The 470,878-nt window shown below is 40.4% G+C and overlaps 2 protein-coding genes across 4 annotated transcripts; one reads left to right on the top strand and one right to left on the bottom strand.

The window, feature by feature from the left end:
- Positions 1-189,114: 189,114 nt before the first annotated feature.
- CTNNB1 (catenin beta 1) lies at positions 189,115-212,530 on the top strand. Of its 3 annotated transcripts, XM_082319556.1 has the most exons (17): positions 189,116-189,523; positions 197,887-197,953; positions 204,022-204,082; positions 204,564-204,791; positions 204,929-205,182; positions 205,272-205,510; positions 205,594-205,795; positions 206,128-206,272; positions 206,727-206,830; positions 206,919-207,257; positions 207,511-207,669; positions 208,627-208,746; positions 208,899-209,049; positions 209,141-209,262; positions 210,436-210,496; positions 211,250-211,470; positions 211,756-212,530. In XM_082319556.1, exons 3-16 carry the CDS (start codon positions 204,070-204,072, stop codon positions 211,456-211,458), a joined length of 2,346 nt encoding a protein of 781 aa, XP_082175682.1. In that variant the 5' UTR covers positions 189,116-189,523; positions 197,887-197,953; positions 204,022-204,069; the 3' UTR covers positions 211,459-211,470; positions 211,756-212,530. The 3 variants fall into 3 exon arrangements, with proteins under 3 accessions (XP_082175683.1, XP_082175682.1, XP_082175681.1); XM_082319555.1 differs by lacking the exon at positions 197,887-197,953; XM_082319557.1 differs by lacking the exons at positions 197,887-197,953; positions 211,250-211,470 and having other exon boundaries at positions 189,115-189,523.
- Positions 212,531-214,555: 2,025 nt separating this feature from the next.
- Positions 214,556-459,077, bottom strand: ULK4 (unc-51 like kinase 4; the record flags this gene model as incomplete). The annotated part of the gene is made up of 36 exons (XM_082310398.1): positions 214,556-214,640; positions 217,661-217,749; positions 266,047-266,232; positions 274,420-274,518; positions 278,015-278,181; positions 303,432-303,537; positions 337,418-337,466; positions 355,019-355,111; positions 360,816-360,960; positions 361,060-361,111; positions 370,532-370,626; positions 370,717-370,768; positions 373,979-374,035; positions 374,377-374,498; positions 377,708-377,841; positions 385,711-385,838; positions 391,765-391,947; positions 398,762-398,923; positions 408,445-408,528; positions 412,933-413,040; positions 433,463-433,541; positions 434,482-434,528; positions 435,994-436,175; positions 438,119-438,179; positions 440,224-440,328; positions 440,821-440,920; positions 443,391-443,460; positions 443,590-443,714; positions 446,752-446,847; positions 447,469-447,544; positions 448,414-448,497; positions 449,000-449,101; positions 451,816-451,978; positions 453,359-453,498; positions 456,466-456,565; positions 458,940-459,077. The coding sequence occupies 36 exons, from the start codon at positions 459,075-459,077 to the stop codon at positions 214,556-214,558; spliced, it is 3,864 nt and encodes a 1,287-aa protein (XP_082166524.1).
- Between the last annotated feature and the right edge of the window lie 11,801 nt (positions 459,078-470,878).

Raw genomic sequence — 470,878 nt, 5'->3', positions numbered from 1 at the left:
GCAAATGCTGACTGCTGTCTTGTACTGGCTGGGTTTGCTTCAGTATTTTCTGGTTACCACTATCTTATTTCCAGTCCTCCAGGTGACCAGCTCCTTCTTCTGCAGATAACCACCATGCATCATGCAGAGCATCAGGAAGCAGAAGAGAGTCTCCATATCTGCACAGCAACTGGACGCCTGCTGCACCATCACTGGAGCAGTGAGGCCTATAATTGAGTCTTTGTCTAAACTCAAGCCTGAATACTACAGCCAAAGTTACTAATCATGGCCTCTGTTCCCAACATCTAGCCTCAAGCATTCAGCTGAGAGCCCTCCATTAGGGAGGACTCCACTCCTGGGAGCTTCCTCAGTGCTCCATGGAGAAGAGAGAGTTCTCCCTTTCCTTTCCAATGATGACGACTTCTATATTGCTCATATAGGGTCTTCATGCAAGTGTCTTAAGTTAGATGCTAAAAATTCAGGCCTTAATCTCTTAAATTATTTTAGTCTTTAAGCATCTGCCTTTGAATTTAGCCTTGATTGATCTATCAGGTGCGAGACTTGAACACTCCATTAATGCACCTTCCTTTGCCCCCAGCCCCACCCCAGATTCCTTTTTAAGAACTGCTTTTGACTTACTACTTATGTGGCAAATACCACAGTGTGGAAAAGTGGCTAATTGTTCTGCCCTCCGTCCAGCACCAAGATCAGCAAATAGAGAAAGGCAGAAAGCAAAGTGAGCCACTGCTTTAAACCCCACGAGTTTCAAACAGTGGCCATCTATCCTGGGTAAACAGCAACATTTTGCACAAGTATCAGCGGATGGCTTCTGCGCCCCCCACTAGCTGTCTGCTTAATTTCCGATCTCTTCTTTGCATTACATTTTTCTTACTGAATCAGCAGTAGAGATCAAACCCTCTCTTCTTACATATATTTACGCATATAGCCCTCTTGCAGGGGAAAACAACAGTGACTGTATTTCTGAGAAGGCTCAGCATTCATGCTGCTGAGCGTAGGATGGTGGAGCTCCTCCTGCACACTGGTAGAGTGTCAGTCACCAGAGCAAAGAGACGAAAGCAGGAGACAGAACCAATAAAGTAAATGTTTTCCCTTCCTGAGGTGGTCTGTTGTACTACTGAAACTGCTTCATCAGAAGCTTTTTAAGAATAAAGTTTGTACCTTGTTTGCAGTAAGAGACTTTTGCAAAAAGCAGCTGTTAGAAAAACAACATCCTTTTGCAGATGCTAAACACAGAAGCCCACGATAGGTGTTTTTCAGTCTTCACTTCTCTTCCTCCTTTGTGCCCTGCACCAAGCCATTACGCTTTGGGCCCGTTATTGCTCTTCAGCTGATTGCGCAATGCCGACGGCAGAGCTAGGCTGAAGACAGATGACGCTGGTGTGTTGCACCCTCCATTTTGAAATGTGTCCTGGAAAGGTCTGTTTGGATAAGCTGCTCACATCTGCTGTAGGGTTGCTGTGCCTCTTGGTACACTGTTTTCATACAAAGAATAAACTGTAGGACTCTGAAAAAAGCCCCAAGTTAGAAAACCATTCACAGTTTTGAGGTTGTTGGGTGAAATTTCTTACACTGAAATGCCCTGTGTTGTCAGAAAAGTGAGCCTAAGATTTATATCCCCAGAAATGAAAACAGAAATCGGTCCGTTAGACTGGGCAGAGAGTAATTAACCTGCACATGCCTTTACTCTACTTGAGAACATGGACACTTTACTAGGGAGAAACAATAGAGTTTGAGACCAGATGGGACCATGTATTTGGCTTCCTGTGCAGCTCCAGGCAGCTCTGGTCTTCCTTCAGGTCTTTGGAAGGCTTCAAAATGCTGCTAATAAGGAATTATTAACATTACATTAATACCCCTTACGTTGCTGGATCATAGACACCTTAATGGGCCCTCCTTAAGGAGGCAGCCAGATTTTAATCCTAGTGGTGTAAATCTGGAGTAGTGGATTTTAGTGGATTTCAATGGAATTCCTCTAGAAAAATCCACATAAAATGGAAATGAAACAATTTAAAAGCAATATATTTTTATGCTGGTTAGCTGCCCCTGTCCTTCAGCCTAAAATATTGTTTGGGATCCTCATTGTTGGTTTGAAATGGCCGGTCAGAAAGATATCTATCTAATCAATCACTGTTCACATTGTTACGGGAACTTCCCTCTTGCAGTCTGATGTATCTCAGAAAATGACACTGAACAGCTCAGCATCTCTCTGAGGTGACAGTATGGTCACCCAGCCGTAACTCGCATGGGAGCGTTTTGCAGACCTTTTGAGGTTTAGTTGCTCAGAACATCATGCAGTGGTGTTTTGTGTGAACTTCTGCTCGTCTTTATCTCTCAGTGGAGACAGGGGTGCCGAAGCAGTAATGCCCTCTGGGACTCGTCGTGTAATGCGTGCTCTAAGTGGTCAGGATGTGCTGCTTACCTTCTCCTCAACCATAAAAAAAGGAGCATGTACGTGGCTTACTAAGACTTGAGCAACGAAAATCAGAGCGATGGTCTGAAATGAAGTAGATTGGTGACAGAAAAGCCAGGTAATTAACATGTAAAAGTTAATTGTTGCAGGCATTGCACGTGGACTGAGCTGTTTTATGCAGAGACAAGCTTGGCTGTTTGCTGGGATATGGCAGGGCACACTGAGCGCTGTGGCCTTACGCAGCATGCCTCACGCCACAGCTAGGCATTTATTCTGCTGATCAGATAACTCCGCGGGCAGTTACCCCCATCGCCCCATGCTGTTTAACTTGTACCAGGTGCTGAAGTGCTTGTGCTGTGACGCAGCCCTGAGCGTCCCACCACTAAGTCATAATAGCAAGCATGATGAAAAATAGTCTTCATCTTTCCTCTCCTGCTGTTTTGTGTCAGACTCTGCTGAAAATTTGGCACCAGGTTCCAGAAGCTGATCAAGCCCTTGTCTACTGTACTTTACTCACAATTTCCCTTTAGAAAAATGCTATCAAGAACAATCCTCAAGGCAAGACGTTGTAAAATTATGCTGAAATCGCGTGCGAGGTGAGCCTGCAGAATTGGTTTGTGATTCTGATACCTCTGGTGTTTTGATTTAAGTCTTTAGCTTAAGCTACCAACAGGGTATTCTGTGTGCGTGTGTGTGTGCACAACACAATTGTATTTTTGCTGCCCACAGACCCACACGCACGATTAGGCAAAGCAAGCTGTCACTGCCCATAGGTTTGTATTCAGGAAAGAGATGTGCCTGTGTCTTGCAATGTCCTCAGATCTCTAGAAGAGATGAACCGCAAAGATCCAAAACAGAAATTACTTAAAAAGTTAGTCTCCAATAGTCCCCTAAAAAGGCATGAACGAATGGTAGACATTTACTCCAAAATCCTTCTACACGGTAGTGTTTAATCTGCAGTGTAAGAATTGCACTTGCTTATATAATAACAGAGAATCCTGAAATTTTTATGGGTGTCCAATAAAGCTAATAAGTGAACCTCAGCCATTTTCTTCTGTGAAGTCCTTGAAATGGTGAGACCCACCCAGCACCACAGTGCCTTTGGGTTAGATGGCTCCTTCATGGAACAGAATTGACAAAGCCCTGGGTAGCTTATTGGAGGCTATGGTAAAGGCCATGGGTGACTGGTCTTTCAAATTCCTAAAAACACCAAAGGTTTCTGAAACACACCTAGCCATCACTGAGACACTTGTTCGTACACAGCCATGTATTTACTTACATGGGAGAGGTATTTGGGAGCCCTCTTTCCCTGGCAGGCTATTGGGGTGGAGATAGGATAGGACCTAGATTTGAGTCATCCACAGTTTGGGGTTTAATTTTGCAAAACACAAATCTTCCACTTGAACTTTCCAAAGAGCATCTTCCAACGTTACCTCATGCTAAATTTCCTCTTGTGCTGGCAGGGGTGAGAGCAGCCAAGATGCACAAAGGGGACCTCTGTAACCATATGGCTGCTGTCATGCTGGGTGATCTAGTGCTTCAGTCCTGCATCAAGCAGTGAGTGGGGGAAAGGGAAGGGTGCAGGCTGGAGCAACTGTAGTTCCATCAGTTCTGCTGCTAAATTTTCACTTGTGGCTAAGCTCGTGTCCTTGGAAAACACCAAAATCCCAAAAGGTAATGCAGGACAGCGCTTAGCTTCTCTGATATGTGAGCAACGTTGGGTAGCACCTGCATTCTCACTCTGCAGTAGTAGTAGTAGTAGTAGTAGCAGTAGTAGTAGTAGTAGTAGTAGTAATAATAATAATAATAATATGCACTGCATATCCAATTGGTGTCCTTCATTCTGGGTTACAATTACGATAAGCGACATCTAGTTTTTGTGTTTTTCCTGTCCTGGGTTTCCGAGGGCTGTTTGTAAGTCTTCCTGAGGCAGTAGCTTGAATCCCTGAGAGGATAAATTGCCTTTCCTTGTTCTGACACAATCTCTCTGACTAATCCAAGACCTCCCCTAAAATAGCCCTTGGCGTGTCTTCTGGACATTGGAGAATTGGTACAAGGTAGTGAGGAGTGGAGAAGCCTCTGCAGAAGACAAATGCTTCAGTCCCAACGCTGTGAGTTGCTTTGTGTGGTCGTAGGAGTTTATCCCTCTGGAAGGGCCAGAGCCTGACAGTGGAGAGGCTGTGTCACTCTGAATTACACCACGGATGCTTCTGCTATCATTACTTGCTATAATCGGTGTCACAGCATGGTCCTGTTGCTAATTTTTCCTCCTTATTTTATTATATAGGCCCCTTTCTGTCTGCAGGCAAGGCAGGCAGCGAGCTTTCCAGTGATGACAGCAGGCGACAGTGTTTGCTGCAGGGAGCAGAGCTGTCAGTTTGGGAACACATGGGAAGACTGCAGGAAAAAGGAGGCCAGTCTCAGCATCTGCCTCAGCTTCACTCAGGCTGAGCTGAGCCTACCAAAGTCTTAAAGGTCAGAGTGGGTCACAGGGACTCTGAAGAAAGCAGCCATGAAGAAATCTGGGAGGGATTACAAGAGTAAGTCTGTGCATGCTCACCCAGCAGTGCTAAGGACTGGCTGACTCCAGAAATTGAGGCCAAATGCATGGGAATCAAGTGCTAGTGTGATTAAATTTGGGTTTACAAACTCCAGCCAGCATCAACAGGAGCAGCCACGGAAACAACCATCAGGTTCCTGCTGCACAGGGTATCTAAGGCAGGGAAGCCTATAGCTCTCTTGCTAGCGAGAGGTGATGGAGCCAGAGCGTATCGCTGCCACAGGTGTTGACCCAGCACAGCCCGGTCCCCAGAGGTGAGTCCACTTCCATCAGCAGCCCAGGAGTGCTCACTCACTGGCCGTCTGTCAGAAGCTGTGAAGGATCAGGAGCTGGATACAAGTGGAGTGATTTGAAGTATCTGGGATGCTGCTCTGAGTTCTCAAGCAGAGGAAACACACCGCTGCTAAAGCCAGTGTTGGGTCCGTAGCCACTGGAAGAAAGCCCAGGAGTATTGCTGGTCAATGATTTCTTTAGAGCTGGGAGAAAAGCTTGAGTTAGGCTTAGAGATTTTGTTTTCTCACTATAACCTTGATTTACTCTGACTTCATATCAGCAACAAAATTTGTGAAGTGTCACTGCTTATAACCTACTTTCTTGGGGAAGACAGTCTTACACTCAGGCAAATGGAAGACGGTCTTACACTCAGGCAAACGGAGCCATACAACCTTTAAAGGGAAATAAAAGGCGGTTTGTAAATTAAACTGCTTTGGGGATCTGGTTATTAATCACTTCATTTGATTTTGGTATCCTCCTTCTTGAAATCTGAGCATATGCTTTGGAATAATGATGGTGATTCTGGCTTTTAAAACTCCTGCTAGTGATTTTATTTGACAATGCAAATTCCCTGATCTCAGTCAAGTTCAGACTTTGGCAGTTGCTTTTCATTCACGCTGGCGAATGCAGGAGCAGAATGGGATCCTGATAATTAAAATCCCTAGAAGGCATTCCTTGCCCTCCATGACTTAAGAGAAGGCTGCAAACACTGCATCCAGTACCCCTTGTTATGCTGGCTCAGAAACAAAGGTGACAGTGCTGAGTGTGAAATCATTAACTTTCAGCTGAGGCACCGAGGACTAAATTTTACTCTGACACTAGAAAAATGATGCAACTCTGGATTTACATGGGTGAGGTTATGTTCTGTCTGAGACCTTTGTAGTTCAATAAATTGGTGAAGATGTTGAAAGAATAAATTTTGAGGGGAATGGGATCACCTCACCTTAATCCTGAAACTTGGGCTGAGACTAAAAAAGTACAGCAACCGATTCCTAATACTGCAGAATAACCTAAGCAGATGAGACGTCCTCCTTATTTCTGTACTACATAGTAAAGAAATAAATAAAGGCAGCTCCCAAGAAAACTGCTTTTTGCCTAAACTTTACCAATCCCTTGAAAAAAGAGGTATAATGAATTGATAAATACAAAGCAAAACTCTTTGGAAAAGAGGAAAGAATTGGAGTTAATGACACGGTTTTCCAGCCCCTGGATGTACTCAGGCTGGTGTTCCTGGAACACTTGGGTTGTGGCATTTCAGCTATCAAGTAATATCATTGCACGGACGTGGCATGACAGGCCTCTTATCACACAGAAGCTATGTATGTTGTCTGCATAAACACGCTTATCACGTGTCTCACAATAGATGCTGGCGCAGGGGTGCCAGTTTTTCTCTCCTTAACAGTAAAGCAATATTAATCCGACAAAAGACCTTGCACGAACCTTACAAGTCAGTCAAAACTGGTTTTGTGTGGAGTAGCTGTTACTTGTTTTGTTTGACTTGTTTGGGTTTTGTTTTTAATTTTAATTCGTATTCCTGTTCCAACATGGCTTGCAGAAGTTGCCTAGAAACCATCTCGCGTCAGCTCACTCATCCAGGACACACAGCTCCCCATATGCAGGCAGAGAGATAAGCTTAACTTCCTAATTTTTTAAAGGAATGCAATTAACCCCCCTCTTCCTCCTCCCATGAATGTGATATCTGAGAACTCAGGCTAAAAAAAAAAAAAAACCAACCATCACCGAGTCAGAAAAGTCTGGCCCGCGTATTGCGTGGGGGTGTGCGGATGGGCAAGGCACTCTGGAGGCGGCAGTAGAGTCAGAGCTACATTTGTCCCCACTAGAAGGTCCAGCAGGCTTCTGGTGGACCCTCCACTGCTTCTGGTGACACAAAGCAGCCTTAGACTTAGTTCGACTGGGCTTTACGGTTTTGCCTCCCTGCTTGTGAAAATATTTGTTATTCCTTTGCCGTGCATCCTGTCTGAAACCTCCTCTCGGCTCTCCCTGTCGCCGGTTGTAGTTGTGACCGGCTGCTCCTCTGCAGCCAGTATGGGGAGTACATGCTGGGCAGTCAGAAAACTGATAAGGTGTCTTGTGGTCGTCCAGGATAAAATCACCTTATGTGTGATAAATTCAGAGAAGCTGGGAGCGCTAAACACAGGTCTGATGGTGGAAACACCTGTGCAAGTAGAACTTGGAAAATAAAGTGTTTGTCTGGGCAGTGGCTGAACTAGAAGAATTTGGGTTTTGAATCAAAACCCAGAGGTTTTATTAGGCTCTCCAGGAAAATACAAAACCAGAAAAATAATTTTGGGTTGACCTGTAACACTTTATTTGGAAAATATTTGTTTTGGGGTGCCTAGCCTTTTCGCTTGTAACTTGGGATGCTTTTTAAATGAAAAATGCCATCTCAGAAAGAAGTGTTGAAAGGAATTAAATACTTCTTAAGTTGAAAATGAATGTTTCAACACTGAAAAAAAGAAAAATTGCTCCCTTGGGGGGACTTAAAACAATTAAATTTGGGTTGAATTGCCCCATGCTTCTGCTCTTCCCAAAACTCCACTTTCTGGCAAGGTTTACGATGCTTTCGCCATTTTTATGTGATTGCAGGTAATACGTAAAGGTTTTAAGGACAAATTTGAACACCTGCACAATAGGAGGACCTGGATTGTAACTTCCAAATGTAATTCACTACCAATTTTAACCTGTCCCTACTCACTCCTTCCTCTCTTTCTTAACACCTCTCCCCTGCTGCTGTTGGCTTTTTTGACGGGGTGCCTTAACCTGTTTCCCATGAAATGGACTTGCCATTGCATAAAGTGGCTTGCATAAAGGAGGTTATTAAAAAAAAATAACAAAAGCCACACTGCACTGCACTGCTGGTGGGGTGAAGGTGGGCAGGGGTAGAGGGCTGAGCTGCTCGGGGTCAGAGCTCGTCGTGCCTAGGGGAGGCAGGGGAGAGCCCCTCGCTCACCGCTCGGGCAGTGGAGGCAGGAGCCTCCAAGTTGACATCTGGACAGCGTGGTCCAACGCTGTTCAAAGTAGCAACCTTCTGGTGTAAATGGCTATTGACCGACCATGACTGACCTTCACGTTTTAAGCCAGCTTCTCTGCTTGCCTAGCAGGAGTCCAAATCTGTTAGCACTGGGATGATACGCAAAGCTTTCATCTAGAGATGCTGGCTGAGATGGTATGGCTAAGGGTTTCTGAAAGCCTTGGGAGCTCGGGTGGCTTGGAGTGGAAGGGGTGAGTGGGCCTGGTATGGATTGTTTATATGAGCTCTGATCCTATTTTCCTGAGCATTTTAGCAGGTGTTAGGGTCAAAACAAAGGAGAACTAAGACAAGTTTATCCATTAAGACTGTGACTTTATCCATTTATCTGTGACTGTCAGAAACCATAGATAGTTTTTAATCACTACCAAATAATAATGTCCACTTGGTTCTCCATGTGCACCTGAAACACAAAGGGCTAGCTCCCACCATCTCCAAAGTTCATAGGCAGCCCTTCACAAGGATGGCAGAGAAGATCTTTCTCGATAGATGCCCTAGGGAACGTGCTGTATTGGACTGTCTGGGTGAGTCTGAAGAAACATAAGGGATCCTTTATTTATACCTTCGTCTCCCTGAGAGTGAAAAGAGCTATATGAGTACATGGCCGAAGCCTCTGAATCTATATTTGCAGGTACTGATTCTTCCTACCTTTCACAGGGTGACACATGAGCTCTGAGAGACCCGTGGGATTTACTGGCATGGTAGGGGTCAGGCAGCAAGACATTGCTGTTTGGAAGAGGGATGCTAAATCTGCTTACAGATTTAAATGCACACACTAGTCTTGGCAATGCAAGCCATCCTGTAAGTCTTGAACACTGACCTCAGGAAATATTTCTAATAAAGATAACTAATTTCCTGGAAATTAGAGCACATCACAGGCTCTTATCTGGAATCATGCGGAATATTGCTGTTCTGATGATCTAACAGACTGAAGAAGACTTCAAATTGCAGGGGCAATGGTGCTGTTATCACCAAATAAATGGTCAGTTCCTCTGGCCCCAGGTAATTCAAACACAAAGTCCTTTAAGGTGGAGTGTTTACTTCAGCAATTCAAGGAAAAAAAGCATAGGGAGGATATTTGAAAGAAATCTTTGTATGTTACTGCAAGAAAGATAGAGGTTCAATCTGCCAAACAACTCTAACTTTGACCTGCAAAGGAAATTTAAATCTGTAAGCAAAAAAAATTGATCTGGAGCAATAAAAGGTCAAGTATCTTATATGGTGGTGTGGCTCTAGTGTAAGCATATGGTAGCCTCTGCAAGTTACAGCCAGCAGAAGGAGAGTCTTGCTAGTCTAGGGGTTGGGCAAAATTTGAAAGGGATGTAATGTGTTTTTGAGCACGAACAGAGCAACGCTTTAGGGGTCCCTTAGCCCTCAAGGTAATGCAATGGGTTGCAAATCTTTATTTCACCTGCACAGCCATTTATTTCTGACGGTCTGGAATGCTTGCTTCAGACAGTGAATTTGGGAGCAAAACAGAGCAATGTGAAGGAGGGTATGCTTGACTTAAAAGTGTTTTGAGTTACCTGAGTGCAAAACAGCTGAGGCCCATGGTGATACAGGACTCTAATTTTTGGTTGATTTGTGGGGTGACTACAGCAGCTGGCACCCTGAAAGTTCCTGTTGTATTGGTGGCAATCCCAAGCATGCCTTGTCTGTCTCAAGCTAGATAAAAGCAAGGCGTCCAGTTTAGTTGTCCTAAGTAAGTCTCTAGTTAGTGCAGATCTATAAGATGAGTTGCCTCTGAAGAGATCTGTCCCAAGGTAAGTCAGAAGGGATGAACTGCCTCTTGGATGTGTCATGTTGTCCCTCCATTGCTCCTAGAGCAAACCTAGGCAGCTAATTTAGACTGGGTGCAGGTGGAGCTAATATGCCACAAGGGACAGAGTGCCCTTTGGTTGCCACCGGTGCTCTGACCATAGGCGATGGCACGTTATCATAGAGTGTTGCAGAGAGACCTGGTAGTTTTTCAAACATTGGTGTGCAAACTATCAGGCAGCTGTGGAAATGACTGGTCTGTTGAGCGGACCCTGGCAGTAGTCTATATAATCATCTCACTTACATAGATCATTACCAGCTTGGCTTAGTTACAAGCTAATGTGTTCAAATACAGCCCGGGCATGCAAGAGTTTCATTTTTAACCATACGAGAACATTGAACAGAGGACTGGCAGAAGCGCTAAGTATCATAGAGACCCAGTCTTTATTTTCAATCATGTTAAAAATGCATTTAATGGATATTGTTGTAAATCTCCTGAAATTTCTCTTCATACTCGAAGTGCTGCAAGTTTTTAAAAGTGCAAATGCATTAATCATAGGTCAGGACGTTGAGTTCCAGTGTGCAGCTGAAGCGGGGAGCTGGTACCTGAGCACCAAGATGTGTTTGGTACTTCCCTAGTACAAATAGCTGTCCCTTACAACTGTTTTCTCTGCCTTCTTTGGTTTCCTTCCAGTCGTGCCCTATCTGTCCTTGGTTATCCAGGCTATATTAGTGTCTCCTGTAGAAGTTAATCAAGTTTTCAAGGCAGAGTTGAGCCCTCATTGAACAGGGTTTCCTTGAGAAGAACCAATAAACAGGAAAGCCACAAAACTAAGTTGGGAAGCTAATTGCAGTCATTGAAATTTGCCACTCTGCTTTTTCAGCAGTGGAGGAAAAAGCATTATGTTCCAGAAATGTAGTAAAACAAGTGCCATTTTGGTTTTATAGTGCTGTAGTATATTTGTATACCCAAACCAGTCCTCTGCTACTGAATCTTTGGATGCCAGGGCTGTTAGGTCACGCTGCTATAGTTTCTAAATAAGCAGTCAGCTAATGAAGTTCTTTGATATAAATTCACATGTGCCTTTTGCTGTGTCTTGCAGCTTCCCCTGCAGTGGTAGTTAAAAGTTGTAGTCACTTTATTCTCTTGTTTTGTTCACATGGAGCACTCTGGTTACTATCAAAGTAGTAAAGTTCACAGAGACCACAGTGCAAAATTCAAATGCTAAAAATAAGTAACACGCCAAATGCTCAAGACATTGGGTGCTATTTCCACTGAAGTCAACTGCAGCTCAGCCTCAGTTCTTGCGCATGTCTCTCTGCAGGAACACTTGTATCCAGCTTAGTGGTCATAAATTGTGCAGTCGAATTTGAGTTTAATAAACATTCAGGAATGTGCTTCACAAAGCTCTGACTAAACACGTCCTCCCACACCGTGCTGTTTCGGCAGCTGTCTCCTATGTCTCCCAACCCCACAAAAGCACCTGAGTAAGGTGTCTGTCTGCTTGGACTTGGCAACCTATCCATAAATCCCTAGCTGTCATTCCTGTGCTGAAAGCTGTCAAGGGGCTGCTGGAGGAAAAATTATCCCTGGCTTCAGCCTTGCCTTCTGTCTAGACGTATTCTCCTTACCTGGCATGCTGTGGAAGTGAGGAGGTACGCTGGGGTGTTCACTGATGCTGCATCTGGGAATCACGATAAATAGAAAATGTCTAAGAGCTGAAGCTCAGCTTACAGCCCCTAAGTTCATGAGAGCAACACAGCACCTGCAGCCTTGGAAGCTGGGCTGAAAGACAAGTGAATTTTTATGCTGTTTAAGGTTGTTACCAGCCTCCTCTTTACTGGCGATAGTTTAGGTAGTGAAATAAAATGCAGGTGGCCAGGGTCTAACAAACAGTGGGTCAAATATGTGGTTGGGGTAAACTGGGGTGGATAGATTGTAGCTGCAGCATCTGGGAGCAGAGGAGGAGATAGCAAACATACAGGCATGGACTGAAGCCTGCACTGAGTAATGCCTGCACTTAGATGAAACATATTCCTTAGTGGTATCAGAACTGCTGTTGTGGACTCTAAATGGGATTCTGTGATGAGCCCGATCTTTGATGGTATTGGATTAACATCACTGCTCATTCCAGCTTATTATGTGTCCTGCAGTACCTGTCATGTCTCTCTGCCATCTACAGCAAATAATGACTCCGGCAATTATGAAGGCTTTGTGCGCCTGCAGATCAGAAATGCTGTCTCGCAAAGGGCAGACTTTCCCCGTCTCAGCACTGCAAATTCTTCCTTCACGTAGTGATTTGGCCCTTTTTGTTTCCCCTTCCCTCTGCACCCGCTAGCTTGTGAAACAGCAGAAGCTTTACCGAAGAGAAAAAAATGAGAGGCAGCTTCACCTCCTATCTTTCCCATTTTTCTACCTGACCCTCCTCCTTCTCTCTGGAGCTGGAGCAGAATTTGGTATGAAACACGGAAATTCTGCTTCACTCATGGTCTGATCAAAAGTCCGATAAAATCAATGGAAAAAATCCCATGGGCTTTGCTGTTCTCTAGATTATTTCCAGCTCCCATCCGCCTACGTCCCTTTGGCTGTACAGGCATGTCGGGTGGCTGTGGGAGCTCAGAGGGGGGGATTTTCAGTGAAGCCACTCACAAAGGGGAGCCTTGTCTCCCTGTGCAAAGCGTGAGGCTCTTCAGTTTTCCACTTGGTCCAAATCTGTGATTCATCTGCTTTCCCATGCTCATGCTCACATCATAACACGCCACCAGTCAGGCACGGGACTGAGTGTGAGGCAGTTGAGAGTATGTTTTTTCTTGCTCTTCCTTTTTTCTCTCATCTTCGGTTGCTCCCTGGTCCCCCCCATCCTCCTCACTTCAAGCCTGCCATCCCAGAGCAGCGGCGATCCACTGCCCCGTCTCCAGCGCATCCTCCGTCTCTGGTGGCACCCAGTTCGGCTGTTAGGCTACTGCTCCCTAACGTGGTTGTGAAATCCAAATCACAGCTGCCTTTGCCATCCTGTCCGGATGCGCCTTCCACCGTCCCTGCAGTACTGCCATGTCGTTGACTGTGTCTTCACAAAATAATCTTGAAACCACAGATGGAGGCAGAACAACGGGGGCACATGAGGAGGGTCTGCTCAGAAAGAAAGCGTTGGAGGTAATGCTTTAGATTTGACACACATGGCTTTGACATGGGAGCTTCGGTTTGGCAAAAATATGGAAATAATAATATCACTTCTGATCTTCAAAGTGCTCTTCGTTCACTAACTAATGAGTGTAATTTTAGGCTTTACAAATTGGTCATACTCTGAAAATACATTTGGTAGCAAAGACCAAGGGTCAAGCTTTCAGCTACTGTATTGCCTTTGAAATGTCAGCACCAATTTCATGGTGCGAAAATTAAGGACCAAAGTCTGTTCTAAGGGTACAACGTCTTGTTTAGTCAATGGGAATTACATGCCCATTAATGAGAGCAGAATCAGACCCTAATTAATTTCAGACTTGCCATATATATTCTGCCATTTTAATACACATGATTACTGGCAATATCTGCCCTCACATGTGAACAAACCTGAGCTTTTCAATATACGAATTGGATATTGGTCCTAATATGAGACTTAATATACCAACATTTCTCATGTTGTTTTCCGTGGGATCCTTTGCCAGGGGAGGGAGAATGACCCCAAAGTACCCAGCCAGTTTCAGTTGTACGATACTGTGTGCACACGCCCCAACACACACACAGGGCTAGCTGTAGCTTTGAAGATGCCCTTAGATACCGAGGAGCGAGCCTGGGATGTTGAGTCCTTGGTCCTTCCATGCAGTCAGGGGTCTAACACGAGCAAGCTGCATGAGCTTTGCTGTTGATGTATGGATGATGTGGCCATGGCTCCACTCATTGCATCCAGGTTTATGGGAGGAAGGATCCCCGCCTAAGCACGGTGTGGGAAGGGTGGGGGCTTTCTCCAGGAGCAAGACCAGAGTCACAGCCTTGCAAGGTAAATATTAAGCAAGCTAATTTTAAAGGTATCAAATTATTCAGGATTGAATAATTCAGCTCTGCAAAATGCAAGGTCCCTGCCCGGTATCAGTGACAGAGCTGGGTAAAAGCTGACCCATGGCAAGCAGGGCCTAGATCTGCTGCATTAAAGAGCTGCAGGCACTGATTCCCAATTCTCTTGGGTGAGAGACAGATCAGCGTTGTGTTTGTGTTTTCAAGATTAAGTATCTCAAATCATAAATGTCAATAGAATTATGAAGTACATTGAAAGCTTCCAAGTTATTTAAAATTAAATAACAACCCTGTAATGCAGCCAAGCCAAGTATTGCTCAGATCCATTCGACCCTTGCAGGAGGCAAAGGAGGCTTTCAATTTCTTTGTTCAATCACTTCATTAAATTCCAATTCGTCTTAAAAGCTTGGCAGTCCTTATCCTCTCCCACTTACTTCTGATACAAGTCCCCTTTGTCTGTGCTCAGATTTTGCATGCTTCCTATGCTTACCCACCTTACTATATCCCAGAGCCTTGCTGAGCCTCGAGGCAGTGCCCCTAGTAAGGACAGCTAATGGTATTTTTGCTAGAAATTTACTTGTCCTGTATAGCCACTGCATTAGACTGGGATGTGGCTGTGTGTGATGCTACTCTGGCGTTTTGGGGGATTTGTGATGGGAAGCGGGCTGTACGGTGTTAGCCAGTGATGCCTTTGGGGGAGATGAAAGTGTCTTGGCCAGCCCTTGTCCTCAGCAAGGTGCCCCACTCGTTGTGGAAATAACCTGAAGTGAGAGGCAGGGCAGTCATGTCGGTGGAGTTATATGGTAGAGGTGAAATTTCTGACCTCAGGAGTGTCATTGCTGCACAAGAGAAAAAGCAGGGCTGAGTCGAGAAATGGCCTGTAAAATCCTGGTGAAAGTCCCTGCCACCCTGGTCAGGCACCTGTAACATGGTTTTAGGCTGTGAGAAAAACCGCTGCAAGGGTCCCTGGGTTCTCCAACTTCAGGATGTACCTCTAGATGATGGCAGCATAGCTTTTTTCTTGTACTTTTCCCTCTGAGGACAGGTGTGGTATTAGCGTATTCTGTGGTAAGAGGGAAATACATCTGATGGGCTGCAGCTCAACCTGAGCATGCACTTTTATGCATGGGATTCATTAGCTTTCCTTTCCCATTCTCTCATAGGTACTCAGGGAAAGGCAACAGCAGAAGATGCTGTAGGACAGAGCCACAAAAATAAACCATAGGTCCTGAAGGATGCAATTTTTCTCTTTCTAAAGAAGTTCTGGTTGCAGCTGAGGTTGCCTTATGCTTTGACTTGTGCTTATAACAGCCTTTATGGGCAGTGTGCTTTATGGCCTCTAATGTGTTCTCATTTATGCTGGGCTGTCCCACCAGCACATGACTGCAGTGTCTGGGCTTATTTTCTTTTATAATCTCTTTCTAGGCTCTCGCTGAGATTTCCTGTCTTGGGGTATCTTGCATAGGCCGGATGGATTACTCAAATGCTCTTGGTCCAGCTCCAATTCCAGCTTAATTTATCTGTAGCTGTTAGGGTTTCTGACTGGAAAAGCTACCCTATACATTAATGAATTCTTACTGAATGAGGTGCAGGAGTTGACATGCAGCAAATGAGTCAAGATCCCCATGTGCAAGGCTCACCATTAATACTGCTGCAGAAGGATCTTGCTCACAGCATCTGCCTGAAGGGTTCTTGTCACCACCAGGTCTGGTCCTCCTAGGAACCAAGGGTGTGGTTTTGCCCATTCCCTGAAGCAGGCAAGAGGTGTAGGCTGTGTAGCTCTTTGCCCATGGGCTTCCACACCACCATACCCCTGGGGAGGGGAGAAAGTGTCAGTATTATGCCTTGCTTTGGACAGTGGTAGTGAAGAAAAATCGGATCTGGAGAGAGGAAGTTTTCAAATCCTCAGCATGCAATGCGAGGGAAAATCTCATGTCTGCAGTACAGGGGAGTTTTCTGGTCTGGTGCCGGGTACACACCTCCTTTGCTCTGCCAATCCTTGTTAATTCACCTCTGGGTACAATTCCAAGGCAAAGACCCTTGGGAAGGGCCTGCAGCAATTGACAGGGGAGGATACATGCAGTTCTCCTATAGAAATCACAACAAAAATTGTGGGGCTTACCACTCTCTCCATTAAGACAGGCATTCCTAATGGCTTTGGGCGTCAGTTTTGCAATGGACAGTGAACTCAGGTACCTTGGAAAGGCTGGACATGAGGCTGACTTGGCAAACTGCTCCCAGGACCAGTGCCTGAGGCATGGGTTTTGTCCTTTTCATGTCTCGACATGGTACCTGGCTTTCAATAGTTCAGTGCAAGTTGCAGATCCCTCAGGGTTTGTCTGTGCAAGTCCCAAATCTCTTCCAAAAACTAAAGCCCCGTGACTTGAACACATATTGAGATTAACCTGAGGTTTCTACCAAACCTTTCACCTCTTCTCCATGTCCTCACATCTGAGCTAAACATGTTTAAAGGTTTGCCAGTGCCAGACAGAAGTTATAATGTGACATCAAGGGCTGAATATACTCCTGATACTCCAGAAACTCAATTCCACCATGCCATAGGAGAACATGTCTTGTTGGCTTATGATGTGGCCCACAACATACATTTCACTAGCCTCAAATTTGCCTGGCAGGGGCCAATAGTATAAATACAAACTACCCAGGTGACTGCAGTATTTCTGAGAAGTGAAGCTTTAGCTCTCTTAGCACGTCTAGAAAAAGACCTTGTGATTCCCCTGCAGGGAGATTGTATATGAGCCATACTAACTGCTGAAAGAACCGGTCCCAGGACCGTTCCAACCGGCTGATCTAGTGACATGAAAGTGTTGTCGTTTACACGCTCTGCAGAGCTTGAGGATGCAAGGAAGATGGATGGTTATTCTTCCTGTGCCCGCTTAAACAATATATTTGATCCTGTCACCTGCCCTGTGTGAACTGCCTTCTTTAGAAGTCAGTATTAATGATGCAGATCAAATCTAGATGCTGTCACTTATCCCACTTGCTCCACAGCCTTTGTTAAAAAAAAAAAATCTTTTTGACCTTAAAAAGTGGAGGCGATATTACTTTTGTAAAACTGTTAGGAGAGGTTCTAAGGACTAGAAAAGTGTTTCATTGGAAGAATGTATTAGCAAATGTTACTTGATCGCAGGGACACCTGTATCCTTGGCAGGAGATGTCGAAAACAGACCTGTCATCAGCTTATATTCCTCATACATTGGCATCACGTGTTCTCACAGTGATCTGGCCTTGCTTCATGGTCTTTAAGGACCCTTAAAAAAAGCACTGCTTGACTATACAATGGGTCTGTCTTTAGCAGATAGCACTCAAGGCCCATTACCACCCTCTCCCTCTTATTCCCACAGTCTAGCCCCACATCATTACTACCCAAATGAATAGTCTCTTCACCAGACTTTCTCGGCTGGAACCGAAGCAGAGATTTGAACTAAGCTGTCCAACTCCTCAGGCGTATGGGCTGCCCACCACGTCTGTCTAGCCAGGTGTCAAGTATCTCTCTAGTGCCAGACCAAGGATCTGCCTAGTGCTGTGTCCTCCTATCAGCAGTGGCCAGATGTGGGTGCCTGGAGAAGACTTCAAGCATGCCAAGCATGCATTTCCTGAGTGTGCTCGCAGCCTTCAACTATCTTCAGGGATTTTCTGAGTCAAATGCAGTTTCTATGTATTAGTAACACCCAAGGTATTTCTCTTCCATGAACTTGCCTGCTCTCCCTTTGAATCCCTGTTTCAGCTGTTGACCTTGATGACCTGTTCCAGCTGTTGGTCCAGATTACTTATTCTCTCCTCTCCGTACCCAGCTGGTTGTCATAATTTTCTTCCCACATCCTTGTCATCAGTTCCTACCGCTGTGTAACTTTGCCATATCTGTGTAACTTTCTGTCAATTGTGTAATGATTAAAGGTCTGGGAAATTTTAAAAAATATTTTTCATAGTAGTATGTCCTCAGGTTTTTTATTATTATTAAGCTGGGGAGCTTACAGGTTTGAGTTTGGAAGTAATCAATCAAACACACTGTTTAAACTGGGTAAAAAAGTGAATTTGATAACTACTGTTAATGTGGGGAAAGGCTGGGACAGTGAAGTGTGCTTGGGAGTGGTAACCTTTTCACCTCAATCAGCAACAACTGGAACAGTTTGCCCTCAGTCTGCCTGTCTCCAGCTTGCTAAGTGTTCAAATACTCCAAGCAGAGTGGAGCTGCCTGAATTTACAAATAGCTTTGGCCACCCTGAAACTGCCCTTTTTTTTTTTATTTCCAGCAAATAAGTGATTCACCAGCCAAAAATATCATAAGCACCTATCACAACAGCACCAGTTGCTCCTGGGTGTCTTGGAGTTTACAGCAGAGCTGTTAGCTGGTAGTCTTACAGTGGAGGAGGTGGTGGATATGTACATTTGTCCAGGCAGGGTGTGCTTTCCACCGGAGCATTGCTGATCAAGGCTGGGCCTACTTCTGCCTAGCCCAGGGGGAGCTCTTCCTTCTCATGCAGGAACTTGGAGTCCACCACTCAGCAACAGAACTGATGATAGCAAATGGACACAGCTTGCAAACAATCGGGAGGCTGAAATTTGTTTGCCGGGAGTGTTTGCCAAATAGTTATGAATACAGAAGAGGTTTGTTTAAAAAAGAACCTTGCTTGCAAACAAACTGCAAAGGCCGAAATCTCTGAAATTATTTGTGACAAATAACTTGGTCAGTTGTATGAGCCTCTGTCTAACTCTTGCACAGATGGGAGTCACTCCGTTCCAGAGTAAACAGAGCAGCCCGGTGCGCTCTCCGGTTACCAGGCTGGAAGAATGCAGTACATTTTCTGTGAGTATTTGCTCTGACTTAAAAATATGCTCGCTTTATCTGTGTTCACACCTCTCTAGCGTTCATGAGCTGTGAACACTCAAACAGTCAAGATTTACTGCTCTGGATACTACCGAAAGCAAAATTAAACCTCATTATTTGCAAATGGAATAATAGGTTTTAACGTGGGATCCTGTTTTCAGAAAGCCTTGCCAGGTCTCTGGAACAAAGGCTATGAAGTCAGCCAGACATGGGTGTGCCAGTCTTCTGTAAATAAAAACATGCATGTGCATAAGGACGTCTAACAAGTACTCAGACAGAATTAACTGTAAGATCCGTATCTTGCCAACAAATCTGTGGAGCAGCTTAAGTTTGGTTTGTATTTTTGTTTTAAAGTAACAGCGCCTCAGGCAAAGGTCTGTGTGGCCCAGAGAGGAAAAGCTGAAAATGGTCTGTACAAAACTTGTAGAGTCACGGCTTATCTGCCTTCTGTCTCTAGGCAGTGAAAGCCACCAACGGCTTTTACAAAACCTTCTCCTGATTAGAAGATTTACGCTTATCCAGGCAGGAAGCTAATACTGCCATGGGACTTGGGTGGCCCTTTGCTACCAGAGAGGACATTTGCAACAAACTGCTGGCAGTCCCTCCCTAAAAGCAGGAAAAATATCTGTAACTTCAAATAAACCTGGGAGGCGGCAATCTGCCAGAGACTGATGCACAACAAGCGTCTAGTCTTGTCGGTTAACATGTTTCTGGCCAATGCGACCCTCTCTTTAGGCATGCAGAGCAGGAGGGAAAGATCATTTCTTCATTGCCTGCTAAATCAGTGCATTGATTGAGAGGACATCTCTGCTGGTTGGTGGAGAGATAACTGGCCCAAACCACTCATTTGGAAAGGCTTAGGAAGATGGCAGAAGTGTGTGCTGCTGCTTTCTCATGTCCCAAGTAACTGTGCTGCCTCTTCCCAGGCCTCCCAGAAATCATGCCAGAAGAAAAGGATTGCAATAGTTGCCTGGGTACCTAACGCCTGTGACTCAGCTGATGGGCGTAGCGCTGCTCTTCATGGGAGATGTGTTATCTGTCTGCTCTGGGAGGGAGTTTGCATCTCAGCTTGCACAACCTGCACGGCTTCCCTGCTCCCAGCAGTGCTCTGCACACTGGTGGTGGCTGAAAATCTACCTTGTGTGTGCCCACATATGTGTTTGCATCAACGTACTAACACATACAAATAGTAAAAGAGGGCTCCTGCAGTTACAAAGTCTGTCAGTTGAAAGTTAGGAAATGCTGTAATTGACTGTTCATGTCTGGATTCTGCTTCCCTTTGCTTCCACCTTGGGCTAAAAATCAGGCAGGGGTCCTGTGGAAAAATACAGCACTTCATTGCACATGTGCATGCAGAAGAAAAGGTGTTCTGGGAAAGCTGGTATTTCCCAAGTCCCAAGTGTTTGACTTCATACCCTTCTTGACATTCCTGCAGGGGAAGTCTTTTGCGTGCAGTGTCCCAATGGCAAACAACAGCCCTCAAGCCAGGCCTGAGAATGGCTGCCGTGAAAAAGCCCTTGTTCCTCTGGTTCTGTCCTTTGCTTTTCTTTTCCTCTCCCCTCCTTTCTTCTTCCCTTGGTCCCCAGCATCCCCAGGGCAATATGTGGCACTGGCGTTCAAGCAGTGTGTGACCCTAGTGCCTTCAGAAGGGGTACTAGTTTGCTGTGAGGTATTTTGGCTCAGTGCTAAAAGGTTTCTGAGGCATACTCAGGTGGGGAGGGGGACAAGTAGTGGGGGAGGGAATGAGGGGGACCAAAACGGTTATTCATTTTTAATGCCTTATCTACTGTAACAAAATTGGGATAGCAGTTTGCAAGTCTAGGAAAAGGCATGGCTTTAGCCTGAGGGCTCTACCTACTGCATTTGAGATCTCTTGCAAATAATAGTAATCTCCAAGCATTTCAAGAAACCTGCACAAGTTGTTTATCATGCAAAATGTTAGGCAGCCTAAATACAGGAGTAGCAGCCTGAATGATCATGCCTCAAACTGCTTTTTATGCCTGTTTCCTACCCAGTGTTTATGTGTTCTGGGCAAAAGTGTTCTTCTTCCCCTTGGCTGGTTTTTCAGCTTCTGGGGATCCTATTTGCTGCTTGTGCACCATTAAAAATGTCTGATTTAGTGGTCCTCATGAAATGTGTCCATGTTTCAAGTTCCGTGGCAAGGCAGATGGCTATTGAGGCGGGAAGTTTTCTTGGAAGTCAACGCTGGCTTGGCATGGCCGAGCATCAGGGTAGCCATGGAAATCTGCTCTCAAAGCTGATAAAAGCCTCGAGTGCCACTGCCTGTGTCCAGCTGGGAGAAGGTGAGCGGGAAGGGTCAGTGCTGATGGTGATCTGTGAACTGCCTCGAGGAGATGGGAAGATGCATAAAATAAGGTGGTGGGGCTGGTGCAGGCAGGGGGGGAAGCTGCTCTGGAGGAGCTCGCGAGGCAGACAAAGTCCTTTGCACTCAACAGTAAATGGTGTCAGGAAAAGGTGTTTGCAGAGGCTAAAATGGAGCCAGGGAGGATACGGAGATGGAGTAAATGGAGCACATGGCTGGCTGTTGTGCCAGGCAGGACCAGCATCTGGACCGCCTCCTTTCATCACTCTCTTCTCTCTCATCTCGCGGCTTCCACTGCTCCTTGTCCGTAAGTTGCGCCTTTTTCCACTAGGTAGTCCACAGCAGGCTCCATTAGCACCCAGTCGCTCTTCTTTCAAAGGCTGTACCCAGGCAAGCCTGTGAAAATAACCTCATCACAAGGATGCAGGTAGCATGTGTCTGTGCAGAAAGGGAGTACAGGTGAGAAGAAACTCCACTGTAAGACATCAGAAGATTGAGGCTGTCAGAAAAAAACAGTAGCATGGAAATTACTGTATTAGGTAGGTCCAGTTGTCTCTCCAGTCCAGTGTTGTATCTAATGTGAAATGCTCAGGGGGATGAGTGAAAAGCCCTTGCAATAGGTAGATATGGAGTCTTCTACAAGAGGTGAGTCTTTGCCTCATGTCCATTATTGAAATTGATGTAATCGTGGGACTTGTGGCTCTTCATTGCTCCTGAAACTCTCTTGCTATTTAGTTGTGCATGTGAAGATTTCATGATATGAGTCATGAGAGATCTGTGGCCTTGATGGCCGTGAGCTCTACAGGATGTGTGTGTTTTCTTATCTCTGTTTTGCTCCCTGACAGATTATTTGAACGATGTCTGCATTGTGATATGAGGAGAAATTCAGTATAGCTTTTAAATGCCATTCATTTATGTCCTGTACTCTTATTTTTTCCCTAGCTTTGTTGCTGTCTCTTCTGTTGTAATGTGGGTAAATCTCGGTTCCTCCTTCTCTTTCTCTGCCCTCTTTTGGATTCCCCCTGCCTATCCTTGATTTATTGCTGGCCACCCTGTCTTCCTGAAGTGATGCAGTTTTCCGGTTTGCCTTTTGCATGGATTCTTCCAACATGTGCTTGCTGGCCTGGCATTTTGACTGCTACTGTGCTGCTTGTCCACCCTTTTGGCAAGCTGTTGTGAAGTTGTCTTACTCTCTAGATGTTACCAGTGCACTGTGCATCATCTGCCAAGTTTCCCACCTTAGTGCTTCTTCAGGCAAAAAAAACTCACATTCAGCATTTCCCAGTATTTCCGAGGGTTTTTCTACAGATGGAAATGAATCCTGCATGGGAAGCTAGATTCCTACTCTGTCCTAATGCCGTGTGTCATCCTTTTCATGCTCCCTAGAAGTTACTCCTCGCAAGGCACTCTTGGGCTCTGTGAGGTGACAAACACTGGATCCCTTTGCTTGAGTACTTTCCACCCACACTGCTGGCTCTTAGCTAAGCCACAGTTTGGGCTCAAAGTTTCCAACTGGAGCTGGCTTGGGGATCACTGCTGGCAAACTGGTCTGTAGCACAGTCACACCAGTCTGTCCAGACCCTGTGAACAAGAGTGTGGGCCTGGGCAAGGGCAGTGAGCGCTTAAGCACAGTTCAGAGCTTGGCCTGTGTGCCTATGGGATTGCAGGCAGCAAATGGGAATAGCGAGCCTGGAGCTGAAAAGATGCTTAGGGTGAGTAAGTCCAGCTGTACTCTTGTGCACAGATGCAGTGAACACATGGGATCTAGGGCAGAGCAACAAAACTCTATTTCCACACTCATTCTCTGTGCTAAGTCCCCTAGAAGCAGGCCTTAACTCACGTCTTGCTGCCCTATAACTTTTGGACCATGATAAACCCCTCCTTGCTTTTCTCAGGACATGGTTCATGTCTATTTTGAGCCATGTGTGATTCCAGCGTATTTCTAGACCTATGATCTCGTCCTATTATCTCTGGTCTTTTTCCATCCTTTCACTGACAGACAGTCCCCACTTCACATCTTGAATTCCAGCTGCCTGGAAAACAATCAGCAAATAAACATTGAAGGAAATACTGGAAAAAAAACAAACCGGTGTCTAGCAATCGGGCTTGCTGCCTCCAGGCAGGTGCAGGCTGCATGTGAACAGCAGCAATTCACTCAGCAGTGCTTTTGAAAGCAAGGAGCTGATGGCACTGGGAAAGCTGATTGATGTGATGGGTCTGGGGCCAGGGAAGCATCGTGTGTGGATGCCAAGTAGATGGCTGAATTTTAGACGCTGCTAATTTTAGTTCAGCATGATTTGCTTCACTGAGCTCTCCTGGAGCTCCGAGTGCTGTCGTTCAGGTTAATCATAATTCTTTACAAGACTTGAAACTCTTGGATACACAAGAATCTGATCTGAGCTTTTTTTTTTCTTTAAGATAAGGTTTTCCTGTGTGCTCTGACCTTGCCATGAATGCATGTTATACCAACACCAGTAATCATGAATCTGCTGTTCCATGTTCTCTCCTCCTCACGGTGTTCTTTAATCTATTTTACATGTAAAACATTTCATAATATGCAGCCAAGTGTTTAAGCATTCAATTCCCTTCCTTCACCCGCTCCTCCTGTTCCTGCAGTTGGTTGCAGATCACTGCCTGGAAGCGGGCAGAGAGAGCAGGGAGCAAGGTGAGTTTTGTTCCTGTGAGAATGACTCCTTTCAGGTAATTCTTTATCCAAGGTGACCAGTGTGCAGTGATACCGTATCTCCGCTGAAAGCATGGCAATTTCTGACAGTGCAGTCATCTGTCCCTACCCTTAAATAAAACCACGCTCCGGTCCCCAGGCAGGATTGCTGCAGAGAGCCAGGAGCGGGTACAGCTCCACACATCCTCAGTCTTCTTTAAATCCCGTAACTTTGTCCTGTGTTGGTCTTCTGTGCTCAGCTTCCTATGTGTTTGCAGCGGTGAGCGGGGAGAGGGTCTGCATGAAAATTGCTCAGGTGTGAAAATGAGAGAATGGTTAAAACCTGATTCGAAATTAGACCCAGGCTAATAGAGTTTCATTTAATCTCCAGGTTGCCATTCAAGATCCAGTTTGTGTAGCTTGTGATGAAATGTGGTTACCACCAGACAAGTATTCAGTGCTTCATGTAATGAAAATTGGCACTTTGCAGCAATTTCTAAACAGACGCAACTGCAGCTGCTGTGGGAAGGCTGAGGCCATCTGTTCCTCCCCGCAGCTGCTGGCCCCTTCCCGTGGCCCTCCTCATCCTCATCCCCGGCACTGCTGCGTGCAGCTGGGAGCACCCATAGGCATGGGGTGGGTGATGGTGGGATTCGTCACACTTCGGAGGTCGGAGGCAGAACTGTTGCAGGGAATCTGGGGTTGCGGTTGCACGAGGATTTCTCCCAGCAGCAAGGGCAGCTGAAGAAGTTCCCATGCTTTCACCTGTCCTGGGCTGCTGCCAGCACTACCGCTTATGGGATCATACAGCAAAGTGGGGATGATTCCCCTGTATTTCTGGGATCTCTTACTCCAGAATCATATGTTTTAAGTAGGAGTTGACATACAATAGCAGTGGAGTGTAAGAAATTTGTGTCATTGCCAGTCTTCTCTGCTTATCCTGTGTCCATTCAAAGCTGAGTACTTTGCTCTGTGTTTCTGGTTTCAGCCTATCAGGCTCCACGAGCTTTCTTTGATTCAGATTTACAAAGCCATGCCTAGAGAAGGCAATGTCATATTCTTTTTTTTTCTTTTCTTCTAGCAGTACCTGCTCAGCATATGGCAATCAGGGTGTCGGCAGGAGTGTAACATTAGTCTTGCTGTGCAAAAGCCTGTTGAGTCTGGTCCGTGCAGACCAACATTGTTCTACAGCGGTTCCTCTCTGTACACTTCTGCTCTGGAAGAAAAGCATGTATAAAGGCAGCTTTTCTACAGTGGTGAAGGGGCTTTGCATTCAACACTTGGTTTATTTTGTCATCATTTCCATGCAAAGACAAATTTTGAACTTGTAGGGAATTCCAAGATGGATCCTTGGGATCTGATTACAAAGAAGCCTGGGGAAAGATGACGGTGTTTATGCCATACCTCCCACCACCCCGGTATGCTCACCTTGCTCCTTGAGTAGTCTCTGCTGCAGGATCGAGGCAAGAAAGGATTTGATTCCCCTCAGAGATACATTCCCAGCTTGCATTAACATCCAAGTTGCAAGTAAAGATCTGTGGAGATCGGGTGCACAAAGCTGGTATAGTTTTTGTGCAAATATGAGGCAAATATGAGCCCTAGCCACAGAAGTTTAACAACTATAAATTTAAGGACTGGTCCATTTATCCCCCAAAATAGGTCTTGTGGTAAAGTTCTCCTTTTGGCTATGAAACTCTCCATGTGACATAAATTTGTCTTTCTACCTGGGCAGAATTACCGCTTGTGTCAACGGGGTTCCTGCCCGTGTCGGGGAAGAGAGGGAGGAAAGCGGGGAGCCACCATGCAGCGCAGCCAGTAGAGATGTCCTGCAATGCCTTTGTTAATGGTATGTTTCTGGGAGCTGGTCCAGGGCCGTTTCAGAGCGTCAGTATAATTTTACTGTTATTTCTCGGCTTGAGTTTTGATCCATGAGGCTTTATCTTTGGAAACAACCGTTTCCCAGAGCAGTGTCCCTGTCCTGATGATGAAGGGCTCTGCGGTACATCCTTTGGTTCTCTAAAACGTGGCACACTTCACAGACCTAAAGCATTTCCTAGCTGATTGATGGCAACTCATTTAATGCAACATGTAGGTCTAAAACTATGAATATATCAAGCTGTGGAACAATATATTTCTTCTTCTCGGGGGTGCTTATTGTATGCCACTCTCACTTAAAATGGAGGGAGCAATTGCATTTTATCACCTGTTTGCAAAAAGTCATTATCAGAGGCTAAAAAATTTACAGGCAGAACCTCTGAAATCTGATGTCTTGACACACTATGTTTTTATTGTTTGCTCTATGGCCCTGATGGAGGAGCGGTGAAAGCAGAGTCCTCTCTGGCCAGGCAAAGGTATCATACTATCAAGGTACGGACAGAAAGTAAATTACTGTGTGAGTGGGTCAGCAGCTCTGGAGCACCTGCCTATGTGCATCCTGCCACTGATGCCACACGTGAGGCTGGTCACCCCTCTTTCGTCAGAGGATGGTTGAAGTAGTTGGTCAGAAACAGGCTGTGTGATCCAGGGATGGCTGTGGCAAACAGAGAACAGGAAAAGATACCGGGAGGAGACCTGAGCATGCATGCGGGGGGCGTATGGTTTTAGTGCTAACCTGTGTCCCTCCAGAGTGCGGTCCTCACACTGACCGTGTGGTGCGGCCACATCCGAGGCTGGAGCCTCTGTCTTGCAAGCAGAGAAAATAACTGATTATCTGCTTTTCAGAAGCTTACAGGCCAAATGCACGTCTGGTGTAATCAGCTTTGACTTCCATGGGCTTAAATTTGGAAGAGGTTTCAAGCAGTTTGTCTCTTCTGTCATACTATGTGTAACAGCCACCACACATTTGGATCCTCACGGTCATGGAGTCTGGAGGAATGAAGTTAGTGCTGTCTGGCTAATCCAGGGCTCCTTTCGAACACCCCCCTTTCAAACACTGAATTTTATTTATGTTTGCAGGGACTGGGCTGGGCTCAGCTTTGCCACTTTCTGGGTTAAATGTTAATATTTTTTATCAAAACTTAACTGACTAGCTGAGAGCCTTTTTTAACTTGTCAGGATCTACAACAAATATGTCACTAATAGGGATTTTTTTGCCACATTTACCCCATATTTAATAGGGGGTGAATCCTTCAAATGGCAATACAGTTGCATAGTTAATAGCTTAATTTTTGTTAAACACATATTGCATTGTTAGCAAATAACAACGAGCTACATGGTGACTATAAAGTGTTCTGTGCAACTGAGGATGTTGCACATCCTTACCAGGGTTTAGGAAATGGAAATAAGCTAGCAACACAACGTGTAGTTTTTAGGCAGCCGTCACCAGAAATGACTCCCCCAACAGATTAGGCTTCAACACTGCGCACAGGTTATATTTTCAAAGAGATCACCTACCCTATAGCTGCTCATGTTAAATACGCGCCAGTCTTATGCACAGAGGCTCAGTTCCAGCTCCTGTGGCCACTTTGGCATTTGCATTTCCTTTGCTCTCTGTGACCGTAACCATAGAACCTACTACAACACTTGGAGAAATATAATCTTTGGCATTTAGTACGTTTTCTCCACCCATATGCACGTGCACTTTTGAAGACGCAAACAGAAAATCCATGTAACTCTGGTGTCCATAGCCAGAAAAAGCTATGACCTGGGAGAATAAAAAAAAAGGAATAGTTATAGAGAGGAAAAGCATTAATTTGGGGAGTTATAGCTCCACCTCTGGGAGCCAGTGCTGCACTCTGCCAAGCTGTGTTGTGCCATTCTGGCAGTGCAGATAGGCTGCTAAGGCAGAAAGCGGTCAGGGGAACATGCGTTGCACCAAGGTGCTCAAAACAGCACCCGAGCGAGGTTTCAGCACTGCACAGGGCTTGTACTGGCCATGAGATGAGTTTTAATGGAAAGGAACACAAACAGCTATTACAAATGGCTCTGGGCTAAATGGCTCACCCAGGCTATTTTGGCAAATACTTAGGAATGACAAATATATTCACCCATCAGGGCTAGCTCAGCAAATAGGCTGGATTAATGATAATGATTGCAGTGAATAATTCAAATGGATCTACTGGTAGTCTGAGAGTGAGTTGTACGGGCAGAGATAATAAGGGAAATCAGATGGGTTGCTTGGGTGCTGAATGGCAGGGAAAGAAAGAGGAGGCGGCATGTAATGGAGAAAAAACCTACCCAACAGCTAGGGCACTCTGCTGGGATGCGAGACACAGATCCACCACATTCCTGCTTGGAGCTGGGCAGAGCAGCATTCAAACTGTGGAGCTGCTCTGGGGCTTTTCCAGGTAAAACCATGCAGAGAAGGAGAACAAGCAAGACAAGTCAGGCAAGACCATGTCCAGGCAGGGATCTAAGGAAACTTTTGTAGACATGGATGCATTACCATGGGAAGTCTCTGCTTCTTTGAGTCAGACTTTTCCAAGGACAGACCATTTTGTCAGAAGACCCTTGTGCAGCAGTTCAATGCCATTACTTTTGCATTTCATTAAATCTCTATAGCTGGTACCCTTATGCTGTCTGAATGGGCGCAGCCTCAGCTGCACTGTGCCCAAATGTTTCCGTACCTATTTCCCCTTCCTCTCCCTTCCCAGCATCTCTGTCCCTTCAGGCCAAGAGCTGTCCCCTGTCCAGCCCCAGGAGGGCCACTGAGATCCAGTGGGTTTTGCCCAGGAGCAGTGATCTGCTCATGCAGAAAACATTGAAGGATTTAGGGCTGAGCTTGTTAACACGGTCCTGGGAGTGAGTGCTAGGGAGGGAGAAGAAGGGGGCAAAGCTGCCAGTGTGTTCCTAAAACTGCTCCTTCCAGCAGATCTAGCATTGGCAACTCATCCCTTTTTGCCCCATCCCTCTCTCCGCACTGTGGGGCTGGTTCATGTGCCAGTCTGGAAAAGCCCTCCTTTCAGCTTCATCTTTTACTGCCGCACAAGGAACTTTTAGATTTTTTTTCAGTTTTGTGCTGCTGTTTCTGGATGCCTAAAATGTGGAGGACTCTCAAAGAGACACGTAGGTCATCTCCCATGGTTTCTGCTGTTTCTTCTGGCATCGTGTTTTGGGGATCCCTACATAGTGTGGTTGTGTAGGGCCTCTTTTAAAAGGGTTTCTTCCTGGAGAGATTCAGATCTTTTTTGCTTGCAGACACCTTCCTGGTGGGGTTTGCTAGCTAATTGGGATAGATCATGAGGATGGCAGAATGGATTTATGAATGACCAGGTTACTGGTTATGTTACTTTAATCACAGATCCTAGCCTTGCATTGAGTATAGGAGCTTGGCTCTTCAGCATGGGCTACCGCAAGCTTGGAAGATGAAGAGGGCAAATGGTAGCCATTCCCACCTGAGAAACAGGAACAGGAATGGGAAGAGGGAGCAAGCTGCTCCTTCCCGTGCAGTGCTGTGGGTCCTGCATCCACTGATGCTCTCCGCCAGGGCGCCTGACCAGGCAGCTGGGGGAGGTCGGGATGCCCTGCCTCTTCCCCTTAAACATCAAGGGAGGAATCAATGCTGCTGAAACTGGCCTCTGAAGGATCCCCCCAAACTCCCATACCAGGGGGGGTTGCCCAGGGTGCTTTGATTTCTCTCCCCAGGAGAGGCAGTTCAGAGATCCTGGAGAGCGTATGGGTCCCAGTCGTTCTCTATCTCCTCTTGCTGGGGACACAGCTCGGTGGGGACAGGCACACAGTGAGACGGGCTCCAAGCCTAGGACATGTGGCGTGACTGCTGGAAAGGGCTGAAACCTGCTGGTCCTGGGGCTGAGCAGTCCTGGCGCAGGGGCAGCCAGCGCACAGAGCAAAGCCTATGTGCAGCGCGGGGGAACTGGGAATGAACTCTTGCAAAAATAATAATAATAAAAGAAAAAAAACAGTCAGGCCTGTATTTCACATTTCTCTCTGCCCTTCCAGCAACCCTTCCTTGAAAAGTTTATGTCTACATTACAAGAAGCAGTTGCATTTTCACACAGCCAAGTCCTCTCCCTGCTGTTTTCCATAGCTGAGCTGGCCTTTGCATAGCCTCAGCGATGTGGGGCCTCTCGCGGACAGAGCTGTGTTTGTCTCGGAGGCATGTTGAACTTGGCAGGTACCGTACGTCTAACTCCAATTTAAACTACCACCTTTCCGAAGGAAAAGAGTCTGGAGTACACAACAGCAGCTGCCACAAGGAAAATCTGCTTGCCTGGCTGGAAAACCCAAGCAGGGTCATTAACAGCAGTTTCTCCATCTTTTTACACAAATTTACTCCACAGTCTTGCAGACACTGACCTAGCTGCCATTTTTTTCCAATTGAAAGAGGCTAAACCAGGGTGGCTCGATTGCAATCAACTCAAATAAACTAATGTGTGCTAAACCAGGCAGAAATACAACCTTAAAAAACATGGGCCAGGCTCACCACCCTCGCAAACAACTGTCTGTGGTGCGTGTGCATCTGGAGTCGAGCCTGCTGTGCTCCTCAGCAGCCTAATCCTTTCCTGTGGGTTCATCTCTGCCCATGAACTGCAGCAGAGTCAATGTCTGGTGGTGTGTTTCTTTGGAGCCTTCCCTGGGTGTTTTTTTCCCCCTTTGGCTGGGAAGAAGCACAGGCTTGTTGCTAATAGGGAGAAGGTTGATGGTGGGTCTTCATATGTGGCGGTTCCTTTCCTGAAGGATCTCGGTTAGCTTGCTGGTGCGAAAGGGGAAAGCTGGTCATCCTGCATGGGGAAGAAACATCTGTGCTTGGAGGGGCAGCTCTCAGGGGGAGCAACCCTGGTTGGAAATCTCCTTGGGACACACATTGTGTCTGCGGGCAGTGGGGAAGACGACGTGGAGCGTTTCTGGGCACCAAAGCCTGCGTGCGCACCACTGTGGAGTACAATTGTTCTCCATCGCCATTTCCATCTCCTCATTAAGCTTGCCATCAATAATACAGTGTTTCTTGTGCAGCTGAGAGCAGAAAGGGCGGTCGGATGGGAGCTGACTCACTCTGACTCATATCTCCTAGGAACACAGGGTCAGTTGGGTTAATCTCAGCCTGCCGCATGCCTAGAGACCCCCGGGAAGAGCGAGGGCATCCCCTCTGCTCTCTGCCCCTGTGCCCTATTGTCACCTGCAAAGCTGGCTTGTCCTGGGGCAAGGAAAAGCCCTTTCTAAGGACTGGGCTGAAGCAATGGATGAGGAAGCCTGGTCTGTGCCACCAATTTTCCTGGTCCTCCACCAAAGCAGCAGATCCCCCTCTGGCATGCCAGGAGCCCCATTGCAGTGGGAGTGCTCTGGCTGCCCTGGGTCGGGCAGACTGACCCGAGGAGTCAGGTCTCCCTGGATACTTTGGGGGAGTGTCTAGACCAGAGAAATGCAGCTGAGCTCACTGCACCATTTTTTCTAGTTTTTTTGAACTTGACCTTTTGGGAACAGCAGAGAGACAGTGCAGAACAGGCTCCTAGGAAACAAAGTTTAGTTTCCTACACTTTATCATTTAATGGTGTGAATTCTGAGGTTGATCGTTGCTCACGCAGGGCAGAAACTTATTATACTTGATTTCTGAGGAAAGGAGGGCTTGGGGGAAGGGGGAGCACAGCAGGACCTGTCTGGCTGCTGGAGAGTTAACTGTGCTGTGCTGCTGCTGTATGCCCAGGCTCTAGGCTTCGACAGGTACAGCCTGGGCTGGGGGCAGCAGCCAGCAAAAGTCAATGTTGATCTTGCCGTGACTCCTGAGATAACACTTCAGCTTGCAGGGATCTTCACGTTTGTTTTCTCTTTGTTTTTGTTTCTCTCCCAGGACGAAAGGGTGAATACAGCAGGGCTGATTGAGCAGAAAGGTAAAAGATCAAAACCAGCCTGTATTACCGTCTTTCTGGCAAGTGCCATGATGCAGAGCCCATCAGATGTGCATAGCTGGGGTTAGGGAAGGAGGAGAAAAGAAGAAGTGTTTTCTGAAATGCATGTCTCCAGGCAGTCTAGACCCAAATTCAAATTTTCTAGTTAAAAAAAATAAAAAAGAAAAATAAAAAGCTTTGACACTGGCAGTCTGCCTAAATATGTTTTTTATAGGAACTGTTAAGTTTTGGAACGGGATAGCAACCGTGATGGAGCAATAAACAAAATGTTAAAGTAAATGAGAATGATTGAAGTTGTCTTGGTGGTTGTACGCTGATGATGCTTTCCGGATTCAGTTACATTTTCCTGTTAGTGGCATGCTTCTCCCTCTCTTTTTTTTGGTGTGCCCACTTCCTATTTTCTATTTGCCCTCTTCCCAATCTATTCCTTCCACCATTGTTCTAAACTTTCATCCATCCCAATTTTTCATGATGCCCAAAGGTCTTTGCAGTTCATCCAGTGCAAACACCTGTTTTCCAAAGCCTCCAAGAGGTTTTCATGCCCTTCAAGGTTGTGGTTTTTTTCCTCAGTTCACTCTGCAGATGGGACACCACCGCTATCCCAAAGCACGACTGGATCCAGTAGACTGGATCCAATCTCAGGTGCCATTGGCGGCTATGATGGATTTGCCTGTTGGTCCCCTCCCTATTTATTGAATGTTTGATTATCACTTTTCATTACCCCATGCCATTGAACTCGAGCAGTGATGCTGCATCTAGGACGAGGGAGGGCCAATAAACCCACAAGGCACAGCAGTAGCACAGCGGTGATAACAGCTCTCCAGTGAAAGGTGTGAAGCCTCTGTCTCCCTCATCTCATCTGGATGCCTTGTATGGTACCCAGAAGAAATGTTGCTAACAGCAGCCCTTGTGCGTTGTCGTCTTGGATGTGTAGCAAGACCCTGTTATCAAGGTCCCCTTTTCTGGATGGCAACCAGGGCTCTGATGCACAAAATTAAAAATCCTGTGGCAGCTTATTTCCCACTAGGGGAAAAAAATCCAAAACAGCAGATCCATTGAATTAACCGGATGCGTTAATAATATAAAGTGTGTCTCATCCCTGTCTCAGTGTCCATTTACGCTGTTTCCCTGCACTGCCAATGTCATGTGCCACAGCTTAAAATCATCTCCTGGGTTCTTTTTTTTTTTTTCGTGTGCAGTCCACGCTGAAGTGCACTGGCAAAGCTGCTGTGGGGAGGCAGGAGGTCCCGGCAGCAGGGCAGCAGGGCTCTTCTCGCTGCAGGGATGGGGAGGCAGTTTCAGGCTGGGCAGCATGAGGAGCCTGGTTCTGCTGGAACGATCAGCACTTCCATACATAAGCATGTTAAAAGCCGTAGGATCAAACTCAACTTTGAGGATTAACACTCGAGAGTCTGTGTACTACATGCCTTCAAAACCGATGTGATTAATCATGTTTTCATTTGCCTTCTAGTTCTTGAGCTTTTTGTGCCAGCCCTTTTAAAGCTTTCTCTGAAACTGAGAGGAAGAAACATCATTTTCTCTGTAGACAGCTGAGCTTGTTCTGTAATGATTTGGGGAGTCAGAGCTTTGAGAGGAACACAAAGTATTGTCATACTTGCAGTGTAGTTGTGGCACCTTGCAACAGGTGTCTCATTGCTTCCTCAGCAGCCTCTTCCAAACTCAGGGAGACAGATGAGTGTTAGTTCAACTTTTAAAAATAAATAATATTTGTTTCAGCTAGAAAGTCTAAAACTTAAGTCTCCAAATTCCTTAGTGAAGTTTTGCAGCAGAAGCTGGATTCAATAGCAACTGAATGGTTCCCTAAAAGTCATGGCTCTGCCTTAGCATATAGGTATGTTTCTGCTTTCAGAGAGTAAATATTGCTCTATGGTGCTGCAATTTATGCTAGTGGGGAGGCTGGCACTAATGCAAATACGCTGCGAAGCTATATGCTTCCTGCTCACTTCGAGCATCAAATTACTCCCACCTTGAAAAAGCTGGTTTCCTCTTTATTTACAGAGCTGGTCTTATCAGCTATGTACTTCCCTGGAAACAAAGTTTCTTTCAAGAGTTAAAAATACGCATAACCCGGTAAAGGGTTTAAAATATATCCTAGTACCATTCAGTGAAAGCTGCTTAATTGGAACTCCCACACACTGCTTTGCAATTAACGCTGATGCTGCCGTTAGAAAAAATAGGTGAGAGAGGCTCAGAGTCAGAATACAACATACAACAATGTCCTGTGTGGAAACACGGTGCACAGCTACAGACACTATCAGTTATCTTTCATCTCGGTGTCTCCTGATCACGAATGAGTCCTACTCCTCTCCCAGCCTTCTTTTTTGCATGGGGCCCCTGTGCTATAGGGGAGCCTGGGGGCTGTACAGCTGAACCGCAGCACCTGTCCCTCCTCCCTGCACTGAGCAGGGGTGTGAGATACTGAATGCATGCTAGGTACATCCCAGGTCTTCCTTGCTGCACCATTTCGATCCTGGATTCATTGGGCACCTGCTCAAAGGCTCCTGAAACTGAAGATGCTGCTTTGGGCAGAGCGGGGGAGAGGACTGGCTGATGCAGAATCCCTGAGTCATGTCCCAATTCCCCTCTGCAGCGAGGCTGTAAGGTAACCTTGAGCTGCGCTCCTCTCGGTGCAGAAGGTACAGCAGGATGCAAGCCTGAACTTCTGCGTGGGAACACCTGCATGAGGACCCCCCACAGTGCTCCCCAGCTCAGGACTAGTGAAAAGCCAGCTTCATAACACGGTGAGAAACAGCATCCTTCATTAAATCACAGAGAAACACAGCTGTAAGTAAGGACTTATCCTGTAGCAAACTAGTCCTCTAGTTCTCTCTCGTGTTCAGGCCTGCATTTCCTCATTGACCTTCGCAGAGTTTGCTTGGGATACAGATGTTGGGGGTCAGTGCAAGAGGGGGGCAATAGTGCCTTTACTTAACTTCTTCACATGTAACTGGTTGATGAATGACATGAAAAAACAAAGACCCTGGGCATGTGGAGTTATTAAAAATTATGAAGGGAGGGCGGGCATTTGATGCTGGTCACGCTACCCAAATCCCAGCAACAGTGTGATCTTAAGCTGTACTGCTGCTTTTTTGCAGGGCGTGATGGGCTATGGGAGGAGAAGGCCCAGGGGCACCTGGGCTGTGATTTGTTTGCCCCAAACCCTCCCCTAGATTAGACAGAGCAGTTAAAAAAGCCCCAAAACAAACAAAACCCAAGGACAGGAATTTCCTTGTTGACAAGAACAGACTGGCTGAGCAGTTCCTGGGGGCTTTCAGCAAGCTAACCACAAATTTGCTATGGAGCCTCGCGCTCTGAGAGCAGAGTGTGTCGATACTGCTCCCTTGGACCTGGACCCTGAACCCATTTCATTTTCAGTGTAACTGGCCTTGTTGCCATGGTTGTTACAGCTTGCAAAGGTGAAGTGGTGAGTTCATACCAAGAGAGGCTGGAAGCAGCCGTGTTTCTTCCTCCTGCCTCCTGCAGCTGCCCCCCACCCTCCGTCTGACCCCACCGAGGTTTGACAGTGGGGAGATGCATTTAGCTTACATCAAAACAGCCCTACCACAGTCAGCCGTGCATATCATCCCATTGCTGCAGGACGGGGACAGCCTGGCTCCCCCTGCCACCTGCCCGGGCAAACCTCATCGCAGCTGCTGGGGTAAGAGTCTTGCAAGCAAGCCAAGTCCTTTGCACAGCCACCGCAGCTCTCATCCTACCAGGAAGGCGTTGTGTGCAGGACTGGTGATGATCAAAGGCCAACTATGAGTCATCTCGAATCCAATGAATGATCGTTAGTTGAGGGAAGAGGTAATTAGACTGGCTTCACTATCTTGCTGTTATGCTCGGGGGAGTAATGGGGTGGTATTGCTGCCATTGAAGAACTTTTATTTGTTAGGAGTGACTCATTGGTTATGCGTCACAAGTTATACATGGGAAAAACTACCGGTGCTCCCTGTTGGGAGTTGAAAGCCCAGTGCAATGTGCCCAGACGATCCTGGCAGCTGCCTGATAATGACAGTATCACCTGGTGAGCGGTCCCTTCTCTTTCATCTCACCTAGAGGGAAACTGTCAAACTCAGGTCTGCTCTTGCCACCAGTAACTTCATGGGCTACGTACCTGCCCCACTGCAGAAGCTGAAGGGGGAATGGCTTTTGACAAAACTAGTGGGGAATCAGAAGAACCAGATGCAGAGCCCTGGTATCCCAGGCTGCCAAGATGCCCCGAGGACTTTGTAGCCCTTGAGAAGGAATTTAACCTGGTGATCTGGCTCAAAGCTTCGTGACTGCTCTGTTTCAGTTCTAAGCTACAGTGAAGTTTGATTGCAACCAAGACATTTGCAGCATCCAAAATCTGTCCCCAGATTGGAATTTCCCAGTTGAGTTGGCCCATCTTTTGTTTTAAAAAAGATTGAGTGAACTTCTATTCTTATTTGACTGATTTTTATCCCATGGACTTGCAAATTTCAGTTGAGCCAGGTCTTCTTAATAAACTTTTAAAAGATATATTTCCTAATGTTTCTGGCTCCAGAACAGCCTGAGGTGTGGAAAGACAGAGACAATCAACAATAAAAGGAGACAAAATAATTGTTTGGATCTTTACATTCTTTTTGCACTTTGAAACCTAATTTTAGATTGCAGCTGAGGCTTAAGGTTTGTTCTTAATTTGCCCAAACTGTTTTTCTTTCTTCCTCTAGAACAAACCCAGTCAACCTGTGTTTGCCCTTCAAAACTTAGTTCTGAGAAGTGCCCAGCACAGAGTTACTCAGTGTAATGAATGTAAACACTGGGAAGATTACTTATTTCCTTTGTGTGTGTTCTTTTAAGTTGGAATTTGATTATACCACTTGAAGAATATCCTCTTACTGTATAAAAAACACAATTATGGAGACCTGATCCTCATCCTCACTTCAGAGGAGGTGTGCTGCTAAGGTGTGTAGGTGTAAAGCAAGCATGTCACGTCTTCTGGTGGGATGCTGTGCTCTGAGTCTGTTGGGATCACTCTGTGGTGTCTGCTTTGAGATGGTGGGTCCTGGGCCAGAGATTTCTGCTTTTTTATTAAAACAGCCTTTGCATAAATCTCAGACACCCTGAGTCGGTAATGAAGGGCTTGATCCTGAAAAGATGCTGAGAGCTGCAGCACAGCCAGAGCCAGGTGCTACCTCCCTGCTGCCCATCCCAGTGACACCAAAGCAGAACCACATTTCCCATGAAGATGCTCATTGCCTCCTGCTCAGTCTGTGCCCTCCGGTTAACATGCAGCCATTGCTTTCCTGTGCAGAGGCACATGGAGAGGACTTGCGGGTGTCTCTGCACTGGCACCAAGGCAGTATCCAGCTTAGCAATATCCAGCTGGACCACTGGACGTGCGTTCCTGCGAACTGTTCACGTCCAGCACAGCCATCAGGTGTGCTTGGCAATTGCAGCACGTGCTGTCATAGATACTGGCGATAAGTGAATTAAAGCTACCTGTTTGCTGAACACATGCAAACACATCTCAGACGCACACATGCAAAGCCAGAAAAAAAGGGGGGCAGAACTGCAGAGTATAATGTCACGATAATCCACTGGAAAAAGCTCAATACGTAACCTGCCAAAATTCTTCCATTCCAGTTTCAGTGTCCAAGAAAGAGACTGGTAAAACCAGGTGGGCATTTTTCCAGGAGATTTTGGAAGAAGAGAGATGATGGATTGGTTACAGGCCGATAGGACACTAAGGAAGAGCATGGCATGCCCTGCAAGACCTGCACTGTTTTGATTAAACCCTGTTTTATTTTCCAGGCTTGAAGAATTCCCTAGGTTTGAGCTGCATCTTCCTGAAGTGCACACCCCACTCCTGGTTACTGGAGAACCTGCAGACCACACGGCATGCCTGACAGACGACTGCCTTATCCAAGCTGGGCTGGCAGTTGGTAAGCTCTCCAGGGCACTGACTGCCTTGCACCATGGACCGGGCACTGTGCAGACACACCAGGACCCTGATCTCTTCTGTTCAGAGCCCCTGGGCGTTTCTGCAACTTGATGGGGAATCCTGTCCTGTTTTCTATCTATCTCCAGAGTAAAAGCTCATTTTGCTTCTTCCTCCCCCAGCAGTCTGGGTGGCTTTGTTTAGAAGAAATTATACAACTAAATAAGAGCCAGTATGAAAGGCCAAATCTTGAACTGATCCATGGGCATGACTGCACTGTGGGTGACATGTGGACAGGCGTATCTCTGGGAGGCTAATCGCCCGAGCATGGAAAACAATACAAGGGCAGATGTAGCTGCAGGGCTGCGGAGTGAGCTGTTGGAGGGACACCCAGAACCAGGGACACACACTGCGTTTTCCAGCTGGTGGGAAGCCCATGCTGTGCTGCTGGTATCTCTGCTGATGAAACCACGGCTCGGCCAGATGTCCCTCATTTTGCTGTGAAGATCTCTCTCTCACAGAAGAAGAAACTTTCTTCTCCTCTCCTTTTTCTTTCACTGCATTCAAGGGTGGTTCACCAAACCACCCCTGTATCATCTGCTGGTCACATCTCTCCTTTCTGAATTCACACCAACAGCTAATCAGGATGGATGGTAGCTAATTCTAAGTAAGGAGAAGTGTTCACATCCATAGCATTAACACAGAGGCATGCGGGCATGCACCCGGTGCCCGCAAGGACCACTGCTCCTATGGGGCCACCACTGCAGAGAGCAGGATGAGCTGCCCCAGTCACTGTCCCACGTGGGGTGCAGAGCAAAGGCAGCTTCTTGGGTGGGAAGGGAAGGGGAGATCAGATGGTACCGTGTGTTTTACGCTAACATCTTGCTGAAAGCTGCATCAGAAGTTGGAATTGAAATTGCTTCTTCACACCCTTTTGTTTTTGCGGCCAGTTTTGCCGGGACCTTGGTGGTGTTTTTGTGAAGCCACAAAAGGCAATTAGCAAAGGCAGGGTCAGATCCTGAGCTGGGAATGGGATGTTACACCAGACTGCCCTGCTGATTTCCCGGCCCATACTTTTCAGTCATGCTGGCTGCAAGCACAGCGGACACAAAGTCTGAGTAGGCAAAAGGTGACGCTGCAGATCCCCACTGAAATCAGTGGAAATCTTGCTGTGAGAACCAGAGACAGGATTTTGCTGAACTCACTCAAAAGACAAAGATGGCAGTGACAAGGGGAACGGTGCGACCCTAAACCTTCTTGCATTTTTAAGACTGCAAATTTAGTCTTCCTCTAATCCTTTCTGAAGATTTCTTATTGAATGTTTCCATTCCTCTGCCACTAAGCTGCTGCTGCTGGCTGCCAGGGGGACTGTCAGTCTGTCCCACACATTTGCCAGGCCTCACGTAGTTTCTCTGTCAGGGAGAAGGGAATAGTGATGGAGAGCAGCCTGATAAATAAGTCATCCAGGATCCCTTCCTATGGGTGGATCATTGCTGTCCAAAGCAAACCCAACTCACTGGCAGACAGATACTTCATCTTCGGGGTCTCCTGCAGCCTCAGTGAGCCAGGGTTAAACGTCTCCTCTCCCTGCTTCTTTTTTTCCCCCCATAAGACCAGAATGGAGAAGCAAGTGGGGTCCAGTCTGCCTTGAAGTCTTAAAATGTTTCAGATGGGCTTTGGGGAGAGAGGAGGTCCATGGCAGAGCTGGGTCTCAAAGAGATACAGGATATTTATCATGGTCCAATTTTCTTTGCTCACCAACTGCAGTCTTTTGCATTGGTACAAAAGGAAAATGAAAAAAACCCTAGTAAGTTGGAGTTTTACACCACTTATTATACCATTATCATGATGATAAGTGACTATTAAGTATGTAAAGGATCTAGAAAATCAGGTTTTCTTTTTTAGCAAGTTACTTTTTTAGGTGGAGTTAGGTTTATGTTAGCTTGGCACTGCCTGACATACTGCATTATTTTTAATAAGCCAGAAATCTGCTCCAAGATTGTTGTGGCTGAAGAATTAATAAGATAATGTTTCCATTTTAGGAAATCCCCTGAAAACAAAATGTAAAAAAGCCTAAAAGCCACCAGTCTGATTTTCCAGGATCCTTATTGCCCAGGGCTCCCATCAGTCAGTGAGACTGGAGGCAGCGCAGCGTCTCCCAGATGTCAACTCTTCAGTGCTGAGGGGTTTTACTGGTGTGGGTGGGAGGAGATTCTGGCTCATAAAACAAGGCAGAGTTTAGCCCAGAAATTCCCATTTCTTTATTACTCAGTTCTGCCACAGCAGCACCTCTGTCTGGCTGCCTGCCTCCCTGGCGATGGAGTGCTCGTGGTGCACACAAACAAGCCCCTCCAATTTTTTTGCCTAGCCCTGATACTAGAAAAGCCATTTATCTGCTTCTCGGAAGAGGCAGCCATAGAGAGCTGAACCTTCAGCGAATGGGAGGGGAATTTATTAAAAACAAAGGAAGACTGCAGGTGTAAAATGTTTGTCATGCTAACACCTGAACAAACATATCACTGTGCCCTTGCTTATCTCCTTCCCACTCACTGCCTTTATTGAGTCCAGTGTCCTGCTAACTGCAGACATATTAATCAGGCAGTTAGATTAGAACAAAGTCACTGCCTCTGTCCCGTCTTATCTAGACCATATAAATGTGTCATTACATAGACCAGGGCCAGGCCAAAGGGGTTTTTTTATACCTTTTTGATGACCAGGCTGCTCACTGCTTCCTGTTTACATGAACTCCCTCTGCCTCAGAGGGAAAGCCAGCCTCCTCAGCCACTGCAGCAAGGTCCTCTGTTGTCCCGCCTCTATAAATAAGTATATATAAATATATAGTATTTTTCTCCTATTCCACCTATTCATTTCGTCATTTGCAGCCCTTTCCCCACAAATGTCCATCTTCTCCTTCAAAAAATAGATTGATGAAGCAAGGTCTCTTTTTGACCCCATACCTTTTGCAGCCCACAGTTGCATTAGTGGTGGGGTTTTGCAAATATCTCTCAGGCAAATCTCTCTCAGCGATTTCTGCTGCTATGCATTTGTTAGTCCTTGGTTTGTTACTGGGTTTCCCTTCCTTTGCCGGCTTCCCAGAGTTTTGCTATGAAGAGGTTGATGACCAAGATGAAGCTGCCCCAGCTGCCTGGGCAGTCGTTTGCCCAGGGTGGCACCAGGGCAGGGCAGTGGTGGAGGAGGGAAAAAGGGAAGGCAGCGGGTGCAGGCAGCACCGCGCTGCCCTCACCACGGGACTGCATGGTATTAATGCCTCTTTTCTGCCTCTCTTCTCTCCCCTGCCACCGCAGGCAGAAGCCTGGTGGCTGCAACCCGGGTTTTGGTCTTTCTCCCAGGGCTTGGGCTTGCTCTCTGTCTGTTGGGTTTTGTCTACCCAGCCCATAGCCCTGGAAGCTGTGGCAGGGAACATCTCCCTGCATGAACAGAGCGTAAAGCTGTTTTTACACATACTTGAAAAAACAAAATCTCTCCCTTTCCTTTCCCCTTTTTACATTTTTGATGACAGTAGATAAGGCTGTATGCAGACAAGAGCTTTGAGAGTGTCACTGTCTGCCTGATGTGCTAAAAGCATATCCATAGTGGGCATTCAAAACACAAGATGCTTCTGTGATAAAATGTGTTGTGGCCACCGTGGCAGCAGGGTACTGCTATGCTCTAGCTGGGTTTCCTAGTCCCCAGCTGTCAGAGCACCTCTGGAGAAGCTGCCCTGGTTTTCAATCACCTCCTTTTTCTGTTCCTCATTCCATTTCTGGTTCATTAAAATTAGAGGTAGACTAAAGGTATGTCCTGGAAACTGAATGTCCTCATGCTTTGGAGACCTCTGAGTCACAGCTGAATGCAGGAGCAAATGTCGTGGCTGAGTAAAGGGGATGGGGTCACAAATCAATGCAGCAAGTGTCTTACTTTTTATAAACTGCCAAGAAAAGCACAGCAAAATCCTCACAGCTTAATGCATGGATTAGTACTCATGTACAACATACATGGTTATAATATTCATAATCAAAATAAATATGTTTACCAGTTCTGTACATCTCCATAAATCCTTCGTCCTCTTTTGCACATAATATAATTCTCCAAAGGCTTGAAAATGTGCATGGTGAGTCTCTAATGCACATTTTGTTTGCTGATTTCCAGTGGTTCCGCATAGACATTTTAACTTAACAGAACATCTCAGCAGGAACTCTCTTATCAGGATTTCTGAGACTCACAACCATATTCAGAGCATCCAGTAGAAAGATTCCTCAGTCTCTGGAGACATCCCCACTTAAAACCATATTTGCTTTCCTGGCAGTTTCCTCTGAGAGCATTTGAATGTGAGGAACAGTGCCATGAGTGTTAAGCTTTTCTGTCCCCATTGCTACAACTCCAGCAGGCGTTGAGTCTCATGCGCTTGTACTCACCATGCTGCCGGGGAATCTGGTGTGTTGTGAAAATGACTGAGATTATTATGACAAAAGGTTCCCTCCACCTTTTGTACCAGGAACCTCTTTTGCCCTAGGAAATGTCTGTGTTTCTGAAAATGGCTTAGCAGTAATCTTGCTGCAAACTGTTCTCTCAAAGGAGCCTCTCCTGTTCGCAGCACCCTGGGCTGTCAGAGGGAGCGCGCTGAAACAGATGCATCATGTCTGGCAAATTTTGTGGTGCTAATTTCTACCATGACAGTGATTTTCTTTAAGTGGCTCACTGGATAAAATAGGATGAGAATATAGCACCTAAGCTGTTAAATATAAAGGAAAGATCTGTCCTTGCTGCAGATATGATGCGGGCTCCTTGCTCCTCATTGTCGCTTTCTCCTCCGTACCTGGAATTCTGATGGTCCTTCACCATTGTGAGTGTCATTACAGGCAGTCCATGAAGGCTACAGCTGTACGCAGTACATCACATTGTAGGTACAGCAGATCGTCCCCAGAACACGCTCCAGAACCGCTAATGGCTCCATAAACTTTGAGAACATAATTTTGAGTGGTTGTAAGTGACAGGCAGGTCCCCAAAGTAATTTTGGTCATGTATTCGCTCCAATGCAACGTGTACAGTAGCTATTTTTGCTTGTTTGCACGCTAAACCTCTCTTAGAGGTTTTTGCCTTTTAAGTTCCCCCTTGAGTGGCATTTATGAAGGGTGAGATTGTCACTGTCCCTGTGAAGTCTGGGAGAGGGTGATGCTGTCACTACTTCTCTAATGGCTGTGCACTGAAAGGAGGGTTTCATGCCTTCAGAGCAAAGATGTCTTTGCAAGCAGGACACCATGTAGCCTCAGAGACGCCAAGGCAGGCAAATCTTAGTTTTCTCTGCAGCTGAGGCAGGATGATACAGGGAAACCCTGCACCAGTTTCGGTGAGAGAGTCAAGCACTGAGCACCCAGCCCTCACAGGTGCCTGTGGAACAGAACTTGGGTTTCCGAACCCAAAAGTCTCCATCATTCGAGTAGGAAATCCCTCCCTTCAGGTGGGTGTTGTCTTGCGCTTTCAACTCTAAGATTTGCATGAAAAGATCTCATCCTGCTGTCAAAACAGCAAAGCCCTCACATTTTATACTCTGCCACAAACTAGTAAATATGAAATATATTCAAATGCAGAAGGCATTCTGTTGCCTCCTTGCAGAAGCTGATCAATATCTTCTCTCTCACCTAGTGCTTCTTCAGATAGCAGCAGACAAGCTGTTGAGTTTAGGCTTCCTGGGCTGCCTTTATTTTTAGCTGGGAGTGGCATTTTTCCTCTGGAAGCTTTCCCTGCCTCACATCATGCAATGAAAGCTGCTTGCTGGCATGACACTTTCTCTTCCTCGCTACTATTTTCCCTCTGCTGACTTTGTAGCCTTCAAAACATCAGTTTGCTTATTAAATTATCACGCTGCCCACAGTGAGAGAGAAAAATGACTTCGTGCACAGCTTGTGGCTGAGCGTCGCGTCAGGCACCTGCCTGCGAAGGGGCTGACGGGCACTGGGGAGGCAGGCAGGTTGCAACGGGTGCCGGGGACAGGCAGGGCAGGGGCTGCGCGGGGGCTGGCGCTGCGGTTTTGCAATGCATTGAGCCCACCAGCACCTGGGACCCCTCTCTGTGCTGGATCAGACACCTCCCAGTTCAGGTCTGCTGGAGAGAGGCGAAGGTGTGCTATGCACGGCTGCAGGCGAAACATTTCTTTGTTGAATTCAGAGGGGAAAAAAATAAATAAAGTTTTGCCACTCATCTGTCTGAGGATTTTGACGTGCAGCATGGTTGGCTCTGGTGAGAACTCAGGTTGGTCCTGACAAAGGCAGCATGAGGATGTGGTGGGAGAGACCCCCCTGGTGACTACTGCATGGCTGGGATTTCCGCCAAAGTCCTCAGTGGGAGATGGAGCAGACACCAGAGCCTGAGCTGATGGAGACAGGAGAGAAAAATGGCATTGTCTTATGTGGTTTGTTCTCCATGTTGAGACCATGTGCATTCTCCAGCAGGGCTCGTGCTGTTTTCTGTCACTCTTTGGCTAGAGAGTTTGCCACGAGCTCCACCTCTTGCAGTGAGTCATGGTTCAAAATGTACACTTCTATTAAAAAAAAAAAGGGAAAAACAATAAGTCATGAGGGCTATGAAGAAATCTTTAACAATGTGAGGGAGTGTGCACCATTTCAACATCAAATAAATCTTTAGAGAGCCCTGAAAGTCTGTAAGAGGTAGATGAACTCACCTCCATCTCTTAAACCTAATGACAGTTTATATGTCTATGGTGAAATGATTTGTGCACTGACCCATTGGTTCTAAAATGCACATCCTTCAATCTCAAAACTCCTCCCTGCCCTTAAGAGCTGTATCTCCAAATGCTCCCTGCATAGCTGCCGAAATGTCCGGCGTCCACCTCTGTGATACAATTATGCACAGTAAATAACAGCATGAAGGAGCACTGAATACCCAGGTGCTGGGCAGAATTAATGCAGTTCATGCCTCTTCTGCAGTCCAAGCATGTTTCCTGAGAGCAGTGATAACATCCTGAGCAGGCAGGTAATAGCAGGCTTCATACTGAAAAGATGCACAGATGATCCTTTGTCCCTCCCTCCAAACCCTTCCAAATTAGATGCGTAAAACTGGCTGCTGCCGCTGCTGCCTTCTGGAGGAGTATGCTGCAAGAGCGAGAGCCTTGGCAAGCAGAGTATAAATTGTCTGTGATATTCAAGCTTGTTTGAACTTTGCACTTTCCTTCCCTCACCAGATAACATTATCGAAATCCCAGTGTTAAAGACCTGCAAGGTTGCAAAGCAAAACTATAGGGAAATAATTCTGCAGATCCCTGACAGTCTCTTCTGCTAGGAAGATCTCCAGCTTGAGTCTGTGAACGCATGAGCCTGTGTGCCTGTGTGCCTGTGTGTTTTAAAATCTCTGCATAGTTGTGGCCAGATATGCCTCTAGGTCCATGCTGTTTCCTGCTCCTACTATAGTGCATGCACGCACATTGTTTGGTTTTTTTTTTTTTATTATTTTCTTATGTGAAATAATCACTCATGAGCCTGAACTTCCTTTTCAGCTCAGCTCTTCCTAGAGGAGTCTTTACTCCTCTTATTTCTCTCTAAGACTCATGATCCTTTAGTATTTAGAGCAGTAAGAACTGCCTTCTCTGGCACATGGGATGAATCAACGTAATGGCTCTTCATCTCCATGTTGGGGGCAAGGTACCCACCCACGCTGGTGAAATGGCAGTCACCAAACATGTGAGACGTGATGGATTTGGCTATGGTTGTATTTTAGCATCTGTGACAACAAATGTTGCAGGTCAATAAACTCTCCGGCTTGGGCATTTGACTCAGGCAGCACCATTCGAGTGGAAAATGTATTTCCTTTTGCGGTTTTCACCAGCTCACAGTTAATTTCCCCTTGTCCTACTGCCATTGATACTCTTGTCACTTCCCATGTCCCTGATATTCCCACAGTACCCTGAGAAACACGACACTGCGTGAGCACACACTCCTGCTTCCTCATAGCCAGCCATGCTGATTAGCCAGACCACAGGCAGCACAAAACACCCAGCCTGCTGCTGTTCATTATATTGCTCCAGAGGGGAGAAAAAAAGCCCTGCTATACATCGTCTTCCCCAAAATTTAAAAAAAAAAAAAAATTAAAATTATATTAATTAATTTAACAGCACACTCCATTAGGAGTAAATGCGTGTTCTTAGAGGGCTCCATGATGGAGTATAAATGCCTCATTAATATTGGATATATCAACCTGGGAGCAGGAGCAAAGTCAGAGAGAATAGTGACTGGCAGTACAATGAGTCCACCAGACCCCATGCAGGGATGTTTCCTTTAGTTGCTCAGCCTGCATTCAGATACAGGCCGGTCTCCAAAGACGCCATCTGTGCAGGTTTCCAGTGCCTGAGTCCTACCTCTGCAACACAGTCCTGGCTGGATTCCCTGGGCTTTTCAGGGCTTTTTGACCAGGGAAAGCAGCTGTGGGCAGGCTGAGTACAAGCCAGACCCCAGCTGACCTTCAAGCTGCCTCCCACAAGCTATAAATACTGCTTTCTTCTCGGTATGCTGCGGGAAGAGTTGCCTGTTAAGAAACAGCATTTCCTTGGTCTCAGCTCTTCTGATCTCCAGAAGTAACTGCTGGGAAACCTGTAATACTGCGCTATGAGCCACGCTGGCAAGAGGACTGAGCCGCTTCAAGCTTTTTTGTCCCAGCACAGAGCTGTGGTAATTCACCTGTCTCAGCACTGCCCTTTAATGGCACCTTTTCCAAAGAAGAGTAGGAGTTGTTGGCGGGGCAGGGGTGGATGAAGGTCACCAAGTGGGGGTGGCTCCAGTGAGCACCGTGGCAGGGACAGACAGGAGGGAGCAGAGGTGACAGATGTCCCAAGGGCAGTCCTTGCTCCCTTCCTGCTCCTCCTGGGTCCCGTTGTCCACTAGAGATGCCTTCACCCAGCATTCTCAGGACTCACATGGTGGCAATGGAGGAGATACTGAGATATTGGCAGCTGTTTTTAAAAGCTCTTTCCTTCCAACACCTGCAGAAATACTTCCCACAAGTCATGTTTCTTTCTCGGGCTCAGTCCAAACTTGTACACCTCATCTTCCTCTGTGCTGGGGTGTCCGGGTTCATTTGTCTGCTCTGTGCTGAACAAAGCATCTGGAACCATTTCACTCTGTTTCTCTCTACAGACCTGGTTCCTTCAGGAGGAAGAATTAGTGGGAATCTCCTTCAGGATGGGTAAATTATGATACATCTGCACTCAGTTGCTCCTGGTCTCAGACAAGGCACAGAAACATGGCTTGCTCAAGGATAAGCATACGTCTTCAGGACGTCTGGCCCACAGCAGTGATAAATTAACATATAAGTGGTGATGGTTCATGTGGGTGCTCACAGAGCCTGGACACCACTAGTCTCAGTAGGGCTTTCCCACTGGGATCTGCTCTGCCCAGGATTTGGGCATTTGTGTTTTCTGCCATAGGTGAGCCCTTCCTGGGCATTGCCACTGCACTCGGTCGTGGTCCTCCTCTATGTAAAGCCTTGTAGCAATGCCTCTGAGGCAGAATCACTATTCCCTGCAAGAAGATTGGCCCCATATGAATATGTAACATGTTACATTTCCCTCTTGAATCTGATACGCCTATCATAACTAAACTTCTGTTGTATATAAATGGGAAAGTTTCAGTGGAAAACAGCATCGCTCATGTCTAACATCCTTCTCTAATTAACAAAGATAATTTTCTGCAATGTATGTGCACCTAATTACCATTCTGAGTGATCATTAAGATGTATGCAGAGTTAGCAGGAGCCTTGCTACTCATTCAGCCAGAGAGACCTGATACCCTAGGGAGGAAAAGCAGGGCAGAGGAAAGCGCCTGGAAGTCCAGCATCACGCTCGGAATGAGTTCCCATCCACGAATGAGGTACAGCATGCTGGTTTACCCTGCCAAGAGGAATACAGCTGCGCGGGATCTTGGGCTCACGTTTTAAACCAAGATATACATTACCAAGTCAGCAATGAGTGCAAGCGTGCTCAGTGCTTTTTGCCGAGGTGTTTATGTGCTTCTCACGCTGTTTTCTCTGGGGCTTAGCGTGATACCCGTCAGCTCCTACATTCCTCATGAAGCTGGAAATTTCTGTTATCAGGCACCCAACAACTCGGGCACAGTCTGTTTCTTCCTCTGCTGAACTGACTGCTGTCTGACTGTCTTGCAGTCTCCCTCTTATTAATTCAGCTCTGGCAGGCAACCGAGTGCTTCTAGCTATGGCTGAGGTGCTAAGCCTAGGAAAGGGAATGCATCGTGTTAACTGTTGCCATATCTGACCTGTGTCTGGTTTTAATACGGCGATGGGGTGAGTGAGAAGGTGACTGCTACATTCAGAAATGTGGGAAGCATTTGCAGGAAGGAGTGAAACCATGCTAAGACAATAACTGGGAAGGGCTTTATTTCCATCAGCTTGCGGTGGATCACAGCACAATTCCGTAAGGTTAGGTGTTTCCAGGTAAGCCGGCGTGTCGTAGCACCTCGTAAACGCTGACTGACATAGCACCACAGCCCCAGAGGAAGGAAAGATTTTAAGGCCAGTAGCAGCAGGTCTGAGCACAGCTGTCTGCCCAAAAACGGTGCCTCAACCCCAGCGCCACAAAGCAGCTGGGAGCTTGCTCCTGCCCCGTTCACCACTTTTTAACCAGACCTCTGCTGTGAGTCGGGAATGGCAACCCGTGCAGGTTAGAGGTTAAGAACACATTCATTCAGATTTCCGTGAAGCAATACTGTTCACTTTTGCAGAAGCTTAATTAGGATAGGCACCCTGTTTGCTAGAGGGAGAGAGCGAGCCCCTCCTGCCACTGCCCCTGCGAATGTCTGCGTGCCAGCCGCAGTCCCACCCCTTCCAGCAGCCTCACTCTTCAGTTTATTGATGATTGAAGTGCAAATTTTTTTCTTCTTATTTTTGTGAGAGAACAAAGTAAAGATTCATCACTTTCTCTCCCATGCTGGCCAGAAACATGTATCTCCCAGTCTATCTTTCAAACTGTGTCCTCCTACCACTGAGCTTCCAGAGCGTGGCCAAGGAAGGCTGGCTGCAGGTGTGGCCAGAACATCTGCAATGTGATGACTTTGGTTTCTTTTCATTTTTTGACTAAGTTGTGATGTGCCCTGGCCCAGCCTTTTCTCATGAGTTACTTTGACTCAAAAATCAATGTTTCTGGCAAGATGCAATTGCATGCCAAAGTTTCATTTCTGCATACAGTACAACCACAGAACAATTTTCAGGTAGTACAACCTTAGAAGTCATTAGGAACAAGAATAGCCATTTAAGGGGATGGCCCTGGATGGGCAGAGGTGAAAACCAGGTCAAGGAAGGAGATGCCTGGGCCATACTCATTAGTTCAGAAACTTTGTAAGACAGATGAGTATGTAACTCCAAGAGCAAACAGGGAAAGCAGATTTGCTGACAAGTAAAGATGAGGTGCCAGTAGTTATTTAAAAAAATTTTTTTTTTCAAAAGAGACAAGTGAACAACTGAGGCTTGTTCCAAAGCACGGTGAAGTCCAGGAGAGTCTTTCCTCTAGTTTCAGTGGGCGTTGGAGCAGGTCCCCATGTCCATCCAAGGACAAGCTGATCTCAGTTACCGCTCCATTTGTTTATTTCTGCTCAGGAGGTGCTGAGGACTTTCTGCCGATAACTGGCTTGCAGATTACATCTCACACCCTGCTTGTGAGCTTGTGAGTGACTCGTGAGGGTCTGCAGCCATCTCCACACTCACGAACGCAGCTGCAGACCCCACGGGGAGCTGCTGGGAGAGGCTTGCGCTCTCTCCCTCTGTCTCTCCCTCCTTCTTTTCAACAACACACAGACTGAAAATCCCACCCTCGCTGATTCAGATCAACAGACGGCCCTGTTATTTCTCAGACTGAGAACTCTTAACATTTCCTGCCGACAGCTATTTTGGGAATATTAAGCCTGAATGTTTTGGTGGAAAGTGAATTCAAAGGGCCACAAGAGCAGGGGAATGAGTGAATGAACCCAAGCAACTCAACAACACTAAAAATTTTGTAACGCTTTTTTTAAACACAGAGGGAGCTTTGATACTGCACATGGCAACAAAGACTTTTGTCATGCAGGCTGCTTGGAGTTAATATGAAAGCGTCTCCATTGTGCCGGTGTTCGGTCGCAGGAAGCAAAGCTTGTAGTGGAGCGTGAGATAAAAATATTTTTAAGGCTCATCACTTTTTGACATCTCCACTCCAACACTTCCTTCCCAAAGCGGTGTGTACAGACAGCTCCGTTCTGGCTGCTGCTTCTGATCTTCAGGCTCACCCAGCAAACATGCTTGGAGCACATGTGCTGATGCAAACTATATGGGGCGGTGGAAGAACTTATGGTGACAGCCTGAAATCAACAGGGACGGCTCATCTGTTTAAGGTGTGCAAGATCTGGCCTCCAGTGAGCAGTCATTATCTTCCACACTGAAGCACAAAGGATTTGAATCTGTCTATGAAATTACATTATTCTACAACAGCGGAAAAAAATCGACATCCTCTGGTCATGACTATGCAGGTGTTGGGCCATGCTGGAGACCACTATGTGGTTTTGTTTTGATTTTAAAGAAGCAACTGAGCATTCAAATCATTCAATAAAATAAAAATTCTGATTTTCAGTAGAGGTAGTGCATGCACTGGATTAGGATTTGTATGCCTAATTTCAAAGGCTTATTTCTTTTGGAAAAAAAGCTTTTACATTTTCCTGGTTTTGCTACCTTCTGCCTCAAGATCTCAAAGCAGAGCAAGATTTGAACAAATTACAGCTAACCAGGAACATGTAATATTTATTCACAGTAAATGCTTTTCCTAGAAGAGTTCTTTGGGGCACATTTGCAATATATTGAATAAAAACTTGCATTTTAGAAGAAGATTCAGCCTTTCTAGGTCTGCGCAGCCAAGAACCTGCCCTGCTAAAAAATTCCCTGTACCTGCAACAAGCCTTAGTGTGGCCCCGGGTGCTATAAGTGTGCACACTGTCTAATCATCTTGAGATTGGGTAGATGACACGATTCAAATGGGAATGTTTGTCCACACTACATAGAAATGTAGCGTGTAGTACAGTTACAGGGAATATAAAGGAGGGTAGCAGGACATGTGCGGTCTGCTACTACAAAACAGTGTAGTGTATATGCTATGCATATTTGATATGCCACAGATTTCCCAAGCTCTTTTTCAGTCTCCAGGCACATATTGGCACACGCCATATAGCTGATCGCGTCCATCCGTACAGTACGTAGTGTGGTTTGTGTAGGTAAGCCAGGGGCTGACTTTCAGGTGGACACACCATGGTTTGGTGATGTGCCTGGAGAGACTGGAGTCCTGGCTTGTGTCTTTTGGGAGTGGTATGGAAAGCCCAGCACTGTGGGATACCAGCTCAGGTGTGCTTGGGGCATAGTCTGCAACTCAAGTGTAAAATGAACTAAAGACTGGGCATAAATTTGGTTAAGTCATTCCTGGGAATTTGGCAATGGATTAGGCTTTCCATGCACATTATGCCTAGCCCTGTAGGGTGCTGGCCGAGCAATGCTTTCCCTATGAAACTCAACCCTGCTTGGTTTCATGTCTGCTTGTATTTTCTAGCCTCACTTCAGCTTTCCAAGGGGACCTGGCAGACAGCGGAGGTGAGAAATGGAACTTTTTTAGTGAACCAGTGTCTAATTTCATACTGAAATCATTTGGTTTCAGCAAAAGATGATGATTTTAAGTGATTGACAGCATCATGGTTTCTGCCCGATTGGGCATTGAATTTTGGAGATCTTTCAATTGTGTAGCTGGAGAAAAATGGGTAGAAAGGTTCATGAGACCCTCCCGGACCTGAAGCTGCTATGTGTAGTACTTCTTTGCTACCCAGCAGAGTGGACTGAGTAGGAAAAGAGAAAAAAATGTATGTAATAATTTGAATTTGAAAATGAATTTTGATTTGATTGAGTTCAGCAGTCCTTCTGTGTTTGACTTCTGCATTTATTTGTATATTCAAACTCTACAAGCATGAGGGCTTGCTGAGTGAATTTTAAACAGAGATGATCATGTACTGACCATCAGTGGATTCTGAATAGTTTATTTTCTTGTAAAATTTACACTGCACTGCTTTGTTACCTAACTCCCCTTACCAGGGAATAGAAAAGGAAATAGATGGATGTGGCACATATTGCATATTATAATTTATAATGGATTGCTCTACAGAGATCAAGTTATTTGCTGACATTACTATTGAACATAAATAATGAATAAATTAGAGAACGTTGCAATCTGTTTATAGAGAATTCTCAGACAAAGGTGAAATTAATGAAAAAAATATTGGTTGCAAATGATTTGCTCAGCTCTAGTTCTTACTCCTGTGGCTCTGAGGGACCTTGACTACTCACGAGCTGATAACCTTCAATTTCAGCACGGCAGGCTATGAACTCCTCTACATGACTTATAGAATCAGAAGAACTTTAATTAAAAATATTTACGAATATTCATACCCTCCTTCATCTCCAGAGTGACCTTAAAGCAGAAGGGGGCTTTAGCTGACAAGAAGTCTAGGTCATTCTCCTTCCGCCTTTCGTGTTGATGAATCTCACATGAGGCTTAATTTTACATCATGACAGAGTAACAGCAAGGGGCTTAGTCCATGTGAGGTCCTAAATTTTGGCTGTTACGTAGGTGAAGCTTATTTGTGCCTCTTTTGACCCTCAGTATGACATGGGTGGGGTGAATACAGTGCTGAAATTTTATGACTAACGTAAAGTAGTGGTCATTGCCACCTAGGATAAAGGAGACTTAGATCAAGGATAACCCAGCCAGGGTGTAAGGAGGGGGTTGCAATTTCATGTAAAAGTGCTTATGTGCTGGTTGGTATTAACAGGCTGCTGTTAGCATAACCTCTTTTGGGAAAAGTGTTCTGGTTAAAGGACATCTCTGCAAATCAGGAGATGAGAGCTTTATTCTCAGCTGTGTCAGAGACTTAAAAAAAGAAGCCATTTTGTCCAGACACTTTAACACTTAAAGCAGCAGTGTAGGTGCTTATCTTCCTGTGATTTCTCCTCATTATGTTTGTGGCATCTAATTATCGATGGATATGAATTTTGAAGTGGCCAATGCCCTCTCCCTGCCTGTTCCTATTTCAATAAAATAAAGATCATAATCTCTGCTGATCTCACAGGGATGCAGTGAGGGATCATTATATGGCTTTGTGTCCTAGAAGAGAAGCTATAAAAGTTTATAATGTCTTATTAGTGATGCAGATCAGTCTGGAGTGTCCACAAAGGCTTTTCAAGATATTTTGGATGAAGTGTTTTGAACCAGTGAGGGCCATCCTGCCCTCAACCCCAAACCCAGGAGGTTCATGCAAGAGCAACTGGTTCATCTTTGAGGCAATTCCTGTGCCCTGGGTTTTGGCAGCTCTTTTGGAGCAGTGTGGTTTGGGATGGCGAGAATTAGTAGTCCCTGAGCAGGATGGTCAAGACATCGTTTCTCTCTTGCACACTTGTCTCATGCACAATAAATCCCCAGAACTGTCTTTCTGAGAGTCTGTGAAACCCTTCCCACACCCGCCCTGTCGCTGTGGGTGAAGAACTGACCCTGGTCATCCACAGCAGCTCCCACCACTGCTCCAGGTTGGAAATAGCCATGCAGATCCTGTCCCCTGAGATACTCACAGGCCCACTTGTCTCGTTTCAGGTTCTCTGAGTCCCTGGAGTAGGTCATAAAGATTATAGAGTATATGTTAATCAGATCCTTTTAGGCTTAATGTTTTTGCATGTTGATACCATGTTTGCTAATTATCCATGCTATTATCTCTATTAGACTCCCCCTTCCTGCCTGATACACATTATGGTGAATTTGTGATGGGTTCAAGCAGAAATAAAGAGGGGAAAAACTCTACTTCCCAACCTCCAAAGTGTCCTCAGTTCAGTTTCTGCCTTGTTTTGGCTTCCCCCTCCTGCCCCTGTGGTAGCTTTGCAGTATTTCTGCCTCCCCTGCCTGTCTCCCCTCCATGTGCCCAGGAGTCCCCTTCGCCTGGGGCAGTGCCACCAGAAACAACTCCTCTCCAAATGGGGGGCTTGTGGCCCCCCATACTCTGCAATGCTGCAGCTCAATGCGGCTCGTCCTGCCTCAAGCACCCTGGGATGGGAGACTCGGGATACCTCGTCTTCACAGACTAGCATAGAGAAATGGGGAGAAACAGCTTGTCAGGGGAAACAAATCAGGTCAATAAATCTTCCCACTTAGTTAGTTACCCTAAACATGCTTGTCTCTCTGTTCTTTTCAAGGCATGCATTTTCTTTTTTCTTTTTTCTTTTTTCTTTTTTCTTTTTTTTTCTTTTTTCTTTTTTCTTTTTTCTTTTTTCTCTTTTCTTTTTTCTTTTTTCTTTTTTCTTTTTCCTTTTTCCTTTTTCCTTTTTCCTTTCCTTTCCTTTCCTTTCCTTTCCTTTCCTTTCCTTTCCTTTCCTTTCCTTTCCTTTCCTTTCCTTTTTTCTTTTTCTTTTCTTTTCTTTTTCTTTTCTTTAATTTTAAAGATTCCCCTCCCTATGAACAGTCTCTAAGGCAGGCACCAGGTTATTGTCCTTTTGGTTTTCCCATTTGAGATTGAGGTGAGATTAGCCAGAGCATAAACTCCCACCCCAGTTGCAGTGCTTTTACTTTGATGCATGCATTTCAGCTTTAAAGTCATCTTCTATCTCCAGCAGCTGTAAACCACACCCCCACCCTCACAAGGTATTTTGCCCTGAGATTCACATGAGCAGAATAAATAGACATTTGCTTGGGTTTCTCACATATGGGCTTGGCAAGACCCACACCCCCTTCCTTATCCCCTTTGGTCTGGTTTGCTTTCCCTGTGTGCCTGACTGTGCTCCTGTAGGACTATAGCAATACAAACAATAATTCCCTCAAGTGAATCCTGGTAGGAGAGGTGTTGCAGGACAGTATCATAACTGAAACGGCACATCATGGCTGAAAGGACGTAATAACAAGCTGTTCTGCAAATTGTGGCCTAAAAGAAACATGAAAACAAAATCTGAGGTAGAGTTGCTGTTATTATGTTACAGAGACTGTGATTTCCCTTGCTATGTTTTGCTACTTTCTTGTTTTTATGAGATTACAAGGCTTCAAAAGCATTTAACTGTTATCCAGAATATAAAATATCAGCATGGACTGCTGGTTCAATCATAATCCACTATGATATAATATATGTCATCTCTTCTCTGGATTATATCTAACCAGGAAAGGGGACCCCACAGCATCTCCTCATCCATCCTGCAAACACCAGTCTGGTGGGAGCAACCAGGACCACTACGGTGATCACCCTATTGCCCATTACATTCTTGAAAAGGTTATTTGGGAAAGGTGGGACCTAGTACAAGCAGCTGGAGTTCTGGTGCGAAGGAGAAAGTAGCCCTGTCACCTGCTGTTTGCTCCCTTTTGCTTGCTATACTGCTTTAAATAACACCATGGCATGCTGCTGAGTAGTGGCCCCTTGTAACCACTGGCAATACAGCTGTGTGTTTGTGAGTGTCATCGGGGAGGTGGAGACGAAGCCTTTATTCGTACTGCACCATAGCATTTTGTTGCCAGGATCCAGCTACTGGCCCTGCTGAACCAAGCTGATGCCCTCCTTCATTGAGGAGTTTTGTTCCTTTCCCCAAAAGCCAGTTCTGAAAAGAAGTATTTGATATTTAGTGCTAGCGGATGTGGAAGCTTGTTCATAAATTACCAACCCGCACAGCATCATGAGGGTTCAAAACTCATTTTTTCAAGTTTACTGAGATTGGAAAATCGTAGTGCCATATCTTGTGTGCACAGTCACAACCCCTTCTTGAGTATTTGGATACCAGCCCTTGGAGAGATCTTATGGCTGACCACATGGATGAAGAGCTCTGTGTGTGCTTTTGGAGAGCGCCCCATCACCAGCTCCTGCTGCACGTTTCCACATATAGGTTAGCCATATAAGCCACCCACCCCATTACAGAGGGCTGAACTCAGGGCTTCGTGAGGTCTGCAGGAGAGTTTCTGTCAGGTCTGCAGGGGTTTGGCCAAAACACATGGTGACAGCAAGGGATACACCCTTTGCAGGAGCAGCTCTTCAGATGGAGATGGAGTCAGCCCTGCGGATGCATGCAAGCGCAGCTGCTGGGAGGAGGCAGGCGATGGAGGATTTCTCTTTTTGCAATCGGCAAAAAGGCCTTTGCAAACAAATAGAAAGGTTTAATGCTTTGGAGGGCAGAGTGTAAAGGTACTGAGAGCTGGCAAGGAGCGCAGAGGTGGAGTCAGAGTCAACCATGAGTAAAACATAGGCTCTTGGGCCCGTAGTATAAGTGGTTCGACACCACTATTCATATAACAGATTTATTTTCTTCCCTCTCATACTTCCACAGCATACTGCATATGAGATACCACTAAAGAGATGACATGACATGGTATCAGAGCGTTTTTTCCTCCTCATAGCAAGAATATATAAGAATCTCTCTGGGAAGCACATCTCAGGCTATCTCCAAGAACAATAGATGCTTGTAAGGCATCCAGTGAAGTCAGAATAGCTGGAGGCTGCGAGTCACATAATAACTTTTTGTGCTTGCATAGTGTTTCATTTTCAGACTGATCTGAGTAGGAGACAGGAAATAACCAGATATTTTTTTTTAATTGGCTACTTCTCAAGTTGGTGGGTTTTTTGGAAAACCAGGACTTGCCATCTTAATTATCACACTGGTAAGAGCAGGATTGTGCCACGGAAACAGTGGGTTGCCTGTGGATGCTTCTGCTCTTTGGAGCAGATCATGGGAGTAGAAGAAGAATACTGGGAGTTTGGAGGAGGACTTAAACAACACCACATGCGATGTAAGAAGGAAGGAGGCCTCTGGAGAGGTCTAAGTGATGCCCCAGCTTGTGCATGGGAGTGGAGCCTGCAGCACGCCATTGCAATGAGCACCGGGCTGCGGGTGCCAGCGCCTGAGCTGCTGCTGCCTGCAGCATGCCCTGAAAAGGGATGGCGTGCACCACGTACCCACCAGTGCCGCTGCTGATGAGCAGCGAGCTGCAAGGCTTCAGGTGCAGGGTGTAAAGGTGCTCTAGTCTCCTTACCTAAATATTGCAAGATCACTACCAGTGCTAGGGAAAAAGAAAAAAGGATCGTTGCAGAAATTCATGGGACCTGATTATTCTTTATCATGACTGAGTTCATTGAAACGTGGCCCTAATATTTAGGATACATTTTGCTGCCTGTCTATGACAGCAAATCCAGGTTTCACTTAGGCTGGCTTGAGAAATGAGATGGTGTTACCAGGATTCGGTGTGAGGAGGAGGAAATGGATTTTGTTTAATTCCAGGCCCCGTTCTCTGACTGTGCGACCGTCACCCATATTCTGGGTGGCTGCTTTGTGCTACCAGGCAGAGGGGAGGGAAAGTGATGACGCAGCTTTGACTGGAGGTCAGATAGCTAAAGTTATGGGATTTAAATCAAGACTTGGGTTGTGCTTTTTCCTTTACGTGGTTTAAATTGCAGCTTCCAACAGAAGCTGGGTATCTATGTATGTGCTTTGGCGTAGGGCATGGATGCTGTGTTCCACTTGGCTGATATATTTACTTGAAGAATACAGTGCTACTAGTCTCAGGCAAAATTTTTCACCAGCAAATAGTTTATTCCAGTGTCTGGACAAGAAAAACAATTCAGCAAATATTTTTAGGGAGTACAAAAAGAAAAAGCAGATGCATTCAATGGACTTATTAGTAGCATTTTCAACCCAGAGATTTTCCTTTTGCAGTTGCTGTGATTTGACAGATTCTTTGAAAATTAGAGTAGTTATTGATAACGAATACCCCTTTTACCTCCTTCTCCCCCCTCCCCTCCATTGCATCCTTACATGCATCTTTACGTTCATACTCGCCATCCAAATGTGAGGACACATTTGGGACACGGGAGTGCTGAGCTCCAGTCCCTTCTCCATCTGATTTGTACTTTTGAAAGGGACCTTCACTGTTGAGCTTTAGGATATTTTTGGATACTTTCTTTTCTGTTGAAATTCTTTCACTCAGGTTAAAAATACTTGAATATGCAGAGCAAAAGATACTTGAATATTTGGACCAAAACCTGACACTCAGCTACCCTTGCTGTATAAGCATGCAGTTATTGTCACCTTGTCTGAGCTGGTGAGTATTTACCCCTTTCAGTCTTCACTCCCTTTTTGTTGTTTAAAATCTTCCCTTTCTCTGTCCCTCCCCCACAACTAATTTATAGCCCCCTGCCAAAAAATAAACAAAAAGCTAGGCATCTCCACCCACTCTATCTCGAGTGGTTTAGTTCGTCTTGGGTCCAATCCATAGAATCATAGAATGGTTTGGGTTGGAAGGGACCTTTAAAGGTCATCTAGTCCAACCCCCCTGTGATAAGCAGGGACATCTTCAGCTACATCAGGTTGCTCAGAGCCCCGTCCAACCTGACCTTGAATGTTTCCAGGGATGGGGCATCTACCACCTCTCTGGGCAACCTGTTCCAGTGTTTCGCTACCCTCATAATAAGAAATTTCTGCCTTAAATCTAGTCTGAATCTACCCTCTTTTAGTTTAAAACCATTACCCCTTGTCCTATTGCAACTGGCCCTACTCCATCCTGTAGAGTAACCCCACATTTCCCACCTACCTCTCCGGAGCCTGACCTTGTTTCAAGCTTCTTGCACGAGAGCTAACCCATGCCTGAACCTCTTACCCAGGCTTTCCTTTATGTGGCTTTTAACCCTGCCCTGGATTAAAAATCAGGCAGCCAAAGATGCCCGTGCTCTGGATTGCCTCTCCGTAGTGGTACTGACCTTGTTTCCCCCATGCGTCTCTTCGCAGAGCTTACAGCGTCTTGCAGAAAGTGTGGATGGGGCTTTTCAGGCTTCCCCGGCTTGTCTCCCTCGCTCTCAGAGTGGATTGGTACGCTCCACCCATATTGCAGGGGAGGGCCTGAGCTGCTGGCTGGGCTTTGGAGGAGGAAGGGAGCAGCCCTTTGACCACCTGTGTCCTCCTCAGTATCTAGAGTAACCCCTGAGCCCAAATCAGGGAAGCTAGCCCTGCCTTGCCTTTTCTTTTGCTCTATTAAAGATGTGGGGAAGCAAAATGATTTGGGTTGAAGAAAATGTTTTGGGTTGAAGAAAATGTTTCTTTGGCTCAAGATAGTTTATTTTTTCCTTGCTGGAAAAAAGGGGAAAAAATGGTTTTGGACAACTCAGACTGATTTTTTTCTTCTTTTTTTTGGTTCTGGCCACCTAACCGAAAATATCAATTATTTCCATGGTCACAGGCACTCTGCCAAACTCCTGCTCCTCATGACTAGCACTTCAGTATAACTTTATGGATTTGTTATCACAGCAGACTCAGCCTCGGCTGTTTGGCTTCTGTAAACAATGTTTTGCTGTTCTTTATGTTTCCTTATGGTTCCTCATGCCTCCTCAGAGCAAGATGTGAACTGTACCACTCCCTGCACATCCGCTACCCGAGGTTAAAAGCACTTGACGCAGCCACAACCAAGGCACTCCTCTTTCTGTTGGACCTGTGCCCTTCTTGGCCTTTGTGCTTGTTTCTTGTGTTGCCCAAGGTGTAATTCAGCAATTGCCACCATTCCCCAAACAGCTAAATAGCTTATATTTCTTACAGCTGACACAGAGGCCAAAGTACTTCATGTTATTAACCAACTCTGTGTATAGCCTAGTAGGTCGTTAGGCTACCTCTGCCATTAAGGCTGCCTTTTCATGAAAGTGCACAATGGGAGTGTACTTGGCTCTACTTCCCTATGTGCAAAACTGGGATGAAGTAGCTGGGATTGATCATGACATATCTTGCGATAAATTCAGACGTATTAGCAAACCCTATTGTCCAGTTTGCTGCCGGCAGGAAAAGCATGACAGGCTAGCAAGGGAGCAGAAAGCAACGCAGATGCAGGGCACCATCCTCAAATGCTCAAACAATGGATGGAGCTTTCAAGACTTAAAATATAGCCTCTCTTTCCAGGGGAGCTGATGGTATGTGTTTTCCCCAAAGTTCCTTAAAAGTGCTATAAAGGGAAGACCAAAGCCATGAGGGCAGGTCCCAGCATATGGAGGTTCTCCAGACTATAATCCGTGTGGATTTCATGCCTACAACTGGATTAATGCACAATTCTTTCCTCCCAGAGCAAGGGTGGCCTGACATCTCCAGACCTGGCCTTGGTGTTTTGGACTGTTTATGCCATTTTTGATTGCTATAACTTCAATTTGCCATAGGTTTTGGACCACACATGAACCACTCAGGATTTAAGTGCATTCCTCAACCACAACCAAGGATCTGGAGCATGATGTCCTGATGAAAAAATTATATGTTCCCTGACGAGCACATGCTTATTCGTGAAAATCGTTGCTTCTGTTGTTTAGAAGTCAAGATGAAGTTGACTGCAAGCTCACTAATGTCATCCATCCCACAGAAGTCACTAAAAATACCATTTCTGCCACAAGAATTCACCATGAAGTAATATATGTTTTCTAGGGTTTTTGTTCATACTACATTTTAATGCATAATGCAGGTTTTTTATTCATTAGATAATAGATACTTCAGGTAATGAAAATTCATTCTGTGTAGCAGAAATACCAAGAAGAAGTGGCTTCTTATAACTGTTCAAGGGCTCAAAAGTGGATACTTGTATGCTTTCATGTTTGATTCTTGTTCCACATCACTTCAGAAGCATAATTTTTGTTGACAGAAAATTGGCCAGGCTTAATAAAGCAAGGTATTTCTATATCAGCTTCTGGGTTCTTTCTAATGTGTTGTCATTTTAGGAGCTAATTGACTTCATAGGCAAGATATGTTGGGACCAAATTTTCAAAGGCTTACAGCTCTGTGAAAAGATAATCCATAGGAAACTTTTTTTTTTAATACTAGCAAATATTAATCTGTGTTACTTTCCAGCTCTGCAAGAGACAGAGCACCACTGCATGTTATTTCAAGGAGAGAGAGCACAGAGTTAAAATGCCGGCTCATGTCACCTTCCCGGTTTCATGCATGGGTGACACTGGGGCCATTTTATCATTGTCTGGAGAAGAGGAGCATCTCAGAGCATCTTCTGGTTTGTGTAATGGGAAGCCGGAGAGCTGACCCACTTGATGTAGTTCCAGATCCCTTTAGAGGTTTTCTGCCTTCATCTCCATGGCAGCTGCATAATTTCTGATCCCGCTATCTCCACAGGAACCAGAGCTCCAAGAGCTGAAGTCGCTCAGTCCAAGGGAAATAGATACACTCCTTCCCTTGGATGTTGCTGTCTCCCATTTTGTTTTGCAAAGAGAAGCAAATCACCCAAGAAGACTTCAGAGTCAGCTTGTCAGAAGATATTATGTAAATCAGCAAATCACATGGGCTTGTATTTAGAGGAGGCAAGTGAAAAGAGAGAAGTGTTTAGCTGTAACACAGTCTGAATTAACTGCCTGACTTTGAGGCACGAGATTGTCAAGTGACTTGTTCACTCAGATGAGATGTAAGATTGGAGGAAACCAATCAGTATCAAAACTGAACTTTCCAAGATAAGAAATTACACTTATATATATAAACATATGTATGCATCAAAAAATTAGGATGTATATATATATACACATAGACACATACTTCTCATTTGTACCCTTGTGTGAAGCTATCCTGGTGAAATTACTGCATATGTCACAAAGTCATGGATTGTTTCCATTTAAAATCTCTCAGGCACTCCTTCCCTTCTCATAACATTCAAACCTGCAGCCCTCAAGAGCAGTCTGGCAAAGCCCTGGAAAGAGAATTGGCACCATGTGCTATTGCTTCAGCTTTCAGAATGAGACTCTTTAGGCCCACTGATGTACAGATTCGTGTAACTCAGGTTTTGCATTACATATCTTGCTAATTATCAGAGGCAGCATGAAGTTGATTATTGAAAGGGTGGTTGCTGCTCCCAGGCCAGCTGTTTCTCCTGGTCCTGCAGACAAGAAGGCCACTGCCAACTGTCAAGGTTTGTGGGTAAAAATAGAAGTGCACAGAGGTGGCTCCAATCTGAGATCCCATATGGCTCTTCCCAAACTTTGGAGCAACTCTGGAAACGTGTTTGAAGAGAATGGGAGACTCTTTCTGCTCAACCCTTGCTCAGCATTGGTTACACAGAGAGGCACATTTCTCTGTTTATCAACAACAGAGGTCCCATCTCCCAAATATCGCAGTGCCTGTGTGAAACATGGATAAATGGGGCTGAAGAGCAGCTGTCTGAGGCGCAGAGAGATCAAGCTGAAGCAAGTGGAAGAAAAGCCACAGAGGAGGCAATTGCGAGTATGGTACAGCAGTTTGGGTTCCTGCTGAATTACTGACCATAAACACCACAAAAGCAGGGGCAACATCTTCTTCTTGCAGAATAACCCTGCTCTGATGAGTGTGAGAAAGCTGCCTGTTTCAGGAGGTCATCTGAGCAAGAGCTCAGGTTGGGCAGGAGGTCCTGAGCATGGTGGTCCCTCATCTGCAGAGCTCTCCTCCTCAAAGCCCTGGCTAGTCACGCATTTACTGGCTGTTATGCATACAGAGCTGGGAACCCTGCTTGTAGCCCTACAGACAGTCACATCTTGAAGATGTTGCCTTCTAATGGCTGATACAGAAACAGGATGAAGTAATTGAATGGTATCAGACTCCAAGAAGGGAGGTAGGTGGGCATGTTTCTTTGAAGCTGAAGCTCCACAAATTCACAGAATAATAATAATAATAGTGGGCTGGAAATACTGAATTTTGCATGTCAGCTTTTCCCAAAGATTTCCATATATTTCAATGAATTACAGCTTATTTATATATTCTGTAAGTACTTCAAGTTCACAGGCAACACTTGACTTCCTATGAATGATATAAGTCTGCCCACACCCCCAGTGCAATCTCTGAAATAGTTTGTCAGTGTCTGCAAATGAAAACAGGGCAAATACTCCCCAAACCGCCGTCTGGTCACTGTACTCTCTCTCCCGTGCTGCAGTCAGATGGATAGCAAGTGCTCCTCAAATAGGTTGAGGAAAATCCCCTTACACAAGCGTTGCACGTACCAGTTTCGGTCTGTCACTTCCTCCCACCCTCACTCCCCCCCCATTGCCCTCTGTAACCTAGAGTTAAGTAAGCACTTCATCTGATAACACTGGGAAAGGTCAGAGCATTTGGTTTAGCATTTTACTGGAAGAATAAGCAGCCTGGCTCTCTGGAGTGCCAGGGATGGTGATCTAGTGGCCCGCACACAGGACCAGGAGCTATAAATTCCTAAGTCTTAATCCCTGCACTGACAATTACTTCTACTGTGACCTTGAGCAAATTGCTTAACTTCTCTGCTTCTGCCTTTCCCCATTGTGAAACTGGGAATCCTGCCTTGCCGGGCTGTTTTGAGGGTTAATTATTTAATGTGTGTGCTTAAGTGTCCTTCTGCTGATGTCTGTCATATTCTGTGTGTTTATTATTGTCTAACATAGCTGATCACTGCCTCACATGGATGTTCAGAGCCTGATGGGGAAACCTCAGGCAGCAGTTTCATCTCCAAAAGAGGTCATGCAGCAGCTTTGGGGCAGGAAGAACGAGTAAATGCAACAGGCTACAGGAGACCATTGATCTGGAAGACTGTCTTTCCTGTAGGAAGTGCTGTGAGACATATTTCCAGGGTGGAGGGAGAGAAGGAGCATGGACATCACTGTCTGTTGATGCTTCAGACCATAAGGAGGTTACAACCCTTTTTTCTGCCTGATTGCCTGCTGCAGAAAGCGGGGCTGTGGCTTGGAGGTGGAACAATGCTTCTCAGAGCTGCAGACAAGCAACATTGTGTATGTGCTGCTTCTTGCTCAGGTCTGCAGACAAAATCTTTAACTTTAAAGGCGCATGGAATCAGGCCCTTCACGACCATTGCACTCTGAAAAGGGGAAGAAAGAGAGAGGCAGCAGTATGTGCTCCGACTGTTTCACTTCTCTCTGCACTTACATATCAATGTTACTTCATGTGCCATTAATTAGACTTAATAGTCTATACTTTATCTCCCTTGTCATAATAAATTAAGTGTGAAAAATTTCAACAAAAAAGCACTCAAGTGATCTCAGCATTAACAAGCTCAGCTTTCCTGAATCCTGAATTCAGCGAAGTGCTTCAGCATCTCGTTGAAGTTCTGCATGTGCTTAGCTGAGCTGCAGCCTGAGACAGTACCAAGCGAAGGGCAAACCTCCAAAGTTGGGCTGCTCAACCCTCCAAACTGGTGTTAGTAGCCCTGCCCTAGGCAAATGATTGTCTCCATCCCAGTGGCATCCCTTGCCTAAAAAATAGATGGTGCACGCCTTTTGTTTGTCACTGATCTTCAGCTTAAGGGGAAGTCTTTCATTTGGAACCCAGATTTTCCAGCTCAAGTGGCTACATTTTGGCTTCCAAATCTGGTTGCTTAGGTTTGAATTTTTAGTTAGGCAGGAGAGCAGCTCTGAAAACTTTAGCTCCGGGCAGAAACTGCATTTCAAATAAGCTAGCCTGAGCAAACATCACACTTGGAGCTGGGGAAGGGGATAGCTCTCAGAGCTGCTACCCAGCTGCTTTTGATTCCAGCTTGGGTCATATATGCTCAGTCTCACATTCTCAAACTTGAAGGTCATGAGCCATGAAAGTCAAAAACCTAAAAGATGGAGGCATCACTGAAGGAAGAGGTCTCCACTCTCCAGGGAGCATCTAAAACTAGATCAGTACTAGATTTTGCATAAGGTCAGTTGAGTTGGAGACTCTCCCCTCCTCTAAAGCCAACAGGATCTAGCTCCCTTTGAAGGTCCCCAGATCTTACTGAAAGTCCTTAACACCTTGAGGGGTCAAAACTGTACACTATAAAAGTATTATCTGGAGCTTTTGAATATTTTATCTTCTGATCCTGGCCCAAATTTGGAAGAACAAATAAGTTCAAAACAGGAAGGAAAAAAAGCCTCAAACCCAAGTGCTCACATTTTCACTGGATCTCAAAGGGTTTGATTTGAATTTTGTTTGAGGGGGGCTGTTCAGCTGTGCCTCTGTTTTTATTCCAAGTGAGTTTGTGCACTCCAAAACGAGCACTTAATGCAAGAAGTAGCATGGCACAAAATAATCTAAGTTTATGCCTTCAGAGCAAAACCCAGAAAGATGTGCTGCTGTAAAGAGTCCTGCTGCGCTGAGGTCCGAGGTCTGTGTATATCTTCACTGGTGAACTCCTTCAGGAACAAATAGCAGGCAAAGGCACAACTTGAACTGAGTTGCTTGTTACTGCTGCAACCGGAATTCAGGCCCTGCTGCTGCCAATTAAGAGGGCTAATTGAGAAGTGGATCCTTAACCCCTTCGGAAATCTCAAGGAAATTTCCTGCCTCTCTCAATGGTGCTGTGATACAGAGCCAGGCAAAGGCTGTGCTAACAGCAGCTGGGACAGGCACCATGAAGGAAAGTGCTGTTCAGGAAAAAAAGCATGATGCTTCAGTATTTATGCAAAGTTTAAAGAGCATATGCAATTTGGAAGAAAACAAGAATGCAGTCTTGTTTTCTTGAGATTCAGGGGCTCATGTCCCAAAGACCAGAAGCAAGTTATGTCTTAAACTGCTGAGTTTGTGTCATTAAAAATCTCCTGCAGTATGGCATGCTGGACTTTTCCCATGGCAGAAGCATTTCAGGCTCTCCCCTGATGAGGCCTAAGACAACATTATTTATTTAGAAATTCTTCCAGAGTGTCTGTTTGGTATTCAGCAACCCACCTTTGCCATCTTCCCTCTCCGTCTATGGTCTCACCCCAAAAGCCAGCTGAGCTGATTAGTTGTTAAGACCTAACACATAGCCAGGACTCTCACGTGAAATCAAAAGATTAAATCTAGATTAAATCTGATTGCCCACTGGTGCAACTTCACTGAAATTGTTTAAGCTTAAACTAGGGATGAATTTGGCTCAGAGTCATTAATTGGTCTGGGTATCTTGCGGTTCTTGCCTGAAAGACATTAAATACTCATTTATTAGTTGCAAAACAGTTTTACATCATGGCCAGTATCCGGCATGGAAGGAAAGAAAAGCAAACTACCCCAAATTGCCAGGAAGCTGTAATCCTCAGGGAGTTTTCTCCTATCTAAATTGGAACTACCTCAGTAGCAGAAGGTTACTTGGGGATATTTTAATAGGAAGGATTGAAACAGATCTTCCATTGTCATCAGCCATGCAAGTTGCCCTCTTTCAGTAGAAGCAGGATTAAATCTCAGGGTAGAAATATATCTGGACCACCACCCAAACCTGAACCATCATTTTGCCTTTCAGAAGCGTTCATTTTTTCCCCAGCTACTTTCCCAAGTTCATTTGCTAGACTTTGCACTTTTAAGCTATGACTGGCAACAGACATGCAGCAAAACAGTATGAAGAAAGAGGATTTTCTCCTAGGATTCCTGACCTGAGCAGAAATAGGCAGTACTGGAAATAGTGCAAACCCCATCTTTCTTGAAAACTTTCCAGCCCATTTTTGCAGACTGTAGGCATTTGGGCAGTCCAGATGAACTCTGGATAACCACCCAAATTTTTGGGTTTGCCCATCGCTAAAAATATCACAGACAGGAGGGCACTGTCTTGAACTGAGCCTCCAAGCATTTTGAAATTCACCCAGCCCTGGTTGAAGTGATCATTATAATCTGGCAGGGAATGCAATCTGGGTTCCAAACTGTAGCTATTTTTAAAATCATCTTGCCAAAGCCCTGTTGGAGACTGAAAAGAAAACCATTTTAGCCTGAACAGAATGATCAATAATTCCTGTTCTTGATGTAGCGTTTGTTTGTGAGAAGCGTATATCATAGCATATATCTGTAGGTAAATTGCATACAGCTAAGCAGCTGTTAAGATTTGTAATCTTGCTGTAGAGTCCAAAATAATAGTAATGATGATTTAAAAACCCTCCAAACCCTGTTACAATTTTTAGTTACCACCTACTCATGGCCTCCCACGCACTCCAGGAAACCAGTTAGCTTTCCCAGCTGCTCTGCAGTGAGCTCTTCAAAAGCATGAGTACAATTATACTCTAAACAAGGCTAGAGGTTTCGCATGCAGATGACTTTACTATCTTTTCTTACAATGCATGAGGCCAGAGCTGTCAAGCCATACAGTCGGCTTGTGCGCCAGCGTGGTCAGGTGAAACGAAGGCAAGGAAGCCTGCTTGCATTTGATGCATTTGGGAATCCCCTTCCCAAAAAAGCTTGTTGTTTCCAAACAGAGAAAAAACATTAAAGAGCAGCTTGTAAAAGTGGTAGTGGGTAGGTTGTTATCAGGGAAACCCAGCTTGGGAAAGTACTCAGTTAAGATGAGACCTGTGTGTAGAGTGGGAGAGAGTAAGGGTGACAGGAGTGCATGATCAATGTAAAGAGGACCCTAAGCAGAAATAAGTGAGCAGGGCGTGAAATCCAGAGAAAGTACAGTATGAGCCGTAGCACAGTGAATAAGTTGAGAGTAGAAAATTACAGCAGTATCACCTGTCTTGAAGTGTGCAGAAGCGGGGACTCAGGGACAGGAGTGGATTGCTGGCAAATCTCTTACTATTTTTATCTTCTATCTGCATGAGACAATGATGGATTATCTATGTTTAATAGGAATTTATGACCCAACGAGTGATATTTAAAGGACTCAATGATGCATTTAATAATCAAACATTCTTCCTGATTAGTGCTCATTTGATCTCTTGAGGATAGTGCTCCCTCTGACTGAGATTTAAAAAAAATGCCCTTGTCTCCCTATAGCTTGTGCCAGCGTCCGGGAACACTACAGACCTCAGGACTATCTGAGAAATTAATTTTGCCTGAGAATGTATGATGAACTATATAGTTTATGCTCTTCCGGTTGCGCTCTCTCTTTCTGTCTCATAGTATGCTTTTAGAAGGATGCAGAAGTTGGAAAGTGGAAGTCCTGCTGATTCTTTGTTAAACTGATTTTTTTCCCTGCTTCATCAGATTTATCAACCATTTGAGCATTAATGCAATTGCTTAGCCATTTGCAAAGGTGAACAAAATTGATCCTGAGTAATCTGCATGATTTTAGTCATTTAAATAAAAATATAAAGGAATGAACTTGTGCCACTTGGCAGAGGCTGCATTTCTCCTCCTGTTTTTTGGGTTGCATTTTCATGAATACGCTAGCTCAAATTCTTAGCTGTCTACCTGATGGGCAGAGAAGAATCAGAGCAACAGAGAATGGCAAAAGGAGCATTATTTTTGGCATTGATAATTCACTCCTAGAGAGATTACTCCTTGTCCACTATTTCTGGTCTCAAAGATAATCAGGCATCTGCAGTATCCTGGGAAAAATGGGTTACTGCATGTCTCTGGCTACATCCCTTCCTCGGTATCCATTATGCTTTTTGGGATTCCCCCTAAGGAGAGGAAATCAGCCTTCGCCTTAATCTTGTGAAGGTTTCTCTTTTCCACTCTAAACCCCTCAAAACCTCTTAAATCTGTTTCAGTGAAAGGCTCAGGCGTATACCCTAGTCATCTATCCCACTGCCTTCCTGAACTTACAGGCAAACATAAAATGACTGCTGCAATCCATGCATTGCATCATTTTTAACCTTCTGCTGTAGGAGCTCTGAAAGCAGGATTTGTATCAGGAGGCCACCAGCTGATGAATGGTGGCTGTTTCCTTCTCGTTTACTCTGTGACAGCCTTCCTAAGTTAATCACCATTAGACAGACATGGGCAAACAAATCTTTGCCCAACTCAACAGCCTTATGTTCTCCTATACCATAGGTTACTGTGACACAGCAGATGAGGGAAAACACTGAGGCACTTCTTCAGGGTTTCCTACAAATCACCCCATCACAGAGAGGGATTTACCACCCACAGCAGAGTAGGAGCCAGTTCCCTTCTGTAGAAGCCACTTACCAGCTTTGCTGCCTTTAGCCAAGCTTGTCAAAGAGGAGTTTTATAGGCAGATGCATCAACATCAACCAGATTAGCCTTAATTTAATAACCCTTCCTCCACAGTAAGGAGAAAATGCTACCTCCTTATACCCCATGCCTGCCTTTGCTGTCTCAAGGACCCCCTGCATCTTCAGTGAGAACCTGCTGCCTGCAGCAGTGAAGGAGCTTTCACCCATTTCATTCAGCATGGACCGGGCTCCACCGTCTGTCTTTGCTTTATTTCCCCATAAGAGTCACAAAACTTCTGATGACCTTGCCTTCTGCCCCCAAAGAAAGGTTAACAGCCTTTGGGGCTTTTCATTTTTCCTTCCTCTTCAGAAAGTCAGCTTAGTTTCAATGGTAAAAATAAACAAGGCAATTGAAATGTCCCTGTGGATCCAAGCCTGGTTTAACTCGGCAGAAGGGCACTTCACCCCCTTTCTTTTGTCAATTAGGCTTGCCACTGAAACCTGTACTTGAATTTCAGTGTTTTTTTTATTTGGGCTTGATTTATCTCTAAGTTTATTGTGCTAAGTTCCTGTCTAAAGCTCCTTCTTTCCTGCATCACAATAAAAATATTATACAACCCACTGCTCCCTACAAAAAAAAGGTTTTTTATAGCAGTTCATATGAGAAGTCATTTATGAATATTGTTTGTGTACTGTGCTATTCTAATGTCCTGTAAATAAAAAAGTGTATATTCTCCATAGCTTGATCTAAAGCTTTACACAGTAGTACCCATTCACAGAACCAGCCCTGTCTAGTGTGTGACAGATTGACACACACACAAATTCATTCTTATTGTATTTGAAATACCAAAATAAAAGTGCCTTCTGTGCTTTCTGCAGAATATTCCACCTTGAAATGGATCCAGGTAGTTTCACTGTAGATGCAGATGAATTTTCTGCTGTTCGTATTGCTGCAGTTCTTAAATGTATTATTCATTCAGAGTGATTGATTTGGTGTGCTGTCCACATTGCTTAAAAGCCACTGTCTGTTCGTCTGTCTGTTAATCTATTTTGGCATCTTGCAGAGATAGAGCTATAGAAAACACTTTTTGTTTCTGTTGAAGTAGTGACCAAAAAAAATCATAAAAAAGGAACTGCTTGATCTTTGGATTTATATACATAAAAAAAAAGTCTATACCGCTGAGATGGCTGAATAGCTGAAAGGACAGATTTTTATATTCTGCCAGTGGTGTGCTAGAAGCATGGTGCATTTGTTTCTGCCTGATTAGTCAGATGCTGGGGCAGGGGAACCAGGAGGAGACGTGGCAGCAGAGGAAGAAGATGATCTCCGTAAGATCATGACCTCCATTCCAGTGTCATTTCACACCTCAGGCAATGATCTTGTTACATCTTATAAGCTAAGCAAGGTCAATCCTGGTCAGGCTAAGCGCTTGAATAGGAAACTTCTGAGGAAAAACTCAGGCACTGTGGAAAGTGGGGCTGGTGGCTGGGTAGGTGACATTATTCCCTTGGAGTCAGTACAAACGACGCACTCTGTTAAGAAGCCTCCGTGCATCCGCTGTGACTCTGCTCCGGCAGCTGAAGGCACTGCCTCTCAGGTGAGTCAGACCCAGAGATGGCAATGGCTGCGGTTATTAATGACATTTCTTCCCAGTTCTCCCTGGAGCAGAGGTGCTAACCCAGCTGGTCTGCCCAAGCTCCGCGCTGGGTGATTACATATGTCCCCAGCAGCTCCCCCCTGCATATGAGAGGTCACGCATTGCTTTACCCTCCTGGCAAGCTGGCCCAGCCAGTGTTGCTGGCAGGCTCCATCCCCAAGCACCCTGCAGCTTGGGAGGAGGCAAATTAAACATACATGCTAGGCAAGAAAACCTTGATATTTTGCAAGGGTACTTATTCAAGAAAGGGAAATAGTGAAAAGCCAAGAAACGCTCAAGTGAAAATGCCCCTGGTGCTCCCGGCCCTCCCGCCCTCTTCCATTGTGTTGCCAGTCACAGGCTGCCTTCTCCTCTGAGGAGCCTCACCTCAGCCAGGGCACAAGTCCCTCTGATCCCACTGCCCACCGCGAGGAAGAGCTTTACTGCCCTCACGTCCTCGCAGAAGGCTCTTCCTGCCATCAGAAGGTTCTGCTCAAGAAGTGGATGTATCCTTTTGCTGTAGTTTTTGACAGCAACACGAGGATTTTGGAAAGAGAGGAGGACAACTTTGCAGTGTGCTTTGCTCATTGGATGAGGTGCAGGACTTACTGCTATGGAAACTGGGTGAGATAAAAAACTTCCCCAAACCCACATCTCTAATGACAACTACACTTGAAAGTATGCAGACAAATGGTACAATGTTTAGAGTCATGACTAATCTGGTATTTAATCAAAACAATACTCTTGGCCTTATTAGCATGGTCTGCATTTTAATGCTGCATCTCATGCCAGAAAGTGTTTTGCTTAATGTTTTAATTCTGAATTTTCTAAAGTGGAAGATGTTTCCTAACCCCACGCTCCATCTCTCAGTTGCAAAACAAGTGGTGAGATGAACGCTCAGGCAAAGTCCTACAGATAAACCTGGAACCATCCAAAAAGTTTTGCTTGGTCTTCAGATTAAAGGCTAGTTCCCTTCATTCAGTGCAAAGAAGTTCTTCAGAAGACAGCAGCTCATTGCTATCCCCTCTCAGCATGGTGACTCCTTCGCTGGTTTGCACTGTAATTGTGTGTGCCCTTGTCCAAGCACTCGCGTACGGCTGTGGGTGCCTGTGGTTTCAGATGCAGCACAGGTGGCAACGTTGCTGTTAGGAATCTAAAGTTTGAAACTTTTGACTTCATGAGTGTTTCAGACCTGGTGCTGGCTCCCTGGCTAGTGGCTGGAGCAGTTCTTCACAACCCTGTCCTCGGCACAGCAAACAGTCAAAACCAACCCCAAATTCCACTTGAGGGTCTTTCTTTAAAAATATTCTTTGTATTTGATGCTTGCTTTCCTGGTCGTCTATAAAACGCCATGCCCCAAAATGGCGTTAGGTGAACAATAGTTATTTTCTGAAACAGGCTCTCTCAAATCCCCTTCATTTGTGTTTGTTGCTGTTGTGATTCTTCACCTGCTGGCCTTTATCTAGCAAAGCAAGGTGAGTTCAAAGACAACTCTGGAGGTCTGTAACGGTTTTAATGATGAGGTGAAGTTGGAAGGTCTTGTGTATTATGAACTTAATGGGGCATTCTTCTCATTTATGCTGACATCCTTTACATGGAGTTGAGAAAAGGAAAAGGTATGGACAAGTGATCACAAGCAATTGATTTATTAAGAAATAACTGCCCCTTAGCTGTAAGTGAAGGCCCAGTGAGGCAAACAAATACTTAATAAGCCCATATAATCCCACTAGAGTTACAATGGGCTTAAGTCCCCATTGTCTTCTCCCACTTGTTTTACTTTGCTATATGAAGCTATCAGATAAAGAACAATGACAAGAATCAATAACAGGGCTGTGTGAATAACCGAGGGTTTGATTTTTCCTGGCTATGCTGAAAAATCATGAGAGGAATTCATTTGCAGTTGACCTGCAATGAATTATTTCCAACATTTTTGGCAATCACTTTAAGTTAACTGTAGCATTTTCTTCAGCCTCAGATTAAATATTTTTTCTCTGACTTCAGCATCTACAAGTTTTTTAATTAAAAAATAAATTGAAAGAAATATCAGAAGTGGCAGAAGTTAGTGGAACAGAATGGCACTAATTTTTTTTACAATACCAAAATGAAAGGTCTAGATTGTTTTTACTGGATTTCGTTTGCAGTAGCACAAATAATCCACTGAAATTTTCAAAACATTTTATTGTCACTAAATCATATATTTACTCCAAGGAAAAAAAATATTGCTATGAAAGGATTTGCCAGGGCTCTACTCAGTCGTCGTGTTCCCATTGTTGATGCTGAAGCTGTCTATTCCAGGCACTTCATGCTCCTGTAGAAAACCCAGAGTGATATTCATGAGACTGTTACAGGCACACAGCAAAGAACTTTATTATGGAGCATTTTGGGGAGGTATGGCTCTTTCTTTTGGAGTTTTGGGGCAATTTTATAGAGATAAAACTAATGTCTGAGGGACCAAAAAAAAGAATTTATTTTGATGAACTTTTTCTGGTTTTAAGTTTAAAGTGTCACACAACTTCTATGACAAATATTTTCTGCAACAGTTCTGAAGAGCTAAACATTTTCAAGGTAAGTGTGTAAATCCATTCGTGCCTGCTTTCCCAGAGGCCAGGATAGACTATTTTAAGATCGCACTAGAAGATAGACAATACATTGGGGTTGGTCAGGAAACAGAGTCAAACCAAGAGCTCAAGTTAGCATTGCCAGCCAAAAATAAGTAGCCAAGTAACTACAAGTTATAGAGGAAATACTCAGTTTAATACATTAATTTTGTTCCAGGAAGTGATGTCAAGCTATTGTCAATAGGAAGTGGTGAAACCCAGCGGTTAGTGCAACGGCGAGGAAGTCTGTAAGCATTTGCAAGACCCCTCCAGTGCCTTCTGGATGAACCTGGCCACTCACCTCCCCTCTGCTTCCACCCTCCCCTATTTATTCCCACAACACCCTGTCATGTGGGAACCTGAGACACTGAGAAGTAGAATGACTTTGTGAAGGTCATACAGAAAACCAGGAGTACAGCTGTCCTCTGGGCTTTCTCATCATAGGCTGGTGTGCAACCAGGAGATCTGTGTTTTTCAGCAAGATTTTTTGATCTGCTATACTAAATAAATAAGATTATTTTGGACTACCTGCTTATTTGTCCTACCTACAAACAAATAGGGGGAAAAAAAAAGCTTGCCTTTTTCTTTTCAGAAGGCAAATCCTGCACTGAGAGCCACCAGGTCTTTGTCTTCATTTATGTGTTCCCGCTTGTAGTAGGAAGGCTGCCCATTATTTTGGTAAAGCAAGCATCAAGTTCAGGAAAGGCAGGCAAGTAAATTGAAGGGCTGATGCCTGAACAGCTGTTTGATAACATTAATGCACCATGACTGCAATAGAGTAACCTTTGAAGAGGGTTGTCAGGAGCCCAGCAACATAGGCTGGGAAGTACACAGTAGCAATTAAGCTGCAAATGGCTGAAAAAACAGTTACCAAAGGAAAACAGGGAGGCAACAGGAGAATGAGGTTGCTTCTGTAGGGAAAACCCCAGCAGCTCTCCTGCAGTAAGAGCTGAGCCAGTCCAGGGCTAAGCAGATACCTGTGCAAGGAGAGTCATAAAATGGCTAAACCAAAAATTTTTCACTCGTTTTCACAAAAAAAAAGGCAGATTTGCAAGAAATGTTGACTCTGTCTCCTGATGGACACCAGACTCCAGACAGACAGACATGTATTTCTGAAACTGGAGAAGAAGCAGAGCCCTGTGACAAAGTGATGGCAGCGCCATGAAGATAATATTTTCCTTCCCCGTGGCTGTATTTTTACACCCATTACTGGGTGAGGAAGCCTGACAGACAGGCGTGCGCTGAAATTCACTGTAACTTTGTTCACAGTGGGACGCGCACTCACGCTGACCATCAGCCGGCGGATCCACCTCTTGGTGCGCCTGAAACAGAGCTTTTCATGTTCAAAGGGGACAGGAGGTTTGAAGGTTTGGAGGCTGGCACAGGGTATGAAGGTGCCTGCCTCTGATCTTCATATGCCTCAGTTCTTCCAGGAAAACCCAAGCTAATTGCTGTTTTAAAAGGCTATTTAATTTTAAAACCTTCCCCCACCTCCCCATTACTAAGCCGGCATGGCTTTCATCACGGAAAAGGCATGTGCCATGCGAAGAGAAAGTAAGGAAACGTGAGGCGGGCTCTTGCACGTATTAAAAATAGTGCATGTGTGGGGACAGCCAAGGAAGTCACTTCACAGGAGACAGGGATTGAGCGGCTTCCACTTTATGGGGCTTTGCTGAGCCCAACTAATTAATGTTTGTAAAGCACTTTGAAGATGAACATTTATGCAATTTATCGCTAGTTTAATTATTTGCATCATGTTACTTAAGACTTTCCCTAACTACCTTCAAACACCACCAAACTCTTCCCTCTAAATGGCAAGCAAGCCGAAGAGTTCAAGGGAGAGTTTCAGAAGCTGGTGTGAGGACTTTGGGATGGGAGCAAAGTGGCAGCAGTACGTTGTGCTGATGCCTCTAGGTCTGTGGCTGGAGGGTGGGCTCAACATATACACCTTGACTTTGACTTTACTGGACCTGGGGTTTTCAGAGACACTTAAAGAAGGGTTCCTTTTGAGTTCCTAATGACTTCCAGCCCCCTTTAAATTTACAGTGTATAATTAGGGCTCTTTAACGCTGGCAATTAAAAGGAAACCAATTTTGGATAGGATTGCATTTACACTGCACAATCATGTTTCTAACACACGCGATTAGCACCAGTGATAAAACATGAACTTTTGCTGCTAATGGTGTGCATGCTAGTTGGCAATCCTGTTAGCTAACACATGTTAAAAACATGAATGCAAACTCAGATGTAGATGTACCAGCAGGAGGAAATGTAAGGAAAGTAATCACTTAAACAGCAACAAAACAAAACAGTCTTTGGAAGAGAAAGGCTTTAAGCAGATAGGACTAAATTCATTGAGGCAGCTCATCAGGTGAGATAAATCAGCATGATGCCATAGACTGCAAACTTTATTTTGAAATGGACCAATATTGCTCCCATTGATATAGCCAATATTCTCTTTTTTCAGATGAAGTAGTTAAAAGATCCCTCATCACACTATTACACCTGTCTTTGCAAGTGAGGCATTTTACTTTGTCAAACAGCTTCCCTAGGGGACATTTAATTCTGAATGATTTTCTCATTAAAAAGTATGGTTCTACTCATGAGAAACAGAATGTCCTAGTAAAATAGGACATGACAGGGCCAGAGATTTATGGGTTCACCACAAGGATTGAAATCTTGATTACTGAATAGAAGCGTCTGCAGAATTAATGACAACTTTAGGTTCTCCACTCATCTCAGTGGGATGCTGCTCATCATTATCTGATGATTAAAAAGGAAAGTGTTCCTTAGCATTTGTAAACTCTAATCAGAAACACAACATTAGCTGTAAGGATGAAAGAGCTTCATCAGACAGAGATAACTCAGACTTTTGCCCAAATCGAACTTGGAATTAGTTTGGGAAACTCCGTTTGCTGCATCCTCTCTGCACCTCCTGATTTAGCTGCAGACTAGAAAACTGAAACATGGAGGGCATCTCTAAATCTAAAACATTTTCTCAGGAATCTCCTGAGAGACTTTCTGAGATTTCTGAGCTAGCATTCAACTCAGCAAGATCTGCACACACGCAGTAGAGAAGCTGTGGCAATTTCGGGCACCTTCTCCTGTCATTTGCAATAGGCAGGGTCCAAGAGTGTTTGCTGTGGAAGGGGCTGGAGGGTTAAAAGCTGCTTGCACCCACAGCACTAGCCTCTGAGCGGCTGTCAACCAGTAACAGGCAGTCAAATCTGACCCTCTGCTTTTAGGAAGAGATTTAAAGGACCTGGCAGGGAAGGCACCCTGTGACAAAGAAGTAAATTTGTGTACCGGAGTGAATATTCTTACTTTGCCTTCTTTAAGGAAGACCCTATTCTGTAACACCACAGGGTATGTTCTTAGTTAGAGAACCAAGACTGTACTTTTTTAAAAATGCATACAGAAGGCAACTGGGGTCCACTCCAGCAGTGGTGCACTTCTGTGATGGGCAATGAACCCATACATGTACATTTTTTTTCTTTTTATCTGCAGTGCAGATTTCCATTACACATTCTGCACTTGTTTCACACACACGATTCCTGCAGAAATCAATGAAAGTCCTATGTGCAGAAAAAGGCACAGAAATTGCAACAGAGATTTGCACCACGGATTAAGAGATTCTCAGTGCTGATCAAAGAAGAATTTTGTCCAAGGTTTGTAAAGCACTTTTGAATCCTTCTTGATGAAAGGGTCTATAAAAATGTAAAGCTGCTGTTGTTGTTAATGTTCCCTTGGTACATAACAGGAGAAAAGATGCTGAAATTAAAGTCACATATATTAATATTGATTAAGAAATAAGCAAATTCTTCTAGAATTTGATCTGCCTTTCATTATGTGCACTTGATCTTCCATTTTCAAACAGGGCATAGTTACGTTCTGGAAAATCGCAGCCTTGAACTCCACCAAACCACAACTACAGATTATATATTATTATATATAATTTTGGAAATCTGTCTGGAATACACCATAAAGCAAGAATAAAAGAAAAACTGTAAGGACATTTGTATTTGTCAGCGTCTCCCCAGACAGAGCCCTGAGGATATGATATTCTTAGAATAAAGCTTTCATTTCACAGCGCATCAGTGGGAAAATTAACAAGCTCTCCTCATACTGTTCCATAATTCATTTTCTTTGTTTTAGATATTGAGCCGAACTGGTGCAGTAACTTAAATAGATCGGGGAGATTTTAAATTCTGGCTGGTTTGGGTTGTTTAGTTTAGTTTTTCTTTTTTCCTGCCTTATCCTACAACTTCCTAGTATCTAAATAAGAAATTGCCTCAATTTATTTTAGCACTTGCCTTTTAAATGGAAAGTGCCAAATACTGTTACAATGATTTAAAATATATCAGAGCAGGCTCACTTTGGTTAGTGCAGGGGATGTAAACTGCATCTCCTACAGCACCAGGAGTGATGTTCATTCCACAGAGGAAGGAGTCTGCTTGTCTCCAGCAGTGGCAATCGAAGACCAAAATACCAGAAAGCTCAGAGAGTTGTTTGGATTGAGATCAGCTTCCACCTGTGCTCCAACTGAACTTCAATTAACAACAGGCAATTACCTTAAAAGGACAGGAATTTTTGCTGTTGTTTTCTGGAAATACAAAGCTACATTTTTGCATGAAATCACACAAATGCAGAAATAATACTCTTGACTCCAGTTTCTACCAAGAAGTTCCCTCTGTCCTTAAAAGTCCTGGTACTCCAGAAACAGAAAAAGGACGCCATAGCAAAGCTAACTTTTCTTACTGAGAAAACTCATGCTTGAACAGCAAAAACATTAAAACTGAGAAAAATGTCATCTGTCTCCTCTAGTTCTGCTCATTTAGGTGTTGGGCAAAAAGCAACACTCCAGCAGAAAACTACAGTTTGGATGTGTAAATATGCGTGCATAATAGCGGGACAGAGTGGTGAAGGTGCTGTGGTTCCTGAAGCCCAACAGCCAGCTCCAACATTGCTTCAGTAATGTCACTCCTTACAAGCCCCACTGCCTGCACAGGAGCAGAGACCAGCATGTCACTTCTCCCAGGTATCCCCAGCAAAGTGCTTATCCACTTGCCAATGAAAACTCTTCTTGCCTGTTTAGGAAAAGATTGCCTACATCCTTCCCCCTCAACAAAAAATTAAATTCTGGGGGAAAAACATGGTATGCCTGGTAGAAAGTAGTTTACCTGTGGCTTCTACAACTTTGGCTTGCTTCCACCTGACCATTTCCTTTGGCTATGTGTGTACGGCATTCAAGAAAATTGAATCCCCCAAAAGTACCATTCTGTCCATCTCAGCCACGAACAGCAATGCTGAGCCAGAAGGGCACAGTTTGAGATACTACCTGTCATAAATAATGAGAGTCCAAAATAGAAATACCACTTCATACTTTTAAATGGTTTGGCAGCTGAGGGGAGTCCGTTGATCTAGATGCTGTCATCACCCTTATGCAAAATATTGCTAGCAGCAGTGAGGACTGGGGCCAAATGTATAGAAAATCTCCTTCTTACGAAGAAAAAGTGAAGTTGCAATTGAGGCAGCTGACAAAATTAAATACATTCTTTGGGCATCTGTAGCAGGAAAGCCATCCCTGTTCCCCATAGATAACCTCAAAGACTTCCTTGCCACATCTGTTTGCAGTTGGTAGTACCTCCCAGTGTCAGGCCTCTGGGTTTATAAGATGGGAATCTGAAACTGGATAAAGCTGGTGTCACTGTGATGTGGGAAAACGCATTCAGCTGGCAGTTTTCAATAAGAAGTGATGCTATCTGGTCCAGAGATACCTCTTTCCATAAGCCCATCTACACAGTGGCTGGGGCACTGTGGCATTATTGCAATACAAATAATAGCAGGGGCAATGCATAGTGAAAACGTATTCTTCCCTAGAATAAGCTTCCTCCTTATCGCAGCCTGTAATAGCAGTGTATTATTCTGGCTTTTGAAAGAGATGAGCCTGTTTTTGCAAAAGAGCAAGTGTCCTCAGTTCCCATTGACTTCTGGTGTCAGCCAGCATTGTTCAATGCTCTGTAGGAGTGAAGCTCTGTGGGAGTGCTACAAAGGGAGGATGAGGATGCTCTGATGATATCAGCCTTCTCAGATGTAGGGCTACGATACCGCTTGTCCAGAGGGTCACTACCACAATTGTTACCCCAGTCCGTGATGGGGTCTGCTGTCAGGTGGAAGACCTGGTTCTTCCCCATCCTATCTGCAACTAAGGATGCCTGCATCAGCCTATAATGGACATTTCTTACTCTGTAGCAGAGTATAGCAGGAGAGACAAAATCCTCTACAGTTCGGTACCTGTGCTTATATAGCTATGCATACTTCAACTACTTGTGTAAATGTCCTGGAATCCTATAAAATTACTAAAAAAAATGGGCCCCAAAACTTAAAGAAAGATCAAGAAAAAATATTGTACTGCAATTTTCTAGTTCAATGAATCTGCTTTGTGCCACAATCACGACTAGCCATGAACCAGCCCCAGCATTTCCTTTGATGTGTATAAAATGTATTTTTAATTTCGCTAGGCTGCTGCTCACTCTCATTTGAAAGGGTATTTGAAAGGGTAACTGGGAATGGCTAGGTTGCCTTCTCTGCACTTTTCATTGTTTTACTACCTCTCTCATGTCACCTCTTATTTTTCTCTTGTGTAAAATACAGCCTGAACCTTCTGAATCCTTCCTCACAGAGACCTTTCCATGTCTCTGAACATTATCATCACCTTCTAGACCTCTCTCTGGCTGCTATTACTTTTTTTTACAGTGCAGGAATGAGCGTAGCCAGACCTTAACAAAGGTATTGAACCTAGGCATGTCCCTGCATTTACAAATGCCATTATAGTGTTTCTGATTACAAAACATTTATTGCAACATCTACTATGTGGGCATGTTACAAAGCCACTTTTCTGCTTGTACTGGGAAAGCTTCATGGTCTACTAGCAACCTTGTTTAGACAGGGGCTATCGGGGCTGCCAGCTACTTCCGCGCAGAAGAGATGACAGCACCGCAAGGCATCCATGAGCTGCTTGCTGGGATCTTCCCTGATAGCGAGTGGATCTTGCTCAGTGCTGGCTTCTCACCCAGGGCTTTGTGTTCCCTCCACCAGATGGATGTTGGCAGATGGCAACACCATTTTGCTGTTTAATTATTTAAAATGCTGCATGCAAATCAACCTTTGTCATTCAATGATAGAACAGGGTGTTTGTGGTCCGTATCCCATCTCTGATAAGCTGATCAGTATATCATTCTTTATAATGCTGTAGAGATGATTCTGGTTTGTGGTACTTACACAAGTACCCTGTTCTTTCGTTGGATCTCCCATGAAGGGGGTTGCACACTTGCTGTTGTGCACTGGGACTACCTGACAGACAGTATCTAGCTCTAATCTAAAGGGACAGTCCACAACCTTTGCTTGTGTGAATAGTCCGGCTTCAATCACCAAGGGACAGAAATCTATCTTTTCAAGGACAGCAGGAAACTATTTTTAGTAGTAGATGTTATTAAAAATGGTTGATGTTTGAAGCTGTTGGAAGAGTTGGAAATGATGCTAGCCTGTCACTGATTGAGGACTGAAGATTGTCCATCCTGGTTCTCAGGACCAGCTTCATTAGGACTGGAGAGACAAGTCTGGGCTGTAACTCAGTACTAACCTCTAGCAGGAGAGAAGGAGTTTGTCATCAATAGTGATGGTGGCATGCTTTGGTTTTCTCAGCGCACTGAATCAAGTTGTTATTTTTACAAACTTTTTGGAAGACTTTCCCTCATATTCATCTAGTCATCACCTACTGGCTTTAAGTTTTTGCCAGTTAAAAAGCTATTATAAGCCACTTGTCTGCTTGAGTTGAGGTTTTTGTGAGACTGCAGAATGTAACATGACAACAGAGCCTATAAAACATCAGTTCCCAAACTGTTCCACTGTTCACGACGGTCCACACGGGGTCACAACCCAACCTCTTTTATGAGGTCCTCCATAAAATAGAACGTTGCCCTCAAAATCTCCATTTCTTCCTCATCCCTCATGTCCTGTGTGACTGTGCCAAGACTTCTTGGTTCCTGATCGCATGTGCTTCTGTTTGTATGTCATCAAAAAAGGCACCTGTACTTGCAAGTGTCCGGGTACAAACCTTGTCAGCGTGGCAGAGCTGATGGAAGTTGACTCAGACAGTAGAAGATTGTTTTGCAAGGTGTGTCAGTGCTCATATCAGCGCAGCCTTTAAGAAAAATCAGAGGACATCATACGTTTTCACCCAATGCATAATTTAATCCATGGGATTCATTGCCACAGGATTCTCTGGAGGCGGAAAGTATGAAGCCCAGACAACTTCACTGGAGGAAGCCATCTGTAAAGCTGGTTGTTAAAGCCTGGCAGTCCAAGTCAAACCTTGATCTCACATAGCCCCTAAACTGCCAACTGCAGGATCCTGCTCAGGCGTGTCCCCCATTTCTTATGCCGCTGGCCATGCAATGAACTGTTGCCAGCTGCCAGGTCTTGGCACACAGGTTTGTGCAGAGGTGGCTGTGCATGGAAGGGCTCAGATCCTCAGGGTGAAGGACAGGGTCTCCTCAGGGTCTTTGGGTTCAGGGAAGGAAGAGTGATTGGGCAAATGGGAGGGGAGAAGCATTTCAGAGCACCACCTCCTACTAATCGGCCAACTGTCCAGTGAGGAATAAGAAGTGAGGAGATGATTACGTGCTACTGTGAGGGATTAGAGTTGTGAAAGGAGCCCCACAAAACAGCTTTTACAACAAACAAACCACAAGTTAAACAGCAGAACCCAAGTTAACCTGAAGATTAGTTTAAAAGGAAAAGCAGCAACAACAAACACATTAATACAACTTAGTGGGATAATAGCTACCCCAAGCTGCACTGATTGGAAACAATTGGCAGAGCCTGGGATATAAGGAATCACTTCCTGCAGCAATTTCCTTTTATTAAAAAAGCATTTAAGCATTTATAAGCTTTTCATTTCCAAGGATCTTATTTTTAACTCTGTGCTCTCCTCAAAGACTGTTCAGTCTGGCTGAATGCATGACCAGGCCAGGAGGAATTTGATCAGAATACAGATGTTTGCCATCCCAGCATCACTGCAGAAGCTATCACCTAGAAGGTCTTACTGAAATTTTCTTGAAACAAGAAAATTCGTACAGCCATTTGACAAACCACCTGGCTTTCCAAACTAGGTACAGTGAGAGCAAGTCAAATGCCTAGGTATGAAAGTGCAGTCCGTCACAAATGCAGGTACATAACCACAGCACCCTCATTTCCAACATGATTGGAAATGGTTAAATCTCCAAGATTGAATAGAAATCCAAAATGTCACTGAAATAGAAGTTAAAACCACCTTAAATGAAGGCCTGGTATTTCTTCCCTGTTGAGGTTATCATTGGTGATTGTGAGTTTGCTTTTTTGTTGTTTGTTTGTTTCATAGTACACTGGTCCAACAAAGGGATTAAAAAAAGATTTTGTTTCTGAAATACCTGAAATGAATTTTTAGTTCTGTTTTGATTTCTCATATGGGAAAAAAGAAAAAACATGATTTGGGTCAAAATTTGGGTCATATGTTTAGCTCAACTAAAATTAAAACCTTTTCATGGTAGCAACAACAGACTACATTTACTTTGATTTAAGTACCCTTCTAACCTAAGCATAAACTTGAAACAAAAAAACCCTAAATATCCCCTTTTGCCAATATGGAGGAAAAGACTGAAATTTTTCTGGTTGTCTCCCTTTATTCAGGGAGAGAGGAACTGAAACAGTCTGACACGTGGCACAGTTGCACAAACATTTTTGCCCAGGCTTTGAGTTTTTCTTGTCCTTAAATAAGGTGAAGAGAAATGTTTGCCCAGCTCTGACCTCGAGACTTTGGCAGAGAACTGGGGCCCACCCTCCCTCTTTCCTGCACCTATCATCTCCTTTGGGTTCTCTCTCCAAAAAACAAGCCTTTGGAGAGCAACAGTGTCACAGGATGAGGTGTGCAATCCTCTGCAAAAGGGACTCCTTTCTACCTCCCCACTTGCCCCAAACTGACAGCTGGGTCCTTCCTGAGGACAGAGGCTTGGGCAGGGAAAGGGCAGAAAGAAAGTGCTGTGGGACAAGGTGGTAGCACTCAGAGGTGACGTAGGAGCATCCTCTGGAGGGCCTGTATAACCCAGTGGCCCTGCACCTACCATGGCATCATCACGCCCCCTCTGCCTCTTCAGTGATGTGGCTGTGGAGGGTTTCCACCAACCATGCACCGGTGGGGAGTGAATGCCATCAGCCAGCAGGACCTTCCCCTGCCACGGCCAGGGCTCTGCTCCACCTGCATCTGTGTCCTTCTCCGTGGAGGTCCCGGACCTCCTGCCTTTTTCTCTCTGAGCAGGGAGCAGAGGGCAAAGTATGACTTAGGTAGGAGAGACCCATCAATAAGCACCGAGTCGTTCCCTGGCTATACTATAAAGCATCATAGGAAGCGTAGCCCTGCTGTGAGACTGGAGAGAGAAATCAGAGACCACAAGGCACACAAACACAGCTCCTGGATAGCGCTGGAACAGCATTGCCAGGCCACTCTTTTAGGGTGCCTATTTTCCTAAGAAAAGCTAATTTTTTTCTAGCCAAAGATGACCTTTTCTTTGTGTAAAATTTTGTCATAACTTAAAAAAAAAAAAAAAGCTGATTTGATATCTTAAAAAAAAAAGTTGATTGGATATCTATTAGGACAGACAAATTTAGCTAGCCTACTTTAGCTCTAGCTGCCTCTCCTACCTCTCAGATCAGTGTCATTTAGAGAGGGAGTTTATACATGCAGTGAAGAAGGGAATGAGGAGTCTAGTAACTCGTTTATTTTAACAGTAACTGCATGACACTGTTCCCATCTTTGTGATCATAACTGGTCTGCTTTTCCAATGTGTGTGCCCAATTATAACTTGCAAGAAGGCATGTATCTCATAAAGAATTTAGTTAATTTTCAATATTTTCCAAAGTCCTGCAAATGAACAATGCACTTTTTACAGGTCTTTCATCAAGGAGTTAATAACCAGATGAAGGTTCTCTTTTCATCAGTTCCTAAGTGATGCTCCATTTGATTGAAGAAGATCAAAAATGATGATCAGAAAATAAAAAGGAAGTTTTAAAGGCAGCCTTTGTACAACACTTTAACTGTCTCATTCCTGTTATTTCAGAAGTATCACTGGGTTTCTTTCAGGCTTGGAAAAAAAAGTATAATTTTCTTATGAATTGCCAGTACTTGTCTTCCTCTTATTTTAATTTTAGAAACCCTTGTGTTAACGGTGGGCAATATACCTCTCCCAGATAGTGCCATGGCCCTAAGTGAAAGCAACACCAACTGTAGCAAAACTATTAGATTCTAATATTGTCTGTTACAGTATATGTGGTCCTAATCTTTTATCGTACCCTATGCCAACCTGCATGGTGCTGTCCCACAGTGACTCTGTCCCATCATGCGGGCGCCCAACAGCTACCCCATCCCTGAGGGCTGGGGTGGACGTACCCTCAGGGGCTCTGCAGGCAGGGGGAGGTGGGGGGAGAGGACAGCCCTTGTGCAGGAGATCTTTTATCTTTAGTGCAGGAGAAGAAGAAGAGGCTGTTTTGCCCCACTGCCTCTACCGTGGGATGAAATCTGTAGCAACAGGTCCTCCTCTGTCATTTCAACATGTTGGCTGAAAGGTCCAGGGAGGGACCCTTTTCCTAGCCCCTCAAACCCCAGTAGCCCTAGCCAGAAGGTCCAACAGGACTGAGACCTCCTTGGCATCATGACAGCATTTTGGCATTGGCAGCACCAAAGCGTCAAGCCATGTTGCATGGGGCTACGCTGTTTTTATGTTCATTGCTTGTGCTCATCAGGGCATTAGCTGTCCTGCTGCATCTAGTTTTACCTGAAAATTTCTTCTTTTCTTTAATAGGCTCCTGACAGCCCTCTGTATAAATTTTCTCTCCCCAGCATATTGCACCTTTTTCCTTTTGCTGAGCCCTGATTTACTGCTCTTAATTAGGAATAGGCAAATTCTCTGTAAAGATGTGAGATGCTTTTTCCCTGAACCCAGCTCAAACATGTAACTGCGCTCTGCCAAGCTCTTCCCAACACAACTTCATCCTTCTTGTCCCTCCTGCCCCAGTTCACTCTCTCCTGTGACATAGCTGCTTCGTGCATGTGATCCCTTCTCCCCTTCCAAGGGGTCTAACCAAGGTTCACCCCCTTTCTGCTCCCCTCCCTCACGGCAGCATCCATAGAAAAAAACAGTGTAATCCTCCTGTTACCTCCAAAAGAAGCTCCCTCTCTGAAATTTCCTGCAGCAGTTAAATGTTGGTCCCCTGTCCCTTGGCAAGGTTTTGCTTCAGAGTGAGTCATTAATACACGGCTGTTAATAACGAGTGTGTGATGCAAGCTGCCGTAGCTCATTGAGATGCTGGATGCTGTCATCCAAACACCCAAATGATATTTTCTATACTGACAGAGACATAGCCCTGCTGCTCTGTTGCAGAGAGGGAAACTAAGGCACAGCAGCACCAAAGACATGTCGCCATCCTGAGCTATTCCATCCTGTGGTTTGAATCATTCTCCTGAAGTGAGCGCTCACATTCAAGTGTGGTTTCAATCCAGGAGCAATTTGGGTTTCCAGTACTCAGTAATTCATAGCTTCTAATCATCCTGCATAGTGAAGCCTGCAGAGAATCAGAAAATGTTACATTTAATTTTGGACCAAGTTTAATGAAGCACCGGTTTTTAGGAGAAGCACTGTATTTTCGGGCAAGCTCAGAGCACTCAAAAAAGGGCACGTTTTATTGCAGGTGCTTTGCACAACCTTTGTCAGGATTAAATATGATGGAAAGGGGATAGCTAAATATGGATTGATACTACCACACTTTTTACAAAATGCTTGATCCCACAGTTCTGAGGACCAGTTATCTTAAGATCTGATTCTTAAAATCAGCTAGCTTTTCAGCAGGATGTATAAATAAATCAGCAGAAGAGCCAGTTAATGACTCACTGTTGTAAATTAAATGGAATTTGTTATGAATATGATTCATTGAAACTTTCCTAACAAATCAATTTGTTTCAATCATACCATAATTCAATAATAATATTTAGCATTTATATGGTGCTTTCAATAGCTCATGAAACTTTCCAAGCATCAGTCGTCTGTGTTTCACAATAATATTGTGAGCTGCTGAGTTGGGCTGTCTCTCCCTTACAGGTGAGAATGCTGATGCCCAAAGAGCTTAAAGAAACATTTCACCCTCCTGAAAGTGCTAGCATTTCTCTGTTTTACCTTTTTTGGTATCCGCCCTCAGACACCGTGCACAGCAGTGACTCAGAGCTACGAGGATCTGTGGTGGTAGGGCAGTGCTGGAGAGGGTTTGGTCTGTCATGGTAAAGCCAGCAGTTAAAAATCACAGCCAGTTCCTGAGCTTGACATCCACTGTATGGAAGCTTTGCTCCCCACTGTGATGCCTTCCCAATATGATCCTTGTTTCTGCCTTTCCCCCATGCAAAGGCTGAGTTCCAGAAACCCCATATCCCTGTGTCTGCATCCAGGGACCATCCCTCTTCCTACACCCCATGGACAAGTCCTGCTCTGGCCCTGACCTGATTCTCCTTGGCCCCAATTCTAGGATCGGTTCATATATTCTTTTGGCAGCTCACATCTGTCCAGCTGCTGTGAACTTCAGCTTGAGCTGCTCATAAAATGGATCGTACAGAAAAATGAAGCATTACAAACTACATAAATGCAGTTAAGAATAAGGGCTTAGCTTTCAGGTAGTCTGTGCCTAAAAGATGGAGATGGATGTCATGTGGGATTTTCAAAAGCACATGAACAGAATAGGTACCTGATTGCTACTAACATTAGCAGGACATAGTGTAATTCAGCAATTTGAAAATCCCACAAGGAAACACTGGCTTCCCTAGGACTTACTAAACTCTGCTTTAAGCAAGTTGACATAACCTTAGAGCGAGCTACTCTTGGACTTGGAGGCAGGATTAAGTCACACTTTGTTTCATCTCCCATGTTCATCTCTGATATGGTTTTTATGAGAGGAGCCTACTGGAGTGCTAGTTGCTTACCTCTTTTTAAGGCTGCTTATGGATCTCTACATCCCATGGTACCATATGAAGAATATATGAAGATGGGTATATAAGCAACTGTAGGCATCTGTCATCTGAGTTTTGGTCTAGTACTGTGCAGCACTGTAAGCCCAGAATGTCTGTAATGCTCCAGCTACCGTATCCTGAACCTACCTGATCTCATCTATTCTTTGAAATCAGGCAGGATGCGGTCTTTCACAAAGCACACTGTTATGTTATGGAACTCAGGATGCTGCGGAGACCAAAAGCAAAGCCGTCTCCATACGCAATTAAAAAATTTGTGGAAGAAAGGGCCACCAAGGACCATTAAACACAATGATGTGGATATGGCCTGTAGCTCGGGGACTCACTAAATGACAGACGTCCAGAAGCTGGAGCTTGCTAGTGGGACAAGATCCCTTAGAGATGCCCATTTATTTATTATATTCTTTCTTTAGGTGCTTGCTAGTGGTTGCTGTCAGAGACAGGATGCTGGGGCAGACACACCTCAGGTCTGGCCCTGAACAGCTATTCTTATGTTATGTTCCCGTAAGGATTTGGGTGGAATACCAGCTAACATGGGGCTGTGGCTCTAACAAGTTGATCGTCATGATGTCTGTGGAGTGGAGAAAAGAAAGTTGTCAGCGCCCAAATAAAAAATTATGAATCATCACCTGCCATGTCACCTGACAGAAAAAAACCAGGCTGTTATGTTTTTTATTGTCCAGTTTGATTTCTTTTTTAACCACTTTCCTAGTTGTCTGCGAGTACATATGACAGTTTGCAGCTGACAAGGTTAGTGTTTCCATACACAGGAAAGGGCAAACCTCTTCCTAGCGCTGAGACAAATTATCCCCTCGTGCTGAGATGAGGAAATGCTGAGACAGAGAGTATTAATTAATTTATACCTTGTTGCCATGGCTGTGCTGCTGCCAGTACCTTGGGGCCTTTGTGGGACCTTGTACCCTGCCTGATACCCAGCTATGCTGCCTGGCGTGACCCGCTGACCATGGCTGCCCCCTGCTCCAGACACAGCAGCAGCTTTTCTCTGACTGTGCTCCTATCTAGCCCTCAGCTGCGGTGCCTAAGGCTCCTTCTGCAAGCACCCAAGGACCAAGACTCACCTACAAGTCTTGATAAGCGGCTTTCCTTCCTTGCCCTGTACCTACCATTTTGAATTGCAGATGGACAGCATTGCTGACTGCCCTTGGTCTTTTGCTTTGTTGCTCACATCCTCTGCACTGAACCAAATATCACTTAGAGTAGAAAATAAGTGTTTAGCTCTCTGCTTATGGCAAAACACTGAAGTCTGGTGCTCCCTGCTGAGAACCTTTTTGCTATGGTCTTCAGAGGGAAATAAGTCACCTTGATGCCAATATTTGTCCCTGTTTCCTGATGCAATGCATAAATCACATTGCTGTTCCTTATCAGCTCGTAGCTTTTGCTTAATGGGTAGCTCTGCTGCTTCAGCAGGGAATTAGCTAGAACAACATTACAGTGATAAAGTAAGGAGAGTAAGCATCCATCAGTGGGTCAATTAGTAATGTTAAAAAGGAAGCTCTGAAATAACTCACACAGTAATATACATTAGTTCTTGTGCACATTTTCAGATCTCTCACTTGGTGAGTATGAAATGAGGGAAAGAACAAATAATTAGGGATATGTTCTTTTTTAGAAACATGTCAAACCCTCCCTTTAATAACAGTATCTCTCATGGCCTTAGCAGCTTTTATCTCTAAACTCTTCAGATGATATCTGCAGTCACTTTAAGTGAAGCTGGATTTGAAGCCAACCCACAGTTCTTATCAACCACGGACAAAGCTTGGTGTATCAGCACTGAATAGGTAGACTTTTGATTTCAAGCACCCACCTGTAAAACACTTCTCACACACTCACCAAAGTGAAGTAAGACTCCGTTTGCACACCTTGCAGTGGCAAGAGGCTTCCCCAGCACTGCCAGGGCTCGTGCTCTGGCTTCTTTGCAGGGCCATGGCAGGGGAGCTAGGGACAGCCCTTCACAGAGTTGCCGAGAGCCCATCAGCCCCCGGCGAGCTGCAAACTGGCGTGCGTTCAAAGCCTGTGAAACAACGCCAGCTCCTATTTCATATGAATCCAACTAGAGAGCTCTAAATCTGCCTAAATGGTGTTTTATAGACACTGCTGAGAATTTCTCTTATATGGAACCTTCATCATTTCGTTACAAGGATTTTGAGCGACAATTTTATTCCAAAGGTACAGGTGACAGCATGCTCCATCAGTCGGTGTCATGATGCTGGAAGGCAAGTGAATGGTTGCCCAAGAGCAGTAACATCTCATGGAAATGCACTGCCCACCCACAGCCTCACTGCAAGAGCAATGGAAGAGGTGAGGACATCAGTGAGAAGTGCAGCCTGCGTGTGTCAGCAGCTATGGAGAAGGGGAGATCAGTGACATAGTTCAGGTTAGAATATACCTCCTGGGGGAAAAAGAGGGGACTTAAATTTAAACCAAAAAAAATCAGCAGTCATGTTGTCATCACAGAGGTACAGATGAGCAGGGAGCTCCTTAGACTTTCTCCAGCACCAAAGCCATTGCAATTGCCCCATTGCTGACAAAAATTATTTTCCTCAACACTATTTATTAATTTTTTAAGTCAGAACCCTCGACACTCCCAGACCCTTTAGGTACTTCAATGACCTGAATTTTAATTGCTAATCCAGTAGACTATAAGAATAAAATCATGAGTTTAATCTCCAAGCTACCCCATGATTATTATTCATTGCCCAAAAATATCATTAACGCAGCATCAAGACTAACACAGCAATGCCTTGTACCCCTCCAAAATGTCAAACGTCCTTACATTTAAATGGCTGAAAACCGGGAAATAAAGAGTTATTTTAAAATCAATGCGTGATCTGAAAGCGAGCTACATCCACAACTGCTGTAAATTAGCATGGCTCCAGTGACCATAATAGAGTTACCCTAGTGTATGCCAGCTGAGGAGCTGATGTCTGCTTTTCCATTTCTGCACATCTGTCTATGATGAAAAGTATCTAAAACACTGTAGTCTTTAAATTCCTAGAAACTTTAAAATCAAATGAATCAAGTTGTTGGTTAGATCATAGTAACAATTACATGGAGACAGTAAAGTATACTGAGTGGTTTGGGATCGAGTCCTTGTCAGCAATAGTGAAAACCAGCAAACAAAAACGTTGAGTACTCCTATAAATAGATTCAGAAGGAAGCATACAGTATCCGTGCTGAGGCATCAACCTTGGAAATATTTATGAATTGTCAATATTGCTTCTAAAGCAGCAAGATGCACCAAAAATTGAGTCAAGCATCATAAGTCACCTAGAAAAAAACAAACAGGAAACTAATCTGAGTAAATCTGGGCAGCCCCTCTGCAAATACAGTGTGCACTATATATCACTGCTGGCTGCAAAAGAAAAATTAAATAGGCATTTATTGCTGAGGGGTTCAAACAAGCATATTTATCCGGTCATTCTTGACACGCAGACAACAATTTTGCAGTGATGTCTGCTCTGGTGAATTACTTGAGTTCGGCTGTGAAGATGCAGGTCTATCCCCACAGACCTCCTCATGGTAGCGGGGCTATCATGGCCACTAACCTCGCGGATTATATAGCAGCACGCTACCAGCACTGCCAGTGGTCCATGATGAGATGCAAACTAGTCCTCTCAGGAATTCGGTAAGCTCATCAAAGACCTGCTAATTCCCATATGCTTGGAAATGTCTTAGCATTATGTGATATTTTAATTCATTTTCTTAATACAATTGCAGGTGGTTTGCTGCACAGCAGCGCTTGAGAAACGTTTCCTAACAAAGCGATGAGGAAATGATAGGGAAGCTGTGCTTTCTCTCTTGTTTTGAATACGTGCATTCATTTTTGCTGCAAAGCTTCCTGCTATGGTTTCAAAGCTGCTCTTTGAGTGGTAGGTTTTGGCCCTATCAACATTTTCCTTTCCCTGTTTCCTCTCTGTCTCTGCTGAGAGGAGCACTTTTGAGCCAGGGTCCAGGTCCGTCCAGAGGCTGTGAGGATGGGGAAGAGGCTGGGGACAGCCCTGGGGACCCTGAGGAGATGGGTGTGTGCGGTCCTTGCAAGCTGACTCTGGGACAAGCTAGACAACTCCTAGCTATCAAATACGGAAGAAATTGTCCTTTCTCATTCTTCAGCCTCTCCCTCTTCCCCCCCACCCCCCATTTAAATCACTATTTTCTACCATTTCCTTTTGGTGTGTCTTTAACCTTAATTTTAAATGCCAGCTCCCCCCGCCCCACCCCCCCAACTCCTCACTTTATAGTCTTCCCAAGTCAGTAGCAGTCAAAATCTAATGAATTCCTGAAGGTCAAACCAGTGTTTGGAGACCCATAGTTTGTGATGTAAATTGAGGGCCCCAGAATAGCGTCCACACTACAGCCCGCACTGCAGTTGGCACTAATCAGCAAACATCTAATCAATGGGAACAGTAGCACATTCATGTGCAAGAGATATTATCTTGGCATATAAATAATGAAAGCCTCTAAAGCACTCCCAGATGTTGGAAACAAGATTCCTTTTGGGCATGTGAAGAATTTGCTTAGGGGAAAACAGAGCAGCCACATAAAAATAGAGAGCTGTTTTAGTCTGATGAAGTTCTGTTTACAAGAAAGTATTACTAAAAAAAGAAAAGAAATACCTATATGGCTTGAATCAGCTGAAGCTGACCTCTCATCTGCCAGATACCTGCAAAGCAGACAATTGGTTTTATCTGGGGTATTCAAGTGATATTGCTGCTTGATTATCTTTCATACAAAAGAGGCCCTGCTTTCTTACTATTGCCAAATATCCAGTTTACAATCAGGTTTTCAATATGTCCTGGAATCTAGGTTTCCTGAGAAAAATGAGCTTTTTGATCTCTCATAATGACAACTTATTCCGTGAGATAAGGCTAAAAAAAGAGAAAGAACAATTAACAATTAATTATTTCTCATGAGAAAATGCTTTAATTCACAGTCCAAGCAAGTAAAAATTTTAAGTCTATAGTTAATGTTTGGACATTTTTAAGAAAAGCAAAATTTACAGAAAATTTTAAGTTATGGAGAGTTTTCTTAGCCTTTTGGCAATCAGGATACAATTGATTCATGCAGCTTAGTCTTGCTTAAACGCTTTATTCTTGTGGAGGACACTCAGTCCTGCTGATCCAATATAGTTACTCACTTGAGTATATTACTCATGGGAGTATGGACCAACAGTCTATGAACAGACTGGCAACAATTCAGTTGTCAACAAGCCTATTTAATCTGAAAATGTAGAAAATGTTATCAGTGCAAACCCACCTCAAGGTATCAGTGACAAAAAATAAACTATTGTCTAACCTTGTACAACATTAGAAAAATACCAGTGATGTCTCTCCAGGTCCTAATGGGTACAACTTGCCTCAAAGACCTTACCAAGGCAATTATTATTTTACCAATACCTGCTCAATATCATGCGCCAGGACAGGGACAATCCTCAAGTGATGTGATTTGGCTTTAAAAACCTCTTCATGTTTATCTCTCAAAAAGCACCATAACCTTCAGGAATATAGTGGCTGGGATTTGTTAAAACACAACCTTTTTTTCTCTAAACCAAAAAATTACCAGGTAATCATTTTCACATTGCTAGATGGCATTGAATATATGAAGCTGTTCATTCTTATCAGTCTCTTTCTGTACTGGAGGACAATGGTACAACTAAATGGGAGTTGCTTCTTTCTCTCCCAAAGCCATAGAGGAAGGGTTCATCTGCCAGATGAAATACCAGAACTGTAATAGAAAATGGGCCAACAGGGTGATAAGGGTGAGATGGGGCAAGACTCAAACTGGCAAGGTGCAGTGTTATGGTGTCCGTAATCTAGTGCTCTAGGTTTTGGGTTTGTTTACTTGTTTATTTTAATTGGTATTTTGTTTGATATTTTGCTAGGATTCTTGGAAGAAGGAAGCTATGAAATTTTGATAAAAAGGACTTTAAAGAGGGTATTCAAATATTTTATTAATTACCGTTCAATACCTATGTTGCTGTTGCCCAGCAGTGTTACCACTTGCATCGTCAGCTATTTCTGATTGTCATTTTAATGTGTTTGTGCAATGCCTAATGTGATGTGGACTAGACCCCTGACAGATACCAGATCTCTAGGCACTGTTACCATAATAGGCATATTCCTAGTGCCACATTTGGGAGAACTGACTGGAGTTTTAGCAGTTTTTGGAGGTTGCTGTTGTTCTTACGCTTCCAGCAGTTGGGGTGTTACAAGGCACACCCTCAAACAGAGACTGCAACTGGACCCTGCAGGGATGTATGCATGTACTTTATGTCTTCTGGAAACTTCAGTGACTCCAGTGAGGCAAAACTTATAATTTTGAAAGACTTTGTTGTATCAGGGCTTGATTTGTAATGACAACTCCATTTTGTCACCTCTTAATGTCAACCTCTCATACATTTCACAGTAATTAAGGAATCATTAGTTACTACCAAATCCTTGCTTTCTCCCAAGCAGCAGATACCTAATGTAGCAAAAATAATACACTTCTGTCAAATATAAATAAATCTTTTTCTTCTGAAAATTCAACCCATTGTGAACAGATGGTTATAGCACAAGACTTATTTCTATGGTAACCTCTGACAGTGCCTTCCTGTAGGGCTCTGGGCAAGTTACTTAAACCTCTCTGTCCTTGTTTTTTGACTTTCATAGTCATAATGCTTGTCTCATAGAAGAGGTATGTGCTCTAAACAGTATTTGGAAAGTGCCAGGAGGCTCTCTCAAGGAACGTAATTGTAAATTAATGAGTGTATTGTCAGCACCTCCTCCAAATTCTCTGGATCTAAGTCAAGCTTTATATACCCCATCACAGGAGTCTTAATGCACACTGCCCCATGGAAGAAATGACTGTCATCAGTACGTGTTGCCAATTATCTGACATGCAGAAGAATAAATACTATGTAATGGTGTAACGCTTGGGAATGTGTCACAAGCATGTTTCCTTTGCTGGAATAATCTGTAGGTGGCAAAAGGACCTCAAAAACAGTTCAAAGACACTCAGGCACAAGACTTGGTATTATGGTTTGTATTTTTCCCAGCCCGAACTCTCATGACCTGGAGTGCAGAGGATGGCCTCTGACAGCAGTGCATGGAGTGCCTGGCCGTATGGTTACACACGGTAGATGTGAGGGGATTAGATATTGCCTCTGTCTTGTGCTTCAGCCTCCATCAGCACATCTGGGGCTCCGCTCTGGCATCTGGGTGCAGAGTCAAGCCGTGTCCTTGCTGCATATCAGTCTGATTTTTGAGCTCTCTTCAGCCACCATGTGCCCTGGTTTTGGTCGAAAAGAAAGCCAGGCGTGGGCTGGGCAGATGCGCTGCCTTTCCAAGGGGCTTTCCAGGACATCCCGGCCAGCCTGGCAAGCTGATGAGATATTCCCCAATTCCCTGTCTAATGCTAAAACAATGACATTTCTCTACCACACAGAAAAATGAAACAAAAGAGATTAAAAAACACCCAACAGATTGATTTAGCTATATCAGCCAGTAAATTATTCACTAGAGAAACTGGTATAAGCCATATTGCAAATGAACTTTTGACATCGGTAGGAGAACTTCATTGTACCGCTGTACTAGAAGTCCTTTTCCAGACCTGTGGTTCACAGACATTTTGTGCAGCTGGAGACATGTTATGGATCTGAATTGAAAGGACACCAGAACTGTAGTTCTGCATGTAGTTGTGACACAAAAATTGGTCATTTTGAAGGAATTTTGTCTGAAGAGTCTGTTCAGTCTCTCTCTGCCCCCCACCCAGCACATTGTGTTTGGAAGAAGATACGGGTGAAGCCGTTTCAGAAAAAAGCCCTGACTTTTGTGTACTTCCATTTCTTTTATATTGCTGGGTAATTTAATGTGATGCATGGAAAAAAATAGTGTTTTATCAGCTCTCTGCTCAAGCAGGTGGTGCTGTGTTTTCTATAAAGGACAGTGTTTAATTTAAGATTTCTACCATAGCAGCAATTCTAAATGACAGCATTTGTATTAAAAGAGCTGCTCTTCCCAGCAGCACTGTTATAAAAATACTGAAACAGTGGTGATATTATTATAGATCTGTTCCAGTAACAAAAGTTCTACTGTAAGAAAATCTCTGATTTAGAAAAATCTTTGCCGTCTTTTGCCAGTGATAAATGTTCCCTTGGTTTCCATACTGGTGCAATTTAATCCTCATGATTTGAAGAGCTCGCAGGGAAGCAGCTGTGTACAGTAAAAGCGCAACATGTTGTAATATCTTCAGTGGGAGCGAAGGTGGCAAAACTGGGCTGGGAGCAGTGTTCAGGGTAACAGTACAAAGACAACAGCTGGGAGCTACACTGTGCTTTCCAAAAGCCCTTTGCGCACCATGTGTGGCCACATGTGCGCATGTGTGTAGGGGCAGGAGGGACATCCCCCTGCTTCCCCCCAAGCCCCTGGGCAGGGGGTGCAGGTCCCCTTTGCTCTGGGGAAGAGTTTAATTCACTGCTTGCGTGAATCAGGAGGAGCATAAACATGCTATTAGTCTGCACCTGAAGCCAATGGCTTTCCCACCGCCAGTGATTCATCAGTAAGGAGTGGTGTGGCTTCGTCCCTTCTCCCCCGTCCACTCCACCCCCCCAGCGACAGGGTTGAGGACGGGGCTGACATCAACCTCTCTCCAGCAAGACAGCTGAAGATGTCCTCTACCCACACCCTGCATGGGTTGGTGTTTCAGAAAACCATCCATTTCTCATCCATGATGAGAAATGATTGACCTCAGCCCCATAACATCAATGTTAACATTTTCAGTGCAATCGGAAGCCACAGCCCAGAAGAGTCACTTCCACTTTTCTGGGTTTTGTGGTAGGACTTAGAGTGGTTCAAACCAACGTGACTGTGAGTCCAAGTACATGTTGTGGTGGGCTGGGCGAGGGGCAGGGAAAGGCATTTTGTGCCAAAGTTCATTCATCCTTTCTCCTCGCGTTGCATCTAAGTGTGTTTTTAATTACACTAATGTTTTTGTCTTGTGACATTGCCTCACAGGTCACCTCACTCTCCAATTACAGCTTGTGTAAGGAAGTACTTCTTGACACTGCCCTCAATTTCTTTTTACTTTGTTTCCATTTGTGCTTATCTGCGACGGAATGAAAGTATGAACCATGGCTGAAATTTGCCATTAGGATTTTTACATACTTCAATTAGTATTCTTTTCAGAAAACCCGTTTCTCTCTTTTTTTTTAGAATTCTGGTCCATATAAACCAGTTCTTTTTAGCCTCACAAGCTTCATGTCTTAGTTTTCAAATTAACCTTCTCAATTCTTTTCTGAATCTTTCTGGTGCCACAGTAATTTCCTTATAATATGGTGACCAGGAATTAATGAGTAATTTATTTCATCTTCCTCTGACGATATTTTGAGCATCAGCCTGTACAGGAAACAGTCTTTCTTTTGAATTAAGTGCTGCTGTGGCCTACGTGAGATCTGTGGTGGCTGAGAGCTAAGTTTAGCTACACACTGCGGGGTGGTGAGGAGAAAATTTAAACACAGGCTGCGTGACCAGACTCAGAAGCGGGTGCAGGACACCACAGGTCACTCTGCTCTTCTCATCTGTCACCTCGCCCGGTGCTTGAGGGGGAGTTCATGGGGGAAACAATCAAAATTAATTCAGCAGAGTTTATCCCTGTGGGTTTTTCATACCTGTCCTATCCCAGAAATTTTATGGCCCATATTCCCTGGTGACCCCAGAGCTCGCATGGGAAGGCAGCTCCAAAGGAAGTGGGGGTCAGGGGAGGGTGCAGAAGTCGTTGCTATCCGTAGGCTTGGTTTTGTCCAGTCACTCTTCCTCCCCACGCCTCAGGGATGAGAGGATGGGAAGGAAGGAGGAGGGCTCTCCATCCCATCTCAGGCCACCTGGGGTTATTCCCAGAAGGGCAGTCCCTTGGTCGATTCATCAAATGGCATCCCAAGGAGTTCTCTTACCCTCTTGCTGACTCCTGTGGTGCAGAGCAGGTTAGACTTGCTTCAGCATGGGGGGAATTGGCCAACAGTAATTAAAAGTGAGTGTCAGCTCACACCGATGCTCCACATTATTACTTTAAATGAAGATACTTTCCATGCACAGTGAGCCTCGCATACCGTAGCACAAGCTATTGTATGCAATTAGCTTGCAGAAAAACCTGTGACATGCCAAAGAAAATATCAGGCAGGAAAACACCATCGTCCATGCCCTCCATCAACAGGAAGAGGTGCATCCCACGAACCGGACCGGCTTTCTGCTGACACAGAAATCGCATGCAGGACGTGGGGAGACTCCGAGCCCAGGCCAGCCTGGATGTATGCAATGGATGTATGCAACCCAGGCTCACCCCGCGGAAGCCCGCTCCTTGCTGAAATGCTGAAATCACAGTCTTTTTATTACACATTTCTCAGCTCCTTCCCAGCTGAATAGTCAACTTCATCTGCAGTCAGTCTGGCTTCTTCAAGGCCGGGTTAGCTATGTCAGTGTCATTTTCAATGCATGTTTGTCCAAACTGCTCAAAAGCACCTTCCGCGCTGAGGACAGCACCACCTGCCTAGACAATCTATTCCAGCACTTACAGCAGCCCTGCTATTACAAAATGCTTTCTAATATCTAGCCTAAACCGTCCTTGCTGCAATTTAAACCCATTTCTTCTTGTTCTACCTGCCACGGCGGTGGAGTACAGTGTTTTTTCCAGCTTTTCCTCACAAGTCATGTTTTCAAGACCTTTGATTATGAAGACTGTCCTCTCCATTTTTTTCAGATCTTTCTTGAAGCCCAGTGCTCAAACCTGGACATGGCATTCCTTTAGTACTGAGGGTAACTTTCCATTTATTTCATTTAATCTAATTTACTGCCCATGTTCTGATTTGGGGAAATGTCTCATTCATGATTTTTTTAAACCTTGGGCTGGGTAATGCTGGTTTCGCTGCCAAAAGAGTACAAGCAAGTGTTTGGCAGCTGTGAGGAAGAGGCAAGACCTGGGAAGAACAAAACCGTTATCATCCATCTTCTGCAATGACCAGCTTCCATCCCAAACTTACCGAGCATAAAGCTTGTTCCTTCCTGCAGGGACAACCAACCATGCGAAAGGGAATAAGAAGCAAGCCATAGTCTGCATGAATTTACCTAATGCAAATCAGTGCTGTGAGGTCTAAATAAGTAGTGTTTGTACCATACCACTCTCTGTGCTGTAAAAGAGATTTGCCATGTAGCTAGAGTGGCTGTAGCTCTCCCCTGGCGATATGTAGGTACATAGAAATCATAGTAAAGGGGAGTGTATGAACCCATGGACCTCTCATTCAGCCGAAGGCTACCTCCAAGACCCTCTCTAGGTGGAGGGTACTGTTAGAATGAGTCCCCAACAAGAACAAGAAAGCAGCAATTTCAGTTCTGCACTAGGCGCTTACATGTACATTCGCGCAGCTACATATTGTACCCTTCCTAAACATCCTGACATTAGAAGAAGATATTTCTCCTCCAGTTCAAGGACTATTATTACCAGTTTATGTGTCTCTGTGCAGGGATGTATCTGACCCAGCACGTTTCCAGCAAACTTCCTGATACTAGTGTCAAATGGGGCTCCTGTTCAGTCTTATTGTACATACAGTAACATCAGTGTTAAGCTACGTAGATGAAACATATTACAGGTGACACAAATCAAATACCTTGCCATTTATAGATCATGAAGTAGACACCTAGGATTTTCTCACCAGCGAAGCTGCATGCCATTCAGTCTGTGATGCTTTCCACGAAAAAAAGAAAAAAACAGACAGTGAAGACAATAGTTTCAAATAATTTCCATGATGAGTACAAATGAGACATATTCAGGTCTTTATGTCCTTTCTCTCTGTTTTACGTGCCAGTGCAATCTAGGGACATAGTCTACAGCAATGACTAAGGGCATTAGAACAGCTACTTTATAGTAGTGGATGGTTTATGAGTACTTGTGCAGAGGACTGCAGATAAAATGAGTATGCTACTAGACTGTCAGATTATCCCCATATCTGGTTAGAGGAAGGTGACCGGGCAGGTTACTGCAATCAATATAGAAATCTTATGGTGAAGTTATGTATGTATAGCAGCTCCCACATAAAACAAATTCTTCCCATGTTGCCCATGTAATTCAGCTGCATTTAATTCTAAATTGCCACTTTCAGGAACAAAATGGAGCAGCATTTCTGTGGGTAGTGGATGTTTTTCTGCTTCTTCATTGCAAATACAACAACAGGCCACCGTTTTTGCTGAGCTAGCTGTTTCCTTGCATAGCCAAGTCTCTATGTTTTCATTGGCAGGGCTATATTGCAGATTTTAGGAGCCACAAGGAGCAAATCATGCTTTAGATTCTATAACATAAATGTTAAATAGTTCTGCACTGAAATACACTGTGGGTGCAATTAGATGTCTTTGCCATACCCAAAAAAAGTAAACACAGATCTTGGCTGTTCATGTAAGCCCATGAGCAAGCCTGCACAGTGTAGGGTTATTCATGTGGGGCAGCCCTGGAGCATAAGCCAAGCCAGGAACAATTCAGGGTCTCGCACAGATTTGGCAGGGCAGTAGATGGGTCAGCCCTGCTCCACGCCCTCCCAACAACAAGAGCAGCAGCAGCTTGTGGCTTCATTTCCCAGCCTGGCAGAGGGCTGTGTGCTTGGCTGGAGCGGTGCAAACCCTCATGCTGGTGCACAACACGGGATCACAGCTCCTGGGATTGCACTGAGGACATGAGAAGTTTGCAGAGGTATAACAGTGGTACCTGCAAAATGGAATGTATGACACACTGCAGATGTCCTTGCTATCACTTCAGTCAGCCTTCCCTGCTTTCTTCCAGGCACCCCATGTGGTTTGATGAATTTGTTTCTTGGCCTATTTCAGAGCCAGCTCAGATGGGGATTATAAAAATTTTCAGAAATGTCCCAATTCAGAGACAGTTTTTCATGGGCTCTAACTTACTGCCACTGAAATCACAGTCGCCTGTGATCTCATGTAAATGCATGTTTTGAGGATCCTCAGGTTCTTGTGTTCCTGAAAGAGACCTGTTTTCCAGAGTTTTGAACGTTCTCGCTCCAGAAAGGAGCCCTGCTGCAGCTTGGAGATCCAAAGACTTCAGGCACCCTAAAACTACTTGTGGACATTTTAGCTGCAATGTTGCTTTTCCTGGGGAGGTATCTACAAGGAGCAGGGTTTTCTCTAGACCCACCACCCCCCATTCAGGCACTGTCTTCTTTTTTGGTATGCTTCATTTTAGAATGAAACCTTCAACAAATGTTTTAGGAGTGTTGTCATAGTTATTCTTATCTCCTTCCTCAGCAGAGGGAAATCACTTATAAACATTTCCAGCTTCACTCCCTTTTGCTTAGATTAACGAACTGACCAGTACGTCACTGCTCTTGGTGATAAGCTTCCCTGCAGTTCAGGGCAGAGTAAAATACTCCTTCCATGAGAGTATTATCAGACTGAAAGCCTGGTGGTGTATTACACAATTTCTTTGTCTCGTTGTAATGCTGTTTCAACATGAGTCAGTCTCTGGCACTGAGTCACCTGCAAGCAGTGAAGAGTCCTACCAAAAAAAATACATATATTTTGCTTAACATTGGAAGCTATGCCATTGACTCTTGGGATTTTGTCCCCAGCCTCACATGATCTGGATTGGTTTCAGATTTTTTGAAAGGGACAGTTATCCCAATTTCTTTTTCTTCGGAGCTTGTGACATTTCACCAGTCCAAATAGGCAGTCACCTCCCATTGCTTCTGAGGAGGTGGAAGAGGCCTTCTGCTGGAGGAGCTGCTTGCCATGTCACTGCAAGTTGTGTGCAAATGACACTGCCCATGGCGGAGAAGTTGGGCATCTCCCTCCAAGGCTTTCTGTGGGTACCTCCTTGCTGGCCTGGTGGACACCGTTTCTCTTGCTTCAGTATCATTATTACAGAGGTCTGCTTCACTCCCAGCTGCCACTTCTCTCTTTCCTATAATTTTGTGCCACAAATTCAGACTTTGGACTGTGAGCCTAACTGTGCATTAAAAAGTGTTGGTTATCATTGTCCACAGAAGAATCTGTTCTGCCCTGCACAAGAACAGCTTGTATGGAAACAGAAATAGGAACAGAAATCTATCACCTCAGATTATCATACAGTGCCCTTCTGCTGGCCTTGATGTTCAGAAGCTCTTCACCCCCTTATTCACCATCACCAGCCTAGAGCAACCTTCAACCTATGCTCAGGACTTCATTGGACTTCACTCCCCTTTCACATCATCCCCATATTTACATACTTATCTCTTTACACATCCCATGGGCATCACCTCATTGAGCCAGTCAGAAGCTTGGCCCTTGGGAATACCCAGCACTTGCTGGACAGCCATAAGGCGAGAGGGACACACGTGAATCTCACTGAAGCTGGTGGCTATACTCCTGCTCAGCTCCTAGTATCATTCATTACCCTTTTCCTCATGTTTCCAAAAGTGACAATTGAATAGGGTCAGATATTCCTCATGAAAGTTCAATTTCCTGAGCATGGGTACCCAGATGTCTTTCCAGAACATCCACTTCCTTCAGTGGGGAGATCTCCCCATGCATTCAGTATCACAGCCTCACTCCTACAAGACCTCTGTGAATAACTCACCCTCTCCCCACCCTCACCTGAGACTTTCAGTTGGAACTGTGGGTGCTGAGCCCCATCATGAGCAGGGTCAGCCCCATCCCACAGAGCCCATGACAAAGTCTGTGGTGTCCACCATGTCCAAATGAGAGCCACAGCCTGCAGCAGCTCAGGGACCAGCATCAACCTGGTAAAGATGGTGTGCAAAGATTATCTCTCATCTTACGGGCAGTGCCATCTGGCACGGATGCACATGTGGGAGATTAAACATGTAAAAGCCAGAAACAGCAACAACAACAAACATTTCCATAATAGTTCTCTTTCTTTTCTTTTTTTTTTTTTTTTGAAGGAAAATGCGTTGACCGTCTAATTTGGATTCATAAAGGAAACCTATTAATGAAAGGCTTCAAAGAACTGTCTCAGAACTTTTAATCAGTAGTTGCATTTTAGCATGAAAAAAAGCAGAGGGGGCTGGGTGATGGGCTTTTTTGTTATTGTTGTTTTTTGTAGTTTTTGTTTAAAGCACCAGACTATTTGAAAGCAGGCTGGGCGAGGGAGCCCAGCGGGGAGCCTCTTCTCGCCCACCTGGAGGAGAGGCCCCCTGAATGCTTGTTTTCATTAGCATGGGCCTCTCTGGCTCTTCAAAACCCTTTCCACCCGTTGCCAAGGCAACCCCGAGCCGTATTGCGGCACACGGGTGTTGCGCATCAACTGGTGTGTTGCACTTAACTGAAATAAATAAGCAAATAAACATGGAAAATGGCCACGGGCCAAATAAGGGCACTGTCTTTTATCATGGACATCTAACATTTATAGGGATTTCAAACACTCTACTAGGCGTATCAGCAAAGAGGTTGTTGATCAAAAAAGGAAAATGCATGTGCACACACAGCTAGTTCTTTTCATTTTAATGGGTCTTCTTGCTTGAATAAGGTGAAAGGAATTGGGTCTAGAACATGCAATCCCACTTGCGAGCCTTGAGCTACATTTTCATGCCATTCCATGGCTCTCAGCTGGGCCTGGCTTTTTGGCAGAGCTCAGCTCCTGCTTCAGCATCAGCATCGACATCAGCACCAACATCAGCATCTATGTTTTTCCCACAGGCCTGGACACCACCCAGGCTACTGGTGGAGCTGCTGAGCACTGAAAAAGTAACCTCCACAGCAGGTGCTGAATATCTGACTTTCAGGATCCAGCTGCTCCTGGACTCTCACCAGAGTCATTTATACTGCAATGATACACACTACAGTTGTGGGGATAAGAGTGAAGACCATGGGCCTGAGGCTTTTGTTTCCAGGCAGTGTGAGCAACCAACCTTGTGGAGAAGGAGGGTGTCTGGTGAGATACCACAGACTGCATTTGTGGTTGAGGATCAGCACCTGCAGCCATGCTAGTGAGGGGGTGTGAGGGGAGCGGTCTCCACCACTGCCTGCACGAGGTCCATGGCATCAAGGGGTAAAAGCTGCAACGTCTCTTCAGATTATCAGAGAACAGCTAAGGAAAAACTTAGCTTCCCTGGAAATATTTGTAGCAAGTCCAGCTAAGTACGGCTGCAAAAATAGTTTTCCTTTAGACTCAGGAAGGGAGGTGCTGGCTGCAACTGCTGGCAGTGGAAGAGGGAAGGGAGTGGGGCGGGAAGCTCTGCAAAGAGCAGCATCCATTGCCTGGTACCATGCCATGCTGTACCATGCTGTGCCATGCCTTGCCGTTCTGTGCCATGCCGTGCCGTGCTGTGCTAGCAGTCGTCAGAGCAGGAGCCGGCAGCAGGAGCTTGGCAGAGGCAAGGCAGCGAGCTGCATGCAGATCCTATGTGCTGTTGGGTGTAGGTGTGAGGCTGGGTAAGCCAGCAGGGAGGAGACATGAGGGCTGCCTTTCCTCAGCGAGGGCCGCCAGGGACTCCTGTCGGCTTCAGTGGAGCTCATGCTTCCCTCAAGGTGACTGAGAGGTGGAGAACTGCAACCTTTGCGGATGTTAATTGAATGATTTCTGAACATGGTTCCAGCCACTGAATGCAGACCCAGAGCCGGGTGGCTCGCATGCCCAGAGTCAGCACTCGATTGAGTCCTGTCTTTAGCTAAGAGCTTCTGCCTCGCAGTTTAGAAACAAAACAGAGAACATGGCGTGATGCCACGCCAGACATCTACTTTCTCCTTGCTTCACCTTGCAAGCCCTGCTTGCAGCTTCGCCAGAGCGAGCACCTGTTTGCCAGCATGCAGCCCCCTCCACAGGACCCAAATGCCTGTGGGCACCCTTGCCCAGCTCCCTGAACACCTCTGTCCCTTTGCTCCCTTGGAGATCTTGTGGTGCAAAAAGCAGCGGGCAGGCTGTTTGTCCCGCCTGGGGTACCCATTTCAAGCACATGCACAGGCCATACTATCAAAGTGTGGTCATTTTGACTCTGTGTGTGTGTGTGTAGTGTTTGCACACCAGCTAAAGGTATGGGCTCTCAGTGTGTCACAAAGTCCCCTCAGCACTCCCGTGCATCGTGCGGTGAATGGCAACGTACACCAAAGGACTTTCTCCAGCCCCTCACCCCTCAGCGCAGCCCATGGGTTTCTCTGCTGCTCTCGCAGCTCCCCTTTCTGAGAGGACTTGCAGCGCTAGCAGCTCCTCCGGCATGCACTAGCATGGCAGCTATGTTATTTTAAGCTCCAAAGTGTTATTGTAACACAGACCTTTCCAGATGCAATGATTCAAAAGTATTACGGTACCAAATGTGTGGACATGCATGCACGGGTACATGCTTGTGCTTGCACATGTGTGTATAGACAGGTGTGTATTGTTGTATGTTGCATTATATATTTTTATATCCAGTAGATACACACATATTTATATTTGTTTTACATATCTATACTCAAATATATAATTCCTTTAAAATGTATACATACCTATCAGATGTACAAAACATACCAGGTATTTGTTAAGGGCTAAGTCTTCAGATGATGCATTTGATTCTAGTTCATATTTTCATTTAATTTTACTTATGTGAGCTGTAACCTGTTTATTTAGGACTTTCAAATATGTAGCTATATATAACTATGATTGCTGAAATGAGTGTAAACATCATTAAAAAATGTATCTTCTTGTGCAAGCTCTGTAACTGTCAGAGTCATAAATACACAAACGGAGATGATGATCAATCATGGCTGTACTACAAAAAATATTTATTTATACAGCTATGAGAAACTCTGATTTACCCAGAAGTACCTGAAGCTGATCATAGTGAATGAATGTCATGTAAGCCAAAGACTGAAAAATGGTTTTATAATGAGGACTCCAAAATTATTAAAAAGTTCTCATAACATTTGAAACCTAAGGCCTCAGAAACAGAAGGAGCGGAAGGAAAGTGCTGTGGAAGGAGCAACAGTGTGCACCCTATTTTGGGTCCATGTTGGGTTTGGTTTTGGTACCTGTGGTTTGCCTGGATCACCTGTGTAAGTTCAAAAGTGTGTTAGGAAACATAGGGAAAACCTTGTCTCTCTCTGACATGTATGATGAGACCTACTTGTGATTGATACCGCATCCACCCATTTGTGATATAACTTCAATTCTCACATAGTGCCCATTAGTGAGTGGTGTAGTTGTGTCGTAGTCTCTCATACAGCCTGATTTTTCAGGATTTGATGCTGATTTGCTGAGGGTTTCCCAGCTGTTCATGCCTGAGGACAGGGAGCAGCCTGCAGCCAGGGCTGTATCCTGGGAGCTGGAGATGTGGACCTGACCCCACACAAGAAGGGGAGCCTGAGTCACAGGGGACTTGCTTGTAGTCCCACAGGCAGAGCAGAGGTGTTGTTAAGGACAAAAGACTAAACCTTCTGAGCTCCTGCAATAAACATGATTGTCCAGATCCTTGAATGGTGAAAACTGGCACAAAACCCGTTAACTGCACCAGAGCTCTGCTAATCAGCATCAGCTGAGGACATGGTATAGTGAAAGAGGACAGGCTTGTAGCATATGCAATAGAGTACACCTTGTCCTCCTCCCTAGCTAACATCTATCACGTTCAGTAAGGCTGCAATGATACATATTAGAGGATGTCCAGCATGATCTATGGAGTGGTTTAAATTGCATCAGACTTAGGGTGGCCTCTCACACTGCCCTGAATAGTGAAACTCAATAATTCTGAGCTACCGTAGCTCTGAAAAATTGTGCCCGTAAATCTCTTTCTCATCTGACTTGTGTTTCCAAGGATGATTGTGGTGTGGCTGCATCAAATATGCACCCTACGAAGTGTGTGGTTCAAAGAAGCAGACTTTGTTTTTTACACACGGTATATAAGCGTTTCAGTTCGCTTTAAGGAGCAAGCTCCATTTCACCAATCTGTTTTTCTGGTAGTACATCTGTTAGGAAGAAAAAAGCATGTGTGTCTGCTCTGAGGAAAAGCAAGCTCCTCTTGGTAAGATCGGGTCCTTGAGCCCGATAGCACCAATTCTTTCCTACGTGAGATGAAACCCAGCCCAGCAGTGAGGAAGAGCAGAAGTCCTATGCACCACTTCAGCCCTATTTAAATTCGAATGCGGGAAGGGGCAGGGGGAAGAGGAGGAAACCATATGTCAGCTGCCTGTAAAAGTATCAAATTAAGATGATAAGTAATCTTTGCTCAGTGAGGAGTGCGCTGTTGGTCTTAATTAGCCTCCTTTTGAGATTAGGCACAAGAGTGAAGAATTGCAGGGATTGGCAGTTTATTTGCTGATTGTTCCCTGGTCATGTTTTCCAGGCGTTTTATAGGGGGTAGGATGAGTATTCTCCATTTCATGTGGCTGAGTAGTATTTCCCTGGAGTGGGGAAGATACAGATTAGCCTAAACTAGAAGGGAAAAAACCCCAGCAAAAACCCAAACCCATGAAAACCAAACCAAACCACAGCCTCTGTGGCTCTGGAGAGGGTCCTCATGTCCGAAGGGTAAAAAACAGCTTCCCATGATTCCAACAAGCCATGGTTGCAGTCCTGCTGCCCTCGGCCCCCTGACATCACCCTGTGCTGGTGGCCCTGCCAAAATCAATGGCACAGTTTAAGGATTAGGGCAGTCGGATCAGCAATGCACTTAAATATGCACTCAACTTAAACATCTGAACAATCCCTTTGAATTCAATGGCTGCACTCATGGAGTTAAAAATAAGCCTGCTGTTAAGTGCCTTCATCAGATCAAGGTCTAATTATTTACTCTACGTGAGTAGTTCCAGAGGAACCTGGGTCTTTGCTGCTTGGTTTAGTAAACTTAAGAAAAATAGCCTATGCTCCTGATTTATGTAGTGGCAAAATGAAGCATACTTTGAAGAGGTAAGTGCTCTTAAAATCTTTTTGTGCAATGAAACCTATGTCAAACAGATTAGAATAAAAAAGCAAAGATAGATTTCCTAAAAAAAATTAATCTTCCATAGACAAAGAAATTTTGCCAGAGATCTTATGGATGCTTTAAAGTGATGTCTTAAGACAAGGCTTGTCTTTTGGGGGCTTTTATTTGCAATGTATTTTTGAAAGTTAATTGCTACTTCTGGATGGATTTGAGATGGAGTTTCAATAAGGGGGAAGCTTAAATGAATAAAAAACAAAATGCAGAGTCTCCACATTAATTTCTGAATATTGCTTCTGCCGTCTAAGGACAATTTGTCCCCATGCATAAAGCCTCTCCAAAGCCTTATGCTGCATATTATGTCCCTAAAATAGGGATTATTTAAAGCAGGCTTTAAGGTGTACGATGCTTTTATACTTCCCCGTTGCATCTGGTCACCTCTGGCCCAAGCCAGCAATCCTGGTAGTGAAAACTCTTTGCCGAACAAGTGGTTTAAAATTCCTCTTTGACTGTTGAGATCAAGAACTCCTAACTCTGGTCCTGGCTGGATGTTTTCCAGAATCTCTTGTAGCCTGCAAAATCTGAGGAGAAAACCTATGGAAGAGTCAAGCTCCTCCAGGAGCCCCAGTATTGCTTGCTTCTGATTGAACTGGAAATGCTGTAAGGACAGGGTCTTAACTAATGAACAGTGCTTCCAATAATGGTCCCAAGCATGTGCCCAAAAGGGAAGGATGGAGGCAAGAGTGAAATATCTTTAAAGGTTAATGAAATGTTTCATTTCAGTAATTGAGATGAGCATTTGGTTTATGTTTGGTTCTTTCCTGGCTGGAGGCTCTCAATCAGAGCCAGTTTGTCCCATCCTCACACGTCAAGGCCAGGATTTATCTCACGGCATGTCAGGCACTTGGTTTCCAGCCGCTGGGGTGAAACACAGGCTCTCCCAAGGGTGATTCACACTGTAGGTGGGATGAGTTGCCCTCGGGAGGTGCCTGTCTCTCCCTGCCTTGACTATAATGGGAACCAAGGGCTGACAGCAGTCCAAACTTAGCCACCTCGACTACGTGCCTACAGCACGATAGGATGAATCTGGGCTTATACATATTTTTTCCTCCCTCCAGGTAAAATTTCACTTTGCATTGACCTTCTGCACTGTTCCTTTCTCAAAAGCAGTCTCCAGGGGAGCATCAGGGCTCACAGAGCAAATGGGCACTGTGTTGACCCTGCAGACTTTTGCCATTGATGTCCTTCCCTTGGGTGTTTCAGAAGTGTCTTCCAGGGTTTGCATCCTTTCCATGAGATGCCAGCACTATTAATATTCCTGATCATAAACTCCAGAGAACCACAAGCAAAGCTCCCACACTCTGAGAATAGCTCCAGTGCTAAATATAGGGGATTTTTATGAATCTATTTGCCATTTCCATTAGTCAGGGCAGAAATACATTATTGTAAGATGTCTAAGCATTTTGTCATTGCTCACTGGCTGTATCAAAACGTAGTCTAAGCAGTTATCACTGTATTTCTGATTAATATTATAACAACCACCAGCTAATCACAGAGTCAGCAGTGAAAACCGCTCTAATAGTTATCTTTCTGGCTAAGTAACTTCCTCGTTATTTGTCGTATACTGCAGATTTTGGCAGGTGGGGGTTCTTTTTTCTTCGAATGTTAAATGTGAGATTTTATCCTCAAAGGAGTGATTATCTCAGAGCAAAATTGACAAGGTTAAACACTATCTATAAAAAAACATTCAGCAGTGTGCCATGAAATGAATTACATAATATATCAGTCATCTACCTGGCTTTTGAAAACGTGCGAATATGTGTTTGTTCAGTCTGGGTGAGTATTTTATATTAGGATTCTTTTTCCATGAAGGTAAAAATGACCTTGGTTATTAGAAAGTGAAGATATATTGAACCGGGTAGAATCAACACAGTTCCATTTCATTTAGTCCCCACTAAAATTGAAAGAAGAGAAAATATAGATTGAATTTATTTTACTATATATTGCCTTATTTGAACTTTAGTAAAGCATTAGCCACTAAGGGAAACCCTTCTCCCACCTCCCTTCCATAATCTCTTACAGATGGCATGTTAAGGAAATTGCCTTGACTTTATTGATTCTTTGCTATGAGGTTCAACTAACAGCCAGTGCGTTACTGGGGAAATGTATGCTGTACTATAGTTATAGGAAGATAGCACTTTGACCTGGCAGCTGTGTGTACCTATACAAAAAGTTCCTGACACTTTAAAACCACAAATTGGTATATTCTTTTTCCTTAGACATTAGTAGATCTTCTCTTTGGGACCCCATTTTAAAAAGCTGCATCATACCAATCTGGGTATTTTACAAAATGAAGGAAAACAGTATCCTGCCAAGATGGAAGGGCACAGGCTGAAAACTAGTTGCTCTATTCTGCCAGGTCACCATAATTTTCTGTTTGTTTCTTCCCAGAAATACTTCTCGTGCAATTATTATGAAATAACCGGTGTGTGACGCTGCATGCTACTAGCCTCTCACAGCTTAATCATTCATCAGGTGGAACTTCAGACATCTCCAAATTTAAATTTCCTGTTAAAGTGAAGGGATGAATGTGCACTCTTTCTTCTCTTTATTTTGATTTTAAGATTAATTGGAGTCTTAAAAATTCTGGGGAGCGTTTTCATCTGGCATGAACCAGTCTAGCTCTAGTGGAGTCCACAGAGGTATACCCATTTCTACCAGCTTAGCAGCTGGCCCTCTGAATGTGAAAATCTACATTAGCACCTATTTTATAGGTGATAATTGCTGCCTAAGTACTGCAAGCCCAGGATATTAGCACTAGTTCTGAGAAACTTCACAGTGGGTCAAATTCATCCCAACACCGAGGAGCTGGTGGCAGGTCTTCCAACAGATTTCATCTCCCACGGTTTTCCACAGCCCCACGACTCCCCTCCCTTCTTTGTCTCCTCTCCATAATGGTCCTTTTCCTGCTTCCTGAGGGGCTGCACGCTGCACTGTAGAAGATGAAATCCTAGCTGGGAGGTTAATGACAGAGCAGAATGAAAGCCTGAAGCACCAAACCTGCAACTCCCACAAGACTTTTGGGAATCAGTATGAATTGTTTGCCTCTTTTGGCCAAAATATTTCAGACTGGGTTGCTTTTTTTTTTGCTTGTTTGTTTGTTTTGTAAAGTTGTGAGAAGTGTAGAATGGCTTACAATTCTTTGTTAACCTTTTCTATGTAATATAACCTTATTCTTCTGCCAGCTGCATAATCTCCTTTTGAAACAGGCTTAAAATATCGCTGGCTTTCATGACGTTACGCTGTCCCCCACAATATTTGCTGGTGTTCTCCTAGAAACACCCGATCGTGAGAGATATCAGTTCCCATTTAAAAAAATACATTGTTATCCTTCACAACTGGAGGGCTCAAATGCCCAAATCTCTAACCTTCCTTCTAATTCATGATACTTCTGCTTCTCTGTAATACATTACTTTTTAAGCTAAGTTCATCTTCCTGTGGGTGCTTGTTTTAGGTCATAGTTTTTTGACACTTTGGCATAACAACACTATGCCTAAACTTTCAGAAGAGTGCTTAATTGGGATTGGTACGGTGCATAGGGCCTGTAGTGAGATGGGCTGTAGGAGAACTGGGAGGCAACAGACAATGTGAGCCACACTCCTCAATGTTAGTTTTCTGATATTTGTCATATCCTATTTTGGGGTCTGAATTTACTCCCTGGATGGATTTCAGTGGGATGGATTACAGGCCAACGTTGCATAGGTATGCTTCTATTTGACATGTCTCAGCAAAATCAATGTATTATATCAGTGGTATAAAATCTCCTAAGGGCTTGATATGAAATTCTTCTATTCATCAGTCAAATTATGCTACTAGTAAGAAGCGCGGCCAACCTAGCCTACTGGCAGGGCCAAATTCAAAGGCAATATATACAGCAATGTAATTTAGACCTCTTGGCCTCATTCCTCACCTCTGCTGCAGAGCTCAGCACTGCGGAGCTGACTAGCACTAGCAGGGAGGGGCTTCCCATTTTGGATAAAAAGCCATTTTCACCCCCATTAATTCCCTCCATCATGCACTAAGTGAAGGCTGAGAAGAATTTTTGCATCCATTTGATCAGGTGCTCCCTCGGTGCTACAAAGCAAATCTTGGGTAGTTCCCAAGCACAATCTGTACTCCGTGACCTTCAGCCATACCTGAAGTTTAAGTCCCCAGAGAACTTTTGTTGGCTCTGCTGATTTCACCAGCAAAATCCAAGACCAGAAGAAAAACCTTTAAGGCCAGTATGTGTCTCTCTTCACTCAGTGACTCCCTTTCCTTTCTACCTGCCTTCCATCTTTGCCCTCCCCGATCGGTCTAGGGTTTGGGTGCCTCACACCTTCCCACCAAGCAAAATGTTATTGCTTTAATTCTGCTAGTTGAGGAATTGATCTACAGAGACATTAAACAACTCCTTGCAAGCCCTATAATAACTCAGTAGCAGAGCAGGTATTCTCTAAGGTCCCAGCCTGCAGACTCAGCTCCCACGCTGTCCCTTTCTCCCCTCCTTTCCTATACACCACACTTCTCACGATCACTAGCTGCATACAGCCCTACCAGCCTGCTCCACCAGAGCATCATGTTGCTGAAATCTCTGCATATGAGGGCATACCCCAATTAATCCCCTTTTTCCTCTGCCTGTACCAGCTGAAGTGTCTCCATGCCATTATAAAAGGAAGGACTATCTTAAAACACTTTTTAAAGCTGCTTCAGACAATGCAATGCAGCCTGGAGATAGGAGAAGGATTCACAGTTTGGTTACCTGGTGTGCAGTGGCACCGTGGCCAGCGTGGAACCATCATCTCACCTTACTGCGACACCTCTGCAGTACCTCTCTGCGTGCCAAATGGCAGGAGGCTGGCTGGTTCTCCTTAACATCCAGTTTGCCTTCTGCTGTTACTTTAACACTGCCTGTTTGAGATGGTTAAATGAGACATGACATTGCACCAAAACTCTCCCCGCATGGTTTCATTCCCCTCCTTCCCCAAACCCCAGATGACTTTGAAGAACAAGGAACCCATCTCTGAGAGCTGGGCCTGCTGCAGGCTGCGATATTCATGCGGCATTAGATCATGTTAACGTTAGGTATAATCCAGTACAAATCCTCTTAGTGTCACTGGCACTGTAAGGGTTGTTATAATTGCTCATAGCTTAAAACAATTTTGCAGCTTTTCTTCACCTCCGTGAGTCGGTTCCAATTAGAGGAAGGGAACTTTCCGAACCTGCAGAGTTTCTATTTAGGACACAGCCCCGTCCTGACAACACGCTGTCAGCCCTGCTGAGCAGCTGGGAAAATGTCCACCGTATTACAGAGACGTGACAAAAACAGAGGGAGAAGAGGAACATGTGTGCTCCAGTTTCTTTCAAAGTCTCTTGGAAGCACCTCCTCAGGCGTTTATTTTGTTCTGCCTGACACCACGTTTGTGGGGCCGCGCGGCCTCCTTCTGCGTTGCCCATTTTTCAAATAATGTTCCCATTTCAGAAAGTTGGAGGAAAGAGAGAGCAGAGGAAGAACAAATCAAGTGGTAGTGAGCCTGCAAACGTGCCTTCAGCTGGTGGGGAGGCAGGGTTTTGACCGGCGTGGACAACTCTCATCATCCAAAAGCAGAGGCGCATGGGGTGGAGGAGCCCATGCCCAGCCACAGCTGATGGCAGGCAGCTGGGGCTGGCCCCAGCTGCGTGGTCGGGGGAACATGGCTCTGGGCTTGTGCTCCCCCATGCAGCAGGGCGATGCCGGGTGTCTCCAGGGTGAGCCAGGCACCAGGGCAGCCCGTGGCCAGGAAGGTGGTTGTGTGTGCGATGCACACGCTGGGCAGCAAAGCCACAATGAACAGGATAGACATGTGCCCCCTCAGCCCCACTGGCAACGCACCCCTCCATTCCACTCCTCCTGTCCCCAGGGGTCACAGGCACATGTCCCCTGTGTCCACAGGCAAGTGATGGCAGGAGCAGCGTGGCTCGTCTGCTCCGTGCTCACAAGAAACCAGCTGCCTGGGCATTGTAAGCAAAACGATGTTCCCCACCAGGCTGTTTAGCTGCCAGCCTCTCTGACGCCATCCATGTTTTCCCAGGAGTGAACGGATACCAGCACTGGCTTTATGCTGAAGGACCAGGCAGCCAGAGAGAGCACTTGCGCTATCTGGGTCTGCCTCCAGGATAACAAGGGAAACCTTCTGTTGCCACGTCCTTGTTTTGCAAGGGGTTCATCATAACAGCCTAGCATGCTGTAAAAAATGTTGGCAGAAGGAATGACCACAAATGTGACCACAGCGCTGGCCAGATACGCTCTGTCAGAGAGTTCAGTTTGAGGCCAGCTTTGCAGTAGAAAGCAAGAAGTACGTGGGAGCTGAAGCTTTCTTCAAGGCTGAAGGGGTGATGTTTGAAACGAAGGTGCCTCCTGAGAGTATGGAAAAAAACAATGTGCCAAGATATCAGCTGATGATTAATTTACACACAAGAGTGGGAACCAATATAGCAGGTCACCAAAGCCAAAGAAGTCTGTGTCCTCCAATGCTTTCCCCCCTTCTTCCTGCAAGCATCTACTTATTCTCTCTCTCTGCCTTGCCTGTCTGAACTAGCTCTGCACCAGTTCAATTCACTAACCCAGCAAAAGAAGGTTTCTGCCACATAAGTGAGCTGATTCAGTTCAGTGAAAGGTCCGATGATCTTGGGACTAGGGGGACAGAGGATCTCGTGCACCTGGCAGCAGGGATAGGCAGAGTGAGGAAGAGGAGCGGGAGACAGCAGAGCAAAACTCCCCCCCCAGCTAGAAGCAAGGGCTTAGAGTGGCTTGGCCATAACACACACGCAGGACAAACAATGCACAAGTGAGCAGGTACAAAGTAAACAAATAAAGACTCAGGGGTGTGAGATCCAAGAATAAAACAAAGATTTCTGCTTTCTTTTCTTCCTTCCTTCCTCCCTAATCCGCCCACCCATAATAACAGAAACACATAGGAGGAAATGAATTTCAGGAACCGGGTCTGGAGAGGAACGCACACTCCTTGCTCCTGTTATGCTTGGCTTGAATGAGACGGACACACCTGGCCTTCCAAACAGGCACTATTTATACACCTCCTTCCCCACAGTGGTGTGATCCTCTCCCCACTTCTTCCCTGCCTTGTCTGCTGGCAACTTGCCAGGGCACGGTGGACAAGAGCCCACAATGTCGTCTGGCACAGGCAGTGGCTGGCCTCAGAGAGGCCACTTTCTGCTGCCATCACACTAAGCAGCCAATCCATCATCTCCCAGCATTGATTTTGCCTTTCCTCCTCCAGCTTTGCTTAGTGCACAGACATGGCCGATGTACCTAAGCTGCATCTTCCTCCCCCTCTCTCAACTGCCTGGGGAGCATGGGAGGGGATCTGTTTTGTGGGTGCTCTCTGCTTGCAGCAGTTCTCCCAAAGCTCCTCTTCCCTTAGCTCCTTGGTGCTGGAGAAACAAATCCATAGGCATGGTCAGCTTCTGCCTGGAAAATAAACTGGCCAAGTGGAAGTAAAATGTAACTTACCTGTACCACTAAATCTACTTTCCTGATGTTAATATAAGCCAGGCTTAGAGGTTTTTTGTGACCAGCAACTGCAGTGAAGATATTTGTGAAGAAATGGAGCCAGGCCACTGTATCGGCTATGTGCCCCATGCTCAGTTTCCCTAAGACTTCAGAACAAAGGTGGATAAAGCTGGTTCAGCCTCTGCATTGCAGCTGGTCCAGAATCAGGACCTGGCTGATGGATCTGCAAATCCTGCTTGATATAGCAACCAAGGAAATTACCATGGGGGAAATTAGAGTGTAAACATGCAGAGCCAGCAGCTAGTCAGCAGTATGTGCCTGTTCCTACCCTCTGGTACCTGCAAGGTGACCTCCCCATCAGTGGAGGAGAGCAGTTCAGTTTAATAAACCAAACCGGATGTTTCAATCACCTTGCTGCCTTCTTGCAGTGATAGCTGGCACTAAAATGAGAGTAAAAAGAATAAGCCAGTAAATTAAAATGACCCAGCTCTATGATGTTGAGAAAATCTGCAGCGGAGCTCTGACTTAGAATCATAGAATCATAGAATTGTTTAGGTTGGAAAAGACCTTTAAGACCATCAAGTCCGACTGTTAACCTAACACTGCCAAGCCCATCACTAAACCATGTCCTTAAGCACCACATCTCCCCATCTTTTAAATACCTCCAGGGATGGGGACTGAACCACTCCCCTGGGCAGCCTGTTCCAGTGCCTGACTGCCCTTTCAGTGAAGAAATTTTTCCTAATATCCAACCTAAACCTCCCCTGGCGCAGCTTGAGGCCATTTCCTCTCATCCTATTGCTTGTTACTTGTGAAAAGAGACCAACCCCCACCTCGCTACAACCTCCTTTTCTCCAGGCTAAACAACCCCAGCTCCCTCAGCCGCTCCTCATAAGACTTGTGCTCTAGACCCTTCACCAGCTTCCTTGCACTTCTTTGGACACGCTCCAGCACCTCAATGTCCTTCTTGTAGCGAAGGGCCCAAAACTGAACACAGTACTCGAGGTGCACCCTCACCAGTGCCGAGTACAGGGGGACGATCACTTCCCTGGTCCTGCTGGCCACACTGTTTCTCATACAAGCCAGGATGCTATTGGCCTTCTTGGCCACCTGAGCACACTGCTGGCTCATATTCAGCTGGCTGTTGACCAGCACCCCCAGGTCCTTTTCCACCAGGCAGCTCTCCAGCCACTCCTCCCCAAGCCTGTAGCATTGCATGGGGTTGTTGTGACCCAAGTGTGGGACCCAGCACTGAGCCTTGTTGAACCTCATGCAGTTGGCCTCTGCCCATTGATCCAGCCTGTCCAGATCCCTCTGTAGGGCCTTCCTACCCTCCAGCAGATCAACACTCCCAGCCAACTTGGTGTCATTTGCAAACTTACTGAGGGTGCACTCGATCCCCTTGTCCACATCAGTGATGGCACTCAGGATGATCTGCTCCATAACCTTCCCTGACACCGAAGTCAGGCTGACAGGCCTGTAGTTCCCTGGATCCTCCTTCCAACTCTTCTTGTAGATGGCTGTCACATTTGCTGTCTTCCAGTCAACTGGGACTTCCCTGGTTAGCCAAGACTGCTGATAGATGATGGAAAGTGGTGTGGTGAGCACTTCCACCAGCTCCCTCAGTATCCTTGGGTGGATCCCATCTGGCCCCATAGACTTGTGTGTGTCTACATGGTGAGCAGGTCACTAACCATTCCCCCTTGGATTATGGGGACTTGCTGAAATACAGATCGCTCTCAGCTCCCAGTAGCCTCTGTGGGGCCTGAAAGCATGCCATCATAGACAAAAAATTACTGGGTTTTTTTGCACATCTCTGGAGATTTTCCAAGAATTCCCGCAGGACTTTGTTGACTTTGCAACAGAAAAGTTCACTGTTCGGGAAAACAGTGATTCGTTCTGGGAGGGGTTTGCTTTCATAAGATTCGTTAGTAAGGGGGAAGGGAGGTTGAAGATGGCTGTGCAGGGAGACGGATACTTGCGTTTGCACCATGTCTGTTTATATGTGTGGGCAGAGTGCCAAGAAAGGATGTCCTCTTATTCTCCTGCAAATGAATCTTTTCCTTGTGGAACGCATCCTTCCCTCCCGGCTTCCAGCATGTCCCCAGCCATCGGGCATTGGATGACGTTTGCCCAGAGGATGCTCCCTCCTCTGGTTCCTCACAATCTCAGCTCTGTCCTCAGCCTCTTTCATCATATTTTACGCAAGGCAAAGTCACACATCAAAACCATTTTTTTTTAAGTGGCTCCGTCATTTATACCAAAACAGACATGCTGATAAATGAGGAATGATCCTTTCCCCGTGATATCACAACAACTTGCATTCAAATTCATTTGATAGAAACAAATGTGCTTAAACTTCCGCAAATGGGAGAAGGCTGCCTCTGATATTATTTCCATTTTCAAGGTCAGTAAGCAAAGAGTCGGTCCATGTTCCTCGGAGACAGCCTCCAATCAGAGGAAACGGTTCCCCTGTCAGCCAGCTGTTATCTGCATAGTCCTCCTCTGCTATTTGATGTGCCACGGGCTTCTTGTCACTTGGCTGTGAGATATTTTCATCATTCCTCTAGCTGACACCCTTCGCATTCCCTCTTCCCTGGTGCAGAAATCCCCACATCTAATAGCAGCAAGGGGTTATAAGGCGTCTAAGCCAGCTCAGGCTCTTTCTCGTACTGTTACCACAATGTCATTTTTCCAGGACATATTTCATATATGTCTTACGACCTCTTTAGCACCCTTCCTGGCAAATAAATACATTGATTTTAATAGCCACTTGAATTCGACCCAGAGGAGAGTGATTAGGGTCTTAATGAGCTATGCAGTGCACGTTCTCTATTGGCTTAATCTTGAGGTGCTTACTCAGGCAAATTGCCACAGAAGCTGAGGCTATGTAAAGCGCTTCCAGATGTGGCCCCTTCAAATTAACTAAAAGACTAAACATCATTCATTTCAGCACCAAGAAAGGAATACCGACATAGCTCGCTGGATGATTTGCAGGCTCTGATCTTCCCTTCCCTTACCCCTCCTGCCCTAGCTGTGAAGGGAAAGGTGAGGAAGCACAGATAGGGAAGCTGGCGTGATGTTCCCCCAGCTGCCAGTGCCTCCCTCAGCTTAACTCCATGCAGCCCTGGAGGAGATATGAAATAGTTTCAAGGAAGGAAATATCTCCCCATGCATCCCTTGGAAAACCCCATGGTGAGCAGTCTGCCCACACCGTACCATCCTGAGAAGGGTTGCAGAGCATGTTCTTGGCTGGGAACCAAAAGCAGCGTGAACACCCTGGCCCTGCTGTGGAGCAGTGTGTGTACATGGGTGGGTGGGTGTGTGTAGGTTAGCACGTGGATCCCATGGGGATGAGACTGTTACTTCCCATAGATTGCTCAATGACTGCAGTGCTTTGTGATTCTCTTATGTTTCCTCTGTCACAGCAAAGGCAGCTTTGGTCTCCCAAGGAGAAGAGGTTGGTCAGTGACAAGCATGCCTGGGATGAACCCTGGACAGACTTCTCTCCCCACAGGAATACTCCTCTCCCACCTTGCGCCAGTGACACAAAAGCTGCCACATACCCATCTCAGCTCCTTCCATAGCCAGTGGTGGGAGGTGACAGCTTCAGAGGACAGTTTAGCCTCCCTGCCATCCTTTTAATCACCTGCCTTGTAACGAGATGGATTGACCCCAGGAGATGCCTCCCTCTCCCTCCATTCGTTGTAAAGGGAGGCTACAGAAGTAGTGTAGACTAGCTGATCAGAGGGATGGGACACCTCTCCTATGAGGAAAGGCTGAGAGAGTTGGGGTTGTTCAGCCTGGAGAAGAGAAGGCTCCAGGGAGACCTTAATGCGGCCTTTCAATACTTAAAGGGGGCTTATAAGAAAGAAGGAGATATAGACTTTTTAGTAGGGCCTGTAGCGATAGGACAAGGGGTAATAGTTTTAAACTAAAAGAGGATAGATTCAAACTATATTTAAGGAAGAAATTTTTTGTGATGAGAGTGGTTAAACACTGGAACGGGTTGCCCAGAGAGGTGGTAGATGCCCCATCCCTGGAAATATTCAAGGTAAGGTTGGATGGGGCTCTAAGCAACCTGATCTAGTTGAAGATGTCCCTGCTCATTGCAGGGGGATTGGATCAGATGACCTTTAAAGGTCCCTTCCAATGCAAACCATTCTATGATTCTATTCTACGATTCTTTTAGACTGCTAAAGTTGTGAAAGTGGAATCCTGCTGTCCCTTCACTCTGCTGCAGATAGTTTGCCATCACTTGGGTATATTTCCTCCATGCAAGCAGAAGGCTGGATTACAGGGTGGCTCTTATGCCCTTCAGGCTATGGTTACACCACACATTTTCAGTGTATTAGAGGTGAATCCCTGATGCCCTTGTTTGGCCCTGGGTCCCCTGCCAGTTTCTGTATACATCAGTGAGAATCATCTCCAAACCCACCAACACCATGAAATGACTCATCAAAGGCATCTGTCCTCCATCAAATTCCCTCGTGCATGTCAGATGCGGCACTGCTTGCACGCTGCACGTGTTGACGGCAATGTGTAGCCCGAAGGCCCTCATCCTTTGGCTGGCCATTAGTGCTTCCCAAAAGCACATAGGTTTAACTGGCAGTGCCGCTGTGTCCTGGTGTGCAGAGTGCGAGTCACCTGGAGGGCAGCAAGCTGACTGCCGTGGAGTGCTGTAAGATTAATTGCTTTACATTGAACACACATGGGGAAGAAGTTTACAGTCACTGTGAACAGCAAATTGCTTCAGAATGCTAAAAGGCAGAAAAGTCTTCAAGTTATATGGCCAAACCCCTTGGTTTTGTACACAATCCTAATAGGTTTGCTTCATTAAAAATGAGACAATGTTATTTACATAACATGGAGACCAGGGAGCAGAATAGTATTCTATTTATTAATCACTGGTTTTAGCAAAACCAGAAACAATTACTGCAAAAGCTCAACTTTTTCACCTGGATCCTTTACAGTATTGCAAGGGATTCTGTCCCTCGTGGGTCTGTCTCAAGAACTAATGGGAAAAGCATCTTTTTGTATTCACAGGCCTGCAAAGGTCTGCAAACATGGAAACAGACTGAAATATCTCACTCCTCTTCTGCTACACTTAGAGAACTGTTTTAATATCGATACATACCAAGGAGAAATGATTTGTCTTAAGTTTAGATCACATCATATTTCTATTAATGTCATAATATATTTCTGCATTATATATAGCTGCATGCATAGCATGCACATATAGCAGAAGTAACCTCTCGATATATCTTAACTCTACGTGTGATATAAACATGACAGATGTACTATAAAACAGTACAATATATTCCGCATATTATTCTGTAGTACACTGTGCATCAGTTTAACACCATATATAGCTTATGTTTTATTGTCAAATATAGCAAGATGTAATCTTTCACAGTTTACACAAGTAAAAGCTACAGGAAAGAAAATTGTAAGTAAAGAGGACAAACATTCAGTAGTATGGATATAGACATTCAAGGCGATTGCCCATATAGGATGTTCCTTACTTATGTCACTAAAGGCAAGACAGGGGCAAGGGTATTTTTAAACAGTCTTTTTGGGGAGGTTTTGCTAGGCAGAATCTGGTCTATATGGATATATACACCTTTGCAGATTCTTTTATGAATTTCAACGGGACCTCGCAAAGCGCACAGGGTCCACACCTGTGACCCAGCTGCAGCACTGAAACCGTATTCAGGTGCTGGCTGTCTGCTGATCACGCCAAGGTGGCCTCGCCAGCTGCTCTGCACGCTCCTGGAAGCCGAGGGGGGTTACACACACACAGCAGCCCTGACACTGTGGCTGTCTAGGGAATGCACAGGAGACTAGAAGCGTTATTAATATATTGTAATGCAACTGGGGCCACAAGCATTACTGTAGTAGCGGTGATCTTAATAATTATTAATAATGTCCCAAAGAGAAAACGAAAAAGGGGAGAGAAAGCTTTCTCCTGTCTGTTTCTTTCACTGAACAGGAAGCAATAGCTGGTCCAAAAAGTGGTGATGAGACTGGTTTGTCTTATCCCTTGAATGTTGCAATTTCCAAAGGGTGACTGGAAAACCAGAGGTGTGCTTTGCAATTTGTTGTTGTAACAAAATAACACTAGTTTCCTCACGTACTCATTTTCCTCTGTTATTTTACCGCTTTGACCAAATCCTGTGTTACTGAAAATTCAGATGAGTTCTGGTCAAACAGTAAAAACAAATAAATGGGTATGTAAATACTACTGTGAGTAAAGGAACTAAATTTATCTCTCTTGGACTTCTAGTAAGTCATGTTTATCACTGTTTTTGAATACTCAGAAACCTGTTAGCATTGATGGGAATGTTCACGAATCCTGATCATCTTGTTGATTTTTGCAGAAATGCTTGTTATGTTTGGTGGATAAACACATTCTTAAAGTGCTCAGTCAACCAGCCAGTACCAAAAACAGGATCTCTGACTTGTATGCTCACTCATGGGCTAAGACTAAGAGTACCATACTTTAGCTCAGCTGTTGAGGGTTTGATACCAGTGCTCTGCTGAGGGCTTGATGCATATGCTTATGCACAGGCAAGCTATGTCTTTGGTTGTTATTGGTGCAATGCCAGTTGCTTCAGCTGCTATGGATGCAATACCAATGTAATCAATGACAACTCAAGTGGAGGAATTAATCCAGCATGTCTCATGACTGAAATCATAACTGGCTCCCAAATGATTCATGTGCCAAAACGGCTAAATTCACACTCAGCCTTAACTAAAATAATCAGCATTGCTAGAATTCAAAATGAGTTCCTGCTTTTCAGACTCCTGCAATAAATTAGCCCCCTTCTTCCACCTCAGAAAGACCTATCTATTTCCATGATTCTTCATTTTAAAGAGTTTGACTCATGAGCTAATGTGACTTCAGGAAAAAGATGGAGAATATATAGCTATTCTTGGTTTCCTCTAGAAAAATATCTGCGGGTCATTGCAGCTTTAATTCAGAATTGTATTGACTGATTTCTTTCTGCATCCTAAGGAGTTGCTAAGCAACATGGATTCTCTCTCGCCATGCATTTGTCAAGACAGAAAAAAGTGGGAAGAAATAGAAAAAGATTCACCTTCTCTAATATATCTATCAAGCCACAGGGTATCACTTATTTCAGTCTCACCTAAAGTTATACTATTGATATATTACTCACTTCTTCTGTGCTGTAGCTGATTCTAGAGTCTAAGTGCAAAACCAATGAAGGTCTCATTTTTGCTTTCATTGATAAGACACCGTTGGATGATGACTTTTACCCATGAGTCCGTCCTTAGCCAATGGCTCATAAATCTGCCCATAAATCATAAATGAGCAGTGGCCCATCATGCCAGATTCTTAGGTTGTTCTTCTCATGAGGAACAAAGGGTTGGGGCATGAGGCCTCGGCTGTCCTCAGACTGGAGCTCTCCGAGGACTTTGGATAAGGCGAGTCCTTCCAGGCAGACAGTACAGCCTGAATGCTATCATTTGGGCCTTACAGATACCGCACTTATGGCTTGTGGGCCACTGCAATAACATGATCAGTCAGAGAGGGTATGGCAATGCTGTGGTGATTACCATGGTATGCACTGTAGCTTATATATTCAACATAGGCAGACTATGGTTTTGTAGCAATGCTGCTCAAAAGGTCTGTCAGAAGCCTGCATGTGTTCAGCAAGCTTATTTTAAAAAACAAATATTCCATTTTAACATCTAACACACTCTCCAAGATAGTGGCCACCAGAGTTTATGGATTTTCTACTTTTCTTTGCTCTTTGGCAAAATGATTCTTTGCTGGGTGGTTCCCCATTACACTGCAGGTTTTGTGTCCGTCTCTCCTCAGAAAGGAGAACTGGTATTTGCCACCTAATTAGTAGTTCTCTTGCTCTCCCAGAGTTGTACTGCAAATAGATTTGTACAAGCAATAAAGATATAATTTTTTGTTGCTGAAAGATTCAGATATAATTTGGAATACAGAGAGGTGAAACCAAATTTTGCAGTCCACTGCATTAAGGAAAACTAGGAGAAAATCTATTGACCTTAATGTCTTGATGCTATGTATAGTCAATGAAGTCATTCCTGATTCACTATGGTATAACTGAGAACAGAGTTTGGACCTCTTTCTGCACTTTAAAGCCAGATTTTTTGCCCTCAGAAACATCTATTTGTAACTTCCATTGACAACATGTATCTGAGGGCTCTCAAACTGGAGAGCAGAAAAGTGTTATTGATTGACTTTCCTGCTGTTGTTCATAAAGTATGATAAGTTCTCCTTTTCCTAAGCAGCCTTTTGAGGGCCAAAACCAGCAACTCCATTTGCTCATTCTGAAAGAAAAATCACAGTAAGTTTGTATAGAAAATTGTAAAACTGTTTGTATTTCAGAAACATTGTCAAATAATGGATGTGGCCCACTGTGTTTTGTGTGAGAATTTAACTGGAGGATCTGAAATATAGCTTCAGAAATGCATTCATATGGTTAAATTGGTTTATTTTGAATGTATTTATAGCTCTTCTTATCCATTTCCTGTTGCTATTCTCACATAGAGTTTTATTACCAGACACATTGGTAAAAAACATTGGTTTTAATTATGTACTAGGAGATTGATGATATATATATGTATATATAATCACAAATATGTATATATAATCACAAATATGTACACCAAGCACCTAACTATAGAAAATAACCTAAAGCAATTCAGGAAAGGGAAGCATTACATGTTACCCCATGTGCAGGAACTGGAAGTTCATCCACCACCCCACCCCACGGTGTGGTGAATGAGACACAGATCCAGTTTCCTGAAGGCAGTTCAGTGAGTATTTCCAAACTCTCTGGAATTCTTCAAGGTGCGGGAAACTTCCCCAGATTCCTCAGTCTCAGTTCAAGGACTGTAGATGGATTGAATGGGTGTATAATCCAAATGCAATAACTCTGCACGCTGGGAAATTCCACCCCCAATCAAAAAATAAGAAAACTTTTCAGGTCTGAAAATTTGCATGCAATTTCTACAATCTCAGTCCATTTTCTTATGTTGAAAATATCAATATGATATGCAACTCCAAATGCCACTGACTGCACAGTTCAATTTACAGGTCTAGCACGAATTGCTGTGCTTATGATCCACTCTATTCTCAGTATGTCTGAATAGTCATATGAATAAAACCTGCTAAAGTGACTTTGGGATTAGGCCCTATTTATTAAAAATATTGAACTGTCTTTTTTTCCTTCTTTTTTTTTCAATTATACTGACTTGGGCTATAGTGTGCTGGTAATGTGTCTGAGTCACAGTCTCTGTGTGTGTATGTATGTGTGTGTATTTATATATAGCTCCCTGTATTTATAGCTGTGAATCTCAAGCCTGGTACAGCAACCCAGTGAACAAAGCAAATTGGAAAAGCACCTTTCTTAAGCAATAAGAAGACATGCTATCAGTGCCTTTCTGCACAATTACTGCCTGCCCCAGGCACTGCTCTAAGGCACTGAGTCAAAGGTTGGCTTTCTCAACCACTCAATAAATACTTTAAATCTCATTCTTATTGCTACTTTGAAATGAAAAGGGGGGGGGGGATTAATAGCTGTGCGTTCATTAGGAGTTGTCACTGAAATTCTTTACCTGCTCAGATCATCCTCCATTTGAGAACCTCAGAGATCTTTACAAATGTTACTGAATCACGTCTCCCCACACCTGTGAGACTTATAAGCCTGATCTTGAAGTCAACAGTTGTCTTTCCATGAATGTGTCTGGAGTTTGGCTCAGTCACTCATTTTTAAAAGCATCTGCATTTTACATGCAAAACATTAATTGCGAGGTTAAGTGACTTTGCCAGGTTCACCTAGCGGGTTGTGGCAGCTGGGAACAGAGCAAAAGTGACTCCTGGCCTGGACTTCACGCCTGGGATGGCATTTCCCACCTCTCCTGGGGAGAATAGACTAGGAAAATGAGCTGGATCTTAAATCATACTAAAAATCCCACCTCCCCAAGCTAATTCTTTGAGACCCCCCACCTGCTGATGCATTTGAAAGGCACCAACCTTTCTGTACTGAAGTTTAAACACATTAGGGGCGATATCTGTCAGCATGCCCTATTTCCTAAGACACAAGCCACTCTTATGAGGAGCTGTTACCAGCCAGTAAGAAAAATGCTCCATTCAGTCCTCCTATGTCAAATTTGAAAGCTGAAGGAATTTTGCTGCTACTTAGAAACAAACAAAACCAGAAAAACGTGGGAGACACAGGATGGAAAATTTCATCTTAATGGGAAAGAAATGGGCAAAACTGTTCCCTTTGACAGCAAAAGAGGAAAAGAGAAACTGCTTTGCAACTTTATTGGTAATATCTGGTAGCACCTGCACACTAGAAACTTTATTAGACAGTACACCACAATTTAAAAAAAAAATCATTGAAACATTTAACGCACCCTAGTCTTTGCACATCGTGTTTACTGTCTTCTTTTTTCCTCTCTTCATAAATTCCAAAATGTACAATGATGCAATGCACATATCTCATTCCCTAAGATTGCACTGTAATGAAGACCTAAACCCCAACCTCATATTTTCCCCCAAGGAGAACAACTTTGTATAAAATTCCCGGGTGCATAGCTATATAGCAAACAAGTGTTTTGATACACCACAGTTTTGCGTCAGAGTGAGAGAGTGAAAGGGCCTCTCGTTTTTAACATTTGTTTCTTTTTCTACTTGCCAGTGACTAAAATGCCCTTCTAAAGCTCCTTGAAAACTCAAAGAGAACTTTCTATCCTGAAAATAAATAGATAAATAAATAAATAAATAAATAATCTATTGCATTTTGGCTCCACCAGGGTGCTACGTCAAATTCCTCAGAGTCTAAAACCTGCTATGGAGCTACTGCCACCTCTTCCATAATAGAGCTAGAATGAATGTATCTCCAGGTTTACTATAGTTCTTTGAACCCTTTGAACCTCTCAAAATCATAAATGTGTTATATAGCTGATGAATGCATACTATTTATTACCTTTTACAAAGGGGCTGGCAGCATTTGTCGGATCCCACAGTAACTTTCCTGCATGGGATATACCCTCCAGGCTGAGCTATAGCTGAGTCAGAGGGGAAGGGCCCCATGCCAGCCCCTTTGCTGGACAGCAGAGGCTATACCTTCAGTTGGCATCTCCTGGTGCGACTCCATGGCTTTCTGTGCTGCTTGCACAGGGGCAGGGTCTGCTTCTGAGTCGCTGACTTGCTGCAAACGCTTCTCACTGTCTCTACATCAGGTTGTCATTCTGCCAGGTTCTCTGAGGGATGCCACTATGAAACTATTATAATGAAAATCCTTTGCAAGGCACAATAACTGCTTTAGACATGTATTTTGGTAATAAGATATGAACCATATGATTTACACATAGTAGATTATTTTAAATGCCCCAAGATGCACATACATGTATGCATATGTATATTTCTATGCATATGTATCTGAATGTACAATGTATGCACCCATGCAGGTAACTCTTGTTTGTTGGTGCACAGACTCATCAGCCTATCAGGAGCCCACTGACACTGTGTTTTGCTGTTTGGATATCTCCTCAGCTGACGGATGCGTAGCAACACAAGCGGGCAGAGAGTTTCCAATTGCCTCTGGAGGCAAGGAGGCTCTTGCTGGTTATTTATCCCAGTTTGAGCCTAGAATAAACCATTTGGTAAACAGGTCCTGGTAGAATAGGTTCAGGTAAGGGGATTCTGTGAAGGACTAAAAGTTTCACATTCAAAAAAGCCATTGCATTGTTTGGGGTAATCTAATGCCCAAATGCATTAGGCATGTGTATTTGCTATCTTTACATGTGCCTACAGCTGCAGTTGTGAGTAATGGTTGCTTTGGTTGCCCCGGTATGTCTAGTGTTTGACCACTGTGTGAGGCTGGATCCAAAGTCCTTTGAAGTCAGTGGGAGTATTTTCATGGAAGCTGCTAGTCTTTGGGTTTGCTTGATGTGGCATTGCAATCAGAACTGAGCTGGAGAAGGGGAGGGCCACGCCACTGCCACCAGGATGAATGTCACCTTAAGCCACAGCCAACAGCACAGGGAAACTGAAGGAATGATTGTCATGGAAATTTCCCAAGAGGCAGAGTGTTTATTTTCCAAAGTTTTGGTCTTAGGGATTTACTGTCACAATAACCAAAAAAAAAGACAAAACAGCTCCTGCATTTGTGAAGAGAGGATAAGCCGAAGAAGGAAATGTTGGATCGTCTGCATCTCTGTGACGGAAATAATGTCTGATTTTGCTCTGTGACCTTCCCATGCACTTCCTTTGGAAATCATAATTCACCCGCTATCTACAGTGACTGCTGCCTTCCATCTCCAGCCATCCAAGAGGGGAGAGATGTCAAATTTTTCCTTTCTCTTGGCCTGTAGAGATGCATCAGCCTTTCTATGGACTCTTGGGTGCTCCTCGCCCAATATTTCTGTGCAGCTGGAGCACCTGGTGAAGAGTGAGACCCATCAGAACTGCAGGAGCATTGCGCATCTGAGGTACAGTCCCACTGCAAGCTGAACGACCTCCCCAGAGCTTCTTGTCTTGGGGGAGCACCAGGAAATCACCAGCAAAACTCAGTGCAGATAGTCCTGGAATTCGCCCAGTGTTTGATGATAAAGCGTACAGTCCTTCAGTCAGCACCAGAGAGCAAAGTCTGCAAACTGAAAAAGTACATCATTATCATAGATATTTTTTTGGTTAAATGACTACCTTTTTGTCTGGCCCAACAAAGAGTGCTAGCGGGCATTGGAAGAGGTACAGAAGTGAGTATTTTCCCTCTGACTAAGGGAATTTCCCATTGCTGTTATCCAAAATCATTGTAATAAATTTGAAGGTGGAGGGAGGTGGATTCTCAGTTCACGCAAAGCTGCCTCATCCTTTGGCGTCAGTGAAGTGGCAAGAGTTCACATCAGCTGAGGACACTGATTGGGCTTGGCTCATCTTATAGCCAGAGCTCGTTCCCTGACACAGCAGGTGAAAGAGCCTCTTTTAACAGCTGTTGCGGACGAGCCGCCATGCCTCCCCATCTGGGCACAAGCTAAAGAAGGGGATGTCCGTGCACTTCACCTCTGACATCAGGAAGCCAGAGGGAGATTACATTCAGTAAAGCTTTGCTCTACAAATGCATATTTCTTGGCTTATCACACTGATGAGTTATGTTTGTGATTTGGTGCCACAACCTACAGTCTTTGCTTTCAGCTTGCCTTTAAATGCTTCGGTCTTTTAATTAACAACAACAACAAAAGACCTCTGTCAATGTTTGTGGCATTCAGCTGCCATTCTGATGCCAACTGCTGTGCATAGATCTCAGTGAGAAGGTGGTGTTCTGGGCACTTCAGCTTCCCCGAGAAAGTGATTGCTATGTCACAGTAGGTGACAATAACAGCCATACTGAATACTGTCAGTGTCAATGCAATGGACAATAATGATAGCCATAAGCTGTGTCCTTAGAAGAAGTTTGGGTTTAAGGGATGTGGGCTAGGTAAATCATCAGTTAGGTGCGTCAACTAAGGTCATAGTAGATGAGTGAAGCATTTCAGAAAAGAAAAATAAACCTGGTAGGAGACTTCACTCGGGTCCTTCCTTGGTTGCTTTAGGAGCTGGAGAATTTCCACCTGCTCTGGTCTGCCCTCACAGGGTGTAAAACAGGACCCCTTCATAACACAGGTGTCTTACAACAAAAACAAGTACAGATCAATCAACATAATCCTCTGTATTTTTACTCTATATATCCTGTATATTTTTTTAATTCTACTATATTCCTGACTTAGCAATGGATCCAGGGAATGACTTTGGTAACTCATGGCACCTCCCTGCCCTTACTGGGCTGGGAATTCAGGTTGCATGCACCCTGCCTTTCGATTTGCCCAAATAGCTCTGCCAAGCACTTCTGGAGAAATGGGGTGCCCGTGCTGCACTGAGGGTCCCTGAGAGGCCTGTCCCTCCCGGGTCTGCAGCACCTGCTCGTGTGGTCAGCCCTCACTCATGCCAGGAGGCTCGCCGGCCTTGGTGTGCTCACTCCCATGAGTAATTGCAGCTCACTTCATATGGATTTAGCCTCATCACCAAATTTACTCCAATTCCAGAGGGACAATGACTGAGCCAATTGCTTTGTTTTGTGGGCGGCTTCAATAACACCCAGTACTGGCTGCAGAGACTCTGGCTATTAAGAGCTGGCCCTACCTGGTTTGTAATGGATGGGTGGAAGAAGACAGCCTGAACTAACTAACTCCCAGGGTGCCTTCAGTCCACCACACCACATTATCTCCCATTTTCAGCCATTTGTTCTTTAAACCTTTTCTCAGGTAGTTCATAAAATATTAATGTGAGAGGTCCCAGAAATTTCTCCTCTTCTCTTTTGCTGCAAAAAAAGAATTACAAAAGTGCTTCTCTTCAACCAGCGCTTTCTTTTGTAAAAGAAATATTTTATCTAGCCACTGAGACAATAATTTCTGTTTTCAAAAACAGGAAGAAAAGTATAAACAATGTGCAGCCAGAACAAATAATAGAGGAGGTTTGCCAACCGCATTCCTAAACGCACATATATAATGTCTGTGAACGAAACTGCCACAGCCCATGATTCCTGACATTCAGAGCTGTCACACCATTTATTTTAGGCTTAAGATTTATGAAAGATTAATGATGATAAAGACCTACTGCTAGTTCTAAGCAATCTGGGGATCTCTTGTAATTTAGAAACTGTCCCCAGTGACTGCTGCAGAAGAACAGAAGAAGCTAGAGAGGTGGATGCAGGGCACAGGGAGGATGCAGCCTTTCAGGCAAAGATCTCTCTGTCCTCGCAGATCTCTGGCACACTTCCCATGCTGGGAGCCTCTCTATTGGAGTGGAAGTTTTGCACATGCAGTGCAGAGTCTGCAGCAGAAAAAGACAGGAGGATTTGCCCAAAGAAGAGCACTGCAGGGCTCTGGTGGACAGGCTTTAGCAGATCATACTGCAGGGGTGTGAGGTGTCCCAGCCCCCAGCTGTCCCCACCCCTCTGCAAGGAGGTACCAACCCTGCACAGCATCTGCACATCAGCTCCGGTGCCTGCATTGCAGCTGCCCAGGTTCAGCCCTAGCATGTAAGTGCAAACTCCTGAGAAGGGTGAGTTTGTGCTAAGACACCGAGCTGAGAGAGAGAGCACCAGTGGGACTGGTGCCGGCTGTCTCAGGGCAGTAATGCTGGCAGAAGGACAGGTACAAGCTGCAGGGTTGCAGCTGTTGCTGTCCAAACTATCTGATCAGCGAATGCAAGTCCAAACCCTCATGCACTCTTCCTTCTGCTGAATTTGGCTCTAGCAGAAGGTTTCTATTTAGACAGGGCTGCCTACATTTTCTGGGGCATGGCCCACTCTTAGTTTCTAGGAAAGGGCCAAATGCAGGAGGACATGCTGGCAATGCAAACTCTGTGATGTGTAAATCAGGCGCTCGCTGCCCAGTCTCACCAGTAGTGCATGTTGCAGCCTGTAAGGACTCTCTCTGTTCACGTCAAACTGCTTTGTAAGTGATATGCTCTCTCTAGCCCTTCCATGTGGCCTATACATGGGTTTTGTACCACATTTACTACATTGGCTTGAAACCTACTGAGCTGTAATGGGGCTTGGCATCAAAGGGCATCCCAGTAGTACTGGTTAGTAGTACTTGGTTAGACCCCAGCCATAAAAGAAAATCACAGCTCCAAATGAAATGGGTCAGTGCAAAAACAGTGTAAGGATTTGGGCTGAGGACATGTTCCTGTCTTTTCAGTGAATATTTTAATTTTCTTCTTTATTCCTGTTTAACTTCCCCAGGTATGAATAAGTTGTCCCAGCAAACCTTAGCCCCACTGGGAGGATGGCAGACATGTCTGTGCCCTGGAGAGCACTTCAGTGCCCACTGCTACCACTCGACATGCAGCCTGTCCCCCAGGGTGGGATGTTGTTGCTGGTTTAGGGACATCTTTTACGGAGTTTCCTGGCAGTGCTAACCGTGGCATTTTGGTCAGCTCCTGGGAAGGAGATGGAGGGGCAACCATCACAGGCACACAAGGTTATTCAGTGAGTCAGAGCTCAGGGGAAAATCAGAGCAATTTGTTTGAGATGGAGAGGTTTCAGTTTGGTTTAAATGGCAGAGAAGGGAAGAGGAGGATATTCTGAAGTAACTAAAAAATAAAAAAATAAAATTGAGGAAAGAACCCCCATCTGATGATTGTTTAAAGCTGCTCAAGCACTCCTGGAGGCATGAAAACTAAAAAAAGAGGTGAGCAAGCACTCCCATGCTCACTGAAAATTGATCCTTGTTCTCAGCTATCATTTATGTATCCATAATAAATATTGACTCCCGCCCTACTGCAGGACTTACATAAGTGCTCCAGACATGTCTGTTTGCAGACATTATGATCTGTGTCTTTGACTCTTTGTACTAGTCTTGTTATAAATGATGAGCCAATAAATACTCTTGGAAAGTTTTTACGATGTTTTAGTTGACTTTTGGGAGCTTCAAAGACTCACATAGAGCTGCCTTCAATCTATATGCACTTCATTGATTAGGTGAGCTCATTGATTTCTAGCAAGATCAAAGGTAGAAGACAACTGGTGGAGAGGTTAAATATGGAGAAGACCTACTAGACCCATTTCCCAGTTACCTGCTGTAGTAGAAGACATTTTTCCCGTACAACAGCCAACAAAATATCACTTTCACTTTTATATGATTCCAGAAATGGTCTGGACATGTAGGGACAGGGTTTCTTCCTGCAGCTCTGGCAGCTCCCAGTGTCAGGAATTTTCTTCTGTAATTTGTCCTGCTGTTGGCCATAGATTACTTCATCCACTCATCTCTGGGGCTGCTCCACTCTTGTGTTGGGCTTCCCAGATGAGCATCATTTTACTGCTCTCCTATCAAGGAGGGACTTTCAGCTTGCAGGAAACAGGGATGTCCACAGGGAAACATGAGCAGTCATATTGGAATAAACCAAAAGGGTCTTATGATGGTGTCCCTAACGATGGCCAGCAGGAGATAAATTGAGGAAGCACATAAAAAGGGTAAGTGAAGAAATAAGAGCCTTCCCTGGTGGCATCTGGCAGTCTGTAGACACCTCCTGAGCTGGCACTTGTGTCAGGAGCTTTGCGTGTGAAAGCCTTTGATGGAGCTTTTCCCCATGAGTTTGTCTTTTACTTCTTTTTGAAGTCATTTGTAGTAGCTGTTCAACCCAAACAGGTGATACGCATTTTGCTTTTACATTGCACTCCAGGCTCCTTTCCAGTTTGCAGCCACCCAATATCCAGTATTTTTCTGAACACCATTGGTGAGTATTTGTGTTTAGCTAACGTCTGCATTTTGGGCTATTTTCCCCAGCTCTATTAACTAGCATTTTTTGAAATGAACATCCTTAATTGGATCAATTTGAAAGGATATTAATTTTCTGTCCATTTATTCAATCTCCCATTCTCCCAACTGGGGTTCACAACCCCTCTGAATCTGAGTGGCATCAATGAATACAGTTAATATAGAGTACACGTACGCTCTCAGATCATTAGTGAGAATGTTAAATAAGATCAGGTCCAATATTGATCTCTGGAGCACCTAACTTTCCAGCTATTCCCCATCTAACCATGTTGATGACTAATGATGCTTTCTACAGCTAGGCAAATGAGGTTTTGGATTACTGCCAGTCCCAAAAATCAGGAGAAAGCAAGAGAGGAGTTGGTTTCAATCATGCTGAAAAAGACAAAAAAATCAACATTTTCTGGTGAATCATAAAATCACATATATTCGGTTTGGATCAGATGGAGTTTTTCCTTATTTGACATGCTAGTTTAATGTCAAGTGTTTTAAAACTTGCTTAGTTGCATATTAAAGGAAAATTTCTAAATGAAAAATAGTTTTGAACCAGAACATACAAATGCTGCTTCCCAAATGATCTGGTGGGACGTTGGATTTTTTAGGGTGGTTAATTTTTCAAGACCAAACACTTTAGGAAAACTCAGTCAGTAAGTACAGAGCGTAACTTTGTAACTGGCAAATCTACATTTTTTATCCCCTCCTTTAACCATGGTCCACTAGAAAAAGAAAATTTTAGTTGAAAAATGTTACCCATTTCTGATCATCTTAAACTAGGTTTTCATTTCTTTTTTATTTAATTTCACTTTTAATACTTGTGGCATGTAAATAGGAGAGCTAATTACAGTGATTTTTCAGAGTTAGGAAGGATTATTGCTTCCTAAGCATTATTAAGTTAACCATATTTACTGTAGTGATGCCTAAGAGTGCTTAACTGTGGCCAGGACCCTGTGACTCTGGGCTCAGAAGGAGCACAGAAGGGCAGGCAGATCCTTCTGCTGAAAGCATGAAGCTGGACACCGACCACAGGAGGCTGCAATGCACAAGAAGTTGAGCACTGGGATAGGAGCAGGTCTCTGGTGCCTCCTCCATTTTACTGCCTTATGCTTTATTTGTATTGAGTTTAGTTAGAAAGGGATAAACTAGTTGGGAAAAAAAGAACAAAGGATGGGTAAGGAGTCTATGTCAAAGGAGAGGTTGTTGAGAGGTGCAGGTATGAATTGAAGATGAGCTTAAGAAGCTTGAAAAACTCTGTGTTCATTTTTGTCTTTATGTCTAGTAACATACAAATATGCTATATTATTACTGATTGTATGTTTTATACGACTCTTATAATTTCAATTTTTAAAAAAATAAGGCAGATGATACTTAACACTTATTCACATTCTACCCATTCTGTGAATTGATTTTGTCTGTGTCTCTAGGCTAATGTCCTCTCCTGCCCTGGTGTTACACAGCTTTATTTTAGCTCTGAGCTTTTGGTCCTTGTTCTTAGTGAAAGCCTAATGCTCAGAGCTAAAGGAGCTTTCCTCAGCATGGGAGCTGGCCATGGGATCAAGAAATCAGCGGTGTCTGTACACCAGCTCCATGCTCCTTGTTATGCACCACTGCCAAGCTGAGAGCTGCTCTACCTGCTTTGGGGCAGATAATGGCCCTGAGCCACTCCAAGATGAGATGTGGCATGAACTGCTACCACCTCTCTCCCTCCTCCTCCTGCCAAAGTCCCGTTTCTGCCAGCATTGCAGGACAGCCCTTGAATACAGGTAAGGCAGCTTACAAACTTGTAAACTCAGAGCCCCTTGCAACAAAATCTAGGACACCTATGTCTCTGTGTAAACTCATTCTTTCCTGAATAGATGTCAGTGGACCCAGTCTTCCCAATTGCACATCGCCTCACATATGCTTGCCCCTCTCTACAAAGTTTCCTCCTTGTTTTTCACTGATGGCCCATTTAAGAGCTAATGGGGTATAAAGCTTCAGGCATAAAAAAGTAGATAAGGATGCTGGAGCACTGTCCCAAATGGCAGACCAGTGCCTATTGAGATATATCCAGAATGAGAGTCCTCAGTACGTATGTATGGAGTAAGGGGAGAAGGGAGATGCTTATTAGACCGAATGGGAGTTCTGTGTGCGGGCGAGGAGCGCTCTGCGGCCCTGAGGATGTAAGGAAGATTTGTTAACTTTGCTTTATACTATTCATGCAGATAAGGAAGACTCTCAGTCTCCAATCATAAATCGGTATTATACAGTATACTCCCAAAGGCCATAATTACTTCCAGAAGCAGAAATTTGAATGACCCAGATAATTAGTTCAGTGCAGCTGGTCCAAAAATTATTTACATAAAAGCCAGTTTTACTTGAGGGGGAAGAAAAACAACCTTGCTACCGAAAGGAAATGACCCAGTTAGCTTCACGCAATGAGTCTGAGGAGGCAGAGCATGAATGGCAACACGATAGCCTGTGCCAGCGTTTCTTCCATCTTGTTTTCAGAGGGCAAACGTTGGACTGCCAGTCCGGCAAACGAGCCCCTCTATAGACAAACATGCAGGAAGGCAGTGAAGAAACAGGCAAACTGCATGAATTTGGCCTTGTGCTTTCTGCGAGAGTCACTCGCAGAGAGATGCGAGGGTCCACCACATCCAGAGGAAGATATTTCACTTGCAAAGGCACAGGCACCTAGGGAGCAGCAAGAGGGCTGAGGAGCAGCACAGCTCTGCTCCAGGCTCTGAGGAAGCTGGTGTCAGTTCTTCCACACAGGGGACTGATGCAGCTGGAAACTAATCATTGCGGTTATCTGGATTAATTTTTAACCAAAACCAGTTCCTCCGTCCAGCTTAGCACGTAGCTGGGCAGCAGCAGGGGCGCCTGGGAGGGGAGTGCCCAGCGGCTCTGTGGTTAAGGTCTCAGGGGGCCAGTGCTGATGTTTCAGAGGCTGCCCTCTAACCTGTTAAGTTAAAAAGGAAAGAAAGGATATGTTTTTAGAAAGCATTTAATTGTAAAAGCATTTGAGTGATTCAAGCCTTTGCTGGTGACTCTCTGCACTTTTAGCATGCACTAATGGACACGCTAACCACTGCTGGGTTAACCACCGCCATTTGTTTACAGCTGTGTCCTGTGTGGGCAAGCCCTGAGTCTCAGCTCTGCAGTGCTCTGACCCCATCCCCAGGGCCAGCTCCTCTATCCCTGCCTGTGCTTTTACCCTGCAGGCAATGAGGATGGTGGCTGCCCCCACTGCCACTCCCACTCAGAGACCCCATGGGGTCATCCCCCATAAGCACTTTGGGGATGCACTGGTTGTTGCTTCTGGGACATCTTGTCCCCTGCCCATCAGTGAACCAAGACATGCTGCCACAAACGTAGCAAGACATGGAGCTACAGGCCATGGTAAGTGTGAGGAAGAAGGAAGCCTGAGCTGGATGTCCCCATTTATTGTGTCCTTACATCTTTGCCAAGTATCCTAAAGGCCACCCCTTTTTATTCAGGCTGTGGCCACCACAGAATCAGACCAATGCTCCGCAACAAAAATGTGCCAGGAAAGGTATCTGCTGTCCCAGTGTGCCACAGGCATCACCTGGCATCACCACTCTTTAGCACTCCCTCAAGGCATAAGTGTTTTTGTGCTGCTTCTTAAAAAGCTTGCTCACTCTCAGAACAGAGCTCTCATTCCCCCAAAAGGAACCAGAAGACAAACAAAATCTGTGAGAAACAAAACAGGGTAACAATGATCTTTTGTATTCAAGAGAGAGCACAAACATGCTTACTTAAAAAAACCAAATTGTTCTCCTAAAATGTTGTAAAATGTACAAATAATAACAGTAAATTGCTGTATATCTCACCAGCACCACATTACTGTTTGCTATTAAGTTTGCTATGGATAGCACTTGTTACTTAACAGCATAGTAAATAATCAGATAACATCCCCATAAAGAGACCGGATCTGATTCGCCTCCCACTTACACTGCTTTTATGCTAGTATGTGCCCATTGACTTAATGGGGTTAATCTTGATTTACAACAGTGTAAATGGAAAGGTGAATTAAAGACCACAGAAGGCAAGTTGGAGAGGATGTGATTTGCCGTGGGCTGGATTCCAATTGCAGTAACACACCCCTAGACGGGGACTAGCTCCACCAAGCTAAAGAGCTGCACAGCTGCCAGGGCTGAGGAAATGGAAATTCAGGCCCTGCTGCCCTTTGTTTCCAGTGAATGTGCACATCTTACACAGCACAACATGCCAGTAGGTTCCCTTCCCTTTCCTTCACCCTCTCTCCACATGTCTCAGGGGCATAAGAAGCATTTCTCTTGCATAGCCTGAACCCATGGGGGTCTTTATGATGTGCACACTGGAGATATTTTGCTCTGCCCTTTGCCTAAAGGCAACACACACGAAGTCCTAGGGGCGTGTATTGCATGCACAGAAGCCTGTGAGACAGAAATGAGCTGATGACTTTTGAGGTGGGCATTCAGAAACCAGTTGACTTAGAAGTTGGTAGAAACTCCAGTGCATCCACCTTTACATGTCGTGCAAAGTCAAACAGAAATCAGCCTTGTCTGTCAAACTGGAGCTTGTACTGGTTCATGATTCTCACGCTCCTGCCCCCAAAACCTGAGCACAGGCTACCAGTGTAGGGACCTTGCAAATGTTGCTGGTCACACAGAAGTATGTCTCATACAAAGGGCTTGGGGCCAGTGGATGGCAGGTCGTGGAGGAAAAATATTAATGCACAGAAGAGAGAGTAGCTTCTTGCAGGATCACGGAGTGGATGAGGGAGGGGTCCTCAGGGGCATTCGGGTGAGTAAGCAATGCCATTCTCCCCAGGCCGTCCTGATTTCCCACTTGCAGTTGGGGAGCCTGTCAATGGAGATCTGCAGGGGTGTGCGCACTTGCATCTGTCTCTCGACATGTGAGAACCAGCTCCTCAGATGCTATCGGGTAACAGCAACTGAGCTCAGCAGAAGCGCGGCAGCTCCCACCAGCAGCAGAGCTGGTCCTCAGGACGTCTCTCTCAGAGGAATAGCACAGCCTGGATGTTTGGAGACAGCGCTGTTGGTAAATATACCCTTGTTTACATTTCCTGTTACATAAGGGGAATGTTTCCTCTCCTGGCTCCTCATCGCCCTGTGCAGCATGGGATGCTCGCAGCGGGAGAGAGCGCGTGGGAGAGGAAGCAGGATGTGCTCCCGTACGGTGCTCCCAGCGCTCCCACCACACCCTCACCCCGCGCCGGGGCCGCTGACGGAAACCGCTTCTCTCTGTGGTCTAACCTGGCTCCCAGTCAGGGCGGCAATTACACCGCTGTAATGGGTACTCCCAAAATGTATCGGTCAATCAGAATTGCATGTTAAGCGGGTGCTGAAAGCCATGGCAGGTTTGATGATTGCTCTGCACCAGGACTGCAGCTGTAGGCTGGCAAACGCAAGGAGAGCCCAGGCGAACCCAGGGAGTGGATCTAGACCTTGCTTTCACTCTGGTTGCAAAGACGGAGAGCAGCGGGTGCTTCAGGACAGCTGCTTCCCTGATAAAACTCCACCTGTCTTGCAGCAGAAATGAATTTGCCCTTCTGGGCCAGCTGCTCCCCGACGTGGGAAGTTCAGGAACCTCCCTGAGGTGCAAACAGACATTTCCAGCAGCAACAAAATATACATAAACATTTTAAAAGATCACTTTAAAATTCCACCTCTCCCCCTCAGCTGCTTGCCACCGTCCGATTTCTAAATGAGCGGGATTTCTCCTGTGTTCAGCTTCATACATATATATACACACATAAGCACGCCCACCTCGTACACAAAGTATTCCCCATCTTCAAGTCACAGTCTCAGCAGAGTACAGAATTAGATCCTGTCTTCGCTTCATAAGCTCACCCTCTCTGTTAGTTTATATAAAGCCACTTCAACCCTGAAGGAGCTGGCATCTCGCATCCCTGCCTTCTGAATGTACAGAGCAGAGGAGTAAAGAACAAAATAGTGGGGGTGAGGGGGGATGTTCTGTTTCTGCTCAGTAACATGAAACATCCCGGAGTTAAATACCAACAAAATATTCAGTGTTAATGTTTAATATTGTCGGGAACTTGTCACCTCCACTTACTGTTTTGGAGCTGCCATTCTCTCGCAGACTCCCACATCTGAGCTCTGGGCCTAACATGCTTTCCCATTATATACTAGAAGAAAAAAAAGAAAAGCCCAGAAGTAAGGAGAGACAGTGACTCTGTCTGGGTTACAAAGCTAGGTAGGGCTTCTTTCCCCTTTCTGTTTGCAGAAATAAAATGACTCAAATGGCAGAACTCCTAAACTGCTGTTTTTCAGGCATTACCTTTTTGAAGCACGCTCTCTCTAACCTCTGTGGGATGCTTTTGGATGTATGGAGATTTGCTTTGCTGCACTGGGTAACCAGCCTCGCCACCCCTCTCCTCCCCGCCATCCCCAGCCAGAGCCTGGCATGGTTGTTCTGCAAACAGATTCACGAGCACAAAATTTGGGTGATCCAGGGACAGAATGGTACCTAAAATAACACAAATTAAGACTTTGCCTGCCACACTTTAAAATCGACTTGAGGATGATTTGCAGTTGTGAGGGTCCTCTTGAAAAATGCACGGATGCCATTTCACAGAGCTCACTTGCAAACTGGGGAGTATTTCTTGGTGCAGCTTGGTGCCATCCCAAACGTCTCCCTTTCACTGCTGGAAACTCAGGCACCAAAAAACATAAGAAGTCAAATCTCCTCGCAGTCAGTGTAAACACCAAGCATCACACTGCAAACAGAATTGGGCCATCCTGCCTGTGTCTCTGGTTTCTGTAAAATGCCTTATTATCCCTCTAGGCTGAGTGGTTAATGAAAATTCAAACTCTTCTAGCTTGTTCCAGTCAGGAGGAGAAATGGGTGATGCAATCAGGTATCTCTGCTGCAATTCTGTTTATTTGGAAGGCTGTACAAAACCCTGCTTCTTTAAGCACAGGAGGAACAAAAAAAAAAAACAGAGGTCATTTCCCTACCCTTCACTCTAAACCTCCTTTGGTCAACACCCCGACCCAAAAGTGACTCCAGTATTCCGCCAAAACCACATAATCATCAGACTCTCTTCAAACTTTCTTCTGCTTCTGTGAGCTCTGTTATTCCCTATACACCTTTGCTTTTTTTTTTCCTACAGCAACAAGCATGCTCACCACAGCTGTGAAACAATATTCAGCCCAGATGCTGCCTTGCAGAGCAGCCGAATCCCTAAAAAATACCCAGCCTGCCTTTTGCGGGGAGCAGGGGGAAGGACGATGACATGATTCATGCCTTTTACAGACATTTTAAGTGAAAGATGCCTCTAAACTATCTTTCTCACAAAGGTTTAACCCAGCTGTAGCAACACTCGCCACCTTTGTATAATTCTTGCAGCTAAAACTTTCAGTTAAAAAGCCCCCAAAACAGGTAAATTGAGATTTTTGTGGAGTTCAGTGACCAGATCCATTAGGCTTATAACACACACAGAGATGTGCTGTCATCTCTCTGAGCTTGCAAACAAGCCATGGCTGCAGGAGGAGTGTAAACTACCTCTGTTGTTTCCCTGCCTTTCAGCATCACTTCTGTTTCGAGGATGATCCAAATGCCACTTTACTACTGATCATTTGGGTACAAACCTACAAAACATCCAGCGGGGTCAGACCAAACAGCCCAGAAAGCTGTCTCTGGCAGCCGGCGAGAGCAGGTGCTTCAGGAACCATGCAAGAAAAGGGCAAATTCAGATTCATCCTTCCTCTGGCGTAGGCTTCGAGCTTCTGACAAGCTGAGCTGAAGGATGTCTTCATATTGTTGTATTTAACACCCCTCAAGAGTCTTTTCTGATCTCAATCTGTCCGATCACTTTTTGATCGCATTTCGCTTTTGGCCTTCCTGGCATCATCTAGCAATCATCTCCACAGCTTAATTACATGTGTTTGTTGGAAATTTACTACCTGGTCAACCAAAAAAAAAAAAAAAACCAACTCCTGAGCTACTGGACAACAAGTAAAATGCTGAGAAATAGTAAATACCCATTCTTTGTTCATCTTCTCCCTGACTCATGGTTGTATTTCTGTTTATCATGTTTAATCAATCTTACCCCCTGAATTTATGCAATAAACTTTTGAACCTGTTTATACCGTTGCCATCTAAATATCCTGTGGCAATGACTTCCCAGCGTAAGACTTTGCTGGTGACTTCTTTCGATTTGTTTTAAATCCACTCCTTGATTAATTCACTGGGTATCCCATTTTCACTGTCAAGAATAGTAAATAATCCTCCTGTTTATACCTTCTCCAGCCATTTGTGGTTTTATAGCACACTGTTGTAGTCCACCTTGGCCCCAGTCTTGTCCCTCTAGACTGAAATGTCCTGGTCTGTTTAATAATAGATTGCTGCTAAACTTAGCCATTGCTGCTGGAAGAAGTGGTCAGTGTAAAGGCAATTTCTGTGGCTGCTTTCAGGGTTTCATTTTCCTGTTTCATTGACCTTAGACATAGTGCCTTTCTGGAGAGTATTTAGGTCATAGGAATGTAAGATATCGGAAAAAATGTGAAAGCATGTGTAAAGAAAGTATATTCTAAAATATTTTGAGGACAGGAGGAAGTGAATTTTATTTGCATCTGTAAGAAACAAGATGTGAGAAATGTATTCTTAATTATGTGCAAAAGTAGCACATGCAAGGTATTGTTAGGCACTCATCTGAAATAATCACAAACCTTTATTTTTTATTAATGAACTTGGATCAGAGATGGAGCTGCACTATACATTAAGGGAGCTGACTATTTTTTGTGTTGACATATCCTTAAAATAAGGGAAAAGATAGAAAATGGAAAACATCAGTATCACTGACTCGCAAACAAAAAGGAAGGTTAAGATGGAAACTTGTGAATCGAAATGTACAGAGAGACCTAGTGTGCAGTGTAGATACAGAAGCTACTCATGTTTCCAGAGCACATGCTTACTCGGTAGGTAGACAGAGAGATTATATATCAAATACTACACAGTGACTCAAAATAGTTTTCTATTCATCTGCATTAAATTGGAAGGAGAATTACATACTACTATGAGTTTTGAAATAAATGAACTTCCGTGGAAATGTTTATGGAATCTTACTTCTGGAAGGATGGTGTGCAGCGCCAAGAGCATTTTGAACAGAACTCCAAAATTCTTTTGCTCTTTATTCCTAGCGAAAGTATTTCACTGCAATTTCGTTTCATTTTTTGCCAAAATTTTCACTGTGTATGCATTAGGTCTTGAGATAAAATGGAGACAAATCTTGTTCTGAAAATTTCCAGGAGCCATCTAGGCCAATACATGCTAAGGTGTGCTAACACATTAGAGATATTGATGGTGTTTACTGCTGTTTCTGAATCAGTGGTGAAAAAACAACATTAACGTTGTACTTAGGAGTCTGACTCGTCAAGCCCTATAATGTGGTTACAACTGATCTACGACCAACACAAGTGCCTTGAATTTCTTGGTTCGTAATTGCCAACTTCACAGTTTTCATGAACATCCGTGTGTTCATGTTCTCTTCATGAGTTGCCCACAGTCACATTATCTTGAGTATTTGATCATCCAATATTTAGTGCCTGTATTCCCATGCAGCACTGGGTATGGCTTCCTGACTCTGTGATGCAATCTTTAGACAAAGAAATAGAGACTTCAAGAAGTCACCTAAACTCCCTCAACAGTGGGAGAGACCTCCAGCAGCCACTTTGTCCTACCCTAAACGACGAACCCATGGGAGGTGGCCTAAAGTGCTGCAGGGCTTTGCTTCTCTTGCCCACTGCATCTGGACCCTGTTTAGCTCAGCCAAAACTACTCCATCATTTCACACATGGGCTGTGAAGTAGATTTCTCATGTAGATAGTCCCTAAGGGTGTGATTTTAAGCAGATTTATTTAAAACAGTGCAAAGAGCTGTATGTTTCATATTTAGCTTACATTGGTTAGCTTCAGATCGTTGGGACTCGACTTATGGTTAGGATTCTCGTACTTCAGTTCCTCAAGGGCCCAGAGGCATGGCTGCTGCTCTCAAAACAATGAATGTTAATGGAAGATGTTTAAGCAGGTGTTCTTTGCCTGTCATTTATGATGGTCCAAGTTAGTTACCACAGCTGGGCTGGCACAAGGTAACTTGGGCTGTGAATCTGATGGTTGGGCGAGTTGGGCAATACCTTACACTAAATGAAAATACACCAGTCTTCAACCTGAGCAGCAGCGTTTGTCCCCAGATACGTTAGCACTGATTTGACAAAACTGGTGGGAATAGAAGCACAGATTGGGCCTTAAAACAGTTATTCAAGCTGTGCAGATATTCTTATTTCAAACTGGGAGGCACTCACTTCATCTTAGCTCTGAGCCCTATGTTTTCTTTCTCCATTGAGAAACAGTGAATGTTGTCTATAGAAAGCAAACATTTTGGGTTTTGAGACCTGCATGTATTTGATAGCCCACTTTCTGCAAGAAAAAGTTTTGAGCAACCCTAATTGAAGGCCTGAAGAGAAAGCTAAAAGGGATGAAAAGAGGCCTTACTGAACATTAATGCCGTCCAGGAGGAAAGCTCTGGCACACTTGTGTTGGTAGGCAGTTACGGTCCCTATCTGTCAACGCTAATATGCCATGTGGATAGAAATGTCTCCCGTTACACCTCTGAATGCGTCAGTGATGTATTTGAAACATACCCATCACCAGAGGACACAAGTATGAGAAGCATTTTGTTTTGCAGCAACAAAAAAGATAAAACATTGCAAAAGGTTGCCAACAAAGCAAGCTCTGTGGTGAACCATAGCCACTCTGTGGAAGGTCTGGAAAAGACAGGGAAACCTTAAAAAAAGAAAGCAAAGGGGGAAAACCCCTGCGACAAGGAGTTACCAGTAATTTTGAAAGGAAATGCACCGGAGGGAGACAGCTGGAGGACGATGAGGAAGAGGTTACCAACGCCATCGAGTGAGAAGGGAGGACAGAGCGATGAAGGAAGGATGGGCTGGACATCCCTGGCTTTGCCTCCTGCCTCCTCTGCAGGTCACAGGGTGTCCTTGGGGAGGCTGTAGGCCATGCGCACCTTCCTGCACACCAGGAAGTGCGCTGGTCTGGTTTGGAGATGGGATGGGGTAAGTGCGTGCCATGGCAGCCCTCCCCTTTCTCTTCGTCCTCCTCCTCCTCCTCTAGGGTATGCTACAGTTGCTCTTGCACACATTGTTCAAGGACTATTGATTCATTTTTAGGCTGCTTTCCTACACAAATTAGGCTCATGCAGCCTGCCTGAGCGCCCGTCCGTTAGTCTCCCCTAGTAACTCTTGAAGCCTTTTGTTTTCAGGCACATTGACAGAGGGGTGAAGTTTCAGAAATATCTCATCCCTACGGGTTTTGTGAAAATAAAGGACTAAGTAGAGAAGAGAGACCCTCTTCGCTTCTCCACTGAAGGACTGACTACAAGAGCTTGGCTGTTATTAGGCATCAGAAACCCACACGGATGAGTCCCTCCCTGGGCTTCATTGCTTCTGCTCCACAGGAACTCACTCATGTATTAACTGAATTTTCTCGTCCTTCCCTTTATAAAGCTAGCACTCTACTCTAACAGGGATAATGACATGTTTCGCCTAAAATAGGATGCTTATGAGAGCCTAGCTTGAAATAAAGATTATAAAAATGTAATGTCTAGCAATTGTAATCCACAGAGTAGAAGAGAGAGAGACAAACAGATATGTAGGTAGGTAGACAGATAGATAGATTTCTTAATTGAACTCTGCTTGGCTGTATTTCCTTCAGGCAAGTACCATAGGTGACTAACAATAAAGGATCATAAGGAAGAACATGTAGGGTTTTTTAACAAATTTGACTTATCATAGGCAAGCTTTTACACTTGCATCAGGCTATACTGAAGGTCCCTAAATAATTCAAAGCATTCAAATGGCCTGACATTAGCAGAGTGGTATTCTCCCCACAGGTGCTTAAAAGTAGAAAACAAGGTGGCAATATTTACTCTTTCAAAATACTAATAATATTTCATTCCTCTGCTCCAGAGCATTTAATATCCTGTAGAAATCAATACCTACCTCACTATCTATCGATAAATGAATAATTACATTTCTGCCCATCCCCAGACACTCTGAAATCATTTATTCTAGTCATTTAATCACAAAGCTGTTATTGCAGGGGAAATTCAAGCAGACGTGAATACATAAAGCCAAAAATAGAGAGCTAAGCTGAGAACTTCGCTATAATAGCAGTCTCTTCTGAAGCAAGTTGCTTCTCACTTTCCCAGGAGATGTAGTAGGTTTCTCTTCACTTTTCAAAACAATAACTGGTATGGTAAAGCTCAGTCAAGCAAAGCAAAACTTCACTCACTTTGCTTTTCACAGTCAACATTTGAATGCAACAGGGAGTCCTTGCTGGTCTGATCAGGAACTCTCTCTCTCCCCCTCAAAGGACTGGGGGTCCCAAAATGTCCTCGCGCTGGAGCCTCCACGTGAAAAGGAATCATATAACAAGACCCATCTGTCTCAATAGAAAAACTTGTTCATCTCAAATGAGTGCTCATCTTTTGTGCTTTTTTGAATGGACCTACATCTGGGAAAACTGAAAATATCCATCTTCACCCCATGGAAGCCTTAGTTTACCTGCAGCAGCAGCATTCCCCTTCCCAGTTTGCTCACTGTCCTTTTGATGCCATGTGCCTGCTGTTAGGAGATCAGCTATATATGCATGGGAGAGTCTGTGTGAGTGTGTGTGTGTGTGTATACATACAGACAACACATACGATTCAGGGGAAGAGTCTAGATTTGATGTGAGAGTGGTAGTTTCTCATTCACTGACATTAGCACAATCTTCCTCCTGCACCTTGGTGAAAGCCTTGGAGATGAGTGAATTAGGCTATGCCTAAGTCAAAATACTTAACAAATATTAATTATATAAACCTCCCTCCCATCTCAATTAGATATATGCTTTTTGTCTGCAAGAAGGATGGAAACTCAGATGACTTGCCAGAGTTCAGAAAGCAGAATGGTGATACGTTCTCCCAGCTCCCCATACTATGCAAACTTGTTTTTCCTTCCAGACAGGCTGGGTATGTTTACCATGTCTCCACCTTTGTTTTTGCTCACCTTCCATCCCCACAGGGAGCCCTCAAGCACGTATTTATTTGCACTTTGAACCTGTACTTGCTTGCATGGCTATGCTTTAGCTCAAGCTGGGACCTGATTGCTTTAGGGGAGACAGAGACGAGATTGCCTGAGTGCCAGTAAAGCTTCAGTGCCTTCGTCTGCAATTCCCCTCTTTCAGCACTCCAAGTTCTCCTGCAGTTGATACCAATGAGTGGGAAAGAATCCTACAGTGGTTCAGAGCAAAGTGTGTGCAGCAAAACGCCCACGGGTGAGTGCAAAATAGTGTGATCAGACTAATTTGGACTGAACTTTGCTTTCAACAGCAGAAATAGCAAAAGCCTTTATGCATATTCTAATGTATACCATGAATGTTTCTGAATGTATAGATGCCTTATTATGTCAGATTTAGCTTTGGGAGGTGTCTTGCATCCTATAAATGCTAGGTTACAAAAAATGCTGACATATGTATGTATGTATGTGTACAAATACATATGTCTGGGTCTTTGTGAAAAATAACAGCCTAGGATGGCTGGACGAATAGCTGACTAACTAGCTAGCTATACACTTCCTTAAACTGGAAAAAAAAAAAAAAAAAGAAAAAAGACTTTAAGCTACATGCATCTTTTAACACCGACTTGACTTGTAAACCCACAAATACACTGAGAGGGCTGCAGCCATCTCAGGTTCCATCAAGTTTCCTTTTCACTGAGTGCATGGCCCTGGATCCTGCTCTGCATCTCTCAACAGCCCCAGCAGAACAGGGAGACATGGTGAGTCGATTGGGTAGCTTGGTCTTTCGTTATTCAGCTTTAATCCAACTAGAAACAGCAAAGCTTCAGTGGGTATGATTTGAAAGGTAGCCAGGCAAAGAGGACTATGATAATGCAAGAGCCGGGAAAGGCCCTGGCAAAGCCTTTTTCTAGTCTCTGTAGTATCCAAATTAACAAGTATTTGTCAACGGTGAATCCAGACACATCCTATTTCTGTCATTCAGCAGCCTGCCTGTGGCAGAGGTGGGCCAGGCAGCCCTCGCTCCCCACAGCTCGCAGGCAGGCATGCAGCAGCCCTTGCATCCCAACACAGACCATTCAGACCTGTTCTCACTTTGAAGTTAGCCCTGCTTTGAGCAGGGGACTGGACAAGAAGGTCCTTTTTGACGTAAATTATTCTCCAGTGCTAAGTTCAAAACCTACTTTAAGTGGACATTTGGGTGGCACCTCTCAGTCCCAGCAAGGAGCTTGCCCTGCTCATTTTGAATCATGGTGGGCTATCTGTGACTCTGCAGCAGCAGAGGAAAACCATCCAGTTTGCAAGGAAGGAACACTCCTGAGGCCAGAAGACTCCTGAGTAGCTCAAGCCAGCTCTCTTCCCTCCCTTCAGTGCCCACATGGATGGAAACAGAGCAGAGAAAATGTCAGGCACAACCGCAGTTTCACTACTCCTGTTCCTTGGGAGGATGTAGCAGCTCCCACCTGCGCTGGGTCCAGGCCATGAGGCCAGGAGAGCTTTGCCAGGCCACGGCGCTGCTCCAGCCGCAGAGGGCAGTTTGGCCGGGGAGGCACACCCAGCCTGTTGTCAGGAGCAGGGCGTTGATCCCAGTCCAAATTTGCTGTTGAGAGAGCAGATCAAGACTAACTCTATTTACTCGGAAATCGCCACACTGCACAGATCTGTCTGCTCGTGGGATTTGTGCTAGCTTGATGAAGGAGTTGGCTCCTATCCTCAGCTGAACCCTCATGGTTCAAAGTTGTGCTGGCTTTCTTCTGTGTCCTTTCGGGTGAAAAATGTCTTGCAGCTGCTGCTTATAATTATTTCCCCTATGTTTCAACATTCTCCAAATGAATGTCACCCGAAGCAGTGCTCCGAGAGCCTGCAATCATGATTGCCAATAGCCAACATCCAGACTAAAAATAAAAAGCCACAGCATGGGACTGAGAGACCAGCAATACATCTTCTAGCAAAAATCACCAATCACTTGAAAGAAAAGGCCTCACTCCTCCAGTCCTGTCTTCTCCATGTTGAAAGAAGCTTCCATCTAACAACACCCTCTTCTGATGTCATCAAGACGTCAAGATGGCTTGTAGAAAGCACTAGGTGAGCTGACCTTTCCTTTTCATAAATGCCTGTGTTTAATAGTCATGAAATTTTGGCTGGTCAGTAAATACAGTGGAGGGAAAGCGAAGGCTTGTCAGTGGAGCATTTATTTGCCCCTTGGAGGAATCTGGGGATCCATTACCAAATACCTATTTTTGGCCCAAGAGTTAGCAGATCTTTTTTTTTTTTTCCTTCCCTCGTTTCAACAACCACCTTTTGTGGAGATGGATTAGGCTGAAAGGATCCCACATACAGAAGGGAAGGAAACCTAAGGAAAAGGTTTTCAGGGAGAGAGCCACAGTCCCTGCCTTGCTTCCTCCTGGCTGTCACAGCCCAGGAGGGAGGGAGAGCTGCTGAGGACAATGTTTCCAGGAGTATTGGGGTGTGGATGGGGAAAAGGGGCAAGGAGCAAAGCCATCGGTCTGCCCTTTCCCCGTGCTGGTGCTCAGTGCAGAGAGTAGAGGGTGCGCAGCACAACCGTGCTGCTGAGATGGGACCCACCAGGCTGCACACCTCGGTACCAGGTAACATCAGCTCTTTGGACCAAGTCTTCAGGTTGCCCTGCCTTGTACCACGTGTGGCACACAGCCAGCCTGACAGGAAGAAAATACCGACAAGCTTGCAAGGCTTCTCAATTAGCTCTCCGCTACAGCTCAGGAATTGAGACCTCAGGGTTTTGCCTAGTATATCAATTTTTGCATATTATACCTGTGATGGGCTGAAATATTTATTTCCCTTCTTTTTGATTAGTATTTAACAAGCAAGGAGAATCTGTTCATTTGTCAGGCTGACCTTGCTCAGAATGGGGTCTAGAGACCAATCCTTTACGTGCTGCCAGTAGCACATATACTTAGGCTAAGTAGAAGTATTTTATGGTAGCTGATCGACCAGTTCACTGCAGTGTTAGTGCTGATCCTGGCCCTGCAACAAAAGCCTTCCTGAATTTTGCACGCAGTAACCTCGCAAGATGAAGACACTCTAAAAAATAACGTGGCACTCTACCTTTGTGAAAATAAATAAAAGGCCACATCTTTGAACAGCAGTAGTGGGATGTTTTATTTGCACTCATTTACCCCATACCCAGGAGACGTGAATTCTCAATCATTATTGCTACACAGTCTTAAATGCAAAATAAAGTGCTTCGTGTGAATGATCATAATTGTTCCAAACCAGACTCCGAACACCCAGTTGAGAAAGGATAGTACCACCTTTGAAATGAAAACATGGCTCAAGAGGGAAGGAGAGAGATTCTAACTCTTGTTTTCCATTTTTGCAAGTCTCCCAAGCTCTCCCTCCCAGTCCGTGCAGTCCTGGGCAGATCATTTCCCTGGCATCTTGCTCCTTGGGGGAACCACAAATCCTGCTGCATTCTCATTTAACTGAAAGGATCCCCAGTTAAAACCACAGCACTCAGGCTGATTCAATAACTTGTTTGGCCCACTGTTTTTTAAGAGGTTGCAAAGCTATAAATATGTTCTTTCAGGGGAGGACTTAACTGCCAAGAATAAGCAGCTGAAGTTATATTATTAGATTCAGGACTAGAAAGAATGGAGTCTAGACATTCCCTTATTTAAAAATAAGAATTTTTACCTAGCATTTCCTCTCTGTGCTGTGAAGTGATAAATAGCATCAATAAGCGTCTAATATCTCAAGTCAAGACTCAGTTCCACCTTTGGCCTTCTGCTCCCTCAGAGGTTTTATATGGGTCCATGCATCTGATGACAAGCCTCCTGGAAAAAAAAGCTTAACATTTACAAAGTTTATAAATGTTTTACAAGGGGCTCCCTTTTCACTTGTCATAGGACATGGGGATTTCAGGTACAGGTGAGAGAAGAAAAAAAATGTCATAAAAGTGTGTCAGAGAAGGAGCAGAAAAACTTTTCTTCTTTAGCTGATCTAGTAAAAACAGCTCTTCTCCTTGGTCGTTGATGTACAGTGTCTATGAAGAACTTCCCTGCATATACATCTGGCTGCACCTATTGCGAGAAGCCCTGGGATTATAAACTTGCAGGCTGGTGGGGCCTGCGTGAGCCACAGGAATCAGCAGGCTCATGTTTTGGTTAAAAAAAAAACATGATGATTTTCCTGAAAACATGGGGACTCCCATTCATTTTGCTGGTCAGATCAATGCCATTGCAAGGAGGTAGAGGGGAACTGCCAAGTCCTTCCCCACCTGCTCCCATTGGAGGCAGCATTTGCAACACCCTTCCCTCCCAAGCACAGCACATGCAGGGTTTGAGAAGATCCCATTTCCACAGAAATCCTAGGGGAAAGAAATGAAAATGAAAATGAAAAGCAAAAGCAAAAATATCCAAGATACACATCTGACAGGTACTGCAGGCCCAGACCCAACAGAGCGTTTAAACTCCTATGACCTATTAGTGCTCATGGGTTGATAAAAGTAGAAAGAAATAGCAGCCTTTCTGAGCCAATAACACATGGAACAAACTCAGAAGAAGCAAAATGTTCCTTTATGTCTCTAGGCCTGCTTATTTAATGACACTGGAGCCACACTCGTTGTTATTCCAACCCCCATAAACACAGCACTGGTGCCCATCACCCTGCTAAGCACCTGCCCCAACCCTCAGGAAACTGTGGCATCCCACTGCGAACATTGGCACTCCACTGACCAACGTAGCAGCATTAAACAGACCCATTCACCTTGAGCACGGCCTTTGGTGGGCTTGAGAAATCCACCCCTGCTGAAATTTCAAACAAAAACCCTTGAATGGGCCATCACTTGAGGTAGGGAAGCATCTCACACAGCTAATGAGAGTCCTGGCAGACCGTTCAGCTGTGTGGTAAGCTCCTTGCCTCCAAGAAGTGAGACCTCCAATAACACACTTCAGGGTTAAAATGGCACAGCTGTATTTCAGACAAGCTTGCTCCTTACCCTGGGTTTTCTTGAGCTATTCTGATGGAAATCAGAGGATAACACATCCTAAAGAATCAGATTTGGGTGCATTGTTTTCATGACCAAGAGTATGTTTCTCCACAATAATAGCTTACTGCCTTGTAAATACTCCAAAAGTAAGGGTCTGATCAAAATGTGTCTGCTGCTAATACTTTAGGCAGGTTGACTGTGTCCTAATTCATGCTTGCTAGACTACATGATTATCAAATCTTAAAGCAACCAGTGTTTCTAGTCATATTTTATCCTAGAACATGGTTATCAGCTCATATCTATGCCTTATTTACACTAGCATTTAACATCATGTATGCAAACATATGCTAAATCCCTCAGCTAAAAACCAAGCGTCAGCATACAATTAAAAGACCTTCATCGTGTCCAGAATATTCTGCAGCACTTTAGCTCTATGATGATGCCATGACAGTTTCTGACCTAAGAGAGATGAATGCTGAAGCAGCACAGGTGAGGCGTGTTTCACACGGCTGCGGCAGGTTTCCCCAGAGAGCACTACAGCACATTTCCCAGGTTTTTTCCCCGCAAAGGTACAATGGAGGGGACAGGCTGTGCAAGTGTCCATTTTTGGCATGCCAGGCAAAGCGCGGAGGCTCTCGTGGCCAGAGGAGGAGGTGCCAGAGTAGGAGGAAATTCCACCTTCCCAAGTGTTTCCTAATTAGCACCGTTTCTGGAGGCAGAGTACCTAACCCCAGGGTGCAGGTCTGACTTGGTTACTGAAGGAAGGCATTGTCTACCCCTGGTTGCCCACTGTTTTCCCTACTCTGGAATATACTTATTCCTCACATAACCAGGCCCTGTACCTCTTCTCACTCAGAAACGAGTCAGTCAGGACTCAGAGAAGTGCCCCTGCCCAGCCAGTGATGTTAGATGGGGTATCTGTGCACAAGTATCAAAGTTTCGTATAAATACAAATACAGTGCTAAAGGGGAGCACGGTGCCCTGCCTACAAAATACACCCTTGTGAGTGCTCCAAAAGCCAGGGCCTGCTCATGATGTATCTACAGCCAGCAATTCATCCAAGCTGAATATATCTTAATGCTTGTCAGACAGCGTGGTTATCACGTCTCAGAGATCACGTCTGCCTCCCTAGGCCAGGGATTTCAGCCCAGTAAACCTGTGGTTCCCAGACTTTTGGGGGATTATTTGCTTTTCTCACAGCTCAATCTCTTTCTCACCCAAATGCTATAAAATCTGGACCTGCAGGTGGGGCAGCAGCAAGTGCTTCCCATTGCCCCCGTACCCACCACAGGCCCTGGGCCACAGCTTGGAAACACCCTTGTCTTCGCCGTGGGGCTGCTCACCCCTTGTAACTCTGGGCTGCTCCGTTACATAGCCCTGGTCATGACTGTCAGTGCTGCACTGAGCAAAGCAAACCTGCCCCGCGTCACCGTCCTCGTCCTGGTGACCACGATTTCATCAGACCTGTCCAATCCCACTGATAGCATCTCCTGAAAAGGCGTTTTCAGCAGCACCCGCATATAAGGAAAAGCGCTGCATGAGCCCTTCCGCCCAGCAGAGAAAGGCTCAGGAGGCTGAAAACACAACCAGAGGAGGCTGTGTACATCTTATCTGGGATGCCAGAATGTCGCCTTTATAAGCAGAGCCTTGTATTATCAGAAAAGAGGCTATTTTCGGCTTCTTAGCTCACGCTCTGGAGCGGTGGGTGACCGGTGCTGCAGAAGCTCATTTAGGAGTCAGGAGATAGAAAGCCACAGCAAAGCAGCTGGGGATTTCTGGGAACGCGGGGTCACCCTGCATCCGCACCAGCCTCTCTGCACGCTTCCAGCAGCGGAGCAGAGCAGGCTCAGTGGAATAAGGCAGGTACCATTAAATTACTATATTTAAAGCATTTTTTGCCTAACCTGCTAAGGTACTGACTTATCTTTTTTTTATCCCCTGCACCAGAGAAGAGAGGGAATACAACGGGGACAAATACACATAGATGATATTATTTTAATGCTATGATTATTTTAATACATGTAATAAATTTCAAGTCTGCTCAAAAAGTTAAATAATTTACCATGTTTCTATGCATACTGCACTAAAAAAAACCACAGTAAAAGCAATAATTTATTATTGGACAACAGGAAACAGCTGATAAAAGAAAGCCTCTTTTGTTTTGGATTTACAGACCATTTCCCATGTGTTATGTTTGCTTTGGCTGTCTCTCTGGCATCCGCTGGTAGAGATGAGAAGGAGGGGAAGGCAAGGGTGTTGCTGAAAACACAGGACCCCCAAATGCTGTTACTCCTGTTGTCCTCTGCATAAAGGTAGCAAGGATCTTCCTGAAGCCTTTTCCTCCTCCCCAGAGCTTTTTTAAGGTAACTGTGTGAGGCTACTGTCCTAGCAGAGCTCCAGAAACTCTCTGGAAACACATCACAAACTTCCCGGGAATAGACAGGCTAGGAAGTCCATAGTCTGGAGACGGAGAGAAAAAAAAAAAAAGAATAGCCTAAATAAACCAGTATGCAATTCCTCCCACGTGTTATTCTGCAATCCTTTTGTGCTTGGCTGGTGGTTTTACTTCCTAAAGGAAGCACTCCTCAATGACTGTCACACTCCTCCCTTTCCCTACCTGAAGAGTGAACCTCCATGTATTTTGGGTTGTGCACATCCCTGCTTTGCTGCGTGGTCAGGCGAGGCCTTGCAGTTGCCCCTTCACGGCACCTTGGGTAAGAAACCTCTCGCCATGTGCTGAAGTTGTACTTGTGCTCCCTGCTCCCAGCATCGGGCACACAAGGCAGCCCAGTGCCTGAGGAGCCTGGAGACCATCGCCTCGGACAGGGCTCGTGAAGGAAAGGAAAAAGGATTTCTTGTCTTTTCTTAATTATGAACAAAGAGGCTTTGAGATGATTGCTTTCTGTTTGGTTCTTACCTAAGGAACAGCAGGACTGCTAAGTCCTGCGTTGGTGTTTTTGTTCTTTCTTTTCCCCTGCAGAACCCTCCAGAGGTCTCAGAGATGGGAAAAAGCAGGATATTAAATTTTTTCTGCCCAACAGTCCTTGCAGCCTGAAGAAGGGCACATGAACCCTAAGCTTGTCTGTGCTTCTGGCTCTCAAGCAAGTCTTGCAAAAGCTATGACCTTTATGTGCAGGCAGGAACCACCAAAAGGTTCTTTTAAAACACTTATTTTCCAGGCTTCGGGGATTTTGAATATTGTGATGCAGTGATAAAGTAACTGCACCATGTATTTAAAATTGTCTGAGATTTCCACTGTAGACCTTAAACACAGTGCTAAATAGGGCAAACAAAAATAGCTGTTACTTTGACAAGTGCTTATTTAAAGCCTGTTTTGTCAGCATTGCTGCCCTGGTTATGACAGGGAAGTTGTCTAGAAATTGCATAATTACCAATATTAAACGCAAAAGCAAAACAGCACCACACAATTCAATAATGGAGCGGGTCACGTTTGCCATGGCTGTTGCAGCCTCTATTAAGGCTGCAGCAGCTCCATCTCAAACCATGGCCTCAGGAAAATGCCACGCTGTTGCTGCTCCTCATTTGCTCTCAGCCCAGGAGGTTTCTCTCCTCTCTGTGCTCAGATTGCTGCGCCAGGGGAGGTGATAAGGACACTATTTTCTCGCTTGCCCGCATGCTGCTGAGAGAAGGCAGCGTTACTGCCTTTGCTGCTTGTTCTCCACAGTGTCCGGCACTCATCATCGGACTCTTAATGGACTTCAATATAATAGAAGTGGGGACTGGAGATTGAGGGGAGAAACAGTCTGAAAACATTAGGACATCCTTGTTGCACATTATAAATTTTGTAACAAGTTCAGCACCTGAGCATCTGTGGAATAAAAGAAAATATTCAGTGCTCTTTCCCTCCTTTCCCTTCCTCTTGCCTTGCCTTTCCTCATAGTGGAAAGGAGGTGAGAGAGGATGACCAGCTCAGAGATGTCTTTTTAATGGTTTGGTTTCACAGACTTTGTGTTCCTTACGTACCACTCATCTTTCTCCTGATCTCCAGGGGCATTTTCAGATGGCTTGTCCTATTTTCTATCAGCTCAGCAGGTCACTCGAAGGTCCTATCCATGTGATCTGTTTTTCAGTCCAACCATAGAAGGAAGCATTGCAGCAAGCTCCACACCACCTTTCTCCCCACCTCCTTCCCTCCCAACGTTTATTGCATGCACCAGGGCGGGTTTCTACCCACGAACATTTGTTACACGTGTCATAGTTATCTGAATGCAAGCTCGGTATCGATCTGCTCTGCATTTTAGTCTAGGTCATTTACTTTCAAGAAAAAACATAGGGAAACTGAGCAGAGCGCTCTGGCCTGCTGGTGAAGATCCCCTGTCGCAGCGCTGCTTAGCTGGTGTCTTGCCTGGGAAAAGCAGCAGCAGGGTCAGGAGCCTCTGGGTGCTGAGGTGGGCACACTGGAAGTGACAGATTTGCATTTAGCATCCACCAGTGAAAAACCTGCTCTAAGTGACTTGGTCAGCATCATATACGGATGCAGTGGCAGGAGCAGGTATGCCATCAGTAGCTGAATTCCTAAGGCACCATGTAATCTTCTCCCTTCTTGTAACCTGCTGCCTCATGGGCTGCACATCTTCCAGCTACAGGAGCACTTGGGGTGAGGACCCTACAACCAAGGGCTTTCTTCATAATACAGTCTTCATTAATTTTCACAGCAGAATCATCCTGTGCACTACATGAGGATGGGGACTTAGGGAAAAAAATTAGCATCATCATTTAATTAAAGATGGATCATAATAATAAAATCGGCACAAAGGGACTGGCGTGGGATTACAAAGAGAACCTTAATTGTGGAATTCTTCCTATTTGACTTTGAGTCTCTGATTTTTCCATCTTAACACAATCTTTTTAACTGCTTTGGCATGTGATTTCCTATTTTGAAAAAAAAAAAAATTAAGAAAGACTGAAGTGTTATCATTCAGCTTCACAGTGACACCTGTATGTGTCATCAGCAAAGCTGGAATCTCTTCTATCCGAGACTCTTCTCACTTGACCTAAAGGATTAACTGATAGCAATGATAGGTTGCACTCTGGCCTGCTCACTGCAGGCCAAATATGAGAGGAGTCTGGCTAAAACTCTCTCCTCTGTGGCGAGCATGTGCAAACTGCAACTTTTCAGAGGCCTAGAAATGAGGTAAATTTTCTTTGACAGTATAGTGACATCACTTTTAGACCCTGCTTCAAATGAGGGGTACTGCCAATGCTTTCTAAAGATTAAGTTGCCAGCCTTTTCTTTTTCCATGGGTGAAAACCCTTTTTTTTCCATTATGTTTGGGAGAGCCGAAATGTTTCAGCTGAAACTACCTATCAAAAAAAACACAAAAAACAAAAAACATCAAACCATGCTTCAGAAGACATCTGAAGACAATTTCACACTGAACAGCCAAAGCTTGACAAAAGTTACACAAAGTTGAAAACAGGACCTTCTCATCCGAAACACAGGATGCCTTTAATAATCAACAGTGCTCCCCAGTTGCTCAGGTTTCCCTTGGCAGGCAGAGGATAATCATCCTCACTTCTTTCAGCAAAGCCTTTTAGTCCTACAGGTGAAAATGAAGAAACTGTCATCACCACCAGTCCCATCTACGGTGATTATTAATATTATCTGGAAGAAAAGCAGGGCTTTGTTCACACACAGGATTTCCTAACAACGAACCTATATACAACATCCCATACGTAAAAGCAGAGTTTCCCTTTTCGGCTGGGCCAACAACCGTGTTGCAGTCAAGGCTCTGCCCCACGGGCAGCACTTGCCAGGCAGCTGAAGGTGTGTTGGAAAATGCGCTCTGGCGCTGATGTGCCAGGCACGTACGCAGGGCTCAGCCCCGTCCTGCTGCCAGACGCTTTGAGCACCCCTTCGTGCTGCTGTGAACAACCACACTGGGTGCAGACAATAGCAAACCGTGCCCCTCTGCCTCTGCCAGCATCCTAAATAGATATCAGTGAAGACTTAATGCCACTTGCATTTCTCTTGTAAAGAAACGTAAAAGCGGGTGCAAATAATAGAGCAGCACAAAGCACCTTGAGAACAAACAATCATTTGCTTGTAGATTATTAACAAACACGTCTAACACTGTTTCCAACCAAGATGACTCAAATATTTTTATTTTTGTGGCTACACAGATCCCTTACTTTCCTTACAACACTTTCATAATTCAGCAAAACAGAGGAAAACTACTCAAGTTCAAACTTCTTGACATTATTGTCAGTTTATTTCCATGAAGCTGAACGCTGAATATTATGAAACAGCTCAGGAATGCTGGACGTAAAGGGAGATTTCCTTTTTTTCCCCTTCAGCTGAAATATCTTTTGGCAATAAATCCCTGCCGGAAATGTGCTTTCCCTGATTCCCCGGCTTAATTAGCTCAAACAATGTAAGATATGTAACACTGACCACCATGGGAAACCTGATAACAAAGAACAGTGATACAATGCAAGCCTTTCAAACAGATGCAGCCAGTACCCTGCTAAGACAAAAGTGGATTCAGTGCGGTGTCAAGCCTTTTCTTCCTTCACTGCTGCAGGAGACACTAGCACCACGGTGAGACAAGTTAACCTCTGCCATGTTTTTCCCCAGTAATGATCTAAAATTGCCAATTCCTCTGTAGTATGCAGGTCACACATTAGTATTTTCGTCAAGGAAGAGACAGCAACTAATGCTGCAGCTCCTTGGCACTCAGGATGCATTCGCTGCTATTGCCATAGGGAAAACTATGAGAAAACTGACCCCAAAACTGGCTGCTCATATGAAAACAAGCAGTGCTCCTAGTTGGCAAGACTGCATGCCCTCACATGCTCTTTTCTGAGAGAGCTGAGGCTGCAGTTTCCTCAGGATTTCTTTCTTGGGCTATATCCTGAGCAGCCCTACCCCCCTGCCCTCGCTGAGCACTCAATCCCACCCCTGCGTCATCCTTCAGCAATGGTTTGTGCAGATGGACGGTCAGCAAGAAGGATGCGCTGACTCAGGTTGCGAATATCCTTTTTCTTCTTGCCTTTCCTTGCTGCATTACTGCTAACAGGGCAAGCTCTCCAGTGCCAGCCCCTGCTCTGTGCTGGGGTACTGCAGTAGCTCCAAAGCTGAAGGAAGGGTCGAGAATCAGGAGCATAAGCAGTGGGTGAGCAAGGACAATGGTGCTGCAAGGGCCAGTAACATCCCTGGTGGTGGTAGCAGCGAGAAATACGGCCTCTCCTGCAGACAAGCAGAATTGGGACCGTACTTAGGTCAGACCAAAATTAATGTGCAGTTGGGGTCTGGATTGGTGCCCACAGTGTGGATAGTCCCAGTGTACATTAAAGCTGCTCTCCCCCGACATTGGTAAAGATGCCAGTGGAGAAAAGATGCAATAGGCTTTTGCCTATTTTTCCATTTATATTTACAGTTTTTAAGTTTAGACATATTTATAGATTTGCTTTTTCTTTTACTTGCATTAGAAGCTTGAGTCTTATCACTTCTGTTCCCCAAAATACTCTGTGGCCACCAGAGAACTGGCAGGATTATAATGTCACAGGGACACAGGTAGGGAAGTGCAAGTAAATATAGTCAGGAACAGGGATTTCTTAGTCAGAGCGTTAATAGTTTGCCGCTTCTTTTGGTTTTGTCATTACCTGTGTAACTCAAATGCCTTGCAGGAGAATGGTGAAATGACTTTGGCCAGGTCCACCCGGCAGAGCTTTGTTGACTCAGCGATCTCCATCAGGGACATGAAACTGGTCAGAGAGCTGACCTCCATCCGTGCCTGGTGTGCTGGGGCCAGACATGCCAGCAGGGCTGTGCTTTACTGGCTCAACTTGTTTCACTCATGCATGGGTCCAAAAGCACACTGCTGCTGAAAGCATATGCCCTACCAGCACAGCGCTTCCCATGTACACCTGGCCCTTCAGAAAAGGTGAGAAAGCTCTAAATCCAGAAGAATTCCTCCAGGAGGGCTTCCAGACAAAACAGAGAAACAGCAAATCCAACAAGTTCAGGGTCTAATGACTTGTGTATTCCTAATATAATATCAAATAGAGTTAAGAAAGCCCAACAGCCATCTCTTGGGTTTCTTTCTTTGTTGTGAAGAACCAAAGGTCACGGGCTCACTTTTCTTCTGTGGGTTGCCTTTGAAGTGCGGGTGTCATCGGTGCACTGCAGGGCCCCACATAGAAGGTCCCGTTTGATCCGAGCCCGTAGGTGGCTAGCTCTTTTGGGCATCTCTGGTTATCACCTTTGTATTACAAGGCCAGTTGCGATCTGACTGATCTGTTAAACAAATTAGATTCATCCCTCTGGCTCTGCTAAAACTCAAATGTAGCCCTCAGTTGGGTAAAGCACAGACACTCCAGCTTTATTTATATTAACGTAATTATAGATAGACTAATATTGAAATGGCCAACTTGCACTGTAGGCAAAATAAACAAATGCTTCTTTAGTGATCAGTGCATCATGGGTTTTTTTAATTATAGCCTGCATGCTAAATCTAGACCATACCTAGAAAACGTGGCAGTCTTAGTTCTCAGAGACAGTAAATGTTGCTCATTTTCCAATATATCAAAGTGAGAGAGTCTACAGAGTATGAAATTATTTTACACACCAGGTATGAAAGTATTTCATAAACCAGGTATTAAATCTCAGCCCCACAAAAGTCATGGCAAAATTACCACTAACTTCAGCAGAGACAGCACTTCAGTCTGGGAGGGGCTGTGTGTATGCAGTGAACAAATGTAAGAAGCCTAAGGAAGAGAAAAAATATCGGGAATGTACAGGAGATTACAAAATCTACCATGTCTATCATGAGTGCTGGGCAGCCACACGTGTCCTGCATCTGGTTCTCCAAATTAGTCCCATACACGGCTGCAACATCGCTTATAAAAAGATCCCAATTCGTGGAGTCTTATAGAGCTGTTATTAAACACTGTTTAATAGGTGCAGCTGTGCTTAATTTCTGCCTACGTAGTCCTTGGTTTCAGCAGAGATTTTGAAGATGTTCCTGTTATCACCACAATTCTGGAAACAAAACTTGCATGAGAAAGGAAAGATGCAGAGCTCCTTCTTCATCTACTTTTCCAGCCAGGCAACAGACTACACTGCTGGTAGAATAACACCAAACCCCTGGTTTTATGCAGAAGAGCTGGTGTGAACATTTTCTTTGGTTTGCCTCCAGAGGGGATAACAGTCTTCTTGGGATTTGGGTCTGATTGTTCACTGTTTTCTCAAAAAGAGCTCCCCCAGGGCTCTGGCAGAGTTTGGTTTGTAACTTCTGAGGCTCTGCATCTGGAGATCTGCCAAGCCTCTGCCTTTGGGTGATACACGCTCCCATTTAATGGGAATCTACCGCCCCCGCCCCACACACGCACATGGTTTCAGGCAGGAGGTACCACTTTTTCTGGGAAAATTACTGCTACGCAGGCACACAACAGTTGCATATGAGCAGTCACACAGCTGTGGGATGCATAAGATCCATTGGGCATGCAGCAGACGGTTGGACGCCTCTTGCACAGCAAAATCTCTGCTTTCTATTGCTTACATATGGGGTGGCTCTGTACCTCAAGTTCAGTGAATTTATCTGGGCCTGGGGTGCCTGGAGCTGGTGAGACAGCTAACCCTCCAAATCACTGCACAGCACTCTGTCATTGTCACCAGGCTTCCTGTGCACTTGGCATGATGACTCAATTAAAGCAAGATTTTCAGTCTGTTGCCTGGTGTTTCATTGGCTCAAGTTCACTTAAACAGACATCTCCAGAAGGTCAGCTCGGGAAGGTAACGAAACACAAGACAGAAAAATTGTGCTTGCTTTGGGCACTGTGGCCAACGTAACAGAAATGTGCACAGGACAACTTCACCCCTGCCCAATGCAGGTGGTTGCACAAAATGGAGAAACATCAAGGAATACTTTGGATACATGTAGAGCTCCTGGTAAAAAAAATGCAAGAAATGGCTTCCTAAACTAATAAATATATATCAGCATTTAGCCACTAAATTACATGATGTGACTTTTCATTCCGAGGAATTCCAGTTGTTTTCTTCTTGAAGTTTGCAAGTGGCTAAAGGAAGACAAACTCATTGAATCATTTTAACTGACTTGTGTTATTGAGGAAACTAGAATATTTCACTAATTCAGTACTTACGATCTTAAATTTATAGAGACTAGTCAAAATGAAGATCTGTTACAGACTTAAAAATACTCTTTCTGGAGACAGACACGCTTTTCTTCGCTTGGTATACTTCCAATCTTTATTTACCATACGGCCAGAAAAAACATCTGACTTGCTGGAAAAATGCAGACAGCACTAAACTTACTCAGTATCTGCTTCTCTGGTTACAGTACTATAGCACTGGTGCTGAAGGAGGGAGTGGTTGGTGTAGTTAGGCAAGAAGGCCTCTTTAAAACCAAAGTGCCTAGCTGAATTTTTTCTTTCTCTCTCACTCATCCCAAAGGGAAGCGTAAGGTTTCATGCGAGCTATGGTTGCCGATATAAAATAGCTTGGCCTCTTCTCCATGTGCAGAAGTCTTATCCTGCACCTATAAGATTATGGTCTATCCCTAGGTAATTGCTGAGCCCAAACTCAGGAGATGGCCAAACAGGACACCCCACAACATTGAAGAACAGGCTCCACTGACATCCCTCCAAAGTCTCTGAGCTGAACACCCCAATCTTTCCAAACATCAGGGCTATAAATTATGTGGCTCATGTCCATGCTATATAAAAATATATACATGTATAGCTATTTTCTGATACTGCTGGCTTCCATGCCTTTTAATAATTAAGTAAGCCTTCCACTCTGAAGGGCAATTGATTGTCACAGAAATTATTTTAATGCATTCACTTTATATGTACCCATCTCCAGGTAACTCCAGGACTCCATCCACATTGCCAACCATCATATTTTCAAAATTCTGTCTTTTCTCATGAACACTGCATAAGGACAAAATCAATCTGCCTCCCATCATGCTATGTGAATAAAACAGGCTGTAGGATGAGGCCAAACCACATATTTGTGGAAACATTTAAGCATTTTCTTAGTTCCCTTGGACTGCCTTGAAATTTCACTATGTGCTTAAAATCCTTTGCACTATTGCATTCTTGGAGGTCAAAGTATTAATAGGGAAAGTGGCCAGAGAGCAGTACTGATCTAACAGGTCTTATGCATTACACTAAAAATGTTGGTAGATCACAAAGCCCTTCACTGATTTGTTTTAACTGATGAACCGAATGTTGGTCTCCTTTTTGTCAGTTGACATTTTGACCAACTCATGGTCCTGAGATACTGATGAGAAAAACTGAAGAATACAGTTGATGAGATGCAGGGCCCTGGGCCCATAAGGTGCTCCCTGCAAGGAAGATGTTAAACCCCAGTGACATCTCAGCATGGAATGAAAGATGGACCTGTACAAGCTCCACTTCCCCACATCAGATCTGAAACCTCTGCAGGAGTCATTGCCTTATGGCATTGTACTGTTGTCAGCAGACAGCAACTTTAAATAAAGCAGGGCTCTCACTCACATTCATTGAGTAAATGTTGTTATTGCCTCCCAGCTGTTTGTTACCACCCGTCTGCTGGGCTACGATCTCCTGACAACAAAGTCGACAGGAGGGAACTGGTGTCTGAGCCTCAGTCATTATAATTTAGACACTGTACAGTCTAGCACCTTAGCATGAACCCTCCCTTCTTGGTGGCTTGAACTAAATACACAGTGAGGTACAAACTGGAGTGGCTGAGGTGTAGGTACACACTCCCCACTATTACTTCCGTCCCAGAGGGGTAATTGTATAATGCCGAAGTCCCCTGCTCAGGTAGGGGAACAAAATATGTGTAAAAGGCAAATGAAAAAGTTCACAGTATTTTACACCCAGCCACTGCCACTTACCGATAAATAAAAGTGAGTGTGATGTGGGCTCTACAGCAGCACTCAGCAGGTAGCCTCCCACTCCTCCCAGTCAGGGACCCAGCCCAGCCCACACCAGTGGGCCAAGCTCCCGCGGGCTCCCAGCAGAGCTGTGCTACGAGCCACTGCTGAAGGCACAGCCAAACCCGCACCAGCAGTCGAGACTGCGTCCAGAGGCTGCTGCCCCTGTTCTGCAAGGTCGCACCCCCCACCATGGTTTTACCCCAAATCGCTCCAGTTCAGATGTGTCTGTTCCCATCCTCTGTCAGACCCTTCTCCCATGCGCTCCCATCTGCGATGTCCACAGTAGCACTCCCCTGTGTTTCCAAGCACCAGGCTTGCTCTTCAAGGAGACTTTTGCCAACTGCTTTAAAAAGTGCAAACTCAGGCCAAATGCTCCATGCTTTTGGATGCTGCCATACCTTTTGAAGCCATTACTACAGAGTGGCATACAGTACTTTTATTATGGAACTCACATTTGGATTTTAAATGTTCTTTCCATTTCCCCAGACGAAGCTTGGATTTTTTTTTTATTGTTGCAGGTTTATTATCGCAATATATTTTTTATTATTGCTGATAATTATTACTTAGTTCTGTTGGTTATTAGGTTCATCACTGCTTGGAAACTTCCGTGTTAGATCTGGTCTGGATAAATATCAAAAGATTTGGATACTTTTCCAAAAGTTTTGAATATGCAAAATGGTCTATATTCCTGGAAAGGAATGGAAGTTAGCATATGAAAGAGGAGGAATCAGACAAAGTAGGGCAAATTAAAGGACAGACTCTAGTACCTCCCATCTCTGGGAGAATTTCCTTAAAACTGAGACACAGCATCCTAGTGAGTCTGTTTCTGCATTAGCTTGTGTTAATTTGAAGGGTTTGTGTTGTATCATTACCCTTTATTATCAGGTTTTCTGTGATGGTCAGTGTTACATATCTCAAGCCATGTGAGCTAATTAAGTCAGGAACTGCAATTTTGGAGTGATAGATTATTCCCACAACAGCATTCCCACAGTATTTCATTATCTCAGACTCTGACTGTACTTAGAGAAAAAGAAATTCATTTTTGAAACTGAGTCTTGTTTAAGTCTTCACCTAGACATCTGTGCAAGGCCTCCTCTATCGAAAGAACTCGGGGGGGAGGAAGCCCTTTGTTGGGAATCTTGGAATAAAATACTTGTTGATGGTCAACTCTTTTCAGCACAGTCTCATTTAACTCTCCTGGGAAGAAAGCTAACTGAAAGTGTTAGCTGTAAACAACAGCCACAGTGTGTGCCCTTCCATGGCTGATGAGTGCGCGGGTGCCTCCATCCCCTCCGTGGTGGTCCCCAAAACAGTGGCACAGGGCACCTACCCAGGGGAGCCGGGACAAGGGAGCAGCTCTCCTCTTACCACCCCGCTTGGGCTTGGGTTGGACTTGAGTTGGGTTTGGTTGTGCCATGGTCAGACGAGGTCCAGCCAAATGCAACGCTGTCATGGTAGACTGGACCCCAGCAAAGCACTTGGCTGAGGATATAGGGATGCCCCATGAAACGCTGAAGATGCTTGAGGCAAAGAAAACTAAGTCTGAGGGTATCCTTATGTGTTTGGTTTTGAGTTTGTGTAAGGATGGGGGTGTGAGATGAGCTGGATCAATGAAGAAAGGCAGATTTGTCTTGAACAATGAAAACTCTTACAGTCAAATCTCCCTGTCCGTCTGGGGAATACTGCCTTAGGAACAGCTGAAGAAGGAAGCGATGTGCCTCCGTGTCATGGAGACAGAGTAGTGCTCTGGAGATCTCCCGTTACAGTTGTTAAAGTTACACAGAGTTGTTTTGAGAAAATTTATGCCCAATTCTGGCTGCTCACTATGGCTACTGGAGAACACTTGGACTTGAATCACTTTTTGAAGTGCCACTTTTGGATGCATTCAGATTTTGTATCAGTTTTGCTTACTGTAGAAGAAAAAGACCCATGAAGGCTGGCAATTTAAAATCATTTAACACAAACCCACACTTTTTGGTGAATAAGTTTGCACCAAAAATTTACCAAGGTCTAGCATAACTTAAGTGTAACTATGCAATTTCCTTATAAATTCTGGATTTATTTTAGTTATTTCTGCACAGGAATGCCAAGTAATTAACAGCACCATCCACTAAAGTATAAATGTTGATTTCACAAAATGCTCAAGCAGAACTGACATCAATTGACCATTTCAAATATCCCATAGCTTTTCTAGCTTCCCCCCCCCCCCCATTTGATTCTTAATGCTGGGGAATGCTCCATACCAGGCAATATGTGCACGGAGATTATAAACAGTCACAGTGTGGTTTGCTTGCTGATACACAGTTAATTCGGTTGTCTCCTTCAAGTGAATTTACATCATTCCATCTTCATATAATGCCTTTGCATAGGAACTTAGGACATGTATCAGTTTGATTACATGAGAAAAGGCAATCCAATCCAATGAATTAATCTGAAGTAGAAGAAATTTTGGTGCCAAGAACATCTCTGCCTTCTAAAATGGAGCTGAAACGTGGATTATTTGTGTTTCAATATATCCAGACAAAGCAGCAAACTGTTCAACTTCACAAGGGCAACTTTAATGAATTTTCCCTCTAGGTACAAATGAGTGGATAATTTTTCCCTGAGTGACAGACACTTTCTTTTTCTGCAGTACTTTTGTAACCAACAACATCTGCGTACCTTATTTCAACTTTTGCAAGAATTGGACAAAATTGCTTCACCCATTAGAGAATGTATAATTCTATTGGATTCATTTTTCAGTTTACATCAGTGGTAAATTTAGCTTAAAATACATTACATATAGCATAGCTAAGTATAGCATCCTGAATGGAGAATGAATTGTAATTACTAGACTACAGTTTTCTCCCAGTCAATCCTACACCCATCCTAAAGAGTACTCCCATGCTTGCCTCCTTGAGACTTAATTATTGTACACCCTAAATATGCCATCTTCTACCTCTCATTTGGCTACGAACAAAGGTTTAAAGGATCTCTTTTCTGGATTAGTAAGGAGAAGATTTTCAATTTCCAAGCTGTAAATATTTGTGAAAATATTTGATCTGAAATAACATATTGTACATTAAGCTGTAACGAATAGAATTCTCATTATTTCTGCTGCTGATGGCAGAGGGATGGAATTTAAATTCAGACATGTTGGTAATTGTCAGTTCCTTCCTCCCCTTTGAAAATCAATGGAAATTAAATCCATAACTTATAATCCACATTTAGAATTGTGCTTAATAGCTGATGACATGATATGACCTATGGGGACAAAGTAACAGAAGGACTCTCAACTTGAAGAAATTCAAGCCAAGACATCTAGGGAAAATAATCCAAAACTCAGTTATTCCTCAGAAGGGAAAATGAGGAAAGTAATGCTGAAAGAAGCCTGAGGGTGATAGTAGAGAGTGCATTAAATGTGACTGAGCAAAAAAAAGAGAAAGGGAAATTTTTGGCTGCAGATTCAAAGACATCACCTCCTGGAAAAAGGAAGAAAAGATTCCACTCCATATGGCTTTGGTGTGACCACACTAGGAATACTAAATTCACTCCTGGGTACCTTATTAGCATCTAAAAGGGCAGGTTCAGTGGAGAGCAACAATAGTGTCTAAGGGGTTGTCTGGGCTGACTTTTAAGGAAAGATTAAAATAGTTTAGGGGTGGACTGGGGCACCTTTTATTCACATGGAGTAGCACTTTAATTCTTATACCATCCTTTTCCCCTACATTTTAACAGGCCTACTTACAAAGCAAAATATTATGGGCAAGTGTGTAAAAGTCTGGCCCTAAAGATATATGTATCGGCTAAGCAATGAACAGGGCAAGTTCCAATAGACATCTATGTATGTCAGAAAGGTTATTAACACCAGTGGGCATAACTTGCAACAGGATATTTTTAGAGGCAAAAATGTGAAAGAAAATGAAAACTTATTGACAGGACTGTTAGAGTATTGATTACTCTCATAAATGAAATGATGCATCTCTTGATACATTTAAAACTACGCTTGCAAAACACAAGTGACTGTACTCAAGAGAGAGATTCTGCACTGGACAGAAGATGGTGGACTAGATGGCTAAGTGGGTCTCTTTTATTTCTACTTGCACTGACTTAGAAACTTTAATGAGAGACAAGGAGTTACAAGACAACCTGGTAATAAATATGCACCACTGCCTAATGTATTATTTGGCCAAAGCCCAGATAATTCCTGAAGTACACCTCAGGGCCTCATAATGACTCCAGCGCTAAATATCTTACAGTCCCACCTCTGCCTGGCTGGGACAGTGAAACATTACACAGTATAAACAAGAAATCAGTCAGTAATCCTGAGCTGCAGTCTCTAATGGTAGTGTTGAGAAGACTGGATCTGCTAGAAATACTGTTTAGATCAGCCTTGTGCTGGGTTTAAGACTGCTGAAACCTCCCTGGGACTGTTGCTTTCACAGAGTTTCTCTGCTGTGCCCTCTTCAAGTAGCATCTTCCCCTTCCTCCTTACCCAGGCCCAGGGCTTCCATCAGGAGGTGTATCACCACGTCAGTCAGGGAAAAAAGTTCAGATCCTCTGATGGATGGATCTGCCACCCTTTGATACTGCAGACATTCAGCAGTGATGGTAGGTATTGGCCAAGTAGGGCTCCTGCATTGACCCCGCAGTCCAATTGCACACCATCACAGGACGCTCACCGCCTCCCCCAGGATGCTCTCTCTTCTCCAGTGCTCATGCAGGCTTTGTTAGCACCTTCTGCGTTCTGGAAGAATGGTTTATTTTCCCTTCACAGGTCATTTGATGCTCTATTGATTTCAAGCAATTGGTTCTCCACAGTGTGCAGACTTTGTTATAAATTACTGAGAGGGGACGTGAGTTGGTTTGGCTCCCCATCCGGTGTATTAGCAGTGAGTTTTGAGTATACGTTTCTCCTGTTGCTCTCGTTGCAGTCCCCACACAATGACAGCAACAGCCCTGCTTTTCTCCAGAGCTGAGCATAGGTAATTTCCTTAGCCTGGGCTCCTGAGGAGAAGTAATTTCATATTTATTCATTCTCCCTCCTCTAAGTGCAAATTTACTCTCCTCTCCCCGCCCACCACCCCCAAAAAACATATCCATATTAAATTACCACCTTCCAAAACAGGCTAGGAGAAAAAGGCGATAGATCTTTTAACCACTTTAAGGCAACATGATAGTGTCTCTCAGCTTTGAAATTACCTATACTAGGAAACTTTGCTTCCCTAAAGAAGAAGGTCCTCCCTGTGAAATGGAAACAGCACAGTAAATGTTGTTTTTGGTTTTCCACAGCCCTTTCTGTAGTAAATATCGTGTTGTTACTGCAGCCTTTTAGCCCCTTGGAAAGCACCAGCCCCAGAGTCAGGCCTGGCAGCCAGCATTCTTCAAGGCTTAATGCTTTATGGAGAGATCTGAATTGAGATCTACACAAGCTTGGATCAAGTTTGGGTCAACCAATCTTCACCAATCTGACAAGAAGAGTTTCCATGCTCAGTTTCTCCTTCAGGGACATCTGCAAATGTTTGTGTTTCCTATTACCAAACACACATTTAGCATGAGAGGTGGTAACAATTTTCCCAGTATTCATCCTTAACTATTTCTGTCATATTTTCTCTCCCTTTCATCATCTTCTTAATATAAAGTATTCTTACTATTTATTTGTAAAAAGCCAAGAACAGACAAGGTACTTCACAAACAGCAATGAAGAAAATAGTTTTCCTCAACGATGTATATTTCTGCCATATTCATTTTACCACTCTCTCATATTCTTCTTATCCTCACTCACCAAACACAGTTTTCATGATGGTAGCAAACAGTGCAGAGAGAAAAAAAGGATAAGCATGGAGGAAAAGAATGAGCAAAAGACAGAGAAAAACCCCGGGAACTTTCTTCTGAGATATTTATTAAAGTAAGGGCTGTGGGAAGATAAACCATTCAAAAAAGTAGATCTTCCTTTCAAAGCAATCACAGCCAAACCAAAGACAGCCAGGAATTTCTGTAGCAGGAAATCTGGCATCTCTGAAGATCTCTGCAGATACAGAAATACAGAGAATCTGGGGGAGATGGAAGAATAAAATTTAGATTAACAGTGAATCTTCTGAGCTTGAAGACCCACAGCAGAAGGCAGAGGTGAGCTTCCAAGCTGGCCCATTGACCAGGGAAGGAGGTGCAGTTGCCATTTTGCAGGCAGCAATAGATCTCTTGTTATCTTGGATGTTAGACTCTCTCATAGAGACGCTGTTGCCCAGTGCAATGGGCTGTTCTTGAAAAAGAGAGAGCTTTTCCCTGGAGCTCCCTGGGCATCTGATCACCCCTTCAGAGAGGTCCACTGGGAATTTTCATTACCATTTGAACAGAAAACAAAACTATGCAGACTGGACCTTAGTTTAATATTGTATTAAGGTAAGCACATTGGCACCATCCTGTGACAAACATTACATCATCCTTTTAACTAGTAATGTTTTTAATGTCTATATTTCACTAGGCAACAGACTGATAGTTTTTGACCTTTTAAAGTCACACGAAATATTTGCCAGCTTTGTTATCTAAGAGTGCTACAAAGGCAGTCAGCCCCACAAACATGAGATGGGAAAGGTTCACATTCACTTCAAGTGGTTTTCTGTGTATCTGTTACACAAACACACACATACAGGTATATACCGAAAATTACACACAGAGGCCTGCTATAGAGAGGGACTGTACATATATATATGTAATGATTATAAGTACGTGTCTCTCACACCCATCCTCAGTGTGTGTGAGTGCCAGAAACTAGACACAATGTTCCAGACTGGAATGATGCAAGGAAGAAATATATTGCATTTATGGAAATCATTAATTTTGCTTGTCTGGGAACCTCTTGAATATAAATAATAATTTCATTTATAAATTTCAAAGCGCTGTCCTAAGAATGGGTAAGAATCATTATCTTCATTTGACAGTTGGAGAAACAAAGAGCAGGCTGTTTTAAGCAGCAGTCTAAGGTCACATGGAGTAAATGAAGTCAAACCTCATCTCCCAAGCCTGACTTTCCCTTGAGAGAGCATACCAGAGAGCACACCACTCACAACTTTATCAGCTGAAACTCTTCAGCACGTATGCTAATAGTATTGGCAACCCTGAGCCTTCACAGATCAGGACTGAGGTTTCAAATGATCAGCAGATTTGCTTTAAATGCATAAGATTAAAACACCCAAATAAATACATTTGTGCTTCTTCTATGTGCCTTCTATTATCTAAGCCTTTGGAGTGTGCTAAGGTAATGGTTTCCAGGTATTTCCACCATCAAAAGATCCAGGCATCTTTCCTTAAAAAAAAGGGGGAGTGGGATGGGGGGCAGTACTAAAAAAAACAGCACTAAATACTGTAAATAAAATGTGGAGAGTTGGCAACAAAATGCAGAGACCATACCTATCTCTGACACATGCTGAAGACTGCTCTCTCTATAAAATGGTTGCCCTACCCTACCTCAAAAGTAGATCTTACTTTCAAAGCTGTAGCAGTTCCCAGTGACGACTCCTGAGACTGGTAAGCATCCATCCCCACCTCAGTTTGGGTCTTCCAGACCTTTTCGAAGGCACGACAGCTCGGGGCAGAGCTCAGACTACACCACGGGAGTCAGGGGTCTTTCTGCGCTGTTTGAACCCAGCAGCTGATGTGACTAGAGCACAACAATTTAGAGCAGGGCACAGCCCAGCTTTCTTTTGCAATCAGAAGAACTGTTCTTCCCCCAGTATAAGCCAATTCCTCCTACTGGGGTTGCTAATGCAGGATCAAAGCTGCCACAGCCACACAAAGCGGAATGCTGGTCCAGCCTGAGCTCATTCCTCCTGCTCAAATTTGCTGCTGGGTTAACTCTGTGCTGTGAAGCTTTACATCAGATACTGCACCCTTCTTACTTCGTGCCAGCTGAAATTCACAACTCTGAAGCGGTGGTGTTCAGTTTAGGGCTTTTTTTTCCCTCTTAAGACCTGTCTTTTTCAAATGTCTCCAAATTAGACAATCGCTAGGGGCACTGATAGTTGTTTTCCTTTTAAGTCAGAGGCACTATTTGCTTTTTCAGTTCCTCAGTTGTTTTATCTCTTATTATGTTCAATCATTTTGAAAGCTATATCTTCCATTTAAAAGTCATATCCTATTATCTAGGAGGGAATTTAAAAAGGTCGGTGTTGAAAGAAAACACAAGCTAAAACAACCCCAACACTCAAGCCTTCAACACTAACTAACCCAAGCGATATTGAAGGTTAATTAGACTTTAAGAAAATGCGCAGGCAATACATGTGGCATGCTACTGATAAAATGACATTTCTCATAATAAATTAAATTACAGTAGAACCTCACTGAGGCACTAATCATGGGCAAGCCACTGAAAAAAATTAATGTTTAGTCAGGCTGGAATTTCTTTAAGTTAATAAACAAAAGAATACAGTGTATTCTGGTGTGTGGCCTTCAATAATTACACTTCAGTTTTACTCAGTCTTAATGCATTTGCATATATGTTGCAAAAATGTCAGTTGTCGGTATATGATAGCACTGGAAATATCTGGGTGGTCTCTAAAGAGTGTGAATTAGCAGTACATTATTTAATAAATGTTTTTACGGGCAGCATGAGATATTTCAATGGTTTCTCCTTGCTTTGCCATGTCTGTTAGCATTTAGGTATTGGAACAGACATAGTACGTACTGGGAAGAAGCACATATGGACATTCAAAAAACTAAAAGTTAAACATGTTATCCAGCTTTCATTTCTCTCTCAAAGTCATAAAATTGCATGCTGGTGCACACTTGCTGGAGTGTGAAAAATAAAGTATAGGTTGTTACTGAATCTCATTTTTAGCAGAAAAGATTTGAGTGTGTGCCCTGTGTATTATATGGGCATGTAATATGCTGTGGTAATAAATAAATCAATCATCTGATCTGAGAACCCGGTTCTTGTTTTTCAGATAACTTGTTGACAGACTCTGGTAAATGCGTTTGCTCAGATTTCTTCATGCTGTAACCCTTGGAAATGTTACAGACGTTTTTACAACAGTAAGCCTGAAGATGCAGCACCACACAGAATCCATATTGCTAACACATGAATGGCCTTTAATGTCTGCAGAGCCTTCAATCAGCTCCACTATATTCCTCTCAAAGACAGATATGAAATGCACTATCACATTTTCATTAGCTAAAACTTCACTGGCATTAGCCATATGTGATATGGCAGGCAACCGTCACCTTTAGAGGAAAACACAGATCTTTCTTACTTATTTGACTTTGCTTCTTCTGAGAATTCAGAAACCCAGACAAATAAAAATCACGTTTGAAAGAAGTGGAAGGAGAAGAGCTCAAAAAAATAAAGAGTAGTTAGTTGTACAAATTTTGGTTTGATGACACGTGGATATGTGAAGACATATACTTCTTGAGAACATGCTGGGGAGCAAAAGTCATAGATACTCCAAGATACATAATCACAACCTTAACATGGTTCTGCAAAATGCTTAATCAGAAGGAGCAGGCAACATGGAGTCATGAGAATTTTAATTCAAGCTCTTAAAGATAAAGCATTAAGATGTCTCAAACCAGATAATGTTGGCTCCCATTTCAGTTGATCATTAAACTTATTCCCTCTGTTTGGGGTTGCAGCCCTGCCTGACTCCTTCTGAACAGCATCTGATGCATGAAAGCATCAGAGAGGCAGATCTGTCCGTACCATGATTAAAACACACACACAGATATCTGTTTGGACTGGTACACAAAATAAAAATGCATTTTCTTCCTTTGCATTCCTTCGAAACACATCCCTCTTTTAACCCAAACCTTTAAAAGGGTGTCATTGTTACTACAAAACTGAAGAAAACACTGGAAGTTGGAGCACATCTTTTAACGGTTTCCAGGCAGCCTGCATCAGCCGGAGCAAAGGAGGGTCTGGTAAGCTGTCTTCCATCTTCTCAACTCTTCTTATCTCTAGTTCTGTTTCTAAGGTCAGTAAAAACATACAGAAGTGATTATGCAGGAACTAGCTCTGAGGGATTATGCTATTTGTCAAAGTAATAACAGTGAATTCAATATGCGTAAATCTCTTCTCCCTGTGCAGTAGAGCTGTGCTCTGGAATACCAGTGGGATATTGATAGGAGTCATTTCCTAGGCAGCTTACCTTCGGGAGGAGTTTGTCGTTGATATAATAAGAAACCCAAATTTTCTAAGAGCCCACAAGTTGCAAGGGACAGTCCCACGGGCCCTTTCTGCTAACAAAAACAGCTGAGTTACTTTGCATTTTTATCAGTGACCTGGAAGAAAATATAAAATCCTTGCTGATAAAGTTGGCAGATGACACAAAGACTGGGGGTGAACAAAGAAGAGACATCACTGATGCAGGGCGAGCTATTAGTAAGCAAACAGCATGTTTTCTAATACACCCTAACACAAAGGTCTAAAGAAGCTATGACTGTAGGAGGTCATTATGGAATCAGGGACTCTGTCCTGGAAAACAATGACAGCCTGGTCATGGCGAATAGCCAGGTGAGTACCAATTCCTGAGGAGATGCAGTGGCCAAAAGACCAAGTCTCTAAGACAGGGGTGGGAGAACCTTGGGATACAGAGGCTGCGTTTTGGATTTTGGCACTGGTTCATCCAGTGAAGGCCTAAGCCCATCTATGAATCCTACCAACCTTGCAGCCTCATTTTGTGAAATCAACCTGTCTACTGGGTGTGGCTCCACTTCTGGAGAACTGCCAGGGAGCATAAATCTTGGGTCTGTACAACTCTTTGGTGGTATATAACTTGCATCTGTGTGGGTGAGCCATGCAGATGTGCTGCATGCAGCCATGACCAGCCATGTCATGTGCCTTGGCCTTTGCCTCCTGGGATCTCCAATGGGACGTAGGGGCTGCCAGAAAGTGGGTTGCCAGTGAGGAACACCAACCTCCTGTGCCATGGTGTCCCAGAGGCTGCCACGTGGATGTGTGGAGCCGGTCAACAAGCCCAACAGCTTTAGCCCACCACATCACCTTGTACGTATCTCAGGCAGAGTCTAGATGCAGCCACTTTGTCCCATCCTGGTGTCTGTGGTCAAGAAGAGTGTTAATAAGCTGTAAAGCAGAGTAGGTGTGGAAAATTTGCCTTATGTAGTGAAAGGTGACACTTTATCACAGAGAAAATGAAGAGCTGGATTTGATCAGGCTGTAAGAACAGAGCTTCATATTGGGCTGTGTGGTACAGAAGACAGAGGTGTAACACCACCCAGAAGCTGCAAGTTGAAACTGGACAAGTTCAGACTAGACTTTAGAAGTGCTGATGTTCGACTACTACAAGAACCTCCCAACAGTTTTGCTGGGTTTCCTGGCCCTGGTTATTTTTAAATCGAGATTAGGTTCCTTCTAGAAAAGAATCAGATGAGTTAAGCACAGCAGTACCTCTGGCCTCCTAGTCTGTAACTCCATTAAGCCCACTCTGAGCTTTCCTTTCTCTTTCCCCCATTCCAGAAAATTTGATTAAGTGGGGGCACCCCCACAGGAGCATCAGAGATGCTTTTGTTGACTTTCCTTCCAAACCAGATGTTTCAGAGGACAGTCATAGGCTATGCTAGGTGAGATGCCAAAGGAGTTCACCTCCCATGTGATACTATATTGCCGGGCATGATAAGGACTTAAGGCAGGCCTGAATGGAGAAATCAAGCCAGCTCTCTTCCATCATACATGCCAGGAATAAATCTGGCACTTCCCACTTGAACGAAGATTTGTCTTTTACAAATCTTCTTTGGAGGAGAGCCAGAGAGAAAAGATGCAACTATCTGAGGGCCCCTCTAGAATGGGAAGTGTCATTTGGGGATGGGTATCCAACAGAGGCTCACCTAATAAAATCAGCAGGGGATGGCAGTGTATGTAGGAATTTGGTTGTCAGTATATGAGGCTATAAATAGTCTTTTGAAAAGTCTGGAAGCTCACACAGTTATTGCTTGTTATTTTAAAATGTTAATGTGGATTTCAAGCTCATGAAAGACATGAGATTGCTGGTGAAGACCTGTCTAGCCACACATGGGATCAGCAAGAAATTCAGGTTCTTCCATCCCACTCAGCCTTGCCATGGAAGAAAGACCAGCTCCTGGTTAGTTTTGGTCTTTATGAACAATTTAGCCCCCAGGGCCCTCTGATGGCCTACGCCAACTCTGATGCCTGCTTTGTGATACAGATGCCTGTTACCTGGAAACCAGACTGGTATTAGCCACTTATTTCTTTTTCCTTATTTTCCTCCTTATTATTTAGTAAAAAAAAAAAAAGCTGTAGCACCACAAGAAAAGGAACAGAGATTGTCTAATGCTCACAGGGACATTTACAGGATCTCCCACCATGCTTCTAGTCACTGTATCTTACTAGAACAGCTCAAAATGGGTACTTTGGCAAAACATGGCTCTTCAACAGTGCCCCTATGCATTGGATGGTGAGATCATCACTTTAGGGCTGACGGTTTCTAGAGAATTTGACTTGTGTCTTCTTGACTCCTAGCAGGTTCACCCACCATTTGGTGCCCCTTCCCAGCAGCACGCACCTAGAGCCCAAATGGTTGCAGCTTGCCTAGTTGCAGATTCCGCTTCTTACTGTGAAATTTGTTCACATTAATTGCAGAGAGGAGGAAAAATCAAGTTGGTTGGGGAAATATATTTTTTATTTTATCTTTTACTTTAGCTTTTATCATTAGAAACCAACATAGGTTGGTTTCTGGGCTGGATGAGTCAGACGGAGCTGATAACCATTAGCACTGCATTAAAACACTGCATTAAAAAAATAGAATAAAATACTTCTTGTAAACATCTGATTTAAAAAAACAAAAACAACAAAAAAAAAAAACCACCACCAAAACACTAATCAGTTAGAAGCTGACAGAAATTATTAGCAATAAGCTCTTTCGCATAGAAATAGGCTTATTACCATGCATTTGCAGCAGCTGGCATGAGCCTGGCATGGTGCCAGCAAACTGTGTCCTGCAAACACATTCTTTCCACCTGATCCTAGGAAAAACACCAGCAAGACAGGGTTGTGTTCTCTTCTCAATCCCTGCATAATATCCTCCCATTGACCCCTGCAGGAGCTCTGTGCATGTGCATGTGTGTAAAGTGTATGGTCCGAAAAGGAAAAAGAAAGTTGGTTTTGCCTTTTCAGCTGGCGGACCTGTGAGCAAGGACTATGGGCTGCTTTTAAAAGACGGGGGTAGAAGAGTAGGGGGATGTGTTTTGCTACATCATTGAAAGCTAATAGAGGCCACACGGGAAAGAAAGAATAAATTAATCACAAATCACAGCCACATGAAGAGCTTAGGTCAAATCAGATTTCTTAGAGGGTGTGGTGGGGTTTTTTTTTGTTTGTTTGTTTGTTTTAAATCAGCAGAAAATTACCCTCTGCATGATGCATGGCATAGTCCTCAGCTCCTGGGTCTGCCCACACTCGGATGTCGAAGCACATTTGTGGTTTGCCGAGATCTACTGTTGTTTGCTTGCTTGCTTTTTTTGGCCAAGGACTTTTCCATATGATTACGCTCTAAAAGTGTGCCATAGATTACACGCTCCATAACCAGGTTACAAGGAGACAACACAGGTCTGCATTTAGGAAACCATCCTTAATCCCAGTGGGAACAGCTTCAAACATTCAGCCTTCAAACTTTTTCGTTATTGACTTGGTTAAATGTAGGGACAGATCCTGCAAATGTCAGGGATGTCTACTTTGCTGGGGGACATAAATGCTCAAAATTAAAATTAAAACTGAAGCAAAAGAACCTGAAATGCTTTGCAGGATTGGGCTTCAGGTATGGAAAGCACAATGTTAACAGCTTGGTGTTATAACACGAATCCAGTGATTTTTGCATTTATTTGAAAAGGCCAAATTATATAAGATTTTGTCAACTCTTTAGTTTAATGGGGGTAAAAAATACTGACTATAAAGGAGGTGAATGAAATGGCCTGTGAAGCTTTATGGGTAACACAAAAATCACTATTGAAACAATGATACCCTTACAGTTGAAAACATCGACCTTTGCTGAAGAAATTCAGAAGTCTTGAACACAGTGCTCACTGCTTAGTCCAATTTCAAGTCAATCGAAGGAAGTAAAATACAAAGGGAAAGGTCATATTGACTTAGTATAACAATCTTAATGAATTTTGGCCCTCTGTTTTGCATTTCCAGTGGAAACATGAACTCAGTGGCTCAATCCCTTCCTCTCTGTGCTGCTTCCAAACACACAGGTAGAGGGAATAAGCTTTTGCTCGGCTTGATCCCTGAATAGCACTGTGTCTCTGTTTAAACAGAGCCTGAAAAACAGCCTTTTTATTTTTAGCAACAGCATTTACTAAAAGGAGCTGTTGTTGACAAGAAAAGCCCCTCACATTTGAATATGAACCATTTCTAGCACTTTACGTGTGAGGGGAAAGGTAGGCAATTTGGGAGTCACGATCGATAAGGAAGAGATCGTGAAGGATTTCTGGACAGGGAATATTTCTTTGCCTCCCAAAAGCATTTGTCCTGTGCAAAACCAGAGTATTTTTTTGGCACTGCTGTAGCTTATCGGTGTACCAGTCACAGACCAGCACCCAGCTGTGTAAGGTACTGTACAAATGCAGAACAGAAAGAAAAACTTAAATCTAAGAAAAGAGCTCACAGACGGATGCAGACAGACAGCTGGGGCAATACAAGGAAACAGGGTGACATTATAATATTGGAGGCCCTATTTCAGACAAACAGTGAAAGGCAAAATGACAAAATTTCTTTCTTTGTTTTTAAAGCTGCTGCTCCCTCCATCAGCCCCAATCCTGCCATGATGCCTAAATGAAATAAATCAGCCTGTTAATAACGCCTGAGCAGCACTGGCAGCCAAGGACAGAAGTCTAGTGAAAGACGAATGGTTAAAGTTTACTAAGTAGTTACAAACCACCAAAAACAGGTCTTAAAATGGGAAGTGTCAGGCAAGCCCTTAATAACAGGTAATACTACCAGCCCCACCTATAATTACGGTACTCGTCTCCCCACCCTCTGAATGTCACTCGTTTCCATCAATTGCAGGCTTTTCAGAGCACCAGCGGTGCCTCGGCAATGTCTGCACACTGCCTTATAAAAACGGGGTGACGTTTTTTATCTGAGCTTCTGAGGAGCTGCTGTGATATACGTATTAAATAGGAACAGCACAAACAATAACAATAGTAACGAAACAGGAGGTTCAGCTCTGCCCACAACTACCTACGCCAATGCTATCGTATCCCCAGTGCAGTTTGAGGCAACCTTGAAAGGCTGCGTGTAGAGGGAATAATGTAGGGAAAGGAATACATTTACCGTATATCACATAGTCCCCATTAGGAGATTTTTATGATCACATTACTATGTGCTTTGTCTTCAGATGGACACTTCGCTGGCTTTTCCACCCATAAGCAAGAAAAAATGCTTGCCACGCTCATTATCAGTCTCTTGGTTCAGATTTTCTCTCTGATGTACAGCTGCTTCATTTTGGTTCTCAGTTCCAACAAGACGTATTATTGTCACCTTTTCTGTAACAATTTCCTTCTACTCCCGAAACTAGACGACAGTCAAGGATATTACTATGAGCCTGAGACTGGTATGTACTTAGAAATGTTTTAGATGTGTAGAGATGGTTGAATATTTTTGTTTTATTTTACACATTTACTAGCATTTGGGTTTGTTTTGACATTATTTTACACATTTACCACCATTTGGGTTAGAGGATGTTTTAAAATTATATCAGTGCTTACTATACCAGCCTCATATGTTCTTTTTCAAACTGTTTGCTCTGACTGTTTAGGGGGGCTCAATGACTGTACAAATCATACAGAAACTTTTACACTTGCTGATTTGATATGCGGTGCTTTTTAAACATCTGATTTAACCTGCAAGAAAGAATAAAAAATAATAAATGTATGGGATGAATTTTCAAATAAATAAAGGTTTATGAAACAAATTAGGGAAGATTTTTAAAGATTTAGTGCCTCAGTGAACAAGCTCCTGTGTACTTGTCATAATATAACCCACAAATCACAGTAAACCAAGCATGGTGCTTTGATTTGTGAAAATATGCAAGAATATTCTTTTAACTATCTGATCAGCTCTATACCGAGCCCTCACACTATCAAAAGGTCAGAATCCAAAAGGGTTAAGTATTGACTGACAAGAGGATGAAAGGAAAAGCAACAGAACGTAGGTGTATAAAGGTCTTGAGGGACATTCCTAAAAGTCAGTATCAATTTTTACACTTCTTGCACAGGACCAGATATGAATTTCAAATAATGAATAGATTTGGATCATCTGTACTTTTCAAAAATGTGAAAATCACGTTTAACTGTGTCCATGCCAAAAGCTTTTCTTCTTTTTTCTTGCTCAAGCCTTCATTAATTTGAAAATTCATGCCAAAAATTCATTATTTTTACTCTTTCTCACCCATTTTCACCTGTTTAGAAAAGCAGCCCCTCTCCCATTTTTGACCCTGTGATTTATACAGTCACTCACTGGATAATGCAGCCTGAGAGTTTACAAAACAACATACATGGGTGAAACTGGCTAGTTACTCAGGAGTGACAATATGGTAGAAACAAATGGGTTTGAAAGCAAATAAAACCCCAGGTGCTGGCTATTTCCAGTACCACAAAAAAAATGCTTTCCATCCCAAATGCAGCGAGTAAATGCAGAGGGTGACATGGACAGGGCATGTGCCCCTGTCCCTCAGCCCAGTTACAGCAGAGCCATCAGGGAGACTATTGCCCTTTATGGGACCCTCCGTGGTGGCAGTGGCAGGATGGGAGACTCACAGGGTGAGGGGGCGACTAGAAAAGGCCCTTGGCAATCTGTGCTCCACTCTCCTTTTTTTAGGGGCAGGATGTTTTGGGAAGAGAGAGTTTGCTGGCAACCTGATCCTCCCTCCGGTTGCGGGGATCTTCAAAGGAGACGGTGCTGGCAGCTGACGTCCCCCCTTCTCCTGTTGGGTTTTTTTCCCGTTCACACTGCAGATCCCTCCCCCGACAGACCTCCTGATCAGCTCCTTCTTCCTTCCGCAGCACAAGCTCAGCCATATTCAAGTCCCTTCGTACCATGCACCAGATCAGGAGGCCTCGCCATGTTGTTTATGTGGGAGACCAGCTCCACTGTGCAGTGGCATTAACCAGCTTCAAAAAAAAAAAAAATAATTTGAGAGGTTGCATGGCTTCTAAATGGGAGCAGGAACCTGATGGTTGAGAAAGGCAATGGCAAACACAGCAACATTGGGAGGGTAAAGGAAGAAGCTTATGAGAAGGAAATAGCTGCTGACTCAGCCCTCTCACCATGGGCTTCCCCAGAAACCATAGTAGCTTTGTCTCTGCTCCACGGTGTTTCACATGCAGCAGACCCTTCCACAGGGGTAAGTAAATCAGTTGGCAAAGTTGGCAAAGACCTTTCCCCACTTCTCCTTCTAGAGGCTTGGGTGCTCAGTTAAGCCCTTCTCCCAAAGACACTTTGCAAGCCGTTCCTCTCTGCTGGAGGTAATCTGGTGCAAAGAGAGACAGCTAGCTGACTTGTCCAGCCCCGCAGAGGGGCAAAAGAAGAGCTCAGAAATTGTGAACCCATGCCCCAGCCCAAAAACCTCCAGCCACGTAACACCCGTGCCCTGAGACGTGGCACAGCCCTCTCACAGCTGGCTGGGGATGGGCTGCAGGGACCCCCCGGGTACGCGTAGCAGTGCCTCCACGTGCTGCCTGCCCTCCTGCCCCACAGACGTTGCCCAGCAAGTTATACCCAGGGATGCTGCTGTAAATGGCAATATCTCTTGGAATGCTTTCAGTCAAACCACACTTCTCTGGCAGCGCGCGCGCGTGAGGAGAAAGGTGGGTGGAAGGAAAAAGGCAGAGCCAGCGCAGTAGCAAATATTGACACAAAACAATAACAAAACATTATTGTAAAACCCACACAAATGAACGGGTGAGTCTGTGGATGAGCACAGCCCAGGAAAGTGCTTCAGACTCATGCATCCATGTTCACGTTTCCAGTGCTAAAGAATACACTTGCAGAAACAGAACCTGTCTAAGTACAGGTTGCAGAAACTTGAGATGAGGCAAATAAAAAGAAAAGTAATTTGTAATTATGCAGAAGGGCAGATATTACCAGATATAATAAAATGCTAACACGATCACTTAGCTTGGTTTGGTTTAGGGTTTTGGGGGGGGAGGGGTTTGGGTTTTTTTGTTTGTTTGTTTGTTTGTTTGTTTGTTTTAACGTGGATAGTCCCGCTGGCCCTCCTTAACTCTCAACAAATGCTTTCTGGATTGGGTGCTCAGCACCTGACAGGATTAGGCCTATATTCAACATTCACAATAAAGTTTAATCTTGAGTCACATTAGCACATGAAAAAAAAAAAAACCTCTCTGCTTTGTTGCAGTCACACACACAGCAATAAAAAGTCGCCAGTCACACTACCTGCATTGCACAGGTTGTCGCACACATAACTATCTGCTTTTCGCCAGAGCCGGCTATCAGATCTCCTCTCTTCCTTTTTGTTCTTTGGTGAGGGAAGAAGTGTTTTATAATGGAAAAATAAACAGCTTGTTGTATCTACTTTTTTCCCCCCATTAAATTAATCAGGCGGTGTAATACTCCCAAAACTATTTGCATATATTTTCTTAATGAAGCCACCCATGACTCCCACCATGTAATGTTTTGCTGTGTAAAGTCACTGCTCTCCGACACATGCATTTCTGCTCTGTAGGGCTAGGTCAATCGTGGCTTCTCTCCCAGTTTTCCTGCTGAATGCCAAACAAGACATTTTGCTTGGCAGACGGAAAATTTCCAAAAGCACCTGCTAGCAGGAGCAGGGGACGGTATGGAGTACTCCACTAGCTGCCTAAATAACCTGAAAACCTGCTCCTCACTCCTGCTTTGGCTCTCCAGTTTTGATTTGCATTTTCGTATGGTGTGATGTGGTCCTGATAACCTGAGCCAGGCAGGTGCTCAGGTACTTCAGTAGCAGGAACCAGTTAGATGGATGAACAAGTCATGAAATGTTCATCCAATTCCCCTACTGAAATCACCTGCCAGCAAAATACGGACATCCTTTGAGAACGTGAATAGCACCCTGCCTCTTAAGAGCATGATACTGAAATATGTGCATGCCACATTTCTTTAGGTGGGGTCTGAGGGACAGAGCCTAAAGCATACTCATTTGTAGCATCAGCTTCACTTCAGGAGAGGCTGTGGAAATACCTGCGCAGAAGTTTGTGAAAGCGCATTTTCACCCTCTGCTTCATATGCAGAAATGCTATACTATTTACTCACTTGGATGATGACTGGGAGACACATTACCATGAACTATTATGGAGGTTAATGCCTCAAATTTAGGAATTCATGTCCCAGTTGTTACTCTGAGAAAATAGCTATGGACATAGATGGAAGCTGAGCCCAAATGACAACTTAAAAATCAGATCTTTGAAGTAGATGCGAAGAAGCCACAGAAACAAAACAAGAATTTGATATAAAAGCAGCATTAAAAACAAAACAATTTTCACTAGCACAGTATATACATCTTTGCTTAATTGATTATATGTTTTCTTCTTTGGGTAAAAGGGATTTGAGACATGCAAATTCTAGCTTAGGGACGAGTTGTGCAACGTCGGACTCGCTCATGAGTAATCCAATTGACCTCCCTGGGTCGACTCATGTGAGCAAGCGCTCATCACCACCAGCCAGGGTTGCACAGTCAATGGGGTTTCAGTGCACCTCTCTATCTGCACCACCCTCCCGGACAGCACCGTGTTCGCCCTGCTTCAGCACAAGTGTTTCATCGAGCTTCTCTGATCGCTGCAAAGCTACGCCAAAACACAGAGGGAATGTGTCCTGTGTGAGGAATTGGTTTGATTAGTTCTCTTAGGATACACATGATACTTTTTTTTTTTTTAAGATCACAGAAAGAACATTTCAAGGTTACTCCGTGAGAATAATCAATCCTTTAAAACACACAAGTTCTATAATTACATTTGCAAAAAAAAAAAAAAAAAAAAGCCGTGTAGATTGTGGCAATGAAAAAGCTACTAAAGTCAGCACAACTGAGCCCTTAATTTTGCCTTTTCACCAGATTTCAGACAATTAGGTCTGTGAGCAATAAAAAAAGGGGGGGGGGGGGAGACAAAAAAAGAGAAAGAAAAGAGTACATGATTAATTTTTACATTATGGTGCCCAAATGAAAAGAAATCACTTGGCTTCATTTAACTTCCTGTCTTCGTAGTCTGAAGAATGCTGCAACATGCTACTGGTGCATGCCTGTAAGGTAACTAGTAACTGGCTTCCATAAACGCTATATTTACTAGAAAAAATCACTAAAAATCCCTGCTTAGTTCACTGCACATTACACAAGCCAAATTGCAAAGAGATTTTTTTTTCTCTGCAACGAAGTAAATGGAAGCGCCAATATATACAAATATGCATCTATTGCTAATGAGATATTTACAGCCCCTGCCTTGCCAATTACACGTATGTAATACCTCGGTGCGTCGTTACATATAGAGCTCTGGTTAAGAGACAATAGGTGCAAATTAATGTATAAACAGACATTATCTCTTCAAGCCTCGACATGACTTGAAGCTTCTTTAAATATTTTTAAATGCCACAGCTTTCTACTAAGGTTTTAAAATCCTTTCTTCCACTCTTTGCTGATGGTGAAAATGTTCGGGGGACGGGACAAGATATTTATAATAACAGGACATTTCACTCTGCACTTTGTTTTAGCATGTGGGGGGAATAATAATTGTATTCCGACTTGAAATGGCTTGGGTTACGCAGTTCAGAGCACAAGCACCTGCAGCAAATTAATTTGTTGTAGCACATTTATTATCTCATAGCTTCTCTTTAGGCTGCAGCTGTTGCTATTATGTTAATAATGTTTTTTATCACCACTGTATACAACAGGTTATGGTAATACAGAAATTTTGGGGCGTGGGGTGTTGGTTTGTTTTTTTTTTTAAATTTTATTTCTCAGAAAGAAGAAGATGGGGAGCATATAACATATAAGCATTGACCAGGCATTTAGCCTTCTGTTTATTAGCTGATTTGAAAGAGAATGGGCAAGAGAAATTAGAAAAGAGTAACAATAGACAAAGATGGCGCGTGCAGAATTTGTGAAAGCAAAAAAGAAGAAGAAGAGGTGGAAAAAAAGAAAGAAAGAAAGAAAGAAAGACCGAACACCGCAGTGCTGGGGTGGTGAGTGTTCGGGTGGGGGCGGGGAAAATGCTGCAGTTTTCGTGAAATAATAAGGTGGAAAAAAAGGCATACAAAGAGTAGGTTTTTCATTGTCTGTAAAATATAAACACAGATGAATTCTGTCTTTGGTTTGTTCATGCTTTTCACTCTGCACAGCAGGGATGTTCTTAAGAAGTTGCCCTCTGCGAAATTTCACTAAATGGAAACCGTGGACCCTGCATGATGCGATTATAATCACACCAGCCATTCTTTTTACATAATTTTTTGTTTAAAATCCAGTAATGCTTCTTGTTTTTAAAACATATATCTATATCTGTACACGCATCTAAAGCGGTGCTGGTTTACGTCCCCCCAGCAAAGTGCAAGCTGAGGCTGTAACTGGCTGTATCCCATCCGCAAATCTCTATGGACTCAAAAACAATATGAAAATTTTTAGCTGACAAGAACATGTCTGCTGCCTGCAGTCACTGCAATAGCTCACCATGTTGCCTACTAACCAAAAGATCAAAAATTATCGATTTCATGGCGCTGCGTGCTTGGGATAGAAAAGCTACTTTAAAATTTGCATTATTTAAGAAATGAATTAAGAGAAAAGACGCATCTTTTAGAGCACTTTGGAACGTAAAAATGGCTTTATGTTTTAATCTTATCAATGATTTACTATAATTCTATTATTTTTAGCAGCTGGGGTCTGGAAATGATTTTTTTTTGCCGATGAATTTAGGATTTTGCCGCAGTATACATCTGCAGTCCCAGAATCCTCTGGTAAGATAATCCCTCCTGCGATGGGGAAACGCCTTTAACCTTTTCGTGAATGAAAAATATGCAACCATTTTGAAATAAAAAGGGGGAAAGAATGATGATTTCTAAGAGCTGGAATGAAATTTACTGTGAATTGAAAGAACAAGGAAAGGAAAACATACTGTCATCGCGGTGTGGCGTTGGGAGTTTCTAGCTGTTGTCTCCATCGCTCCTACCCTTTCTTCAATGGTGTCCGTATATATGCCTGGAGTATGGTGTTACCCATATTTCATGCGGGTGAGAAATCGAGAACCAAGACGTTAAGAAACACAGTGTTTCCTTGCCGTAACTGCAGAAGTGCTACCACTACTACCTCCATGCTGCAGGCTTTAAGGAAAATTTTGATTACCGGTCATTGAAATTCATTTGACCAGTGGATTCTTAAGATGACCGGGCTGCGTTAGGGGAGCCAAGCCTCTAGATAGCAGGAGGTGTTTACAGCTGCTCGGGGGTTTTAGCTAGACAGGGAAGAGGAAATTTTTCCGTGGCATAATGCAAATCCAAAGCCCTAGTCCATGCACAGTCTGTTCGGAGATTTGTTCAAATGTAACTTCTACCCTGGTACTCTCCTATTTTCAGACTGCACGGTAATTAAGAAAGAGTGGTCTGAACAGAAAAATCAGGTCTTAATAATTTACTATATTATGTTTTAAGATTGCATGTTAGAATGAATTACTCAGAGTAGGAAATCTGGCCTAAAGCTATTGAAAAATAAGGCAAAATTTATATACCAACTACCTTTTTAAAGATGGCTTTCTATATGAGTACAGCTGTATATTTAGAGTATTGACAATTAAAGGGTTACAACTCTGAGAAATCAGGGGTTTCGTGTGGACAGAGTTTGATTAGAGAAGAAGAAGGTAGGTGTCACACCTCTGCGACTGTTATTGTTTTTGCCTGTGTTTCTGGCCGGCTTTTCTGCCAGGGTGCCTGAACACAACGATTGCAATTGTTTTAAATGAGGAGTACGAGACCCATCATCATTAAGAGACAGGCACACAGAGCAATTTTAAAGGAAAACTTAGGTGCTGTGGCGTACTTGATAATGACAACATTTTGAAAAAGACCAATATTGTGGATTTCTGTTTACATGTTCATGCAATAAATTTTGAATATAAAGCCATCTTGATATTTGTTTGGTTAGTAGTAATTAAAATATATGTATTGGGAGGTGCAATGCTTCATGTTTATTCTGTTCCACTGCTTAATATGCCAGTAATCAGATATTCTGATGAGTAATGCCTCAGCTGCTAAATCAGCTGGAGACTTTTTTCAGTTTCTGAGACATACCTGATATACAAAGTTAAACTGTTGTAGGCATTCCCATGTACTGAATTAAAGAGGGAAACGCTAAGGCATATTGCATATATCCAAAACAGAACACTGAGGGAAATAACTTTTTTTTTTTTTTTAAAATCAAATTGGTGGCCAATGACAATTCTATTTCCGATGCTTGAAATGCCATTTATAGACCACTCCAATTTATGTCATTCCAACCAGTTAACAAGATGATCAGTATCTTCTATACTAATTTATTAATAATTTTTAGGGCCTCTCTTTCCCTCAAAATGACCCAGAGTTACACACTCGCATAATTTTTTGCATAATTTTTGAGAAAAGGGAAATCTCACCAGTATTTTGAGTTTGGCTAATTCTTTTTCTCTTTGTCCATAAAGAACAATTTTTTTTCACTGAAACAGTCTGAATGGCACAGCTATTCGCTTTAACACAGCAAAGATTCTGATGTGTATTAATAAACTGTAGGTCTCAAGTATGAGGCAGAAGTTACATTGATTAGTCCTGTATCTCAAAGAGTGCTTAAATATTGCAAGCATCTCCTCTCTTTTCCCCTTCACTCCGGTATGAAAGTGAAAATATGTGACTTTTTAAATACACTACGCTTCGCTGGAGGAAGATTCCTTTTATTTTCTTCTTTTTTTAAGAGGATCAGAATGATGGGGCTTTTTGCTGACAAGTGAATATATGTTTAGTCAGTGCCTGAAAAAATATCTGTAGTTGATTCTTGAATATGTTCCTAGAATATGCATGGTTAGAAGCCAATTATGCATACATTTTTAAGATCCATATGGGAAATCAAAGATTCAGGCCCAGAGCCCTAGATGTTCCCGTAATTGGTAATTTTGCTTTGTCCTTATATGAGTGCCATGGCTACTCATTCGTTACTATGTTCCTTACAAACATAGCTAAATGCCAGGATTTCAGAAGGAAAGGTGACCAACTAAGTTTGCCTTTAGCTGTTTGTTGTTTTTAATCAATGGGCTTCCTGCTTTCTACCCCGTTAAAAGTTGACTCCCCAAAAGCAGTGCTAAGGATGTAAAAAAGGAGGCTAACAAAAAGATTTAAATCATTATCTTTTAAAATTTAACCATGAAGCTCTCCTTTGCACTGAGGATTTCTTACTGCAGTGATACACACACAATGGACATGTTAGGAGACTGCTTGACCTTTTGAAAAAAATATGTCTGCAGCATACTCGTCTAGCAAACAGCCACCAAAAAAACCCTATTAAAGTATAAAAGAGCTCGAAGGCAACTTCTGAAGCTGCGTATACACACGCAGAGCTTCTTGGGGGGGGAAAGAAAAAAGGTAGAAGAGGAAGAATAACTGGACTGTTTGTGAATTTACTCATGAAGCCTCTCACTGTTATCTCTGATATAACATTTACTCTTCTTGTTTTGATAGTGGACCGTAACACACTGTATTTTAGAAAAATTAGAAACACAAAATGTATTTTAGAAACATCTTTATAATTGAAACAACAGTATAACAAGTTAATCATAATTGTAACACTTTCAGCTATTAAGATACTAGTTTTCCCAGGGTAGGGTTTTTTTTAGAAAAAAAGGTGAAATTTGAGAAAATTGTTAGCTACCTAACAGCTAAAAATCGCAAAGCTAATATGAACCAAATTTCTATCAGCAATGTGTCTAGATCCAAAAGCAGCCTAACCACTTTGCAGTGAAACAAATACAAATTAAAATGACAACAAACCATGCAAGAGTAAACCAACCAAAAAACAACAAGAGTTTAGCATTATGTGCTAAAGGCCTTATGAAATTTATATATATATACACATATTAAGTTGTATGTTTTAAACCTGTTTTTAAAAGGGCTAGTTCCAGTTGTCCTCGTCAGGTCAAAAAGAAAAGCGGTCCATAGTTCAGGGGCCAGAAGCAAAGACACGGACTGTACCCCTCCTGCTCCTGCAAAATCCAGGCTCCAAAAGCCCCATCCCTGCAGACCTCAGGGGGTGGGATGGCACACAAAGAGGCTCGGAAAGGTATCTGGGACCATGCAATGCATCAAGGGCGTCTGACTGATGCTACTGTTGTTATCAAGTACCCAATGGAATTGCTTATAGTGAATTTGGCAATAATGCCCTATAGAAACAGCACTTTGAACTTATATAGTACCTTTGATCCGGGGATCTGAAAGGAGGGGTCTGTCATTATTACTATTCCCATTTTACAGAGGGTGAAACCGAGGCAGAGCACATTTTTCCAAGGTTGCAGAGGAAGGCAGCTGAGAAAGGGAGGTAGACAAAGAAATTAACTCTTCCACCCATACCCTTTTATTTTTTTTAATGCTCAAACCAATCTCCAGGAGTACTTTCTCTGACTCTTATCATAAATTGGAATTAAACTTCTGGTGTCAAGAATGGCAAGGTCTTTCTGCTCATAGCTGTACCAGTTAACTCCCCTGGAAGGTGATGAGCATTCGCAGCCCGCTGGCCCTGAGCCGGCAGCATTTGCTTTGCCAGCTCTTGCTGACGGTTGCCCTCGTTCTTGCCCTCCTTTTGGCCAGCATTGTCAAAACGGGCAACTGTCCTAAGAGAAAACAGCACGACAAGTAAAGCTGTATTTCTTGCATCTCCGACTTCAGGGTTGTCCGGGTGGCATTTCATTTCCTTACTAGTGGGGACCTGAGGTTGCCCACTGCACAGGGAGGCCGGCAGGTGGATGATTGCTATGTGCCCTGCAACAGCAGAGGAAACAAGGATTTTTTATCATCACTGCCTTGCCAGAGCCATTTCAGTAGTGACAGCTAACCTGCAGACTCAGGACCCCTCCCCTGCACTTGCCCCAGGGGGTTGTGGCCCCCTGCCACCCATGCCAGGTCCACCTGCAAGGGCTGGGGTGCCTTTTGTGTGCAGCAAGCCCTACATTATTTTTTTTCCCCCACAGGGAGAAATCCCCTGTTTTAAAAAGCAATGATTCAAAAAAAATGAGTTGACATGAAAATCAAGCAGCACTGTGGAAGAGGCTCCTTTAGTCTAACACTACACATTACTGAATAAATCAATGGGGAAAAAAAAAATCTTTAAGTGTAACTTCCTGAGTAGAAACTCAGATCCCATTTAAAACAGCATTATCAGCGGAAAAACAGGTATGAAGGTGGCCCCTCCGTGAACCACACATCTCCCCGCTGCGAGAACCACAGAAGCTGGAGGCTGGTGGGGAACGAGAGGCTGCACGAAGCCCTCCAGTGCAGGACCAAGAATTCAACCCCCAACATCCGCTAGTGCTAAAGCAAATTTATACTGGCGGAAAAGAAAAATAAATCCATCTTTCACTAGCAACGGATGTTTTACATAAACACGTTGGTACATACGGTCCTTGTTTCATGTAGAAGGGGGTGTGTATGTGTATTTTTTTTTTCCCCCGGTATGTTAAACACACTTTGCCAGTGCAAGACGGTACAGGCAAAAAGTCTGTAAAACATTCTGCTGTGCAAGCCCCTGCACGCCGAGGAAGAGGCTGCCACATACGTGCCTTCGCAAGGCTCTGCACGCCGCGAAAAACCTTGTGCAATTCGTAATATTTTCCTATTTTTACGACCCACTAAAGAGGCGAGGGGCGGGCGAGGAGGAGAGGGGGGGTGTGAGGGGGAAGCTCGCTTCTTCCATAAAAAATAAATAAATTGCATAACGAGATACTTTCTTTGGCAACTGCTTCCTGACAAATATTTACAAGGGCAGAGCGGAGCGCGTTTCCCCCGACGTGAGCGGGCCCCGCCGCCGCCACCTTCCCGGGCTCCCCGCCGGCCGGGCCGGGCCGGGCCGGGCCGGGGCGGCAGCGCGGCGGGGCGGGCTGCCCCAGCCCGGGGCCGGGGCCGTTTTCCTTCGATTCAACGGCCCGGGAGCCTCCCGGACTTGGCGACAAGCCTTTGGGAGGACGGAGTTTCTCCACAGTTGGTGGCGTGCGTTTAAAAAAAAAATAAAAATAATAAAAAATAATCCCCAGGCAACGAAACGCCAAATTAAGGGGGGGGGGGGGGGGGGGAGGCGCTCGCCTGTCGTCCCCCCCCCCCCCAAGCGGGACGCCGGGCTAATCCCTTCAGCCCCTTCAGCTGCGCCCCCTCCCCCGCCGCCTCTACTCCACCCTCAGGCAGCAACTTCGCTCCCAGCCGGGACCTCGGATCCTTCTTCCCCACCTCCGGAATAAGGTGTCTCCGCTGTCCTCCCCCCGCTGGCCCGCCCAGCCGCCCCTCACGCTGCCGCTCCCCTCCGCGGCCCGGGCCCGGCCCGGCCCAGCCCGCCCTGCCTCCCCCCCGCCGCGCCGCCGCCGCCACGGCCTTCCCCCCGCTCCTGGCCGCTTCCCTCCGCTGCTGCTCTCTGTCTCCCTCCGCCCTGGGAGCCGGGCACTATTTCTCCTCCCCCTGCCCTGTGCGCTGGGTGCCTGTGGAATGCTGCGCGCTGGGCCCGGCCGCGGCGGCAGGATACAGCCGAGCCCGCCGCTCACTATAAGAACCTCCTTGTGAGCGACGCCATTTTAAGCCTCTCGCTCGGTTCAGCGGTGGGAGCGGCAGCGGCGCTCGGGGCAAGGGGGACTAACACCGCCGCCCCGTACGGTCGCCACCCAGGAGGACAGCGGCGGGGGCACCGCCGTCAGCACAGAACCGAGCGAGGAGGAGGAGGACGAGGCGGCGAGGGCACAAGGAAGGAAAGACGGACCGGACCGGGATCGCCCGGGCGGCAGCAGCAGCAGCCGGAGCCCGGGGGTACCCTGCGCTCTCGCCTCTCCGCAACGTTAGTGCCACTTTCTCCGGCGGGAACTTGGGGCGAGCCCGGGCCGGGCCCCGCTCCCTCGGCGGCCACCGGCGCCCCGGGGCGGGCGGGAGCGGGTGCTGCGTCCCGCGGCCGTTGGGGGGTCCAGGGTGTGCCCGGCGCCGAGGCGGGAAGGACGGGGCTGGAGCGGGGTGGGGGGCGCTGCCTGGGTGGGAGCGGGGGTGGGAGAGAGGCGGGGGGGGGGGGGGGGGCAGGAAAGGAGGACAGGGCTCTTGTTTTGGGAGGTCCGGACAGCTGCGTGGTTGCAGGAGGCGGCAGCTGCGGCTCCCGAGGTGTCTCTTGGGAAGCTGGTCCTGGGGCGAGGGGGTGGTTGCTCGGGTCTGCAGGAGAAGGCGAGTCTCTGCCGCCCGGGTCTCCGTGGGACTCTGCTCCCGGCCGCGTTTGCAGCCGAGGCCGGGGGACTTTCGTGCCCCCCCCCCCCCCCCCTTTTATTTTTAAAAGGGGGGGGGGAGGTACTGACTCGCCGGTGGGCTGCAGACCACCGTTGGTGATAGGAGGGGGAAGAGAGCAGGGGACGGGTTTATTTGTACCGAATATAATTAATCACGGTCACTGCAGTCGGCGGGAGATAACTAATCTGTTGCCTTGTGGGTTTTCGCTCTTAGTTGCATGCACATTTGCTGAAGAGGTTATGCTTCTTCTGGGTGTCACCGAAATGAAGCTCCCCGGAGCTGGGAGCAATCAAATTAAGTTTTTAACACCCACGTTACCAGAGTCTTGTAGCGAATGACTCGGGCAGCTGGGGGCTCGTATGCTGCAAGGGGAAGTGCCTGCTGCTTTCCGTGGCCGGCTGGGGGGGGACGACGGCGACTCCAGCCTCCCAGACTAACGCACTTCTGAGATGTGTGAAGCAACTTGCTGTTACTCCTAGTAGGATATAGGGCACTTGTTTCTGATTTCCCGTGGAATGGGGAGCTCCAGATGTGTTTTTTTCCCCGAAAAGCTTAGTTCAGCTCTTTTGTGCATGATCAGTTGCTCCTGAGACAGCGAGGTTTCTTAAATCTAGCAAAACCTTAAATTCTTCCCTAGCTAAAACTTCACTTAGGACATTGTGCTGCTTCTTTTTCAATCTCTTCCCAAAAACCTTTGCTGAATATTATCCCTTCTGGGAAGAAAGGGCAGGCTGTGAAGGTACTATGGGCAACTTGAGACTTTAGGAATGGCAGTGTTGATCTTTGTAATCAGCTACTTCTTGATCTCTTTCTCATGGAGCAGCCATTGTTCTGACACTCTGTATATTCCAGACATCTGTGGTCCTCCCATCCCCCAAAGTATGCAAGTGGTGAATGGAAAGAGGCTGGGCTGGTATGCTGAGGTCGATGGACGGAAATCAAGGAGGGGTTTTAGTAAAACAGGATCTTTATGCTCTGAGACTATAGTAAAGGCAAAGACGAGAAAACTACCTGAAAGAGCGTCGGGGTTTTCTTGGTGTTAAGTTCAGACACTCCAGAGAGCAACTTACCAGTTATGATTTTGCTTCTGAATGACAAAAAGGCACTACTGCAAGGCTTTAAAACAGCATAAAGGGCAAAACTTAGTGGTGCTTATTGGGCCAAGTTATAATGTGAATTTCAGTAACTGACAGTCCAATTAATGTTAATCTTGCACTTTTAATAAAAAGGTGCTGACAGCTGCAGGTATGTGGCTACTGTGTTGATTGCCTAATGGCTGGTACTGTTGAAAATGAGGCTACCTAGCTGTTCAGACAAGGCTTTAAGGCTCTCTAAATTCAGCTTTCAGTATAAAATCATATGAAGCGTCTTGCCATTCTGGGGTTGTTCTAAAGAAATGTCATATCTGCTTGTCTATTAGTTCAGATACTTTCTGTTTAGGTATAAACTGAAATGCATGGGAATGTTCATGTTGGTCTGTATGGCTGATCGTTTCAAAGAGCCTAGGGGAGAAATAAGTAAAAACATGTTGATAGAGAGGACAATGCAATGCACAATGGCTTTTAAAAGCAAGGATGTAATACAAAGTAAAGCTTGACTGAAAAAGTCAGTTCTTCAAATGTTGTGTTACATCCTTAGTAAATCAAGCTTCCTTTTCCTTACCTAAGCAGTAAATAGGCTGGGCTTCTTGCTTGACATATAGTCTACACTAGTGTTTTGCTATGACTACGTGGTGCGTCAGTAACTGGCTTATCAAATCTTGGCCATGAAACCTGGTTGCCCTCCAGACATACAGCTTTTGTGAAATGAATGTTGGTCTTTTGTGACTTAACATCATCGAAAACTCAAGTTTAACTCTTCAGAGCACAATACTTCAGAAAGTTAATTCAGATGTAAAGACGGCAAGTTGGTACTAGTGGCCTTCGAAAGTAATTTTGCAGTATTTTGAGGAGTAGAAAGGGAAGCAGCAAGAATGGGGCAGGAAACATGGCTATTGTAAGCTTCAGCCTTATAAACTGAAGTCTCAATGTGCAGTCTGAAACTCCTGGATAAGGATGTTTCTGCAAAATGTTGTCTAGTAGGTAGAGTAGTGTGCAAATACAGCAGTAATCAGAATCACTCATGTTAATTCATAGTTAAAGTTGGTAATGCAGGGGTTGTGGTGATCATGCAGTTGCTTGCAGCAAAACTTGTTCTGTGACTCTGGTAGACCGCATACCATGGCAGGAAAATCAGGACTGACCTTATCTTGAACATCATACTTCACGAAGCCTGATAAAACTTCGTGAGAAACTGTGCAGGCAGTTGGGACTTGCTCTTGGGTCCTCACAGCACGTATTCGCAAGCTGGGAGGCCCCTGCCTTGCTGGGTGACTGTGCAGTAACTTAGAAATGGCACCGCATTAACTTTGCAAAATTTTGCAGACTCCTTGGCAGTAAGTATTGCATGTGACTTTTCTTGTCTCTTTAGATAAAATGATTATCCTGGTCAGAGGGGCAGGGCAGTGTTGCTGACTTTCTAGTTAAGCACTGGAAGACTTGTTTTGGGGGTGCTTTGATGTTATGCACCAACCGAATTGGTTAGACTTGCCAACATAAGGTAGCCTGACAGCGGTTCACTTTTAATATCCATTTCTGGCACTTGATTCCAAGGTAAAACTTGCTGTAGTATGTGATCAGGCTTTAGCCCAAGAGGGTAATGTCTTAATAAGCTAGTGGTATGTTGGTTGTGTTGCCTCTCATGAGGGGAAAAAAGGAGCCAGAGGAGTTTTCTGCACTGACAGGTAACTTCAAGTGCAAGGGAGGGAACTAATGGAAGTCTTATTCTGGCATTTCTGTCTGTATGGAACACCAAATTGATAAGGTGAGCAGGTGAAACATATACCTGCCCTCATGAATCTGTTAACTCTGAGTTGATGTGAAAGCAAATGGGTCCTATGCTTTGTTGCCTTGGGAAGTATGGGTGCAGATGTTGCTTTACAACTTTCATTACAGAAGAACTTTTTCTTAATACTCCAAGTTGCTTTGGGAAACAATGTACGCTGGCTGGATTAGTATTGCAGGGGTAAAGTACTTGCTCTATTACTTAGTAATAAATCAACTCCGGAACTTTAAGGAATACATTAATTCCCTTAAAGGTTGAAAGAGTTAATCCAGTATTCTAGGTTGCTGCTTTTAAAAAGGTAGTAATGAGCTAGCTGGATCTTACTGGAGCTGGCAAATGCACAGTGTGCTCTGTAAGTATATTTGCTGGAACTAGGATTTCTAGGCTGACTTACTGTGCTAAAGAGACTTGTATAAGCTGGAGAAGTTTGCCAACTCTGCAGCAACTGTAGCAAGTAGTTCTGTATTGTCCTGGCAACAATTCAGGTGCCCTCCAGTGGCCAGAAATCTTAACATCCTAAAGGTGCTGATAAATGCTGTTGCCTTGTCAGTTTGCCTTAATTAAAAGTGAGTTGAAGAAACATCTTATAGTGTCAGACTTCATTAGCATGTTTGTTGCTTAAACAGTACTTTTTGGAGTGTTGGTATGTCTTATTGTAAATACATAGTTATTCTGACAGACAAGCAAAGGCAGCCACTTTTGGATTCATAAGTATTTCATTAGTGTCAGTGCAATTATGACTAATCACTCTGGTTTCTTAAACCATGGCGATTAATGTTTAACATCCATGTTCAGGCCTGGCTACATGGTTGCAGTCTAAGAAGAAACTAGATTATGGTTAGATACGTACTGGTTTGGAAGGGAGATTGTTTGCTAAATTACTGCTGTATTTGAGTGGAAATGAGTGTGTTAAGTTCTACACAGGCAGGAGGGGAAGATATTCTGTAATACGGTGGCTGTCAGCCTTCTTGTTGGTGATGTACATGATCATGATAAATGACTGCAGAATCATTAAGTATCTTTTTGACACTCAAAACTAAGTGGGGAGGAAGCTTGAGGGCTGGCAGTGGTTTGTTGCTGAACTTTTAGTGTTAAATGAAATGTGAACACAATATTCTTCTCAGGTCTCATAGGTTATCTCTAAATAGTCATGATGGCAGCTTTTTTTATATGTGGCTAGGTAAGACTAAAGAATGATGTTTGATCCTGGCTACTGCTATCTCTACTACAGACATCTTTCTTGGTGAAAGTAGGGGCACATTGACCAAAAGCTGTAAATCAGTGCAAGTTGATTAGGTGAGTACTGCTGGTAAACTAAACCTTAGACAGAAACATTAGCTCATCCCTAACTCAGAATGGCAGGAGTATGCATAATGTAGACACCTAACTGTGCCCCACAAATAAAAGGTGGCAACTTTCTAAGCTGTGATAATAAAACTGCTCTTCATGTTTTGCCCAGCCATGAAGATACTCAGACATAATGAATGCTGCATGAAACCCTAATTGGACATGCTTGCTGGTGACCAAAAGATCTCAAACCCATTGCTGAACAGAAGTGAACTTAGTAACTGTTTTGAGGTTACTTGCATGAGTTGGTGGTGCTTAGTTGGTCAAAACAATTAAGACATAAGAGTAATTGGGTTGATAATCTTGTTATTAACTTAATGCAAGTTCATAAACTTGGAACTGTCATACCAGTCCTTTAATACTGAGTTGCAAACTGCTGTCAAAGGATTGATAGGTACATTATGTGGAGAAGGTTATTACTTTTGTTCTAAAGCTGGATGTGTAACACCTGATTAGTAGTTGAAGCAGTTCCTTGCATCTCATCTTAAATGTTAAGATTATCAACAGCTCCTCTCTTGGACAGTGAGGAAGGATACAGAGGTACTTGGAGCCAGTCTTGCCTACTAATAAAGCTACAGATTTTGCTAGTGTTGTAGATGACTTTTTTGTTTGCAGATCTTGTTAGAAGCTGCTGGTATACTTGCCCGTGATTTTGAATATAAAGGATTGTGTTGACAGACCTCTTGCAGCTCCTAAATGTTTCTCTAGGTAAAGGGCAAAATAATTGTGCTGTGGATCCAAACACTGTAACTTCTCTGAAGTGACAACATCCGGTGCTGTGAGATTTCAGTTACTACAGTACAAGTATGCTTTGAAGTAGCAAAGAGTATGGGACTATATGAAAGGGTCTTACCTTTACCTTGCATAGTATGCCCAGCCACATGACTCTGGCAGCCTTAGGCTCTGGCCAGCATCAAACAAAATTCTGTAGGGCACCACTGATAGTTGTAAGAAATTACAGTGGTAGGTAACTGCTGCTAAGTACCTTTTGACCTCTCTAGGTGTCCTATCAATATGTAATTTCCCACAAAGTTTCTCTAAAATGTCTGTCTTGAAGAGTAAAGCACTGTGCATCAAAGGTATTAGATAACCTTTATATGATATTGCCAGCTTCATGGGGGGCGGGGAGAGATGCTTCTTGGCAGGCTCTAAAGTTTGAAAGTTCATCTCTTAGAATGATTGTGCAGATCAGTGCCCAGGTGAACTTTATTACTTTTTTTACTAACTTACCTGATGTACTTGTTCTAAATTCTCCTTCAGGTTCTCATCATCTTAGAGATTAGTTATCTCAAGTATTTGTTGGCTGATGGAGTCTCTCAGACCAATGTTAACTGTTGCTTTATTGAAACTTCAATGGGTTGTTTTTAAAAGGATACTTAAACCTTAGTACCTGTGAAGACCCTGACTAATTGCACAGGCTGTTAGTGCCTAAATGCTGTGTTAGTTGCTCAAAGCGCTGTGTTTCAGTGACACTCAATGCCTGCAGCTGAAAGATATCCCATCTGGCAGTGAAAGCTCACTAAGTCCATTTCTGATACATTTTGTTACCTGAACTTTCCGTCAGTGGCTAAAGTTGCTCTTCCGCGATCGATTAAAACTACCTGTGTTCTGCGTGGCGTTCTGTACTTAGGGTGAACAAAACAAAATCTTGTTACACTTACATTATAGTGTCAACTGCACTTGAAACTTAATGAGTACTCACAGTTAGTCATTTGCCAAGCTGGCTAGGAAGTGTGATTCTTTACTAGCCTGCTGTCCCTTTTGGGAGGAAGGGGAGGGTAAAACAGGTGAGTGTCCTGTGGTATCAGAACACTCTGTTGTGGTCCAGTCCTAATGGAAGTGTAGTGGAATGGAGCCTTATAGCTGTCCTGAAAAGTTCTTGTGGCCCCTTTCCCTCCCCTCTGCCATGTGTGCCTAAGGCTGCATGGATTCAAAGATGAGTCTCTTCTGTCCTTGTAACCTGAGTCTTTCCTTCAGTAGACATATTTTGAGGGATAAATCCTCTCTTAATACAGCTAACCCAGTGTTTAAAGTCTAGTCGACTACCAGATGCCTGCACTTCAGTTCCATTAAGCAGTTGTAATCAACTTTCTTAGAGAAGTCTAGGAAGAACAGAAATATTTGCATGCTGTTCGCTTTAGGTAATGAGCATGTGAATAGAAACTCTACTCTGTGCTCTTAATTGGTCTTAGATTGCTGAGATGACTGAAAATAGACAGGGATAACACTTTATTTTGTGATGTGGCGTCAAATGAACTCTTAAAAAAAAAAAAACTTATAAAAGCTAGTGTAGGGAGGCTCTTCTGCCTTTATGTTATGGAAAGGATTTTTTTAGATAATTTCTAAGGCAGAAGACAAAGGCTGAAAAGCCAGAACAATTGATGTAATAGCAAACTGGGATGCCTGAAGGAAAAAAGAAATAATGAAGTGGAAATGAAGCAGGAAAAAACAGTGGCTGAAAGCAGAGGTAACTTGTAGTTAGCATTGGCAGATCTGTGTATGTGCTGTCAAATACCCCTCTTCCACTTTAGTTCTGTGGATTATCTGAGCTAGTTTGTTGCCTCTTTCAGCATGTGTTAAGGATATTTAAAGCTTGGAAGTTGCAACCTGTTAACCTTTGAGAAAGGTCAGTTAAGCAGATACTATTCACGTTTCTTAATTTCCTAATGTTTAATAGGAGAAACAGATCTTAGACTTTCAGGTCTTATTATTAAGATATTTTAAAGAACAACTTAAGACTGTTGTATGTTCTGGGTTCAAACTACTGTGATCTGATTAGCTAAATCTAAAATGGAACATATTGCTGTTTGCAAGGCTGCTTCTACCTTTCTGCAGGCATCAGCAGAATGCATTGTCTGAAGTATTCCAGCTTGGAAAAATTTGAGCTGGATGGATTACATAGGATACTGAGTGGATAGGGTACTTCACTGGAGTGAAGTATTTTTACTTAGTGGTTGGAGGGAACGATGTTAAGCAAATGTTGCTTGAGGAAATGACCACAGCAGTTTTGTCATGAGTTAAAGTTTATGAATTAATTTGTTCTGTTGCAGTCTAGGGTCAGTAAGACGGATTTTCAGATTTTTAACCTGCTGTGGCACACAGGTTAAGATTCCTATCACTATTGGTAGCTCTTAGTTTTCAGTAGAACTACTGAAATGGTTGAGGTTGCTATATCTTGGCATAACACTTAAATATAGTAATGCTGCTCTATCTCTTGCCATGACATTTCTTCTGAGGTGGTAGTGAAGGCTACAGATGAGTATTTCTATCATCTAACCTGAAAGAAGATATAAATGTTTTAAAGCTGTGAAAACCCATCGTGTTTTTTTTCCTTTTAAAGCTGGGAAAACGCATGCTATGTTTTCCCTTGGCTGTATGGTTTGACTTGTTTCCTTTTGACGTTACGTACTGTATAAGTTACTTCCATTTACTTAGAATACCTTCAGATGGCCTATGACAAGATATTTTTGCCCACATTAAATATCGGCCTGCTGAAAGCAGAAGGAAGCCTGATATTAATATGAAAAATGTGAAGTTTTATATTATGATTCCTGGTATAGATAATAAGATAAACCTTAACTTTACTGTCTCCAAAAATATCCAAGTGGTCCATTGCTTTGTTTAATGTGATAATATACAGCCCTAAACCGTTACTTGAGAGCCAGTTTTCAAGGAGTTTCACAGTCATTTTTGTTCATCCAGGTCCTTAAACTGCTGGTGTGAGGAGGTGTTTGAAAAATTGAATTTCTTAATCCAGAAGTCACTACTGGTGAGTGACTAATTTGACAATAATCAAGGCCCTCTAATGCTTGTACATAATACTAACTTCAAAATCATCTCTACTCACTGCATACAGCTGTTCCTTTCAGAGCTGACAAAGTGACTGAGGACTGCGAATGCTGCTACTGTAGACAGAATATGGGAATGCTGTTCAGTACTTGTTTTGTGGATATGGAATGTATTTAAGGAAAACTATTGTATTTAATCCTGTGTGGTACCTTTGTACAAGAAGAATTAAATTTTTTTTTAAATGCAAGTCTTCAGAGTGAAACTCAAGCATGTTATCTGTTCCTACTTTGAAATAAAGTATCTTCTGTTCATTGTGTAGAAAAATTGAAAACCCCAACTGTCATTCCTACAGCTTGTAAAATCCTTTAAAACACACAACACTGAAACTGTGCTTTCAGGACTTCTTACTAGTCTTACAGAAGCATCTGATGCATGAAGGACCTCCAGAATGGCCCACAAAGCATACTTTACCCCAGAGCTCAATAGGAGATAGATAAAAATCCTCAAAGTTAAGTTTTGTTGGGAGAAGAGGACTTTATCCCCATTTGGATAAGGAATAATTAGAAGTTTAAAACATATTTCTGGTGGTAAAAAATTCTTGAACTTGTTTAACCTTTGAAGATAAAAAAATGAAAGTTTCCTAAATTGACACCTGCAAGGCAAATGACAATCCTTTTAACTTCCCAGGTTATCTTTCTTCTTAATCCAAAGGTAGAATCGTCTAAGTTAGAAACTGCATGCAAATACCCTGGATCATTATTTTCCACAAGTACTATCCTTGTTTTCATCTGTGGATAGGCAGTCTATAAATCAGTTCTTATAGGCCACCTGTAACTTCTTCCTCCTTCCCTCCCTCTCAAATTGTAGCTGTCAGGTTTTCTTCAGCTAGACTAAGACTTCTTGCTTTTCCTTTTAAAAAAAAAAAAAAAGTCAGTAGGCAGGTATAAACTGATTACAGGCTTCTGTCTTTGAAGGAAGAAAAATAACTGACTTCTTTTAGGCTTCCTGTTAATCAGTTTAGTGCTATTCCTAATGAATATTAAAGTGACTATCTCAGTTGGATCATGTCTTCATAAGACTAAAAGCAATAGAAGGTAGGCTTGCCTGTTGCAAGAGTGCTTATAGCTGTGGGGTAGGCTAGACCAAAAATTGCTTAAGGAGACAGGTCAGCCACTCATGCCTGAAAGAGCTTATATACCATGAAAGCTTCTTTGATGTTTCCACTAACAGTATTGTCTTACTTAGACTATTTCCCCCCAACCTCTGCTTTCTTTTCTAGAAAACAGAATAACAACTTCCAGGACAGGATCAAAGGATTTTTTTATTTTTTTATTTAAAAATCCTTAATCGAATGTATTTCTCACATCTCCACTTGAAAACTAAAGTTAATTAGGAAGCTTCTGCTACATTAAGTTCTTACATTTCTGTTCTTGGGTCATAGGAATGAGTGCTATAGTTATCTGGTGTGTTATTGGTTGTGGAACTGATGTTGCCTGTATATTTTGGCTACTGACTCTTTGTAAAGCAGATACACAGGCAATGTCATGGGCAGGCAGCTGCCCGAAACAAGACCAGTTATAAAATGAGACCCAAAGAATGCTTCCAGTAACACCTTAGTAGTGGTTGCTATAACTTCTGCGCACTTGGAGAAAATCTGTTTTCCAGTACATGTACTTCTCTTCACTTGTGTGTAGATAATCCATGTTTTTAACTGCTCTCTCACAAGAAAAGATCTGCTTGTTCTATGTAAGAAAATGTGTCAGTCAGCACCAGTGGTTAATTTAAAGATGCAGTTGCTTGGCCTGTCCTAGATGAGATGTAGAGAGACATACATAGGAAAACATGGTCAGTAGACATGTTCCCTTTAAATAGGTCATGGTGACTGGATGTGTCTGTCTTCATTTCTCATACAAGGTTTAGTAACATGCTGCTCTCAAGCAGAAGATTTCTGGAAGACTTGCAAACTTTAAGTTGGACTTGCTTTACAAAGAGGGGGCGGAATGCTTATCAGATCAGTTAGGTGTAATCTGAGTCAATCTTAATGAGAAGATTCTATTAAGATTAAGGTAGTAAACTTAAAAGAAGATGGATACATTTTTATTCAGTACAAGCTGCAAATATGAGCTGTTTCATAGGCTAACAAAATGGCTTAGCTGACAATGAAAATGGGTTTATCTTAGATAAACTGCAGCAGAGGTGCAAATGTACTGTATACAGTCTTGATATACCAGGGAGGTAAATGCCAGGCTGATATTCACCCCCGTAGATAGGCTGTTCTCATAGGTCTTGTCCTCTGTCAGACAGAATAGACATAAAAAATTCACTGTGCTCTGTGTCTTAATGGAGTTTAACAGCTTTAGAAAGAAAATTATATAGGTTTTACTGGAGATGTTCAGAATTATTGTTCAGATTTGAGAAATGCTATAGGCTTGTTGACTTCCTTGGCATGTGCTTAACTATTCTCCAAAACTGGAAATTAATACTGAAATTCTATTCATTATCAAAATACTCCTCCTCTTTGGTTCCTTTGAAAACCAAGAAATTTGAATTGTCTTCCTTAGTAACTTGAAATTGGTGGCTCGTAAGCCTGCTAAGCTTGCAAAACTGTTTTTTTCAGTTATTTAGAACTCAAATGCAAGGTTGGAACTGATGGTACACAGTACAGCCTAGTGCAATGTCTTGCATTGCTCTTCATATGAGGGATTTAAAATATATTTAAAAAAAACCCCCAAAACCAACAACCTCCATTTAAACCCAAAGCTGATCGTGCTTGCTACGCAAGTGGATAGTGTCATGGGGGAGGAGGAGGTTTTTAAGAAGTTAACAGTCCTGTAACTCCTGGCAGTACATCCATATGAACTTCTGTATAACATGACATTTATCAAAATTCAGACTTAAATTCCTTTAAAAATAGCGAGGCTTACAGAAGCTCGCTGTTATGCTGAAGTTTGTAAAGTGTACCAAGTCATTCTGTCTCTTCCTGATGGTTAAGATCTGTATTACTGACCTTGACAATGTAATGTCTCTAGTCATATGTCCTTCAATAAATTTGAATAAGAGCCCAATTTAAAGGAGCTGGTATATGGTTCATGGTTGAAGACTACAACCTTAATTATCCTAGCAGGGTGGTTTTGTGGGTTTTTTGTTTGTTTCCACTCTACCACCGCCTCACCCCCGTGCCGTGTGTATTGATCCAGTTTCTGTCAGGTGAGGTAACAGCACAAACATTTGTACCTACTCTGGGGTTGTTGCTCCCTTTGAAGCGCAGCAGTTAACCTTGTCATGACGCACAGGAAGACAAGTCGGCAGCTTGTCTGGACTCAGTTTACCCCCTTGTAAAATGAGAAGAAAATGGGAAGGAATGGGGGAACGTTCAGTTACAGAAACCCTAAAAACAACCCGAACATACTCCTTTTCCCTGGCTACTTTTAGTCTGCAGTTATTTTGAACTCTTGGGATTAAAACCGATTTCCCATCTAAATAAAAAATGCTACCTGGAATTTCTGGGGGTTACAGGTGTATGAAATGCAGATTAGGATGTTACAAACTTTCAGGTGCAGCTAGCAGGCTGATCGAAGGTCAGTGTTTCGAAGACTGAATATCTGACTGATAATGCAGTTCTGAACGCTTAATTCTGTATTCTTCATTGCTAACTTGTATACGCTGTTCAGCTTTGTGTTGAAATAGTGTTGCAGTGCAGTGGCTAGGCTGGTCTGTTGGATTGTACCAAATGATACAGCTACTCTTCTCATCTCTTCAGGCTGTTGAAACTGAAACAACCATTTCAGAGTGCAGTTCCTGTGAGCCAGCTGCCTTGGTTTGTGCAGAATTCAACAGTGGAAGGAAATGATATACATTGTTCCCAGTCCCCTCATATTTGAATTTGAGGTGGTAGTAAATATCTTAAAGCATAGTCAAGGCTCTTGACTGGTTCATCTACCAACTCCAGAACTAGTTGGTGATCATTTTTATTAGCAGCCTCCTGATAGGAGGAGACAAGAAAGGTTACAATAAAAATAGATCTTCTTTTGTGCTAAGCACATTGCGAATTGCATGTAGCAGCTAGATCTTGCCCAGTTTTCTATTGGAAATGTTGCATCTGACTTACAGTGAGGAGTAGGGGGAGCAAAGACACAAATTTGCTTTTAGTGCTATTCCAGTTCTTTCTGTTTGGAAGGTGTTAGTGGGGCTGACAAAGTAACGCATAAGACCTGCAGGGAGCTATCAAGCTTTTGTATAGGCACTTCCTCCAACTTAGCTACTCAGGGGAACTTTTGTATTAATGGTGAACTGACAGCATGACTTAGTTTTTCCTTCCCCTTACCACTGCCACTCCCAGACTCCTAACAGGATGTTGGAGGAATCCAGTGTTTGAGGGACTGGAAAAAAAATGGTTGTATTGTCAGTGCATCCTCCATGCTGATTGTGAGGACTCTGCGTTGGCCAGTCTCTTCCAGGCTGTGGAGTAGGACTAGTTTAGGGACCTAAGCGTTTCCAACAGCATAGCAGGGTACTTAATGCTGTGTTATGTCTTAAATCAGCTCAATGCTGCTTATCTGCTGCAGATGCAGATCTACTGTCCATTTTAAAAGAGCCAGGAAAGGGTTGCTGCCAAAAGTTGTGGGAGTGCAGAGTCAGGACAAACAGCACTGGCATTTGTACAGCAAAGTAACGAGTTTGCTCAGGAGCTGCTGGAGTATCCTGCAGCTGGCTCACAGACAGTGAAATATATAAGCTTGCCTCAGAGTTGCCTAACCTATTCAGTGAGATTCTTAAGCTGCAGGCTTGTCTTCTGTTTAATTATGATTTTCTAAAAGCTACTGCTGAAGGAAACTCTTAAACTGGGGAAATCTGTCTTTACACAAATACAGCATCAAATGGACTTTGTTATCCTGACACAGTACTGCAAACCTGTCCTTTAAAGAGATTAGTGGCTTGCCTTTACTTCATTGTCTAGGAATGTTTTGATCAGCATAGCTCTAACACCTAACGGCACATTGAAAGCTGATTGCTGGAAGAGATGGTTTTGCTCACTGCACTAGTTACCACTACAAATGTTTCTGCTTGGCTAGCTCCCAGAATAGGCTGTCACCAGCTCTGTGTCTGTGCTGAAAACAGTGTTGGACTGTGGGGGGGAAGGGGAGCAAATGAAATAAAAGTATGACAGCTTTGAGTGACCCATTGTGAAGCTGTAGCCTCAAATTTCTCTTTCTGGGTTAGTGAAGAGACGGCTACAGCTTTATGGTACAAATACTTCTGGACTGCTTGGTGATATCAAATGGAGGTGCATACTGAAGATTTTGATAGGGCATTTGATCATATTTCAGCCTCCTGCCCCCAATTATCTTGGCTCTCTGCAAAAAAAAAAAAAAAAAGTGAGTTTGGTTTTAATGTGTGCAACTAAAGGAGAGCATTTGCTTATAAGGCTGGTTCAATTTTCAGCTTAACTTCAAGGAAGAGTTTTGTGTAGCAAGACACCTTTCTGCTTGTGATACAGGAAAGGAGTAAAGGAGGAAGTTCAATTATAACTCTTTAGGTAGTCTTTGTACCACTGAAATAATAGCAGCTTGCCTTAAATGGTCATTTCAGCTTTCCTCATGAAAATCCATGTTGTAGTCCTGTATCTAACAGTTTTGCTAGTATCTTAGAGTAGCTGTCTTTGAGAGAAATGAGGAAGTCTGACATTTAGCCCTTGTCTTTGCGGCATGTCCAAGCTGTGGAATTTAATGTCTGGGCTTCCTCTTATGCAAGGATAGAGAAGTAAAAAATGGCCCTATCATGGTCAGTCTTCAATTCTTTTTCTCTTGCAGCTTTAAGAGGAGAATATATCTTACTTATAGACTGCCAGAAAAAGTCTGGGTGATACATCTTGTTCTTTTGAGTCTCTGTCCATGGGGCTTTGCTAATTAGCATTTGAATATACTCACTGTAGTAATGAAATGGCAAGATGTGCAAAGTCTTAGTGTGCAATTCTAGTGCTTTAATATGAAATCCTGTCTTACTAGCTCTGATTAGTGTTTAATAAGTTCTAACCTTGCTCTTTTTTAGGGTCTCTGAAAGGCAGCAGGAAAAAGTTCTGGGAGCACAACAAGGAACATGGCAACCCAAGGTATATAATGCATCACAATTTCTGTTGTTAGAATCTAGCAGTTAAAAAAGAGGAGTGAGAAGCCAGTTTAACTTTTTAAAGTTACTTGGATTGAATAATGTCTACTCTACGACAGTAATTAATACCTTACCACTGGAACTCAAACCTGCAAACAAGCTTGTCATCGTAAGCGTTTTGGGTCCCTTAAGTACAGTAAAGTACCTAATCATAGTATGTGGAAAAGGGAACCTCTAAGCAGTAGGCTAAGACAGTCACAATAGCCATGATTGCTCTGCCTGTTAGTCGGGTTTATAGATGTCTGCATTGGTTCAATGTAAAGCCCCAGTTTAAAACTGCTGTCTCACTTGCAGTGCTACCTCTGCTGGGTTGAGGTAGTTGTTTATAGCAGTTTATTTTTGTTTAAAATCTGTGTCATCTCTTGGATTAATACATGCTGGAGTAATTGAACTAAACTTAATTGTTCAACAATGATTTCTTACAGCTGACTTGATGGAGTTGGATATGGCAATGGAGCCAGACAGAAAAGCAGCAGTCAGTCACTGGCAGCAACAATCATATCTGGACTCTGGTATCCATTCTGGTGCCACAACAACTGCTCCCTCCTTGAGTGGCAAGGGAAATCCTGAGGAGGAAGATGTGGACACGACACAAGTCCTGTATGAGTGGGAGCAGGGATTCTCTCAGTCCTTTACCCAGGAGCAAGTTGCTGGTAAGGCCTTTTCCGTTACACTGATTTGCTTAGGCACGCAGCTTAACAATACAGAAACCTAAATACTGAATTATTACTAATCTAGAAGATGAGCTTTTTATTCCTAGCTTGAGGTAACAACTTACCTTGTTTTTCAGATATTGATGGCCAGTATGCAATGACCAGAGCTCAGAGAGTGCGTGCGGCTATGTTCCCTGAAACACTGGATGAAGGAATGCAAATCCCATCCACACAATTTGACGCTGCTCATCCAACCAATGTGCAACGCCTGGCTGAGCCATCCCAGATGTTAAAACATGCTGTTGTTAATTTGATAAACTACCAAGATGATGCGGAACTTGCAACTCGTGCAATCCCAGAACTGACCAAACTGTTGAATGATGAGGACCAGGTAAGCATTTTCTTTGCCTCAGTGCACCTTGCTTGTGGGGCTTCTTCAATGACCTTAAAACTAAAAGCTTTCTTCAAATATTTCTGTAGGTGGTGGTGAACAAGGCTGCAGTTATGGTTCATCAGTTATCCAAAAAGGAAGCATCTCGCCATGCTATTATGAGATCTCCTCAAATGGTATCTGCTATTGTACGTACCATGCAAAATACAAACGATGTGGAAACAGCCCGTTGTACTGCAGGTACACTACACAACCTCTCACATCACCGTGAAGGCTTGTTGGCAATCTTCAAATCAGGAGGCATCCCTGCTTTGGTTAAAATGCTTGGGTATGTGGACTACTAAGACGGTACTTGTGGTTTTTAGTTAGTACTGGTAGGTGCAGGTACTCACAAGGTTTTTCCTTCTGTAGGTCCCCAGTGGACTCTGTGCTGTTCTATGCCATTACAACTCTTCACAATCTCCTGTTACATCAGGAAGGAGCCAAAATGGCTGTCCGTCTAGCTGGTGGGCTGCAGAAAATGGTTGCCTTGCTCAACAAGACAAATGTCAAATTCTTGGCCATCACAACGGACTGCCTTCAGATTTTAGCGTATGGCAATCAAGAAAGTAAGGTAAGTGCCTCTGCTATTGAAGCACTTAAAATGAGCAAGCTTGCTATGAATGGCCTAACAGTTCCTGTGTGCTGAGCTCCTTATTCTGAATCTTCAGCCATGTTGGGCTTTTGCCAGTCAGTCCTTGCCTTGCAAGACGCGAGGGATGCAGGAATTATTTTGCGGAAACGCAGTCATGCTTACAGTAAGACTGCAAAACTTACAGACCTGACCAGCAGATGTGAACATTTTTTAGAGGTCTGTAACCTATGATGGGTGTAAGCCAGCAACAATTACTACCTACTGATGTGCTCAGGAAGTGACAGACTAATGTTATTTTTGGTGTCTTTCAGCTGATTATTCTGGCAAGTGGTGGACCCCAGGCTCTAGTAAACATAATGAGGACCTATACTTATGAGAAGCTATTGTGGACCACAAGTAGGGTGCTGAAGGTGTTGTCAGTCTGCTCCAGCAACAAACCTGCTATTGTTGAAGCTGGTAAGTACCTTGTACCCATGATAACTTAAAAAGCTCTGTGGTACTGCAGGATCAGCACATTTTACAGAACAGGAGCTGCCAGCATCAGAAGTTGAACTTGGATTGGTCCTTCGGTCCGTAATTAGTTTTGGAGGCCTTTAGTATACAGAAGTATAAAAGGTAGTCTGTTTTAAGTAAGTCTGCTATGTTGTTAACTGGATGGCTCAGTGGCTGAGCACTGTCAGAATGGTCCCCTTAGAACATGCATACATTTAAAAGATCTAGTGTCACAAAAAGAATCTTGGGGTTTTCTTCTATGTAACGAAGGATTAGGGCCTAGCCATATTATGATACTAATGCCAAGAAAGATCCATAAGCTTGAGAGATATGCACTCAGACTTTAAGGAAGAGAAGGACCTGACTGTTCACAAGATGGGCATCCGAGTAATGGTGTCAAATCTGTACCTTCTCCTAGGTGGGATGCAAGCTTTGGGACTCCACCTCACAGATCAAAGCCAGCGTCTTGTCCAGAACTGTCTCTGGACTCTGAGAAATCTGTCAGATGCTGCAACAAAGCAGGTAAATGGCTCTTCTAAGGGATCAGGATCAAAAGCTAACATAGTGGAAGAGGAGAGAGACTAAATTTTTCTTCCCTCTTTTTTTGCAGGAGGGAATGGAAGGCCTTCTAGGAACTCTTGTTCAGCTTTTAGGATCAGATGATATTAATGTTGTGACTTGTGCTGCTGGCATCCTTTCTAACCTTACCTGCAACAATTACAAGAACAAGATGATGGTGTGCCAGGTCGGTGGCATTGAGGCTCTTGTGCGCACAGTTCTTCGGGCTGGAGACAGGGAAGACATCACAGAACCTGCTATTTGTGCGCTCCGTCACCTCACCAGCAGACATCAAGAAGCGGAGATGGCTCAAAATGCAGTACGTCTCCATTATGGACTCCCAGTGGTGGTTAAACTGTTGCACCCACCATCACACTGGCCTTTGATCAAGGTAAGTAATAGTTAACAGCTTTCAGCGCTGAAAACTGGTGCTTTTCTAAGGTAACCTTAACTGTGAAAAATACTTTGTTTCTAAGGCATTGGGGAATGTAATTTGTTTGATGGGAAGGTTGCTTCAATTGAGCAATTGAGAGTTGTCTATTAGAGATTTAAGCATTTGGGATCAACTGATTAAAAAAAGAGATCACTAACAGCAAGCACACCCATCGCGCTCTTTTATTCCCCACCCTCTTTCTTAACTGCAGGCTACTGTTGGTTTGATCCGCAATCTTGCTCTCTGTCCTGCAAACCACGCCCCACTGCGTGAACAAGGTGCTATTCCAAGGCTAGTTCAGTTGCTGGTTAGAGCGCATCAAGATACCCAGCGACGTACTTCTATGGGTGGAACACAACAGCAGTTTGTGGTAAGGAAGTGGCCACCGCTAACTGAAGTTATGCGTAAAACTCCTCGTTTTTGTCAGTGTGCCTCAGCCATCTGTTGTTTGGTCGGAATGGCTGTCTTATCATTTGCTCTAATTCATGTTATTCTCTTGGTGGGCTGATAATTCTGTCTTGACAGACCTGCAGTTTTCCTTAAATAAGAATGTCAAAACCTTGGTTCTTACTTTACCAAGAACCTCTTGAGCATTTAATTCTGAATGCTATAGATCACAGAAATCCTGGTTTTGCCTACTCTGGCAAGGAAAGTAGTTCTCTACCAGGAAACTCATCCTTGTTGGAACTATGGGTTTAAGAACGCTATCACAGCTTATTGCGTATTTTCAAGGATGCTTAGAGCTGTAAAAGTACTGAGAAGTTGTACAGCCTCCATACTTGTTACTTCTTTAGGTACCAGGGCTGTGTGGCAAGATCAGTCTGTCTTTTGCCCTGTTAAACACATGAACAAAGGGGAGGTTGCCTTAGCATGGGCAAATGGAAGCAGGACCTACTAGTGCAGGAGTGTAGTTAATTCTTGCAGAGGCAGGAGGGGGGGCCTCTTCGTTACTGATAACCACTGTTTCAAACTTAGTAAACTGCCAAGCTAATTCAGTTTGGGGAAAAAAAGCCAGTGTCATCAGACATGAAGTTTGTAATGAACTGAAATAAAAATGAGAACACTGGGAAGAGTTCCATTGCGATGCTTCGGTTACTCAATTTAATTGGATAAACTGGGCCGACTGCTAGCAGGGATGTTAAGTTTCAAGGCTGTTACTTTGTTAAGCAGTAGATAGTGGATATGAGCCTTGTTGGGGGAAGGGGGTGTGTGCACGGGACAAGTTTGGTTGATTTGTTGGCAGGGTAATCGGCTTTTTGACAGTCATTTTAGAAGATAGCATGCAATATCTCAACTTCAAAAAAATGCCTTTTCTTTCCCTGACTAGGAGGGTGTGCGTATGGAAGAAATTGTCGAGGGCTGCACTGGAGCCCTGCATATTCTTGCACGCGATGTTCATAATCGAATCGTAATCAGGGGTCTAAATACCATTCCACTATTTGTGCAGGTAAGCAAGAGCTCAAGAAAATGCTATAGCACATACTAGAAAACCTAGTAAAATGGCTCTTACGCTGCCTTGGTAGAACTGCTAAGTCAGATTGTGCTGAAGAGCTCGTTTTAAGTTGAAGAGCTAAAGAAACCCTTGTGTTTTGGTTGCAGTTGTTGTACTCTCCCATTGAGAACATCCAGAGAGTAGCTGCAGGGGTGCTTTGTGAACTGGCTCAAGACAAGGAAGCAGCTGAAGCAATTGAAGCTGAAGGTGCAACTGCTCCTTTAACAGAACTGCTTCATTCTAGGAATGAGGGTGTTGGTAAGTGAACTTAAAAGATAGGTTTCACACTTGTGTTGCAACGGTTGCGAGAAGACTCAGCCTCTACTAAAATCACTCTTCCTTTCAATAGCAACATACGCAGCTGCGGTGCTGTTCAGGATGTCTGAGGACAAACCACAAGACTACAAGAAGCGACTTTCGGTTGAATTGACAAGCTCTCTGTTCCGGACTGAGCCAATGGCTTGGAACGAGGTGAGTTGTGTCTTTGTATTAATGGTTCCTTGGGGAGACCTTGCTTCCATGTCCTCTCTCCTTCCAGTAGTGAAGTGTAGATGCCGTCAGTGATACAGCTTTACACGTGGCTGGACCTTCTTTACTCTTTCTGGGTGTTCAGGTTCAGTAACCTGTGGCAAGCAGCCTTAGAGCTGCTGCTTCCCTTGCAGATAGGAAGAGTCCCTTCGCTACTGCTGCTAAAGCTTGTAACTCTCATTACGTTCATTAGTGTGCAAAGCTGTATAGAAGAACTTCGTACATTTTCTGTGCTAATGAACTCTGAATGCAAAAATTGAGGCATGAGTGATGTGAGGGAAGCGTAAACATAAAACATATCCTGTGAGGCTTCTGTCGAGCAAACGGTGTAGGACAAATAATCTTGGGGTGGGGATGCAACTTGTGTTCTCCTTAGAACTGAGCTCTCAGACTTGAATGTTTGCAGGCAGATTATCACACATTGCCCTTTTTCATGCTTAAAGGGCTGCACAGTGAACCGGGACTGAAAACAAACTGTGCATGGGGTAGAGGGAAGGTTTCACTAAGTCTCTGTCTTCCTGCAGATTCTTTAGATTCAGGAGCCTAGCTTGTCTTACCTTGTATGTATTTACTAAAAGACAATAGCCCTTGATTTGTGCTATTTCAGTGTCCTAAAATCTGTATCTATCACAGCAATGTGAAAAAAAAAAACCACCTGCTAAAATGGGATATCTCTTTGAGATTGCAGTTATGCAATTACACTACAGACAGGCAATTACTTCTGTAGTTGGGCAAACTGGGGGAGGTCCCTTCAGAACTCTTAAACACCCTGTTGCTGGCTCGGGAATCTCTGGCCAGCTGACTCGCAGGAGTCGGGCAGGTGTACCTGAGGAGGCGTGTTCCTAGACCTGCCCCATCTTTTCCTGCCCCAACAGAACCCTCCTTCCAGTCATCTATGGATTCCTATGCCTGCATCTGGCTCTTCTATATTGGATGCAGATGCTTGGATAAAAAGGCATTTCATGTTCACAGAAGTCGATGCTGCAGTGCTCACTGCAGAAGAGTTGCTAAAAAGGGATCTGGGGCAAGCTTCAAAACTTTTTAAACTCAGGAGGACTAGTGCTGGCCCGAAGACCTGACATTAAAACTGTTTTGTAACTTTTTGTGTACATCTAGACGGCAGATCTCGGACTTGATATTGGTGCCCAGGGAGAACCTCTTGGATACCGCCCAGATGGTACGTCTCCTCTGTTCCCCTTGACTAAGCCTAAGTTGGATGAAGTCAAGTCATAGATTTTAAAGGAGAACTGCAAATGAGTGAAGAGTGAATTACTCTTCAGCAAGGTATTGCAAACCGGCAGGCAGATGGGGACCTGCCAGTTCAAATAACCAGTTTCTGCAACACCGCTGGCAGCACTGAAATGGGAGCCGTATGAATGTGCAAAACTGGTGTCTCTTGTCTGAGTCTTGTGGGAGAATCTCCCGCTGAGCTGTTGTTTCCAGAAATCTTTTAAATTCTTTACAAATGGACTTGACAATTCCAATAGTGCAGTTTTTCTTTAAAACAAAACCGGGTATTGAATGTATTAGCCTGTAAGTGTCTATAGACTTGAACGCAAGCCTATCCCTAAGGATTCTAAGCTATTTTTGACTAGCCTTTCAGAAGCAAGTCTACAGTCTTGGAGCCTGGTTTTGCTGCAGTATTGTTGAATTTTAGTACTGTTGATTGTGCAGACTAATGGCTTGGCTGGAATCTGCTCGTGCTTCTGACTGCAGTGTGCTTTGTCTGCAGAATCGTACTGGAAGGCTGTTTCGAACAGTGGAATAGCCATTAAGGGCAGGCAACAGATTTTTTTGAACTTGGCTGAACTAGAAAAAAAATTAGATGGCTACAAAGATCTTCTCACACACTGATACTTGCAGCTTCTGATGCATCTAACATCTGTTAACATTATGCTTTTTTTCCCTCTGCCACCTTTAACTTTCTTAGATCCTAGCTACCGTTCTTTCCACTCTGGCGGATACGGTCAGGATGCCTTGGGTATGGACCCTATGATGGAACATGAAATGGGTGGCCACCACCCTGGTGCTGACTACCCAGTTGATGGTCTGCCAGATCTTGGCCATGCCCAGGACCTTATGGATGGGCTGCCTCCAGGTGACAGTAATCAGTTGGCCTGGTTCGATACTGACCTGTAAATCATCCTTTAGGTAAGAAGCTCCAACCTTGAATTTAAAAACAAAACAAAAAGAGACAAACAGCTGACTGGACTTGGTTGGCAGGGAGGGATTGGCTCGATTGGGTCCCAGTGTGCCAGAACAGTGAATAAACGCTCTGGAACCACGTGATCAGTACACTCCAAACTGACTTCTGCCGTGAAGTGTGGAAGTAATTAACTGTAATGTCTTGTGCACTGGCTTCATGCGGTCTGAATGTGCGAAAACGGCCCTTTACTCAGGAATGCTGACACCTGGTTTTTTTCTTTCTCTTTGCAGCTGTATCATCTGAATGAACTTGCATTGATTGGCCTGTAGAGTTGCTGAGAGGGCTCGAGGGGTGGGCTAGTATCTCAGAAAGTGCCTGACACACTAACCAAGCTGAGTTTCCTATGGGAACAATTGAAGTAAACTTTTTGTTCTGGTCCTTTTTGGTCGAGGAGTAATAATACAAATGGATTTTGGGAGTGATTCAAGAAACGAAGAATGCACAAGAATGAATTGCAAGATGGAATTTATCAAACCCTAGCCTTGCTTGTTAAAAATTTATTATTTTTTTTAAATCTCTGTAATGGTACTGACCTTGCTTGCTTTGGAAGTAGCCTTTCTTTTCGCAGTAATTGTTGTTAGTTTTTTTTAAAGTCTCTCGTAGTATTAAGTTATAGTGAATATGCTACAGCAGTTTCTAATTTTTAAGGATTGAGTAAAGGTGTAGAACACTAATTCATAATCGCTCTAACTGTATTCTGAATAAAGTGTAACATTGTGTAGCCTTTTTGTATAAAAAAACTAGACAAATAGAAATGGTCCAATTAGTTTCCTTTTTAATATGCTTAAAATAAGCAGGTGGATCTATTTCATGTTTCTGATCAAAAACTTTATCTGGGATATGTCTGGGTAGGGGCCAGTAAGAACTGTTTATTTGGAACCTTGTATTGGACAGTTTACCAGTTGCCTTTTATCCCAAAGTTATTGTAGCCTGCTGTGATACAGATGCTTCATGAGAAAAATGCAGTTATAAAATGGTTCAAAATTAAAGTAAACTTTTAATTCACTCTGTGTCAAATTATTTCAGATCACAAAGTATATTTGTGTGTTTACAAGTTTTCTGAATATTGTCCTGGAATTGCACAAGAACTGCAGTACTTTGGAGGAGGAAGCCAAGAAGCAGTCACCTCTCATCCCACGGAGGAACACTTACCCTTTAGAGCCGAAGTCCTAAGGAGAAGGGTTTTCTCCTGCAGTCCTCTGAGGCAGCGTTCTTCCCCTTCGCCTGCTGCCGCTTGGCTTTGGCAGGTTCCTCTGGCAGGAGCCAGGTGCGAGGCAGCTATGCTTTGTGCCTGGCCTGCAGCCACACAGCTTCTGGGCTTCAAAAAGCGAGACCAGCGCATCACTGCGGCTCTCTCCAGAGGTGCGCTCTCAGTAGGGTCGGATGAAGACCCTTAGCCTACAAACTGTCGGCTGGTCCAGTAGCGTAAACCTGTTTTCAATGATGTCCTCAGGCTTCGGTTACTGTGTGAGACACAACCTGTGTGTAACTGCCTTCCCTTGAGGCAGTACCTGTGTAGCTGGGAGCAGGGCAAGCGGTTCTTAAGCTGCCAGCTCAGTCACAAACTGTGCACATCTGGATGGCGCGGCTGCCACCAGTCTCTGCTGGCAGTTCGACTTCAGTGCAGCAGTTTGCCGGCAGAAGATCGGAGGGGGTCGTGGCTGCAAGGGGTCATGGCCTGCGTTAGCACCCCAGGATGATGAGAGCTGAACGCAGCTCCAGCACGGCCTGCCTCCCCTTGCGCTGGCGGAGCAAAGGCACTGCAGCCGCGGAGGGGCAAGTCTCGCCCATAATGCTGCTTTGTTCCTCTCAGCCACGCTCCTGCCAGAAGACCATTGTCATAAAACACTTTAATAGCCACCAGCTAGCTTCCCCCCATTTCTAGAACTCCGGCTCTAATTCCAGCTGTTAAGCTATGAAAAAGAGCTAGTGATAGTTCAAGTAACATCATAAGAAAATAATGTACAAGGTGCAATCTGTTTACCTAGGGGTATTTGCTTGCCGCTACGTACTCTGAAGGACCGGGCTGTCCGACAGCAGGCTTGCAGCAGCAGCTCTCGGGAGGGCACCGTGTTTGGTAGGTGTGGCAGGAACGCGCCATCGTCGCTGGGAAAGACAGCTGCTAGAGACGAAGAAGTGGTCATGGTGCCAGAGCCGGCCACAACACGCTCGCTCGGGGGACGTGGGCAGAAAAGGGATGTCAGGTCTTTGCGCGCTGCGGCACCGGCTAGCTCTAGAGGACGCTTCCTGGAGTATCAGCTGCCACGCTGCCAGGCTCATCATCTCGCCGGTTTTCAAAGAGGAGCTCCAGCCCGGGGCGTTGGCAGCTGAGAACGATACTCCACCAATGCAGCTTAAGCTGTGCAGTGCTAGGCAACAGAGGGGCACACATGCCCACACAAAAAAGCCCATGCTACTGGGTAAAAAACAAACAAACAAACCAACCAACCACCAAACCAAAACAAAAAACCCTGATGATAAAAACCCATCATGCCACGTACACACACAGCCTCTACGTGACTGCAGGGGCTGGTTCTGGTTGCATGAGATGAAAAATATTGCCAGTCATAGGCATGAGGTGACCCCTTAAAATGAAGAGCCGAGGCATTCACCCGGTCAAAAGAAAAGTAGATACATGAACACTTCCAACAGCAGCTTAAAATAGTGAAACACTTTATGTCTATATTGTGAAATAACTATACTATTTATTTAATTTACACTTTTCAAACTCTTGCTGTCAAATATTTGAGCTACGTCACATAATGCCAGCAAGGTAAAGCAGTAAGCAAGAATTCATCCTTACAGGGGTTTAAAAAAACGAAACAAACAAACGAAAAGACACCACCCACCCCCCACCCCCCCCCCAAAACTCCCTGAAGCCTCCCAAAGTCGGGCATATGCTTATACACAGCTACAGCTCAGCTTGCTAAATTAGTTACGGCTGCTCCGCTCATTTGAAGCTGTTCCCGCAGGAACGAGGTGCTGAGCGGCACAGACCTTGCGCATTTCAGTAGGCCGGTCAGAAATGGTTCACTTGGTGGTCTTGGTATTTTCACGTCCCACCGCTCTCAGAATTTCAAATGCCAAGGAAGCAACAGCAACGTCAGCGTGAGAGCTAGGAATTAAAAACAGCATCTATTAAAACAACATCTATTAGACATCCTCAGGGGAAAACTTTTTGTTCAAATCCCACATTTGCCTTTATCTATGCTGGAAAATTCTTAATAGCCATCCCCTGCACTGAATACCCTGCTTTTCTGTTAAGCAGCAACATGCAACTAGTGATTCTGCGCTGTAGCAAATCTTGTGTAAAAATGCATTTCAGCTCAAATTCACAGCAACTGCTACCTCACTCCATCTCCTCTGTAAAAAGAAGATATAATTTACCATGACACACCCCACCCCCAAATCTACACACACACACTTCCCGCTTGACAGAAAAATGTGTTTTCACGCATCCAGCCCGCTCAGCGCAGCGGTGCTCCAGGCAGGAAGGCAGTTCCGCTCGCCGTGTTGCTCACCTCCTGCAAGGAGGACCGACTGCCCCACCACACACAGCTCCGCAGGTTTGAGATTGAGTGGCCGGATCTTCCCCCTTTACTTCCTCGCCTAAGTTTTTATTATATGTATTTTGCCTAATTTTTCCTTCTGGAAATACGTGTTTTTTCTAGCATTGGAGCAGAGGCTCTAACACATTACTGCTAGTCCACAGAAACAAGTCGGGTTTTTGATAGACTACCATCCCTCATCTTTAGATGACCCATCCACAACTTCCTCGGTTGCTGCTCATGACAAATACCCGCCGACACTCCATGTTTTGGGGATCGCAGAGCTAGCCAGAAAATCCAAATGATCAGTCCTCACTATGTAAGCCAACGTCTTAATGAGCAACAGTTTAAATCAGAAAATTTAGTTATCTGAAACAAATTCATCTTGGCAACTGTCTTCACTGAAACAGAAATGGCTACGATCCCGTATTTTAAAGCGTAGATTTGATTCCACGTAGCTACTAAGCAGAATGGGTTGGTTATGTGTCACTCTCAAAACTGCCTGTTACAACTAGCTGAGGACGTATCGCAGCGAAGGAGTTTGGCAATGCACGGCTGCTACACGGCAGCAGGAGAGCACCGAAAGCAGCTTGCAGTCCAAGCGGTGCCCCTCTCTCGGCACGGGACTGCTTGGCGCTTGGCTGGGATCCTCCCGCCGCACAGGCAGAGCGAAAGATTAGAAACCTGTCTATAAAAAATGAGCAAAGCAAAAACACTCCTCAATCACTTCAACCCAGCACTAGTACGTGGGCGGAAGGGCCTGGGAGTTTAGACTACTCAGAGGATGGCTTAGATCCAGGATCTCGGTTGCAGCCTTCTCTAAAACGTTTCCAGTTCTGCATGAGATACAGAGAAGCTTCTTAACAGGGTTCAAAGCACAGGTGAGGAGACCAAGTTTATTAGGTCACAAGGAATATTCCGGGAAAGATGCCACACAAGGGAATCTGGGGAGATGGCAGAACATCCATAAACAAAACGGCCATTCAGCTAAACCTGATTAAGCTTGCTAACCCCAGGCTTCTCCTGTCTGCCCATTGCCAGTTTATCCATGTCTGAGTCCATTACAGCCCCAAGATCCAGGCTGAATCCCTCCCAGTTTCCTCTGGAGGCAAATGGATAGGGACATGTGTTCCCCAAAGAGGGGGGAGGAGGGGGAATGAGATCCGTGAGCTCTGGGGGGCTCCCCTGTTGCTGCTGCAGTGTGGGAGCTTGGCACAGCGAAGGAACTTGGCTTACCCTAACGTATCAACACACTCGTCATTGGCATCAACTAGAATTTGGTCTACTGAGCATCTTGTGTCAAATAAGAGAGAGCGCTGTTTATTCTGGGCTCTGTAGTATGTGGTTTTCTGAGTACAGAAATGTATAGATAACAGACAATTAGAGGCAGCCAGAAAAGCAGACTCAAAGACAGCAACTGAGCTGTCTAGTGCATCTAATGCTGAAATGTTACGAAATAGAGTGAAAACTAGTTCTAAAAGAAGAAAAACCCATCTTTCCCCACTGTCATCTTCAGTGGTGGTGCCAGTGTCTCCCTTGGGGAGAGCTGACATTTCATTTTAGTTAGATAATTTGATGTGTCATACAAAAACCCGTGAGTCAGCAGCTGAGTATGCGAGAGGGATGCAGACTGTTCTCGACAGGTTTGGTTAGTCCTCAGCGCGCACCTCCTTACGCCCACCACGTCCCGACTTTTCCTCTCCACATCTGCCCACATTCCGCCTTCCTTCCAACACGGGGTACACCCCGCCATAATGTCGAGGAGCCAATTTTCCCAAACAGCTGACCCATATAAAGCCTGCATTTGGGTGCACAAAGAGCACTGAGAAGATGATCTTATTGTTTCAAAAACTGATCTATAAACTACAATTTCTCTATGAATTTTAGTTCAACCAGGAGTGAAATGCAGCCTAACAGCCCATGGCAGGAGCGTAAAATTTGTTTTGAAGGACAGAGAACAGTCATTCATTCATTCATATGTCCAAAGGGGATTAGATGAGGGAAAGTCCACGGGAGATGAGCTGAGGTTTGGCCAACTTGTGGGGACTAGCACCTCTGTTGTCGAAGAGGAGGCCACGGCATTCCCCAAAGCCTTCGTGGAGAAGCCACAGGTATTCTTAAACAAAAGTAGTGCTGTTTGTCAGCTGCGCATTTGAAAGTCATCAGCTTGCAAGTGCACCAAACACAATTACTTTAAAACAGGGCATAAACACTGCATTGTGCATCTAGCCCACTCTGCCAAGAACCACTGACCAGTATCCGGTTATAGAGGCCAAGTGTTCGGTATAAAATAATATATTTAAAAAAAAAAAAAATGACACGTGTGCACACACATTGAGCAGGACTGTGCAGCACGCTGCGGCTCGCTGCAGCTGGGGATCAAAGCACGCCGCCGCCGCGGCAGAAACGTCGGCAAGCTCTGAATGAGAGGAGTTTGGAGGAGAGCAGCGTAGGGCGGGGGGCCAGGAACAGAAACCCGAGAAGCTTGTACTGCACGGAAGGCGATTACAGGAGAGGACCATCGCAGACAAAAGAGGAGGGGAGCGCTCTCAGCCCTTGAAATTCCTGGAAGCCTGAGGGAACTCACCTGGCGGTTTGGGCCAGGCTCTCTAGAGTCTGGATAAGAGCATCGCCATCATTCTTCAGGCTCTCCGAGCGCTTCTCGTTTGAAGTTATCTGGAACAAAAAGAAAGAACCGTTATCAAAGGCTTAGCAAGAAATTCCTCTCTGTCATTTTTTGTGGGATGGGGAGAAGGAAACAAGTTATAGCATTTATTACAATTGTAAATGGAATGTGACATTAAAAAGACCCAAGAGAAAGTCCCTTTTACTGAACAGAACTGAATTTTAGGCACAGACCATCTAAAATGTCTTGGCTTAACTAACGAGATTCACTCTTGTTCTCAGTCCCTGTATGTGTGCAAATTCACACATCACAGTCTGCCAATCCTGATTTCATCCTTAGTACCAATGCAAGTACAAGCCCCATTTAATCTGAATTCCAGGGAGATCTTGGGGAGGCAGTCGTTTTCATTTCTCACTTCAGGGTAAAAAATAACCGAGCTTGTATCAGCCTTCAGATCAGGACATGTGGAGTTTTCTCAGAGAGGAGCCAGGTTAAAATCACTGCAACGTTAACAGTTGCATACTGAAATTTGCCTTGCCCCCCATCTGTCATTAGAAATATTACCTGCACAGGACTGTCACCTACAGAGCAGGGGACTGAGTGACCAAAGCTATATGCCCTTTTGTGTCAAGGGAATCCTGATTACAGCTGATTTTGTTGCTGGTGTGTGTTATCACACTAGTCTCTAACGACTGGTTTATACTTTCTCCAGCCTTTAGTAGTATAACAACACGGCTCCAAGCAGCCAGACATTTCCTGACCAGTTAAGCAGGTGAATGGGAAGGTCACGGGGGACACGACATGAACATGAAGTCGCACGGCAGCGTGGCACAGACAGACACTCTCCATCCCTGGAGGTATTTAAAAGAAGGGTAGACATGGTGCTTGAGGACATGGTTTAGTGGTGGACTTGGCAGTGCTAGGTTAACGGTTGGACTCGATGATCTTAAGGGTCTTTTCCAACCTTAACGATTCTACGATTCTATGAATACTTGGCGGCTTGCTGAAGAAGCTCCTGTATCTCAAAAAACTACTGAAAAAAAGGTTTGCGTGTCAGTTCCTGCTTGCAAAGGTAAATAAATCTTGGCTGAAGAGAAAGGAAAAGAGGAGGACCAGAGGAGCTGAGTATTTCAATACCAGAGGAGTTGATGCTTGAAACGACAACTTCTAATCCCAAAATCTGGCAAGGACTTTTAAGCTTTTGCATGCTGCGGCTGGCCCTATCTACCATTGATCAAACATCTAGGCAATACGCCTTCACATCTCCCTCTTAAATCACAAGAGAAGCTGTATTTACAGCTGCCATCCCACCATAATTTATCAGTGATTCTGCAACAACAGTGTCACTACATCTATAATCATAACATCCTGCAGTTAAGCAGAAGCAGGGAACAGGGACCCATCTAAAGTAAACTAAAATGTACCCTTGTGTGTTGAAAAAAAACAGTGATGCCATTACCTAAGTACAAATCATTGGTAAATCCTTATTACAGGTCATTAAACCTTTTTACTCCCTTGAGGTTTGTATCTGACCCTTTCAGTTTATATTTCAGTAATCCATTCTTCTTTATTTGTCACCCGTTAAGACACAGATGTTTTGTAATCTGGGCTCTGAATGTGAGAACAACACACATAATAGCAGCAATACTGTTGCAATACAGGGTGAAAAGTGCTTTCACCACAAGCCGTTGCTTTCTGTTCCTAAAGAGTGCTCATGCCTCTACCGAAGGCTTCCCCCCTAACTTCTGCAGCTCACCAGCCGCTGCCACCTTCTTTGCACTTGCCCCATTCGTGCCCGGGGTTTATCCTGCACACTTGAAAGAGGAAGAAGTCACGGGGGGGAGGGAGGTCACTGAAGACTGGATCATGCTCCATAAAACTACGAGGTCAAATAAAGGTTACAGATATCTCTAATTCTAATACATCCTAACTCTTGGGTGCTGACATCTGTACAACCCTCAGAATCTTTTAACAAATTAGCCTTTGTGCATTTTACATAGGCAGAACATTCAAAATATGCTCAACTATAAAATCTGTACCAAGAAAAAAATTTAATTCTAAAATGCTCTATTTAAAACAATAATTTAGTTGAGTCACAGGGTCTGACTATAAGCTTGCCCATGTTGCAGCATGCCTGGTGTCATTAAGAATACATTTCTGTGGATACAATGCATCTGAATGGAAAGGATTAAACCGGCTTTATACACACAGAAATCGTAACGGACAGAACAGAAAGACCCAGGAGATCATCTACCCCATCTCCCTATTACGCTTCACTGTTCAGAGCAGCTTTCAGCCACAAGCAATGGGCTGCTGTGCTATCCATCCGTAGGGGCTACTCTCCTCTCTAATAAAATGCTTCGGTAAGATCCTTTCAGCAGTAAAGGTGGTACCACAAGGAGGGAAAGGATCAGGCCTTTAACATCATGAGCAGCCTGCAGACAATTAAGTCTAAAACAAATTTAGGACACATTTTCTTGAGAGCATCAACTAACAGCTTGACACAAGCCAAGGGGCGTTGGTGAAGGACAGACCCGTCCAGCCGGCAGTGCCACCGGCACGCACAAATGGCACGCACCTGCACAGACACAACGCGGCTGGATGGACTTACGCGGGCAGATGGGGTTTCCACACCCGCTCTCGATCACCGGTATCCAGAAAACTGCTTTCTGTCTATCACCAGGCATCCACGCCATGGGCCTGGGAGAGGATCAACGCTGCAGTGGCAGGAAAGCTGCAGGCTGAATACAGGGTGAGCTGCCCGTGCCCTGTAGCCAGCTGGACCGCAGCTGCCTGTGTTTTTTTGTCAGTACTCCCATGCTGTTACTGCTCTGACCGCTAGCATTTATTTGCCCTTTCGATCAGGCTGTGCAGTAGATCTGATTGCTCCCTGAGTGATACGACAGATTAGATCCTGCTTCACATAAAGCTCATGAGAAATATTGTCTGAATCGCTGTTCACTTTCAAGACCCAAGATAAAACTTTACCCATGTTTCTTATTTAAAAATTGTTCCAGTTCTGTCTTCATTTTGTTCCATAGATAAAAATAAATTATGACAGCACATAAAACCGTCAGTAACCAAACTTCTGGAAGCAAATGTATTCTTCACTCATTTTGTTATCTTTCTCTTCTACCCAGCATCGCTGTATCTTTCATCCACACCAGTTCTAGTTGTTGTTCACTTCGAATTTTAACAACTAGTTTAATGATCTCTTGTAATATCGCTATTTGTTAGGGCTGGCTACAACACATATTTAATGACATAATCAATAGCTATTCCTTTAATTAAAAATGTAATTAAATCTCACTTTAGTTGTACAGTCACTGCAATTTAACAAGAATTTCAAAATGACTTTTCTTTATTAAGCTAATAGCCATTCAGCAGCTTTCCTCTCTTCAATTCTATTAAACAAGGCTGACCCATAAGGAGCACCACACTCCACATAAGGAGTACCATAATTGATATGTAAAGATCAGTATTTCCTAAAACTTAGGATAGCTGCTCAGGTATTATGGTACTGCTAAAGGTGAGTGCAGGAAACGATATAATATAAAACATTCGCTGGAAGATCACCTTCACTAATAAATTGAAGAGTTTTGGATTCTTGGTCTAAGAAGTGGCTTTTGCAATTCAAGTTTCAAGAAAGCATGGAAACCTACAGGACAATTACTTTTCTTGAGGCTGGTTTCATCACGCTGAACTGCTTTCTCTGATTAGTCATAACTCACATTTTGTAATTTATGAGTTAAAAGACCTAAGTAGTAAACTACTCTCTCACCATTTTGAAGAGAAAGAAATTCTCCTGCTTTGTTGAGGTTTCAAGTAAACCGTAAGCTTGACGCCTGCGAAGTAAACTGGGAAATAACGCAAAATATTGACTGGGTAAAAATAAGGAGCTTTTCATTTGAAACTGTTTTTGGTTGAAGAAAGGCCTCAGAAGCATATTTAGCTGCACCTTCAAGCGTTATCTTCTCAAATAAACAGCTGCTGGAGATGTTTACCATTTCCATGCTCAACAGATACTTTTCTACAAGCCATCACCATTCCTGCATACACAGATATAAGCAAGGCATTTCATAAATGCTCTTTCTCACAAACTAGCTTTTTCTCTTTCCCAAACACGCTCGATACTTTAACCTCATAAAGTGATGCTTCCTTACTTTTTCCTCAGAATTTAATACAACTAAGCTAATTAACTTTGCAGGATTAGGTAGCTCAAGTTCTCTCTCAACTTTACCGACACTGGCTGAGAGCAGGCACACAGGTAACAGAGGAGCTGCTGTGGGCTGGTTTATCAGAACCACCAGATGCTTGTAGGTCCAACGTTAGCATCACTTGAATATCGACACATGTTGTGAATAAAGTACCACTTATCCCCAGCTGGAGGCTTTTCTGTGAACGGGAACTGTATCTTCACCTGATACTGTGATACCAATCACCAATATATATATTTTTTTTGTGCACTAACTGGGACCCTATATAGGACATGAAATATATTTTAAAAAATTAAGTTTTCAGAATTAAAAAAATTCAAGAATTCAGCACACTCCTATTGCCCTTTAGACACTATTTCAAATAATGTCTTCATAGTAAGTGCTGTCCCTGCAATTTTAAACGTGCAGCTCAGACTTCTCATTCCTGCTTCCACCTTTGACTGTCAGTAGGACACAGAGCCTTTCATCCCCACCCAAAGCTGCTGTCTCAAATGCCGTCCGGGCTGGTGGTTATTGAAAGTTGATGGCTATTCACAGCTGCTTAGTGTGATCTTATTCCCATTTTTTTAAGGAACAAATGTCACAAAATATAGTGGTGTCAGAAACATCACTATAGCTGACGTGACAGCCCAGCAAACAAGTCAATGGGATGGTAACTTCAGAAATGAGGCACAATGTCTGGGCTGGAGGAGAAAACCTTCCAGTGCTGCGGCCCATCTTATGCCTATCCCAGGGCATTTAATGGTACTTTTCCTCCCAGGGTGTCAGCGCTGAGCTATTCACAGGCACTGCAGTAATCAAATAAAACACGTCACTTGGTTTGTCATTCACAACTCACAACGACATGGCCAGAAATATGCAGCTGTTCCTTCTTAACGGAGGAGCAGGCTAACAAAGAATATACTGCAAACAGGAACCCGTTCGGGTGAGCATCTATGTGAAATAAAACTAACAGATCCATTGATTGTGTTCAAACTTACTAAATATAAATATTTCTTTCAAAATAAATCCCTCTCCAAGCATACACATTGAGCTGGCATTTCCCAGAGGAGATATATCAAATGCATCCATCACTTCCCATGACGGATTCAAACGGATCCATCGCTTCTGTAGGCCTGCACGCTTATTTACTCTTACGAAGTAATGTAGCCCTACTTTTGTGTGATGAAGGGCCAGACACAGTAAAGCATTTGAAGCCTATAAAGTAGATGCTGTAATGATTATGTTATAGGTGTCATCCCCCAAAAAGGAATCCTGAGACCGAGATACCTGCACAGCGCATGGGGAGTGCGTAGTTGCCGAAGGGCATGGGAACCTGCACGTTGAGCACGAAGTTATCTGAATTCCTTCTCCTCTCTGGAGCTCAGACTGCTAACACTGCAAATGAAAACTCATGGTCCAGACAGCAGAGACCACAACTCCAACCCTTTCCTCAGGGCCCCCACACCAGGCTATGGGCTCCTGTGCTCTCCTGTAGTCCTCTCCCCTTTTCTAGGCAAGTGAAGGTCACATTTTTGTTGCTGCCGCACAGTTTCCACTGGATGGGGAGAGGCAGGGAGGTTCGGATGGTTCCCACGCAGTGAGGGAATAACACCACGGGACAGGGACTCGGCAGGGAGGCAAGAGGCAGCACGGCTCTCCAGGTCGGAGAAGTTAAGCATGAACTCCCATTTACCAGCAGAGCACTCTAGCTATTAGGGCAATTTTATATCCGTGGCAGGAATTTTTAAAAAAATAAACCCAAAACAACTAAAAACAGCAACAAAAAATCCCAGATACCTGCAGTGGTCTTTTGTGAGGTGTTTAATCTGGCATTTGTTAGACATGCTCTAGGCAGGCACATGGGACTGGATGCTTCAAAGCGCTTAGGTGCAACCAATTCACAGGTTGTTTAATGAAAACTAATGGTAACTCCAGCCAGGCTACACAAGCGTAGCAGAGGAACAGCCGAGGACAGTGTGCTCGCAGAGACACTGCACTAGGATGGCCACAAGTTATTTTTGTTCTCTGTACTGTACGAGAGCTCATTCTAAAAGGGTAAAAACCTTCCTGGCATTCCCTCCCATCGCAGCATGCCTCCTTGCTACTCTTCTCTCTACACATGGTTCAGCCCGAGCGAGACAGACACAGAACGTGTGTGTGGGAAGAACAAATCAAGTTGGACAAGTTATATTTATGTTACTAATTGCCAACTCATTTGAACAGGCCTGAGCAATGTTGCTGGACCATAAAAACAAGAAATGAAAGTTACAAAAGCATGAGTGTTCCAGGTGTGCTTTGGCAAGCATATTGCAGTCAGGGATTGCAGACACACAGTTACAAAGACTTTGTGGCCTTCAGATCCTGCAAATACATGTGAAAACAAGCAGGTATCTGTGACAAAAAAAACCCTAGATCAGACAGCTTAGCTCTGATTTTAGAGTTCAAAAATTTCTTTTTTTTTTTTCCCCCCTCTTTATGGATAAAATTCTTGTTCCACTGAAGTCAGCAGCAAACTCCTTTTGACTTTGATAAAGCCAAGATTTCATTCAACGTGTTTTGTTTTCTTCTAATTTGTATGTGTGTGCAGGTTTATTCTAAGTTCAAAGCAATTTCCACCGGTAACTTGGAAACGTACCAGTTTCCCGGCAGTCTGAAAGCCACGCTGTCTCGAGGACTATTCACAGAGAGACAAGGAATGTCTCCCACATGCTATATAATGGTTAATTGATTTTGGATGTTTCTTGACACCTTCCACTTTGAGGCTATTCTCTGCCCTTCAGCATACACGTAATGCACACAAAGGCAAGCTCCATCATTGCTGTAAAGTTGTAACATGACCAACTCTAAGGGGCATTGTCTAAGCGTAAGAGAAGATTCATAAAACCGTGGGGTAATTATTGAACAGAAGACTGCTCTCTGTCTTGTTTGATTTTTTGATTTGGTTTTTATTGCTAGCAGTGTTCTCAGCTCGCTCTCAGGAAATACGAGATGTCTTTATAACCCAGAAAATATCCATTATCGCAGTTTCCATCCTCTGTAACTAGTGAGCTTAAAATATTTGACTTAACAGAACTGAATAGGGCAACCTTTTCACATCCATTAGAACCAGCTGTCCACAACAACTTCATTATCAAAAGTAAACTGCCGTCCTGCCTGGCAAAAGGTTTCTCAAAGGTGCTACAGGAGACTGCCACATAGTGTTGCAATGTTGACAAGTTACGCATGCTCATAAGCCAGCCCAACATCAACATGACATTAAAAATAAACACTTGCCACCCTGTTGCTGGTGATCTCATCTGCAAACACGGGTTCATCTGTCATCTGCGTGCCAATGACTCCCTGAGGTACCACTTCAGACTAGTTTCACTCTGTCCGAACAATGATCCCAGCTGGCCTCAAACATCAGCTTTAGCAAAATGGGGCCACATACTAAGCTTATACAAACCTCGCAAGCGCCTCAGATGCCTCCTCCCGCAGCTCCCAGGCAGCTGCCTGTCCTCACCTTGCTGGATCTGATGGGACCACCACCTCCCAGCTGCACCTCACCCTGATGGACTCGTATGACTTTCCCCTTACAAAAGGAACGGGGAAATCCACTGGAATCATTTTGTACTACCATGGCAGGTCCAACTTAGGCTCAGATCCTATGTTTATGTTCCTTTAGGAGCTATTATAGAGGCCCCTGGTTGTCTTAGAGCAAAAAAACCTAAAAGCAGTTAGGAACACACACTGTAAACAAAGCAACGGGTTCTCTGCATATCTAGATTTCCCCTCAAGTTCATCATTCCCTGGATCTCTCACATTCAAATGTCCTTCCTAGTCTCTCTTTCTCTTCATCAGCTTTTCTCCTAAAATGGCTTCTGACAAGTGATTCCCAATCCCTCTTAAATGGCGATTCCTGTAACTCTTTTTCCAGTGCTGCTGTCTTTTATGGCCTAATAATTCAACTCGTGAATAAGATCCCTGAATTCCAGCATCTGTTGTCCCTTATATCTCCCTGGAAAACTGCAAAATAGTCTGACTGCAAAGTTTTTTTTGAGTTATATCCAAGTTTCATCGATATGCTCCATGGGTTAGGGATGGCCTTCTTTTCTTTTCACGTACATGTTCTTTTCATGTTCATCTAGTACAGCTGAACCTAGATCTTTCACCGCTATATTTTGTGCTATGACAATTCAAATAATTTCAAATATTTATATGCTTGTAAGGCTAAGAACCATTACTACAGATAACTCATCTTCTCACTATTAGGAAAATCAGTGACACCCAGAACATATTGGAAAGTGCTGACCTTTAAATGGCAATTACCATACAGGAGAAGTATGCAAGCGACCAAGCAATTACCAATTTCATACATGCTTTTACATCTAAGGACACAAACACTTGAGCAGCCGTGCCTGAGACGCTCAGGTGAACCAGACAAATCCCTAGGAACTGCTGAGCAGTTGCAGTTTACTGAGGAATTTGAGTTTTAATACATACAGCCTCCAAAAAAATACCTCCGACCTGACGTTGTCCCTTGTCCTGCTTTAAAATGCTCCTCATAAAGATAAAAGACTACTACTATGCCTTGACAAAGGCAGAGTGATGTGGAGAGATGCTGCCAAAGTTGCCCTTATACAGATCCACTGGTGCGATTCAAGTCTGATCTAGTATGCAAAATCCCTAGCTTCGCCTGAGTGGAACATTTATATGGCATTGATTAACTTTCATGGAGGATGAAGCAAAATTGGAAAGCTCACGCTCAAATTGGCTATAATCTGGACTTGAACAGAAGACTACAACAACTGAAAGCTTGCACAGTTTAACTTAATGTTTTAGATTTACCATTCCAAGAACAGCAGGAATATGATGAGTTAAATTAAGAACTAACACAGATTATGAAAAATACGTACTTAAAGAATAAAAAGAGTAGCAAAATCTTGTTAAAAAAATCATTATGAACTATGATTTTGAGCTAAATATTAGAGCATTAAACATTAGTTCCTTTGTAGCCCCTATAGACTTGGTTTCTATGGACATGCAAAACTTGGACATAGGACCCTTCAGGTTTTCCTTAAGTACCAAACATGGATAGCCTTTCATATACTGAAAAAAGACAAAAAAAGGTCTGATGATTTTTTTATTAGGGGAGAAAAGCATCATTATATTTATGCTTTATGTAAAAAGCAACTAGGAATGTAAATGACTGTACAGGGATATAAGTCTATAAAACACCAATTTGTGAGGAAAATTATGCTTTATGTAATGGTTCAATTTCCATAAAATTGTAAAAACTGTCATAAAAACAAATGGACTTCTGAAATCGATGCTTGCTTATTGTCATGTGACAGATGGCTCTGACTGCCTGGCAGAGAGCAAACAGCTACCTAGTTGGTCCTCACTGACCTCAGGGAGAATTATTTTGGTCTATTCACATTTTTTTTTTTTTAATGAGCCCGGTTGCATTGAAGTGTCTTTACGGCAGCTAGTAAGTCATCCATGCGCAATTACAGAGAGGAGGTCAAAAGGAAGTAATAGTGATGAGCCCAACAGATGACACAGCTAGGCAATCTCAACAGTATTGCACTATGTAAAATTACAGTGCACTGAAACACCAGATGAGTCCGGCAATCCTTTTGTGCCCACAGAAACAATGAATTAGGACTCCATAACGAAAACAACAGTGATAGTCACTGAGAATTACACCAGCTTTGAATTATGAATCGAATAAACAGGTTGCAGGTTTCAGAACTGCCAGTTTCACTGTGCAACCCAAAGCAAAACATCTGTCCGTGTGAGAGTGTATTTCTCATTGCTGGCCATGGCAGTATTGTTTTTCGGACAGCTCCTGTATCTATTCATAATCATACTGGGCTCCCAGTACCCAAATACCAGCACAGCGCTAATCACTGGGGGGGTGGTCTCGGAACGCAAACATGTTCCAAACAAGGGGGTAAGAAACCTCCCCCAGGAACAGGGGTTCGCAGTATGCCAGACGCTGGAATAGAGACTTTTCATTCTTGCTGTTCTCTGAAATTAAGGGCAGGTCCCATATTTGATCCCTGCTCCATCAGTGTCAGTAAAGAGCAGCCATTACAGATTGACTGAATACTTTCATGTCAGTTGTGAAAACAACCATCAACCAAAACGGCAGCCCAAATCTGCACTTAATGCAGACACACATATACTTTCAGACTTACACTACTTATTCCAAATAAACAGAGTAAGATTTAATGTAGAATGAATAGGTCAATAGGCCAAGTTGCAAGTAAGTGTTCAGTTACTTCATCCCCACTCACTGCATCTCACACAAGTCATCAGTACGTTCCTGTTTTGGTTTTTGTCAACAATTGCCATTTCATTAAGTTGTGTTTGGACTCCACATGTTTCACCCTTTATGAGCCCTGCTGTTTTAGTGACATCAAGAAACTAGCGATTTGACAACTTCATATCCATTTTCCTCTCCCTACCTCAACTCGCATATACCCACACTTGGCTGACTATCACAGTTTCATCGGTGACTGGCAGGAACAGATTCCTGAGTAGCTTTCCTATGTTTTTATCAATTCATTGAGTTCCACCTCCTGGCAGCCTATGTATAAGAGAAACCCTTGAAGCTGTCCCCAACATAATGCCATCTTACTGTTCTTTATAATAATATTTCAAGATATAGATGAATATAAACACTGTGGAGTTTCTTTACTGCAACTGCAAAACCAAAAGGGCTCTAAGACAAGGTTAAATGATTTACAGTGGAAATTTGCAAAGAGAAGATAAATCACCTTCTTCTCTCAATAGAGTGCCGTACAGTCATCATCTTCTTTTCTTATCAGCTGCCATTTCCAACACATTCAAGAAGTGCTCTTATTATGCTAGAGAGCAAAAAGGATCAAGCTCTTCAACCTGGCAGTGTTCTATTGACAATAAAAGAAAAAGATACAAAGACTGCGAGTCCAACATGATGTCACTAACTTGTGACATGAATGGCAATGTACTGCTTTACTGTTAATAAAAGAAGTCAGGGAAGACCAAGGCTCACGTTATTTAAGGATAAACTCAAGTAGCTGGCAACTCATCCCTGACAGTATAAAAAGAAGGGCAACGCATGGCAACTCTGCATAATACTTCATGGCAGATGGAGCGAGGGGAACAAGACTAGCTGTCTGTGCAGCTGGTGGGCATGGGAAGGACAGTTTTGTCCTAATGCAGCTGCCCAGTTGCGATCACCAAAGTGGGACCAGGCAAGGAGGAATCTGTCACAGCGTCAAGAAATTAACGTAAAAGTTACAAAATACCTGCTTAAATTGTTCACGTAGAAGGCTGTGTCTGGCACTGTTACCACAGACACTCCAGCTTATCTTCTCCATTGCGTAGTTAAATAAATTTTAGCTAAATTAAAATCATGCAATTAAGTAAAGAGTCAAACAATCACAAGTACTTGAGTTAAAGCCGTTTAAGAAATTACCAACCGTTTAGCTAGAATGCGAAATCTATGTATATATGCACGCACCAAATGGCAACATTAAGTGGGCTGACTTGAACCACCACTGTTGGTGATTTACACTAACCCATTTTACTGCATGCTGTAAAAGACTGGGGTGCCCATACAGTCAGCTGTGTTGTCTCAGGCAAGGCAGTATTAATTTCCAACTGAGCAGGCTCAGTTGGAACAGCTCCCTCAACTCCTTTGCCTTCACGGCGCTGGGATGGATGTCCTTATTTTAAAAGCTCGCTATGTTAAAATTCTGAGCAAGAAATCGCTATCAACAGAGGAAAGATGCTAGCACAATTATTTTTAGTGCATCCTTATTTTTATAAAACATATGTGAATTGAGAGTAGTTATGTCATCCATTAGTTATGTTTCCCAAGAGCCTTGACAAATGGGTTTTGTTGGGTTTAGTTGCTATGGTTTAAAAAAATGAACAAACAAACAAACAAGCAAACAAAAAATTCATGGCCCCAACTGTCTGCTCCATTTCATTGCCAGGGGTTCTTGTCCTGAAAGCATGAAGGGGAGAATAAGATCCCTGTTTACATCTCACTTGCTCTGGTTCACAACTTGTCCTATTAGCTTAAACAGCTGATGAAGGTGGGCCTGCATTAACACTAGGCTGAGACCTGTTTCCAGGTCTGTTGAGTCGGGACGGCAGAGAGGTGGGACAGCAAAGCGGAGGTGGCGGTGGACCAGGCAGGGCAGCAGCTCCACTGCAGCCAGCATCTCAGAGCCTTAACCACAGGCTGACAGACTTTTGTCAAGAAAAGGTGGAGATACGGAGGTAGAAAGCCGAAATGATAAAACTTTCAGTGAAGAAGCAAGTCCATCAAAAGGCGAGCCTGTCCTTCCATAAACACAAAATCTGCTGAATTCCCAAAGAAGAAACCCTTTTTCCTATAGGAAATAAACAGTTTAATTTGGATAGGAGAACATTCTCTGGAAGACAAACTGACTGTTCCTCTTTGTAACTCTGTAATACAGCAGAGATTGACCTTTGCATCCTCATTTTGACGCTTATCTTGAACAAACAGCCTAGAAGTCAATGTCTACAGAGAAAAAATTAGGGAAGTGACTTTTCTCTAAAAGTGCAGAGCAAGTCCTAGGGAAAATTTTAATAAATATGAGTCCAGCTGCTGTGGCTGAATGCTAACTAGCTTTGTGATGCAGTTTATTTTGCCATGAAATGCTTGCCGAGACAAGTTAAACTTCAATCTTGAATTATGCGATTAAGTCTTTCATGGAGAAAATGATCCTTTGTAGCTTTTGTTATCTCAAAACACGTTATATTTCAGTATCAGCAGAAGCACAAACATTTTCTTATTTTATAAGTGCATCGGCTTTTTGCTTTTATCTTGTGGGTGAATTTAGCTACCAAGGAATGGCTACCACTGGCTAAAGCCAATCCTAATGAATGCAAGGGTTCTGACAAACTTTGCCCACGCAGATCAGGCAGTGAACCTTACACCCAGCTTACAGCACCGCCACTTCTGCAGTCTTGGCTTCAGTTGAATAGACAATCGTATTGAACTGTGTACAAAACGGCTACCAACAACCCAGCTTTCAGCTATGATCTCATCAGGATGTGAACCGGATATTTTTTCCTCTCATTTTCTTTTTGACCATGGGAAAAAAATTATAAAGTACTATTATCACACGGTAATATTCACAGTAAATACACACAGGTTCCAAATAAAGCATTTCTAACTTAATAAAGCAGTTGGTTTTCTCTTAGAGGTTTCCAGTTAAAACTTCTCAGGCATTTTTGCTGATGCGCAGCTAATTACATCATTGTTTTGCATTTGCTATTGCACAACTACCATGAACAAGGTGTGCCTTAAAATTAGATGTTGCAGCCCATACACTTAACTTGATTAGGTCAATAATTTAAATATTAACACAGTTACGGAAATGAAAGCAGATTCTTGTTAAAAAAAGAAGTCATTATATACTCTTACACTGTATTCTTTTAAAAACATGGGACTTAAATGTTTTCAGACGCAGAATGAGTATCTGGATGTCTGCCACAAGATACTACCTTTTACTCCTATACCCACTGTGGCTGTCAATCTTATAACTATGTCCTCCAGGACAAGGTAACTGAGTCACAGTGCAAACTTAATCACATCACAACACAAAGCTGATGCGATGATCTCATTACTGTTCCAGGAAAAGGAATAAACTCAATTCCTATTTACACCAGCAAATCTAGCTTTCAGCAAAGACCTACAAAGGCCCTGACCACATCACAGGGAGAACAAGTAACATGAGTGGCACCCTATTAAGGAAACTATTAACGTAAGCGAGATAGTGACATTGAGACTTTTAAGGAAAGTCTCAGTGCTTTGTCAGAGGATTTTTGAATTTTAAAGAAGTTTTGAAGTTTAGCCAAATCTATGATCCTTTTTGGTAAGGTTAAGGTACCTGGAAGTTACATTTATGTCAGGTTAAAAATAATTTTGTACATTAAAGAAGAGATTTATTGCACTATTTCAAGCACTCAAGCCAATCTAAATTGGCTAGGAGGTTCATTTTGAAGCTCTTCACCTTGTTTTTAATATTGTATTTGGATTATTTTGTAGCATAGTATGAGACATGCAGAAACAAAATCTAAAATGACTAAATCTGACTTAAAAAGAATACCTGTCTGATCAAAGCCTCTAGCTCACCTGTGTTTTTTTGGGGTTTTTTTTGGGTTTGTTTTTTTGGTTTTTTTTTAGAACTAACTAGCAGGAAAAGTCTTATCTTCTAAGAGTTGCACTTAAAACTGATTGCTTATAAAGATTTGAAGAATGATTGGGATTATAATTCTAAAACAGCACCCAGGGGAACAGGGTGGATCAAGGGATTGCTAATGAGATATCGAGTCTTTCACATCTAAACCGCTGATTTAAATTCAATCCAAGACAGATCCCCCAACTGGTGGACATCTGATGATCTGTAAGAAATGAGGTGATGTTCTCACTCTATTCTTAGAAGATACATGTTTTAAGAGCATTGAACTGCCAGCAAAATTGGCACTCTGCAGTGAAACCAAGGAATGAATTGACAATGAAACAATTTAAATTAACTTTTATCCCTCAATACAGTGATATAAAACAAGGCTTTGGCTTTCTGGATTAGGTTTAGATCACAATTACTTTCCCCAACCTGCTCAAAATAAGAGTTTCGGCCTCTAAGACTACTACAGTAAACCCAAATGAAACATTTTAGTAAGGTAGAAATTACTATTTAAGTTCCAGAGTAGCTATATTGGGCTTTAATGACTTATAATTTACAGAAAGGGCAGTGGTAGATGTTAATGAGTGACTCAGACAACTTTCTATTATGCTTTTCTGCAGGAGCAGTCATTATTACATGTCAGTTGCTCAGAACATAGCACTCGCTAGTCCTCCCTCTTATTTAATAAAAGCAAATTAATCATTTCCAATCATTTATGTACTCAGTGAATTTAGACCCTAGTTTCACTCATAAATTACAGCAAATGTATTATTTTAATTAACTTACTAGTCATAGCCGTTCTACAGATGTTTGTTTGAACATACTTCAGCCTATGAACTATTTGCAACTCTTATTACTGTGATGATTGATTTACTAATGGGATTTGTGACAGGTCAACTGTATGACATATTACTGTTTCTCTTTGCTGACTACTGGGTCAGACCAAAAGTCCACCTCCTAGGCCTAAAGCTCTTTGCTCTTGGTACATGACATGGCTATCTATCTCAAATGGCTACCGTGCAAACCAAGCCCATAGCCAGTACAGGGAGATGGACTGACCTTACCTGCATATGCATCAGTGGGTTGGGCACACACTAATTGCCACAGCAGAGGCAGAGCCTGTTGCCCTTACTCAGTCTTCTTCCCTCTCTCCTTCCTCCCAAAAAGTACTCCTTCCACCCCATAACCCAAGACCCTTCTCCCTGCAGGAGCCTCCCTCACAGCCCCACGGCAATTACCATTCATGTGCAGGAGGGGAACCCACCAGAGCTACCAGAGCAAGACCCAGTCATGTGCTGGTGGCACTGCATGGAATGGGGGAGGCTAGAGGAGTTTTGTTGTGTCTTTCAAAGGATCCCTCTACCGAGTTCATTGCTTTACCAGAGAAAACAGCTTCTTCCTGTGCTAGGTCCCAGGGCAAATCCAGAGAGATTGCCCCTTGGTCCAGAAAGAAGGAGTATGGCCCCTTTAAATGATGGAAGGTGTTGACCACCCACAGATGTCTCCCCTCCCTCCATGGCACCATCAAAAAGCTCACGTAGGTTCTAAGATGCCCCCTTACAGCAAGCATGCACAGCTAGCCAATGCCACCAAACACAAGACAGGTTCCTTAGCAGGGGGTGAAGAGGGATGCCACAATCTGTGGAAGAGGGCACCTTGAGAGAAGATACCATTTCTTCTCCTGCTGATCCTTTCCTAACTCTCTTCCTCTTGTGCACTGCCTCCCGGATCCTGCTCACTCCAAGCCCAGTTTTGCCAGCCATCCCTCCACAGACACCCATGAGCAGGTGCTGGAAATTTGTCCTAGGGGATAAAAATGGCAAACATAATTCATGGCAGGGGGCAGGGCTCCTTCACATCATTAGAGGAGGTCACTGATGCATCCACAGCCCCATCTCCCAAGACAGCCTATGTGTAGAGACAGTCCTATAAAGGAGTAACACCACCATCATCAGTCCTCTCACAGACTCCTTGAGGAAGCCTTGGATATGGTCCTCTGGGATAGGGTTGGTGAGAAGGAAGAGACTGCCTTAGTGGATGCCAGGCAAAAATCCATTCTGAAGATACAAGTACTTGGCTACCACCTTTCCAGAAAATCAAGGTCTTGGGTCTGACTTCTGTCACGTGAGGAAGGGATGATCCCTTACCTTCCCATTAGGTCTTCATCTGGGTGCTGAGACAACACCAGCACTTGGTCTTATCTTCCCTGCCTAAACCTCCTCCTACAGCTCCAGCTGTTCCCAGTCTCCATGCTGATGACTGGTCGCCAATCCCACAAGGCTTGGCAAGTGCGAGAATGAACAGAATCCAGAGAGAAAAGGTGTATGTGGAGAGCCCTTTCTTCTTAAATTTCCTGTGGATGTGTAAGAGAGGTACCATCCTCTGCCAGGAGGCTGCTAACATGCTTCTTGGTACCCTTCTACTTTTCCAAGGAGCAGATGTATGCACATGCTCCAGTTCCCCCTCTCAAAGGAGTTGAATGTGTGATCAGAGAAATGCGCCTCGGGCCCAGTGGTCTTTCTGTACCCAGACTTTATTCGTTTTCTCCTATCATTCAATACGCTAGGGTGGGTAAGGCAGGTGCTGTTAGGCTCTAAAATATCTAGCATCAGACACCAACTTGCCACAGCCCTCCACCAACTAGCCCTTTTATATTGCTGCAGCACAAGGACTGGCACACACCTTCTCTACCTTCCTTTACAATGAGGAAAAGACATGATTTCCTCCCTATCAAGCAAGCCCAAACTTCCAAGAGGCCTCTATAAAGCCTACGTTCTCTGCCAGGCTATTGTAAGAATGACCATAGGCTAACCTTGGCCAAAATTAAGAGCTTGTGACCATTACAGACACCAGGTAGCAGTCCACGAAAGGGGCAGCCCAGCCAGAAGGGAGTGCCTTACTCATTTTTGGCCTCATGAACATTTTTCTTGGACCCATGTTCTGCAAGCCCCAAGGCCTGTATAGTCAGGATGATTTTTCCCTCTATACGTTATTCAGTATTTATCATTACTGAATTTTATCTGCAACTCTGTCATCCATTCAATCAATATTTTGAGTTGTCTGCAACTCTTCACAATCAGCCTTAGTTTTGAATAATTCTGTATTATCAAAAATCTTTATCATAGCGCTTTTCATCTCTTTTTCCAGGCAATTTATGAATGCACTGCAGAGCAAAGATCCTGGTAGGCTTATGACAGTAATCTACATTTATGGTGCAAAACTAGCCGTTTATTGTTTCCTATCATTTAAGCTATAATTAATCTGTGAGAACTCTCCTCTTTCTCATGGCAGCTTAGTTGCTTTAGGAAGTTCTACTGAGAAACCTTAAGAAAAGCCTTTCCAGATCCAAGTCCATTATATCAATTGTTCACACACTATTGACTCACTCTCAGGAACTGGAGAAATATGACTTGCCTCTACAGACATCATATTGACTCTTATGTAATGTGCTATATTTATCTTTCTGTTTACCCATCCTTTCCTTATTATCATATCTAACAGTTCAGCCTTACAGAAGTCAGAGTTACTTGTTTGCAGTTCTCAGAATGATCCCCGGAGCCCTTTTAAAAATTTTAGTATAGATGCTGATTTACCTGATCGGTTGCATACCACAATTACAGGCTCAGCAATTTCTTGGACAGTTACCATTGGGACCAGCCGACCTGTTATTACTCACTCGATCAAATTGTTCCAAAATCTCTTTTTGTAACACCTCAATTTTTTTGGACAGTTCTATGTACATAAAATACAGGTTGAGATGACCAAACAGTGTAACTTTCAGTAGCAAAAATCAAAAGTCTGAAAAGTGACCTTTGGGTGTAAATACAAGACTTCCCCTATTCTTGTCTTCAAAGGAATACTTCATGTGTCAGTCTACAAAATGAAGTTTGAAGCAAAGATCCAGTAGTTTCCCCAAACCTTTGTAAATAATGATGAATGACTACCTGCATTGCAGATGATGTATTTTTCCATTTGATGAACTGATAAGCTGTTAATGAGGACTGGCTATGACCATGAAGAATGGCATCTTTGTCTCTATTATGAGACAATTTTTTGAAAAACATACACCTCGGAGTATAACCTGGATGACTGCCCTTCCTACGTAACACGTACTGATGGTAATGGTAGAACTGCACAAACAATAATCTAAATCACCACTACAGACTTCCGATGACCTTTTAAGTCTTAGCACCTCAATGTTTAAGGACATAAACATTCCAAGACACATAGAAAATTTCAGACATTTGAAAGTCCTCTGATGGACACCTCATCTGGAGGTAGCCTATCTCATCACCTTGAAATGATTTCTTATGATTTCCCTTGAAACATTTCCTGGATAAAGCTCCTGGAGATAAGACACTTCTTACTGATTGAGGCTGCTCCAAGAATCTGAGCTCTGAAAGCATCATGGGGCACAATTTGCTGGTACTGTGTTACTAAGATTTAAGAGTTTCTCACTTCCAGCTTCAGCTTAGCTGGGACTAAGTGGCAGAAGTGCCTGTTATTGATGCATGCCCCAAGCGGCTATGCCTCACCAATCTCTCCAAGCAAAACTCAGATGTACAAGGTTTCATCTTCACAAGTCTCTTGAACGAAATTATTTTTCTTTTGGATCAAGTTACTCATGTATTTGGTAACAGTGGGTTTGTCAAAGCCATTTTAAACAAAACCCAGTTACTAGGGTTACTGGGATATTGGATAGGTTTTAAGGTCATAGCATAAGCTGGAATTAATACAGAAACTGTCATTTTCTGCATGAGATTTACGTATTTTTAGAAATAACAAAATTAAATCTACAGGGATCTCATCAAGTCAATAGAAACTTTTTTTCCTCTTAAATCATATCCATTAATACCATTATCATATACGGGAGAACCGAGTAAGTCAAATAATAACTCTGGTCAAGGATTTACACCTATACTGGGCAGAAAAAATCTACCCATGTCAGTGTCTTGTTCTATAGTATGTAAATTACCCTAATGATAGCAAGCAATCTTCTTCAGTAATTCATTCATTCTCCTAAAGAACAACTTTCCAATTTATCACAACAAATGAAGGAGCTGAACTACAATTCTTACGGGGAAAAATTAATAAACCCTTTTAGTAACTTCTGATTTTGAACCACAGTGCCATACAAGATATTGGCATTCTGCACAATGTCAAAACAAGTTCCAGCTACCGCAGGCTGTGATGTATTTTCTGATTCTAAAGCTGAGGGGGCAGATGCTAACCAGTCCTCTTTTATATCTCCTTACAATCATTTTACTGTGATATAAGAAAAATAATTGAAATAACTTTCCACTGTCTGCCACTGAGACGCACAGTTTTTGTAACTTCACCACAATGGGTTATTTCTAACACTACTGTCAAATTGCTTAGAGTAAATTCTTTATATATTTATTGGAAGTTCAGTTTTTATTTTTGCCCTGTCAAGGACTCTTAACTAAGGATGAAAGATCGTAAAAGAGCATATTCTGAAAGGTATCATTTCCTTTACCTGTGTTTTTCAGGAAGACTTCTAAGATACCAAAGCCCTCCACATATTAAAACCTTCTGGTATAACTAGTTAAGGTGATATTTTCCAAAGCATCATATTTACACTAAGAAACCATTTTACTTATACTTACTGTAACTGGGAAAGAAAAAAAAAAAATTATTGTGCAACTAAAACACCTAAATACTGCATTAGGAAAAGCAGAAACTGGCCAGAAACTCACATTCACAGATATATCAGCCACTAATATTATTTATTTGTATTGTTGGCAGTGGTCAAAGATCTGGCTCACAAGAACCGAGCCACAGCATGTAAGGCAAGGTATAGATATGACAAATTTTTCTGTAGACCTGAGACTAGGCACAAACTATGGGGGAAAAAGCCCCCAAACAACCCAAACTAACCAGTAATGCAGAGGAGAAGCAAAATGCTGGCTTAACTGTATCAAAATAACATTTGTAATTAGGCTAAGAACATATTCAAATTGTCAATTCCACAGATAGACCAAGTCAGGGCAATGAAACATTGTCCTTTACATGGTGGTGCAACTTCTATTGTTTGTGTGCACGGGCGTATCGCTTCCACACAAGATACAACGATATGTAATTGCACCTTGGCACTTTTACTGGAAAGAGCATATTCCTGACGGTCCTTTACATCAGCTTTGACATCAGCAGAATGATTCTTAGTTTGCTCTAGTCAAAGGAGCGGCGAAGTCTATATAATATTATGCCCTAAAGTTTTTCATTTCATCAGTAACTTGTTTTAATAAATAAGTAAATACAGTGTTGGAGGATCAGATGACTTTGGGTGAATGGAAGGTTATACTGTAGGTTCTTTCATTTCTAGGACAATATCGATAGTGGAATGAATACGAACAGAGGCATCCTTGACCACATCGCTATCTGTTAGCCACCCCACCCTTGATCATTTTAGCATCAAGTCAAAAGTCAACACCTAACAGATGTTTTCTGAGCCAAAAAACAGTTTCACAGTTGAAGGAAAACAGGTGTTTGCCTGACAAGATTGACAACATTAGCTTTAAATATAAAAAGCCTTAAATTGCAGAAGGACTGAAAAACCATTAGAGACTATTTTTTTTAAAATACCCAATGATGGGTTCCTTCTCTGAGCAAGAATGAAGCATTGTAGAGCTGGAAATTGGATGCTGGGTATAGGCATACTACAAAATACAGAGCAGAAATATCTGAGATAGAAGTGCAGACTCCCAACAAGCAAAGAGCACTAAAACCAACAGAATCATGTCACTCTCACAGCTTACACCGCTGCATCAATGAACGGAAAATGACTCACCGGTAAGACCTGGTCTAACTCCTAGCAAAATCACCTGCCCATAAACAAGATTAAAGTAACTACAAATTTCATTTAAAATTAACCTTTCATTCTGAAATTCCAAGGGTCCAAATATGAAGGTAAAAATGTTTCTTAAGATACATGAAAAAACTCAGAAAATGGATTTCAGATATAGACATACAGAAAATGAGGTGTTCTCACAAACCTTTTTCCCATATATATGCGTACTCATTTTAGAGTTGGGACTCAGACAAGGACAACTTCACCATTTTTAGACAGAGCAGGCTGGTGAGCCATTAAGGAAAGTTATTTCAAATAACTTTCAGCTGTACTCAATGACACAAAGATGAACTTGAGTTATACAATCTCATCTTTGCAGTGGACACAAGAAGATGGAGAAAAGCTCCATCACAATAAGCTGTCTGGTGCTTCTTTCTTCTGTGTTTTTAAGGCAGTGGCAGACATTTGGCTGGGAAGACATCTGTTCTGGGAAGTTGCACTACACTGTGGAAAGCATGCTGCTTCCAAGAAGAGAGGCAGAAAGTGCAAATGCAGTATTGAAGTCCTTAGGTTGTTCCCTCTTCCATGAACAAACACACAAGATGAGGAAAAGGATCAGGGAAACCAGGCTCTGTGCAGGAGGCAGAAGTGATTGGGAACAAGTGGGTTTTTTTCCATTTCTGACATGGCACCCCTACAAATTGCCAAGCAAAAGCGGAGGGTCCAATTTAAGTATATTTGTGACAGAACTTGCCCCGGACTTGCAATAGCTATAGCTGTGCTTTACAGTGTCGGACAGTGACCCAAGGTAATGTCAGAGGGGGAGTTTCAAAGGTAGGAGTAGTTCTGCAGTTTTGGTTACTTCTTTGAGATGTGTTTGCTCACTTCCAGTTATGCAGTGGGTTGATTCTTCCTAATTTAGATTTTAATTTACTTTAAAACTTTTCCCTTCAATATATTTAATGAGCGCAATAACACTACAAAATGTGTATTAGTCAGCTAATACACCCACGCCCTGGGTGTGTTATAGCCCTCAGCAACACTGCTGCCCCAGTACATCCAAGATGTATGCATACTAGCTGACAAAAACACAGCTTGTTTTGTGTTATTGCTTACATAAGACAGGACTTAGCATATGTAACTGTATATTAATGACACGCCTTGATACATTGTTAAACTGGAAACTATGGTTGTACTCCATCAGAGGCTTAGGTGTGTGCTGTATTACACAGAACAAAATTAATTAAGAAATCCTGCGTTCTTGCTGGCAGTAGCTGTAGCGATATGCTGGGAACAAGAAACCGCACTCCTCACTGACCTACATGGAGAAAGATCTGGGCCAACCTCCTAAGTGCCGAATGCCTCTCGGACAGAATCTCTATCCTGAAATGTGCTATGATGATACAATTCATTTAGACAGAATGAAAAAAGAATCCCTATTTTCCCTCCCCAGGCTGCGGGTTCTCCATCAGTGTAAAACAGCCTGAGTCAGAGCTGCTGCCGAAGGGGCCTTTCCCCTCCGCCCCCCGCCAACCTCCCCAGCCCTCCTCTGCGCCGGCGCTGGCATTTGTGCAATCAGATGGTGAGAAATCAGGGATGCGATCTGGCCAACCCCTCCCATGCTTTTTTCCCTAGGTTAGTTTTACAGTTTACCACTCACGCTCATACTGGCACCAGAGAGGCGGCAGAAACACATGGCTGGGACCTCCCTTTTTGACGCCAGCCCACACACAGGCTGGTTTAAAGCAATCGCGAAACCGTATCATTAACAATGTTGGCAAAAACCTTCCCACAGACACAGTTATCCCGACAAAAAGTTGCCTTGCCCCAGTGACTTTTTTCATTTGAATATCGAGTTAAGGCGGCTCTTTGCTGTGGAGCTGAGGGGGAGGTTTCCCCAGATAGCTCTGCTGCTGGCAAACCTCCTTCGAGTCTGCAGCGCAGCAGTACTGACTTCAACAGAGCAATGCCAAGTGACACCAGCAGTGATCCAGCCACTGGTGTTTTGATACTGATTTTTATTCATTGCCCTATTTTCGATATCTTATACTTTTTCCTCGAAGGACATTAACCAAGCTCTCCTTTTCTTTATGATTTTTACCCTTTAATGTTTCAAGCTTACTCAACAGGAAAGTTTTACCTCCAGCTGCCACAGCTCCATCAGCTCTCCTACCAGGCCCATTTGAAAGAAGTAAGCTGTTAATTAGGGTGTTAATGGCTACAGAAACACCTCTTTCTTCATTTCAAGGAAGAAACTGCTGGAAACTCAGCATTCCTTGCAGAAGTGTTAGACTGCATAAAAAATTTAACAAACAAAACTGCCTTTATTCAGCACACAGTGTTGATAGTCTTTGGCTCCAACAGCTCCAAACTACAATTCTGTTTATTCTCTTTCACCTTTCATTTGGAACCATTTTGTTGGGAGAAAAAAACATATATCTTCTCCTGGTGTCTTTGAGTGCCAGAATATTTTTTTTAAATCTTTAAAATGAATTCTATACCAGAGTGCATTTTCACAACGAGAAAATGGTTGTGTTAATGTTTGAAGTACCGTGTGGTTTCACAAGCCCGCTGAGCCAACCTCGCATCCCTCTGCTGCTGAAAGAGGCTGCTCCCCTCCCGCTTTCCCTGCTGAGCCTTCCCAGTGCCAGTCCACAGTTGCGCTGGCTCTGGCGCTTGTCTGATACCTCTGTGGGTTCAGTTAACTCACTAAACTGACATAAAGCTGTTCACTCTTTTGCTGGGTTCATTTTCTGCCAGTTGAGTGAGCTGAACCAGCTGAAAGAGGGGGCAGTGCTAAGCGCAGGGAAAGCAGTGGGAAACGTGTACCTGGGGGATTCTTCCTTTTGACAGCAGCAAGCTGCTCAAATGGCTTGGGCATCTTGTGAAACCTCACCCTAAGGGCACAGCTTTACTAAATCGCCTGATACCAATTAAGAGTTTGCTGTTACAGACACAGGTCTCAGTAGTCATCCGATCTCACATTAAACTCATTCAGCTTGCTAAAGTGGCAGAAAACTACCTGGGGTGGCAGTTGCTCTTTGCCAGGCCAGCAAGTGGCACTGGCCCATCTTCTGGTCGGGTGAGGGTGGAAGCTGACGCGAGGCACAGGCAGAACTGGGTGGCAGGGGCGGGAAGGAGAAGAGCCAGGGAGAGGAGTGAGCCCACTCCCTTTCAGCTGTGGCGAGAGCTGAAACCTTGTGAAATCACACCCCATTTTATGAAAATTCCTAGCAGAAAAAAACCTTATTTCTCCACTCCTGTTAACAGATAACTGTGAAGCTACCGTTCCCCCAAAGTCTTTATATAAACTTGTTGACTTATGCAGAAGCTAAAAACTGTGTTTCTTTTTTATCGAAATTTTTATTTCATGTAATATCCCAGTCTAACAGTCACTGCAAAAATAGATACAGTGATTTCAGATACTGCTGTACAGCAGACTGTGTGTTACCGTTCTCCCAGCTTGATGAGTTAATCATGACTTTTCTTCACTCACCGCAGTGCAAAATCGGCACGGCTAGTTCAAATTACCCTCGGCAGCAATTTGTATTAAGCAAAGGAGGAAATTTTGGTTGCAATCTGAAAATAATCTTTGGAGATGTCAGATGGATAAGAAACCTTACTTCCAGCCCTGCCGTTGGGACTGGGTGAATAGGTCCCCTCAAAGGCCTGGCATCACACCAACACTCCTACAGGTATACAACACAGTTTGTCTTTTTAAACCAGCACCTTTATAAATGCTGGTTGTGTCCAACTTTCACTAGCTGCCGTTTTTTAAAACACCTGTCTCCCTTGGGTGGGATTTTGGGGTTTTGTTTGTTTGCTTGCTTTGTTTATTTGCTTGCTTTTCAGTGGAGCAGGTTATTTGGATCCTTATGCTTTATGTTACAGCTAGATGGAGATGAGAGGGCATTTGTCAGGTGGGCTTATGCCACTCAGAGATTTGAGGCAGCTGGTACCTTTGCCAACGAAAAAGCCTCTCCTCTCAGCATATGCTACATCAGTGCTAGGGAGGTTTGCACCACAACTGTGCCAACCCAGTTCCTGTGGCACATTTGTAACTGTGGTATGACAAGACCTCAGAGTAGAGATCTCTATACCCCACTCTGACATGAATTTTGCTGGTGGGGCAGAGGCATATTTTTCCATTACTTCTATTCAAACATACTCATATCTTTGGCTTTTAGTTACTATCATCTATTTTCTGATCTGTTCTGATAAAAGCCTATTAGAAAAGATATTATACAGAAACTTCAGATCCAATTTGCAGAAATATCTGCAGTCATAAATAAGCAATGGAGTTCATGAAATCTGATCCATTAAAAATACAATCTTGTGACCTGTTTCTGGCTCTGGCAGATGACCTCCTAAGAAAAGCTGCTGAAATTCTGAACATTCACATCTGAACTCCACTCCAAACTTAATTTAAACTTCAGTTTAATAAATTTGGATCATTACCTCATCCTTACTTTTAACTACTAATAGCAAATAACTTTATAGATTGCTACACCTGACAAATTATTAAATATTTCAGCTATTTTCTAACTGAAATGAAATCTACATGCGTTTCTTCAGTCCCATCTCCTTTCAGAGAAATGAATGTATCTCCCTGTACTGGTCTTACTTTATTTAAATAACCTGATAACTCATCCTTTCTCATCTTCTCAGGATTCAAAATAAATTAGTATGGTCTCTTAGTCTACTCTTTCCTAAGGAATACAGTCCTTGCAAATCTAATCTTTTTGAGTAACTAAAATCTTCAAGTCTTTGAATCATTCTGGTTTTGTAATATTTTTCTGTAATAAGAAAACCAGGACACAGGCACTACCTCCCCTAATTCACATTCTGACATCTGTATTGGCGCAGGAAAGCCTGCAGTATTGTATTTGGACTAGGATTGTTCACAGACATGCAAGTACTTCACTTCTGAAGTTACAGACTTGTGGATCTTTTTTAAGAAATTATTGTTCACTGAAACACTAAGTTAAGAAAAAATACTGAAGGGAAAGGAATGAAAATAAATTATTTCTCCAAAGGTAATTACATTGCTAAACATTATCTATGGAGAGAAAGAAAATCCTAAGAATCAATGGGGCTTGTCAGAGTTACTTTAATGTGCCTGATTTTTTACAAACACTAACCTACAATTTCCTGACATCTTAAATTATATGTTTCTGAGAAGAGTACAGTTTGGCTACAGTGTGTCGTACATACAAAGTCCTTGCTGACTGAACAGAAGGACATTTTTGACGCTATTATGACAGGCTGGAAAAATCCTTACAAAATATGTCCTCTAAAAAAATAAATCCCAAAGTTAACTTACTGGTCTACAGACAGTATTCGGTGCAATCTCTGCTGAGATTCAAACTTAGTTCCCAGCATCCATTATTATCTCCACCAGAAGGGCCTGAATAAATGGTAAACCAAAGCAAGAACAGGGGAAAATCTGCATCCCAGAGGCCTGCAAGAGATCCGACTGCAATCCAAGAGGATGGAAAATAACCAACCCAAATATTTTGACCAGAATTAAGTATTAATGCTTCAGTGGCTTCCAGAAAGAAATATGATTAAATGGAGTTTAAAACCAAATACTGGAAAAGGAAAATAGATTTCAAGTTATTATGCAAGCCAGACATTTTCTATCCAAATCCAGGCACTGAACTTCTATAATCTGAATTTTAAAACATAAGTTGATGTCTTGATTGTAAATGGTGTTTTTTCTTTCTGAATGTCATGCTAAATTACTGTATGCATATGCAGGGCGCGTGGGTGGAAGGGATTGGCACAAGGAGGAATTCATTCTTGTAAAAAAAAAAGGTTTTTCTAAGGGCATGGTTAAGAATAAGAATATAGCACTTCCAATAAAAATGGAACTAACCACTGTTTGTAAACACATCAATGTGCAAATGAAGAAGCATTACTCATTAAGTACTGACAATATTTGACTCAGCCCCTGCATATACCAGTAAGCTGGCCTCAGACTCATCCTTCTCATCTCTCTAAGTGGTTATATTCTCTCCATGGGGATACCAGGGTGCCTCACAAGTCAATATGGACAATCTTCAGATTGGTCTTCTGAACACATCTCCGCTATTAATTCCTACATGTATTCCAATATTAAAGTGCAACTTAGACATACTGATCGAAATGCTTGGCTTCTGTAATTCCCATTTTGCTTCATCAACCAGAGTAGCACAACAGCTGTTAAAAGCCTTTTACATTTTTTAAACACTATTCTAGACCTACTGTATATTTTCAGTTTACACATCTGCGACACAGAATAATGAGAAGTAGATGGAAAGTCACGATGCACTTCTAAATACAGCAAGCTCTACTGGAACCAGTCTTAATCTATGCAGCCATAGCTTTCTCTCATTACTATGAAGTAGCGGTTTGTCTATGTATCTGAAAATTAGGAATGCTGAGCGTGTGGGCCTAATCAGGCAAGGCAGCAAGTAAGCCCAAAGTCTACTAACTTCAATAGGATGTAGAAGTTCCCCACTCCTGGCATTTTTGGACTAATACAGCAGAACTTTTTAGCTTGTACAAACTGGTGCAGCTCTGCTGTGTCACTGACACTTTGCTAATTTACATGTGTTGAGCCTTTCTTAGTCTAGTGAGTGTGGGAAGTGCTTAAATAAATAAGAAAGCCTATATTATGCTGCATCTGTATCTTGGAGGATTGTTATGTGGTTAATTGTACAAAAGAACAGAGCTGTGCAACCAAAAAAACTAATGAACAAATTTCTCATAATATTTATGCAACAACATCTCAAAATACAAATTAATCTCTAGTTTGCATTTCAATTGCCAGACTAAGATGAAGGTATCTCAGCATGAAATCCATTTGTAAGAGATAACAATATTATTGTTCTGTAGCGCATATAATTTGATGAATGCCTTTTCTGGAATAGTTTTTAACCCCTCATCTCATCAGAATATGCACTAAAACCTGTCCCCTGTAACAGTCATATACCATTCTGCAGAAAGATGCCAAAATGGTATAATCATAAGAGAGTATGGAGGACCACGTTAACATTTGCTGACCTTTTCAGGTCTATTGAAACCACATTATTTCACTTTCCTTGAGTTAACGGTACTTTGGATCAACATGCGTGTTTGATCTCAACAGTTATTTATAATTTCCTATTGAAAATACACAAGAACTTAGTCCTGCTAACTTTCATCTCCTTGCATGCCAATAGTCCTCCAATAATTGAATTAAGAACACTTGCCGTCCAACAGCATCTATAAAGAATAGTACTCGGTATATACCCATTTAACACCTTCTTGTATGCTTTCCCTCCCCCCTTAATCTAAATTGCTCTAAATTTCTTTTTAATATAGCATTATTTTCTGTGGTCACATTATAGGATTAGGAATCAGGAATTTTACTTCCAATTCTATCACTAGCTATCTTGGCTAAAGCAACCAAAAATGACAGAGAAAATATTCTGACATTATCAGAACAATTGACAGAAGCCTCAGTATGTAATATTAGTTTAAAATTATTTTGTTGCTTCAAATTGGCAGAGTCTTTTGAAAACCACAAGGCTCTAAAGGTACGAATAAAGTAAAAAATGCTTGGAAGTGAGATTAATAGAAACCAAATCAGTTTCACTTTTCTGAGCAGAAAATGGAGCAGGTTAAAGTTATCAAGGCCAAAAATAGCCTTTCAGATTAGCATGCTTTCAATAGGCAAGACTGGCTGCTTCTAACAAAGAAGAATAAAACTTGGATGGGTCAGAAGCCAATAACAGTTTGGGACTTACCCAATTTGAAGTCTTACAAGTAAAAACCTGAAATCTTGAATTAGACTCTATTTGTCCCCCAAAAGCAACACAGAGTGAATCAGCAGGCAGTCATCGTTTTCTGTCTGCTCCACACACTAATCTAGGTGCCTCATTCTGCTGTAGTGACAGCCCATCATTACGGCATTAGAAACCTAAGCATCTGAATTGAGTCTTTTCTTAGGACTGTGGTCAGATTGGCAATTGTACTAGTCTCTGTCTCTATCAAAAATAGGAAGCCTAAGGAAAGGCTGCACAACTGGAGGCATGCTTTCTCGTGTGTACATGGTGAACAAGTGACGGGATACTGATACCCACAAATTCCATACTGCTATTCCCAAGGATGTGCTGTTTTCACAGTTTTCTGTGTCTGCAGACAGAAACCAGAATCATCTCACATATTCCCATAATAGTTGTCTTGACCAAGTCTAGAAAAGATCCTTTGCTACTTCTTTCCTCAAAGCTGAGACAAGATAGCATTTTGCCATAAAGTGCCATTTCTGCTCAGACTGCTAAGCAGTAGTACTTTGGATAATTCCCCCAGAATTTAATTTTACAAATACCCAAGCTGTAGAAATCTCAAAAAAGCTCTGCAGCAACAACAGTCCGGCTGTGACCCACAGACAGCTCTAACACGTCGCTACCCTAAGAAATACGTGCAAGTTGGTGGTCCTAGAGGAGTGCTGAGAGCCCTTCCTTGCATCCTGAACTGTGGATTGGTGTCTATTGTTAGGATTAGTCAACACTTGTGTAGGAGTTGGAAGGGGTTTAAGGCTATGATAAATACTTTGATATTTTATGATTAAAGGCAAGAAGAAACCATCTCTACTGGTTTACAAAAGGGTGAAACAGCTGAATGAACAAGTCTGCCTATGACCTTGAATGGGGCAGACAGGTGGTTTCAAATGATTACCTCAATTAAACACAGCAATTTTACAGAGCTGTTTTCCCTGATAACTGGATAAATGATAACACGGGGAAATTTCATCCCACCGAAAACCCAATGACCTCTCCAGCTTCTACTTGGAGTAATATCAGCATGTATGTAATAATGCATTTTGCTTAGAATCTGCTAGTTAAAGCCCAAAGAAGTTCATATAGAAAAAAGTGGCCTTTTTTGGACTACCAATAGAAAGAAGGGAAGGGGCTTGAAAGCTACTGAAGAGCCACCTAATTATTAACATAGATTAATTAGTGAAGTGTGTTCTCCTTGATATAAGAACCACAGTAACACCAACGGAACAAAACCAGCCAAGAACTGAGCTTTGAAACTCTCCAACAGTCTTCTGCACCTCAACCTTCTGTACAAGGCATCTTAGCAGATCATTTCTAAACAACATTTTTGTTTAAAATTTGACTGAATTTCATAAAGGACAAATGTTTAAAATAATTAAAATGAAATAAAAGATTTAATTTAGGATTAAAACTTTCTTTTTTATGCTAAAACTCTTTCCCTACAATCATATTTCATTTGGCCTGATCCTTTTCCCTTCCCAGTCTTTTTCGTTGATCAATAAACCAATGCTAGTTGAACGCAAATAAAAATCAGGGTCATTAAGTTAGGAAGGCAGACTCACCAAATTCAAGCATGTACACTAAATATTTTCTTGCCATAAAGTTGTGTTCAGCTTTACAGCTAAATCAAGGCTGAAAGCTTCAGCAGTAAGGTATCTACATTAGGTAGATAAGGGGAACATTTTTTTTTAATCTTAACTATTTTAAAAGTAAGGATTACAACACTACAACTATTATTGTGCCATTCAAAATTAAAAAGGAAGTGAACTGATAAAAATATAAGCTGCCACAAAACCATACATTTCCTTTCTTGTAACTTTTCATACTTGCATGAAAACAGCTTACCTAACAGACATCAGCTTCAGTAAAGAGAAACACTATTTGTTTTATAAATGGCCACTGCAAAAAATTGATTCAACTCACATTACATTCTATCAATATTCATTGTTGTTTCCACAAGAGCCGCAAGAAAATAAACATTGGCTTTGAGTTTCATTACCAGTTCCAAAGTTTGAACCAAAGTCTACTTACCTGTATCTTCAATAAGCCTAAAAATTTTAGGATAGTATATGACCTTTGCTTTGATATGATGGTTCATCCAGACCAAACAGTAAGAAATTGAGTGGACTAAAACTATGTGAACTAGAACAAACATGCAAATAAAAATGTTTGCCCAGACTCCCTCTTCAGTGACACTGCAAACATGCACATAACCAACGGCTGAGTTTCTTGGGAGATGTGCATGAAACTTTCTATGACAGTGTCACTTTGCTCTCTCATCTGTATTACTAGTACACTTGAGTGCGAGCACACCAATCAACATCAAAATGTACCCCTGCTCTCAAATGTAGCTGAAGAGTTAAAAATAAATCACTGTAATAAAATAAAAATATAAAAGTATATGATTTCAACTGAGAAGTAGAAGAGAGTAGATCACATTTTAATTAATACTATTTAAAATTCAAACTTTCAAGAACTATGTCTAATTCTCCCTGGGTTTCAGTGACGCTATCTAGTTGGTTTTCTTCTTTTGAAAATTGCAGGCTGCAACTGCACTTTTTGCATATCATACTTGTCTTACTTCTATATGCTGAAGGGATAGCAAAAAACCCTCCCAAGTAATTCTGCTATCCAAGGTTAAGCTCAGATACTCTTGTATAGTGATATTTCTATCTATTCTTTTCTTGCCGCTCCTCTTCCTCCCTTCTTTGCTTTAGATCACAGTCAGTTTTAACCCTATGGTTAAACTGTCATTAGTGAGTGATTTCTACAACGTTAAAACTATGGGGTTTTTAAAGCTCAGTTTTCACATGTGAGAACATCAAAATATTTGTGGCTTTTTTCCTCTGTGACTTCACAGGAGTGTATAATAATTATTATGAGCTGTTCCACATTTTAAAATTAATAACCAGATTTGTGCAAAAGCTGCAAAGGTAAAAATGCCATCAGAGGGCAAACCACTAACAGTGTCACTCAGAAGTTTCTGGCCACATATTCAGCCCGGGTTCGAGACTAGAGATGAATTAGGAAAGTACTACAAGGAGATGATTATGTATTATGTGGTATAATTCTAGAAAATTATTGACACCTGTAATTACTTAACTATAAACAACATAATTTTAGAATTAGAGTATCAAGATAGTCTTACATAAATTATCTTATGCAAATGGAACAATAATTTATGACAACATAATGCATTTAAATCAATGTCAATGATATCACATTTAGGTTAAAAGAAATAGCAGAAATGTGTCATTAAAATCAGAAGTGATGAATCTAGATCACAGTTGTAAGTGCGGCTTGGCATTTAAACTTAATTTAAATCGAATGTTCATACACGGCAGTGAGATTTTATGGTACATTAGAAACTCACAGCAGAAGTAACAAAAAGCGGAGACACCCTTTCATCACCAACTCCCAAAACAAAAAAAGTAAGAGTAACTTGAACACTGCATACTGAAGGTAGCAGCAAGCATTCAGCTGCTGTACGTGCCAGACTGACTACTGTCATAGCTCCAGCAGTATCTGAACACTGCCCAAACAAGGTTGCTGCTCCTCTATCTGTAGCAAAAGTAAAAAATGGGGTGGGGTGGTGGGGATGTAAAGGACCTTTTTACAAACATTAGCAAGCTGAAGAGAGGAAGTTTTGCTTCCCGTCAGGAAAGTCACAAGAAATCACTTAAGCACAGTTCCTTCTGTTCACATTAATGAACCTGAAACATACGCTTAAGGTCTTAATTTTGATAGTGACCCAAGTCCGTGTTCATTCATTCATCCTGCTTCTGCTCCAGAAAACGAGACTAAGATTCTGTTCAAAGTCACAGGCTACGACTCTATGTCTATGCACAGTGCTGAGTACAAGAAATAAAACCCTCTAGACAGAAATACGACGACAGCTCGAAGAGACATGTAGCCAGCAAGAAAGCTGTGCAAGCTGATACCTATCTTCTCAGAAAGTTCACATGATAGCTAGACTGCCACATAGTGACTGCAAAAAATACATGAAATTAATAGGTCCAGTATTTTCTCTGATTGTTTTGGAGAACAACGTGAACCATCTTAGCACAAGTGCCCCTTGGCACGCTGAAGACATGATGTCCCTATTTTTCTCCTGAAAGTACAAAACGTTCCAGTTTAGAAAGCTCCCAGAAGGTTCCCAGAAATTTCTTTTACATCTTCTTATTGGGCCTTGCTGATGGCTTCTCCATGCTTGATCACATCTCTAGGCCAGACAGAAATAAGGGCCCTGAATCTTGCCTTGTGTTCCTTCAGGATGTTGTGTGTCAGCAGGGCATTAATAACAGATGAAACTTTTGCTTTCCTCTTTGTAGGCTCTGAAATACTCCTCATCCAGTTACAGGAGCCAGAAAAGGGCGTGGGTATTTCACTGTGACCTCCCCCCATAGTGCATCTACGCCAAGGAACATAAAGAAGCTGACCCTCTTAATAACAGGACTACGAGTCCCAAAGATCCTTAAATACATAAACTAAGACCAACTATTATACCACAGAAGTCACTTTGTATAATGACAGAATTAGGAAAAAAAAGCATGTGCTTTTTTTCTGACAGGTCTCAAGTTGTTTATTTGCAGATGCACTGAAGCTGTCCAAATAAAACAGCAAAATGATCTACATAAATCACAGTAGGTGCTATGCAGAAACAACACTTACTGCAAAGAATAAAAAAAAAGCCAAACAAAACCAATAAAGAGATGAGACAAGAAGGTCTTTTTTTTTTTTTTTTTTGGTATGTAATCTTACTTCCACATCTAGTTCTTTAACAAAGATTATATCAGATATATTTTTTTCTTTGTATGTTGTGTAATCAAACTGGTTTACACATCTCCAATAATGAAGACGTTGCTACTATTATTATAAAGTCATATAAAAGTAGGTGAGCAGCTGTAGCCTAATAAACACACAGCGGAACAAAGGAAACTGCTGACAAGCTGCAATCTTGTTTTAATGTAAATTCTCATGTGTTCACATCATATTTTAATTGTACACAACAATAAATAAGCTTCTGTCACTAGCAGTTTCTCATAAATGGGCTAATGCTAATTATCTCTCTATTTTCAGCCACATGGTTTTAGTGAAAAGATTAATGTCAGGAAAATAACATGAAAATAATGAGCTTTGCAAGCCATTTGAGTGGCAGAAAAGATTATCGTTTTCTTTATTTGATTTTTCTTGTTTTATATGAAAGCTGTTACAACTCTCTCATAAGAAATCTCAATATTTCAAGCATTAGACCTAGAAATATATTAATTATGTAAGAAATATATAACCTGTTTCCCTGAATTTTTCATTAGGATTGTTGTACTGGTGAACTGAAAGCCAAAACGTGCAAGTCCAGCACCATGGCTGAATTTCAGGGCCGGTCTTTCTTACATCTGGAAATATGTAATTAAATATGGGCAACAGGTTTCCCTTTTATGCTGTCCTTTGTCCTACAGCAGGCATTAGGAAACATTTGTTTCGTCTGAAATCATTTGTACTAGTCTGACAAAGTTACTTTAACTCTAATAAGATACAGCATCTAAAAGAATGATTGTCCAGGGAATGATTAAGAAGAAAGGGCCCTTTGAGCCACTCAAGTGCTACAAACTTGCTTTTTAAAATTTTCACTCTTTTTGGCTGATTAATCCTTCTAGTTACATGTCTTAAGCTTCCAGTCAAAATCAAGACTGTACTGAGTACCATATAAACGTCCAACCTGAGACACAGAAGTGATGCCTGCATTACGTGGTGGCCCCTAGACCAGACAGACATACTTTCTATACGGCAAGCGTGGCATCAGGTCCGGCTGGAGCATCGCCCCTACCACAGGGAGGAACCCGCATGCTTAAGCACACCGCGTGGGCTAGTGTGTTTGCACCGGCTGCCTCGCAGAGCAATAGGGCTGATGGAAGACTGGGGGGTGCAGAGATTACTGCACCTATAGCTGCTTTACTAGGGCAGTACCAACAGCTGTCCAGCTGTTTCATGTACTTTGGTTGATTTTCTGTTTCAAACATGAACACCCTTTTTGCTTTCTTTTAAACAAGTTGATGGGTAATAGCATTTGCATCTCACATGATGTTAGCATGATACCACTAAGTATGATATTATCGAATCTTTTGAATGAGGGTTCAAGTAAGGTTGCCAGAACTTCTCTGTTCTCACTAATAATGTGGTTGTGACTAGAAAACGTCCCTAGAAGACCTCATCCAATGATGACACTACAATGGCGGCTTTGGTGCCCCTTCTCTCTCCCTACAGCCTTCCTGAATGAACACGATTTCACTGGAGCACATTCCCCGCTATGGAGATTATAACACAGAAGTCCAGCTCTGATCCAACTTCTTTGCAGAGGAGTGGGAGATGCATCCCTGTCCATCAGAGGGGAGAGGAACAGAAAGGCACATGAGGAGTGCAACCACCTCCAGTCTCTTTCCTTCCTCTCCGTTGGAACAGAGAGGCTGCAAGCTGAACGCCTGTAAGTTGGGTGGTGAGATGGATCAAAACAGTGCAGAGGGGACAGGCCGTACAGAGTGGGACACAGGATTCATATCACACTAAAATCATTATGCTCAGTAGTCTCAAAATCTAATGCGTTTCACATTGTTTGGGAATTACACAGATTCAGAACGGCAGTGCTACCACGGTATCAAGAAAGTGTTCATCACTGCTTTGTATTTCTCACCTTTAATCGTTTCCAGACATCATTACTTCTCTTTCTCACACACACGTATTCAGCAGTAGTCAATGCTGCTCCTTTCATATTCCAGTCCACATCCTGCCACGGTCCTCTGCACCTTGCCTTACTCCCAGATGTCCCAGAGTCATTAAATCACTGTCAGAGTGATTACATTTGCATTCTACTTTCTCATACAAGTTCTACTAAAAGTATCATCATTTTTTAAGTTCCTGAAGTATTCTACAAGGTATTAGTCAAGAGTTGAATAAAACAATCTTGGTAGATCAATGTTTGGCTGCTATTATTTTCTAGTAGAGATGGACAAATTCAGTTTGCCTCATTTCAAAGCCATTTGAACTTTGTAGGTCAAAAGCTTGATTACATCATTACTAGGTTCATCTCCCATTTAAACCAGTTTGTTAAAAGGGGAATGAGGAAAAAGACATAGATACAAGCTTTAAAAACCTACCAGTGCTAGCTTTGCTTTTAGGAAGACTATTAGGCTTCCCACATAGTTTTGTCTCATATAACAGCATCCTATTCCACCACATTTAATTTTCTTGAAATGTACAACTGAAAGAACTTGAACTCAAATGGAATTTAAATTGTTGAACCAAAATACTTAGTATCCTATAGGATTTCTGCTCCTCAGTCAATTCTTTGGTCTCTTCTTTCAATCCTTCTGTAAGAGAAATTTTTTTTTTTTTTTTTTTTTTTTTGCTAGGACTTAAAATACCTAATGATTTGGGATGCCAAACCAGAGAAACTTTTTGTAGGCCTGATATTCAAGAGTAAGTAATTAGTACTTTCAGGAAATTAGATATCCTTTGGAATCTCCGCAACTAAATTTGGAAAATTAAGGTATTTCAAACCCTAGTCATTTTAGGAACTTTTAGCCATTATATAGATAGAAATACTAAAAATAAGAGAAGTTATAATTTAATGAGAAAATTTTAAAGGATTACAGAACAGTATATAAGCCTAATAGGTGTATGCACACAAGCACATAGCAGTATGCTAATGTAATTATGTACTCTTGAGATCATAAATAGTTATGCAAAATTAAAGTATGAAGTTGCAAGAAGGGGAAGAGAATCTTGTTGAAACCTGCAGTGGTCAAAATGTAAGATGAGAGTAGGCATTTTAACATTCTTGCTCCTCCAGATTTCAACATCAATTCCCACAAAGCTTTCAGTATAATTTAAAAGAAAAAAAAGTAAGTTTCAAGAAAAATCGGGAGCATCTGGTTCAGGGGAGAAGAACCAAAAACATATAAGCAGAGGTGGAAACGTAGAATAAAAAAAGACATGTTGAGAAAAGGATCCTAACAAATCTAATGGTGAAGGCAATATAGAGACTAGAAGAGTCTATAAAATCATTCATTATTAAATAACATCACCTTCAAAATGCAATATATATTCCATCTTGGAACTACAATTACATGAATAAATTGCATGAGCATCTCTGATGTCATCAGAGCTCCTCAGTGGAGCAACAGTCCACTCGAGCAATCCTGAGGGTGTATTATTTAAATCTTTCAATGACAGCTGTAATTTGCTCTTCAGCAATAAGAATTTTCCTCACCAAGCTAAAAGAAATAGTGCTATATTAGCAGAGTCAGGGCCTCACAGATCTCACTGATATATGGGGCACAAATTACTCTTAGCCATCTTATAGTTATAGACTTGGAAAATAAATATTGTGTGCCATTACATGAATATACCCCCAAATGACAAAAGAGGGCCATGATCTTTATAAACAACGACTCCTTTTATGTTTTATGCAAACCTGTTATTTTATTGAGTTTGCCAAAAATTACCTTTTATAGTATTTAAATACTGGTAGTACTTTGAAGAAAAGTAGCAGTATGAGGATGTGTTAATATACTCATTTCCATGGGAATTATTCGATTGTAAAAGATTAACTTGGTTTTGTTTTTTAACGCTAATCTGCTTTGTCTAGACTTTTGCTCTAATGAGAATAAGCAGCACACAGCTACTCACTGAGGGGTCTTAGTTAAAATTTTAGGGTTGACTAAATGCTGCATTACCAATAAGCTCTGCAGAGCTTTTCTGCTCCGGCACTCAGAGCCAGCAGCACTGGACCCAGGCTCCCCTAAGAAATCCTGCTTTTACATCTCCCCAAGCGCATCACAGAGAAAACCTCTGCCTGGGGGACAGGTAGAGAGTCCCGAGCTGGCACTTCCCTGGAAATGATGGCGTCTTCCATGAAAAGCCACAAAGGAAGCATTCAGTTAGAATGAGCACAAGGTATTCTGCCTTGATTATTTCTTCATTTTTCAGTGACAAAATGGGATAATAGTAAATTGCAGTTACAAATAACGTAATTTGTTTAAATTACTAGTCTCACGGACCCCACTGTTTAGTATACATACCTCACATCACATATATATACTTCACATCATGTATACATGGCAGATTTTTATACGCACATTCTGTTTAGCACAGGTAGGGGCAGGTTTTGACATCAACTGTGTTCTTCTGATGCAACTCTAATATGCAGTAAGTCTATTCATTACAATTACCAAGGATTTACAGCAGAAAGATCAGATTTTTCATCCACAAAGTACAATATTATGCACTACAGAACATACCATTTTGACTTTTCAATGTATACTGGGATTATGCTCTACAACAGTTCTCTTGCAATTAAGAACACCAGTATATTTCCTTAAAAAATAAATTTTAAATCCTTGGAGCTATTTGATAGTATAAAATTACACGCATCTGTTGAGCCATTTCTAAATGACCACTACATATTACTGGAAGAAGTACTCTTTTATTGATATTAAAGGATTTAGGTAATCATCTGCTTTGACGAGACTGAGGATTACGTGTCAACTTCATTGCTCTTAAAATGCCCCCGAAAGGTCGAAAGAAGCAAGCCGTATAAGCTGAGTAGAGCTGGTATGCAAACTATGAGATATTCTTATGCTGCATCATATGAACTCATCAACTAGTCATTGCATCCCAAAGAAAGCATCTGCTGTGTGAAATTTAGGACAGTAATTCACAGCCCATAGAACACTGCATCACTGCAAATTAAATTTGTTATAAATTTATAATGATGTTCATATAAAAACGTTACATTTTAATAGTTTAAAGAAGTGACAGCTCTGGGCACTTTATAAATGTTTAACTCGTAGAGTCTTCATAATTTAAAATGTGGAAGTTTCATCACTGAAGATGCTGGTTTGAATCACTGAACTTGGGAGGGGGGGTCAGTTACTGTAGAAATCTACTGAAAGTCTAACCTCAATGTGCACAAATGCTATTTTTAAACATAACCTTGTTTCAGAACACTTACATGAATCACAGACTCATCTGAAATTGTGCAGCACCATGTTCTTAATGCCCAGATACGGTTATCATTGCCAGGGATTAGTATGTGAGCATGGGCCCTCTGTTGGGGAACTTTAAAAGTATGCACTTATTGTTAATGAATACATCAACTAACCATTAGGTGCATGAGATATCCAGGGAAAAAACTTTAAGTGTTTTGTTTTCTTTCATTGCACGTATATTTTGACAGATGCTTCTAAAATAATTTTCGTCTTTGATCTTTCCAACAATCTCTAACTCCTTAAACACTGCCTTCCTTTTGCTTTATATGGTCATATTGCTTGGTCTCATTATCACAACCAGCATACTTTTGTTGTATCTATGTCATATTTTTGCTCGCAATTTCCATCTGACAGACAACCTGTATCTGAAATGCCCCCTCAGTCTATTTGTCTCCTTTGCCTAATTCATGTGCCTCAGAGTCTCACATCCTCACAGCGTGATGGCCAAGGGCTGTCTCCCTCTACCCCTTTAACCACTCCAACTATATTCCCTGTTTATCTGCATCCACACACCGGCTATTAAATCAAGCTCTGTGTAACCTGCAGATTTGCTCATGGCAAGATTTTTGAAAACACTGCTTCTCAGCAGTGTTTCCAGCCTTATAAGATGAAGAGGGTAAGGATCTAGGCAAAGTGAAATACAGCTAATGTTTGTCAGATGTCATATTAAAGTGCAGAACTTGAAATATATTAAAAAATCAATAGATAGAAACATTGGCAAGGAAAATAAGGGAACACTGAGGATTAACAAAGAGAATATGTCAAAACTTTTTACTCTGACTGTCCAGTACAAGGTGCTTTAGAAGTCAAAGGAAGGACCGCTCTTTTCCAGTAGGGAATATCTAATTCCTACATTGGATTTTCTCCTGGTACATGGTAGTTAAAATTTTACTTACACTGAAATGTAACGGACTATTTCACCGTCAGTAAACTTGTCAGCAAGGAGACTGAGTTTAAGAGAATAGGTGTAATAAAAAAAGGACGTTTTGTTGAAGGGATTGCAATACGAGTTTGCAAAAAGTCACAGTACACCTGGTTTCTATGTGTACCTGTATCTCATCTTCAACATGGACAACCAAAATCTTTCAAAGCTCTTTTAGTTTCTGGTAATGGCCTCACGTGAAGACTGGATGAAGACTAAGGATTTTTAAATACTTCTGTGACCATAAGAATTTAAATCTGGAATAAAATGAAGATAGTTTCGTGTTAACTATCGGGAGCAACTAGTTAAGTTCCCATTCCTGCTTGCACAAAACTGAACACTGCCCAAAGATCTGTTTTATCCAGGATGGTCATCTTTGTGTCAAATTATTTCCTATTTGGGAGAGTCACTTTCAGGCAATTCCTTGAGCTTATTTTGAACACAGGAAAGAAGCCGGATTGTTCTCTGGAGCAAGAAATGACTTTTTACTGCGCTTGCATTGAGCTTACCACAGTGAGGTCCTGGTCTACAGGCACTAATGCAATTCAGTTATAATAATAATGAAAGCAGCAACTACTGCTCATATACTCCCATCAATGCTGCAGACCCTGGAAATACGTGCAACCTGGCGTTAACATTCAAGCTGAGAAAATATGTTTAATAATCTAATCCTATTCTATTGGTGTTGGTAGTGGGAGAACTTAATATATGATTTGCTAGCTAAGCAGGTGTTTGTCTATGTGGTGGAAACACCAGACGAAGGATAGTGTGCTCTCTTCGATATAGAGAAAGGACTTCACGGTTACAGTAAAAACACTGACAGTGAATTAGTCATTGCAGAGGTGCAAATGCATAAAACAAAACAGCACCTCTAGATTAAGATAACCATGGTTATTCCAGACATACCACCAGCTGCAAAAAGGTGGGATCTAAATCACATCAACAGTTAGGAATCCCAGTAAATACTTCCTTAACCAAAAGCTTCCAAACTATACAAGCTCCTATATAACCCCCAAAATGGTAAGTTAATTGCATAAAAAATGCCTCACCATCTGACTTTATGCATCACTACTTAATGTTTTGATTTTACCACAGGTTATATGAAGCCTTGTATTTTTAACAGAATAGGCTCGTGGAGCCCAGTGATCAGCTGAAAAAAAAAAAAAAATCTCAGCTTAGATCCAATTAAAATAAAATTTTAATTCTCACAGTTGTTAAGAATTCCTTGACACTTCGAGTTAAGAATACCCCAAGTCACATACAAAAAGAAAATAACTGTGTTTACAGTTATACATGCACAGGGATACAAACTATACCACATAAAGTGAATTAGAGCAAGTGTAATCAGAGAAGTACAAAATTCACAGAGCAGAAGAGGTTTCTGACGCAGCCAGAAAGAAGTGATCCTATAAGCCTGGACAATCTTATCAAGATTTAAATATTTGCCTTTTCTATGAGAAGAAACAAGTAGAGCATTCCTGTACCATCTAGTGCTTTGGGTCAAAAAATAGCAAAGTTTTCTGCAATTTCGTATCAGCCACAGAACTTCTGGACAGGATCAAAAGTGACAAGATAGGGGAAGATAAGAATTCCAGGGACTGCATGGGTGACTGAGACTTACCCATAGATACTTGTTCTGTTTAATTTCATAAGACAGAAGGATAAGTACTGGAAAAAAACCCATCAGTATATAACCTTAGAATGCTGCAGTTAAGAATTTTGGCCAACTGAAAGAAGGATATTGGAAAATTCAAAGAGGTAAATGAAAAGGAAGGCTAATCAGAAACAGAAAAAGCCTATTAAAATTCTTTCAGTGCTCTAATCAATGTGTGTAAATCTAAACACCAAAATATTCTTCCCTCTTCTCCAGTAGAAACCATAGGATACAAGTGTCAAAAAAAAAGAGAAAGTCAAGGACAGTGCTAACATATCGTACTACTTCTCAGTATCCGCAAAACACTCCATGAGTTACACAAAGTATAAATGAGCCTGAATTTAGTCCTTCACAAGCTACATAAGCCAGGCACACAGGTCATAAACATGCACATGCCTCTAAGGTGAAACAGTATCTAACCATTTCTAATGAAAAATGAAAATTCTTATCAGACCTATACAGTGAAAATTTGTGTCCTGGATTTCAATACACAGAATGTAATTCGTCAAGTTAAAATTAACCATGTATACTACTATAAAGAATGCCATGGAATCTCGAATGATAATCAACTACAGTATCCCTCTCACATCTGGATATCCTAAGTATTACTAGACATACAAATAACATTTTCATAAAGTACTTTAAAAAAAGGTTTTTTTGAAACGTTATGTTATTCTTAATATCAAGCAAATAATTGTAAACTAAACAATCCATATTTTAGGACTTGGTATTGCTCGTAAAATGTCTGAGAACAAATTGGGATATTATTAAGTTTTGACTATTCAAAAAATCACACTTTCATTGACTAAACATTTTCCTTCTTAGTGCTACTAAAAATGCTTTACTAAGCTTAAAAAAACCTTCCATCAGGGTTTAATGGTGAAAGTACAATATTTAATTTCCATGAGAATTTGGTAGAGCCCATAGGACATTATAAACTGAACACGAAGTTCAAAATACAGCTTAAGTGAGATTTAAAAAAAAAAAACATCCAAATTACTCAGATAAATTAATCAATATTGGCTCAATTCTCTGTTCGGTAAACCACAAAGTACAGCAAAGAGGCTGTGCCACTATGCCTGCCAAATGCGGAATTTCTTTAAGTTACACTATACTACCACTATTTAAATCATTCTTTAATTGTTGTTTAAATTGTATTAGAATAGTTGTGATTAGCTGCATTCACCTTCTGAGAAATTTAAACCAGTTTTTCTTAACTCTTCACTGTAAACTCAATATATTGCTTCTTGACCAAAGGGAAGGGCCTGGCCCAGCAATTCCAACTCACAAATATCCCTAACAACTGCTAATATTGATCAGGGACATTGTAACTTTTTTTTTTTTTTTTTAAAGGACTGTCATTAGATTGTATTTCAGTCAAAACACATGCAAATTCAAAAAGCTACACTTAAAAGCTTACTTTGCAACTAGATTAAAACCCAGAAGTGGAGGAGGAGGAGAGCCATCCCCTGAGGACAGGCCATTCCCCCACACCGTATGGCAGGGCCGGGAAGTGCCATGGCGGAAGGCTGCCCAAGCAACAGCGGGCACTGGAGGCCTCCCCACCTCTCATCTCTGGGGACTCTCTCCAATTTCATTAAAACCCTAAACCAAAGGCCTGCCTGAGTGTGCAAGCAGAGGGAGCTTCCCCGCACGGCGGGAAGCGTGAAGAGGCTTTATCCTTCCCATGTATTTGCCTCAAAGCATTTTGAGAAACCCATCCTGTTTATGATCTCCATAATGTATCTTAATGCTGATTAGCTTTTTCTTCTTGGGGGGATCTTCAGTTGTTTGTGTCTAATGGAATGCTCCATCCTACCCAGGGACATTATTCTGTTAGACTGAGGCCAATAAAAGAAAGGGATGCAGGCTTGGTAACAACTTGAAAATAAGAGACTAATAGTAATGAAGGACAGAAATTGTTCATATAAGAGTCATCTGGATTTTAAAAAGATATGTAATTTATGGAAAACATATATAACAACACATGCATTTATAGTGAGTATACCTATACACGTCAGCAACCCACAAGTGAGTATTGTATTCACAGTCTAACAAACATCTCTCTTATAAAGTTATTCCTTAGAGCAATGGAATATTATGGATTACCTTAGTAACTAATGAAATTAATTAAAGGCACGCTTAAATGGTTCAGGTTAGGAGAAAGATGCAGGAGAAGCTTTTCTCCAGCTAACTGCACCTATTGGAGAGCGCTGTGCTCTCTCCGCAGGAGATCCTCCAGCAGGTTCCTGCAGCTTTGGAAGGCTCTGGGAAAGCAGGCTCCGCCGGGAATTGCTGCACAAGCACCTCCTTGTGGTGCTGAAGCCGTAAAAGGGATGCTATCTGAAAATCTCTTGGGATTTTGCTTCACCTTCTTTGAGGCAAGCTCCCTGCAGACGTACTTGCAGGAATCTACTGAGGAGCAAATCTCCAGCAAGACGTTCGACTCAGAGAGGGATTGCAGAATTGCTACCCTCAATCAAACATTTGTGCTGCCCGCACTGTCTATCTTTTCAAGCTCTAAATGTCTTTCCCCATAATGCATGATCAGCAACTAATATAATGAGTACCTAACCTAGGAACTATCACAGTAAAAATATACACACATATTTTAATATACAAACACACAACTGTCAATTCAAAAGATGTGAACTCAGCACATCTCTGTATAAAACTCAGGATGATATAGTTACTAATTTACATGACAGAAATACTTAGGGACACAGGACTTCAATATTTTAGACATAATGACCAGTGGTTGCCCAGGCTTTGGTTCACCGGAAGCAGGATAGTAAATCTGCTTGCACGTACACAGTGATGCCGTAGCTGTGGCGCAAACTGGCAGGGAGAGCAAATAAGTGTTCAACAATCTTACAATGAAATTAATGAAAGTTATGCACCTTTGCCACAGCTCAAGTATTGTCATTCTAGCCTTAACATCTTTACTACGCAGCCTAATACAATTTGAGAAATCCTTACACGTATCCCCCACAGGCTATCTGACATGCAGATGACATCCTAAATGTCTTAGCTCTTCGCTAATAAAGGATGAACAACTTTTTTCCAGTTAAGATACGCAAATTAGTGAAAATGAAGTTCTAGAAAGACGATCAGAAGAAAAAAAAAAGTGTGATTTAGGTAGAATTCAAATATACTTTCTGACAAGTACTTAAGGTAAAAGTCACTCAGACTCAAACAAAAGTTCACTCTCCACAGTGGCTGCAGAACTGACTGTTACAGCCTGACGCATATTCGTTTTTCTCAGAGGATTTTTTCCTTATTACTAGACAGAATAAAAAGAGTCTTCTCTTGTTTTGAAAGCTGAAACATTTTATTTGTCAGTACCCAGCTGTAATCCAACAGTGATCATGTGTCTGGTGGAGATATTGGCTAGTTCTATAAAAATTCTGGCGATAATCACTTGCCTTTACGTTACATACTAGATGGTAAATTGAGATAGCAGGTAGATTTTTTTCCCTCTGGGGAAATACAGAAATGAAAAACTTCTCAGTAAAGCACAAAAAAATTGAACTATGTGCTTCCCAAATGAAAATTTCTTCCACTTCACAAAGAAATACTTTAATCTAGATGATTTACCAGACTGCAATAAGATGCACTGTATCTTCACAGAAGAGATGAAGTGATAAAATAGTAATTTCCATAAAAGGTGGCAGGAGAGGCTCCTAGAACCAAAGAATGGGACAAGATCACTCCCCTGACGTCACTGATCGGTTACACAAATGCTGCTAAAAAAGATGAAGAATATCTGAATAGCAGTATTGTCTAACCCAAGATGAAGCAATCGGAACAAGAGAGTTAGTAACAGGGCTGAAGGGGAAAAAAAACCAAACCCACCAAACCCTGTTTCTTTGATTCAATAATTTTATTCAGTTTCTGTCCATTATATCAGTGCCAGTGAGAGAACATTCTTGAAAAAGACTGGTTAACCTGGGCCTGACAGAGCCAAAAGCTTTGAAAGAGAAGAGGCAATTACAAAAAAAAAAAAAAAAAAAAAAAAAAAAACCAACAGAAAGAAGACAGTCAATGCTGCCTCTTTAAAGCTTTTAAATGATCCTTACTTACACAGTTACAAAAGTTAGCTCAAAGCATATTTTTTCTGGTTTTCACTCCTAATGATTTCTTTTTACACCAAAATAAAGCCTGTAAAAAGGGCTGCTAATGGCGATTCCATTAGTAAGTCTGTATGAAGATTCCTCCCCCCGCCCCCATCTGGCCTGTATCTTTATTTCTGTTTAATAAATGAATGCAACAAAATTGCAGGGCAAAAATCAGTGAAAAAAGTGTTGCAAGAAGTTTAAATTGCCCTGCAGTCAATTTGTTGGTCAAAGTTGACAATGAAAAATGACTGTTTAAAGAAAAACAAAAAACCAAACAACAACAACAGCAACAAAAAAACAAACCCTCAAAACAAACCTCCAATTTTGTCCAAAAAAACCCCTCCAACCACTGGAGACAAAACTTATTGAATACTATTAAATTAAAACAACACATAGATATAAGTTTCCATTTCACCAAGGTAAGGTCATCTTGTATGTCAACAAATTCTGTGACATGCTTTAAACTGAAGACTGAAAGTGAGACACCCATCTCCATTGGCTCAACAGAGTCATATGAAACACCCGGACAAAGACTAATTAGTCATACTGCTATGCCTTTTCTTTATTTCCAGAAATATATGCTATAAAGGCAGCTATAGCATAAACACTGAATTATTTTTGTATATTCCTGTCTTACATAAGCAATACCTGTGCCTGTAACAACAAAGTTAATGTGACCACAGATTGGAAATATGCTCTCTACAAGCACTGATTGGCATGAATAGAAATTGGTGCACTTAATGATACCTCTATTAAAATACTGCACAGATATTTAAAAAAAAAAAATGAAGAACACTGCTCTAGGCTTCAAAATTCAGCATGAACAGCTAATGTGGGCTGAATCCTTCTTAAATAGATACGATTACATTTCAATGTCTTTTGTGATTATGACAATTTTGACAAGATAATCATCTCCTCTGAACAGGACTTTTTAAGGTTTAGAGAAATAATGTAAGATTTATTAAATAATCTATCAAATTATCTATGAACCCTGCTTTCAAAAGAAATCCTATGATCTCATTAAAATAATTACAGAAAATCTATGCCTGATATTATAAATAACAAGTACCAGTATCACTGGTATACAAAGGAGAGATCTAAAAGTACAGGAACTTGCAAGATTCAAAAGGTGATAGCATAGCTTTGTTCTTTTAAGATAATCAACAGAAGTTTCTGTGTTAAATATCCTGGATGCTAGGTCAACTTTTGAACCACAGTCTTCAAAATGGAGGCAAAGAAGACAAGTCTGTAGCTATGCCAAAATCAAATAATCTAGATACATATATCGCAGCCTTATTTCTCTTTCCTTTCCTCACACTTTGTTGCCTCTCTTCTCTTCTTGCTTTTGGGGAAAAGCAAAAACCAGTTCAATGCAGCACAACAATTACACAGAAAGAGAAGCACAGGTACAAGCAAAAATCAATAGGAAGTGTCTTAAAAAAAAAATCTTTGCTAGAATTCGCTTTTCAGGAAGAGCATGAGAAAATAATGGAGTGAAACCTGAGGTCATGTCAAGAATGAGAGAAATTAGGAATTTGAAACATAATTTCAATTTTAATTTTATATATTCCTGCTTCTTTTAGAGAGAGATAGGACTGAGCAAAACTGTGAAGAAGGGTATGGTGTTTACTTTCTTGTGATGTAAATACAGCAGGCAGGAGAAAGAGGACAGGGACAGCTCCAAAAGCTCTATAAAAAGGTTTGCTTCCTCTTAACTCTGTAATAGGATGGCTTCTGTTGCCATTGATTATGGCCTTGCTCTAGTAGCCAGCACTGCACTTGCAAAATTCAAGTGTCTTCTGCCTCTTACACTGGGAAAGTTACCCCCTTTTAACTGAAAACTCCTGCTTTTGGAGAGTAAAGGGTAAAGTAATCAACCAACACAAGGTGACAATGCAGGCAAAGCTTCTTATCAAGACACTTCAAGATAAAAAGCATACTATTATCTGAGAGACCGTTACAGATACAGGAGGTCTTCCACCTAAGCTACTTGAAAGACACAACACTGCTGTCATGCCACCATGTCAGAGCAGGACAGAATCAAAATCCCTACCCATTAATAACATCACTAAACTAAGCCGCTGCACAATGCCCACTGATTGGCATTCTACATTACAACCACTCCAGCAGAAGTGGTCCCTATCGCTCAGTGAGAATGAGGAGTCAACAGTCTACGCACAAACCTATTTCAAGTACAAAATGGCATTTTATTTACCATGAAATCAAGCACTCTGTTTCTGAACAGCTATTTAATGCTACAAGGTTAGTTCTTTCAGAAGGCATTTGGAAAATTGTTCCAATACTTCATAAAGCTGAAGTACTAAACAAATATATAAATAACATGAGTTATTTAAATAGCTGAACAGTTAATTGAAATAGGAGAAATCCAACAATCACTTTGTAAGAGGTTTTAAGTGTAGAAGGCTATCTTCTCCAGAGGAGTTAACTGAAATTTAAAGACATAAAATTTAACTTCACATATTTAGTTTTCAAATGTCTTTTATACTCTTTTTTACTTTAAGAGGAAAAAAACCAGCCAAAAAATTATCCAATGATATAAAATAAACACATAGACTTTTAAAATGTTCAGAAGGCAACTCACCAGTCTCTTTATAATTCTCAACAAAAGCTTCAGTTGTCGTGTATCTTTTTTGGACCTCAGTACTTCAGCAAAGCTGTCCATGTTTTCTGGAGACATACTCTCCTGACTGTTCCCTCCATACAGCTGAACCAGCAATGACAAGCACTGTGAGGCACTCTGAAATATTTCAATATCTTCACTGGGAAGCTAAAAATGAACAAAAAATGAACAAATAAAAATCAAATTCCAATTTCAGAAAAATTGCATATCAGTGGGGATTTGGAAGGGTATTAACATTTGCATCATGCCAGGAAAGAATCATTTCTAGTTGATTGACTCAAAATTCCATTAAACTAAGCTTAATAAAGTGATAAAAATATAAATAAAATATATCTGTTCTTAAGCAGCAGTATAACGCCTCCACTATGATTCTATCAAATAGCCTATCTACAGTGACATCATAAAAGCATTGAAAATGTTGCTCCCAACTCTGTTATTTTCAGACAGTATACATTGCTTTAAATAGAAGTAGTAATAGCAAAAAGTATCATTATAGCCATGATGTTTAATCTTCTTAATGCACACCATAAAACTTTATTTAATTACTTCTAAATTAAGTCTATGGCTTCTGGTCGAGGTAGAGTACAGGCTACCTAGCTATTTAATGGATTTTAAGTAGTCACATTAGGAGGTACATTTTGCAGATTTTAAACATTTTCCTGAATTGCAGCTTTTCTGCACCCCTTTGAAGAGCAGGCACTGGAGCAGGCCCTAGCAATGGGATGGAAAAACTCTTTCCTGGGAAGCAAAATTATGGAAAAGATTTGGGGGCATGGCTAATAATCATCTTTAAATGAGCTTGTGGTAGTATGACACTGGTATCAAAATGATTTATATCTTTCTTGAAAGTGCAATCTGGAAGCAATGAGTACAGATATTATGCTTGTATTTGGCACTGCTGGAAGGACAACAGGAACGCAATGCCTAGTTTTAGCACAGACACTTCGCGAAAGCTAGTGAAAAAAATCATAGAGCTTTCTTGGGAACAGGCAAGAGCATGACAGACTGGAAAACATAACAGCAAAAGACTGAAGGAATTCAATGTCTATAGCTTTTCAGATGGAAGGTTAAAGGGCAGTTGATCATGTTCTCTCGGTTACATGTGAAAAAAAGCAGGCTGAGGGTGGGTTAATTCCTTTACCTGATAAAGGAATGGTAAGAGACAATAGCTCAAGACTTAGATAAAGCAATTCAGATTAGAAGGAAGACAATACTTTGATTTCCTTTTTTCTTTCTTTCTTTCATAAGAACAATTAACCACTGAAGCAACTTTCTTAGAGCTGAGACAGATTCTCCATCACAGGCAATTTATGTATCACAATTTTTTTTTTTTCTAAAAAATACCAAAACCCTTTCCTATAATGAGGAATTAATTTAGGAAAGTCCTATGTCTTCTGTTGTATTAGATCCTAGACTAAATGATTACAATAGCCTTTTCTGGCCTTACAATCTATGAACGGAACAAAACATACCAGTGGTAGTCTTAACCAGTAAGGTATAGAAGTGTAAAAACACCTCATCACTCCTACTCAGTGTTTTAATTCCAAAAATACTATTTAAATACAAAGAAGCTAGATTAAAGTACAGTTAACAGACTATCCTTACTGACAATAAAAAGGAAACAATTTATATAATCTGTCCAACCATTTATATAATATTTCCAACCATTTCAATAATGATTACTTATTCAGTCTGCAGTATGAACTTCTCAGTTTTTTCATTTTAAGGAAAACCCATACAGTTACTTTAACGTAATCTGGGAACATATCATCAGACATATACTCCTTAAATATTCAAGAAACAGTTCCCCAAGGATCTGTATGCAAATACAATCCTGTTTTCCATTAGCTTCATAGAGCTGGCTGTTTAAAACAGACTGAACTGAGCTGTAAGCTCTGAACACATAGCCCCAAGACATATCACATTCTATTTGACCTAATGCTATGCAAGTGACAGGACCACAGCAGCTATTTCTTCCACAGTTTTGCTGTATGGTTTTTCTTCATTCCAGTCTAAATGCCACCTATTTGATTGTTTCCTTTCCAACATCCAGAATTATCTAATAACATAGTCAACATAAGTAGCAAGGCTAAAAAGGAGGAAAAGCTACAAATAGTAACAAGCTTTATAGCTCCATTTATATCTTCAATCTTATCAAGTAAAAAAAATTCCACTGATCTCACTGGGGGCTTTAACCTGACTTGTATTTCCTTCACTGACAAAAAAAAATGCTATTAGATAAAGGAAGGAAAAATTAAACTACTTTAATGTATCTCTCTTATCCCTTTTAAAAGCAGCACTCTAACTTGCAGTTTGTTACTAGATCAGTGTAGACAGATATATCAACCACTCCCTGAAGAAAATCACAGTACAGAACTATATTCAATTTTCAAATGTTGTTTGTGGGCTAACCAAACATAAAAAATAAAAAATCAGTGAACATTTGGACAGATACATCCTTGCCCTGGTATTGCAGTGGAGGCTAGTTCCCTGGGCTCCACAAGCACAAAATCCCATGTGTAATCAGTAATCACAACAGCCATACTTGGAGGTGAGACTGTTCACAAGGTCTTTTTCTGAGACATTCGCTAAATATCAAAGGAGTGGAAAGGTGTCAGTCTCTGCAGAGGACTGCCCCTACGACAGCCTTTCATGAAGAAATACATAAAGCACCATGTCCTTTGCAGTTCTTCCTGACACCAGGAGGATACGTGACTTTCAAGGAAGCAAATGAGCAAGTCCAGCCTGTTAGCGTTATTCCCAAGGAAGGCTGTCTTCGGCAGGAGTCCCCAGTTAGTGAGAAGGTGCAACGTTTTGCCCTCCTATGAGGAGGAGCTGGGCTTGGGCCAATGGCTTTGCTTATCCCCTCCTGGCATGCCCAACCTTTTATCACTTGCTGCTGTTCTTCATCCCTCAACAAGAGAAAGGAAGACCCTGAATCTCTCCATCCAATATGTCTTGGCATCAGATAGGCTTGCTCTTTACATGATATCAAGCTGTTAGTGACCATCCTCCAAATCTACCAGTATCACTCCAGGGTTCTCAGTACTTGTCAGCCATGACATCATCCTATTCAATCACAAATGCCAATGAAGTCCTTCAACGCCTGTTGTACTTCAGGCTTTTCTGCTCCTCTGCTTCACCAGAGTCCGTTTGAGCTTCCATGCTATCCAGAGTCTGGGGAGCAAGTTACTGTCATCCTGGAAAAGTGCAGGGTAAAACAATAACAACATAGGTCTTGGATGAATAGGAAAACAAGCTGGGAACAGGAAAGACCGTATCTGCTCTGGAGAGGATGAGAATCATTGGCCTACAGTCTAACCAATCAATAATTAAGGTGGAAGAGGAACTCTCAGCAATGTCCCTATTTAAGTATGTCTGCATCAGCATTTTTCTCTATAACTCTCACCATTTTGCTGTTTCACTGCGACAAGCTGTGATTTAGATGTCAAAAGTCATAAGTTGGTAACCTGAAATTTAACAACAGCTGCCAGTCAGTACTTGCATTAACAGTTATAAAGAGTAGAGGATCTGAAGAAAATTATTGGTATGAACTAAAGCAATGACTAAAAAATATAATAAATATCTGTAAATACAGAAAACCAAGGAATGAAAATTCAGCTTTCAAATAAATAGTATCTCATGTCTAATAAGAACAGTAAAGCTAGAATCATGTTGCTAGACAATGAATATAGATGGATGGTTCATCTCAATCAGCTGGAACAGTGTTCTGATTATTTTTCTAATCATAACAATTCCATTTGATATGAAGAAGTATATTTCAAGTCTTTGAAATGCATTTATAGTTTTTCATGACAGCAGCTACTTAAGTTCTTGTTCTTTCAGGGGAGGAGAAACCCATGAAAAACTAGAGTTCTAACTCTTTAAGAAAATATCTGCCCCTTAATATTTCATAATTACATGAAAAAACTCTAGTGGCCTTTCATTTCTTTTTGCTTTATCAGTCTTAGAGGGGATTATGGATTCAGCCCTTCAGCAAGGTAGAAACGTTAGTACTCGTTCTCCTTGCAGCTGTTAATATTCTGGGCTAGTATATAGCCTGAAGAAAATCCAGCACCTTAAAATAAATTACTGAACAGCTAAAGTCATAACTTTTGCCATTCTCTAACTCAAAACAGTAGATTTATTTTTCACTTCAAAATTCTAAAATAATGCCTCATGACAAGACTTTTGTGCAATGAAGATTGCATATTACTTTTTACTTAATTTTTATGGCCATGTTATAACCTCCTGTAAACAGGCTCATAACATAAAATTCTACTTCCCTTCCTTTCTAGATGGAACCTGCTCTGTGTATTTTAAGGCTAATGTGGTGAAGAGCAGGAAGTTTCTTGTCATTACACATCTATATTGCTGCAGTCTGTTGTCAAAAATGCTTTCATTTTGAACCGAGTTGCAGTGTGTTCATGAATTGCAAACCATTGCAAAAAACGTGTGATCATTTGAGCTGAAGTGGCAGTCTTCACACCGTCGGAGTTGTTACAGCATCTAATTTTAGAGCTACAATGAAACTGTCTGGATTACCCGGAGGGGACACTATTTCAGCTCATTAATGAGGTTATACACAAAGAGAGTTTATTACGATAAGAGATAGATGTTCATTAGATCAGTAATGTGAATATAGAATGTGCTGTAAAGGAAGCACCATTGGGAACTATAGGGAAGATGATTTTGCAAACATTAAACAAAATGTAAAAGCAAAACATCATTATTAAATCTGCTAACTTTACTATGCTATTCTTATTTGTAAATATGCACAGCTTTAAACAAAAAAATAAAATATCATATTTTGGCTTAGGGCAAAATTGTTGTCCTCCTACCTAAGGGAAAACATTTTAAAAAACAATGTATTTTCAGTTCATTTTAATCTAGCCTAATTGCTGAGAAACTAAATCTCCATTCTGAAATTCTGTGCTTTTGACAATATATTCTTATTTCCTCTGGTGTGTTCTTGCTTGTGGGTTTTTTGTTTGTTTGTTTTTTAGGGTAGCTCTGTAGAAGACAATTCTTCAAATGTAATTTGCAGATAACATTTCAAGTACAATAACACCAATGCATTATACATACAGGAAATAAACATATGTCTTTCCACTCTGACCACAGAACTGTCTGTATTCCTAAGAAATGTGAAATAAAATTCTACTGTCTACAGGGTTATCATTCTCCTGCAGTTATTTTCATTATTCATTGGCAAACACCTTCACGTGCTCTGAAACCAAAGTCAGGGCACAGCCTTGGGGCCAGTGCAACGTAGAGACGGAAAGGACCTAGAGGAGATCATCTCATTCATCCATGTGCACTGAGGCTTCATATTTGTCCTCTTCATGTTTGCACATGATTAACCGGTCTTTCAACAGTAATACACAGAGCACAGTAAGCAACTGCAAATTTTACTAGTAATACTATAGTGAAGAAGCCTACCACCAGAAGACAAGAAAAGTTCTCTCCCAGCAGTCTGGTAGGCTGCAGAAAAGACTGGAAGATCTACACCTAGGATTTAAATCTAGGATCTAGAGAGACATGAAACTCCTTTTTATAGGTACTGGCTAGGTTTCTGAAAGTTTCTGAAAATCCACGCTGAAGAGATTTCAAAAGTAAGTAAACATTAATTATTTTTTTCACTATAATGGTACATCAAAAAGTAGAAGGTATTTTATATCTTCTATAATGGCTGCAAGTTTCAGTATAATAATCAAATTACATTTATGTTCAAGCAGAGAAACATTACACAAAAAAAGCTAAGTATAATTAACTTTTAAACACAAAGCTGCCAAGCAGAAGACTAAATGCTCAATTTATTTTCCTCTTATTGATCAATTAAGGGCAGACTGATCATGGGATTAAATATTGAATTCTCCATATTTGCAGTGTTTTCTGCATGACAGAATTTGTAATTATTTTTTCTTTCACATTCTTAAAAACTCTGAAATTTCATTTACATGCAATCTAGGTTTCCTACACTTGCTTTGCTATGCCCTAAGTGGTAGACTAAATCACAATTACAGAAGCAAAAAATTGATTCTAAGTTTTTGACATTTTCAAGTTTAAGTCACATTGATTTTTGAGGGATTATTAAGAGAGATAAACACGTAGAACTTGAGGAAAATAAATAAATAGACAAGTCAATGGGGCATGGAACAATCGCCTACTTGAGGGATATACATATAAATGAGGGAAAGCAATTATTCAAAGTGACATAAGAAACTATAAATATGGTAAGATAGGTAGAAATAGCAAACCAGAGAAAATAATTTTAACTCAATATCTTAAAGTGATGGTTAGTTCAGAATTTAAGACCTCCATTATCTCCAGAAAATAAACTTCACAAAGAACTGAATGCCTCAAAACAGTAATAAAGGGTTGTGTAGCCACACAGCTCAATGAATACAGAGAACTACTGTCGGCAGCTCCACAGAACTTCAGCTTAGGTAGGCCTGAGTCTTTTTGAGGGGTAGGGATTGTATGCATCTTGAGACACCCACTAGACTTCACAAGGAAACTAGTCCTATTTAAAGAGATTAGAGCATAAAACATGTTAAACAAGTGGATCGTAAATGTTAAAATTATTATTCCGTTGTTCAAACTCTTCCAGCCTTAACAGGAAATGTGTAATACAGCAATGGGTGAAGGACATAAAATTTAACAAACCTAGCTGAAATAACTTTCATATATCCAATCAAGCACATGTATGTAAAGAACAACACATACACATTACAAGAGAAAATCCCTCACTTTTACAAAATCTTTAACAAAATTCAAAACCAAAACCAAACAAAAAAAGAAGCAGCACCAATCTTTACCCATATGTTAAAATCAACAGATTTTAAATAAGCATTTTAAACATACCAGAATCTGTAGAAATATAGAACAAAGCAAAACCTAGTGGTAATTTGCAGCCATGCTTCTGAAATACAAGGGCAAGTCAGAATTTAATCAGTACATGCTAACTATACAATTATCCTATCCTTTAATTAAAAACTTATAAAAGACTTCCAGGTGGTATAGGCTGAGTACAGCTTGGCCTCTAATCTTCTGTTCTTTAGAGAGTTAATGGAATTTAAATTTATAACTAGTTTCACTTTAAAGGAACATTTGCATCTCTTCATGTCTTACTATTTATCATATATAGTGATTTAAAAAAATTAATAGAAAATAAATTAAAAGAATTGATAAAGATGAAATATTATATAGTTGAAATTCAGTCACTTTGTTTTAGGTCATTCAGTGAACATTTCCAAAAAGCCTTTATCAATAGCTGGTTAAAATAAATCCATCAAAGGAGGACTTAACAACAAGCATAACGCCAAAAATTAATAAAAAAGGAATCACACTCTTCCCCAAAATAGAAGATGACAGACAGTGCTAAAGATAGTAAAAGAGTCACAGGTATTCATATCATAATACCTCTGAAAACCTATATTTAAATGAAAAAAAAAAAACAAAACAAAACAAAAAAATTTGAGGCTAGAAGAGAACTGAATCTGAAATGCCTCTAAGTGAAATAACCTGGAAAGGACAGTGTGATATGCCACAGGGAAATTCTCACGTACCATTTTAATGGCTTTATATTGAATAAAAGGCTCAGTCAGCCTCTAAAAACCCTGTCCAGCTCAAGAAGCATTCCTCTACTACAAGTTATTACACACAGAGCCAAGACAAATCTCTGGCACAGTGTGATGGAGGTTGAGCTGATGGGATGGATCAGGGCCACAATATAGCACTCTGAAAATTTCAATGCAGCACTGTAACATCTAGTAAACCCTGGAAAAGATTGACTTTAAACAGACAGACTTCAAAGATGTTTACAGATCACCAGGGACCATTCCCACTCATAAATCCCTCAGGATCATGTTAAAATAAAACTAAACCCTTGAGAAAAACCTCAGAAGGCTCAAACCCAAGAAAATAATATTAAAACTCATCACTCACTGCAAACTAATTTTAAGTTTACTGACTTTTCTAATTGTAGCAGTACTTGTTGTTTCAAACTTTGAATACCATCCTTTCCCTATGTAGTGATCACTAGTCCATTCTAAAGGGCTAAGATTTGGCTACTCATATGTATCCCAACTGAGAATCTGTGGCCTGTCCCTTGTCCCACTTCTATGCTTGGGACAGACTTAACTCCAATGTCATTTGTAACCCGCAAGCCACTATGACCTATGATTTCTTAAAAATTTTTAGTCCTTCCTTCGTACTAGGTGGGAGCTTATAAACAATGAAAAACTAGCAGAGTTCTCAGATGTTGAATTCAGTTGAGTAATTCCAACTTCAGCAACATTCCAAAAGGCTTACAAACAAGCAAATTCTCACCAGTTGAATAAGCAGGCTAATTAGGTCCGTCAGGGGTTTATTGATAAGCAGAAGGTCTTCAGCAGCCTGCGTGTCCCCTCCTGTGCCAGATTTCTGTGCCTTAATAAGATGAGAAAAAATAAAAAGCAGCCTTGGTGACTGTTCCGTTATGAGAAACAAATTAGGTCCATTAGGTGGTCGAAGTTTGAATGGAAGTTTGAAGGAGACTTGTACACTCTTTTCTAGTTAAGTATTGCTGGGCTCCCAATGGGCAGTTACGCTCCCTGTGTCTGTAACAATACGCACAAAGCAAGAGAGACTCATGCTGTCATGCCCATTCTGCACAGGCTGAATATACTGACCTACATGACATTCCTTCAGCAAAATGCTATAAACTGTATACACAAAAAAATATCTCTAAAGCCATAAATGTTTTATGTATTTGTATTGTCTTTCAACATGACATGCCTATTTTAACATTAAAGTTCAACTATTTTTTTTCCTTTATCAGGAACAACTTTAAGTGCAACTCAAAGCAAGAAAATCAAGGTGACTGAAATGTTAAGATCCTCATCATTAATGTCCATTTTTGCCCTTCTGACTCACTTTGTATCCTGAAATATTTACAATATTTTATAATAATTTATTTTTTAAATAGGAATAATAAAGTTCTTAAGTGACCGAAGTCTGTGATATGATCTGTTGCTACTTGTAATTCTGACCATTGTCATCTCCCCTCATCAAAACACACTGCCATCCCAGGCAATGCTATTTATGACCCATCCCTGCCCCAGGACACCAGAAAGGTCTGCTTGCAAGATTTTTCATTTACCTTTATTATCTTGCAGCAGCTTTGGACCATGACCCTATATGACCTAGCTGCTAGAGGAAAAGGTAAACATTTTTTCTAAAGAATACATTTAAAAATCATTTTGTATTGTGTTTCATTTAAAGCTCAATTGTAAAATCATCATCCAAGTATAATACTTGTGGATTTTCGTTTGGTTAAGCGAACATGGGAGCAAGTCCCCTGAGACAAGAGACACTACTGCTGAAGCTCTGCTGTTGATATTGATGAGCTGAAAGGATAATGCCTTTCTTCTGGGAAGAATTTTGAAATAAAAGATGTCTGAAGAGCTGTTTCTCCAGGTAATAAGACACATTGGTATGTCCCTCACTGAGACTCACCACAATGACCTGGAATGCTGAAGTCCAAGAAGGGCAAAAAGACATAGTGCAGAGAAGACAAAAAAAAATGGAGTGTTTATATTAACCAAGAAAAGGAAGTAAGCCACCTTCACTTTAGCAAAATTTACAACAGCTTTTTTTGGTTAGTGCTTGGATGAGACGACAGACACTCTCCATCAGGGATGTTTGACTACTTTCTTTAACTTTTATATATTTAGTGTCTTTGGAAAGAGAATGAACAATATCACTAAAGGAATTACACTTTATGTCTGTATAAAGGATACACACTACACCATGCTTAAACCTACATTAAGTCCACTTCTCAAATCAAGATTGCAAATTACTTTCAACTACTGTGGATCACCTGTGGAACACGATGATGAAACTGCTCCAAAAGAGATATGCAAATTAATCTGAACTTTTGTACCATTTCCATTAAAACACAAGTAACTTGGACTACAGAGAGCAAACTCTTGAATGAAGCTGGATGCAGTTATCAGCACCATTCAGCATAAAGTACTGAAATGCAAAGGAAAAGTGGTGTCATGTTTTGCCTATGCAGCTGGATAGGGTTATCATTGTACATATAAAAAGCTTAAATAAAAAGGATTCAAGTAGAGGTAGTACCAGCTGTGAAAGTCAAGCCTCAAAAATGGATAATATGAGAAAATTTGATTCTCTATTTCAAGTTCTGTTTTAGAAGGTATCTTATTCAGAAGATGCCTATAAAAACAGTCCAAGAACATTTGTTATCACTACAGTGATGCATTTAGTGCCACATGGATAGTGGAATATTATACAGATGCACGGTAAATAGCAGTCAATAGGGCATGTGTACTGAGGCAGCTGTAGGGGCCCTGTGACGAGTATTGTCAAGACAAGTAAGCCAAGGGAAGTAACACCACCGTAAAATTAGTTTTATAGGGGTAGAGGGCAGAGCTATGCCTCAAAACTCAGTTTTCCAGCTGCCTCTTTTTACCCATTAGCCTTCCAGGGCAAAGCAGATTACTTTGACTAGAGATGAACAAAACTGGAGCTGGAGTTTTAGTGAATCAATCAACTGATGTATAAATGTAAAGCCAGAATAGAATTTGGCTTTGAACATATAGATTTAATTTTGTATCTAAATAAAAATCATCAGTTTCACTAATATTACCAATCCATGTGCAAGATCCTCTCTCCTCATACGTGTCCTCCAGTATAATTGGCCTCACCACTGTTGCATGGAGCATAAATACAGAATTTAGCTTGCTGTGATTACATGGAGTGCAGCCAACAATATGACAATCGGCAATCAGCCTACAGAATTTGAAATGCATTACAGAACCTGCTATTAGAGGACTCGAAAAAGACAAGGTATTGTACCATCAGTTCTAAATTAAGTTTCTTCCAAAAATTAAAAACCACCAAACCAACACCTCTCAGTGAAATATCTGGTTGATAATACAACGGATTATGTAAATCTGTGTAGAAAAAAAAAAAAAAAGCTCAATTTTCAACACCCACTTCATACATTAAACCATCTTAAAAACAAAACCAAAAAACAACCAAAAACAACCCACAGAGGAGGACCTTTTCAGAATAAAAACGCCATGTCCTGAAATTCAATACAACCTGGCTGCAATCTTTTGAATCTCTGTCCTCCAGATATATTGGACCTAACAGGCTTCTCTGTTTTTCAGCAGATAATCCCAAGAACATCAAAAACCTAACACGAAGAGTAAGTGGTGTTGTTTGCAGCTTAAATACAGAAGTTACTTCCAGTTGACTAACTTAGAAATTTGGCAGAGCAAATATTGCTAGTTTAATGTCATGTCTAAAAAAAGACGAATGCTTTTTCTTGTTTTGTTTTCAAGAGTGTCATGTGTAGTTTCTTTGCATAGTATCTTTTTGCGCTCCATTTTTAAGGAGGAGGAAGTCTTCACTGGAGGAGGAAGTCCTACCAATGTCATGATTTGCAGTGGTTCAAACAGAAACTTAGAAGATAAATTGATCAGTGTAAGAGAGGAAATACTTTTGTCAGCGCACATGCAGAGGTTACCTATGCTTTTCAAGCACAGTAATCACGTGTGCTTTGTAATAAAGAAGATACTGTTTGTTATGGAGTAATCTTTTTCTTTAAAATGAATGGAAGAAAAATGCTTTGAACTATCATTGAGCAAATACTGAATTACACTATTTATAAAGTATAGAAACGAAGGAGTCAGCTAGGATCTGTGTTTCCAGCATACAGTGAGGCTAGTATGGATAGTCTAGCCAAGAAAGTACATGAAACAGCGACATGCAATTGAAAATACATGCTCCTCTCTTTCCACCAAACTAAAAATTCAATAAAATCAGAATAGAGGGAATTTCATTATTAGGATAACAGGAAGTTATCTAAAAAATTGTTTAAGATGGTGATGACCCCAGGAAATAAAACCCATACCTGTAAAGCCTGGCGCACAATGTTTGCTGTATACATCAGCATGCAGTGCAAAATGTCAAGCAAGGAGAGAAGCAGTGCATTTGCTGTCTTGGTGCTGGTTTTATCATCTGCCTCCAAGTACAGAGCCACAGTTTCTATTAGGAGATTACAGATGTAATGAGCCAGTCCTACATAGAAAGTGAGACAAAAAAAAGCAATAGACTATCAGGAAAAGAACAATGTGGAACGAAGCCCAGTTAAAAATAATAGATTAGCATAAAAACAAATTTCACATACATTATGAATATTTATTAAATTTCCTCTTTTTCTCCATTATTATAATTACTTCCTCTTCAGTTTGTAGCAGCTCATAAAGAAAGCTAAACTGATATAATCAAATTTGTTAACTGCTTGGAAAATTATGTAACATTCATTAAATGAAGACATACTTTGAATCTTAAACTTTTCTGTAGCATGCTGGTACACAAGTCTCCTTCACAACACTCCTGATCACAAGACTTAAGCAATTTCTCCAGGCTGCTACAAAATGACACATCAAGGTCAGAGCCTAAAGTTTTCTTTCTTAACTGGTCTGCCAATTACAACCTTCCCCATATGCTTTAATTGTAGAATTGAACAGTGTTATGCTTAACATAAAATATATTCAGAAGAGCATTATAAATGAAATATGGAATACTATACCATAAATGCAATTAAGATTTGTTTGCTGGTGGTAGTAAAGTTTCCTGAAAATACCTTCTTGTCTTGAAGCTTTTTTTTCAGCTTCTTCAGAATTTAATAGCATCAGCTCCTGTAGCTTGTTTAACCCACAAATCAATTCACATATCAGAAAAAATACAATCCATTTCAAGGCAACACCGATTCAATTCAGAATCTTTCTTACTTTCAAATACAAAGTGACCGAGTTCATCATATTTGATCTTAATCTTTTTCTTTCAAAGTTTCATAAGGAATGAAAGATACCATTCCTCACCAAGAACACAATTATGTTTGTAAACTATCTTCTTTTAAACTGGCAATTAGTCATACCGTGACTTGAGTGTACCTGTGTAGTAACAGTGTAGTATATTAGTATATTAGCTTCTAGTCCCTGTGACTGTCAAAAATGACCGAAGTATTTCACTGATTTTACTGAAGTAAAAAGACTCCTTTTATTTCTCCTTTAAAAAGTAATTGTATATATTGTTACAAACGTCACCAGAAGATTAAAGGGAGACATTGTAGAATACAATATGTAATTACACCATTCAGCTTTTGAGAGTAGTCAAATCTGTGGGGTGTTGAACTATTTTTGCTTTGAAAGCTGCCCCATCTATTAACTAAACTTCCATGAAATATTTTCCTCCCCTATTCATCATCCTTAATACTTTCCTCAGGAAATTAAATAGAAAAACATTCATTTAGAATACAGTTATGGGTCAGGATTATTAAGACTTGCACTCTTCTTCTATCTCACATCTTTTTGTGTTTTCTACGATAAATAGCGTTATTCTTCCACAACAGTTTGATTGATGGACTACAGCTCAGGCTAAGCTTTGAATTTCCTGGGTTTTTGTCTGCGTAAACCAAACTCTCAAAATTATATCAGTCTAATCTTGCACATTTAATTTCCTCCTCCTTTTTTAAAGTACAGTTTCTGCTGCAGTTCTGAACATTTCATACAAGATTACATGCAGACACATATTTAAGTGATGTCACCAATACCCACCAAGAAGAAAAGAACCAGACATAATTGTATGTCTACCCAATACAAAACTTGTGGTTATTCTATGCCTTTTTTCACCAGGCTAAATTAGAATAGACCTAAGAAAACAGTCCAGTAAGAGCTGGTCCCTATCAAAGCGAGGTCTGCAAAATTGCCTGCAGGGATATGTCCAAGTACACTCTGTTTTTCCCTGTATATGACCACAAAACCCACAGCCACATCAAAATAAATGAGTCACCCCTATTATTTCTAGATGTCTTACATATAACCCTTAAGACAGTGACTCGGAGATTAATGCTGAGAAGGCCACTTTCAAATGAAGGCATTATATGGGCCATCGTCAAGAATTTTTTAGGCAGTAGTCCTCTCTGCATTTATAGTACTAAGCAGTGAATGACCAGTAGTGAATGAAACAACAGGATCCATGACTCTGATCTGCAATATTTTCCCTTTCAACTTTGAAGAGAATGACTAGTTTATTCCCTTGACTGTACCAGCCCGAGTCTCACAACTGCCTCATTCCTGTTGTTCGGTGAATGGGGAGGTGAACCGAACGCTGAACCTTCTTCCCACCCATCGAGACATGAATAATATAATCACCTAGATTTTATTCTCTTGAAGTATTTACATCCTAAGGGTACACGTATTAGCAACCCTGCCTCCAAACACCTGAAATACACCAGAATATTCTCATTTACTTAGTTAATGAAAACATCAGAATTAGTGGATTTTATATAGGTAGATACATGCTCACACACAGTTACATGTACAAAGATATGCATGTTAAATTTGGAAATTCTGTGGGCAAAAAAACTTTTCCTGGACTTAAAATACCTTTGGAAAACTTAACACATCAAAACTTTATTATAAAGACATCTAAAATAAAACACTGGTGCAAAATGTTCCCTAACACACTGCATGATTCATACAGAAACCTGATAAACACTTGGTTCCACAGATAAAAAAAATAAAACAGCCTGACCTCTTGCCAAGTAAATAAAGTTCCAGACGTGCTCTTTAAAATACTTTATTGTGTCACAACAAAATGAAAATTGGAGGCCACAATTGTAGACATGTAAATATACTCCTTGCTTACACCACAAGACAAAATACACATTCTTTGCCCTCAGAAGAGAAAGTTGAGAAGCTGGTATAATTTACAGTGACCATGACAAAATTCAATAGAAATTTAACGGCCTTGGCCATTGGCACTGTAACCGATTTACTCAAAAGGTAGCTATAAAGTTCAAGGCCGATATATCTCAATTCCAAAAACTGAATCCCACAACAGATAGTCTGAAAAAAAAGAGGTTGCAATTCTAAAAAAGGAAACCATATTCATAATTCAGTAAATCATAATATAAAAATTGCATATGGACGTCTAAGTTTCAGAAGATACATTGAAGATTTTCTGCCAGATTTTACAAGTGATTCAAGAACCACATGCTTCTTAATTTCCAATAATGCCTAAACCAGTATCTGTCTTTAAAAACTTCAGACAATATATTTCTGAGACATATTTAACAGACATAAGTTTCTTATGCAGTAACGCTCAACTGTTCATTAGAAAGTAAAGTAGGCTCTGATTCAAACGGTACACCCCATGCACTCCTGAACTTTGGAAGTGGTGGATTTGAATCTGAACTTTGGAAGCGGTGGATCTGAATCTGAATTCTGTATCATAGTGGAGAGCTAAGCTTGATTAAATTGAGGAATATTGTTCTACTGAGAACAGCTACATATGTGTACTGGTACTTCCAAGTGTGTTCTGGTACTTCCAAGTATGTTGGTAACAGTCCACTTTGTCAAAACAAAAGTGTTAGTGACAGTTCACCTGGGTTAACGTAATGCATCATAATTTCTTTCAGCTGGGCATTTCTTATTAAAAGAGTCAAGTAAAAACTTATTATCTTATCGATTTTTTTGTTACTCTACTAATTTGCAAATTTCAGCAAACAAAATATATGATGTCATATCATTTATAGTTATAGTTACAGTTTAGATTTACTATAATACTTCAATAGTGCACTAGTCACGCCTTATATTTATTTGTAAAAGGAGGATCTTCAAAACATCAAGCCTCGGTGCAGTTCTCTGCTATTCAAAAATTGCAAAAAAATAAGGCAAAACTTGGATTTTGTATTAGAATTATTGTGTTTATAAATTAACATAACTGGAATTAAACAAAGAACCTGTTCTAATTGCAGTCCAAGATACATAACGCGTACTAAAAGGATTGCATCCAAAATTCCTAGCCGCAGTTTTGTAGCATTTGACAAACCTCGTGTTCACAGCAGAGTATTTCTCCCGCCCAGAGACCCCTGCAATGAACTGAACAGGTCGCTGATAGTGCTTTATGAATGTGGACTGTGATGACTATGCTTGTGTTTTACAAATCTTTTCAAAAGATAAAAGGAGACTTTTGGCCCATGATACAGCTAATCGGACAGAATGTGCCATGATACCTTCTGGAATGAAAGCTGAGAGGAGATATTTTATTCTCACCTATTAGCAAGATGGATAAAGGAAAAGAAATCTTCGCTTCTAAATCATACGAAACATCAAAGGACAGCCTAGGAAGCAATCTTCTAGGCAATCCTTTCATGCCTACCAGCAATTACAGCATTCAACAAACCTGTCTGCTCCCAGCTGAAGAAAATGTTAGAGCAGGTGCACTGCCTCCGAACAATGCCACCACACAGCCAAGCACCCAGCAGCAAAACCCTCAGCCCAGCAAAAAGGTTTCCCTTTGTTCCTTTCTACACGTTGCTCTCTGGAGAGCTGTTTTTCCCATTTGTATCACACCTACACAACTGACTCCCCAGGGATATTGCTGAATATGTATTCACTAGACTTTTCTTCCTTCTTTTACTTAGAGTGGACCTGGTTGGGTTTTTTGATTTTTTTTTTTTTTTTTTTAATGACTCAAAATAATAACATTGGGAACTAGAACTAACTCCAGACTAACTAGAAAACATATTTTATAACCTTTTTAATGTTAATGATAAAACTCAAAAATATTGCTATGAACACAGGACTGTGGTCTGATAGATTCTTTTGCACAGGAATTAGCTCCTCAGTACCTGAGCGCTGAAGATAATCCATCATGTCATAAAGAGTCTTCATAACACCTTATTTGCCTACATAAACCTGGGATTTAATTTGCATTCTTTGCATCACAGCCCTACCACTCAAGGTCTCCTCTTTTGAACAACTGAAAATAGGCAACATAAAGCAAATACTATCTTTAGGGTAATGGCATTTTTAAAAGGGGCTCATTGCTTTTACTGTTATTTTTGTTTATTATTTGTTACTGTTTATGTTTTAGGAACTATTTGTGTTAGTACTATAATATTATTGAGGGAAGAATAAAGTAGGATAGAAAATTACATCAGCACTGATTTCAAGATTTGGTGAGTTATGAATGTCAGATCAAGTGGAAAGAAAACAACAGGGCCGTTGAACACATCAATTGCATGACTAATGCCCTGAAAATTATTTTCTATTCTGATCTTCAAAACGTATAGCATCTAAAGAAGAAAATTTTGCACATATTGGATAGTGTATTCCTAGTACCAGGACAGTGACTGGACATTTTGTGACTGAATAAAGAATCACTAGGTTTAAGGAACAAAAATCTCATTTGAATTTGTCACACTGCAGTGGTCCAGACTCTCCAGAGCTTCCCTTTGTGGAAAGAGTCTGTGGCTCAGCTTTTCCTACACACATGGCAGGTAGGGCACTCACCAATGGTGCCCGAGCAGGCAGACCTGCTCTCACATGCAGGAAAATGGATGTGGTAACAATAATGACAACCAGAGAAGAAAAGCCAGTTATCACCTTTACTACAAGGTTGTAGGTTGAAAGTAGACTGGGAAGTACTATGTTACCTTGAGTGTGGATGCCTGAGAGGAATATAGACCTGACATTCTCAGTGGCAAGATTTTTCTGCTTTGACTCAGTCACAGCATGACATAGCTCTACTTCACTTTTTCAGGACTGGCAATGTTCAGTGGTTATTGTTAGAAGGCCGTTTATAGGTGGCATCTTTCACTTGTGAAGAAAGAGTGCAGAACGATGACTCCCCAGGGAACCACATCAAACTCTTCTCAGCCAAAGAGAATCCCGCCAACACAGAAATTTACTCTCTTCTAAAATTTAATCTATGGAACAAACATGTAGGGGATTAAGACCAACACGTGTTTAGAACAGCCAACTGAAAGACAGAAAACCAAGTGGATTCTCTCATAAAAAGAAGTATCTGAGTGTAATAAAAGATAGTAAAAATGCAACTTGAACAATTTAGGAATAATAAAATCACATACTGTTGAATATGCTTGACTGGTCAACATAAAAACAGTAAAATATAACAAGTTAGACCAACTAGGCAAGACTGTGGTTGTTCTGTATGAAAAGATGTGGTTAGAATGACATACACAGAAGATGAGTATTTCTGAAAGTATAATCACTTATCCTTTGGGAGTTCCTGATTTGCTACTGCTTTTGAAAATGGAAAAAAAAAAAAAAAAAAAAAAAAAAAGAGTTTCCCATCTTAGAATCTCGTTAAGGTTTCTGTGACAAAATATCAAGTGAATTCAAGTTTTTGTGTCAGACTGACTCAACCATACTATAATTAAGTCAGAAAAGCTATCCAAGCTGTTTGAAACTAAGTTCACAGCACACGTGGGTACATAACATCAAAGATTTGAAGGCAGAGGATTTTGTTCTAGACAAGATTTACTGAGATGGTCCTCATTGCTAGGAGTATAACTCATTGAACATGAGCACAAACTTGTTCAACAGGGATAGAATGAAGGATCAGAAGGCAACTTTCTTCCAAAAATAATTATAAGAACATCCAAATGCTTTCTAGTTCTATCAGAAAACCAAAATAAAAAACTTATATGAGTGAATACTACATAACTATGGAGTGTAATGTTGTTCAGGTGATCTATTCACAGTGTTGGTAACACATTAATAGCATCTCATTTCAGCAGTCAGGTTTGATTTGTTTGGATACCATGCCATTGGCATCACACTCTCTAGAAATGCTATCTGCTTCTTATGTTCTAAGTAGCTGAGAAGAATTGGACATTTACTACAAAAAGATAAGAGAAAAACATAACTGAAAGGCAAGATCCATTGAAGATGCACACACAAACTTCAGATCAGGCAGCTTGTGGGACTGGACATAAAAGAAACATTTCTTTTCAAATTGTTTATTCAAATTAACTTTTGCTCTCCAGAGATGAAATTTAGTACCCAACAGAGTCCTAAGATGTGCTGCCAGTTCTGTCATTAATGCACGTTATGTACATCACAAATAGACTGCTTTTTTTGTTAATTGGGGAGCATAAGGCCCTTGATGCATGTAAAATCGAGTGCTATCCTCCCAAGAGGTAACTGACAATACAGCAGAGCACAATGCTAAGGCCGCCTGACAGACATTCATTTTGTAAACAGCTTTGCTGATGGCAAACACTAGTTTTTCCCAGCTGTTTGCTAGTGATCAGTTGTTGGAGGTTATTACCCCTACAATCGCGTGTGAGCGTGCGTGCGTGAGACAGGGAGAGGATGCCAGTGCTCCTAAGGCTCTTCTGACAAGCTGTGCTAGGCTGCTTTAAACGGTTCAAACGGGCAGCCTGCATTAACCCATCTGATTTTGCTTGAAGCAGATTCACACACTCAAATGACCCTTCTAGCTGGAAGACCTGGGAAGGGATGGAGGTAGAGGTAATACAGTGGCTTCACAGAGTACATGTTTCAAACATTTCTGTCCCCAATTGTTCATATATTAAACACCTAACTTGCATTCTTTTCATATGGATTTAAGCATTTTTGTTGATACAGTCTTTCAATATGTCAGTTGTGCAGTACTTACAAGCACAACCTTCCATCACAAAAAAAAAAAAAAAAAAAAAATTAAATAAACCAAGACTGTAATAAGATAAAATCACATTGTCTGGATTGACTATTATTGCTGCTAAGTCAACTTTATAGTAGCTTTTCAGCTAGATATTTTTCTCCATATGTCAGAGATACATTAGAGATAGTAGTCCATTTTATAAAGCATAGTAATTCTACGGCATGCTATATTTCAAGTCAGATCCTGATAAACCCTATTTCTTCCCTTAGAAGGTGTAAACTAAAATAAAATCTCTTGGTTTTGACAAACAGAAGTTAGATGATACTTAGAAGATTTTCCAAAGAGCAGGTTTTAATGATCTGCATGAGGAACAAGACTATCTAACAGGACACCTCACTCTGAGAGGCAACAGTCTTTAAAACCTCTAAAACTAGCCTAAGATATTAGTGGTTGTTGCTTCACAGCTACATGGAAAAACTTCTGCTTGCATGTTGTGAATTAATATATAGTGTATGCTTTTTAGAAAAACAAAGGCTGCATGAAGTCCTCAAATTAACGGCTAAAATTAAACAAAAAGTTCTTCACTAGATTAAAATCTGTTATTTTTGTTAGATTAGGAATTCTTTGCATTCAGCAGGATTCAGAGTCAGTAAATATTCAATAAAGACTTTTTCTGCTGCTTAGAAAGATCAAACCTGCAACAATTACCATGTGATAAACTACAGGGGGAATTTATATCCTGAGCTTAAGTTAGAACTACAAATTCTTCTAAAAAGAGATTGCCATTTTAATAATAGACTTCCTGTCACACAAGACTAAACCCTGTTTATCTGCTTCAAATATCTTAACGTGCTTCTGCTTTGGCATCAACTTTCCCTTCTACCAAAATCCTTGGGAGATCACATTCAAGCTTTGAGAGCTGCCTTTTTGACAAAACCTGTACAGACCAGATATGAACAGCCTCAGAATGCAGATACATCCCTAAACTGTTGTCACAAGTTGACAGCATTCAACAGCTTTGAACAATGTTACCAGCACTAATTGCTCTAGCTAAGCCTTCAAGAGTCCCTGGACTGACAGTGATAAGGACCAATGAACCTTGGCTTCAGAAAATTCTCTGAAGTTTTCAAATAGTTTTGAATTGCAGAAATAAAACACAGTTGACTACTGTTACCACATATATTCAGCAAAGAAGAAGAGTAAAAACGCTATACATTTCCTTACTGAAAAGTCATGCTCTGTAAGAAAAGATATTAAATATTTATTCCTACTCTTCTTGGTCTATTTACATCAGTCTTCCATAATATGAAAACTTACAAAGTACAAATACTTGGATTTTCAAGTGACAGCCTTTTACAATTGTTAAAACCAGACCAAAGCACAAAAGCAAAGTCTAGAGTATCCACTAAGTGGAATTTGATGCTGTTTATTACAGCAAAACTGAATCTGTGCTACAGTTTCCTGTAACATCCTGCGCTATTCATCAATTAAGTTTACAACAGAAATGAAAGCTGACAACTAGTAATTTCAACTGTCCAAGGTGGCCTTGGTGTATTTACACCTACGTGATCAAAGGGCTTAAACAGAGGTCAGGATGTTACATGACAGTAAATCTGGTTTTGCAGCAATGACCAGATTAAATTCCGTAGCCTTAAACCTACTCTGCTAGGTCAACATTTTTCTGAATAAGCGTTAGGATAACTTTGACCAGCAGACTCTCTTTCTAATTTGCTGTCACCTGGCCATACCAATAACGCCACATCTGATTAAATCTCTAAAATCTAACCACAGACTTTTCACCTCAGATGTTGTTATCCTTCTTATTAGAGTGGCTTAGGCATATGTCTTGTTTTGTTTGCATGGATGCTTGTTCTACTTTGACCTATTCATGATTTTCAACCTTATCACCAGCATCTTTGAGCTGGAACCCATCACACTGTGATCATTCTGCCACCTCAGGCTGTAGCAAAAATGCCTTAACCATCATTAGTACAACCTAGACCAACAGAGCCTTCATTTTCTCTCAGCACAGCTACTTGACCCCAACTATCTTGGCTTCAAACGACTGCACTGAGCTAAGACAGCTGGTGCTACAGCTCAGCTTATTTAATCAAGAGGCAGCCCTGGCTCTGAAAGAACTTTAAAAGCCTTTGTGCGTTTGAATACTGTGTTCCATACCCTGTCTCCCCTATCTCAACTGGACCCACACAATAGGAGCATGGGTCTACTGAGACTGGGTTGTGGACAGCCTGTACATTTTCTATGCAGGTACCTGTTGCTGGGAGTAGTGGAACCTATGTATATGGTAACAGATTGGCTCAGACTCTTGCAAAAACTTCTGCATAAGCATTGGAAGGGGATCGCATGGAATGGTTTGGTCTACTAGGGTATCTTGGCCCAAGCCACTCAGTTTTGAAACAAAACCAGTGAACTATACCACCTTCCCCAACAACAAGCTGAACTGGATCCTGCTGCGGATCTGATGCTTTAACTGAGAATCTGGATTCTGCTTTGCTCAAGTGCAACTAATTTTTTCAGAGATGAAAAAGAAGTTAAGAACCTTGATACAACTACAGTGAGAGAGACAGCCACCACAGAACAGAAAAGAAGGATTTAGAGAGCCAGGATTTTTTTGTTAAGTGGGTGCCCTGTGAAGACATGCAACAGAACAGCAAAAGAAACCTGGTATGCAAGCCCTGTTTTAGTACCTGTACTAGTTTTGGCAGAGATAGAGTTAAATTTCTTCATAGTAGCTCATGTTTTGGATTTGTGCTGAAAATAGTGTTAATAACACACTGATGTTTTAGTTACTGCTGAGCAGTGCTTACAGATCATCAAGGCCTTTCCTACTTGTCACGCTGCCCCACCAGCAAGTAGGCTAGAGGTGCACAGAAAGTTGGGAGGGGACACAGCTGGGACAGCTGACCCCAGCTGGCCAAAGGGATATTCCATATCATATGACATCATGCTCAGCAATAACACTGAAGGGAAAGTTGGCACAGGGCAGGGGGGCTGCTGCTCCCGGACTGACTGGGCATTGGTTGGTTGGTTGGTTGGTTGGTTGGTGGTAAGCAATTGTTTCCATTTGCATCACTTGTCTTTCTTGAGTTTTATTTTCCTCTCTCTTTGCTTGTTTGCTTTTTCCTCTTTTCCTTACTTTTAAAAAAATTCTTCTTATTATCTCTTTTTAATTATTAAACTGGTTTTATCTCGACCCACGAGTTTCTTTCTCACTTTTACCCTTCCATTCTTCTCCCATCCCACCGGGGCAGGGGGAATAAGCGAGCGGCTGTGTTGCGCTTAGTTGCCAGCCGGGGTTAAACTGTGACAGTACCTTTTCCTTTTCTCTGCTGTGTCTGCTCTGATGGGCATAGGTGTTTATTAGGCAGTAATGTACTACGGGGTCCCAGTAACTTGAATAACTGGCTCCAACACAGGGAGCCTCCACCATCCTGCCCCAGGGTGTGCTTCATGTGTTACTGCATATGTGCCTTGGGCACTACCACTATGCATCTACATTTCTCCTTCAGCCTGCTTATGCCCAGAGCACTGATTCTAGAAAGAAAATTCAGGCAAAGAAATTAAGTTCAATATTTTGTTGGATAAGATACACAACAGGGGTGGGGGGAAAGGGGAAGATTGCAATGACTCATGTTCCTTTGTTCCTCCCTGTTATCTCAAGTGAAGAGACAAACATCAAGGATGATAAAATTTAACAGTAGCTTGAAACAATGAAAAATAATCCCCAGGATTTTCTAAAATAATATGCTCTGCAACAGATCCAACACAGGTCACTGCTTCCATCTGGGATTCAGGATTGCAATAGATATCCTACAGAATGGTGGCATCAGGGCATATTTGATAGGGCTTTGCTCTGTTTATGTGAAGAAACACTTTTTCTGGTTCAGAGAGAAAGCTAGTATGTCAAATGGCTTTAGGGATGCTCCATGAGTTTCAGTACAGGAATGCCCACTTTTCCAGATGGAACCAACATTCAGTTGCTACCTGTAAATAGCTGAGATCTACTCAAAATTTTGGCTCTGGCTCTGCTCTGTTTGAACCAGGCTTGTCCTTTGCCTTTGTTCATCAACATTCTTAGAGAGAGAGAACTGACTAGGCTTAATGAAGATTCTGCTTTAAGGGAGAGGGACTTTGGAAGTAGGCTACAAAAAGTGAAGTCTAGATCTAGCGAGTCTGAATCTATGCCAAGTAAAAACAGTTCTGATGGGAAGACTGGAGGAATTAGGATCTGTGAAACTGGACTGTCAACAAATTATGCAAGAACTGGAGAGAAGCTGCAACAAGTAGACACCAGAAATGAGAGATGTATACAATTAAGTTTTCAAGACAAGCAATTTCACAGGAAGTAGAGGTCAAACATTTTGCCCAACTTGGCCTGCCAGAATACTGCACTGAACTGGGATGGGGGCCACAGCTCAGCCTGGGAGACTGGGCATTCACAGGCAGCACCCACACTGGCCAGCTTGATGGAACTGAATTAGAAAGTTATTGCCAAGAGTGGTCATTTATGGCCTTCTGGATGTGTTACTGTCGCTGGTTACAAGCACGACTGTATGCACACCTTTCATGAACACAGGTTTTCTTGCAGGGGGCTAGGCAGAGCCCCCAGTCAGTTCTTGCACTCAGTCCAGACTGAGTATCTCTGTATTCAGGCTGATCCTGTAATACACGGACTCAGTCTGAGTGACTGCCTGACCCATAGCCCGGGCAGGCAAAATCTTGTAAGCAATGCTTTTCTTTCCCTATCTTCTGTCAAAACCCCTAAATCTGCCTTTATAATCTGTTCCTTTGGGTATTGTATCTGCCTTTTCCTTACCTTGATTATGACTTTTCCTCACAGTATGGACAAAATACTGCCGCTAAATTCATCTTCTTGTCTTGCTGTTTGAACCACACGTTCTCTGAACTCAACAACATGTGATGCAATTTCTGAAGAAAATGCATAGTGAGTAACAGTTCAAGTGTGTTTTTCTTGTAAGATAAATAATGGCATAAACCCACACTTCACGTCATTCTGGGTTGGGTGGTGGGATCAAAATATACAATATCCGTCTGTGTTTGAAAAGGACACAGCTCGTTTATTCAGCAAAAATGCGTAGTGGAAAGACTGTCGAGCGGTATTGTTGGCTAAAAAGCTGTATGTCACAATCTGGGCATGTTAGCTAGGAAATACGATCTTTTAAAAGTGTGAATAAATCCATTAACACTTAGCGGATTTTTGCCAAGTCTCACAGGAATAGAGGTGAGAGGTTTTTGAGTAGCAACCTGCAATATGATAAGCAAAGAATGGCCCTCAGGAAAGATAAGACAAGTTTAAACTAAATGGATGCAAGTGAACAAGAAGTTTCTACCCTCCTTTTCCTTATCTTTTCAAAAGGTGGGTGGTAAGGGGCTGGGGCGGGGGGGAGAATCTTCCCAGTTTTTACAGTCTCCTAAAAGACAGACAAGAGCTTTAGACTTTATAAAGATATCCTATTTCTTCCTCTATTCATCTTAAAAATTCAAAGGGAAGCACATATCTTTTTGCTCAACCAAAAAGAAGGAACACCTAGCTGATGCAATACCTTCTAACAATGTGGAGACATCTATGGAAACCTTTAAATCCTATTTATGAAATAAAAAAACCCCAACGTTTATCAAGTTAGGGCCTCTTTAAATGAAAAGTTAGACTGATCTGAAATCCACCACATGCGCTTGAGCACAGGTCTTTGCTGACACACTTGTCTTCATAAACCCTTCTTACATAAATATAATCTTGGTCCAATTAGAAAAAAGCTTAAGCTAAAATGAGACAAAATAGTATTTTTTTAAAAAGAGTGGATAGACAAGTTTGTACCACATTTATGAAATATATTTTTTAAAAAAAATCAAATGGTATCATCAGATGAGCATCAACATTTTTGTCAGAGTAGATTAAATAACCACTGTTCCTCAGCTGGAGGTTTCAGCTGCACCTCAATCAGGTTCCCCCACCAGCTGACTTACAAAAACTGACTGTGCAGGTACATTGCTGCAAAATGTAAATACTCCTGGATACAAATATACACATAATTAGTTACCATATCAAATCTACAAGGCATTGACCAAATGCTGTAGGAAAAACCTACTAGTTAAGGAGTGGTAACTTGCCTGAATAACTTTAATAAGAACACAAACATTAACCTGAATATATCCTGCCTTAAGATGCTGGAAAATCCATGTGTAGACATGGATCTATGGCTTTAGAGTCCAAAAGAAATTTACCTATAGAAATGAATTCTTAAATGCGAAATGCACATAAAAATATAACGTACAGTATTTGGAAAAACTAAGCTAAACAACATTAAAAAATTAGATCCTGAATAGCAAAAGAAAACATCAAACTATGAAGACTACAAATAAATGTTGTATTTTAGGTAAAATTTGAAAAATAGAAAAAAAAATAAGGTGGAAAAACACAAACATCACAGGAAAAATTTTAGGTAATATAGACTACTATTTCATATTTGTGTACAAATTGGGACTTTCAAAAGGCTTTAAAAATGTAAATAGCTCCAGTTTCTCCATTATGATTTAATACCCTTTCTGCTTTAACGAGAAAATTATTTTAAAGTTTCATTGTCCACAAAGTGTTAAACAGATTATTTTGTGAGATTAACACATCTGTTCAGACCACAATTTTCCTGAAAATAACTTTGAAGAGGAAAATATCTGGCTGTCTGGGAGCTACAACAACTATTGAAAATGTCTAAAACAAAACAAAAACCCAAAGCATTCTTTAAAGCAGTGAAAAACCTCAGATTTCATTTATCTGTCCACTACATAGATCTGGTCCTGCCAAAACTGGTGCTTGTTTTTAGCAATTGACAAAATGAACTTCTTTTAGTAGGCTCAAATAAGTGCATCTGAAGAAGACCATTACCTCTAAGACAGAGTGATGATTGATGTAGTTTAATTTTGCGTACAGTACTTTGTACCTTTGCAACTTTACACTTACACTCAAATTGGCAGTGATACATTGCTTTCATACTGAGTCTGTTCTAACAGCTAGAATAGAAAATATATAAAAGCTCTACAACCTATGGCATAGTAACTGTATTCAAACTGGGTCTCTTTTCAAATATATAGTTACATTTTTAATTTCATCCCTTAATATCATCTTTCAGCTTACTAATTACATCTGACAAGCTACACAGGGACATAATCATAACTAGATTTTAATTTATTATCTGTAATAACTTAAATAGTTTGTGTCATCAACAGTTAACTCGTAGCTAATATGACAGCTACACTTTTACCTAGTTATTCATTTTCTCTCAAACTGAGCAAATCCACTAGTCCTAACATATGATTTGGACTGCACTTCAGGTGAGTACTAGCATAATGTCTAATGATAACGCTTAAATTAGGCTGCAGGAAAAGCAGCACCTAGAATGAATGCAAAGACAACAATCTCTAGAGGGGAGCAAAACCCTGGATAAGTGGGTGAAAAAGAGCACGAGACTTTGCAGATTTCTTCCTTTTTCCCAGTCCTGAGTTCGTCATCAGGTAACCTTCAGATATCCACATCCTCAGATACAAAATCAATGCCTTACAGTTTAACATAAAAATTTTCGTTTTTCAAATGAGTTTTCTCCTTCCAAACATCATCAGTCGGTGTAATTGCTCAGCCAAAACCTTACGTCTTAGTTTTGTCTGGGAATTGGATAGGCATAAAAAATGTCTATTATGGTTGGCATAATAGAAATATAAAGACAGTCTAAGTTTTGAAATTGCTATATTTATTGAACTGACTCCCCAGCATTAAACTAAGCGGATCAGTTATATCACCAGATTTCTGCATAGGGCCTCTCAGACTAGAATATCATAGAATTAAAAGATTTTGAACATTTTTTGTTATTACTCCTTTCTCTTCCATCAATTAGGTGTTAAAATAAGACATCTTGGGTAGTTTAATCAGGCAGCTATGCTGCAAGATGATCTGCTTGACTGGCCACAGGGATAGTATCAGGAATCCTACTCCAGCCATGGAAAAGGCCTGTCCTCTTTCACAGCACAGCACTAGCGAGGCAAGATGTAACAACCTGTTGAGCCTTTATTAACTTATTTTATCCTTTGAAGTCTTAGCAAGCGTGCTGTGACATTTTGCGCCTTATGGGTACAGCTCTCAACAACAACAGGCTTCGTTCTACTTGAATGGCATAACTGTTTCTCACAGCAATTACCGTTTCTATTTTCATCCTTTTCAGATGGCTGTATTGTTGAATATCACAGGATGACACAGGTTATTTTTTCCTCAAAGACTTCACTACTACCATGCTATTTTGACATGATTCCCACTTATCTTTTGTGATACCAGACTTCTAAGTTTACCCATGTGATGTTATACTCTTCCACCTGAGTGACTGGCATTTTGGGTCAGAAAAACATGTCTTAATACTGTTAAAAAACATTCTGAACTTCATAACATCATAGAAGAGACTTCTTCAGGCTCAACCACCACTGACTTCTCATATAAGCTGTAACTCAAATGAACGTAGTGACACACGACTGCTATCTTTAGATGTTCATAGAGACATCTCTGTGCTCAAGAGCTGAACTAACTACTACAGTACTGGCAGGGAGCTGTGAAAGGCTTACGTCCCACACAGCAGAGGCTGTAAGATGTACGCCTCCTAACCAAGGGACTTTCCCTGTTGCATCCAAATGATACAGAAGCAACATCTGCAACTACTCAGACAGGATGATGCAAGTCTGTCTGCATTTACTTTCTGTATTTTAAAATAATTTCTTACTTTACACTTATTTAACTGAAAGCATTTTGTTTCTAAACATTGATCAAATACAGAAAAATTGTTTTTAGGTTTACACTCATATTGATTTCCCTAACTGATTCTCCCTGCCAGTCTTTGAATCCAGAATGACAATATGTTGCATATGAACTAAGCTTTATATTTGCCTAGGATGATGTACAAGAAGCAGGTATAAAGGACTGTAATGAAACAACACATTTTCTGTCTTCAGTCACTGAACAAATATTCCTATATTGTATCCTGTAAAAGTTTTGCAGAAAACTCCTGCCTCCTAGGAATAAATAGGAGCTACTAAGGAATGAGCAAATGGCTTCAGAACCAGTCTGAATGTGTGCCTGATTTCTTCGCAGATTGTGTTTTTGTTTTGGTTTGTTTTTTTTAAGGTCATATTAGTTTAAGTAATGTATTTTATAGGATTTTATAACCACTGCCTTTCCCTCGCAAGTAGACTTCTCCTGCATGACTAATCCATGGTCCTCTTCTTGATCACTGTCTTAGAGTTAGTTTCTCCCATGTTGGAAGAAAATTCTGCAACTTTGAAGCCAGCTGCTCCAACAACTCACTTGTATTCCTAAAATCAAAGTCCCATGCAATGTCACATCAACGCCTTCCCAGTGCTGTACAGTAGTTCAGACTACTGCATAGGTGGGTGCGACCGGGAGGAAGATCTGAGTTGCCAAGTTAGTGGGCTTGACTGCCTAATTTCATGACCACTGACGATTTAGCAGAGGAGAGCGAGCTGGCTAGGAAGCTAGAAGCTGTTCTTAAAAAGTGTGCTACGGGCAGCATAATCAAGTATCTTTTGGAGACTGAAGCTGAAATACAATTATCTGTGAGGAAGTGAAAGATAGAATATCCTCCAAAGATCTAGGTAAGTTAGAAACCTTTGGGGTCTATCTAGAGAGCTCTGAATTCATTGTGATTTACCTATCATTATGTTAAAGATCTGTGTATGTAAAAGACTGATACACTTTTTTTTTTTTTTTTTAAGAAAAAGGTTAAAGTTGGATGTTGGTCTCATGAGTGCTACTTTTTGGATATGCAATGCTTAACAGACTTTAACAATATGACACACAAAGACATTTGAAATCTAATTAATCTCTTGACACTTGACTAAAAGTCAAAGCAGTGGACCACAAGATGAATAAGGATACCTCACCCATGAAGGTTGATCTTTCTTTCATGAGGTGCAAATGAATTATGATGATCTGACTACAAAGTTTATTGCAGATCTCTTCCTTTTTACTAATTGTCCCTGCTTTAAGCACCTACCATGCTTTCTTACTATAATAATGGATATAAAACAACTGCTGTAGCTGACATTCTACATTTCCACTAAAGGCTCTTCCTTAGGAACTTCAGTTTTCACACAAACTGCTTGAAGTACCATGTACTACTAACAGCTGTTGCATTTTTAAAGAAGAATTTGAAAACTACTTTTATTGTTCTAAGTGTTAAAACCCATGATTTCACTTTTAGTTTAGTTCCCGAGATTCAATAGCATTAACACATAAAGAATAAAGTTTAAGATTTGCTGTACCATGTAACGGAAACTGTTTTCAAGCATCCAGACACACATCTCTGCTTACACTGCTAGTGGTGGTTACTTCAGGATAGTAGCCAAACACAGTATGATAGCAGTAGAGTCTGGAAAAGGTCATTCAATTCAACATGACTGGATTAAACTTTATATATACACATCATCTCCTTATAAGACCATCATGAAAGAAGTTTTCTAAACTATTTATGGAGCATAATGAGATTCCAAAAAAGCTAAAAATGTAAACTCATTAGTAAGTAACATTAGGCTGCAAACAATTTACTAAATCAGCTTTGAATCACAGTGGAAACCTTTCCTAAAGACAGAATTACTTGGAATTACTTTTTATACATTCTTAAAATAGTTGCTTATATAGACGTAATAAATTTGAGGCATTATTAGGAATAAATAGCTGCAGACAGACTATCAGAAGTTATCCACTGCAGCCTATAAGATTTATTTTCTAACAACCTGCTTTATTCAGTTCTTCAGAATAAGGATCCTGATGAAGCAGCTAAAGCCTTTGAAACACATTTCTCTACACTAATATTCTATGTCCAAACCCCTCCTATAAGCAAAATGCACATGATGCGACAGTTAGAATGAAGAATTTCCTTGCCTTTGAATATGACCCAGGGACAAACAGGACTCAAAGTCTGAAAGCACTACTAACTCCAGACAATTGAGATGATTTAACATTTTCTATTTTTAATTTGTGCAAACTATCTGTAAAACAAACCCAGAAACACAACAAGAAAAGAAAAAAAGGTGACAAAAAAACTGAATTGAGGCAAAATAAAGAGTTTATATATTTGTGAGTTGTACTAGAGTACTGACCTAATACATTAAGTCCTGTGATACACTTGGCTATTTATTAGTCATCACTTTCCACATAATTAAGCAGACTTGCACATTAACACCACTCACTTATCAAGCAGCCAAACCTGACTTTGTGGTTCATCTTATGCCTAGATTTGTCATTATGTCAATGCCTGTCAATAGACACAACATGTCTAATACAGACAATATGTCTTTTCAGTGGACTGCCCTAACATCTATAGAAACGGATGGTCAAATACTGTACTCCTGTGACACCTGCTTAAGAGCTGATGATTCTAGCATCTAGAACGGGGTGTTCATTTTATAGTTGACAAATGGTAACCCTTTTAACATGACAAGCGCAAAGTAATACAGAGCTGGTTGTTTCATGTCCAGTAGAACTAACAATACCCCATTTCCTACAGATTTGCATCCTATATCCCTGCCTACCTCCATGGTAATAAGTCACCATTCTTGTCTGATGACTCCCTTTCCCTGTTTCCAAAACCTCGGCACTGCCTCGTCCTACGTCACCCAACTATAAGCATGTGCTATAGTGGGAGTTGCTCCCATGCACTGACTAATCCTGTGGGATCATTACATGTTGGCACTGACCAACACACTGTTGAAGTCAGTGGTTACAAACCTAAAACAGAAGACTGCAGATATCCTAAAAAGCAAACAGGAAGTGAATACAGAAAAGACCAGGGGGATATACTAATTAATAGATTTTTACAAGCCTACTAGTAGACCTCAGGATACTGTATAAGAGTATAAGTTTTACGCTTTATAATTTAATTTAATAAATGCTAATGGAAATAGAATTCACAGATGAGAAGGTTTCACCTCCATCAGTAAGAACTATTATAATCCAGGATATAAACTCAGACCAGTTAGCTCCACTTTGATCATGTCATAACTTTATGATAAAAGAAGGCAAATTGTTCAAGAATGATGCTCCTCTCACATTTACATTCTTTACTTCCTACCTGAAGGTGAAATGACATCTTTTGGCTTTTTGCAACCTAATTTCCATAGGGATGGTCCAAGATAATAGGTTGCAAACTTAATGTTTTTAAAAATTTTGTAATTTGGAAATTTTAGGTATTGAAATTCCTTTCTTTCTGTAAATGTGTAAATACATACATATATATATATATATATATATTTTGTGCATGTCATGTGTCACACTACTCCGTTTGCTGTACATTAGCCAGGACATTTAATTGATAAGTCCATACTATTGCCTTTCCCTAAGATATGGCCCTAAGTTGGGTCTCTCTCCTTTCCTCAGATATTGATTATTATAGAATGAATACATACTTTGTATATTTGGACCTCTATGCTCTCTCAAGTTAACTTTAAATTGTCCAATGATTTCAAAAGATGGGGAAAGGGAGGAAAGAAAGAGACTGGCAGACAGGAGCCAAGACAGAGGGAAAGAGGGTAAGTGTCACATTCTTAGACGACCATGTTAAAAATGACCACTACTGTCTTGGCTTTTTAGCATCTCACCTTAACTATTCACAAGAGACCCTATATTAATCCCAGTCTCCTTACTGAATTCCAGTCTCAGTAATTAAATGGAATCATATTATTCCCCTCTGATTATTAAGTGGAAATTGTCATTAATGTTAACAGAACAAACGTTTAATAGCTGATAACACAAGTACAGGCCATTTTAAATTCCCTCTGCGACTTCAGTTGCATATGTTATTCTCCATTTCACCTTTAAACATTACAAGTGGTTATCATTACGTGTCTGATGTATTGTCACACAAAAGGACACAGTTCAGGGGAGAGAGAAATTAATGCTAGGCAATCCACCCTGTATGCAAGTTGCTGAAATGCACAACCATATCATTGTTATTAATATGAAATCACAGAAGTAGTAATGAAGCAAGTGCCATCATGCAAGATTTCCTTGAGAAAGGGGAAAGTTCAACATGTAAACTGCAACCCATTAAAAAAAAAAATCTCTATCACCTAATACAACTCCTTTGAGCAGGAGAGAGTTCTGAAGGCTAACAGGCACAAAAGGAAACAGTGACGAGGGTCTCTGAATGATCTGTCTGCAAAAATACTGCTTCTTGGCAGCTGAAGAAAGGCATACACAGAATCAGAAAGAAATCCTCATTGCTAACATCTGGACTCTTGGAAACAAAAATACTTGACAGGACTGACCCCCTGAGTTCCTTATAATGTTTAGCAAGTATTTAGGGTTTTTAATTTCTAAAGCTCCACATATACATGAATTAATTATCACACTGTAATGGGGAAATAAGGGAAATTGATGACCCATAATACTCTGTCTTCAGCGTTTATTTTTTTTAAGATAGCAGAATAGCTCATGAATATTGAATGCCTTCATTAACAGCATGGACATAGCATGTTAATAGGATGGAATAACATGCACCTTCAGCAAGTTTGCAGATGACTGAAATGAGGCAATCGGTTGATGTGATGAAGGGCTGAGCTAACATTCAGAAAAAGCTCAAGAAGCTGAAAAGCTCAAAAAAATGGGCTGCCAGAAACCTCTTAAAGTTTAACAAAGGCAAATACAAAGTTCTGCACTTGGGAAGGAATAAATTCATGTAATAGTACAATCAGATGCTGGAAATATACACATTGTGTGGTCTACCCTCCTAAACATCTTGGCTGCCCTCCTCTGGACTTGCTCCTGTCTGTCAATGTCTTTCTTATGGTTTGGAGCTGAAAACTGGACACTGTATTCTAGATGAAATCTCACGAGTGCCTAATAGAGGATAATAATCACTTTCCTCAACCTTCCAGTTATTCTTTCTTATTGCAGCCCTCTTTTGCCTTTATTGCTGCAAGGGCACACTGCTGACTCATGTTCAACTTTTCTGTTTGGACTCCCGAATCCTCTTCTGCAAGAGGCAGCTTAGCTTCCATTTTACTAGATCATGTTCTTCTCCATCACACAAAAATCATTCAAAAAGGACAAGCTGAATATCAAAGATAGTGGCAGAGGACGTTTAAGGTATTTTCCTGAACTATATATTTACCATTGGTAATGAAAAGGATAAAAAGCCCTCCAGTTTGTATGGAATCACTTTTCATAGAATCATACCAACCATTTAGGTTGGAAAAGACTTTTAAGATCATCAAGTCCAACTGTTAACCTAACACTGCCAAGCCCACCACTAAACCATGTCCTCGAGCACCACGTCTACACGGCTTTTAAATACCTCCAGGGATGGGGACTCAACCACTTCCCTGGGCAGCCTGTTCCAATGCTTGACAACCCTTTCGGTGAAGAAATTTTTCCTAATATTCAATCTAAACCTTCCCTGGCGCAACTTGAGGCAATTTCCTCTCATCCTATCACTTGTTACTTGGGAGAAGAGACCAACCCCCACCTCGCTACAACCTCCTTTCAGGTAGCTGTAGAGAGTGATAAGGTCTCGCCTCAGCCTCCTCCAGACTAAACAACCCCAGCTCCCTCAGCCACTCCTCAATAAGACTTGTGCTCTAGACCCTTCACCAGCCTCGTTGCCCTTCTTTGGACATGCTCCAGCACCTCAATGTCCTTCTTGTAGTGAGGGGCCCAAAGCTGAACACAGTACTCGAGGTGCGGCCTCACCAGGGCCGAGTACAGGGGGACGATCACTTCCCTAGGCCTGCTGGCCACACTGTTTCTCATACAAGCCAGGATGCCATTGGCCTTCTTGGCCACCTGGGCACACTGCTGGCTCATATTTAGCTGGTTGTCGACCAGCACCCCCAGGTCCTTTTCCTCTGGGCAGCTCTCCAGCCACTCTTCCCCAAGCCTGCAGCGTTGCATGGGGTTGTTGTGACCCAAGTGCAGGACTCAGCACTGAGCCTTCTTGAACCTCACACAGTTGGCCTCTGCCCATCGATCCAGCCTGTCCAGGTCCCTCTGCAGGGCCTTCCTACCCTCCAGCAGATCAACACTCCCACCCAACTTGGTGTCATTTGCAAACTTACTGAGGGTGCACTCAATCCCCTCGTCCAGATCGTTGATAAAGATATTAAACAGAACTGGCCCCAGTACTGAGCCCTGGGGAACACCACTTGTGACTGGCTGCCAACTGGATTTAACTCCATTCACCACAACTCTTTGGGCCCAGCCATCCAGCCAGTTTTTTACCCAGCAAAGAATATGCCTGTCCAAGCCATAAGCAGTCAGTTTCTCCAGGAGAATGTTGTGGGAAAGGGTGTCAAAGGCTTTACTAAAGTCCAGGTAGACAACATCCACAGCCTTTCCCTCATCCACTAAGCCGGTCACCTTGTCACAGAAGGAGATCAGGTTAGTTAAGCAGGACCTGCCTTTCACAAACCCATGCTGACTGGGCCCGATCCCCTGGTTGTCCCGTATGTGCTGCATGATGGCACTCAGGATGATCTGCTCCATAACTTTCCCTGGCACCAAAGTCAAGCTAACAGGCCTGTAGTTCCCCAGATCCTCCTTCTCTCCCTTTTTCATTCAAAGAAAATCTTACAGTCTACAATTACAAGATCAATACCTTCATAACATTCCTGCAAACCAAATTTCAGAAGTTCTTTACTCGACAATTAGGCTCTTAATCAATAAAGCACTGGCCAAAATCCAGGTTTTCAGTACTCTGAAGATTAGCCAATGGGGAAAAGGGATGAGAGAAGATGGGCACATTTTACCTGAGATAAATTATTTTTGGCTGCTGTGGTGGTTTTCCTAGTCAGGATGCTGAAGTTCAGTGAGCTCAAGTTAGTGTTATCCAATCACTAATAGTCTGAAAATATTACTGGAGTCATTTATGACATAGCAGGAGAAAAAGATAAAAGTCTTCAATAATGTTTCTATCACACTTTCTTAATTTGGAAACTAGCATGATAGAAGAGACGCATTTTATTTTTGGAGCAGATGAGAAGTGAAAGAGCACTGATATACTACCAGCAGCATAAAAAGTACATGAGAGTTTGCTCTGTGAGACAATAAAGAGGAGATATTTAGAGAATGGATGCAGTGTTGCCACGTTGTTAAATAGTTTTGCACCTAATTTGCCATGCAGAAATGCAGAGCATATTACCTCGAGTAAGGCATGCCAATTATGTGGTTACAGTGCTTGTGGGACTTGAGCTAACTTCTTCATATATCATTGTGCAGTTTTAATAAGTTATCCTGTTGCAGCTCAGGTCAGTGCTAGCTTAGGATTTTGCCTGAACACAGAGCAGACGTGCCCAAGGATAGTAAAAGCAGCACATACATCTAAACCCCAAGAAACCCCAAAGAATTCTAAGTGTGATAGGCAGTTTGCTGAGAAATAATCAGAGAGTCAGAATCCTATGAACCATCCCTCTCCAATTCAGTCATATTTTCCTCTTCTTTCTTTTTTTCTGGCCCTGTTCTCATACTACTAACTTCAGAGTGCATCTGTTTGAAACAGAGGAGAGGAGCATGTTATTAGCTACAATGTCAAGTTCCAGTTCGTCTCCTGAATGATGCCATTGTCCATTCAATCCCTTCAGTGTAAGAAGGACCAGGAATTCAGCTTTCCCACTTTCTGAGTGAGTGCTTTAACTGCTAAGGTAATTACAAAAACGAGGGCATGACCACTACTGCCAATCTTGATGGAGTTTTAGGCTGGTATGTGTTCTCATTTTTTTTTTATCGCATATCTAAGGCAGATCCAATTCTTCAAATTTGCTCATCACCATCAGTGTTTATATTGAAACCTTTAATCATACTATGTCTTATCTGGCTCCTTCTCTGATGCGATGACTATAGAAAAGCTACACTGAAGTTTCCTCCTCACAACCCACCCAGTCTTTTCCTAGAGACTTTTAAAAGGTTTTCTCTCAATTCTTGGCTTCACAAGAGACATAGCTCCCTCTTCACTGTCTCTCTATGCAAATTTCTTCCTTTTCCTTCTGGAGTATGTTATATACTGCTATGCCAGTAGTCTAGGTCTTTGATTTATTCTATATAAACAGTACAAACTGTAGTGTAGATCTGTATTTCTGGATGTCACTTGTTCATTAATGATAAACAAAAGTAATGCTATCGATGTGTATATTTCTAAACAAGTTTTAAAATTTATATGGATTTCCCAGAGCAGAAACTTTCTCTTCATTTTGTAAACCAGAACCAATTTCTAAATAAAAGGAGCTCCGATAACAAAACACAGTGAAATGAAGACATGGAATGGTTTGTAGACTAAGACTTCATAGTCAGTTTGACTGACTATGATGTAGACATTAGTCTACATCACTGGACTGGAACAGAAGCTAGTGTTTTTAAAGAGTGCAGAAATATTGTACAACTTATCCTTCCACAGGTTTGAGCAGTGAGAAAAGGAAGAACTCGCACAAGTTCTCTGCCTGCACTTGGCACTGTTATGGTCAGAGCTCTAGCCCACTCCAATCCAAAGCCATTCTCCTCGGGGATAATGTAACTTTCAGTCTAAGTAATTCATTTGTAACCACATTGTCTTGGAGGAACAGCTTTCAAAAAGTTAAATTTATAATTAAGTCAGTAAGGGAGGTAGATGAAGTGATGAGGAATACCAGTCACTTACAATGCGATTATCCAACAACCACTAGTAGAGTATAAATACATACGAGTCAACAGTTTCACACAGCACCAGATATTACAACAGACTGGGAAACATCTATAGTGCAGAGAATAACTAAAGATAAAGACAACATACCTTCTTCGAAGAGTAACATCATGTTTGTGCTTTTATTAGCAACCATGTTATTCAGTAAGGCAATTACAGTTTGCATTGTATTCCCAAGTACACTGTCTTGGTGTTCCTGTAAAAATAACACAAAGGAAAAAAAAAAATCTAGTTTTCTTCTTGCAAGGTTAGAAGACGACTATTCCCTTCCAAAAATGTAGTAAAACAAAAGCAATACTCTCTCAATCCCTTGAAGTTCAACATTTAAAATACTGGAAAACCAGCCAAATATCTTAGCAGAGAATATCAATTTCAGGAAGCCAAATCTAAAATCTTGGCTCAAAACGTCTCTCATGTTATTTGAACTGAAAGAGTTCCTAGTTAGGTCTAAAATTCTAGGACTTTTAGAAACGGCATAGAGCTTTATCAACCTAACCTCTATATATTCAGAACAAGGAACATTTCCCTTTGTATGGTATTTCTTTTATTAGTGGCATTAATTTTACTCTTTTCAGTTTCAACTTGATAACCCACAGGAAGTTGTAAAATCTATTTGTTGGTTTTGTTTGTATAATTTCATAAGTATAAAGTTAATTTTACATGCACATTAAAAACCTATTTCTATATCTAACTGCATCACTCTTATGATGCCTTTCTTATGCTTGATGATTGCTTCAGTGATTTTTCACAATTTTCTGAGACTATACTGATAAGAGGAAGGTATCAGGGTTTATAAAGAAATTTATTTTCCTCTGTTGCAGTTAACACACTTGCACACTCAACCTGAAAAGGGTGGATAAGGTTGTGCAATCAAAATATTTATTTATTCATGCTAGTGACAGTAATAACTCAGGTAACTTCCAAGAAGCCAAAATATGAGAAGCTTTTCCAAATCTGAGTCTAGATATAAATATAAGCCTGAACACATTTCCTGAACCTTCTAGGGAGATTTGAAATATTTTGTCCAATTTTTCAGACTCAAAGCCAAATAGAAACATACATCCAAAGTGAAAATAACAACATTAAGAAAAACTGTCACATTTCACATATTGTAGACTTTTCACATGCACCTACATGACTTCCATGCTTCCCTTTCCCATTAAATCTCTCAATATACCAATATCACTCAACTACTTCACTGCCACAGAATATGCGATCTATTCTGATCCATCTCCTGTCTGACAGTAGGCCTTTGAAAACAGTTAAATTTTAAGTTGAACAAGGAAAAAGATTACTGGTCTGAATTTGGGTTAAGTATTTCAGATGACAAAAATTACTTCAGCCCCTGAATACAGTCAAAGGAACACTCTCCCTGGAAGTTCCTTTAGGAGACAAGCATTAGTGGCCAAAATCAGTTTATTTTCTACATCTCTTTGGTCAGGTATTTATGACCTTCTGTCTTAGATGTATGCTTGAAAACAACAGGAGTAATCTATCCTTCTTTGGGATAATCCTATTGACCATCTAATTACCATAGCTGGTGCAGAATTACGCTGCTTGACTGTTAGTCAGCAGCAATCGCAAAGAACATATTTTACTATTCTTCCGAGAATTCACTTCAAGTCAACCTTATGAATGGCATTCAGAGTGATATCTCTAGTTTGTAAGCTGCTTTTTGGGTTGGGCCAGGACTAAGTCATCAGCACTGCACTTAGGATAAGCCGCACTACTTGAATCCCTGCCTGGAAACATCACATAACTGGTTGCAAGGAATTCTCAAGTGAGATACTCCCGACTTTTATTTCTTGACTAGTCTGATAAAATTCAGGATACTGTGAAATGCTCCTTGAATGCCACTTCGGAAAGTCCTCTGTCACAGTGGTATAAAGGGTCATGCTGTGTGAAGAACTAATGTTTTCCTTTAAACATTTAACTACTGAAGGAAAGGTTTTGACAGGCAGAGGCTCAGATGGTTGCTTTGAGAGCATTAATTTCTGTTTCTGCACTCAAAAAATAAAACTAAATGCTATTATTTCCTGTAAATACCATGAAATATACATGATAAGGCATAATACATTAACAGATAAAGAAATATATAAACATACACAGCCTCCTATTCAACTTCAGGCTGTATGAATTTTCTATTCATACTAGAGCACTTTAAACTAGATCATAAGGAGAAGAGACAAGGACAAGTGGCTCACAGCCTTTGAAGGACTGTAGTTTCCTACCAAACCCTAAAAAAATATATATCCAAGAGCCCCAAAGTTCTATTTACTTTATATAGCACTTTGAGATGTCATTTATGATTTCTATAAAAGACTACAATAACTATCTGTTCCTCCAAAGGTTTAAAATACAGCCTGATAAATTTAAAAGCAATGTTGGAAAGTATAAACACTAGATTCTTCAAAAGATAAGGTAACCAATACAGAAAAGAGATACCATAAAGCCATGGTACTAAAAATAAATTTGAAGTTATTTCCTACAGATAGCTGAAGGGTAAGAAAAACATTTTTTTAGAAGATCAACAATGTGTTTATCTGGTAGTCTATCATCACAATATCTTACTAATTCTCCTAAAGAACATTTAGAAAACAATATATTAAATAGTAAGAATACCTATTCGTGTTATTGAAGATAATGATACATACACTGAGAATAAAAAATTAATAAAAGCAAAAAAATTCCACAAATGAGAGAGCTGACTCAAATATTTTCTTTGCAAGTACAATAGTTCTATTACTGCCCCATATATTTGAAGTAAACATCTAGCAAAATTCCCTTTTGAGATACGCAATTACAAGAGAAGCTGGTAGTTGCTTACAATAGCAACCTTTTGTATTCACCAGGTTAGTAACATTAAAATGAAGCCATCTTTGCTTTTAATGGAGATCAATTACACTATACAACCCTCTACTGAAAGACTAGCACTGATGCTTTTACTTATGTTGAAGCATATGTAAAAAAACTTATCTTGCCCTAAACACATATAAACTAGAATTCAAGATGCAAGATTCAAGATGTAGGTATCTTGAGGAAGGAGAATGGTCTCTTAATGAATAAAATAATCTTACAAACCATATACTTAGCTGTACTACTAGAGTTTTAACGTATGTATCATAGATGGTTTTTGACAAGATACTAGATCTCAAGAAGCTACAGGTATGCTTTACTCATCTAATTCATCACTGATTGCTGTTAGACTCGATTTTAGAGGTTTATATAAAAATATTTAAGTTCTTCATAGTCTATCAAGGAGCAAAGCTGATCTAATTTATGTGCACAGCACCACAGACTGTGGACATTTAATGAACAGTGCACTTGACAGCCTTAATAAAACATAGCATTTGCCAGCAGAGATAATTAGAATTGAAGCAGCAAAATTCTAGTGTTTGGCAACACAGATGAAACAACTTCATTAAAATGTACAGCTTCAGCGAATGAAAGGCAGGAAAGCACTGGACCCTGAAGAATCAGCCTTCTCAAAACTAATTGCTTCAGTGCTTAAAAAGGACAGCTATGAAATACCAAGGGCATAACAAGGAAATACTAGTATAAAAAAAAAGGAACCACAGAAGATAAATCAGGCTTTTCAAATAGGACTTCACTGTATTTAGGCCATTAAACTTTTCATTCTAATTTTGAAGGGTTGTACGTTAACAAAAGAAATCAGTTGAAGTATTTTTTTAAAGCCAGTTAGGTAAGAGGGTGTGAATTAGCAAAGTGGGAGTACAAATCTTGGCAAGATACTATGGCTAAAGCTGCCATTTCTCTTCCTTTAAGTGGATTAGAACTTAGAACAGCATAGGCAATTTTATTATTTTAATTACATTTTAGATAACAAAAGACATAGCAATTGTGATAAGTTACCAATTTGGGAGACTTCATATACATGCCTCCTACTCATGTATCTAAGAATCCAGAAGAAAATGAACTGAATGCTATGTTCACAGATATGCTGTAATTAAATCCAAGGACCACTATATACGACAGCACTACTGCTCATTCAATATAATCAGAGTGACTGAACTTTAACTATAAGGGACGCTCCTTCTCAAGCTTACATATGACCTATGAATGCAAGTTAGGTAAATACGAGGCTGTAACAAGATGGAGGCTTGATTTTTCATACACTAAATCGATTTAAAGAAGAAAATTATAGAAATGAACCATATACAAGTTATATTTACTAAAAGATGCCATTTTTATGTGACGATTCTTTGGCACAGTATAGTTGAGATAAAATAAGCCAAACTATTGATGCGAACAAGGACCTCTAACAAGAACACAGTTTAATATTGCATTCAACCTACCTTATTTTGATATACTGTATTACTTTGCATATATGAAATAGAGGATCAGAAACTTTTCTGGACATAACAGTAGAACGCTTCTGTATGAAACAGTATTATTAGCATGCTGCCTGCAAGGGACATTCACAACAGCATATGCACTGTTCTTCAATCACAAGAAGAAGCCCACCAAGAAACAAATTTAATCCAGCTACATATGTAGTTGGCTAATCTGGTCTTTAACACCTTGTGGCTTTTGATACATAAGACCAGTTATGCATAAGCTGAAAGCTTATAAATATGGATCTCTAACATTAAGGTAATACTACTCTCCATACTGATGATTTAAGTCAGAAGTAAGCATAGCGATGTCTTGTGCTACTCTGCTTTTCAAAAATCAGCCTTTTTCAAAAGCACAGTTCTAACAGAGATAACATTTCTAAATATTTTCATCTTGGTATGGTCATACAATAAGGAGCAACTATGAATCAGGCAACCAATTTCTGGAATAATCATGCTTCTCTGATGTATCACAACAGTGATATATTCAGTCCACACATGAAGATCAAAAGTCCTGCAACTTTCACAGAAATTCCTGTTAGAATATTGGGGGGAAAAAAAAAACAAACCACACAAAAAAAACCCAACAAAAACCCAAAAAAACCCAAAACCAAATCCAAACAGAATCTGTATTCTTAGTCACCAAGTGCTTAGGCAAAGTCAATTGAGGACAGAGAAACAGTAGTAATTTTGAAGGACTGATGAAGGAGAAAGGATACCATTAATAAAAACCTCTGATGTCAAGTACCAACCAACAGAAAGCAGTAGTGTTAGTATCAGACTTTGTTCTCCCACCCACTGCAGCAAGTAATGCAAAACTTCACAAGATACTTTTTGAAAAGTATATCCATTTTTGAGAAGCATATCAATTTACAACTGCGTTCTCTTGCCATACCTAAGTTCCGATTTTCAGAGACCTAACAAGCTTTCTTTTTGTTCTGCAACTCATTTGTTACATCTTTTTTATTTCCCCAAATTCCTTGTTATCTTGGAGACAAGCATGCAATTTTATCTGTGTTAATGGTCAGAATCTCACGAGCTATAAGGAGGAAAGGTGACATTTACAACAGAGCTCTAAGAATGTTGTCTTTGTAGAATGAAAAGATGAAATTTCTTGCTTTTAGAAAACCAGCTTATGTCAAGATTGTACTTCTTTTGTACGACAAACATTAAGAACCGAAAATATAAATAAGGCCAGTGTCCTTTCTCTTCTCGTTTTATTCCCAAATCCTGTGAGAATACAACTTCAAAGAATGGACATGTGAACAAGAACAGTATTTTTAACACCACCTATTAACAGCTTAACTACTTTTCCTCCTTTAAGAGGACCGCTTCATGTTTCAAACTTGTAGAAGTTGAATAAACCATACTAATCCAAGAAGGAAAATTTAAGTAGCGAGTTAAGGATTCCAAAACTGTCCTATGTCAGCAAGCATGAGGTTTATAAACTACATAAAGAGAAGAATACTTAAATCTGTTCAGAATTAGAGGCAGACAATCTTCAAGGTTATTAAGAGGGAAAACGTATGAAGGCTTGTCACCAATACTACTTTACACATAATGAAGAGAAAAAGATGCCAGGATACTGATATACTTTTAAAATTAACATATAATTTTTACAGCGTAAACTACCGAAGACCCAAATCTTGAATAAGAATTCCTTTTTGTCCTTGCTTTTGCTCTGTATTTATCTGATCAAAAAAACCCCAACTATTTGCTTGAAATTTTCTGTTAGTTAATTTTCAGTGAATCAAAGTCATCTTGGGAAAAAACAAAAACAAAACCAAAAACAAACAACAAACCAACAACAGGAAACTAATGGTCCAATTCAGTGAAATTAATGTATGATTTTTTTGTCTAATTTTTGGACAAAGACAGGATAAATTTTGTTGCAGCACGACACAGAAAACAATAACCAGCCATGCAATCTTACATTCACTGTTACAGATGAAGTGCAAAGCAACTCAGCAGCAAATCTCTGAATGCAATGTCATTTCTTCTTCCTACGGAATTGCACCTAAATTTCCGGCACCAATGAAACCTCAAAGCTTCTCCTTTTGCTCCTGAAAACCTTAGGGCAAGAACTCATTCTCAAGTAGAGTCAGGCTCCTTCACAGGGAGGACACGCTGAAGCAACTTCCTATAAAAACATAATTTTCCCCATTATCTAGGAAGAACTATCCAAGCAATTAGCCTCCTGAGTATTTAAGCTATTCATTGTGAACAACACTTAGAAACTCCCTTAAATGAAAAACTTGCTCAAGACTGAAGAGACAGTATGGAAAAGCAGATAGATATATATGTAGATATATATATAGATATCTATCTATCTATCTTACTCTGGAGAATTAAACTTCCTCATATCAAGGAAGATCCTAGCACCCTGGAAGCATTCATGCTGGTATGTTCTGAAGCGATGAAGCTCTAGAAGTAATAGATACCACCACAGCAGTAACTTCATATTTAGTAGCATAAATCTGTAGATGCCTTGGAGAGTCTCAAGTATCAGTGAGGCATTTGAACTGCAGTCACTTGGGAGCTGCAATCAACCATTACACCAAGAAATTTCCATACCAAAATATTCACTTCTCAGACTTGCATTTTCAGCATTAATTAAAGACCAGTTCTTAAACAACTTCAGAATGATAGATACCAATAAACTGACATATTTTTTTCAACATGGATTTTGCTTTGATGTAAAAGACACTTTGCCACTACAACGAAAGAAGTTTAGATGAGTTTGGGGAATTTGCTGGGAACATTTTTAATTTAGAGAACATAGATCCATTAGACTTATCCAAAGGATCATACTAAAATTTTTTACTGGAAAAGGTTTGAAGGGTTCAGAATGGAATTTCTGCTTAAAATCATAGAGAGAGACATATGCTGAATAGGGTACTAAGTTAGGGCACTCATCTAGGATACTGAAAACTGAGTTTCAAGTCTCTGCTAGAATTGAGCTGTGCAGGGATTTGAACATTGGTCTCCCATACTCTGCACTCCCGAATCCATCATCAGCTGTTAAGGAATAGGTCTCTGTCTCTTCTTCCTGCTCTATAGCTAACTAGTTGCTAAATTTGTAGTTAAAAGCAGAAAGTGAGACTTACTTAGTGATTATACCACCTACTGAGGTGTGCAAGATCCAGATTGAAATACCATTGCCAACATCTTCCCTAACAACTAAAAAAAACAACTGAGGAAAGACTAGTCTTTTCTGAGGAAGTAGAAAGAGATGAGAAAAATATCCATTGCCCCTCTTAATCTCAAACTGAATGCTTTATTCTTCATACTCACAGACTTAACCTCAATGGTGCTGGAAAAAAGGTGTTGAATTAGAAGCCATGGGCTGACAAAGAAACACAGAGAAATGGAACCTGTCTGAATGAGGAAAGAATGCTTTTTCCCTACCATAATTTAGTTGGGTTGAGTGGATATATAGTCATTGTATTGGGTTTGCGTGGCAAGATTTTGGTAGCAGGGGAGCTACAGGGGTGGCTTCTGTGAGAAGCTGCTAGAAGCTTTGCCCATGTCCAATACAGCCTATGCCAGCCGGCTCCAAGATCCGCTGCTGGCCAAAGCTGAGCCAATCAGCAACAGTGGTAGTGCCTCTGTGATAACGTATTTAAGAAGGGGGGGAAAAAAACCTGTGCAATTGCATCCAGAGAAAGAAGAGAGAATACGTGAGAGGAACAACTCTGCAGACACCAAGGTCAGTGAAGAAGGAGGGGGAGGAGGTGCTCCAGGCGCTGGAGCAGAGATTCCCCTGCAGCCCCTGGAGAAGACCATGGTGAGGCAGGCTGCCCCCCTGCAGCCCATGGAGGTCCACAGTGGAGCAGATATCCACCTGCAGCCCATGGAGGACCCCACGCTGGAGCAGGTGGATGTGCCTGAAGGAGGCTGTGACCCCGTGGGAAGCCCATGCTGGAGCAGGCTCCTGGCAGGACCTGTGGCCCCGTGGAGAGAGGAGCCCACGCTGGAGCAGGTTTGCTGGCAGGGCTTGTGACCCCGCGGGGGACCCACGCTGGAGCAGTCTGTTCCTGAAGGACTGCACCCCGTGGAAAGGACCCACGCTGGAGCAGATTGTGAAGAACTGCAGCCCGTGGGAAGGACTCACGTTGGAGCAGTTCATGGCCGACTGTCTCCTGTGGGAGGGACCCCACGCTGGAGCAGGGGAAGAGTGTGAGGAGTCCTCGCTCTGAGGAGGAAGGAGTGACAGAGAACGTGTGATGAACTGACCGCAACCCCCATTCCCTGTCCCCCTGCGCCACTGGAGGGGAGGAGGTAGAGAAAATCAGGAATGAAGTTGAGCCTGGGAAGAAGGGAGGGGTGGGGGGAAGGTGTTTTTAAGAATTGTTTTTATTTCTCATTATCCTACTCTGACTTGATTGGTAATAAATTAAACTAATTTCCCCAAGTCCGGTCTGTTTTGCCTGTGATGGTAACTGGTGAGTGATCTCTCCCTGTCCTTATCTCGACCCACGAGCCTTTCATTATACTTTCTCTCCCCTGTCCAGCTGAGAAGGGGAGTGGTAGAGCAGCTTGGTGGGCACCTGACATCCAGCCAGGGTCAACCCGCCACATTAATGCTGTCGAAAGGGAAAATGAATTTCCATATATAATTTTTGTTTTATACCCTTTGCTTTATGCCTTCTACCCCCAAAATACTATTTCATTCAAAATACATTGTTTTTTTCACACATTCACCTTTACTCAATCTGTAAATGCAACAAAAAATGTTGATAATTAGTTTATTCAAATTACATTAAACTTGAAAACAATGAAGGGCTGTTACATCAAAAGGAAGCATCTGCTGAAGCTTCTGTTAATAGATTCATGGTATAGTCTCATTACATTTAGCACCTTCTAAATAATTTTATTATTTCTTATTTTCTATTATTAGTTTTTTTAGGGATTATCTAAGTAGTTAATTACTAGTCTGAAAAACATTAGGAAGTTCTAATTTCTTTTTATATTTTTAAGGCAGCCTGTTAATCTCAATCTTGGACACCTGTTCATAGAGTTTTTGCATTTTCCCAAAGAGACATATATTTAAAAACCAAACATGCTCAACAATCAGACTGTATCATCTATCAGCACTTCACTCAGCTCAAAGTACACATACTATTGCATATGGATGTCCTAGCAAATTCATCTCCCAGCCTTTCCCCACTCAAGTTATACCTATAGCAGCAAGCTACATTTTCTGTTAGTTTATGCCAAGGCACCAAGCCACAGGACAGGAAACTGGGAAGCGCTAACAATATTCCTCAATGAACAGACTGGCAGAAGTGCTGAAGAGTAATACAGCCAGCATTATTATCCCATGGGAGAGAGTGTATCTCTCATGTTCCTGTCCTGGGCTTAGACAGACAAGCAATTATGCTTGAAGCAAAGTATATTCCTGCTATGACACTAGGCAAACAAGGCAAGAGAAATTATGAACTGATTGCTATAAGTGAAAACTCTACCTAGCAAAACACTGTGTTTATTAAGTGTAAACAAAAAATTGTTAAATAACTCTACTCATCATCACAGTGCTTTTTTGTGGTGTTACACTCCAGAAATATTAACTCTCAACACTAAAGTTGTTTTCTTAAGAGTGAAATTCATATATACTCTAAAGAAATTATAGGGAGATTTTATTTGGCATGATTTTTCTTTGCTTAATATTCATGGTCAAGACAAGACAATCCATGACTGGCCCAACACTTAAATTATAAAAACTCCCTTTCAAATCACCAGCCTCCTCCCTTCCTTCTGACATTGCAGAATGTTACATAATTGGGTATCTCCTCCATTTTAGCACTATTGTTTTCCAGACAACTGAAGACTGAAAAAAAGTTTAATGCATGGTAGACTCAAATACATGTTTGTTTAGTTGGCTTGTTTTTTTTTTTTTAAATCAGTTAATTAAGGACCATAAACATTAGCAAACCTTTACCGTAATCAAATTATTAAATACTTACAAATCCTGGAAATGAAAAATATTTTAGGTATATTACAATATCTCTGTGAAATACAGGAATAGGCTTTATGGGTAAATTATCTCTGTAAAGTTTCTTCTTCTATAAATTAATAGTATATAATCTCTACTCTCAACTCTATCTCAAGTTAATGTTCCCTGATAAACAGTATGTATATTACACAAACGTACTTTCATACCCCATGTATCACAGTGTTATCTTGGCACCCATTCAAGAACTCAAGCATGAATGAGTTTTCTTCTTATGCCAAACTGTGTATATGAAGTCCAAGAATAAAAAGAGCTGGAGTGAAAGTGAAAATCAATGGTCTGAATAGAACTGAACTATGATACTGGGGCAAAGATTCAGAATTTGAAGGCAAGATTACCATTCATACTAGTCCTAACTCCATGTGTGTGCCACAGTGATTAACAGTCTCCTGAGTATAAGTGCATTTGATACACATATTTAAGCTAAATAAGACTTGAAGTATTTGCTACCATTCTTAATGTCAGTTTACAAAAATAAGTATTTGTGAAATTCAGGCTTAAAAAATGTAGTGTTCATAGACACCAAAAAATCTCACTGCTCTCAGAGAAACAAGTCTGGTATTAAGAGCCACATTTGGGAATATTTGGAAGGAGCAGTTTGGATTCATAGCCAGATGACTTCTGAATTGGAATAAATAAAAAAAAAAGAAGGGAAGTACAGTTTCTTATTCTGTGTAAATACTAGAACTACGCTTTCTCTTGTAGACACAACAGGAAGGAAGCTTACTGTTATCCAAAAATCTCCCACAAAGATCTGATCCACTCATCAGCCTAACTTGGTGTCTAACAAACAAGCCACCATCCCTGTTCTTTAATCAAATTCTGTCCAAGGTTAACATGATTTTCCTTTATTACTGTTTACCAGAAGGAACGGCATGTAGTTAGGATGAAAAATTAAAAAGAATAAATAAATCTAGAGACTAAAAAGACAGAACTTCAAGGTTAAATGACAGTACCTTCTCCTTGCTTAAATTGTTCTAGGATGTTGCCGCAGTTTCCAGACTCCACAGAGTTTGCTTTTAAATTAGTTTTGCCTGTGGCAGCAGAACCAAAGACAGCATACATATCTTGGTTATGTTGGTCTGAGACAGAAATTACATTTTTTCCTTTCATCATGATCTTTATTTATTCCTTTATTTGTTTTCTTCCTGTTTTGCATTTAATACTTACTCTGTCTCTACCTGGGACCCTAGAAGAAGTGAAGATGGAGTTCACTTTAGTAGGTCATATTTCAGATATGTATTTCAGCAAAATACTTATGAAGTGACAGCCCCATTTTAGCTCTATAAAATACTGACAGCATGAGTGCAACATCAGTCACAGGAATTATATCCTCCAGCCACCGGAATTCACTGATATTGGAAGACAACTGTTTCCTTAGCTGGTAGTGGTCTGCCAATGATGCTAGACTATGAAGCAGAACGAGAACTGATGAGGAGGAAGTAAAATGGAGAAAGAAATGACAGCTAACAAGAATGGCAAAAATAATAATAATAATTATTATTTATAATTAGAATTTGTATTTAATATAAACGTAAGCATATATTTGTTTATAATAAATATAAGTATATAATTATTTATAATAATTTATTATTATTATTATTCAAAACATACTTGCAATATGAGGCTTACAATAATATAAATTCATATGTGCTAATAGATTACTATTCTTGTGAATTTAAGATGGTACCTAAACTAAAAGACAGTAGATTTAGATTAGATATAAGGAAGAAATTCTTCACTATGAGGGTGGTGAGGCACTGGAGCAGGTTACCCAGAGAAGCTGTGGATGCCCCATCGCTGAAAGCGTTCCAGGTCAGGCTGGAAGGGGCTTTGAGCAACCTGGTCTAGTGAAAGATGTCCCTGCCCAAGGTAGGGGTCTTGAAACTAGGTGATCTTTAAAGGTCCCTTCCAAACCAAACCATTCTATGATTCTATGATTTAGTCACTTGAGTGACAACATCCAAACTTTCACATAGCAGCTGCTATTAAATAAAAGGCACAGACATAAAGCACAAAGTTCTCATCGCCCAGAATATTAAACTAGGAAGAAAAGACAGAAAACAGAAATTACTTCACTGAGCGTATAAAAAAAGTACAGCACAATGAATTTTGGAATGGCCTAAGTCTTTCTCCCATGGTGGCAATCTCAATAGTGCCAGGCAGTAGACAGTTTGAAAAATTCATGGTACAGATATAGCCAGCACTACAGGTCCAGCTGGTACCCCGCTGGTACTCCCTGAGGCACTCTTTGTGCACTTGCCCAGCACAAGCCAAGCACCACTTCTGAAAACTCTCACACTCAGTTGTTCTGAAGTCTACTCCTACATTTCAAAGAGGAGCAAGGGCACAATTTTGGATTTAAAAGCTGGTCCTAACTCAGATCTACAAGAATACAAAGCATGGACAGCAAGTCTGCTTCTCATAAGCATTTGCAAAGCAGTATCAGATGCCATGACTTAAAACAAAGTATACCTCTTGCTCCTACATATGATCTCACCCACAATTTATTTCATTTTTATAGGAGATTAACAGATGAACCAAAGACAGAATCAAGAATGACTGACATCAGCAAAATAGGAAGCTCTCGTAAACAAGTCCTACTTCTTTCTCAAAGAGAGAGGAAATTATTCTGCATTTTATTATTACTATTATTAACAATATGTTGAACACCATTTTTTAATTTGCACGTCTTTCCAGGGTAATCTCAAAATTATTTATTATAGTTTTCTTTATAGGCTTGCTGCACCTCTTCCTCCCACGTCATTTCTATTTAGGTGCCTACATATTGATTCAAGAAATGAACTTTAGGAATACAGATTTGAAAATTGGTATAGGTTACAAAAATAAATTCTAGTTAATGACAGAGTCATTCCAGTCATCAATTTGTGTTTTCTTCCGAGCACAGGTTCAATTCAAACCTTCCTGCTTTTCGTGACTGTTAAGGAAGTCATCTCCTGGAAACACAGGAGATACACTGGAAACATAGTGCCTTCAACCCCCAGAAGAGTGACCTTTTTTTTTTTTCCCCCTCATGTAGCTCATTTCAGCAGTAAACAGATACTAAATGATTATATGAGAATTTATGTCTGTTGCTTTAAAAGGGGGACAGGATACATTACGTATATACACACACACACACAAATATACATATGTACACACATTTTCTCGCAAATTATTTTAACTGTGACATACAAAATTCAAATGAAACTATTCTAACAACACTGAAAAATGAATGACTTGAGACTCTATGCTGTTTCAAAAGAGAGCTAGATTTTTCATTCCCTCAAATGTTCAAGACTTTGAAAAAACGTTCCCAGTTTGCACTGACACACTCCCTAAGTTCTCACACTACCTGTACCCCACAGTGGTTCACTATCTCACATGAAGTGTAGAGGACTGAAGTTCTTCTATTTCTGCCCATTTTAAGTGAAAGTCCAGATCATCAGAAGCCTCTGTTTTGATGAAAATTTAATATATACAAACTGAAGCAACTTCAGCAGGAGATGGTGAGAGATGCTAGTAAAAAAGCCAAACTACTTACTTTAAGCTTCAGAAACCCAGCGTCAGCCGTTCCCTCTGGGTGATTCTGAACTTGGGATCTGCACTTGGCCCCTTCCCCTACGGCATTCCTGATTAATAGGCTACTGGCTACCCTGAGGTCTGCCTTTCTCCCCTGCCTTCCATGCCACTTTGTGCAGAAATTCCACCCTGAACACAGGAAGCCTTTCTCAGTGAAACCTACATCCAAATTGGAATAATATCATGAAACACTGAAATAACCCAAATATCTCCTCCCTCAAACAACACACTCGAGTCCTGAAAACCATGGAGTCATGACCAGTTCCTATCAGCAAGATACTGCTGCTGTGCCCAAGTTGTCTACCAACAAAAAGTAGTTTTATTCTCATATGAACTCATATCCTGAAAAGCAGCTTTTAGATCCAAGTAGCATTCCGATGCCGAGAGGCATAAAATATCATTGACAACTACATTTATTATCACTAGAGGCCAGACAGAAATTTTAGCCAATATACAATGTCACACAATATGTCATTGCACTGTAAAAGGAAAGAATAATTAAAAAAAAAAAAAACACAAAACCAAAAACCCACAAAACACCAAACCCCCCCAAATAATTGGACCACTAGATTAAGAAATGCATAGAAACTTGTTTTATATGAACTGATTAAAATATTAGCTTTGTTAGAACACAGGGTCCTAGTAATAACTAAAGGAGTTAATTTTTTAATTACTCATAATAAGCCATTTTACAGTCATTAAGGTAACTATATTAGTATTTTACTTCATTTCATTCAACCTATGCTCTCTGAATAGCTATTCATACTGAAAAATGTGTACAATAGATGTGAAAGGGAATAAAAGGATGAAAGAGCAAAACAGCTAAAATATATCTGAAAAGCTGGTAACAGGAATTTTACAAAAGCCAGGGAGAGGAGAGTAGGGTATCATTAGCCATTTTCATATCCTAATGGAACATGCAAGTTTCAGTCTGTTACCAAGAGTGGGTCCATGGCAAAGAGCCCAAATGAGGTCTGAGAAAGGATAATGTACCTTTAATGATTGAAATAGCAAGAAAATTAAATCTAATCATGTTTCATTAAGCATACTCTAGCTCCCATTTTTACTAAATTATTTTATTATGATTTCCCAACTGTCTGTTGAAATAACCTTTTACAGCAATTTAATTCACCATCATAAACAAGTCTCATTTCTCACAATGAAGTCCCCTGGGATTAGTGAGAGGAGATGGATAATCTAAACCTTGCCAATCCTGCAGCCACTAAGGTAACCACTCAGGGAGACAAAGATTTTTGTTTTCCTATTTGTGGCTGAGATCATTAAGATATAATTAGAAACATATTCATGAGTAATAGAGCGTCTGTTATGGAGATACCATTCGCCCAACAAGCATCTTCTATACCAGTCTTTAATAAGAAGGGCAGCAGGCATAATCCCCACTTCACTCTCTGGAGAGTTCTGCATTAAATGGACTGCATTAGACATCCCTCTCGCTCCCCCTTTTTTAATGGAATCTTATTCAGGCATCCAGTGTTTTCTCAGACTCCATTGTTACCATCAAAACTGCTAGTCTGTTTGCTTTCAGCAATATGCTCCTGCAGTGCCATCCAGATGTGAGCCCTAAAGATAGCTACGTGCAGTGAATTTAAATCCTGCTCCAGAACTTGTTACAGGGCAAGCAAACGTGGAACTTCACAATATACAGTAACAAATGAATTGGACTGTTTACAGAATAATCCTTGGCTCTCTGCAGTACTGAAAGGAGCTATCGACCCCTGTACGCATCCTTTCTGCTTGGTGCATACTTCGGTCATCTGAGTGAAGTAACTCAACAAAACCTCTTTTGTCCTTGCACGTAATCGAATTTTTTGCCAAACTCCACATCAAATCATATGACACAGCAATGGAAAATTAAAAGTAGCGTCACCGACCAAACAGTGCTTATGTATCTGCCATAGGGATCCATTTATGGCTACCACTTAAACTGCAAGAGTGAAAACCATCAGCGACCAACCATATGTAGTATCACGATTTGAACAGGTTATTGCTGCATTGGGCAGGCAGGAGTCTGAAAGGGAACAAGTAAATGAAAAAGAAAGAAAACAGTTCTAGGGCACAATTTTGCTTCCTGTACCCATATGAATAGTAAAGAACTACTTGCTCAAGGCAAGCAAGGGGCAGAAACTGAACCTTGTAATACAAACAGGGGATTTGAAAGACAAACCTAAGTGAAAGAAAAAAAAAAAAAAAAGAGAGACTACCAAAATTTCAGCTGACTCTCTGAGATGATGCTACTGTTATAATTAGAAAGTTACAGTGGGTAAACTAAGATTGGATCATGGTAGGCTTAATCTTTTTGCATATATTTGACTATAAATCTATTTTAGCAAAGCAATGATTTTTAAGCTTGCCTATAAAAACATTTTATAAAACAAAATATATTTAGAAACCAAGCATATAAGACAATGAGTAAATGACTACAGTTAAAAACAGAGAGTCGAAAGCAGAATATTAAGATTTAAATTGTTTTGCTTTGTGGAAGACTGACATTCTAAAAATCTAATTATCATCCCGCAGTATGAACTCTTCAGGAAGACATTAACATAAGGAATGTATTATACATGACTGAAGCCAAACCAGACAAATTTCTAGATAAATGATCAGAGTTCAGAAGCATAATGTGGAACCTCTGCCAGCCAGAAACCATTCACGGACATTCAATATTCTTTTACAAGCTCTATTGTGAAGCACACAATAGCTTATTACCTTAGTCATCAGAATGCAGCTGGTCAATAAACGTACAGTCAGCAACTGCCACATTCCTACACCAATATTTATTTAGATGAGATCAGGAGATATACCTCAGTCATTTGACAGAACAGAGATAATATCACAGTCAAATTCTGGTCACAAGATCAATAACTCTTGTTCTGAAAAGCATGCATCTCGGCTTTACTTCAGTATGTATTTTTTTCCTTAAATGCTTTCTCTGTCTTGACATTTGCATTTGCAGGAACAGCAAATTGGCAGACTGGTCTTAATCAGACTGACAAATACAAAATTTGGGAGGAATGAGATTTTGCTTTAATATTGCTTCTACAGCAAAAATAAATAAATATTTAAATGTAGAAATTAATCACTTTGGGTGAACATTTTCACTGACGGTGATTTGTTTCTATGTGACCCATTTAAAATTTCTCATAAAATTCACACAAACTACTGTAAGGTCAGGATTTCTCCCCATAACTTCTAATTCATGGAGGACCTAATTTGGTACTACACTTGTGAAGTCTCAAGTTAGGAAGAGTCATCACTCACACACTCTTTCTGCAGCACCTGCGTTTCACATATTTGCACCATTTGCTCTTCTTCCTGAGGTCTCCATGTGCCCTTTGGCTTGATCTGTGATTCAGTGACTGGCCAAGTTGGGGTGGGAGCGAGGGAAGGCTGCAGAGCAGCCCTGTCCGCTTCCCAAAGCTGTTGTGTCCCCCCACCCCAGACCCTTCCCCTGCTCGCGCTCAAGCTGATGCGTAACTCCTGGGACTAGGCGCATTTCTTCTTTTTTATGTCACACAATCCAGTATGAAGAACATTTATCAGGTCACAAAGACATGGAGATTTCTAACATAAATAACGTCACATACATGTATGTATGTTTATTTATATGTATACACACACTCATATATATGTGTGTGTGTGTATATATATATAGATGAATACTACAAAATTACAAAGTGATTACAGGAGAAGAACTAAATAAAATGAAATGTGTCCAAGGTGTGGGCACTGCAAGACTGTGAGAATAATAAAAAAAGCCTAAAGAACAGGAGGTGAGATTTACCAGTTACTGACAAAAGTGTGAGAGGATGGAGCATGAAAGATAAAGAATTTAATTTGTTTAACTTTATTCACAGCAGAACCAGCTACCAGTCCAGAAGATTAACTATTTTTGTTGCATTATTTAAATTAAAATGTAGGAGAAAGGCAGCAAACACCAAGGAACATTTAGAGGAAAGGGGTGTGACAGAAATAATGTCGTTCCTGAAGATGATGATACCAGTTAAATCTTTAATTAAAAGAGAGTGCAATTATCCCTTTGCCCATCCCCAACCACCTCCCAAATATTTTTTCCTCTAATAAGTGTGAAAATTGTCCAGTTACAATGACTGAGTGAAAAGAGCCTTAATGTAATAGAAATCCTGTGGAAATGTGCTATGTGAAACATTGAAAGCTCTGAAACTTGTTCACAGACAGAGAATCCATGTAAATAGGAGAAAGATTGCATCTGAAGTTGCATCTGAAATTTAATGTACATAAAGTAATGCACATGGTGGGGAAAAAGTCCCAACTTCATTTTTGAACTAATAATCTCAGGTTAGGAAAGACAGTTTCACACAAACGACAGCTCAATGACAGCAGTCAAAAAAACAAAGTGAAACGTTAAGAAAAGAAGGGAGAATTAAAAAAACAAAAACAAAACAACAACAAAAAAAAAACCAAAAAAACAAAAAAAAAAACCCAAAAAACCCCAAAAAACCACACAACCCAGAACATCACTACGCCACTGTATAAACCCACAGCTCATCCACCCTTTGAACACTCCACTCTGGTCCTGTACCTCAACAATTATATATGCAAATGGAAGATAATCTGAGAAAGCAGCAAGTGTGATCAAAAGTGTGGAACAGCTTCCATTTAAAAATACCTAAGTAATGATGGCTTTGTAGTCCAGAAAACTGTTTTAGCAAACTGATGGAGAATACTGAGATTTATAAAATCAGAGGTTTCATAAGTGGATGAATATCCATTGTTTGCTGATTTCTTGAATACAGAAACAAGAAATAATCAATTAACCTGATAGGAGTCACGTTCCAAACAAAAGGAGCTGTTTCTTCACTCTGTGCAAAGCCAGGCTGTGCAGCGCCTTGCCACAGTGTTGGGAACTCAAGCAGTTTATATGGGTCTACAAGGGGGATTGGACAAGGCCATGGAAAGGATGTCCATTGCGAATATTAAACACAGTTACTACAGCCAGCTCAGAAAGGTCTTGAGTTGAAAGTGGTTGGATGTAGAAAAAGTACTTGGTGGACATGTCAGATAGGCTTAACTCCTTTTGATAATTTTTTTCTAGACATCCACTTGTGGCCACTGTGAGATACAAAAACAGCAGGCTAGTCAAGACCCTTGATCTGACTTGGTCTAGCCTTTTTTTATGTTCTTTCTAGTTGCCTGTACAAAAAGCAACATGATCACCACCAAACTTCAAAAAAAGACCTAAAGGAAATAAGGTATGACAAAATCAGATTTCATATGGAGTCCAAGTAATCCACAATAGCCAAAAAAAGCATGAAAAACCCTCAAAGAAGGCTATTTAAACAGAAGAGTTTCCAATGTTTTTCATGCACACAAGAGTCCAAGACAATGTAAATCCTAATTAGAAACACTGGGACAAAACTTATGTTCAGAAATGATGATAAAAATTCAGGATATGCCTACTGAATAACTCACACTGAGATGGAGCAGGATGCAACTTCAAAATAGGAATGGATTTTTTTTTTTTTAAATTATCATTATTACCTTCCTTAATCAAGAAGAAATTACCAAAACATTTCTTAATTGAGGTACAGTTAGAGATACAGATACCTATACTCACACAAGTAAACCCTGCTAGAGTTAAAAGACTGAAATAGAACTTGATATTAAATACTATATATTTTATAATTCATACAACTAAAAATAAGAGCTTAAATAAGAACTTTATGCCCAAATTTGTTTCTGAATTCTCAAAATTACTGTTTATTTTTAACTCATGTGCTCATTAATATCAACATATTTGCATCCAACCAAACAGCACACACTGGAAATTAACCTCATAACTCAAAACTAATACTGTGTACTTTTAACCTGCTAATTTCTCAAAGAAATAACTGTTGCTTCAGAAAATAAGTCAATCTGTTGAAGTCATAAAAAATAATCTGGTTTCTCATACAAAAGTAGGAATGGTAAGACAAAATTCTACACCTAATAACTAAAAAATTACAATACAGAAAGATTCCCACGCATGCATTTTCAGTATATAAAGCAGAACCTGACTCGGTTCAAACTATAAGTCTACCTACCCCAACAACCTATCCAAAACACACGGCAACAGAAGAAGCCCTACAAGTACAAGCCAGGCATATAGAACACTTTCCTCAGCCTGTAGGAATTCGCAGCCCAAGGACTTTGATCCAGAAGCAGATCTTTTGAACGTAACAACTCTCAATGGATTTTTCATCCATTAATTTGTCCAATCTCTTTCTTAATTCAAGTAAACCCAGGACACTAAGGCACAGCTGAACTTAACCCTATAGGAAGCAGTATCACCTTTTGTCAGCTTTTAAAATCTCAACTGCAAGTGTTCTTTAGTTCTTATAATACAGTTCTTCTATTAGAAGATACAGTGAACCGCAATAGCATTCCCTATTCACCTTGTATGAGCCACTCATGACTGTGTGCTATCATACTTCCCCCTCATTCATCGCCTTCCAGATTAAAGCATACGGAAGAGTAATCTCTTCTACGGTGGTGATTCCAGACCTTTGATCATCTGTGTCTCTTTTCTTTGCACTCTTTGCAGTTCTACTATAAACATTTTGAGATGGGAAACCCAAAATCCACACATGGATTAACATGGCACAGTGTTTTTCTGCTTACCATTGTAACACGTCCTCTTGCAACCTATAACATTCAGTTTGCTTTTCTGACCAGGACTAAGGATTAAGCAGATGTTTTTATTAGACTGTGTTTTTATCTAACCACAATATGTCATTCCTGAGTGATAATGGCTACACATCTCGCATCACTGCGTAGAGTCGGGACCGTTGCCAGCAGACGCATTGTGCAATGCTTCAGAATATATACAGGTTTTGTGGCTGCTTTGAAAAGGAGTGCAAATTAAACTGAAAGTGAGTAGTATTAGGTGTCAAAAAAACTTGTGAGGATTTTAATTACACAGATACTCACAAGATCCTGAAGGTTATGTACAAAACTTCTATCAAAAAAGGCTCAAATCAAGTGTGGAAAAAAAAAATATGTGAATGCTAAACAGCTTTATGACTACCAAAAAAACCCCCAACCCAAAACTGTTGAAGAGGGGGAAAACCTTGATCCAGCAACTCTGCACTGTGAACTTTATAAGATCTTCAAACACTTCATGTTTGCAGAAAATCTGAGAAGAGAGAGAACATGAGCACCAGTTGTGTGCCTATCCAGGTCTTAGGGCGGTCCGTGGTGATGGTCAGTCCTGCTCTCTCACTCCTGGTGCTGCTGACATCCATCATTAAGGAACATCAGCTCAATACCCTTCTGCCTTAAGTTCCCAAGACTGACGGACTGATCCAATGACTGAAATGAAATTCCTGGTACAATGTTCAGTGACCACAGAAAAAGGTCATAAAGTCCTCTCATTCAGACTAAACTGGGGAACGCTAACAGAATTATTCCTGATGGAATGAGCTAGACAGAAGAACGCACTACAAAATGAAGTACTGGAGACTATTATTTAAAGCTATATATCAATATAAAATGACAAAAGAAATATGATTTCCCTTTCAGGGTGAAAATTCATGTCTTTCCATATTTTTTTTTCAAGTCTTTTGAACTATGCACGGATTCAAGTCAACCTTACTCAGTGTGAGAAAACAACAGGCTTTTATAGGATGTCTGAATCGCAGAGAAAAACAATTAAAATACTTAATACCATAGTTTAAAATACAGGAGTACTCATTAATTAGTCCTTAATTATGCTTTTTTTTTTTTACATATAATTCTTCTCCTGAACACTATAAAAATTTTCTTTCTCAATGCATATTTCAAATATTCTACAAATCTTAGCTGTTCCAAAGGTGACAGAGTTAAAAAGAAAGGTGTTAACATCTAAGTACACTTGTTTTCCATTTAGTTTTAGAGGCAACTCTTCCAGTTTTCCAAGGAAAATCTGATAGCATCAACTTCAGCTCTCAGGTGCAAAGCTTAAGTTAGCATGTTCCCTTAAAGGTCAGAGCTGCACTGTTTTTAAGTAAAAATGTAATCATTAGGAAATTATTACCTCTCTTGCCCTAAATTCTCCACAGCAATACACAAATTAGCCAATCACAAAAGTCTCATACATACCACATAATTAAAAAATTTGTTCAGAACACTGTTCAAAAACCACAAAACCACAAAGACTCATATTTAAGGTACCTTGCATAACGTCCAAGAGTATTGCCAGACAAATCAAGTTGGCAGAAACACTCACTGACTTTATACATCTATCCATCCAACCCTGACCTACAGTCCGTTTTGGGTTTGGTTCATAAAAGAACACCTTCATGCAGTATAACACGTAGCTGGCTCAGATAAGGGAGAAATGGGAGCAGAGCCAAGCCAGCTGAATAAGCATTGCCACTTCAGTCCATCCACCTTTCTTACTTAAAGGTCAAAGCATACAATGAATTAGGAAGCAGGAAACAGAAGAAGAGCTTAGAAACCCAAACCTGGGGGACTACTGACCTGGATCCTAATTAGAGGAGTTAACATATCTAACTACAGGTAGGACACAGTGAATGGTGCCTACCATGCTAGGAGATAACCTGTGGGGTAGCTTTTGTTTGGATGGTTGGTTTTTAGGAAGATGGACTGCATTAGGCCAATCAAACCACAGAAGTTGGTTTTATGTGTATACCAACCATATCAACAGATACGGCTGAAGGTACCTTAGGAGCTCTCTAGTCTAATCCCCTGCTCAAAGCAGTCCTGCCAAAGCAGGCTGACTCAGGGCTGCATCCAGCTGAGTTTGAAGAGTCTCCAAGGATAGAGATGCTACAGCCTCTCTGGGACCTTGTTTCAGTGTTTGACCATCCTCCCCACAGCAAAAAGTTTCTTCCTATATCAAGCTGGAATTTCCTATCTTCCAACTTGCATTCATCCTGTTGTCCTTCCATTGTGCCTTACTGAAACAAGTCAGGCTTCATCTTCCCCGTACTGTCCAATGTGGTAGCTACAGACAGGAATAAGATCCCCCCAAGCCTTCTTTGCAAAGGTTATATGAAACCTGTTCTCTCAGCCAGGCTACGTCCGACTTGTGCTCCAGGCCTCCGATCATCAGGGTGTATATTCACTGGGCTTGCTCTAAGATGTCAAAGTTTCATGCTAAGCACTCTTACAGTCTTTTACAATATATTTAAAATTCTTCTCTGAACACAGTATTTGAACAAACTAGGTATTCCTAACCAGTTTAGCCTTCCAAGAAAAACTAACTTTTAAAAGTTGTTCATAATAAGCACTATTATAGCCTTTGCAATTGGAGGGCACGAAGGGAAGCATCAACTCCCAAAGTCCAGCAAGGTCCAAAGGACAACAGGCAATCCTCTAGATATAGTAAGAGCCTTGTGGATTTTGAGCAACAGCCAAGGGCCAGCACAATGTAATAAGCAGATGCTCCACCCTTTGCAAGGGTGGAGGCTTTTGGACAACTGTTGTGTTGGATCCCAAGTCAATCCCTGAAGGGATCACGGGACTTCTGTATTCCATACCATAACACTGGACAAATATTAGGCTTATGGTTATTTGTTAATTGTTTTGAAGCCAGTTTAAACTGTGTCATCACCGTGCATCCCTGTAACACTGGGCTGTTTGTCCCAATCAACAGAAGAAGCAAATAGAACAGGCCTCAGCTGGGGTGTAAATCACTTTGAAGTGACGCTGTGAAATGTTCTTGGGACAGGCAGAGCAACAAAGTGATAAAGACAGAGATCTGCCCCTGCAAGGCACAACAGTGATTGTTACTCTGCAGCAATTTTTTTCTTTGAAATGCATTGTAAAAATATTTTCTTTCAAAAGACAACTTGTAAGACGTTATACCATAATACACAAAACAACCATCCACTTTTTATTAGTTTTGAAACATTTAGAAAAAGAAAAAAAACCTCTACAAAAACAGTATGCTTGCTTGCTTATTGAAGACCAGTAAAATAAAACATGAACAGTGAGATCAAAGAGATGGAAAACAGTCACAACATCATAAAACTTTAAAATGTGTTCTACTATCAGCAGTAATCATGGTCACTATTTCTGCAAAGCAGACCTACACACTTCACTGCTTGTTTGTGATTTCCTTTTCCAGTATGTTATAGCTAGCTTTAAAACCTTATTAAAGTCTTTTAGACTCATGTTTATTAGCCATAAAATTTTTTACTTCTGGGACAGGATAAAAAAAACCAAACTACCAAGAAACACATAAGAATACTGTTTATACATGGGTTTTCTTATGTCCCTTAGCACTGAATATAAAATAAAAAACCATAAAATTAAAAAAAAAAAGTTATGTAACATACACACTAAAATATTAGTGTCTCGCAATAGAAAGCAATTCCTTTAAGATGCAAATAGCTGAATTTCCCTCCTATAAAAGAACATAATGCTGTCACAAATGTTGTGGACTCAATTTTTCTCTCAGAAGTAGAGCTTCAGGTGATTTTGTAAATAATTTTATTCCCTCTCCTAACAGGAGCACTGGTTCAAAATAATTTTCCAGATAAGAAAAAGAGTTATAGAAGGACATGCTTTAGTAATATTTTTCCTTTTTAAAAGCCATTTTATTCTGCACAATATAAATTTATAATATTAAAATGATTTAAAGGATGGCTCTGCTTCCCCTCACATATTTTTCTTTTTCCACCAGCAGTCCTACCGGTGATAGATCTACATAGACATACAGTCATAAAATAGGCTGCTCACATTTATTTAGAACTTGCACAGTGCTTCTCATAACAAAATCTGAATACCTTCTAAATCCTAATGAATTTATCATCTCTACATTCCTGTGATGTACATTTATAGTTTAGACATTACCTTACTATAAGGAAAATTCATTAAAGAATTATGCTTCGATAAGGTTGAGCTGGGACCTTAAATAGGCCTAGTTTCGGAATGATGAGCATCAATTTCTGATAGTTTTGCAAGAGTAAATGTGTTCATTGGACACATGAAGGATAGAAGCACACTAAGCACATCTGAAAAAGAAGGCTTATATGATTTGCCCAGGGTCAAGAAGAAATATGGATCTTCAGCAGGAACAGGAAGCAGTGCTCTCTGTTCTCTTGGTACTCTGCCAACAAGCCCAGTCTTCATCCCACAAATCATGTACTTCAGGTAAATGAAAAAACCTGAAACCCTGTTCTCAAATTCTGTCATTTGTAACAAATACACATTTAACTACTACAATTATGACTTTTCAATATTAGAAAGTTGAATTAAAACCAGTCAAAACTATTTGACTCAAGCAACTCTACAAGAGCAGCTGAAAATCAGCTACTAATACCACTCGGAAAAACACAAAACCCCCAACAACAATCATTTTCTCAAGGTTATGGAGGGAAAGTAAATCATTCCAGCTCTGTTTAAAGCTAGCAGCTGTTAAGAGGAACTTTTTATAAAGTTTTCAAACTTGTACATGCAAAAGTTTTAATCATACAGTATTTCCTTCATTATCCCAAGCTCACGATACTCATAAAAGAACACAAAAGAAGTGGCACGCTTCGCCTCAGAGGTATATGGCACCCCACCAAATGAGCAGCATGTGGTTGCCACGTGGTCCCTAACTCCCCAGAATATGTTCCAATCACTTCTGACACTCCAGTTCCAGTCCTTTCCATAAGATTTCTTCAACCTGTGTTGGTCTTTTGCAAGTATGGGGGGACATCCATACATTAATTGTGAAGACATCCTCCGCTTTGAACTTGCTAGGGGACCCAAGGCAGGATAGCTGCAGCAGCTAACTGCCCAAGTATTTACTAAGCTTCATAGAAGGCTTTGCAGTTTCTAAGCCCTCTGTTGCTGCACCCACATTACGAACGTTAGCTAAGCTACTAGGCTCAAAGTTAAGTGGAGACATCTTCGTGAATTACTGCTACACACTGACTGCAGCACAGACAAGCCTTAAGCTTTGTGGTTATAGCAAACATGTTGAAAGTCTAGCATAAGTTACAACGATATTAAAAAAGTCAAATCTTTCTCCTATTAATGTTTGTAGCAAAATACCTACGCGAAGGAAACTTTTCTTGACCTTTTCATTGCGGGACGAGAGGCTGGAGAGCAGCCCTGCAGAAAGAGATCTGGGGGTTTGGGTTGATGGCAAGTCGAATATGAGTCAACAGTGTGCCCTCGTAGCCAAAAGGGCCGACCGTGTCCTGGGGTGCATCAAGAACAGCATAGCTAGCAGGTTGAGGGAGGTGGTTGTCCTACTCTACGCTGCACTGGTGAGGCCCCACCTCAAGTACTGTGTGCAGTTTTAGGTGCCTCAATGTAAGAAGAACATCAAACTATTAGAATGTGTCCAGAGTAGGACAACCAAGACGGTGAAAGGTCTCAAGGGCAAGACTTACGAGGAGCAGCTGAGGTCACTTGCTTTGTTCAGCTTAGAGAAGGCCAAGGGGTGACCTCATTGCAGTCTACAACTTCCTCAAGGAGGGCAGCAGAAGTGGAGGTGCTGATCTCCTCTCTCTGGTGACCAGCAATAGGACATGAGAAATGGAATGAAACTGTGTCGGGAGAAGTTCAGACTGGACAATAGGAAAAGGTTCTTCGCTGAGAGGGTGGTTCGTCACTGGAACAGGCTCCCCAGGGAAGTGGTCATGGCACCAAGCCTGTCAGAGTTCAAGGAGCATCTGGATGATGCTCTTAGTCATACGATTTAGTTTTAGGTAGTCCTGCGAAGAGCAGGGAGTTGGACTCAATGATCTTTATGGGTCCCTTCCAACTTGAGATATGCTATGATTCTATGATTGCTTTACCCATCTGAAAAAACACTGCACAACATCTAACAATATCTGGGAAACCAGTCATATGCCATGGGTTCTCGTTATTAACCACAATCAGAAATGGCTTTTATACCATGCATTTTGGCTTCTAATAGTTTTGTTGTCATCACTTAAGATGATAGTTATACATAAATAAAACTGTTATGAGTTCACTCTGTGTACAGTGTTTATACTTGCAAAGAACAATTGGCCATAACAGATTAACAACCTGATTCGACACTAATCAAACATTTACAGATGTATAGATATATAAATACTTCCCCAGAAACTCCCGACTGAAAGATTACTGACAAAAAAATAAAACAGAATCTGTTTCTGAAAAAAACTTTCTTTTAGTAAGATTCTGCTTCCTGCTAAAAAAATTCTCAAGAGAATTACACTTATACATGTTTATTTCCAAGAGTATGCATTCTGGTATGCAGGCTTATTCCTTCTAAGTATACACTATTTTCAAGTCAGCAATTTAAGAGAGAGAAAGTAGTGTCAGGCATCTCATCCTTAAACTAAAGTGTTTAAGCAAGTTAACAGAGTAATGAAAAAACCCCAACATTTCTACTAGAGGAGCCATATTTTATTCCTTGAAAACTGGAAATTAACATTCTGTACCCTACTGCCTTTTACGATATCTTCTTCAGTCTTTAGAAACACTCCTATTCATTTGATTTAGCATTAAAAAGAGAATAAATAGAATACCTTACTGAATGTTGACACAAGACTTCAACACATTGGTAAGAAATTTGTCAGTTTGGAAAAGATTTAGACCATACTCATTGTTAAAGTGTTCCTCTACTCATAGTAATTTTTTACATTTGCATTACATTTGTCTTCTTTAAACTGTATCTCATAATTTTTTATCATTCCAAACATATCAATTCTAACATAGTCTAACACTTTTTCACTAGTTTCTCCTTAATCCATCTTTGGATATTAAATCTCTTAAAACAGGCAATTATTTTGCTTTATAAACTACCCATTAAAATAGGATTTTGGCATTTTCACTTTCAGAAATCCTCATAGATTGCATTCTTAATCTGTGACAGCAGTTGTATGTATACTGCCACATACAATTTGGCATACAATTTGGCTATTAAATCTAGCAGATTTTAGGGAATGTGCATACTTCACAAATGGAAAAAAAACCAGAGATATTCATTATGGATAAATTTAAGGGTCCTAACTATAACTAATGCCCATCCTGTAGAAGCCACAAAAATCAGTCTTAGAATCTAATTTCAGATACCTTATAAATTTCCCTAAAATCAGTAATGAGCAGATGACATACACCAAAATGAGCCATTGCATTTAACTTTTTTATAACAGTATTGAATACACAGCCAGGAACAGGAATACCACACACAAAGCTATTAAAATAACTACTGTTTCCTGTTCTTTAAAACATATGTTGCCTAACCATTCCCAGATATCTTTGTTTTGATTTTTTTTAATAGAGGGCTGAGGCTAAATTAAGGATGGAGTTACCAGCAGACTGGAGTGAAATGTCGATATCTATCCGTTACTACCAGTATCAGTCTTCTCATGCAAGCACAGAGCTTGAAAAGGGACTTTAGCTCAAAGCTCATTTACAGCAGATGACCAACTGCCTATTCACACTAAGTGCTAGAGCTTATATCATGTGCCATATTCACTAACTTAATTTTCTCCAACAGATGAGTTTGGCAGCATAAACTTGTACTCTCTACAGAACATAAGAACAAGCATCTCCTGCTCTACTGTTTCAAGTGTCTATCCTGGATGACCTACAAGTAATTGCAAGAGTTAGAAACATGCTCCCCATTCTTCTAGGCAACCAACAAAGCACGCACCACTCTGGACTAAAAGGTGCTTATTTCAGCAGACAGAAGTAAACTAATGCTTCAACTGCTGCAATAACCTCTGATACATGTTCCTCTATACCTATCATCCATGTGGCTGCTAAACAGAAAAACATCTTTACCTCTTCCCTCAAATGATACTTGACTGCAGTCGCTCAGTAGAAAACAAAACCCAAGTAAAATAGGAACGATGAAGCTCCTGCTTTTCCTCTCCAAAGTTTGTTCCTTTTTTTGTAGTATTTTCACAGGAAAGGTTTGTCAGAAAACTAGTATTTTTAAATAGTTCTAAGTGGGTGGCTTCATTGCTTGAACTGAATCACAAGGAGTGGAATCTCTGACGGTAACCATTTCCTGTAGATTGACTTCTTTCCTCCAATTAAAATTCAAAATGAAATATAAAATCCAACCACTGATTCCACTTGGCTACTATGCGACTACTTTCTCACAACTTTTTTTTTATTAAAGGGCTTTGGTTAAAATTATTTTTAATTTTTTAAAAAAACAAAGCAATCTAGTTATACATGGCTATGTATCCCCTATTCAGACAGAATTTCCACAAAATTATTAGCTTTCTTGAAAAGAAGGTGTTACCCAAATAAAACTGGAGTGGTTTGTTTCTTCTTTTAAAGTATGAATATGTTTAACTAGTTTTGACGTAACTGTTATAATTCTTCTTATAATCACGCTTAGCTCATACTCTCTTCTTTAGCGCTCAATGGAATAATGAACTTGATTTTCAACTGCAATTACAACAAAGTGAGCAAAGCACAGCTTCCAAGAGGATCAGCGTCTGCCAGCATGACAGTGATTTTGAAGCATTTTTTGAGCATTCAAGCACAGGTTTACTGCAGTCTATCAAAAACATGAATAGTATATATAATCATTTAGTTTAAGATGCCCAATTCTGTAACTAAATTTTTTAACATAGACTCATACAGCAGTCCCAAAATACACAGGGAGAGTATAAAACCTCAAACCTAGACACAACTAGGAAAAATAAACAAATATAAATGAATATGACTACAAAAGAAACATATTTTGTATTTTCATAGTAACAGCTTTCCACTGTATTTAAACAAAAATAAATTAAAATTTGGCATTTTAAAATTGATTTTCATTATTTCAAAAAATGTGAAGAAAAGATGTGGACTTGCTTGTGTTAAGGATAGATCAACATTATAAATAAAATAATCATTATATCTTTACCTTTATATTAGATTGTACAGCTTAGACACTAAGACACTATCTATCATTGGTTGATGGTATTTAATATCATTTATAAATACAATAACTTTCAATCTTACTATAAAGTAATTTTTATTAAAAGGATATGCTTTTAAATCCATGTTGCCACATTTTTCATGTGATCACTGACTGTTAAAATACAGAATGTTGAACAAAACCATTTGACAGCAAAAACTGAAGGCTGTGAGATGCTGATACTAGAGATTTTAATAGGATAAGCATACAATTGACTATTGAGCTTTAAAAAGAGGATAGCACCGAACTCCTAATCACAAGCATCATTAGCTTTAGTTTTAAAATTTCTCAGCAGAAAAATACAATTTCACCAACTACACAGAATTTCTTTTCTATGCAATAGCTTAGATTCAGATAACCCTAAAGGAAGGCCAGGTAATATTTATGATGTGTGGAGGGTCCCCATCCTACTCCCTCTAAAAAGTAACATAGCACAGAAAATAACATATATACCAAGTTCACTGCTAGCTACTCAGCAAAATCTTGGTAGCAATCTAAAATACAAATAGCCATAATTTATACACATGGGAGTAAAACATTTCCAAGTCCTTTATCAACCTCACTGTAGCATTATAACATAATATTAAAAAAGAATACTTTGTATATAATATACTGATATTTCAGATAGATCACAGGTTTGACAGAGTAAAATATATTAGAAACACAACACTAAGGATGTAGCAGAAAGGCAGCAAGAAAGTAAAACATGAAACATATGCCACAGTAACTTTTCCTGCTACAATCCCTTCTACTTCATCAACAGCAGCATTCCATATTTATACCTTACATCAACCCAACTTTTGGCATCATTTACATCATCATTGATTTTGGCTCATTATTTTTAATCTTGTTACCAAGGGGAGTTTGCACCTTTTAAATTTTGCACACTATGATGCCAGCTTTCCTTCTGTTTTTCAGTCACTTACTGTCCTGAACACACTCATGTATTGTCAATCCGTTTCCATTTTTCCACAGATACTCATCACTCCATCTTCACTGATCTCATCAGATATTATAGTAAGAAAAATGCCTACTCATACTCAGTCATACCTTCATATTGCTTTGTAGAACTACTCATAATCTACGTAATCGCTAGCACTAGGATTTGGCATCAGGGTACTGATGAAATTAATTTGCATTCAGGTGTAACATGAAATTCCCCTCTGAAGTTTTGCAATGAAGAACTGCATCCAGGTCTTTCACATATTCACAAAGTACACTATTAATTTGCATCTCCTAAATGTAACTAAGTGTTGAGTGATAAATGAGTGTTGAGGGTTTCCAGGGGAACAGCAACTCTATTTAAAGCCTCTTACTAATAGATCAGTAACTAAAACTTAGCTCAGGTGAATAAAACTAACACCTATTCTCTTAGAGCAACTTTTTAGGTAGACAGTAACAGCCTTTTTCACTGATCCAGTTCCTTTTGTTTGGCAACTATAACATTTACAGAATCGCAGTCGTAAGTGACATGAAAGGATATATTTGGTATGATTCAGCCGAGTTCAGAGATCTAACTGGTCCAGATACACGACATAGGGTAAGAAATTGCCAAATTTCAGTGTTATTGGTTAGACCACAACATAGGGTAGTATGCAGTATAGGAGGTAGTGCAACTCTACATCAATGAACAGTGAGAAGCAGCCACATTAAAACCTATTTCTTGTGAACTGCCCAGTATCTGCAAGCCATCATGTCCTCACTGCTGTGATAGCTAGATTAAAGCTAGTACATTCAATCCCACTTTGATTGTAGCACAGTCTAGAAATGAAGACTGCTCTTGAAGATACTTTCCAATTCCGAGCCTGCATTATTTCCCTTCAGAGCCTAAGAGAGTCAATGTCCTGTCAGTGGCATTGCTCGAAATAACATGAGCTACATTTAATGATCCATAGAAAATACATTAGACATTTGGTCTCGGCATAGAAAATTATGAAGTACTAGTGATATTCCTTGAACTTGAGAGTAATAGTTCTACATTAGCTTATTGACAGTACAAAATAGTGTATTGACTGAAGCATAATTCAAATTCGATAGTTTAGGGTCTGGTAAAATTCTAGGTACAATAACACGGGGCTTGATGTTACTGATCTGTGCTGTTTCTTGAAACCAATTAAAAGTATAAACCTAGCCAAAGACTAGTTGATGGACAGTAATGGGAAGTAAACAACATGGAGCTCCCTTCACTCATATGACCATGAAAATGATTTGAGAAAAATATAATGAAGGAGTTTGCTAATTTGTTCTGTTCATAAGGAAAAACAGCCGAATGATTAATCCTTCCAGTCTCATTAGTCCTGGCTCCTGAGCCTTCCCAATTGCCTAACATTCCTTTGCTGAATTCTGTAGGGAAAACAGGGGAATAGTAAGGAGCGTAGCAGCCTATTTAAGGTCTCGCATCGCTTGAAGCCAAACAAGACCACAGCTGACAGCCAGTGCACCGTTAAAGCTTGACTGCTATATACAGCAACTGAAGGCACTACAGGTGTCCTCCCTAAACAAAGCATGTTGAAAGGGGATTTCTTTTTTTTTTTTTTTCCCCTCCCTAAAAGCTATAAGCTTTTTCCCTCACAACTCTAACCATAAGCTCCAAGATAGCAACAGAGGTTTAAGAGAGCTATGAAACCTTCACAGACCACCAGTCATGAAGACTATTTTGAGCTTAGCTGCTTTTTACTCTCTAAAAAAACTATTTCTAGAACTCATGAGGTCAAACGTGTGCAGGGACATCAGGAGGCAGTATTTATGATTGACTCCAACTTATCCTACTTACATGGCATGACATACAAACATTTTAAAAACCATGACTACAGATACATTATAAAACGTTTTGCAAGATCTGAGAATATTTCTTGAGATCATAACCATGCTTAAATACTCATAGCTATACACTAACACACATATACACTTGTGTGTATATATATGTGTGTGTGCGTGCGCATATGTGTGCATATGTATACGTATAGGCAGTTAAACTTAAAGATTCCAACACCTGGAGATGTTTCAAACATTAATGTCATATTTGAGGATATTAACATGAAACATTTGACTTTCATATTTTACTGTGTTCCTCTTTTGTTACTACCTACAAGCAGTACTTATACTAGGTCAAAACTATTTATGAAACACCATAAAATGTTGTTCTTACTGTTAATACTTATCACAAGAAGAGATTTGTACATAAAATAGCATAAAGCCTGTGTTCTGTACGCTACTGGAAAAAATCTATCATCGCTAAAGAGGTTACTTTAATAAAAAAGGGTTTATCTGTCTATGCGGTATTAAAGAGATTTAAAATGATAGGCAGTGAAATAAATCACTGCAAAGGAAGAGAGATTAAAATACTTAAATGTAAGAAAGGAAAAAAATCAAAGTTGATTCAGAATCACATTCACGAACACCTACCCTGAGTAAGATTGAATTTCAAGAATGATACAAAACCAAGTATGCAATCTGTCTGCACTGCATAAATTATGCATATTTATTTATAATGTGTATTTAGTATTCATCAGGAGCACGCTCACATGACAGGACACTTACCTGATACAACCTCATGAACAAAGAGAATGAAAAAACAAACAAGACATTGTGGAATTTAGTCATGAGAAGGCTAGTGGATAGCACAGTACCAAGCTTCCAAACTAGCCTACAGATTTTTCTTCTTCATTAACATATTTGTTTTGCAACACTCCGGAGACACAAAACCATCACCATTTTTTCATGGTCTTCATAAGTGGCAGATCCTACTTAGGGATGGAAATTCAGCTGTGGCTATCCAAATTCATATCTTTGATACTTTATATTGAAAGAAATTCTAAAAGCAAATAGCGGGAATTGGCCTTATCATAGTCAAACTTGGGTTTGATGCAAATTTAGGTTAAAATACAAGTTCCTCAGCATTTGTTGCTTGGGTTGGACAAATATATAGTTCTAATTAAGGATCAAGCTCATTAATTCTATTTTTCAGATTTTTATTTGGTTCAAAAAAAAGTATTTAGCTTAAAGTTTTTACACAGTAGATAGTTGGTGAGAACTGCAGACACGTCTGCTTACACCAGATTCTTTTGTATTGATAAGCTGTTCAATTTCATTTTATCAACATCTTATTATTTTATCAATATGCTTTATTAAACTTACTTAACTAGTTTGACATGATTTGAGCGATATGATACCTATCTATTAGTGTGTGTGTATATATATATATATATATATAAAAAAAAGATATTCTTACCAAGATGACTTGGAAAAGAACTGGAAAAAGATGGATCTCTTCCACAAAGCTGTAAAAACATATTTTAAGATTTATTTTAAAAGAGAGGAAGCGAATTCTTATTTAACACACTAAAGTCACAAAAGGAGCAGAGTAGTAGAATAGTTATTGCCAAAATCCATGACCCAGAACCTCAGCTTTTGACTAGCTCTCAACAAAAATGAACTCCACTTCAGCTATTAAATAGAAACAGCAATGTTATACTGCTTTGGAAATTACTTCTAGGTCTGCTTCACTGATGTGATTCAAGTGAGTGGAACAGTAATTAAATTAATATTTTTAAATGGCAGAAATTAATCAAAATTCAGAAATATAATACTATACATACTTTGAAACAGTCAGCACGCACCATTAAATAATTTGAATTAATAGACTCAGCACACATAATGAAATTATAAATATGCTGTGTTTTTTAAAGCGTGCTACATTAACTGACTTCTTGGGTTTAACATATTAATGATACATTTGTCAGCTACTTCTCTTGACAATACTGAGGAGTGGTTACCCAAAAAAATTTAGCTATATTCTTCTGAATTTCAAAATCATATATATATATATATATATATGCTGGTTTGTAAGAAGAACATTCTCAAAAAAAACCAGTAATACTTTACATTAATGCAGCCTTTTCTATTCTTAGAACCCCAAACACTTTTATTTATCAGTAAAGCATGTATTTCACAAACACTACAACGACATATGAATTATATGATTACATACTGTTTCTTGTATTATACTGTCTAATTTGAATTATGATTCTCCCTTTTCCTTACACTCTGTACTAGATGCCTATTCACCAAACACCACCGACAACACCAAATTGTGTTTCAAAGATTTTCCCTTGTGTCTTTGTAACATTACTGAAGTGCTTCATAAACATTAGATAGGTTTTAGCCTTGTGATAAGGCTGTAAGAGCAGATTGTATTATGAAGTCCATGTAATAAATGCAGAACTCAAGCACAGAGAGCATGTCTGAAAGCTTTGAGGATGTTCACTATGACTGTATGTTCAACATCAGGCAGATGCTTTTGCACACTTATTCAGGGAACTCAGCATAGAACTTACTACAAAATTATCTTCTAAGTAGTATGTCAGTTAAAAACACAAAGTTATATTATATAGTTCTCTATGAATAAACAGGAGTTTGACCAAAATAAGCATTCAGTTTCATGTTTGAAGCTTTATTGTGTAGTACCCTATACTGGCTTCTGGTACAACAATAATCAGGTTAATTCTGTTTGGTAAACCATTTGTTAAAAAGAACCCATACATTCCTAAAATTATATGTTTCCATTTAAGAGTTTTTATTCATGTCCAGTAAGAAAGAGGAGATATTTTTATGGATGGTGTAAGCTAAAGCACTAGACTGCGAACTGAAGCAACTAAAAGGAATTGCACATTCTCTTCTATGAACTTAATAAGAAAATTGAAAGGGGGATAGAACAAGCATCCAAGGGTCATAAAATCATAAAATGCTTTATTTAGATTAATGTCACCTATCAGAGCCGTGGTTGTTCATATTTGCTGAAATCATGTTATGTAAAGGAAATATAATATGGTAATAAGGAAGGATACAGAACAACCATATTTATGAAGAACTGAGAATTACTTAGAAGTGATGTATGTGCATTAAGTATAAATAATGGTTTCCTATTTCATATTGTTTTCCTATTTCTCTGATCCTTGCATTCACCTAATGTAATAATGATGATCATACGGCACCTATATGAAGTTGAGGTGGGAGCGGGGGCTTAGCATAAGATTTATTACATTGTATAGCACTGGCACGTGGACCTAGAGACAAGTAGAATACATCCACTAAATTGGTCAAAGCATAACAAAACAATGGAACTGTATGCACCTATATGAACATGTTTAATGTAGCTAAGTAACAGCCTTGTTCAACCAAATGTGTTCAATTTTTCTTGCATACAGAAATGTGTAAAAGCACAAGTTACACCCAACAGAAAACTTAATATGGTCTGAGAGAGAAAGAAGAGTTTATATAAGGAAAGAAACTCATTAGTTCTAAGTTAAGCAGCCTGAATTTAGGACAATATCTGTTCTTATTAAGTTGATGGGAAAAAATACCTATATGCAAGGGAAATCCCAACAAGTTCCCTACATAGGTCAGGAGAACCTGAAAGCTATTCTCCCCTGTGCCATCTAACAACTCTTAAATAGACAGTTATGGCACCTTGGACACAGCCAGGTCATAAGAGTCCCAAGGACTGCAGATAGGAAGAGTTACTACAGCTGAGGTTCATTTTCCAGGGCCAAATCTACTAGTTACATTAAAAGTTTAGACCACGCCTGTAAAACAGAATTTTGCTGATGTGAGTATAACAATCCTGGATGTAAAAAAGGTCATTTAAACACCACAGACTCCCAAAAAGAGCAACTAATGTAATGGCAATCATATTGACAAAAAGTTTTGCCAGCACAAACCTTCTTATGCTTAGAGCATATTGCAATTACTTACCGCTGCAAAAGCTGCTTACTTTGCTACATAAGCAGCATTTAAACTGAGAACTCATTGGCAGTAAAATACAATTGAATACCAAGAATAGCTAAGCAATCCTAGTTTAGGCAAAACCTGGAAAAACTCTTTTGTGGTAAAGAGTAAATTATGAAACAATTGGTTTCAAAAATTGTAAGCAGCCCTGATTGTGACAGAGTTACAAAGTCAGCTATACTTTCTGCTGAGATAAGCTAAGACAAAACTATAGCCGATATGGCTATTCTTAAAGGTCACCTGCAAACTTTTATGATTCAAACAAGAGATAGCTGCAGCCTTTAAAGAAAATTATACATGTAACTTAGCTAAACTATAAAGTCACATCAAGCAATGTATTAAGACAAAGCTTAAATCTGATTAATCCCAACTTTGTGTACATGTGTGCAAGAGAGTGACGTTATCACATTCTTCATTGCTATCTTACAAAGTTTTACAAAGAAAAAGTCTTAAACCACGCGAAAGAGCAGTTTAGCTATGGTATTTATTTCATAGAATGGCAATATTCTAAATCAAAAGTAGTTTGGTTCTTTGTAGGCTTTTAAAAAAAATTACATTAAATCAGGTCCTATCCTGCTTGAAAAACATACAGAATCATAATCGTACATATAAGCAAATTATAATTCTAAATGTCGAGTACTTGCATTTTCTTCTCATTTAAATCCACACCCAAATAAACAACACTGGCTTAAAGTAACTGGTCATCCGATTTTATAAGACTTGCCATCAGTGTAGTCTGAATTTTTAACTCTAATAATTTTCAAAATGAGATAATGCCTCTGATTTTGCTTTCAAAAAATATGCAAGATCTGTTTTTCTAAGACATCCTAAATTGCCTTTTTGCAAAATACAAACCTACTGCAAGACACTGAACACAGAACAACGGCTTTTTGTTACAGGTGTGATTCCTTAACAATTCCAGTTTCCTACTTTGAAGTAAGAGCCAGAACTTTTGGTTTAGAGTTTAAGCTTCCTTTTTAAGCTTCTGTCCCAGCACTTGCATGGAAAAGGAAGTATCATATACCAGGATGTGAATTTACACTGCCTTGCATTTGCTTCTCACAGGAATAATTCTTGTACACACTAATGAAGGCAGTCTTGAGGAGAGCACAAGACTAACTCCTTTCTTATTGGGCATCAAGAATATCTGTACTGGTTCCCTATACAGAATTCTTTATCTGATGAATATGCCATGGGATATTTCAGTTGTATGTGTTCAAGCTGGTATTATACCGAGTAGGGTATCATACCAAGTTAGGGGAAAGAAAAAAAAAAAAAAAAAAAAAAAGAGTTAAATCAATAAAGCTTCTGATCTTGTGTCACTTGCAAAGCAATTTAATAATGTCACTATTTTATTCCTCTAATTAAAAGTCTAACAATTAGTCTTATTTAGCTTTTTTTTTTTTTAAACTTAGCTTTTTTAGTAAATTCTCTGCTCAAATACAAAACCATAAATTCTACTTGTCCAGATTGCTGTTTTCCTCCTTTATAGGTAGGATTTGCCTGTAGGTAGGCTATACCTAAAGTGGCAGCTGGTCCCTAAATAAAGGAAACAGGGCAAAATTCTTCTGTAAAGCTACAAAGCAGTGAATTTTCCAAAACACTGAGATTTGTGCTCAAGTCACTTCATTTCCAAAAATCAGTATATTATAGTAGTGTTGTAAGTTTTTTAAAAAAAAACAATCACAGATTGCTACACTTGGAGTGAACACTACTAATTAGTCTTTCACTTCTCATTACACAGAATAAATACCTTTTCTAGAAGGACAACAATGCAAGAAATAAGACATACCTTACAATAAAAACCAGGAGTTAATACACAAACAGAATTTGATTTTGACCCCTGACAAATGACTTAAGAATTCATGCTCTTTACACCATGATGCACTATGGTCTGCTGTTGTTCATGTCTTTATTTTTGGTCTGAATCGTTCACAAAAAAAACAAACGCACAAGCGTGCAAATGTTTGTATTATCAAACTGAAGAGCTGTAATAAAGGCTAGAGAATAAACACGAAATGGCCAGCACACCCAGGACCTCATGTCACTTTAGCAGCATAGAAAGACAGAAAGTTGGTGGAGATGGTCAACTGGAAACTCCTCGATCTCACTCTCAAACAACAAGTAAACTTAAGGATATGAGTTTCTAATTTGGAATAGCTTCTCAGGACCATTGGTACCTTGAATAAATTAGAGAAGAGTTCACATAAGTTTACTCTTTTTGGGTGAATCCCAAATAATAAAGACCCAGCACTGAACTGGAAAGTTTCAAAGTCATCTTGCTGCCACACTTTCATACCATGCTCTTGAGTAGCTGTTCAAAGGCAATGATCTTACCATTGATTTTAAGAAATATTATACCAAGGCACAATTTACAATGGTACCTACCATAAAATACATCAGTGAGAAGATCTATCAACCTTATCTTTAGGGGTCCAATTATTTTAAAGTCAATTTTCTTGAAAAGAGTTATTCTTCAATTTCAGTTCCTAAGCCACCTCAGCTACTGTAGTTTACATTTCAAATGACCCAAGGGGCAAGGAGGAAGAGAGGACTTTTGGCCTTTCTGCAGGCAGAAAATTATGTTGGATACAGAATGATTAGATTTTTATTTAATGCTTTACTTTTTGTAGTAGACAAAAAAGGAAGATAAACACAACAATGAAGATCTGTATGTAAGAGAGATATGCATCACCATTATTTGATGATTATATTTTAAAGATCTTTCACAAGTGTATAATTAATATTGAATATGAGAAACATAACAAGGAACGGCTGACTGCTATTAATAAACACAAAGGAACAAGATTTGAGAATTAAAATAAACATACAACTCCACTGTAAGAAAAATACCTGAAGTAGGATATTTCTTCTTTCAAATATCTTGAGTATTTTCTACAACTGTCAAAGTATGTGAATTCAAGGAAAATATTTTTCAATAAGTATAATATGAAGATTTGTATTAAACGTACTGATCCATAGCAGTTTTGTTTTTATCATGTATTAGCAGATGAATTGTTAATAGCTTCCAGTAATTATATATCATACATATTCACCACTCCCCCCAAAAACTGTCTGTTGCACACATTTATTGGAAGGGTGTCAATGCAATCCCAGTCATTTTGCCAACAGTCTCAGCAAGCTTACTGAAGGAGAACAGTTTGCATTTTCAATTCCTGTTCAGTTTCCAGCTTCAAAATTCATATTTTTATAGGAATATTTGTCTTTTGATATGTCTAAACCACAACATACTGTGTTTCACCAATTTCCCATTATTTCCTACAATTTTACCCTTGCCTATTCACAAGTAGTATAGAACACCTAACCAACAATCCTAAAATAAAATGTCCCCCTTTTTTTATTTAAAATCATAACACAAAATGATTCCCAGTCAGTGAATCAGACATTGCAAGAGGACATAACAATTATATCAAATTTGTAAAAAATTTAGCAGTGAAGTGCATATATTATCAGCCCCAAACACTACAGATCTACAACATGGTATAAAACAAGAAAATACTATGACCAAAAGCTTGAGAGGCACTAAGGGTTATAGTCATAAATAAAAATGTTTGAAGCTCTCTGACAAAGTTGCAGCCTCTGCAACTCTGCTCTGCACATTCGGTGGCAACATAACACTTCTGCCTTTCTGGAATTATATCAATTTCCTGCTTTTTTAGGATACATAATCTTTGTTTCACTTTAAAAAAAAAAAATTACATGAAGTCTGGTTCCTTAAAAGCATCTGATTTAAAAAACTGTATTTCTTTCCCTTGAGTACTAAGTCCTGAGGGATATTTTGCCTGAAAAATTTATATTAATATTTCCATTATGAGTTATCTTTATGGTCTCTTGACACCTATGAGTCTATGCTTCCTCCTAGCTTTGAAAAAGAATTGATTTAGTCTAAAACATTAAAAATACATATTCAAGCCTTTCTCAATAGTCTCCTGTTTTCTTCCTTGCTGAGATTATAAAATACCTTCATTCTCTCTGATATCAAGGATTTGAGATTTAAGCCCATAGTGTTCCAGTTCACATTGCTGATGACACTCAGGACAAATTACTTCTCTGAATGGACTTTCTTATCTGCAAAGTGCTAGGATCTATAATGTAAAGTAATATGCCAGGCTATTCCTAGCTGACCAGTACCATCAGAATAAAAAAAAAAGCAGCGTTCCTCCTGAGATTAGATATTTAGGGGGTTTTTTAATATATATAGAGAGAAAGCCTGGCTTTCTATATATAATAAATTTAGTTCCTTCCATTGTGGGCCACAAAAATAGTCCAATATTGCCAGTGATAATACCTACACACCACAGTTTATTTCAGTTTGTTCAGTGACATGTTTCAATATGGATACAAGTTGATAATTTTTCTATTCCACTTATCTCTAAGAAACCAAAACAGGAAAACTATGCATTGATTTACATATTATACAAACTTGCAGAAAATGCCAGAAACTGATTTACAAAGCCATAAACTGACACTAACTGTAGTTTTAATTAATTCAGTTTTTCATGATCATTTTACAGATTTTTTTTTTTTTTTCCTCTCACTGTGCATAACAATCAAAACGCTATTCTGAGCTCTACATGACTGTTACTAGAAATTGGAATTTACTAAAGAACAAAAGCTCCACTTAGGGACAATTTTCAAAATTTAAGGTGAATCTATACCACAATTTGCAAATACACTCAAAATTATTCTCTTCAAACTGTCTTAACACATTTTAACATTAGTTTTATTTCACTCTGAAAGAAAATATTTTCAGGAAAACTGGACTGTACTAATGTGTCCAGTCTTAGACTAAATAACTGGATGATTGTCCTTTCTGCTAAAGACTGACTTAGAAAACTCATTTCCAAGTCCCTGATCAATTTGATTCAAGGTGATCTAGTAAGTACTCCAGTTAAAAGGCTCAGTGGAGCCAAAGCATGTCAACCATCTGTTCCAAATTTGGGTATTTCACTAAAGTATATCTATGTTTTAGTTTGACAAAATAACATACCTCAATTAAATTTTGTTAAGAGTTTGTGTTATCAGAATGAAGAACAATGAGGACTTAACAGTGATATAATAATCAATAAGAGTTCTGTGGAAAAGAAATGCAAACCTTACTTTAAAAATACACATCTCACAATCAGGGTCTTGGAATGTCTACAAAAATAACCGAATTTCTTCATAAACTTTCAATATCGGATTAATTAAACCACAATTAATTTCAAGTGTGGTCAAGTGATCATGGTAATTTCCGATAAACCTGCTCATCTCCTGAAGTATCAGAAATGATACAATTGAAAACGCTTTAATTACAATCATAATATCTTACTCTGAAAACTGATTTTTAAGAAGTAGTATGCCTCAAGAAATTTTTCAGCTTAAGGATGAAGTTCACTAATTGTCACAAATGGAACTGATGAAAGTCTAGTAAATCCTACTTCCTTTAAGGATCCTAAGCCATTTTGTATTAGCAGAGCTTTTTTGATGTTTTTGCTGTTAAAGCTTGAAGACTAATATTTTCTGAAGTTTTTGCCAGCTTGTGATTGCATGTTTTAGACTGTTATTGTAACCAAAGGGAAAATAAGAAAAACAATTCCATTCTTCCTCAAGTTTTAAAGACTTGTTTGGAGGCAAGGAAGCACAAAGTTACTCCTTTCTCCAGTTCTGCTACTTTTTAACATTATATAAAAACTTTAATGCAATTTTTATTTAATAAGCTAATTTTCAGATTTTTATTTAACATAAAATACATCTTGATGTTTCACAAAATTATAATATTGTCTAGAATAAATCAATAGACAAGTTGTTTCAACCGCATCTCAGATACTTTTCCAAAGGCTTTTATTTAGTTGAAGCATTTGTGTATTTATATCTTTAAAGTCAAGCCTGACTGAGATTTCAGCCCTAAGTAGACACGATTCCTTAAATGTAAAATCATCATTTGCTAAATAATTTTAAGTGATTTGATATATGAAAAAGCTTCAGATAATTCTGAAAAAAACTTTTAGTCATATGCTCTTAGTCATATGATTTAGTTTTAGGTAGTCCTGCAAGGAGCAGGGAGTTGGACTTGATGATCCTTATGGGTCCCTTCCAACTTGATTTGAAAAACACAACAGTATGTCAAGCAACTTTTTCTTGCTTCTGGCCTTCTATACCTAAGCACTCTCATGCCTGAGAGTGTTCATGCAGAACTATTTGCACAAATAAGGATTGCAATTAGTCTTTTACATCAACCAAGATCTTTGGTTATTATTCTTATCTCTAAGAAATTATAAACACCATCTGTTAAAAGAAAGAATAAGGGTGAGAAAGTGCCTCATTCACCAACAAAATCAACGCTCTACCAGTAACCTTGGAACATTGCCAAGATGGCAAAGCTTCACTTTACACCTCAGACTTCCAACACTTTGTTAGTCAGACCATGTTAATGAAAGCTGCTGAACCCATATGGTTTTTTGAAAGGTGATCTGTAAGGTGTAAACATAAACACACCCATCTGCTATATTACTGACCTATGTTTTCAATGCACTAAATAAGGAAGGTAAAGTAGACCTTACACCTTCAACCTAACTCGAGACTCCTCTCTTTTTACATTTCCTGCAGATCATGACACAGCAAGAAGCAAGGAAGCAGCATAAAGGACATTATGTGGATTTGAGGCCTGTTCTAAAATGCAGTCTACAGGATTGTAAATCCTTCTACATATTCACCACTCCCCCCCAAAAAAAAAATTCTTACTGAATTTAAAATAAAAAAAACCCTTTGGATTGATAGAGAGATAGCTGACGGGACAAATGGAAGGGAGTGGGTGAGATAAAAGCAGAGGTCCCAGTTAACACACCAAAGATCACTTCTTCAGGCAGTCAACAAACATTGATTTCAAGTGTTCTCAATTCCTACAAAATTTCATTCTACTGCATGACAAAAGGGCTGTCACAATCTCTGAAGAATGGAGGAAGTTTGAAAGAGAGATACAACAGAAGGCTAGCAAGCCTTCCACAAAGCAAGACCTTTTCTTCACAGAAGCACTTGTAATGAAGCATCTCTTAGATATTTTAAAAATAATTGAGGAATATCTAAAGGAGAAAAGAGCCATTAAAGTGAACATCCATTCAACAATGGGATTAAAATCTGAATTGAAAATGAAGATCAATGTTTCAGATTTTAATTTGCATAGAGACTGCAGTTCTTGCATGTGTGATTACCTCTAACTGTTCTTTCTATGCAGAGTCTCTAGGGAAGAGACTGGTAGATATTCTGGAACTTGCTAAAAATCCAAACCCATTTTCTTTTACTGAAAGAAAAAGGACACAAGGGCAAATCCATCCTGAGCTGAAAAAAATCTAGGTAAAAATGAAGCTTTTAAAAAGTTATTTTTAATAAATATTAACTGCATAGCTACACAACAACCTTATCTATATTAATTTAATAAAACTGTAAGCAGGTAGAACACCACCACTCAGTGTTACGATAACAAGGTTATCTTTCTGTCCTCTGAATATTTCCTCCATTTAAAAAAAAAAAAAAACAAAACCAAAAAAAAACCCCAACAACAACCAACCAAACAAAAACCACAAAAACAAACCCACAAAAAACTATCTAAAATATATAATTTATCTATTAAAAAAACATGAGCAAGGAAATGTTGAGAAAACATTTGGGAATAATAGCATTCCTGAGTTGGATCTGCATGAAAATTTAGGTGTCCTCATGGTCTTAGAATTTCCAGTCATAAAAAGTAAAAGCGTCTGTCTTTATATATGTGGAGAATATGGGCCTAAAATCAGATTTGCAATATTCAGAACACTGAGCAGGGATCTGGCTGATCTAGCCAATATGAAGGCTTAAAATGCTCCTATCTTCCAGGTTCAGTAATCAATACCCATTTAGGATTCACAGTCTCATGCATTACTCGCTTCACCTCTTTTCTTTTTAAAATGAGTAGTTCTGGAGTTTTGCTGTGTTTTGTTTTAATGGTTACCAAATGTCTTCCTTAGAAGTGTAAGAGACCCAGGTTCCAAACCTCTTCTTCAATCCCAGTCTTCTCTCTTCTCTCTCCCCCTCTTCAGGGAAATTTAGCTAGTCAGTAGGCTATGTTCACTCTACAGAGGGTTACGCTCCAACCTATCTTTGTGAAGCTGTGCTACTGAAGAGAAAAAGAATCAGAAGTTTATTAGACCACAGAAGGAGAAAATGACTTTGTCACCTATTTTTTTTAATTCATCATCTGGCAAACTGAGATCAAAGAGCGTACCTTGTTTAAAACTCTCTGCTTTCATAGGAGAGATTTAAAAGACAGAAAATGTGATGTTATCGAATACTAACTTTTGAGAAAAGTCAGACGGGGGGGTGAAAATCTGGGTATTACAGACATTCTAAGCTGAACAAATGAGTAGTAGCTATTCTGAAGAACAGAACTGGTGGGCACACACAGATCAAGAACCAAGACTTTCATTTTAAAGGGATGAAATGTCAAATCCATGACAGATCTTTGAAGAAGTCAGTCAGCCCATGGACAAAGGAGAGCTGGTTGATACAGTATTCTTGAGCTTTCAAAATGTATTTTATAAGGACCCCTACTAAAGGCTTTTAAAAAATAGGCAGGACTGTTCAGATTGCAAAAGGTACAGGTAAAGGAGACAACATGACAGAAATTTATGAAGTAGTGTGTGCTTCTTTTTCACTGTAAGAACTTGATGGCATCAAACTAAGTGACAAGTGCCAGAGTAAACAAAGATATCCGAAAGAAACCCCTAAAGATGATAAATCTTCATATGCAGGTGATTATGCTATGGAATAAGTATTAATGCTGAAAGTTATTTGTCAAATATCTTTTTGAACCCACATAAATGAAATGAAAATTACTCATCAATAGCTACTGTGTACAGAACACCATGTCTTCTTATATGGCTTCTGAAAAAACAACTCAGAGGGTGCTGAGAAAGCCTGCAGAAAGTATTGCCACTCACCTGCTTTCTTCCTATAGCCTTCTCTGGGCACCTACAGCCGAACACAAGACAATGGATTGGATGGTGGTTTAGGTTTGTTTCATGATGAACAGCAAATTTGTGGCAGAACTGAATTCACTCAAGTCGGCAACTCCAACTGTAGCACCCTAACCAGCTGACCCTTCCTCATTACCTGCTTATTTTTTATTTGCTATTTATATTCACAATGGCAAAAACACACTACTTAAAGTAAAAATAAGCAAGAATGAATGGTATTTTCTCCTTCTGCTTAGTACTTTACATTAAAAGAGTAAATATGTGAACCTTACAATATGATATTTTTCAATAACTGACTTAACAGTAACATCAAATAGTAGCCTCGCATTTTTAAAACTTAAGACATTCAGCAATTGATCAGCAACACAAAAGGGGGAACAAAATCACAGGTATAAGGTTAATAGCTAATTTCTTTACTAAAGGGGTACTTTTATAAAATGTGACACTGAAGAGTTGTGTTTTACATTAAAAATGGTGATTAGTATTACAGTCAGTACATGACTAGACTATGAGAACTCACTTGCAATAATGAACTCTGACCACTGCCTTTGATATGAATTGCAATGATGTGCAACTTGACAACAGTGTTATTAGCTGACACACAACTTAACATTTCAAGAGTCTGTTTCTGGCTAAGTCTTCCTGCCTGGTGTTATTCAATAGAGCAGCATATATGCAAATATTATACCAAATAATAGCAATAGCAAAGATCATACAAATTCTTTACTGTTTTATATTAGCATTATTTTTCTAACAAGAAAAAAAAGGGTTTTTACAACTCAATTTTCATAGATGTGAAACTAGTGTAATCAGAATCAGGCTCAAAATCTACATAAGCATTCCCCAGAGTTCTAATAAAACTGTATCATCCTCTGACAACGTCTCTCAATCCATCTGCATTGTGATTTTATCACTAATGTACACTCTAACATGTAATTCTACTCTTCAGTTCAGTTGGACTAGGCCCCTTAGGCTTACATGTTATCAGAACTACTCCATATTATTTTATTCATATTCATTACAGAAAACAAGAAAACACATAAAACCAGAGAAGTCATTTAGAAGCAAATAGATCTACTTTTTAAAGTGAGCACTTCAACCTTAAACTAGAAAATTAAAATGACTACTGAGAAGAACAAAGTGTTTTTAAAGCAATTAATATAAGCCCACATTAATCAATTCACCAGGAAAGGATAGCACTGAAGTATAATGTGCCCTCTAGTATAACAGCAAAGAAACCACCACAGATTCAAAGATAATCTGTGCACAATGCTAACAAGTGCTTGTGAACCGAATCACAATTCTACCAACACAAACCAATGAAAAGCACCACACTGAACTACAAAGAGTTTGGGTTGGTTGTTTTTTTTTTTTTACTGTTTGTTTTTTGAAATCGAGGGCATGGATATTAGACAGACCATTTCAGAATATACTGAAATGTAAACAAATGCTAATGTAGAACATCATAATGTATCACAAGACGATCAATCCATTAATCACACCGACTCTAAAATGTGCCTTTATGGTCTTTAATAGATAATGCATGGGTACGAACAGTAGCGTAGATGAAATTTCAAAACTGGACCGTTTTTGGATGCTTCCAAAGACATTGTGATAAAGGGTTACTTTAATTAGTCAAGACAATCTGCTGTGGTGTACAAGGTCTATCCATCTATCATCTTCACGGGTACTAGATCCGTGGCATTCAGAAGCAGCAGATTTTTTGTTGCTTTTCAGCAATCTTCCTACTTTGTTTTCTGCCGCCTTTTCCCCTTTTCTAGAGCAGTGCCTAATGTCTGTCTGGGAATTTACAGTAAGGACAGGAGGTGGGGAAGGTTCCTTAATGTGCTCCCCTGTCCTTCAATCCACCATAAATCTAAGAAGGGTCACCTACCAATAGTTTTTAGATTATTTTTTCTCCCTCAGGAAATGACCTTAATAACAGAATACTGGAATGTGTCCCACTCATGATTATTATCTGACACTCCCCTCCACTTTATTTCCTTTACTGTCTCCCTTCTTTGCAAACAAAAATGTCTATTTTAGCAACCCATAAAAGTCAGACTCCATAGTTTCGAGTGTTCAGCTTTCAGATATATTAATGTCATCAAATGCTGTAAGTTTCTGCCTAAAGGTAAGTCAAGTAGCCACATGAAAGAGCACACAGCAAAATATATAGTGACATTTCATAACCTTAGCTATAAGACCAAGAGCCAAGTTAAGAATCATGATCCAGTATAAGTTTCCTGGAGCAGCCACAGTATAAAATACCTTACAATAGTCAAAACATTTAAGAAGAGCTAATCAATATACCGTATTAATAGCAACTAAGAAATTCACATCAACTCCTCCTTATTACTAGAAAAATCCAGCAATCTGATCATTACAGACCACAACAAAACAGTGTACAAGACTCAAAGCAGGAACCAAAAATCCCTCAACCCTTAATGAATAGATTATGTCTGACTTTCTATCCATACACATAACCTATACATTAAGTTGATAAACACACAAAGGACACGGTATCTTATGATACTGCTCTTTTTGAATATAGACTTTGCATAGTTAAATCACATCTCTCCCTGCTGCACACATTTGCTCCCACTGTGAGAAGTTAAGTTCCTCCAACAACTCCTTACACAAGTACAATCCACCAAGACTAATTAACAAAGGGGAGAAACATCTAATGCAAATTTCCAGTAGTCCAATCATTAACTGAAGCTACATGTTTCCTTAATACCTGTGATTTCTTTTAAAAATCATCCATCTCAAAATAGCTAAAGATGAACTCTGCTATTAATTCTCACCCTGGTTTTAATGTCCACATTTTTTCTTATCATAAAACATCAAAAATTATTGAAGAAAACAAGGCAGTAAGTACTTAGGAGAGCCACAACAGAATACTATTAACACTCTTAAAGCCAGACTATTAGCTTTGAGCCAAGTAGGCTCAAAATAGGCAACTGACGGACAAATTCTGTTCAAAGCTCATCCTTCCAATATCTGCTATTTTTTTAGTGAACAGACTCTAAGTGAGGTTGTATCAGACAGCAACTGTTGCATGATGTGAAAACAGGTATATAAGGGAAACACCTGACTCATTTATGCTCTAACCCATCAAGGTGAAAACAAACAAGAAAACACTCATCATCCTCCAAAACTAGATTTTCTTCCTGTGGATGCTCATATGATCAGATGTCCAAATACTTAATGTGCTCCTAGAAACACATTAAAGTTTTTTTTGCAGCTACCGTCTTACACATGCTGCAACTTATGTTTGTGAGAGATCCAATTCTGCGGCACATTAATGGGATATCACTAGAATTCTGCGCTGCTAAATTGAAAAGCAATAGAGTGGAAGAGCTCCCATAACACAGAATGTTAAAAACTACGCCAACAGTGGAGCAATAGCAAAGATTACAAGGTATTTTTTTGTATTCTTACAAAATACTTATTATTAAAGGCATTGAAACTATGGATCGTACATTAGCAGTATTTTATTGCAAGCTTGTAAGACATTAAAAAGATCATAATATTTTAATATCTGTGCCTCTGCCATACAGAACAAACTACCTGTAATAGAAAACAGAAGTGTCAAAAAAAATGGCAAAAAGAAGATCGAATGTTTTTCCTCTGATATCACAAGTTAGCTGATTTACAGTATAAGCTATGAAAAAAATGAAACGAAAGATTGGAGTGCATCTGTCTCCTTTCAAGTGCTAAAATAAGAACTGCTCAAATGCTGACACCTCTATCGGGAAGCACACAGGAAAAGACTGAGGGGACGGGAAGAAGAAGAAAGATAAGCATGAGATACAAGAATAATGGTGGGATTAAAGAAAAGAGAGCAAGAAAGAGAGAATGCATTAGGTGAACATGTCTGAGAACAAGCTATCACATGGAACAAGCTAAATAAAACACAGTAGCACTCATCCTCCTCCCAATTCACTCTTATTTCAAAATAAGGTTAATAATAATAGCTATTTTTGAAAGATATGGAAACAATAAGGTAAATACTAATTTAACATTTTGTCATTTTACTATCTTTTTGCTACCACCATTTTTATTCATTTAAAGTAAGTCACAGGAGAGAGCCTCCATCCTTGAAAGCCAGGGATTGTGGACAAAATGCAAGCTTGCAGAAGACATAGACACTCAAAGAAAAGTGACTCTCATCACTGTCATCAGTACTAAAATATAGTAGAGTTTTTCCACAAAGAGCAAATTTAATCCCAAAGGATTTGTGTCTGATGTTACTTATTTACTTCCCATCACAATGATCACAGGTATTTTTCATGTGCCTAATGAAAGGGGCAAAAGAGAGCATATGCCTTGAATAATTCTGAGCTCCATGTGTACTGATTAATCAGCCATCATAGCAAAACAGAATCACTTGTGATCTAGTGTTCACTATAGCATGTGCCTGGTTCCCATTTTGTTCACTAGCAGTTTGTGCAAATATGAATATATTATTCACCTCTGTCGCGCTTTTGATGCAACAGCTACTTCCAGCTAAAATTATTGGGAAAGTCAAAGAATCAGGAAGAAGACAGACCAAGAGAATTGCATAAACTCCACTCCTTCAGAAATCTAGCCAAAGAAATTATTTAGTGAAAGTAAAAGAAGAGGGCCAGTAAGACATGTGAGAAACAGAACAATTAAAGATGTGTTAGTATCTGGAATCTAGTAGTCCATCCTGAAATAACAGTACCATATACACTGATATTTAAATTTGTTATTAGTTCATTGGATATCCACAGCTGCTCTGTAATAATACTAAGGAAAGAATTTCTGTTTGCTGTAAGATGACCATGAAGATGAGCGTGCATCCGCAATCTATCTACATTGAACATAAAGGGCAAATACACACGATTACTCAAATAAAAAGAATTCATTAGGCAGAGAAAAAGTGCTGCTACAATATCCAGCATTCTAGTTACAGAAATATTTTTTTAAAACTCAAAGTATTAGAATATCTGTAGGTTAATCCTAAAAATAGAAAGCTGTACTATTTGTTTGTATAATACATAAAATCCTGCAGTAGCATATACAGCTTCTATACAATAAAAATACAATTAAGTACATTTACTGTATTCAAACCATTTAAAATCTCAAGCCACTCTATTTCCTAGTTCATTTTTAGTCTACTTAATATATTAAAGCACTGTTCACAGTAGCATCATAAAAGATTAAAAGAGGATGTTTTCATCTTTTGTAATAAAAACAGTGGGAAAACAAGTTAAATTTCCTTCCTTATGTTTTTTTTTAATCTTGTGCTCACGTCAATCAATCAAAGCAAGACAGTATGGTACGCAGTGACTTCTTAGCCATAACACTATCAGACATCACAAACACACAGTGGTGAGTGCAAGAACAACCTGATTTTCTGGGCAGATTCCTCTGGGAAGAGGAATATCTGCATGCAGACACACATATGTGAGAGAGATGCTTCCTTGTTACTATCAACAAATGCGATTTAAGTTCTATGCCACCTTCCCTGCCCCCATCACAGCCTAAGCTTTGGAACCAGAGAGAAAGAGACATTACGATACTTTTAAATATACTGAGTGTACCTATACCAAACATTAAAATCTGTATTTAGGAACTTAAAAGGGTAGCTCTATACGCAGAAAAACTGAACAGCTTTAAAGTGAATTGACTGGTCTAAACCTTTTACAAACACACCACCTTTGTCCTAGTACAAATATGCTTAGCTGAACAACAGTCTTGGTAATGTTTTGGTATTAATTTTTTTAAAGTTTTTAATGATAATTTTAACGTTAAAATTCTTATGATTTTGTCTCTAATGTTTCATTGGCTAAATCCATATTAAAATAATCAGGACCATATAAAATTGGCAAAAAAAACATAAGGTTGTGTTCTATAACAAATACTCTCCAAGGATTTTCTAAATCTCCTGCATGCTAGTCGAAGTAGTATGACAGTGAGATCTAAGTTTTTGTTAATTCCTAATGGAAAAAAATTAATTGAAACAGAAAGAACCCAAAACAACAGAGAATGTGTAGTTGTATCACCTCACAGAAGCAGGGCTGTGTTCAGTCAGGGCCACCAACAGTTTCAGAGCATACATTGGTACTGGGTCCGGAGCCATCAGAATGTGCTCATACCTGAAAGGGAAGGGGAAAAAGGGGTATCAACAGCAAAAAAAAAAAAAAAAAAAAATAGTTGAGAGATGCATGTTAAAAAGTTGATAGTAAAAATACATCATTTCCCACTTCCAAACTTTATAATAACCACAATGGAAATACAATGCTGTTAGGAACTGTACAAAGCAATAAACAAGATTTACCTAGAAACAGTATTTTAAAACCAGCATCAGATTAACTTTAAAAGCAGCATTAATAAAAGAATACATTATTTTGTAGAGAGAGATACACAATTATAAAAAATGTAATAATATATATATTTATAAAACTTATGCATATGTTTTTATAAATATAAATTATATTAAAATATATTTATTAAAATGCATTTTGTCTATATGCATACGATTTATTTATTGATCTATATTACATATTTTTATATATTAAAAAAATCTAATCTTTAAGAGGCAAGTAGAAACTGAGCCTCAAAATATTAGGCAGAAGATTTAATGGGTGCTCAGGAAGACCATCAATCAACTTATATACGATTAAGCTCTATATTTTGTTTACATAGTGATTATTCTCAAAATGAAATATTTTCCTTATAGAACACTCACATTGAGCTTTATGTTTTATTTCAAATTTCAAAAGATATTGCTTTAACTACAGCATACTTCCATTCTCCGAGTAATATGGAACAGAACAATACAAAAATACTTCAAAACAATGTTTATTGAGAGCTATGGCAATGAAGATAAAACTACAAGAAAAACATCTATGAAACATTTCCAAATATCACCTCATGGAAATCTTGGTAAGGGAAAACAGGCTGCTGAAAACCAAAACTGACCTTGCTGTTGCTGCTAACATTTCAGTAAAGCCCACCCAAACAAGGCTATTTTTATTTTGTTTAAATCAAAATGTATCTGGAGGGCAACAGGATACAATGATGGAGGAGAGGAAAATGTAAGCATAAAAAAGCCACAGACTCAGCCATGTCAAAACATGGTCTTTGATTACAAATAGTGCTACTCTAAATATGTGGGAATAATAGAATTGGAAGCATAAATCTCTTCATTTGTAAAAGAAAAACCATGAAGAATTAATCAAGTACAAACGAAAGGATGATTTGTAGGAAAATGTGGTAGGTTATCACATTTTGTGGAATCAAGCAAATCACCAAGAATTTTACTTCGCATCGTGAGATCCATAGTGCTGCCTGAACGGAGAAATCTGGATCACTTCCCATCACCTGGGTGCTGGCACGTACCCTGCTGTGCACTAGCTCTTCAGTGGAATGCAGACCCCCTCCCCCCAGGCACCGCACCTCAGCACTCCGATTTACACAGGAAGGAAACCTGGAAGGAGGTGTGGTGCTTTCCCGCCAATTCTCTGCTCTGGACAACTCTAAGACGAGGAGGGTGAAGCACACCAGCTGTGCATTCTTGATGTAGCCTGCGGGAGCTCCTTCACAGGAGCTAACATTCCCACACAAGCGCACAGCCTATGGGCAATGTGTCATGGCTACTACGTATTAGCTTGAATGTGCTGCCGTAGAGTTGCAAACCACATTGGAGAATCTACACAATTAATCAACTAGAAGTCAGTGTTGGCTTCATGTCTTCAGTGATTAAAATCTCTCCTTTACAAATAACAGATTCCAGTTCCTGAAAGAAATGTATTTCTCATTGGTGATTAAAAAGTCTCTTTGTTCATTAAAGAAGAAAATACTATAATTCATTAGTAGAGACTGAACCTGGAAGCCCTACATGAGAACAATCCATATTCCTACCAAACATAATGGAACAATTTGCATTTTTTTGCAGAATCCATGACTAAATCTTTTGAGGCAAGCAAAGATGCTACCAGGTAACTTAGGTGCCAGAAGTCGTCTCCTCACTGCATCGGATGTGGACTTATGTCTCCAAAATGGCAATTCCTAATAGTGATGATGAATGAATCAGCCATGCTAGCTTAAAAATCTGACACTTCGCAATATACTTGTTTTATTATAGACACATCAATACCTTCTCTAAATGAGGTCCACTTTAAACAATTTTAAGCCTTCTATGTATTACATTTGAGAGAGACTATTGCTATTCTGCACACTTAGCATCCTAGTTCCTCAGACTTCGATTTAAAAAAACAGTCTCACTTTATTTCCTTTTACTTGAAACTCTATTCCCCCCACCCCTCCCAAAGATAACATTAGTAAAGGATATTTCTAAGGGAAGGTGCAGTGATCCATCAAACCAAATACCATGTGAGAAAATGCAGATTACTAAAATTAATGTCTTAGCAATTAATATAAACACACTGCCTGAATAAAGGCCATTAGGATTTATGAATACATGAATCTTCTGTGAAGGGAAAATATTCCGTGCTTGAGATACTTTGTTAAATGAATGAGTTCATCCAATGATTTTCCTGCCACTTCAAAACACAGACCAATTTAGTAAAAACAGTTTTAGAACCATTTTATAAGGGTTCTGTAAACTCCAGGTAGTACACAGCAAGGATTTATTTTGTCAATCTTTCCTATAAGCAACAGTGACAAGAGGACCTAGAGGTTTGGGGATATGGATTCTCTTAAGCTCTTAAAAAAGACCAAATATTTTATTGACAAATTCTCTCAAGTATCCTGGACTTCGTACTTGCAGAACTGGCTTGGCAGTCTACTAAGAACAAGCTACATAATCTTTCAAATGAAATAAAACTTTGTTTACATATTCCTCTCCTTTTACTGGTTCTGGCTCAAATTTCAAATTATGATATATAAATCAGGAATATTAAGAATTAAATGAAAAAGAGCTGATGTTTCAATTTCTGATTAAAAAAAAAAATCTGGATATGTCACAGAAAGCATTTGCCTTGTATTCATTTTCTATAACTGAAAGTTTCATTTTGTTTATGAAATGCTCAGGAAAATTGCCTTTCAGTGAACTGAAATTAAATGACACAATTTCATTCAATTCAATCAAAATCCTGTGAGGAAGTTAACTTTCTGATCTACAAATGTGCAAATATTTAACGGAATTACCGTTTTATTGATGATGCAGAAGATGAGAAAAAAAGTGGCAACCACTGCATTCCTCCATTTATCTCAAAATGAAGACCATTTACATCTCACGCATAGTGACCAAAATTCTATTTTTTGGGTCAGTTTTACATTTAAACAAATTAACATGTAGAAGATATTTATAGGAATGAAATATATATGCAAATGAGTCCCATTATAACCTTCCTTAAAAAGAACATCACACGTTAAACCCAGATGTGTCTCTCTCTTCCATAATCAACAGCTCTCAGTTCTTAAAAAGCAGAATTAAAAGGGGTGGAAATACCCACTTCCCCACACAGACTGCTCATGAGGAACCAGCCATTGCACCCCTCCTCTCCTCTTTAGACTGTCCGCCAGCTGAGTCACACTCTGTCCTATCCTTTGTCCAGCAACAGAAAGACTAAACATCAGCAAACACCTCTTCAGCCTCCAAATACAGGCTATTTACCTCTTCACTTTCTATCTCAGAGTTTTCAAGTAACTCTTACTTCTTGGGATAGGGCTTTATGTTATCTTCACAAGTAGGTTACATTGAATCTTAGACCTCCCTTCTCTCTAGATTTAGGCCAGACCCCTTTGCATTCAGGATAAAGCTTCTTTTGGGAAGTGTAGAGAGTGTATGAGGAATCATTCCTACCTCCCATCAGTATCTTCCTACCCATATCTAGAACATTGCTTAACAAAACTTACCTTTTGTGTCTTTTTTGACATCCAAAGCAGCTGCTTTGGTCTTTTCTTAGTTTCTTTTTGAGTCTTCTCCAAATTGAGTTTTGAGGCTTTCAAGTCAAAACTCAGTTTGAGTTTTCTTTTCTGCAGAAAATCCTCAAACCTTCCTCCACTTTTTGTTTCCTCTGTGCCTTCTTGCATTGATCACCTGCTCCCCACAGGTGAACATATTTACTAGGGGTTGGCTCAAACCACAGGTTCAAGTAATGTATTAAATATGCAGACACCAGTTAACTCTTTCTGAATCACTGGAAGATTTACATACTGCTTTACTGTGCTCCTAAACTACAGTAAAATTTGTTTATACTAAGTTCCAATATATTCCAAAGATCATGAACTTCAATAATTATTTTCTTGAGATAATCTGAGTGCTTTGCAAATACAAGCATCATCATCCCTACTGGTGAGGTAAAGGAACTGATTCAGGAAATACTTAAAGCCTGGAACCAAGATTATGAGCTACTGCAAGACCCTTTTTTACACGTCTACAATGCAATGCATGCAAAGATAGCACAGCAGAAGCCCCCAAAGTAGGATCATGTTTAGTTTCAGACCAAAAAGCTCTGCCACTCAATTGAGCTAATTAGCTTGGAGACAGAAGTATACTTGTTGTTTTCCTCCTAGTTTGGACCTAGCATGACACTTCCTCCCTCCCCCAGTTCAATGAAAAACATTTTATAAGATGGGCATATCTACAAAGGGCAAGATTTAGAGCCAGGACAAGAACTTGGTCTCGCTTGACTCCAGGTCTCTTCCCCTATCTGAAGAAAAGCATCTGACAGCTTTTAATAATGCATATACTCTATTTTTAAAATAATATTTTCAGTTTCCATTTTAATTCATAATAATAAATTGTATATTTCCCAGTGAAAAAAAATAGCATGAAGAAAGGTGTGAAAATAAGCTTCTCTATAGAGCTCTAAGATTTCCTTCCCATTTTGTCTCACAGAGAAAAGATTACACATCTTGCATGGACAGAACTTTGGCCCTCAGATTGTAAGGACATTAGTCAAATAGTAAGAGAAAGTCTCATTTTTGGGGAAGGCACTGTTTCTGATCATAATCCAGCATCCATTCCTCCACCCTCCTACCACTTACTTAATGTAGGGGTGGGGAACAATTTCCTCACTTAGGGCAGCTAAGTATTTACAATTATTAACTTTCGAGGACCACACATTGAAATACACTGTAACATTATTAGAATAATGTAAAAGATAAATGATGACTCATCTTTACTGTACTCATCCTATGTTCACACTTTCCTTCCCTCTACTCACAGGTGTTATTAGCTTACAGTATGCATGTGCGTAACACAGAGCTGTCTTTATGCTCACCTGCAAGTCATTTTGAAATGACAGGCCTCATTTGACCATTCATCATACAAATGAAGTTCCAGGCCACATCTGGCCCACAGGCTGTAGTTTCATCTACTATGCTGTAGGGTTTTTCTGCTAGTTGGGCCCACAGGAAAGGACAGCAATTTAGAGGCAATAACCCCTGGGTGGATCATGGAGGACTAACCCATCCTGTACTATTTCTTTTTGAAGAGAGTTATATGCCATTCCATATGATTTCAGAACATCTTACATAAGTGCACAATATCCAAAATAGACAAAGATGTTGCTCTTAGAATGTTCTGACTTTCAAAGAGGAGTATTTAAATCACAGCCCAAAAGCTAGGGGAGACTTGTTTCACTCCAAGAGCAGCCAGAGGCACAGTATCAGAAATGAGCATCACACAGAAGTGTTTGTGTTGTATATGACAACATACTAAATAAACCTAGGAGAGAGATGTTGGGCAGAGAACTCTGGCAGCAGTTAATTGCTATTCCTCTTTTCGTTTCGCCATTTAAACATAAAAAGGGTAGTTAAAACAAATACACTGTCAAAATGGTTTGAGTATCAAGTTATTCCCCATTACAGGGGCAATATTATACTTACTGAGGCAGCAATGAATCTCTAATGAGAGACAGAAGCTTGCTGTTTGAGTCCAGGCTCTCCCCTTTCTCCTCAGCCATGACCTCGTGGCTTAAAAGCAGTGATGTGGTTTCTGAGAGCAACCGCAAGCTGAAGAGTCTCCATTCCACTTGAAAATAAAGGTGCCAAGAATGTGACCACACTGAAGTCTAATTAAAACAAAATGTGGAATTCATGGAAACTGTAGTTGATGTGGCCATATACTTACCATTCTGACTGTGGACCAAAGAAACTAGTGGTGGGAGGATAGAGTCTTCAACCTAAAACAGAGAATTAGAAAGATCTGGCTTACATTATTCACAGGGAAAAAATAGAACAGAGATACACTATCGTCTATGTTTATTCCACTGCTAGAGCCCTTAATCAAAGAGATGAATAATCATGGAAATTCATCCATAATCACACTTACAAAGCCACCAAGTTCACTTTTCTCTGGTAAGCTGTCATAAAGTTACAGACAGTAATGTACTTTTATATAGAAAAGAACAGTACCTTTGGCATGATTCATGGAGAATTAATTTTAATTTAAAATACAGAATTCAGTGCAGATGTAAGATATTAAGAAAAAAGAGTATTAGAATATCTATTAATCCTGATGCTTTAATCCATAAACTAATCATTGAATAGAGTTCAGAAGAAATGTCCTTCTGAAACCTGTATAGAACTAAAATATATCAGGAAAGATGTACTACATCTAATGAAATATCCTTAAGCTTAGTCGAGAGTCTTGATAAAATTTTAACTTCTTCCATTCTGGTAATACACAGTCTTCCATTAAAATTTAAATTTACAGACTTAAGATTTGAAATATGAAAAAAATAATCCAGTCAACTCTTTATTGTCCATGAGTGTATTGTTACAGATTAATCGTCTGTCACAGGACTAGTCAGCTTAGTTCCATCTGAAATCAACTTACGGCAAACTAGGCTATAACTCAATTTTATATATCTAATATTACAAAAATAGCACATTATTAGTATTCTCTATAAGAGAATGAATTTCTAAGTCTTAAGTCATCGGTAAAATATAATTTATTAAGACAGGACATGCTTTATTTTGGGGGAGAGGATGGATGGACAGCCCTGCGATTTTTAAGTATGCATCATGGATACACAGCTTGTCCTTGGATTTATTTATACAAATAAAATTACTGCGTAGGTTCTCACTACACTGTGGACAGGATTTGGTGAAACAAGGCTGCATTATAATTCCCCATGTGTTTTCTTTTAGTGATTAATACTAGATGATTGAATTTCTCTAGATTTATGCAGCTACTATTAAGAAACATCTATAGAAGATGAAAGTATACATGAAAAGGGGTCACTAAATGAAGTTAGCCTCCAGTCAGCAATAACTACAATTAGCAACTATTTCGTTGTTAGTTGGTGGTCTCTGTTAAATGAACCTCTGACATTAAGGGATTCATTTAGTCTGGCTTTTTTTCACTTCTGAAAAAACTGCCAAAAGATGCCTTTGTTACATACTTTCAATAAAAGAGGTAAAAGGACTCTGCCTGAGGTATAGAAGTCAAACTACTCTTGCAAGTACAAATAGCCTTTACGCCTATATAGATAATGCTATATATCGTAAATGTAGTGACTTTGGTAACACTTCATAATTTTGAAATATTTCATGTTCTTTTCAGTTAATATGCAATAAGATAAATAATAAAACTACATTGCACTCCAACAACTCCATTAGTGCAGGTTTCTAAACTGTTCTACAAATGGTAATTTATCAGTTACATCATACCTGTGAAGTAGGATTAAAAAAAAAAAAAAAAAAAAAAAAAATTATGTACTTAAGGCCTTTCAGTCCAAAAAACCAGTTCAACCTACTGCAATGCTTCTCAAATGAAGAGGCACATTTAAGTGGCAAATTAAAGGTGTGAGACAGAAAAGAGGCAAAAAAGCAGCCCTTGGTTGTCTGATACTGATTAAGATGGCAGCATACAGCAGTATGATGCAACCTCAATTTCTAAAACTTCAAATTTTCTTTCACTTTCATCCAGTATTAACAGTAGTCTTTCCACATTAGCAAATGTAGTTAAGCCAGTCATAAGTCTTTTCTAAGATAAATATATTTTAAACTGCCATTGTAAAGAAGATTCCTGAGGTCTTAAATAATTGTAGTAGCTTTTTCTGACCTTGTTCTAACATGAACCTCAATTCTGGCAAACAAACTGTTTAGAATGGAATTCTCCATAGCAGGTGTTTGCCTCATGTCAGTTTGGTGTGGTGTGGAGATCAACTAAATGTATCACTAATCCTATGGAAAATTATTTTGTGATGCAAGAGCATATCAGAATGCACATGCTAAAGGGAGAAGCAAGTATTAAATCATACATGAACCTTAAATCAGATACTTCCTAACTCTGCAACCCTCATCTCCTCTCCATGCTATTTGGGTCACTGTTTTTTTACTAATGTGAACACAAATTTGTAAACAACATATGAACTAAGCAAGTCATTATTGAGGTGAAATAAACTGAAGTGTAATAGTACATAAAATATTTTTAATAAAATCACCAGTGAATTGCACAAGTTTCTGTAAGTTAGGCATACAGAAGCATGGTATTAGTATTTTGGCATTTTCTAGAGGGATTGAAACAAATAGAAGAATACTCAAACAAGGATTCTTTTTTTCTTCTTTTAAATGACTGCTGACATCTACATGGAATCAAATCCCATATATGCATGAAGGTAGCCAGATATTTTTCTTGTTTCTGTCTTTATCACTAAGATTATGTACAAAAAAAAAAGGGGGGAAATCATCTTTAAGCCTGAACAGACTAGATAGTTTAAATACGATCATCGCTATATCTGGGTTTCTACCATCTTCTAAATAGCCTGATATCCAGTTCATGATAAATCCCTAACTGCACAAAGCCACCATTGTATAAGTCTGTAATGATGGCACTCAAAGGCTATGCTGCCACAACTGTGCTGTTATCAGTACCCAAAATAGCAATGAAATACTAGAAACTTCCATACACACTACATTCACATTTCGCAACTATAATACATATGTACAGAACCAAAAAAAACAGCTCAAACCTCGTAATCCTGTTTCTGACAATTGGAAAGGAGTAGAAAAAGAGTAGGAGAAATAGACAAAGCATAAAGCACTCTGGTTTCTCAGAAAGTAACTCTTGAGTTAAAAAACTTCCTAAGCTGATGCTGTATCGGTATTTTTTCATTTAATAATGCTTATACTAGCCTTTTGTCCCATAGATTTGTCCAATCCTATTTTTCAAATGTATTTATACTTTTAGCATGTGCAATACCTATGGCACTGTATTCCACACTTCAATTATGCCTTATGAAAAGACACTTCCTTGCTTATTTTAAACCAGCTAACTTGATACCCACTTATTCTTATTTTATGAAAAACACAAATAATAATTTCCAATTCATCTTTCCCATGTCATTCATAATTTTATTCTCTCAAGTCTTTTGTTTCCACGCTGAAGTTCTCATCTACTCAGTCCCTCCTCGCATCATTGAGCTATACTTTGTCTTGTTAAGCTTCATTCCCTTTGAGAGTGAATGACCACAACTGCATTCAGTATTCAAGGCTTGAGGGCACCATGGACTTACCATGGCAGTGATGTTTTCTGCTTTTTTGTCTGATCTTTTACCAGTCATTTCTAATAATCTAGTTGTCTTTCTGATTACTGCTGAGTATAAAGCTATCATTTTCATAGAAAAATGATGCTAAAAGATCTCCAGAACAGTTACAAGTAGTTCAGAGCCTGACACTGCACATGCATAGTTGGAATGATTTTCCCCATGTGCATTGCTTGACATTTATCAGTATTGAATTGCATGTCATTTCATTGCCCTTTCACTCAATATCTTGAAACCTTCTGCAACTCTTCCATCAGTTTTAATTTTTACTATTGTGAATAATTTAGTGTCATCAGTCAGTTCTGTCACCTCCCTATTCATTCCCTTTTCTGGATTAGTTATAAATAGCACATGTTGCAACACAGATCTTTGTAAGGCACCATTCTTAATGTACCTAATTTTTTAAAAACTGATCTCTATTCTCAACTTAGTAAATTTTAAGTAGTTAGAAGTTGATCTGTCAGAGGGTAAGAGGGAAGGGCCAGGCCACTGGTGGATTTGAAGAGTCTTTGGTGCATGACTTTTTGTCAAAAACATTTTGGAAATCCAAGTATACTATCCAAAACCAGAACATCTGTCTCCATAACATTCACCGATTTCTGCAAGGAAAACTCTACTAGTGAGGTATGAGCACCCAGCAAAAGCTCTACTCACTTTTCTACAGTATTTTATTACTTACAAAAATCAGATCTTTTGAAAACAAGGCACAATTTTTATATAAATTCTTCTGCAAAGTCTGCATGTTACTTTAACCCTCAAAAGAGAGAGACAAGCGACAGTTTCAGAGTAGTTAAGTATTCACCAGCTACTAGGAGGGGCTTGAAAGAGAAAACTGTAATTTCAGTCCTTCTCTGCTTGTCTCCATGGTTTAGGAGCTTGCACCTTAAATATATGTGCCTGCTTTGTTAGAAACAAACAAACACTGCCTCAGCTTTACTTAACCACATCAAGCAAAGTCCAAGCTCCACAAGTACCCACTAAAAAGCAGTTATAACATTGCAAGGGATCACAGCGGAAGGATCCCTACACTAAATCCCTATTTAGCAGAAGGTACCCCCTAAGAATGATGACAGAGAACTAAACTTCCATTCACTTGTGTTAGTCAGCACGGATGAATTCAACTATTCGACATATCCATACAACCATCATGTGTTAATGAACTAGCTTATAACCAAACTTATCCATTATTCCCTACAACTTAGCCTATGTTTATATGGATAGCTTAACCCTCTTCTCAAGGCCACAGAACTTACCTTAATATGGTTAACATTACCGATCTAAAAAATCTCTCCCTTGATTAAAACTCAGTTTCAGAGCTCTTCAAATCAGTGCTTAAGGCCGAAGTCTTGACATTTGGTGTTACACTGGTCAGACAGAAAAAGTAAGCAGGCTTAAAGCCTGGTCCAGTAGCATTTGTGAACCATGCTGTTCTCAAGTGAAAATGAGACCCAGGAATTAAACTTACATAAAGAAACTACGCTATCCATTCCATGCAGCTGTCATATCCAAACTCGCAAGTGACTAAGCCCATTACTTTACTTTCAGAGATTTTTCTACAGCTATCTGGTTCTTTTCAGTGTGCATACGTTTAATGTACAACTACTAACAAATATCTTTTCTCCTTAGCCACTATTCAAAGCAGAACATACCAAAGCAAAGACCATCAGCTCCCAAACCCTTTTTTTCCAGTCACATATAAGATCCACAACATCCAACATCACCTTGACATTTATTCTCATTAAAATTCCACATACAAAGTTATGGCTGAAAGTGACCATGGAATTAAGATCATGCTGCCTTCAAACTTCTAAAAGCATTTGCTTGAGGCACAGCATGCTCCTCAAAGTTTTAATATTGCCTGTAATCTCTCAGAATGTAATATAAAAAATAATCTAATGCATGTTAGAATGAATTGGGGAGAAGGATGACATTTCTGTAATTTTTTTTGAAAAGTCTTCAGAACTTCAGAATCTTCATCGAGGGTTTGGGGTTTTTTTTCCCTTACTTCTGGGAAGAGACAGCACTGATTGACTGACTCAATATGTCAATTAGTACAGAACTGGTTTCACAAAAAAGTCTCATGTCATGTGGATTAGCTTAATGGACAGAAAGCCACATGGAGTGTAGAATTTTAATCTACTTGAAAAGGGAAAGTGATTGAAGAAATGCTGTACAATATGTTCATATAGTCATATCCTACACTGACAAAATTAAGGTGTCAGTGGTTAGATCAGAACAGCCAGCAGATGAAGAACACCACTGATGCTGAATCAAGAAAAGACTAAGATGAGCAGAAAAAGGCACTTGCAGAAGTTTCTAACCCTTATGTTGTCATCTTTGGTGAAAATAATAACTCTTATATTGTCAACCAGTAGATTTCCATGTCATACTGCTTTTCCCTTGACTTCCCATCAAGCAACTCATCATGTTCGGGGTGCTTTTATTTTAGCCTGAACTTCAAAAATAAGTTTTAAAACCTTGAGGAGGAGAATCACTGCTGACAACTTTTGCCTCAACCAGAGAAGAACTTTCATGCTTCGGGTAAAAGATCATCTGTGCAGTATACAGATCATTTTTAGGAACTGGTTAGAGTATAGAAAGGACTCCCACAGGAACTGCCTGCCATCATGAACCTCATCACTGCTCAAAGTGCTCTGAATTAGCATATATCCTTTTTTCAGGCAAATAAATACACTTAACAGAGAAAAGAAAAATTCAAATGATACAGTCAGCACAGAATTCTTCCAGTTAATTATGTCTAAACCTTTACCAAAATTTGAAAACAAATATTGTTGTAACACTTATTATCTGAATTTAATAAATATTTTTCCATTTTAGTACATGAGGGAAACAGGCAGTTGGACTTGTGTCAGTTTAAGAAACCAGGGTTTATATTCCACTCCAGTCTAGAGAGATTCTTCTTGATGGCCTTCATCATCATATTTGCATACCTGGAAATCCACAGTTTTATCAAAACTTGCTGTATCACACTTACTATTAGTCTTTATATCCTGTTAAAAATGCACACAACTGCATGCAAAATGAAATTACTGCTCACTACTGGCTTTCGTTTGAGCACTTTCAATTAATTTCCCTTGACTTTATCAGACTTAGCAATATGTAATACAGTCAGTCCCCACAGAAATGAATCTCCTCAATAACTGACTTCTGATAATCAGAAATTTGATCACAAAAAAATCAATTTATTCAATTTTCTTTGTTCAAGGTACAAATACAAAGGCAAATCAAACATGAACTAAAACCCAGAACAACGAATTCTTTTCTTCTCCAAGTGGAAAAGAACCTGAAGTGTTGCTCTTAAATTCCTATTAACTTACACAATTTCCACTGCAGCTAAACTAAAGCCAGAATTGAACTGAAAAACTTACTGGTTCTGCTTGTTTAATATAACCTCACTTGTTATTAAATTCATTAAACTTTATTAGAAGTGCATTTAATTTCTGATTATAAACTTTAAAGCAATGTCACAGTTGTAGTGGAAAAAAATGCATCCTCTCAAGAAGGTGTTGGCCTTCCCCCCACCCCCTCCATAAAATGCTGTTTCTAACCAACTTTATCTAAATGAGCAGTCCAGGCTTCAGAGATCAGCCTAGGATACACATTTCTCTCCAGTAAAAGAGTTTCCTATTAACCACTGTTATACTTAAATATTGATCTGGAAGCTTGAACATGTCTTGCTTCAACTTTTTAAAAAAAGCACCAAGTTCCACTGGGTGCTGGCATTTATATTCATAGATTCTAGTCATGCTCAGCGAGCAGCAATTAGAAGATATCCCTTGAGTAACAGCAATTCTAAAAATATTCTGCATGCATCATAGAAGATGAAGTACCACTTTCCACTAAAGTAATGTATGCTGTACATTCAAGTATAATTAGCACACCAGACTTCGTAAATAGTATTAAACTAATTACTGTTTGCACCACTAGTGGCAGATGTAGTTAGAGATTATTAATTACAGTGGACAATTTCTTGAATTTAACATACCAAGTACAAGGCAATTTCTCCACTTTACTTTGTGTCTGAATGGCTATTTGCTGAGTGTCAGGAGGCCTCTTTTAAATTAGAAAGAACTGTTACTTATGAAAATGAGCAAGTGATGTAATAGATTTTATTTTCTCAAAAAAAAAAAAAAAGAAAAAGCTGTTCATTGACAAGGATATAATTATTTTTAGTTGATAAATTTCAATATACACCTATTCTAAACCAGGAAAACTATTCTACAGAAGTGCTATGTGTCATAAATTTGCAAGCACTAGACAGGCAGGAAGTTTCTTCTTTAGCTATATAAGGTTAACCAATGTGTTCAGATGGATTTTAAATAAACACCTAAAACTTTCAACGTTGGTGATGAAGTAAACTGTTCCCCAGAAATTTAGATACTTAAATAAAACTCACCTACTGGTAGCCAGGGCTTACTTAAAAGAGAGTGGGATAGTCATTCCCCGGTTTCAATACAACGTTCTGCTGAACGTGGGGATGGGAGCAGGGGAAGAAGGGTTGTAAAGGGGAGCTGTCTCCTTGGTGCTATTTTTTCAGGGGAAAAAAAACAGATCATTAAAGTTTAAACAGCTAGGGGAATTTTATTTCATGTGCTGACACAAGGTATTGCAATTTCAGTAAATGTTGATGGACCTCCATAAAAAATGGTACATTTTTCTGTCAATATAAGACACACTGGTAACCCACAGAAGTAAAACAATTATTTTTAAAGATTGAGGTGATTCTAGAATGATACAGTCATAATACAGTGACATGCAGGCTGACAGGCATGTAAGGAGACACCAATTGATATTGATACCTCACCTACATTTACATTTCTTTTCTAGAACATCCTTTGCCATATTAAAGTAAATTGAACTGTTTAGTTCTGCACCATTTCCCCTCTGACTATTAACTGGTTAGATTTTTGTGCATAAGGGCCATTTTCTAGAATACCACTCTTTTGTGAGCATTAATGAAAATAAACATTAAACTTATTTAAATTTCTATTTATATTTTGTATTAATTTTAATATTTTCACTTAAGGTGTTATAATCTAAACACTCAACACTAACACAAACACACCAAATAGGATTTCAGCTTCTAAAACCACTTAATTTCCAAGATCACCCATTCTTATCTAGCCCAATCCCTAAGATACTCATGAATCTATTAATTTGCTAATGCCTTTCTTGATTTAACTGCTATATTGAGTGTGCCCCAACCTAATTCCAATACAAACACATATATTTCAGTTTGAATTAAATGGTCACCCCAGTAAGTATGGTGGGTTACACTTCTGGTAGGAATTCAGGCACAAAAATGCACTGGTATAGGTTAGAATGATTTGTCAATCACTCATTCAAGCATTTCAACCTACTGATTTGCTGAAAACTATTTTACAATGTAACTGTTCTGGCTTCAGCTAGCTTAGCTCAAAGAAAATCATTTAATGAAAAGCTTCAAAGAAAACAAATCTTTAGTAATGTAAGAAGCTTACAGTATGTGGGTTTGGCAATTGTAATGCAATTTTTAGTAAGCAATTTGTTATACTTAAACAAAAAAAACCCACCATAACTGCTATAAACTGTTACTCTTGATGATGATCTCATCAGGAAGAGTATTGATGGAATGCATCTTCAATGCTCAGAGGTGGTCTTTCCAAGTTATGTTAAAAGCATGATGACAAATGAAGTGGTGAAATTTCTACTAATATATAGCAATATACTCGCTTTGAGGCTGAAGAAAGACTTATAGAATCAAGTGTTATATTTACACTAAAATCATTTTAAGACCTGCTATTTCTAAACTTTAAGCCCTTCTCATTCTCCCTCTAACTTCTCAACTAAATACAGTAAACTGAGTCTGAATGCTTTGTTGCTTCTTTGAAAATTAAATCTCTTTATAAACAATAAGGATTTTTCCTGTCAAATAGAACCACAGTACATTTTAAGCCATAATTTAAGCAGTTTCTAAATCTTCAAAACATCCTATTATCAATGGAATTGGGCCAATTAGCTTGCAACTATTCAATTTGTTGTCAGACTTACGGTCAAGCGATGGATTGTCAACAAGACAGGATGCTGTGTTACTGCTTCAAAGGCTGATAAAGTAGTCTTAATCAATTCTTCTGCTGCAGCTTGCCCTATCAGTAAAGATCATTGTGTTTCTTTATAAAATGCAACAGTTATAACGCTTGCTTATAAAAGTAGAGCAATATTATAGGTTACCTTACCTATTGCTCCATCCAAGTTTGTTTCTCCTGAATCTATTGACCTGATAAAATTCTACAGAAGAAGAGGCATTTACGTTAAAATACTTTAGAAATAAAAATTAAGAAGTGCAATCATTGAATAATTAAAAAATGAAATTCTTTAAGGAACTGTGTAAATACTAAATGTTAATGCACCTACATTAGAAAACACTGTCATAATTAAGATATAAAAGACTGAAAACATTCATGATCTAGCTGTTATAATATAATTTTGCAAGTCTATAATGCTGCTGGACACTTAAACATAGAGTACAGTAAGGACTATTACTCTGATTAATGTCAGGAATGATAACATTTCCAGCTAAATAGGCAGTAATTAAACATCTTTATTTTTAATAGAAAACTGTAATTTCTAAGAAGACTTTGAACTAACTTCGACATGGCTATGTTAAAATAACTCACTGAAAAGACCAAAGACCCTCCAGAAAATGCAATTTTCTGTTATTTGTACCATCTTTTTGATCTCCATGCATACTACGCACACTATGGATACAGTTACATACAGAAGAACATACAAAAATGCATAACCTTCTATTAAAAAATCACCTAAATTAGTCATCATTTTGAGGAACAAAGACATTGAAATATTAATAACCTGGGTTAAGTAAATATTGTACAATTAGACCCATTATTCTTTTGCCTTTTAATCTTGATTTAATTCTTTTGCTTTCACTTCTATACATAGATGTTTATTTCATATAGGATGCAAAAGACATGTTATTAGCATTTGCTAAAGAAGGAAAAAAATCTCAGCAGAATTTGTAGTATGCTCTTTTTTACTAATGCAGTATTTAATACACAGAGAATTTGCCATGGTTAAACATCTTTCTCATTTTCAATTTGCACACATATCTATTTATATGATGTAAAGCATTAAGAAAATGACTCATTTTATATTTCACTATCAATTAAAATTTTGTTATTATATATTAAATTGACAGAAGTGCCTACATGGGTTATCTTTTTCTCCATATGTAGGAAACATCTGAAGGATTCTTCTCTAATTAAAAATACAGTTAGAAACTAATTATATATTTCATAATTTAAATGCATCTCAGAGGCAGTCATAAAAAAACACTGCTTCTATAAAAAAGTTATTTTATCTTCCTGATCATTTGAAGAAAATTACTAGTTATTATCTAATTAACTTGTTTTGAAGAGAGTATTATTTTGTTTGCTCATTTAAGACAGTTTCACACCTAACCATAGTCTCAAGACCAATTTGGGAAAAATCAATATAGTTGGTGCAAAAATTGTTCTGGCTACTAATGCTTAATTCCTTAATTTTATATTAGAAACACGAGAAGGAGATGTATTTATACAAAAAAAACAACCATCTGGGGTTTTTTAAGCAACAGAGAGGAATCGTGTGTGCATTCTGCTACAGGTAAGTCTGTGCCCTATGCACTCTGCTAGGAGCCTACTATTAGCTGTGCCTTTGGGGCAAAGCGTATCTTCCATGTATTTCTATTCACAGCTGAAAACATGAAAGGATTGTCCCAAGTCCCTCTCAATTTCTTTGCACAACAGAACTGAAAATTACAGTGATGATGGAAATAACTTCAAAGTAGCAAGAAGAAAAAAATTCTCAATGAACAACAGTTAGAGGAAAATAACTACTCTTTTCCTTCCAGAAACGAAGCACACATCTTTTCACTCCTAATCATTTCTTTTTGTTAAGAGTAAGATTTTTGAATAAATCAGAAAGAAAAGAAAAAAAAAAAAAACAAAAACAAAAACAAAAAACACCACAAATAACTGAAAGACTGACTTGCTATAAGTCTTAGAGGCCTCAATTATAGCACAGTACTTCGAAAAAGTAGAAGCTGATGATCAAATGTGCCTTTATAGATGTCAGTGGGAATGTTGCTAAACACAAAATTCCAGAGTAGATAGTTGCCTGGTAGAATGGATAGTTACTCTTCCAGAAGTAATTATATTGGTCATATCATAACACAGTTCTCTAAAATGGCTTCAAATTTGATATTCATTTTTCAGACATACTACTTCCCCTCCCCTTTTTTATGTGTAAATTGAAATAGTATATGTAAGTTCCTGAATTGCCTTGTTTGATGGAGACAACAGGACAAGATGCAGGAAATATTCAGTAATCTCTCTTTCTTGATCTGAGAGGAAAGCTGTGATAGTGTAACTAGCCTGACTTCCTCAGTCAGTAGTTCAAGCAAGCTGGAGTAACATCAAAAGAAAACTTACATTGTACCTCATCTGCTGTACCTATATTGTTGACAGAAGAATTTCACCTTGTAGAAGGTTGATCCAAAACCATTAATAAATCTACTGCCTAGTTACAAATGCTTCAAAGAGACCAAAGGCTTTGTAATTCAACATCTACAGTTTTAAATTTTTTTTCTTCATTCTAATGCTAATTTTTATACAAATATTTTAGTAGAGCTAAATTAAACCCACATTTTCTTGGAATAAAGAGTCAAAGGAGAAAGAGAAGGGAATCTGAACAGTAAACTTTAATCTAGCTGTTTGTGGTGAAGCATTTCTTCATGATATTGTGGAAGTAAATACCTAGTTGTCATTTATGAACCCATGTACTTAAAAGTATTTGCTTAACTCTGATATGCAACTTTAGAATACGTTTTTTTCTTATTTAGCAGAAACAACTGTTTTCATATGAGGAAATAACATTACAACAATACTACTTCACTTTTGCTATACTATCCTATGGCATAGTTAAAAGTTTCTTTTCTATTGCTAATGTCATAAATAGTTTGTAGAAGTTAACACGAGACAAATATCTTAGCTCTGTAGCTTACAATACTCAGCTTTTCATCAACTAAATACAGCATAAAAGTACTGGCCAGAAGAAAAAAGTGACAAAAAAGAAAGAATACCTTAAATATATATTAGATTATAATTTATCTTTCATTTCTACTCATAAAATACTAGTGTATTCTATAAAGAATATTCTGTGTAATTTAGAGCTAAACTTGTCTACTCTAAAATAAAGTACACAGGAAATTCTCAATTTATCAGACATGTGCAGAGTTCCTCTATACTTGAACACAGGATATCATATTTTCCCTTTGACTCAATAGATTACTACAGAAAATATTTTCTGACAATATATATAGTTTTGAATATAATCAAAGCTTCAATTTTACATTCAGAATAAAGTTCTCTCTCTAATTCCCAAAATTTTAGGCATATGTGTATTTTGTAAACAAAATTTAACTTAGATGGTTATACTCACAAGTAAGGTCCCATAGTTGAAAAGAAACTCCTCTGTGACTATCTGAGGACGAAATACCTATTTGAATTTAGTAAATGTTGAAAAAAATTATATTAAATGCATATCTTACGATCAGAAAAAGTAAAGCATGTATTTCACAGCCATGTTAAAAAAAAGAGGACAAAACACGTACTTGCTTCTATCATTAGAGTTGCCTTACAATTTGCAAAATTAAGGCTTGCATCTTTAATACTGTTACATAGCTGGAATACTCATCAACATATCCACGCATTAATAAAAGTAATATTTTATCCACTCTGATCATAATCAGCAGAGCTTAGATTTTGGGAAACTGCAACAGTTTGTCCTTTGTTTAAATTTTTTTTTTTTTTTTTTTTGAAAAAAAAAAAAAAATCTACCTGGGATGTCACAAGATGAAGCACTACAGGCATCATAGGAAGGCACATCTTCAGCTGTTTGGCCTGAACCGTTGATGGGTGTTTACGTCCAGAGACATTAGTTAAGGCAGTGAGAATGTCACCTACAGAAAACAACATTTCAGACTGATCTAACATAACTGTTTTATTAAAGAACAGCAAATGGCATACAAAACACCTCTGTTCCAGCAACCTCTGTTCAATCCCATCTTCTCCCTCCTGCCCAAAGTAGTATTCATGTGACTGCATAATAAATCAGGCTGATCCAGCACTTTTCTTTTTCTCAGTGTTCAGCCAGGCCAATTTCCTGCTCTGGCTACAGGGACAGGAGCACAAACGTGACCTCTGACAAAACGGTGAAGATGACAGAAATATAAGGCAGGTGTAGAAGCAAAGATGAAATTACCCCTCTTGGCAGGATGGACTTCTACTGGCTTTAGGTGGCTACATATGCATGGAATTACACTCTTGAAATTCTGGGGATGCAGTTCTATTTCCAGTGAAATAAAAAGCAAAATTCTCCTGACTTCCAGCCGACCAAGAGCTGAATTCACCATGATTAGTAGGTGACGTAATGCTCAAGCAGTATGTTTTTCCTGCAGCATAGTACCACTGGAAGCAAGAAACAAAGATCCTCCACGCCCCTTCCAAAAGATCCCTCCACCAGCCATGTACATGCACATTCTCATACACAAGTTTAACAATGACACAAGTGACCTAAAGCAACAGGAATTCTCAACGTTCTCATACAAGAGGTAGCAGCAGGTCAATGAGAGAACTTAGTTGCTTCCATAACAAACCTCAGACACAATAATGAGGGAACAAAATTTTAATTGCAATAGTAAAAATTTTACTTCAGAACAGACACATAAAAATCAAGGAACATTATGCTAAATTTGTATTACATTAACTATTGTCTCAGAAAAGCAAGACCCCTTCTGCATGGGATAAACAACAGAAGCAGCAGGAGAAAAGTCACAGCTCATATGCAAAGAAGGAAAATTCTGTCCCTACAGCCTGAAAATATTAAAAGCCAAATCCTGTCTTGAAAGAACACTTACTATATTTTTTTCCCTAATGAGAGAACTGCACAAAACTGTAAAAGGGAAATCACAGAGATATTAAACAAATAAAGGATAGGATTCAGTATTTTATACAATTTTCATGTCAGAAAATGCCCTTCCTTTCAGAGTAAGTCGCAGAGTTTATTCATGTTGAATAATACCAATGCTTTTCTTCTGCTCCCATGGAGTTCAATTTTCAACAAAAGCAGAAATGACAGAGCCTGGCACTAAAGTAGGTTGTAAAAATACCTAGCCTTAAAGATTTGACTTGTTCTATAATATACTGCTCAAGAAAAAGAAAGTATTGCCTAAAATTCTCCAAATACATAAACCAAAATATTGTTTTTTCATCAACACATTTTTGTTTTGAATTACTCACAATACTGTAATTCAACAAGACTTCTCTGTGGTTAGCAACAAATAATTTACTGAACAATCCACTCTCTCTCTATGTTTTAAGGCCTATATAATCATCACATTTGCCAATTTTGCAGCTGATAAATAGACAGATATGGTGACTTTAATTTTTAGCATGATCTAAGCAATTTATATCTACTTCCTAGAAATAGCTTAAATATTATAAATGCAGAAATAAAATTAGTTTCTTACCTACAACAACTGAAAACTTTTAAAATTATCCACAAGATTAACAATTTATTTCATTTGTTTAAATGTATCTTTAAGGCCAATTTCTACAACTTGCTAATCTATTTGGTTTATAGCTACATCTTGTGGAAGAAGATGGGATCAGTAAGGAGCTTACATAAATGCATATTAAAAAAGGCAGCTGGGATTACTTCTAAATCAACAGCTAAACTACTTTTAACTGTTCCACTTTGCAAATCTGGTTATTTTTCTTAGGAGCCCATAGCTTTTACCTCCTCAAGCAGAACATGTTCCTTTGCCATACTCACAGTAATAAAAAGAAAAAGCCTTCTGACAAATGTGGGCAAATATGGACAGATAGCTTTATCTTAATAAAAACAATCAACACAAAAATCTAGCTTAGAAAGGAAAACAAAGTGTAAAAATTACTCTTAATATATCGGTTGCCAACAATGCATTGAAATTGTACATCAGTAGTAAAAAAACCCCAGCAGAATATATGTTAAAGAAATTGATGTACTTTGTAGTATAATGATAGTAACTATATATTTCATGTATGGTACATTCAGGTTCTAAGGAAATATCAGGGCCTGCTATATTAGTTGCATATAGTACATACGAACAGTAGGAGGTGAATTTCTGCCTCAAACATTTATAGTCTGACACTTCCAAATCCTGAAATATAGCCAATATGCAAACCTGATACTTATTTAGAAAAGGGATCAGGTATTTGCAACAAGGTGAAGATTTGCATTGTCATAGGAAGTAAAGTTTCTTTTAAATCAGCAGCATGACAGTTAGGTCTACTGACCTTTCCAGTGCTACCATTTCATTTTCAATATTCCAGCGATAATGTAGAGAAGATGAAAAATAAATCAGGTATCAACTCATCAGAAAATAATTTTATGAAAAAAATGTTTTATCATTTAATGACAAAGCATACACCATCAGGGTTGGTTTTGCTCCCTTTCTTTTCTTGAATACTCACAGCATTTCCTTCCTATTTAGCTTTCTTACTCTATTTCTCAGAAATACTAGTGAAATTTGTTCGGATATTCACAAAATTGTCCAAATGCATATCCTTGGCACAAAAGCTATTTTGCTGAAACTGCAGCACTGATGTTCTCTCAGAGAAAATCTTTCCATCTTTTCTTATGCATGAGCAAATCAGTTTCAGACATCTAGAACAACTGAAGTATCTAGGCTGAAATTTTCCAGAAAAATTGCCTGAAGCAAATATTCAACATATATGTTTCAGTGTAAGCGATTAATATGTACTCATGGATATGCCCTGTTGCATCTCTCCTGGCTCTATGCTTTATGAGGCGAATTTACTCTTAGGGTTTTCAATGCTTGGAATTGCTTTAGAACATTAATAAAACTTCTTGTACATTTGGGCCTCATTCCTGACTGAGTTGATGGGGCTTACCATTCAACAAATACAAAACATTAATATAGGAAATTATGCATTCCAATACAAAATATCTGATCATGACATAACTTAAAAACTTCATGAAGCTGATATCATGCAAACATTATGTAATCAGACAATACAGTCTTTCCACCTGTATATGTAAGGAGATGTTTATTTGTCGAGGGAGTAAGCAAAGGTAAGATTTGTTCAGTTAACCAACTGAATTTACCTAGAATTCCTGGCAGCTCCCGCACAATGTGATAGATGAGAAGATCCAGACATTTTGACAGGTATTCACTGCCACCTTGCTGCTCTTTTCCTGGTGTGGTCTTTCTGCTGTCTCTTTCAATATACATCACGAGTCTACATTTAAGCAAGTGCAAAACATTACCTCTCATAACAAAAAAATGACACTATATCTCAAAAATACTACTGAACCAGACATTTCTAGTAACTGTGGTTACAAACAAGATGATCCATTAGTTTGGGCTCTGTAATTTTGTTGAAATTTTAGACTTTCCTTTTCAAATAAATCAATTTTAAAAATAACACAAATGACTGCATCAAGGAACAAGAGGATAGAAACCCTTTAAGCTATTATAAGTAAGTAAGTGCAACTCTACTAGTTTAAACGCATATATGATGCTAACATAAGGAGTGAATCCCATTGCAGACTTAGACAGAGAGAGACCAATTTTAAAATCCACATTATTTTGAAATATATGACCAATATGCACAATACGAGCAAAAGGCTAAAAGACATTCTTTTTCAACATGTAAGAATTCCTAAAGCAAGAATAATTTAAGTCAATGTAACAAGAGATCAATCTTTCAGTCAAGAAAAATCATAGTACATAAATCATACTACAGCCTATCAAAATGCTAGCACTAGTTAGAATGTCCATATTGAAAGAGATAAAAGTCCAAACCAGCCTTACATCCTTTCTCTAGAAATCTGGTGTTCAAGATTTCTGAAGACAAACTCAATGCTTACATTCTAACTGATAAGTGCTGTGTAGCTATGCCATTCTGCAGAATGACATTTTCATAGTAAACGACGGTAACTGATTCATTAGCCATTGGCTAACTTACAAGAGATTGCTTTAATAATACACCTGTAACAGAATGCTTCAGGCAATATTTTAAAATGCTCATTTGAATAGATAGAAAGGCCAGACTTCCCTTTAGGGGCATAATATTGACATCTTTGTTTCACATTCAAACTCCCTAGGGGTCCTGTGCAAAAAACCATCAGTCACTCGTGAGTGAAATCCATGCTCTGGATATTAAGAATGTACTTCAGTATTAACTTTTTTTTTTTAACACTCTTCTTATAATCAATATTCTTTTATAGAAGTATGAAAATAACTTATTTAAACTGCCTTAAGTGTACACAACAAAACTGCAGGACTCACAAACACAAAATTTTATCCTACGAGGTGTGTATTTCCATCAAAAAGCCAATTTACTCAATGAAATAAAAACTACCTAAGAATGCATTTTGCAGGATTAGGCCTCTAAACAATGCATGATTGTTATGGAATACTACAGTTCACCTTATCCTTCCTGAACTGTGCTACAGAGACAGAGAGATAAATGAAAAGGCCCGTTCAGTAGCTACCTTTCACCTCTGCAATAGCCCAGATGCAACACATTCAGCTTCACTTCCCAGAGACTATGGGGACATCTTTTATTTTTCTGGAAATTTTATTAAATTAAATTTTGATTTGTCTGGTAGAAGAGAAGTGCTTAAAAATCTGATATTACGCTTCAAGCTGGTCATAGGTTTGCCAAGCTGGTGAAAAGGGCTTTAAACTAAAGTTGCTGGAGGAGGGAAACCTCAATCCATCTCACTCCTACCAGCTGGATGCCAGTGCCAGCAATAGATGCCCAGAGCCTGGAGAAGGATCACGGGTCAGCAGGAGGGCACCTGAAGAGCAGCACAAAGGAATTCCAACCAGTAAGTCAGCTTCATTGGGGGCCCAACTTAAATGCCTCTATGCAAATGCACACAGCATGGGGAATAAACAAGAGTAGTTAGAGACATGCACACGCCTGCAGGGATATGATCTTATCGGCATCACGGAGGTGTGGTGGGATGGCTCCTATGACTGGACTGTTGGAATGGAAGGATACAGGCTCTTGAGGAAAGACAGGCAGGGGAGATGAGAAGGAGGTGTTGCCCTCTATGTCAATGACCAGCTGGAGTGCACAGAGCTCCACCTGGGGATGGATGAGGAGCCGACTGAGAGGTTATGGGTCAGGATTAAAGGGAGGCCAGGGACAGGTGACACTATAGTGGGGGGCTGCTACAGGCTACCCGACCAGGAAGATCGAGCAGATGAGGCCCTCTATAGACAGACAGGAGCAGCCTCACATTCAGAAGCCCTGGTCCTCATGGGGGACTTCAACCACCCCGACATCTGTTGGAGGGACAACATAGCAGGGCATAAGCAATCCAGGAGGTTCCTGGAATGCATTCATGATAACTTCCTTCTCCAAGCGATAGATGAGCCAATGAGGTGAGGTGCTATGCTAGACCTTATTCTCACCAATAAGGAGTGGCTGGTGGGGAACGTGAAGCTCAAGGGCAGACTTGGCTGCAGTGACCACGAAATGGTGGAGTTCAAGATCTTTAGGGCACCGAGGAGGGCGCACAGCAAGCTCACTACCCTGGACTTCAGGAGAGCAGACTTTGACCTCTTCAGGAATCTGCTCAGTGGAGTACCATGGGCAAAAGCCCTGGAGGAAAGAGGGGCCTAAGAAAGCTGGTTAATATTCAAGGATCACCTCCTCCAAGCTCAGGAGCAATGGACCACAACAAAGAAGTAGTCAGGCAAAAACACCAGGAGGCCTGCACAGATGAACAAGGAGCTCCTGGACAAACTCAAACTCAAAAAGGAATCCACAGAGGGTGGAAGCAAGGACAGGGAGCCTGGGAGGAATACAAAGAAATTGTCCGAGCAGCCAGGGATCAGGTTAGGAAAGCTAAAGCCCTGATAGAATTAAATCTGGCCAGGGATGTCAACAGCAATTAAAAAAAGCTTCTATAAATATCTCAGTGATAAAAGGAACACTAGGAAATACGTGGGCCCTCTCCGGAAGGAAACAGGAGACCTGGTTACCCAGGATATGGAGAAGGCTGAGATACTTAATGACTTTTTTGCCTCAGTCTTCACCGGCAAGTGCTCTAGCCACACCACCCAAGTCACAGAATGTAAAAGCAGGGACTGGGAGAATGAAGAACCACCCACTGTAGGAGAAGATCAGGTTCAAGACCATCTAAGGAACCTGAAGGTGCAGAAGTCCATGGGACCTGATGAGATGCATCCATAGGCTCTAAGGGAACTGGCAGATGAGGTTGCTAAGCCACTATCCATCATATTTGAGAAGTTGTGGCAGTCTGGTGAAGTTCCCACTGACTGGAAAAGGGGAAACATAACCCCCGTTTTTAAAAAAGGGAAAAAGGAAGACGTGGGGAACTACAGGCCAGTCAGCCTCACCTCTGTGCCCAGCAAGATCATGGAGCAGATTCTCCTGGAAACTATGCTAAGGCACAAGGAAAATAAGGAGGTGATTGGTGACAGTCAACATGGCTTCACTAAGGGCAAATCGTGCCTGACAAATTTGGTGGCCTTCTACAACAGGGTTACAGTGTTGGTAGATAAGGGAAGAGCAACAGATGTCACCTACCGGGACTTGTGCAAATCCTTTGACACTGTCCCGCACGACATCCTTGTCTCTAAATTGGAGAGACGTGGATCTGATGGACAGACCACTAGGTGGATAAGGAATTGGCTGGATGGTCGCACTCAAAGAGTTGCGGTCAACAGCTTGATGTCCAAGAGGAGATCAGTGATGAGTGGTGTTCCTCAGAGGTCGGTATTGGGACCAGCACTGTTTAACATCTTTGGCGGCAACATGGACAGTGGGATTGAGTGCACCCTCAGCAAGTTTTCTGATGACACCAAGCTGTGTGGGAAGGGATGCCATCCAGAGGGTCCTGGACAGGCTGGAGAGGTGGGCCCATATGAACCTCATGAAGTTCAACAAGGCCAAGTGCAAGCTCCTGCACATGGGTTGGGGCAATCCCAAGCACAAATACAGGCTGGGCAGAGAATGGATTGAGAGCAGCTCTGAGGAGAAGGATGACTTGGGGGTGTTGGTTGATGAGAAACTCAACATGACCCAGGAATGTGCACTTGCAGTCCAGAAAGCCAACAGTATCCTGGGCTGCATCAAAAGAAGCCTGATCAGCAGATTGAGGGAGGTGATTCTGCCCCTCTACTCCGCTCTCATGAGGCCCCACCTGGAGCACTGCATCCAGCTCTGGGACCCCCCACCATAAGAAGGACATGGACCTGTTGGAGCGAGTCCAGAGGAGGGCCATAAAGATGATCAGAGGGCTGGAGCATCTCTCCTATGAGGACAGGCTAAGAGATTTGGGGTTGTTCAGCCTGGGGAAGAGAAGGCTCCGGGGAGCCCTTATAGCAGCCTTCCAGTACCTGAAGGGGGCCTACAAGCAAGCTGGAGAGGGACCTTTTACAAGGGCACATAGTGATAGGACAAGGGGTAATGGCTTTAAACTGAAAGAGGGCAGATTTAGATTAGATATAAGGAAGGAGTTCTTTACTGTGAGGGTGGTGAGGCACTGGAGCAGGTTGCCCAGAGAAGTTGTGGATGCCCCCTCCCTGGAAGTGTTCAAGGCCAGGTTGGATGGGGCTTTGAGCAACCTGGTCTAGTGGAAGGTGTCCCTGCCCATGGCAGGGGAGTTGGAACCAGATGATCTTGAAGGTCCCTTCCAACCCAAACCATTCTATGATTCTGTGATTCAAATAGAATTCCTTAAAAAAGCTTGAAGTTTTTTTAATCTAAAAAATTGAATGTTTTAAATTAAAATAGTATAAAGCCTTCTAGCCTTTCCAGACAACCAAGTAATTTTTACTCAAAAACTCTTAACTTTGAACCAAAACATGACAAAAGATCAGAGTTTGTATGGATTTTTTTCTTTAAGAAAACACTTCCATGATTTAACAATCATCTGATTCTATATAGAACTATGTTTAGATCTGTTTAAGTTTTACTTGAAATGGGCCAAATAGACTTCAATATGAGTGGTTTTATTGCTGGGGCAGGGGCAGGGGGTTCATTTTTTAAAAGCATGTTCTATTAGTTAATCACATTTGAGAAGCATACAAAGTATGTTCATATATTCTGAGAGAGGAAAGATACAAAGTTTACATAAACTCATGAGTTCTCTCTTTATGTGTTGTCCTTCCCACCACAAAATTGTCTTTCACATAAACATTTTCTAAAAATATGCACAATTATTTTTTCTCCAATAGTACTGTTCAACTAAACATTGCCTTGAGAAAATTGTACAGATCCATATATAGGAAGGAAAACATTAGTATCTCTATTTTCCTTCGACAAATTCCTCAGTCATATGTAGAACAATTCATCAGTTACTTTTATTCCCTGAAGAACCGCAGTGTTCTACCTAATGGGCAAAACTAGGCCTATGGAAATACATTTATTCAATTCATATAAAGTACATGTTTGTCTTGCACTCAACAATACATGAAAAAAATATGTAGGTATTACTATAAATAAATCAAATATGATGAGGAATAAACCACTGTCTATGAAGCCAGGTTTGATTTTTAAAAAATTTCCTCAAGTATCTGTATTGCATGATATGGCCATCAGTGAGCTTTTACACAAAAAAGCAAAACAACCTGAGTTTTCTGAGAAAAGATGTGACGAGTGGAGCAAAGAGGAAAACTGCAGAGAGTTAACAGTCCTGAGTAACAGGAATGGGAACAAGGTCTACTACTTAAAAAGTATAGGAACTGTTCACTTATAAAGATGATCAGCATGAAAAAAAGAGAAGATTTAGTCAAAATTCAGAAGATTGAGCAGAGACATGGTAAGACATGGTCTTCAAATATACAGAAGTCACTGTAAAAGGAAAGAGACTACATTGTTTTCTGTGCTTAACCTGTAGAATTGAAATTTCAATGAGAAAACAACATGAATTTTTGAGCGTTAGGAATAGCTAACAATTAGAACAGTTGTCTAAAAGAGGTCATGGAATACTCACCAATTTCCACCAATCGTTAAAAAATATTTCTTGAGCATAACAGCCCTTGACCTGCATCAGAAGGGTAGACCCTGCAACCTCTCAAGGTCTCTTTAAGAACCGTTTTCTAAAATTCATTCATTCCCTTCTATCAGTGACATTTACCCTCAACATCCTTAAAATCAGCTTTAGATATCAATAAAGTTCAGCTACAACTTTACCAGCATCTCAACAGGGGGAAAAAATGCATGCGGCCACCAGATGACTGAACCTAAAAGCAGGAGGTCTCTCACTAGCAGTCTTCTCCCTACTTCTCCCTTCAGTTCACTAAGTTTACAGAGAATGACAGAGCCCCAAGAAACTAAAGAATGTCTTGCATGCTCTGAGGTCATATACAGTCCATTTACCCCGACAATTCAAGGACCCATTTTTAGTCAACCTCTGCTAACAGAAAATGATGAAGATTTTGAAAGGATGTTTAATATAGATATATTGTTTATTTTACAGAGGTGCAACACTGGATGGCAGATCATGCTAGTAAGAAGGGTCAATCCCTATTTCTCCCCATCTACGCTTTTTAAATTTTTTTTTTAGTTTGATACCAGCCTGCTGTTTTTTTTTTTCCTGAAATCACTGGCTTGTGTAATTGTTCCCTCCTGCCTTCTATTTCCATGTTTTCCCATTTGACTGAGCACCAAACTTTTCTGTTCTTTTTCTCACTATTTGTCTAGGCCAATCTTAGACATACAAGGCCAACAGGCTATGCTAGATGCGAGATTGTAATAGGTCTCCAGGTAAAGCGTTTCCTTTGAGGGAATATACAAGATCTGAAAATTTTAAAAATATGGGGCGTGAGGACAGGTAACAGAGAAAGATTTTGCTCAAAAGTTATGCTTTTGTGCATAGTTAGGCTTTTACAGACTGTGAAAGTCTGTCAGGAATACTACCCTATCTTTCCACAAGTGTCCATCTCTGCAGACAGTACAAAAAGAGGTTTAAATACATTCTTTAGGGAGGAAGTTCAATATCCAGGGCAGTCTCTATTCACCTAGGAAATTCCCTGAAACCATTTAGAGCCAGAAAGAACAATTCAGTGAGACTAATTGGAAATTACTACCAGTTCCGAAAACGGTGAAATTGTAAGTCTCAACAAATCTTCAGGTTGTATCCCTCCCCTTATTAACAGGTAGCCTGCCTTTGCAAATCATGGAGAAAACAAGGAGACTAGAAAACTCAGGATGATTATCAAAACAAATGAATTTGCATATTGTAAGCAAACAAGTGTTATTTCAGCCTAAGAGGTCTCGTATCTTCTCTAGCTGTATCGTTTGTGGAAGAACAAAAGGTATGTAATGGACTACCATAAGACAGGTAGAAAAAACAATAACAGGTGAATTGTATCTGTGTTGTGTGAGAAAAATTCACTCCAAAATTACATCTGATATTACATGTAAATGCTTTTCATCCACAGATCTCGAAATCTCTAAGTACTTTGGAAAGTCCTAGTGGAATTTCCTCAGTGACATCCACTGTCAAGCTCTTGAATTACACGCTCCCACCACAACTAGTTTCATAATTTAAAAATATGCTATGACAGATTCAGAGAATTTAAAAAAAAAAAAAAAAAAAAAATCACAAGTCTCTGCAAAGGTATGTACAATTTTGATCAGTAAACTAAACAAAAGCCTTTTCCAATGCCACACTGAACAACATTTAACTTGAAGCTGTAGAGATATATGCAGTGTTGCCATGAAAGAGTTATTACTGTTTTATCATCTGCATCATATCCTTTAACTGATGCACACTGAAAAATTGCCTTATATTGATTATCATAAACAGATTTTACGAACTAAAGCAATGTAAATCCTGTTACAGGCACTAGCTGCAACTGCTAAAGACAAATCAGTAAGTAGAAATTATGCACGTTGTACTACGTACTCTTTATATTTCTCAAACACCTTCATAAAGAGATTTGAATATATCAAACATTTTCAATAGTTATCCAACTGATTACTGCTTACTGTACTAGCAATTTTGAACTTATTAGTCTTAATTTTGAAGTAACTTTTCTGTCACAGAAGTGGAGAGATTTAACTAAATACACCAATAGGAATTCAATGGTGTAAGTCAAAGAATATCCACCACCTTACCTTGCTTGACAACTGAGTAGCAACATCTCCCTGTTATTAATTAAAACTTGTAGCAGGATGAGAAAGGCTTTTGCTCGAATAAAAGTTGAAGGACTTTCAAGTAAACGAGTAATTGTAGTCACAAAATCCTTGGTGGAAATAAACACAAATACGTTAATATTATTTTATGGAAAAAGGTTACTTGCACTGTATTTTAACACTGCATACATTCAAAATTTGCTCATTTTCACGTGCAATAGTACAGTACTTTTCATGTCACTCATAGCAAAAAGAATAAAAAAAATAAAAAAAGCCATAAAACACTACCAAATAAATTCTGTCCAAGACAGACCGGCCCAGTGCAAAGCTGCTTTGTACATCTTCTCAAGAGCTGCAACAAGTAAACACTATCTAGTGTACTCTGTCCAAAATGGTACAAAATGAACTACAAAATATGATAGAACTTATATTTTAAAATGTCTTACCTTAAGGATAAATGTACGATATCTTAATATATTTATTTTAAAAGAAGGCTGAAGGATTTTCAGAATACATAACTATTTCAGAACAAATATGATTAAATGTTTTCCTATTAATTCCCATATTTGCAGGAAGATTAAAAACAACACATTTGCTGGACAGAATCATGTCATCAGACCCTAAATTATACAACAGATGCTCCAAATAGATGGCAAAACTGTTTCTACCTTCTCTGACTGTACTTGTCTAAACTAATTTTATTTTGGATTCATGAAGTGAAGAACACCTTTTCAAGGAACAACCCAAATTAGGACTTGGAAAGAAAGAAAAAGCATAAACCGCAAGCATTAAGGAGCCATGACTTTACTAATCCACTGACGACTCTCCATTCCCATGATAAAGTCAATGTATAAGATGCTAAGATCCTTGCTAACTCCTTCCTTCCTGTAAATCCAAATGAAAGAATAATTTTAAAAGTTTTAAAAGGATAGTGAGAAATAAAGAATAACCAGACAATACTTCCCTTCAGAAGTTTAACAACGTCTAGCTGACTGGATTCTGAAATCACAGCTTTCTCCTTTTCTCTCTCTCTCTCTATTTTGCCCTGTATATTGAAAGGATTTTCTTCTCTAGTTTCTAGAATGTGGCCTGACATGTGGAAAGATGTGAGATTCATGTGTACTGCCTCAGCTTCCAAGGGAATAAAGCTGAGAATCAGTGGAAGGAAAAAAAGAGCTCTTATATTATGAATAACAGAATTAGGTATTATGAGTTGTAAAAAGCATAAGATGAGGATCATTTATGCCCTGTCCAACAATATGTTGTAACTCCTGAAGAACCAAAGGAGAAAAAAAGAAAAACAAAACAAAAAAAAAAGACAACAAAAAACATATGGAGTATCTTCTACCTCTGAGGAATAAAAATATCTGCTACTCATCTGTACTCTTCTTCTACAAAGACCAATTGGGATATTTGGTACCAAAAAAAAACCAAAAAAAAAACCCAAACAAAAAAAAAAAAAAAAAAAAAACAAAAAAAAAAAGAAAAAAAACCCAAACCATCTTCAAAGATGACCTTGCTGGCAGCAGCAATGGTATTTTTGGATAAGCTCTTGATCAGAATGCCTTGTTCTGAAAACACAAACCCTACTTCAAATCTCTCTCTGAATTAAAAACTGAGCCAGAATTTAGAAACTGAGTCAATTGTCCCTATCCAAGAATTAGACTGAGCACAAACGGCCTCATAAACAGAAACTACCTTCAAACATTTGAGCTAGATTCTCAAGGGAGTGACACTACAGCATGAAGAGGTGCATAGTGTGTGCCTGCACATTGTGTACAAAGTTTAAAATCCTGCTCTGTGATGCACATTTAACATACCAAGTATTCAAATTCCCTCTTTTGCTGACAGAATAACTGAAAGGCAACTTCATTGTCATAAAACTGAAAATCAACACTGAATGTAATTTATTAGGAGACAGTCTTTGCAACAATTAACTATACCTCTTTACAGAGACTGGAAAAGGAACAGGAGTGTAAGAGATGGCCAACAAACCATCAGATTCTACTCTGATACCATTTTAACATTGTCTTCAAAAGCAGTCAGCATAGACAGTAACTACAGGAATCCCAGAAAAACAAAGTGTTATTAATTATTCAAGAACTTTTTTTGTATTTCTGTAATTTACTTCATAAACAGAAGAGTTCCTCAATCTTGTGGTTAATAAGCATAAGCTATGTGAAGTTAACTGCTTTAAACACTTCAACAGCTCATGGAGCATGACGTGTAGGTCCTCCAGTACGAACCTGCAGCGGTGAAGTTCTTAAATGACAACGTACTAAAAGCAAAGATTGATATTTTAATAAAGTAGGGTTTTGTGGGGTTTTGGGGTTTTTTTATGAAATTACTCAAAACAACCAAGAAAAGTTTTTATGTTAAGAAACCCCGTAAAGCCTCAAACTTAATGAAAGACTATATATAATGCAACACTGCCTGCTAACATAAATGGACTTGCTAGACCAAGCACAGGAACACCATGACAAAGACACAAGCAACTATAAGCCAAAGCACGTCTGACTATTTTCAGTCCTCATGCTCTGGAAAGCAAGAATATTTCCATGTTACATGTGGGGGTTACCATGGGTTAAGACAACATTTTCAGTCAAAATCAGTTACATCAGACTTATCTGGGAATGTTCTAATAATCTGGCTTAAGAAATAAATGTGACATTTTGGAATTTGCTTTTCTGGCTGGTCTGAGGACTGCAAAACAGCAACAGTTTATCCAAAGAAAATCTGAGGCACATCTTTGCTGACCTGCAGAACTCAATATATCAGAAAAGCCAAAATTTGCTGAAATACCATCTAAGACATGAATTATTAATCGTTTCACTATTATATTGTTCTTCCCTCCCCTGCAACTGTTTGATGTATCCATGGAGACTCTGCAGGGTAAGGACATTCTTTTCATTGCAAGTGAACGCACTGTCGACGTCAACAAGATCGTAATTTTATATTGGATACTCTCAGTAATATTGCTAAGCAAGTTTAAAACAAATCACAAAAAGCAATGATGTTTTTGAACTGGCTACACAAGGGGAAAACACTTAGAGCACTATTTCACTACACAAGAACTGAACTTGTGATAGCAATCATTTGTTGTCTTGTTGTGTTATTTTCAAATTCCCTTTCTATGCATTGCAAATGCCTCCTTATTATTGTAAGTTAAGAGTTACAAAGACTTTGTTACAGACAGTTATATCTTTTTATTCATTCATACTGATATTGGCAAAAACATCAACATCAGAGGTAGCCACCTGTCCACATTCAGGTAAAAGACAAAGAACTGAAAAAGGTAACTGAAATATGAGGACACCATTTATAACGCATTTATACTGCTTTTTTCAGTGCCATAATTGGATATGACTGATATAAAAAGAGACTATAGCCAGTGGTGCAGGGAAGCGATGAAACTATGCACTTGTGACAACGTATTGCCATAACTATCTGAATAATTTTACTTACTAGTACTTGAGAAAAAACAAACAAATAAAAAAAGCCCCACCCCATTATCTGACCTCTGGAAGAGCCAAACTGCATTCAAAAAGTCGTATGACTGGTTTTTACTCATTCAAAGGTGAATCTTGATAGCCAGATGAAAGGAATTAGCAATATTTTTTTTATCTACCGCTACAGTGTGTCAAAGATCTTTGATTTTGAGGTTTTTTTCCACACTTTATTTTAAAAACATAATTTCAACTTTTTTTTTTGTTTCCAAGACAAGAAACTAAAAGAGAGAGGCTCTGTATCAGAGAGGGACAAAAACCAGTCCTTTTAGTTATTGTAGTTCTCTGAAGATTTATACTAGTGTAGATGACCACAGAACTGCTTTTCTACTTTGTCTTCTGGCTTTTATTTTGTAACTGGTTTTATCAGTGCTCTTGAAGGGAGTGGAAAACAAGGGCAGCCTTAAGTCTTTTAAGCTAGGGGAGTTTCCAGATAATGCATACAAAGCTAAATGATCTCCATCTTGAATTTATATCTTTAAGCATCTTTTAATATGTTGGTTCGCAGCTGTATTAAAAAGATAGTCACAACCTTGTCACTACCTTCTGTATAACACTGAGGTCCTTCTGCCTCTTAAGCTATAGTATACAAGAATTATACAGAAGGCAAAATACTTTGTAGGCCAACACGACCCACTTGTTTTTCCTTTCCTCTTCTCTCCTTAAAGTGGACTTGTGTGTCACGCTCACGGAATACTGAAAAGTGCATGGATTATTAAATTCAGTTTTCAGCAATAAAATATTATTACTCCATGTAATGTGATAGTACCTGGCAGTTCAATTCAGGAGCAGGATTATATTTTTCTTGAATAGGATCTAAAAATAGAAATCTAGTTTCTGCTTCCAAAATCCTACAATCTAATTTGAGCAAAATAGACATTCTATGAGATACAGATTTATCTGAGCTGTAAGGCAGATACAGTTACCAAATGTGGGCACGTGCAGTAGAACTAGACCCTCTTTAACAGTTTTTAAAGCACAATGTATTTTTAGTTACAACTTTGGGTACTATTTCCACTTCTATCATTAGTTTGATATATGCTGTTAAAAGAATGTCTATATTTGTCTATATTTCAATTTTCTAATCTGCAAAACGGCAACACTTGCTCACAAAATCCCTATGACAATCCATTAATGATTAAGCAGCAATTTTAAACCCACCAAGTTTCAGCCATTGCTGTAGCGCATGCCAACAAAATACTTTGCTTTCCTATAACTAGTTGGAGATTTTCAGAGTTGATTATTTTTATAACATCAAAAATTTGATTAAAATAGTTCATAAGAACTGCACTATCAGAAAGGGAGTCCTTTTAGCAATGCAAGTCCTCTATAAACGAGAAATTCTTCACAGAAAACATCATGCTGTAGGCATATGCTTGTTACACATTGCATTCTTTCGCTGAATGTTCAAGTGATTATTTTTTAACATACTTCTCTAACTATAGCACCAACTTACAGTAATATGCACTATTACAAACTGTGACATTAAGGGACAATTTGCCACCTGTTAGTGCTGTTGTAGTTGAATCTGTGGAAAGCTTAAGGCCAGCTGACACACATTTACAAAAACACATTGGTAATTCTGACAAGGCACAGAAAGTACTTCTAGGAAGAGAATGAGTGATTTCAGGCTGCAATAAGAGATGGGTGGAAAACAGTAGACTATTTTTTAATTTAAACATTGTTGTTGAAACAATGTGTATAGAAACCAAATTAATCTCTCTCAACTAAAGCCTAATAGATTGTTATAGTCAAGATGACTGTCAGGTTACAGCATATATTACAACAGAGTATCTGATGAAAACATGAGCTAGAGTTCCTATTTTCTTTGTGATTTTTATCCTTTCCAAGCAGAGGGGGATTACTTTTGTTTGAGTTGTGCAGACTTACTGCCAAAAAAATAAACACTATTTCTCTGAACACGGAATAATTTGGTGATCAAAATAGAAAGCTTTTAATCATCTCTTCCAAAAATTATATTACACATAAATCAGAACCAGTGGTTTTATTCCGTGACACTAAAAAGAAAACTCTAAGTTATTAAAATGCTAATTTCTGCAAGACATTTCACTTACAAATTGGCCTAAGGTCCTTTAAAGAGAGCACAAAGTACAGCTTTAGATTCAATCAGGACACTCATTATTTTCTCTTTTAAATGTCTAAGAGAGCTATGTCAAATAGTTGTCCTCATGCATTCCTTATTGTTTTTCCTTAGGGCCATTTTCAGTTATGGTCAGGCTAGAGTTTTCTGAATTGATTGAATTCTAGCTGCAGTAGCAATTTATATACCCATTAGTACCAGCTCTTGAAGATCTGTGAGAGAGAAAGAAAAACTATACACCTTGTTATTTAGATTTTAAGCAAATAAAAATATAAAATAAACACATTCCTCATTTCCTGCTATTCAGATATGTTAAGTGATACTGATACTGAGTGATACCGAGTTAAGCATTTTGAAAACACAAAAACACTACCAGAGCCAACTTTAACTTTCCATTAGTGAAATTCCATGCTTAATCTGAAATCAAACCTTTTCTTGAATCAGCCTCTGTAGATGAATCCCACGTGACAACATTGCCGAAAACATGGTGAGCATGTACTGCTGAATTTTGCATATTCCATTTGCCAAGGAATTTAGTACGGCTGTTAATCCCACTTTTTCAATGACACTCTGGAAAGCATTGGGTGAGTAACGAGTAATTCTGCATAAAGCCTACAAAAGTGGAAAAAAAAAAAAGACAACTATTGTTATTTCATGGGATTATTATCTCAAGAAAAATAATGGAGAATAAAAACTGGTGGTGACTCTTCCAATAGCTTAGGAATGTAGAGAATCCATACAGTTTCATTCATAAAACAAATATTAGGGGAAAAGGCTACTTATTTTTAGAGACCTGGAATTCTTCTAAATGTATTGCTATACACGCCATGCAGCTAAAACTGAAATATTTGGTACACCAGAGTCACATTACTCTTTCCCTCTAGAGAACAATAATGATGGAGCAGCATAGTCCATGCTTGACTCTTTTATCAGCACAGAATGTAGATAGCATCAGATAACACTGTACTAGAAAGGAGCACAGGCAGCAGAAAATACAGAGATGACATACACCACAGAAATTCTGGTCACAAATAAAGGTGGGCATCTTTCTTCTCTCTCTCTGTACTCATGGACCATAATCTGCTATGTGGTAGTTCACTATCTAAAGTCTATATTTAGATCTAGATACTACTTCAGATCTAAATACTTGTTAAGGAACAGTATTTAGTATAGTAAACATGCAAACTATTCTCCAGATGGTGGATTTACAAATATCAGTGATTAAAACAATTCTAACAGAAAATGCAGATATTGACTGCACTCTAATGAAGCAAGCACAAATCTGTTCAGTGTATACTAACTTAGCTATTTCATAACAAACGTTACCAAATGACCAAAGTTAACACAGCTTTTCCTTTTGATACCTCTGGAAATGCAACCTTCAAAATACTTAACTCTCTCCAGCTAAAGAAAATAAGACTCTTCAGACATTTAAAATTTCATCTTCTTTGGCTTTCATGTAGTGTTTGGATAGGAAGACAGATTATGTCAATCATTTGATTCACGTGAAAATCTGAATTGGTTTTAGGGAAAAACTTTGAAGGCGACTTTCTTCTGTGAAAAGTAGGCAATATTACCACTTCTTTGCGCTTTTCAGACCAGCTATATTTAGAAATTGCTGCTTACTTGGTGTGCATTCAATAGTGAGGTCTCATTTAAGAGAGACTGTAGTCAATTACACCCACAGAATACTATCAGCAGAGAAAAGCTTTCCATGTAAGAACCTCAGAAACTGCCCAGTTCACCAGTGCCCTTAGAAACATTACTCAAAACACACTAAAAAAAAAAAAAAAAAAAGGCATAAAAGACAATAAATCAAGAACTTATGATTTTTAAACAGACATTTTATTGATGCCGATCATCTACTCTGCTCCTGTTCTTCCTTGTCCTTTCTGGCCCAGGAACCATATCAATTGCAGCCTTTTATTTTTCTTCTTCCCCCCTTCCTTTTACAACACAGACACTCAATCTCAGTTTCTTAATACAGCACGCTCTATTTCTCCAAGGATACAATCCAGCCCTTCACCTCTAGTCCGAGTTCTCAAAATGAGTGGGCAGGAGGTATGCGCATTCACTAAACATATCCTCAAGGGTCGTATTACCAGTGCACTGCTGGGACCTAGGGACAGACCGTGTCAAAGGAACATGGAGCTAACTTGGTGTGCTCATGTGGTGCGTGCAGACGCGCCAATGCCTTAGCTGTCTGCTACAGACCTCATCAAACAAGGGTGACCATAGCCACAGGCCACCAGATGACCTCCAGGCAAATCTGGGAGGAAAGACGTGGCTGTCTTCTAGGATCATATTGCAGCTTTGGAGACAGCAGGAAAGCTCCAGCCCACCAACAGCCAAGGGGAGAAGCTTTAAACTCGCTAGCTTGGATGTCACAGAGCACTCTGCTGTATGAGTGAAACCAACACTTCAGCAGAAAAGCAGAAGATAAGAGTTTAATGGGGGACAGAAGACAAAGTATCCTAAATCACTTCAGTACATCCAGTATCTGGAGAGAATAGATGGAGATAGGTCAAAAGGTGGTGGAGCAGGAATTGGGAACCAATGATGAGAAGAGGTAAGAGTAGAGCTCACACCATCATCTCTCAGCAGCGGTCTTGGAACAGGAAATGATCCCAGCGAGAGTAAGGCATTGGCAGAGCCTCTCCTGGGATTGGCGTCTCTGTCTTTGCTCTCTGCACAGCCTTAACCAGTACCTTTCCTGCCAGCAGCTCCAACCCTAGCATCATGATCTTTATCAGTCCCTTCCAACTTGAGATATTCTATGACTCTACGATCATCCGTACCCTACCCATTGGCTTCTGGTCTTACATGCCATGCGGTGGCTCGATAACATTCACCCTTTCAGGATGTACTCCATGACTCTCTCAAGTTTGAGAATGAATGCATTAATGTATCTGCAATACCCAAGTCTCCAAAAGAAACTATTCATCACCAATTATTTAAGAAAAAAAAAAAAAACACAAAACAAAACAAACAAACAAACAAAAAAACACCAAACAAAAACAAACCCCAAAAGACTGTGTTGAGCTTTCCCAAATTAGTTTCTGCTTAAATGGCTTATGTTTTGTTACTCCTCCTCCAGCAGAAGAAGCCATCTCTTAGAAACAAAATTAAAAATTATTTTTAAAAGCATCTTAAAAACTTTCAGTATACTGGAAAGAAAATATTCTTCCTGCTGCTGAGCTTGTCAGAATGTCACTTTGACATGTTACAGAATTATTTCTTCTCTGAGTCTAGCAAAATGATAAAACGATATAGCTTTCCTACAGGCAAAATCTGTGATATTTACCCGAGGCATGTTGGACTCCAAAGTGAGCAAAAATACTGAGACACAGTCCCCGTTCACCACCTCTGACAGGCAGGACAAGGTAAAGTGTCATTTCTTGACTCCAGAGACTGAAGATAGAGAATCTTCTTGATATATTTTTATTCTTGATTGAAATAATCATAAGTAAAATTCCATAGTGCCTTTCTACTGATATACTTTGCAGACAGCTTTCTAGCTCTAGGTGAAGATATGACACATGTATATCTTAACAGAAAAGTATTTTCACATGTGAATATAGATGTCAGTCAAGAATAAATTCTTCAGGATACATTCAAACAAGGCAGGAATGACTGCATAATAAAATACAATAGCCCACTAATGATCTCAATTTATGTGGTCATGCAGAATAAAAATGCCTACATATCTATAGCAACAATTTAATGAACGTAGAAATTGTACAGTATGATACAGCTGGAGAATACATTAGTATTTTACTTTAAAAATTAGTATGTTACTGAAATCTCTATAAACTTCAGCTGGTAAAAAATCTGCCTGTGCTAGATTTCAATATTGACTGGTTATTTTTTTCTAAAGTTAAGATTATACACCCAAATACCCCAGCAGTATTAATACATAACCATCATTTATATCAGGCATTGAGCAATACATCCAACAAATAAGTTCACCCTCTTGTTACTTCAATGTTTCACTAAAAAGCAGCAAAAGGATTAGAGTACCACCTTAGTGTATCCTACTTTAGAAGCTTCCTTCTCCAATTCACTTCATGTGTGGTACAAAGTAACTAAACCTCAGACTTTTGATAAAGGACACAATCCCCAGAACAGTGGAGGTGAAAATCCAGGAACACATTCAGACCCAAGCACACTTGTGTGCAATGATCTGTCTGGAAGGAGATGGAATCAGCTACATGGATAGCAATAATTTCCATGAAGACCAGAAAAACAAGAAACAAAACAGTTGGACAAAGGATGTAGAAGACTGAATGTCTCTTACACTGGCAGTGCATATGTACATTTATACCGCAGACTTGCATAAGATGTTGAAGAAATTTTTGCCTCAGCAGAACTCTGCACACACAACTTGGTGATCTCTTGAAAATGCTGGCCTCGCCACTAAAGCATGCACTACTAAGGAACTTTGACAGAGAATACTTAATAGAATGATAAAAAGGCATCTTTCGTACTCAGATTGGCAACTACCATTGAAAGGATGTCCCACAAATCAGCTGAGTTTCTCTAGGGAATTCTGGTAATTGCAGCTATCATGACCTCCTAAAACACAGTGCTTTGTCGTAACATATGCCATCTATAAGAGGGCTTCTAGAGTAGTTCTTGAGGACTGATAAGCTTTGACAACTAAGTCTTTGAATTTGCATTATAAAGGGAAGAAAAAAAAAAAAAAATCAGGAGGTAAGAGCTTGGCCAGAACAATATCATTGCAAGTCTTACAAGTGCAAACCCAGGATTGCCAGATTCAATTTCGAACTACAGTATAAATATCATCGAATCATAGAATGCTTTGGGATGGAAGGGACCTTTAAAGGTCATCTAGTCCAACCCCCCTGCAACTGGCAGGGACATCTTCAACTAGATCAAGTTGCTCAGAGCCCCATCCAGCCTGGCCTTGAATGTTTCCAAGGATGGGGCAAAAAAATGGTAACCTACTATACATGTCACTGCATTTAACGTCTCTGGTTGAGCAAGAAGCCCATAGAGATCAGGTTGCTGTATCACAGCTGCAGTGACGAGAGGTGAAGGAACTGAGGAAGTCAAAATCTATGATACTTTCAGTCTCCCCACTTGGAAGAGACCATACAAATGTCAGCACTGTTTGACAGAACTGAGCAATTTAAAAAGCCTCATTGACTAGTAAGTAGTGGTAGCTGTCAATGGACACAAAAAGAAAAAAAAAAAAAAAAAAAGAGGAGTAAACTAGGCTACAATAAGCTCTTCAGATTTTAGCTTCCTCTGAAACACCTTTTCCTACCTTCCAGATAAGATGCATGAATATTTTCTTCTCATCAGATGCTATGGAAAAGAGGCAACTCCAGTAGTGTTTAAGAGACGCTAGCTACCCATAGCATAAATACTATGACAAAGAAAAGATTTCTCAGTGGCTCACCTCAACCTTACAGCCTTGGGAGGATCAAATGATCTAGGATTTCAAAAGAGGCTGAAGATAGAGAGGGACAAACAACAACCCTCTCTTCTCATAGTCACTAGAAACCTCATCTAAGGGCAAAGTGTGCAAACCATATGGCACTAATGATACTGACCTCTGAGCCCACTGCTACAAAAAGATGTAGTGAGTCTGCACTGATAACAAGTGTATTCTTGAGAACAAAAGTATAACTTTGCATCTTACTGAGCAGATAAAAAAGCTCTTGCCTACCTCAGACATACTATATTGTCCAGAAGAAACTGACTTTTCAAGACGGTTAAAAAAAAAAAAAGCAGCCCACTGACGTTTCCTCTGGTGATCTTTCTTTGCTTAATGTCTCAATGCAGTTCAGATAGATAGACTGTTTCTCTGGGATATGCTGCTCACTGTGGTGCACACAAAACAGGCATAACTGTCCAACTGGCCCCTACAAGTCCAGCACCTCTGGAAGTCTGGTGTAGGAGTCAAGGGAATGGTAAATGCTGAAGAAAAGTTCTCCAAGTGGATAGCAGAGAAACAGGAGGAAAACCTCAGGACAAGTTGAAACAAATAAAAATAAAGAGCTACGATCTAGTAGGAAACAAATAACAACTGCCCAGTCTAATGATTGACAGGAACTGAAAGCACAAGATACAAAACATCCCTTATGGCAAAAGTAGTGATAGGAGAGAGGATTGAGCAGACTTGTTTAAATACTCAATAAGTAAAGGAAATCCTAACTCTAATCTCCAGTCTTTTACCATATATACAGTCATGATGAAAGCATAAAATTCACAGACCAAGTGGGTAAAGTCTCAAAAAGAGCCTTTCTGAAAAAGCAGCCTACCAGCCAGACACACAAGCAGGCTTAACCTATAAATGCTCTGTATGGAGGTTACACATTTATTTCACATTTTTAGAGACTGACAAACCCCTACCCATAAAAGTTCTAAGACTAACTTTTTACAAAGAATTTCAGGTGCCACAGAACAAAGGCTTCTGTAATATGTATTTCAGTAAATAAGTTTACTGTTCTAAAAAGTCGACACATTTTCCCAGTATTTGAGCAGTTTATTTCCCAGGCAAGACTCTGCCACAAATGCACACTGATGTAAATGTTTAATAAACACATATATTTTTAAAAATTATAAATTTATTCTACCATTTATCTCTTCAGCCACACTTCAGATATATTTTTAATTCTCTCTCTTTTATTACTTCAATGCTGGATGTGTCTAAGCACATACTGCTGCAGCAGCAACATTACCATTTTCCATCTGGGAAGCCAACAGTAAACTCATTAGTGAGACTGAGCTCTAGTCAGGAAATGAGCATGCAGTTATCACACTTCATTTAAAATAAGTCAACTTATTCTTCAGTTCTAAAATATTACCTGTATTGGTGGGTAAGGCTTTTGTTTTGTCAACAAGAGATATGGTTAAACTCACAGCCCTGCTAAGTATTTTCTACCTCACAAATCTTTTTATTCCAAACCTTTTGCTTGCATGTCATAGTTCTCTTTGTCATATTATCATCCTATATTAACTTACAAATTCAGGGCAAAGACTAGCCCTGACAATTTTATAGAAAGTAACATGATGATTTCAAATATGTCTTCTAAGCAAGTCTGTGATAAGAAGAATAAACACTTTTCATATAAAGCATCATACAAAAAAATTTCAATTTTGCAAGAATTTAATTCGTTCTTTGAAAGATTAAACGTTTCAAACATAACTCATGACCACCAGCATAAGAAAATATATGTTCCAGAAAACGATTAATCGCAAGGACTTTTCATAAGCACTGGACTGTAATCTGTGCACTTTTCAATATCAGAAAATTTCTAAATATATTTTAATGTAATCTGAAATATAAATACACATACATACAGAAAACATGCTCAAAAACATTTCAGTTTCAATTCAGAATCCTTTTCAAAATAAACCCCAAAACATTTCTAAATCACGAAAGGAAATTCCTTACCGAAACAGCAGTTATCTTCAAAGAATCTACTGTAGAATGTGTGAAAAGGTACCACAAGACAGGTCCAATTTCTCCTGTAATAAATCCTTGTGCGTGACAAGAGAGAGTAGTGCAAACATTTTCAATGATCTTTGCTGCCAAATGGTTCACTACCCGGTCTTCCTACAGGAAGGAGAGGAAAGGAAAAACTCATGCCAATGTGTCTGATTTCTTTTTAAACTACTGCCTATGTCCATGTTTTATTCCATTTACATTGTCTTAGTGTGGTTTCTTAATTTTGATTCTTGCCAAAGTCATTTCATAGGAAACCTCAACTTGTGACAAAGTTATGTTTACAGATACTACTTCCCCCCACTTTCTCTTCGACTGCAAAGACAATTTAATACAAGTATAACTTAATACAAAATCTTTCAGCTCCAAACAATCACCCCAAATTAAATGCAGCCACTAAAAAAGTGAAAAGGTTTTGTTATGTTAGAGGTGTTCCATGATCAGTGCTTTATGAATGAATGAATGCCTGTGTATCAAAACTCATCACTACAACACACTCTGAATAGCAAGATTATGAGATATACAGTTACATTAGGAAAAATAAAACTAATTACATTAAACACTCTTTATTCAGAAGAGCCAACAACACCCTGGGATAAAGAAAAAAGCCTTCTTGCAAGTCAAGGTATTGCATAAGTCCCTTCTCTTTCTCTTCTGAAACAGACAATCCTGACCAATGTTTAAGATAAACCATTGGGTCCCATGTACTGTATCAATTCCTAAATTTCTGTAAGGGATTCTGAATCCTTCATATTTTTCATACTAATCAAATATTTTATCTGCAAAATCATTTCCAGAAAGCCACTGTACATGTAGCTTTAATATCTACGTAAGACTATTCCTACTGCAATGTCTCCATGGAATAAAAAACATCATGTCAGAATAATCACAAGCAATCAGCACATCACGAACATCTCGTGGCAGCAGTTCTTTCTCAAGAAAACTGTTATTGACTCCAATTGAAGCTTAACTTAATATAGATCACTTAAAAACAGAGTTTCTACTTTCTCTCTTCTCCCCCTCACCTCCTTTCTTCAGTATCTCTCTCTCTCTTTTTTTTTTTTCTTTTTTACTCTGCTTTCACTTAAAAGCAGAGGCTTTACCTTAATAGAACTGGAAGATTCATTGCTGGTGGTTTTTTGGCTGTGCATTGCCTCACCTTATCTGAATCTTTAACTATGAATAACTGAGGTCTTTCAACAATGTCTTAAACGGCTTTCTTAAGTTCAGCAAGAGTGAATTTTAATATAAGAAGGACAACCAATTTAATTTGTCAAGTCTACCTCATAGCCTGGCTTCACAAATAATTCATCATAATATCTAATTGATTTCTTTCTTAAACTGATCTCCACATTATCCTACTAACCTTTGGATTTCTGACATTTATCTTCACAATCAGAACCACCACCAACTGTGAGCAATGATAATGAAACCTTTCAGAAAGCAGTACAAAAGCCTTCCAGAAGGGGAGAACTTATACTTCATTAAAAATATTTTCTATATCCACTCTTCCTTCTACTGACTTAGGTATTCTAAAACATCGACACTGATGTAGAAATGTTTGGAAACTCTAGGATAATGCTGTTAAAAAAAACCCTCTATTCATCATTTTCATGCTAATGCTTCCTGTTCTCCCAAAGAACTGCAGCTCTACTCAAAATACTTAACAGAAATACCAAAGCCAATTCCCATCTAAACCAGTTACACTCTTTAAAAAAAAACTCTTATGATTTCTGTCGTCTTCCTTCTGATTTACAGCCATGAAACCAAAGAGGATTTAGGCTTCTCTGTTTTTACAGTTTTTATTACTGCCATATATTATATCATTTTGAACTATTATAAAGACCTAAATACATAAATACACATACATGTTTACCAAAACTAAGTTTCTCAAAATTTTTTATAAATAACATTAATTTTTCATCTTTTCCTGTGAATTATACTTCTGCATTTCAGTCTTTTCTTTTTTGGTACACTTAAAGTAAAAATACATGGATTTATCAGACTGACTTTAAGCAGGCAGAAACACTTAATAAAAGCACTATAATCCCATTAATAAATCATAATCAAAGCATTATACAGCAGATAATAGTTATTATGAATGTTAACAAATTTCCAGACGCAGTTACAGCTTTTCTTCACAAAATTTGGTCCTGAAGATGTGCTTTATTTCCTTCCAGCCACCACTGAGATGAGTTATGCCCTGTGCCAGATAGTCCCGGTACTTTGGCTAGAAAAATATCATGTAGCGTCACAGTGCTCTAAAAACTCAATGAGGCTGTCAGAGTAATTCCATTTGCTGCCACCTGAGATTGTCCATCTCAGCTCCTCTGGGATCTATTCCTGAGCACTGCCTAAGCAACAAGACTTGTACCATTTTCTGCTTAATTAGCTCTCTGGAAGGGAAGCCTGACCTAAACTAATATTTGGCCTCTTAACTAAAAGAGTCATCCTGTCATGTTACCAGGACATAAGCTATGTTAGTAAACAGAAATAGATCTTCAAGATAGGAGTAAAGCAGTTCCATATAACAGTTAACCTCTGTCTATATCATGAACTGCATCAAATCTAAATCTATTAATAGGACTGTATTAAAAAGAAGCACATACTCTACTTCCACTGGGTTCAGATTTCAACTGGTTTTATAAAATGCACTTAAAGATAAAGCTCCTAATTTTCAGTCATGTTGAACACTTGCACATGTATCTGTTTCCAGTTACAGTCATGGATGCTTAGTGAAAATGAGCCCTGAGTGAGAAAGCAAATACCAGAAGGGTAAGTAGATGTAAACTGCTAAAAAAGGACTTTTTTTAATCAAGTCTTTCTATTCCAATTGTGAAAAAGTAAAAATGCAAATCAAAGTCATCAAAGAATCTACCTTCATTTTTTGAAACAACTGAATCTATTGGATATTTTTATCGATTGTTAAAAACTTAACAACAGTGCACTAGAAGTTTTGGAGGCACTGAAGATACAGTCACTGCGCTAACCAACATACCACCTAAAAATAGCATAATTTCATTTAAAGGTTAAGATAAAATATTTTATGATCATTTGTCCTGGTTTCAGCTGGGATAGAGTTAACTTTCGTCTTGGTAGCCGGTATGGGGGCTGTGTTTTGGGTTTAGGATGAGAACAATGTCGATGATACACTGATGCTTTGGTTCTTGCTAAGTAGTGCTAAGCTGTCTCTAAATAGGTGCTAAGTGGTGCTCACAGTGGTAAAGGACTTTTCAACTGCCCATGCTCTGCCGGGTGCACAAGAAGCTGGGAGGGGGCACAGCCAGGTCAGCTGGCCCAGACTGGCCCAAGGGCTATTCCATACCATATGACATCATGCTCAGTATATAAGCTGGGGGAAGAAGAAGGAAGGAGGGGGACATTGGGCATGATGGCGTTTGTCCTCCCAAGTAACCATTACGCGTGATGGAGCCCTGCTTTCCTGGGGATGGCTGAACACCTGCCTGACGATGGGAAGTAGTGAATGAATTCCTTGTTTTGTTTTGTTTGCGTGCACGGTTTTTGCTTTGCCTATTTAACTGTTCTAATTTATTTTACTTCGATTATTAAACTGTTCTTATCTCAACCCCCGAGTTTTCTCCCTTTTACCCTTCTGATTCTCTCCCCCATCCCACTGGGGGGGAGTGAGCGAGCGGCTGCGTGGTGCTGAGTTGCTGGCTGGGGTTAAACCACGACAGTCCTTTTTGGCGCCCAACGTGGGGCTCGAAGGGTTCGAGATAACAACAGATTTAATTGGAATGTGCTAGATCGAATTTATAGCTGTTATTGCTGTTTAGCTGTTAATCGGCAGGCTTCTGTGCTTGCCATGGGGCTTGCTTGCCTTATTGTATGTTAGAGTCATCTTACTGTGTTGTGCCTGGGAATATTTTGATAACAGCAATGGCCATGTACCCGGGCTGGCAGATGGCCAGGGCATCGCTGCTGTTTCTGTGTTGCTGTACTGGACAGGCTGGAACTCCAGTGTGAACTCGAGTCGAAGGGACTGTGACCTGTGGACAAGTTCCTGCGGGAGCACGACACCCCAAAGCGTCTGTGGACGTGGATAATCCCATGGCAGAGCAGCCCATGGAAGTTAAGAGTGGAGCAGAGATCCACCTGCAGCCCAGGGAGGACCCCATGCTGGAGCAGGTGGATGCCCGAAGGAGGCTGTGACCCCATGAGAAGCCTGTGCTGGAGCAGGCTCCTGGAAGGACCTGTGGACCCGTGGAGAGAAGAGCCCACGCTGGAGCAGGTTTGCTGGCAGGACTTGTGACCCTGTGGGGGACCCACGCTGGAGCAGTTAGTGAAGAACTGCAGCCCGTGGGAAGGACTCACATTAGAGAAGTTCATGGACTGTGCTGTCAGAGGGACCCCATGCCGGAGCAGGGGCAAGGGGAGGACTCCATTGCAGTGTTAAACCCTATAACCTGGCCCAAAGGGGCCAGGGGTGGAGACTGTAATGGAAATACCTTTAAATTGTTGTGACCCGGGATTTGAGTTGCATGTTATGGGAATTACTATAGCAGAAACCCCTTGTTGCTAGCCAGGCTAGGAGTAAGGGGAGGAGTTCATTGCAATGTTAAACCTAGCCCAAAGGGGCCAGGGGTGGAGATTGTGATGGAAATACCTTTAAATTGTTGTAACCCATGATCTGAGTTGCATGTTATAGGAACTACCATAGCAGGAACCACCTGAACCAATGGAGGAGAAGCCTTACAAGAAGCAGTGCAAGTGCAGCAGTGACCTGACCTGAGCTGGCTTTGGTGCCCAATAACTCCATGCAACACACCACCTCACCACCTCTCCTGTCCTGAGTGACCACTATCACAGATGGAGCCCAAAGTCATGGACTAAACGAGCTCAATGGACATTTTTGGGACAACAGGGGTGGTGGTTAAAGAGGATGTATTGGATAATGTGGGACCTGAGCATGATGTAAATGGTATGGAATAAGGGGTGGATACTGTCCTGGTTTCAGCTGGGATAGAGTTAACTTTCGTCTTGGTAGCCGGTATGGGGGCTGTGTTTTGGGTTTAGGATGAGAACAATGTCGATGATACACTGATGCTTTGGTTCTTGCTAAGTAGTGCTAAGCTGTCTCTAAATAGGTGCTAAGTGGTGCTCACAGTGGTAAAGGACTTTTCAACTGCCCATGCTCTGCCGGGTGCACAAGAAGCTGGGAGGGGGCACAGCCAGGTCAGCTGGCCCAGACTGGCCCAAGGGCTATTCCATACCATATGACATCATGCTCAGTATATAAGCTGGGGGAAGAAGAAGGAAGGAGGGGGACATTGGGCATGATGGCGTTTGTCCTCCCAAGTAACCATTACGCGTGATGGAGCCCTGCTTTCCTGGGGATGGCTGAACACCTGCCTGACGATGGGAAGTAGTGAATGAATTCCTTGTTTTGTTTTGTTTGCGTGCACGGTTTTTGCTTTGCCTATTTAACTGTTCTAATTTATTTTACTTCGATTATTAAACTGTTCTTATCTCAACCCCCGAGTTTTCTCCCTTTTACCCTTCTGATTCTCTCCCCCATCCCACTGGGGGGGAGTGAGCGAGCGGCTGCGTGGTGCTGAGTTGCTGGCTGGGGTTAAACCACGACATCATTCTATATTATACTGTGTATAGATACATACACTTGAGAAAAAGCATAATACTGAAAAAGAAACATTGGAAAAGCTGAAAGATTCAGGAAGTAACACTGTATTCCATCATTATTCTAAATCAACTTCCATACACTTCTTCCTTTAATCTAAAAAGACAGAATAAAAAGAAACTACAAACATAAATTAATGAAGTAAAGCTGTATCATCCTAAGCATTCATGATTATAAGAATTAAATCTTAATTTGGCAACAATTTGCAATATAAAGCCTTCACAGAGAAGAAGGAACATGTAGAAATAAAAATTTTAAATACCTTTTGTGGGAAAAAAAAAAATTAAAAATTCTGTCAGTAAACTAGAGAATTGATATCTAAAGAACAAATTAAAATGAAAATGTATACGATTCAGACCATTACTTTCATATGATAGGCAATTCTGTCAGTAAACTAAAAAACGAATGTCTAAAGAAGAAATTGAAGTGGTAATGTGTATGATTCAGACTATCACTTTTATAGTATAGACAATTCTGTCAGTAAACTAGAAAACTGATATTTGAATATATATGTGTGTGTGTATATATATATATATATGCAATTCTGAACATTATGGATTTTTCTTCCAGTTATCATCTTGGTAGCACCCTGCAGGACTCACTCTTGAATGTCAGCATCCTTCTTGTACTGGGGAGCCCCAAACTGAACACAGTACTCCAGATGTGGTCTCATTAGTGCTGAACAAGAGGGGAAGAATCACTTCCCTGAACCTGCTGGCTACTCTCTTGCTAATACAGCTTGTGATGCCATAGCCCTTTGCTGCTAAGGCACACTGCCTGCTCACGTTCGACTTTTCATTGGTACCCCCAAGTCTCTTTCTGCAGAGCTGCTTCTGAGGGAGCCTGTACTGTTGCAGGGGGTTATTCCATCCCATAAGCAAGCCCTTGCTCCCACTTTTGTTGAACTTCATGAGGTTCCCATCAGCCCATTTCTCCACTGTCCTAGCCCTTCTGACTAGCAGCCTGACATCCAGCATATTGATGCTGCTCCCCCCACCAATTTGGTGTTATCCAACTGGAGAATACAATCCAGCTGGTCACTCTGTCATTACTGAAGACATTAAAATGTATTGATCTATGAGGAACACTGCTAGTTATTGGCTGCCAGGTGGACCTTGCATCACTGATCACTTGAGCAAATTTTCCTGCCCAGCTTATCTTCCATTTATCCAGTCCGTATCTCACCAATTTGGTGATAAGGGGAGTATGGGACAGTGAGTCAAAGGCCTTCCTAAAGTCAAGGCACACAACATCCACTGCCCTCCCCCTGTCCACAGTGCCAGTCATGTCCCCATCATAGAAAGAAATCAGGTTGGGCAGAGGGCTGGAGCATATGACATATGAGGAAAAGCTGAGAGAGCTGTTCAGCCTTGAGAAAAGAAGGTTGACGGAAGATCTGGGGGGGTCAGTTTCCTCTCCCAAGTAACAAGTGATAGGACAAGAGGAAATGGCCTCAAGTTGCACCAGGGCAGGTTTAGATTGGATATTAGGAAAAACTTCTTCACTGAAAGGGCAGTCAGGCACTGGAACAGGCTGCCTAGGGAAGTGGTTGAGTCCCCATCCCTGGAGATATTTAAAAAATGGGTAGATGTAGTGCTTAAGGACATGGTTTAGTGGTGGACTTGGCAGCGCTAGGTTAACGGTCGGACTTGATGATCTTAAAGGTCTTTTCCAACCTAAACAATTCTATGATTCTATCTTATTGCTGTCTACAACTACCTGATCAAAGGATAAAGAGAAGTTGGAGACAGATGTTCTCAGAGGTGCACAGCCATAGGACAAGAGGCAATAGTCACAAGTTGTAACATGGGAAACTCCAATCATATACAAGGAAAAACTTTTCTACTAGGAGAGTGGTCCAGGCATTGCCCGGAGAGGTTGTGGGACCACCATTCTTAGAGACATTCAAGAGTCAAATAGACATGTCCCTATTTAGACCTGCTTTGAGCAGGAGGTTGGATTAGATGACCTCCAGACGTCCATTCCATCCTGAAGTATTCTATAGTCTTACAGCTTCATACATGTCTCTATGGCATTTCGTTATATTTTAAGTCAGTTTGATGACACCGCACAGGTGTTTTCATTAAAATTCATTAAGTAAATTTTTTTGTGTAACTTTTGCTGCTAAAAATTGTGAGATCTACTTTTTCACTAAATAATGTGATAGACTGAAGAGACTGATATACTGTCATCCTGGACGCATCTACTGCAGTAGTCCCACTTTTATATGTTTTGAAACAAATATGCAAAAGGGACACTATAAATTGAATTGAATACTTTAAAATCTTTCTCTCTCTGTTTTTCCATCTTTGTTCATTCCTCCTCCAACCCTGTATCTGAAACATCTGGCACAAAAACTTATTTTATATCTGAATATTCTTTCCTTAAAAAAAAAAAAAATCTCTTGCAAACAGATGTCTAACAAAAATATGATTTTAACTACCTAGTGTTAGATGCTGCAACATCATTTTCCAAGAAAGATGGATGGCTGGTAAAGTTACAGAGGATAAGAAGAGGATTGCTACAAGAGTGGAGGGAAAAGTAGCAAAAGAAATTGCAAAACTTAATAATAGTGTGTGGTAAGTTCCTCTCTCCGTTTCCATATGTTGTGAAGTAGTTTACATATTCATGGATATTTTTGATTCTTCAAATGGTGCTGTTCTGGAAAGTTGAGGCTGCTACAACTGAGACAGAACAATTTGCATTAGTACATTTGCACTGTATTCACACAAACAAGCATGAACATTTAAACTCCACTACAAACCTTGAGCGTCTTCAGAAACAGAAACTGTAGAAATGCATAGCTGTGCTTGGTTAGCCTAGACATAACTTTGAATTTGCACTTAATTAAATTTAATTCAAACTATTGCATGGGAAATATATTTCTTTTTTGTGTTATTTTTTTCCAAGAAAAATATATCAAGATAAATTATTAAGAAAATTTTGACACATTTCAGAACTAAGAAGTGATTTTTTTTTTAATAGGAATAAATTAATGTCTTATGGATGTCTTGATTTATTTTCTGTACGCTGAATATTCAGAAATAGCAAGTCTTCCATTACTAAATTTATAATTAAATAGCTTCTCACTAATGTGCCTTAGAATGACATCTTACTCTAATTTATGAGCTGGAAATAGTCCACAATACACACACAGTTGTGTGTTCTTGAACACCTGAAGGTTTGAAGATGTTAAAATGCATTTAGACTCTTCCTCTATTAATCACAATCTGTAGGCAATAAAGATCTCAAAAAAAGAAGAAAAAAAAAGGTATTTCTCTTGCTTTCCCCCCTCCAGCAACCCTCGACATGTTTCCTGCCTTGAGCTTTGCCTTGGGCAAAAATAAAGTCAAGTGGTCTCATATAAACAGTAAATGCCAACCCTCTACTCAATTCTTTTTCATTTTACAAATTGGAACTATATGCATGTTTTTCTTCCCTTCTTCTAACACAGCGAAGTCATCACCAAGAAAAATGAAGAATACAGCATAGCACATGTACAAGAATAAAACTAATTACTACTTTTTGGCCTCAGAAGAATGCTAACAACCCAGTAGGGTAACAATGCAGTTTTCAAAAACTGTACATCAGTCACTTCAAAATAGAAAGTAAATCTTGCTCAAAAATACACTGTACGAAAATCAAATTGCAAGAGGACAGTACAAACTGTCAGAACATTTCTCAAAAGAAAGCCATAGCATCAACAAATTCCACATTTATTAATAGTAATTTATATTTACTATCCTAGTTCCAAAAAACAAGCAGCAATATATCAATGTTGAATGTACAGAGAACACCACCGCATTTTTGCATTAATTTCCTGCTTAGGTTAGGGTCTTATCACAATTATTTAAATTCAAGAGCAATACTTGGTTGACAAGGTACTGCAGTGCTGCAGGCTACAATCCTCACACAATGCCTAAAGGGTTATTACAGTGGAGAAATTCTATTGAGGACAATGAAAGAGACTTACCCCTTCCCGAAGACACCTCATTAGCACAGCGTAAGCAGCTGAGGGAACAACCCAGCATTCTCTGGGGTGCTCCCTTTTTTCCTCCTGAAATGAAGCCAATGGCACAAATGATTAAATCAAAAAAACACAATAATCTCACTCACATAAAAAAAATGGGTAACAGATTCTTAATAACGTTCATATTACACACATTTTCAAATTAACATATGCTAGAAAAATATATTAAATTCCAGGGCGGTATTACTATTTAACATTATTTCATGTGCAGCATAGAAATTGATATTTTATTAGTGTATTTAAATAGTCTCCAAAATCCGTAACAGAATTTATCCTAATATTTCCAGGTTTCATCGATTCCTTCTAATTCATACACACAAAAAAAATGTTCTTGCATTCTTCTCAATCATTTTGATTACTTCAGAAAGAGACAACAGATTATTAAAAGTAGTAATGCTTCTCTTTAAATGTGATTTAATTATACCAAACAAACAAAATTACTTTTGTCTGCCAACTAAAAAAAAAAAAAAGTAAACTTACTTTGGAAAAAAATTTTCAAAGTTATACAGGGAGATATAAAAGTATTGAATAAAACTTACTCTATGGAATAGCCCTCAGTACATATCGACACCGTTCCAAGATCTTTATGTATATTTCCTTGAAATCTCCTTGTTAGGGAGGCTAATTCACTGCTAGTTGAATCAGGGGTTTGATTCTTCCATTAGAAGTTAATGAACTCCACTTCCCCCTCCCCCCCCGCCCAGGAGCCTACTGTAAAACTTCAAGTTTAAGAGAGGACACTTGGATATCATTAAGATTTAACTAAAACAACCTCCATATCTAGGCTAGCACCACAGAGACACTAGCAAGTGAAAAAAAAGAAACAGCCTCTTTTGGGAAAGAAAGAGAGAAAGAACAGGCATTGGATGGTATGAAGATGATATGCCATGAAATCAATGTGCAGCTTGTCTTAATAAGTAGACAAAGGATGACAAGCAACAATTCCTTCAGAAATTATATATTTCTTGAACTCTATTGATTATATTAGTAAACTATTTTTAGCATTCTAATTAACTGTTTATAATAAAAAGCATAGGATGGGCAAGGTGGGGGTTAACGATGCAGAAATAAATTATACTTCCCGAATTCCCTGATTTCTGAACTCAACATACATGATGCAATCATGTCATGCATTTAATTAAAGCATGGCACATTAGCAGGGAATACTATTACTGAATTGCCTACTAAAATTAATTTTCCTTTATTTACAACATATATCAATAGAGAAAATGAGTTTGTTAAATCTCCCATTTTTTCAAGCTTTATTTCTGCTAACTTTGTATTAGGAGGTACAGAACAATTTTCCTTGGAAGTAATTTACAGACAATAATAATAAAAGTGGTTTAACATCCGACAGAGATATCAGATCTACTATATTCCACCTCCTTCATCTTATCTGAGTAACATGTCGACACTTAATCACAGTTTGCCTTCCAAGGCTTAATGTGTAAGTTTAAGAAAATGCAGCCCAAGTTTCAAAGAAGGAAGGTAGGTTACTTTCTAACAGTCAAAAGTGAAATCTTCTCCACCTGGAAAAGGCAGGACGAGACTAGGAGTCAAGACAGAGTTAAAATGACAGCCTATGCTGACACTGGCATGGGTCTGTTTCTCATTTTATTCATCTAATTTAATCAGAAATTCTGTCAATTTTTTCTGTAACCATACATATTAAATGTACTATAAAATAAAAAGCCTTAAGAAATGGTGCAGTCCTGAAACATTAATAGTTCTTCCATTCTTCAGACTGATTAATGACTTTCTGCAAGGTTTAGTCTCTAGTTAGAAATAAAAAAAAAAAAAAAAAAGGCAAAAGCTGTATGAAACTTAGCACCATTCTTAATTACCTAAACACACCTACACGATTTGACATTTAATAAATTTAAATATATGACCAAACACTGGGGGATCTTCCTACTTTTTGCTCACAGCCCATGTTGATTTTGATTAAACTTTAGGTTCTGCACCCTAATAACATAAACAGCACAAAATGAATAGAAATATTACATAGAACTTGAAAGTTTTCCCTCAAGGCAATTCACTTAAGAGTAACAGAACATCCTCCCTGGGGTCTGCTCATGCTACTTGTGCATTGCTCTTGGCTTCTGTTCGGAAGAAAAATGCAGAGATGGAGTGTAAAATCTTACTTATGAGATCTCATATGCAAGTAACACATAATATCAGAGTTTAGGATTGCAGAGGACCATTATGATTATCTGGACTTTTTCCTACTATTTTTCTAAGCCACAGAAGTGCAACCAGTCATCCTGTATTTAACCTAATGAATCATGCTGCACCTAGATAGTTCAACTCGATTTTAAGTGTTTGATAATTTATGATTTCCCAACTGTTCATATGAAAAAGAAATAATCTTTGTCATTATTTAATATTAATATTGTGATTGGACCTAGAAACACTTAGCAAAACCACAGAGTGAATAAATAAATAAATAACATCAGCCATGTCCCAAAAACCTACAGTTTAAATGATAAATATTTAGCAGCTTGATAAAACAATCAAGCAGGCTGAACAGGAAGATGGAAGAAAACAAGAAAACATGAAAAACAAATATATTTTGTGTACAGTTCCTAATGAATCAGATGCAGTTATGATTTTTTTTTCTTAAATTAGTCAGGGCATAAATCTTTGCTGTTTAAAGATATAAATTGGGAATAAACATTCTTGTTTCATCTTATTATACTACCAATGACTTGGTACGTGATCTTGGCAATACTGCTGTTCTGCAGTTTAATGAGCAACAAAATGCCTACAACACTACAGTATTCTGAGGTTAAGTAGGTACAGTATACAGAAATAAAAAGTGTTATAAAGGGCTTTTCTTAAAAAATTTTTTTTGAAAAGTTAGTGTCTCCAAGCATACATATCACACTGATATTTTTGAAGTTTTACCAAGACACAGTGCCTTGAGTTCATATGTGTAGAGTAGTTCCAAATATTTCTTCCTGTTCTCCAATAATTTCTTAGTTATAACTCAAAGCAATGCAACCCATTACTATAGATCTTCCTGAAACACGATGGAGTTGTCATTTAAATAGAAGTTATCACGCTTCAAACATTGTGAAGTTCATAAATACATATAGACTCAAATTTGTCAGTTCACATTTTCAGAAGAAAAAAAAAAAATCTGTTAGGGTCAGTGCATGCAAATAATTTTGCTGTTACAGAGACAGTGTAAACAGATTTGTATCAATCACTAAAGTTTAATTTCAAAATAAAAATGAAGCAGTGCAAAATACTCTTGCCAAATATAATTTTCAAGTTGCAGTTTTAAGTTTATTTGGTTTTGTTAGTGGTTAAAAATTACATAGCATCATCAGACAGATTGCAAGCCAAGTACAAATTCTTTCCCTCGAGGAAAACTGAGAAAGTATTAAAACATATAAACTAAACTGTGACTGTGGATGTATTTTCCATAATACAATTTCTCAGTATTAGAACAACTTCTGTGACTCTGTGTGTTTGATGGATATTTTGGCAATTGTCTAACTAGAAAAAGATGATGCTTGCTAACCTACAAAAAATAATGCAACCATTGCATCTTGTAGAACATGCAAAGGACCTAGGGGATGAGGACGATAAAACATGGAAGTTCAGCACAAAGCCATAACTACAGTAAGCCAAAATACAGATCCATTTGGTATTTTCATTCCTTTATCAAGTGACCTGACAGACTGATAACTAACATGGCAGCATTCAGAGCAATTAGATGATGCAGTTAATACAAAGGCTTCAGAGAAGCCAGGGCTAGGCTTTTTCTGTTTGAAGTCACCTTTGTTTCTAATAAGTAAAAAAAGTATTTTACTCTTTGAGTAAGGAAAAGAAAGGTGAGGGTTTAGAGGAGCTGTCATCTTCAATTCCTACTATTAACAGTATTTCTTTTCTACAAATAACCTCTGTTTATTTTTAATGTGAATCTACTATTTCTAGACTGAAGGTTTGAATCAGTTCTAGTCAGGAATCACCATAATTGCATTTGAAATTAGTCAGGATCGTTCCATTTCCTTTTCCACAGCATTGTGAATCCAATCATGCTAGGATAAGATCTAATGTGGACTAAATATGTTAATTTATTGATATCATAGGCTGTACTGAAACATCCTATTTAGTCAAAGTCTCTAGCTAAGATGTTCTAACACTTAGATCTGCCACTTGGAGGCCAGCAGTCATTATGATGATTGGTGAAATTGTTTTATGAAGTTAAAATTCTACTTGAAGAATGCAATTTAATTTATCTCAGATGAAGTACATGATTGGACTAACATGTTTCTTAAAGTAAAAAAAGTATCACAGAACATACAAGGACAAGAAACTGTTGAGGATAAACATGACAAAGTAATTTGCTTTTTTTGTCCACTTTTCCACAGGAAATTTTTCACTTTTATTAAATTTGTAAGGATCACTTGACAGTCTTACCTCGCTGGCTATGAGGTAAAGCAGCTCCCCAAGTGATGGTAAAAGGCATTGTTTCAATTTGCTATTTCTGAAGTTCTCTCTGATGAGTTCAGTTAAAAGTATAATTGCCTGGGAAAAAAAAAAAAAATCATAGAACAACATATATAATCTTTTCTCAAGCAAAACGTACTGTTAAAGGTAACAAGCTTTAGCTGAAATGCCATCTTACTGATATACTCCTCACTTATGCTAAAGAGCCATTTGCAAAGGATTTAGTAAGCATGGAAAGACAGGAAAAAATATCAATTATAAAACAGAATATATATGCAACATGGAGAAAAATGCAATAAGGAAATAGCCTAGGTGACAAACTGTCAGCTATCCCTTCTTCCCTTTCCCTCAGGACAAGAGAAGTAGATCTGCCAAGGGGAAAAAAAAAGTCTACTAGCTGATTCTATGTTTCTATCAGAAGATCTAAAAGTTCTCCTCACCATCAGGTTACAAAAAGAACAAAGAACAAAAATAAACAATGCTGTCTTTTGTGTAGATATTAAATGATAGGAACTCTTAGAACTGGCCACTCACCATGTGAGAACTGGACATTTCATTTTAATTTTCTGTACCTCAAGAGTTTCTGTTTCCAAAGTGCATATATATATATATTTATATATAAAAATTATATTGAGGGGGGCAGGGAAATTGAAAATTCTGATTAATCCTGTGCCGGTGACCTAGTAAGAAATTACTTTCCCATACACATATGGAACAGATTTCAACCTAACGTTTAATGCTGGACTCATTCAAGAAACCAAGGATCATTTAGCTACCACATGTTAAATTGAAAAGCATGCTATCTGCTGGCTGGGGTGTGCTCCCCAAAATCCAAATGCGCTCCAATATGTACCAAGCATATAGCGGTATAGAAGCCAGTTGTTTCTTTAATTTAATAAAGATTGATCTACATGTACCCCCTGCTCCAAAACATTCAGGCCTTCCAAGAGTAGGAAAAGATGACAGTTCAGCAATACAGATTTAATATGCTTCCTATGTCCCTTAAGTAGTTCCTTTGACTATTGGGAAGGATTTAGTTCTAATACTTTTAAATTACTTACGAGATACAGCAAATAAGCTCTGTAAATAGATACTGTCGGTGAAATCGTTGATTTCCAATAGTTTGCATGATACGCTAAGTGAGATCTGAAGTTATTTTTACGTACTTTGTACTTTAAATAAACAGTAATTTTGCACATACTATTCAATTTTAAACCTTGGAAACAGTCAATTTTTTAATTATTACTTTAAATGTGAAGCGTGATGTAGCTTGCACTATTTTTTTTTTATTAAACAGAGAAAGCATTGCTGTAAAGTATCTTAGCCTATGGAAACAGGAAAAAAACAGTAGTTCAGGCAAATAACGATACTTATTGATCATCTAACTAGTCTAATCATAATGAAATAAGTACTGGATCACTGTAATAGACTTTTTATTGTTCTAGTTTAAAACTACTTTAAACATGGTTAAACAATAGGGAAGAGTTAACGAGCTGAAAAAAAAAAAATCTCTGGTGTTTTTCCCAGTTGAGCAAGTATTATCTGTATATGGAGCACACGGAGCACAGACTTCTATCACTCACCTCAGGGAACTCAACATTTACAGTCCTATTTGAATACAAACAAGCAGCACTTCAACCCAGGCACAAGGGGTCTGAACAGCATCAGTTCTGGGAAACCACTTACTTTGCGCAGTCAGTTTCCCAAGATATTCTCAGACTTTGCATAGGCTTTAAATGGAGAACCTGAGAGACATTCTTGCAGACCGGTCTCAATCCAACAAAAAGATATGAATTTTTCAGTTCTGATTACAGGCCCACCAGCGTGGGCTCCTTTCTCCTTCTATGGAAGATCCAAGTCTAATTCTCTTGAGCATCAGCTTCACTGCATGCTCAAGGAAGTGCTCGATTCGCTTCAGCTGACTGACTCCCACCACCCTAATGCTTACAAGCTTAATAGTTTTGTTTCTGTTAAGAAGCTTTCCCTAAACAGAAAAAAGTACTCACAGTAGACAGAACCTTTCAGATGAACCATGAGACATGGCTCTGATAACTGGTTTTCAACACAGCTGAAATACTCATATAGCCCAGTGTACAGCAGAGACTAATATTTCAGACAGTACATTTAAAATCTGGAATGACCTCACTTGGTGACCTAGAAAAGTCAAGCAGTTCACAAAATCTGGTTAAACTGTGGTGGTTAATCTGTGATTTGTTTGCCATTATGTCTTCTCTAACTCTTTCATGTTCTTAACCAACACGCTTCAAGCACGGGAGATTATGTGACAGGGATGGAGTTGTGGAGACAGACTACAGCCTGGGTTGAATATGAGGCCACAGAGAGTGAACACATGCTATTGCTGACTATAATGCCACATTGCACATTTTTCTGAAGTGGAAGAAAAGGACCAGTGTAAAGATGGATGACAAAATATAGCCACATTCATATAGCTACCTTGTAGCTACAGCAACAGATCTTGCTTCCAAAGTTTCTTCTGGTGCTGTAGCTACTAGCTAGACAAAGGACTGATGCAGCTCAGAAGCAAACAATAGAGATACTGTCATCCATGTGAACAATTCACAATAAAGCTCCCAAGGAATTTTAGTTTCTCTTGTTAAAAAACTGTGGCCCAAAGTGACTTCAGTACTTACTCCTGCAGGGGAGAGCAAAGCAATCTACAGTCCTTCCTCTGAAAGGGATTTAATGCAACATGACTTTGAAGAGATGTGTGGTAACTGAAGGATGTAACACAAGTTTTTCAGAGTTACAAAGGCACATGTTCTTTACTTTGGGTAGCACAGGACAAAAATAATTAAAAGCAAAACAAGCAAAAACCACCAACACCAAACAAACCGCAACAGCAATATTGTGGTTTCCTCACATATCATGAGAAGTGTTTGGCCAAAGGCAAAGGTTATCTGAAACAGCATACTTTCAAAGCATGCTCTCTCCTCCCACTACCTCAAAAGGCCTACCAAAACACAGTCCCATTTAGTCATTAAGCAAGAAGCAGCTAAAAAGGAAGTGTTACTCTGAGGTTTTTTTCAGAAAGCTAAAGAAAATTGTGATTTTGAACATAAATCCCATTCTGTATAAAGCAATGCACTTAAATGCCAAAACACATACGTTGGCTGCTGATCACCGCAAAGCAGAAAGCAAATTTGTCATTATGCATACATCCCAATAGAAATCTGTAATACATCAGTAAATCCTTGATGGAATACATGCATACCACATATCCACCAATCAAAAAAAAAAAGTAAAAACATAATTTAAGTTTTCATCCACAAAGAACAAACACATAGCAAAACAGTATAACTTCAGAGAGTGTTTTAAACTGAGAGGCATGCTAGGCAGGAGACAAAAATGCTATTATTTTCTGGGAGAGGACCAGTAAAAATGTACCTAATCTTGAAAAAACAGAAGATAAATTCATTATCATCCCTGACTTCCAGATCAGAATATCAGAATATCCTGATATAAGAAACTTCCTCAATGTTTATCAGCATCATATAAGTCACTTCAGATTTATTGCAAGACATCAGCTTTTAGAGATCTTTATTGGAAAACTACTCGTAGATGTTGCTGGATTCTGAACTGCTTTCATTACAAGGTTTAAATTTTTTAGAATGACAAGTTCATAGATGCATAAAATCAGTTGTTCAATAAACAAATATTCTTGTCTCCTAGATCCTTTGCTAATATTAAATGCAATTTATGTTTTTGCAAGTAATAATATTTTTGCACGTAAAGGCTAGATTCCAGTCTCCAATCTTACTGCCATACAGAAAGAAGCAAGATATTGACACAAAGGCCTCAAAAGCTCAAAGAAAGCAATCTGTGAAAATTAGTCTCACTTTAGCTGACTTTGCAAGAAAATATTCTGTGAAAATCCCATCACAGACCTTCACAAAAGCATATAGGGAACCGAAAGGTGAATCAGGTAGTAAGACAAGAAAAAAAAAAAAAAAAAATCAGGAGTTTACAGAGTTTAACAATCATCCCAGGAAACAACCAATTCGAGTTCCAAAAGTTAGCAAATGTACTCTTCTTCTTTTTAAAAACAGTTTAAAGATATATTTGGCAGTACAGCACTTTTTCTTCCTCAGAGCACTAAAGAGTTTTTATCCTCAACTTCCCTTGATTTTCTTTCACCTTCTGACCTTAACAGCTTCATAACATAACTCCAATCTTTGTACAGAGAAATCATATAAAAACTGGAAATGTAGTCTTCAAATCAAAGCAAAAAGCTCTACTAAACAAACTTTGACCTTCTCCCATTTTTTTATGTAATGCTGTGTTCATTAACTGTTTTCTTTAACTGCTTTCAGAATATTTCTTCAGATGTTATTAAGGAACTTTAAATAGCCTGCCATTCCAGAGAGAGCTTCACTTTCATATTTAAGTGAAGAAGTAAGCATATCAGTAGGTTTTAAAGCTTCTAATATATCAGCTTCAGAAAGTAGTAGTCAAGTTGGTTCAAGTGCAGTTCTGCACTAAATGATGAAGACAATGACAGAATTTTCTCCTTTATTAGATTGGCTTTCTATAGCTATACAGAATTATTCTTGCTTTTGTGATGAAACATATTTTGAGAACTACTTTCACAGTGGAATCAATACCACTAAAACTACCTCAGCGCTGTGGCATTAATAGACATTATCCATATTCAGTTAACACCTCTCAATTTTGCCTCTGTACACTGAGGGTGAACACACCATGAAATAGTATCTAGACAACACAAAACTGATGAGCCATGTGATAACACAAGCTGCAGACAATAGTCCCAGCAGGCTAGCCAGGGACATTAAATCATCATGATACCTAAGTTAAGATTGTTTGTTTGTTTGTTTGCAGGCAGGACTCGATGAAGAAAATACAAATCAAATTGTACATCTGCTACAGAGGATCAAGGCAGGCTGTTCAAAATTATTAGTTTTAATGATGTATCTCAACCAGCAGCAAACTCTGATTTAATATCAACACTAATCTTGTTTTGCACCTGTAATATTTATTTTCCCAAAGCATGGTTTGTGTGTCATCAAAATTTACCAATTTATTATCCAAATACATTTATGTACACAGTCCTAAAATTCTCAGAATCCTATGTTCTATCAAATAAAATCGTGAATTAAATTTTGTATTTAGTAAACTGTTCCTTTACTTGTACTAAGACCTGTTTGGCTACCTTACTACTCAATTGAAGCTTTTAAAAACTATCATTAACATTAAATATACTGGGTAGATTATCCATCTTCTGTGTTTTTTGGGGTTTTCATTAAAATTATGAATTTAAGATTTAAAATTAATGAAAATTAAATCAATGAAAAATATTTTATATTGGTGGACAGAAATTACTGTTTCTCACTCTCCTTCAAGATTTTAGGACTAGCAGACATCATTATTATTTTTATTCAGAAGTTATAAGAAGAGGAAGCTGTTTTCCTGATATTCCAATTCCTACTCTTTTCTCATATTTGAATCAAAAAGTGGTAAAACTGAGTTAACAAAATTTAAACTAAGTTATTTCCTTTCCTGTGCACTCACAAGAACTGCCAAAAAGCTAGACAACACTGCAATAAGTTCAAGTTTTCATTTTAAAAAAGGCTGGTTTATTAAACAAGAGAGAATATCTGTCTTAAGAAATCTGAGCCATAAGATCAGTGACTGACTTGCAATAAAATTGTTAAGCCTTTGTTAAAGAGAAAAAGAATGAGTTTCATGAATTTCTGTACTGATTATCTTCATATACTATGATAAATTTGTCCATTAAAGGTTAATTTTAGTAACTGCAAGTAGATTCATAACAAGAAAAGCACAATTAAATTACCAGAATCCAAAGACTAATAGAACTGTATGGCGGTACTATGGCAGAAGGCACTGAAGATTAAATAATTACCACACGTTATAGAGGATACTCACTACTCTTAAATTCTTATGGTCTCTCAAACACAAGTCTATATTTACCGTAATCAGATAATGGCCTCTTTTTCTCTAGAGAACATGTAGTCTAACATTTCCCCTATGACTTCCCTCTGTTCACTGAACACATTTAAGTAATCAAATATTACAGAACTGCAGGAAATGGGAGCTCACAGAGTATGTCACATACTGAACAGGCAGAATGTCTGTTAACCAAACTGAAGAAGATCTTCATGTGTCCTCTGCAACAGAAGCTATGAAACAGGAAGCTATGATTCATCATCTATATTATAAGCACAATTATGTATATACAAACATTTTTATAAAATACACCTAATGTTATATACTATAAAGTATTTATTAATACATAATTTTAAGAACATATTTGCAATATGCTGTAAGGAGAAAGGCAAGCTGCTTCCTGCTGTCATGCGCACAGATTACTTAATCTTGAAAATAGCGATTTGCGCAAGATTTAAAATATTCTTTCATCCTTTCATAAGGAAAAATATAAGACTCGAAAAAAACCTGCCCAAAGACTTTGATTCAACGTTAAAGGGCAGTATAAATGCTAGGTAAAGAAAGTTCATTACCTGGAAAAATGCACAACAGAAAAATCAAATTTATTTTAATTACATAGTCTGACAAATAAAGTCTCATTCTTATCTATAGTACCTTTTTTTTTTGTTGTTTTCAACCTGCCTACATTTTCCCTTTCAGCAAAGTAAATAGTAATGAACTGCAAGTCCTACACTGTCAGATAAAAGCATCTTAAATTCAATAAATTACCTACACCTCTTAGACTAGCTGTCAAACTGGATGGATATAGTACAGTTATAACAAGAGAAGGAAGAAGAAAGATTCATATCTGGATAGACAGTCATTACCTTCATTCACAACAATAGTGTGTGGAGTTGATATATTACCTGTAGCAGATTCTCAACCCATTTCAAGCTATATCTAGAAGTTTCCCTGCAGTTTTAGGAGTCCAGAAGTGAAAATTACAGCATATTCAAGAAGAGAAGGTATTTTATACCCTAAAATGTAAAGTGGCAATGTATAGCTTTACAATATTACTCCATCTTTGATCAATTAGTATGACTGTCAGCAAATATTAGTGGAAATTAAAACATATTTGTAATTCTGCAGACCCTTACAGTGATAAAAACTGTCTATGCCTCAGGCAGAATGGAAATTAATTTTCAGTTCATTTTCTTCTGAGTACACACACACATCACGTAACATGGGCAAGTAATGCTAAAGCAACCTCACTTGCCTTGGAGAAAAGCACTCTCACTAGGCTGAGAAAGTACACTGTGGTTATATTGCCAGTAACCAGAAAAGAAACTACAGTAATGTTTATACCAAATACTCATCTTTAAAATGGTGCTGAAAAAAAGATGACCAGCCTTCTCTGAACATCTCAAGCACGTTGCCTACCTCCCTTCTCAGTAGAATATGAATAGTTAAAACATTACAAGGGATAACTGTACTTAATCAGGAGTTGGATCCACATCTACCTGTGATCTACTGCACCTCAGGGTAAGCTGGTTAAATATCCTGAAATAAACAAGTGGCTTGACTGAAGAGTCGGGCGGCAAGATGGAAACAGATACTTTTGTCAAACTCTTTTATGGGGTGCAGATACAAGAAGAAAGTGTCTGAGTCAGTGAAATATTCAGGTTTTGCAAATTTTGTGTTCAGTACAATAAACTAGGTCATAGAATGAGAAGGACTGAAGGGAAGTCTGACCATCAGACTATGGATGTGGTATTAATGCTGTCCAGAATGCAGAAAAAAAGATAAGCAAATGTACAACATATCGCACAATTTATGCAGAAATATAACTCCTCTAGAACTCCTGTAGGGAACAACATAAGATGGATGTGTGACATTTTTCCAGGTGGAATACAATCCAGAATTGATTCATCATGAAAACTCTTATCTTTTCAACTTTTGTGTAACTGCTGTAGGAAGAGGTCTTAGCAGACAAGTAGAGTAGCCAGATGTCATGAACTCAAATGGAGGCTCCATGAACTTGCTTTGGAATCAACTCAAGATCCCAAAGGGATACAATCAGGCACAAATAGCAAGAATTAACTTACAAATCTGTTATGTTTACTAACAAATCAAAAATGCATCTAAAAGAACTGTCCACAAGCTTTGGGGTTTGTTTGGTTGGTTGTTGTTCTTTGTTTTATTTTTAAGAAAAAAAAAGAGTTATTTCTTCTTGTCTGTCATGACAGACATATTATTACATCACCTCAGTTGCAAATGTTCATGAATATGTTCGATTTCCACCCCAGCCCTTAAGTTTGAAGCTTCTTACTGACAGCAAGGACCAGGTAAAAAATATTTGCTTCAAACAGGAGAGAGATCCTGGTTTCATTTTTGCCAAAGGCAGGAATGAAAAAGATTGCTCAGGAGTCCAAAAAGTGAAGGGTTGTGAATTAGAAAAATTTCTGCCTTCAAAACTGAGATCAGTGGCAATCAGCTGGAGCTGGTTTACATCTAGAGATGTAAACTGGAACTAGAAACCAGTCTTCACAGAATAAGATTCAGCAGGAGCATCCAGAGAAGACATCTTTTTCTGTTTTCCTTCTCTTCTCTTCCTTTTTGTTTCCCTATATTTAACTATCATCATTATATGCAGGTTTCTACCATTCATCCTTGCCTTCTCTGAATATCACATTTCTGGATTTTTATTCTTTTCATAACTCTACGTGAAATTACTCTAAGTCATCATCTTCTGCTTCCAGGCAGTGGGCCTGTTATCCACTTGATTTAGAAGCCATGCTGATGACACTCTTGAAAACCAACGTCCACCAATAAAATATCCCTGTAGGATATTTTAGATTTATTAATTCTACATAGAATTTCTCTATTTTAAAATGTTCTATAGACTCTGAGGATTTTTCATAAATTTTCTTGAAAATTAGTTCCCTTTATTGACAATAGCAAATTCCTTCATTCTGCTCAGTGAAGATGCAAGTCAGACCAAACAACATCTACCTAGAAATTTCCTTCTTCTCTACAGAATTCTTTTTTAAGTGTGTTTCAGACTAAAATCACTTTTTTTTTTCCCAGACGATAGCTGAAAGGGCTGGTATTCAGAGGAAAATCTAGGACTACAACCAATATACAACTGATCTTGCCTAACACTGAGCCTGGGTTGAGTGTCTTTTAGTGCTGTAATCAGAAGGCAGCAGGAAATTAGGCTTTTCAGCTACCACCAGTGTGCAATTTCTATCACAAAAACATGTTGTAGCATAATTATGTCAATCAAGCAAGTATGCGCTTTAGAGGAAAAGGCTGGATTTTTTTTCTCCTGTTACTAGTCTATGATTTGATTAATTTTCAAGTGCAAGACCTTCTGTCAATCTAAGAAATTAGAGAAACATACTATTTTCAAACTATACAATTTGACATTTAATTTTGATTTTCTATTCTACAAAATTTACCTACAGTATGCCAGTAAAAGTAACAAGAAAAATTGATGCTACAAGCAAAGACCAAATTCTATCCATGGTGCCAAAAAAATACTAGTGAAAGAACACATCTAATTTAAATCTACAACACACATGACAAATTAATCTTCCTGTCCCATGATGCACAACCATACAAGATTCTATACTCTTACTTTGATGTGTTTTTTCCATGAAAACTAGATAGCATAAAAAATGAAAAGAGAAGCATTTAGACAATCATTTTAGCATTGTCCCCTTCCCTGCTATCATTTGAAACCTCTTACCCAATTTCTACCAAACTATGCAAGAGTTAAAAAAAAAGAAGTATCATTTTTTTGAAACCTCTAGAAGCAAAATAGCAACATAAAAGTGACAGAAAAGCTGTGGTACAAACTAATTTCTTTTTAAACAGAGAATACATATATGAAAACATTTTGAATACACTACACGTAGAAAAAGTTCAGAGATTACTCTATTACATATGAGAATACACCCTCCTAAACCAAGGATTTTCTTTTTAAACTTTGTGATAGCTAACACAAGAAGAGCTGAATATGCTAAATGGAAGCCTTCATGTAATTAAGTTTAAAAGTCAGCCAGCTGCAAGTCAATTCATGAGAAAGCAGGCTCCCTTCGCTGACAGATCTGCTTGTTAGCTGTAAAACTAAGGATTGTTCAAGTATCCCTACTGCGTTTTCTACATACGGATTTAGCTGCCTAATTTTAAATAGAGAGGCAACTGCAGGCAGCAAGTGCTCTCGGGACTTTAGAATATTCAGAATTTTTTCCTCTTCATGAAACAGTTCTCAGTGCTCTTAAAAGTAGAGGCCTTCCCAAGAAAGCTAAGGGTATATTCCCAAAGGTAACTGGTGAAGCGGCTGACAGTTTATTTGTTAACATCACATTCATTTAATACTGCTGACAGGCTGAATCTTTCCATTTTTAATGCTGCAGGATAACCACCCTTATGTTTTTGTGAAAATAATAGCAAGGTACCTTAAATTTCCCATACAGGATTTGATTTTACTTGTCTTGATTTTTTTGGCTTTAAGTTAAGACAAAAATTAAAATGCATTTTCAATTCATCTTGTTCTGTGTGTGTATGAATAGTGCCAAAAAAACTTTAAGAAATCACGGAACATTTTCAGTTTAGATTCCCAAATACAACCAATAAAGGTAAAATTATTCCATGCATACACAGGACACAAATATATTCTAAAGCCTCAGGAAACTGATGCCAGAGGAGGGACAAACTGAAACGAGTTCACAAAAGCCCACATAGTACAACAGTCAGAAAAACTAAGCTTCCCACTGCACGGTACATACATAATAAAGGTATCTGTCAGATACACGGTATGCTTCACATAATCATTTTCCTCTGGAAGTAAGTTAACCTGAAACTGCTTATCACCCTAGGATCAATACAAAAAGATAAACCGTATTCATGAATCCTCCAGCTGCCTTCCAAATCAAAGAAGCTTCCAGGTTTTATTCTTGGCAGCCCTAGGACAGGATGGTTTTGCACAAACTAATCCATGAAGTATTACTTACTTCTCTTACGCTCCTGCTTAAGAATAACCTCTGCTCTCAGGCAACCATGAAATTGGTAGACTTAGGGATAGAAAAGTTAAAACATATACAATTATTTATATAAGTTTTCTATGCAGCTGAATTGAAGGAGAAACATAACTCAATGTTGACACTGTTAAGTATTATTTATTAGCTTAAAATTTATGCTTTTTTTTTTAACAATAAGTACATTCCGTCAAGCTCTGTTTCTTAGTAGGTTTTGCACAGTAGGAATTTCTTTGCATATTTTTGGTTCTGAAATGGAAAATAAGAGATGATGTATCTCAGCTTTTTGGAGCACATTTAGTCCTCACTAGACATAATTAACATTAAAAGAAATTATTGATTCTACAGTTGTCGTGCATGTAAAACTCCCTTCAATGGGAGTCACTCATCTGTAAAAGCTACCTGGGAATAACCTAAGACAGAGGAATAACCAGCTTAAAACATGGCTACTTATTTGACTACCACAGAATTTAAATAAAAGAAGCATAATATATAGTAATTTAGAAAGTGATTATTTTATAGTGAAAAAATATTACTTTTAACTACAAATGTAAAATCTTTTAACTAAGTAGGACTTAAAACTGTATTCCTCACTGTACATTTACATTATAATGGACAGAATGGAAGAAAAAATGGAATTATAGAATGTCATACAATAGTGTTTAAACAGCTGCATTTTAAATTGTATATGATGATTGGTTTATGCTAAAAGGTAAAATACCGAGATCTTAAGCTTCAAGTACTAGTTGTAGTGTTAAAGAAGTCATTATTTAACAGCATTTTTGTGAAATAATTATGTTTCTTTTGCTGCAGTAATATGTAAATAGCTAACTGTATGAGAGCAAATGACCACGCAATGTTAAAAAAATGAAAAGCTTAAAGCAGAGCAAGTGACACAAGAAACATTTCCCACTTTAAAAAGAAATACAGTGGGAAGGGCCACGGGTCCAGAAAACAAAGTCACACTACGCTTTAAACAGAAATTTCACAGCTTGTGTTGCAAAAATATTACAGTAGATGGGCAAAGATATCAAATGGTTAGAATCAACAAAAAAAATCTGTGATTACAGGAAAGCATATATGCTGAAAATAGTCCTACAAGCTGTCTGGTGACACATGAAACACTTCCACCATTATAACCAATTAAGAAGAATCCTTTTAAAGTGTTCTCTGATGTAAGATGTGTTATTCTATACATAAGCAACTTAAATATGGCAATCTTACACCCTAATTGCAGATCAGTTTCACAGCATGTGAAAGAAGAATGAAGGTAACATTTTTTTTCAATGTTTCACTCCAAAATGGAAGTTGATTTTAGTGTTCTACTTTCTTCATAGAAATAAGTTTAATTCTGAAATAACCAACATAAAAAAGTTAAACAGCAATATTAAAGGTAAATGAGTTCCCTTAGGTACAAACAATACATTCAATAAACATAAAAAAGAACTTGACATAAGTCAATGTGTGTATCAGTTATAAACCAACTGTGACAATAAATCAAGGTTTTGTATGACTATATTTTTCTCCTAAAAAAAAGTGTTATTCAATTATTTAAAATCAAGATATATGGAAAGAAATCACAATTTCACAAGACAAGTCTTTGTCAATAAAAACACAAGATGCCAAGCAGCTGTCAAATGGATCAAGACTGCTTTTTGGCTTTGTGAGTGGTCAGCTCCAGATGCTTTTTAAAAAAAGGTACAAAAAACCCCAAAAAAACTCAAAGTGAGCTTGGACACCCTAGTTAAAATTATTTCTTAACTCTGAACAGTTAGGTATTGACATAAAATCTGAAGCACACACCTTTAGAGGCTTTCAGAAATGTTTTGCTAGCACTTGCTATTGTAAGTCTGATACTCCCATTACCCATATCAACACTTAAAACTTCTCTGAAATTTGCCAACTTTCCAGCTTTCACATCCTCATGTGGAAAGGCGCTTCTTTGTCTCATTATGCATCCTCTCACTGGATCTTAATTTGCCACTTTTCAACTTCATGAAGTGGCTTTATTCTTAAACTACAATACAGGAAAAACATTCCAATATATATTTCACTATATCCTCAAATGCGGAGTGATAATTCAAAGACATATTTTCAGTACCCTCTTCAATACCCTCAGAGGTCTTTTACTTAATCATTTTGGTTGTTTTTCCTCAAAATCACCTTTAACTCCTACAGCGCCTTTTTTGAGATAAGTGGACTAGAACTGGACATAGTACTCCAGTAAAAGTTGATGGTGGGGATGTCCCCCCTCTAAAACGCAGGCTGGTGGAATATTGCAGGGGTGTGGATTTAAACAAAACTGGACATTGAGCCACAAACTCCATAATATCAAAACAGAAATCCCATGAAACAGCTATTGAAATGAAAAGATGGGAAAACAGTAATCGGAAAATACTTTGAAGTTATAATTGGAAATAGAAAGTCATACCCAGTAACTACAGAAGTATTTAATTCAAAATACTCAGTTTGATGCTTTCGTACCTTTAATGCTATCTCATTGCCCAAGTAGGAAACAAAAGACCTCAGCGTTCCCAAAAATAAGAACACAATTTCTTTTTTTAATTCAAATTCTTTTTTCCTGAAAAAAACATAGATAATACATATAATACATGAAAACTTCAAAAGTAGGATGTAAATCTAAAACCACTCCGATTTTGAATATGGCTGATTACACTAATAGGCACACAAATTTATTTTTTAAAGAAGAATGAGCTCTCACTTCTCCATCTAGTACTAGTAATTGAATTAAATGCAAGACAGGCGAATGAATGACAGAGCAAAGGAATGCATACAGAAAGACTTATTGGCTATGGAATTCTTTAACATTGACCATGCTGACAATATTTATAAGATGCCTTCTGTGGAAGGGGAGTAAGAAAAATATGAGGATGCACACTTCAGTAGTCCATGCAATATTCTTATTTACTACACACAGATATTCATTCTGAGATTGATACCATAATTTTGGTCATTTTAAGGCAATATAACTAGTGCCACCATCAATAAAAACAGACTCAACCTTGCTCCATCTCCTCCTTTGGGCTAGCACAAGCATCTGCACATCAAGCTGGATGACAGAACAGATACAAGTTAAAATGAGCCTGATGTGAAAAGAAAAGCTCCTAATCAAGATCAGTTCTCTACTGCTTATTCATCTTAAGATCACAGCTCATAGTGATGATTCATCAATTCAGACTTTTTTTTGAGACACCTATTCTTGCTACACAAAAAAACCCAATTTCATCAAAACAAAGAAATGCAAAACCCAAATATCCCAAAGCTCAGTGTTCAGAATACTCAGATATAACATGAGAAGTCCAAAATACATGCTCTTGCTCTAAAGCTGTAAGTACATACAGTAAAATACTTCTCTCCATTGCATAATAGTGTGTGACTTTCAGACATACATATGGGATGCAGAAAGATCAGCAGATCAGAGGTTCACACCAGTCTCTCAAAACTGAAACAAGCATCACATCTAGCCACCTACTGACTGTCCACACGTGTTCACTTTTCTCTGTCTTTGCCAAAAAGCTCCCAAAAGTAGGGGGGAAAAATAAATATCAAAACATTTGATGGGAAGCTGTTTTCCCTCTTAACTCTGAATCAGTATCTGGATACCCATTGATTTCCTAAAGTCTTTGCATGGATGTGAATTTCGGGTCTGTCTTTTCCCCTAACGTATGTTACCCTTAATTCTCCCTTAACAAGCTTCTCTCTGAAGCTTATGATAGTCCAGGTCACTATTGTATTTATGATAGAAGTAGCTGAAGGAGAACATCGACTTGGTGTTCCGTAACACCGATTTAGGAGAACTATAAATTATGCTTAGAATTCTGAATAAAATATTGAAAACACAGACAAAATCTGCCAGATAGCTTTTTTACCTTCCAGAGATGTACATATCTAGCCACTGAAGAAAAGGGTCCTAGGGACGTAGTTCTTCATTATCCCAAAAATAATAGACGGGGGCGGGGGGGGAATAACAAAAACAAAAACCCAAAACACAACACACAGCATTTTTACTATTGTAAGAATTAACTAAATTGAAAACTATTGCAAAGACACATACTGGCAGCACCACTGATGTAATTTTAAATGGAAAAATGTACTATTTCATCTCTCAAAGAAAACGGAGTAAATTTAACGGACTATGAAAACAGTGTCAATTAAATGTCTTTTAAAAGGCTATAGTTTTTGCTTTGGTGAGGTAATTTAAGAAAATTGCAAAAAGTGATTTAATCCTGCAATCAGCATAAGTTTTCAGTTCCCTAGCTGAAAATTTCCTTGTTTTCTCCTACCAACTTGGTTTGGACTTCAAACATAAAACAAGCCCAATTAATTGGATTGATACATTTTTTTGAAGGGGGCAAAAAAAAAATCTTCCTACAATTATAAAAGGTCTTAATATTTTCTCCAACAATCCAGAACTGCCATGCTTGACAGATTCATTGTTGTTAATTTAATTATATTTACGTTTTCTGTTTATTAACTTGGAAGAACTTTTCTCAAACACATCATGAGTTTCTGACAGCAGAGGCTAATTTACCTGAGAAATATTGATCTTTTGTTTGTTTTCCTCCCATGTGCTCCCAGCAAGTATGTAAGTTATACACAGTGGACCAGGTTGTTGAAAATAAATTGAAGAAATGTATTCTAGAGGTTGAAAGTTTACTGGAAGTCACTCAAAAAACTTAAAAGGAATATCTTCTCACTGTTACCGAAGTATTAAGTGACAATCCTGATCATGCCAGAAAGATAATTTTAAGGTTTTAAAATAATCATTTTACAAAACAGTAAACCTGTGTGTGCACATGTGTAAGTATTCATGCACACACTCTGCTACAGCTTCTGTCTCCTGCCTACAGATTTTTTTTTTAATTGAGGTGGGGTTTTGGGGGTTTGTTTGTTTGTTGGTTTTTGTTCCCCCCCCCCCCCCCCCCCGAGGTATCATGGCAAAACAAGGAAAGTGCCCTTGGCAGAAACAAAGATACACTAAAATTATGATCATTTGTCAGCAGACTTAAATTACTTTAAAATAAAAACAACATTAAACTAAACAGCTTGGGAATAAATGGCCAAATTAAACCATTTTTATTTTAATCTCATTACAATATGGGCAGATGTGGATAGACCTAGAAACAGGAGTTATCAGACAGATAAGCTAGCAACATGACTTAAAAGTGGCATTCTGTAAGAATTTGAATGACAAGAAACTATAGACCTAGATTGAAGTAGATACGATTAGACTAGCTAAAGCCTACACACGAGCTTACAGGTCATAAAACTGCAACTGTAACGATGCAGCTGCTTTGCAACTGTAGAAAGCAACAACCAAATTGTACTTCAAAAAATCAGAAATAGAAAGGCTCAGATTATATGGAGTTTCAATTTGGATGAAAACAGAAATCAGGATATTCCAATGCTTTGACAAATGAATCACATTCTAAGCTCTGTATCACAGAGATATTCTAATATGCTGTCATCATATCATGGGATATTTAGTTTCTTAATTTGGGCATGGAATTCCATAAGCCAAAGGCTTTGCAAAGAAACTTGCAGTGTGAAGGCTGCAGCAGGTTCTCTGAGCCCTTTAAACACTCAGTGGAGCAGTGGACCCAGGTGTGTAAAAAAACAGGCACAGCTGCTTAGGTCATAGTGTGAGACTGATATTCCCAATTAGAAAATTTAAAAGAGGTAAGGAAAAGGACTAGATTTTTGCCTCAAAAAGGACAGGCAGAGAACGACCCAATAGGTGGAGGAGGCTGGTCTCCTACCAGACAGAGAAGGACACTGCTCCCCAGCATGAAGGCATTCTGTGAAGTTGCTCTATCATCTCTTAGGAAAATAAAATACTGAGTCTGAAATTTCACATCAGAGTGGCTGTGTCCTAGATGGTAGAAGGCCTGATCTATTCACAGAAAGAACAATACTTTCTTTTAATAAATAAGACAAATTAGACATAGAAGCAAGCCTCCCTAATTTGGGAAGAATTTTTCTTTCTGGAAGATGAAGAATAAGCAGATTTTTCTTTCCAAGAATCCTGGAAAGAAAGCATCTTTTTTTCGTAGGATCTAGTTCCTCAAGAACCAATTTCGAAACCTAAATACAAAGATAAAACTTTAACGTTTAGGTGTTTTCCTAAGATAACTAGGAATAAATAAGAGGAAATGATGTTTCAGATTTGTAAAGGGGAATTCCATGGAAAAAAAAATACATTACTAAGTCAGAAAAAAGCTGTGACCTATCAAAACTTCTATTGCAACTGCCAGATAGAAGAAATCACACATAAAATGTCTTCATCTTCAATGTAAGAATGTGATTTGAAGAAAAAAAATATACAAGAGATCAATTTCCCCATTATATTCTAAGATCAGTCTCATTTTTTCTAATCAATGCAGTATTCTTCTAAAAAATACTTAACTGGAAATAGATCAGCTGCAAGCGAATTCACAGGCATAAATATTCACTTATGATTTTTTTCTAATATAACCTACATACTAGAATACATCAGGAGAATAAAGATAGTATACAGTTCCACAGTTAGATCTTTGTCTAGTCTGTGAAATAGTAGTTTCCTTGCATCTTATTTTTGCGTTTTAGTGACCTCTGGTGGTTACATTCAAAAGAAATTGCTGTTCACCGATTACCTGAATAAGAACTTTTTGATAAAAAAAAATTTAAAAATGGGAAAACCATTAATTCTTCAAAAGACAACAAATTAAAGGCTTTTGGCATACGTATGTGAAAGTTTACTTTAGTCTGTAAAATGAGCATGAGGGTTCTTCTCCTTCCTAAAGATTTTTTGCTTCTTCAGGACTTAATTTTACTACTATTTAACAAATTATTTAAACAACAACAACAAAAAGGTTAATGGTGCAGATTCAACCTCAAAGATGGAGGAATTGTCCCTAAGTAAATGTATAACTGGGTAAAAGACAGTAGGGGGTAGAAATGAAGAGCCAGATTTTAACATGTAAGGGCCAGCAGTGGTGTCCTGCAGGAGTCTCTATTAGGTCCTGTGGTACTTTAAAAGTACAAAAGAAATCACAAATAACTGGATGAGTGCATAATGAGGTAACAAAGAACTGCAAAGGGGCTGTGATTGATAAAAATTAGAAAAAAATCTTTGTGTACATAGCATGGTACACATAGGGGGCAAAAATAATTCCAGAATCACATCTTCATGAGCTCTGAACTGACTTTTCACGCTTGGGAACAAAATTTTGGGGCTATAGGAGATAGCTCTACAGAGGGATCACCTCTGTCTAACAGGGGTCAAAAAAGCAAACTGTATTAGAAATTACTAGGAATGGAGGAGGAAACAAAATAGAGAAACAACTACCAATCGACAGATCACTCATGTATCTTTAGTCTGTAAGACCTGGATCACAGAAAGTCATTTTAAATTATGTTGTTCTGACTAGCTACAGCTTGGTTTTCACATTTCCTAAATCACAGCAGCCACCAAGAAACTTCAGCTGGAGCATCAGCTGGCTCATATAAGAGGATAAATTACAGTATTATGTTTTAACACAGTATCTAATGCTGGTTTAAAGGTTTTTCTTAAAGCATTACACAACATACAATAGCTGACAGTGTACAAGAATGTTCAACAAACTCACAGGTTCATCTAGTTCCTTTGGGGAGAGCAGAGGGGAACACAACTCTGTAGGTCAGAAATTCCTAAATTACTCCTTCCTACTTTTCCTGTAAGTGAACTATCAAGTTTTGTGTACTGCCTACAGTTATCTGATTTTAGATTACATATGCAAAAATAAATTTCAAGACATGAAAATATTAGGATTCATTTTTTTTTCCTCATTCTGATTTTGTGTAAGCATTCTAAAATATTTTTCAAATTCAGAGGTATTACTTTGGGAGAAAAAACTTGGAATGAATGTCATTACAGCAAACACAGTAGATGCCTTTTGAACAGTATTATAACTCAGATTTGTTAATTTAAAAAATAAATCCTTATTTTCCCAATGAATGTATATAAAAATTAATTTTAATTCACACAAGAATGGGGCCAGAAAGTGATAATGAAAATTGATTTTCCTTTCTAGTCCTTCAGTTTAAATGTCACTGGTCTCAGACTTAACTTGTTTTTTGAAGTGTATATATATATTTCTAAAAATGGTAAATGCCATCTGTGAATGATTTTTATGTTCATATAAAAAAAGCCAAAAAACTAGAAACATTTTGAACAAAATAGTATTATAGCTCAATGTATAACTACTACCATCTATTGCTTTTACATACACAAAGCAGACTAGGATATGTATTTTCTATGATGGAAACTATGAAGCTAGGGAAACCATCGCTGAATATATTAGTGCTAAACACCTAAGCAAACACCTAAAGTCAAAAGTTATATTAACATCTCAAAATTACTTTTGAATATTTTCACTGGAACTTTTAAAAGTTAAATATCAGAAAAATCTGCCACATACAAGAGCACGCTTTAACTGTGACCTGGAATTCAATTGACATGCAACTGTCAATATTGAAAGACTTTGACCAAACTTCCATGACTGTAACCATAAGGACTCTTTACTTCATAAAACAAGCAAAAAACCCTAGGTAATAACAACAATGTTTTGAGTTCAGCTTTCACTACAGAATTGAAATGTTAAGCAACATAGCAAGATAATCATAATCATTCTTAATGTTCATTAAGAAGAAACCAGAGAGACCTAGAACACCAAAAAAAATCCTTAGCTGCATTGCCAAAAAAGTCAGCTATTAACCAATAACCACATGTTCGTACACACCAGATCTGCACAGTACGGAGGCATATTTGCTACATGTGTTTAGCGGTTGTTTCTTGCATTCAACCACCCATTATATTCAAGTCCTGACTTCACCTCATGAAGCAGAAATAACGTCACATTCACACTTTAAGTAGATATTAAATAGCAGATTCTGGCAAGTTTATGCAACTTGTGTGCATGTGTCACAACGTAAAAAAGGACAGTAAGATCACTTCGTCTAATCAGTCTTCTGTTTAAGTCAACTACTGAGCACGTAAAATGAAAAAAGGATCAAAAATTTTTTTCTTTACCAAAGAAAATAACTTGCCTTTCATTACATACCTTCTTCAAGAACTGTGAGGAATCTCAAACTAGTCCCAACTCAATTACTTTTTAGAAAAAAGTATTTCTAAGAATGAATTGTACTATTTTTCTGGTAACTACAATAATTACATTTCAGGATAACCAAATATGTCAACACTTTCTTCTTGTTACACACACACAAGAAGTATGACAGTGACTACTTAATTTTCTGAAAAGAGAAAAAGGCTGGAGTTTTATCATTGGTGGGTAGTTCTGCCACAGGTTAGTAAAGATCAGAACTACAACTACATAGAATAAACTCAGAAGTTTATACATTTAATGAATTAATTATATTCCCATTTACAAATATGAGAAAAAATAAAGCAGGGTTCAGAAAAAAAAGCTGTGAAAGTAAAAGCATTAACAAAACTCCACCGCCCCCACACTCCCCCCACAAAAAAAAAGGAAAATTACCTCAGAAACAGGTACATGTTCTCCAAGTTCAGATGTGTGTAAGGCCAGCAAACCAATCACTCGAGCAACTTTGGCACGTCTGCATATCAAATAAATTTTTTGTAGGTGCAGAAAAACTATTTCAAAAATATCACAAAACCAATTATGTCTTGTTTCTATATTACACAGATTGCTAAGAGTAGGAAATATTTGAAGCGCTATTTACAGCTCAGATTTTCTTCTTATTTGCTTTGTTTGTATCATCAAATTATTCCAGTATTTCAGCTCAATTTAGTAGTAAATTCATGCATAAAGATATTTCTTTCCTTTAGCACTGAAAAATGAAGATCCTTTAGTTGATTATAGTCTTACTAATCAGTCGTGCTCATGTTCAGTTTTCTTATAACACAGAAAACCCCTATAGATCATTTTAAACTTTTCAGTATAGCTGACAAAACAGAAATTAAATCTGTATCAGCAAATCAGTTTGATTATAGTCTTACTAATCAGTCGTGCTCATGTTCAGTTTTCTTATAACACAGAAAACCCCTATAGATCATTTTAAACTTTTCAGTATAGCTGACAAAACAGAAATTAAATCTGTATCAGCAAATCAGTTTTAAATGTTTCATAAATGAAAAAACTGAAATAAAATAATCAACATTTATGAAAAAAACCAGCAGAGGGCACTATCACATTGAAATATTTCTGCAGGCATTTAAAAAAAAGCTACCATTATAGTTATTTTACTACTATTATGGTATGGGTTGGTTTATTCAGTGATTTTAAGTAACACTAATTAATATACTAAGTTATATAACTTCTAGATAAAATTTTAGATATTTTCTATGATTTTTGGTCCTGTGAAATAGCAATATATTAATTCAATGCTGAAAAAATTCAATATTATATACACCATCATACTGCCAGTCAGGTATCACAGCAGTCTGACAGGTTAAAACACTCCTCAAATACCCTGTTAAAGAATATCTTTAATAAAATTCAGTGATAATTCCATATTTAAAATAATTGTTACTTACATATCCCAGTTGCCTGCTGCACGCAGCTGCTGTACCAATATAGGAAACTATAGTTTAAAGAAGATAAACAAACATTAGTGATTATCAGTGATCTGATATGTCCCAATGATAAACAAACAAAAAAATCAAAATGTCAGTAAATTCATAAAAATTTATTTAGATAACATTTGCAAAAAGTATTATGATAGACAAATACTGCAGATATTGTCCAAACATTGATTAAAAAAAAGGCTGAGTAAAAATATAGTTTCTTTCTATATTATTGCCTTAAACTAAACTGCTAAACATATATCAATGTGTTTAAAAAAAAAACAAACATTTTTTTCCCCTATGAATAACACTATGCAGAGGAAAAAAACTCTGATACTTTCATCTACAAACACAGAGATCATCATATAGTATTACCCAACAAGTACTTCATAAATTAAATTTATTTTGTGAGAATAGACAAAAATAGTTGGCAAATACTAGAATAATAAAGGGACTGTTAACACACATAATCACCCAATTAAGAACCAAACTGCATAATTACTAACTCATTTCTAAAATGTTCTGTTAACTGGCAATTCAGTTATCAGATTATTGTCCCCCCAAAAATTCTCCAATGATAATGGAATACAACTTACGACAATTCTGCTTCCTGTTTTTCAGCAATTTTCACAAAAATTCTATTGCATAAGACCTATCATTGCTTCCAACCTGAATGTTCTTCATGGAATTTTTCTGGCAGTGCAATTTTGCCCTTAGTATCTTTATATCCAACAATGACGTGTGTCAGAATATGACTTAGGTGCATTAGTATAAGTGTAGGAGAACAAGGTGGTTTACTTTTATTAAATAAACTGAAAAGTGCACATCTCAGGACAGCCTCTGGGATGCTTTTACATAATGGGAAAAGTAAGTCTATTTCTCTTGCACACGCAATACTCTGAGAAATACATTAAACTACTAGAGGATACTAGTAAAAGTCTGGTAGAAAATGGTTCTTGAAAGGTGAAACCACTGTTTAGGTATACGCTAAAACAGACTCTTCAGAGAGCATGCTCACTCTTTGAAGCAGTGTTTAATGAAAGTTTTACCGTATGTTCTTTAGAAAGTTTTTCTTGCTATTCTTTACAGACATATGGCCAAATAAAATTGATTTAACAATTCAAACATGAACTTTTTTTAGTCTTCTCTGTCACTTAATGATTTACGAAGACTAACATTTCATCGTATGTTATTTCACACTCTCCATCAAGGTTAGTTTTTACCCCAACCTTCTTACTAACACAACAAATCTATATGTAAATGTATCTGAAATCTAAGAGAAAGAATTAGCTTCCCTCAGCTCATTTAAAAAAAACTGACGTGGAAGTTAGTAATTTGTTTTTCATTATTTTGTACTTAATTTGCTATATTATTTTTGTCAGTACACCAATGATTTCTTGAAATATAACTAAAAGCAGCTCATTTTTGCTACAATGGCAAGTATGCAAACCATGCTGATTCCTTCAAAACTTTATTATTTACCAGCTGAGAGCTAATTAGCCTGCTTGCAACTTCCTTGTGGACAGCCACAGTACACAGATAGTACAGTAAGTTCAGTTTAGAACGTGCTGCTCCTGTATTCTTCTCAGTGGAATCAAGCAGTGAACATATTTGTTGCAAGAAGTCATTCCAGTCCATGTCTTTCATAGATGATAACTTCTCAGCTAACCATAAGAAGTAAACAAGTAGTTAAAGATAGTGGATCTTTGATGTTGCTTTAACACACTAGAAAGTAACATCAACTTGAATAAATAAGTTCCAAAGTTTGAATCTAATTATAATTTTAGTACTTAAAATATTAAAGAAACATATTATAATTCATGTTTGAAGATTATAGAAATCAAAAAGAAGCAAGAAGAGAAACAAAGCATAAAAATGTAGCAATAAAAGCCTCAAAACATTTTTGAAAGTGCAACCCTGCTAAGTCCTTGGACTTCATTTAAGTAAACATTTGTAGGTATTAGATTTAGGAAAGGTAGTAGTTGTTGTCCTTAATCATTACTAATTCTTAATAAGAAAGTTTCATTAGAGTAAATTTGAGGCAAAAAACTAATGAAAGTCAGCAAAATCTCCTCAGAATCAATAAACTGAAAATGCATATAGTTATTCATATAGGTAGGTATCCATCTAGTTAAGCTTTAGTAGTATCAGAACATAGATGGAGAAACACAAAGAAGTCAAGTCACTAGGACAATTAACATAAATCCTGTGGTTCAATTCACTGACCACTGTACACGAATTTTCAAAGACTTCCTCATCACGCTCAATGGATAACTTCACTCTAGCAGCCATAAATTCCCTCAGTTTTGGTTAGTTATTTATTAATAACTTATCTGCCATCCTGATATGCTGCAGTACAAAATATTTAAGAGCATATCTTCTGTCTTTTACTCCAATTTTACACTGAAGTAACTATACCTACTAATGAAGGCAATTATAATTTACATTAATAAAGGTGAAAAGAGGCTTGGATTTCAGGTATTTATCTTAATATTTCCATACTGTCTTTAATCATTATTGACAAGCAGCATCAAATTCAGTATCTTCAAAAACAATCAGAAAGTTGTCCAAAAAAAGCTACAACCCTGAAAGTGTTACAACCACAAAAAAACACTGTCCCATATTAAATAAATACAGACAACAATAGTTAAACATATCAGAACATCAGTGTGATAATTTAGCTACTTAAATGCAATTAATTAAAATACCACCCTCTTAGGCACTTAAATCTGATAATTTTTGCCTAGGATGTTAGCCAAATTAAAAATATTTTCTGTTACTACAATCTTGATTGGGAGGCTGGAGGACTTTGCATTCCTTTTCAACTATAAAATTTCTTCAATAAATTAACTCTCCAAAATACATACTTTATTGAAAGAAAAAATGAACTTTTATGTCTAGGAAGAGGTGCTATGCGAGTTCTAGAAGGACTACATATCTGGCTGACAACCCTATTCAAGCACAGTAAAGTGTAACAATACTTCTTTAAATAGACTAGAGAAAATTTTCCAGGGGAAGAAACACCGCACTCATGACAATGAGCAGCCTTTCTAGACAGTAAAAACAACAACAACAAAAAACGAAACCCCAAACAACTCCACACTATCTTTTGGGATGTGATTCACATAACATTTCCTGATTAAAGGTGGGACTGGCAAGGCTGCCTAGTATTACAGCTGATTGACACCGCAAGTTTTAAGATCCTGTTTCCATTTGCCTCTCTACCTTTGTCAAATTTTAATCTGTTTGGTTGAATATTTCAGTTATATCTCAGTTGTTTATAAAAAAATAACACAGGGAAAAAATATGCTGTTTTCCCCCCACACTAAAACAGTGTTGACTGTCTTATTTTAAAAGCTTTTGACCATGGGCTTGTAACTGAAGAAGGCAGAAGAGAAAGGAAGAGCATATAAATGTTAGCACTTAAAAGTCTACTCAAAATTGGTCTAGCTAAAAACATTACGTATGCAACTTCAGTTTCAGAAAAGTTATGAGTTCTGCAACTGTGACAGCTCATCATCTACAAAGGGAGGGTACAGGTCTTGTGATAATGAGTTGCGCCACCATATGCAGAACTTAAGTTTTAACAACTTCAGCAGATCCATACCTGAATATGTTGGTATATGTAAAGTTTTCAAGTCAAATCTAACTGGCACTTGCTTCATGATCTGGAAAAAAACCCAAACACATTACAACTAGTTTTAATACATTTCTGGAAATCTCTAAATAGTTGAACATGAAAACACAAAGATGAAAAAATTGTACAGGATGGGTGTACAAACCACTACTCAGTACTGAGGCATTTTCTTTTGTTTTCTGGTATGTATTTCTTCCAAGCAGATATTTGAGATTTAAGTCTATGTTTTTAATATAATTAAATTGTTAGTATTTCCATTTAAGTGATCTTTTTAATGGGAATACAAAATGATAGGATTTTTTCAGTTTACATTTTTATCTCGCTTGTATGTGGAAAAATACTTGCATTTGGGTTTCAAAAGCTACAGAAAGGAACTATGCAGCTGAAAGCTCATGAAATTTTTTAGCAATTCATTGCCATACAGTAAATACATATGTATACACACTAGATCATTCTAGAATATAAAAAGTAACGTTATCACCAACTAATCATTTGCAAGGTATGGGGTTTTTTCCCCACAACACATCATTTGCTGGTACATCATGAAATTGAAAGACTGCCCAGTGACTGAGCATTTGAGTGTGACTTTTAGTAACTAAAGCATACAAAAAAACCATAACTGTATACCGGAATTTAGCTTTTGACAGACGAAGCCTAGGTGTAACTAGAGAGTTATTTTCTAAAAAAGGCCTTCAATTCCACAGATCTGCAGAACACAGGGAAATTTTACAATATAAGCTGACATTTCAGCTTTTAAAATTCTGCCAGCATCTAGTAAATCCCTTTCCAGTAGATTAAATTGCAAGCTCTTCAGCTTTACCAGGTGTCAGTATCATCCTTTAGTCTGAAGATCACCAAGTATGCAATGACGCTGATTACATGTCCCTGCAATTGAGTGGGCTATTTTGCATTAATTCCAAGTCTGGCATTGCATGGTAAGGAGATTAGTCTCCATGTGCCCCTTAGTATGTACACTTCCCCTGAATCTTCTCTCTTGTACTTGTCGTAAGAAGATAAGCAGTGAAGAGCTAAGGCTTTGTGTCAGAGTCCTGAGACAGAACTGAGAATTTACAGAGGGGGCATTCAAATGCACCCGTTACCTTTCGCGGGCAACAATGTCCCCCACCCCAAACACATTAAAACAGTATTGGTGGGTAGTTGCTTTACCGAACTGTATAAGATTTTTAATTTTTGAGAGTTAGGAATTCCATTAAAACAAACAAAAAATTGTTATACTGAAGCAATAGAGCAACTAAAAGCTGTAAGACATTCTTAATGAGCTAGATGCTCACCTCCAATGAAAAATGTTGCATTCCCTGCATGTGCCACTTACTGAGTAAAGCTGATAAAATGACTCCTTTTTTTGCACAGAAATAAAAGGAAGACTAAAGGGGCTCTTGCCTATCACTCCTTCTACCAATACTACACATGTACCCATACACACATATTACGTTGTCACTGCAGCGCAGAGCTCTGATTCTTTTGGTGTTCCCTTTGCTGTCAAACAAGTGTCAGTCTCTGCTCAAGAGACTCATCACAAACTTATCCCATTAGAATCCATACGACAGAAAGTGGATAGACATTTCTTGTAACTTCAGGTCTTCTTTTCCAAAGAAAATAAGTTCTTATTTATTAGAAACATTATCACATGTAAAGTTTAGTTATACTGTAAAGGTATAACTCCTTATCTAGAAGGCTTCATAGGTGGCCTTGTTTTGAGTATACCAAAACACACTCAGTTATGTGTTCATTTAAGTAATAGATATCAAAGCAAATTATCAGAAAACAAATCTACAAAAGCACTGAACACAGTATTTAGTAGTTTCTGGTTTTGTAAGACATTATTTAATATTAGTATTCAATCCCAAAATAACTCAGTTCTCCAAATTAGCAACACAATAGGATTATAAAAGACTGCCAAAAAATTGCATGAGAGCTTGCCAGATGACTGGGTGGAACTGCTTTAAAATGAGAATTATAAAATACAGGAAAGGAGTTTCACCCTGATTAAAGATTTATCTGCAATGATAGCCTCACCCACAAGTTCCTGAATCTTATATTTTATTTTGCTATACCTTTGGATTGTCAATGATTGGTGTTATGATAAGATCAGATTCCGTGTAAATGAGCTCTTTCAATGTTGACTCCATATCCTGCTGACTTGAACACATATTTTTAGCCTAGAACAAGAACAAAGTTTTTTAAAAAACTGTTTTGCACAAAAAAAGAAAGTTTATGTTTATTCCCAAAATATTTCATTTCAACATTATACTACACAGTTTGGCCAGATAAATAACACATTCTAAGTTACTTTTTATTACATAGTAGCAGATAGTGCCAACTAAAAATCAAGATAAAAAAACATGTTGGAAGAAAAAGTACCAGGTCCAAAAAACTTGCAACCTAAGTTTAAAAAAGTAGACTAAGAAGAGAGAAGATAGCATTATCTCTTTTATGCACTGAGGAAAAAAAAAAGACACTAAGCATCTTGCTTAACTCTTACATCTGAAGTTCTGCAAATAATTGTTTTTTTAAGTAACTTGCACACTATAGGCACTGCTTTCCTGTTATAATTATGGCAGGATGGAGAAGAAAGTCAACTTTGCCACAGACTCTAGCCTAAAATTCTAACTATAGATACCACCATCCCTTAATATTGTTTTTATACTCACCTTTTTCAAGCATGAATCTCTTTGTGGAGAATTTGGGATTGAGGCAGTAGTAGCACCACTTACTTCTAGTGCAGTGCTAGTTCTAGGAGTGGGACGAGAACTTAAACAAGAAAGAAAAAAGGAAAAAAAAGAAAAAGAACAAAGAACACAGATTAAGTTTGACTGCAAACTACTTTTTTTGTTGTTCTTTTGAAACTTTCACACCATACAGTAAACTTTCAAAGTTGACAAACACAAATGATGCTATGCCTGCTCCATCAGGTAAACATGAACTTCCTGTCTTTAAATATGTCCTAACAAGGTTAGGATTCGTTTGTCAGTTAGAAATGGGAAGGACTGGGTGGTTTGTGGGTTTTTTTGTTGGGTTTTTGGATTGTTTTTTTTCAGTTGAATGAATGTAATTTGACTATTTTCTCCCCCATAGTCAGTTCTCCAAACTGGATGCTAAAACATGATTATCTTAATTTCTAATAACAAACAACATATGAAGAGAATTAACTTGACAAAAACCTGCAATTTATTTCATGTTATTCTCTTCTGACTGCAAACTCTTGGCTAGGTAATGGGAATTAAAAACTGCCTGATTGTCATGTATGGATAGGAATTGGGTTTACTTTTCAGTTCTTTTTTTTTTTTTTTTTAAAATCTCATTTGCTAATTAGAAAACGAAGAAAGGAGAGACCAGAACACTAGAAATTTGCAATTTTCATGAAGCTGCTAGTGAACTTATTTTTTGTAGTATACATTAATTTAAATCAAAGTGTTTAAAATCAACTTTAGAATTATTAAAATTGGGAGGCCAGGAAACTAATTTAATCAAATGAATGTGTTTTCTTGATTAGCAGAAAGTAAGCTACCCATTTAGCTGCAAATCAGTTTTATTTATTAGAAAAAAGCAACTAAATTAAAAATACAAACACCAAACAAAATTAAAGATAATCATGAAAATCAGTGATCAAATGACTAGGAGTTGTTCTCATCCTTATCCTTATTTTGTTAAAAAGGCATCTTTTATCGATTTTCAACAGAAGCAAATTTAAAAGGCACACTTAAGGGGCGTCAAAATATTCTTTATTAGCTAGATAAAACTACATAAAATGTCCTAATTCCTACAGTAAAAAAATATATCAGGATCTGCTTGGAAGTTTAAGCAGTCTTATTTCCTAAACCAAAAAAAGTATAATTTCTAGCTAGGAGGCTGAACAAATTATTCTAGGTTCCCACATGCTTCAAAACAAGTAGATTTGTTAAATATATTTTTTTCCAAACCTAATTTGCTTTCTTATGTGTTTGAGAGACAGAAAATCTTTCCTACTTTTCCAGTTCTCAGCTGGTTTCTCAGTTTAAAACAAGACTAGTGATCATTGAATTGAGCTAGTTGAAATTAATAAGATCTAGTCCCTTTGCACATGTAGAAGAAGCTACTGCTGTCAAAAGCTGATTAACCACTTCAGCAGCTAAGTAAATTCTGGTGCCAAGTGCCAGGTTGGCCGCTTCTTTCCACTTTAATGTTTTAAAACTTTAGCAGGTAACACATGTTGCTTTGAGAAATTAAATCATTCAAGTAAAGAGAATTTCAGAAAAGAATAAATTACAAAAAAAAACCCTCTGTATTACATTTCAAATTTTGTATTAAAATAAATGTACTTATTGTAAATAAAATACGTTGTTCTTAAAAATACCATTTTTTTTCTGCTCTCATTCCTGACATAATTTGCATTACATGTTGTTATATCAAGTGTTTGTAATGCCATTGCAGCCTTTCTTCTCAACACATTGCTAAAGCAAACAGCAAATGCCATTTTAAATTACTAATAGCATGGGTTTAGCTCTGATGGTAGAAGTTGTAAATGAGATGAGAAGTAATACTTTATTAAAACCAACTGAAATAACTGGAAAAAGTAGACACACTATCATGCACAATAGCACTATTTCAGGTTACGCAAGGAGCTTGAAGGAGTTTTTAATTTTAAACTGGGATACTTCTGCTTGACGAGGACAAGAACAAAATCTATTTTACTAGATAATCTTCTTGGCTTGAAAACTAATACAAAGCTTCAGAATCAGACCTCAACTAAAACAAATCACTGTTAAACCAATCACTATTTTTTATTTAATACCTACGTAGTACTTAGTAGATTGTTACCAATAGCTTCTACTGAAAAGCTGCAGGCAGAATTTATTAGTGGATCATAAGCTGAATGCTTATTCTTGTGTATTTAAAGTAAGCATATTCAAAGCATATTCTCATATGTATGAAGTAAGAAAGAAAGAAAGTTCTACATAAATTTTTCTGTTTAGATGGACAGCTAAGAAATAAAAAACCTACTTCCAAAAAACAGTGTAATAAAGCCACAAAAGCATTGCTTTAACTGCACACACTGCTTTAGTGGCTCTTCAAAGGTGTCTTAATATTAAACTGGTGATAGAAAATTCAAAAGGAGACACACTAAGAAAATGTCACAAACAGAACAACAAAATGTCTGAAGAGATGGGGGGACAACGACAGGGGAACAACCAAAACATAAAGAGTTTCAAGGGTTTTCTAATAGTCCTTTAGGTTTCCATACCTGAGAAGAAATAGTGATTCATTTGATTCACCATCAACTGCACTTTTTGGGTGCAATTCAGTCTGTGTTTCTACTGGAAAGAGAACATGAACTTGCATTAAGAAGTTAAAAATAAAACAGAGGGAATAAGCTCGTTAGTAAGATTGACAAAATTCACAGCACACAAAATAATTCAAAATAACGTCTTGAATAATATTACCTATTTTGAAAGAATTGCTTGGCAGCTTATTATTTGCTCTTGAGGATGACAGGTTAGCTAGATTTTTATGAGTATCCACGGGCTCTTTGGCACTCTGAGACGCAGAGGACTCTGTGTCTTCACTGCTGTTTAATAAAAGATATTAATTACACAGATAAAAAAAAAAGAGGGATCATATCCATTACTTCTTGCAATTATTAGCATACGATTTAGCTGTCATTCTCTAGATGAGCATACTATTGTAATATGTGCTACACATACTTTTTATACTAGTAACGGCAATGATGAAAAATAAGTTTACAGTAAATGACTTGAAAAATATTAAAAATTCTCTAGCTCCCTCAGTAGAACTTGCATGAAAGAAATTAGAAAAGCTAAATTCTTACCTCATAATACCAGAGCTATAAAGAAATATATAAAAGCTTTAAAGACCATTCAATCTTCACAGGAAAAAGTCAGAACAAACATGCTTCTAATAATGAAGTCTGTAGCCTAAATTTAGATCAATAAAACCCACTATTTTTTTCCTTAATGATTTACATGTCACACTTAATTGCAAATTTATTGATTTTGGGTTTTGGGTTTGGGTTTGTTTTTTTTTTTAATATACCCCTCTATTATTCATAGAATCATAGAATCGTTAAGGTTGGAAAAGACCCTCAAGATCGTCGAGCCCAACCATTAACCTATCACTGCCAAGTCCACGACTAAACCATGTTCTCAAGCACCATGTCTACCCGTCTTTTAAATACCTCCAGGGATGGGGACTCAACCACTTCCCTGGGCAGCCTGTTCCAATGCCTGACTACCCTCTCGGTGAAGAAGTTTTTCCCAATATCCAACCTAAACTTCCCTGGGCGCAGCTTGAGGCCGTTTCCTCTTGTCCTATCGCTTGTTACTAGGGAGAAGAGACCGACCCCCACCTCGCTACAACCTCCTTTCAGGTAGTTGTAGAGAGCAATAAGGTCTCCCCTCAGCCTCCTCTTCTCCAGACTAAACAACCCCAGCTCCCTCAGCCGCCCCTCATAAGACTTGTGCTCTAGACCCTTCACCAACTTAGTGGCCCTTCTCTGGACACGCTCCAGCACCTCAATGTCCTTCTTGTAGTGAGGGGCCCAAAACTGAACACAGTACTCGAGGTGCGGCCTCACCAGGGCTGAGTACAGGCACGATCACTTCCCCGGTCCTGCTGGCCACACTGTTTCTCATACAAGCCAGGATGCCATTGGCCTTCTTGGCCAGCTGAGCACACTGCTGGCTCATATTCAGCCAGCTGTCAACCTACACCCCCAGGTCCTTTTCTGCCAGGCAGCTCTCCAGCCACTCTTCCCCAAGCCTGTAGCATTGCATGGGGTTGTTGTGACCCAAGTGCAGGACCCAGCACTGAGCCTTGTTGAACCTCATTCAGTTGGCCCCGGCCCATCGATCCAGCCTGTCCAGGTCCCTCTGCAGGGCCTTCCTACCCTCCAGCAGATCGACACTTCCACCCAACTTGGTGTCATCTGCAAACTTACTGAGGGTGCACTCGATCCCCTCATACAGATCATCAATGAAGATGTTGAACAGGATCGGCCCCAACACTGAGCCCTGGGGAACACCGCTCGTGACCAGCCATCAGCTGGATTTGACTCCATTCACCACCACTCTTTGGGCTCAGCTGTCCAGCCAGTTTTTAACCAGCGCAGAGTGCACTTATCCAAGCTGTGAGCAGCCAGCTTCTCCAGGAGAATGCTGTGGGAGAGAGTGTCAGTGTGTGACATGTGACAGTATTCACATAGAACTCACATGTTCCATGTGACAGTATTCACATGGAACTCACATGTTCCATGTGACAGTATTCACATGGAAGTAGGTCATATAACCTTCCTGAAGGGTCTCCAGAATACCAAATATTAATCAAACCCACATTGTGAAGAAAACAGATACATGGGCCTCACAGTTGGAAAAGAAAAAGTACTGAGCTGCTTCTGCATGTCAAGCCCATGTCCTATATTTGCCGTATTTGTCAATTAGTGCACACCTCAGCAGATATTTCAGAAGCATTAGAAAACCCTCAAAAGTAAATTCAAATAGCCCAGTATTTTGTAGGAAATTAAGATTCTTCTGATTCTCTGAGAATTCCTCAAAGATGAGCACTGTGGTGGAGGCTGACATTAAGTCTTGTTAAAACCTTGAATAAATTCTTACTCTGTGATATAAACTTTAAATCTTGATTCTTTACCTGCCTTGGTGGTGAAAGCAGTAACAAAATTAAAAGACAAAGAGCTGTATCTCAAACTAGACCAAATATTAATAACAAAAGTACTGCAGCACTGGTATCAGAAATAGGTATTACACAACACAAGACAGAATTTTAAAATAGAATACAAAAACATTCAGCATTCTAAAAGAAAACTATTTTCACATTAGTTCCCTAGATTAGAACCTAAAGTATATTTCAAATATTTAGAACAAAAGAACATAAAAATCAACACTAAATATCCTAATTCAAAATTAAAAACAAAAAAAAGCAAGGTAACAGAAGTTTTGAAGAGGCCTAACTTTTTAATACACAGAACCTATTATTCACAAAAGGTTTTCTGCATATATAGCAGTGTAGAGTTTTACAAATATAGAAAAAAACCCCTTAGATTAATGCTTTATGTCATAAGCAAAGAATATGGGTCAGCTGCATTTGCAAGGATATAAGGCTGATCCACAAATCTAAGATGCTGTACTGATAGGCTTTGTGATGCTCTAAGCCTAATGCATAAAAACAAACAAAAAAATCTCAGTAGAGATAAAATTGACCCATATTTATAAGATTCTACAAAAGCTTTAAAAAAAAAAAAAAGTCAAATTACTGTGCATCATTGTTCTATAAACAAATAAATAAAAATGAGAGCAGTTAGTTCCGAAGTAAATTTTAACACATTCTATAGCCAGGAGGAAGGAGTCTGTTGAAAGCAAACAGACAGTGTAATACACTAATAGGATAATTCCTAAGCATTCAAAACTGTTCACTGAATGGTGTAAAACTCCATTCATCAATTAGTTAACAACATGAAAACCCTAACCAAAATTCAAAAGCAGGAAAGTTTACAGAAAACCATAATAGAAATATATAAATATTTGTTCCCTTAGATTTAACTATACAAGAAGTCTTCCTCGAACATTCCATACCTTGAGCTTGTCCCCCAGCTGTCTGCAGAATTACCACCACAATGGCTAAGGGCTCCTTTCCAGAATGGATGCTGTAATAGGTCTGTCCAATTCAGCCTTTTGAAAAGCAACAAACAAACTGAAAAAGCAGTGGCAAAGTACAGCTCCACAGAGAGATACCAGACTAGGTTTTGAACGCATGACACTACAGAGCACAGAGCAATTAATCCTTTTGTTCACTTTTATTTGGTCAACAAATAAGTTTTCTTACAGGACAAACTTTTTGCCTCAAATCAGAATGGATAATTCACACAACACAGAGGTATGAGACTAAGAATGAAGGAAACTGCATAGCCAAACCCAGCATTTAAATTATCTGAGCTATCCTATAACTGATAATCTTACGTTATTTAAAAATATAACTACATCAGCTGTAAATCAAAGCCTTGTAAAACAGATTGCTCTGGAAAAGCAAAGCCATCCAATTTTAAAATTGTCCATCATTTTTGTTACAAAGTTTAGCACCAGCTACAAAAATACAAAGATATACTTAGTCAAAACATTAATTCCGTATATCTTCATATAAGAAAAAGCACAATTTGTTCTTTTATGAGGGATTAAATGATTTTTGCATTCTTTGTGCTCTACAAATTACTATACATACAGTATCATAGCAATTATTTTTTCCAGAGGTGAAAAAAGACCATGTAAACAACTGTCATGGATTAGACACTTTACCTTTTCTGAGGATCCTTTTGAAGCAAGCCATCAAGCAAACTAATTAACTCAGCAGAAGGTTTGTAAAAAGCAGAACCTGTAAATAGAAGCACTTGAGAAGATAAGTATTGGGCAGCAAAAACAACCATCACACAATATAGATCAAATCATTATCTACAGATCATGATAAAAAAGTTTTACTTAATAGTAATTTCATCTGAAAAAATCTGAATGTATGAAGAATCCTAAATATACACTCTTTGTATTTCAAAGGATTCTAAAAAAAAAAAAAAAAAAAACCAAAACAAACAAAACACCAATGCTCGATCTCCACACTAATTAAAATTATTTATACATTAAAAAAGCACCCTCTAATTATCATATAGCTATTAGTAAGAAATAAAGTGGAGTTGAAATCTGCTTAAATTGAAATTAAATTTCCCCCAGCCATGATAATTTTTAAGAGGACCATTGTTGCACCCTATTATACAAAAGAGGTTTCCAAAATTCTTACTTGACTGAGAAAGACTCTGAGAGCTCAGAACTATGAAATGAACTTTATCCACTTCGAAAACAAAATCTCTCTTAGAATTGAAACAAGTAACAACAGTTTTCATTCTACAGGTCACCATTTTCACTACACTATTATGGACTGAAAAAAAGCCAGTAATATTTAACTGTCTCCATGAATACCACTGATGCCCAGAATGACTGAGATCAAAAATTCCATCCCAGAACGCAGATTTACTTTTAATTCTTAACACTAAATGCTATGCCTGTCTGTCAACAGGTAAATAAGCCTTCATCATTAACAGAGAAAAAGTTCTTATCAAAGGAAGGCAATGCTAGTGTTCACTTCGGACAGCTAACCGATTCCTGCTATGAGTCTCAGAAGAAATACTGCAAAACAAAACTTTAACTTTGTATTACTCTGATTTGATTAATTAAACAATAACAGAATTTTACCCCCTGGTCTAGGTGGCAATGGATCTTCATATAGAATCTTTTCAATTAATTCAGAAAAGCTGTCTGAGAAGAATGGTGGTCTTCCTACAAACAAACAGAAGTGTATTTCACAGATTATGCAAACTTCAAAGTGGCCGTCAGGTGCAATGACATATGATGAGATCATTTTCCTAAGGAAACATCCAACGAAATAAACACTCTCAGCCTGAATTCTATTTATCAAGTTCACTTGTCAATTTAAACACAAAACCTTGGATTAAATTCTTCTACAATAAACAGCAAAAGAGACCAAGGACAGAACAGGCACCAAATTTAAGCAATACAAGTTGATTAGTATCATAACATTCAGTTCATAGTCAAAAGGACTTAATAGTATTACTTCACTTTGTTATTTTAAAAAAAAAAAAAAAAAAAAAAAGGTGGAGTTTATCAAAGTACATTCAGTATACTCTTCAAGAAATCTTTAAAACCTGTCTTAAGTTTTTCTAAGTCTTAACTTCACTAGAAAGTTAACAAGAATTTACACTGGGACCACAACCTATGTTTCCATTATCACAGATATTAAATAGATACACAAACTTACAACCTGAGAACATTTCATAAAGTAAACATCCCAAGGACCACAGATCACTGGCTTTGGAGAAGTCTTCTCCCTTTATGGCTTCTGGAGCTGTGTATAATGGAGAGCCTACAAAATACAGTATGTATAATGCACTTTGATTATTCATTCAGCATTTATCCTGTTCAACACCTCAAACTTTGTCTCCACACTTGGGATTATCTTCACTTGGTATAAAACTGAGATACCAAATGCAAGTAGTTTCAAAGGAATTTCTCTCCTATACTTCTACTGAATTATGTAGGATTATCTACTCTTATTTTGTTGTTTATTTCACTTCTATTAACCAAGTTGGCTTGTGCTATACTTTTCTAACACAGTGATTAATGCAAAGTATGTTTTGATACACCTTGACAGATTCCAGAGCCAAGCAAATTGAGCAGAACAGTAAACCAACATAATTCTCATGTAAGTAACAGAAATAATTGCGTTACATCAGGTTTGTTAGGTTTGTTTTGGTTTGTTTGTTTGTTTGTTTTAAGAAAGCCATCCCAAAACATAAACCTTCATGAAATTAAAAAACTCTGTTGCAAAAAACAAGGTAGCTAGCCAGCTGGATCACTGATATAAACTAGTTATACCTATTTTCACACTAAAACACTATGAAAACATCACATATCAAATTACAGCATGTTATTCACAAACCCCCTTTGTCTCGATATAGAAAAAGAAATATACAGGCCCTATTTCTACAGTAGTTCCCATCCAAACACTAACGTGGTTCTCAATAATCTCTAAAAAATTACAAAAACTCAGCAAAAATGTCAATTCCATAGTCCTTTAAAAAGTTTATTTTGGATTCTTTTGTTCTTGGGTTTTATTTTTTTAAGTGACAAAAGGTCATTAACCATACACATCAAAACAGCTGTTCTGAAAAGCAACAGGAAAGAGATTAGATTTGTATTTCTTCCTGAATACAGGTCTGGTCTTGGTCTTAGTATTTCCAGTATGGACTTTCAGCAGGAGACAGCAAAGTAGTAAGAAAGCTGTCTTTGTTCCCATAAAATATTGCCAAGAATTTCATTGTTCCTGATAACAGTAACTACTATGACACATGATTATTTTGGAGGTCTGTGAGATGCTCTGAGATGCTGACTAATAAAAGATTAGGAAGATTAAAACCAAGTTACTGAATTTTTCTTATTAAAAAAATAATAACATAGTATTTGCAGCCTACTGTATTTGTATGGATCTGCTTATCAAAACTAAAGCACAGTAACTTTCTCATACTTTAAAAACAAATGATCATTCTGAAGTAAAAGGTACTGAAACAGTTGAGCCTCAAACTAGAAATCACTTGGACCATTCGCATCAAAAAGGACAATGAAAGTACAGCAGTGCAAAGTCTCCAATGAAAGAAGCAGCAGTTCTGTGTAGTACTTACTGAATTTTGAGTATACATTTAATATGAAGTCAATGGAATTTAGTCCAAGATCTGACGAGAGCATCTGCAGCACAGACTTTTAAAAAGTCCACAAATAATTCCATAGCTTAAATATTTCTGAGACAAAACAGGATTAATTTGAAATCACTTCTTTTCTTTATCATACTTCCAGTATCAGTTATTTCTTCATTCTCCAATCACTAGTTTATAACTGGAGCACAAAAGGTTATAAATAAAGTGATTCTTTTTATGTACTTCCTTTAAACTTTTTTTTTTTTTTTTAAATACGTTGTCCTATATCAACTAAACACCAGAAATACAATTCATCAGTTAGGAAAGCCAGGTCCAGTTTGAACTCTGAACTTCCAAAGTTTTAGTGGTCTTCTCATTCTACTACTTGTACTTAGTTGATGATATGTGATATGCATCAAGGCCCAAAGGTATTTCACAGGATTTTTCTTCCCACCATAGTTTTCATCAAATACCAATTAATAATTAAGCCTCCTCAGCAAATCCAAACCAAGAATTAATATTTTTAATTAATTAGCTACCTTGAAACATTTCAGATCTCATTCATATACACGATTTGGGGGTTTGTTTTTTGTTTTGGGCTTGGGGTTTTTTTAATTCTTGAAATTTTGATTTTTTTTTTTTCCTACAACGAAAAAAAAAATCAAGAACAGTTTATAAAATAATGAAAACATACTCAGGATAGACAGACAGTTTGTACATTAAACTGTACTGTAGGGATTTGATGTCAAGCTCCAAAAATAAATTTAAAATAAGCCACCTCCACGTTACATTGAAAGTTTGTTATACAAGTATACTACAGTGTATAACCACCTACATATAAGTTTCAATCCGAAAATAATCTGGAGTCTATTTACAAAAAGCAGGAAAGGTCAGGAATTGTTAGTAGGTCACACATTTTATGACAGACAGAAGTATATTTTTTCCAGCTCTTAGTTAAACTGGCTTTGTGAAACTTAGAATTATTACCATATATTTGTAAATACAGTTTCTTTCCTTTCTACTCACTTGCAGGTGTTGTTCCTTCTGTAAGTTATGATCTCTCTAAACAATCTTCCTTAGGAGCTAAATTTTGGTTTTGAGCTTACTTAAAAAATTCCCCATATACAGGATATGTTAAAGCTGCTTATAGAAATTGTATAGATCATGCTTTCCATTGCAAAGACACAGGCAAACACACTAATCTTTACAAATGATAACAAAGAATTAATTTTCCAGTTTCTCTAGAAATTTAGTCGGCCTCAACAGAATGATAAACAACTATTTTATTTCAAGGTCTTCTCTCCAAATTACTTCAAATGAAGGCTTTTTCCAACTTTCACTCTGCCCCTTTGGTATAAGTTAATTCTGGCTAGTAAAAATATCATACCGCGAAATCTGTTTTTCAGGTATCTTTGTGAAGTGCTTTCACTGACATCTCCTTCACCTTCTTCAGATCCAACTAAGGCAAAAAATTCTTCCAAGTTTTCACCATCCACTTTAGCCAAGCAAAAATTACTGAACTTCAAAGTGCCAGGCCCTTCCAGCAGAATCTAGAAGAATAAACATAATCCAACATACAAGTATCATATACTAAAAATGATTACTGCTGAAATTTCCAACACAAAGTATAAAATAATTTATTAAAAAAAAAATCAGAATCTCAAACCATTTAAGTACATAGAGATGATGACTATAAAAGAAAAAATTTTCAGTGTTTTTGGTTAAGTCAACACCAATACTGTCTTTTTTCTTATAACCAAAAAAATTACAGAATCTCACAACAGAACCCTTAAGAGGTTTAACATACACTTTTGTTTACTTGTTATTAAATCTCAATGAACAATGATGTTAGTATAGAAAAGAAAGCAAAAGTAGAGTAAAACCGTATAGGAAAATAAAAGCATAGTAAAAAAAAACTGCTTCATTTGGGGGGGGGGGGGGGGGGGGGGGGGGAGAATGAATCTTTCGAAGTTTTTTTAGCAAAAAATTCCAAAGATTTTGTCCAATGATGATGAGGGTTTTCTCCATGCTGTCACTGCTTATTCTCATAATTAGAAGCTTCACAATCCCAAAAATGTTGTTTGGAGAAACAGCCCGTTCAGTCAGATGGCGGGGGGCAGGCGGGGAAGTCTTACTTTAGCACTCTGTATTTTGTGTTCAAAGGAGTACTTTACAGCTACATTCTTCTTTGGAAGAATAGGCAGGCATCTCCATTATGCTTTATTCACATATTTTTTTAGTGCTTTTGGACCCATGAACGACAGAAACTAACTGAGTACCATTGTGCAAGATTTTACAGAAAATTCACAGAAGGGCAACTTGATTACTTACAGATCAAGATCAAAACAAATTACTGTTAAGCAAGAATTTTTGGTTATAGTAATATTCTGGTTACTACATAAATTAAAAAAAAACATGGACTTTGACAAAACTATACATAAATTACACACACATACACAAAATCAGAAACTACATAAAGATTTGTAATTTTATGCAAGAGTAAGACAATAATTTAAATGCCATTTGGAAACAATAGAGAAGGTTATTAACAAAGAAAGTTTAGTTAACTTTACTCCCTCATTAGCATTTTCTATGACCTGAAGATATTCTGTAGCATGACAGAATAGGTATAATAATGAAGTTATATGTCTGAGGACAGAGAACTAAAAACCTCCATTAATTCAAACCAGTACACCAAATCAAAAAGAATCACATTGTATCAAATATACATCAAGGAAAGAAATCAATTAGATCATAAAATATTCAAGCTATAGACTTGTCTCTCATTGTCTTCACATATATTATAAAGCTCAACCAGCCTCCAGCCTGAGGTAAGCCTCTTCCAAACAGTAAAACAGAAGTAATGAATTAAATGCTGATGGCATACAAAGTAACATGCAGTGTCCCCTATAAATAATACTCCTTCTTACCTTTCCAGGCGTCAGTTCACAAAAGATAATTCCAAGCTTATGAATATGGTATAAACCAGTAATCAAATCAATGCCAAATTCTCTCACTACATTTTCAGGTAGATGTTCATCTTGAGCAATAACAGATTCTAGAGAACCACCTGAAATATGTTTACACATAGTCAGCAAGTGCATATAAAGAAGATGCTGTACAACTAATTCCCAAGGACGTTATATAAGATTCTTCAAAAGATGTCAAGCAAAAATCATTATCAGTAGATATTAAAAATATTTCTTGAGACTATCTAATAGTTACAAAATCCAAGATGTACAGAAAAAATAATCTATTTCCAATACTGTGACAAAAATATAATTAGGACTAGAATTGAGTATGTGACTTCAAAATTACTTTAATATTGATTTACTTTACAAAGGAAACACAAAGGAAAAAAGAAACCCAGAAACTGTGTCACATCACAATGTAATAGTACCCAATGGGTTTATTCAAATTCCTTAACCAGATTCCTGCTGCATGAGTTAAAAGAATAAACAATACCAAGAGCAGACTATCAACTTCTGTGAACAAGTGCTAAAGCTAATGACATGCAATTTTCCACTGAATTCACAGAAACAGAAATACTAAAACTGAGTTACATTCTGGGGTCCTAAGGTCAACAACATAAAACAGATAAATTCTTTTGTTCGTTCTTCACACATAGTATTTCTGTACAGTCCTTTTCTTGACTCATGTGCCCCAGTTCTTTCATTTTCATCCTTTCCTCTCTGGTTTTGTTTTTTTGGGGGTTTTTTTTGGTGTTTTTTTTGTTTTTGGTTTGTTTTTTTTTTTTTAAGCAAAAAGAATTTTAAAAAACAAAACAAAACCAAACAAAAATACCCAGGACTAAACTTTCACTTTCCAGGTTTCTCACACAAATCCCAGCTTCCTGTCCGAGCAAGTCCTACTCGTATCTCTCTGGACTTCTCATCCTAACATGAGGCCCTTCTCTGTCCTTCCAAAATCACCACTCTCCTTTCTCCACTAAACTCCAACCAACCCTTCCTCTGTTTCTGATTAGATTACCCTGACAAAGCCTTCTAATTATCCCTCACATATATCCTCTATCACCTGTGTCCTTCCTTGGGCTTCGCATTCACTCTCTGTGCTTTCCCCCACTGATTGTTACTGTTTCTCTGTCCTTGCAAAAATCTCTTTTCCTCCCCTATCACCTACTTCCTCACATCCCACAAATTCTCAGGTACATCATCAGACTCATCCCATTTGAGCCATTACTGTCCTAACTGTTCATAGGACTTGGACTTCTCCTAATCTCATTTCCCACAAGCTCACCACTCAGTCTTTCTCCTCCTTCCTGTCTCACTCTCCTATCCTAAACTCCACGTTCCCATCTCTCCCAAACACCCTTTCCTCAACCTCACTTGGTCCTGCACCAAACCTGGTCCCCTGAGACTACAGTTTGTATTTCATGAATTATCTATGGGTTTCCTGGGTTATCTATTATTTATATCATAGCCAAATCATGGAGATTAACAAAGAAAAAAAGGACACAAATTTAAATCCCTGAACGAAAACAGGGATTAGGAGGGCTTTTCATGGAAAAGGATACTACATCTTTTATTTCAAATCACATAATAGATTTTCCTCAGCTTTTTTCCCCTTTGCTCAGTAATTTCTTTCAGATAATAGCAAGACTAAAAGGTCCGTCACCACAGTATTCCTCAAATTATTCAACACTGCTCAATCTTAAAATTTTCGTCTTTCTAGGCCTTTTTATGCTGTTCAGTAAATCAGTCAATCCTTTAAAACCAAGCCCATATTACATAGCTATAGTAAAGATTTTCCATCATGTTTAATTACTGTTTTTTGTAATGTAATTTAGAGGACTACATATAGAATAATTCCATAATATGACCAAATACACACACACAAAAAAAAAAAGGCAAAACAAGCAACACAGAAGTATGCTGCATCTGACAACAGAAACTCACTTTGTCACTTTGAGACAAGTGAGAGAGATCTTCCATATTTCAAAAGCAGTTTTCAAAGCTCTACAAAATTAATAAGAAATCCATGTCTTATTCTATTTATAAGTAAGTTAGCTTCAAGACACTCTCCTTGCAGCAAACTGCAATACTGCAAGGTAAAAATACATGTTAATTGTTCAAACCTTACTTAATAAAAGGCTGCCTGTCTAATGACTTACATACGTGCCCATAAGTTAGACTAAGCAAATAGATCAAAGCCTCCATATGAAGTATTAACTTCACTTTTAATCATTGAAAGAATGACCTGATTTTGTTTTTTTCCAGAACTTGTAGCTTCTCTTCTTCAGTAATTTTTAAAACAGAATTCTGGACAGAAAAAAAAGGCTGTGTGTAATATGAACTTTTACTATGAAACAAACTCCAGATACCAAAATCTTAACATGCATCACTGCACAACTGGCCTTCTTTTCTTTCCATGTGGAGTAAAGCACGCTATCTGGAGTTTAAAACATGCAGTCATCACAATTAGAGAAAGCTTTAAAAGATTTCTTTAATAGATTTTTGAGAACCTATCAAAACTCAGTGAATCACTTCATGCAGTTTTGGGTTCTCAGAGCTCCAAAATTAGCTTCTTAACATAAAAGTCAAAATACTTCTACTGAACAGGAATAAAACTTACATCATTTACTATTAGCTACAGAATTGCCCTTTGATTTAAAAATTTATTTGAACAATATTAAGTCATTTGTATATTACCAAAGCTGACAGTCCTTAGAAAACTTTTCTCAAGTAATTTTTACTTAGCTACCCTCCAACTAATCACAATTTGTTTTTAAGTTCCCCTGATTAGCCCTACTCTTCAGCTCTTAAAAACCAACATTATGCCACATCAATTAACATTTAACATACATATACAGTGAAGCAGAGAAATATGACTTCAAATGATTTCTAAAAATGTTTCTAAAAGCAAAACCATTTTTATATATAAATAGGATTCTCAAGTTAATAATCAGATAATTATTAAGCTTTTTCAAAGATATTAGTATTTGTTGTGGAGAAACTGTTATAAGAAATCTCTTACAAATACTCATTCCATAAATTTTTACCTTCTGAATTTATCTTACCTGTGCATAATTCCACAACAAGCCAGAGATGGTTGCTTGTTTCATACCATTCATGAAATGTCACTATATTCTTGTGTCTAATTTCATGAGTCAGACGAACCTAGAACAAAGTTTTTAACATACTTAACTGGGAAAAAAAAAAAGCAATATATATGGACTTACAGCAAGGGGGAAGAGACAATACCACTTTACTCTAGATCAACTACTTGTTCTCTTACTTTTTCCAGTGCACTAAAATTATTAAATTAAAATTATTCTCCAATTTAAATATTTTAGTTTTACATGAATGTTGAGGAAAGGTAACTTTCCTCACAGACCCTGCCCAACTCACCTGTTTTTAAAAATATAGGAGGGGGAAAAAAAAAAAAAAAAAAAAGAGGAAGATCCCCAGCCCAAAATTAGAAGCACTATTTAACCTTCCTGCATCACTAAAACAAAAAAACCCTGGCAATCACAATTTGGAGCCAAATTTGCATTCCTACTTTCTTTTTCAATGAGAACACAAGTGTGAGACAGTATGGTGAACACAAGAAGCAGCAAAAAGAAACGTTTCCATCATTCTTAATCTTATCAGGCAAGAGCAATCATTCAAGGGTCCCTGGAAATCTATATTTCTGTCACACCTACATGCCCTAATCTCTGCAGAAGCCTCCATATCTTGTCAGAGTGGTACGTAAGGTATCTCCAAAGGCTTTCTAAGATGAATATGCTTCTAAGAACAAAATGTTTAAATTGAGCACATTCATTAATCAGCCAATAAATTATCATTGAAACAATGCGAGGGAATACGAAATTGTACTGCGTTTCATGACAAGGTTTTGGTAGCAGGGGGGCTACAGGGGTGGCTTCTGTGAGAAGCTGCTAGAAGCAGCTAGTCCCCTATGTCCCACAGAGCCAATGCCAGCCGGCTCCAAGACGGACCCACCTCTGGCCAAGGCCGAGCCCATCAGTGACAGTGGTAGCGCCTCTGTGATAACATATTTAAGAAGGGGGAAAAGTTGCTACACAACAGCAACTGTAGCCAGAGAGAGGAGTGAGAATATGTGAGAGGAACAACTTTGCAGACACCAAGGTCAGTGAAGAAGTAGGGGGAGGAGGTGCTCCAGGCGCTGGAGCAGAGATTCCCCTGCAGCCCCTGGAGAAGACCATGGTGAGGCAGGCTGTCCCCCTGCAGCCCATGGAGGTCCACAGTGGAGCAGATATCCACCTGCAGCCCGTGGAGGACCCCATGCTGGAGCAGGTGGATGTGCCTGAAGGAGGCTGTGACCCCGTGGGAAGCCCATGCTGGAGCAGGCTCCTGGCAGGACCTGTGGCCCCATGGAGAGAGGAGCCCACGCTGGAGCAGGTTTGCTGGCAGGGCTTGTGACCCCGCGGGGGACCCACGCTGGAGCAGTCTGTTCCTGAAGGACTGCACCCCGTGGAAAGGACCCACGCTGGAGCAGTTCGTGAAGAACTGCAGCCCGTGGGAAGGACTCACATTGGAGCAGTTCATGGCCGACTGTCTCCTGTGGGAGGGACCCCATGCTGGAGCAGGGGAAGAGTGTGAGGAGTCCTCCCCTTGAGGAGGAAGCAGCGGCAGTGGCAACGTGTGATGAACTGACCGCAACCCCCATTCCCTGTCCCCCTGCGCCACTGGAGGGGAGGAGGTAGAGAAAATCGGGAATGAAGTTGAGCCTGGGAAGAAGGGAGGGGTGGGGGGAAGGTGTTTTTAAGAATTGTTTTTATTTCTCATTATCCTACTCTGACTTGATTGGTAATAAATTAAACTAATTTCCCCAAGTCCAGTCTGTTTTGCCTGTGATGGTAATTGGTGAGTGATCTCTCCCTGTCCTTATCTCGACCCACGAGCCTTTCATTATACTTTCTCTCCCCTGTCCAGCTGAGGAAGGGGAGTGGTAGAACAGCTTGGTGGGCACCTGGCATCCAGCCAAGGTCAACCCACCACAGAAACAAAATTTATTTACTGGAAAAATGAAATATTTGATGTGTCTAACTGAATCAGTTACAGTTTCTTTTCCAGAAAGTATTATATGTTTAAAAACTTTGTCAAGCTTTTACAAACCAGAATTGATTTACCTTAAATGCTACTCCTTCATGAAAAATAATTTTTTTATGGTAGTAAGAAATTGATTATTTACTGGAAGGTATTACTACCACTGGATTTGTGCAACTGATAACAAAATAAAGCAAACCACTACCTGCAAGTAACGGTTTTTACAAGTTCTCTGACATATCATAGAAACAGTAAGCCTATAAACATGAGTTTATGCATGCAATTTAAACAACAATAAAATCAGATGAAGAAATGAATACATTAAAATAAGACTCTAGTCTAAGAATATAAAAGCTGATCTAAGTGGTGACAAACTCCATGTAAAGAAGCACATGGTATTTTTCTTTTATATTACCTGTCCTACAAGGATTTTGTAAGCTGTATGTTTTCCCAGATTTAGCAGAAAAAACACATTACTTACCCAGTTTGTTATTTCAGCTCTTTTGCATTTATCAGTGCAAAGAACAGCAACAAAATTAATCGTCCCCTTTCTTCTTCCTTTATAAACAACTGTCTTATTTCCTCTTCCGATCTCCTCATACAGAATGAAGTTCTCCATACTTAAGGATGCTTTACAGGCAATGGATTGGAATCATGGTATTAGTCTCATAAACAAATAAACCTTTAAAGAATGGGGAAGGGGGGGAACAATTCAGATTTAATAGTCATTGATGTATAGGATTTATCCTCCCCATTCTTAAAAATAGGGATTATACACTTCCAGCAAGATCAAACGTAATTACTTTACAGAAGGCCTCCTCTCATGAAATGTGATCAAAATTTTGAACAGATGATAGTATTTTCCACTTCCAAAGCTCTTAACACATTCAAGAAGTTACAAAGAGCCAGTAGTTACAAATTCTAAATATTTTATCTGTAAACAAAAATCATGCTACCAAACTTTAAATTGTGTGTTCTACATAAAACTGCTGTCCAAATGAAAATATTCTGTACTGAAAGCCTTGCCAAATAAGATTCTGCCATTTCTGCCCAAGGGCACTTCAGGCAAACGTGCCCCTGCAACTTTTCACGATGTAATTAAACCTGCCAAATAACTGATATAATCAGCGTAACTGAAAAACACAGGACTTTGTGACTATTAGTGTTCTTACCAATGCGAAGCTGAATGTAGCTTTACTAGTTATAGGACTCAGCATTAAGGATTTTTCATGGATAGAAACAATTCCTTGCAGATAGAAGCTGTGTAAATTTGTTGGCCAATGTTATATTGTGGGTATCGGGGAGTTCAACAGGAATTTAATTTATATTTGTAACTATCATTTTTGTCAAGAATTGTATATGCTTTAATTTACTTACAGAAACAAACAAAATAATTGTCATTTGTTGCAAACCCAGGAAGTGGCATTTGTATATTTAAATGCTTTTCATAAAATCTGGTTAATTCTCTTGTTCAACAATTATTTTCTCAGAGAATACTTGGAGCAATGGGAGAACTGACAGCAAATATTGAAGCAACTGTAATACATGAAGTAAAAGTTCTGTGCCAGCTTTCCATCCTGCTCCTCAGCTATTCCACTGGGTTAAGAGCATGGACATACAGAATCCCAATATCAGGATACTCCAGAAATAGGATATATTGCTAACTAGTCCCCAGTGACCTCCTTGCAGTAAGTTCTTCCAGCTCCAGGCCAACTTCACATCCAATGCCCTGTTCTTCCAACTACCAATTTAATTAGTTCCAAGCCATTTGGAGATACTCTCTCCCATCTCTACATGACTTCTTCCATTTTGTTTACAAAAGTGTTGGCTTTTTCTTCACCAAGACCAGTTAGTTATCCTAAAACCATAGAGAGCAGCATATTGGAGAGGGTAGTGCAGCGACAGGAAAGATCAGCAAGGAAGGAGAGGAAGGGCTGTTTAAGCAGTAAAGCTGCCAAATGCCTAACCATAAACCACAAACCGCACTTCACTTCACCTCTTTCATGAGACACAAAGCTCCCAGAGTGACAAATCAAAGACCAAAATGAAGACTAGAGAATTCCCAAGTTTCCAGACAGGACTGCACGTGAAAATACAACAAAGCATTGGGCAGCACCAAAGTGTCTGTCAGTAAAACACTGGTTCTTGCCAGAACATCAGCCAGATGCCACCATACAACTCCAGAATTTACAACATACATAGGAACCTCATGATTCCAGGATTTCCTTTACCAAAGATAGTTATCCAAGACAGAAGTTTTCTTCCCAAAAGAATTTCACCATTTCAATTCAAAAGCCTTGAGATTAGTACTGTAAATTAGTTTGATTTTACCTAGCACTAAGCAAACAACTAGGTACAGCCAGTATAACATAAGAAGGAAGACTTTTTTTCCTACAGTTATCTATGAGAACAAGGTAATTATACAATGATCAGTTTGCCAAACATAGCAAAATAACGCACAAAGATATAGCATCAGAACAGATGGGGGTCTCCATTTCCCTACCTCTCTCTTCCGATTCATGCAGATCATTACACCATTCCGTATGCTTTTTCTGGACAGCTTAAAAAAAAAAAAAAAAAAAAGACGAGAAAGACCCATAATGTCATCCTCTAGTACACAAAGATTCCAGAATAGCAATGCTAAAGAAATGTATCCAGCAAAGGAGATGATTGCCAACCCATAGCCTGTTCCCAAAATTTAGATGAACCACAGCCCCTTCCTTGAACTTCTTTCACAAGAATACTTAAAACCTGACATGTGCACCTCATCACCAGACTGAAGCATACCGTCATTAGACAGATGGAAGATATCTTCATGTTGGCCATATGAAAGGCATTATCATCCACTCATGCAATAAACCATACAAACATATGCCAGGCTCAATGACAAGTACAGAAATATCTGGTTATCTGACAAAAGCATGAGCAATGACATGCAAACACACACTGGGACAGAGCAATCGTGGTCATGGGACAGGGAAGCCCTCGTTGCTACCTCATGACTGGCGGTATTGCAGATAAGGTCTCCATTAGCTGCTCTGCAAGAGGCTACACGGAAAAAGCGAAGCATCTAGTCTTGCATCCCTGAATGTAAACAGTAATGGCTACGCCATCATTTCAGTACGCAAACCAAAGGAGCATGACCCATGGAGGCAGACTTTCAACAGCTGGAGCACATTTATCACTTTGGACATAAAGTGTAGAGATCAAGTAAAGTGACACAAAAAGCGAAAAGAAGCATCTCAAGGTGAGATGGCTGCTGTGGAAGCCTGTCACACCACCACCTGCAATGAAACAGGTCTGAAATCTCCACAGAAGCACCCAAAGCAGCAGACTTCAGCTGCCAAGGGAAACACATTTGCTCTGTGCAGGATACAGGAGCACAACACCAAAGAGACTTAGTTCCAGAAATGTTTTTTCCTTCCCTTGGTGAGAGAATGGCCAGAATACTCTGAACAGAGCAGCACATGTAGGACCTGAGATCTCTTGCACTCAAAGCACCGTCAAGAGCAGCCAGCTCGGCAGGCCTGAGGCGCTGCACTGCAACCCCTGGGACACAGCAGCCACCTGGCCCACCTGCAGCAGTGGTGAGGGTGCCATGAGGCAGGGCAGAGCAGGGCAGGGCATCCCCCGGCGGGTCTCCTGCCCCTCAGGAGGCGTCCAGCTGGAGCACCAGCGGGAGCTGGGGGACACCCCACAGCAGCCTCCCCCGGCCCTGGGCCTGCACTCACAGCTGAGGCCTATGGCCGCGGACACGTGACCGGGCCGGGAGGGAGGGAGGGAGGGGGGCGCTGAGGGGGCGGGGGCAGCGACAGCGGGGGACGGAGGGCCCCGCCTCGCGCGCCCAAGGACCGTTAGGCACGTGCGCGCCCGCCAGCTAACGGCCGTTAGCCGTCCGCGAGGCGGGGGGGCGGATGGGAAGCGACAGCCGTACCTGCGAGGCGGGGGGCGGGCAAGGAGGCAGCGTTACTATCGCCGCGCCGCCGCCATCAACCGAAATCGGCGGAGCCCCGCCCCCGGGCCGGACTCTCCCATGCCCCAACGGGAGGGAGGAGGGATTTGGAAGTGTCCCCACGGGAAACTCATCCCTGCGCGCCACAAAATACAGCCAGCGGGAGGGGCATCGGCAGGATAGGCAGGGTGACTCCGGGAACTGGAATTTTTGCCCTCGCTCCAGCGAGAACGCACCGCCAGGTCTCAGCGGGTCTGTCCCCTCTCCCCCCCCGCGCCCCGCCCGGATGGTCGCCACCCCGCGCCCGTATCCAGGAGACGGGGCCAGACGCCGGAAAGAGAGCGGGGCTGCCATTGGGTCAGCGGCCCGTTACGTCAGAGCGGGTCCACTGCGGCCGGGGCCGGAGGGGAGTTCCCGGATGTTGCGGGGAGCGGTCGCGACGGGAGGGGTCGGAGGCGGTGCCTCGCGGGTGGCGGGGGGCAGCACGTGCCTGAGAGGGCGGCGCGTCAGGGGCGCAGCCGCCCGGTTGCCAGGCAACCGCCAGTGGCGGGCTAACGGTCGGGGAGGCGGCGGCCCCGCGGCGGGACGGGCGCCATCACCCCCCGGGAGTGGGAAGTCTGTCGGGAAGGGCAGCGCCCTGAGAGGGGCTCCAGCAGGGCCCCCCCGCTTTGAGTCCGGGCCGTTGGGGCTTTTTCATTAAACCTCCATAGGCCTTGCATCGGTCAAAGCAACAGCTAGTGCCCCCAGTCCCGTTATGGCGATCTGTAAACTCTTCATTGGGGAGCACTTTGTTACGACAAAATTTAGGCCTTGAAGCAAGTGTTTTCTGTTTTCAGCAGTAAAGGCAAGTTTTCGCATTATTTTTTGTCCTAGGGTGGTCTGGTATTGGGTGGTTTTAAGGCCCCTGAACAAGTCAAATAAGTATCCTTTTATGTTATGTGACAAAACATTTAACAACATTTGGTATGTCTTCCTAAGGCAAGTTGTAACGACTTATGTTTTGTCTGTTGTCCCACCTTCAGCTTGACCTCCTAACAGTTCTGAACCCAGAGTCAACAAGATTTGATAATAGTATACTTAGCAGGAAGGATTCAGTGTTTCTTTAGGCTGTACAATAACAGATGGTCAGATTTTTTTTTTTTTTACCCCCACTGTGGGAAAGATTTCAGTATGAATTTAAACCCCCCTGATACTGAAAAAGGGGAAAAAAAACCCCAAACCACTCTATTTGGGAGAGGGATGTTAGAAAGGTGTCAGCTGCCAGAAGCGCTTCGGTTTTGTTTCATAGCACCTCAGACAGCAAAGGCTGTAGACACAAAGCACAGACCTGGAGGAAATCAAGCTTCATTAGTTACACAGCTTGCCAAACATTTTGTCACAGTTCAGCTGTTGAGAGAGTCTACAGAGCTGGTAAGAGAGCGGTGCTGCACACAGGTACAACTTTTGCTGTTTTATTGGAGATCCACATAGAATTGACCAGATTCAGAAGCATTGAAAAATATCACGTGCATATGCATGGCAAAATTGCTCACTTCTTAATTTCAGATTTTGTCCCGTTTTGCAGCATATGTTTTTAGCGATTACAGAGTTGATCTGTAATTACCAATGAAGCTACAGCTTTGGAACTGCACAAGCAAAATAAATTTTCCATTTCTTTTTTAATGTAAATAAGTAGTTGACTAGATATAAATAAACTGAATGCATAAGTAGGCGTCACCTAGTTTCTTTTAGTAAGCACAAAAAAAAGTGTGCTTTGAAGAGGGATTTATTTAGATTTTAGAAAACTCTGTATTTTATCTTTGGCTCTGATGAGGGTGACCGATATAAAGAAGAAGAAACAGAATATTAGCTCAATTGCAGAACCAGTCCTGACAGCAGTTTGATGGCAGATCTTAGAAAAGTCACTTAATTTTGTTGTCCCTGTCCAAGAGGACAAAACTAAGCCACAATAACTATCAAGTTACTGCTTTTGCTTCCAAATTTCTCGTGCTTTGTCCTATGTACAGCTTTCTGTTAAATTAGTCCAGGTGAGGGATTGGTTTTATGCAAAGGGGGTAACTATCCCAATTTGAGGGAGTGAGATGGTGTGAACTTCAACATTAACAAAGTCTTTTGAGATCTTCATATAATAGTGGCCATAGCATTACAAAGTACAGAGAGAAACACAAAAAAAATGCTTTAATAACAAATAAGTGAGAGATTCATAGCCTTTCAAATTAAATGTCTTCATGATGAAGAATTTTCAGTGTAATGAATAGCAGACACAGCGGGACACGTTCAGTCACAGCCCTCTTTTTTCCAGTACCTCTTAGGAACTATGGCACTTTTTGGTTATTGATACAGACTTCATTACACGCCTGTATCTTTCTCACCATCTGGATACACAATTTCAATATACTCCAGATGGGGAATTTTCGCTTTGATTTGGTATAAAAATTGGGAATTCTCTCTTCAAACATGTCACTTGCTTCCAGTACAAGAGTTACTTGAAGAAATAATCTAAATACAAATTGGGGCTGTAATTATAAGACTCTTATCTTTGGCCTTTTTCTTACTGTTTTAGTCTGTTACTCCTTCAGTCTGTTACCAAACATGATTTCAAGCATCATACTCAACTGCAGTAAACTTTTCTGTGGGAATATTTTCAACATCCAAGAACGGAATGCAAAATATTCTCTCTGCTGTTTGCACCATTTCAATACCCTCAGCAATCTGTACAGCAAACTCAGCCTTGCTATTTGCCTGGCTATTATATGGGATGGCCAGATGTAATCAAATTCTTGTTCTCAAATAAATATATGATCTAATTTAAGGTAAACTGAGATCTTGTGATTGAAACCACATAGTTCAGGAATGCTTAAACACTTTGCTGCTCTACCCTCTATGGGCACTATGGAAGCCTCTGACATTTTGCCTGGTTCCCAAAAGTCTGAGTAGTAGCCTATAATACTAAGGTGTTTCCATGGTTTGTTTTCCTTCGGTAAAAAGATCTGTTCTTTAGTTTGCTCTAGGGCCTGTTGAAGATGCTATACCCTTCTGTTTTACTTTGCCACATGTACTAGGTTTTCTCCCTGCTATCATGATTACTCATGCTCTATCCCATCTTTCTAGTACATGGTGTTTCTTTCTATTCCAGTCTGACCCTATTCTCAAGAGAGTTTCTATTCTCAGTGTCCTGGGTATGATGATTCAGTTGCTCATATATAATATTTTTATGTTCCATTTGCCTTGACAGCTCTGTCATTTCTGGGAGGTACATGGGGCCACTTTTCTGGTCTTTGACTATTTTAGCAGAACGATGGACATGAACATAAGCACATCTTTATCTTGTGCTTTTTATTCTCAGAGTCTTTTCCAACATCCTCTTGAAACTAGTACATATTTTTATTGTTTGAGTTAAACTTTGTGTGTTTTTCTTTATTTCTGCATTTCTGTGGTAACATTAAGGTTTTCATGATTTAGTCACCTTGTTTTTCTGGTACAAGGCTGCTGTATTCACTGGTCCTTCTCAAAGTCATTAAATAAATTCAAATGTTACCGTTTCAGTATCGTATGCTGCTGATATTTGGGAGTAGCAATGATTTTTCAAATTGTTTTGGTAGCTTCTGGGATTTTTCTGTTTGGAAATTTGTTTTCTCAATCAGAGAGTTGACCTTTTCACTGCGGAAACATTATTGCAAAACAGTCCTTGCCGATGTGTTTGTTTCACCAGTGAGGCAAAAACCAGTAGTGGTTTCTTTTATAAGAACAGGGCTCCAGATCTTGCCTCACTGGATCAACTTGTAAGGTCACCAATACTGCATGTATAGCATGCTTGTGTTGCCTCTTCCTCCATTATGGTCTTAATGCTTTGCATATGTCTAAGATTTGAAAGAGATGTGGTAAGATATTCTGCAAATTTTAATACTCTCTGAGTTTATACCTTTAACGGTTGGCATAGCTACTTTTACCTTCCCAAAATCATTGGGTTTCCTTGGGAAGTCAGCAACTGCTCTGTGTGTGATACTGAAGTCAAAGCCAACTTCCTCTTTTTTTTTTTTTTTTTTTTTTTTTTTTTGGTGTGTGTGTGTGTATTGAGTTTTACCCGCTAATGAGATGGCGTTAATTGTTATGGACTACCACAGATACTGCCAGATTCTACCTCATACCACATTCCTGAGCATCATCAGCTCTGATGCTGATTTGCGAGGCTGGCTGGCAGAGCTGATACTCTTCTGCTGCAAGGTTCACTACTAACAGCATTCTCAACGCCCAAGCCTACCAGATGGCTTCCAAAATATGACGAGATGACCACCTTGCTTATGCAGGAAGGCTGAACAGGCCTTGTCAAAATCTTGCTTTTTCAGTGACTGTCATGCTGCTTATGTAATTTTGAGATTATGTAAAATTATTAGTGATGCTTTCTTTTTCTGTGTATTTCACTGTTCATATTATTCCTTATTCTAATGCAACAGGTAGTAAAGCAGATGCTGTCCTGGTTGAATTCCTTTCATCAGTTCTAGGTGTAACATGTTGGGAGGACATCCCATTTTCGTCAAATACATGAGCAGTTTGGACTCATGCAAGAGTCAAATGCTGTGTTATTGAGTATACAAATTCACTGTTTCAACAGAAAGCAATGGCTTTTATGTTGCATATTCTGAAGATTCAGCCTGTATACTCAGGATATCCTTTGCATCCTGATTAGAATTCACAATGTCTTGAAGGTATTATCATCATTCCACAGTGTAATTTTCATTTGGCTTTGCTTGATTACACTTTTTTTTTTTTCCTTTTCTTGCAAAATGCATGCCTGGCACATTTATCATTATCCCACTATCTTGCATTTAATTTCCTCTTTGTTTGTGTACTTGTCTTCCCTTCTAATGCTAATCTGAGCTTTACAAACTATTTATTCCAACTTGCATTTCATTAATGTCAAATATGTGCAAAACCCCATCCTCTGAGTCACTGTTTGCCGCCTTCATGTTTTTTCAGACTGTAAGCTCTGGAATAATGCTTTCTTTTGCCATAATTATTATATATGATCCTCTCTGCAGGACATTTTTAATGAGTTTTCTCCTTAAGACCTTTTATCTTCATTTTATTTGTCTCCTCTGCTTGTGTTTATGCTTTAGCTTGTGCATAAACTTTCACTTTTTTGATTTAGCCTCTCATTTTCCTTGTGTTCTTTTTCAAATTACATGTGTCTGCTCTCCTTATGTCACAGTCGCAATAGTACTTCAGACCAATGCCATAAGCTGGTATTGCTCCTGAAAGATGGAGCCCCTTTACAGGAAAGAAATTTCCAGTAGAGAAGCAGTTGAAGAAGGAGATGATAGCATTGGTGCTGGCTGATGCTACCTGAAGGAAGCACAGAGCTCTGAACAAGATAGCTTTTCTGCCAATTTGATTCTTCCAGCAAAGGCAACATTGCGTACCTTGTGATTCCAAAAATCAGACAGACAACTGGCAAGAATCTATGTGTTTTGATATTCAAGTAAAAGCCACGGTAGCTTTACAGAAATCACCATTTAAATAAGAAAAGATGTTGTACAGGCAGCATTATACAGACACTTCATAGATCCTTTTAAAGGACTTTGAGCATTTCTTAGTCCATGCTGATATAAAAGCGTGAGAAATGGGGCCAGTGACACCAGGTATCAGCAGGAAGAACAAAAAGAGGAAGCACCACAACTCCTTTGTTCTTAAATCCACGACACGGCTATTCAGAAACACATAATGTTTTAGTGATTTTTTTTTCTCAGATCACGTGCTCATGCCTGTTGGAATTAGCTTGTTCCCTGAGATTAAAATCATCTACTCTACAATCATAGCTGCAATTGGCATCTTCAGGTGGCAAACTAACCAGAGATCTCTGAACCTGAATTTTCAAATGCTTTTAAAACAATATTGTATTCTTTGATTGTTTTACAGGCACTATAAAAGAAGTTCTGGAGACAGCAAGTGAGGGGCATGCAAGAAAAACAACAGCATGCTCACTGAAAAGTATATTTGAGAAGTCTTCTATTTTAGCAGGGCGGAAATAAAAAGTCTCTTCTAGAGATGTAATCAAGGAAGCAAAATGGAGAATGAATGTGATAAATACCATGTGATAATCAAGAAGAGAGAGGAAATGGAGAGGGTAATGAAAACAGAAAGAGAGCAGATAAATCTAGGAAACTTTTTTGAAGTATCTGGATACTGTGTCAATTGCCAGCGTCAGAATTACTAGGCAGATGAATTGAGATGGCGGTGAGAATGCAACGGAGTATGCTTACGTGCACTACAGCACCGTGCAACAAATCACAAGGAGGATTTGGTGCAGCAACCACCAAACAACTGCTGCCGTATCCCATGACCAGCACACAGACACGCACCTTGCGTGCGAGGGGCTGGCAATCCCCTAGTCCCAAGTTCTCTCCCCTGATCCACTCCCACACACTGTGTTTGTGTATGAGTAGTGCGCGGTGTCATTGCCACGTGTCCCACTGTGAAGGGCTTCTGCTGGCTCTAACAAGACTCTTTTCAGTCTCAGCAGTACATCTCAAATCCTTGTTCCCTACGGACGTGACAGGGCAATTGGTTCTTCTCAACAAGATGTCTCCAATCATGCAGACTTGTTTCTCCCTATAGTTGGTGTGAATCTTCACTTTTCTACTTCTTGGTTTTCCTTCTGCCTGCAGATCATTTCTGCCTTCTGTTTTTTTCAACATTGGATTTTCTTGCTGGGCTCTGATTCCAAGATGCCTCTGCTGTATGCCTTCCTCTGTTTGTGGAACTGAAAGCTTTTTTTTGCCTTTTTAATCCCTTACCAGCCTATCTTTGCTTTTTTTTTTTTTTTTTGCTTCTCATTCTGTAAAGCACAGAGCAAACTCTGTTCCTCAAAAGTACTTCTCCTTCACTGTCCAGACCCTTCCTCCTCACTGCTGTCTTGGGCTCATGTTACAGGGCATAACAAGTGCCCAGCTGCTGCTGAAGGGCTCGATCCCTTGTTTGCAACCACGCAGTCTTGTTCCTTCACTTGTGCAACCTCTGTCACTCATCTGACTCCATTGTTAGCTGTTTCAGGAATTAGTCAGAAAACTACCCTTTTTTTAAAGCCTCCCGATTTAGCTTGCTCACTGGCTAACCCCAGGGTCACACGCGTACAAGACCGGGCACAAAGGAAGCAATGGGAGGACTCAGCTGAGGGTGAGACGTGCAAGGGACCAACCTTTTTAATGATTCCTCGGTGTTGGACTTCCTAGCAGCAACATGAAGTTTCTGTTTTAGGAACGAGTTAGATGAGACTACTGAGATGATTTAAGAGTGCAGCGTCACCAAAGGGATGGTCCTGTTCCTCCCAGGCAAATGGTTTCAACTCTTCCTTTGTGCTCACTCCTGCTGCTTTTATGACCTTAGGGTGAATCTATTCAGTTCACTAATCTGGCAGAAAACTGACAAAGAAAAAAATATAATTAGTTCTCTGTCAGGTTAGCAAACTGAGTCACTGACTGAGGAATCCTAAGCACCAGAGCCAGCCCCTGGAAAACCCAAGAGTGCCTGGCTCCCCTGTAGGAGAAGTGGGGAGAGCAGCCGGCTCCTCTGGGGAGCAGCAAGCTTTTAGGTTGACTCAGCTGCCACGTCTAACTGCACCCTTCGTCACTTCCAGGGGATCTGCTCTAAAGACACATCTGTTCGCAAGGTGCCCGTGAATCCTCTGTTGTCCTTGTAACGTTCCCCCTCTTTTCTGCCCCCCAAGCACATCCCCATCTGGGATTCTCTCTGTTTGCATCTACGAAGGGTTGGATCATTTCTTCTTACAGGTTATTCAGGGTCAAACCCCGAATCCATTTACACTCGCTGGAGGTTAACACACATCCCACGCTTCCGGAATCCTGTCACCAGCACGGCTGCGACTTTTTTGTCTTACCAGCTGTAACCTCGGACACAATTCTGTTCTTCCCTTGCCGGTAAAGGAAAACAGTCAAACGCTCCTCCAACAAATAGTTCTGTGAGCTGCAGAAACAAGAAGTCGTGACTTCCTCTGGGTTTCTTTTTTCTTTTTCTCTTTTAATTAGATTTATCAAGAACCCAGACTGAAGCTTTTCTCTGTCGGTGGGACATTAATAACAAGCCTTTTGCTTTGGGGATTTTGTGGTGTCTAATACGCCTCGCACTCCTACTGCAACTTTCCCCTCCAGGAGGGCATGGGTGAGATTCCTCTCCTTTGTTCCCGTACCAAACTTGAAGAAACACATATTTTGAATGCCTAAGTTTCACCGCGACCCTCACGTCGGTCGTTCTGTCCGCCGGCGTCCCGGCAGCCTGGCGGGGTGCTTGGCCAGGGTTTCGTTCAAGCCTTTTTGCCCCGCTCAGGCGGGCAGCGCCCTCGCACGCACCGTGCCACCTCCGGGAAGCGGTCGCCGCGGCGGGCAGCTCAGGTCATTCAAACGCGAGACGGCCGAGGTGGCCGTAGGGCGTCCGAGCGCCCGGCAAAACCGCAG

The sequence above is a fragment of the Platalea leucorodia genome (assembly GCF_965183815.1).
Source record: "Platalea leucorodia genome assembly, chromosome: 1".
Lineage (NCBI taxonomy): Eukaryota > Metazoa > Chordata > Aves > Pelecaniformes > Threskiornithidae > Platalea > Platalea leucorodia.
Note: the sequence above shows the minus strand (reverse complement) of the source record. Positions and strands in the feature narration are given on the sequence as shown.

What these genes read in the sequence shown, in the direction of transcription:
- CTNNB1 (XM_082319555.1), top strand. An exon ending in TGTTGAATGATGAGGACCAG is followed by an intron (nt 205,183 to 205,271) that starts GTAAGCATTTTC and finishes ATATTTCTGTAG; the next exon opens with GTGGTGGTGAACAAGGCTGC. An exon ending in TCTTGGATACCGCCCAGATG is followed by an intron (nt 210,497 to 211,249) that starts GTACGTCTCCTC and finishes TAACTTTCTTAG; the next exon opens with ATCCTAGCTACCGTTCTTTC.